This window comes from Bos grunniens, chromosome 22, assembly GCF_055505025.1.
Source record: "Bos grunniens cultivar Pamir isolate PY7600 chromosome 22, Bosgru_T2T1.0, whole genome shotgun sequence".
Taxonomy (NCBI): domain Eukaryota; kingdom Metazoa; phylum Chordata; class Mammalia; order Artiodactyla; family Bovidae; genus Bos; species Bos grunniens.
The window spans coordinates 42,632,247-43,208,962 of record NC_141186.1 but is presented as its reverse complement, the minus strand read 5'-3'; the positions used below and the strand labels follow the sequence as shown (position 1 = coordinate 43,208,962).

At 41.7% G+C, this 576,716-nt stretch overlaps 3 protein-coding genes and 1 long non-coding RNA gene across 75 annotated transcripts; 1 reads left to right on the top strand and 3 right to left on the bottom strand.

The window, feature by feature from the left end:
* Positions 1 to 17,255: 17,255 nt before the first annotated feature.
* On the bottom strand, positions 17,256 to 117,266 carry FAM107A (family with sequence similarity 107 member A). Of its 16 annotated transcripts, XM_086367233.1 has the most exons (6): positions 117,127 to 117,266; positions 114,917 to 115,032; positions 55,641 to 55,704; positions 22,443 to 22,617; positions 20,412 to 20,568; positions 17,256 to 19,913 (listed from the first exon to the last, which is right to left on the bottom strand). In XM_086367233.1, the coding sequence occupies exons 2-6, from the start codon at positions 114,980 to 114,982 to the stop codon at positions 19,806 to 19,808; spliced, it is 570 nt and encodes a 189-aa protein (XP_086223359.1). In that variant the 5' UTR covers positions 114,983 to 115,032; positions 117,127 to 117,266; the 3' UTR covers positions 17,256 to 19,805. The 16 variants fall into 16 exon arrangements, with proteins under 16 accessions (XP_086223359.1, XP_086223366.1, XP_086223361.1 ...); XM_086367240.1 differs by lacking the exons at positions 114,917 to 115,032; positions 117,127 to 117,266 and adding an exon at positions 110,060 to 110,352; XM_086367235.1 differs by lacking the exons at positions 114,917 to 115,032; positions 117,127 to 117,266 and adding an exon at positions 109,751 to 110,098.
* LOC147348330 (uncharacterized) lies at positions 99,861 to 106,283 on the top strand. Of its 2 annotated transcripts, none has more exons than XR_015151477.1 (3): positions 99,861 to 100,181; positions 100,329 to 100,480; positions 104,948 to 106,283. It is a non-coding gene; the product is annotated as an uncharacterized LOC147348330 (long non-coding RNA). The 2 variants fall into 2 exon arrangements; XR_015151478.1 differs by lacking the exon at positions 104,948 to 106,283 and adding an exon at positions 101,026 to 101,423 and having other exon boundaries at positions 99,948 to 100,181.
* FAM3D (FAM3 metabolism regulating signaling molecule D) lies at positions 117,019 to 154,680 on the bottom strand. 7 transcript variants are annotated; one of them, XM_086367250.1, is made up of 11 exons: positions 142,294 to 142,600; positions 140,173 to 140,223; positions 137,627 to 137,734; positions 134,424 to 134,441; positions 131,060 to 131,183; positions 129,664 to 129,722; positions 125,022 to 125,072; positions 121,862 to 121,946; positions 120,962 to 121,088; positions 119,363 to 119,414; positions 117,019 to 117,486 (listed from the first exon to the last, which is right to left on the bottom strand). In XM_086367250.1, the coding sequence occupies exons 2-11, from the start codon at positions 140,183 to 140,185 to the stop codon at positions 117,452 to 117,454; spliced, it is 672 nt and encodes a 223-aa protein (XP_086223376.1). In that variant the 5' UTR covers positions 140,186 to 140,223; positions 142,294 to 142,600; the 3' UTR covers positions 117,019 to 117,451. The 7 variants fall into 7 exon arrangements, with proteins under 7 accessions (XP_086223376.1, XP_086223375.1, XP_086223374.1 ...); XM_086367249.1 differs by lacking the exons at positions 119,363 to 119,414; positions 142,294 to 142,600 and adding an exon at positions 154,445 to 154,680; XM_086367248.1 differs by lacking the exon at positions 119,363 to 119,414.
* Positions 154,681 to 217,166: 62,486 nt separating this feature from the next.
* Positions 217,167 to 483,238, bottom strand: CFAP20DC (CFAP20 domain containing). 50 transcript variants are annotated; one of them, XM_086367122.1, is made up of 18 exons: positions 482,706 to 483,238; positions 479,713 to 479,802; positions 477,184 to 477,277; positions 469,745 to 469,817; positions 379,344 to 379,458; positions 352,542 to 352,698; positions 336,294 to 336,458; positions 325,085 to 325,221; positions 324,242 to 324,404; positions 322,738 to 322,854; positions 321,469 to 321,594; positions 318,617 to 318,951; positions 307,582 to 307,956; positions 290,908 to 291,111; positions 278,569 to 278,630; positions 233,085 to 233,179; positions 217,816 to 217,892; positions 217,167 to 217,723 (listed from the first exon to the last, which is right to left on the bottom strand). In XM_086367122.1, exons 1-18 carry the CDS (start codon positions 482,724 to 482,726, stop codon positions 217,709 to 217,711), a joined length of 2,421 nt encoding a protein of 806 aa, XP_086223248.1. In that variant the 5' UTR covers positions 482,727 to 483,238; the 3' UTR covers positions 217,167 to 217,708. The 50 variants fall into 50 exon arrangements, with proteins under 50 accessions (XP_086223248.1, XP_086223249.1, XP_086223246.1 ...); XM_086367123.1 differs by having other exon boundaries at positions 290,908 to 291,108; XM_086367120.1 differs by lacking the exon at positions 217,816 to 217,892.
* Between the last annotated feature and the right edge of the window lie 93,478 nt (positions 483,239 to 576,716).

The window sequence follows — 576,716 nt, the reverse complement described above, 5'->3', positions numbered from 1 at the left end:
TTGTAGTCCAAGGGACTCTCAAGAGTCTTCTCCAACACCACAGTTTAAAAGCATTAATTCCTCGGTGCTCAGCTTTCTTTATAGTCCAACTCTCACATTCATTCATGGCTACTGGAAAAACGATCTTGGACTAGATGGGTTTTTGTTGGCAAAATAATGTCTCTGCTTTTTAACATGCTGTCTAGATTGGAAATAGCTTTTCTTCCAAGGAGCAAGCGTCTTTTGATTTCATGGCTGCAATGACTTTGGAGCCCCCCAAAATAAAGTCTGTCACTGTTTCCATTGTTTCCCCATCTATTTGCGATGAAGTGATGGGATTGGATGCCATCATCTTAGTTTTCTGAATGTTGAGATTTAAGCCTACTTTTTCACTCCCCTCTTTCACTTTCATCAAGAGGCTCTTTAGTTCCTCTTTGGTTTCTGCCATAAGGGTGGTGTCCTCTGCATATCTGAGGTTATTGATATTTCTCCCGGCAATCTTGATTCCAGCTTGTGTTTCTTCCAGTCCAGCATTTCTCATGATGTACTCTGCATGTAAGTTAAATAAACAGGGTGACAGTATACAGCCTTGACGTACTCCTTTTCCTATTTGGAACCAGTCTGTTGTTCCATGTCCGGTTCTAACTGTTGCTTCTTGACCTGCATACAGATTTCTCAGGAGGCAGGTCAGGTGGTCTGGTATTCCCATCTCTTTCAGAATTTTCCATAGTCTGTTGTGATCCACACAGTCAAAGGCTTTGGCCTAGTCAATAAAGCAGAAATAGATGTTTTTCTGGAACTCTCTTGCTTTTTCGATGATCCAGTGGATGTTGGCAATTTGATCTCTGGTTCCTCTGCCTTTTCTAAAACCAGCTTGAACATCTGGAAGTTCATGGTTCACGTGCCATTGAAGCCTGGCTTGGAGAATTTTGAGCATTACTTTGCTAGTGTATGAGATGAGTGCAACTGTGCAGTAGTTTGAACATTCCTTGACATTAGTAAGTACTTGGTGGATGAGTAAATAAAAGTTGGCTGGATGCACCAGTATTCTCTACCCAAGGGCACGGCCCGTGCTTGAAAGGATCTGGAGTTTGCACCCTCTTTTTTTTATTTGGTAAAGTTTATTGATTCTTCTCTGCTTTATTTTTTTCTGCCTTGATGTAATGTTTTAATTGAAGTATAGTTGATTTTCAATGTTCTGTTTCAGGTTATAACAAAGTGATTGCATTTTTTATATATAACAAAGTGATTCTGTTTTTTTATATATATGTGTATCTTTCTCTGTATAGATAGATATAGATATTCTTTTTCAGATTCTTTTCCATTGTTGGTTACTAAACTGAATACAGTCCTTTGTGCTATACAGCAAGCCCTTATTGGTTATATATTTCATTCATAATAATGTGTTGATGTTAATCCCATACTCCTAATTTATCCCTCTCCCTCTTTCCTTTTTGGTAACTCTTAAGTCTGTCTTCTATGTCTGAGAGTCTGTTTTCCAAGTAAGTACATTTGTAACATTTTTTTGTCTCCCCATGTAAGTGATGTCATATGATGTTTGTCTCTGATTTACTTAACGTGATCATTTCTAGGTCCGTCCATGTTGCTGCAAATGACATGACTTCATTCTTTTTCACGGTTGAGTAGTATTCCATGGTACATATGTATCCATCCTCTTCATCCATTCATTTGTTAAAGGACATTTAGGTGGCTTATGTGTCTTGGTTATTGTAAGTAGTGCTACTGTAGACATTGGGGTACATGTGTCTTTTCAAATTACAGCTTTCTCTGGGTATATGCCCCAAAGTGGGATTTCTGAGTCATACGGTGACCCTGTTTTTAGTTTTTAAGGAATCGCCATACTGTTCTGCATACTGCCTGCATCAGTTTGCATTTCCACCAACAGTGGAGCAAGATCCCTTTTTCTCTACACCCTCCCCATAGACTGTGCAGTCGACTCCATATACTATACAGTCCATGGAATTCTCCAGGGCAGAATACTGGAGTGGGTTGCCATTTCCTTCTCCAGGGGATCTTCCCAACCCCGGGATCAAACCCAGGTCTCCCACACTATAGGCAAATTCTTTGCCAGTTGAGCCACCAGGGAAGCCCACACCCTCTCCAGCATTTCTTATTTTAGGATTTTTGATGATGGCCATTCTGACCAGTGTGAGATGGTACCTCACTGTAGTTTTGATTTTCATTTCTCTAAGTGTGTTAGCCATCTGTATGTCGTCTTTCAAAAAAGCATCTATTTAGGTCTTCTGCCCACTTTTGGATTGGGTTGTTTCTTTTTTGGATACTAAGCTGCGTGAGCTGTTTGTACATTTTGGAAATTAAGCCCTTGTCAGTCGCATTGTTTAGCAAATATGTTCACCCATTCCATAGACGGTCTTTTAACTTTGTTTATATCAATTTAATTGGATCCCATTTGCTTGTGGAACTTGAAAACAAATGACTTCTTTGTGGCTGCGCTAGCTCTTCCTTGCTGCGTGTGGACTTCCTCTAGTTGAGGCTGCTTCCTCTAGCAGGGGCTGCTTCTCGTCGCACTGGGAGGCTTCTCACCGTGGTGGCTTCTCTTGTCGTGGAGCATGGGCTCTAGGCACGTGGGCTTCAGTAGTTGTGGTGTAGGGGCTTAGTTCCTCAGCCTGGGGGATCTCCCTAGACCAGGCATCGAAACTATGTCCCCTGCATTGGTAAGTGGATTCCTATCCACTGCGCCACCGGGTTTGCTGTTGTTGGACATGCTCTCAAATGGTGCCGCAGGAATAAGACAGACAGTTGAAAACGGCTCAGCAAGGCGGTCTTGACTTCTGTAGAAGGGTGCGCTCCAGACAGAAGTCTGGGAAGCAAGCGCACTGAGTGGGAAGCCCCCTAGATTTTTATCCCGGAGACGCAGGTTCCCTTCTCTGGCTCCTCATAGGTTGAGGACCACAGGATTACAATCTCTCCCGGATGTTGCCTAATTGTGTTTTTGTTTTTAACAATTGGTCTCCATGAGGGCTTGTAAATTCCTGCTTGGAGGATTTATGCTAACTGTTTTCCTCACCCTTTTAGTTCTTTGTGTCTGTCCAGGATAAAGCCTGAGAAGTTAGCCTGCCAAAATGTTCTTCTGAGGAAGGAGAATCAGGAAGTGAAAAGAACAAAGGCTTGGAAACTAGCCACCAAGATTTAGGCAAAAATCTTACTCAAACATTTTAGGCATCTTATACCTTTCTGTTCACCTCTTCTAAGAATGAATCGCTTCTTCATTTCTGACTTCTGCTTTGATAGAAAAGACCGCACCTTTCTTACAGCGTGTCTGTGCGTGCGCACACGTGTCCACCCTGTTTATACTTACCCAGTCCTCTAATCTCAGAGCCGACGCCTCTGGGACTAAAAAGGCTGTGTACCGAGCTCTGTCTCCAAAGGGGTCTTAGCCTTTCTGCTGCCTCTCCTGAAGGCTTCTGTCCCCTTCAGGAGCTCAAGTCGTTAATATTCCGGGACCTTAGAAGGCTGCCCTCCCTGTTTCTTCAGTTAAAGAGTTGCTGTGTCATGTGAGCAACCATGGTTCTGCTCTGAAGCTTGTCTCGTCTCGTTTACACCCAGCATTAGTATTCGCACACTCCCGTCCTTTGTTCCCTGCACGGATGTTTGTGGAGCATCTGCAGTGCGTTGGGCACAGCTTTGAGTAGGACCCAGAGGGGAGCCGGGCCTCAGGGAGTGCGGTGGGCTGTTTATAGGTTCCCTCACTTCCGTTGCACAGCACCCCTGCAGAGTAGGACGCAGCTCCACATTTTGCAGGGGAGGAAACAAGCTCGGAGAGCAACTGTCACTTGCCCAGGTTTGCACAGCGACTAGGTTACAGAGCTGGATTTTGAACCAGGTCTTTTGATGGTAAAGACTTTGTCTTAACCCGTTTGTGCACAGTTGGAAAAGAAGTCAGGAGACCCAGGGCTCCTGTCATGGCAGAGCTTCTAAGATATGGGGGCTCTGAGAGGGCGCCCTCTCCTTGTGGGTCTCTGCTTTCCCATCTGTGATGTGCAGTGTTTGCTCAGGAAGAGGCCTCGCTCCTCTCCACATGCCCCCGAGGTAGTGTCCAGCTTGTGTCCTGAGGGGAGCAGGATCCAAACTCTGAGGCATCACCTCCTAGCTGCTCCTGGGACTGGGGGGCCTGGCCCACTGGGTCTCCTGTTGCCCCTGGCAATTCTGCACACAAGGTGGTGGCCACAGGGAAGGTGGCCTTGACCCTGCTGCTTGCAGGGCACTTCTGGGGTCCAGCCTGGGCTCTTCCACTACTGACTATGGGATCAGATCAGACCAGATCAGTCGCTCAGTCGTGTCCGACTCTTTGCGACCCCATGAATCGCAGCACGCCAGGCCTCCCTGTCCATCACCAACTCCCGGAGTTCACTCAGACTCACGTCCATCGAATCAGTGATGCCATCTAGCCATCTCATCCTCTGTCGTCCCCTTCTCTTGCCCCCAATCACTCCCAGTATCAGAGTCTTTTCCAATGAGTCAACTCTTCACATGAGGTGGCCAAAGTACTGGAGTTTCAGCTTTAGCATCATTCCTTCCAAAGAAATCCAAGGGCTGATCTCCTTCAGAATGGACTGGTTGGATCTCCTTGCAGTCCAAGGGACTCGCAAGAGTCTTCTCCAGCACCACAGTTCAAAAGCATCAATTCTTCGGCACTCAGCCTTCTTCACAGTCCAACTCTCACATCCATACACGACCACAGGAAAAACCATAGCCTTGACTAGACGAACCTTTGTTGGCAAAGTAATATCTCTGCTTTTGAATATGCTATCTAGGTTGGTCATAAGTTTCCTTCCAAGGAGTAAGCATCTTTTAATTTCATGGCTGCAGTCACCATCGGCAGTGATTTTGGAGCCCAGAAAAATAAAGTCTGACACTGTTTCCCCATCTGTTTCCCATGAAGTGGTGGGACCGAATGCCATGATCTTTGTTTTCTGAATGTTGAGCTTTAAGCCAACTTTTTCACTCTCCACTTTCACTTTCATCAAGAGGCTTTTGAGTTCCTCTTCACTTTCTGCCATAAGGGTGGTGTCATTTGCCTATCTGAGGTTATTGATATTTCTCCCGGCAATCTTGATTCCAGCTTGTGTTTCTTCCAGTCCAGCGTTTCTCATGATGTACTCTGCAAAGAAGTTAAATAAACAGGGTGACAATATACAGCCTTGACGAACTCCTTTTCCTATTTGGAACCAGTCTGTTGTTCCATGTCCAGTTCTAACTGTTGCTTCCTGACCTGCATACAAATTTCTCAAGAGGCAGGTCAGGTGGTCTGGTATTCCCATCTGTTTCAGAATTTTCCACAGTTTATTGGGATCCACACAGTCAAAGGCTTTGGCGTAGTCAATAAAGCAGAAATAGATGTTTTTCTGGAACTCTCTTGCTTTTTTGATGATCCAGTGGATGTTGGCAATTTGATCTCTGGTTCCTCTGCCTTTTCTAAAACCAGCTTGAACATCAGGAAGTTCATAGTTCGCATATTGATGAAGCCTGGCTTGGAGAATTTTGAGCATTACTTTACTAGCGTGTGAGATGAGTGCAATTGTGTGGTAGTTTGAGCATTCTTTGGCATTGCCTTTCTTTGGGATTGGAATGAAAACTGACCTTTTCCAGTCCTGTGGCCACTGCTGAGTTTTCCACATTTGCTGGCATAGTGAGTGCAGCACTTTCACAGCATCATCTTTCAGGATTTGAAATAGCTCAACTGGAATTCCATCACCTCCACTAGCTTTGTTCGTAGTGATGCTTTCTAAGGCCTACTTGACCTCACATTCCAGGATGTCTGGCTCTAGGTCAGTGATCACACCATCGTGATTATCTGGGTCATGAAGATCTTTTTTGTATGGTTCTTCTGTGTTTTCTTGCCATCTCTTCTTAATATCTCCTGCTTCTGTTAGGTCCATACCATTTCTGTCCTTTATCGAGCCCATCTTTGCATGAAATGTTCCTTTGGTATCTCTGATTTTCTTGAAGAGATCCCTAGGCTTTCCCATTCTATTGTTTTCCTTTATTTCTTTGCATTGATCGCTGAAGAAGGCTTTCTTATCTCTTCTTGCTGTTCTTTGGATCTCTGCATTCAGATGTTTATATCTTTCCTTTTCTCCTTTGCTTTTCACTTCTCTTCTTTTCACAGCTATTTGTAAGGCCTCCCCAGACAGCCATTTTGCTTTTTTGCACTTCTTTTCCATGGGGATGGTCTTGATCCCTGTCTCCTGTACAATGTCACGAACCTCATTCCATAGTTCATCAGGCACTCTATCTATCAGATCTAGGCCCTTAAATCTATTTCTCACTTCCACTGTATAATCATAAGGGATTTGATTTAGGTCATACCTGAATGGTCTAGTGTTTTCCCTACTTTCTTCAATTTAAGTCTGAATTTGGCAATAAAGGAGTTCATGGTCTGAGCCACAGTCAGCTCCTGGTCTTGTTTTTGCTGACTGTATAGAGCTTCTCCATCTTTGGCTGCAAAGAATATAATCAGTCTGATTTCGGTGTTGACCATCTGGTGTCCATGTGTAGGGTCTTCTCTTGCGTTGTTGGAAGAGGGTGTTTGTTATGACCAGTGCATTTTCTTGGCAAAACTCTATTAGTCTTTGCCCTGCTTCATTCCGTATTCCAAGGCCAAATTTGCCTGTTACTCCAGGTGTTTCTTGACTTCCTACTTTGGCATTCCAGTCCCCTATAATGAAAAGGACATCCTTTTTGGGTGTTAGTTCTAAAAGGTCTTGTAGGTCTTCATAGAACCGTTCAACTTCAGCTTCTTCAGCATTACTATTCTCCAGCATAGACTTGGATTACTGTGATATTGAATGCTTTGCCTTGGAAACGAACAGAGATCATTCTGTCGTTTTTGAGATTGCATCCAAGTACTGCATTTCTGACTCTTTTGTTGACCATGATGGCCACTCCATTTCTTCTGAGGGATTCCTGCCCGCAGTAGTAGATATAATGGTCATCTGAGTTAATTTCACCCATTCCAGTCCATTTGAGTTCGCGATTCCTAGAATGTCGACATTCACTCTTGCCATCTCTTGTTTGACCACTTCCAATTTGCCTTGATTCATGGACCTGACATTCCAGGTTCCTATGCAATATTGCTCTTGACAGCATCGGACCTTTTTCTATCACCAGTCACATCCACAGCTGGGTATTCTTTCTGCTTTGGCTCCATCCCTTCATTCTTTTTGGAGTTATTTCTCCACTGATCTCCAGTAGCATATTGGGCACCTACTGAGCTGGGGAGTTTCTCTTTCAGTATCCTATCATTTTGCCTTTTCATACTGTTCATGGGGTTCTCAAGGCAAGAATACTGAAGTGGTTTGCCATTCCCTTCTCCAGTGAACCACATTCTGTCAGATCTCTCCACCATGCCCGCCCATCTTGGGTTGCCCCACAGGCATGGCTTAGTTTCATTGAGTTAGACAAGGCTGTGGTCCTAGTGTGATTAGATTGACTAGTTTTCTGTGAGTATGGTTTTATTGTGTCTGCCCTCTGATGCCCTCTTGCAAGGGCATCTTACTGCCATCTTACCATCTTACTTGGGTTTCTCTTACCTTGGCCGTGGGGTCAGGGGGGGCGGCCGAGAGGAGATACCCAGCGTCCGAGGTCAGGGGTGGCGACGAGAGGAGTTACCTCGCGTCCGAGGTCAGGGGCTGTGACGAGAGGAGGTACCCTGTGTCCAAGGTCAGGGGCAGCGGCCGGGAGGAGATACCCCATGCCCCAAGCTCTTGGCCAGGGGCGGCGGGTGGGAGAAGCTACCCCACGCCCCCACGCCCGAGGCCAAGGGCGGCGGCCGGGAGGACCAACCCCACACCCGAGGCCAGGGGCGGTGGCTGGGAGGACCAACCCCACATCCAAGGAGCCTTGGCTGCACAGGCGTAGGAGAGCCTAGAGGAGCTATCCCACGTTGAAGGTCAGGAAGGGCGGTGGTGAGGAGATACCCCTCGTCCAAGGTAAGGAGCAATGGCTGCGTTTTGCTGGAGCAGCCGTGATGAGATACCCCACGCCCAAGATAAGAGAAACCCAAGTAAGACGATGACTATGGGAAGTTAATGCCTAATTTCTCTCTGCCATAGTTTCCACCTGTTGGTTGTCTTAAGATTAAGCTCGTTTTTTTTTTAATGTATATATTTTATTATGTAAGTTTCAGATATATGGCATTATAATTTGACATCTATGTACACTACAAAATGACCACCCCCAAGTCTAATTACTGTCAGTCACCATACGATTGAACTGCTTTACCCCGTGGTTCACCCCTACATTCCCCTGTTCTTCTGGTAACTGCTTATCGGTTCCCTGAATCTATAGGTTTGTTTGTTTTGTTTTTGTTTCAGAGTCCACATGAGGGTAAAACCATATGGTATTTGTCTTTTTTCCTTCTGACTTATTTCATTTAATGTAATACCGTCAGTGTGTATCCATGTTGTCACAGATGGCAGGATTTCCCATTTTATGACTGAGTAGTATTTTACTGTATACAGATACTCTGCTGCTGCTGCTGCTAAGTTATGTCCGACTCTGTGCGACCCCATAGACGGCAGCCCACCAGGCTCCCCGTCCCTGGGATTCTCCAGGCAAGAACACTGGAGTGGGCTGCCATTTCCTTCTCCGATGCATGAAAGTGAAAGTGAAGTCGCTCAGTCGTGTCCGAGTCTAGCGACCCCATGGCCTGCAGCCCACCAGGCTCCTCCGTCCGGGGTTTTCCAGCCAAGAGAACTGGAGCGGCGCCACATAGGCGTTATTCACTCTTCCGCTGATGCACGTTTAGCTAAGCGTCCAGTGTAAGTAATGCTGCAGTGAACAAGTGGTGCGTGTGTCTTTTCCAGTTAGTGGTTTTGTGTTCCTCGGGTAAAGATCCAAAAGGGTAATAGCTAGGTCGTATGACAGTTCTGTCCTTAATGTTTTGAGGAGCCTCCAGGCTGTTCCCCAGAGTGGCTGCACCAATTTACAATCCGACCAACAGTGTGCGAAGGTTCCCTTTTTCCCACATCCTCTCTGTTGCTTGTTAACTTTTTGTCTTTTTGATAGTAGTCGTTCTAACAGATGTGAGGTGAAATCTCGTTGTGGTTTTTATTTGCATTTCCCTGTAATAATCCCACTCCTCATAAGCCAGTTTTGGGCTTCCTTGATGGTTTAGATGGTAAAGAATCTGCCTTTAATGCCAGAGACCTGGGTTTGATCCCTGGGTTGGGAAGATTCCCCTGGGGAAGGAAATGGCAACCCACTCCAGTAGTCTTGCCTTGGAAATCCCACGGACAGAGGAGCCTGGGGGGCTGCAGTCCATGGCGTTGCAAAGAGTCGGTCGTGCCTGAGTGACTAACACTTTTGCTTTCCCTAATAGTGAATGTTGACCATCTTTTCCTGTGCCTGTTGGCTGTCTGTGCATCTTCTGTGAAAAGGTGTCTATTCAAGTCCTTTGCCCAGGTTGTTTTGTTGTTGAGCTTTATGGGTTTTTTAATTACTATTTTGAATACCGTTCTGATGAATGTGATTTGCAGATATCTTCTCCCATTCAGTTTGGTGGCCTTTGCAATTTGCTGACCGTTTCCTTCGCTGTGCAGAAGCTTTTTAGTTGGATGTAGTCTCATTTGTTTGTTTTTGCTTTTGTTTCCCTTGCTTTTGGAGTCAGTTCTGCAAAAACATCACTAAGACCAGTGTTAAGAAGCTTACCACCTAAGTTTTCTTGAGGATTTTTATGGTCTCAGGTCTCATATTCAATTCTTTAATCAATTGTCTTTAGCTCACGGTGTGTTCTAGGCTCCTCTGTTGTAAATGAATTGTCCATATAGTGTGGATTTATTTCTGGGCTCTCAGTTCTGTTCCTTTAATCTGTGTGTATGTTTTTGCACCAGAACTGTGCTGATTACTGTAGCTCCATTGGAATTTTCATAGAGATTGCATTGAATCTGCAGATTGCTTTGGGTAGTATGGACATGTTCGGTTCAGTTCAGTCGCTCAGTCGTGTCCGACTCTTTGCGACCCCATGAATCGCAGCACGCCAGGCCTCCCTGTCCATCACCAACTCCCGGAGTTCACTCAGACTCACGTCCATCGAGTCAGTGATGCCATCCGCCATCTCATCCTCTGTCGTCCTCTTCTCCTCCTGCCCCCAATCCCTCCCAGCATCAGAGTCTTTTACAGACATGTAAACGGTGTTAATTATTCCAGTTCATGAGCAGGGAATACTTTTTTCATTTCTGTTTTCTTCAGTGTCATCAGTATTTTAATTTCCAATGTGCTGTCTTTTACCTCCTTGGTTAAATTTATTCCTAGATGTTTTATTCTTTTTGATGGAATTGTAAATGGGATTGTTTTCTTAATTTCTCTGATAGTTTGTTGCTTTATAAGTGATTTACCCACTACCGTTAGTATACATTTACCTTTTCCAACGAGAATTTTACTTTCATATGTTTCCTTATTAATCACTGCCTTTTCTTTTCAGCCTAAAGAAGTTATTTGAAGATTTCTTGTAAGGCTAGTTTAGTGGTCATAAACTCCTTTAGCTTTTGCTTATCTGGAGAACTTTTACTGTCTCCTTCAATTCTGAATGATAACCTTACCAGGCAGAGAATTCTTGGTTGTATTTTTTTTTTTCCCCCTTCTCTTTCAGCCCTTGAAATAAGCCATACCAGTCCATTCTGGCTTATAAATTTTCTGCCGGAAAATCTGCTAAAGCCTTAAGGAGTTTCCCTTGTACATAATAAGTTGTTTTTCTCTTGCTGCTTTCATTCTTCCTTTCTCCTTAACTTCTACCATTTTAGTTGTATAGTGTCTTGGTGTGGGTTCTCATGGGGTTTCTCTTCCTTGGAAATCTCTGAGCTTTCCGGACCTGGATGTCTGTTTCCTTCCTTAGGTTAGGGAAGTTGTCAACCATTATTTCTTCAAATATTTTTTCTGGCCCATTCTCTAGTTCTTCTGGGGCCTCTTTAATGGAAATGTTATTCTACTTGATGTTTTCCTTGAAGTCCTTTAAGGCCTCTTCACTTTTTAAAATTTATTTTTCATTTTGCTGCTCTTCCAAGGTGATTTCCTTTGCATTGTCTTCCAGCTCACTGATGCATTCTTCTACTTCATCCAGTCTGCTGCCCAACCCCTCCAGTGTATTTTTCGGTTCTTTTGTAACTTCTTTCTGGTACTTTGTTATATTTTATCTCTGTTGAACTTCTTACTGTGTTCCTCCTTTCTCCTGAAACTGGTGAGCACCTTAATGATTATTACATTGAACTGTTTATCAGGTAGATTGTTTACCTCCATCTTATTAAGGTCTTTTTTGAGGGATTTATCTTGTTCTTTGGTTGGGAACATGTTCCTCTGTCTCCTCATTTGATCTGTCTGTGTTCGTCTGGATATATTTTTCAGGACAGCTGCCTCTCCCAGTCTTGAAGGAGTACTCTTGTGTAGGAGATGATTCGTGGGGCTCAGATGCACAGTGGACGCTCAGGGGGTGTCCCTCATGTGGGCTGCACAGCCTGCTGGCTGTGGCGGGACTGCAGCGGCGGGGCGGGGTGTGCACACGTGCCCGGCCAGGCTCGCAGCTGCGCAGTGCGCTGGGCTGGGGGCGCTGGCCTGGGCCCGCTGGCGTGCAGCTGCTGCTGGGGCAGGGGTGGGAGGTGGGGGCGGGCAGGATGCCGGTTCCTCTACGGTTTAGTGAATTCTGTGTTTAAAAGGTTTCTTTATCGACTTTGCTGTTGACTCTGCTTTGTATGTTTTGGATGGGATCCTTTCAATTTGTTGCACCAAACTATTGACTCCTCTAGTTAAAAAAATAATTTTTTTTATTACAAAAAATTAAAAACCTATGCACAAGTGGAGAGAGCAATATAATGATTCCAGATGTACCTAACAGTCAGCTTCGACAGTTATCTCATGCACCCCTATTCTTTGCTTTTAACTTTTTGTTTCAAAATGACTTTAGACTTTCAGAAGGTTACACAAATCTAGGAGAGGTTCTGTATGCCTTTCACCCAGCTTCCTCTAGTGTTAACATTTTACATAACTGTAGTGTAATTCTGGAAAACAAGGAAATACCACAAGGAGCTACTGTTGACTAGTCTTCAGAACTTAGTTAAGTGGAACTATGTGTAACTTTGTTCTGTATCTTCCACATCTCCTGTAAATGTGTTATCATACTTTCGTAATTAAAAACCAAACAAACTGCAAAAACAACAACAAGAGAACTTACCTGAGGGTGTTGGAAGGTCCCCAGCTTCACCTGCTGGTTCAGGGATTTGCTTGAGGGACTCAGAACTCAGGATAGCTATTTGATTTGTGATCATGGTTGTTTACTGCAAAAGGATAGAGATTAAAATCAGCTAAGGCAAAGGCATGCAGGGCAGAGTCCGGGAGAGAGCGGACGCGGCCTTCCAGTGGTCCCTCCCGGCTGAGCTGTGTGGACAGCATTTGTTCTCCCTGTGTGGCGGCAGGCACACAGAACCTACGCCCAGGCGAGCTCAGCGCAGCCTTGGTGCCCAGGGCCGCAGTGCACGCGTCCCAGAGCCGTGGGAGGTCGGTGTGGCTCATCTCAGTTCCTCGGTCTCCAGCCCGTCCAGAAACAGTGGCCCAGCATAGCCCACGGCCACACAGAAATCACACTGTTAGTGGAGACTGCCTGGCACGGCCCAGCCCAGGTGAACAGAGGTTCTCTTTTCAGACAGGGTGTCCTGAGAGCTTAGAGGTGATCTCCCAGGAGCCGTCAGGGGTCAGTGCTTTCTCGGGAACGTGCAAGGTTTGAAATCCTGCTGACTTCATTCTTCCTGCACACTAAATTTTGCCAGGTTTCCGCTCATACCTTTTTCCTGGTTCAGGATCCATCCCAGGATCCCACACCGCATTTGTTTGTCCTGTCTCCTCCAGTTGGTATAGTTCCTCGGTCTTTATCTTTGTCTTTTATGACCTTGAGACTTTGGAGAGTACTGGTGAGGTGTTTCTTTTAGAATGTCCCTTATTTACATTGAGGTGTGAGAAGGTGTGGATGATAACTCCCCCGAAAGAGGGGACTGGGAGAAGGGTGGAGGGTCTTGGGGTGGTGGCCAACCATGAGGGAGGGGTAGGTGCCAGACTAGCTAAGGACTAAGAGGAATGAACCAGGGAAGTGGAACTTGGAGGGGTCTGGTCAGTGACAGATGTGACAGAGGGGTGACTGTTGAGGACGAGGAGGACGATAATTAACCTTCCTTGAGTGCCGGCCACATGCCTGCACCTGATGAACACTTTGTTAATCCATTCCTCTTAGCAGCCTGTGAGACTGGCACTACTGGAGCCCTCACTTAACTGATGAGAAACTTGGAGATGGTAAGTGAGGTGGCCGGGTCACCACCCGTCTGACGAATGGCAGAACCAGGTCCCCTGTGCCACCCCAAGTCCAAAGTCTGTGGCCTGGACTCTTAACAGCTATGCTGTGCCCCCGTCACGGTTTCCCAAGAAGGGACGACAGAAATGGGGGCAGAAGGAACTTCCACCCCTTGAAATGTGCCAGGCCCTGGGCACAGTACCCTGGGTCTATTCTCTTGTGTTCTAAGAGCTGCCGGGCGTATAGTAGGTGCTTAATGCCTGTTTTCCTCTTTCTTGCTCCTTCCCTGAGCTTCCTGGGCCAGGAGCAGGCATGTGGATTCCTGTGCCCTGTTTGGACGATCTGATCTCAAAGCTGTGAGTGGGATGGGGCTGGGATTCTGGTCCCCGGCCTGCTCTTCCTTCTCAGATTGGTTTTGGCTGGGCCACCTGCTGGAAGAGAAGGAAGGAGGAAGGCCATTTGGCCTCGGTAGGCTTGCGGGATGTTTCTGGCAACAGATGGGAAGGCTGGAATGTGGGTGCTTTGCAGAACGTTGTCCTGCAGCCTCTATCCGCAGATGCTGTTAATGCCAGAAAGACGTGCTGGCAGCAGGGCTGGGGAAGGCCGGGTAGAGAATTCATGGCTCGCTCCCTGCTGGTGGTGTGCTTTTGTGCGCTAGCTTTGCCTCTAAACCTTGGATTCTCCTGTAAAATGGAGGGAACGACAGTCCTGGGGGATTAAATGAGGAGATTCACAGAGTATTTAGCCCAGTCCCTGGCACAGACACTAAATTTCAGTGAGTACAGGTATCATTGCCTGTGTCACAGCTGTGGAAAATCTGGTTCCATTGAGTTGCCCAGACTTGTGACAAGTAGTGATTGGCAGAGCTTGAGTCCAGAGGTGGGCCCAGAACCAACCCTCTTTACAGGGCAAGCCTGGTACTGACCTTGCAGGGGGAAGTGAGCAGTTTAGTACAGGCACACACATGGGAGAGCTGGGTGCCCCGGGCCTGGGGGAAGTCCTCCCTTGGAAGGGGAAGCCAGCTAGCTTAACCATTGCCCAGCAGCCAGGGGTTGCCAGGGCCTCTCCCCAAGTGCTTTCTGGGAAATGGATGGGCAGAGTTACTGAGGGGTCCAGCACTGGAAAACAGCCCAGCCCCTCGTCCTCTCTGGGGGAGTGCCAGCCAGTCATCAGCGTGGGCCGAGGTGAGGGCAGCAACCACGAGGATGAAAGAGTTCTGTTCTCAAGAGGCGCAGCAAAAGGGAGCACTGTACAACAAGGCCCTGCTGGGCGCAGGGGGTTTGGGGTTGGTTGATGAGAACATCAAACGGCTTAGGCCACTGCTCAGTCACAGGTCTGGTTCTGCAAGGGGACGGGAATCCCGCCATGATGGTAGATGTTAGCCTGCTGGTCAGGCCCTGAGACTGGCTGGCTGTGGAGCAAGGGTGTGTACTGGGGGTGGGACCATGTCTACACACGTTCCTCACTGCAGGACTCAGGTCGCTGTACACTGGCCTGCGCCTGTAGGTCAGAGGGGCAAATGGAAGGTGAGCTTGGTTCCTGAATCCTGTGTCGAGACGGATGGCAAAGGGGCCCCCTGTGAGCCCTTTCTAGGAGCACAGCCTGGCTGTAGTTGGGAAAGCTGTAGACTTCTCAGAGAGATGGCTGTGAATCTCATCTGCCCCACCAGGGATTGTTTTGTGACTTCTATCAGGTCCAACTCAATGAACGTGAATTTGAGCAAGCTCCGGGAAATGGTGAAGGACAGGGAAGCCTGGTGTGCTACAGTCCATGGGGCCACAGAGAGACAGGCACGACTGAACAACAACAGCAATCAGGTCTTTCAACTTACCTGAGCCTTGGTTTCTTCATCTGCACCACAGGGAGGATGACACCAAATTGTTATGGGTGGTGACCTCGCTGGCTGTCCTTAAATGCAGTCACAGTGTGGATAACGTGTCACATTTATGGATAATCATAAATGACAGCTAGTCACAGCTTTTGTGAACACGTACTGTGTGCAGAGCCCTGGTTGGGACTGCTGAGGGGGAGCAGTCAGATGGGTCCCTGCTCTCCTGAGGCCTGGAATCTGTATAATGTCAAGTGTGGTGAGCTTGGCCTGTAAACCAGGCGGGAAGCGTCCCTTCACCTCCTGAGCTCTCCCGTCTCTCTCCCAAGGTTGTTTTTTTTTTTTTTTTTTTTTTTAACATTTCTTTGGTTGCTTTGGGTCTTAATTGTGGAGTTCCCTTACAAGGGATTGAACCTGGGCACTCTGCATTGGGAGTGTGGAGTCTTAGCCACTGAAGCACCAGGTAAGTCCCCCAGGTTTTGTGTTTAGTGCTGTGTGTGTGTGTGGGTGTGTGTGTGGGCACACGCGCGTGCTAAGTTGTATCAGCTCTTTGCAACTCTAGCTGCCGGGCTCCTCTGTCCATGGGATTTTCCAGGTAAGGATACTGGAGTTGCCATTTCCTCCTCCAGATCTTCCCGACCCAGGGATCGAGTCCTTGTCTCTTGTGTCTCTTGCATTGCAGGCAGATTCTTTACCACCAGCGTCACAGCCGGTCTGCCATCGAAGAGCGTGTCTCAGCACCAGACCGGGACTTGTGGTCTGGTGGGTGTGAGTGTGGCCTCAGTGCCAACAGGGCTCGCTGCTCTTGGCTCCCCGTTTAGGGCACGGTTTGCCGTCTCAGCTACAGCTTCAGGCCTCTCCTTCTCCAGGATCTCTAGGACAGGGTGATGCCTGACCTTGGCCTTCAGGGGTGACCTAACTCTGGGGGAGCCCAGAAAGTGGGGTGGTGGGAGCCACGCAGCTCCAACGTGCATCTGGAAGGTACAAGTGCTGGTAGGACCCAGGCATGCCGACAGAAGCCCAGGAGGCCAGAGGGGAGCTTCTGGACCACACTGACAGCTCGGCGAGGGTCAGCATGGCAGAGGTGGGTGCGGGCGGTTGCTGCACCCTGTGCCTGGGAGGAGGCTGGAGGTGTTGCGGCAAAAGAAGTGGGGAGGGGGAAGGGGTTCTCGCTCTTCCATTCAGCAGACATGTATTGAGCACCCGTGTGTGCCCTGTGCCCTCAGTGGACAGTACCTGTTCTCTGAGCCGTGAGCGGGAGGCCTGCGGCCCAGCTGCCAGAGTGGCACCAGGGAGGCCACCTGCTGGCAGGGAAGGAGGATGGCCGTTTGAGATTCAGCTGTAAAGCAGACAGACACAAATCTGTGCCCTCGTGGAGCCAGCATTATCGTTGGGAGAGATGCACAGGGGAAGTGAAATACATGGTAGATGGGGATGAGTGGCGAGGAGGGAAAGAAGGGACAGGAAGAGTGTCAGAGATGTTGAGATTCTGAAAGGGTGACCAAGGGGACCTGGTTTAGCAAGAGCATGACAAGACCTGAACGCCAGGGAGTGTGCTGTGTGGCTCTGGGAGGGAAGGCCGGTCCTGGCCCTGGCCGGGGAAGAGCAGGTGAAAAGGCAGGGCCTGCAGGGCTGGGGCGCCTGGCTGGAGCTGGGTGAGGAAGGGGAGGGCAGTGGGAAGTGGGGCAGAGGGGAGAGAGCGAGCAGGACGCACAGGGCCTTCTAGGTCACAGGAAGGACTCGACTGGGAGCCAGACGAGCGGCGCGATCTGCCTTAGATTTTAACAGGATTTTTAGCATTTCAGCTGCTCTGTTACAGGCAGTGGGGGGCGGGGGCCCGAGCAGGTGGCGTCCCCCCCACGTGGCGCGTTGCCTGCCACAGAGCAGCCTCTCGACACATACTTAGGATGTGTGAGTCGGTGATGCCCAGACACCTGTTCGCAGACCCGTGCCGTGCAGGCTGCCTGGCAGAGGTGCAGAAACAGGTCCCTGCCACTGTCGCTGGGGGTCCTGATCCAGTCGGTTTCTGATGACGGAGGGGAATCTGAGTTTCAGGACAGTCTCCAGGCAACTCTGGGCCGCAGAGCTGGGCTTCTGTTAGGGATGTTTTTCCACAGAATAGAGACCGACCAACAGTAGCTTAAACAAGGGGCATTTATTTGTATTTACAAGAATCCTGGAGGAGGGTGGCTTGGTCACAGGACAGTCAGGCCCCTGTCTTGGAGATTCTCTTGGCCATTTTCTCATGGTAGCAACATGGCTGCTGTGGCTCCAGGCACCTCAGCCTCGACGAAGCGGGGGAGAAGGGAGGGGCAAGGGCGTGTTACCCACTCGGTCTCTTTTGTCAGAAAAACAAGCTTTCCAGGAGCCCCTGTAGACTTTGTTGTAAATGTCATGGGCCATACCTGGTCACGTGGTCGCCCCAGGCTGCAGCGGAGGCTGCACCAGGGAGACGCTGAGTCTGCAGCCCCGACTCAGCCCGTGCCGTGGGAGATGGCCAGAGAGGAGTGGGGACGGAGCGCTGGGCGGGAACAAGGGTGTCTGTCAGGCTCCGGGGCGCCATGGTACTCGCGGTCTGTTCTGATACTTCCGGGGCTTTGTCTCCGTGCCCTGCTGCCCCCGTGGAGCACCTTGGGGCCCACAGTGAACCCCCAAGCATTCCCTTGGGGGCTGCTCCATCCTAGAGGCTCAGTCTCGTTCTCCTCACACATCTGAACGACATGGGGCGACTTCTTTGGGGAAGTGGTGGTCTTTACTCAGGGGTTGTGCATTTTTAGCATGACTCTTGCCGGACAGACATGTAAAAACAGCATTCCCTCCTTCTCACCAAAATGGTCACATTCAAGAGCCTTTTAGCGCCTCCCTCCCTCCCCACACGCAGCATGTCTACATTCACGCCCCTCAGCTCACACAGGAGAAGGACAATGTCTCTGGTCACCCTCCAGCCACCCAGGTAGGAGTAACACCAGGGCGGTGTCCCTTCCCTCCCATCTTCGGTCCAGGTACCAGACTGCACCCCAGCGGCAGCTCTGTCCAGCAGTCTTGGTGGGCGGGGTGAGGGGTAAAAGGAAATGCTTTTTTACTAGTGCCCTGTTACCTTGAATGATGGGTTTACAAAGCCAGAAAAGAAAGAAAGATAGCACTAAGTCGTGTCCGACTCTTGCGATCCCATGAACTGTAGCCCACCAGGCTCCTGTGACCATGGGATTCTCCAGGCAAGAACACTGGAGTGGGTTGCCATTTCCTTCTCCAGGGGAGCTTCCCGACCCAGGAATTGAACCCAGGTCTCCCACATTGCAGGTGGATTCTTTACCGCCTGAGCTATGGGAGCAGGGGTTTTATTCTTCAGGGGAAAAGGAAAAGGCCTGATGGGTCTCCAGGTCTTTAAATATGGGACAGGAGCGAAAGTGCAAACATTTGGTCGGTGCTGGGAGGCGAGTTCTCAGAAGGAATGGGTGAGTGAGCCCACGGAGTTGGCACCGGCGACAGATCGAGTCGGGCATAGGCCTCAAGCCCACTCAGCAGGGCCAGTGTGTCAGGGTGGGGCTGGGGCCTCAGACTAGTTTCTTATGTTTTCCAAAGCCTGTTGAAAATCACTATATATTTGCTTTTTGTAGGCTTTGGGGACAGGTTCTTTTAAAAAAGTTTTGTGAATTTTTTGGCTAGAATTGCATGCATCTCTGGTCACATAACCAACACCGTTTCCTAGCTAGGGGTGTTCCCCGGCCCGGGGCCCCTGGGGTGGAGGAAAATAAAGAGCGCCTTGGGGCTGTGGAGGCGGATGGGAATCTCCAGGATCGGGGTCCCGGGAGCTGGGAGGGCTTTTATTCGCCACCCCTGGATGCTCCAGCCTTGCCAGGGACAGTGTGAGCCTCAGCGCGGCGGTCCAGGAGCTTGTTAGAAACAAGATTCTCAGCTCTCACCCCAACCTGCGGGATCAGAAGCCGTCTTCCAGCAGAGGGCCCTGGTAATGCACAGGCACAGTAAAGTTCAAGCAGCGCTGTTCTAACTTCCAGAAGCGGAGCAGCTGCAGCCCTGGGCTGCTGTGGGTACAGGGTCTGGACGGGGGAGAAAAGCGTGGAGGGAATGAAGGTGAAGCGGTGGGGAGAGGCTGGCAGACCATCCGCAGCTGTCTTTGTTAGTGTGCGTCGACCTTGGAGGGCCTTGGGCCGCCCCGCCCGTCCTGAGGACAGGCCATTCTCCCCTCAGGCTTTCAGGGTAGGTGCCCCCAAGATGCTCTGCTTAGCTGCCCCACACCTGGCTGCAGCGACCACAGTAGGGCAGCTCTCTGAGACCTGGGCTGTCCAGAGAAGCAGGGCCCCATGGGGCCTGGGCAGAATGGACGGCTCGTCCAGCCAGAGGGGCACCTGTCCCTTCTCAGCTCTGCCGGAAGCATCTTGGCAGGGCTCAGCAGCCCCTCAAGGAGGGAGCCTGGGGAAAGTTCCCTCAGCAGCGGCTGCTTCTGGGAGCAGGAGCGATGAGCGCTAGAAGGAAAAGCCTGCATTCAGGATCCCCCATCTTCTGGGGGTCAGGTGGGGGGCTGCCCTCTGGGGAGATGCGTTTTTCCAGGAGCAAGCATGAACACCGCAGAGCCGAGTCTGAGGGTCAGGGCTGCCAGGTACAGTGGGGCTGGAGGGCATAGGGGCCAGGGTGGGCTGCCGGGGCGCTGGAGCTCCGGAGCCAGCTCTACAGCGCCCTCTCTCCACTGGTCAAAGTGGTGATTCTCCGCAGGTTTTCCCTGACTTTAATGAATTCAGGGGCATGGTCCTCTTCCTTTTCTGGTGGTTTCTCCAGCTGAAGGAGAGAGAAGCAGAGATGTGAGGTGGGTGGGCTAGGGAGATTCCCACTCAAAAGCCACTGGGTTTGGACCCAGGGTCCTCTCTGGGGAAACAACCAGGATCAGTTCTGCCACCAGCTTGGAAGCTGAGGGGACAGAGCACGGGACTGTTCTCCCCAGGAAGCCTGCTTCAAATTGCAGACCTCAGCTGAGCCCTAGGTTCCTCATTTCTCAAATGGTAACTCCACTGGGCTCACAGGGCAGCTGTGAGAAGATAATCGGAATCAGTGTGCAATAGATTGGGCCAATGAGAAAACCCATTCAGAGAGGGGAAACCACTGGTCCAAAGTCACACAGCGAAGGGAGTGGCCGAGTGAGGACGCAGGCCAGGGTGGACTCTGGGTCCAGTCCTCGTCCGGCTCCGCCTCGTCAGCTGTGACTGCTGGCCGAGCGCCTCCCTGGGCCAGCGGGTAGTCTTGGAGGAAGCAGGGGCTGGGTCTGGGGGCCCTACCCACCTGGTTCAGCCTCTGCTGCCGTCTCAGCAGCTCCTGCTCAAAGGGGCACTGCAGCCGCTTGGCCTCCAGCTCCTCCTTCTTCTTCTTGATGAGCTGGTTCCGCCGGCGGTGCTCCAGGACGCGCTGCAGCTCGGGCTTGCTGTCCACGCCCAGGCCCCTGGGGAGGAGGGAGGCGTTAGGAGACTCCCACCGCCCCGCACCCGGGGCTGCAGCCTGCACTGACAGCAGCCAGTACCTCGTGCCGTCTGGTAGCCCAGGATGGGAAAGCATTACTGTCCCAGCGTACAGGGAGGGGGGGGCCCTGGACTTGAGTGAGACTCCAGTCCACGTCACAGGTGTGAACAGACTGAAGGAGGATCTCTACCCCAGCCTGTCTTGAGTGCAGAGACCAGGCTGTAGGATATTAGTGGTTATTTTCTCAGGGTAAGTTTCTAGAATTGCTAGGTCAGGCTCTCTGCAAAGATTTTGGTTACATGTTCCCATCTGCTCCTTAGAAAAGGTTATCCAATTTATAACTTTTGTCAACAGTATTTCAGAGCCTCTATTTCTCCTTACTGTCCAGTCTTCAAGTATTGCAGACTCTGGTAGGCAAGAAGGGTCTGGTGGAGCAGCTTGGAGATGGGTGCCAGCTGCTTTCATTTGTTCTGTGAATTAACTGTACCTATCTTCTGTTCATTTCTTCTTTATGGGTTTGTAAGAGATAACGTACATATTTTTGTCATTTATATTGCAAACATTTGCCCTGATTTGTCTTTAGGCTTCTGTTTTTTAAACTGTGGTGATTTTAAAAGGGACGACTCTAAAAGGGATCTTGACGAAGTACTTACAATACACAGTCAACCCTCCGTTTCCACAGATTGAATTCGTGGATACCGGGGGCGGGCTTGTGCAATGCCACTTTATACAAGGGCCTTGAGTTTTGGGGTTCTGTTGGGAGGGGGTCCTAACCAGTCCCGGCGGATACAGAGAGACTAGTGTAACCAAGGGGCAGGAGGACAGCATGGATAAAAAATGAGATCTGCTGGACGGTATGTTAGTTGAAAATAAGGACAATCACAGCCGGTGTCAATACCAAAAGCGACCACTAGAGGGAGCAGCGGAGGCTTTGCAACCTGCGTCCTGGGGCTGCTGAGCAGAGACCCTAGGGAGGGATGCTCAACCTCCCTCTCCCCTCGCCCATGCATGCTCAGTTGCCTCAGTCGTGTGTGACTCTTTTTGCAACCCCATGGACTGTAGCCCGCCAGGCTTCTACGTCCGTGGGATTTTTCCAGATAAGAATACTGGAGTGGGTTGTCATTTCTTCCTGCAGGGGATCTTCCTGACCCAGGGATCAAACCTGGGTCTCTTGTGTCTCCTGCATTGGCAGGCAGGTTCTTTACCACTGTGCCAGCTGGGAAGCCTGCCCTTCACCACAGTCCCTCAGTAACCCAGTAGTCCCAGGCCCAACACCTCCAGCCAGCCTTGCCCACTGCATGCTCCTGGCCTGCCTGTTCCACTCGTACCTCCTCTACCACGGTGACACCCAGCATTGGGACCCTTCACAGGCCCACATTCTTCAGTCTCTCTGAGCTCCTCCAAGTTCCTCTGCACTCTCACATTCTCATCCATCTGCTGCTCGTGGCCAGTGCCGACCTCCGACACTGGCTGACTCCCACCCACCCTTCGAGCCCTAGTCTGAGGCATCACTTCGTCCTTGGAGCCCAGGCTGGTGGCTCCTCTGGGGTTGCAGGCCATTCGTGCCTCCCTCAAAGCACCTGTCCCACCATCTGGTCAAACATCTGTCTGCTCTGTGAGGGCAGGAACTGGGTCCCATTCCTCTGTGTACCCCCAGCTCTGGGCACAGTGCATCCACGTAGCAGACGCACGTGGAGGGCGGGCACCTGTGGCTGACTAGGAGGGATTACGAGGCTTCTGGACCTCCATGGTGTCTGCTGCTGACCACACGGGGCACCCTCAGACCTGCCCCGTCTCTCAGAGCCCCAGGGTGGCTACCAGGCCGGCCTTTCACAGCGCGGGGGGCTCCTCTCCCACCTCCTGTGGTTCATGAGCAGCTCGCGGTGCATCTCCTGGTGGTTCCGGGAGGCCTTCACGGGGTTCAGCAGCTTCTTGGGCTTGATGAGCTCTGGGTTCCATTCTCTGTGTTCTGGCCGGGCCATCAGGCCTCCGATGTCGGCCCGCTCCCTCTGGATCTCCGAGTACATGGAGGCTGTGGAAACAACACAGCAGGGACGGGTGAGCTGGTCAGATGAGCACACACAGCCTCAGCCATTCTCGCGGCACAGCTGAAGGGCAAGGCTTTTGGTGTTTGATGGGATCTTAGCAGCCCTGGGGAAGCTACCTGACTTTCCGAGCCTAGGTTTCCTCATTTGTGAGAATGAAATAGCCTGTGCCCAGGGTGTAAGGATTGGGGATCATGGCTGAAAAGTGCTACTGGATCACAAAGTAATGGGTTGACACATGCAAATGTTTTTGACCTTTGAGGAAAAAAAATTTTTTTCCCTCCTGCAAGAGGAATTCTGTTTGAGTTTCTGTTTCTCAGGGAGCTTGTATCAGAGACAGAAAAGATATATAAAAAGAGCCATCTGTACTTGTTAAAGGTAATTTGGTAAGTGCAGTGATGTAAAGAAAACATCACCCCATATCTTCCTGTCTGTAGTTTCCTCACAGACGTGTCCAGCTTTTCAGTTTCTCCAGATCAAAGAGAAGGGTGTGAAATCCCAGGACTGCCATGTCTAATTACAAAGGGATGCTTGTCATCTTTTTTTTTTTGGTTGTCATCTTTAATGCAGATGTCTGCCTTCTTCATGGCCTCAGTTCCACCACAGTAGCTTGAAATGTCAGTGCGTCTGAAATCTGGCAGAAGGGCTCACTTCTCTCCAGGTGGGCTCCATATCCTTGAAATGCCCTCAACTAAGCAACTATGAGGGTGAAGGTAAGAGAAGAGAGTGTGTGGGGGTGTGTGCGCATGCATGTGTGTGTGAGAGAGAGTTAAAATTCCTCTAGAGAGTGACCCAGGCTGGCTATGAGCTGCATACAGTATTTTGAGTGAAACTTTAGGCCCTGGTTCTGACCTCTTCATGGGTCCTGTTTTTCTGAGGCAGAGCCTCTACAACACACTAGGCGTGGCAGTGTCTGGCTTGGTAATTGATCATGAAACCTTTGAGGTTGTACAGATGAGGAAACTGAGGCTCAGGGAGGTTGGTCTCAGGGAACCAGTGCCTTAAGGCCTGTGGGCTCCACGTTGGAGCTAAGGGGGCGTGTCTGTACTGCGCACACGAGGCTCTGGTTCCCCTCTTTAAACACCAGCCACAGCAGTGTGTATGCACCTACCCCACTCTCCCAATTCACCCCCCAGACATATTTACACTACTGTACTACTGTGTATATAGCACAGGGGGAAGAGAAGTACAGTCTGTTTATAGGAAAAATATCAAATTAACCTTAAGAATGCATTCCAATATACATTAGGTGCAGACATATACTGTTTGATTCTACCTGTGCGATAGCTAGAATAGTCAAATTCATAGAGTCAGAAAGTACATTGGTTGATTCCAGGGGCTGGGGACAGAGTTTCAGATTACAAAGGTGAAAAATTCAGGTGATGGATGATGGTGCCCGTTGCACAGCAGTGTGGATGTATTTAGTGCGTCTGAACTGTACAGGTAAGTATGGTTAAAATATATATTATGTGACTTTCACGACACCAACCACCGTGTTGCCTGTGGACAGGCCTTTACTTCTTCCCTACCTCTGGGAAGAGGATGATGCCATTCTCTGCATGATGAACAGCAGTTCTCCAAGTAAACTAGACTGGGATGGAGGTCCGTGCAAGAACCTAGAGGTGGGTAATAGGTTCGGGGGGTGGGGTGGAGAAAACAGGAGGAGAGGGTTTGATGGGCTGTGAAGTGCAAGGTGATGTGTTAGGGAATGTGGGCATCAAAGCTCTACTATGGGGTGCTGTTATGATGACTAAGTGAGACCCCCTTTGTAAGATGCTGGGAAAAGTGTTATATTTTGGATGTAGACAGACCGTGTCAGAGCCTAGAGCCATGGTTGCCAATTTTCTTCAATTCCCATTCTCAAAACCATGTCTACAATGAGAATTCTAATTTTCTCACTTCCTTTTTCATAAGGCTATTGATTTTCAGGTGTATCCTTAATTTGGGGGGCCTTAAAAAATGACCGTGGTAGTTAAAAATGGGCACTAGACAAACAGTTGGCTGTATCAACTCCTTCCTCCTCTAAAAAATGTGGGTGGATATTCTCTTAGTCTGAGATTACGTTGTCTGGGAGCCAACGCATTGAGAGTATCTTGACTCAGATTGGAGTTTGGAGAATTTTCCCCATTTCTTCTGCCTTTTCCCATTATCAAGTCTCACCAATCCTTTATCTGAGTAATTGCCAGCCACTCTCTTTCCTTCCTCTGTCTTCAACACAGGCTGTTATCACAACATGCTTAAAATAAGTGCTTCCACTCCTCAGCTAGTTGTCCTGCTGTTAGTTCCTGTATGCGCCCAGAGCTTTATAATTTTCATCAGTCACACTGTCTTGAAATCAACTAACTATGGCACCAAAGCAATGAGGAAATAAAAACAAATTATATAACTTTGGGAGAGGGCAGAGTTAATATCTTCTTTGTAAGATGTCATTATTTATACCCAGAATTCCCAAATGAATTAACAGAAAAGCATTTGAAACTAATGAGGAAATTCAATAGTGTGCCCAGATTCAAAGCAAACAAATAAAACCAAGAGGTTCCTGCGTAACAGGAACGACCGTTGGGAAAGTACACAATCACACAATCACTCATTTATCCCACAGTATGTTGGAGTTCCTGTAATTTACCAGGTAGGGTGGTAGAGATGAACTACGCAAGCAAGGCTCCGCCTCCCCCAGAGCTGAGATTCTGCGAGGGAGGCAAAAATAAACGATTGCACGTGGAGAGGAGCAAACGCAGGGGGCTCACCGGAGGACCTCCTTCAGCCAGGTGCAGCGGGAGGGCCTCTCGGCAGCTGACCTTTAAGAGCTGAGAAGAAAGAGGGAGGCTGGCGGGGCAGAGGAAACAGCCTGTGTGACTCATGTACCTTGAACAAGCTCGGTCTGTTCAGGAAACAAAAAGGCACAGTGTGTCCGGAGTGGCGACGGAGCGGGGCCGTGTTTGGAGTGAGGGTGGACGGGTGGTTTCAAGTGGCGGAAAGATCGGGTTTGAGAAGGTCATTCTTGCCGCTGTGTGGGGAGAACCTGTCAGCAGGTTTGGGAAGTCTTTTATATGACTTTGCTTTTTTTTCCTTCCAATGGGCAGCCTCTGTCTTTCCTGTTAAATTCCAGAGGGAAAACATCCGATTGGCCGGGCTGAGGACCTTTCACCCCATAGGTCAGCAGCGAGCCAATGAGTGGGCTGCCCGGGGCCAGTCCCCCACCCCAGCGCGGCCCACATAGGATGCGCTTACTCGCGGGTCCTGCGTTCTCAGCTTGCACTGCCAGCTAAGTCGCTTCAGTCGTGTCTGACTCTTGGCGACCGCATGGACCGTAGCCTGCCAGGCTCCTCTGTCCATGGGATTCTCCAGACCGGAATACTGGAGGGGTGCCATTCCCTCCTCTAGGGGATATTCCCAACGCGGGGCTAGAACTCAGTCTCTGATCTCTCCTGCACTGGCAGGCAGGTTCTTTAGCATTAGGGCCACCTCCTGCAAATTATGTAGCCAGCCCTGCACCCCAGGTCCAATCAATGACGAGCTCTAGGCTTTTAAAACATATCAGTGGTGAGGTGTGGCAGATGATGATTTGCTGAGACCAGGGTGGTGTGGTGATTGAGGCAGGAGTCTGAAGGACGTTACTGGTTCTTCAGCCCAGACCTGCAAGCTGGGAAAACTGCCTCTGCCAGTTAATGTTCTGAATTCCAGTAAACACGTGTGAGATCCGTGGGTGGTGTGTGTGTGTCTCCCTGTCCCAGGATTTAGAGAGCTGCAGATCATCCATCCTACCTTTAGTTTAACTAAAAGAGGCCTCAGACACAGTGGGGGAAGGAGAGGGAGGGACAAATTTAAAGAGTAACACTGAAACATATACATTACCATATGTAAAATAGCCCGTGGGAATCTGCTGTGTGACACAGAAGGTAAATCGGTGCCCTGTGACAACCCAGAGGGGTGGGTGGGAGATTCAAGAGGGAGGGGACATATGCATACCGCTGGGTGATTCTTGTTGATGTATGGCAGAAACTACAACATTGTAAAGCAATTATCCTCCAGTTACAATTAAAAAAAAGAGGTCTCCATGTAGAAGAGCCTCACATAAGTGCTGGAATAAAAGAGGCTGCTCAACAAAGCACAGGAGGTAGGCCAGGGAAATCCAGCTTTCCGGGGGGGGTTCATTTCCAGGGCTGCTCTGGCCTGGTCTCTCAGGTTGCTGGGGTGTCCTGAGCAGGGAGGTGGCTGTGATGGGGGCAGTAATGTGAGGCGAGATGAGCATAAGGTAATCTCTGAAAAGAGGTGAATTCTCTGAGGAGCCAGCGAGCAGCAAAGAGAACCTATTGAGAAAGTTGAGTGGCTAATGCATATCCTTCACTGGTCGTCAAAGTGAGAGGGAATGACGTTGGAGCCATTAGAACCTGGACTGAACGTTGGCTCAGCCCCTTCCTAACCTTGGGCAAGTGTCTGCAGCAGGAGTCCAAAACTCCAGCCTTTGGCTGAAACCCAACCCCTCCGGAACGCAGCCATGCCCACTCATTACTTACTGTGTGTGACTGCTTCCTAGAGAACAGCAGTGCTGAGTAGGTGTGACAGCTGCTGTTGATCAGCACCCTTCTTCATGAGGTTGTTGCAAAATAAAGGAGGTGGTGCTTAGCTCGTAAGTGCCTGGCACTGAGTTGAGGACTCAGTAAGTGCCGGCTGCTGGGGCCTCTCTCTGAGTGGGGCCACCTCATTAGGTGTTATTAGTAATCACTATTAAAAGACCCCCACTTCTCCAGTTGACAGCATCGACTGACTGACATATACTACCATGCGTTAAACGGCTAGCAGGAAGCTACTGCATAGCACAGGGAGCTCCGCTTGCTGCTCTGTGATGACCCAGATGGTGCGATGGCGGGGTGGGAGGGAGGCTCACAAGGAAGGCGATGTATTATACATATGGTGATTCATTGTTGTACAGCAGAAACACACACAACACTGTAAAGCAATTATACAGTAATAAAGTATCCCACTTGTCTCCGATTGAGCTTTCGCAGTCTTCTTAAAAACTGTACTGGTCATTTGTGTTAGAATTTTAACAATCCACATACCACAGCCACGAGGGAGAACAGAGTCTTAATAAAGTAGGTGCACATTCTTCCCAGGTGCCATTGATTTCCAGTGAAGTACTGTGTTCACTTGGGCTAATATTTCTGCACTACTCTGACCATGAAAGGTAAAGAGTAGGTAACAAGATTTCATTATACTGGAAAATGATTTGACAGTGAAAAAAAAAATACAGAAAAATCAGGGAAAGAGGAGAAAGTGAGTTGCCAGAAACAAACTGTTTGGTAGCATGGCTATATTTTGTTTTCTGTGCTGTAATGAAGTCTCATGAGAAACTGTCAATATTCCCACGGACCTGATATTAAAAAACTATTTTGAATCTTGTAAAGCCTTCATATATATGCTCCAATACAGAGGCAATTACCTTGTCCGGAGTACTGGCTTGTACATTTTAAAGTATTTCCAGACTGAGGGAGGTCAGGGGACTGTACTGGTTAAATCAGTTGATATTAACCCTGGCTGTATCATCCGAGGGACTTTAATAAATATCAGTGCCGGAATCCTCCCCCTGGATTCTGATTTAACTGACCTGGGAAGCAGCTAGCAGAGGACCTCAGACACCTAAGAGGACAAGAAAGATCCCCTGATAAGACAGGAGGTCGGAGGAGGAAGAGGAGAAGCAGCAGAAGGTGGGGAGATGGGCTGGGACAGAAGGCCAGCTTGGAGAAGAGCCCAGCAACCAGGCTGTGGCCGTCAGGACAGGGTGAGCGCCACGCAGGTGGTCGCAGTGTGACATAGGTGCCCACGGGGGCTGGGACGTGGAGTTTGAGAGCTGTCCGCCTCCTGGGGGGCCCGCTCGCCTTGATCCCCTGGGCCCCAGCTCCTTCCTGCCTGGTGGGCTCGTGTGCTCTGGAGCAGAGTCCAGTGGGAGGAACAGCTGCAGGGGGGTACTGAAACCACAGCCGAGCTTCCGGAGCCACCTCTGTCACTGGTTTCCTAAATTGAGCGCCTGTGAAACCCCTCAAGGAATTGTACTCCTGCAGCTGGAACAGGTCTGGCTTTTGCAGCTTCGGTCTCTGTGGACACACACTCATGGGGGTCGGGCCAGGCCGGAGGCTGCACCGCCTCCCTGGGTCCTGCAGCGGGCCCGGGTGCATGGCCACTGCAGTCCCGGGACGCGACCTCAGTCAGGGGACCCGCTCCCGGGGCCTGGTGCATAGGACCTGAGGGGCACCAGGGCCGATTGCTGGCACTCGCACAGTCATGGTGGGGCCAAAAGCAGTGCCAGCAACAGAGTGCTTGCTGAGTTCGCACAGCAGAGCTCACTCACAGGTGAACAGCTCCCGAGGAGGGACACTCAGTGGCTTCTCTCCCCGTGACGGTGCTCCAGTCCCTTCTAGGGGGCTCCACTCCCACAACTGGGGAGCAGACCCCACCCCTGACAGGGCAGTGACAACCAGAGGGCAGTTTCTGGTCACCACACCATCCCCAAACCCCCTATCAAGGGACAGAAGCACAAGCCTCTGGACCAATCTCCCTCAGCAGGGGATACACAGCAGAAGCAAGAAGAACCACAGTCCTGCGAAGAGGAAATATGATAGCAAACCAGTAACTGTAGGAAATGAGATCTGCTTTTGAAATTGAGAGACCAGGAGCTTAAAACAGTCTTGTCTGTGTGTGTGTCTTCGTGTGTATGTGTATGTATAGTGTGAGTGTCACTCAGTCATGTCCAACTCTTTGCAACTGCAGCCCTCCAGGCTCCTCTGTCAGTGGAATTCTCTAGGCAAGAACAGTGGAGTGGGTTGCCATTCTCTTCTCCAGGGGATCTTCCTGACCCAGGGATCGAACCCAGGTCTCTGCATCACAGGTGGATTCTTTACTGTCTGAGCCACCAGGAAAGGTATTGGGGGTGTGTGTGTGTGCGTGTGCGTGTAGACTGCTTTATCAAAAGCTCATGGGAAATGAAGCAAAAAAAAAATAGGTACACACACACAAGAAAAAAAGCAACCCACACACAGCACTAAATATGGTCACTAAACCACAAGAGATGAGAACAATAAAGAGAAGAAAAAAACCTACAAACTCAAAACAATTAAGAAAATGGCATTAGGAACATATATATTTATATGTTCAGTGCCTCAACCAAAGACACAGACTGGCTGAATGGATACAAAAACAAGACCTGTACATATGCTACCTGTGAGAGAGGCACATACAGACTGAAAGGAAAGGGATGGAAAAAGGGTTTTCGTGCAAATGGAAATCAACAGAAAGTTGGAATAGCAGTATTTATATCAGACAAAATAGACTTTAAAATGAAGATTGTTACACAAGAAAGAATATGCATAATGATCAGGAGATCAATTCAAGAAAAAGATATAACAGTTGAAATATACATAGCTCAGTCAGTAAACAATCTGCCTGCAATGCAGGAGACCCAGGTTCAATTCCTGGGTTGGGAAGATCCCTTGGAGAAGGAAATGGCAACCCACTCCAGTATTCTTGCCTGGAGAATCCCATGGACAGAGGAGCCTGGGAGGCTACAGTCTATGGGGTCGCGAGAGTCGGACACACTCACTACTAACATAAGAACACCTGAGTATATAAGGCAAATGCTAACAGCCATAGAAGGGGGAACTGACAGTGACACACCCTACTTACACAAACAGATCAGACGGACAGAAAGTTATTAAGGACACGCAGGCTTTAAATGACACATTAGATCAGACAGACCTAATTGTTACTTATAGAACATTCCATCCAAAAACAATACACTTTCTTCTCAAGGGCACATGGAACATTCTCCAGGACAGATCACCTCTTGGGACTGAAATCACATCAAGCATGTTTTCCAACCACAATGCTAGAGTATTAGAAATCATTCTGATATTACAAATCTAATTACTGTATTACAAATCAATTACAGGAAAATCTTAATACAAATACACTGAGGCTAAAAAGTATGTTACTAAGCAATGTATCTTGAAGAAATCAAAGAGGAAATACAAAAATGTCCACAGACAAATGACAGTGAAAACATCCAAAACCTGTGGGATGCAGCAAAAGCAGTTCTAAGAAAGACCTCTAGAGCAACGCCATCTTACCTCAAGAAAAATCTCAAAAACCTAGCTTTATACCCAAAGCAACTAGAGAAAGAACAGTAAAGCAAACCCAGAGTTAGTTGAAGGTAAGAAATAAAGATCAGAGCAGAAATAAATGACAGAGTCAAAGAAAACAATACCAATGATCAGTGAAACTAAAAGCTGGTTCTTTGACAGGAAGTAATAGAAAATATGAACAGACCAGTCGCAAGTACTGAAACTGTGATGAGAAAGCTTCCCACAGACAAAAGTCCAGGACCAGATGGCTTCACAGGAGAAATCTATCGAACATTTAGAGCAGGGGTAACACCTCTCGTTCTCACACTGTTCCAAAAAGCTGCAGAGGGAGGAACACTCCCAAACTCATTCTGTGAGTCCACCACCATCACCCTGATACCAAAACCACACAAAGACGTCACACACAAATTTACAATATCACTGATAAACACGTGTGCAAAAATCCTCAATACTAGCAATCATTTCCAACAACATATTAAAAGTATCATACATCATAGCCAAGTGGGATTTATCCCGGAGGTGCAAGAAGTTTTCAATATGTGCAAGTCAACCAGTGTGATACACTGTATTAGCAAATTGAAGAATAAAGATTATATGATCATCTCGTTGTTCAGACATGCTAATTCATGTCTGACTCTCTGCAACCTCATGAACTGCAACACGCCAGGCTTCCCTCTCCTTCACCATCTCCCAGAGCTTGCTCAAACTTACATCCATCGAGTCGGTGATGCCATCCAACCATCTCATCCTCTGTCTTCCCCTTCTCCTCCTGCCTTCAGTCTCTCCCAGCATCGGGGTCTTTTCCAGTGGGTCAGCTCTTAATGTCAGGTGGCCAGAGTATTGGAGCTTCAGCATTAGTCCTGAAGCTCCAGTACTTCAGGACTGATCATCTCATTAGATACAGAAAAAGCTTTTGACAAAATTCAACAGCCATTTATGATTAAAAACTCTCTAGAAAGTGGCATAGAGAGAGCCTATCTCAACATAATAAAGATCATATATGAAAAACCCACAGCTAACATCATTCTCAAAGGTGAAAAACTGAAAGCATTTCCTCTAAGATGAGGAATAAGACAAGTATGTCCACCATTATTCGATTAAGTCCTAGCCACAGCAATCAGAGAAGAAACAAAAGGAATCCACATTGGAAAAAGAGTAGTAAAACTGTCACTATTTACAGATGACACGATACTATATATAGAAAATCCTAAAGATGCCACCAGGAAAATACTAGACCTAATCAATGATTTGTACAAAGTCACAGGATACAAAATTAATAAACAAATCTCTTGCATTCCTGTAACTAACAATGAAAGATCAGAAAGAGATATTAAGGAAACAATCCCAGTTTACCACTGTAACAAATAGAATACCTAGGAATAAACCTACCTAAGGAGGCAAAGACCTGCACGCAGATAACTTTGTAAGATACTGATGAAAGAAAGAAATGATGACGCAAACAGATGGGGAGATCTGCTGTGTTCTTGGACTGGAAGAGTCGGTATTGGGAAAATGACTATACTACCCAAAGCAGTCTTCAGATTCACTGCAATCTGATCAAATTATCAATGGCATTTTTCACAACACTTAAAAAAAAAAATTTGTATGGAAATTCAGAACACCCAAGCAGCCTAAGCAATCTTGAGAAAGAAAAACAGAACTGGAGGGATCAGGCTCCCTGACTTCAGAGTTTACTACAAGGCCACAGGGGTCAAGACAGTACAATACTGGCACAAAAAACAAATACAGATCGGTGGGACAGGATGGAACGCCCAGAGATGAACCCAGGGGCCCATGGGCACCTCATACGTGACACAGGAGGCACGGAGTATACGATGGAGAAAAGACAGTCTCTTCAGTAAGCGCTGCTGTGAAAACTGGGCAGCTCCATGTAAAAGAACCTAGAACCCTCCCTAATGCCACTCACAAACTCAAAGAGGATTACAGGCCTGAAGGTAAGGCCAGACACTGTAAAACTCTTAAGGGGAAAACACAGGCAGAACACTCAAAGAAACTGCACCAAGATCTTTTTTGACCCCCCTCCTACAGTAATAAAAACAAAAACAAACAAGTGGGGCATAATTAAGCTTAAAAGCTTTTTGCAGAGCAAAAGAAACCACAAATAAGATGAAAGGACACCCCTCAGAATGGGAGAAAATATTTGCAACCAAAGCAACTGACAAAGGATTAGTCTCTAAAATATACAAACAGCTCACATAGCTCATCAGAAAAACAACCCAATCAAAAAATGGGTGGGAGACCTAAATAGACATTCTGCAAAGAAGATATTCAGATGGTCAACAAACACGTGAAAAGATGCTCAACATCACTAATCATTAGAGAAATGCACATCAAAGCTACAATGAGGTAGTACCTACAAGTGTGTCAGAATGGCCATTGTTAAAAAATCTACAAACAAACGCTGGATAAGGTGTGGAGAGAACGGAACCCTCTTGCACTGTTGGTGGGAATGTAAGACTGATACGGCCACTATGGAGAGCAGTATAAAGGTTCATTAACAAAATAAACAGGTTCTTAAAAAAACTATGTTTTTATGAAGGTTCATTAAAAAAAAAGAATAGAACTACGTCATGACCCAGCAATCCCACTACTGGCCGTGTAACCAGAGAAAACCATAATTCAAAAAGATACGTGTACCCCAGGGTGCAGTGCAGCGCTGTTTACCGTAGCCAGGACATGGAAACAGTCTAAACACCCACTTACAGATGACTGGATAAGGAAGATGTGGTGCTAGATACAGTGAAGTATTACCCATAAAAAGGAACAAAACTGAGTCAGTAGTAGTGATGCAGATGAACCTAGAGTCTGTCATACAGAGTGAAGGAATTCAGAAAGAAAACAGTATTTATATTAATGCACACATATGGAATCCAGACAGTGGTACTGATGAGCCTACTTGTAGGGCAGGAAGAGAGATGCAGACAGAGAGAATGGACTTTCGGACATGGGGAAGGAGGGGGCTGAACGATTGAGAGAGCAGCTTCGACACATACACCACTATGTATAAAAGAGCCAGTGAAGGGCTGCCATACGGAACAGGAGCTCAGCTCGGTGTTCCGTGATGACCCCTGGAGGTGGGTGGGGGCCTGGGAGGGAGGCTCAGGACGGAGGGGATACATGTATACATGTAGCTGCTTCACTTTTTGTATTATCTGTTGGGTCTTCACTGTGGTTCATTGCAGCTCATGCGCTTCCTTACTCTGTGGCACGTGGGATCCTAGTTTCCTGGCCAAGGCTTGAACCCTTGCATTTGAAGGCAGACTCTTAACCACTGGACCACCAGGAAGTCCCTGATTCGCTTTTTTGTACAGCAGAAACTAACAACATTGTACAGCACTTATACTCCAGTGCGGGGGGAGGAAATGTGGTACATAAACAGTAGAATATCAGTCATAAAAAGGAATGAAATGGGGTCATTTATAGAGGTTGGTTGGACTTAGAGACTGTCATAGAGTGAAGTAAGAAAGAAGAAAACCAAATATTGTCTATGAACGCATATGTACGTGGAATATAGAAAAATGGTATAGACAGTCTTATTTGAAAAACAGAAATAGAGACACAGAAGTAGAGAACTAGGAAATGGACACCAAGGAGGGAAGAGGCGTGGTGGGATGAACGGGGAGACGGGGTTTGACATCTTCCACTCTTCATACTGTATTTAAAACAGGCAAAGAAGGAGAACCTGCTGTATAGCTCAGGGAACTCAGTGTTCTGTGTTGACCTAAAGTGAGAAGGAAATCTAAAAATGAAGGGATATATGGATACACGTAGCTGATTCACTTTGCTGGGCAGTGGAAACACAACACTGTAAAGCAACTATAATAAAAATAATTTTTAAAAAATGGTTCTTTGAGAAGATGAACAAAATTTATAAATCTTCAGCCAGAATCATCTAGAAACAAAAAGGAGAAGGCTCCAATCAGTAGCATTAGAAATGAAAAATAAGTTACAATGGACTCCACAGAAATAAGAAAAAGATCACAGGAGACCACTACAGGCAAGTGTGTGCCAACAGAATGGAGGACCTGGAAGAAACGGGCAACCTCTTAGAAAAGTACCGTCTTCCAGCTGAACCAGAGGAAGTAGACAATACGAACAGACCAGGCACACGTACCAAAACTGAAACTGTGATCGAACAGCTCTGAACACACAGAAGTGCAGGGCCAGACGGCGTCACAGGCATTCCGTCAAACATTTAGAGAAGAGTTCATGCCTGTGCTTCTGAAATTCCCCAGAACACTGCAGCGCAACGAACACTCCCATTCTGTGAGGCCACCATCACCCTGATGTTAATAGCAAAAGCAGACAGAGATATCACAACAGGAGAAAATCACAGGTCAATATCACTGACGAACACAGACACAAAAATCCTCAACGAAATAGTAGCAAACCGATGCCACCAATACATTAAAAAGGATCACATAGCACGATCAAGTGGGATTTATCCTAGGGTTGCAAGGATTTTTTAATATCCACAAAACAGTCAGGGTGATATATCACAGTTAGAAAGTGAATGTAGATGGAATCTACTGCAACGTGGTAAATAACACATGAAACAAACCTCCTGCTAACGTATTCCACAGTGACAAGCTGACAGCGGTTCCTCTAAGGTAAGGAGTGGGGCAAGGCTGTCCACTTTCGCCACTTTTACTGAACATGGTTTTGGAAGTTCTAGCCATGGCAATCAGAGAAGAAAAAGAACTAAAAGGAATCCAAATTGGAAAAGAAGTAAAATTCTCACTGTTTGCAGATGACAGGACACTATAGGGGACCAGGAAACACCAGTGGTCATCAAGGAATGTGGTAAAGTTGCAGGATACAAAATCAATACACAGAAATCCATTGCATCTGTACATTAACAATGAAAGACCAGAAAAACATTCCCACCCAAAGCAATCTACAGATTGAATGCAATTCCTATTATATTATTAATAGCATTCTTCACAGAACTAGAACAAAAAGTTCTAAAATTTATATCAAAACACAAAATACCCCAAATACCCTAAGAAATCCTGAGAAAGAAAAATGGAGGAGGAAATCAGACTCCCTGATCAGACTAGACTACAAGGCTACAATCAGTGTAGTACAGTACTGGTACCGAAACAGATACACATCCAAAGAACAGGCTAGAAAGGCCAGAAATAAACCCACACAGATATGGTGAACTAACACGACAGAGGAGGCAAGGATACGCAATGAAATCAAGTCTCTTCATAAATAGTGCTGGAAAAACTGGACAGCTATGTGTAAAAGAATGAAATTAGAACATTCTTTAACACCATGGACAAAAATAAACTCGAAATTGATTAAAGACCTAAAGGTAAGACAACACCGTGTTTTCTTAGAGGAAAACAGAGGCAGGACGCTGTTTGACGTAAATCACAGCAGTATCTTTTTCGACCCGTCTTTAGAGCAATGACAATAAAAACAAATGGGACCTAATTAAACTTAAAACCTTTTGCACAGTAAAGCAAACCATAAAGAAAACAAAAAGACAACCCACAGAATGGGAAAAAATATTTGCAAAGGAACTGAAAAGGAATTGATTTCCAAAATACACAAACAGCGCGTGCAGCTCAATATCAAAAAAGCAAGCAAGCCAATCAAAAAATGGGCAGAAGACCTAAATAGACATTTCTCCAAAGACAGCCAGATGGCTAAGAGGCACGTGAAGAGATACTCAACATCACTGATTATTAGAGAAATACAAGTCAAGACTATAATGAGACACCCACCTCACACTGGTCAGAACGGCCATCATGAAAAGTCGCAAATGATAAATGCTGGAGAGGGTATGGAGAAGAAGGAACCCTCCTACATTGTTGGTGGGAATGTAAATTGGTATAGTACCAATTTACAGTATGTACCAATTTATAGAATGTAAATTGGAAAACAGTATGGAAGTTCTGCAAAAAACTGAAAAGTTTTAAAAACGAAAAAGAGCAATCCCACTCCTGGAAAACGGAAGGAAACTGTAATTCAGAAAGATGTATGCACCCAAATGTTCATAGCAGCACTGTTTACAGTAGCCAAGATATGGAAGGAACCTAAATGTCCGTTTAACAGAGGAGTGGATAAAGAAGATGTAGTACATAAATACAAGGGAATACTACTCAGCCATAAAAATGAAACAATGCCATTTCCAGCAACATGGATCAACCTGGAGATTATCATACTGAGTGAAGTCAGTCAGAGAAAGATACCATATGATATTGTTTACATGCAGAATCTTAAAAAAAATGATAGAAATGAACTTTCTTGACAGAAACAGATTCAGGCTTAGAAACATGGTTGCCAGCCAGTAAAGGTGGGGAGTAGGGATAAACTGAAATAAGCATATACACCCTGCTACATTCAAAACAGATAATAAGGACCTAGCGTATAGCAGTGAACTTTGTTCAATATCCTGTAATAACCTAATTGGGAAAAGAATTTTTTAAAATGCACGTGTGTGTGTGTGTATGTATAACTAAATCACTTTGTTGCACACCTGAAACTAAATCAAGGTAAGTATAGTTCAATATGACATAAAAAGTAAAAAAGCGTCCTAAGTGAGTCTAATAGTCAGACAACTTTGTAACACAGAGTTTTAAAAAAGCTGTTTTTGCTTTGGCCTGAGTGATTTCAGCTGACTACCTGGACTGGCTCTTGGGAGTGGGTCTGATTACAGTCAATGTGCTTGGCAGCTTTGTGACCTTGGATGGGTACTTAATTTCTGGATCCTTCTCCTCTCTACAATCAAGATGCTGTGAAGACTGGACAGGCTGAAGTGGTGGGGGTGGGGCAGAGGCAGCCAACGACAGACTCTCTGCAACTGTAGCCCGCCAGGCTCCTCTGTCCATGGGATTCTCCAGGCAAGAATACTGGAGTGGACTGCCATGCCCTCCTCCAGGGCATCTTCCTGAGCCAGGGATCGAACCCGCATCGCTCATGTCTCCTGCATGGACAGGCAGGTTCTTTACCACCGCCGCTAAGGGGGACCCGTGTTGAACACCTGACATCTGATGAGGGCTCGTTCGCCTGCATCTGGATCTCACAGTCGCCCCCAGGAGGCAGCCAGTGGTACTGTTTTATTATTCCCATTTTCTAAATGTGAAAACTGAATCTCCGAGAGGCCAAGCTACTTGTCCAAAGATACACAAAATAAACGGCAAAGTCAGAAGCTTTGGGCCCCAAAGCCAGTGCTCTTTCTACCGCAGCAGTGTCTTCCAGGTGCAAGGCATCGCCTCAGTCAACCAAGCAGCTTTACATCCCTTTCCTCTCCGGACACTCGAGAAACCCCAGTAAAGAGGCAGTGGGAGCCCTTTGATAATGAGAAACCGGTGCTGCTAACCGAGGAACTCTGCGCCCTCTCATTGGGGAGCCCGGGCCGGGCCCTCACTGCTCTGGGCTTAAGCCAGAATCCACCGGCCTGTCTGCCCCGCGCTGGGCTGCCACGAGAGTCCAGCCGGTGGCCGTGCCTCCCAGGGTTCTGTCCGAGTCTTCACTCCGCCCTCCCTCACCCTGCCCCTGTTCCTCATTACTGTTCAAGCTGCCGCGTTTATAACACAGCCAGTGATCTAGTCGGTTCAGCGTTTCATGGGATGGAGGCGCAGAGGAGAAGGGAAGCTTTGAAAATAACTACTGACCAAGGAGAAAGAGGCATTCAGTAAAAGTGACGAGCGTGGCCATCACATTTCCGAACCTTCGTACCTCTTTCCTCCCAGTGGGCAGAGTACCCATTTGTATTTCCCTGGCCTGCAGCCACAGCGTGGCATATCTGGGGGCCTCCTCCACACTTCCAGCCCCCCGCCACTGATGCCTGGCAGCCCCCGCCAGAGCGGCTCGATCACAGCCTCCCCCAACCAAACTGACTCAAGACAAACTTCCTCAACATTCTGCTTGCGTCTCCCGTGACCTCCTCGTTTGTGAGATGGGCTGGTGGGTACACAGGGTTTCAAATCAGTTCCACAGCAGAGTCCAGGGCTGGACGTGGAAGGTCCTTAGCGGTTGGGGGCGGGGGGTGGTGGAGAGCCCCACGCAGTTGATTAAGGCGCAGTGTCGGCCCCCCAGTGGCATGATGCCAGGCACCCGACTTGACCAGTGCCTCTGGCGGGGGGATCCTGGCAGGACTTACCACCAGTGAAGAGCCACTCAGGGTCCAAGCTGGCCAGAGACGCAGGTACGGGAGCTGCCCCACAGCTGGGAAACCGCTGGGTTTAGCAGCAGTTCAGAAAAGTGACGCACCCGACCCCATAACCCCCCGATTTCTGGCCCAGTACCAGCTTTGCCTCACACTGCAAAGTGCTGAAGCCAAATCCAGGTGGGCAGCACACAGCCGTGCCCTCACCCTGTGCCATGAGCTGCACTCAGCATCGCGGCCGCACCTCATGAAATCCTTAGGACAGAATGAGGACGTGGTGCCCTTGAGACCCCTTTGTGCCAGTGAAGACACCGAGGCTGAGGGGTCTTTCCCAGATCACACGGCCAGCAAGTGAAGGCTCCGGAGCCTGAGCTGAGCTGTCTGCCTGGGGCCGTCTGCTGGCCTCTGACCTGTCGGTTCTCAAGAGAACTACAGCTGCTACGAGGTCACACCACGCATGAACTCAGGCGCATCTGAGCATTCAGAAGAAAGAGATCAGCCAGAGCAGGGCGCGGGGGAGGCTGCATCTGGGTGCTCCCTGCCCGGCCTCTCCGAGCCCTTTCCCAAACCCAGGTCCCCAGAGGCACCCGAGTCATTTCGCAGAGTGCGGTACCCGGGCTCAAAGAGCTCTGCCCCACTGCCGGCCTCCCTGGCACTGGGAGGCTACCCTCCTTACCCCGCCACACCCCTTCTTGGCACCACACCCCAGCTCAGCAGCAGGGGGGACAGAAGAGAGACGGTCTTACTCCTCAGCTGAGCCCGTGTCCTTGGGAAGAGAACTTCGGAGCGCAGCGCTGCTGGTCCTCGCTCCACCAGAGTCCCGGGTGAGCCAGGAGGGGCCGCCTCCACAGGGCGGTTCATCAAGCCCTGGGGATGAAGAGAGCCAGCGAGTGGGGCGGCTCTGCGTTCCTGTTTATTCTGGTATCATTAGAAAGGAACTGTTACTATAGTAACGGGTATTACACTTGGTGCTCGGCCACTTCCTCCATGCGGAACACTGTGTCCGAGCCCCACTGCCGGGGAGGCAGGCACAAATAAGTATCGATTTGGTCAGATCGTTGAGGGGCAAGGACATGCCAAGCTTTGTTCTGAGCAGGGTGGCCCAGGCACAGGCATTTCCCTTGTTTCTGATGGGAGGGTCAGCCAGAATGCCTTCTGGTACCTCCCTGACTTGGTGGGGGTTGGGAGGCAGGCTTCCTGCTGCCCAGCACGACTCCCCAGGGGAAAGCGGCTCTTGGTGCAAAAGGAGGGGAAACTAGGCTGGGTCAGTTCCAGTCACCCACTTACAGGCCAGCAACTCCATCCTTGGTGTTTCCTCAGTACCCTGAACCTCAGTGGGGAGCCACAGGATGGTGCCCAGGGGAGGTGGGTGAGTGGATGCTGACGGGCTCTGGGCCAGACCAGCCCTTGTGTTCGTCCCTGCTTAGCCCGGGTGTGAGCCCCTTGGGCAGCTAGTCAGCAACCCCTGAGCCTTGGTTTCTGTGTCAGGTGTGGAAAAAAACAGTGGTTGAGAAGAAACACAGATGAGCTGACACAGGGGAAGCCGGCGGTCAGTGCATGGCAAGGAGGACTTTTCCCGCGGAGAGAGCTGGACTCGGTGTGAACGGCGTGCAGGGCCTGGCGTGCAGCGCTGTGCCTGGCGGGGTCTGTGCTGGGTAGATCTCGTCTCAGGGAGTCAGTGTATGAGTGTGAAAATAAAGAGCATATGTAGATACCGAAGGCCAGTGTGGGTGTTTACAGATAACAGAGGCATTCTCCTAGTTTCACAATCGGCTCACTTGAAACGTGGACGTGTTTTCTAGCCTGTGTTGTCATTCCTTAATCCCCTAGTGAGGAAGCTGACCTCCACTTAAGCTTGGCCCTCTTCCCACCTCTACTTTCTCATGAAGAGTCTGGGTGGGCTGGGACGTGATTAGACCCAGGGCATACATCCAGCATGAATGCCAACGTTAAAAATGCAATTTTGCTTCAGTAAAATATTAGCAAACTGAATCCAACAATTCATAAAAGGATCATACACCATGATCAAGTTGGATCCATTCCAGGTTCACAAGGATGGGTCAATATATGCAAACTGGCCAGTGTGGTACCCCGTATCAACAAAGGACAGAAACCATATGATCACTTCAGTAGATGCAGAAAAAGCATTTGATGAAATTCAACACTGGTTCATGATGAAAATTCTCACCAAAGCGGGTACAGAAGGAACATATCTCAAAGATAAAAGCCATTGGTGACAAACCCAGCATAATACTCAGCCGTGAAAAGCTGAAAGCCCTCCCACTAAAGTCTGGAACAAGACAAGGATGCCCACTCTCACCACTTCTATTCAGCATGGTATTGGAAGTCCTAGCCATGATAGTCAGGCAAGAAAAAGAAATACAAGGCACCAGATCAGAAGGGAAGAGGTAAAATCATCATATACAGGTGACACGACACAGACAGCCCTACAGATTCCACACAAAAGTGTCCGAACTGATCAACCGAACCCATCAAAGTAGCAGGACACAAGGCTGACATACAGAAATGTGTTGGATTTCTTGCCATTTGCAGAAACGTGGATGGACTCAGACATTGTCATACTGAGTGAAGTAAATCAGCCAGAGAAGGAGGAATATCGTATGACATCCCTGAGGTGTAGAAGCCAAAAAGAAATGATATGAATGAACTTACAAACAGAGACAGACTTTTGGTTGCTGGAGAGAAGGGCAGGGAGGATGGAGGGAAGGGATAGGTAGGGAGTTTGGGATGGACATGTACACAGGGCTGTGTTTAAATTGGATCACCAACTAGGACCTGCTCAGTGTTATGTGGCTGCCTGGATGGGAGGGGAGTTTGGAGGAGAACTGTCCACAGAGACAGACTCACACCATCTACAAAGACAGACTCAAAATGGCTAAAAGACTGAAGCACAAAACATGACCCAACATAAAGTACCCAAAAAACTCACAGAAAAGGACATCGGCAAAACGTTCTCTGACATAAATTGCAGCAAGATCTTAGTCTCCCAGTGCTAAATACATAAAAGCAGAACCCAGATGGCGGAAGGCAGGCCGTGGAGCTCACCGATCTCCACAAATATGTCAGAGATGCAAGTGGAGTGACTGGCAGAGAAGACCACTGAATGCTGGCTGAAGACCTCCGACCTCCAAAAGGGAAAGAAAACATTAACCCACATAGGAGGAGCATAAAGAGTGATGTCTTCACAAATGGAACCCTACAAAACAATAAAGAAAGAGTAAACTACTGTTGCAAAAACATGGATGTTGAGTCCTGCCCCGGGCCAAGGTGCGAGTCCCTGTACCAAGACCGCAGAAGTGGAGCCCAGAACCAAGGACACGTCCGAAGCTATTTGGGCCCCTTTGTAACCGTTGCCAAAAGCCCCTGGTCGTCCCTGACAAGCTTCCTGACTTCAAATTGGCAAATATGCCCACTCCAGTAAACACGCTATTAGCCCCCTAGCCAGTCACCTAATGCCAGCCTTCCAGCAGGAATTTTCTTTGTCTTGAGCCTATAAACTCACAAAATTGGCTGTTAACTCAGGAGAACCATCGACTCTCCGTGGCCTGTCAGGAGGCCAGCCCGCTGCACCTGCCGTGCCCACATGGTCTCGTCTGCTCTTTGTTCCTAATTCACTCTCCTCTGCAATACTGTGTCTGGAAATTCTTTTCCAGCCTGCGCTCAGATTGCCCCAACAATGGATGCCTCGTGGAAAAAAGGATGTTGAGAGTCAGATGCCACAAGAGAATACATACTCCGTGATTCTATTTATATACATTTCAACACAGAACGCGTGGTGATCGGAGTCAGAATAGTGGACACTGATTGCATAGTGTTAATCAGACAGGTGACTGTGCAGGTGAATTCCATTTTAAAAAATACATCAGGCTGACCATGTAAGATTTGTGCACTCAACTGTAGGGGTGTTACACTTAAGCAAAAATTTTGATATTTTGGTTTTCACTAATATCTAGACAAACCAGAAGTTCTCTTCAGCCAGGAATGACATCCATGATGCAGTGAATTATAAATACACTGTGCTTTTTTATCCGATGAGAATCACATGAATATTTATGAAAACTCATTTATGTCTAGGACACAAATGACTTCCAACTTCTGTCCTCCATAACCCCATAGGCTAAATTTTGATCATTTTTTAACCAGACACGTGCACTCCAGTGTTTGCTGCAGCACTATTTACAATACCCACAACGTGGAAGAAACCCTAAATGTCCATCGTCAGAGGCTAGCGATGGAAGATCGGAAAAGAAATCGAGATGATGAGATTGCTTCCCACGGCAACGAAAAGAAAATAAAGGTCCACTGCCAGAGGAATGGGTAAAGAAGATGTGGTACATACATACAAGGGAATATTACTCAGCCGGGAAAAATGAAGTAACGCCATTTGCAGCAACATGGACGGACCTAGAGAGTGTCGCACTGGGTGAAGCGAGTCAGACACAGAAAGGCAGATATGACAGCACTTACATGGGGTGGAGCCAAAAAAAGGGCGCAAACGAACTTACACAACAGAAGTCAGGTCACAAATGTACAAAACACATTTAGAGGATGAGGGAGGGATAAATGGAAAGATTAGGATGGCAATAGACACACTAGTGTATATAAGACAGCTAACAAAGCCTACTGTAAAGCACAAGGGACTCCGGTCAGCACTCCGTAATGGCCTGATGGGAAAAGAATCTGAAAAAAAGGTGGGTCTGTGTTTATTTGCAACTGAGTCACTTGGCTATACCCCTGAAACTAACACAACACTGTAAATCCACTATACTCCAATAATTTTAAAAAATACTGTCATCTGGAGCAACATGGATGGTCCTAGAGATTATCACACTAACTGAAGTCAGTCAGAGAAAGGCAAGTATTGTATCACTTAAATGTGGAATCTAAAAAAACAACACAAATGGACTGACTGACTCTCAGACACAGAAGAAAACTATGGTTACCAAAGGAGGTGGTGGGGAGGGACGAATTCGGAGTACGGGATTAACAGATACACACTATATATAAAATGAATAAACAGTGGGCAAAGTTTCACTATATAATACAGGAACTATATTCAGCATCTTGTAAAAATAATGGAAAACTACCTGCAAAAGAACAGATTTATATATATGTGTATGTATATGCAGTCATATATATATATATATGTATCTGAATCACTACTGCACACCTGAAACTAACATGATATTATTTGTTTTTTAATTGGAGTACAGTTGCTTTAACAACATTGTGGTAGTTTCTGCTGTACAACAAAGCTAGCACAATATTATAAATAAACTCTTAAAAAATGCACTTTGATCCTCTTTGGCCTGTGTTACTCAGGTAACCAACATTTATTGAGTACCTACGGTGTTCCTGCCATTGCCCAGTGCTGGAGGTACAATGGAAATGAGACCGTATTCTTGTGCTCAGGTAACTTGCTTTCAAGGTGGGGTTCAGACCAAAAAATGACACAAACAAGAACATGTCAAGCTGCGGTGAACTTTCTGATGAATGCAAGCCTGGGCAAGATAGGGGGGAAGGCTCGGGACCTCAGGAAGCGTGGAGAGTGGGGAGGTGGCATTTTCGGGAGGCTGGAGTGGTGGGGAGGGGAGCATCCCAAAGTGAGGACAGCCAGTGCAGAGGCCCCAGGGTAGGATGCAAGGCCCCTGGGGTGGAGGCCGGGCGTGAGTGAGACAGAAGCACATGGGGGCAGGCAGGCCTGCGTATCCTGGGAGCTTTGGCCAAACCCGCCATTCTGGAGCCACGTCAACTTACAGGGTCCCAAATTTGCCCGTGTTAAACAATTTTCTGGAAACAAGGTGCGTTCCTTTTATTTCTTCTTCCGAAATTGTCTCTTAACGTCCTCGTGCGTGGCGCCTCTCCCAGCTTCCCATCCTGCTGTGGCTTAGCCTGATGAGATCTGACACTGGGAGACCATAACCAGGTTCTTGTCCCACCACTCCTCCCTGTCACTGGTCCTCACCACGTGTCCCACTGAGCAGACAACTAGTATTGGGGGCAGCACTTCTCAGGGCCCACGGTGTCTTGTCTGAAGCAATCCCAGTGTCCTCTGACAAGTGAAGAGCAACACGGATGCTGGGGCAGGAGGACCTGCTGAGTGTCTGCTCACTGCCCGGGTCAGACACACCCCCGGGCCATCTCAGCCCAGAGCAGCCGGCTGTGGCCGTCCATCCCCACTGTGTGTTCCCTTTATCAGGGGGTTCTGATGGCAGCACCAGAGCAATCGAGAGCCAAGGACAGTCGGGCAGGAAACGCCCCCAGGTTGGGTGCCCTTTTCCCCAGGCAGTTGGGACCCACTGTTCTTCTTTCACTAAAGCTCTTCTTTCAGTTCAGCCTGTGTGTAGACCCCTCAGGCTCTCTCACCAACCATCAGCAGAGGGCAGGGCTTCACCTTATGCTTCTTAGTACCCTGTGCCCGTACCAGCTGCTCAGCCCCTACTGCTGACTTGCAGACAGCAGAGATCTGGATATCTCTGAACTAGGGACAGCACCGTCTTGCTGTGTGTGAGTACACACGTGTGAGCATGTAACTGTGTGAAGTCAACAGCCACCATTTCCCAAGCCATACCTCATCAGTAAGAAATTATGCTACGTCTTATAATGAGATGCCATCAATACCATATCTATTGATTAACCTAAAGAAAGATGTCTACTGCGTATTTGATGAAAAATCAAAGGGCAACATCACACATAGTCTGATTCCTCTATCTTTTTTCCCCTCCAAGATAAAGTTAGTATATACACAGAGAACCAGTCTGCAGGCATATACACTGAACTGTTTACAGAGGTCAGTTCTAGACCGACGTATCTCAGATGTCATTACTAGCCTTCACTGGGCATGAGTGTTACAGTCAAACTACTGGGCCAGGTTTTTGGATTTCTGTGTTAGAACCTAAGAGGGAGGGGCCTAGGAATGTGGAATTTTAGCTAGTTCCCCCGGGGGTCTGTTTATATTTGAGAGTCTGAGAACCACTATTCTGCAGCATAAAATTACGGGCCTTTCTCTTTTGTCCCAGTATATATGTAATGTTTATGCCTAAAAAAAACAAACAAAAAAAAGCATGTATTGCCTTTGTTATCAGAAAAAAAAACAAGATGAAAAATATGGGAAAAGAGCAACCTTTTCCAACCATAGTTAAACTTCACATCTGGTTCAGTCATGTACATTTTACATACTGAAAAATAGAGGCCTTTTGGTCAAATGAGCCTGTTAAGAGTGTACTCCAGGCAGTGGCCAGATTCAACCCAAGATGCTGCCTCCTGCCTTGGTCTGTGCGGCTTTCCCATTCTCCCATACAGCAGGACTCCAAAATACAGGGGCCTGAGGACTGGAGTTTTTGCTCAGTCCCATGGAGGACCCGAAGGGGATTCCAGAGGCTGAGCACATCTCTCCCACACTCCCCTTCCTGTCCCTCTGAAATCTGTTTTCTTGGGAAATAGATGAGCTAAAAAGAAGGTGGGTAGTGAAGACCTATCTGAGCCACCAGGGAAGCGTGAGGAACAGTCCATGGGGTCACAAAGAGTCGGATACGACTGAAAAACTAACACTTTCACTAGTCTAAGGCCAGGAGAGGCAGTCATGAGTGGGAGCTGAGGAATGTTCCCACATCTGTCGTGGGCTGGGGCTGCAGCTTGCACTGCTGCTGCTGTTGCTGCTGCTGCTAAGTCGCTTCAGTCGTGTCCAACTCTGTGTGACCCCATAGAGGGCAGCCCACCAGGCTTCCCCATCCCTGGGATTCTCCAGGCAAGAACACTGGAGTGGGTTGCCATTGCCTTCTCCAATGCATGAAAGTAAAAAGTGAAAGTGAAGTCGCTCATGTCTGACTCTTCGCGACCCCATGGACTGCAGCCGACCAGGCTCCTCTGTCCATGGGATTTTCCAGGCAGGGGTACTGGAGTGGTGTGCCATTGCTTGCACTAAAAACTCCAAAAACCCCTTTTCCTTTGATTTTTTGACCCCCCCACCCACAAGCAGACAGACGCCTGGAACAGCTTATCTGGGCCCACAAACACCAGACAAGAAGTTTCCATGGCAACTGCAAACTTCCTCAGCTCTGTATTCAGTCTAAATCTCCAAGGCCCCCTTTCAAGGCCTCAGTGAGGTGTCTGAGAAGCCACCCACAAAACAGCCTTAGGATCCAACCTCCCCCCCCACCACCCCCACCACCCTGGCCCCCAACCTGCTCCGCTGAAAGGACATGGCAGGAGAAGCTGTACTGGCAGAAAAACTTGTCATGGGGTCCCTGGAGAGACTATAAAAGGAAGAGAGTTGCCTTTACAACAAATTTGAACGGGGAAGAATTTACCCTGTGGAGGGATTGAAGCATGAAAACAGGAAAGCAGGAGGGAGGGAAAAGAACCAAGGGGCTTGTTTCAGAAAGCTGGCTCTCAACCCAGCCACAGTTAGGCGTGCTGAATCTGGTCTCTTAGATGCAGAAGGACCCGAAGGGACCCCGGACCTCCAGCATATTTTAACTCACTTGCAGCCAGACAAAATATGGACAGTAGACTCAGATACCAGAAAGGGGATGTGAGAGTATGTGTCTGTGTGTCAAGGGGAACCAGGACAGACCGTGGCTTATCAAGCCAAGCAAACTTCCATGATGCCTGGCAATGGGGCTGCTGCATGTATGATAGCCAACAAAAATGCAGCATCCCAACATGTGTAAATCAATGAAGTTAGAACACACCCTCAGACCATGCACAAAAATGAACTCAAAATGGCTTAAAGATGTAAACCTAAGACATGATACCGTAAAACTCTTTGGAGAGAGCGTAGGCAAAAACATTCTCTGACAGAAGTAGTACCAATGTTGTCTTAGGTCAGTTTCCCAAAGCGATAGAAATTAAGAAAGAAAAAAAAAAAAAAAAGACAGATCTAATTAAAAGCTTTTCGGAAGCAAAGGAAACCATTAAAAAAAAAAAGGCAGAAAAAAAAACAACCTACAGAACGGGAGAAAATATTTGCAAATGATGTAACCGACAAGGGCTTAATCTCCAAAATATGCAAACAGCTCATACAACTCAGCAACAATAAACAGCTCAACTGAAAAATGGGCAGAAAATCAAAGACAGGGGTCCCCAATTCCCAGGCCTCAGACTGCTACTGGCACCTGTAGGAACCGGGTTGCACGTCAGGAGGTGAGCAGCAGGCTGATCAAGGGAAGCTTCATCTGCCCCCCTCCCCCTACAGCTCACATTACTGCCTGAACCGTTCCTCCCCTACCCATGGAAAAACTGTCTTCCACAAAACCAGTCCCTCAAGCCAAAAAGGTTGGGGACTGCTAAGCTAAGACATCGCTCCAAAGAAGACATAGAGATGACCAGTAGGCACATGAAAGACGCTCAGCATCACTAATTATTAGAGAAACGCAAATCAAAACTACCATGAGGTGTCACCTCACACTGATCATAATGGCTGTCATTAAAAAGTCTATAAATAACAAATGCTGGAGAGGCTGTCGAGAAAAGAGAATCCTACACCGAGTGGGAATATAAGTTGATGTAGCCACTTTGGAAAACAGTATGGAGATTCCTCAGAAAACTAGAATTACCATGTGATCCAGCAGTCACACTCCCGGGCATATATCCAGACAAAGCTATAATTCAAAAAGATCCATGCACCCCTGTGTTCATAGCAGCACTATTCACGACAGCCAAGACGTGGAAATGCCCATCAGATGCCAACAGATGTATGGATAAAGAAGATGCGGTACATATACGCAATGGAATACTACTTGGCCATAAAGAAGAAAGAAAGAATGCTGTTTGCAGCAGCACAGCCGCAACTAGAGATCACCATACTAAGTGAAGTCAGGAGAAAGACAGATATGGCACGGTATTGCTTGTATGTGGAATCTAAACTGTGACACAGATGAACCTGTCTACACAGCAGACACAGACTCACACAGAGATCAGACCTACAGGTGCCAAGGGGGAGGGCTGGAGGGCGCGTGATCGGCTGGGAACTGGGGGTCATCAGATGCAAACTATCACATACGGAATGGATGAACAATGAGGCCCTACTGTATAGCACAGGGAGCTGCATCCAATCTCCTGGGATAAACCATAATGGAAAATAATTTTTTTAAAAAGGAATGTATATATGTGTAAAAAAAAAACAAAAAAACAAAAACCACACAGCAGGTCCAGTTAAATTTGAATTTCAGATTAGCAAACCCATACAATATTTGGGACATATTCACGCTAAAATATTATTCATTGTGTATCTGAGATTCAAATGTAACCATTTTAATTTAACTATTTTATCTGGCAGCCTTGCTTGGCAGGCAGCAGTGAAAACGATGACCATCATCTGGGTGCAGAGAAGCACAGACGCTGACATCCACGGGCATCTGGGAAGGCGTCCCTTCGTCCATGCTGCGGAGACGCTGCCCTGCCTTGCAGGAACCTGGGCTGAGCTCCAGGTGGGAGAAGAGCCTCAGGTGGACTCTTACTCCAGCACTACCTCGCTTACCAGGCATGGCCAAGCATAAGTTGTTCCCCAGAGGTGACCCTTTCCAGCTCAGTGGTTAAGAACATGGGCTCTGGTGTTGACCCAGATACCAATCCTGGCTCCAGTGTTGGGCAGCTCGGTGACCTTCAACTTCCTGCTTCCCCATCTCTAAACTGGGGCAGACGTTCTTTGGGGAATAAGCGGGGCATGGCGCAGGAACCACTGCACACGGTGCCTGCCGTAGCGTCAGGCTTCCAGCGTGGTAGCTGTTACCTCACTAGCCCATTTAGAAACAGGAAGATAGAAGATATTTATGCAAGTGAAGAAAGATGGGATTGAAAACTAGAGTCTGTACCAGCTCAGCAACGTGAAGCACACACCCACACACAAATCTTGCACAGCAAAGACCAGGAGACCGCCCCTAGATTACCAGTGGCTGCTTTACGGCTAGTGGGATTGTGGGTGAGCCTTCCCCGTCTTCATTCTTAATTTTCCAGAATATCCGTGATAAGCCTCTATTACTCTAATACTGAGAAATTGTTTTCAAATAATTTGGAATGAGACTTTCTCTATAAGTATTACATTACTTGAGGCTGGTGTAAATGAAAATGGGTTTGATCCTATCATACCGGTCCTCGGGGGGACTTCTAACAGGAGGGGGCTCTTGCCTCTTTCACTCAGTGGCCCAGTTGGCTCCTCACCCCCAGCCCTTATGTCTTCCTTGTGGGATACGGCTAGAGCAGTGGCCCCAGAGGCATGTGGCCTTGAGTTTGAATCTTGGCTCTCGCCCTTGACTGGCTGTGTGACTCTAGACAAGTCATGTTACCTTCTGAGCCTCAGTTTCCACATGTTTAAAATAGAGCTTAATACCACTTAGCTCCCTGAAAGGAGGGACTTCTCTGTGTATCAGCACATGCCTGTGCCTTTCACAGGGCCTAGTGTATAACAGTGGTCAATACACACTAGCTGAATGAATAAATGAAATTGATGATGGCAGATCTACAGCATTTGGCAGAGAGTGGCAATAGCTAGTGACCAGAAATCATTTAGGGCTTCCCAGATGATGCTATTCGGAGAAGGCAATGGCACCCCACTCCAGTACTCTTGCCTGGAAAATCCCATGGATGGAGGAGCCTGGAAGGCTGCAGTCCATGGGGTCGCTGAGGGTCGGACACGACTGAGTGACTTCACTTTCACTTTTCACTTTCATGCATTGGAGAAAGGAAATGGCACCCCACTCCAGTGTTCTTGCCTGAAGAATCTCAGGGATGGGGGAGCCTGGTGGGCTGCCGTCTATGGGGTCACACAGAGTCGGACACGACTGAAGTGACTTAGCAGCAAATGATGCTAGTGGTAAATAATCTGACTGCCAGTGTAAGAGACTCAAGAGATGGGGGTTCAGTCCTTTGGGTCAGGAAGATCCCCTGGAAGAGGAAATGGCAACCGACTCCAGGACTCTTGCCTGGGAGGTCCCATGGACAGAGGAGCCTGGCGGGGTACAGTCCACGGGGTTGCTCAGACACGACTGAGAAGACACACACGCAGCAGTCATTCACCATGATGACTGTTCTGAGATGTGCAGACTTGGCATAGATGCACCAGAGTTTGAGTGTTTTCTACACATTAGTGGGATAGAAAAGTTCCCCTAGCAGGACTATGGGCATGCTGCTTAAGCTCTAGAGCCTCAGTCTCCTCATCTACTAAATGGGGATAACAGCTGTGACTTTGTAGGGCTGTGAAGACAGTCAGTGGCACAGCGCCTAACGCAGTGCAAGCACACCCTCTGTGAGGCCCGCAAGCCAGCCTCCGCTCCCTTCCTGACAGCTGTGAGTTACCAGGCAGTGTGTGGCCCCAGGACGATATGTCTGCCCATATCTGCCACTCTGGATGTATGGCCAGGAGAAAAATGTTCCTGTTTGGGTGAGGCTCATAGCTGTGGTTCCAGGTTAGAGAATACAAGATCTTCAGATTAGAGCTACCTTCTCCTCACCTTAGTGAGCAGGCAGCAACTGGATAGAGGCCCTTAGGAATAGGTGTCTTGTACGGAAATCCCTGGAGCTGAGGTTTGCAATCAGCTTCTTCCAATTTCAGAGATCGCTTTCTGCCTGCTGTGGTTCAGCCAGATTTAAAGTACCCACCCCTGCACCCCCCACCCCCCCTTCCGGAAGGCGCCTCAGACCTTGGCCAGACTGTGCTTCTGGACTCAGAGAACCGTTGTTTCGAAGTTCCCAAGCAGTAACTCCGCGTGAAATCTCCCCGGGGTGGGGCCCATCTAAGTAGGCAACGCTCAGTCCCGTAGCAGACTCCGTGAGGGCAGGGGGCAAGCGCCGCAGCTGCGGACGCGCACCCACCGTCCACCGCGCCGCTGGCCGCGCTTTCAGCTGCAGGGCTGGGCGCCCAGGACTATCCTTGGGCTCCTCGCCCAAGGCAGAGGGTAGCTGCCTCGGAAGCCTAAGTCCCTTCACATTTCCTTCTCGCCTGGCCGGCAGGGAGCCGGCAGGGGGCCGATTTTCACCTCCTCTGAATGCCTGTCTCCAAGCACTAAGATAGGAATGAAACGCCCTAGATGCTTACTGCGGGAGTTCTTTTTCTTCTTTCCACATCCTTGTATTTTCCAAATTATTTTCACACAGACCCTATATTACATTTGTTTTATTTTCCTAAAGTAAAAAACAAAAAACTATCGTCCTGAGTAGAAAAACAGTATGTGTTTACTGCAAATGACAAAAAGACAAATAGAAAAAAACACCTAAACTCGAATCCTCAAAAACCACCACCCTGTGTTTCTTTCCAAGTCGTTTTCTCCTTAAATGTGTACATCTAGAAAACTGGTTCCTCGCCTTCCTGGAACTTGTCCTCACCGTCCCTACCCTCTCCCCCGCGCCCCCCCACCAACGCACACTCTCCCCTCACAGAACAGCGGAAGCCCTTCACTGGCTGGCGTGTGCTCCTTTAGGCCACCAGTCTTACCCATATCCGGTCTCCCGTGCCTACCAATGCCTTCCCGCACTTGAGCGAGTGCAGGAACTTTTGTAGTTATCTAACGGTGAGTGTCTGTGTATATGTGTGTGTGTGTGTGCGCACCACACGATCATATGAAAGGATAAAGCAATATATCTAAGAGTAGATCCCCAAAAGAACGAATGTAGGGAGGAAAGAAGGAATGAAAGAAAAACAAAAGTAATTAAAAAGAATGAAAGACGGGAGGCAAGAAGGAAAGCACAGCAGTGAAGGACCACGGCGCCCTGCCGGCCAGAGGCTGAGCGCGGTGCGCCCGCGGTGCCCTCCTCGCGCCCTCCCGGAGGCGGGGGGCCGGGGAGACTTGCCGCCACTTACCGGACCGGAGCAGCACCGCCCGGTAGAGCCCGGTGGCCTCAGTGGGCCCCCGCACCCGCTCTCCCAGCCTCTGCGCCATGCACTCGTGCGCTGGATTGCGGAGCTGGGAGCGCACCGCGGAGCGCAGTCCTCTGTCGGAGCACCTTCACAACCGTGACTTGCCGGAGATCCAAACCCCGCCGCAGATCAGGTTACACAGGGCAGCAGCGCCAGGCCCTGAGGCGCCCGCGGGGGAGGGACTGGAGGCCGGGGCCAGGCCGGTATCTCTGCCCAGGCTGGGCATGGGTAAGCCTCTGGCGTGAGGACTCCTGGCTTCACGGTTCCAGGGCCAAGGCGAGAACCCCGTGTCCTGATTTCCAGCCTGGTCTCCTACCTGCTCTTCTCTTTCCCTGGCTGCTGGCCTTGCTGAATGCCGCAAGCAGGTGTGGGGTTCTGGAGTGCCATCTCTGGGATCAGGTCCAGCGCCACTAATTCATAGCTGTGTGACCCTACGAATCAGTTATCTAACCTCACAGAGCCTCAGTTTCCTCATCTGTAAAATGGGGATATCCATAGAATTCATCTCTCAGGGTTGTGAGGGTAACCAACACATTTTTGCTATCTCTTAGAACAGTGGCCAGCACAGAACAAAGGCAATGTATTGTTTTTATTTTTTGTTTTTTTTTGTTTTTTTCAGTGTTTCAAGGCATCCTGGGGTGGGTGACACTGAGAAGCTGGGGCTTCACTGGGGGAAGTAAGTTGTGGTGGGAGGCCCCTGGGATTCCACAAGATTTCCTTCTCTGGCTTCATGGAATACCTGTAACATCCAGAAATAGGAGGACCAGTTGAGTTGAGTCACTCAGTGGTGTCCGACTCTTTGCGACCCCATGGACTGTGGCATGCCAGGCTTCCCTGTCCATCACCAGCTCCTGGAGCTTATTCAAACTCATGTCCATTGAGTCGGTGATGCCATCCAACCATTTCATTCTCTGTTGTCCCCTTCTCCTCCTGCCTTCAGTCTTTCCCAGCAACAGGCTCTCTTCCAAGGAGTCAGTTCTTCACATCAGGTGGCCAAAGTATTGGAATTTCAGCTTCAGCATCAGTCCTTTCAATGAATATTCAGGATCAATTTCCTTTAGGATGGACTGGATGGATCTCCTTGCAGTCCAAGGGACTCTCAAGAGTCTTCTCCAACACCACAGTTCAAAAGCATCAATTCTTTGGCGCTCAGCTTTCTTTATACATGACTACTGGAAAAACCAAAACTTTGACTAGACGGACCTTTGTTGGTAAAGTAATGTCCCTGCTTTTTAATAAGCTGTCTAGGTTGGTCATAACTTTTCTTCCAAGGAGCAAGTGTCTTTTAATTTCATGGCTGCAGTCACCATCTGCAGTGATTTTGGAGCCCCCCCCTCTCCAAAATAGTCACTGTTTTCATTGTTTCCCCAAGAGTCTAAAGGTGGATGGGCAAGGTCCACCAGGCAGTTTGGAAGATATAAGAAAACAACCATTTTGATTATCTACCCTGTGACTGCTGCTGTGCTATATATCTTCTAAAACAAAAACTAATCTTCATGTGCTTTATGTCCTCTTCTGTTTCACCTTCACAGTCCTATGAATTAGGGTCTATTAGCACTCCAGTGTTCTTGCCTGGAGAATCCCAGGGATGGGGGAGCCTGGTGGGCTTGCGTCTCTGGGGTTGCACAGAGTTGGACACGACTGAAGCGATGCAGCAGCAGCAGCAGCCTTCTTTCCAATTTTACAGATGAGGAAACAGGCTCAGAGGAGTTAAGCAATTTATCTGAGGTCACACAGTGTGGGGTTGGCATACAAACTCAGGGGCCCTGACCTAGAAATGGGCCACTCTCCTGCGTCTCTGTTATTTTATGTGCTCTTCATGCAAACATTGGAAGGTAGGTATGATAACATGAATGTAGGAATCCCATTCAAGATACCACCTTAGAGATGATGCAATTGAAACGCAGGGAGGTAAGGTAGCTTGCTCATGCTCAGAGCTAGCTGGAGAAGCCAGCTCCCAATTCAGTTTTCTACCCACAAAATGAATGCCCCTGAAATCTACAGAATCCCAGCACCCGCCCCCAGAGCTTCCCAGGCTCCTGAACAGCCTCTGTTTATGGCTGCGTCTGCGGACCACAGAGTCTTGAGCCAGCTGCTGCGACCATGGCCACACAGTACCATCTTCCTCTGCCTCCGTGTCCTCCCCGGCCGTGGTGCCACAGAGGCCAACAGCCAACTTGCCTCTCGCTCTCCCTTGACCACTGCCCAGGCCCAGCTTCTGCTATGACTCAGAGGTCCCTGTCACCACACAGGATCCCAAGGACCCAAGTACACACTTTGATTTTGGAGACCTAGTCACTGGCCAGACTGGTCATGTTTCTCATCAACAACCAGCCACCATGAAAGCCAGGCATGATGCCAGACACTGGGCATTCAATATCTCGTATCCATTCTTCAGAGGAAACTGTATCTCATGTAACCCACTTTTTGATTAAGTATGGTTATACGCATTTTAGAGATGAGGAAAATAAGGTTCAAGTGACTTACCCAAGATCACTTTTTATCTAATTATACTGTAAAATATGTTGAAATGACACATAAAGGAGTAAAGAATGAAGTAAATGTGATTCATGAACTTTCCAACCAGACATAATCAGTATTATATTGGGGACACTCCTTCCAGACTTATAAAAAATGCATATACAAAACTTACCTCTTTCTAATATTTCAAGTAGTGGAGAAGGCATTTGAACCCAGATGGTGCCAAAGCTTTTACTGAAGGAGGAAAACCAAGCCAGGTGTCGAACAAGGTGCGGGTTCAGGAAAATTATGACTAAGGAATGTGCTTTTACAGAGCATTGCAAAGAGATTAACATTAATTGCATCCCCAAGGAATTCTAGGTGAATCTGACTTACCTGAGCCATTTAGTCTCTGCTTCTCATTTTCATTATGAAATATGGCCTGGGGAGAGTATTCCTTCTGTGAACACAGAGAAAGTAAATGGCAGAGAGGACCCTCTGTTCCTTGGCAGTGAGGGGGAGTGAAGAGAAATTCACAGAGTCCCTGAGTCTTGACCATAGATGGGACTGGCCAGGATCAAAGTCCTCTGCAGAGAAACAAAGTACTCTAGTCCTTGGAGAGTGTGTGTGTTTGGGCATCATTTGTGAGACTCACTTCTTTTTTTATGAGACTCACTTAGAAAAAAAAAGTAGTTTTAAAACAGTTTTAGATTGAGAGAAAAATTGAGAGATAATTCCTTGTACCCTGCATGCAGATTCTCTATTATTTCTCTTGTTAACATCCTACATGTATGTAGATATACATGTACATAGTATGGCACATCTGTTCTAATTAACAAATTATTAGACTTAACTAATTAGTAAGTAATAACATTATTTTAAAAATATTCTCACCTCCCCCCAATTCAGGATGGAAATCACTTTACTGAGTCTGACTGGGTTGTGAAGATGCATATTCTTTTTTTTTTTTTTTTAATTTTATTGGAGTATAGTTGATAGTGTTGTGTTAGTTCCAGGTGTACAGCAAGTGAATCAGCTATACACACACACACACACACACCTTTTTAGATTCTTTTCCATATAGGCCATTACAGAGTACTGAGTACAGTTCCCTGTACTATGCAGTAGGTCCTCGTTAGTCATCTACTTTACATAGAGTGGTGTACATATGTCAACCCCAATCTTCCACTTTATCCCTCCCCCTTTACTTCTTGGTAACCATAAGTTTTCTACATCTGTAACTGTTTTTGTAATAAGTTCATTTGTATCCTTTTTTGTTTTCTAGATTCCACATATAAGTGATATCATATGCTATTGCTTGCAGCATTCTTATTAACTAAAGTCCAAGAGATAGTGGAGGACAGAGGAGCCTGGCGTACCGCAGTCCATGGGGTCACAGAGTCGGACACGACTTAGCAACTGAACAGCAACAAGAAGACCTTATTCAGAGTTCCTTAGTTTTTACCCAATATTCTTTTTTCTATCTGAGAATCTCATCCAAGATACCATGTTACATTAGGCTGTCTTATCTCCTTAGGCGCCTGTTGGCTGTGATAGTTTCTCAGACTCTCTTTTGGATGAACTTGACGGTTTTGAAGATTACTGAGAGCTGTGTTCTTTTGTGTGAGGTTTCTTCTACCTGGACTGCCTTCTCCCTACCTTCCTGGCAAACTCCTTATCCCTCAAGGGCAGTTTCAGAAGGCATCAGGGTTCAGTCCTCAACGCTGGTTCTTAGACATCTTTTTTTCTCCCTCTACTCTGTCATGACTTTAAAAAACTCTGTCAGTGATTCCTAAATGTTTATTTCTAGTTCAGACTTTCACCCTGAGCTTACACTCCATCCAGTAGGCTACTTGGCATCTCCACTTGAAAGAGGCCCAACTCACCACGACCCACATGGAATTCCTGACCACTCCAGCCCGTTTCTCCCATCACCCCATCTTAATTAACAAGGGCCTCCGTTCCAGCCCTGTGGCTCAGGTGGGAGCTGGAGGCTGCCTTGCCCTGTCTTCCTACAACCCCTCAGATCACAAAAGCATGATCAAGTCTACCTCCTACAATCTCATCAGTCCATCCACTTCTCGCCCCACCACAGCCCAGGCACTCCCACTGTGTGCCTGATGCCTGCGGTAGCCTTCCCCCTTCAAACCACTCTCCACAGATTCTAGAGCAAGGCTTTAAAATGTGATGCAGGCTCTGACCCTGTCCCTACTCGAAACCCTTTGGCTCTTCCCACTGCACTTGAAACCAAACTCACATGCCTTCCCCTGACCTTCAAGGCCCCTGCAATCTGACCCTCTCCTTGCCAACCTCTCAGACCTCATTTATTTGTTCCTTCATATGTTCAAGGACTTGGGAGTGCGTCTTTGAAAAAAACAGACAGGGCTCTTTGACCTGTTGGCACCGACATTCTATTAATAATGAGGGAGACAGAAAATAGGCATAATGTTAAAAGGGATAGGTCGGTGGAGAGAAGGAAGGTCAGAGCTGGGGAGGGGTGGGGAGTGGGGCCACACGTGATAATAAATGTCTGCTGGTGGTGCGGGGGGCGGGGGGGGGGGGCGGGCGGCGGTGCTCATGGAGAAGCTGAGATGGGAGCCTGGACCTGCAGGAAGTGGGGGAGTTAGCCACACAGGTATCTTAGGGAAGAGGGCTGCAGACAGAGGAAGCAGTGAGAGCGAGAGTCCTGAGGCTGGAGTGCGCCAGACATTCAGGGAACAGCAGGGCGGCCCGGGGGCCCAGGCGAGGCTTGTGCAGGGACAGTCACGTGAGGGGAGGCCATCGAGGGACAGGGCCACCTTCCTCCCACCGCACACTCCAGCCACCAGGAGCCACCTTCGCTCCCTGAAAGCCATGCTGTCTTTCACTTTCCCCCTCTGTTATAAGCTGCCCCGCTACCCAGGGAGCCACTCCTCAACTCTGCCTGACTATTCCTTTTTATAAGTCTCGGCTGAAATGCCACTTCCTCAAGGAGGTCCCACTGATCACATGACCCCACGGCACCCCAAGCTCCCCTGTGTTAATATTCACCACTCAGTTATGATCATCTGAACCCTGTCTCCTTCACCAGACTGTACTCAGCTTGAAGGGGCACTGGGACCTGTTCATGGCTGTCTCCCCAGCTGGGCTTGGACTGGGTGCCCAGTAATGGTTTATTAAAAGAATTAATGTCAGAAACACAAACAACCCAATAAAAAAAAATGGGTGGAGGACCTAAATAGACTGTTCTCCAAATATTCAGAGGGCCAACAAACACATGAAAAGATGCTCATCATCACTAATTGTTAGAGACACGCAAGTCAAAAGTACGCAGTATCACCTCACATCCATCAGAATGTCCATCATCAAAAAGTCTACAAACAATAAATGCTGGAGAGGATGTGAAGAAAAGCGGACCTTCTTACACTGTTGGTGGGGATGTAAAATGATATAGGCACTATGGAGAACAGGAGGGAAGTTCCTTTAAAAACCTAAAATAGAACTACCACATTACCCAGCAATCCCACAACTGGGCATATACCCTGAGAAAACCATAAATCAGAAAGACACATGCACCCCAGTGAGTGTTCACTGCAGCACTATTTACAATGGCCAGGATGTGGAAGCAACCTAGATGTCCATCAACATAGAATAAAGAAGATGTGGTACACATATACAATGGAATACTACTCAGCCATAAAAAGGAACCAAGTTGGGTCAGTTGTAGAGAAGTGGATGGACCTAGAGTCTGTCATACAGAGTGCAGTAGGTCAGAGGAGAAAAACAATATTTGTATCAATGCCTATATATGGAATCTAGAAAAATGGTACAGATGAACCTATTTTCAGGGCAGAAATGGAGACACAGCAGTGGACTTGTTGACATAGAGGGGAAGAGAAGGGTGGGATGAATTGAGAGATGGAGACTAATATATATACATTGCTGCTGCTGCTGCTAAGTCGCTTCAGTCGTGTCTGACTCTGTGCGACCCCATAGATGGCAGCTCACCAGGCTCCCCCATCCCTGGGATTCTCCAGGCAAGAACACTGGAGTGGGTTTCCATTTCCTTCTCCAATGCATGAAAGTGAAAAGTGAAAGTCACTCAGTCGTGTCAGACTCTTCGAGACCCCATGGACTGCAGCCTACCAGGCTCCTCCATCCATGGGATTTTCCAGGCAAGAGTACTGGAGTGGGGTGCCATCACCTTCTCCGATATACATACACTACCATGTGTAAAACAGATAGCTAGTGGGAAGCTGCTATATAGCACAGGGAGCTCAGCTCTGTGGTGACCTAGAGGGGTGGGGTGGGAGGGAGGCTCAAGAGGGAGGGGATATAGGTACACCTACAGCTGATTCACGTTGTTGTACATCAGAAACTAACACAATATTGTTGTTTTTTTTTTTTTCAAATTGTATATATTTTTATTAATTTTGCAGAGAGATAAAATTTGTGATATTCAAGTACATCAAGTTTGTGAAGAAATGGATCCTTTGATATATTTCTTATGGGCATCACAAATCTTTTAATCAATTTTGTAATACATGTTAAAAAGCCTATACATGATATTTAAAGATTTAGATCACAAAAGTCTACTTTTATTTATTTATTTATTTATTTTCATTTTTTGAATGTTGAGTTTTATTTTAATTTTATTTTATTTTTAAACTTTACATAATTGTAACACAACATTGTAAAGCAATTATATTCCAGTAAAAAAAAATAGATGAGTAAAGTGAATGAGTGAATGAACGGATGCACCCACACGGTGAGCCCTGGGCTCTATGAGGGAAGTGTGTGACTCCACAGTGAGTGAATCAGGGCTGGAATGCGGGATGCCTGCCGCTGCCGGCCCAGAAATTGGAACGGGGACAGCAGGGCCCACGGTCCTGGCATCTCCCTGGGGCGCTCTGCCATTGTGAGCTCTGTCGCCGAGGAGGGTATAGAGAAGGGAGGCTGTTTGAGGTCTGGCCAAGCCTTTCATGGTTTAAGCAGAGACAGCAAGAGGACCAGCAACTTGATCTCTAGAATAAAGTCCCAGGACAGAAAAATGACCTTCTCCAGAGGCTTGGGAGGGCGATCAGAGCTTCTCCTCACATCTCCCCACACACACCTGGAGAGGGAGACTGAGTCCCAAGGGTGGTGTGAGCATTACAGAGCCAGGCTTCCCCAAGGAGCAGCTCCCTGGACTTGGAGTTCAAACAAGTGTCCCTTGCATGCCTGCCAACCACCCTTGCACAACAGATTTGTTGGAAATCAGGCCAACTTGTGTCCAGTAAAAGCTCAGTGACCACGAAAGAGTCCTCTCCCTGCAGTCACTGAAGTTTGCTGATAAAGAAAACATTCCACGTGCCCACAGCCACTTGCCAAGGCAAAGCCGATTTGAAAAGTCGCCTGGACCTTTGCTGACGTATTACAGGTAACTGACAGTCTTTTCCAAGGACTGTGCTGATAAATACAGCCAATTCTCATTTGCTCACACCACTGAGGGACTGGAAGATGCTGGCCTAGTTCTAAGGTTAGTGAAAGTTAGCACATACAATTTCCAGAGGAAACACCACTATATATTGTACAATATACCCAACTATGACTGAACGCAACTCAGTGCAAAGACATCTCCTGTGGCCACCGCCTGCTTCCTTTCATGTCCTCAACTTCTGAGAACAGTCTCTTGGGGTGGGTCCTTGGGGACCTTGGGCGAGCCTATGTCCCATCTCCTTTTCTCCGTTTGCTCCAGTGCTTCCCCCGGAGGCTGATGCCTCTGTCTGATAAGGATCAGGAAGACCTCAACCCCATCACTCATCCATTCCAGCCTTCCCCACAGGATGACACATGTACCAAGTAACACCTCTGGGGGACTTCCCTGGTGGTCCAGTGGTTAAGAATCCACGTGCCAATGCAGGAGACACAGGTTTGATCCCTGGTCTGAAAGATCCCACAGGACAACTAAATCTGTGCCCCCAACTCTTGAGTCTGTGCTCTAGAGCCAGTGCTCTGCAATAAGAGAAGCCATTGCAATGAGAAGCCTGCACACTGCAATCAGAGGGTAGCCCTTTCTAGTCACAACTAGAGAAAGCCTGCACACAGCAACGGAGACCCAGTGCAGCCAAAAACTTACTAAGTAAATTCATAATAACACCTCTGGGACCTTGCTTTGTCTGTCTATAAGCATTTTAGAAATCAAGCACACGGCCATGAAGTGCACTCACCTTCAGTAGCCCAGTGAAGGCTTACATGTGTGTTCACCCTTACAGCCACCTCCACGTTCAAGCTATAGAACATCCTCTGCACCCCGGAGGGCTCCCCATGCCCCATCTCAGTCAATGCCCACCCTCTCCTAGAGTAAACCCTATTCTGACCCCTATCACCACAGGCTCATTTATCTTGTTCTAGAGCTTCGTATGAATGGAATCGTCACAGTCACTGTTTGGGCAGCCTGTGTGAGCTTCAGCAGGGTTGTCGCCTCTGTCAGCAGATGACTCTCCACTGCTACGTTCCCTTGCTGCATCCCGGTGTGAAGGCCTGCTCTTCTTCAGCTTCCAGGTCAGGGCGTGACTAATAAGGCTGCTATGAATACCTTCTGGTTGGCTGTTTGGTAAACACAGTGCTGTTTCTGTTGGGTAAACAGCCAGTGGTGGAAGTGCTGGGTCCTAAGGTAGGTGAATGCTTACCTACAGTAGATACTGTCTACACTGATTTTATCAGTGTATGTGCTGTGCTTTTAGTATCTTCACAACAGGGTTTTTTGACACATTGGTGTCCCTTCTTGTGCACCGTCCTTTGGGCTGGTGCGGGAGAGGAAGGGAGAACTGGAAAAATGGCATCTTGGATAAATATGGGACTTCCCTGGTAGCTCAGATGGTAAAAAGTCTGCCTGCAATGCAAGAGACCTGGGTTTGATCCCAGGTCAGGAAGATCCCCTGGAGAAGGAAATGGCACCCCACTCCAGTATCCTTATTCGGGAAATCCCATGGACAGAGGAGCCTGGTAGGCTATAGTCCATGGGGTTGCAAAGAGTCAGACATGACTGAGCAACTTTCACTTGGATAAATATACAAGAGTCTGAATTCTGCCCTTAGAAGAGATGCGGGTAGGACCACAGACTATTAGTCCCTGTAGCCTGTGGTGAATCCAGGGGGAGGGATGTCTCTGTGCATCTTTGTTTCCGTGCCCCCTCCCTGCCCCTCCATTAAACTGTAAACACCGTGAGAACAGAGACTGTGACATTCGGGGATGTGTCTTCAAAGTCTAGCACCATGTGAAGCAAGGCAAAGTTAGAAGTGAAAAAGGAGAAGTTACAGCTGATACTGCAGACATACAAAGGATCATAAGAGACTTCTATAAGCAACTATATGCCAATGAAATGGACAACCTGGAAGAAATGGACTAATTCTTAGAAAAGTACAACCTTCCAAAGACTGAACCAGGAAGAAACAGAAAACATGAATAAACCAATCATAAGTCATGAAATTGAAACTATGATGTAAAAACTTCCAACAAACACAAGTTCAGGACCAGATGGCTTCACAGGCAAATGCTAGGAAACATTCAGAGAAGAGCTAACATCTATACTTTTGAAACTGTTCCCAAAAAACTGCAGAGGGAGGAACACTCCTGAACTCATTCTGTGAGGCCACCATCACTGTGATACCAAAACCAGACAAAGATATCACCAAAAACAGGACTTCCCTGGTGGTCTAGCAGTTAAGAATTTACGTTCCAACTCATGGGACAGATTTGATCCCTGGTCAGGGAACTAAGATCCCACATGCCACAGAGCAACTAAAGACCGCATGCCCCAACCAGAGAAGCCTGTGTGCCGCAAGTGCACCGTCTGTGCATTCTAGAGCCCGTGTGCAGCAACTGCAGAAGCCTGCATACCACAACTGGAGAAGCCCGTATGCTGCCAAGAGCCCAGGAACTGCAATGAACACCCAGCACAGCCAAAAAGAAAAAGAAAATCACAAGCCCATATCACTGATGAACACAGATGCAAAAATCCTCAACAAAATACTAGCAAGCGAATCCAAAAACACATTAAAAGCATCATATGCCACGATCAAGTGGGATTTATCCCAGACAAGGATTCTTCAACATATGCAAATCAGTCAATGTGATACACCATATTAACAACTTGAAGAATAAAAACCATAAGACTTTGACCAAATTCCACACCCATTTATGATCAAAACTCTCCACAGAGTGGGTACCGAGGGAGCCTACTTCAACATAATAAAGGCCATATATGACAAATCCATAGCAGACATTATTCTCAGTGTTGAAAACCTGAAAGTATTTCCTCTAAGATCAGGAATGAGATAAGGGGATCCACCCTTGCCACTATTATTCAGCATAGTTTTGAAAGTCCTAGTAGCCACAGCAATCCGAGAAGACAAATAAAAGGAATCCAACTTGGAAAAGAAGTAAAACAGCCACTGTTTGCAGATAACAGGATACTATACATAGAAAACCCTAATGATGCCACCAGAAAAATCACTGAATCAATGAATTTTGTAAAGTTGCAGGATAGAAAATTAATACACAAAAATCTCTTGCATCCTTTACCCTAACAATGGAATATTAGAAAGAGAAATTAAGGAAACAATCCCATTGATCACTGCAACAAAAAGAATAAAATACCTAGGAATAAACCTACCTAAGGAGACAAAAATCTGTATGCCAAAAACTATAAAATACTGAAGAAAGAAATCAAAGATAACACACATATGGAGAGATACATATGTTCTTAGAAGAATCAGTATTGTGAAAATGGCTATACTGTCCAAAGCAATCTACAGATTGAGTGCTGCTGCTGCTACTGCTAAGTCGCTTCAGTCGTGTCTGACTCTGTGCAACCCCAGAGACGGCAGCCCACGAGGCCCCCCCACCCCCACCCCTGGGATTCTCCAGGCAAGAACACTGGAGTGGGTTGCCACTTCCTTCTCCAATTCATGAAAGTGAAAGTGAAGTCGCTTAGTCATGTCCGACTCTTCGCGACCCCAGCCTACCCCCTGGTAGGCTTCGCGACTGCAGCCTACCAGGCTCCTCCGTCCATGGGATTTTCCAGGCAACAGTACTGGAGTGGGGTGCCATTGCCTTCTCCAACAGATTCAGTGCAATTTCTATCAAATTACCAATGGCATTTTTCAAAGAACTAGAACAGAAATTTTTACAAATTGTATGTAAACTCAAAACACCCTGAATAGCCAAAGCCATCTTGAGAAAGCTAAATGAGCTGGAGGAATCAGACTACCTGACTTCAGAGTATGTTACAAAGCTACCATCATCAAGATGGTATGGTACTGGCACAGAAATATAGACCAATGGAACAGGATAGGAAGCCCAGAGATAAACCCATGTACATATGGTCACCTAGTCTATGACAATCTGCCTGCAGTGCAGGAGACTCAGTTTCGATCCTTGGGTCAAGAAGATCCCCTGAAGAAAGGAACGGCTACCCACTCCACTATTCTTGCCTGGAGAATTCCATGGACAGAGGAGCCTGGTAGGCTACAGTCCTGCCAGGGGTCACAAAGAGTCAGACAGGACTGAGGGACTTTCACTAATCTATGACAAAGGAGCCAAGATTACACAATGGAGGAAAAACAGCCTCTTTAATAAGGGAAGATTAGACAGCTACATGTAAAAGAATGAAATTACAATACTCCTTCATATCATACACAAAAATAAACTCAAAATGGATTAAAGTCCTGAATGTAAGGCCAGATACTATAAAACTCCTAGAGGAAAACACAGGCAGAACAGTCTTTGACATAAATCACACCAAAATCTTTTGTGACCCATCTCTTACAGTAATGAAAATAAAAACAAAAATAAACAAATAGGACCTAATTAAACTTAAAAGTTTGTGCACAGCAAAGCAAACCATACAAGACAAAAAGACAACTCTCAGAATAGGAGAAAATATTTTCAAACAAAGAATTGATCTCCAAAAGATACAAATAGCTCATGCAGCTCAATGTCAAAACACCAAACAATCCAATCAAAAAATCGGTACAAGACCTAAATGGACATTTATGCAAAGAAGATGTAAAAATGGCCAACAAACAAATGAAAAAACGCCCAACATCGATAATCATTCAGTTCAGTTCAGTTCAGTTGCTCAGTCGTGTCCAACTCTTTGCAACCCCATGAATCGCAGCACGCCAGGCCTCCCTGTCCATCACCAACTCCCGGAGTTCACCCAGACTCACGTCCATTGAGTCAGTGATGCCATCCAGCCATCTCATCCTCTGTCGTCCCCTTCTCCTCCTGCCCCCAATCCCTCCCAGCATCAGAGTCTTTAGAGAAATATAAATCAAACCGACAATGAGGTATCACCTTACACTGGTTAAAATAGTCATCATCAAAAAATCCAGATGCAATAAATACTGGAGAGGGTGTGGAGAAAAGAGAAGCCTCCTGCATCCTCAGAAAACTAAAAACAGAACTATCATATGAGTCAGCAATCCCACTAATGGGAATACACTTAAAGAAAACCATAATTTGAAAAGACACATATATCCCAATGTTTATTGCAGCACTGTTTACATTAGCCAGAACATGGAAGCAACATAAATGTTCATCAAAAGAGGAATGGATACAGAAGGTGTGGAACATATATACAATGGACTATTATTCAGCCATGAAAAGGAATGAAATTGGGTCATTTGTCGTGATGTGGACAGACCTAGAGTTTGTCATACACAGTAAAGTAAATCAGGAGGGGGAAACGAATGTTGTATATTAAAACATACACACGGAATCTAGAAAAATGGTAGAGACAAAGCTATTTGCTGGGCAGGAATAGACATACCTGTAGAGAATGGACACAGTGAGGGAGAGGGAGAGGGAGAGTGGGACAAGTTGGGAAGTAGCGTTCACATACATGCACTGCTGCTGCTAAGTCGCTTCAGTCGTGTCCGACTCTGTGCGACCCCGTTGACGGCAGCCCATCAGGCTCCCTCGTCCCTAGGGTTCTCCAGGCAAGAACACTGGAGTGGGTTGCCATTTCCTTCTCCAATGCATGAAAGTGAAAAGTGAAAGTGAAGTCGCTCAGTCATGTCCGACTCTAGTGACCCCATGGACTGCAGCCTACCAGGCTCCTCCGTCCATGGGATTTTCCAGGCAAGAGTACTGGAGTGGGGTGCCATTGCCTTCTCCCTTACATGCACTTCCATGTGTAAAACAGACAGCTCGAGGGAAGCTGCTGGATAGCACAGGGAGCTCAGTTCAGTGCTTGGGTGATGACTGAGAAGGGTGGGGTGGGAGGTGGGAGGGAGGCTCTAAGGGAGGAGATACAGGCACAGAGATAGTTACTTTGTTACACAGCAGAGACTAATGCAACATTGTAAAGCAATTATACTCCAATTAATTAAACTTTTAAGCTTCTGCACAGCAAAGGAAATCATAAATAAGATAAAAAGACAACCCTCAGAATGGGAGAAAATATTTGCAAACAAAGCAGCAAAGGATTACTTTCCAAAATACATAAGCAGCTCAGGCAACTCAATATCAAAAAAAACATACAGCCCAATCAATAAATGCGTGGGGGAAACAGACATTTCTCCAAAGACGACATGTAGATGGCCAACAAACACATGAAAAGATGCTCAACATCACTAATCATTAGAGAAATGCAGATCGAAGCTACAATGAGATACTACCTCACACTGGTCAGAATGGCCATTATCAAAAAATCTAGACACAACAAATGCTGGAGAGGGTGTGGAGAAAAGGGAACCCTCTTGCACTGTTGGTGGGAATGTAAATTGATGCAGCCACTATGGAGAACAACATGGAGGGCCCTTAAAAAACTAAAAATAAGACTACCACATGGCCCAGCAATCCCACTCCAAGGCACAGAGAAAACCTAGAGAAAACCACAACTCCAAAAGACACATGCACCCTGGTGTTCACTGCAGCGCTAGTCACAATAGCCAAGACACGGAGGCAACTTAAACGGCCAGCAACAGTGGAATGGAACAGACCTGGGTCATCTGTAGAGAGGTTGATGGACATAGAGGCCGTCATACAGAGTAAAGTAAGCCCAAAAGAGAAAAACAAATACCACGTATTGATGCATATGTGTGGAATCCAGAAAAACAGTATAGATGATCTTATTTGCAACCAGAAATAGAGACACACTTAGAGAACAAATGCATGAATTGTGATGGGGTGGGATGAACTGGGAGATTGGGATTGACAGATATACACTGTTCATATTACATATAAAATAGGTAACGAATGAGAAATTACTATATAGCTCAGAGAACTCTACTCAATGCTCTGTGGTGACTTAAAGGAGAAAGATACTAAAAAACAAAAACCAAAAAGTCCAGCACAGTTGCTAGTACATAGGTGTTCAGTAAAGAAAACTACCTTAATACGGTAGCAAATGTTCACTGAGCACATCTCAGAGCTGAGTGCCGCGTTAAGAATGTACCTGTATGCAAGTGGAAGTGAAGTCGCTCAGTCGTGTCCGACTCTTTGTGACCCCATGGACTGTAGCCCACCAGGTTCCTCTGTCCATGGGATCTTCCAGGCAAGAATACCGGAGTGGGTGGCCATTTCCTTCTCCAGGGGATCTTTCCGACCCAGGGATTGAACCTGGGTCTCCCGCATCGCAGGCAGACGCTTTACCATCTGAACCACCAGGGAAGCCTGTACGGTCTCACTTAAATTTCATAATGCATAGTTTGTTTGGTTTTTTTTAAATCATATAGTGAATATTTACAAAGTATGTACAGTGGCATCAAGCCAACTCAGTAAGCACCGAATGTTGATATGATACAGACATTTTCGATCACTGTACAATTAATTAAAAACCTAAGATAAAGAACTTAAAAGCCTCAGATTTTGAGATTAGGGAACAGCTGGGTTCCTGTTTTGCAGATAAGGAAGGAAGCTGAGGCCTTGGACAGGTTAGGATACTCAGCTGGCAGTGGCAGCAATGCAGTCTGACTCTGGAGCCCGGGCCCTAGTCACATTCACAAATCACGTGTGAGTAAGTGTGTGTGTGGTGGAAAAGAAACTGTACCCCATTTTACTGAAAAGGAGACTGAGGCTCAGAGAGATTAAGGAACACTTTTCTGTGAATTCAGTTGGACCAGCGTCCCTCTCAAGCTACTTCTTTTTTTTAAAATTTTTTGGCTTCCCTGAGTGGCTTGCAAAATCTTAGTTCTCCAACCAGGGACTGAACCAAGTCCCTCGGCCGTGAGCGTGCGGAGTCCTACCCACTGAACCACCAGGGAATTCCCGCAAGCTAATTTTTAAAGATGGAGTACTTCTAACATGATCCTTGGCTCCTACCCATCCTCTCCCGTTCCCCATTCCTGAGCTCATGAACACAGGGCTCGCAGGGCCCTCCGTGAGCCTCTGCCTCACTGCCTCGCTGTCACAGAGCCACTGTGCTGTGTGAGGCGACACCTGCCGCTTCTCGCTTCCTTCCCCAGGGACAGGGAGAATCACAACCAGCCACCCTTTACTTACAGTGCTGGGCACTGCTTGGAGAAGTGCCAGACCCTGGGACCTGTTCCTTTCCAGAGGTCCATTTACATTGTACCAGTGTTGGGTCCTCAAGGGCACCACCTGTCATCAAAGAGAGCCCCCAGGGTCCCTGTCTCCAGGGTCTGCTCACTGTCCATTCATTCCAGCCCCTAGGGCTTCAGAGGCCCAGAGCACTGCCCTCCTGGAACCAGGCTGAGGCCCTGGACAAGGAACTACCCCCCATCCAGGAGGCAGAGGGACAGCCTTCTGCTCCTCGCCTGCAGTTGGCAGGGGGGCTATCTAGTTCACCTTAAAACCTTGTAAAATAGTTCCCACAAGAATATATAGATCCACTGCTGCTTTAAACATTTTGAACAACCCAACTGCATATAAAACATTTCTCCTTTCTAGCCCCTCTCAACCTCAACATCACCCCTTCCCCAGAGTTACCACTATTTTTGATGACGTCTGTGTGTTTTGGTCATTTTTTGTAGCTTGTTTAAGCTCTATGTCTTGTAGATAGTTCTATGTTAACATATATAGATCTGCTTTTCTCTTTTGATCTACTGAGTTTGTAATACAGCGTGATGCCATAGTTCGTTCGTTTTTAAACAAACCCCCTTTAGTTCAACATTTAGGTTGTTTCCAGTTGGTCCCGATTACAATTAAATCTGTTCCGAACACCCTTGAGCTTGCCTCTCTGTGCAGGGATGTGTGTTTCCCTCGGGTAGACTGTATGAGGTAGAAAGTGCTGGGCTAAAGGGTACATATGTTTTAAGTTTCAGCAGATGCCACCAAATTACATCTGTAACCAAGCAGGACCCTGTGGGGCCTTCCCGGGACAGACCCCTCCCCCACCCCCTCTGCTGCAGCTCCTCCCTGATAACAGTACCTAGATAACAGTATCTGGTGCACACTTCCTGAGTTGTTTCACAGATGCTAAACCCCCACCAATGGGAAGAAGCCAAGGACTTCACAGCCCAAGGGCTGATGACGTTGACTCCTGTGATGCCTCCTGTTGCCTCACCAGCAGCCAGAGGACTGTGCACAAGCGGGTCACATCCCCCGGAACTCCTCTTCCTCACTCTGCCTTTAAGCCTCCTTTGGTGAAGCTATCAGAGAGTTGGGGCTTACACCCTACAATAAACACTGCACGTCCCTTCACCCCAGCCTGATATCCTTAGATTGGCTTTACTGCGAGCTGGCAAGCAGACCAAGCTTTCGTTCAGTAACAGTTTTGGTGCCCAGCGTGGGGCCGTAGTCCTGAGTGGACATCTCGCCCGTGGCACATGGGCTCTTGACCAGTGGCAGCTCCCAGGTCCCATCTAGCACCTGCCTGAGCACTTGTGGCCAACTGGTGTCCTTGGCCCGTGGTGCTTCTGATTTTTTGTTGTGAAGGAAGCAAGGCGCTCACACTGGCGGGTTGAGACATCTCCAGTAAGTGATGGGAGGCTCCCATGTGACAACGCCAGGGTGTTCTTCCCTACTGTACTGGTTTTGCCTATGGTAGAGGGTTAGGGGAAACACACTGAAACTGCCCACCCTGGCCAAGCACCAGAGGAACCATGTGCATGAGTTATTTTATGACAGGAGGTCCTGGTAAGGAACACAGAACTAACAAGCCACCCCCAACTGGAAGAATTCAGAAAAGGTCAAAGGGAGACACCACATGTCCCACCAACCTCCCAGAATCCTCCTCACTGGAATCCATCCTGGCTGAGCAATGAGTGCACCACTAGGAAAGACTCTGAGTCAGAATGATCAGCCAGAGACAACCAGGAAACTACCTGGAAACTAATCCCATCACCATAAAAGCCGACTGTGAGCCACGAGGCAGGGAGTCCTCCTGGGGTCCCTCACCTGCTGCTCTCTGACCGGGCCTCCCCGCCCAGTAAAGGCTCTCGCTTCGTCAGCACGTGCATCTCCTCGGATAATCCACTTCCAAGTGTGAGACAAGAGCCCCTTTTGGGCCCTGGAAGGGGTCCCCCTTCCTGCAACAAATGGCGACCATGAGCACAAAAAAAGCGATTTTCCCTTTTGGACCAAGGCTTGGTCCTGCAGGCTTCGCCTCTGAGGGCCACTGGTTGGGGTACTCCCCTTTGGCCTTGAGCATAGCTTTTGGCTTTGTTTCTGAGTCTCTGGGCACGGGCTGGGAATTTCCCTTTCTGGGATTAAAGAACTGTGACCCTCAGAGACCATTTTGCATTGGTCTGGTTTGTGTGCCTGCTGTCTGATATACCTGCCACGAATAATTAAGTGCGGATAATCAGAGCTCTCTTCTACCTTGTGTGCTGCTAGGGTATATTTTGCAGAACTGGGAGACCTTCAGCTATGCTCCTAGAAATGAAATAAAATGATTTTTTTTTTACAACTGTAACACTGTTTGGCCTCAGCACATCCAGAAATCTAGAGAACAATGGTCCCGATGGCTCTGAGGTAGGAGATGGCTCCAAGTTAGACATTTACAGCCAGCCTCCTGTCTGCATTTCTTGAGACAAGAGATGGGTGGGCTCCAGTTGAGGCATTTACAGTCAGCCTCCTATTTGCCCTCTGAAATGGAAACAGGGTAAATAGCCAGTGTTTGTCTCTTGTAAACACCTTAAAGTAACAGTCATGCAAGGACAAAGAATTGATGCTTTTGAACTGTGGTGTTGGAGAAGACTCTTGAGAGTCCCTTGGACTGCAAGGAGATCCAACCAGTCCATTCTGAAGGAGATCAGCCCTGGGATTTCTTTGGAAGGAATGATGCTGAAGATGAAACTCCAGTACTTTGGCCACCTCATGCGAAGAGTTAACTCATTGGAAAAGACTCTGATGCTGGGAGGGATTGGGGGCAGGAGGAGAAGGGGATGCCAGAGGATGAGATGGCTGGATGGCATCATTGACTTGATGGACGTGAGTCTGAGTGAACTCCGGGAGTTGGTGATGGACAGGGAGGCCTGGCGTGCTGTGATTCATGGGGTTGCAAAGAGTCAGACACGACTGAGCGACTGATCTGATCTGATCTGATCTGAAGGACAAAGAAGGGCAAACTCCTGTTTGAGTAAAGGATTTAGAGATCTCCACTTCCCCGTCTTTTGGGACAAGGGAGACACTACACATGTGCAGAAGGGCTCCTTGTAGGTCAAAGGTCAGGGGATAATGCCAGGCCATAATGAGTCTTGCTCCTGCCAGAAGCCTTCCTGCTCCTTCAAGATCCATCTTGGCTGAGGGGTTCGTGCACACCCCAGAGGAGAGTCCCAGGGCAGGGCAGGTGTAGAAAAAGAAATCAGAAAATTGGCCTGAAGGAAGACAAAGTCCTGGAAGAACTGCCTAATATAAATGACCTAACAGCCTGTTTCCCGCACTCCTCACTAGGGGGGTTGCCTACACCCTTTCTCTCTGCGTGTGCATCTCTGCCTTGCTTCTATCTCAATAGTTTCTCTATATGGTCTCCCAGCTGCTGTTGTGTTGTCTCTCTAATAGTAAACTTTGTACCTGCGTTTACAGTTTCTGCCTCTGTGATAAATGAAGTTTTCACTGGGGGCAAAGATCCAGGGGAAAACAGCTTCTAGCCTCTAGCTCCGGGCTGGTTTGGTGGCTAGGATTCCTGGTTTTCATCCAGGCCACCCAGGTTCAGTTCCTGGGCAGGGAATTGAGATTGGGATGTATGCCACTGCTCGCTGCTGCCTGGCCAAGACCAGCTCTGCTATTATATCAAAGTGAGCCTTTTGGAACTGGTTTGGATTTTACTCTGGGTGTGTGTGTGCATGAGTGTCTTGGTACCTGAGGCCAAGTCCTGTTCTCTCTTCCTGGTTTTGACCTTCATTAAAGGTTCTAATAACTTGAATGTGGATTCATATTCCTTTGAAAGTGAAGCATGTGAATGTGACTGAATAATATGTATTATTGTCTATTACTGTCCTTTGCTTGGACTTCCCTGGTAGCTCAGCTGGTAAAGAATCCGCCTGCAATGCAGGAGACCTGGTTTGATTTCTGGAGAAGGGATAGGCTACCCTTGGGCTTTAGTACTCTTGGGCTTTCCTGGTGGCTCACATGGTAAATAATCTGCCTGCAATGTGGGAGACCTGGGTTCGATCCCAGGGTTGGGAAGATCTCCTGGAGGAGGGCATGGCAACCCACTCCAGTATTATGGCCTGGAGAAGCCTATGGACAGACGAGCCTGTTTCCAAGGAGGAACTTGCATTTCTCTCTCTGTGCTTTTAAAATGAAAATGTTCTGCCTGGACTCTGAGGAACTTATTGATCTTCTGTAGTCTCTGAGACTGAGGGGAAAAACAGATCTTTATAATCTGAAGCTGAAAACCTGTAAGATCTCTGGTTCTGTCTTTATGTAAAAATAAACTTGTAAATGAACTCTATTTAATTGACTCAAAAGCAAGCTCTTAACTAATTAAATACTTTGTATAATAGAAACTGGCCAGAAAAAGTTTCAGGTTCACGTGATCTAGGAAATAGTCAATACGAAATTAACATCTGATATTAAAGCTAGCTTAAACTCACTTGTTTAATCAATACAGACATGTTTTACTTTTACTCTACTGAGGTTTATTACTGGCCAATAAGTTCATGTTATTTCTGTTACATAGTTTGTTGGGAAACAAATGAACTTCGTATGAATTTAATGATTTATAAAATTCATTACTCAATTCAAAGTTCAGCTAACTTTGGGATGTTACATCTAAGTCATATCAGAAAGAAATATGTAACTAGGATTCTGTGGTATGTTAAATTACACAGGAAGCATTGTTGAGTGAGTGATAAGCCTTCTCAGATTATACTTTACAGGTCAGATCAGATCAGATCACATCAGTTGCTCAGTTGTGTCTGACTCTTTGCGACCCCATGAATCACAGCACGCCAGGCCTCCCTGTCTATCACAAACTCCCGGAGTTCACTGAGACCCACGTCCATCGAGTCAGTGATGCCATCCAGCCATCTCATCCTCTGGCATCCCCTTCTCCTCTTACCCCCAATCCCTCCCAGCATCAGAGTCTTTTCCAATGAGTCAACTCTTCACATGAGGTGGCCCAAGTACTGGAGTTTCACCTTTAGCATCATTCCTTCCAAAGAAATCCCAGGGCTGATCTCCTTCAGAATGGACTGGCTGGATCTCCTTGCAGTCCAAGGGACTCTCAAGAGTCTTCTCCAACACCAGAGTTCAAAAGCATCAATTCTTCGGCCCTCAGCTTTCTTCACAGTCCAACTCTCACATCCATTCATGACCACTGGAAAAACCATAGACTTGACTAGATGAACCTTTGTTGGCAAAGTAATGTCTCTGCTTTTCAATATGCTGTCTAGGTTGGTCATAACTTTCCTTCCAAGGAGTAAGCGTCTTTTAATTTCATGGCTGCAGTCACCATCTGTAGTGATTTTGGAGCCCCAAAAAATAAAGTCTGACACTGTTTCCCCATCTATTTCCCATGAAGTGATGGGACCGGATGCCATGATCTTCGTTTTCTGAATGTTGAGCTTTAAGCCAACTTTTTCACTCTCCACTTTCACTTTCATCAAGAGGCTTTTTAGTTCCTCTTCATTTTCTGCCATAAGGGTGGTGTCATCTGCATATCTGAGGTTATTGATATTTCTCCCGGCAATCTTGATTCCAGCTTGTGTTTCTTCCAGTCCAGTGTTTCTCATGATGTACTCTGCATATAAGTTAAATAAACAGGGTGACAGTATACAGCCTTGACGTACTCCTTTTCCTATTTGGAACCAGTCTGTTGTTCCATGTCCAGTTCTAACTGTTGCTTCCTGACCTGCATACAGATTTCTCAAGAGGCAGATCAGGTGGTCTGGTATTCCCATGTCTTTCAAAATTGTCCACAGTTTCTTGTGATCCATACAGTCAAAGCCTTTGGCATAGTCAATAAAGCAGAAATAGATGTTTTTCTGGAACTCTCTTGCTTTTTCCATGATCCAGCGGATGTTGGCAATTTGATCTCTGGTTCCTCTGCCTTTTTGAAAACCAGCTTGAACATCAGGAAGTTCACGGTTCACATATTGCTGAAGCCTGGCTTGGAGAATTTTGAGCATTACTTTACTAGCATGTGAGATGAGTGCAATTGTGCGGTAGTTTGAGCATTCTTTGGCATTGCCTTTCTTTGGGATTGGAATGAAAACTGACCTTTTCCAGTCCTGTGGCCACTGCTGAGTTTTCCAAATTTGCTGGCATATTGAGTGCAACACTTTCACAGCATCATCTTTCAGGATTTGAAATAGCTCAACTGGAATTCCATCACCTCCACTAGCTTTGTTCATAGTGATGCTTTCTAAGGCCCACTTGACTTCATATTCCAGGACGTCTGGCTCTAGGTCAGTGATCACACCATCGTGATTATCTGGGCTGTGAAGATCTTTTTTGTACAGTTCTTCTGTGTATTCTTGCCATCTCTTCTTAATATCTTCTGCTTCTGTTAGGTCCATACCATTTCTGTCCTTTATCAAGCCCATCTTTGCATGAAATGTTCCTTTGATATCTCTAATTTTCTTGAAGAGATCCCTAGGCTTTCCCATTCTGTTGTTTTCCTCTATTTCTTTGCATTGATCGCTGAAGAAGGTTTTCTTATCTCTTCTTGCTATTCCCTGGAACTCTGCATTCAGATGTTTATATCTTTCCTTTTCTCTTTTGCTTTTTGCTTCTCTTCTTTTCACAGCTATTTGATGCTATCAATATTTGGCAACTACATATCGGCATTTGCTATGGGCACTGCCACCTCCCTCCACAAGGATTGGATCATGCACTGCTGCCGCTGCTGACATTCAGCATGCCCTGAAAGGAGTTCAGGGTGGAAAGCAGAAATGAGGCTCTCTGTGCTCAGGGAAAAACTGGCAAGAAAAACAGGTCTTCAGAGAGTTAGATATTCTTAGGAATTGATTTTATGAGCTCAATTCTTGTGTCTCCTCTTATCTAGAAAACCACTAAAATGCTTCACGGTGATTACTATTTCTGGTGACTAGCAGAAGCTTCATGAGACTAGTAGAAACTTTTTGGAAAAACATGTGCTTGACTACATGAACTCCCCCTTCACCAAAATAACATGCATACTGACCTGCCCTCTGCCTCTTTGGAGCAGTTTCTCAGAGCTATCTAAGGGGCTGTCTCCCGGGCTGCAGTCCTTACATTGCCCCAAACAAAGCTTGACTCACAACTCTCAAGTGGTACATTTTTTTTAGCCGACACATTCTAGAAACTACAGGATGTTTATGAAATTTGGATATGTCCTGGATATAATGTTACCTGTCATAATCCTAGTTATCTTAAAATGCTGTGTGTCAGCAACTTGTTTAAGCTTCTTTTGTCAATAACACTGAAATCATATCTTTAACCTTGCTTTTTTTTTTAAAGTATTTTGTAATTCATAGCTAGTTACACTGATGTTTTGCAAACATGTTTCATCTTCAAGAGTCATAGAAAGGACTTTTTGATGAGTATGGATTTCTGGTAACTTTCAGATCATGCTGCTGAACTTAGATAAGAAATTTTAAACATGTAATGGAGACTGATTTCATAAAGCTTATCAAAAAGGATTAGTTACCTGGGATTGGTGGAACTAATGAAAAGTCTGTCCTTAAGTTGTGTCCAACTCTTTGTGACCCCATGGACTGTAGCCTGCCAGGCTCCTCATCCATGGGATTTTCCAGGCAACAATACTGAAGTGAGTAGCCATTCCCTTCTCCAGGGGATCTTCCTGACCCATGGATCGTTGAACCTGGGTATCCTGCATCGCCGGCAGATTCTTTACCATCTGAGCCACCAGGGAAGCCCAAACTAAAGAAATGTAGTTGTAGTTTTTTAGTTTTATCTGAGATATTACTGGCTTTTATCTGTGTTTTCCAAATGTAGGAAACCTTTTTTTTGCCTAAGCTAATTATGCTTTGTAGGAACTTGGTTAATTATACCTTTGTAAGTAGAACTGAAACATTGATCTTTTTTCTCTACCTCAATCCTACAGAAACTGGAAAACTCTTTAGGTTCCCAGCAGCTTTATCAGGTAAACAAAGAAGGCCACCTCCTAACAGATGCAAGAATCCTAAGATATTTTGGGGAACTTGGGAAGGGAGGAATTCACCCAAAGCTATAAGATGCAATCTTTGACAAGCCCTTGGTGTGGCATTCCTGGCCTTGAAAGGCCTTTTAAAAGTTTAATCTGAAATTCCTTATGAAAAGTTCCAACATAGTCCATTTAAAAGAGCCCATGTGATCTATTAGATCACTAGACCATTCAGGTATGACCTAAATCAAATGCCCTATGATTACACAGTGGAAGTGACAGATTGAAGGGATTAGATCTGATAGACAGACTGCCTGAACAACAGAAGTTCATAACACTGTACAGAAGGCAGTAATCAAAACCATCCCCAAGAAGAAGAAATGCAAAAAGGCAAAATGGTTGTCTGAGGAGGCCTTACAAAGAGCTGAGAAAATAAGAGAAGCTAAAGGCAAAGGAGAAAAGGAAAGATAAATCCATCTGAATGCAGAGTTCAAAAGAACAGGAAAGAGAGATAAGAAAGCCTTCCTCAGTGATCAGTGCAAAGAAATAGAAAAAACAATAGAATGGGAAAGACTAGAGATCTCTTCAAGAAAATTAGAGATACCAAGGGAACATTTCATGCAAAGATGGGCACAATTAAGCACAGAAATGACATGGACCCAGCAGAGCAGAAGATATTAAGAAGAGGTGTCAAGAATACACAGAAGAACTATACAAAAAAGATCTTCATGACCCAGATAATCATGATGGTGTGATCACTCACCTAGAGCCAGACATCCTGGAGTCCAAAGTCAAGTGGGCCTTAGAAAGCATCACTATGAACAAAGCTAGAGGAAGTGATGGAATTCCAGGTGAGCTACTTAAATTCCTAAAAGATGATGCTGTGAAAGTGCTGCACTCAATATGCCAGCAAATTTGGAAAACTTAGCAATGGCCAAAAGACTGAAAAAGTCAGTTTTCATTAGAATCCCAAAGAAAGGCAATGCCAAAGAATGTTCAAACTACTGCACAATTGCACTCATCTCACACGCTAGCAAAGTAATGCTCAAAGTTCTCCAAAGTAGGCTTCAAAAGTACATGAACCAAGAACTTTCAGATGTTCAATCTGGATTTAGAAAAGGCAGAGGAACCAGAGATCAAATTGCCCACATCTGATAGATCAGAGAAAAAGCAAGAGAATTCTAGAAAAACATCTGCTTCATTGACTATGCCAAAGCCTTTGACTGTGTGGATCACAACAAACTGTGGAAAATTCTTCAAGAGATGGGAATACCAGACCACCTGACCTGCCTCTTGAGAAATCTGTATGCAGGTCAAGAAGCAACAGTTAGAATTGGACATGGAACAACAGATTGGTACCAAGTAGGAAAAGGAGTACGTCAAGGCTGCATATTGTCACCCTGCTTATTTAACTTATATGCAGAGTACATCATGGGAAATGCTGGGCTGGATGAAGCACAAGCTGGAATCAAGACTGCTGGGAGAAATGCCAATAACCTCAGATATGCAGAGGACACCACCCTAATGGCAGAAAGTGAAGAGGAACTGAAGAGCCTCTTGATAAAGGTGAAAGAGGAGAGTGAAAAGCTGGCTTAAAACTCAATATTCAGAAAACTAAGATCATGGCATCTGGTGTAATCGGTTCAGTTGCTCAGTCGTGTCCAACTCCCTTTGACCCCATGGACTGCAGCACACCAGGCTTCCCTGTCCATCACCAACTCCTGAAGTTTACTCAAAGTCATGTCCATTGAGTTGGTGATGCCATCCAACCATCCCATCCTCTATTGTCCCCTTCTCCTCCTGCCTTCAATCTTTCCCAGCATCAGGGTCTTTTCAAATTAGTCAGTTCTTCACATCAGGTGACCAAAGTATTGGAGTTTCAGCTTCAGCATCATTCCCTCCAAAGAAATCCCAGGGCTGATCTCCTTCAGAATGGACTGGTTGGATCTCCTTGCAGTCCAAGGGACTCTCAAGAGTCTTCTCCAACACCACAGTTCAAAAGCATCAATTCTTTGATGCTCAGCTTTCTTTATAGAAAGCAGTCCCATCACTTAATGGCAAATATATGGGGAAACAATGGAAACAGTGGCAGACTTTATTTTCTTGGGCTGCAAAATCACTGCAGATGGTGACTGCAGCCATGAAATTAAAAGATGCTAGCTCCTTGGAAGAAAAGCTGTGACCAACCTAGACAGCATATTAAAAAGCAGAGACATTATTTTGCCAACAAAGGTCAGTACAGGGAAAGCTATGGCTTTTCCAGTAGAGTAGTCATGTATGGATGTAAGCTGGACCATAAAGAAAGCTGAGCACCAAAGAATAGATACTTTTGAACTGTGGTGTTGGAGAAGATTCTTGATAGTCCCCTGGACTGCAAGGAGATCAGACCAGTCAATCCTAAAGGAAATCAGTCCTGAATATTCACTGGAAGGACTGATGCTGAAACTGAAGCTCCAATACTTTGGCCACCTGATGCGAAGAACTGAGTCATCGGAAAAGACCCTGATGTTGGAAAAGATTGAGAGCAGGAGGAGAAGGGGACAGCAGAGGATAAGATGGCTGGATGGCATCACCTACTCGATGGACATGAGTTTGAGCAAGCTCTGGGAGTTGGTGATGGACAGGGAAGCCTCGCGTGCTCTAGTCGATGTCACAAAGAATCACACATGACTGAGTGACTGAACTGAACTGATATGATCTATTAACCAGAGTTATTATGCAAACAACACCCTTAACTTGGGCATACTGGTAAAAATCAGGGTAATTTTATAAAAAGATTATGTTTCAGTGGACCTTAAATTCTAGTGTTGTTAACTGAGGTCAGTATTTAAGACAGGTCAGTGCCTAAGACTCACTTCCCAGATGGCTCTTTGTTGCTTTATTATTGTCAAGTTTGGCTGAGTTACTAAGAGGATATTCCAAGTTTGTTTCTGAAACTTATCACAAGTTTCTCTTTGGATGAGGACTGGGTGCCCCATGGCTTGCAGTCAGGGGGTTGTGCATGCTGGAAGGGACATCATAAAGGACTGTCTCCAACCTGGATTAAAGGACACCTACCAGGTACTATTTTGGCTTATGAGGACATCAGAGGACGAGATGGCTGGATGGATGGACCATCTGCTGGATGGACCGATGCAATGGACATGAACCTGGGCAAACTCTGGGAGACAGTGAGGGACAGGGAGGCCTGGTGTGCTGCAGTCCCCGTCGACCCTGAGTGTCATTTTTTTTATTTTTAACCACACTGTTGTCCTCAATGTTTACAATGGGGAAACAAGTAGAGCTGTTGCAGAGTATGATGTATTGGATTGCCCAAAAAGATGATTCAAGTTTTTCCTTAAGACGTTATGGGAAAATCCTAACAAACTTTTTGGCCAGCCCAATGTAATACTGCTTGCTGTAAGTCTGTTCCTGACAGTACATGCACCGTGTTTGTGCGACAGTTGGGTATGACTGATGAAATGTATAGCCTGTATAATCTTTCCCTGGTAACAAACCTCTGAGCTATTGACTATGTCTGATTAGTTTCCCCCAATGTGGACAACTCGGAAAATGTATATAAACAAAAAATAGGCCTGGCACTGAAGGATAGGATGGAACCAGGACAGGTGGGGCCACTGTGGCATCGGGGGCCAAATACTTTGGTCTATCCAAAGGGGAAAAGATGGGGAAAAATCTTCACATATTGAGGCATGGGAATGTCATTCTGGCTTTATATATGGTTTAACTGTACTGACCAGAGTGGCCTGCTTTGTGGCTTATTAAACATACATTGTTGGGCTTCCCTGGTGGTCCAGTGGTTAGGGGTCCTCAGGCCAATGCAGGAGATACAAGTTCAATCCTTGCTCTGGGAAGATCCCACAAGCCTCGTGGCAACTACGCCCATGTACCGCGCCTACCGAGCCTGTGCTCTAGAGCCCGGGAGCCTCAACTACTGAGCCCTCACACCCCAAGTACGGAAGTCCGAGTGCCTTGAGCCTGTGCTCTGAAACAAGAGAAGCCACCACAGTGAGAAACCTGCATACTGCAGCTGGAGAACAGCCCCTACGTGCCACAACTAGAGAAAAGCCCGTGCAGCAATGAGACCCAGCACAGCCAAAATCAAGGAAGTATTTTTTAAAAACCCATACATTGTACATCTGGTTTGGCCATTGAGGAGAAGGACGCATTTACCAATCAAAACAGTCTTTTGTTCAGATATCCGAGGTAAAAGAAGGTGGCTGTTGTGGGCCTGATTTCAGACATGATTGTGTATGGCTGAGAACTTGAATCTTCTGAACTGTACGGGACTTATAAACACCGGCAACCATTCTAAAAACAGCATCTGCTAGCAGCTGCCAACTGCAACCTTGCTGTCTGAAGGTCTCCTCTTATCATCGTGAACCTTTTCCCGTAACTTTAGGAAGAGCAGTGACAAGATAGCTCAAACTATAGACCCTTAGCAGAAGGCCCCAGATTATTTAGGCTTATATTAATATCCCTGGAAAAAGTGAAACCCAAATAAATAGAGGAATTCAAAACACTGCTTGGGTTACAAGACATTTGTACAGAGGACCCTCTCCATAACTTACTGTCCTGGGTGCCATATGGAATAGGAAGACTCCTTTGGGCAACACCGCAAGGGTACATGCTGATCATTATCCTAACTGTGATATGTTTGAGTGAGTGAGTGAGTGAAGTCGCTCAGTCGTGTCCAACTCTTTGCGACCCCGTGGACTGTAGACTACCAGTCCATGGGATTTTCCAGGCAATAGTCCTGGAGTGGATTGCCATTTCCTTTCCAGGGGATCTTCCCAACCCAGGGATTGAACTCCTCTGTCCATGGGATTTTCCAGGCAATAGTCCTGGAGTGGATTGCCATTTCCTTCTCCAAGGGATCTTCCCAACCCAGGGATTGAACCCGGGTCTCCTGCATTGTAGACAGACGCTTTTACCGTCTGCGCCACCTACTAGTTTTCAAATGCTGGTCTGGGTTCTATGACAAAGCCATGAAAAACAGAGGTAACGTTTTCATAATACAAAATACTGATGCTGAGGGTGGGATTCAAGAATTCTTTGAAAGTTAATGACTTTCTCTGCTCTAATCCTGGAAAACTGACTTCACCCCTGTTCACCAGGAAGTAGCTATGGCACTGGTTGCCCCTGTTCTCCTTCTCAGGATTGAGGAGTATCAAAGCAAAGGGGGGAACTGTAACCGAGCTGGATCCTATGGGCCTTCCCGGGACAGACCCCTCCCCCACCCCCTCTGCTGCAGCTCCTCCCTGATAACAGTACCTAGATAACAGTATCTGGTGCGCACTTCCTGAGTTGTTTCACAGATGCTAAACCCCCACCAAAGGGAAGGACTTGATGACCATGAGCACGTAGCCCCAGGCTTACGCAGCCCAAGGGCTGATGACGTTGACTCCTGTGACGCCTCCTGTTGTCTCACCAGCAGCCAGAGGCCTGTGCACAAGCGGGTCACATCCCCTGGAACTCCCCTCCCTCACTCTGCCTTTAAACATCCTTTGCCGAAACCCATCGGAGAGTTGGGGCTTTCTGAGCATTAGCTGTTCCAGACTCTGTATGGTGCCTTACAATAAACACTGCACTTTCCTTCCCCACCCCAGCGTGGGTTGATTGGCTTTACTTCGAGCAGGCGGACCCAAGTTTTGGTTTGGTAACGCCTCCAGCACGTGTGTACCATTTCAAATGCCCACTGTCTGAGACCACCGGATGGTCTACACCCTAACTCTGGGTGTTAGGGATCTAAGTCTGTCTACTAAAAACTAATCTAATCTATGGGAACTTCCCCGGTGGTCCAGCAACTAAGACTTCACGCTCCCAATGCAGGGGGCCCCGGTTCGATCCCTGGTTGGGGAACTAGACCCCACACGCCACAACTAAAAACCTCGTGTGTCACAACCAAGACCCGGTGCAGCCAAATAAAAATAAATACTTAAACGTAAATAAATAAAATATTTTATCAAACCCAGGTCTTTTGCATTGCCGGCGGATTCTTTACCAGCTGAGCCACAATGGAAGCCCAATATTTAAGTATAAATAAATAAAGTAAACACTCATCTGCGGTATTGGAAGTCAGGACAGCCCTGGGTGACAGTGGTTGGGAGGGGCACAGTAGGGGCTCTGGGGAGTTGCTGACATTCTATTTCTTGATCTGAGGAGTGGTTAAACAGACACTTTCAGTTTCTCAAAGTTCATTGAGTGGTAATACTTAGGATGGTTGCAGTTTCTATTTGTTACCCTTGATGAAAAGTTCAAACTATTTCCTCCCCTCCCTAATCTGATGGGTGACAAAACAGCATCCTGTGATTGTTATATTTTGAAGGCAGAGCTTTCCTTTGTTGGCACATTGGTCTTCTGGATTCCTTATTCTGGAATCCTTTATTCCCAGGGCTCATGAGAATGCATTAACTGACAGAAGCTGCCTTTTCTCCGACAGAGGAGAGAAGGACCTTGGCTTTCCCTGGGCGCAGCTACCTACAGCCTTTCAGGGTAGGTGACGTCCACCCTGTTTTACAGTTTAGAAGGCAGGGGCTGGGAGCAGCGAGGAGACTTGCCCAAGGTCGGGAAATTGACTGCAGAGCTCTGCCTTCCTCGCTACCCTTTCAGCTGCTCCTGTGACAGGCCTTGGCTAACCATGCGACAGGCATGATCTCAGTCCCTGAAACAGCCAGTGAAGTAGCTATGCGTGTGTGTGTGCTCAGTCGTGTCCGACTCTGTGACCCCATGGACTGCAGCCCACCAGGCTCCTCGGTCTATGGGATTCTCCAGGCAAGAAAACCAGAGCGGGTTGCCATTTCCTTCTCCAGAGGATCTTCCCGACCCAGGGATTGAACCTGCGTTGGCAGGGGATTCTTTACCACTGAGCCACCTGGGAAGCCCGTAAGAACTAGGAAGTAGCTACAGTGCATCCTCTCTTACAGATGAGAACACAGGGGCTCAGAAAGCTTACATAACTTTCTCAGCTGACTCTGTTAGTAAGTGGAAGAGTGTGCTGAGTCCAGGTCTGCCTGGCTCTAAACCTGTGACGAGGCAGTGCTATCCGGGAGAACCTTATATGGCGATGGGAACGCTCCCTATCTATGCTGATCATACAGCAGCCACGAGTCACATGTGGCTGTATAGACCTTGAAATGTGACCAGTGCCATGGCGGGTATGAAGTTTTATTCTTATTTTTCATTAAATTGAGTAGCCTGTATTGGACAGCCCAACTGTGAGGAGTGAGGTGGGGGAAGGAGAAAAGTCACAGATCGTAGGCACAGATGGCAGAGCAGCTGCCCCTTGGGATCCAGCCTACCAGGAGGGACCCAGTTGCAGAGGTCCTGACAGAGCCCACACACAGGGCTTGTTGGGGCACCAGAACCACACCCTGAGCAAAGAGCCAGGGCTTTGTAATGACATGGAGCCTTAATCAGCCTCTTAACCTAGGACTCAGGTTGCCTCGTGTATAAAATGGGTATCAAAATAGGGCTGGTTTTAAGAGTGAATGATGGAAAACACAGTGCCCGGCACACAACTGGCGTTCAGTCAGCTATTTAACAACCATACTACTATCACAATTACCGATGATCAGGTCATTATTGATCACAACTATTATTGTTGATCACAACTAGTATTATTCATTTAAACTTTTATGTTTTTTTCATTATATAAAAGTAGAGCACATTCATGCTAGTAATTTAAGCAATGCAGATGAGTATAAAGTATGACTTAAAAAAATCTCCAAATACTCTAACCCCAAATCTCTCTGCAAGATGAAACCTTTATTAGTTTCCTACCCGCCCCCGCCACCCAAGAATCGTCTCCACTTCCATAAACAACTAGAACTCTCTCCTTTTGAAAAATGCAAACATAAAACACTCTTCGGGAACTTGCTGTTCTCACTTTACAGCGTCTCGAGGGCATCTTTCCACACAAGCACGTTCAGTCTCAGTGTATTATTTTACTGTCTGCACAGTGTTTCCCGGTAAATGTCATTCGTAACTTTTTTCTTTGTAGGTCCTTACTTGCACATTTAGGATGCCACCTCTTATTTTGCTGTTGTGAGCATTTTACATATGGCCTTCTGTACGCCCACCTGGAGGGGAAATTCTTACCAGGAGGATCCCTGGGTCAGTGGTTGGGGCATTTTCAATGGTGATAGATCTTGGCATGAGTACAATCTCATTTTAACCTCTCAGGAGCACTGAACTTTAAAGGAATGTTTTGAAAAAAGACTCAAGTCATGCTAATAATCAGCCCTGGAATTTGTTTGCTGGGTGGGTTTGAAATTTGAGAATAGATTTCTTTTTTCTTTAAGCAGATCTGGTTTCTAAAATCTCTTTGGTGTGGGGATGTGGATGGGGCCAAGAGGGGACTTTGCTGGGGCAGAGGGAGGGTGCACCTTGAGGGCAGGGAGTGGACCGCACTAATCTCAGCTCTGGTTGCCTGGGGGGATCTGAGAGTGAGGACTCAGCTTCCCTGGGAGGCACAGCTTCCTACAAGTAACACTCCAGGGGAGCCACTGAGCCTGTGGCCTGGGGTGGGGAAGGGCGGAGAGAGGAGACGCCCACAAGGCCCTTGCCAAAGAGGGGACAATGGCATTCATCAGCCAGCAAAATCCAAATGGCCTGCAAATGTAAGAAAAGATACTTGGCCTCTCCGGAAACTAAGGAAATGCACACTCAGTTAACAATGGAGTATTGTTTTTCACCGGTCAGATTGGCAGAAATTAAAACAAAATGGTACGTAGTGTTGGAGAGTGCTGGACACCTGGTGTGGGGCGATGGCCACGCAGGCGCACACCTGCAGGGAGTTGGTGGTATAGGCCTCCTGCAGGGAGGGCCATGCCAGTATCTATTCCATCCATCCCTAGGAATTTGTGTTAGTAGCTGAACACATACGCAAAGAAACATTGTCAAGGATTTGCATTAACCAGCATTATTCGTATGAGGAAGAGCTTTCCTCATGGCTCAGTGGTAAAGATTCTACCTGCCAATACAAGGGACATGGGTTTGATCCCAGATCTTGAAGATCCCACATGTAGTGGAGCAGCTAAGCCTGGCCGCCGCAACAACTGAGCCCACATTCCACAACAGCTGAAGTCCGAGCGCTCTAGAACCCATGCTCTGCAACAAGAAAAGCCACTGCAAGGAGAAGCCCGTCACAGAGCAGCTAGACAGTAGCTCCCACTCACAACTAGAGAAAAGCCCTCGCAGCAATGAAGACCCAGCACAGCCAAAAATAATAAATAAAATTCATAACAGTAAAAAACATTGGCAAAAAGGTAAATGTCTAGATAGGGGTCTAGTTAAATAAGCTGTGTTATCTCCATAAAATGTAACAATTTGTGGCTACAACTGATACTGTAGATCTGTGTTTACTAACACAGAAAATACCCAATACCTATATGAGAAAATGAAGTGGGAAAAATTACTTATTAAATATGCAGTGTTATGGATTTAGTGTTTTATATATACATATCAGTTCAGTCTCTTAGTTGTGTCCGACTCTTTGCAACCCCATGGACTGCAGCACACCAGGCCTCCCTGTCCATCACCAACTCCCAGAGTTTACCCAAATTCATGTATATTGAGTCAGTGATGTCATCCAACCATCTCATCCTCTGTCGTCCCCTTCTCCTCCCGCCTTCAATCTTTCCCAGCATCAGGGTCTTTTCAAATACGTCAGTTCTTCACATTAGGTGGCCAAAGTATTGGAGTTTCAGCTTCAAAATCTTTCCAATGAACACTCAGGACTGATCTCCTTTAGGATGAACTGGTTGGATCTCCTTGCAGTCCAAGGGACTCTCAAGAGTCTTCTCCAACACCACAGTTCAAAAGCATCAATTCTTCAGTGCTCAGCTTTCTTTATAGTCCAACTCTCACATCCATACATGACCACTGGAAAAACCATAGCCTTGATCAATATGGATATGCTTGCCTATACAGATATTGATATTATGTGTATATTTCTATATGTATTTTATGTGAACTTCTGTGGCAAATGTTTGAAAGAGTATGAATGAATGCCCTCAGTGATTATACTCAAGTGGTAGGGAATTTTACTCATTAATTCATTTTTGCAATTCTCTGCATTTCCTTGGAGTGTTTTTTTTTTTTGGCAATGAACTTGTATTGTTTTTATAATAGAATAATTTTCTAATATTAGCTTAGGAAACAAAGAAAGTTAATAACTGTTTTAAATGTATTAGCCAATCTAAATGCAAATCTTATCCTCTCATACTAAGATGGCCTCTAGCTCTTGTTCACATTAGAAGCACCCTCTGATCCCAGGACTATCTTTAATTATAATAATAAAGATAAGAGGAAGAGTTAAGATAATGATGGCCCTTTACTGAGCACATCCTGTGTGCCAGGCACTAGTGGGTACTTCATACAGTCTCTCACTGGATCCTCACAGTGGCCCAAGACATAGCTACTCTCATGGCTTTGGATCTCCCAGTCTCCCCTGAAGTGGGGAGTCCAGCCAGGTGATTTGTTGAAGGAGAGCTCTCTCAGGAAATCTGTGAAGCAGTAGGGAGGGAAGCAGGATGGGGCAGGAGAGGTTAAGCAAGGAAGTGGGTTCTGCTGACGTCTTGGTTCAGCGTGATTCTGTGACCACAGCTCTGCCCCACTCTGAGGCAAGGACACTGGGCTCTTATTCTGCCCTAACAGTTGGTCACTGGCTATAGGACAACAGGAAAGGATAACCAGGGAGGTGGGGTCAACCCCCCAAATGTCTCCGGGTGATGTCTCTCCCATCAGCGAGGGCAAGTGTTTTGAGGAGAGTGCAGTTGTTAGCAGCGGACGCTTACAGCAGCTAGGAGATGGGTGTGCCAGACCAGTAAAGGAGATGTGGGTGGAGCACCAACCCTCTACATATTATTATCCCCATTTTGTAGCTGGGGAAACTGGCTCAGAGAGGTGAAGTAACTTGCCCAAGGTTACACAGCTAATCTTCCAGTGGTCATGGATGGACGTGAGAGTCGGACTACAAAGAAAGCTGAGCGCCGAAGAATTGATGCTTTTGAACTGTGGTGTTGGAGAAGACTCTTGAGAGATCCTAGGACTGCAAGGAGATCCAACCAGTCCATCCTAAAGGAAATAAGTCCTGAATATTCATTGGAAGGACTGATGCTGAAGCTGAAACTCCAATACTTTGGCCACCTGATGTGAAGAATGGAGTCATTGGAAAAGACCCTGATGCTGGGAAAGATTGAAGGCAGGAGGAGAAGGGGATGACAGAGGATGAGATGGTTGGATAGCATCACTGACTCGATGGACATGAGTTTGAGCAGGCTCCGGAAGCTGGTGATGGACAGGGAAGCCTGGCATGCTGTAGTCCATGGGGTCACAAAGAGTCGGGCACGACTGAGCAACTGAACTGAACTGAACACAGCTAACAAGAGACAGAAGCAGGTTTTGAACTCAGATGTGAAGTCCTAGCTCTGAGCCTTGAAACTAGACAGCTGGTAGTCCCACGGAGGGAAAGGGGATTGAGGCTGTGGGTGTGTACCATCCCACATTCCCTGCCCACTGAGTGCCCTACCATACACTTTCTGTGCATCACATTAGCATCTTGGCCAATAGTCAGTTCCAACCCGGGCTTTTGAAGAAGGGAGCCACAGAAAGCCTTTGTGTTCCAGCTGAGGTCCCTGAAGCTTGTATGTCGGTGGAGCTGGTTGCTAGGAGATGCTTCTCAAGAAAGTTTCCTTTGGAAAATGAGCCCAGGCTCTGCCCGCAGCCCCAAGTTATTGTACCTCGGAGAGAGACATTCTACCACTTGTTCCCCTCAAGGCACTAGCAGCGGATCCAGTTCCTCCTCCAACACTCCTTCTGGGCCCCAGCGCAGAGAGGATCCTGGCTGAGAACAGCTCCTGTACCAGACAAACTAAGAAGCCTGGAGAGAAAGGGCCCTTTGAGATGACCTACCTGTTCACCCCATTATATAAATGGGGAAACTGAGGCACAGAGGATCAAGGGACTCCACAGTGAGTTGCTGATAGGGTCATGGCTCATCTCTGTCGTTACTACACGAGCAGCCCTCCCACCCCAAGCCCTGCCTGGTGACACAGAAAGAACTCAGTATTTGGAGACAGAGTACGTTTCCCTTTATTTCTTTACCATTGGGTTTCAAAGCCTTCTGGGGGACAATGATTACTTTGCTCAAGTGGAGAGGAACAGCTGCATTCATTGGGCATCTGCTAAGTGCCAAATCCTGGAATAGGTGTTTTCGGGTCTGTATCTGCTAAACTGACCTCTGGACGGTCTTAGGATCACTGTCTATTGCCTGTAGGATCTACTTGACTAAGGACCATATTTTCCTGGTGGTTTTTTTTTTTTTTTGCATGTCTAGAAAATTTAGCTCACATACTGGATGCTTGTGTGTGTGTGCGTGTGTGTGTGATGTGTTGTAGGGACTCTGGGTTCTATTTTCTTTTGAACAGTGTTAAATTTTATGTTAGCAGGCAGTTCAATTAACAGTTGATCCCTCTGAAATCTCCTGGGCTCGGTTTTACACTTTGCTAGGGGAGGAGCTAAGCCCAAGTTCCTTCCCAAGCCTGCCTAACATGAAAGGTCTCGCCTCCCAACTCCCTCCTCTGAGGACCTTGAAGTATTTGGCTCTAGGCTGTGTTTAGGCAGGCCTGGAACTGCTTTCCACTAGAGCACAGTCCCCACTTGTAGGGCCTTTCTCCTGTCTTGGCCTGATGCCTCGGGTGAAGGTCGGTCCTGTGTCTCCCAGCTCTGCCTGACTTGAAGTATCTCAGTCTGCTCTCAACCCCCTGCCAGCGGCCCTCTGGCAAACCGTGGATAGTCCTGCTCTGGGCTGGCATAGCCAAACCTTTAGACAAGGACCTGTGGGTCCTGGGAGACCTGCACAGACTTCTGGGGCCCCCTGGCTCTGCAGCTCCCTCCCCTCCAGTGTCTTGGCCTGTACATTCCTCCTTTGGTTGCCCCAAACTCTGACCGCTGCCCCTTGCACTCAGCAGGACGGTCGTGCTCTGCTTGGCCCCCTGCGCGCTGAACCACGCTCTGGGCATTGTCGCAGGATGAAAGACTACGTGGTGAGGGACTCAGCTGGTGAGTTTCCCTTCCCTCAGGATCGAAGCACCAGCGGCGCTTGCTTTCCTGGTGGCTCAGTGGTAAAGACTCTGCCTGCGGTGCAGGAGACCTGGCTTTGATCCCTGGGTCGGGAGGATCCCCTGGAGAAGGGAATGGCTACCCACTCCAGTGTTCTTGCCTGGGAAATCCCACAGACAGAGGAGCCTGGTAGTCCATGGGGTGGCAGAGTCAGACACGACCAAGGTGACTAACACACACACAGACACACACACACACACTCTCCACTCTCTGAGAGCAGCTGCCTTTTACTTTGTCGGGTGTTGTGATATTTCGGGTTGGTCTGGTACCAGATTCTCCATCATGGCTGAGCAGTGTCTCTCCCTGTATTTGTCTTGGAATACTCGCAAGATCCCTGAGAAAAAGGACTCGATGCCCTCATTTAACAAGTGAGGGAATCCCAGTGTGTGCGGACACAGTAACATGCCCAAATGGCAGAGCTGGAGAGCCGAAAACCAATTTTTTGGACTTCCAAGCCCATGTGTTGTCCCAATACTGCCCCTGCTTTCAGTGGAAAAGCTAAAATCAAAACCAAATTTCACTGTCACCATCGCCAAAACAGCAGTTTTTTTCTGAACCCACTTACATACTTTCCTATGTCCCATCTCTCTCCGTGTACCTGCATTCCTACCCACTTACATACTTTCCTATGTCCCATCTCTCTCCGTGTACCTGCATTCCTACCCACTTACATACTTTCCTATGTCCCATCTCTCTCCGTGTACCTGCATTCCTACCCACTTACATACTTTCCTATGTCCCATCTCTCTCCGTGTACCTGCATTCCTACCCACTTACATACTTTCCTATGTCCCATCTCTCTCCGTGTACCTGCATTCCTACTTCTGCCACTGACCCCCTGGTCTGGGCGATCATCGTCCTTCATATGGATGACGATGGTCATCCCCAAGTGGGCTTCCGTTGCTTTCTTCCCAGAACACGTTTGCTGACTTGCTTCCTTGCTCTGCTGCCTTCAGCGGCTCCCTACAACCCACAGCAGCACTTCTCAAAATGAAGTATTGAGAACTACTCTTTAGGGGATGCTCTGCTCTCAAAGATTCTCTGCTGGAAGCGCAAACATGCAGGGGCTCTGCAGGAAAGACACTTGTTTAGCTGGCCTTCACCCAGACTGCGGGCCGGAAACTGCTGGCTCATGTAATCCCTGCTAAAATCTTGTGGAAGGCACTGGAAAATGTTGGCCCACAGAGTCAAGGCGAGTCTTGCTGTCTGCATTTCAGTCTTTCTACATTTCAACCTCCTCTCTCAAGTTCATTTACAAAGACTTCTTGTCACAAGACATGCTCCCGCCCATCCCTTTGTCTCCCTTCTAGCTATAAGAATGATATAAGTCTGCAGCCCCTGGAAGTTTCTTTGAGGGGGACAGGCCCAGAAATGGGGCCACCAGAGGAAAGTGCAGCCATGACGAAGAGAGGGACTAGGTTTTGAAGACTTTATAAAGACCTTGGATGCAGCCTTACCTGAAGCCATTACTCCTGGACTTTCTGCTATGCTGCTGCTGCTGCTGCATCACTTCAGTCGTGTCTGACTCTGTGCGACCCCATAGACGGCAGCCCACCAGGCTCCCCCATCCCTGGGATTCTCCAGGCAAGAGTACTGGAGTGGGTTGCCATTGGCTTCTCCGACTTTCTGCTATAAGAGCTGCTAAATTATCTGCTATAAGAGCTGCTATATTATTATTTATTCCCTCTTAACCCAGGGCTCCTACAAAAGAGCACTTGGCTGGTATATTTTCCCAACTGTCTGGCAACTCTTCTGAGATTGAGCACGATGTCCTGCCCATCTGTGCTCTGCCTCTGGACCTGTGGGACTAAGGGTCGGGGGGTTCAGATGTTTCTTAAATGTCATGAGTCATTATCCCACGAGGGCCACTTTTCTTGGCCCAGCATATGACCAGGAGTTGGCCGTGTGAGAGTTACTTCACAGTTGCCAGCTCTGAGCTTTCTCCTGGAGGGTGGGGGTGAGGAAACTGGTGGGGAAAAGAGCATGAGATATCTCAAAGTAACCCTGCCTTCTGTTTTCACACCTCGGTATAAGCCCCTCCCTCCGAGTGTGGATGGGATCTGTAACTTGATTCTAACACTAGACTATGCCATACATAACTATGGTAATGGGTGTGTGTGTGTGTGTGTGTGTGTGCGCGTGCGTGCGTGCGTGCGTGCATGCCTTGCTCACATGCAATGCCAAAGAGGTTCTCCTTGCTGACTTGATGGAGTGAGCAGACCTGCTGAGACATACACAAGGCCGGGAACAGCTTGCAGCCTCCAGAACTGTGGGTGGCCTCAAAGAGCTGAGGACAACCTCCAACAGCAACCGGCAAGCCTCTGGGCCCTCTGTCCTACAACCACAGGGACCTGAACTCTGCAAACAACCTGAATGAGCTCAGAAGTGGATTCTGCCCCAGTCAGCCTCCGGATGAGAGCCCAGCCTGACCAATCCCTTGTGAGGTTCTGAGCAGAGGATGTGGCTAAGCGAGGCTAGGACCCTAGCCCATGGGAACTGTGACAGATATGGAAGCTGCAGGTTCTGTAGTAATGTGTAACACTATAATCGGAAACCAGTGGGCTTTGGAGAGTGAGAGGTCTGGGTTTTATTTCTGCCTCACGTACCAGCAGTGTGACCTCACGTGAGTCCCATCATCTCTCCAAGCCCCAGTGTTTTCCTTTCTGAACAGGAGTAGATTTGGGAGAATTAAGCGAATGCATGTAAAGCACCCAGAAGGGTCTAGAACAGAGTAGATGCTCAATAAATAGCAGTTAAGAGTTATGATTAAATTTTCTTCATTCACTTAAAAAAATTTTTTTAATATTTATCATAATTACTTTGATACACAGAAAAAATAACTTTGCTTCAAATAGTTAAGGGGATTTCCCTATCTGGGCTTCCCTGGTGGCTCAGATGGTTAAAAAAAAAAAAAAGAGAGAGAGAAATACATCTGCCAATAAAGGAGACACAGGTTCGACCCCTGGGTGGGGAAGATCCCTGGAGAAGAAAATGGCAACCCACTCCAGTATTCTTGCCTGGGAAATCCCATGGGCAGAGGAGCCTGGCAGGCTGCAGTCCACGGGGTCACAAGGAGTCGGACACGACTTTCACTTTCCTTATCTAAGAGCACAGAGCGCATCAGCAGAGTCAGATGACCGCCCGACAATCCCATGTGGGTCTCTTTCCGGAACAGCCCCTTCCTCACACCTGGAATAACACCAGCTGCCCAACAACAACTAGCCTAAGAGCCAGACACCTCACCGCCACCAAACCTGCAAGGTGGGGTCATTATTCCCATGTTGCAGATGAAGAAACTAGGGCTCAGAGAGGTTGAGTCACTTGCCCAGCATCCCACAGCTACATGTGGTGGAGGTGGGGTTTGGTTTCACACCTGCAAGAAACCACCTATTCCACAGCATCCATACCTGGCCTGGATTCTCCCTCCCTAGTCTCCCGTGGGGGTGGCCTGGGGGACACTGGGGCTTTCTGGAACGGGGCAGGGACAAGGAAATCAGCAGTGAGGCCTGGCCCCAGATCCTGTTACACCAGGGGAGATTGCGTTTCCCCCGTTCCGGCGCCGTGAGTGGGGCAGAGAGGCGGGCAGGCAGCCACTTCCCCGGTTATTCAAGTAGAAAATTACAGGTGCCCAGAATAGCCTGGGCATTCTTTTATTTATGAATAAGCGGCGAGTCCATGGAGCTGGAATGGGGGCTTACATGTATTTTTTTCCACTGGCCACGTTCCCAAGATCTGCAGGGATCCTTAGTTCTCTCAGGGGACTCTCTGGGGGAGCCAGGGGAGCTGGTAGGATTGGGCTGTTTTCAGGGCACGGTCGTGGGAAAAGGAGAGACGGCCATGTCCTTCTTGCTGTGTGACCTTGGGCAAATGGCTTGGCCTAAATGAACCAAATGGCTTCATTTCTTTTATAAAATGGGGTGGGTGCTGAACTTACAGAAATATATTATTTTCTTCTGAGCATAAAATTAACATTTGCTCATTGTTAACAATGTAAAAAGTTCAAAAAACAAAATCACACAATGACCATTATATCCCCCCATGGCCCCTCCATAATTAAGATAATCAAGGTTAACATTTGGTACATATACCCTTCCAGTCTTTCTTTCTATGCTTTCTATGCATATAGAAAAAAAAGTGAATATTCACTAGAAAGACTGATGCTGAAGCTCCAATACTTTGGCCACCTGATGCAAAGAGCCAACTCATTGGAAAAGACCCTGATGCTGGAAAGATTGAGGGCAGGAGGAGAAGGGGATGACAGAGGATGAGATTGTTGGATGGCATCACCAACTCGATGGACATGAACCTGAGCAAACTCTGGGAGAGAGTGAAGGACGGGGAAGCCTGGCGTGCTTACAATCAACAAAGGCTTTCAGAGCGCTGCCCCAGGCCCCACGGAGGCTTGGAAGCCAGTTCTCCCCAACACTTTCCACTTTCTGTTTCTCCAGCCCTGTGCAGATCACCCCAATCCCAAACCATCAGAACTGCTAGTGAGGTGGTAAAGACATTTTTCCAGCTCCCAGAAGTGGATGTGGGGCCTGGGGTCTCCTGGGAGGACACCCCCCAGGCCTGAGGCACAGATGGGCTGGCCTGGGCGTGGCTGCTGACCCCGCCTCTCCTCCCTGGAGGGTCAGTGTGGGGAGCTGCCACCTTCTCCCAGGGCTGGGTCTTGAATAGTTAATATGTGAAGTGCTGAGAACTGGCGTCTGACTCACAGTCCGCAGTCAATACATCTTAGCTGTCTCCATAACTGTTTTACGTCATTATTCCTAGTTGAGAGCTAGACAGCCTGAGGTTGTTCCCTGTGGAGACTTTGTATCGAACCCGAGGAGGCAGCAGTTCAATCACTCGCAGGATGGAGGTCATTCCAGCTCTGATGACAGCCACTTCCTGTGTCAGGCACAGTATGGAGCCGGGTGGGCAGGAATCACGTCTGATTCCTGCTCTGCTGACTCATCTGGCTTGCTGCCTGAGGCCTCCACACTATCAATAAATGGCCACAACTAGTCCCCATTCACAGATGATGAAACTGGGGTGGAGAGGGGTTAAGAAACTCTCCCAAGGCTGCACGGCTGGCAGGTGGCAAACAGGGGCCGCACCCCAGGCTTGTCCAGTGCAGCATCCTTCGTCCGGCAGGCTTGGTCTGTAGGGATGAGGAAGGCCTGGTCCCTGCCTCCAGGTGCTCACTGCCTAATTCTGCCCAAGTCTGGAACTTTCCCAAGTTCCTTGGGTTTCCTGGGGGTTTCGGGAGAAAGCTGTGGGCCTGGGGTCAAGACTGCCTTGGTGTCGATCCCTACTGTGACACCGCCTAGCTCTGCCACCCACTTAGGTGTGGGGCACAGTAAGTGTGCTCAGCAAGTCCAGCTCTTGGAAAAGTGCACTGGTATTGTTCCCAGAGGACTCACTGAATGTCCAAGGGCCACCGTGCTTTCCGCCCGAGTGGCGGGCAGAGCTGTGGCCGTTTTAGCTCAAGGAAACACGGGTCTCCCCCAGCATGTGGGGTTGATTGCTATGTGCCAGATAAAGGTGTCCTAAGTCTGGGTTGCTCCATACCCCAGCCTTGGTGGAGAAAGAGGTGGCTGGACAGGGAGGGTGTGTGTGCGGGCGGGGGGTATGTTTGTGAGACACTCAGTTGTGTCCGAATCCTTGTGACCCTATGGACTGTAGCCCGCCAGGCTCCTCTGTCCATGGGATTCTCCAGGCAAGAATACTGGAGTGGGTTACCATTTCCTTCTCCAGGGGATCTTCCCAACCCAGGGATCGAACCCAGGTCTCCTGCACTGCCGGTAGATTCTTTACCGTCAGGGAGGGGGTAGTTCTGCCCAAAGAATCCCAAATCTGCTACATCCTCTCTACGTTTGACCACCATGGGTCAGGCAGGTGCTCTTGACTTTCTGCAGCACGTGTTTACGGGACGTTCCCTGGAGTAAACTCAGCCCAGCGAGCCGTGACAACCTGACCTAGAGAAGCAAGGGAACGGCTGCTTCAGGGCATGCTCCCTCACTCTGGGAACCACCACTGCGCTGGGTGGTGATGCTGGGCCAGGCCCACGGCTGAGGGAGTGGGCCGTGAGCCTGCCGCCCGCCTGGGGCTGATTCCTGCATTCACCATTGCCCTGCTGTGTGACCTGGGGCCAGGCACCTAACCTCTCTGAGCTCTGGGGACCACAGGAGTTCCGATTTCATGAGGTTGCTGTGAGACGGTACCTGGCGCATCATGATCACTCACTAAATGGGATATTATTATTTCCTTGAAAAAAAGTTATTTGATGCCCTGTGGGTCCAAGTTGCCAAAGTGCTCAGTATGAGAATGAATGAGTCGAATCACATTCTGGAGATTATGGTTTCTGCGGCTGAGATTCTCACCTCTGGGAAACGAGCTCCGTCAAAATCCTGACATGGCCCTGCTCCCTCTTCTTGAGGAGTCTGAACATCCTCATATACACATAGCATTTTATATGTTACTTCATGGAAACCCACCCATGAGCCTAACGGTGGAATTTATCCCAAGGAAAGGACAAGGGGTGGGTACCAAAATACATCTACTGCGATGTGGAAGCACAAAAACAAACCGAATACCTCCAAATCAAGGGCTGGCTAAGCACACCGCAGCAGGCCCGTATGCACGGGACTCGATGCACCCACGAGAAAGGAGCCACAGCAAAGGATGTGTGACCTACCGCAGAGTGGGGGGCAAGTCCTCACGGGTCCGCCTCCCACACTGACAGCGTGGACCGCCAGGTCTGAAAGGATTCCCACCGCGTGTCAGCAGTGGTTATCCTGGACGCAAGAATAATGGGTGATTTTAGTTTTCCTTTTCTGTACTTTATGATTTTTCTATCATATAGTATTTGAGTAATACATGAGAAGACTTTTAAATTAGAGGAGCAAAGTCCACTTTTAAAAATGATGAAAATGGAGTGTTGTGGAAAGTTAGGAAAATAAAGAGGGAAAAAAGCCAATTCATCTGGCTTTGATCACGAACGGCTGCTACTACAATCTGTTCCTGCAAGGAAGCAAATCTGCTTGACCTTCCTCTCTCACTCCCCGGCCTCTGGTGGAGCACAGGGATCCATTTCTCCTGTTCCCCGTTCCTCTGTTACCACCCCCGCTCCTGGGCTTCAGTTATCATCTCTGAAGGATACATACTGCTGATGGTTGGCAGCTCCTCATGGCCAGCCGGAAGGAGCTGACCAACTTTGATCAGATAGAATAACAAATAGTAAGCAGCCCTTTGCTAAGCCTTTACAATGTGTCAAGTGCTGTGTTTTGTAGGTTCTTTTATTAACCCAGTTTCATACATGGGAAAGCTGAGGTCAAGGAGGTAGCCAACGTCATGAAGCTAGTGAGCGGGAAAGCCAGGATGCAAACCGAGTTTCTCCGGACTTCATGGCCGGGGCCCCAGGTGTGAAGCTACTGCTGACTCCCAGCTGCCTAACCTCAGACACGTCTCACGCCCAGCTGCTTGGCCCAGTTCCCCCAACCTCTGGCCCCCCCGCCCCCCCATCCTCTCCTACAGCACTGTCCCCTGCCCTAGTCCTGCCCAGCTTCTGCCTGTCTCCCTTCACCTGGAACACTGTCACCGTCCCCTTGGCCTGACACATCCCTCCAGGGGTCTGCTTAGATAGCACCTTCTCCAGGAAGTCTTCCCTGATGGCTCCCCTGCCAGGGTTGGGTACCCCCAGGCCATGACCCACCCTGTGCGGTGGTGAGCCTGGGAGGAGGCCGGGCTCTCTGCAGGAGACTGTCCCCACACAGCCCTGCCAAGGAGCCCAGCCTCCCATGCCGGCCAAGCCCTTGCCCTGGGATGGTCGCAGGAGGTGGAGGCAGAAAGCTTGGGCCCTGAGGGCCAGTCCTTGGCCTGAGTGTCACATCTGCGCCCGACAGTCTTCAGTCTCAGCTCCTGCAGGTGTCTGCAGCTCCTGGGGACGCAGGCCCAGGCTTTGTAGCTGGGAGGCTCCTGGCTGTGGGCAGAGCAGGGGCAGGGGAGTGCCCACAGGCCACATGCCAGTGGACAGGACCGGGCCAGCGAAGTCACCCTGGGACATCTCTCTCCCTTTCCCCCAGGTTCACCTGGCTGAGCCTGGATGAGGCATCCCTGGAAAAACTGCCACTGGAACTTTCCACTGACTCTGGCCTGGTTCTGGAACGGCAGGATTCTGAGACGGAGCCTGTGGTCATTTCTGGCCAGAGTCCCTGACCTGCTCAGGCACAGACTAGACCCACAGCAAGGAGACGGCTGTAGCACATGGGCTCAAAGTAATTCCAGGGCCACCAAGCCCTGGCTGTGGGATTTTGGAGCCTTGCCTAGAACTTTTTTTTTTTTTTGCATCAATGGATGAGTGCATCACCCTGTAATTTACTTTTCTTTACTGTCCTTATTGAATTTTGATAAACATTATTTTATCATAAAATGAAGTGGGAAGTGGAAGTGTCCCCTCATTTTTTTTTAATACCAAAAGACATTTCAAAAGTTCAAACACACTTAAAACCTTATGAGACAACTAAAAGTTGCAGATTTTAAAATCATCACTGTTAAAGACTTATTCTTAAAGAGGAAAAGCTGAAAAAGGCCAGAGTATATAATGGACAAGAGACAACCATTTCGCTAAATGGTGCTGGGGAAATTGGACAGCCACGTGCAGGACACGAGACCAGAGCATTCCTCCATGCCATGCACAGACGCTCAAAATGGACGAGAGACCCAAAAGCAAGACCTGAAACCACAGAGCTCCCAGAAGAGGACACAGGCGGAGCACCACACGGCAACAGTCCCCTAGTCTCCCAAGGCAAAAGAGACAACAGCAAAAACATACCAACTGCACCCAAGCTGACGCAAAAGCCCCTGCACAGCAAAGGAAATCATCCGCAAGATGACGGCAACCCTCTGAATGGGAGGAAATACCCGCCAACCACATGACTGACAAGGGGTCAACACGCAAAACACAACAGCGCCTACAACTCAACACCAAGAAAGCAAACAACCCAATCGAAAAAAAAAAAAAAAAAACAGCAGGACACTCAACCATTTTTTTCCAAAGACAACATACAGATGGCCAATGGGCACATGAAAGGACGCTCAACATCGCTAACCATCAGAGAAATGCGGATCAAAACCATGATGCAGTATCACCCACACCTGCCTGAATCGCCATCATCAACAGGTCAACAAATAACAGATGCTGGCAAGGAGAAACGCGAACACGTGTATGCTGTTGGTAGGAACGTAAATTGGTTCGGCCATGATGAAAAACAGGATGGCGGTTCCTCAAAACAAAAAATAACTGCTATATAATTCAGCAACCCCACTCCTGGGTATATATCTGGAACAAATAAAAACACTAATTGGAAAAGACATGCACCCCAGTGTTCATAGCAGCACCGTTTACAATAGCCAGTAGATGGGAGAGACCCAAGGGCTCATCAACAGACAAGTGGATTAAGTGTGGGGTATATATACACAGTGGAGTGCTTCTCAGCCTTAAAACAGAACGACATTCAGCTATTTGTAGCAACATGGAAGGACCTGGAGAACACCATGCTTAGTGAAATAAGTCAGACGGAGAAGAACAAACATGCAGATGTCGCTTATACATCAAATCTAATATACATATATATACACACACACACACACATACATACACACACGTATATAGCAAAACAGACTCACCGATGTAGGAAACAAACCAGTGATTACCGGTGGGGGAAGGAGGGAGAGCACTGGGCTACCCCCGCAGGTCTGCAAGCCTTGTGGTTGCCCAGCCTCGAGAAAGAAGAGCCCGGAGATACTGACAGAGTCGTCAAAACGTGCATTTGGTCTAACATTTCTGAAGCAAAAGGTCCCAGAGCGACATGCCAGCGTGTAAAGCAGCCAGGCCAGCAGACAGGTCATGGCCGCCACCTTTGCTACTCAGGGAAAAAGGCGGCTGCTATTTATAGATGAATGGACCAATAGGTTGGCTCATCGGTTACCAGGGAAACCAGCAGCTGGGGCATAGCCCGCAGAGCCCCTTAGGTTAAGGAGCATCATGAGGGCAGGTGTTTCCTTTTAATAAACTAGCAGGTGGAGCTGTTCTGGGCTAAGGATTAGAACCATCAGGAGCTGGGGCAGAGGGCAAGCACGTCCCTGTGCACAGGGGATCGGTGGAGTAGAAGCTGGCCGAGCAGCGGAGGAACACAGGGCAAGACAGCAGCCGCCATGCGTGTCCTGACCATGCGTGTGCGCTAGGCCCCTTCACTTTGCCCAGCCCTTTGCAACACTACAGACTGCAGCCTGCCGCACACTCCACCTCAAACAGCCTGACTGACCCTTACAATCTTGGTCCTCCCCTCGTCCGAGATATCTGTGGGGTAGGTATGTGGAGGCATACTGCAACCAAATACAGTACTAGCGCAAAACCAAATACAATACAAATGCAGAACGAATGCAATGCAGAGGCCAAGGGGTGGGCAGACTTTGGAGCCAAGCACTTACTGGGTCAATTTTCCCAAGTGCAGAGGAGGACAACAGCGGCATCTCACTGTAGATCCAGCAATCAAGCTACTGTCTCCTAGCCGCTCAGACTAGGGTGAAGTGGAAGGTGTTTACCAGGCGCAATCCGGGGAAGATCAAGACCATTAAGGAATACAAGCAGCAGCAGCATGCTGAGGTAATCCCACCCCTGCCTGTGGTTTTATCCTGGCCTACGCTTCCATGCCGCCTGTCTGCTCTCGGGTCCCACAGCGGGTGACGGACACCAGAGGGGTGTGGTAGGACACACCGCATGCATGCTCGGTTGTGTCCAGCTCTTTTGTGACCCTATGGACTGGCCCTACAGATTCCTCTGTCCATGGAATTCTCCAGGCAATGGAGTGGGTTGCCATTCCCTTCTCCAGGGCATCTTCCCGACCCAGGGATAGATCCTGGGTTCCCTGCATTGCAGGTTCTTTACCGTCTGAGCCACCAGGGAAGCCACAATTAGAATTTTCAGTATTTTCTGGCAGCTGGTGGTGAAGGCCTGTGTGAAGGGCTCCCTTTGCTAATCCTGTCGGTCAGTCATTCAGTGCAGCCTGTAGTCTGTCTCCCTTGGGCTCTCTTCCATGCCCGGGGCCTGAGGCAGCGTCGGACTCAAAGTGGGTGCTTAGGACATACCTGTGGAAGGAAGGAGTGAGTTTCCTGGATGGTAGCTCTGGATTCACTGAGTCTCCTTCCTAGGATATGTCCCCTGGCATCCAGACTGAGTGACAGGGAGGTTCCTGCCCTCATAGAGCTGACGTGGAGCTTGGGAAAGCCAGCTATGAAACAGTTAAAGAAACAGCCAAGGGACTTCCCTGGTGGTCCAGTGGTTAGGAATCCATCTGCCAATGCAGGGGACACGGGTTCGATCCCTGGTCCGGAAAGATCCCGCATGCCTCTGGGCAACAAAGCCTCTGTGCCAGTACTGTAGCCCACGCACCTAGTGCCTGTGCTCCACGAGAAGCCACTGCAACGAGAAGCCCGAGCACCACAATGAAGAGTAGTTCCCTCTTGCTGCAACTAGAGGAAGCTTGCATGTGCCAACGAAGATCGAGGGTGGCCATAACATTTTTAAAAATAAAGAAATACTCAAGTAAGTTCTGTGTAGCAGCTGCAGGACTGGGGACCAAGATCGAGGTACTTTAGCTGGAGGGGTCAGGGGTGGCCTCTCTAAGCTGAAGCCTGAAGGACCTGGTCATGGAAAGAGCCAGGGAAGAGCGCCCTGGGTGGAGGGCACAGCAGAACAGAGGCTCTGAGGCGGGGAAGCTCTTGGCTTGTTGGAGGAAGCCGTGGAGTCCAGCATTGCTGGAGCAGAGTCAGTGTGAGCGTCTTAGGTGGCCAGGCCGGAGTAAGGGCACAGAGGGCTCATACCCTCTTCTCTGTGGTTGTGATTTCCTTGTAACGGCTCTTGAAGGGCTTTACTCAGGAGAGTAGCGGGTCAGATTCTGAATCAAAATGAAACTCTCTGGGTATCCCACGTGGGAAGCCACTGCCAAGAACAGAAGCTAAAATGAACTGCAGGCCCCAGGAGCACAGCCAAGAGAGGATGAACGGGGTCACGGTTAGGGGTTGGATTGAATTGTATCCCCTAAAAGCTATGCTGAAGCCCTAGCCCCTGTACCTGTGCATGTCACCTGAATTGCAAACAGGGTTTTTGATAATGTACTCAGTTAAAATGAGGTCATGAGAGTGGGCTCTAAGCTGATATGACTGGTGTCCTTTTAAGAAGGGAAGAGACACAGACACACAGGAGATGCCACGTGACGACACTGGCAGACCCGGGTGAGATGCATCTATAAACCAAGGGGTGACAAAGATGGCTCAAAGTAGCCGACGCAGTGCTAAGGAAGCCACCTGCTCATGCAGGAGATACAGAAGACGCGGGTTTGATCCCTGGGTTGGGAAAATCCCCTGGAGAAGGAAATGACAATCCACTCCAGTGTTCTTGCCTGGAAAATTCCAGGGACAGAGGAGTCTGGTGGACTACAGTCCATGGGGTTGCAAAAAGTCGGACACAACTGAGCAGCTAAGCACACACATACCCCGGAAGCAGAGAGAGAGGCAGAGCACAGGTTCTTCCCAGAGCCTTCAGAGAAACCTGGCTCTGCCGACACCCTGATTGCAGGCCTCCAGCCTCCAGTGCTGTGAGGGGATACGCCTCTGCTGCTTTCAGCCACCCAGCCCCAGGGAACCAAGACGTCACTTCCCCGTGCTTGCTTGTGATCACAATCTCTGTGGGACCTTCACTGATGCTGACCTGATGGCAGGACTCCCCCTGAACGTTTGCCCCATCGCACACCCCAAAACTCAATGGACATGAGTTTCAGCAAACTCTGGGAGATACTGAAGGACAGGGAAGCCTGGTGTGCTGCAGTCCGTGGGATCGCAAGGAGTCGGACAATGACTGAGCAGCTGAACACCACCACCCCAAAACGACCCCAAAGTGTTCCCAAGAGTGTAAGTGCCTAAGGACAACCCTGCAGGGAGGCCCCTCTGAACAGCAGTCACCCCCTGGTTTCTGGCTGGGCCCCGTGGGTTCTGTTCTTATGGCTAACAGTCCTGTGGGACACCCCAGGCCCCATCGTGACTTGCACCTTGGGAGCAGGGAAACCAACACCAAGCCTGCCTCCCATGGCTTCCTTGGCGTGGCTTTGCTGGTTGCGTTTAGCCCCTCTCAGATTTTAGATGAAGAAACAAGGCTCCAGCCACCTGCCCCTCCCTTCCACCGCAGGCCTGAGATCTGATCTCTCACTCTAACAAAGCCCCTCGTTCACGTGGGCTTAGGAGACACAATGTTCCGAAAGCAGATCCCCCGGGCCCCGCAAGGGAGCTGCTTTTGGGTTTCTGCCTTCTCAAAAGCCGGCTTTTGATTTGGCCCCTCCTGCCCCACCTCCGAGTTCTTTCATGATGGAAATTAAATTCCTCTGAACTTTAAAGCCCTTCTTTGGTGCTGCTCCCAGTGGGGCCGGAATCAGCACCAGCTAGTAACTCTACCCACAAGGTGAAGATTTATTCTGGATGGAGATGTGGTTTCATCCTGATGATCGAAAAAAACAAGTCAAAAAAGAGAAGGTGGTCTTAGGAACCAGACAGATTTGGTTCAAGTCCCAGCCCTGGTACTTGAAGGGTGCCTCCCTGAGTCTGGGTTTTTGCCCTGGTGAAACAGGGGCGTCGGTACCTTTGTGGTGAGGATTCTTAGCACATTCACAAGAAGACCATTACCCCCTGCTCATCTCCCTGGCCCCTTCTCGGCTACCCCTGCTAGCCCTTCAGGTTTAGTAAAACATGCAGACCTAGTTAGGCAAATACAGCTCTGCAACAGGCTTGCCCCTCCCCCTGCTTACTCAGCCCCGAGTCCTGTGTGGGCATTTGAGACCCACGCAAGGAAGACATCCTAGAAGAAGTGCCAGCTGGACGGGCATCTTTCTTTCTCCTTCAATGTCGTTCCCTCCCAAGCTGGACTTCCAGCCACAAAGACGGACAGGAAAAGTTTTAGTCTTGGGAAAGGTGGTTGAGGGGCTTTAAGCGATGGCATTGCATCATTACATAGAGCAATACTCTTGCCTCTGGGCAGACTTAACCAGCACCCGGGGACAAGGCTCCACTGGCAGATGTGGGATGGATTCCCACCCCTACGAACCCATGCACTCATCGCTTCTGTGCAGTGCCCGACCTGTACACCTGTTCAGGGAACTCCTGAACCCAGCCTGGGAAGCCAAGAGCAGCAGGGAATGACAGCTTCATTAGGTGGCCTAGGGCCCTTAGGAAAACGGTGCCCTTTCTCTGCTTCCAAAGGTCATTCTACCTGCCTTCAAAAGCCCCTTTCAGCTGCTCAGAGCGCCGCATCCATGGGTGTCACTCATCCATGATGTGGGCATGGCATCGTCTGCCTTGCGGGGCTGGGAGGCTGGAGGGAAGCCTTTGAAAGCCCCGAGCGTGGTGGCTGGCAGGGTCAGTGCTCAGAAACTGCTATGTCCCCTCCTCCTCGTCTGCCCTCACACCTTGTGACGGAACGTCTGCTGGGGGTACAGTCAGAATTCAACACATGCCTGGTCCAAGAAGAGTAGGTGGGCAGGCCCTGGGCCTGGAGCTCAGAGATGGGCTGGACGTGCGGGCAGCCGTCGGGAGGCCTTCCAGGCATCAGCCGCTGGTGTGAGTGAGGCCCGGGAGGCTGGTGGGATGCTGGGAGTCAGGGCTCAGCCAGGAGCAGGTCTCTGCTTTGTTGGGGGTGAGGAAGGGGCCTCACCATGGGCTCCTGACCTCCTTCTCCTCTTGGCCTTGAGCCCCCCATTCTGAGTCCTCTGGGAACCTGGTGGTGAACTTCTTTCCCCTCAGAGAAACGGTCTGAGGTGGTGGGCAGAGTAGCAAGGGTAGGTTGGCTTGGATGGCGAGGGGCTCCTAACGCAGCCCTCAGGCCCGGCTCAGCTATGGGCTGGCGAGTGGAACCCTTCCCTGGGCCTGGGCTAAGAGCACCCATCCATCATGATGGGGATAACTGTTCAGGGAGTCAGAGGGGCTGTGCCAGATGGGTGCCTTTTGGGCTCTGTAAGAACAAACACTCCCTTCCAGGATGTTTATCAAAATTAGCCATCTCTCCCAATTTTCTTCCCTTTTGTTTCAGCCACGGAAACGTTCTTCTAATGAAAATGAATGCAAAGCAATGAGCGTCTTGGCAAACATCAACAGAGCTGTTCACGGAAGTGAAAAACCCGGGTGGTGCTGAGTTCGGAGGAATGTTTTAGAGAATGCTGTGTGCATGCCCTCAAGGGCCGTCTGAGGTCCACGGGAATTGCTTTTCCTGGACCCTTTCTACCCAAGGACCTGCAACCTCATTGTCACAAGAACTTAAAGCAAGGCTCCAGGCAGGACATTGTTGTCTGCTCTCATCTCTCTAAAATTAACGTATGCCAGGACTCTGGCGGTCCTGCGGCCTTAGGGCCCAGGAAAACGGTCATTAGGTGGCCTTAGGGCACAGGAAAATGGTGTCCACCAGGTCCATGCCAGGACCCTGGTGGTCCAGTGGTTAAGAATCCACCTGCCAATTCAGGGCACATGGGTTTGATCCTTGGCTGGGGAACTAAGATCCCACGTGCTGTGGGGCAGTACCTAAGCCCGTGCACCACAAGCCGTAACTACTGAAGCCCACACGCCTTACAGCCGTGCCTCCGCAGCAAGAGAAGCCACGAGAAGCCAGCACATCACAACTAGAGCAAGCCTGTGCACAGCAGCCAAGAGCCCGTGTACCACAAAAGACCCAGTGCGGCCAAAGATAAAAAATAAAGAAAATCAGCGCACACCCAGCTGGCCAATATTTCCAGCTTCTGGAATGTTCCAAACAGAAACACTGCTTCCGTGTATTGAAAATGCCTTCATCTGATCCTTTGCAAAAATCCTGAGTGTGGCCTGGGTCCCCGCTTTGCAGATTACAACATGCTGAGTTCAAGGGAAGTTCAGAACTTGCCCAGGACGAGTAGGGGCAACTGTATCTGCTTTTTGACTCTTGGTCCAGCACGCTTTCTGCCTCCCCCTTGAACTTCTCAATTTCTTTCCATTCTGTTCACACCATGGTCAGAGATACCACCAGCTCCCTCACGGAGGTGGCAGGCACATTATGACTGAATGCCCAGCATCCATCTTACTCTCTCCTGTTGGGTTTTGGGGGGTGACATTGGGGGCCTGATCTCCAGCCCCAAGGGGTCTCTGGTTGGCCTCAACCAATCCCATGGTCCTGCTTCCATCCTTTGCCAGCACCAGGTTCAGGATTCCAGGTGAAGCCAATGGCCTTGGTGTTCCCCAGGGGAAAAGGGTTGCTTTAGGGATGGCATGTGACTTAATCGCTCCCAATGAAATTCAAGGGAACCTTGCTTGTGCGTTTCTAGGAAATGCCCTGGAGACATCACTGAGCCATTGGACCTCCACTTAGGGAACCCAATAAATTTCCTTATGGTTTAGACCAACTGGTTTTTGGTTTTCCCTTCCTCGAAGCAGATGGCATTCTAACTGAAATACAATTTGTGGGAATTTCAGCAGCCGACTTCAACCTGGATTCCTCATACCTGGCGCCCCCAACTGCAGCTGGAGATGGTCCTGACAATTCCGACCGGTCAGCCCCATCTTTACCGTCACACACGCTGTTTCCACTTATCATTATTTGCCTGCCTGTCCGTCTCCCCAACTCACAGAGACGGCTGTGAAGGCAGGAACCATCCCTTTCCATCCCTGGCTCAGTTCCTGGCACAGGGAAGCAGGTGCAAGTGTTCTCAGTCACTCAGTTGTGTCCAACTACTTGTGATCCTATGGGCTGTAGCCCGCCAGGCTCCTCTGTCCATGGGATTCTGCAGGCAAGAATACTGGAGTGGGTAGCCATTCCCTTCTCCAGGGGATCTTCCTGACCCAGGGATCGAACCCAGGTCTCCTGCATTGGCAGGAGGATTCTTTTTTTTAAAATTTATTTATTTTAATTAGAGGCTAATTACTTTACAATATTGTATTAGTTTTGCCATACATCAACATGAAGGAGGATTCTTTACCACTGAGCCACCAGGGAAGACCCAGGGGAGCAGGTATCCAGTTACTATTTTGCTGGGGGAGGCTGGGGCGGGAGAGATGAAGATGTGGTGGGTGGAGTTGGGTACCCGAGAGCGCACTTTGTGGGCAGGAGTCATCTCCAAGGGGCAGCTCTGTCCTCCCTTCCTGGTGCTGGGGAAGGAGCTGCAGGCTACAGAAATGCCCTGGCCCTGGCTGCATGGCCCTGGGAAGTCCTTCCCTTCTCTGACCTCAGTCTTCCCAGCTGTTTAGTGAGGCGGGGCTGGACCACATCATCAAGGCTTTTTCAGACTTGTCATTTTATGATTATGATTAAACCATAACTGGGGGCGGGGTATGGGATGCCTCTGAGGATAGCAGGGTGCATTTCATGGGACAAGCCTGTGGGAGAATACATGCATAGGTGACAGGGATTACTTTCCACACAGAGGCCAGCGGGGTGTTGCTTCTGGAAAGAGGGAGGTGGGCATGGGGGAGGTCTGGTGGGGTGGTCTACCGAAGGGGGAGCCTGGCTTGAGGCTTGCTCACAGCCTTCGCTCCAGCCTGGCTCACCATGACCAGTGGGGGAAGGCACAGCTGCTGGGTGTCAGCTTTTATGCCTGCCATTGGCTGTGCTGGCTCGAGGGAAGTTTGGTGAGGCTCAGAAGAGGACGCAGGCACGGGAGGAGCCGGTTCAGGGAGAGACTGAGCGCCCGTTTTGTTCCAGGCATGGGATCATTTGGGTTTTACGATAATCTAAAGAGGGTCTTTTATCTTTCGTTTACTAAAGTAGAATCAGAGAGGTGCAGTGACTTGCCGAAGGTCACAGAGGGTGAGGAGGAACTGACACAGGCCTGTCTGACTGTGTAGCCCATGTTCCCAATCACTGTGCCCAGCTGCCTTCTCCCTGGAGGGCTTTACCCTGGGGTGGGGAAGGGGTGGGGGTCCAGGGATAGCTGTGGCTTTCAACCTGGGGGCAAGTTCTCACTGACCCGTTAGGCTACGTTGAGGATTCTGAAGCTGTCTGGACTTAGTGGGAAAGGGTAGGGGATCGATTGCCGATGTCTGCCAGGGGGTGGGGAGGAACAGCGAGAGGCAGACCGTGAGCTATACTCCGTCCTTCCTGGGACAGACCTTATTAGGGTCATTTTTAGGCCTGGGAAGCTGGCTTCCATGATGACTCCCTGCCTCAGGTTCAGCACAGATAGGATCCAGAGGGGAGGAGTGGAAATAATGTTTCTGAAAGAGGGGATCGGCTGGGGCCAGGGCCAGGGCCCGAAGCTTGGCTGGGAGGGCAGCTCTGCGACTCCCAGAGGCTGTGTCCGATCACCTTCCTGCCCTGACTGCAGGTGACCCACACTGACCCCTGCAGGCAGGAGTCAGCCTTGCAATGGGAAGCGAGGCCAGCACTAGGAGGCTTGGCGGCTCAGATGGTAAAGAACCGGCCTGCAATGCAGGAGATCTGGGTTCAGTCCCTGGGTTGGGAAGATTGCCTGGAGGAAGGCTCGGCAGCCCACTGCAGTATTCTTGCCTGGAGAATCCCATGGACAGAGGAGCCTGGTGGGCTACAGTCCATGGGGTCATACAACTTAGCATGCATGCAGGGGTTATCGAGCCCAACACTCCTGTTTTGCAAATGGAGAAACTGAGGACCAGAGTTCTTCCTCCATAGGTCTACGGTGTACTCTTCTTTAAATCTGAAAAGTGTGGGATGGGCTGGGTTGGCAGAAAGCTTGCAGTTAAGCAGAAGGGAGTCAAAATCCTGCCCTTTTTCACACTGGCTAAGAAGTCACGCTTGGCCTCTGAACCTCACTTCCCCGCCTTTAATACAATAGGTCATCACAGCTGGGTGAGGATTAGTGTCTCCGTGTATGGGGCCCTCTGCGGGTCAGGAAGCTGATAAGCACTTTACCGGCAGCATCTCAGGGAACCCCCCAGAGACGGGTACCCACCCCACTTCCCAGGTGAGGACGGGGATGCAGAGGGTGGGGTTCCTCACCACAGTAAGCGGGTGGAGGAGCTGGGACCTGGCAGCCTGACCACATTGCTGGTGGGCAGTCCTGGTATGGCTGTGAACATGTGCCAGAATTCCCCAGCCCCTCCTCAGAGACTCTGACCCAGGAGCTCTGGGTGGGCCCTGAGAAAGCGACAGGTTAACAAGCCCCCTCCCAGACCTCCCCCTCCCCATGTTTAAAGCCAACACAAGGGGTGTACAGACCTCGTTTTCAGAAATGCCGCACTGGATGTGCTACCTACAACACTCCCTCCCCCCACCCCACGGAGACCCCAGACTTAGAAGGATAATGGATGGATAACATGGATAGATGGATAATATGAAGACAAATCTACCAACAACGGGCCATATATAGCCCACTATGTGCCAGGCACTCTTTCAAATGCTTCGCATGTTGTAATTCTTTTAATCCCCACCACAAGCCTGGGAGGTAGTGACTACTATTGTCCGATTTCACAGATGAGGGAATGAGCTACAGATAGCTTCAGTAACTTGCCCTTGGCTCTACCTCTGGTGACCACTGGTTAGCCAAGTTAATTACAATGGTCGTTATTGTTTTCTTGCCCCGCCTTCACCTGTGCCAGGCTCCCCTGGTGCTGGGGGTGGGGCTGGGGGGAATGGTCGGGGAACCCGAGGTAGGGCAGGAAGCGGGTGTGTGTGTGTATAAGACCAGGGAGCCTGAAAGGCCGGGCGGCCCCAGGTCTGATTCAGAGACGGACAGATTGGACGCCGGCCTTGCCCTGAGCCCCAGCCAGGTTTCTACATGAAATCTTAGCTCTGAGCTCAGGGAGGGGGCTGGCGAGCAGTGTGTGAGGGACCCCACCTGGCGGGCGCAGCCTCCCTCCCCATGTCCAGGGCCTCTGCAGGACCCTCGGGGGCTCCTACCTTCTTCCCCTGGGCAGCTCCCATGGCACAAAGCGGGCACAGGGCTTGGCTGGGCCCGGGGCAGGGTGGGGCGGGGGCCAGGCGGGTGGTCCTCCCCTCGGTGTTATTTCAGGATCCCGAGGCCCAAGGGGTGCCCTGGGCCAGGGGCCCACGTCCTCCTGCGGCTCATTCTCCTTGGGCACAAAGGCGGCTTTCACGGCTGCTCCTAAGCCGGCTGCTCCTCAGACAGGCTTAGGGTGATTGATCCTGACGAGGGGCCGGTGTCCCCAGGCAGCCGCATGCCCTCCTGGGGTCCCAGTGGTTCCTCACCTTATGCACTCCTGCCCTTGCCAGGGAGGGGCAGAGCGGTCCTGTCCCCCGGCAGCGGCAGCTGGGGCGTGGCGGGTGACCTCTGGCGGCCCGGAGGGCAGGCCTTGACCTTCAAGCCAGCAGACAGGCCGGGGTGGGGGATCGGGAGGGTCTGTGTGGGGATGTGACCCTCAGGCTGCTCAGCCCTGTTTAGGACAGATCTGAGGAGGCACTTGGGGCTGGGGTTCTCCGGAGCAGAGATGCCCAGAGCGGAATGCTTCATTCACCAGAGCAGCAGTCCAAGCAAGGCGGCCAGTTTGGGCTCAGGCCAGGAAAATATCTGGAGGCCGGATTCCAGGCTGGGGGCCAAGGTTTCCGCGTTGCCCAGCAGTCACCCTCCTCCTCATTTCACCCCCTCCCTGCTGGTTGTCACCGGCCCGGGCAAGATTAAGGCTGGGCACCTTGGGCTGGAGTCACAGCTCTTTTCCTCACATGACTTGACCTCTGAGCCATGGGTTCTTCACCTGTGTGTGTGTGTGTGTGTGTGTGTGGTGGTGGTGGTGGTGGGGTGGTCAGATAACCACAGCTCACGGGGGTTGCTGCTCTGAGGGCTGGAAGGGAAGGTGCGTGCAGCTGAAGCCATTGTCCTGTTAAAGCTTAAGTGTCATTCCCTGCTTCACAATCTTCCTCTTGACCAAACTGGGATGACAGTGGTCCCACATCCCACAGGGCTGTGAGGTTGAAATGAGGTAATTCACATAAAGCTCTGACACAGGTTTCGACGACAGCAACTGTCCACGGAATTTAGATGCTGCTGTTATCCCACTGTTACTAATATGGATGATTGACCCACTGCCCGCTGGCGAGCCCCAGGCAAGCAGTGTGATTCGGCACAGCGTCCTTTCCCAAGAGCTGGCTGGGTGGGGAAAGCCTGGTGGCCTTCCCTTTCCTCCAGCACAGAGCCTGGCACAGTGATTGTGACCTGGATGACATATGAGATGGCAGCTGGTGGTGAAGGGTGCAGGATCAGGTGTTCTAGACCTGACTTTGCCCATGGATTGGAGTCCCCCATGGTCCACGGGCTCTGATTCATCCGGTCTTGCCTGCCTCTGGGGCCTCGCCTGCCGCAGCCCTCCTCTCCCTGACAGTTCCTGCTCGGGCTACCTGCCTCTGGGGCCTCGCCTGCCGCAGCCCTCCTCTCCCCGACAGTTCCTGCTTGGACCACTTTTATTCTCACCTCGGCACCTTTCCACTGGCTGCTCTTGCTGCCTGAAATGTTCCCCATCTCTCTCCCTTGAATTCATTTGTTTTTAAAATCTTGGCACGATTCTTTACTCTGTCTTTTAGGCTCAGTTATCACTGCCTCAGAGAAGCTTTCCCAGACTTCCTGCGGCCTCCAGAGCTGTTGAGTATTCATTATAGCACTCGTCAGAAACCGTGTTCATTGTCTGTCATCCCTACCCGAATGGCATCTTCACAAAGTCTGGGACTGGCCTATCTTGTTCCTCAGTTTACTCCCCTGCGTCTAGAATAGCGCTCGGCATGTTGCAGTCACTCAGTACATATTGGTGGCTCCTCGGTCCATGGGATTTTCCAGGTAAGAATACTGGAGTGGGTTGCCATTTCCTTCTCCAGGGGATCTTCCCGACCCAGGAATTGAACCGGGGTCTCCCACATTGCAGGCAGACTCTTTACCATCTGAGCTACCAGGGAAGTCCATATATTGGTGGAGGGGATAAAGAAATGATGCAGGATTCGATGAAATAGTCTTAAGTATGTAGAGTGCTTAACACGGCCCTAACTCATCGCAAGTGCTCGGTGCATGGCGATTATCAATACTGTTGTTATTGTTGTTGCTGATTTCCCCCAGCACCTATGCCCCATCCAGCCAAGCAAAAGTGTGGCTTCTTCCCTCTGCTGCTTCTCCTGGGTTCAGCCCCTGCCTTTTCTGCCTGTCCCAGTCACAGTAGGGGTACAGCTTCTGATCTCCTGCAGTAAGAACACCCACAAAACTGGACAGAGTGGTGACTAGACTGGCAGCCAGCCACAGAAGTACAAGCGCCATCAGTCAACTCTGAAGACCAAACTCTGTTGGCAGCCATCCCATAATTATCCACTGGCTTGGTTCTTGGTGGCATGGGAAGGGAGAAAAAGGAATTTTACACATTTATTAATTTTCCCCCACCTGCTTGGAGCCCTGCTGAAATAGGGCTTATGAACCACACTGCAAGCTGGCTTGACTGGATGCCTCGATTGACTGAATGTCTGAAGCCTAGCTCCTGGCAAGACAGGGGTCTGAAAACCAGCCTTTGGACCCTGTGCCTTGGGCAGGAGGAGTGGGGTTGGTGGTCCCTGCAGGGGCGATGCTTGGAATACACGAGTGGTTTGTGAAACAGCGGCTGGTGGTGGAGGATCAGGACTAGCCAGATCCAGCGTGGCCTGGTCTCACCATGTGGCCTGGGCACAGCGCTTAGCTTCTTTCTTCATCCGCAAAAAAGCAGATAAACATCTGCTCCTTCCTGGCCCACAGCCTTGTGGAAAAAAGCAAGGCCTGCGCTACGCGGCAGGGATCTAACAGAGGAGTTCCAGATCTCTCAAGCCCAGCCCCCTCCATCTCTCCCAAAGAATGATGGTAGATGGTGAGACCTTTGGCAATTTTCAGAAGTCTTCAGAGGCACGCAGGAGGAGGAGGAAGGGAGAGGGAATCAAGGGGGAAGAGTAAAGGGGAATAGAAAACAGTAGTAGTTTCAGAGTAGTTTTAGGGCAAGTTTTTCTGAGTCTGTTTCCCGTAGTGATGGAGATAGATTGGGATGCCAATCTTTATTTTGAGGCTCTTGGCTGTGTGACTTTGGACAAGTTACTTGACCTCTCTGAGCCTCATTTTTCCGTATGCATAAAAGGAATAACAAGGATCCCCACCCCAGGCGGCTATGAGGATGAAATGAGGTAACTCATGTAAAGCTCTGTGCAGAGCCTATTTATATGACAGCCAAGTCTCCATAGAAGTTAGGGACGTGCTGTTGTGACGTGCCTCATAATAGTGGTGGTAAGGCCACTGCCCATCAGCAAGTCCCAGGGGACCAGTCTATTAAGCACCACGCCTTTCCCAAGAACTGGGTGAACATACCAGCCTTCCCTTTCTATCTTGGGCTGCCACCTACTGGTGATGACCAGAATTACAGCTACTGGAAAGCCCTTGCTGTGACTTAGGGAACACCAGCTCCACTCACAGCCCCATCCTCACTCCTGGGAGAGAGGAGAGGCACGCTGGTGGGAACGATGAAGAGAAATACGAGCCCCAGAGTCCGAGGTCATGAGTACCTTGCAGGGGTTCCTGAAGGCTTGTCACCCCGATGATGACAGAGTCAGTCCCCGAGTCTTGTCCATTTTACTTCCCGAATACCCGAGACTGGTCCCTTTTCCCCATCCTGTCTCTGGCCAGGCCACCACCCACTATCCCCGGATGACACAGCAGCCTCCTCACTGACCCTCTTGCCTCCGCTCCCTTCTCCATACAACAGCCAGGAGGAATGTCTTAAAAACTGCAAATCCGATCATGCCAGCCTCAGCTTAAACCTCTCACTGATCCCCACAGCTCCTGGGCAGAATCTGAGCCCCTTCGCCTAGCCAACAAGGCCCCCTCACCCCGTCCGCTCAGCGTTTGGCACCCACTCTGTGCCCCTGGCAGGCCTCCTTTATACTCTTGCCTCGCCTGGCATATGCCACTTTCCCCTCGTTGCCTGGTGAACTCTGGCACATTCCCAGGCTTGCCGAGCATGCTGCCTCCTCCAGGATGCCTTCTCTGACCCTACAGCCTTTCCCCAACATAGCTGTTTCAAGCTGCATTGCATCTTCATCTGTGACCCTCCTGGACTATGCCTCGTTTCCTTCATCGAGGTGTACCCAGTAAACACCCAGTTTCTGACATACAGAAGGTGAGTGAGGGAGCTGAACACACTGAAACCATAATCACAGAAAACTAGTCAATCTAAACTCATTGGAAAAGACTCTGATGTTGGGAGCGATTGGGAGCAGGAGGAAAAGGGGATGACAGAGGATGAGATGGCTGGAGGGCATCACCGACTCAATGGACGTGAGTTTGAGTGAACTCTGGGAGATGGTGATGGACAGGGAGGCCTGGCATGCTGCGATTCATGGGGTTGCAAAGAGTTGGACACGACTGAGCAACTGAACTGAACTGAACTGAACTGAGGGAGCTGACCCTTAGCGGGGCAGTAGACTCTTGATGGCTGGTGTTTTGGACTCTCTGTCCTGCCCCAATCTTGACCTGACCCGGGGGACCCTACAGTGACCACAACGCCCTGAAGATGAGTCTGATGGGTGGTTGCTACTTTGTGATGCCAGCCCCAGCGAGGCCCAGCGTGGCTTTGAGAAGTGGCGTTTAAGGAAAACTCGTGCAGACAGGGTGGTCTTGTCTCCTAGTCCAGGCCTGCGCTCAGCCCTACCCGGCTGGCCATGCCCATCGCCTCTCCTAGGGGGAGGAACCAAAGTCCCTCAGAAGCCGACTTTGGGATACGACTTCATGCCAGTGATTTATGAAGGACTGGAAGACATAGTTAAGGGAGCACGGGGGCAGGAAGGGGATGCTTTCAGGCAGAGTCCCAGCTTTAACTTGAGCCCACAGGGAACTCTGGGGTGTGTGCATTACCCCTCGTGGCGGTCCTGCCCCAAGACCAGGAAGTCATCAGCTATGGACCCTCCGTGCTCCTGTGAACTCTGGCACTTCCCGGCCTCTCTTCTTTGCACTCGGGAGCAAAGGTTTGCGTAGCCCTGGGGCAGTTCTCTAAAGGAGAGTGCAGACTGCCCAGCCAGTCTGAGCACAAGCTGGGAGAGGGGGTGGGTGGGTGGGGCACCAACCTTCTCGCTGTGCTGCCTTTCCAAGCTCCCATCTCCAGGAGACCCTTCCTCAATTCTCTGATTCATCCTGTTGACGTTTTCTCAATCTTCTTTGAAGTGCTGTGCAAATGCAGCTTCTAGAAAAGTACCACAACCAGGTGGTCCTTTTTAAAGAGTGGCCCCTGCCGAGAACACTGCCCTCTTCCTGGTTATAGACTCACTTTAGCAGTCTTATTCATCCTCGTTTTATTTTATGAGATATTTTTGCTTGTCTTAAGGAAAAAAAAATCCCAAACCCAGGAGTAGCGTATGCTAATAATGCAAACTGCCTGCACCTTCATCCCCAGAGGGGCTGTCTGGCCAGATGTTTTCCCAAACATCGGACATACGTATGTTCTTCTTTGACTTCTGGTGATATGGCTACTTTATCATATTTAGTGCCCACAAGCCCCTGAGAGACTGATGCCCTTTGCCCCCATTTCTCAAAGGAGAATTCTGGCCTAGAGGTGACATGACCTGCTCGTCCGGCTAGAGTGGCAGAGCAAGCACTCAGGTCTGGGCCCGGCCTTTCTGACCAGCCACCCTGCCTGCGGTGGCTAACCACCCATTACAGTGAGTCAGCTAAGAGGGGCTGAGGGGCTTGGTCAGGGTCCAGGGCCTTCAGAAGCACCCCCACGTGGCCCCGCCCCAAGATTGACCCGTTGGTCCTGGGGGGTCAGGACGGAAGGGCACTGGGCGTGCAGGGGCAGCCCTCTGTCAGCATGTCAGGTGTGGGGAGAGGGCCTTCCACTTGGAACAAAAAGGGAGGAATGGGGCAAATTTGTCTACTCCCGGGGCTGCCAGCGTTATATGGATGGGCAGGTGGTCGGGTCGGACTGGCAAACTTGCCCTGAGAGTGAGCTGCCATGCCTGGGGAAGAGGCACGGGGCTGCAGCATTGGCAGGGTGGCCGGCCAGGCACCTTCTGACTTCCTTAGCCAGGCCTGCTCACTGCCGTCTTACCAGGCTCTGATCACTGATCTTGACCCCACGCAACTGCAGCCCCCGCCTCCCCCTCCCCCCGCCAAGGCCCCTGCTGAAGGTTCCCACAGTTCGTCCTCCTCTAGCCCAGGCCCTCTCGGCCCTTCTGAAGCCCTGTCTGTGCCCAGAGCTCGGTAACTGTGAGCCCCACATCCATGGAGTGCACAGGACTTTGGCTTCTGCTGTCCCACTGCTCGGTGTCTGCTCTTGGAGCCTGGGCATCTTCTCCCTGAGCCTTGCGTTCTCCCTGGTACACACTCCAGGAGCCCAAGGGCCAGTGCTTTCTGCCCCCATGACTCTTCCCAGGCTTTGGTCTGCTCTTCCCTGGCCCTTCTCAGAGACCCCAGGCAGGGTTTCACCACCAGATCCCTCGGGCTTCACCACTTCAGTGGCCTCCCGTGGTTGGTATTGACATCTCTTGGCTAAGGACTCTCCGCGAAGTCCAGATGGCTGCTCTCCCCCACGTAGGGCAGACTAGATGTGCCCAGGAATTTCGCAACACCCACAGCCGATGGGCAGTACCCCAACTCCCTCACCTCTCCTGAGATCTCTGAGGTGCGTGTGTGACACCAATTCCTAGGGGTTCCCCTGCGATTAAGTTCCACTCACCCACAGCGGTAGCTGAGTCGACAATACACCCCTGCTAGGCTGCCTTCTCTTCCCTGTCTTACTTACCTGCCCATTATGGGTGTTTTCCAGAATCACTTCCCAGATAAATAACCTGTACTTGGAGCCCCACACAGAGATAGCCAGGATGTCTTCCCCGAAGCCTTGCAGCCTGGCTTTTCCTTCAGCCTTTCTCAGATCTCCCTGCGTGCCCTTCACCAGCTCCAGATTTTCCGCAGCTCTCATTCAAACAGCAGTGGAAGACCGTGTTCTCTGTGTTTGGCCCCCGGCCTCTCTGCTCCTGGGGGTCTTACACCTCATGCTGGAACCACGTACGCTTTCATATCTAAACGAGATCCCTGTAAAACCAACCTCCCTTCCAGCTGCCTAACCGGGGAATTGACACCATTGCTGACCTGTGGGAACATGGGGCTGAGCAAACCCTGTCTGGACCATTCCCACCCCCCGGGAAGTGCTGCACAGCAAGGGGGTGGGAAATTTGGTTCAAAATCATCAAAAATAAAGTTTAATTGTGCTCAGTTGCAGGCAGTCTGTCCTGTCCTTCCCCCGGGAGCGACAGTCAGTGGTCCCCTAGGGAAAGCACACCTGTTCTCTCCACAGACAGCCGGCTCCGGAAGGACCCGTGGACGCTGGCCAACTCCGGAGAGGATGCGTCTACCCAGGAGGGTTTTGTTTCCAGCAGAGGAAGCCGGCAGAGTACTGGAGGGCCCTCAGCACTTTCCATTTTCCGTGGCTGCTCCCACTTCTCCCCTGCGTCTGTCAGCTCCTGCCCATCCGACTCGAAGTGATCCTGGGCTCCGATTCCCAGGTCAGGCAGGAGCAGCCTCGGGGCCCAGCCCAGGAAGGGCCACAACCACCCTATACCTTCCGGGGCACACAGCCCTCCAGCTCCAGCAGCTCTGGCCAGCCGTCATATTTGTTCGTTTCTGGGTTGTTCTTTAAGAACTAGAGAGACAGAAGAAAGAGAGAGAGAGACTGACTGTGTTAGGACCCATGCCTGCATGTGCCTTGTGTGTTAAAACCTACATGGCTTCATTTCATCCTCACTACTGCCCCATGGGGGGTGGGGGAGGGCAGGATATTTCTAGCCCATTTCACCGACAGGTAAACTGAGGCTGGTGGAGGACAACTAGCCCAAGGTTTCAGAGTCTAGTCACTGCTTGTCATGCCCTGGAGGGTGGGGGCGGTGGCACCAAGCATTGGGGAAGTGGTGCTTGAAGAGCTTCAGCCCTGCTAGGACATCCCAGGTGACAATAATAATAATTATAATAATAATAACTAACCCCTAACACAAACTTAGAGAAAATCTAAAAATCAAACAAGGCAAATTCCCAAATTAAGTAAAATATATTTATACGATAGAATATATATTTATGCATCGCGAACAGATTTTTTTTTCATTTTTCTGCTTTCAATATCAATACATTTTTCTGCTTTTAATTATCAATAAATCAATACTGAATAAAAAATAATACTAACCATAATAAAATAAACAATTAAATTAAAGTAACAACCACAAGAATAAAAACCAGCATCCTAGCTGCAAACTATTATATATAGGATGGATAAGCAACAAGGTTCTACTCTATAGCACAGGGAACTATATTCAGTATTTTGTAATAAATCATAATAGAAAGCATATGAAAAAGGATATATGTATATATGTATAACTTTGGTGAATCACTTTGATGTACAGTGGAAACTAATACAACATTGTAAATCAACTATTCTTCAATAAAAAAAAAAAAAGAAGCATTCTAGCCATTCATGAATGCCTCTATGTCAGGCAGAATGCACTTTATGCAGTTAATCTTCACAGTGGCCTAAGAAGTGCCCGCTGTTATCATCCCAGCTCACAGATGGGAAAACTGAGGCACAGAGGGCCAAAGTCACTGCCTGTGGCTGCCCAGCTAGCAAGTGGTGGAACCACTGTGTAATATTAATTAATATTGAAGAGAAATGTGTAAAGAGCATACAATCAGTTAAGACTATGTTTAAATGAACCTACTTACAGCATAGGGAGTTTACTCAGTGCTCTGTGGGGACCTAAATGGAAAGGAAATCCAAAAAGAGACGATATATGTACACATATAGCTGATTCACTTTGCTGTACAGTGGGAAGTAACATAACACTGTAAGGCAATGATACCCAATAAAAGTTTTTTTAAAAAAAGAGACTGTGTTTAAAATGCTCAGGCTTTTATCAAGTATGGTAGAAAAGCTTATGTATACATATATACAAATAGTATGTATGAGACATATATCTTAGAAAACTTAATGAATTTTTTCCTGACTAAAAAATTTATGATATTTTGACTCTATTTGTTTGACTTAGTATGAATAGAATGCCAGATTTTTAATTAAAAAATAGATATGCAACAAGCAACAGAGATTTACTATATAGCTCAGGGCACTATGGTCAGTATCTTATAATAACCTATAAGGGAAAATAATCTGAAAAATAGTATATGTGCATATGTATAACTGAATCAGCTTGCTGTGTACTGGGAACACTATACTTCAACAAATAGATATAGTACAAAATTTAAAAATAAAAAACATAAAACGCTCAGGCTAATATGTGGAAGAAAGATGTAAATGGTAAACATCTCCCAGTGGGATAACTGTGGCTAACGAACCTTTAGGAAGAAAAAATAAACGGTAGGTGTGGCTTCTCTAAAACCCAGCTTTCCATGTGTGAGAACAAGGGACAGGATGCTTTTAATCAGTTTGGGGTCTTTGGTTCCTATTTGGGTGTTGGGTTGCAACCAGCTGATCATAGAAACCAGGGAAAAGGTGGTGCTGACTTTTGTCTACTTACGTGCTTCCTCTTTGCTGTAACTGGCCCAATTTTGCTGGGTCTGGAAGCTGCGCTTTAAAGAGGAACAGTGCCTCGTCAAGCCTCTTCCTAGGGAGTCCTGCCTCGGCACCACGCACAGGGGCACTCTGGAGCCCCTGCCCCCAGAGGGTGAAGCTACTTTAATCTATTCCTTCTTTTTTTTAAAAAGTAATTTCTGACTACCTGAATACGTCTGACACACATACAAACCAGGCCAACATTTTCCAAACAAGGCAAGACCCCTTGCCGCCCACTTTGGCTCAGCCCTTTCCCCGCCCACCTCCGGGAGCTCCGCACTTGGCTGCTCGACTCCGCCCCTTCTCTGCCTCCCGCAGCCCCGCCCCCTCCTGGCCTCCTTCAGACGCGTGCCCCTTCCACAGTGCTCTCTACACAGCCTGGGAGGCCGTTCTTAAAGTATCGGGACAGGAAGGCGTTGGGGAGGCTGCAGATCTGGATGAGACATGCGTCCCTATCACAGAGCAAGACGGTTAAAACGTCTCCAAGGTTCTGGATCCCCGTCTGTGAGATGCATGATCACTGTCTGTCTGGCTAAATGAGACCCTGCAGGTCACTTGCTCAGCCGTACCTGCACAGAGCAAGCACTTGCTGAATACTAGTCTTTCTTATTATCAATCTGATCTGGTCACTCTCCCACTTAAGCCTACCGTGGCTCCCCATTGCCTTCAGGCCAGCGTTTGCGTTCCTCAGTGGTCCCAGATGCCTGACCCTTAGCTTCCTGTCTTGGGTCCTGGCAAAGCTGAATGCTCTCACCACCAGAGACTGGCCAGCTTCATGCTGGGGAGGCCTGGCCAGTTCTCCCAGGTTTTGGAATTGCTCTGAGCTGGGGATGCACAGATGACTGCATGGGGGGGGACAAGGTGCAGCATTTCCTTGGGATCCCCAACCCTCCACTGGCTTCCTCTTCCTCCGGTGAGTGCACCTCAGGCCCCACCACTGGGTGCCTCCCAGGTGCCCTCTGCTTGGGCCGCCCCCTGGGTACTGACTATGGAGCTCAGATCACGGGTCCTTCTTGACACCTCCACATACTCATGTGGGGCTCTCCTTGTGTCTCCTCTTTGTGCAAGCTCACCCTCTCCACAGGGAACTTAGAAGGGAACCTGGGGCTCCCCTGGCCAAACCTGCCCCTTTACAGGTGGGGTGGAGGGGCTTGCAGCGGGGACCAGAAGATAGGCATCCACTCTCTGCTCTGGACTCCCCCTTTCCCCATCGTGTCACTAGAGCTTCATCTCCACATTCCTTTCCCTTTCCTCCATGCCTGAATTTCCTTTCATCTTTTTCCCCCTTTCCCTTCTCCTTTTTGGTACTTATCTACTTATCTATGTGTTTATACAGGACCCACCTCCTTGCACAATGGCCAATGCTGCTTCCTACTTGAGAAGGAGCCATTCGAGCCACCCTGACCTCCAGGGTGGACGACAGCTGGGTGGCCCTCCTCACACTGACTCGTGTGTTGTTCCCAAGCCACCCCAGCCCTTGTCTGTCCGTCCCTGGCATCGTCGCCTGCACGATGGCGACGTGCATCCCCCCTTCACTGGGACAAGGAGGCTGCCAGGAACTCACCTGCTCAAAGGGGCTTTTACTCTTGAGGTTTTGGGCCCCTAAGAAGACCCAGCTGTCCCGGAAGCCCAGCTGCTTTGCGTGGGTGCTGCCCAAGTTGGAGAAGAGCTTCCTGATTTCATCATTCATCCTGCAGGGGACCAGAGAGGACGATGAGGAGGGATGGGAGAAAGGGAGCATCTCCTGGGCTCCCCTCCACCCCACCTCCAGTGTGGGTGGCAGTGAGGAGCTCTGAGTGGGGAGCAGCCAGGACACCCCTCCAAAAGCCACCCCGTAAGGCTGGAGAGGAGTTAAAATGGCCCTGCTTTTGCTTACAAATATAATGCAGGTTCACTTGGAAATATGGAACTTTACAAAGTAACTAAAAACGACTTACAGTCTCACCTGCCCTTGACATAATCATTGTAAAATTTCATTATATCTCCTTCATGTTTCTTTCCCTCATGCACTGTGGGATTATAGCGACTCTTTTGTAACCTGATTTTTAAAAAAATTAATGCTAAAGAGTGATTCTTCCAGATCCTTAAACATTTTCTACATCATCATTTCTGATGGAGTATTTTCTCTTTTATGTCTATATAATAATACATTCTATGTTGCCATACAGCATGGTTTCTGTCACCAGTTGGCTATTACCAGACAGAGAAGGTGGCCAGTTTTTTTTTTTAATTAATGTATTTTAATTGGCCAGTTTTTCACTGTTGTGACCACGACTGTCATGAATCCCCCAGAACATCTCTTTGTGCGCCTGTCTGGTTGGTTCCTTAGGAGAAGTTGCCAGCAGCTGGAGCCGCAGGACAGTGGGAAAGGGCCTGCATATGGTAAGTGTTCGATTCACTTTTCCCCCTTGTCTGTGTGTCCCTGGCATCGTCAGGGACGGTGCAGGTGGAGGTTCCCACTTACTTGGTCCCTGGGTCGTCGTAAGAGGCCACCAGCACCAGCATGTCCTCGGAAATTTCTTTAAGGAATTTTGTCAGGAGGCTAGCATCTGGGGGAGAAACGAAAAATGAGGTGCTGGTCATTTAGGGGAAAGATGGCTGGCCATCCTCATCTTCTCCTTTGGCCCTAATGATCCTGGGGGGCCCGGGTGGCCGGACACTGAGCTCCATCTGCAGAGAGTGAGGGGACCCTCGTTCAGCTGGCCTGGGGCGGGCTCTGGATATTGAGCGTTTCCTGAGCGATTCTGAGCTGCAGCTAGGGCAAGAGCCTTCAGGGGTCTAACCCACCGCCCCCACCCAGGGTCTGAGCACAGTTCTCTCCCAGGGCTCTGGGCTCTTTTCACACTGCCAGCTGCCCCCTTCTACACTGCTTCAGATGCACCCAGCTTGTCTGTGCTGACTTAGAGGGTGTACCCACTGGGCAACTCTGGTTACAGAGAGAACAACTCTCCAGCTTAGGTCAAGCAGCAAGTCTCCTTTGCATCTCCAGTGCATGCCCGCACTTGCGAGATCTCTGGAATGGACAGAGAGCAGGTCTGGGCACAGCACCTGGGCAGCATCAGCATGCAGCTTGCTTCAGTGACAGATGATTTTTTTCTGTTGTGCTTATGTTTATGGTCACCTTCCCTGCATAAAAAATGATAATGGCTTTCAACTTAGGACAGTGATATAATTTCCTTTTAAGATCTATTTGTTTAGGTTAAAAAAAAAAGAGAGAGAGAGAGCTGATTTAAATGAGCATACTGAGAGTGCAAATAGTACTCTGGATACAGCATCACTTATGCAGAGGGCTCTTGAACGGTAGAGGAAGTACAGGCAAGAGTGGCCTGGTGGGCAACGCCGGGGCTACATCTGTCAAACGAGGAGGATTAATAGCCCTGCTCAGAGCATTTTTGTAAAGATCAAAGGTGATGATGACTCTGGGCTTACAGTAAGTGCATTATAGTAGAGTTATAACTACCAGCAGGATTGGCTACATGATCTTTCGGGTCCAGTGCAAAATGAAAACGTGGACCTTTTGTTGAAAAAATTATTAATCATTTCGAGACAGTGAAGGCAGAGCATCGAATCAAATTTCTTCTAAGCAAGAGGCCCTGTGTGACCGCCCTGCTCACAGGCTGCGTGCCCAGGAAGCTGCCCTGATTCTTATTAATTCTGTGGGGATCCCCTGAATTCAGAGGCAAAGTCAAGTCCCCCAAGCAAGCCCAGCCGCCAACCTGTCTGTAACATGGAGGCCTCCAGTCAGTGACCACAGTGGCCCTTCAACTCTTGAGACAAAGGTGGGAGCTCTGAAAGAAACACTCATTTGTTTGAGCTGTCACCAGATATCAAAATCTGGCTCTTGTCTGGGAGGAACAGCGGATGTTTGGAAGAATGAAGTGTGCCTTCTGATATTTTCTCACTCTGAAATGTCACCATTTCTTTCTTTTTCCTTTTGGTCTCCTGTGGGAAGGGGTGACTTGCTCTCAAAAGGCTTCTGTTTCTGGTTCCCTATCAGTTATGGTTCACTTCAGTTCAGTTCAGTCGCTCAGTCGTGTCCGACTCTTTGCGACCCCATGAATCGCAGCACGCCAGGCCTCCCTGTCCATCACCAACTCCCGGAGTTCACCCAGACTCACATCCATCGAGTCAGTGATGCCATCCAGCCATCTCATCCTCTGGCGTCCCCTTCTCCTCCTGCCCCCAATTCCTCCCAGCATCACAATCTTTCCCAATGAGTCAACTCTTCGCATGAGGTGGCCAAAGTACTGGAGTTTCAGCTTCAGCATCATTCCTTCCAAAGAAATCCCAGGGCCGATCTCCTTCAGAATGGACTGGTTGGATCTCCTTGCAGTCCAAGGGACTCTCAAGAGTCTTCTCCAACACCACAATTCAAAAGCATCAATTCTTCAGCGCTCAACTTTCTTCACAGTCCAACTCTCACATCCATACATGACTTATGGTTACATCCATGTGTATAATAAGGCGCTATAAAACTTGGTTTACCCTTATATTTTTTTCCCTCTCCGTTTTGACAGATAACTGTCTTGCTTCTGAACGACAGTGATGGAATGAGGGAGGTGGGGAGGGAGGTGAAGCCCCTCTGGGCCCCTCCCCCTGATTACTGCAGAATATTATTTAATTCTCACATCCATCTCATGACGTGGACTCTATGGTGACCCCTATTTTATAGATGACAAAACTGACGTTCAAGAGATGTCACCCACCTCGGGTCTCACAGACTGAAATCTCTGAATCCAGACGCTGGACCTTTTCCATAACCTGGCCCCGGCCACCCTATCTGCAAGATCCTGGACAGAGAACAAAGGAAGGCCCCTGTCCTCAGTCTACAGTCTGCCCCCCTCTCTTCTCCCCCGTCCCCCACTCCATCCTGCACCGGGAGGGGCTCTGCATGCTTGCATATGGACCACCCGCCCTGCCTGCCCACGCTCTGTCACTGCCTCCCCTCCGGCAGCAGTCACCATCCTCAGTCTTATGGGCATGTCTGCAGCGTGGGGGCAAGCCTGGAACAGCAGTGAATGGGCCCTGATGTGGGTTCCAGGGGGGCACACCCTCTGGCCCTGCAGACGCTATCTGTGAGGTGGGACTTGGCTGGAAGATGGCCGTGGTGGGGAGCCCTGAGCCTATGGCATGGGTCACCACTTCTGTCCCTAAGGATGCTGCCACTGATTGCCTTCCAAACACCATCTGCCGTCACTTTTGGGCATCAGATTTCCATTTCCCACATTTCAGCCCCTGCTCTGCGTGCTCCTGCTTGGTGATGTCTCCCGACTTGGGCTCATGTACTTAGGTGGGTGCAAGGACTCCCACAGTGGTCCCGGGCTGGATAACGCCCCCTACTGGCTGCTCTTCCTTTCCCCGGCTCACTCCCCCAGTCCCACTGCCGGTCCCTTAGAGTACCTCCTCACGTCTTGGTCTTAGGATCTGCATCCGAGAGAGCCCAGTGAGACAGTAGCAAGGGGTTTCAAAGGCAGCAGGACGGCCCTCCACCCCCCAGCCCCTTCTGCCTCTGTCTGTTTGTATCTCTGAAGATAGGAGCTAAGCTCTCTGGCACACAGGTGGCCTCCATGCCACAGGCAGCAGCTCAGCCCACCCTCAACTTTGGGGCCAACAGAGGGGCCTACCTCCAGAGTACATGTCAAAAGATTTCTGTGTCAGCACCGCTCCCGTGGTTCCTAAGGGATAAGAGAGCAGAATTACTATTTGCTGTAATGTGTCATTCTGCCTGTCATTGTGTGGAAAATGGCTACTTTTTAGTCTAAGGTCTAAAAATAGGAGAGAATAATAGTGGAACAAAATTGGGTCCTGCAGAAATGCATGCAGGACTAAATCAGTGAAAGTGAAAGTCGCTCAGTCATGTCTGACTCTTTGTGACCCCATGGACTATATACAGTCCATGGAGTTCTCAAGGCCAGAATACTGGAGTGGGTAGCCGTTTCCTTCTCCAGGGGATCTTGCCAACACAGGGATTGAACCCAGGTTCTCCTGCATCGTAGGGGGATTCTTCATCAGCTAAGCCACAAGGGAAGCCCAAGAATACTGGAGTGGGTAGCCTATCCCTTCTCCAGTGGATCTTCCTGACCCAGGAATTGAACCAGGGTCTCCTGCATTGCAGGCGGATTCTTTACCAACTGAGCTATCAGGGAAGCCCTAGGACTAAATTAGGTGCCCTGTAACCACTGGGCTGATCTGAGAGGTACGAGCACACAGTCGTGATGGTCTCTGCAATTGAACCGAATCCAACCAACGGAGAAGGCAATGGCACCCCACTCCAGTACTCTTGCCTGGAAAATCCCATGGACGGAGGAGCCTGGTGGGCTGCAGTCCATGGGGTCGCTAAGAGTCGGACACGACTGAGCGACTTCACTTTCACTTTTCACTTTCCTGCATTGGAGAAGGCAATGGCAACCCACTCCAGTGTTCTTGCCTGGAGAATCCCAGGAACCGGGGAGCCTGGTGGGCTGCCGTCTCTGGGGTCGCACAGAGTCAGACACGACTTAAGTGACTTAGGAGCAGCAGCAACCAATCTAGATTGATGTTCTGCCTTACCACTTCCTAATGCAGGAATTAGCATTTGACCTGAATTTTTGCATCGGTACTATGGGATGTGGGAACTAAGTGAGATGTATTTAAAATATGAGCATGCAAGATAAATCTTACCTGCAAAAGTGTAACTAAGAAAATACAGTCGTCATCATTATTATTCTCACCTAAACTGGGAAGCCTGCAATGTGAGTCCTCTGACTCTTGAAGGCAAAGGGATTTGCAGTGGGCTGACGTGTACTCAGTGTCCTGAGTGCAGTGACCCAGATTGCGTTTGTGGGCTTTGCAAACGGTCCAAATTCTACAGGAAATCAGGTGTTCCGGAGGAACATGCAATTCTTGCCTTTGGCCACTAGATGGGGGTGTTGCAGAGGGGATGGCAGTTCTATCCTCCCCCGTCACTGCCCACTCCCTCTAATTCTGTTTGCGGATTTGATAAGAGGGTGGCGACAGGGGCCTGGGTAGTGGCAGCTCTCCTGCCGGGTAGGGGCAGGCTCTCACTGTAGCTCCTCCTGAATTCTTGGAGCCACTAGTGTCCCAGTCCCTCCTGGCACTTCACCTGGGGCTCTTGGAAGGGAGTCTGTGAAATTGTTTTTGCGATCCCGTGCATTTATTAATTTTTCTGGAACTAGGGGAAGGAGGTGTAGTTTGGGTAGTTTCTCAAAGGGATCCCTGCCGTCTAAAAGGTTGAGAACCATTATCTTTAGCAATCCTTTTGTTGTTCTGGCTCGATGAGACCCCAGAGGCCCTGAGAATGGTGTGTTAGCTTTTCCACAGCTGGCCGGCAGGGGGCGCTGCACACGTGCTTGGAGACATTTCTAGTCTAGCGGGCAGTTTTGCTGAGTGATTAAGACCTGGAGTCAGCCAGATCTGAGTTCAAGTCTAGATGATTCTGTTGGCTGTGTATCCTGTGTCTCTCTGAGCTCGTTTCTTACCTGCAGAATGGGGATGCTGAGCATAGCACTCCCTGTTAGCATTGAGAAGAAGGTCAGTGATATAGCTGGAACACATTACACAGTAAGTGCTCCCTAAATGTTAGCCCTTAGTGGAGAAGGAAATGGCACCCCACTCCAGTATTCTTGCCTAGAGAATCCCATGGACAGAGGGGCCTGGCAGGCTACAGTCTATGGTACTGCAAGAGTCGGACACGACTGAGCGACTAAGCACACACAGTATTATCAGTGGGTATTTTTATCTCTGGGCTTTGTGAGGGGTGGGGAGGCTTGGCCTGCCGCTGGCTGCCTGTTCACCACCTACTGGAGATGCAGGGTTAGTGAGACTGTCGGCCTCCCTGGGTCTCCCTGCTTCCAGCCTCCCTCTTCCAAGCTGGAAGCAGGTTTCTGGATGCAGGGCTGAGCCCTCAGGATCTACTCAAAGCCTTTCCGAGACTCCCTAGTTTCCTCTGCTTCAGGTCCACACTTCTTAGTTGGACACTTAGCCCCTCATCCTCTGGCCCTGCCTCACCTGTCACCACCCTGCTTCTGTGTTACAGCCAGACAGAGCCTGTGTGGACCCCCAAGCCCCTCTCCTCCTTTCCCTGTACCCTGCACAGTGATGTCGCTGCCTGGAAGGCACCTCCCTCTTTTCTCCTGGTCACTCTCTACTTCCCATCAGGCCTCAGCTGACCATCACCTCCCTCTGGGAGAATTCCCTGACTACCTCTGCCAGCTCTGTGTCCCATTCCCAGAGCTGTTTCCTTTTCTTCCACACGTGCTCACCACATTCTGATCATCTGTGAACCTTATGGACGCCCACATGTCAAGCCAGGGTCTGTCCTGGTTCACAGCTGACTCCCAGAGCCCCACACATACAGGGCTTGGCCCGCAGAAGCTGCCATCACTCTGCTGAGTGAGTGACTGGAGGTGTGCACTCAGCTTGTGACCTCACATTGTACCCTGTGGGTTCACGTGTGTTGATTTGAGCTGGGATGGCCTTTAGGATGCGGTCATGTTTCATAGGAGCAGCGTATCTTCCTGAGAAGCATATCCTTCCTGACAGAAGCAGAGGAGATTAAGAAGAGGTGCCAAGAATACACAGAAGAACTGTACAAAAAAGATCTTTATGACCCAGATAATCATGATGGTGATCACTCACCTAGAGCCAGACATCCTGGAACATGAAGTCAAGTGGGCCTTAGGAAGCATCACTATGAACAAAGCTAGTGGAGGTGATGGAATTCCAGTTGAGCTATTTCAGATCCTGAAACATGGTGCTGTGAAAGCACTGCACTCAATATGCCAACAAATTTGGAAAACTCAGCAGTGGCCACAGGACTGGAAAAGGCCAGTTTTCATTCCAATCCCAAAGAAAGGCAATGCCAAAGAATGCTCAAACTATCGCACAATTGCACTCATCTCACACGCTAGTAAAGTAATGCTCAAAATTCTCCAATCCAGGCTTCAGCAATACATGAACCGTGAACTTCCAGATGTTCAAGCTGGATTTAGAAAAGGCAGAGGAACCAGAGACCAAATTGCCAACATCTGTTGGATCATTGAAAAAGCAAGAGAATTCCAGGAGAACATCTATTTCTGCTTTACTGACTATGCCAAAGCCTTCGACTGTATGGATCACAACAAACTGTGGAAAATTCTGAAAGAGATGGGAATACCAGACCACCTGACCTGCCTCCTGAGAAATCTGGTCAAGAAGCAACAGTTAGAACTGGACATGGAACAACAGACTGGTTCCAAATCGGGAAAGGAGTTCATCAAGCCTGCATATTGTCATCCTGCTTATTTAAATTTATATGCAGAGTATATCATGAGAAATGCTGGACTGGATGAAGCACAAGCTGGAATCAAGATTGCTTGGAGAAATATCAATAACCTCAGATATGCAGATGACATCACCCTTATGGCAGAAAGCAAAGAACTGAATAACCTCTTGATGAAAGCCAAAGAAGAGAGTGAAAAAGTTAGCTCAACATTCAGAAAACTAAGATCAAGGCATCTGGTACCATCACTTCATGGCAAATAGATGGGGAAACAGTGGAAACAGAGGCTGACTTTATTTTTTGGGCTCCAAAATTACTGCAGCCATGAAATTAAAAGACGCTTACTCCTTGGAAGAAAAGTTATGACCAACCTAGACAGCATATTAAAAAGCAGAGACATTACTTTGCCAACAAAGGCCTGTCTAGTCAAACCTATGGTTTTTCCAGTGGTCATGTATAGATGTGAGAGTTGGACTATAAAGAAAGCTGAGCGCCGAAGAATTGATGCTTTTGAACTGTGGTGTTGGAGAAGACTCTTGAGAGTCCCTTGGACTGCAAGGAGATCCAACCAGTCCATCCTAAAGGAGATCAGTCCTGAGTGTTCATTGGAAGGACCGATGTTGGAGCTAAAACTCCATTACTTTGGCCACCTGATGCGAAGAGCTGACTCATTTGAAAAGACCCTGATGTTGGGAAAGATTGAAGGCGGGAGAAGGGGACAACAGAGGATGAGATGGTTGGATGGCATCACTGACTCAATGGACATGGTTTTGGGTAGACTCCAGGGGTTGGTGATGGACAGGGAGGCCTGGTGTGCTGCGGTTCATGGGGTCACAAAGAGTCGGACACAACTGAGTGACTGAACTGAACTGATTCTCCTGAGACAGGTGCACAGCAGGGGCCTGGCTGCGACTGTGGGGTAGAGCTGGTCTTTTAGACCTGTTCCCACAGGGCAGCCAGGCTTATGAGCATGCTGGAGGCTGTCTGGGAGTGGGTCAGCAACTCACCGTCCACAAGGACGACGTTCAGGCCTCTGCCCACGTTGTTTTTCACAGGACTCATGATCCTAAAGGAAAAAAGAGAAACAAAACACAACCATTGGTCCTGAGTGTAGAACAAGCACTGTGTTCCAGACTCTGGAACTCTGAGAGGGCCCACATGGTGCAATGCAGAAGTATCAGAGGATACACAGCATCATTTGGGCCATCTGCTTTCTCCTGGAAATGAGCAGTGGGCTGGATTCTCTGAGAGTCTCTCATGGCACGTTTGGACCAGAACAGTCTGCTTGGGGAAGAGGGAGGGTCCCTGCCTGGGGCTGGGAGGTGCTGGAGGGGTGGCCAGCCCGTCTCCCCAGGCCAGGAGGAAGGCAGAGTCCGGCCATGTCTGGGGTCCCCAAGAGGAGCCCAGCTGTGTTCCTACCACCCAGTATCCTGTCCTCTGGTGTCCTTGGGAAAACTGTCCTTCTCTGTCTCTAGCCAGGAGGTTCTCAGCACGGACCTCTCTCCCAGGCCTGGACAAGCGAGTATGCTGTGCTGCTGATCTCAGTGATCAGGCCAGCGTGGTCATGTGACCTAGGCCAGCCAATGAGCCCCAGTCCCGGGGCTTTCACAGGGTTAATTCACAAGGGGAAGCTCTTCCCAGTGGGGTACTAGACAGGGCTGTTACGTCAACCCAGCTGGTAGCCGCCCTCCTTCACCATATGAAGAAGTCCATTTTCAGTAGAGAAAACCAAATGCAATGACAGAGGAAACCAGAGCTGAAGGTGGTATGAGGGGGAGCCTTGATGACTAGGTTTGAACCCCTGGATTCAGCTGTTTCTGATGGCCACTGTCTCTGGGCTTTTGGGCACATGAACTGACAAGTCTCCTTGTTCTGCCTAAGCAATTTGGAGCTAGGTTCAGATTCCAGATTCCTGTCTCTGGCTTCTTTTGTAGGGTGGACTTGCTGCCTAGAAAGCCTGGCACACAGTCTTTGTCCTACACCTGGGCCGAAGCCCTGGCACCGCTGCCTCTGAGCTTTGACGCCTGGCCTTGATCTTGAACACTCCCCGTAGGCACGCCCCTCACAGGAAGCCCAGCAGCTTGGCTGTCAGATAGACCTGCGTTCACACCTGGCTCTACCAATGGTTAGCTGAGTAACTCTGTCTGAGTTTCCTCATCTTTATAAAGGGGAGAATTGTCGCCCACCTCTAGGAGTGCTGGGGTGCAAGGGAGATGCTGCTGCAAGGCATCTAGGAAGGCGCTGGCAGATTTGCAAGCCATCAGGATTATTATTATGTCTGACTAACCCATCCAGAGTAAAAGGAAGTGTGTGGAAGGTGTGGGCTGGTCTCAGGGCCACCCTGAGGCCTCTGAACTTGCTGATGAATAAAGGCATGAAAGTAATGAAATGCCAGAAACTTACGTTTGGTCCTCAAAGCACATGGTGGGGCCCACGACGTTGGCGGCCCCACTGACGATTTTAAACGCAAAGAAGTTGTCTGGGCAGGATTTGCTGAGGCCACACTTGTTCTTCACCAACTGTGAAGCTGGGGAGGGAACGCAGCAGCTTTGGTGGTGGCACGAGGCCCTGGAGGAGTAGGGGAGCTGGGAGTGGGGTGGTGGGAGGGTGGGGGAGTGGGGGGTGAAGGGCGGCTAAGGGCCTCTTCCCAGAGACATCTTCCCTGACTACCTAAGTCTACGGACTTGCCCCTTTCTGGGCTCCCACAACCCCATAAAGACACAGGATACCATGTGTCTGACCATCCAGAGTTCATTTCCGGGCTTCCCATCCCAGCCTCAGCCCGGACACAATGCCTGCCTGTCTCCACACCCCTGGCAGCTGTGTGCGAAACAGTGAGTGGTGGGTTAGTGACCAGAGTCTCCAGAGTGATTAGGGGATTCTCCTGAGAACTTCCTCTTGAGCCACAGCAGCCTTTTGAGCTCTCAGAGGCCCCTGTGGACAAGTCCCTGGGGGCCCAGCATGGTGGGTGGGAGCATGTCCCACTAACTGGGTTTCCTTGAGCAAGCCCTCAACCTCCTTGCACATCCAGTCCCTCAGCTGGGAAACGGGCTAATGATGGTGCCTCCCCGCTGGGTCGTGTGTGGGCTTAATGAGTGCAGGTTAGTGTTCAGAGCTGATTGGCTGTTCCTGTCACTCACTCACCGTGCGCCTACTATGTCTGGACCCTGGGACTCACAGGGACTAGGCAGGTGGTTCTGGGACCTCCCACTGGGCTTAGCATGGTCTCTGGAGCCCATTGAGGACTCAACAGGTGAGACCTCTGATTTCTGTGGCTGCTATGAAGCCCTATATCCTCTTCACATGGCCCTCCCCAGGCAGACCCTGTGGAAGGCAGGAGAGGCAGAAGGGCCCTCAAACAGCCGCCGAGGTGTCACGCGTGCTGTCAGCCTGGCAGTTTCCAACTTGTATTAACGCGTGTTTTGTTTTTTTTTTTAACACCACCTAACTTTGGAAGTTGCCCTTAGGAGGACTGAATAAATGGGGAGTTAGAGCGCTTTCACCTGCAGAGGGAGAGCTGTGGCCGGGCAGCCTCGCTCTCTTCCAGGCCCCGGGCCAGGCATCCAGCTGAGCCACGCCAGGGGCACTTGGAGCAGACCCACAGGCTTCCTAAAGATGCGGCACATGCCAGGGCCTTGCTGTGTGCTAGGCACTGTGTCGAGCACTTTTTCTTTACTGTCTTGTTAAATCTTCCCCCATAACTCCCGTGGCTGGCACACAGTAGGCACTCAATAAATCCTCACTGAATGATCACCTAGAGCATCTGGGTGGGTCTGAGTCCAAGCTGGGAGGGTGAGTAGGGTCTCCATGCCCTTGCCGGCCTAGAGGGGGGCTTCGTGGGAATCAGAAACTAGCACCCCTCTGCCAAGGGGGGACACGGCCCCTAGTGCCAAGCTCAGCGAGCCGCTGGTGCCTCTGAGTAGGTGAAGGCACCCTTTCCTAGGAGTGAATGCCGCCCGCACCAGGGCTCCCCTGGTGGAGTGGGTGGCCCTGACGGTCTGAGTGGAATGCCCATCCTAGGCTCTCACCCCTCCACCCTGAGTTCCTGTACACCCGCCTGACAGGTGTAACTAGAGCTCCAACCGGGACATCATCACCAGAGAGTGAGGGCCGGGAGTGGAGATGCCCCCGAGGAGGTGTCCAGAGAGAGGGCCTGGCATGTGAACCGGATGTCCCTGCCCAGCCCTCTGGACAGAAGCTCCCACAAAACTGCTGGTGGAGGGTGAAGCTGGGAGGGGTCCTCTTCTCCTATGAGTCTTGGGGCCCCACCTCCGGCCACCTTCCCCCTCACAGGCAGCCCAGTTTACTTGAGTCCAGGGGGTCTCACCTTGCTGGACAGGTGGTTTCAGGCCTTGGGGACCACCCTGGAGTTGGCCCAGGGTCTGATCACCTGCGCTGAGTCTGACAAACCCCATGTCAACAGGCCAGCTTAGCAGGCTTTGCTCAAATTGATTTTCTGACCATCCAGGCTTCACAGTCAAACTACTGGATGTAGGGGAGGAGGCCCAGGGGTCTCAGGCACTGAGGGGCAGGTGATTTGCTGTGTGGGTTTGGGTTCTGGGGGCTTCCTAAGCTGTCCCACCCCTCTGGGAAGCCCAGCGCTATTGCTCGGGGCATGCAGCTGACTGCTGGAGGGGTGCGGTCAGGGGGAACCTGGGCCAGTTTCAGGAATCTGCTGTGTGACTTGCCATAAATCTCTCCCTTTCGCTTTGCCAACTATAAAATGAGGGGATTGGTTTAGATCAGGAATGGAGAGGGGGACCCGGAGGTGCTGTCTCTGGTTGAGGTGTGTTGAGAGGGTGGGCTCCGGACTACAAGGAGAGGTTGACTCCCACTCTGCCACTTAGAGCGATGTTGCCTTGGCCAGGAGATTTCACCTCTCTGAGCCTCAGTTTCCTCGTCGGTAAATGGGGGTATGTACAGCACCTACCTAGGGTTGTGGTGAGGATTGGGGAAGGTGCCCATAAAGTTCGGAATGCAGTGCTGGCAAGTGGACACTCAGTCCCTGTTACTATCATCATCACCATAATTGTCCCCTCCTCCTATCTTCTCTGCACCTCTGGAGCTGGGTCACTGTGAAACGCTGTTCCGACACCCAGCATTCCTGGGCTCCCACTGTTCTCTCCATTCCCATACTCGCGTACCTGACTCTGCAGGTTCTCTCCTGGCATCCCAGCACTCCTGCCCCTAGGCCTTTGTACAGCATGGTACCTCCTGTGCAAGGAGCAGCTAAAAAGCCACCTCCTCCTTGAGGCCTTCCCAGACCCCATCCCAGTGGAAGGGGGTGGCCCTCCTGGAGCCCTGGGCACTTGCTCCCTCTCTCTCAGCACACACGGTTCTTCTACCCAAAGAGACAATCAGCACCCTCTTCTGATTGCTGCTGGGGCCCTTGTGGTGCCAGCATGGCCCTGGTCCTCTGAATCAGGAGCCATAAGCCAATTCTGAGGTCATTGCAATGAGGATAATAAGCACAGCCTGCATCCTTGGAGCTTCCAGCCATGTAGGGGATGAGAGAGCGGAGGCAGGGTGGCTGCAGTCCATACTGTGGGCTGGGGGCACCGGGGAAGGGAGAGAGTTGAAGCCTCCCTAAGAGTCTGAATGGCTGAGAAGGGGCCACAGGGCTTGGGGGCTTCACAAGGCACCATCAGGCCAGGAGTGAGAGTTGGGCGGGCTCTGGGAACCCAGGTTTCTCTCAAAGCTTCAGGGCTGGGAGTAGACACCCTGGAACGCCTCACTCTAAGAGCATCAGGGCTGAGTTGACACTCACAGTTCTTGTGGGCTGAACCTGTTGGAGAGAAGACAGAATCTGGTGAGAAAGTGTTTTGAGCTTGCCCGCATAATGGAGGTGGGTCCTGGGTGGGGGTGGGAGAAGAAGGGAAATCAGAGTGGTGCTGGCCTGGCCAAGCACAGTCCCCCTCCTGTGGCACAGGGGTGAAATGAGCTGAAAGTCCTATTTTATCTGGGAGTCCTTCTGCACTTGCTGCTGCCACCTCTTCACACACACGCACACACACACACACACACACATGACTCTGTCACAGTTGAAAAGAAGCAAGCCTCTGTGGTGAGGCCCACTGGACTTGGAGCCTGATGATGTGTGACCAACTGTGTGGGAGTTTTCTCCTCTGGGGCTGAGCCTCTGCGCCTGCACAGTGGGTGTGGGGAAGGTCCAGTGAGAGGAGCCCCAAGGGCCTGGCTGGGTGCCTGGAACCGTGGCCTCTGGGAGGGTCAGGACTGTGCCGGAGCCCCGAGGGCCTGGCCGGGTGCCTGGAACCCTGGCCTCCGGGAGGGTCAGGACTGTGCCAGAGCCCCGAGGGCCTGGCCGGGTGCCTGGAACCCTGGCTTCCGGGAGGGTCAGGACTGTGCTGGAGCCCTGAGGGCCTGGCTGGGTGCCTGGAACCCTGGCCTCCGGGAGGGACAGGACGGTGCCGCTGCCACTGTTGAGCTGCCTTGTGGGTCCCTTCCTGACTCCTGCAGCCCCGCCTGTCTGCACTGGGCTGCGCATCTCAGCTACACTGTGTGCAGGTTATTCCTGCGCTTCTCATCAGCTCTCCCACTGGCCTGGTGCTAAGCCCTAGAGGACAGGGCTCCTAGTGGACAGAGAAACGTCAGTGCAGCGGGGGAGCTCTCCTTCTCTGGGGGACGCCCTCACTGACACTTTCTATTCGGTCCTCAGGAGGCTGCCCCCCACCCCTGCCTCTGAGGCCCAGGAGTATCCCGTGCCCCGGCTGGGCCAGCCACAACAACATCATATCCCCCTGGATGCTGAGCCCTTCTCAGGTTTATATGTGGTCCCAGGGGACAGAGCTGAAGGGTGAGCAACTGGGAAGCTGGTGGCCAACATGCCTGTTGGGAGAGAAAGCTGCCCATGGAATGAGGTTAAACAGCAATGAGCGGAGCCCAGGGCACAGAGATTGACTCTGGGGCCTTTGTGGGAGCCCCTAGAGCCAGCCACACCTGAAATCCGACACCTTGGGCTTCCCAATGACCCAGGAAATGACATCCCACTTCGTTTAAACTACTTACAGTGGGGTTCATCACTCTCATCTGAAAGAACCCTGCCCAGTTTATCAGCCAAATCAGGAAATCTTTAATTGCCCAATTTCTGTGCCACAGACCCCTTTGGTGATCTGGAAAAGCCTATGAACTCCCCTACAAATAAATTTACTCCCACTTTTTTTGAGGCACTCAGTGTTTCTTACTCTACCAGGCAGCAAGTTATTAAATGTGTAAAATAAAATAGGTTGGATTAAAAAGGAAACCAACCATATACCAAGATAATAACAAAAACAGTAGGAAATGTGGTGCTTCCGTATTAATGCATTAAATCACTGTATGTGTTTTGCAAGACTCCAGTCATGTTAATATAATTCCATTTTTCTATATTCTATAATGAATTGTGTTTGTACCCCCCATTCAAACCCTGAGCTGGGGCCACATTCTGGAGTGCTCCTCATTCCAGGGTCTTGGGGGCCCAACACAGAGCAGTTGTGTGTTGAGCCTTGGGGGGATGTGTTGATTTTTCACACCCCGGGTGGCTCAGTTCTGAGAGGGAGACTACCTTGGGGGCTCCCTTCAAACACTCCCCTCCTACCCCAAGCTGGGGCTCTCTTCTCCACAACTCACTCCTGCTCTGAGCTGCCTGCACGGATCTGCACTGATCTCCTCCAAGGCCAGAAGCATGGCCAAGTCAGTCTCTGGTCTGTGAAAGTGGTGCCCAGGGCCCACGGACCTGGTGGCCACCACGTATCTATATCGATATAAACTGCTCTAAGCTGGTGTGGGGCATGCTGGACAAGGAGCAGACGGGGAAAGGGCCCGCTGAGATTCCACTGTGGGAAGCTGGTGGTAAGAGCAGGGTGCCTGTCCTCTCGCTGCTGTGAAGGCGTGAGCTGGCCAGGGCCACTAGAGGTTACTATGTTTGACTGCGTCAGTGGAGGTGATTCTTAGTCTTTAAGGAGGACAAATCCAGAGGTATAAATTTCCCTCCCTTTCTCTCCTTCCTTTGAAAGGATTTAGATCTGGGAGACCTGGGTTCCCAGTCCTGTTCTGATATCTACAAGGGACATTTCAGGAAGTTTCTTAACCTCTCAGAGCTTCTCTTTTTCTCAGACCACACATGAAATGACAACATGAGGTCCTGCTTGAGTCCACCCCACAGATATACTGTGAATCATTCCATGGGGCATTCATGCAGGTCCAGTGAGAGCACGCATGTAAAGCTGCTAGCAACCATCACCCATCCATCATTCACCCATCCACCCCCCCCACCCATCCACCCGTCCATCCATCCATCCACCCATCCATCCATATTTCTTTCACTTATCAAATGTTTACTGAGCATCTGGTCCAAGGTGTTAGAGAGATAGATAAACCCAGGACAAAATTCTGGCCTTCAGGAAGCTCACATTATATGAGCTGGAGATAGGTAATGATGAAGTAAACAAATAAAGAGCACAATGATGGATAATAATGATGATCTGAAGGGGACAGGCTACACGAAAGACTCTACAGGAGGAGGAGCAGGCGCAGGTAGAGCTGGGGTGCTCAGGAAGGTTTCTTTGAGGAGGAAACGTTTGAGCAGAGGCCCCAGGCTGAGAGAAGCCGCCACAGGGAGGTCTGAGCAAAGAGGAACCGCAAGCGTGGGTGGAATGCGCTCAGGGCCCGGGCAGTTTTCTCCCCCGCTCTGTCCCTCCCTTCTTCTCTTCTTCCCTCTGTCCTTCCTTCTTGGGTCATATTTCCAAAATGGTCCTTGATGCAGGTGCATGTTCTGACCAGGGCCTTGGAACACTTCTCTGTTCTCCGTGGGTTCTCAGCCTTCCTGACATTGGATTGGGGTGCGGTTTCCTTTTCCCTGACCCTGAATGTGTGGGGTCCCAAGGGCAGCCCTTTGCCATGTCTGGCCACCTCCTGGGTCACCCAGGGCTGGACTTGATCCTTGGCCCCTGGCCCCGGCTCTTGCCCACTCACCCATCCAGCGGGGCAGGCGGAAGGTTTTCATGTTGAAGTTGATATATTCTCGGATGAAGAGCCATGTGGTAGCCATGGCAAAAATAAGGGCCAGGTAGCGAAGCAGACCTGCAGAGCAAGGAGATACTGCCCTGAGACCACAACACTAGACCACATGGCAAGGCCTCACGGTAAGACTACACGTGGGTCCTTCCCAAATCCCCTCAGTGAGACCTCTTCCCAAGATCCCATGTTGGAGGGAGAGTCACAAGGATTAACATATTGATAGTCTATCTTTTTCCTGGATGCAAATTTGCTGGGGAATTTTGTGAGCACAGAACTCCACAGGGGTTAATCGGAAGAAAAAAAGAAAGCTAGGAGCCTTGGAAATGAACTTCACCAACTTCATATCTGAATGCACAGATGATAGGAAGAGTTAATCCTGTGTGTCAGTCGTGGTTGAACCTTATTTTCTCTGAACGTCATGTGAAAATGGAGCAACTCCCCCATGCTGCAGGTCCGGAGCCTGCCCACACCATGGACCAGTCCCCGGCCTGCATCCAAGACCATTGTGAATCCACGTGATGACCCAATGGGGGATCATGCTGCAAAGTTACCTGGTGACACTCCCCAGGGTGGGGCCGCTGGGAGGGAGGCTTAGACACACACTTCCTGGGCTCCTCTTAGCCTTTTGGAGAGTGTCTCAGGAGGTGAGGTCTGGGAATTAGCACCCTGAGGGGAGGCCTGAGGACTCCGGCAGGAGAGTAGGAGGCAGGTGAGCCTCGGCTCGAGAGGCAGGAAGGCTCGGGGTGGCCACCCCCTACTGTGTGACCTCGAGCAGGGGCTCAGCACCTCTGAGCTGAAGCCCCTCAGTCACAGAGTGGACAGAGTAACGTGCCTGCTGCCGAGCCCATGGCTGGTGGGGAAAGATGTAGTAGTTGTCCCCACTAGGCGGCCTCTAGGGTGGCTTTGGGGGGTGGGGTTGGTCCCTTGTGTTTTCCATCAACTCCCCCCAAAAGCCGTCACAAGCAACGTGTGGCACTCTGCAGGAGCGCACACCCGCCTGCCCAGCGTGGCCTCCCCGCCTCACAGCCAGGCTGCTCCCTGTCTTCTCTCCTGCACGTGTGAGCCGGGCCCGGAGCTCCCTGTCTGCTCCCTCTCCTCGTGATTCTGCCAGGGCTGCAGCAGGCCGCACCACGCCTCCCATCTCAAGGACTCTGGAGACCCCCATTCTGCCTTGAGAGTCAAATCTGACCTTCAGGCAAGTTCCCTCGCTCCGTGCCTGACCTCCCTCTCTGCGGCCACAGCGCTCTGAAGGTGCCGGGTCTCGTCTGACCTCTCTGTCTGCACCAGCCCTGCTCCTCAGCCCTGAATTCAGCTGTGGCTTTGTGCTGGCGAGGGAGAAGGCCCTCCGGATCCCATGGGTGGGGCTCAGGTGTGCGGGGTCCCTCGTCTTCGAGGGCCTCGGCTCGCATCATTCGGCACTCCTTTTGTGTGGGGTGCTAGGCGAGCGGCAGACACGCATTATCTCAGTCCCCTCTGTGCTGTATGCTACTGCTTATCCCTGCTGTCAGGTGGGGAAGCCGCACCTCAGAGATCTGGTCACCGGCTAGTAAGTGACAGGAGGTGGGACCTGAACCTGGGTAAGTAAGGTGCCTATAACACCCGTGCTCTTCAGGGACCTACATTCAATATCCTTTAATAAACCACAATGGAAATGAATATAGAAAATAAGGTGTGTATATATGTATATAACTGTACCACTGTGCTGTACAGCAGAAATTAACACAAGGTTGTAGATCAACTGTACTTTAACAGGCTTCCCTGGTGGCCCAGACGGCAAAGAATCTGCCCGCAATACAGGAGACTGGGGTTCAATCCCTGGGTTGGGAAGATCCCCTGGAGAAGAGAATAGCAACCCATTCCAGTATTCTTGCCTGGAAAATCCCAAGGACAGAGGAGCCTGCCAGGCTACAGTTCATGGGGTTGCAAAGAGTTGGACACAACTGAGTGACTAACACACACTTCAATAAAAATAAGTAAAAGTTGTGCTCTGAACTTCCTCACTGGTGTTTGGAAATACAAATGAATTGTATCAGTTTTCTGTTTGGTGAATTCCTCAGTTCCCCTCTCTCTCTCTACACAGAGGGTACAGTCTGAGGGTGGAAGCTTGGAGCAAAGTCCTCTCCTGGTGCCCAGCCCTGTGGTGTCAGGAATCTAGAATAGTCCTCTACAAATGCTTTGTCTGTACAAACATTTACAAATGTTTTGTCTGTAATTTCCAGCCAGGGTGAAGTGTTTCCCAGAGCAGGTGAGTCTCCATGTTCCCAGCCAGGTGGGCCAGTTTCTGCAACCCTTAGCCTTGAGGCAGGAAGTCTCCTCTTTACACTCTTCCAGGCTCTCCCTGGATTGGTTTTTCCCTGGAATTCTGGCCTGACTAGCTGAGAACGGATGAAGCCAAGTAGGCTGTGAGTCCAGGATGGGCAGACACTGCTGACAGAAAAGCAATTCCCAAACCTGATTCAGACTCAACCTTGAACCCTGGAGTCCTCAGAGCCTGGCCTTACCTGACAGTCTCATCCTGTCGAGGTGAAGAGCGGCTGGGGGTCAGGGTCGGTCTGTGGAGAGAAGAAAATAAGATTGGAAACTGGTATCCAGGGTGTGAAAGTGAACGAGACTGAAGATGAGGGATAGGTTCCTAAAACCCAGTGCATCGTAGTTCTCTTGGTTTGGTGCCGTCTGTTTCCTCTCTGCCTTCACCTCTTCTTCGCTTTTGCCCCTGGAGTTTCATATTCAGTTCAACATGCCTTTTTTGGAATGCAGAGATTAGGATGCAGAGGAAGATGCAGTCTGCCAGCCATCATCCCTTGGAGGTTTGATTCATCCATGCATCTACCCATCCATTTGTCCGTCCATCCATCCATTTATACACTCATCCATCCTTCCAACCATCCATCCATCCATTTGTCCATCTGTCCATTCATTTGTACATCCATGCATCCTTTCATCCATCCATCATTCTGTCCCTCCAGCCAGCTGAGAGATATTGAGCTAGCCAGCTCCAGTGAAACCATTAGGAAGCAGAAGCTCAAGTGATCTTTGCTGATGGGCCCACATTATGAGTAACAGGGACTCACACAGCATACAGGTGAGTTTGCTCCGGATACCATATGTGCATCATCTTCTTTAATCCTCATACCCACCCCGCCTCCCTTCCCCCACCCCCCCATGCCTCCACACTCCCGCTTTAGGGGTTAGTAAGCTAAGACTCTCCACTGTTAAGCCCAGAGCTGTTCAGTGTGCCAGGGTCAGGGGCAGAATCTCGATGCAGGTCTCAGCTGCCTCGTTTCCATGATGTCACCCTGTCAGTGCTGTCTCAGAGAGAGATGAAACTGAAGTTTCCTCCCTTCCTGAGTCCTGGGCAGGGGCAGGACTCGGTCCCACCTTGCCCCTCTGCTGCCCCAGCTACTGGTAGTTACCAGGGATTTGACAGTGCTGAGACCCCTCAGGAGGTGTCTGGAGATGAAGAAGAGGGGAGAGCAAGGCAGGTGGGAACTGTTCTGGGTCTTAGACCCCTCCAGCCATCTGGAGGGTCTCTGACTGCAGCGACTTGCTTCCACCACTCTTCCTGCCTCCTCCCCACCCTAGAATCCTCTTTATCCTAAGAATCCATTTCAACAGACTCTGTATCCAAAGCCCAGCAGCCAAGGATCCAGACAGGAGACAGAAGACCTGGACAGCACCTGGTACCAAGGTGGTCAGGTTGGGTCTGTCCTTGTTATTTCATCAATGGCAACAGCAAATGCAACCCATATTTCCTTTTGAGAATAATGAAAAATCCTCTCACGCACCCTGGCCCTCTACCCTTCTAAGACCTTCCAGGTGAGAAAGCTGAGCTATCACCTGGCCTCACCTGCAGGAATTTTGTAGGACTTTAAATTTCTGAAATTTGTATTACCAAGCTTTTCTTCTTTTAGATAAAAAAAATATATATATATATATTTAAATTAAATAAATAAAATTTTGGCTGTGCTGGGTCTTTGCTATGGGGGCTTTTCTTTAGCTGTGGCGAGCAGGGGCTCGCGGTGCTCTGGCGTCTCGTTGCAGTGGCTTCTGTGGTTGATGAGCACGGGCTCTAGGGTGCACGGGCTTCTGCAGTTGCAGCTCTCAGGCTCTAGAGCACAGGTTCAATAGCTGTGGCACAAGAGCTTAGTTGCTTCGCAGCATGTGGGATCTTCCCAGACCAGGGACTGAACCCGTGTCTCCTGCCTTGGCAGGCGAATTCTTAACCATGGAGCCACCAGGGAAGCCCTACTGTACTCTTGAATGTTCTCAGAATATTTCCTACAGAAAGCAGCCCAGGCTCCTGGGTGAGGCTTAAAGGACATTCTGTCGGGTCCCCCGTGTGTGGAGGAGCCAAGAGACCTGGGGGCTGGACAAGATGGAAGGACAGCGACAGGGTCTGACAGATGAAGGGACAGACATGGATATTGATGGAGATAGAGACTAGAGAGACAAAAACAAGGACAAGAGGGAGAGGAACGTGGCAGAGATACAGGGACAGAAGGAGAGAAAGAAGACAGAGCAGAGAGACAGGATGAGAGAGACAGAGGGTAAGTCCTCATGACAGGCTTATGCCCAGCTTCAGAGGGAGCAAGTGAGACAGGCAGAGGGCAGGGGGCATGTACCTGGGCAGGGGGCTAGCCTCTCCCTCTGGTGCCCACGCCGAGCAGGGCTTTTCCGGCCTGACGTCCCTCCTGGCCAAGTCCCTGGTGACCCACTCAGCCCTTCAGAGCTCGCTGGGCGCCTGAGTCCCCAGGTGGCTCATTCTGCCAGCCAGCAGTGGCGGGGGGGTGGGAGGGTCTGGAGCTCAGGTCAGGCCTACTGAAGGTGGAGCAGGATGGGGAAAAGCTCCTGGGGCAGGTATGCAGGGTGAGGCAGGAATTCTCTCTGCAGCCTCCCAGACCTGGAACAGTTTCCTTCCTCTTTGTTTCTAGGATTACCTCAACCTGTTATTCAGGTTATGAAATTGTGAGGCAAAGGCACAGGAAGAAACATCCTGTTCCCCTGCCTGCTGGCTTGAGTGGCCTAGGCACAGACTCAGTGGAGAGTGGAGGGTGGGAAGCAGGAGATGGGGGTGGGGAGGTCAGAAGTTAGAAGGCATGAGTTGCTAACAAACTGCTTCACTGCGAACTGAGCAGATTGCCCATAGTCCGCCTTCACCATCCACGAGCCTCTCTGTTTGTCCTGCCCTCTCCCCCGGACAGCTTTTGACTTCTGGCCTCAGGTCCAACCCTGTGTACTGGACCCCGGGCATGCTCTGCTTTTCCATGCCAGGCCTTGTCTTCTGCAGGCCTGGTAGGGTGCTGAGCATTCAGGAGGTGCTTGCTGAATATTTGAGGACTGATCGAATTGGACTTCTTGCATAGTCCTGGAAGGTTAGGATGATGAAACCACCAGGTTGAGAAGGAAGCTGAAGTTCAGAGAGGGCAAGTGACTTGTCTGAGACCACACAGCCAATTGTGGATTTTATTCCTAAAGCATTCTCTGAGGACTGGTTGGAAGCAGGCTGGAGGTGCACTAGGAATGGGGATGTGACTGTGAACAAGAGGCACTCTGGAGCATCCCTGGGCCTCTGGTATTGCTCGTCCCTCTGTCTGAACACTGTTGCTCCGCCTCTTTGCCTGGAACACTCCAATTCATCCTTCCAGTCTCAGTGTAGCAGCCACTTCCTCTGGGAAGTTACCCGTGACCCTCCAAGATCAAACACCTACCTGTGGTTTTGAGTGGGAGAATGTCCTTCACGGTACCCTAGCTTCTCTAAAGGGGCTGACCACTCAGAGCACTCTGATTCCTTGTGATTGGTTCAGGAGGGAGCATGTGACCCAAACAAGACCAATCAGAGTTTTTTCCTGAGGGGTCTCTGGGAACTCAGGAGAGGGAGGCCCTTTTCTCCTTGATGATGCTAAACTTGATGTCTGTAATCCTGGGGTGGCTGGAGTCCCTTTGGTACCCCCTGCCAGTAGCTGCTGTAGACAAACCTCCCCAGAAGATGCAAATACAAGGGGCAGTGCCCGCAGTCTTGAAAGAATCAGGCAGCAAAAAACCTGTGAGGTCAGGAAGGAGGATGGATTTGGGGATCAGACAGGCCTGGCTTTGTCACTTAGCACTTGTGTGTTCTGGGGCACATGGGTCTTAGCTGCCTCCTTATAAACTCCGGCCAATGCTATCTACCTGTCCTGAAAAATGTAGCCGGCAGGGAGACCACCTGCTTAGAAGGCGTCTGCTGCTCTGACAGCATCCACACCATTTCCTGCCTGTTGGCAGGTCCCATTTGCCCTGCGGCTTCCTGCAAGGGCACCCTCATGGCAGGATTCCTTTATGAATGTTTGCCGTTTCTGTGAAACCAGAATGGCATCACAGTATCTTTCTGTCTGGTTATTTGTGATATTTCTTAATGGCCCTACAGAAGCTGGGACAGCTTCCTGCTTCCTGTAGCCCTCTGTAAACAAGTGTCTTGAAGCTCAATCTTGACCTGTCACAGAGTCCTGATGGATGAAGAAAGGGTTACTTTCTTTCCAGACTGAGAGGGTTGAGGTAAGCACCCTGATGCAGAAATAAGTGGGTACTTCCTCTGATTAAATCTGGTCTATGGTTCCTGTTGATCTCAGGATAAAAGTTGAAGTATTTCACGTGGCTTATATGGCCTTGTATACAGCAAAAGGAGAAGAGGGCAGCAGAGGATGAGGTGGCTGGATGGCATCACCGACTTAATGGACATGAACTTGGGCAAATTCTGGGAGACAGTGAGGGACAGGGAGGCCTGGCAGGCCACTGTCCATCGGGTTGCAGAGAGTCGGACATGACTTAGCGACTGAACGACAACAATGCGGCCTTGTATGATCTAAGCCCTGACGTGAGGGTGACCTTGCCAGCCTCATCACTGCTGTCTCTACTTCCATTCTGCTCTCACCCCCAGAACTGCCCTGAGTGACGCGCTCTTCCCTTTCTGCTTTGCACACGTGATTTCTCTCTACCTGCCTTCCCTGTATGGCTCGTGTCTTCAGGCCCTTACCTAGCAGCCCTCTGTTGTTGGAAAAACAAAACTCAGAAGCGATTTCCTAGCCCATCACAGGCATGCAGGCTCAGCCAACAGTCATTTCAGAATCAGCCCTGAGTTGCAGAGGAAAGAAACGCAGGGCTCTGTGAACAAGCTCTGCGTCTCGCCTGGCGTGGCCGTTGGCCACAGGTCAATGTTCTGTGCTCTGTTTACCAGGTCATTGCTAAGGGGGTGTGAACTTGAGGCCAGAAAAAGAACTCGGAGACATTGGGTGACAATTAGCACCAGCTGAAGCTCTATGTCTGCACCTTCAATGGCTTTAGTCCTTCAGACTTTTTAGCACCTCTTGGCAATCAGGTTTCCTCCCATCTGCCCAGACCGAACCTCAGATTACAGACACAGGGGGTGATCTGGCGGGTTTGCTTTCAGACCACTGCAGTCAAGTGAATATTGTGATAAAGCGAGTCACACGAACTTTTTTGTTCCCAAGTACATATGCTATGCTATGCTAAGTCGCTTCAGTCGTGTCCAACTCTGTGTGACCCCATAGACGGCAGCCACCAGGCTCCCCCGTCCCTGGGATTCTCCAGGCAAGAACACTGGAGTGGGTTGCCATTCCCTTCTCCAATGCATGAAAGTGAAAAGTGAAAGTGAAGTCGGTCAGTCGTGCCCGACTCTTAGCGACCCCATGGACTGTAGCCTACCAGGCTTCTCCATCCATGGGATTTTCCAGGCAAGAGTACTGGAGTGGGGTGCCATTGCCTTCTCCGCAAGTACATATAAAAGTTGTATTTACACCATATTGTAGTCTATTATTAACAGAAGCAGAAGATATTAACAAGAGGAGGCAAGAATACCCAGAACTGTACAAAAAAAATCTTCACAACCCAGATAATCAGGGTGTGATCACTTACCAAAAGCCAGACATCCTGGAATTAGGAAGCATCACTCCGAACAAAGCTAGTGGAGGTGATGGAATTCCAGGTGAGCTATTTCAAATCCTGAAAGATGATGCTGTGAAAGTGCTGCACTCAATATGCCAACAAATGTGGAAAACTCAGCAGTGGCCACAGGACTGGAAAAGGTCAGTTTTCATTCCAATCCCAAAGAAAGGCAATGCCAAAGAATGCTCAAACTACCGCACAACTGCACTCATCTCACACGTTAGTAAAGTAATGCTCAAAATTCTCCAAGCCAGGCTTCAATAGTACGTGAACCGTGAACTTCCAGATGTTCAAGCTGGTTTTAGAAAAGGCAGAGGAACCAGAGATCAAATTGTGGACATCCTTTGGATCATCGATAAAGCAAGAGAGTTCCAGAAAAACATCTATTTCTGCTTTATTGACTATGCCAAAGCCTTCGACTGTGTGAATCACAGTAAACTGTGGAAAATTCTGAAAGAGATGGGAATACCAGACCACCTGACTTGCCTCTTGAGAAATCTGTATGCAGGTCAGGAAGCAACAGTTAGAACTGGACATGGAACAACAGACTGGTTCCAAATCATGAAAGGAGTATGTCAAGACTGTATATTGTCACCCTGCTTATTTAACTTCTATGCAGAGTACATCATGAGAAATTCTGGGCTGGATGAAGCACAGCTGGAATCAAGATTGCTGGGAGAAATATCAATAACCTCAGATATGCAGATAGAAAGCGAAGAACTAAAGAGCCTCTTGATGAAAGTGAAAGAGGAGAGTGAAAAGTTGGCTTAAATCTCAACATTCAGAAAACTAAGATCATGGCATCCGGTCCCATCACTTCATGGCCAATAGATGGGGAAACAGTGGAAAGAGTGGCTGACTTTATTTTTTTGGGCTCCAAAATCACTGCAGATGATGACTGCAGCCATGAAATTAAAAGATGCTTGCTCCTTGGAAGAAAAGTTATGACCAACCTAGACAGCTTATTAAAAAGCAGAGACATTACTTTACCAACACATTACTTTACCAACAAAGGTCCATCTAGTCAGAGCTATGGTTTTTCCAGTGGTCATGTATGGATGTGAGAGTTGGCAGTAGAGGGGCCCATTTCTGAGGTCAGGGCCCCTGAGTTTGTATGTCAGCTCCACACTGTGTGACCTCAGATAAATTGCTTAACTCCTCTGAGCCTGTTTCCTCATCTGTAAAATTGGAAAGAAGGCTAATAGACCCTAATTTGTAGGATTGTGAAGATGAAATAGAACAGGACATAAAGCACATGAAGATTAGCTTTTGTTTTAGAAGAAATATAGCACAGCAGCAGTCACAGGGTAGATAATCAAAATTGTTGTTTTCTTACATCTTCCAAACTGCCTGGTGGACCTTGCCCATCCACCTTTAGACTCTTGGGGAAACAATGAAAACAGTGACAGACTTTATTTTTTGGGGGGCTCCAAAATCACTGCAGATGGAGACTGCAGCCATGAAAATAAAAGATGCTTGCTCCTTGGAAGAAAAGTTATGACCAACCTAGACAGCATATTCAAAAGCAGCGACATTACTTTGCCAACAATTGTTCATCTAGTCAAATCTATGGTTTTTCCAGTAGTCATGTATGGATGTAAGAGTTGGACTATAAAGAAAGTTGAGTGCCAAAGTACTGATGCTTTTGAACTGTGGTGTTGGAGAAGAGTCTTGAGAGTCTCTTGGACCGCAAGGAGATTCAACCAGTTCATCCTAAAGGAAATCGGTCCTGAATATTTATTGGAAGGACTGATGTTGAAGCTGAAACTCCAATATTTTGGCCACCTGATGCGAAGAACTGACTCATTTGAAAAGACCCTGATGCTGGGAAAGATTGAAGGCGGGAGGAGAAGGGGACGACAGAGGATGAGATGGTTGCATGGCATCACCAACTCAATGAACATGAGTTTGGGTAAAGTCCAGGAGTTGGTGATGGACAGGGAGGCCTGGAGTGTTGCGGTCCATAGGGTTGCAAAGAATTAGACACGACTGAGCGACTAAACTGAACTGAACTGTAGTCTATTATGTGTGCAGTGGCATCATGTGTAAAAAAATAATGCATATATCCTAATTAAAAATATTCTTTGCTAAAAAATGCTATCATCTGAAATCTTTTTGTAATAGTGTCACCAAAGATCACTGATCACAGATCTCCACAATAAATACGATAATAGTACAAATGTTTGAAATATTGCAAGAATTAATGAATGTGACACATGAAGTGAACAAATGCTGTTTGAAAACCGGCACTGAGAGTTGTGATTGACACAGGATTGCCGCAAACCTTTAGTTTGTAAAAAATGCAATATCTGCAAAGTGCAATAAAGCAAAGAATAATAAAATGAAGCATCTTTATATTGCTTAAATTCCAGACCCTCAGTTTCTACAAAGCAGGACAATCCCATTCAGACATACCAGGCAGAAGAAATGGCCCACACACAGCATACAAGCTTGTCTTGGCTGTCCTGTGCCCACAGCAGACATCAACAATCAATCACAGTCTTCACCTCAGTACCTTTTCAACCTAGCACTCTAGGCAGAAGCAATCTACTCCTACTCTTATCTTACAGGTTTCCCAAAGTAGAAAATAGCAGACCCTTGGTGTTGTAGGACATACTCCTCGTGTTCTCTCACAAGATCCTGTGACACCCCACCTGAGGGTTTCTCTTGGACCACCTTGGGGCAGGGTGAGAAAGTCAGGGAGTCTATGACCCTGGAACAGTCCTCGGGTAGTAGGGCTGAGACCGTGAGGGTAATATCCTAGCTTTCTCATGCCTAGACAGGTGACTGAATTACGTCCTCTGAAAATTCATAAGAAGTCCTAACCACTTGCAGTATCTCAGAATATGGCCTTATTTGGAAATGAGTTGCTGGTCAGTAGGGTGGGCCCCAAGCTACCATGACTGCCATCCTTCTACAAAGGGGCTATTTGGACACAGAGACACACACACACAGAGGGTGTCACAGGAAGTAGGAGCCACCCTGCCACAGACCACGGAACTACCAGAAGTTAGTAGGGAGGCTCCCTCCTTCCCCTTAGCACCTTCTGAGGGAGCAAGGCCTGCTGACACCTTCACCTCAGGCTTCCGGCCCAGGACGGGAGACAACGCATTCCTGTGGCATAAGCCGCTCAGCCTGTGTACTTGGTTATGCAGCCTGCCTGAGGGGACTGGCACAGGGGGTCGGCCCTGAGGTGTGCCCACTCTGTTGCCCAGACCCTGCTGGAACACTGGGGCTCGGTCACCTACAGCATCCTGTTGCATACAACAGCACCCTCTATGCCCCCCGCCCCCAGTACCGCCTGGTGTCACGTTCCACATAAGCTACATTCCCTAGGGTCTACCGCGGAGAAAACTGACTCAAAACAGCATGAAACTGACCTGCCTTCCCTCCCCTTGGGTTTTCCAGTCCTGGGCTCCCCGGCTTCCCACAGCCCCACCCTTCTTCCCACTTCTGACCAGGTGGTCTCTCCAAGAACTTGCCTGGCCTGTGGGTGGCATGCGGAGGGTCTCTGCTTCTCCTTCTGGCCTGCTAGGCCTCCCCACCTGCCTGGGAAACCCCCTCACCTTCATGTGACCACTGCCTGGGGGTGACACCCTGTGTGATCCCAGCCCCAGGACGGGGAGCCCCCACCCAGCCACCACCTCCTCTTCCCAGGAGACATGACATTTCTTCTTCATAATCCCAGTCCCCAGGGATTCTCCTCCTGGCACCTCTATTAGGAGACATTGACCAGACTGTTTTCTGGGTGATCTCTTGAGCAAGACTTGTTTGAGCTAATAATAAAAATAATACTTATAAATAAAATAATACAAATAGCTACCATTTACTGAGTGCTTAGGAGAAGGCAATGGCACCCCACTCCAGTACTCTTGCCTGGAAAATCCCATGGTTGGAGGAGCCTGGAAGGCTGCAGTCCATAGAGTCGCTGAGGGTCGGACACGACTGAATGACTTCACTTTCACTTTTCACTTTCATGCATTGGAGAAGGGAATGGCAACCCACTCTAGTGGTCTTGCCTGGAGAATCCCAGGGATGGGGGAGCCTGGTGGGCTGCCCTCTATGGGGTCGCACAGAGTCAGACACAACTGAAGTGACTTAGCAGCATCATCAGCAGCAGCATTGAGTGCTTAGCATGCACGTGGAATCAGGGGGAGAATTTTCCACACCTATCTTACCAAATCCCCATAGCAACCCTAGGAGTTGGATACACTAGTGTCTCCACCTCTTACAGGAGGAAGTTGAGGCTTGAGGAAGGTGAGGTGTGGCCGCAGAGCTGAGATTCACACCCTTGGCAGCAAATAGCAGAGGGTGAAAATGCCGGGCATGGCAACCCAAGACTGACCTGCACTCACTGCGTCCCAACATGGAAGGGCAATGGGTGAGAGGGAGTTTGAGTGTGTAGGAATAAGACCTGATGCGTGAAAAAGTAGGTGTCCGAATTCAAACGATGAGCATTCTCTGGGATAGATCACATCTTGGGTCACAAATCAAGCCTTGAGAAAGTTAATAAAACTGAAATCATATCAACCATCTTTTCCTACCACAAAGGATGGTTCTACATACTAAGTACAGTAAGTCAAACAGAGAAAGAAAAACATCATACGATATCATTCAGATGTGGACTCTAATTTAAAAAAAGAAGAAACTAGCAAACTTATAGCTACCAAAGGGAAAACACTTCTGGGGAGGGGGCGGGTAGATAAATCAGGAGCTTGGAATGAACATACACACACCACTATATGTAAGATAGTAACCAACAGGGACCTACTATACAGCACAGGGAGAAGTGAAAGTGAAGTCGCTCAGTTGTGTCCGACTCTTTGCGACCCCATGGACTGTAGCCCACCAGGCTCCTCCCTCCATGGGATTACTGGAGTGGGTTGCCATTTCCTTCTCCAGGGGATCTTCCCGATCCAGGGATCAAACCCAGGTCTCCCTCGTTGCAGGCAGACGCTTTAACCTCTGAGCCACCAGGGAAGAGTTTAGCACAGGGAACTCTACTCAATATTCTGTGATAACTTATGTGAGAAAAGAATCTACACAAGAATGAACACATGTATACATATAACTGAATCATGCTGCTGTACACCTGAACTTAATGCAACGTGGTAAATCATGGTAATCCAGTAACATTAAAATTTAAAAAAAGTTTTCTTCTAAAAATAAAAAAGACTAAGGTAGAGAGACATGAAGAGAATGCAAAAGCAGAGACACGGAGGCTGAAAGTGACAGACACATGTGAGCTCACTGGCGTTCACCTGCACACGCACACACACGCATGCACACAAACACACCCCCCATCAGTCAGGGTGTCGCTGAGTCCCTCCTGGAAGGAGGATGATGCGTGTGACCCCACCCAGACCCGGTCCCCTCTACCCTGAGTTTCCAGTCGCCCCTCAAGGCTGTCGTGAACGCTGGACTGTGGTGGCTCAGGCCTGCGTGAAGTCATCACAGTAACCAGAGGCAGCCTCTCATTCTCTAAATGGTCCTTCTTGTAAACTCCCGGTATTTATAGGCAATTATTGATCGTGTCACCAATACAGAGGGAGATAAACAGCCAATAAATCCATAGGCAATAAGGCTGGTGGCTGGAACAATTTGTTCCAGTGACATTTATTTCAGAGGGAAATAAACCCATTACTTCCATTATGTCCTGTTTTCCTGTTATTTATTGGTTTTAACAGTCTTCTCCAGCTCTGGCCAATGGTAGGGTTGCTGGGCCACGCAGCTGGAGATGCAGGAAGATGTGAGGAGATGCAGACGGGTATGTTTGCCACTATGTGAGGAGATGCTGCGGAGAATGAAGCCGCGTGGAGGAAAGGATCCAAGATAGAGACAGAGCCCTGGGGATGTCATCTGAGCCCTAGATCAAGCCTTGCTTGAAATCGGAATTATGTCTGGACTTTTCCATTACGTGAGCCAGTATAGGTCCTTTGTGGGGGTGGTTTGAATTAGTTTTTGTCACTTGTACCTGTAAGAGCATTACCTGACACAAAGATTTTCCCATTTCAAACAACAGCCACATTTACGAGCAAGACTCAAATTCCCATCTGACCCCATCCTTCCTGAGGCTTGAATGCCTCAGCCCCTGCAGAGGCATAACAACTCAGGCCAACACTTGGCTTTTCCTCTGTGTTCTCCTGATGGCTTTCCTACCAGAAGCCAGATTATTCCTGACATTTTCACAGAACGTTCCTCTAACACACAACCCACCACGTGTTCAGAATGACCTGAGTCCCTGGTGCTGTGCCTGCTCGCACCTCTCTCTCGCCCTCCTGTTGACTCCTGGCTCCCACCTCTGGGCCTCTGGTCCTGCAGTTTTCTCCGTCAGGGCTGCCCCCACCTCTCTTGGGGGGCCTGTGCTTTGTGGATTGCTGCCTCTTTTGTGGGATGTCCCTGCTGTGGCCTGCGTGGCTCTCTCCTCAGGGTGTGTGTGTGAGGACGGACGTGGGCACAGGGCAGCAGAGTGCATGGTCCCTGGAGCTGGACGGCCCAGGTGGAAAGCCTCTCTTTACCGTTCAAGCCCTGCCACCTTGACCAGGTCACCTCACCTCCTTATTCCTCAGCGCTTCATCTGTAAAATGGAGATGAGACCTACCATGATATGCTATTATATTGAAATGAGATAATAATCCATCTAAAGCCCTTTGCACCATTCCAGGCACACAATGAATTCTCGATACGAGTTGCCTAGGATGATCACTATTGCTAATATTGACCACGTAGAACCTGTACATATCTCTCTCGTACTGCTCCCCTTCTCCTTACCCTCAGTCATTCATCTACTATTTAATCTGATAGACTATGAGCTCCTGAGATAACATCTAATCATTTCTAAATGCCTAGCACTGCACAGAGCATCTGGCATGAGGCAGTGCTCGGCTCTGACACAGTTCCATCCTGTATTCTGCAGCTAGTAGGGGCAGGCATCCCGCCAGGCTCCTCTGTCCATGGAATTCTGCAGGCAGGAATACTGGAGTGGGTAGCCATTCCCTTCTCCAGGGAATCTTCCTGAACCAGGAATCAACCCCAGGTCTCCTGCATTGCAGGCGGACTCTTCACCATCTGAGCCACCAGGGAAGCCCCAATAGCCACATTATATAGTCTTTTTCAAAAGTCATACCAGTCAAACTGCCAAGGAAGTTATGAGTGTCCTCGTTTTTCTGAGATAAGGAGGCTCAGACAGGCGAGGCTCCTCTGAGAAGGAGCAGCTGCCCAGCCCAAGGATGTGCTGGCAATTCACGGCTTCAAGTGCCCCCCACCCTGGGAAAGGCCCGTTGGCTCTGCAGACTTTCCAGTTCCTACTGGAATGGAGGAGCTGTGCCTGTGTGTACACACGGAGTGGAGCTCAGGAAAAGATATGCAAACAAAGACAGCAAACCCAGTGGCAGCTGCTTATCCTGGGTGAGACTGGCACGTCTGATATCGGCTGGCCTGGCATGACTTCAGGCAGGCAGGGGCCAGCCTGTATGGGGGTTGGCAGATGCACTGAAGCAGACAGATGGACAGACTGGAGCAAACACTGGGAAAACACTCCTCACAGCTGTGCTCAGCCTGGGTATGAGCACCTCACTGACCTCACCCCTCACCACCAGCTCCTGCCCTCTCCTTTACCCACTCCACCCTCCTTCTCTTAGATCCCACAGGGTGCCAAACACTCCCCTCCCCTCCACTCCTACCCTGAAAGCACTGGTTTGCACATTTCATCTCAGAGAAGTCTGCTCTGACTTCTGAGCTATCTCCTGCATGGCATATGTCAAACCTGTGTTACAATGATTATCCATGCAAGTTCTGTCTGACTTTCTGGCTAGAACCATATGCCTTTTGCTGTCATGTCTGGTTAGTCATTACATCCTTGTACCTGACATGCAGAAGGTGCTCAATTAATGCCTGTTGAGGGACGCATCTGGATGGATACTCCTGCACCATCTCTCTTCCAGCCATGGACTCAGGATGCACCATTGAGGCTGCAGAGTGGGGGCGGGGAGCACAAATTTTGTAGCCGCAATGCCCTAGAGAGCAGTTTAATCTCTCAGTGCCTTGGTTCCTCATCTGAAAAGTGGGAGTAGTACTGATGCCTTCCTCAGAGAGGTGATATGAAGAGTAGAAGTGTTGTTACCTAGACAGTACTTAGCACAGAGCCTGCTTTAGTGATTATCATTATTATCTCTAGACAATGAGAACTACAGGGAAAAACAGGGGAGATCCAGAAACGATCACTCCCATTTAACAGATGAGAAAATTGAGGCTTAGTGAAAGGAAGGGACTAGGTTGACATTACACAGCTAGAAAATCTCTCAAGACCATATACTTTGTTGCACCTTTTCAAGTAATTATCTTCAGAGAAAAATGAAAGGTGGGGCAAAGAACAACACTCTTTCCTTCTTCACTCATTCTTAAAGTATCTGTGTGGCTCAGAGTTGATGGTCAGACATATCTTCTGAAGGAACAGATGAGTGCATGCATGAATAAACATCAAGGGGTCCCTGTGGTTAAGGAACAAGAGCCCTGGCTTGCATGTCCCCTACCTCCTTGTGCCCAGATGTAACTAACCAATCATGGCATGCTTTGCACTGCGCCTGAGTCTAACTTCAGAATCCTCATCACAGTCCACTATCCATGCCTCAGACGTGGTCCCTCAGATGAAATCTGCTACCTTCCTGAGTCTGATCTCACAAGTCTCTGCTTGTGCAGTTTCCTTCTTCCTCCCCTTTCAGGCCTCTCACTCAGGCTCTTTTACTCCTCATTTTCTACCTACCCTGCTTCCATGCTTCTTTCTCTCAGTAATGCGGACCCAGAAGTACAGCTCTTTCCATTTTGGTGGAAACATACCTGAGGGCTCGCGGCTCCCTCTTCCCTGCTTCAGTGCAGAAGGTGAGATGCCTGGCTGGAGCCTTGGGTCCCTGACTCTGCCAACCACCGCCTTGGATCAGTCTGAAGGAATTGGGGTCTCTGTGGGGGGTCCTCTAGATGCGGCCAGTCCGGATGGAGGGCAGAGTGACTCAGAGGCAACTTGGGTGGCCAGCTCCTCCTGGCCCTGCCCAGGCTCTGCCCTCTTTTGAAGAGGCCTGCCATAAATGTTCCCTGCCCTGTTAAACAATCTCACCAGGAAAGAGGAAGTTAATCTCAGGGCTCAATAGGAAGAAAAGAGTCTAAAGTCTTGTCTGGTTGAGGAGCCACCTAGAGTACTGGCTTGGCTGGGTTGTCGCTGTGAGTATCTATTCCACGGAGATTTGGGTGGTGATTTTGGCAATTTAATCAGGAATGAAATACTGCAATTGTGGCCTGAAAAAGTGAGACAAAACACAAAAAGACAATTTCTAACAAACAAAAGTTCAGGACCAGATGGCTTCACAGGAGAATTCTATTAAACATTTAGAGATGAGGTAACACCCATCCTTCTCAAACTCTTTCAAAAAATTGCAGAAGGAAGGAAGGAAAACTCCCAAACTCATTCCATGAGGCCACCATCACCCTGATGCCAAAACCAGACAAAGATATCACAAAAAAAGAAAATTACAGGCCAATATCACTGACGCACATAGATGCAAAAAATCGTCAACAAAATACTAGCAAATTGAATCCAGCAACACATGAATCATACACCATGATCAACTGGGATTTATCCCAGGCATGCAAGGATTCTTCAATATACACAAACCAATCAATGTGATACGCCATATTAACAAACTGAAGAATAAAAAACATATGATCATCTCAATAGATGCAGGAAAAGTTTCTGACAAAGTTCAACATCAATTTATGATAAAAAACTCCCCAGGAGGTGAGCATACAGGGAGCCTATCTCAATATAATAAAGGTCACATATGAGAAACCCGTAGCAGACAGTATCCTCAATAGTGAAAACCTGAAGGCATTTCCTCTAAGATCAGGAATAAGATAAGAGTGTCTACGCTTGCCACTATTATTCAACACAGTTTGGGAAGTCTTAGCCATGGCAAAGAGATGGCGGCGGGGGGCGGGGAATAAAAGAATCCAAATAGGAAAAGAAGTAAAGCTGTCAAGGATTGCAGATGACGTAATACTATACATAGAAAATCCTAAAGATGCCACCAGAAAGCTACTAGAGCTCATCAGTGAATTTAGTAAAGTCACACAGAAATCTCTCGCATTCCTATACACTAATAATGAAAGATCAGAAAGGGAAATAGAGGAAACAATCTAATTTACCATTGCAACAAAAAGAAGATAAAGGTCCATTGACAGAGAAATGGATAAAAAAGATGTGGTCCATATGTACAATGGAATATCACTCAGCCGTAAAAAATTTGCAGCAACATGGATGGATCCAGAGATTGTCATCCTGAGTGAAGTCAGTCAGACAAGGAGAAATATCATATTACTCACATGTGGAATCTAATTTAAAAATTATACAAATGAACATATTTATAAAACAGACATAGATTTACAGATATTGAGAGTAAACTTATGATTACCAGAGGGGAAATGTGCGGTGGTGGGGGCTTAGAATGTACACAGACACACACACACACACACACACACACACACACACTATATACAAGATAGATAACCCACAAGACCTACTGTATAGCACAGGGAATTCTACTGAATATTCTGTGATAACCTATACAGAAAAGAACCTGAAAAAGAATGAATGTATGTATAACTGAGTCACTTTACTGTACGTCTGAACCTAAGACAACACTGTAAATCAACTATTCTCCAATAAAATTAAAATAAAAAAAAAAAACAAACCCACAAGAGGACAACATTCTTCCAAACAAACCACCGCATGCTAACAATCATGCTGACGATGTCCTCAGCAGGGATGCTTGCACCAGTTGCGGATGGGGGCTGAAGAGCAACCTGAGAGAAGGTGAACCTGGGGGAGGGGGGCACAGCCAGACAGTGGGCGGGGCAAGGGGGCAAAGAAGAAGGGGTCAAAGGCAACCTTAAGACAGTAAGCGCAGATGATGGAAGAGGGATCCCCTCAGTCACAAATGAGGAAAATGGGGAGAGGAAGCAGTCTTGGGGAAAAGATTCTGGATTTGGTTCAGGGCATATCAAGTTAGAAGTTAAAGCTAGTGAAACGAGGAAACCAGTATTGAAAGAGACATGTGTACCCCAGCGTTCATCGCAGCACTGTTTACAATAGCCAGGACATGGAAGTAACCTAGATGTCCATCAGGAGACAAATGGATAAGAAAGCTGTGGTACATATACACAATGGAATATTATTCAGCCATTGAAAAGAATGCATTTGGATCAGTTCTAATGAGGTGGATGAAACTGGAGCCTATTATGCAGAGCAAAGTAAGTCAGAAAGAAAAACACCAATACAGTATATTAATGCATATATATGGAATTTAGAAAGATGGTAACGATGACCTTATATGCGAGACAGCAAAAGAGTCACAGATGTAAAGAACAGTCTGTTGGACTCTGTGAGAGAGGGCAAGGGTGGGATGATTTGAGAAAATAGCACTGAAACATGTATATTATCATGTGTGAAACAGATTGCCAGTCCAGGTTCAATGCATGAGACAGGGTGCTCAGGGCTGGTGCACTGGGATGACCCTGAGGGATGGGATGTGGAGGGAAGTGGGAGGGAGGGTCAGGATGGGGAACACATATACACCCATGGCTGATTCATGTGAATGTATGGCAAAAACCACCACAATATTGTAAAGTAATTAAGCTCCATTAAAAAAAAAATAAAGCTTGTCAAAGGAGGAGGGAGGAGGCAGAGGAGCAGCCCATGGCCGGACGCCAGCACTGCGGGGTGTGTTGCCTCTCCCCCACTTCTGACTCAAGGTGCACTGAGAGGGACTCAGTGTCCCCCCTCCCACTCCTGCACCCCAGGCTTCCCCTAGGCTGAGTTCTTCCCTAGGAGGCGTCCCTGGGGGCCTCCTCACTTGTTTGCTGCCAGGGGATCCTGTTACTCTGCTGTCGCTCTGTCACGTCCGACTCTTTGTGACCCCACGGATGTAGCCCACCAGGCTCCTGTGTCCATGGGACTCTCCAGGCAGGAGTACTGGAGTGGGTTGCCATGCCCGTCTACCCTGACTGCTCCAAAAATGACGTACAGCCTCCTTGACAGGAATATCTGGGGACATAAGGTCAAATAGCTGCTCCAAAGGAAAAGGCGAGTGAGTGCCCAGGAGGTGGTGTGAGGGGAGAGCAGGGCCAGTCCCTCCGGGTGGCGGGACTCTCCCTCTGCTGCCCCACCCGGCCAGGGTTCTGGCTGCCCAGCTGGTCCCGAGGAGGCAGGAGGTGAAGTGGGGCCCCTGCGGCACATCCGTGGGGCAGGCCGTGCTTTCCTGAGTTCTAACTGATTTGCTGTCTGGCCGTGGGCCTGCTCCTCCCTTCTCTCCTCTCCTCCCCACTGCCTGGTCAGTTTTGCAGACAACGAGTGCCTTCTCGTTTAGACCTGACCTCCAATGTCACCTCCTCAGGGAAGCCCTCTGTCCCTGCTTCACAAAGTGAAAAAGCAGGTCATTGAATAACCCAAGAGAGCAAAAGCAGGAAAACTTTCTTCTGAAGGGAGGCAGGGAAGGCCTCCAGGATGAGGGAACACTGACTATCTGCACCAGCACTCGGATCCCATTTGTGCAGAATTAGACTGTATGAACTTAGCGGCCTTAAATAAGACACATTTATTATCTTACAGATTCCGAAGTAGGTCAGAAGTCTGACACAGGCCTCACTGGGCTAAAATCCAAGCATTGGCAGGACTGTGTTCTCTTGTGATACATCTTGTAATTTTCTAATTCCCTCTTGCATACACTGAGCCCACCTGATGCTCTGGGTTCATTTCCTCCTGTTATGACCAGCTGATTAGCAACATTCATTCCATGTGCAACTTTAATTTCCTTTCGCCATGTAAGAAATGTCATACCCACAGGCTTCAGGTTTTAAGACACCAGGGTCATTATTCTATTAATCATGGGTCCAAAACTTATTTATGGTATTTAAAACAGCCTGAAAAGATATTTTCTGAATAGGTGTTTACTTCTCACTCGTCTCACTCTCCTGGAAAGTGAACCCCACGAGGGCAGGGGCCTTGGGCTGCTGCTAGAACACGGCCTGGTGCTCAGCAGGTGCTCGGTTCAGGTTTTCTCAGTGAATGGGGAAATTCATGAATGAGCAAGTGCACGATCATCTCTGCAATGGTGTCAATACAGACAGCACTGGCCCGAGAGCCAGGAGCTGCGACCCCCGACTCTAACCTGAGCCCAGCAGCCTCACAAGAGCTCTGGGAGGAAGGGAAGGCTCTGCGCAGCTGCCCTGCGGGCTTCATGTCTTGGAGAAGTTAACAACCATCGCGAAGTCACCCTCCAAGGGGCGTTCTCCCCATTGTTTGCTCAGAGAGGAATCAGCTGGGGCTCGGCACTGGTGGTGCTCCCTGCATGTGCCGGGGGCTTCTCCACTGCCCGGCCTGTCACACGGGTGGAGAACGTGAGACCAACAGCCCTGAGTGTTCCCCACTCCACTCTGGACCCTCTGGACCCCTGGGTGAGTGTCCTCCCCCTCCTAAGCCTTGGTTTCCCCTTCTGTGAAGTGGGATAATCCCTGTGTCGTGGGTCAGTTATGAGAATAAAGTCAGAAGAGAGCGTGTTTGAAGGGCTGGTCCTTAGTGGATGCTCAGTGAACTATTACTCTGCGGGCTCCTTATTGGTGTAACGTCATTGGTGAACCTGACCTTCCTGAGAGGGGTCAGGGATGCCTTCTCTTGTGTCTCAGGTGAGTGGGGGTCAGTGTCCTGTCTGGATATGGGGTTGGCGGGAGGGCTTGAAAGGGCAGCGACTGGCGTCTGTCAGCTGATTCATTTCCGTGCGGAATGTTGCTGCCGTGTGCTGTCCCGGCAGCCAGGTCACTACCCGTCCTGTGGGTGACCACCCCGCTTCCCTCTCCACCATCCCACCACCCCTCCCGGGGTTGACAGGCTCAGGGTGCTGGCTCTTCAGCCAGCCAGATGCATGCACTCAGTGGAGTAATTGCAACTCAACAGCTTCTCTTACTTAATTATAAAAAGAATATAGCTCCAGCATGAAAATTCTGGAAAACATTGAACAGCAGAAAGGGAAAAACACCAGACAACTATAACTTTCCCAGGGCTTCTTTGGTATTCTGGTGGTTAAGACTTTGCCTTAAGATGCAGGGGCTGTGGCTCTGATCCCTGGTCGGGAAGCTAAGATCACACATGCCTCCTGGCCAGAAAAAACCAACACATGAAACAGAAGCAATATTGTAACCAATCCAGTTAAAGACTTAAAAAAAGCCCACATCAAAAAAAAAATCTATATAAAAAAGTATAGCCTTCCTTTGGGGATGATGTTAATATTTTGGGGGAGGCTTTCCCCCTCCCCCTTGGTTATATAATAGAAGTTCTCCTGGGCATCCAGTTTGCACCCTTCTCTTCTCACTTATCATTGTAGCTAAGGCATTTCCCACATCACTGAAAACGTATAGATATGATTTCTTAATGACCATGTGTTACAAAGTGCTGTCTTCATTGACCCTTCACAACTGCTGGGTTTTTTGATCGAGTGTGTGTGTGTCTGTGTGGTTATAAGTACACTGCAGTGAACTGTGTTTGCAGGCACATTTGGTGACCTTTGTCCACCTTTATTTCCTTTTTTTAATGGGACCAAGAATTCCAGCCCTCCTACCTCACAAGGTTTTATGAGGCAAAAAGGAGAAAACGGTTACCAAGCAGCTTTCAAAACAATGGAGCAAACAGCCAACTAAATTGGAAGGCCAGATTTTTGACCACTGCCTCTTCAAGCATGACATCTCCTTGTGTGTGTGTGTGTGTGCGTGTGCGCAATTAGATGTGTGTGGAACTAGGAGTAATAGAACAGCACCAGCATTTGTGGAGTATGTACTATCTGCCAGGTGCTCCATTTAATAAGCACACGTGTTATCCGAACTCACCCTGACAACAAATGAAGAACAGGCACAGAGACGTTAAGTAGCTTGCCCATGGCGACACAGCTAGGAAGTAGGGAGCTGAGGAGGCTCACTCACACACACACACACACACACACACACACACACACACACACACACGGCCCTCTGAACGCTGCAGGCAGCCACGAGGGTCCCACAACACTGCAACAGCACCTTCCCTGGGCTCCAGAACACCTGGAGGCTCCCAGCATTCCCTGAAATGAGGTTTTTGTTTTTTTAAATCAGGCATGGAATGGCCCAGTGCTCCTGGCAGGCAGGCAGACTAATCTGAAGATTTCCCCAGAGATGGGGAGTCTCTGAATTAGAATGCTTCATTCAGAGGGAACAGCCAAGAGGTGCAGACACCACCCCTGGCCTCTCTGAGCATCAGTGCCTGTGTGCATGTGTGTGCATCCAAATGTGGGTCCCTCTGTGTGTGTGACTGTGTTTCTTGGGTACTCACGAGCCCGTGTGTGTGTGTCCCCACAGGGGTACCCAGATGTGCATGCTTATATAGGCTGTGTTTGGCCTCCTGGCTGCCCACAGACAGAAGGGTAGCCTTACCAATGAGATGAGGTCCACCACACCGATCTTCCTAGTTCTAATCTCGGAGAAGGGAGTGGACAGGACCCAGGCAGGGATTTCTCTGTACCCATTTCAGCATCAGATCAGCAGCGTTTTTCACAGCAACCATGGGCCTTGATAACAAAAGGAAGCCAGGTGTGCACCGCCATGAAAGGAGAAAGGCAGAGTGTTACTGCTGCCAAGCGGGGCCATCAATACATTACTGACAATTTACAGTTTTCCTCACCCTCGTTAATCGAGCAAATCCAGTCTGGCCAGGTGCGCCCTGTGCCTTGATCTGCTGGTGGAATAAAATCAGTGTGTTGGCATGAGAGACACAGCTAACGATGGAATACTAATCGGGTCAGAAATTTCTTTCGCGGGCATTAATAATTCACCCTCCATTCATTTCCTATAGTGCTGCTGCTGTCCCTCTGCACGTCAGCAGTGACAACAACAGTGGGGATGGAAGTCTTTCTGTCGATGCAAGGCCTGGAGCCGGCAGCTGGGGCAGAAGTTCTGGGGCTCAGAGGCCTGGGGCACCCGCAGGCCAGCCAAGCTGTCCACGGTGCGAGGCTGCCGCTCTTGGGTCGGCGGGGAGGGGACAGAGTGGCTGAATCAGGTCAGAAGTCTGACGGGGGTCTCATTGAGCAAAATTCAAGGTGTCACCTGGAGGGGTGGTATGGGGGAGGTGGGAGGGGGGCTCAAGGGGGAGGGGACATATGTGGACTCGTAGCTGATTCACTTTGTTACAGAGCAGAAACCATACAACATTGTAAAGCAACTGTCCTCCAATTAAAAATAAACTAAAAAAAGAAAAACAATAATAACGCTAATAATATCAGACAATTAAAAAAAGGCAAGGTGTCACAGGGCTACATTTTCAGGCTCCAGGGGAAAATTGGTTCCCTTCCCTTTTCTAGTTTCTAGAGGTCACACAGCTTTCTTGGCTTGCGACTCTTCTTCACATCTCTTTCTCTGCCTCTCCCTGCCTTCCTTTTCCATTTTTAAGGACCCTTGTGGATAATGGACCCATGTGGATAATTCAGGATGATTTCCCTATTTTAAGGTCAGCTGACTAGTAACCCACATTCCATCCACAGCCTTAATTCCCTTTGGGGCAACTTACAGTATGGCTTCGTGTTAGTCACTCAGTTGCATTTTCCTCTTTGCGACCCCATGGACTGCAGCCCATCAGACTTCTCTATCTGTGGGATTCTCCAGGCAAGAATACTGGAATGGGTTGCCATGCCCTCCTCTAGGGCACCTTCCTGACCCAGGAATTGAACCCTGGTCTCCCACATTGTGGGCAGAGTCTTTACCGTATGAGCCACCAGGGAAGTCCAGCATGCAACTGAACATATTCATAATGTTTGGAGTGAGAAAATCACTTCCAATGTTTTCAGAATTATAAAAGTAATGTTTGCTTATGGTGAAATATTCAGAACAGAGCAGAGCTATAATAAATAATCCTTTAAATACTCACTGTCTACAATTTCTATGTAGCTTTCTAGAATTTTCTATGCACATACAAGCATGTACATGTGCGTCTCTCTTGTTCTCTGTTTCTCCTGTCTTTCCTTTTCTGCTCCTCTTCTTCTCTTTCTGCCTGCTATCCAAGCAGCCATCCGTCAATCCACCCATGCCTTCAACTGGTATGAATTTCATTCCACACCACGGGTATAAGAAATGTCATATTTCTGTATTTTTCTAAATCAAGTTAAATCTCACTCCAAACCTCCACTTGTCAGGGTGGCAAGAACTTTCGTATCAATCATACTTCACCTCAGTACCAACAATAATTCTGGGACTCTGCTCAACCTTCCTGGCCGTCAAAAAATGGGAGTAGGGAGGGGCTCGGTGATATTATGGAAATGGGGTCTGGCATTTCTTTTCTTTCCACAGATTTGATGGGTTGGAGCTGGAGGACAAGGGAAAGGCACATGGCACTTGGATTTTCACATGAGCACTGGGTGGAGCCAGAGAGATGCCTTTCCAACCCTTATGTTTCTGCAACGTCTCTTTGCTTTTTTTTTTTTTTGTTTTAACTTTTTTCTTTTGTATTGAAAGAAAGTGAAAGTGAAGTCGCTCAGTTGTGTCTGACTCTTTGTGACCCCATGGACCGTAGCCTGCCAGGCTCCTCCATCCATAGGGTTCTCCAGGCAAGAGTACTGGAGTGGGTTGCCATTTCCTTCTCCAGGGGATCTTCCCAACACAGGGATCGAACCTGGGTCTCCTGCACTGCAGGCAGAATCTTTACCGTTTGAGCCACCAGTATAGCCTATTAACAGACAATGTTGTAACAGTTTCAGATGGACAGAGAAAGGCCTTGGCCATACATATACATGTTGGGGAAACAGTGGAAACAGTGTCAGACTTTATTTTTCTGGGCTCCAAAATCACTACAGATGGTGACTGCAGCCATGAAATTAAAAGATGCTTACTCCTTAGAAGGAAAGTTATGACAAACCTAGATAGCATATTCGAAAGCAGAGACAATACTTTGCCAACAAAGGTTCGTCTAGTCAAGGCTATGGTTTTTCCTGTGGTCATGTATGGATGTGAGAGTTGGACTGTGAAGAAAGCTGAGCGCCAAAGAATTGATGCTTTTGAACTGTGGTGTTGGAAAAGACTCGAGAGTCCCTTGGACTACAAGGAGATCCAACCAGTCCATTCTGAAGGAGATCAGCCCTGGGATTTCTTTGGAAGGAATGATGCTAAAGCAGAGGATGAGATGGCTGGATGGCATCACTGACTCAATGGACGTGAGTCTGAGTGAACTCCGGGAGTTGGTGATGGACAGGGAGGCCTGGCGTGCTGCGATTCACGGGGTTGCAAAGAGTCGGACACAACTGAGTGACTGATTTGATCTGATCTGATCTAATTCTTCCCCAAGGGGCTTCCTGGGTGACTCAGCAGTAAAGAATCTGCTTGCCAATGCAGGAGACACAAGAGATGCAGGTTTGATCCCTGGGTTGGGAAGACTGCCTGGAGGGGGAAATGGCAACCCACTCCAGTATTCTTGCCTGGAGCACCCCATGGACATGGGAGCCTGGCAAGCTCTAGTCCATGGGGTCACCAAGGGTTGGACACAGCTGAGCACACACACGCATTCTCCCCTCCAAACCCCTCCCAGCCAGGCTGCCACGTAACACTGAGCAGAGTTCCCTGTGCTCTACAGTGGGTCCTTGTTGCTGCAACCTCCCTTTGGTACAAACCAGTGATGTGCTGGTAAAAAGCCTCCCACTTCCTTCCACAAAAACCCTCAACTGTAGTGTTTGCTGATTCCTGTGCTGTCAGTACTCTCACTGCATCCAAATCAAGCTATTACCAGCTTGGAAGAATTCCAAGAGTTAAAAGCCAGATCCCGGAGTGGGTAAAAGCCATCTCCGGCATGCCAAACCACCACTGGGCCTCAGCACACTCCTCTCTTGGGGCAACTCACCGGGTGGTGGCCTCTTCCCCGCCCCATTAACATATACCTCTGTCTCTTTGTGTTTTCCTGTGGCCACCTGAGGTGGCAGCCACAAAAGACAGCTTACTCTCTCATCGCTGATTGCTCACAGGGAACGGTTCCATAGGTTTAGTTACAACTGTCTAATTATGTCTTAGAAGCTCATTTCAAAAAAAGCTGATAGATAAATTAGTGCAATTAATAGGTCTTTATAAAGCATGTAGGAAAACCCTGGCTGTCATAAACGAGCCTCCATCTAAAGAGTATGTTCTAATTGAACCTGCTATGAAGGGAGAGGCAGGAGCTGCAGCCCAGGGGTGAGCAGAGGGTGGCCCCTGAACCTGCCGGCCCAGCCCTGCCCTGAGAATTCCCTTGGAAGATGCTCTTTTAGAACCTCAACCTCCATATGTCCCAAGTCAGATCCATCAGTGTCCTCCACAGACCAGGTTCTCTCTGGATTTTTCCACTTCTGTTGAACACACCACCATTATCCTGGTGTCTCAAGCTCAAGACTGTGGAGGTGACCTTGACCCAGCTCTCTTCCTCTCGTCCCCCACACAGACTGCACGTGTTGCTACTCTCAGAACTTTGAGTCTCCAGCATCTGTCACCTGGTCTACTCTGCTTCCAATCCTTGGCAACCCATGCTTCCTAATGGCCTGTGGGGCCCTGGAAGGCACCCCCAGCTCTTTAGCTTCATCTCATGTCACCAGCCCTTGGTGCTCTTGTTCCAGAAAAGAGAGTATTCAATTCCTCCAAGTTCTCTTGCCTTTCCAATTTCTGTTTTCCCTGCATGGAACACTCTTTCCTATTGGATTAGTCATGCTCAGTTAGGGTCCGTGGTGATAATAAACTAACCCACAAATTTTAGTCACTTAATGCACTGAAGTGTATGTCTCACTCCTGTGAGGTGCAGTGTGGGATGGGTGGTCCTTCTCCATCTAGAGAAGTGACCTCTAAGGTCACCGTGCAAAGGGACAGTTGGATGAGGCATCTGGCACTTTGCTGACTCAGCCTGGAAGCGTCAAAGGTCACTTTCTCTCGCTGTCTATTGGTCAGGACTGGTTACATGGCCCTAACCTAACTGCAAGGCAAGCTGGCTAATGTTGGGCATGCCTGGTGAGCACCACTGCTTGCTGCCGCACTCTCCTCCTTCCTCTGACCCACTCTTCCGGTCATGAAGAGTCACTTCCGCCAGGTTCGCCCAGGGAATTCAGGACGGAAAAAAAAAAAAGATACTGGCCTGAAATAGTAAAGGTGCATATCAAAGGAATAATTTCAATGAGCCCAGACACTTGAATCTTCCCACAGACAAGCACTAAAGTCATTGACTTGAGATGTCTGTTTTCTTGTGATTACTAGAAATCTTTTGATGTTCAACTATACGTTTTTATTTTTGTTTTTCAGCGAAATTCCTATGTATCCCGGCTCCTCCTTTACCACTTTGGGACAGTCCCTTACGGCTATCTGAGAGGCTGTTTTCCAGGCTATCATCCTCAGTAAGGTCCCTGAATAAAACCTAATTCACACTTTCAGGATGTGCGTTTTTTTTTCTTTTCCATTAGACGTGTGTGCTGTGCACACCCTCACTCTTAAACGTTCTGGCTGGATGTTGACCCTTCTCCCAGCGGTGAGCTCCATGAAGGCAGGGACCTGCTCTGTGTCTTATTCAGGGCTGCCCTCCCCACAGTGCCTGCCGTACAACAGGGCTCAGCAGGCGATTCTTGGGGGCAGGATTCTGGAGGGGGTGATTCTGGAGGGGAGGGCCAGCCTGCACCCTGGCATTCAGGGCTGTCTAGGACCTGAGCCAGTCCACGGCCTTCTCCCTGTCCCTCTCACCCAGCTGCTCTGGGTTTCAGGTCTTTCATGTAGAGCACAGTGTATATGCCCTTGAACTTTTTGCCAGGCAACTCTGAACCTGATTGCAAGCTCCAGTATTTACTTGTTACAGAACATTAAGCCAATTCATTATACCTCAATAGATTCCATTATACCTATTTAATGGTGGGCATTCAATGAAAAAAAAAAATGCTTTCAAAACGTGTTACCATTATTACAGACTATGGCACATACCATACTTCACTAATTCTCAGATGTACATTTTACCCCACCTTTCAACATATCTGAAATTGGATGCATCTTACAACTGCTGTTAAAAAAACACTGTGTCATTGTTCAATTTGTGGCTTTTCTTCTTTTTTGATGGTGCGTGAAATATTGTGTGTCTTAGATTCCATGACACACGGGTGGCGGTGGTTTAGTTGCTCAGTCCTGTCTGACTCTGCGGCCCTATAGACTGTAGCCTGCCAGGCTCCTCTGTCCATGGAATTCTCCAGGCAAGAATATTGGAGTGGGTTGCTATACCCTTCTCCAGGGCATCTTCCCCACCCAGGGATTGAACCTGTGTCTCCTGCATTGCAGGCAATCTCTTTACTGACTGAGCCACCAGGGAAGCCCTATGACACATGAGTGTTAATAACTAATCATTATTAACTGTTGCTTTTGTCTCTTAAAATGACCTCTACCTCTGGTAAATTTTTATCTGCATACATTTCTCTTATCCTTTCAAATCTTTTTGATGAAAATGAATGTGAAGATTCAAGACGAGGATACCTTCCCATCAGTACCATAGTGTGGGACAGATGTTATAAATTTTGCCTGTGTCTCTTCATCTAAGAGGTCTCTGCTTCTCTCTCACTCTATTTCTCTTTCTTTTTAATTTCTTCCAGTGTGGCACTCACCAGAGTCTACCTTGGATCTTATTAAAACATTTACTAAAATTAGTCACATCTAATTTTTAAGCATTGACAATGTGCACTGTTACGCTCCTTACAATATTTACATATACTGTCTCCTTGAATCTGCACAATCTAGGATACAAGCGTTATTTCTAAGATGAAAAGACGAAGGCACAGAGACATCTGATAAACACAAAGGACACAGCCAGTGAACGAAGGAGCTGGGATTTAACTGGACTCTGTCTGATGGGAGATTGCACTAAACAGTCTCTCATATGTTCCCGATATACACAGCACAGGGATCACACAGCAGGTGCTCAAATCATCTTATGCGCTAGTGAGAGGAAGAGGTCAACTTGGGTTGGCACCTTAGTACCACTGGCAATGTAAATCTTCAGTTTTCAAAAGCCATATCAGATTCCGCTGATCTTTGCCACAAAGAGAAAGGTTCGATTTTTAAATTTGCAGCTTTTGCCTTTTCCAAAGCCATCTTGACCAGATATTACTACTGTTTTCTTTTGAATACTCCGCCACGCACATCTCGTACACAATCCCATTATCTCTTGGTAATTCCCACTCTATAAGCCCGCCCAGCTGTTTCAGAAGCATCTCCATGCCAGCAACCGGGACTATTGGATGGTTGCCCAACAGCACAATACAGAACAAGAAGAGCGTGCTAGAGTTACTGAAAATGCTTCCACGGACCATTCACTCCCCCGCTCCAGCATATGCCAGTCGCTGCCTCTGAAAGCCAGAACAGTGCAGGCTCCAGGGCTGCTGAGAAGGCAGATCTTCTTATCTGTGACCTCGTGATATGTACATGGAAGCAAGGAAGTGAACCCCCACCTCTGAGCACTGAGGGTGTGCTTACAGAGTGGGAGATCCTTCCCTTGGAGGGCAAGCGGACAATACAGTGGTGTTGATATGCTTATTAAAAGTGGCCTCCAGTGGCCAGTCTAATGGGGACTCCTGCACACATCAGATGAAGCCCACTCTCCTGCTAGCTGGCTTTGGTAAGTACAGACAAGTTTTCAGAAGCAGGGCAACAGAATGAGCATTCAAAACCACCTCTGCATTTAATGGTGGGAGCAAGGTGGCAATAAAGGCCACAGTCCCAGGACTGCAGGACATGCTGGGTCTGGGCCCTGTATGATATGCTCCCAAACATGCTGTGGAATCAAGCCTGTGCTTCTACTGGCCAGGGTTCTGGGCCCAGGCAGAGGCAGCACTCAACCCATCTACTCCTGTTATTCTTTCCTCTCCCTCATTTGCTTCCTAGTCTTCTCTACCCATTTCTTCAGGAATGTACCATAGGGGAGAGGCAGTTGTGGCAGGATCTGTCCATTTGAAGGCCTTTCTGCATTTAGCTTTGCCTGAGGGCTCCTGCTCTATACCCAGCCTCCTAAAATCTCAATTTAGGGCTCAGGAAGAAATGAGCCTCCAATAGGATCTAATATCCTCTAGGTGTTCCCAATTTCCACATGTGTTCCCATGGAAGCTGGATAAACTCTGGACAATCCAGAGAGAGTTTCTGGTACTGGTGGGGGACTGGGAGAGAATGGGGTGGGTTCTGGGTCCTTGCAGGCTCTGATGTTCCTTTTATCCACCTGTTTATCAACCCACCCAGGATGATTCATTGAACTGAGGTGGAGATGAGTGCTTCCTGCCCAATCTTTCCTTTTGAATATTACCCTTGACTACCCTGATTTGCCTCCTTGATATTTAACACCTTCCCCTTTCCCGTCCTAAATGTGTTCTAAGGTTGCCACCCCAGTTTTCGATCTTTTGTCATTTATAGTCTTAAGGAAAGGTAGAAAGATGGGCAGAGAAGAAAGGCAGAAAAACGTGATGATCCAAAAACCTATGATGCAGCAAAGGCAGTTCTTAGAGGAAAGTTTATAGCAAAACCTCAAGAAACAAAGTGAAGTGAAGTTAAGTGAAAGTTGCTCAGTCGTGTCTGACTCTTTGAGACCCCATGGACTATACAGTCCATGGAATTCTCCAGGTCAGTATACTGGAGTGAGTAGCTGTTCTCTTCTCCAGGGGATGTTCCCAACCCAGGAATCGAACCCAGGTCTTCCACATTGCAAGCGGATTCTTTACTAGCTGAGCCACCTGGGAAGCCCCAAGAAACAAGAAAAATCTCAAATAAACAACCTAACCTTACATCTAAAGCAAAAGGAGAAGGCAGAACAAAAAAAATGTAAAGTCAGTAGAAAGAAAGAAATCATAAAGATCAGAGCAGAAATAAATGAAATAGAGATGAAGAAAACAATACAAAAGATCAATGAAACTAAAAGCTGGTTCTTTAAGAAGAAAACAAAATTGATAAACCTTTAGGCAAACCAGTCCATCCTACAGGAAATCAGTCCTGAATTCACTGGAAGGACTGATGTTGAAGCTGAAACTCCAATACTCTGGCCACCTGATGTGAAGAGCTGACTCATTTGAAAAGACCCTGATGCTGGGAAAAGTTGAAGGCGGGAGGAGAAGGGGATGACAGGGAATGAGATGGTTGGATGGCATCACCGACTCAATGGACATGAGTTTGAGTAAACTCTGGAGTTGGTGATGGACAGGGAGGCCTGGCGTGCTGCAGTCCATAGGGTTGCAAAGAGTCGGACACGACTGAGAGATTGAACTGAACTGAACTAGGCAGACTCATCAAGAAAAAAGAGAAGAGAACTCAAATCAATAACATTATAAATGCAAAATGAGAAGTTACAACTGACACCACAGAAATACAGGGGATCATAAGAGACTACTACAAGTCAATAAAATGGACAACCTAGAGGAAGTAGACAAATGCTTAGCAATGTACAATCTTCCAAGACTGAGCCAGTAAGAAACAGAAAAAAAAATATGGACAGACAAATCACAAGTACTGATTGAAGCTGCGGTTAAACAACTCCTAACAAACAAAAGTCTGGGACCAGATGGTTTCACAGGTGAATTCTATCAAACATTTAGCGAAGAGTTAACACCTATCCTTCTGAAACTCTTCCAAAAAGGTTCAGAGGAAGGAATAATCCCAGGCTCATTCTATATGGCCATGATCACCCTGATACCAAAATGAGAGAGATATCACAAAAAAGAAAATTATAGGCAAATGTCACTGATGAATGTAGATTCAAAAATCCTCAGCAAAGTACTAACAAACCAAATCCAGCAATGCATTAAAGCATTATATACCATGATCAAGTGGGATTTATCTCAGGAATGCAAGGATTCTTCAGCACATGTAAATCAAACACTGTGAAATACCACATTAACAAACCAAAGAATAAAAACTATATGATCATCTCAATAGATGCAGAAAAAACTTTTGACAAAATTCAACACCCATTTATGATAAAAAAGCTCTCTAGAGAGTGGGCACAGAGGGAACCTACCTCAATATAATAAAAGTCATATATGACAAACCCACAGGAATCATTCTAAATAGTGAAAAACTGAAAGCATTTCCTCTAAGATCAGGAAGGAGGCAAGGATGTCCACTGTTTTCAGTTTAGATCAACGTAGTTTTGGAAGTCCTAGCTATGGCAATCAGAGGCGGAAAAGAAAGAAAAGGAATCCGAATTGGAAAAGAAGTAAAACTGTCAGTGTATGAAGACAAGGTGATGCTATACACAGAAAATCCTAAAGATGCCTCCAGAAAGCTGCTAGAGCTCATCAATGAATGTGGTAACGTTGCAGAATATGAAAAGTAATACACAGAAATCTCTTGAATTTGTATATACTAACAATGAAAGATCAAAAAGAGAAATTAGGGAAACAGTTCCATTTATCATCACATCAAAAGGAATAAAATACCTAGGAATAAACCTACCTAAGGAAGCAGAAGACGTCTACTCAGAAAACTGTAGGATACTAATGAAAGAAATAAAAAACGACACAAACAGATGAAGAGATATACTATGGTCTTGGACTGGAAGAATCGATATTATGAAAATGTCCATACTACTCAAAGCAATATGCATATTCAATGCAATCCCTATGAAATTACCCATGGCATTTTAACAGAATTAGAACAAAAAAGTTTACAATTTGTATGAAAACATAAAGAACCTGAATAGCCAAAGAAACTTTCAAAAAGAAAAACAGAGCTGGAGGAATCAGTCTCTCCAACTTCAGACTAGACTACAAAGCTACAGCCATCAAAACAGCATGGTACAGGCAAAAAAGAAGAAATAGAGACCAATGGAATAGGATAGAAAGTACAAAGATAAACTTACACACCTGTGGTTACCTAATACATGACAAAGAAGGCAAGAACATACATGGAGAAAAGACAGTCTCTTCAATAAGTGGTGTTAGAAAAATTGGACAGCTACATGCAAAAGAATGAAATTATAACACTCCCTAACACCATACACAAAAATAAACTCAAAATGGATTAAAGACTTAAATGTAAGGCTGGATACTGTATAACTCAGAGGAAACCATAGGCAAAACACTCTCTGACATAAATCACAGCAAGAGTTTTTTTGACCCATTTCCTACAGTAATGGAAATAAAAACAACAACAACAAGAACAAATGGAAACTTATTAAAGTTAAAAGCTTCTGCACAGCAAAGGAAGCCATAAAACAAAATTAAAAGGCAACCAACAGAACTGGCAGAAAAGATCTGCAAATGAAGTGACTGACAAAGGATTAATCTCCAAAGTATACAGACAGCTCATGTAGCTCTATATGAAAAGCAAACAAGCAACCTAATCAGAAAATGAGTGAAAGATTTAAATAGATATTTCTCCAAAGAAGTATTACAGATGGCCAAAAAGTACACGCAAAGATGTTCAACAGCATTAATTATGATAGAAATGCAAATCAAAACTACAATGAGATATCACCTCACATGGGCCAGAATGGCCATCATCAAAAAAATCTGCAAACAAGGAATGCTGGAGAGGGTGTAGAAAAATGCAACCCTTCTACATTGTTGTTGGGAATGTAAGTTTGTACAGTGACTATGGAAAAGAGTTCCTTAAAAAAAACTAAAAATTGAATTACCATATAATCCAGCAATCCCACTCCTGGACATATATTTGGAGAAAAACCATAGTTCAAAAGGATACATGCACCCCAGTGTTCACTGCTGCACTGTTAACAACAGCCAGGACAGGGAAGTAACCTAAATGCCCATCAACAGAGGAACAGATCAAGAAGATGTGATATACACACAGAATGGAATATTACTTAACCACAAAAAGAGTGCCATTTGCAAGGACATGCATGGACCTAGAGGCTGTCATATTGAGTGAACTCAGAGAAAGACAAATAGCATATGATATTGCTTATATGTGGAATCTAAAAAAAGGATACCAATGAACTTATTTACAGAACAGAAATAGAATCTTGGGATTAATATACACACACCACTATACATAAAACAGATAATTAATAAGGACCTACTATATAGCATACAGAACTCTACTTAATACTCTTAATGACCTATATGGGAAAAGACTCTAAAAATGGATGTATGTATACAAATAACTGATTTGCTTTGCTGTACAGCAGAAACTAACACAACATTGTAAATCAACAATGTTCTGATAAAAATTAATTAAAAAGAAAAAAAATTTACTATGTGAGTTCCCTGAGGGCAGGTGATATGTCTGTCTGTCTTGCTCACTGCATAGGACCCCAGTGCATAGGACTGTCCCCAAAGCATGGTAGACACTCAAGAAACATCTGTTAGTTGAACAGATAAAGTAATAGTACCTTTTTGCATTCAAAAAAAAAAAAAAAAGAAGAAAGGGAGAAGGTCATAGCTGGAGAGGCCAAGTTGAAATGTTATTTAGGGCTGGGGATGAGGACAAGAAAAGGAGAGGAGAGAACTACCTATGAGGCCAGGAGTGGAGGGGCCTGGGGAGATGCCGTGTAGAGAGGCTGTGCTGGGGGAGAGAAAACTGGGAGAAAGAGTCAGCAATACTTGGGGTTAGTAATTTGTTCCCCTTTTAGTTCCCTAAGGAACACAGATAAACAGAGAAATTCTTAAATTTTTTTTTTCTTCCCTTAGAGGCTGGATCTCTCTTATTTGAATATGACTCTGTAAGAGATTCGGCCAGGGATGCTCCTAATATATTAGGGCTGCAAAAAAAGTTTCATTACTTCTACTCTGCCAGACTCTGTGCTAGGCACTGAGGGAACAAATCTGAGTAAGAAATGATCCATGGCCGAGGAATTCATGGAATTCAGTGATTCTAAGAGGTGATGATTCAAAGATCCTAGTTTTTTAGAATTTCATTGTGCTGAAATTCTCAACCCCACTGCAATGGCTGGGCAGTACATTTCCAGCACTTGAGCCAGAGGGCAGGATTTCTGGGAGGAGACAGTTTAGGTCTCCTCTTCCTTTTCTTAGGAAGAGTCTGCGAGATGCAGAGGTTCTGGGAGCAAAGGCCAGGTGCCTCTGGGAGGATCCTTATCACCAACTCAGGGGACTATTTCTGCTCCTGAGACAAAAAATTCATCGTGGTATAATCATTACTCTGGTTCCAGTTCCGGTTTTTGTCCCAGCTGTCTTCACTCTTTGGCTGTCTCTCAATTCACACTTGGCCACTAGAACAATGCTTGAAATCCACGATAGAGGCCAACCTTGACCTAAATCCGTTAAGAGACCTAAGTAAATTCATTGAGTTGGGTGTCTTTTAATCTCTGTTGAAAGATAATAGCTTGTTAGTTTAACTAAGCCTCTGTACCTTGATGAAAAATGTTGTTTAGAGAAAATATTGATTGAAGTTTCATCCCTATCAGAAGGCTTATGTGTGTGTGATTTGCCAACATTTGCTTGTGAGTCTTGATGTTCCAGGGACTAGTAAAAGTGGCTGAGACCCCAGAAGATGTGTAAACAGGACCTAACTGAGTGGGTATTTCAACGGTTTCCTTTTGCTTAACATTAATCCCTCTTGTATCTCTTAAGTTTTCACTCATCTGTCAGTATTTCAATTTACTTTCCTCCCCTCTTGTGTGGCTTCCCTGGTGGCTCAAAGAATCTGCCTACAATGCTGGAGACCAGGGTTCAATCCCTGGGTCAGGAAGATCTCCTGGAGGAGGGCATGGCCACCCACTCCAGTATTCTTGCCTAGAGAATTCCATGGACAGAGAAGCCTGGCAGGCTACAGTCTATAGGGCCAGAAAGAGTTGGACACGACTGAAGCGAATTCACACACATGCACAGAGAAACTAGAGGACTTCCCCAAAGTCATACACTCCCAGTCCTGGGTTCTTTCCTCCCCAGGAGGCTGCCTGGCATTCCTCCATGAGGACAGGCACCAGTGTATCCTGTGGCTTGAAATCCTTCTGAAAAGATGAAGTCAACACTCACCAAAGCACTAGGGGATTGCCTTTTTATGTTTCCCAGTGGGATGAAATACAATGTCTGGTGATACATAGACTTTGCCTCTCCCAGCCCCAGATCAGTGTTTCCCCATCTCCTACATACCTGACCCAGGCCAGTCAGGGCTTGGTGGGGATCCCACCCCTTATGCCACGACTGGCAGGGAGTTCTCTTACTTCCTGCTCTGTCCACACCCACAAAGTGTAAACATTAAAAGCAAATGTTTGAGAGGATGCTTGTTCCTAGAGCTGGGTGGTTTCAGGTTTATAGAGAGTAATCATTACCAAATACACTCCTATTCTAATTTCCTTATACTAAACATATGTTTTACAGCTGGGTGGATTTCCTTCATACCGGATCTGCCTCTATCAGAATGCGGGGCTTAGCCAAGACTTTCACAAGGGTTTAGCTTTCCACCCTGGCTGCCAACTTGCACCTTTGTTCCTGGAACTAAAGTAAAAGTAGGCAGGGAAGAACCAGTGATGTGTGGACAAGGGGAGGGTTTCCTGTCCTCCCCCTAAAAAAAACAGGTTAGACTCTTCCTGAGGGATGAAGGGCCTTAAAAGCCAGGTATTCGACTGAAAGCAGTTGGGGAAATTTCAGGCATTTTTGCCACTGGTAAGGAGAGCCAATGCACTTGGCTATTCACGTCACCGCCCTTCCTCTGTCCCTCATCATTTCAGGAACCCCACCATTCCAGGGATCCAAGGTGCTTGATGCAAACTCATTTTACTGTATATCTTGGGATCTGACCCTTAGGGGAGCACAAAAAACAGGAACCCATGTAGCTCTGTAATACACAAACTTTAGATTCAATATTGACATTCTGTGCAATCAGTTCTGCTTCCTGTAATAAGGAGGTTGGCATGTGGTGAGGGCTCTGGGCATTTTGTGTGTGTCCTTGTGCTCATTGGTCCCCCACCTCTGACAGCTTTGTTAATGGGTAAGTCAGTCTCAGTGCTGCTGCTGCTGCTAAATTGCTTCAGTCGTGTCCAACTCTGTGCAACCCCATAGATAGCAGCCCACCAGGCTCCCCCGTCCCTGGGATTCTCCAGGCAAGAACACTGTTGCCATTTCCTTCTCCAATGCATGAAAGTGAAAAGTGAAAGTGAAGTTGCTCAGTCGTGTCCAACCCTCAGCGACCCCATGGATTGCAGCCTTCTAGGCTCCTCCGTCCATGGGATTTTCCAGACAGGAGTACTGGAGTGGGGTGCCATTGCCTTCTCCACAGTCTCAGTGCATTAGTTATCTATTGCCATTTAACAAAATACTCTGAAATTTAGTAAAAAGACAATGAATATCGATTATCTCACATAGTTTCTGTGGGTCAGGTATTCAGGAGCAGTTTAGCTATGTGATTCTGGCTCAGAATCATAGGGGTACCAAAACAGGTTGCATGTCCCCTAAAAATCATGTGTTTTTTTTTTTTAATTATTGGAGAATAAAGAAGGCTGAGCATTGAAGAATTGATGCTGTGGTGTTGGAGAAGACTCTTGAGAGTCCCTTGGACTGCAAGGAGATCAAACCAATCAATCGTAAAGGAAATCAGTCCTGAATATTCACTGGAAGGACTGAGGCTGAACCTGAATCTCCAATACTTTGGCCACCTGATGTGAAGAACTGACTCACTGGAAAAGACTCTCATGCTGGGAAAGATCGAGGGCAAGAGGAGAAGGGGGTGACACAGGATGAGATGGTTGGATGGCATCACCGACTCAATGGACATGAGTTAGAGCGAACTCCAGCAGATAGTGAAGGACAGGGAAGCCTGGTGTGCTGCAGTCCATGGGGTCGCAAAGAGTTGAACACAACTGAGTGACTGAAAAATACACAACATAGTTGATTTTCACTGTTGTGCTGGTTTCTGCTGTACAGCAAAGTGAATCAGTTATACATAGATGTATGTCCACTCTCTTTTAGGATCTTTTCCCGTATAGGTCATCACAGAGCACTGAGTACAGTTCCCTGTGCTATGGTAGGTCTTCATTAGTTATCTATTTTACATAAATCAGTGTGTATATATGTCAATCCCAATAAAATTCATAGGCTAAATCGTAATGGCCAATGTGATATTTGGAAGTAGGCCTTTACGTCATGAAACTGGAGGCTGCAGGAAGAGGACTTCTTAAGAGAGAGCCCAGGGAGCTCCCTCACCCTATGTACCATCTGAGGACATTGATAAGACAGACATCTGTGACCCAGGAAGTGAACTCTCATCAGACACAAAATCTGCTGACACCTTGGTCTTGGACATCCAACTTCCAAAACTGTGAGAAATAAATCTGTATTGTTTATAAACCACCCAGTCTATGGCACTACTGTTATAGCAGCCCACATGGGCTAAGACAAGGTCACAGGCAAAATGCTAGCTGAGGCTCTGAGGTTGTGATTAGGGCGGGATGATTCTATTCCAGGATTGCTCACTCACATGTCTGGCCAATTTGGCCTGATTGTGGGTGGTGGCCTTAGTTCTCTACCTTCTGGGTCTCTCTGTAGGGTGGCTTGAGATTTACCACAACATGCCAGCTGCCTCCTCCAGAGAGAGTGATCCAAGAGAGGGTAGCATCATACCAAATGTCTTTTATGACCCAGCCTCAGAGGTCACATGCCATCATTTCTGCAAAGTCCTACTGGTGACACAGGTCAGTCCTATTTCGTAAGTAAGGGAACCACACATGGGTGTGGGAACCAAGAGGTGAGCGACCTTGGAGGCTGGCTACATTTGGTTTACACATTGTAACTCCAGTTCTCTTATCTACATTTTCACTATTTTCCTGAGCAGCATTAGTTTTGAGACTGAAGCGTGAATATACCTGCCGAGAAGCCTATCTACATGACCCTCCATGCAGCTAGGATCTGTGGGGGACAAGGGACTCTCTTGGCACTATGGAATATACAGAAGAGGTAGTAACAGCTCTGTTAGCTTCCGTTTACCTATGTTTCTCAGAAAACTGTGTTGGAGTTAATGGAGATGAGAATCAAACATTTAAGGGGGCTTGCATGCAAACAGGAAAAATAGCCAAATTTTACTGAGCACCTATTATGTGGCAGGCATTGTGTTAAACAGCTCATACGCTCCTGTAAATGTGTATACCTGCCATGTCTCTGATGAGGCCCCCAGTCTGTTATCTCCCCGCTCACTTTCCATCATAGTGAGAGTTAACTTGTTCAGCCTCCATGTAATGATTACTGCAAGTCAGGCTTCCATCTTATCAAAAATACAGCTAAAGTTAGGGGGCTTTTTACATGCCCAGTATGTTCTATCAAAGACTTCTGGAAAATATTTCCTTTAAAGAACAGGAGCTGTAACAAACTGCCACAAACTCAGGGGCTTAAAACGATACAGATTTATGACCTCACAGCTGTGTAGGTCAGAGGCCCAACACGGCTCTGCACTCAAGACGCGGGCAGGGCTGCACTCCTTCTGGAGGCTCTGGGGAGACTGTTTCTTTGCCTTTTTAGCTTTGAGAGGCTGCCTGCATTTCTTGGTTCATTGTCCCTCTTCTCCATCTTCAAAGACAGGAAGGTGACACCTCTCTGACCGCTCTTCTGGTCCTCATGGTCTCCTTCTCTGTCTACAGTGGGGAAAGCTGCTTTTAAGGACTCTTGTGCCTAGACAGTGCCCACTCAGATAATGGCTAATCCTCCACCTCAAAGTCCCTAACCTTCATCACATCTTCAAAATCCCATTCGCCATACAAAATTAATACATTCACAATTTATGGGGATTAGAATGTGGACATCTGGGGGGGGCATTATTCTTCCTACTATTACTATAAGTGAAGGAACTGGGACTCGGCTTACAGTACAAACACGGTCATTAAGACATTGTGTTACTGGAGGAGGATAGACATATAGAGTAACTGAACATGAAAGTCCAGAATAGACACACACAAGTATGGCCAGCTGGTTTTTGACAAAAGAGCAAAATGGAGGAAGGATAGTTTTTTTTTTTAAATAAAAGGTATTGGAATAATTGGACATCTTTAGGCAAAAAAAAAAAAAAGCCTAAAGATGACCTAAAGCCTCTCATCTTGTACAACAATTAACTCAAAATGGATTATAGATCTAAATATAAACTGTAAAACTATAAAACTTTTAGAAGAAAATCTTGTGACCTAGGCTAGGGAAAAGAGATCTTAGACATACCATCAAAAGCACAATTCATAAAAAGAAAAAAAAAAAGAAAACATTGGATTCCATCAAGACTAAAAGCTTTGCTCTATAAAAGTCCCTGGGCATCACCGACTCAATGGACATGAGTTTGAGCAAAATCCGGGAGATGGTGAAGGGCAGGGAAGCCTGGTGTGCTGCAGTCCAAGGGGTCACAAAGAGTTAGACACAACCTAGCGACTGAGCAGCAACGAAAGGATGAAAAGACAAGCTAAAAAATGGTTGCGGGGTGGGGGGGGGGGCGGTAATTTGCAAGTCTCATATCTGACAAAGGACTTGTATACAGAATATATAGAGAACTTTTTAAACTCAAAAGTAAAGAAACAAATAATCCATTAGAAAATGGACCAAGGAGTTGAACAGACATTTCAACAAATGGAGATATAGATAGCAAACAGATGCATAAATGTATGTTCAACGTCATTCGCCATTAGTAAAATGCAAATTAAAACCATGATGAGATACCATGACTCCTCTATTAGAATGGCTACAGTAAAAAACCTTGACGAATCAAGAAAGTGGGGCACGAGTACATATCTGGTGGCGATGAAAATGGTACAGCCACTCTGTAAAACAGTGTGGCAGTTTCTTATAAAGTCGAGTATATGTTTACCTTGCAACCCAGCAACTGTGCCCCTGGATATTTATCCCAGGGAAATGAAAACATTCTATTCCCACAAAACCCATTTAAGAGTGTTTATAGTGGCTGTATTTGCAATAGCCCCAAACTGGAAGTTGCCCAGACATCCTTCACCAGGTGAATGATTAAACAAATGGTGTTAGAGTATTATTCAGCAGTAAAAAGAAATGAACTGTTGACACAGGCAACAATTTGGATGGATCTCAAAGATATGCTGAGTGAAAAAAAAAAGCCAACCTCAACTGTTATATATATTTACATTTATACAACAGTCTTACCGAACAATAGTGATGGTCGCTGGCAGGCAGGAGTGGTAGAAGGTGTGGCTATCAGGGGACAGGCTGATGGAGCTTCTTTGTGGAGGTGGAACAATTCTATATCCTGATTGTAGTGGTGGCGGCACAAATCTATACACGTCATAAAATTTCATAATATATATACCCATAAAATGCAAGTAAAAACTGGTGGAATCCAATTCATAATTAATAGTGTTGTTTCAATTTTTTTGATAATGTGTTTATGTTGATGTTATCATTACACTGTGTGACCTGTGCGTCTTAACTGTCTGTGCTGTTTTTATAATTTCCTGTATTAATTTTTTCAAATAAAAATTAAGCAAACAAACAAAACCCCCAAACACAACACCCTGGCTTTTCTCACTCCACGCCTGCGCTCTGTCTGGGTAGCACTGATACTCCCCATCTCATGCTTTCTCACTTGCCTTTGCCACGGAATCTGAACTGAAAAAGAGAGTAAACCACATCTGGGGTGAAACAGTGTCTCCCAAAGGACTCCGTTGAGTACTCATTCGGCAGGATTTCATATTAGGCAAGAATGAAGCCCTTTGAGTTTCCACTTTGAACAGAGACATAGGAGAGAACTCTTTCTCCCCTTCTCCGTTCCTCCTTCCTTCGGGTTGGAGGCCCTGTTCCCCGTCTGACGACGGACCTGCATGAAATACAGAATGACCAACAATCCACTCTGGAAGCTGAACGTGAGGGGCAAGGCCTTTGGGAAACTGAGGTGGAGGGTTACGAGGAAGTAGATCCAGGACTATTACATTTCCTGGTGACTACAGGGTTGGCCACAAGGTGAATCCTAAGTTTTTAAAGACACCTCCTTGTGTGGAGAAAAGGGAGCCCTCCCACATGGCTGGTGGGGATGCAATAAAAAGTAACACTTTACAAACGCCTTTGAAGAGGAATTCAGGAGTGACTTAAGTGGTTCTGGGTCACGGTCCCTCACCATACTGCGGTCTTTTGAAGGGAGCCTGGGAGATCTGATTCCGAGATGGCTCACTGGCATGGCTGCCCCATTTGTGCTGGTGGTTGGCATGACACTTCAGTTCTTCACCATGTAGACCTCTCATAAGGCTGCTTGACTGCTCTTACGACACGGTGGCTGGCTTCTTCCAGGAAAAGGGATCCAAGAGAGAGCAAGGTAGAAGCCACAAAATTATATATGATGTAGTCCTGGATGTCATGCACCATCATTTCTGCAATATTCTCCTAGGTTACACAGGTCAGACCTATTCAGTGGTGTGAGAGGGACTGACTGACTACACATGGCATCAGCTCCAGCACGAAAGAATCACTGGGTGCCATCATGAAGGCTGGGTACAAAACCTTCTAACAGAAAGAAATTACTGAACGGAACAGCCTTAAGTGGATGACAGGAGTTCTCAAATGGCTGAGTGGTCTTTTTCCAGAGGCCGTACCACTCTTCCTCTCCACAAGAACTGGCGTGGGATTCTGGGGTCACAATCTGCTCATTCTTTCAACAGGTATTTACTGAACACCTACTGTGTGCTGTCAGTCTGCTTAGGACCTATGCAGGAGCCCTGCCAGAGAAGCACATCCCAGGAGCACAGTCAGAAAGCAGACACACAGCCCGGGAAGAAGTACCGCCTTGAGTCATGAGCAGGCGTGCATGTTTACCGTTCTTCCTAGTTATTCTTTTAAGTAGGGGCTCCCACGAAGTGTGCCATCCTGAACAGCACTTCTGCCCTCTGTTTGTTTGCTGGGTAATGACTTCGTTTCACGTGCTCTGCTTAAATGGATGGACTCCCCTCTCCCGCTCCTCTCACTGGTCATAACTCTTTCTGTTCCCATTTCATCGGAGACAGGTGCCCTCCAAACCACACTCCCCACATTTATCACAGCTAAATAGCTTCCTGATGCCTTTTCCCATATTTCTGAAAGCAAGCGCCTCTTACCTTACACACAGAGCCTAACCAGAACAGGAAATGTGATTAATGCACAACTTACTTCTTCCCTCAGGTTATTTATGTCTCAGTCAAAAGTCCAGGTTGCCAGTGAGAGACGGACTCTGGCCATTTTCAGCATAAAGGAATTTATTAGAAGGACATCTGAGTTCTTCGAATGAAAGGTGGTTTGGAAACCAAACTTGGGAGGTGGGTGAGAACCAAGGCCTTTCTGAAGAGCCAGGTGGCAGGGGCAATGCGGTCAGTGTGCACTGAGTCGCTGCGATAACGCACCTTCCAGGGCTCCTCCTGTCCTGACTTCATGGCCTTAAGATTTAAAATTCTGGGAGAGAGCATCTGTTCGGCTTGGCCAAGGTAAACACTGGTCCCAGGCTTCAGAGGCAAGAGCTGACCCATTTTGTCTTAATAAGGAAGGCAAATATTTCTACACGTTTACTAATTCTCTAGATGGCTCTAGTTCAGATTCTCTAAATGGCTCAGTCACCATTCTACTCAAATGGAAGCTCTCCACTGCTCAATGAGGAGTCAATTACTGTACTGTCCTTAGGATCCACCCACGGCTTGTATTAATATTGTCCGCCAATGAGCCATCCAAGATAGCAAACGCTCTTGAAAGTATTTCAATGGAATGTTCTATCAGTTTACCAATACTCATCTTCTAATGTCATTTATTACAGAAAATTAGATGACTGTAGCATGAGCAGAAGAATATTGATTGCCAGCCTCTGAATTTTTAATATGAGTATTTGATTTATAAATTAATCCTTCATTTCATTAATTAGAGTAGCAAGCCCGTCTCTCATTCAAGCTATGGTGCTGAGGATTACTGTGACTTTCCTGTCGGCAATATTACATAATCATAATTTGTTAATATGAGTTTCATCTCTGGTCCAGGTTTTGTGTCCTGCTGTGGCAAGCAGCCTCATGCTTTCTGGGTTTGTAGTTATCCTTCTGTGGTCCACATTTCATCTTTTGTTCTCAATCTACTTGCCCATTTTGGCCAACTTTTTTCTGAGCATCTTCCACAGGTTGATCTCTCCCTTGCCTCAGGATCTGATAATGTTATCAGGAAGGTATTCAGCTCTTGTTGGCTCACAGGGCCTCTGATTGTCCAAGTGAATGTCCCTTAAACTATTGTCCAAGTGAATGTCCCTGAACCCCAGCTTGCGTTCAGGCACAGGCACAATTGGTTCCCTGTTGAATGTTTGAAAGAATGAGTAAGTGAACAAATGCTTTCTGTTCTCCAAGCATTTTCCACAGTGAGTATCCTGTTTCATCTTTTACAACACAACACCCTCGGATTGTTGCTGATCAGAAGCTCAGGTTCTGGAGTCTGACAGAATCCTATCTTTGTCATATAGGAGCCATGCGATCCTGTTTCTTTGTCAATAAAATAGGAATAATCAGACTCCCCATCTCACAGGGTTAACTGTGTGGTCACCCTGTGCGGAGGGCAGGACGAGCCTCCTGCTACCCCACATTGTTACTGGGCTTTCTTATTGGCTTGCCCAGATTGGGTGGACAAAGGGAAAGGGGAGTGCTGGGGGCTTAAAGGCTGTCAGAGGTCAAACATACGAAATGGAGTCTGACTCCATTTATAGGACTGTGGTGAGAAAATCACAGCTGAAAGCATTTAGATTAGCGTAGGGCTATAGTGTTTCATAAACGGATTATTAATGCAGTGACGGTTTAATTTTTTTAAAGAAGCCTTTGCATCTGTTGCCCCATTTCCTCTTTATATCAACCCAAGCAACTGGGAAACCTGGTCAGAAGCAGGTCTGGCGCAAAGGAAGCATTTGACAAGTGACAGCTGCTGTCCTCAGGATCACTGTATCCACCATCAATCCCCGTTTAATCATCGTCACCATCACCACCATCACTACCATGGTTACTGCCACAGTCCCCCACGACTAACAGCAGCAGCATCACGACATCATTATCTTTGTCATCATCATCACTATTATCAAAAGATTTCTCATGGATCATCAACTTTTTTAGGTTTGAGAACTATCTTTTCTCTGTCACTGCAGACCAAATGACATGAGGTATTAGGAACAAAAAAAATATAGACTTACCTGGCTTAAAAATAATTAGTGCCTCAATTAGCAAGAAATCCAAGAAGGTGATTCTCAGAGGCTCAGAGACATTATTAAAGACTCTGGCTCTTTTCTCCTTTCTGCTCTGCTGTTCTCATTGCATCACCAGTTCCTCAGCTGGTTAATGACATGAAGTGGCAGCAGCATATAGAAATGTGTGTTTTGGTAGAAAAAGGGACTAATTCTTTCATGAGTTTTCTTTTGCTAGCACATCAGCTCTTTTACCTGTCTCCCCTCAGTCCTTCTCGCCTTAGCAGCCTGGGCTGCATGAGCACTTCCTGTGAGAAGGGGTAGGAGGGTTTCTCCAGAGGTACTGGGCAAGGGAGGAAACGACTGTCGGAGGAAAGCTGGGGCTCCTCTCCTGCTGTGAATGACTAAGTAAATACCCTGGAGTCTGCTTACCACAGGCGTAGCCACAGCTCTCTCGAGGAAGCTTCTGGTGGCTCCCTCACATGTGTAATGTCTAGAAAGCCAAGGCCCATGTGGCTCAGTCCCCAAAAGGTACTGCAACGACAATCATATAGGCAACACCATCAAGTGCTTTTATAAATAAGTTCTTTTCTTTGTATTATTCTGAGCATTCTCATAATGACAGAATCCTCACTGATTTCCTTGAAATTTTGTTTTATAAATCTTCTCATGCCATGATGTTCTCTAGACCCTTGACCCTCCACACACAAGAAGCAAAAGCTTCCTTCAGATCTTGCCCCTGCCTGTTACCCTTCTTCACTCCCTTTGCCTCTTAGCTTTCTCACCCCCAAACCCACCCAGCTGGTCCAGCCTCTCCTTGGAGGGTGGAGCCCGGAAGTAAGCTATAATGGTTAATTTTATGTATCAGTTTGTTTGGGCTATAGTGTCCAGATATGCTCAAACATTATTCTAGCTGTTTCTATGAAAGTATACACACACACACACACACATATATGTATTTTGTTTTTGGATAAGGTTAACATTTAAGTCTGTGGACTTTGAGTAAAACATTGCCTTCTGTACCGTCAGTGGGCCTCCTCTAATCAGTTGAAGGCCTTAAAAGAACAAACTGAACCTCCTCTGAGCAAGAAGGAATTCCGCCAGCTGATTGCCTTTGGACTTGAACTGCAACTTTCCTCTGAGTCTCCAGTCTGCCAGTCTACCCAGCAGATCTCAAACTCATGAAGCCTCCACAACTGCATTATTCAATTCCTTACAATAAATCTCTGCCTCTCTCTATACACGCATTTTGCTGGTGCTGTTTTTCTAGAGAACTCTGTCTAATACTTTGGACCAAGCTTGAGACCTCTTTTGTGGGTGGGGGGTGAGGAAAGTCTGAGAGTACATTAATGGTTAATTTTGATTACAGCACAGATAGGAAGATTCTGGATACTGCATTTTGTTTTCTGTAGGTGCAGGTCAGATTTACTGCCCTGAGCAGATTCCCTCCTGGGTAGACACTGAACACCCAGCCAGCTACATGGAACAGCAGAGACAGTATGTCCTGCCTACCCCAGTGATAACCCCTGAGGACCCAGGCTTGGCCCTAGACCGGTGGTCCTCAATACCGGTGGTTCTGTCCCCTGGGGACATCTGGCAAAGCCAGAAGACAGTTTTGATTATCACGACTGGGAAGCAGGGGATGTTACTGCTACGTCTCTAGGAGGTAAAGGTAGGGACATGGCTAAACGTCCTACGAGGCACAGGACTGCCCCACAGCCACCCCCTGACAAAGGGTGGTCTCACACAAATGTCAGTAGTGTCAAGGTTGGGAAACCCTGATGTAGACAATTAAGTAACAATACAACAATACAGTATTAATACTTAATACTTAACAATACAGGCCTTCAACTCTACCTTCCATGCGATGCCTGTTCTCCTTCTCTTGCCTGTTCCTGCCTCGCTTACTCTCTCTCTCCTTTATTTCCCTGTCTCTGTGTGTCTCCATGTCTGTCTGTCTCTTTCTCTCTCTCTCACACACACAAGCTCTTTTTTCTAGAGGGATTCTATGAGCTGAGAGAATTATGACAGAGATCGAAAAGACAGCAGCATTTATTTCACTATATCTCTGTCCTCTAACACCTCAGTGCTTACAGCCCAAGGCTCTGGTACCCTAGCATAAAATCTGTGAGATTTAAACGTATACTAGGAGATGCCTTGTAAAACATACAGAATATGATCTGACAAGGTCCTTTCCCAGTGTCCTACTCCACACAAATCTCCGGGCAATAATTCAACTTCAGGGCTTTTCTCCTCTTAAAATAGGTGTGTGACGCCACCCAGGCCCTGGCCTGAAGTGCAGATTGTAGTTAACATTGAGCACTTCCTTCTCTGGGTAATGGATTTTATTTCACCAAAAATGAGCATTAAAGAGCTTCTAAGGAGACACCATTGTTTTTAATGATGGTTTTGTTTGCCTTAGAAAATGTGAGATGTTGCTTCATAGTGATAATAACCATTAACTCTGGGTTTATTCTGGGGTTAATGGATTATTATAATGCTGAGGAAAATTATTTTCCAATAAATGTTAAATTTCATTTTTTTCTGAACCTCCTCTCTCTTTGCCACATGTTCAGTGTCTTTTCTTCTGCTGTAAAAATGTGCAGATCCCAGATAAATGGGCTGACAAATCTGGCCGTTTTTTCTTTATCACTTCTGATACTTGAAAAAAAATCCCAAGTTAATTATTAATGTGCATTGGCAAAAAGGAAAGGTATTCAATATCTTTCCTTATTAGGATAAATTTGGTGACCTTTCTTTAACAGAAATCCTGTTTCTGTGAGTTTCATATGCATCAAAAATTGGCCATTTCCAAAAAACACATGAAAAGATACTCAACTTCACTAATTACCAGAGAAATGCAAATCAAAACTACAACGAGAGGGGATATATATATACCTATGGCTGACTCATGTTGAGGTTTGACAGAACACAACAAAATTCTGTAAAGCAATTAAACTTCAATAAAAAAAATAAATGAAAAAAACCAAAACTACAACTAGGTATCACCTCACACCAGGCAGAATGGCCATTACCAAAAAACCTACAACCAATAGATGCTTAAGAGCTTGTAGAGAAAAGGGAACCTTCTTACGCTGTTGATGGGAATGTAGGTTGCTACAATTACTACAGAGAACAAATCCCACTCCTGGGCGTATATCCAGGTAAAATCATATTTTGAAAAGATACATGCATCCCAATGTTCATAGCGGCGTTATTTAAAATAGTCAAGATATGGAAGCAACCTAAAGGTCCATCAACAGAGGAATGGGTAAAGAAGATGTGTTACATATATGCAATGGCATATTACTTAGCCATGAAAAGGAATGGCATAATGCCTCGTGCAGCAACATGGATGGATCTAGAGACTATTATGTAAGTGAAGTAAGTCAGACAAAAGGAAGACGAATATCGTATGATATCACTCACATGTGGAATCTAATTTTAAAAAAGGATATAGGTGAACGTACTGACAAAACAGAAATAGACTCACAGATAGTCTGTTTGTCATAAAACAAATTTATGGTTATCAAAGGGGAAATGTGGTGGGGGTAGGAGAAGGACTTGGAACTAGGAACTTGGGATTAACATACACACACTCCTCTATATAAAATAGATAACCAACAAGGACCTACTATATTGCACACGTAATTCTACTCAATATCCTGTAATAAACTAAATGGAAAAACAATGTGAAAAAAATGAATATATGTATATGGATAAACGAATAACTTTGCTAAGCAACCGAAACTAACACAACATTGCAAATCAACTATATTCCAATAAAACTAATAGAAAACAGGCAACCAGCAAGGATCTGCGTACAGCACGGAGATCTACACTCAATATTTTGTAATACCTTACAAGGGAAAAGAGTCTGAAAAAGAATATCTATATAAATATATATATACACAATGGAATCCTCTTGTTGTGCATCTGAAACTAACAACACTGTGAATCAACTATACTTCAACAACAACAAAACCTGTAGCTTATATGCCTACTTTTTTTCCAGGGGAATTCTACCTTCTTTACATGCTTAGACTCAGATTTCCATGCTAAAGATGTTACCTGCAATTAAATGAGCTGGGTTTTAACTTGTCATTTGTTTCACCTAAATACTAGAGAGACATTTATAAATGCCAGATCTATCACTACGTAGTTCTTGGACTTTGAGCAAAACATTTAACCTCTCCAAAGCCTCAGTTTTCCCATATGTAAAAGGGGCTAAGAATAGAAACAACCTCACAGAATTGTTACTAAGATTCAACTAGATTCAATGAACACTTTAAGAGCATATTGAAAGTGAAAGTGAAGTTGTCAGTCGTGTCTGACTCTCTGCGACCCCATGGACAGTAGCCTACCAGGCTCCACCGTCCATGGGATTTTCCAGGCAAGAATACAGGAGTAGGCTGCCATTTCCTTCTCCAGGGGATCTTCCCAACCCAGCTGTGTGGTTCTGAGCATTTCTGAACAAGCCAGGCCCGCTCACGTGAGGCCTGAGCGGGGAGCGTGTGGTCAAAGTCATGACTGGGTGAGGAGGAGAAGACTCAAACCAGCGTCCCTGGGCTCCAGGGCTTTCCATCCATACTCCTATATATGTCACTGGTTACAAGTTCAGACTCTGGAGTGAAATAACATGAGTTCTCTACTCCTCACCAGTGGTGATCATGCCCAGGCTCCCGAGCCTATAGACATCCAGAAACGGGGAGGACAAGGTCAGACTCTATTTTTCCACATGCTGGGCTCAGTGCCTTGCACCTCCTACCTGATCTAATTACTCCCCGCTGCCCTGTGGTAAGCAGGGATCTTATTGCTATCCTCATTTTGCAGACAGGGAAACTGAGGCCCAGGGAGGTTAAGTAACTCACCCACGGCCACGTATCTTAAGTGTGTGGAGGGGGTAGTGACAGTTGACACACTTTGACTGCGGCAATTCAGTCAGGCATCTGGTTTAATTAGAAGGGCTTCTTTGCCCAAGCGGCTTCATCAAGGTCCCCAGCAGTCCTCTCCAGCCCCCTTTTCTCCCTAAAGTAATGAGTTTCCACATGGCTACCTTTCATTTCCTGTCCCACGGAGAGTGAACGGCTGTTAGAAGTATAAAGCAAGGTTTGTCAAACAAATTAAAGAAAAAACAATGCAAAGTACAAGTGAAGACTTGAGAATGGATTTTACATGTCAAGCCACTGCTGAAGCAACATTAACACCAGTTTGCTGGCAAAAATCCATGTTTTCCAGACGGCCATCTAAATGCATTGAACTACCGCTTACTGGGGTCAAGTAGCAGTAACAGCAGCCTGGCGGAAACAGAACAGGCTCTGGCCTCCAAGCCTGTCAGGGCCCCTGTGACCCTCACCCAGGGCCTTTACCTCCCCTGCACTGCCCACACAGGCCCCTGCTTCTCTACCTGTTGGATGAGATGGCCCTTGAGGGGCTGGCCCAGTCCTGCCCGCTCTGATCTGCTATGCAGTTAACCATTTCCTCTACTGGCCCTCCAATAGCATCTGATAGCATTTTGGGAACACAGAAGTCTCACAAAAATTAGGGGCAGTGGCTCTGTTGTTTTGGATTTTTGATCCTACTTGGGAATCTAATGCACACTACAGATCCTCTTGCCAGAAAAATCTATGTATAGACAACATTTGACTCATAATTTCAGGAAGTTCCAAGAGCCTTCCCCCAACATTCATGGGTTTCAGGTTAAGAACCACTGGAGTTAGGAAACTGTATGCATGCAATCTGGAGACAGAAGCACAAGAAATTGGGTTCAGAAAATACAGTGCATGAATGAAACATGAACAGATTTCCCCCAGACTCCCCACTGTGGTGGGCAGTTTCTTGGATGGGGCCCAGTGACTCTTGCTCCCCGGCACTTACGCTTTTGTGAGTGTGAGTCCCTCTCCTTGGGTGGGAACTGGGCCCAGTGGCTTGCCTCTGAGGCACAGAATGCAACAAGTGAAGGAATGGCACTCTGGAGCTCAAGTTATAAAGACTCTGGCTTCCATCTTGTCACCCTCTATCATCTCTGAGCGAAGCTGGCAGCCAGGTTGTGAGCTGCCCTGAGGAGAAACCCATGTGGCTGGAAACCACCCAACAGCCAATGAAGAACTGAGGCCCAGGAGCAATTAAATTCTGCCCACAGTCACTTGAGTGAGTGTGGAAGCAGATCTTCCCTCAGTCCAGCCTTCAGACAAGGCTTAAGCTGAGACCGTAGTTACGGTTGACACCTTGATTGCAGCCTTGTGAGGCCGGGGCCCTTTAAGCTGTTCCTGGATTCCTGACCATAAGAATGTTGACTGTTTTAAGCCATGAAGTTTTGGGGTAATTTGTTATACAGCAGTAGACACCTAATACATTCACAGTCTAACTCCAGGAGCATAATAGCACACAGGAAGCCTCTGAGAAGGACATTCACCAGACTCAGTGCCCTTAAGAAGCATGAAAACAGCATATGTATCTCAGGATCCCAGCCTGGGGGCAGTATATGACCTTAACTCAACCAAGGTCCCATGTCTACCAGCCACTGTCAATGCCAGGCCTCCCATGGTTGTCTGATATCTTCTGACTTTTCCTTTCCAGTCTCTGGCTCTGTACTATGGCCAAATACAAAAGAAAAAGAACATTGACTGGCTTTCAGCATTATGAATGATGAAGGGGTCATCAATTCATCTCCCTGGGGCAGACTTTCTGTTGCCACAGAGAAGAGGTGACCTTTGCTCACCCTGTAGATGTGACATACGATTTCTTTTGGCTCCCTGGTCGGCCTGTGGGAGTCATGACACAAGAAGCCAAGAGGCTGCGGTCTGGACAAATGGCTCGGGGTAGATTGGCAGCTGTGATGAAGGACAGGTCGTCCAGAGGTTGGTCACGCCAAGTTGGATAACCATCAGAGCACAAATCACGCCAGCAGGAAGACATGACATCAGCCACCATAAAGCATGGAAACGGCCGCAAGACTTGCACGGCTGCTGCTGGGTAGGGATGGGGTGGGGTGGGGTGTGCGCGATGTCTGAGAATGACAGCACACGTGGGGTAAAGCCTTCATTAATTCTGAAACTTCACTGGCCCCAGGGGAATCGCATACTGACAAGAAGGAAGCCATTTTCCACCTCATCAGCTGGATGTTGTCCTGTGAATAGCAGGAAGACTTGTGAAGGCAGCAGAGACACTGTGTACCTTCCTGTCAGGTCTCTGAAGGCACCTGAACAGGGGACTCGTAGGGTCAGGAAAAAGAAGTAAGATCGAAGGGAAATGAGCTGCAAAGATTGCTCTTGATGCATGAGTCTCTCTACTTTTGCTTTCAGAAATCATCACCCTGCAGGGTTGCCGGGGAATCAGTTGGGGAAAGCGGGGGATCAGTTAGGAATTCTGTAGTCCCCTCATAGAGAAACCTGATCACAGTGCTTAACTCAACAAAATCGAGATTCTGCACCTTTTTTGAACTATAACCGCCTTTGGTAGGCAGGGAAATTCTGTGAAAGAATGTTTTTATATGCATAAAATAAAATAATTCTATGATGGAAGCAAATTATATTGAACTAGTTATCAAATATTTTTCCAAAATACAAATTTGGGACATAGTAATATATGTCCTTTTCAAATTAATGCATTAAATAACTAGATCAAGCAGTGAGTCTAATAAACCACCAGAATTTCAAAACAGCCATAACTACAAGTGATAAATCAAGATAAAGACAGTAACTGCAATGTTAAATGAGAACATCTGTGATTTCCAGAGACAAAGTCTGCAGGCATCACTGATACTGCACCAGTTTGTTGCCCATATTTATAACGGAAGGGAATGCTTCATCTCAAGTTTGAGATTCGTAAAAATGATATAACCTTTCCCCCTCTCAAGTTCATAAAATCCTGAATTCTTTCCAAGGATGGTTTGGGATCAATAAACCTAGAAAAAGAGGTTTATTCTTCTCACATGTAACATGTTCTGGAGGGTGCCGCCCAGGGCTGGAGCAGCAGCTCCAGGAAGAATCAAGCACTCTGATGCCCTGAGCATGTGACTTTCACCCTCATGGTTGCAAAATGGCTGTTGCATCTCCAGGCACTGCTTCTGCATTTCAGTTAAGAAGAAGAGGGAGTAAGAAGAGAGAGAGATAAAGAAAAAAGGTGTGTGCCAGCCTGTCTCTTGTTATCAGGCAGACAACAATTTCCTGGAAGCCCTACTTCCTTTACTTTAGTTGACACTTCATTAGCCACAGTTGGTGACCTGGTCATCTCCAGCTACTTGGGATTCTGGCAGGAGAGTATTCTAACATTGCTGTTCAAACCAGAGTTGGAAGTAAGATGAAGGAGAGGAGGATATTGCGTAGAACAACCAATGTTGGCTATGACTAAAGTCTGACTTAATAAAACGTCTTCACATAGCTTCTCATTTTTACCATTCCAATGTGCATTAGCTATGGAGGAATTCAAGGCTGGCCTCATTCATTTCTATGTTCATTCATGACTTACTTGAAGTCAGTTTTGTGTCTGGTCTGGTTAGGCACTGGATCAAAGTTGAACAAAACAGCCATGGCCTGGAGTCCCTTGGATCCTACAGTCTAGACTCGGGAGAGATGACAAGAAATGTATCAGTTAAGTTCAGTTGCTCAGTCGTGTCCGACTCTTTGCAACCCTATGAATTGCAGTACGCCAGGCCTCCTTGTCCATCACCAACTCCTGGAGTTCACTTAAGCTCATGTCCATTGAGTTGGTGATGCCATCCAGCCATCTCATCCTTGGTCGTCCCCTTCTCCTCCTGCCCCCAATCCCTCCCAGCATCAGAGTCTTTTCCAATGAGTCAATTCTTCGAGTGAGATGGCCAAAGTATTGCAGTTTCAGCTTTAGCATCAGTCCTTCCAAAGAACACGCGGGACTGATCTCCTTTAGAATGCATTGGTTGGATCTCCTTGCAGTCCAAGGGACTCTCAAGAGTCTTCTCCAACACCACAGTTCAAAAGCATCAATTCTTTGGCAGTCAGCTTTCTTCACAGTCCAACTCTCACATCCATATATGACCACTGGAAAAACCATAGCCTTGACTAGATGGACCTTTGTTGGCAAAGTAATGTCTCTGCTTTTGAATATGCTGTCTAGGTTGGTCACAACTTTCCTTCCAAGGAGTAAGCATCTTTTAATTTCATGGCTGCAATCACCATCTGCAGTGATTTTGGAGCCCAGAAAAATTAGTCTGACACTGTTTCCACTGTTTCCCCATATATTCGCCATGAAGTGATGGGACCAGATGCCATGATCTTTGTTTTCTGAATGTTGAGCTTTAAGCCCACTTTTCCACTCTCCTTTCACTTTCATCAAGAGGCTTTTTAGTGCCTCTTCACTTTCTGCCATAAGGGTGGTGTCATCGGCATATCTGAGGTAATCGATATTTCTCCCGGCAATCTTGATTCCAGCTTGTGCTTCTTCCAGCCCAGCGTTTCTCATGATGTACTCTGCATATAAGTTAAATAAGCAGGGTGACAATATACAGCCTTGACGTACTCCTTTTCCTATTTGGAACCAGTCAGTTGTTCCATGTCCAGTTCTAGCTGTTGCTTCCTGACCTGCATACAGGTTTCTCAAGAGGCAGGTCAGGTGGTCTGGTATTCCCATCTCTTTCAGAATTTTCCACAGTTTATTGGGATCCACACAGTCAAAGGCCTTGGCATAGTCAATAAAGCAGAAATAGATGTTCTCCTGGAACACTCTTGCTTTTTCCGTGATCCAGCGGATGTTGGCAATTTGATCTTTGGTTCCTCTGCCTTTTCTAAAACCAGCTTGAACATCTGGAAGTTCACAGTTCATGTATTGCTGAAGCCTGGATTGGAGAATTTTGAGCATTACTTTACTAGCGTGTGAGAGGAGTGCAATTGTGCTGTAGTTTGAGCATTCTTTGGCATTGCCTTTCTTTGGGATTGGAATGAAAACTGACCTTTTCCAGTCCTGTGGCCACTGCTGAGTTTTCCACATTTGTTGGCATATTGAGTCAGCACTTTCACAGCATCATCTTTCAGGATTTGAAATAGCTCAACAGGAATTCCATCACCTCCACTAGCTGTGTTCGTAGTGATGCTTTCTAAGGCCCACTTGACTTCACATTCCAGGATGTCTGGCTCTAGGTGAGTGATCACACCATCGTGATTATCTGGGTTGTCAAGATCTTTTTTGTACAGTTCTTCTGTGTATTCTTGCCACCTCTTCTTAATATCTCCTGCTTCTGTTAGGTCCATATCATTTCTGTCCTTTATCGAGCCCATCTTTGCATGAAATGTTCCCTTGGGATCTCTCATTTTCTTGAAGAGATGTCTAGTCTTTCCCATTCTGTTGTTATCCTCTATTTTTTTGCATTGATTGCTGAGGAAGGCTTTCTTATCTCTCCTTGCTATTCTTTGGAACTCTGCACTCAAATGGGAATATCTTTCCTTTTCTCCTTTGCTTTTCACTTCTCTTCTTTTCACAGCTATTTGTAAGGCCTCCCCAGATGGTCATTTTGCTTTTTTGAATTTCCAAGACCACAAACTTCACTAATGCAACTCCCAGATATGGAAGAAAACACCACTTCTTTATTTCCTATAACCCATCTGATCTTCCTCATAACCTCCTTCTGCCAGTGAGGGTTGAAGCTTAAAGGAGACAATTAATAATACCTCATGCTGCAACCCACTCCAGTACTCTTGCCTGGAAAATCCCATGGACGGAGGAGCCTGGTAGGCTACGTACAGTCCATGGGGTCGCTAAGAGTCGGACACGACTGAGCGACTTCACTTTCACTTTTCACTTTCATGCATTGGAGAAGGAAATGGCAACCCACTCCAGTGTTCTTGCCTGGAGAATCCCAGGGACGGCTGAGCCTGGTGGGTGGCCGTTTATGGGGTTGCACAGAGTAGGACACGACTGAAGCAACTTAGCAGCAGCAGCAGCTGGAAGGTGGACACGGTAGGGCCCCACTGTATGAATGAAATGGACCTCCTGACCCCCTTGACCTTCCAGCCTGTACCTTGTGTCCACACTGGTACATCTAGTACCTTGGGATTGGGACAGATCAGCCCAAGAGCTGATCACACCCAGAGTGGTGAGTCTGTTAGGGGAAGCACACTGATTGACACTGCCCACCCTGGCCAGGCACCATAGTAAACATTTGCATGAGTTGTTTTATGACAGGAGATCCTGATAGGGAATACGGAACTAATAAGCCACCACCAACCGGAAGAGTTCGGGAAAGGTCTAAAGGAGACACCGCGTGTCCATCCACTTCCCAGAATCCCTCTCGATAGCATCCATCTTGGCTGAGCAATGCGTGTGCTGCCAGGAAAACTCTGAATTAGAATGATTGGCCAAAGACCACCCAAAAACTAATCCCATCACCACAAAACCCGAAACTGCAAGCCACGCGGCAGAGCAGTTCTCCTGGGTTCCCTCACCCTACTGCTTTCCACCCGGGTGCCCTTTCCCAATAAAATCTCTTGCTTTGTCAGCACATGTGTCTCCTTGGACAATTCATTTCCGAGTGTTAGACAAGAGCCCAGTTTTGGGCCCTGGATCCCCCTTCCTGCAACAAGTCTGGAGTGGGCAAGTCCTCTGACCCGGGGCCACTGTCACCTGTCAAGACCCCTCCCCATTCTGAGGCCTGGGCCCAGAGGGGGAAGCCCCACCCTGATGTCACTATCTGCTCCCGTTGTCCCCCTCCATTGCCTGCATGGAAGGGGTGGGTACTCCACTTCTTTTTGGCCACATTCCCAGTCCTCCCTGTCCCGGCACAGTGGGAACACTCTGGTCCCATCCACCAGCCTGCTCTTGGTATGTTAAGGAAGATCATGTTGATTAGAAATCAGCATTGGTCTCTTCCACTTGCAAAGCCAAGCCAGTAAGCTCAGATCAGTTTTAGCATTCTCAGTGAGATGATAACACTGATGATAACACTTCCCTGGTGTTCCAAAGGTTAAGACTCCACCCTTCCAATGTAGAGGAGTCCAGGTTCGATCCCTGGTCAGGGAACTAAGATTCCCACATGCTGTGGGGTGTGGTCAAAAACAAAGTGATAACACTGAAAGCCAAGATCTCAGGAGCAGAAGTTCGGGGTGTGTGTGTGTGTGTGTGTGTGTTGCTAAGAGAGGTGGGACTGGGGATTAAAAGACATTGCTTTGCTATTTAAGCCTGATTATTTGGAGAAGGCAATGGCACCCCACTCCAGTACTCTTGCCTGGAAAATCCCATGGACGGAGGAGCTTGGTAGGCTGTAGTCCACGGGGTCACGAAGAATCCGACACGACTGAACAACTTCACTTTCACTTTTCACTTTCATGCATTGGAGAAGGAAATGGTAACCGACTCCAATTTTCTTTTCTGGAGAATCCCAGGGACGGGGGAGCCTGGTGGGCTGTCGTCAATGGGGGTCGCACAGAGTCGGACACGACTGAAGCGACTTAGCAGCAGCATTGGAGGAAAATGATGTTTACAAACTGTGACTCTTTTTATGGGTGTGCTGGCACACCTGTTACAACTGCTTGTAGTACAAATTCAACTAATCAATAAACACAGAGGCAGGGCAATGGTCTGATTAACTCTCTGGCTAACCAAGGATTAACTTGACTTCCTATCACTTCCATAATTCTAGTGAAGAATGCTTGTAAAACATTTGAGTGCCCTCCCTGTTCCCTCTCCCTTTGTTGACAGCTGCTAGTGGGGACTCTGGAGAGATGAGGTTGGAAATCCCTGCTGAGGTGACTGCTCCCAGTGCTTCTTGGGAAAGCTGCTGTTTTGACTGTTTGCCTGATGCAAACTACTTCTGCCATGTGCTCCTGTATCCCGAGTTAGACGAAACCATGTCCCCAGTGAGCTGAGTTCTACTGACTCTGGGTCGCACTTCTCTGTCAACTCTGTGCAGGTGGGGGCAGCATGCATCTGTGCACCGGATTCAGCGCCTATCTGGCACACAGTAGATGCTTTATTATTTAAATGAAAGAATGAATGAAATGTATAATGGCTTGTGTTAGCAAACAGTTTGCCCTGCAGGCATGGAAGACCTTGTGCTCTGCTCAGATTGTTCAGCTGCAACCCCCTTAGGTGCTTTTTTGTCAACAGCTCAGTTTGATAAAACGGACTTTCGCCTGGCTGGGACTGGACTGGAGAACCAGTTTCCACTCAGCTCTCTTTCCCCCATTACCTTCATGGTTTGGGAGCAGGTGTCCCCCAAGAAGAGCTGGAACCCAGGGCTTGGCTTCCTTCTCCCCAGGAACCCTCTCAGGCTTCCCTTTGTTATTTCATTGGGCTGTGAGACTGTGAAGCACAGCGGTTTGGACCATGGGCTCTGGAGCCAGGCAGAATCCAGCTCCCAGGCATTTCCCTTCTCCAACGCTACCTGCAAGCCACTCCGGCCCCCTGCCTTGATCATGCCAAGTGCAGTCCCATCTCCAGGGCTTTGCAACAACTTCTTCTACCTGGAAACCTTCCCTCAGGTCTGCCCCTCTTGAGTTTTCCAATCTCTGGTCCTGTGTCTCCTCAGGGGCTCTCCTGACCTCACCTTCTCAAGTGGGAGCCTCCTTCCTTGGGAGTTCCTCTCTAGCCAGCTCTTTTTCAGCACACTCCCTCAGTGGTACGGTCCATGCAGATGCCCCCCAGGATGAATGCGTTCTGAGGACAAAGCCTTTGACTTGTTCTCTTTTGACACCCCAGTGCTCAGAACAGGGCCTGGCACACACCAGACATATGAAAGTTGTTTGCTGAAATGAATGGAGGAATGAACAAAGTTGTTTAAGCTCTCCTGGCCTCGGTTTCCTCATCCATCAAGTGATGATAAAAATACCTTAGAAGGTTGTCATGAAGATTAATTGAGCTCATGTTCGAAGGTGACAGTCTTGATACAAGTTCTTTATACAGGATGGTGATTTTGAAGATTTCCTTGGCCACCCAAAACCTTCTGGTCTCCAACAGTCAGCAAGATAACTCCACACTTCATCAACAGCTCTGACATTCAGCCTGCACACAATGAGATGGCTGAAAGGATAGCACTGTCTCTTGCACAGGGCTATTTCCAGCTGGTGCTTTAAGAGGTTTGGAAACAATCTACTGGAAGGTATTCTTCCAGCTAGGCATTACAGCAGGGACTATAATTTCACTGCAAATGTGTCTATGCTCTTTAAGCAGTGCATCATTAAGTTTAACAATATCAAAGTACTCTCTGTGTTACATACAACTTAATTAGTGTACATGGTAACATTAAACAGGCCTACTCACACTGAGACACATATTTATACTTTTTTCTTGGCTTAGACTGATTCATCCCACAACCAACACCATAAATGCAAGTTACAGAGGAGTAATTATTTGCTCCTAAAGGAAAGGAGGGACTTGAGAACCTCCTTGGTGGGGGGGGGTCTCACCCTAAGTTTGGCTGGGGGTGGGGATGGGGAATGAAGAGTGGGGGTGGTGTGGTGGAGAGAAGGGTTTCATGGAAATCTCATTTCAAGAAAGCCTGAGATTCTAGGCTAGGCTGAGTACCTTACTTTTCTCTCAGCACAGCATTCCACAGGTCTGCTTATGGTCTGTCTCCCGGTCTAGCTGTGAGTTCTAATCTGGCAGATGTGGGATCATCTCAGTAACTGCTATGTTCCTACTCCTTCACATGGTGCCTGGTGGGCCTGAGATGCTCAGCAACCGTATGCATCTATTCCAACAAATGTTTATTAAACCCTTTCTTTGGGCCAGGAAGTCTCTAATTGTGTGCGTGCATGAGGCGGGGTGGTCATGGTGGTGGTTACAATGGTCATCAAAAATGGAGTTATTGACCTCACAGACAAGATAAAGAGATAAGACACTAAATATTAAAACAAAATTATAGTCGTGATAAGCTGTGTAGGGCTATGAGTATCTGTTCTGGGAGTTTGATCTGGTCAGAGAGCTCAGGAATGTTTTGCACAAAGAAGTGATGCTTATTTGAGATCCAAAGCATGTATGGGCATTAACAAGCTGAAGAGGGGAGGGAGCAGGCTTGGGCAAAGGCCATGGGGCAGAGTCTGGGACTCACGTGAGAGAAGCTAAGGCAGGCCAGTGTGGCTGGAGAGAGGAGGGTCACGTGACTTAGATGAGTCTTGGGGGTTGGGGTGGGGTGGGACTATATAACATAAAGCTTTAACAGCCATGACACACACAGTAGTTAGCTTGTTGATTTTTCCTTCCTTGGGACTTTTATTTCTTTCTCAACACTTTCCTTTCAGGGCACTGGGGCAGGAAACCCAGGTGGAGATGGCCATGCTCTGGTCATACTCTCGATGATGGTGTTGTTCCAAGATCACTGCAACAACAGCTCCTACTGCTCACGCTCTTCTGCAGTGTGACCCTGCCACAGCGCCCTTGAACCTGACGTGTAGCCAGCAGAGTATACTGGGAGAGAAGCCATGTGACTTGTGAGCTGAGCTCAGAAAGGGTGGTGCAGCTCTCACCCGGGTCTCCTGGACTATTTGCTTTCCGGACGGTCCCTCTGGGGAAGTCCTAAGCCATGTGGGGAGGTTGCGTGTAGATGATCTGGTCAACAGTTCCAGTTCCAGCCCAGCCCAGCCCTCAAGTACCCCTGTCGGGGCCCTGACATGTGTGTGAAAAGCCTCCAGATGACTCCAGTCACAGACCCTGGTCGCCTCCACCCATTTGAACCTCTCAAGCTGAGGCCCTAGATGTCGTGAGGCTGAATAAAGCTATCCGGCCAACGACCCCTCTGAACTTCTGACCCACAGACTCTGTAAGCGTATCAGTAGTCCCCTGGCTGTGGGTTTATACCTCGTAGTTTTGGGGTTGACTGGTACACAGCAGTAGGGAATCAGCACACACATCCAGGGAGACAAGACTGATCATTGTGCCAAGGGCAGCGGGGCGGCAGCTACAGTTTCCTGGATGCTCAAGGTCACACTGGGACTCAGAGGTTCTGCTCCCAGAACTTGAGTTTTGCTTTGTGATGGGGCAGACGACCCGAGAGAGAGCATCTCCAAATCAAGAGCCCACCCGTCACATTTTGGGCAGGGCTGAGGAGGAAGACAGGCCACTTTCTCGGAGTTCCTGTCTACCTTTCTTCCTCCAGGTGTGAATGTCACACGCCGGCTGTGACTGTCTGCCTGAGTCCTGATTTAATTGTTCGTTTGGGATCAGTTATTTCTGAAAGATTCCCCCAGCTGATACACACTGCTGGTGTTTTGCCAAGAAAGATAAACAGCCTCACCTTGTAGTGCAGATGGATTCAGTCTTCACTAAATCCAGCAGCTGTCTTCCAGGACAGCCCTGAAAATACGGGAGCACTCTGATTCCAGCTCACCTTTCAACTCTGCCATGTCACGTTTGGTGAGGTGCAGCTGCCAGATTCGACACCATGTCCATCACCACGTAATCCGGCTTCTAAATCCTCAAGCAGTCGTGGTCCCTGTAAAAAAAAAAAAAAAATGCCAGTCAGAGACTCGTCTTGATCACCTCAAACACTAGTGATTATTCTTTTCAACTGAAACATGGAAACAAGACTAAGCAGTGCTAAGCAAACGTTCACTTTGGTGGTCTTTAAAAATGTCATGAATTAAACTGAAAATCGGAATTACTCAGCACAATAAGAAATGCTTACTGAGTGTTGTGATTTTGCACATCAGGTGGTAAGGCTGTAACTGTGAATAAATTGCTTATAGTAAGATTTCTCCCCCTCTAATGCTGTAGTGGCAGATGGGTTAATAAATATGCAACACTTTGTACCCATATTTGCAATTTTAGAGGGGTAAAGGCTTTTCCTCGCCTCGCTTTCACACACACAAAATGCACAGTCATCCAATATTATACTTTTTAATGGAGAAAACTTAATTTATGGAATGGAAGTAGCATTCTGCTTGCAACAATTTTTAGTTTAGCAACAGTTATCCTGTGAGACAACACAGAAGCTGGTACTTAGGTTCTCTCTCCACAAGAAACTTTTCCCTCTTCCCTGGAAACTTTTCTGACTTTGGAGTGCGGGAGCATTCTTGCACCTTTTTTGGTGACTAAGGTAGGTATTGATAAGCAGCAATTTATTCTGTGACCCTGTTTGCTTGATGGGAGGCGATGGGAGCATCGTAATGAGTGGACTGTGCTGACAGGCAGGTCTTTGTCTCCCCTTACCCCCGTAGCTCGGTGACCTCGGGCAGGTCGCATTCTGACTCTGGTCCTCGGCTTTTGCATTTGCCAAGTGCAGTGTAAGTGGAACTTCCCCTCAGGGCTAGTGTGACAGTTAAATCATGCAAGCAATGCCTGGTCTGTGGTATTCTCAATGACTGTTTTCTCTATGGTTAAGGTGGTGGAGTGGGGGAGAGTTTAACGACACCTTTTTGTCTACGAGGAGGGACAACCGCAGCTTAAAAAATAAAGCTGGTGACATCTAATGGAAAACACAGGCTCTGAAGCACCATTTTTGCTGTTATTCTGGGGTATCTAACATGGATACGGGGCGGGGGAGGGGGGGGACATTCACTTGCTGGGCTGTTTTTCTGCAGTATCTGATGTGGAAACGGGGACATTCACTCGCCCGGCTGGGGGAAGCAGCACAGCAACAAACTCTTTGGTGCAGGATGCTGTGCTTCAGACCTTTTGAAAGGATGGCCTCCCTGCTGGTGAGAGGACTGGGGAGTTGCAGGTTGGGCTGTAGGGGTCAGGCGGCTCTTCCTCTCCCCTTAGGGGACTTTCTCAGGCCTGGAGACTCCCCCCAAATCTCATTGTTTGTCTTGCAGATGGTGACAAGGGTAACTAAAACCTTGGGAGCAGCAGTGTTTGGGATTCGGAGATGGGCCTCAGCAAGCAGCTGACTGAGCTGGATGGTAGAGCCAGTGAGCCCCGCACCCGTTCGGGGGGTCCCAGGAAGAACTGGGCTACATTTTGGTCAGTTGGGTGAGAGGAACAGAGGCTCTGCTACTGTTACTCCGGAGGGGACTAGAGAACTGTGAAATATTTGCATCATCTCAATACCAATGACAATGGTGCCAGGTATAGCTTGGAAGGTTTCAGCACTCTTAGAAGTTCAAGTAATTGCTTTATTTATTTATTTTTTAAAATTTATTTTAATTGGAGGCTAATTACTTTACAATGTTGTGGTGGTTTTTGCCATACATTCACATGAATCAGCCATGGGGGTACATGTGTTCCCCATCTTGACCCTCCCTCCAAGTAATTGCTTTAAAGTCACCACTTTTAGACTAAAACAGAGTTATTTATATTAAAATTCTAGACACACTGAGAGACTTTTATTTCTACCACGTCCTTAACTTCTTCACTCAGTTGTGTCCGTCTCTTTACGACCCCATGGACTATAGCCTGCCAGGCTCCTCTGTCCTTGAAATTCCCCAGGGAAGAACACTGGAGTAGGCAGCCATTCCCTTCTCCAGGGGAATCTTCCCAACCCAGGGATTGAACCCAGGTCTTCCACGTTGCAGGCAGATTCTTTACTCTGAGCCACCAGAGAAGCCCTATTCATCAGGAGGGCAGTTCAATGAAAGTTCCTTAGCTGTTCTTGAGAGTTAGTGAGAATGAATACTGATTAGGGGTTTGGGTTGGTATCTGAGGATTTCAACACCATTTTAGCTCAGTGAGGAAGGCACATGGCTTCATCATCAGAATTGTGTAAGGTAAATAACTAGAATTTCTCCAGAGATGAGATTCTTGGTTCCAAGACAGTCTCAGTGAGAACCAGGTTATGCTGCAGAAACAACCCTCAACTCTAAGCTCAAAACAATGAAGGCTTATTTCTTGCCCTCACTAGCACACTCATAGTCTGTCAAGGACCCAGGCTGACAGACCCACACAGATGTCCATGCTAGGAAGGCAAGAAAAATGCTCAGTGGGAAAGTGATCCATCACTTTTACTTGCAACTCACCAATCAAATGATGGTCGGATGGCATCACTGACTCAATGGACATGAGTTTGAGCAAGCTCCAGGAGATGGTGAAGGACAGAGAAGCCCAGCGTGCTGCAGTCCATGGGGTTGCAAAGAGTTGGACATGACTGAGCAACTAAATAACAATCAGAAGAGACGATCTGGTGCCACCTAACCCCAGAGGGACCGGAAGTGCAGCCCTACCACTCTGGGAGGCAAAGAGCTGGACGTACTGCTGAGCTGCGTTAGTGACAACAACTGTCCACCCTTCTGCTAGACAAATGTTTGGTCTGTACTCCAACCTGCAGGCAAAATGCACTCACCTTTCCCCAGGGAAAACATCCGAAGTCTCATCCTTCAACAGCGTCCAGCTTAAATTGCAGGGTCTTAGGGTAATGGGTGTGGTCTCTCTGTCAGGTCTGAATATGGGTTTTGTTAATCCGGAGATCTGGGAATTAAAACGACAAGTTACATATAACACCCAAAATACACTGGTGGAAGTGGGACAGCATAACTGCAGTGGGGGTGGAGCAGCTGCTCCTGCATGGCGATTCTGCATTTTGCTGGCAGACGTAGAGGGCCAGCCCCTGTCCTGCGAGTTGGGGATCTTCTTTGATTAGGTCTGGATTCTGCTGCTTTCCTGTCCATGTAGATCCATATTCTGGGAGGTTTTCCTTTACCTTTAATTCTTTGGCCACCTCTGAAGTAAGCATTGGAGCATGTGTCTCCTTGGGGGCCAAACAGCTTTATCAGCCTCCTTCCTATCTGAGGAAGACTGGAGGTCAAAGAGTGGTTTTAAAATTTCAACAGTCATAAACGTTTTTACTCCAGACTCTTGCTTTCTCTGGCTATTACAACTCTCTCAAAAACTTAATCAGATTCTTATCTATTTGATTCTGATCAGCTTCATGTTCCATAGTTACATTCACAGTTCTGTTGAAGATGTGCCGCTCTTGACTACTGAGACTACTGAGCCCTATTGAACCTGCTGGGCTTGCCTTTCCCATGGTCAGTTTATTCTCCTCCTTCCAGGATCCAGGCTGATGGAGAAATCAGCACCTCGAATGTTGTAGTTGCCAGAAAGAGAAGCAAGTGGCAGACTGTGCCAGCTTTTATCTCCCACCTGGAAGTGACACACGTCACTTCTGCTCACATTTTATTGGCTAAAGCAAGTCTTGAAGCCATACTTCACTTCCAGGGGGCAGCAGAGGGCAGGTAGCAGTATGCAGAGTGCAGAGAGAGCTAGCAATGTGTATTGAGTTATTGCAACCTGATGAACATGTAGCTACATAATCAGAAAGTAAGAAGTGAGAGTAAAAGGTAAGAGCCAATGATTACTCTAAGTAGGCTAAATTCAAAGCAGCCAGCATGTTTACAAAACATATAGAGTACCCAGGTACCTGTCTTGAAGGTTTTGCATGGGTTAGGTCAAGGTTAGATCAAGGTTATGCTAGTCTCATAACTGAAAGTGTTTTTCTTTATTTTCTGGAAGAGTATATACAAGATTAATATTATTTCTTTCTTTTAAATATTTGGAAGAAGTCACTAGGGAAGCCAACTGGACTCGAAAGAAGGCCCTCACCAGACACTGAATCTACTAGTATCTTGATCTTGGAATCCCAGCTTCTAGAACTAAGAGAAATAAATGTTTGTTTAAGCTACCCAGTCTATGGTATTCTGTTAGAGCAGTCCAAAATGACTAAGTTTTTGTTTTTTTGTTTTGTTTTGTTTTGTTTTTCTTTTTCTTCTCTTTTTTTCTTTTTTTGGAGGCTTTTCAGTTGTTAACAAAGAGAGGCTTGGTCTATAATGAATTAGTTCCAACTATTATTGCAAGTTGAAATCTCCTGGAAGGTTTGAGTAGATGAGTGACCTGATATGTTTTTAAGGGCTCACTCTGGCTGTCATCTTGAAAATAGAATGGTGGTGTTTGCCAGGGCGATGGGCAAGGCAGGCAGAGCAGTGAGTAGGCTACTGCAGTGAGACCATGACAGAGGACAGCGGTACTGGTGCAGGGTGACGATGGTGAACATGGTGGGCAGCAGTGGGACTCTGGATATATTGAGGGTAAAGTCTGTAGGATTTCTTGACAGTCTTAAAGTGGAGTGTGAGAGAAAGGAGGGAAACAAGATTCCTTCCAAGTTGTCTGTCTCAGCAACCAGAAGGATGGGTTTGCCATTGCTTGAGACAGGGGAGACTATGCTTGGAAAAAAATTACAAATGGAGCTTATCTGGATAATTTGAATGTTTTCATTGGATCAATCAACTCTTTCCATCTTCCCAAGTGACAGATGCAATGTACTTGAGGTATTCATAAAATAGTTTATTTTTTAAAAAGTAATTCATCCTACACTACAGGGAGTTGGTTCAGTAATGTAAGCTCGTTTTGAAGGTGAAGGAGGGCCATTTTCTCTGCTGGAGGCTGTGAAGTGTCCCTGCTGGTGTGTCCGATCCTGCTTGGAGATGATGTGAAGGCCTTTGTGATCACGAGGCCCAGTGTGAATGGCTCTTATGCCTCTTCCACGACCAGGCCAGAATATAGAATTTGCTTGATTATGGATGTGTCAAAAAAGCTCTATCATATTCTGTTCTGGAGACCCAGAGGCTTCTTACAAAGGTAGGGTGGGGGGGGGACACTGACTTTAGAAAAGATGTTTCTGAAACTTGAATTTCTTGGATGTGACTGCATCCCTGGTCAGTTATAGTCTTCATGGAGAAAGCAGTGGCAGAAGGTAACAGGCATGAGGGGCTGAGGCTGACTCCCAGGATCCCAGAAACCAGCGTGGCTCTTTTCCATTAGCTGTGAAACTGAAAGCTAAATCTGACAGCACGATGTTTCTTGATATTTTCACTCCTCTGAACATGTGAGTTTAACTCAAGATAAGAAATGCTGCGGGTCCTGTTAAACTTACACACTATCTGTTGTGTTATGAATTGAAAGGCGCAATTGCAGAACAAGTGGAGGACTGATTATAAATGATCTTTTAGTGCCAACAAAAAGGTAGGAGCTGAGGATGCCAGGTTACTATAGAAACACCAGGGGGAAGGCAAGAGTAAGAAGGATGCCTTGAGGAGGAGAAATGGATTTTTGAAAGGACACCTACACTCCATGCCTAACATTTCTCCTTTACAAAAAATGCTCCTAATGCGAAAAACAGCTGTAAGCTTAAAATGTATTTAGAATATATAGTACATTTCTTATGGACTGAAAAAAAATTTTAATTAGACTTTTTAAAAAAAGTATACACGCAACAGATAAGCAGGAAAAAATATTTTTCAAGCTGCAACCATGGAGGTAACATCTATGTAGGAAGCAAGTGAGATGAACGCTTTCCTCCATCTACAACCAATATGGATTGTGGCCAGCACAGCAACCATTGCTGGTCCATGGTGTTGCCCACAGGTGAGGCACGAGATCTGATGTCAGCCAGTCTTGACAGGTCCCTATGTTATCACTCAGGAGAGCTCCTGAGCCTGTCTGTGCCTCAGTGTCTTATCTGTTGTACGTATACTTTTTTAAAAAGTCTAATTAAAATTTTTTTTCAGCCCATGAGAAGTGTACTAAAATTTATTAAATGGGCTACTGCCTATTTCAAAGAATTATTGTAAAGATTGTCATTGTCATTCATTATAGTGATTTACTGACATTTGACAAGAGAGTCATTTTTATTCAGAGGTCATGGTTTAAATCTGGGGGCAGAAAAACTATTGAGCAGTTGTCGTCCAAAGTCTGCCTTGAGGAATCATTAGGTTAGATGAAAGAAAATGAACAGTTTTCCCTTCAGTGTATAATCTAATGGTATTTGTCAAATTCAGATCAGTAGAAACGCTACAGGAATACCATAGGAATGCATTTTAAAAAACCACTGCATTTTGTATATATACTTGAAACTAATTGTTTATGGTAAGGCTGTAGACGGCATGTGACCATGTGGCAGAGTGATACCAGAATCTCGGGTTGGTCTAGGATTAATAAGAGAGATCTTTTAAATGCCCTTTATCACTTCAGGTGGATGAAATTATCGTGTCAGAAAGCATTATGAGGAGTTTATTATACACACTTTCAGAGGCTGACGTGCACAATTTTTTTTTACAGCTTGGTGTTGGAGATGGAAATAAAACCTGATGGTGCTGGAATTAGCTGGAGAACAGAGAGTCAGGAGAAAAACTGCTTCTCACCCTTACGGGTTTATAACACCCAGTGTGGCAGGAAAGTCTTAGTGAAAACCGCGGCGGAGGGAATTGTGAATTACCTTCCTTCTGTCAGTTGTCAAAGGCAGCAAACACCACCGAAAGTGGTGGAAAGCCATGGGTTCTGGGGCATCAGTATTTCTTTGGTGAACTTTTCTGTATCTATAACTTGTCATGAAGTTCTATTATAGTTAGAAATTTGGGGAGAAACATATGTAGTGGATTGGCTGGCCTTCCAAATAACAAATAAAGGCAAAGCTGAAAATAGTTATCTCTGTAACTTTTTCACATAATCTCATCCAATTATTAGAACACCTCAGTAATGTGGCCAAAGAGGAAGAAAGCCAGACAGAAATCATACAAAATCTGGACTACAGACTCTGTTTAAACAGTTCAGTTCAGTTCAGTCGCTCAGTCGTGTCTGACTCTTTGCGACCCCATGAATCGCAGCACGCCAGGTCTCCCTGTCCATCACCAAGTCCCGGAGTTCACTCAAACTCATGTCCATTGAGTCAGTGATGCCATCCAGCCATCTCATCCTCTGTCGTCCCCTTTTCCTCCTGCCCCCAATCCCTCCCAGCATCAGAGTCTTTTCCAATTAGTCAACTCTTCGCATGAGGTGGCCCAAGTACTGGAGTTTCAGCTGTAGCATCATTCCTTCCAAAGAACACGCGGGACTGATCTCCTTCAGAATGGACTGGTTGGATCTCCTTGTAGTCCAAGGGACTCTCAAGAGTCTTCTCCAACACCACAGTTCAAAAGCATCAATTCTTTGGCACTCAGCTTTCTTCACAGTCCAACTCTCACATCCATATATGACCACTGGAAAAACCATAGCCTTGACTAGACGGACCTTTGTTGGCAAAGTAATGTCTCTGCTTTTCAATATGCTATCTAGGTTGGTTCTAACTTTTCTTCCAAGGAGTAAGCATCTTTTAATTTCATGGCTGCAGTCACCATCTGCAGTGACTTTGGAGCCCAGAAAAATAAAGTCTGACACTGTTTCCACTGTTTCCCCATCTATTTCCCATGAAGTGATGGGACCAGATGCCATGATCTTCGTTTTCTGAATGTTGAGCTTTAAGCCAACTTTTTCACTCTCCTCTGTCACTTTCATCAAGCGGCTTTTTAGTTCCTCTTCACTATCTGCCATAAGGGTGGTGTCATCTGCATATCTGAGGTTACTGATATTTCTCCTGGCAATCTTGATTCCAGCTTGTGCTTCTTCCAGCCCAGTGTTTCTCATGATGTACTCTGCATAGAAGTTAAATAAGCAGGGTGACAACATACAGCCTTGACATACTCCTTTTTCTATTTGGAACCAGTCTGTTGTTCCATGTCCAGTTCTAACTGTTGCTTCCTGACCTGCATATAGTTGTTTAAACACATACAGTTTAATATTTCAATACTCTTCATATGCCCTCAGATAAAATGTATATTTACAGATAAAATGAGTTGAGCTAGAAAGACTGCTTTGAATAATCCTACACCAACATACACCATGAAGAAAAAAACTAAAAACCTTCAACATACAAGAGCTGCGTGGCTTGGAATGGATCATTTTTGAAATCTTTGTTTTGCAAAGGAGCTGTTGATTGGCCTTTACTCAGGACTTAAGACTGAAAATACATAGTGGGAGTCAATTATTGGGGTCAGATCTGCATTGTTACAAATATTGAATAAATATAGCTTTGGAGAATTTCTGGCATATCCAGAAATTTTCCAACTGCATGGTCTCAGGTGTTACATCTGTAATTGGCATTAGCTTTATTTTCCTCAATTCTTAGGCAACTGTTATTTTCTTTTAAATGGTCTATTTGAGGAGCTAATACTTTCATGCTTTCAGAGTACTGACAAAACACTTTTAAAAGCTTAGTCTCACAGTGAACTATGAAATTCTAACTTATATACTTACATATATATATATATATATATACCATTCATACTTCTAGGAATGATGCCATAGCTGTTGTAATGTATCACCAGATGTTCAAATCTGAAAGCTCCTGGCCCACCAGGATCAGGCATAAATAATAACCACAACAGTGAGCATACACTAAGTGCCAATTACATGCTAAGTGCTTTTTCATAGGCAGTTCATTTATCTGCATCCATATTGCTGGGGTGAAACAGTCCTTTAAAATTTTAGACAAAACTGACCTACAATCTCACCCCACAATGGGTGTCACCCCAGGTATGCTCAGCAAAGATTCTTCGGTCAGGACCTACGGTCCTCCAGTCCCCGCTGAACTGGTAAGAACTGGTTTGTTGACCTCCATTCTTACTTTCCCTTCCCAGTCTTTTCTGCACAGTGTCACCTCACTGTACAGCGACTGCCTTATTTTCTTTACAGTCCAAAGCACCTCTCATTCACTGCTGTGTAAAAAAGACTTAACAAAAGGGTTGTGACTATTATAGGACTGATTCAAACAAGCTTTTAATTCCCCGTGCTTCTTCCATAATTCTCATATTGAGAAGTGTGCCACACGTACAGAAACACGGAAAGCTATTGCTCTGTATCTTTGCTCAGATTGGGGAAAAGGACATTTTTATGTGGAAGAAAAATGCATCTGACTCACTAAAAGCTACTATTAATGGGAAGACTCTTAAGACTTAACAGTATTTAACTTAACGATACCAAGTCAAGAATGGTTTCGTGCACTGATGGATTCTAGTTATAGAATACACATTCAGACGTGTGCACTCATAGTAATTTCAAGATCTTAAGACAGAGGTTTCAATGTGGACGGACCTAGAGATACATGGTCATGCAGAGTGAAGTACGTCAGACAGAGAAAAACAAATGTTGTATATTAACGCATCTATGTGGAATCTCGGAAAATGGTACAGATGATCTTACGTGCAAAACAGAAATAGAGACACAGACATAGAGAGCAAACATATGGACACCAAGGGGAGCGGGAAAGGGGGAGTGCGATGAATTCGGAGATTGGGATTGACATATATATATATATATATATAGACTATAGATACTATGTATAAAATAGATAACTAGTGAGAACCTACTGTATAGCACAGGGACAGTGCTCTGTGGTGTCCTAATGGGAGGGAAATCCAAGAGAGGGGATACATATATACATACAGCTGATTCACTTTGCTGTACAGCAGAAACTAACACAACATTGTAAAGCAACTATACTTCAATAAAAACAAAAAAAAAACAAGCAACAAAGATGACAGAGGCTCCAATCACTTTCCTGCAGTCGCTTAGTAAGCCTTCTGTCCTTGGTTGATTTGGAAGCTGGAACCCAGGTATGGCCATTAACAAAATATATAATCTGACACCAGCAAGCAGAATGAGTAATTTAGTTTGAAATGTATGTAAGACCAGAATGAAGAGAGTAAAGCAAAAAAAAAAAAACAAAAAACAGTCGCATCTTCCATTCTGGTGGTTGTCAACCACATGGGCTAAAGCAAGTTTTTAGAACAGTATTAAATTGCCCACAGGTGAAATTCATCAAGTGATGGTTAGTTTGTTGACTGAAACTGTCAAAAGCCATTGACACCACACGCCCTTGGGAACCTTTACACTCTTTGTCTGGCACCACTGCAAGTAAAGCGGAGATGTAAAAAGGAGAAATGAGAATGGGTCGGGTCTCAGCCTTGGCTGCTTTAAAACAGGTCACAGCCCAGGTTAGAGGAGGTAGGAATCCCCAGGGGTGGGACCCAGGTAGCAGCATTTTTTGAGTCTCCAGATAACTACAACATGCAGGCAAGGCTGTTTTCAGATTAGACAGAAAGTAGCAAGTGGTAAAACATGGAACGATCTCAAAGATTATAGCAGAAATGAAAACGGTGATATCCCTTTTAAACTAAGGCTATAGACATTACCCGGAGAAGGCAATGGCAACCCACTTCAGTACTCTTGCCTGGAAAATCCCATGGACGGAGGAGCCTGGTAGGCTGCAGTCCATGGGGTTGCTGAGGGTCGGATACGACTGAATGACTTCACTTTCACTTTTCACTTTCATGCATTGGAGAAGGAAATGGCATCCCACTCCAGTGTTCTTGCCTGGAGAATCCCAGGGATGGTGGAGCCTGGTGGGCTGCTGTCTATGGGGTCGCACAGAGTCAGACACGACTGAAGCGACTTAGCAGCAGCAGTATAGACATTGCCAGGGAAACGTATCTGCTAAGCAGAGCAAATTACAACAGGAATCTTCTGGAATTAGTTATTATTCTATTTATCTGGTCTTTGGAGCAACCATAGATTCTTATGTTTAGCTAACAAATGATGCCACCTTTATTTCCCCCTGGTCAAACCTCTTTTGATAATGGCAGATGTTCTTGAGAAGTACCTGACCTAAAAGGATTAAAAGCTTTTGAGGGATTTCCTTGGTGGGCCAGTGGCTAAGACTCTATAATCCCAATGCACGGGGCCCAAGGTTCGATCCCTGGTCAGGGAATTAGATCTCACATGCCACAACTAGGACTTTGAATGTTACAACTAAAGATTCCCGCATGCCACAACTAAGACCGGTGCAGCCAAATAAAAATATCAATATTAAAAAAAAAAACCTCTTGAACTAAGTGAATTAAAATGTACTATAAGTATGTTGTGTGTATCTAGACACCTAGATTAATTTTTAGAAATATTTAGATATCAAAATTCAAAGACAGACAAGAATTAGGGGTAAAAAGATATTCTGCTTACTAGAATTAGCCCACAAAAGGATACTATCAATTTAATTTCTTTGACCAGCCAAAGGTTTTAAAGAAAAAGGAAAGCTCTCTTGGATTGAGTTGGTTAAAAAGTTTCTAAGTCTTCAGGGGTTGAAATGTCCAAATCATTTTTTTCATACAGTAGGAAAAACAAAAGGGGAAATTTTGACTGATTTTCTTTCAACTAAGATAATTTTGAGTTTGGGAAGCTGAAAAGCAAAACTGGGGATGGTATTAATCCCATCTCATGACTTACCTACAGATTACTGAATCGTCACCATTAATATAAATTATATTTCAGAGTGATATATTATCAAAAATAAATGAACAGTAATTTCCTCTCCTAGACTTAAGCCAAATACTCCTTACTATGTTTATCTCAATTATTAAGGTCCCCAGGGTAACCCTCCCTCCCCTGCCCCGTTTCTTTGGAAGTATTATGTACAACAAATGAGAGATAATATCGCTTGATCCACAGGTTAAAATATTGGCAATACTTATTACTATTAGGAGTGAGTTTATGTGCTTAAATCTTGCCGGGTTCAGCATAAACACTGACAGTGATAAGTTAGGCTGATGAAAACCAATCAATACCATCTCCACACTTCACTTCTGTACTGCTTCACAGGATTACAGGTGATTAACTACAGAAGAATATGTCAGGAGTAAAAATTAGTGTTATCTGTGGCCCATGTTTATTGGTTATTTAATCCTTATAAGTCAAATTATTTTGACTTAATGTGATTCTAGATTACATTATAGCCACCCAAACCAGAACTCAAATATTCATTAAGATGTAAAGCTCCAATATCCATGATGAATGAATTGTAACTTAGATTTATCCTTTGTTGTACATTAACTGTATCGCCTACTGTTAAAAGTTTGTACAATTTAAAATACGTGAGAAAAATTTCTTCATCTTAGGTGACCAAAGTCTCTGGCTGAGGCAAAGCTCAGGCTTCAGCATACCTTGTTTTACATGCCAGGTGAGTCTGGAGAGTGATCTTACAGTGTGGTCAGGGATCTATGAAATATCTGGGCAACAGAAAAAACAAAAAGCAAAACCCCTACTCTCACTACCAAATGACCCACGTACACTCACACGACCAGCCAACCCACTTGCGGAGACACATTTCTGGGAGTTCTGGTGGAGTCAGGGCTTGCTGGCACGGGAGAACTGATCTATTAGCTTGTCTCACAGGAGGTTCTGTGGGAGGATCAGCCGTGCTGAGACAGAAGCTCTCTTGGAAGACTGTTCTGAGGACAGAGGAGTTTGAACATATTCCACTCCTTGGACATTCCCTATGCTTGTTAGATTATTACAGCCACCGAGACTTTCTCCAGTAAAGACCAATGACCCATTTTTGCTTCTCCAGTATTTTCCAACATTGTGTGACCATGGGCTTCTTCCGCTCTCCCAATACATTTATTCACATCGAATGGAATTTGTTTCTTGGAACACACTTTAAAAAATGCTGATCCTTGAAGTATAAAAAGGCTATAATATGGACGGAAGAAAAAATCTGCGTAAACAAAAGAGAAGAAAACACTGAGACCAGAGAACCCAAACTCCCGACACTCTACTGTCCTCTAGTGGCCACTGTACAATAACTGTGAAGTCCACCTGTCATTTGAATCATCTTAATTCCCTAGATAGCATATTGAAAAGCAGACATATTACTTTTTCAACAAAGGTTCGTCTAGTCAAGGCTATGGTTTTTCCAGTGGTCATGTGTGGATGTGAGAGTTGGACTATGAAGAAAGCTGAGCACTGAAGAACTGATGCTTTTGAATTGTGGTGTTGGAGAAGACTCCTGAGAGTCCCTTGGACTGCAAGGAGATCAGACCAGTCCATTCTGAAGGATATCAGTCCTGGGTGCTTATTGGAAGGACTGATGCTAAAGCTGAAACTCCAATACTTTGGCCACCTCATGTGAAGAGTTGTCTCATTGGAAAAGACCCTGATGCTGGGAGGGATTGGCGGCAGGAGGAGAAGGGGATGCCAGAGGATGAGATAGCTGGATGGCATCACCGACTCGATGGACATGAATTTGAGTGAACTACGGGAGTTGGTGATGGATAGGGAGGCCTGGCGTGCTGTGATTCATGGGATTGCAAAGAGTTGGACACAACTGAGCGACTGAACTGAACTGAACTGAACTGAATTCCCTCAGAGTGGGAAAAGAACTGTATTTTAAGTGAGAAGTAGAGGTTTCCATTCTGCCTTACACAAATTGCCTTTGGATAATTAACTTTCCAATCTGAACTTCACTTTTCTCAATTATAAAATCAGAGTTTAAAGAAATGAACTTGATTATCCTTTCTAGGCTCAATTAGATGATTCTATCTCAACTAGTATAATGGGAGAAAAAGAGAAAACAGGATTTGCTTGACAAGAATTCTCCTTATGATCAACTTTTCTTCAATGCAAAATGAATGATGTATGAAATAGAACTCCTAAAGCACAACCATATGTGGATAGGTGATCCTTAAACCTCATTATTCTGGCCATTTTGATTGGTGACTGAGTCACAGGAGGCAACCTGGGATAAACCTAGTTTTAATACTGTACTTGCTGTCATTAAACAGCTTTTTAAAAAAGAACAACCCAGAAACTTTCAGCAGCTATATCTTTAATTAAAGCCAAAGGGCAACTTTAAGATTAGTTCTTTTAATTAATTGTCCTTCGGGTCAGACAATCTGTCACTACACTATTCTTGGGTATTAAAGTTTGTACTTAAAAAAAAATCAAGATGTGGTTGAAATGACTGATTCAAATGAAGCTAATCTAAAAATATGGAGAAATACAATGGGGCAAATTATTATGCAAGAGTATCTATGTATTTTTCATATGCCAATATTTTTCCTTTAATAGAAAATAAGAGAAAAATTATAATTGCCAGAGAAGCTAAATCATTGATTTGATGCCACAAATCATCTGAGTTATTTTTCTATAATTCTTGGGTTCTGTAATTAAATAATAATTTAGACATTGAAGACTTAAAGCCACTTGCAAGTTGCACCCCAAATTATATGAAACAAGAAACTAATTCTCAAATTGATACCAAATAATCGTGAGATGCATTTTCATATTGAATCAAACTATTTTTTTCAGAATCCACTTGCAGTGCGTGCGTTCACCACACATTTGATGAGGAAAGTAGAAATCCAGGTCTTAAAAATGGAAACTAATAATATAAACTTTCCCTCACTGCTACATGTGATTAGGCAAATCTGTCCTCTCATCACACTGGATCTAACATACAGCAGTGGTCTCAAGCACTGACTACACATTCAAATTGCCAGGGGAGGTTTTAAAAGTTTCCAATGCCCAGGTTGCATCCAAGACCAGTCGAACAAAACATTCTGGGGGTGGAACCTAGGCATCAATATTTTTATAAACTTCTCAAGAAATGCTCATATTCAGCAAAATTTGATAAGTGAAGCCATACAGTCCAAGCAATGAATTTCCAAGTAAACTGGATATACCATTTTGGTTTAAAATTGGCAACATGGGGGCACACCTATTTCTATTTTTCAATTCTTCTTAAAAATCTTGTCAATAGAAATTGAAGCTACTCTTTTTAAACAAAGTGAAAAAAGTGGAAAATATGACATTGTGGTAGATAACTTTTGGAGCATCTGCTGGGTTTGTCAGAAACTCCTTAACTGCCTTTGTCCACCATCCACAGAAGAGGGTTCTTGACGGCCACTGGACCAAAGTGGGCCAGTTGGAATCCCAAGTCTGGGATAGTTGAATCGAAACTGCAAGTTAATATTTCTGTGTGGTTGGATGTATGGGCTGTGGTTCATTAAGTGTTCCCATGGGTGGACTGAATTGCTGAGAAAATCTAGGGTAGAGAAGAGATGGGCAAAATGGATGAGAGGTGAGCCGCTGAGACATTTTAATTTTTAATTTATTTTGAATGTCATTTTTTAAAAAAAGACAATCTTTCTAAAAGAAAGTTTTTAACAAAATTGAGAGGAAGGTTAAGAGATTTCCCATACATCCCCTACCCCTATGCATATGTAGCTTCCCCCGTGATCAACCTCACTCACCAGAATGGTGCTTTTAACCAAGGATGAACCTAAAAAGACACATCATAATAATCCAAAGTCCACGGCATTACGGTTCACTCTTGGTGTTGGACATTTTCTGGCTCTGACCAGGTGTATAATGATATATACCTATCGTTACAGTATCATACAGAGTAGTTTCACTGCCCTAAAAAATTCTCTGCTCTCTACTCATAACCAAGAAACAAAATCTTTAGATACCCAGGGTAGACATCTGTTGTTTTTGCCTGCTTGGTGTCCCTCTCCAAGTTTTGACAGGGCCCTCTTCTTTGGGGACTACCTAGTTCCCATTCCATGTGGTCCTGGGGAAAACTGACAAGTCAGCTGAGAGACTCAAGGCAGAGTCTCAAGGCAGAAAGAGGGGGCACCATCATCCTGGTGACCGTCATTGAGAGAAACTGTTAGTTCCTACTATAGGATTCCCAGAGCTTCCTGATTCCTGTGCCTCCTGTAGTCTGAATGTTCAACAAGTCTTTGGATTCTGGGATCAAGCGTATCTGTTGCTTGCAGTTCAGGAACCCCAACAGAGTTTTCTAGGTCCTAGCTTGAGTCCACTCAGAGGCCTTGCAGCATTCTGTTAAGAGGCTCATGAGGCACTCTTGTATCCTTAATTACTTTTAGCTCATGATTTTTCAATATTTGCAACTTTACATCTCAATTAGTATAGAATTTTAATTGGCTTCTATTTATGTGGATGATCCCGATACTCATGAAAGCAGTAATAAGGCTTTCCAAGTTCTGCTCCAATCTTCAAGGTCACAACCAACTCTTTTTATCATTCTGCATGTTTTACGAAGCTGTAGTTAATTTTGGTATTTTGTAAGTATGAGGAATTTGAAGAAAGATTCAAAACAAAGGTATTCTTTGTGAATTAATAAAAGTTTACCAAATACCAACATGGTTCTAAATAATGTATAATCCTTTGAACAGGAGCCCAAATCTACTCCTGAAAAAAAAAAAAGAGCTCTTATTTCCTTTATCAAGCAACATTAAATGAAATTATAATATTGCCATTAAATCCAACTGTACACCAATAATTTTTCATTTCTGATGGTACTCTTATTATAAAATTTTTATTAAATAACAAAATATGCCTAATACAATAAGCTAATACAATAAGTACTTCCTTGAACTCACTATTTATATATTTGGCACACAATTCAAGGCTAGTCTATTCAAATTCAGGAAGCACGTGATTTTTTTCCCTTGTGATGGAATGAGCAGGGTTACAATGGCGTAGTCTTCAAGACCAAAGGAAGTCTCCTCCATTTCTCCAGGTCTAAGTCACAGAAGTGGTAAGGTATGTAGAGTGCTCAAATGGGTGGCTTCTTACTAAATATGGATCCATAGAGATAGATTTGTATTCATAGATAATTTTTTAAAAAGCACAGAGCTAAGTAGCTGAAGTTATTAACAATGTTATGATCTTTGGCAAACTATGGATGAACTATAATGAAATGGAAATTGTGGGGCCAGTGCCAATAAAATACAATCATAAAGTCTGACTAATTCACAGTAATTCCTTTTCTAGAAGTCTAAGGAAAAGTAAATACCATCTAGGAATATTCTGGCAAAGAAAGTGGGTTAAGTAAAAAGAAGCAGTTTAAAAGGCATTCTTCTGACCATCATATTTTATTTTTAATACAAATAGGTAATAAAAGAAAAGGCATCTTTTAAATATGAATACGTTTTCTGTGTATCAAGCCATCATTTACACATTAACACTGCAAAAATTTGAATAACTCTTAATTCATTTACATAAAAGTATATGAAGTAAACAGAATTATATATAGGATAAGAACCAACAAATAAGTAGCAATTCAAAGTCCTACAATCTTGTCTCTATATTAACTCCTTCACAGTTCTGAAGTCACACCCATCTACATAAAGAATGTAGGCAGTCCTAACATTGAACATTATGTACAAACTGACTTCATCTCTCTTAGTTCTTTCTGATCCTGTAGGCCTACCGGAGACACACTTGTGACGCCAACTTAACAGAATCAGAGCTGCTCTCCTGCTCCACCTGGGGCAGCCATCCTTGGCCCTGGAAGCAGGCGTTATACCAACTCGTAGTACTTCCCAGTTTGGGGATCAAAGTAACAGTTCAAACATGGGTCATACAGCAGAGTCAGCACTTCCTCATCCTCTTCCACACTCAGCTCCTCTTCACCTGTTGGGGACGGAAAGCACAGTCATGTTAGCTGCTGGCCTCGCCGGGAATTCTTAAACTGCAACAGAGAAGGGCAAGGGAGCAGGAATCACCATTTGTCCTGGAGGACCATCCTTGTGTGGGCGGGACGTCAACGCTGGGAGGCAGGAGTGCTGCAGATGTGATGGCTCTATACTTGCCGTGTAAGATAGAGAAGAAACGGTGATCAGAGGGGCCAGATTCACTATAAAGCACAAGAAAAATGAGCGTGCACAACTGGCAGGGAGGAGAGAGGACTAAGGAAGAGGGCCAAAGGACTAAAGAGTTATGCTAATTAGGGTTGAACGGGATTCAAAATTTGATTATCTTTGATTATCACAGCTCTAGCCTTCTTCATGGGCCAGAGCTGCAGAAATGCCAAACAGTGCAAATGAAGTAATACAGTAAAGAGCTCAATCCCCATTCATACATCCTAAAAAGGCTACCACAGAAACATGAATTAAAATAACGTTTAGAAATATAAGCTATGCAAAGCAAAGAACACATGAGGAAAACAATGTCAGATGATCTGTAATTGTATTAGTGGTAGCAAGATGTGTCAAATTTTCAGGGAAAATGAACACGTCAAATTTTTTTCCCTGTGGTAATTATTTAGATGATTTGGTTGTAGAGAATGCCTACTGCCTACGTCATTAGCAAGGTTTGGTTGGTTTTCAACAAATGAAAAAACAAAAACAAAAAGCTGCTTTACTAAAATGTTACCTGAGCACCTTATATGTGCCCAGTGCTGTGCTCAGCACTTGTGTTCCTTATGCCATCACCAGCAAGCAAGTGCCCTCTGGACATCTCAAAATATACAGGATAGGAATTCAGAGGCTGGGAGAGCAAGACTTCCCTCGGCTGGAGACTCCCAGAGCAGGCTCAGGAAGGAGGAGGTGATGAAGACACTACCCCTCTCTTTTTTCTTAGCATGGGCTACTACGGACCAAAGAAAACCAAACCTTTGGCCTGCATGCTTACCAGGTCAGCTTTGGATAGGGCTTGGATGGTGGGCACGGGCATGGCTGGCCCATAATAGAGACTCCATAAATACTGAGCCCTTTTTGAAAGGACGAATCAGTGACTGTGAAACAAAATCTGTGGTCTTAAGTGTCCTGCCCATGAAACAAAAGCGGCTATTAAAGATTAGTGAAGAGTTAACTGGATGTGGCTAAGAGCACCCCTGGGCTCTGGAATCCAAGGAACCTGGGGATGGATGGGAGAGTGCTGTTCATCACCTGAATGCCCTTCAGCTCAGTTCAGTTCAGTCCTCAGTCGTGTCCGACTCTTTGCGACCCCATGAACCACAGCACGCCAGGCCTCCCTGTCCATCACCAACTCCCAGAGTTTACTCAAACTCATGTCCATTGAGTTGGTGATGCCGTCCAACCATCTCATCCTCTATCATCCCCTTCTCCTCCTGCCTTCAATCTTTCCCAGCATCAGGGTCTTTTCAAATGAGTCAGCTCTCCACAGCAGGTGGCCAAAGTATTGGAGTTTTAGCTTCAGCATCAGTCCTTCCAATGAATATTCAGGACTGATTTCCTTAAGGATGGACTGGTTGGATCTTGCAGTCCAAGGGACTCTCAAGAGTCTTCTCCAACACCACAGTTCAAAAGCATCAATTCTTCTGCACTCAGCTTTCTTTATAGTCCAACTCTCACATCCATACATGACTACTGGAAAAACCATAGCCTTGACTAGACGGACCTTTGCTGGCAAAGTAATGTCTCTGCTCTTGAATATGCTATCTAGGTTGGTCATAACTTTCCTTCCAAGGAGTAAGCGCCTTTTAATTTCATGGCTGCAGTCACCATCTGCAGTGATTTTGGAGCCCAGAAAAAAAAAAGTCAGCCACTGTGTCCACTGTCTCCTCATCTATTTCCCATGAAGTGATGGGACTGGATGCCATGATCTTTGTTTTCTGAATGTTGAGCTTTAAGCCAACTTTTTCACTCTCCACTTTCACTTTCATCAAGAGGCTCTTTAGTGCCTCTTCACTTTCTGCCATAAGGGTGGTGTCATCTGCATACCTGAGGTTATTGATATTCCTCCTGGCAATCTTGATTCCAGCTTGTGCTTCTTCCAGCCCAGTGTTTCTCATGATGTACTCTGCATAAAAGTTAAATAAGCACGGTGACAATATACAGTCTTGACGTACTCCTTTTCCTATTTGGAACCAGTCTGTTGTTCCATGTCCAGTTCTAACTGTTGCTTCCTAACCTGCATATAAGTTTCTCAAGAGGCAGGTCAGGTGGTCTGGTATTCCCATCTCTTTCAGAATTTTCCACAGTTTATTGTGATCCACACAGTCAAAGGCTTTGGCATAGTCAATAAAGCAGAAATAGATGTTTTTCTGGAACTCTCTTGCTTTTTCCATGATCCAGCGGATGTTGGCAATTTAGTCTCTGGTTCCTCTGCCTTTTCTAAAACCAGCTTGAACATCTGGAATGTCACAGTTCACATATTGCTGAAGCCTGGCTTGGAGAATTTTAAGCATTACTTTACTAGTGTAATTGGATTTAGGTCATACCTGAATGTGCCCTTCAGCTGGTGACAGGTTATTTTACCTCACTGAACCTTCCTTTGCTCATTTATAAAATGGGAATAACTCTATTTCACAGAGTTTTGTGGGTGAAGTTGGATGCTAGATAATATGCATACCAAGAACACAGTAGTTGTTCAATAAAAGATCACTACTATTAAGGTTGGTAATAAATGCAATAAATCATAAACTGTAGGCTAGAGTTTTAAATAACTGAGAACAGCATTGATAAAGCTTAAATATAAAGGAAAGGCTTCAGAGACAGGCAGCGTGACATGTAGACAATGAACTCAGCATGTGGGTCCAAATCCCATTTCTACCACTTCACAGCTGTGGGGCACTGGGAAAATTCACTACTTAGCCTCAGTTTCCTCATATGTAAAGTAAGGATAGTAACAGTGCCTGTTATAGTACCTATGAGAACTAAATAACACTTGGCACACACACAGTTATAATCATTATGGAAAATATAAGACATGAGAGGGATGTGTTCATTTATAGCTCAATTCCCTACCCCTAAGCTGTATCTATTTGATTTTTTACTACTAAAGAAAAAAAAAAAGTTTGAATGAAACACAAAACCCCCTACTAGTTTTATGTGTGTGCTAGTCGCTCAGTCGTGTCTGACTCTTTACGACCCTGTGGACTGTAGCCTGCCAGGCTCCTCTGTTCATGGGATTCTCCAGGTAAGAATACTGGAGTGAGTTGCCATGACTTCCTTCAGGGGATCTTCCTGATTTAGGCATCGAACCTGGGTCTCCAACATTGCAGGCAGATTCTTTACCATGTGAGCCACCAGGGAAGCCCTACTAGTTTTATACAGGATATTATAATCAATTCAGCTTTAAATAAAAAGCTCTTATACCAAAAATCATGTACTTTTCAAAACAGTAAAATAACACTCATTTTTTTCCCATCAGGTGTGATATTAAAACCAAATATCACTGAGGTAAATAATTATAAGTCAAATTATCTCGAAGACCTGCCATCTGATGTCTTGTTACTGCATCAAACGCTGGGGGAAAGTCTGACCTCTGGCACATAAGAGTTATACACTATATAATTGTTTAGTGCATTCTGTGCTTGCAGTTTCCAAAAAGATAAAATTTTAAGCTGGTGTTATCAAATTAGAAAACTCAAAACATTTTATAGTTAGTCAGGAATCTTTCAAGATGAAAATAACCGTTGTAATGGGCCATGGGTCTTTATCACCCAATTGCAAAGGGATCAAGGTGGATCCAATTCATTAGTAGAGATTTGGCTATATAATGCTTGCAAACTGAAGCAGTAACTGCTATATAAGTGCATTTGTTCCAATACATATCACTATAGAACTGGCATTTCATGCATTATAACCATGGGTCTAAGAGGGGTTTTGTGGTTTTTAGTTCAAAAGCTTTCAGTTCAGTCACTTAGTCATATTTGACTCTGAGACCCCATGGACTGCAGCATGCCAGGCTTCCCTGTCCATCACCAACTCCCGGAGTTTACTTAAACTCATGTTCATCGAGTCGGTGATGCCATCCAACCATCTCATCCTCTGTTGTCCCCTTCTCCTCTTGTCTTCAATCCTTCCCAGTATCAGGGTCTTTTCAAATGAGTCAGTTCTTCACATCAGGTGGCCAAAGTACTGGAGTTTCAGCATCAGTCCTTCCAATGAATATTCAGGACTTATTTCCTTTAGGATGGGCTGGTTTGATATCCTTATAGTCCAAAGGACTCTCAAGAGTCTTCTTCAGTACCACAGTTCAAAAGCATCAATTCTTTGGCGCTCAGCTTTCTTTCATGTTCCAACTCTCACATCCATACATGACTACTGGAAAAACCATAGGTTTGACTACATGGACCTTTGTTGGCAAAGTAATGTCTCTGCTTTTTAATATGCTGTCTAGGTTGGTCATAGCTTCTTTTCCCAGGAGCAAGAATCTTTTAATTTCACGGCTGCAGTCGCCATCTGCGGTGATTTGTCTCACTGTTTCCATTGTTTCCCTATCATTTGCCAAGAAGTGATGGGACTGGATGCCATGATCTTAGTTTTCTGAATGTTGAGTTTTAAGCCAACAAAAGCTTTAAATGGGTGAATTTTAAAACTCTACCAACAATGACATTCATACAAAAATTGGGTGATATTATGTATACTTTTATACGGAAATAAGTGTTTTAAACTTGCAAAAAAGGTTTTGTTTTCATTATAACTTAATTTTCAAAGCCTCCAACTTATATCATTTTGCCACTGTAATCTCTATGTAATGAAATTATCATATTGTTAAGCAATTACAAGTATGATGTCAAGCAATGGGAAATGTTTTGAAAGGTAATTATTGTGTATGGGTATAGGGTAATTTTCAATTATATTCTTGGATAGCACACAGTTTGTTTTTCTCCCAAGTGCTAAATTGCTCTATTTAAAGACTGGCTACAGAAACTCTAAAAGGACAAATTAAGAAATAAAATCATTCTCTGCTACCAGACCAAAAGCATCTGGACAGGGGTCTAAATTATGTTTTTATTCTTCTTCACATAATAAAGCCATTACTAGTGAACTAAAATTGCCTTTCAGATAATAATATATTTACAAACTTTCAGCTTCATCCACTTTGAAGTCAGTTAACAGCAATAACAGAAGGAAAACCAATGGAGCCAGACCAAACACAGCAATATTAGCTGCCCTCCCCTTGGTTAGATCAATGTGAGCAAATAATCCCTCTAGCTCACCTTCTGAAAGTCAATTAATATAAATGCTTAATTATCTATATTTGAGGCATTTTAACTGTAGATAATAGAAAACCTATATGCACAAGCTCAGTCTTCAAGCTTGAAAATAAATGATGTGACACCAGTTTATCAGGTTTAAAATCTCACAGTGAGGACATTATACTTGATTTTCGATTTTCTGACGCTGCCATCTAGAATTTTTTTTTTACAAGTTAATGCATTTTCTCTCTTATAGATTTTGAGAACTGATTGACTGTATTTTTATGTGCATACCAATACACTATGGTTTAGACAATTCAACGGTGGGGGATCACCACTGGGAACAGGCAGCCTTAGGATCAATAAAGATGACATTTTAGATACTATTCTGCTGAGGACCAGGTGCTGGCAAACGCTTCCATCAACTTCTATAACAGTAGGGCAGAATTAACTTTCACTAAAACTCAAGAAAGTGAACTGTTGCGATCTGCTTCTCAGCAAACATGTGCCCTCAAATGAGAGAAAGGTAAATGGCCAAAAATGCGATAAAAAGATGGAAAGGTACTTTCTTCTATTAGCAAGCTGTATTGTCTTTTTGGGAAGGCAAATGATATGCTAACATTATAGTTCAGGTTACATTTGGGAAATAAGTACATCACTCCTTTTGTAAAATCTGGTGGCTATATTTTACTTGGAACATGCCATTTAAAACAACCAGTTGAAAAATTTGGATGATTACTTAGGAGTTCTTGCAATTTCATTCCTTCTAGGTAGTCTCTACTTATAAATGTGATTCAAATGTGAACTTGTGTATCAGAGCATCATGTTGTCACCTTAAACTTACATAATGTGACATGTCAATTATATAATAATAAAGCTGGGGAAAATCTCACAAAACATATATGCACTTGTAAATGTGTGGCCTACCACTCTGAATGCTTTTTGTTGCACGTGAAGGAAGGTCCCTAGTCAGACTATTGAGCTCTGAAGCCTACAAATCCCATATAAGTCTCCAGTGCCTGATTTCAGACAAGGTGGCAGCACTGCAGACAGGTGGAAATGCATCCCAATTCCAGCAATGGAATTGAGGACCACACCCTGGGTCAAGACCCTTCTGTTGTACACTTGGGGAACAAGTAGGTGTGGGTGGTTCTGGAAGAGGGACAGAACCTCAGACACCCATTGGTGTGTTCACTTCTATACTAGAGGGTTCACGTCCAGTGTGCCACAAAAGAAGACATTTCTTTGTATAGTGTCTCCCCCTCTCTAATCACAGGAAAATGGGACAGAGCGCTGGGTACAAAGCAGGCACTTAATTAATGCTGGCTTCTATTACTACTCTGATTGCCAATATTGCTTTTTTTGGCAGAGGGTGGGTGGGGGGAAGTTCTCCTTTGCATTTTAAATAAATCTTCAAGATACATGGAAGATCCAAAGAGTATACCAAGTCATCCTCCTGTTTCCCATAGGCAGAAGATTCACTCATTCTACTCATCAAGCATTTATGGAGCATTTACCGTGTCCTATGGGTTCCCTGGTGGTTTAGATGGTAAAGAATTTGCCTGCAATGCAGGAGACCCAGGTTCAACCCCTGGACTGGGAAGTTCCCCTGGAGAAGGAAATGGCAACACACTCCAATATTCTTGCCTGGAGAATTCCATGGACAGAAGAGCCTGGTGGGCTACAGTAATTGGGACCCCAAAGAGTTAGACAGGACTGAGAAACTAACACATGTGCCATGTCAAACACTGTGGGTACCATGGTTCGATGAAGCAAGATGTCTGGTGAGATAACTAATAAAACAGATTTTGGAAGACTGTTTTTAGATTCAAGGTGTTAGGTAAATGTCAAATAACTTCATGGTGGGAAATAGGACTATGAAAGGATTCCTGTGTTGGACCCAGGACAGGTGGCCATGCTCCCCTCTCTCTGGGTAGCTGGGAGGCATCATGAGATTTCTATAAATTATTTACCAGTAATTTGGATATTATATGCATAAAATAAACATGCATGAGTGCTAAGTCGCTTCAGTCATGTCCGACTCTTTGCGACCCTATGAACTGTAGCCCACCAAACTCCTCTGTCCATGGATTCTCCAAACAAGAATACTGAAGTGGGCAGCCATTCCCTTCTCCAGGGGATCTTCCTGACATAGCCTCCTGAGGCTCCTGCATTGCACGCTGATTCTTAACTGCATCTGCTGCCTATTTGTGACTCATGGAAGACTAATTAATGTTCATAAAGGAACATCTTCTGTGGCTCTGCTGAACAAAAGGTACAAGGATGTTATTTTCATGAGACCCTGGCAACTCTAAAAGGTCTTCACTCAAAATCCACGCAAACTGTAAAAAAGGTTTATAGGCCTGAAGAGAGAGGCATTATTATTCCATTTTGGAGCTGGTAAGCATGAATAATTTAAGGGTCATATCTGTAAAGGAACAAATGTCAAAAAGAAATTGACAACTATTTTTCAGGCAGTCTGGTTCATTTTTAAAAGGTCAGTTTGGTAGTTTTCTTGAGTAAGTTCTGAAATCTTAACTTCCCATTTTTAACATTTTCACGGTCTCCAGGAAAACACATTTTTAGGAAGTGTTAAGGGCACCCGTGCCCATGGTGATTGATATTCGGCAAGTGTGTTGTGGCCCAAGAGGAACGGCTGACAGCTGCCTGCTTCTCCATCCAGTCGAATGGCACGGAGCTCAGTGTTATTCCTGCCGGGTTGGTTGCTCTGCTGGGAGCTGGGCTGTTCGCTTCATGGCAGAATTTACACACTTGAGACATTCTGGCCAAACAGAAACTGTGGAATTTGTACTGAATAAAAGAAGGGGCTCCGGGGCCTGTATAATGCATGTGTTTACTTCTGTATGGCCTGGGGAAAGTCTTCCAGAGTTTTGTGTTGGTCAGGCCATCTTCCCGTTATGCCACTAGCTGCACAGGTACATCTCAGCCTCTCAATCTCTGATGGACGTGGTGGTTCATCACATAAGTCTCCTGCTTTAAGTCCCAGGGTTCATGTGTAAAAGTGGGTAACAATAGTATCTACATATCTGTAGGCTAATTCTAAGAATTAAAGTGTACATGGAGGCCTGGGTAAAGGAAGGTGATATAAATGTTTTTGTTATTTTCATCCGAGAAGTCTGAAGATAGAAGAGACTTTTTCCTTGTGAATCAGTCTTCAAAATTACCTTCACGTCCCAGTGTGATGGTTCTGCAGAAAGGCACTGCTGTGGAAGAAACCTGGATCCAAATTCTAACTCTGATTGAGCATTTGACCTTGGGCAAGGTCACACTGAGGGCAATGGACTTCATCAGTGTTTTTAACTGGTTCATTAGGGCCCCATGGCAGGGTTCTGAGACCCTAACTCGCACTCAGTCAGAGAGATTCTACTTGTAACTACTTTACATACTGGGATTTCATATGAGATTTCATTTGACAGAAAGTCTCTTCACTGCTTATACATAAAGAGCCACTGCATATGGTAACCTACAACTGTTTGAACTGCTACAGTGTATGGGTCTAAGTTCAGTACTCTTATTGTTCCATTTTACAGATATACCAAAAAACTGGAACTGGGGGAAACACTGAAAGTTGGCTTTCAATGAACTACCTTGATTTCCTTTCTTTCAAGGTTATTATTACAAGAAATTACCAGTTGGATGACATTTCTCTCCCTCTTTCCTTTCCTGTGTTCTAACGAGAACCCACAGTATCTATTATAATATATACCAGAAATTACACAGGTACTAGGGATCTGGGGGTGTGTAAACTGATGGTCTCTGCTTTTAAAAACTCTTAGACTACCTGGGAAAAAAGACAAGAAACAACTAAATGAATCATGAGTTACAAACTGTGAAAAGGCAGTGATAAAAAGGCACAGGGTAAAGTGAGAGACAGACTGACTCATAAGATCGTCTAGAGAGGCCTTTGAGAAGGCGGGCCCAGTGACCACCCAGGCCCGTCAGTCCCGCACCCCAGTCATTCTACTCTTCATTCGGACCCTCACTCCCTTGGCCTTGCCCTACATCTGGTCAACACAGTAAATGCACCCCTCGGCGACCCACCCTGCTGGAGACCTGTGACAAGACTGCGTTGGAGGGGGAGGCAGGGCTGCAACACGGGACCAGAGATCTGCCTTTTGTTTTTTCCCTGAAAGAACTTAGCTACTCAGCCCTTGAGGTATTTTCATTTGTTTTCTTGTAGATTAGGAATTCTCAAAAGAAAACTTATTTTTCAATTGCTGGTTTTATATACAGTATTTTTTGATTAGGTAATTTATTTACTTGGTTCTAAACCAAAAGAGGCAGCTGAGAGGAGCAACCCAACGTCCAAGGAGTGGCGGCTGCCCGGCCGCAGGAGGGCTGACAGGAGCTACTCCACGTTCAAGGTCAGGAGGGGTGATCTTGAAGGAGCAGTGGCAGCACTTTGCTTGAGCAGCCGTGAAGAGATACCCCACGTCCAAGGTAAGAGAAACCCAAGTGATACGGTAGGTATTGTGAGAGGGCATCAGAGGGCCGACACACTGAAACCAGAATCACAGAAAACTAGCCAATCTGATCACTTGGACCACAGCCTTGTCTAACTAAATGAAACTAAGCCATGCCGTGTGGGGCTACCCAAGATGGCTGGGTCATGGTGGAGAGGTTGGACCACAGAATGTGGTCCACTGGAGAAGGGAATGGCAAACCACTTTAGTATTCTTGCCTTGAGAACCCCATGAACAGTATGAAAAAGCAAAATGATAGGATACTGGAAGAGGAACTCCCCAGGTCGGTAGGTGCCCAATATGCTACAGGAGATCAGTGGAGAAAGAACTGCAGAAAGAATGAAGGGAAGGAGCCAAAGCAAAAACAACACCCAGTTATGGATGTGACTGGTGATAGAAGCAAGGTTCAATGCTGTAAAGAGCAACATTGCATAGGAACCTGGAATGTTAGGTCCATGAATCAAGGCAAATTGGAAGTGGTCAAACAGGAGATGGCAAGAGCGAACGTCAACATTCTAGGAATCAGCGAACTGATCTGAATTGAAAAAATGGACTGGAATGGGCAAATTTAACTTAGTTGACCATTATATCCCTTAGAAGAAATGGAGCAGCCATCATGGTCAACAAAAGAGTCCGAAATGCAGTACTTGGATGCAATCTCAAAAACGACAGAATGATCTCTGTTCGTTTCCAAGGTAAACCATTCAATATCACGGTGATTAAGGCCTATGCCCCAACCAGTAATGCTGAAAAAGCTGAACGGTTCTATGAAGACCTACAAGACCTTTTAGAACTAACACCCTAAAAAGATGTCCTTTTCATTACAGGGGACTGGAATGCAAAAGTAGGAAGTCAAGAAACACCAGGAGTAACAGGCAAATTTGGCCTTGGAATATGGAATGAAGCAGGGCAAAGGCTAATAGTTTTGCCAAGAGAATGCACTGGTCATAGCAAACACCGTCTTCCAATAACACAAGAGAAGACTCTACACATGGACATCACCAGATGATCAACACTGAAATCAGACTGATTATATTCTTTGCAGCCAAAGATGGAGAAGCTCTATACAGTCAGCAAAAACAAGACTGGGAGCTGACTGTGGCTCACAACATGAACTCCTTATTGCCAAATTCAGACTTAAATTGAAGAAAGTAGGGGAAACCACTAGACCATTCAGGTATGACCTAAATCAAATTCCTTATGATTATACAGTGGAAGTGAGAAATAGATTTAAAGGACTAGATATGATAGACAGAATGCCTGATGAACTATGGACGGACGTTTGTGACATTGTACAGGAGACAGGAATCAAGACCATCCCCAAGAAAAAGAAATGCAAAAAAGCAAAATGGCTGTCTGAGGAGGCCTTACAAACAGCTGTGAAAAGAAGAGAAGCGAAAAGCAAAGGAGAAAAGGAAAGATATTCCCATTTGAATGCATAGTTCCAAAGAATAGCAAGGAGAGATAAGAAAGCCTTCCTCAGCAATCAATGCAAAGAAACAGAGGAAAACAATAGAATGGGAAAGACTAGAGATCTCTTCAAGAAAATTAGAGATCCCAAGGGAACATTTCATGCAAAGATGGGCTCGATAAAGGACAGAAATGGTATGGACCTAACAGAAGCAGAAGATATTAAGAAGAGGTGGCAAGAATACACAGAAGAACTGTACGAAAAAGATCTTCACGACCAAGATAATCACGATGGTGTGATCACTCACCTACAGCCAGACATCCTGGAATGTGAAGTCAAATGGGCCTTAGAAAGCATCACTATGAACAAAGCTAGTGGAGGTGATGGAATTCCAGTTGAGCTATTTCAAATCCTGAAAGATGATGCTGTGAAAGTGCTGACTCAATATGCCAACAAATGTGGAAAACTCAGCAGTGGCCACAGGACTGGAAAAGGTCAGTTTTCATTCCAATCCCAAAGAAAGGCAATGCCAAAGAATGCTCAAACTACTGCACAATTGCACTCCTCTCACACACTAGTAAAGTAATGCTCAAAATTCTCCAAGCCAGGCTTCAGCAATATGTGAACCGTGAACTTCCACATGTTCAAGCTGGTTTTAGAAAAGGCAGAGCAACCAGAGATCAAACTGCCAACATCCGCTGGATCATAGAAAAAGCAAGAGAGTTCCAGAAAAACATCTAGTTCTGCTTTATTGACTATGCCAAAGCCTTTGACTGTGTGGATCACAATAAACTGTGGAAAATTCTGAAAGAGATGGGAATACCAGACCACCTGACCTGCCTCTTGAGAAACCTGTATACAGGTCAGGAAGCAACAGTTAGAACTGGACATGGAACAACTGACTGGTTCCAAATAGGAAAAGGAGTTCGTCAAGGCTGTATACTGTCACCCTGCTTATTTAAGTTATATGCAGAGTACATCATGAGAAACGCTGGGCTGGAAGAAGCACAGGCTGGAATCAAGATTGCTGGGAGAAATATCAATAACCACAGATATGCAGATGACACCACCCTTATGGCAGAAAGTGAAGAGGAACTAAAAAGCCTCTTGATGAAAGTGAAAGTGGAGAGTGAAAAAGTGGGCTTAAAGCTCAACATTCAGAAAACGAAGATCATGGCATCTGGTCCCATCACTTCATGGGAAATAGATGGGGAAACAGTGGAAACAGTGTCAGACTTTATTTTTCTGGGCTCCAAAATCACTGCAGATGGTGACTGCAGCCATGAAATTAAAAGACGCTTACTCCTTAGAAGGAAAGTTATGACCAACCTAGATAGCATATTCAAAAGCAGAGCTATTACTTTGCCAACAAAGGTCCATCTAGTCAAGGCTATGGTTTTTCCAGTGGTCATGTATGGATGTGAGAGTTGGACTGTGAAGAAAGCTGAGCGCTGAAGCATTGATGCTTTTGAACTGTGGTGTTGGAGAAGACTCTTGAGAGTCCCTTGGACTGCAAGGAGATCCAACCAGTCCATCCTACAGCAGACCAGTCCTGGGTGTTCATTGGAAGGACTGATGCTAAAGCTGAAACTCCAATACTTTGGCCACCTCATGTGAAGAGTTGACTCACTGGAAAAGACCCTGGTGCTGGGAGGGATTGGGGGCAGGAGGAGAAGGGGACGACAGAGGATGAGATGGCTGGATGGCATCATTTACTCGATGCACATGAGTTTGGAGTTGGTGATGGACAGGGAGGCCTGGCGTGCTGCGATTCATGGGGTCGCAAAGAGTCAGACATGACTGAGCGACTGAAATGAACTGAAACCAAAAAAAAATTAAAAACTGAAAACAGTGGTTGGGCTCTGGGGCCAGGCTGCTTGTATTTCAATCTCAGCTCTGCCAATGACTAACCTTGGGCAAATTATTCAAGGGCTTCCAAGTCTCAGTTTCTCCGGCTGTAAAAATAACAACTGCATATACAAAAATAGTATCTTCTTCATTGTGCTGCTATGAGGACTGATTTTTTTTTTTACATTTTTTACAACTGAAGTATAGTGATTTACAATGCTGTGTTAGTTTCTGGTGTACAGTGATTCAAACATATATATGTATATAAACATATTATATATATATATATTCTCTTTCAAATTCCTATTATAGTTTATTAGAAGACAATGAATATAATTCCCTGTGCTATACAGTAGGACCTTGTTGTTAATCTATTTTATATACAGTAGTTTTTATATGTTAATCCCAAACTCCTAACTTACCCCCCACCCCACCTTCCCCTTTGGTTAACCATAAGTTTGTTTTCTGTGTCTGTGAGACTGTTTCTGTTTTGTAAATAGTTCATTTGTATCAAATTTTAGATTACACATATAAGTGACAACATACAATACTTGTCTTTCTCTAAAAGACAAAATCAACCACTAAATCAACCACTGAGCACAGTGACTGGCATATATTAAAAGCTGAGTTAATAATTAATAATAAATACCGAGCAACAGGAACCTAGGAAGATTCCCAGACTGCCACACCTGTGTGGCCCCTTCCTTCTGATGATACATACCTGAGGCTTGAGCCCAGTATTTTCCTTTGACAAACATTTTATTAGAACAGACGGAAACAAGTTCAGTGTATGCTATGTTGTTTAAAATGAAGTCAATGACACGTAAAGATTAAGCAAATTAAGAAACACTACTTTTTGATGGTCTTAATTAGCTACAAACTATCTAAGCCTATCAGAAAAGGGAAAGGCTCAGAAATGGAGATCTAGGGTAACAGGGAGAAGGGGTGCCAGATCTGGTTAATAGTGGCCAGAATGTTTCTACAGTCCTCTGAATTTAATGTGTTTCTTTGTCTTCGATGCAAATTTATTTACCTTCAACATAATTTGAGCCCCTGCTGTCAAAACACCACTTTGCAAAGGCAACCTTAAGACATCCTTTCGGCCACTCGTCAGCACCATAGGTCTTCAGTGCCTCTGCTTAAGGACCACATTCTCAGTTCCTGTGGCTTATGCAGGACACTTCACATAACATATTATTTGTTCCCTCACAGCAAGGTCTCCTCCTGACAGCCAAGATTCTGTTTTTCTGTCATAAGTAATTATAAACGTGCACCTCTAAACAGAGTCTCAATTTGAGGGGCATCATCTATTTCAGACAGTAAATCACAGTGACAGTGCCATCACTTGGGCGGCCAAAATGCACAACTCAGATGTATGAGCTCTCACTCTGGATTCTCCGTACCTGAAGAAAAATGGGACGCTCCGCTTTTTCCCTGGGGCAGTTAGGGAAAAAAAGTAAAACTGGCAACTTTGTTAGAGAAATTTATCCCGGTTTCAGTTCCTTTTTTTTTTTTTTTTAAAGAGACTATAGACAGAGGGCACCCATCTTTACAATCCAACTTGGAAAACGATCTCAGGGAGTCCCACTCTGATGTCTGTCATTCCGATTATGCATTTTAGATCTCTCCCCACCCCTCCCATCTCAAGCCCTCTGATTCCACTAAAGATTCTTTTCTGTTCCTCCTCTACAACACTCCTGACAGTCACATTCCCTGCTCACAGTCAGAATCTAAATGGTTCATCTTAGAGGCTGTCATCAACAAAGAGAACCCCAGGCAAATTTTCATTCCTGCTTCCTTCAAATTTTTCCATTACTAATACAACCCATTATAACTCCGTGTCAGCCTCTGCTTTAATGAAAAGGCTGTATCTCTCTATTAACAAAAACATGGAATATTTGGTCTACCTTGTAACAGTACCAACAGCTGGCATTTTGTAGGCGTTATTCCAAATGTTTCATATACAGTACACCTCACTGAATCTTCATGAAAAGCTTGCAGGTGGGCACCATCTATTATTAGTCTTATTTTATAAAACTGAAATTCATAAAAGTCACACAGCAGGAATTTCTAGAGCTGGAATTCAGATGAAGGTCAATTTGACACCAAAGCCATGCTCTTATGCTTTAAATTATATTTTGCCCAGGGATTAACCTTCAGGAGAACAAGAACAATTTCTCTTTTAAATTCCTTTTAGTTGCAAAGAACCTATCACCCTATAAAATGAGGCACAGACTACCTCATTTTCAATGCGTGAGTCTAAGTGATTATCATTTAATAAAAACAGTGGAATCTCAAATTTTCTCTATTTATAGTTAATTATTTTTATTTTTTTATGCTTGGCATTTTTCATATTCCCACCTTGAACACTCAAGCTTCCAGAAGAATCCTGATGCCGCTCTGGGGACTCTTGACTGGGAGGAACAATTGGTGGGCTCAGCATATTTAACCAGTCCCTAAAAGGAAAAGAAGAAAAAAATGAACCACATGTTTGTAGTTCCATATATATAGATTTTTACCTTTCCCCTGGATTTTTAACTCCCTGGGGCTTCCACAAAGAAACATTTTTCCTCCTTCATACTTCAGAAAATAAGATATACAGAAATTAATATTCAGTTTTATAAATCTGTAAATACAAAGTCAGTTACTTCACTAACTAGTTGTTCAATAAACATACCATCTTAATGATGACCACAATTCCTTTGAAAAACATAGTATTAATCTTCAACTATAGCACAGCTCCACTCACCTGAGAAACTTATTTAAACGAGTCAGAAGAAATACAGAGATAAAGCTCCTTAGGACCTTTGCATAAGAAAGCCTGACAAAGCCACCAGTCACATGTCATGGATGACAAGAATCCGCTCAGTGATTCAGAAGAGAAGTTAGTCTTGGAGCTGTCTGGACCAGCCATGATGGTGGGAGCTGGTATGCATTTACTCCAGGCATTGGGGCAGGGGAGGGCAAAAGAGGAGAGAGGGCCGTTGGGCCCTTGAGTGGCTCAGTACTTCAGTTCTCCCAGTGTGAATGGGGGCAAAACCACTCCATAAAGCACCTCCCTCTGCCCTCCATTCCCCGTCCCTCTGCCTACAACTTCCAACCTCATTTCCCAGTCTCTTTATTTTCCTTCTTTCCATTCTTCTGTCTCCCTGTTCCTCTAGCAGATACCTGGTGGGGGTGACGCAAGTCAGTGACATTTGGAAGGCATGAATCACTGCGTGTTCTAATTCAAGCCTTTCTCATCTCTAAACTCGCTACTGAGCTTCCTCGTGGGAACAGAGCATGAAAGGGAATGTGAAGGATTTTCCAAAGTGAATTCTGTTTCTTGCATTGATGTTAGCGCTCTGTATCACTGACCTTGTTCTTCTCAAAGGGGACATGTCCTCATGACCCCAAATTTTCTTTCTAAATGTCTGCATTTCCTGCTGTCTTTGTCTACAATGGGAGAGAGTCCCAACAAGAAACTAAGAGGACTGGCTCCCCAGGCCAATCCTGGCCCCATGTTTCCTAAATATAAGAACTTAGCCAAGTCATTTATAACATTGCTAGGCCTTATCTATAAAAAAAGAGATAACTGTTAACTCGTGTTTTTTTTTTTTTTTTTTTGGTTAAGATTAAATGAAAAAAAAAAAAGGATGAAAAACATTTGGTGTGGATCTGGATATAGAGCTGCACTCAAAAAATTTCAGCTATGACTAATACCATCTTCATTATCAATGGAGTTAACAGAATGGCTTTACCTACAATGATAAGCCGAGGCAAGACTGGATTCTGTTGGAATTAAACCAGCAAAGAACTGTAGAATGATTTCAAGTCTGTACAATAGAGGTTTTCTTTGCAAGTCGTTTACTCTTCTTGTATAAAAAGTATCTTAATGTAAAAATTATCCAGTTCATATTTGTATTATCTTAAGCACTCATCTCACACATTAGTAAGGTCATGCTCAAAATTCTCCAAGCCAGGCTTCAGCAATATGTGAACCGTGAACTTCCTGATGTTCAAGCTGGTTTTAGAAAAGGCAGAGGAACCAGAGATCAAATTGCCAACATCTGCTGGATCGTGGAAAAAGCAAGAGAGTTCCAGAAAAACATCTAGTTCTGCTTTATTGACTATGCCAAAGCCTTTGACTGTGTGGATCACAATAAACTGTGGAAAATTCTGAAAGAGATGGGAATACCAGACCACCTGACCTGCCTCTTGAGAAACCTAAATGCAGGTCAGGAAGCAACAGTTAGAACTGGACATGGAACAACAGACTGGTTCCAAATAGGAAAAGGAGTACGTCAAGGCTATATATTGTCACCCTGCTTATTTAACTTCTATGCAGAGTACATCATGAGAAACACTGGGCTGGAAGAAGCACAAGCTAGAATCAAGATTGCCAGGAGGAATATCAATAACCTCAGATATGCAGATGACACCACCCTTATGGCAAAAAGTGAAGAGGCACTAAAAAGCCTCTTGATGAAAGTGAAAGTGGAGAGTGAAAAAGTTGGCTTAAAGCTCAACATTCAGAAAACAAAGATCATGGCATCCAGTCCCATCACTTTATGGGAAATATATGGGGAAACAGTGGAAACAGTGTCAGACTTCATTTTTTGGGGCCCCCAAATCACTGCAGATGGTGACTGCAGCCATGAAATGAAAAGACACTTACTCCTTGGAAGGAAACTTATGACCAACCTGGACAGCATATTCAAAAGCAGAGACATTACTTTGCCAACAAAGGTTCGTCTAGTCAAGGCTATGGTTTTTCCTGTGGTCATGTATGGATGTGAGAGTTGGACTGTGAAGAAGGCTGAGCTCTGAAGAATTGATGCTTTTGAACTGTGGTGTTGGAGAAGACTCTTGAGAGTCCCTTGGACTGCAAGGAGATCCAACCAGTCCATTCTGAAGGAGATCAGCCCTGGGATTTCTTTGGAAGGAATGATGCTAAAGCTGAAACTCCAGTACTTTGGCCACCTCATGTGAAGAGCTGACTCATTGGAAAAGACTCTGATGCTGGGAGGGATTGAGGGCAGGAGGAAAAGGGGACAACAGAGGATGAGATGGCTGGATGGCATCACTGACTCGATGGACGTGAGTTTGAGTGAACTCCGGGAGATGGTGATGGACAGGGAGGCCTGGAGTGCTGCAATTCATGGGGTCGCAGAGAGTCAGACACGACTGAGTGACTGAACTGAACTGAAGATACTTTTGCTCACTCTTCACCTTGGCTATCACCAGGTTATGGCTAGTGAAATAAGCAAAGTGAGTTTGCTGTGAAACTGAATTTCAAAATAATACATTAAGGACACCAGAAAGGATATGTCACAGATTTCCAAGCTAATGGGGCATTTTCTGATAAGCACCTTTTTTTTTAAGTCCATTTAATTATAGCAGACCAAAAAATTACTACATTGTAGAAAATTACAAGGTCACATACAAATTACCAGCCCAGTGACCTCATTACTCGTTAAGAGAGATGGAGAGCAAGGATGAACAGGAGAAAAATAACCCCCTAAGCGACAAATTAGAAACTTGATACAATGGCCGTAGTAGCTTCTAGCCATGGTCCACGGACATCCAGGAAAAAGAAGATGCTGTAAAAGAAGTAAGACATTACTTCTTAGGCCAATGATTTGGTTAATGTTGCCTTTTTTTTTGTCAGCAGTAGCTATAAAAAGTACAGAGTTATTACTTTTGTGCTTTTTTTTTTGCTTGTTTTAAAGTAATTTCAGGGACTTCCCTGGCAGTCCAGTGGTTAAGCCTTTGCCTTCCAATACAGAGGGTGCAGGTTTAACTTCTGTTTGGGGTGCTGAGATTGCCCAAATCCCTTGTGGCCAAAAAATAAAAACACAGAAGCAATATTGTAACAAATTTAATAAAGACTTTAAAAATGGTCACATCAAAAAAAAAAATCTTATCATGCTGAGGTTTGACAAAAAACAACATTCTGTAAAGCAATTATCCTTCAATAAAAAAATAAATTAAAAAAATACCTTAAAAGTAATTTCAGATTTATAGAAAAGGTTCAATAACAGTACAGAGAACTATATCATCCTTCAGACAGACTCTCCAATTTAAACATTTGGTCACATTTGCTATCTATCTATCATCATCTCTCTATCAAGGGTTGGTAAAATATGCCCATGGGCCACATCTGGCCCACTGCCTGCTTTTATAAGACCTGTAAACCAAAAATAATTTTAATATATTTTAATAGTTGAAAACAATTAAAATAGTAATGTTTTGTGATACATGGAATTTATATAAAATTCACATTTCAATGTCCATAAATAAAGTTTCATTGCAATACAGCCATGTTCATCAGTTTATATACCATCGATGACAGCTTTTGCGCTATGATTCAGAGTTTAAATATCTGTTATCTTGCCTTTTACAGAAAATGTTTGATGGCCCCCAATCTATAACCATGCACTCATATTGATTTCTTTAATACTAATATAATACCACAGAGTCATTTTCATTTTTCCATTTTCTGTATTTGTAACTCCCTTCTAACACTTGGGAAACTGCCTTCCATTAGCCTCAGTATATTTATTTTCTGGAGTACAGAACACACCAAAAGTAGTTTCAGAATTCTTAAGCAAACAAAACAGCCAATAAACACACCAAACCTACTCTCTAGGATTCTGTTTATGGTTCTTTTTATCTTCAGTCAAAATACCATGTTCAAAATTTACTCAGGCTAGTACTTTTTTTTTAACTGCTATTATTTTTATAAGTAGTATGTTAAACATTGCTAATATGAGTAGTAGTATTAGATCATTATTACCATATTATTAATATTATTTTAATTAATTTTAATTGGAGAATAATTACTTTACAGTACTGTGATGGTTTTTGCCACGCATCAATATCACTCTGTCACATGTATATATGTGTCCCCCAACCTACCACTTCAGTGTGGTTACATTATTCATTTGAAATACAGCTAGTGTCATTTGCTTCTGTTTGTGTTATATTTTAGGTCTTTCCCCTTGATTTTTATTACTTTTGCTGCGAGTATGTATTAAAATATTAATAGTTCAAAAGTCAGACGTTCACAGAGAGACATAGTTCGGTGAACAGATTTCTCTCATCCCTTCCAGTTTGTTTCTGTCCCCTCATCACTTCAACACCATCCCTACCCACTCCTCCAGAGGTAATCAATTTCATTAGTTTTGGTATCTCTACCATTCTTTTTGTAAAAATTCAGCTGATACACATCTATTTTTCCATTCCTCTTCTTTCTAATGCAAAAGGTACAATACTATAATCACTCTTTTGCACTTTCATTTTTTTCCAACTTAAAATATATCTGGGAAATTATTCATACCAATTCATAGAGAATGTCCTCTCTTTTTTTTTTAAACAGCTGCCCACTACTCGCACTTGTGTGTGTGTGTGTTCAGTCATATTTGAGCCTCTGCGACCCTATGGGTTGTAGCCCACTACCACTATGTTCCTTTGTCCCTGGATGGCAAGAATACTGGAGTGGGCCATTTCCTCCTCCAGGGGATCTTCCCAACCCAGAGATCGAACCTGTATCTCCTGGGTCTCCTCCATTGGCAGGCAGATTCTTTACCACTGAGCCACCTGGGAAACCCACTCCACGATGTGACATACATTTATTTCACCACTTTCCTTTCTTTGGGGAAGTTTTAAATATTTTGTGATTACTGCAATTCATGCTATAATGAATAACTTTGGGCATTTCTATTTTTGTATACTTGAAGATATATCTTCAAGGTAAATTGCTGGAAGTGGGATTCCTGCAACAAAAGGTAAATGCATACTCGGCTTTGTTAGATACTGACAAATTTTCTTTACAACGATTGTACCCTTCAGCATTCCTACCAGCAACATTTGAGAGTGCTCATTTCCCAAAGACATGTCACAATACTATGTAGTCAAGTTTTTAATACTTTCCAATCTGAGATATAAGAACTAATATCTTATTTAATAATTTCATTTTTTAAAGAGCAATATATTTTTATGGGGTGACTTGTTAATAAGCAGAAATGTGTAGTCTAGCACCTATACCTTCCATGTTTATATTTTTATAGGAGATATTTAATGCTAAGTCATTGTCTTGACCCTTGATCAATTTATTTAAGCCTCTGTCTTCTCAGAAGCATGCCACAAACATCTAGGGATGGGGGAATGTCAGTTCAGGCTCACTCACACATGTCAAGCCCTAGCTCAGTTCTGAACCATGTCCTTGGCCTGCTTCTCACTCTGGCTGCCTATGGGCTGGAACCTGCTCCTGCTCTTTGTCTCACATTTCCACGTTGTTTGGACTTGATACTCTGTTTTGTTTGGCTCCTTCAGCTCTGACTAGAAACCTTTTCTCTCAAGGACAGATCCTATCCATCTGTAGAGAAAACCCCCAGCTCCTGTGGTGCAGAATATCTTCTTCAGTCAGGCTTGCTCTCTGAGCAGGTTGGGGAGCTACTTCCTATTCCTGCTTTCCTCATGAACCCAGGCAGGCCTCCCACCCCTGCCCCTCCTCTTGGAACTGAAGAGAAAGGGCTTGCAGGCACATCTATACATGGGGAGCACCTCTGTCACCAGAAGGTGTGTTTTATTCAAGAGTCAAGACATGGGTTCACTTTAAATCACATACAAATCTAGTGTAGATGAAGAATAAATACCATCTTGTGAATCCTCACGACAGACAAATTTATCTAACATTAAAATCTCACCCTCCCTGCCAATACCATGCTCTTTTCATTCAACTTGCATGTTAGATTTTTAAAGTGGGGGAGTGAGCTTTAACTGAATCAGAAATGACTTAGATATGTTTATAACTGAGGATAATGTCCTCACTTTAGAGTATGGTTTCAGTTTCTTCACTTAAAAACAAGATTATGTTTACAAGAGAATTTTACACACCTGCCAAGCTCCTCTGTCCAAGGAACTGTCCAGGAAAGAATACTGCATGAGTAGCCATTCCCTTCTACAGGGGATCTTCCCAACTCAGAGACTGAACCCAGGTTTCCTGCATTGCAGACAGATTCTCTTCCATCTGAGCCACCAGGGAAGCCCTTCACATATATGGTAAACACTTACTAAACTGCTGTGTTTAGTGACTTCTGTGTCAGACCCTGGGTAATCAGAAAGCTCATAGTCAGATGGAAGAAACATTCTAAGCAACAGAAAATGACATGGGCTGATCAGCTTATCTGTTTATTCATTAAAGAAATTCCCTTCTAAGGAGACTGCCTACAATCTTGTATACATTTAAGTATTTATTAGGGGGAGTAATTATTTGAGAAATCTAAAACAAGACAATTATTACATAGCTCTCGTATATAGGACTGAGGTACCTACTATCAAAAGTCCTCGGTCAGAGAAGATAGTTTAGTGTAAGATACATATACAGGAGGTCTTCTCTTAGGGATTAAGCAACTTGCAGACATTTCTATCCACTACTTATTGATATTTATCATTTGGTACCAGTGCACATTTATTATTCACTGAAAGCACTCTGGGTTTCAAAAATTGTGGCCATGGAACTGACTGGGGAGATGACTAGGAAGCATCTTACTTTGGGGAGAATTCATAGATTCTTTTAAAAGCTGGTTAAAACAAACAAACAAACAAAAACCACCGTTTTCCCAGAAAAATAACCAAATGACCAAAAATAACAAAGAAAAATGACCCAAAATAACAAATTTTGCTTTTGATTTTAGTAGGTCAGAAATCAGCTGAAGCCCATTCATGGACTTCTGGACCCTGACTTAAGAACTTCTGTACCTTGGACTATCACAGAGATGATGTTTCTGAAGCATAAAACCCATGGTTGGCAAAGTTTTTTATAAAGGACCAGATGGTAAATACATCACAACTATTCAACTCTGTTGCTGTAGTGTGAAAGGAGATATAAACAATAAGTAAATGAGTGGCATGGCTGTTTTCCAAGAAAAATCTTATTCACAAAAAAAAAAAAAAAAAAATTCCACCATGGCAGGATTTGGCCCATAAACTATAGTTGAATGACCCCTGTCTTCGAGGAAGGGACTGTGAAGTGGAACATTCTCAAGGCTCTTATGAAAAGTTCTGTCAATTTTCCTCCTAAATGCCTTCTGAATCCACCTTTCTCACCATCTCTTCTTCCACAACCAAAGTCCAAGCGACTACCTTGCCTCCTGTTCTGTAGTAAAAGCTCTTAATTTATCCCCTTTAGAGTTGTTCATTCTAGCTTCACCTCACTGTTCTCCACACTATGACCAAAATGCTAATCTGATTATGTCAACCTCTTTTTAAAACCCTTCAGTCTCATTGGGAAGCTCAGGAGAAAGATCAGAATCATTATCTTGGCTTTTGCGGCTCGAGGCTATGGTTTTTCCTGTGGTCATGTATGGATGTGAGAGTTGGACTGTGAAGAAGGCTGAGCTCCGAAGAATTGATGCTTTTGAACTGTGGTGTTGGAGAAGACTCTTGAGAGTCCCTTGGACTGCAAGGAGATCCAACCAGTCCATTCTGAAGGAGATCAGCCCTGGGATTTCTTTGGAAGGAATGATGCTAAAGCTGAAACTCCAGTACTTTGGCCACCTCATGCGAAGAGTTGACTCTTTGGAAAAGACTCTGATGCTGGGAGGGGTTGGGGGCAGGAGGAGAAGGGGACGACAGAGGATGAGATGGCTGGATGGCATCACTGACTCGATGGACGTGAGTCTCAGTGAACTCCGGGAGTTGGTGTTGGACAGGGAGGCCTGGCGTGCTGCAATTCATGGGGTCGCAAAGAGTCGGACACGACTGAGCGACTGATCTGATCTGATCTGATCCCCTCATCTCTTCATGTTTTTCTAACCTCATCTTGAATTGCTGTCCCTCTCACTCACCATGCTGCAGCCACACAGGGCTTCTCTTGATTCCTGGAGTATACTACACTCCTACCATCACAGGGCCTTTGACCAGGCTGTGCCCCCTTGCCTATACCATGCTCTCTCAGGTTTCTACCACGCCCCCCTTTTATCCTGGTGGAATCATCTCCAACCTTCATATTTCGGCTCAAGCATCACACTCTTAAGAAGTCTTTCTGGATGCTCCCTCTCCAATCTAGCTGAGATCCTTTGTTACTTCTTCTAATAGAGCAACTGTGATCTTCTTAGTAAGAGCTCTTATTTCAACTCATAATTATACCTTCATCTGTTTCGTCATTCAGTGAATGTAGTCTCCCCCACTTGACTTTCAGTTCAGTTCAGTCACTCTTTTGTGTCCAGCTCTTTGCGACCCCATGAACTGCAGCACAACAGACCTCCCTGTCCATCACCAACTCCTGGAGTCCACTCAAACCCATGTCCATTGAGTCGGTGATGCCATCCAACCATCTCACTCGCTGTCGTCTCCTTCTCCTTCTGCCCTCAATCTTTCCCAGCATCAGGGTCTTTTCAAATGAGTAAGCTCTTCGCATCAGGTGGCCGAAGTATTGGGAGTTTCAGCTTCAGCATCAGTCCTTCCAATGAACAACCAGGACTGATCTCCTTTAGGATGGACTGGTTGGATCTCCTTGCAGTCCAAGGGACTCTCAAGAGTCTTCTTCAACACCACAGTTCAAAAGCATCCATCCTTCAGCGCTCATCTTTCTTTATAGTCCAACTCTCACATCCATACATGACCACAGGAAAAACCATAGCCTTGACTAGATGGACCTTTGTGGACAAAGTAATGTCTCTGCTTTTTAATATGCTGTCTAGGTTGGTCATAACCTAGGAGCCCATTCCAAGGAGTAAGTGTCTTTTAATTTCATGGCTGCAGTCACTATCTGCAGTGATTTTGGAGCCCAGAAAAATAAAGTCAGCCACTGTGTATACTGTTTCCCCATCTATTTGCCATGAAGTGACGGGACTAGATGCCATGATCTTAATTTTCTGAATGTTGAGCTTTAAGCCAACTTTTTCACTCTCCTCTTTCACTTTCATCAAGAGGCTTTTGAGTTCCTCTTCACTTTCTGCCATAAGGGTGGTGTCATCTGCATATCTGAGGTTATTGATATTTCTCCTGGCAATCTTGATTCTAGCTTGTGCTTCTTCCAGCCCAGCATTTCTCATGATGTACTCTGCATATAAGTTAAATAAGCAGGGTGACAATATACAGCCTTGATGTACTCCTTTTCCTATTTGGAATGAGTCTGCTGTTTCATGTCCAGTTCTGATGTTGCTTCCTGAGCTGCATACAGGTTTCTCAAGAGCACCTAGCAAAATGCCTGGCACAGAACAGGCACCTCCTCAATATTTACCGAATGCATGGAAGAGTCTTTCTGGTAGTCCAGCATACTGAGTGCCACCTGGAGTTGGAATTTTCCATAACAATAAATAATGCTGCTATTGCAACCATTTTGCCTCTATGTTATTTTTTCTCTACTTGCTACCAACACACTATTGTTTTCTTATATGTGTTTGGTACACACACAATTTGGGGTCAGCCTGAGGACACACATCTACTGCTTTGCAGCTGAGGCAGAAAAATTTAAATGTCTGCCTCAGAAAATAGAATATTGGTTCATAAATATGTTTTAGTAATACGAGAAACTAAGAAACTCTATTTTTTCTTTGAAACTTAAACATACACCAAGAGTTCTTAATAGCTTTTCTTCATAGGATTCATCTCTCATTTGAAGCAGGAAGATCAAACAATAAGTTGGAAACACAAATTCTGTGTTGGGAACTCTTCTGTATGTCTCTTAAGAGGGATTGGAATAAGTATTACGATGCTATCGTTTCATTTTGGTTGTTTCCTGCAGAAGGTCTCTAACCAGTTTCTCAGTGTTCTTATTTTGAAGGCCTTTTACAACATTTCCACCAAGTGCTTATCTAGTCTATGGATTTAATTACCATCACTGACTGTGCACTTACTACTTTCCAAGATCATATTTCATCTTCAAATAGCTTTGACTATTAGAAAGTTTTTCTTAATGCTGAGGGAAAAAATTTAATTTCATTTCCACGCTTCTCCTACAGCTACCCCTTGGGGCTCCTAAAGAACAATTTTAATCTTTCTCTAAGACACAGTAGGAGAGAGTTAAGGAACTGTCCATCCAGAACTCCTTCCCCTCTCTCTCCTTGCAACAGCTCCCTCTGGCCATATGATCTGGAATGATTCTGTTCCTGCATGAGCCCAGAGGCTCAGCACCTGACTTAATCTGGGTCAATCACTGTGCTTCCCTAGAACTTCTGAAACTGGATATGAAAAAGAGCGACAGTCCCAGAATGAAGATGGACGCCCAAAGAAGTGAAACTCAGAAGCCACTGGTGACCACACTCCCTGTCATGTGGTAGAAGCCAGTCTGAAGAGAGAATGAAGAAGCCTAAAGTCCGGGTTCTGGGAATAAAACAGTAGTGGTACAAACTGAATGTACTGGCAAACTGGGGAGATGATATAGGAGTTTGGTTTAGTACATCAAGAATCTGAGGTCTTGCTCTTTTTTCTACGTGATGATGTGTTAGAAATATTTAGGATCCATTACCAGGTCTCAGTCTTAGCTCTTGTTTATGCTGACACTGCTCCACATCCATCTGCTATCATCTGCTTCTATGCTTTTAGAATCTCTCCCCTGCAATCTTCCCCCAGCCAATCTGGACTCCCTTGAATCCAGAGCGAGCTTTTTAAAATTTTCTCTTAGGGCAAAAGCCCAAATTCTACAAAAAGCCCAAATTCTTAAAGCTCTGTATAGTCCGATCCTTACTATCTCTACAGCATATTTTTGTGCCTCCCCTCACTGTTACCGCCACTCTACCCCCAAGCGTCAGAGGGAGAGCCCATCCTTACTTCGTCTCTTTCCCCATAATAGCCTAATCTATAGACCGAATGTTTACATCACCTCCAAATTCACAAGATGAAATCTAACTCCCACTATGATGGTGTCTGGATGTATGGTCTTTGGGAGGTGCTTAGGCCATGAGAATGGAGCTCTCACAAATGGGATTTAGTGCCCTAGAGGGTCTTGACTCATCTGCCATATGAGGTCACAGTGTGAAGATAGCGGTCTATGAAACACGAGGAGGGCTCTCACAAAATACAAAATCTGCCAGGACTTTGATCTAGGACATCTCAGCCTCCAGAACAGTCAGAAATAAATCTCTGTTGTTCATAAGCCACCAAGTCTATGGTATACTGTTATAACATCCTAAATGGACTAAGAAACCTAGTTTACTTTCTCCATCTTTTGTCTCAAATTTTACTTCAGAGAATCCCTGCCTGAGTTCTAATTCTACTGCAGCTTTAAAATCAGTCAACGTTCCAGCAGAAAACACTTGGTACACTCAAATTAGGATGATATGAGGAGGGTTTAAGAAAGGGCTTATTACAAAGGTAAGGGTGGGAATGGGGAAACCAAAGGGATAGTCTAGAATTCCAAGGCTTTCGCCATCTCCCCCCATCCACCCTCAGCCCCGAGGGAGAAGAAAAGAACAGTGGGCAGAATCCACAGAGAGAGAGGGTGTCCTTCACAGGGGCTCTGCCAGGCTGTAAGATCCATAAGGCAGACAATCGTGTCTGTCTTCTTCACCTTTGGTTTGATACAGATACTCAATAAATGTTTGTTGAATGAATGAATGAACAAATTCTTGTAGGAAGGCTGAGGCTATACGAGAAAGATAAACAAGTGAGAGTGAAAAGATTGGAAAACGGATCATTCTCTGAGGAAGAACCAGAGAGGAGGTTAGGAGAACACACCCTGGGAGCAGTAGGAGAAATAACAGGAGTCATAAAAGGCAGCTAGCTGAGAACATTATGAGAATGATTCTTTCCAGATACTTCTTCCTGTCTCATCATAAAAGTGCTCCCAGAGGATGTTTACATTATGGCGACATCTGGAATAGGACTATGTCTCTTCTGCAGCAAAAGTTGGGAAACGCGTTATGTAAACAAGTACTGTATTTTTATCTCATATAAACCCAGGTTTATTTAGACATGTAGCAAACAGTCATACAAAAGGAAAATCATATTCTTTCTTCTGGCCTCTACAAAATGACTTCTCCTGCCCATGTCTTTGCAAGAAAACCCATAAAACAAAGAGAATCTGGCTCCCCTAAGTGTTCAGTGCTATAAGAAATCACAAAAATCATTATCTTATTTTACTCTGCTAAATACTTTATACATTCTCTGCAGAACTGAATATCTTTCCAGTGTGGCAGTATTTTCCCTTAGGTTAAGAAAATATTAATGACATATCATCTTGAGATTATTTTACAGACATTGACTCATTAGATATAGCAGGTAATTCAACTCTGGAGGCACAAATCCAGGCATCAGCCATCAAATATAACTATAACACGTGACAGTAATATCCCATCTACTTGAAACAACATGGAAAAAAGGCTTTTCCACACTATTATCAGCTTAGCTGCCTTATAATTTTACACTGAATAGATGTTTATCAAGCCCCTGCAGTGCTGCAGACTTTGTGCTGTGTATTGACGAGTAAGACATGACTCCTACCCTTGAGGAAATCAGTTTCCTGAAGACAGACTGTTAAGACCAACATTTATAAGACAGTAAAGTAACTATTGCTAAACAGAGGTAAGCCCAGGGAACCTCTTAGGAGGAGGGCTGTGATAAGGACTTTTCTGTTTATCAAAACTGATGAAAGGATTCCTTCTGAAGTACGAGAATGAGGTCACAAGACAGAGAAGAGAAGATGGAAGGGTGTTCTAAAAGGAATGGCATGCACCACAGTAGAACGGTGTAGAGTGTTTGAGGTCCCTCTAGCAGTGTGAAGTGATGGGCAACGGGTATTTACACATGTGCTGAATGAGGAGATACAACAATACTGAAGAAGGCAGTGGTTTTGAACGACAAGCTAAGCAATTCCTACTTTATTTATAAGGCCCTGGGAATCTACTGAAGGCTTTTAAGCCAGAAGAATCTTGGATTTGCATTTTAGAAGCATCATGGTGGCGTCTGTGTGGAGAATGGGATGGTGGGGAATAAGAGGAGGGCCATAAAAGTCATTTAGAAGTTTGCTGGATAATCTAGGAAAGAAAGAACAATTTCATTTAGGAAGTTTAGTTCACATGTGTTTCAAAACACATATGAGGAACACAGAACCTTCCCCTTGACAAAATTCACTTTCCACTGTATCCATCTGCTGTTGTAATACACAGCAATCTCCCAGGAATATACCTTGTTTTTGTAATCCTGTGAGAGTGAAGGTCTCTAGAAATGGCAGTATACTTCAAGGACCTTAACACTCTAACAAGGAAAGTTCTAGCTTCTTTCTGTGTGTCCCATATGTTATATAAGTTAAATTCAAATAGTTATTGAGTATCCTTGTGCCCAACAGTGTATTGGATATATGAGGATACTGAACAAATACAAGACAGGGAAGTAGTCAAAGACATGAATAGGCAAGTGAGAAGAAAAGATAGAAATGCTCCTGTCTCCTCCAGATAGGGGAAGATACTTGGCTACAGAAATGCAAATTAAAATGAGATACTATCGACACATAACAGCTTGGCAAAAGTTCTAAAGTTTGATGATACTCAGTATGAGCTGAAGGGATGTAAATTAGTGAACAATTTGGTAATACCTATCAAAATTACCTTTGACCAAGTAATTTCACTGTTAGAAGCTAGTTACTGTAGGACTTCCCTGGTGGTCCAGTGGTTAAGAATCCACCTGCCAATGCAAGACACATGAGTTTCATTCCTGTTCTGGAAGGATTCCACATGCCTCAGGGTAAATAAGCCCGTGGACCACAACTACTGAAGCTGGTGTGCTTTGGAGCCCATATTCCACAACCAGAGAAGCCTACACGCTGCAACTGAAGACTACCCCCAACTTGCCACAACTAGAGAAAGCCTGTGCAAAGCAATGAAGATGCAGAGCAGTCAAAAATAAATAACTATTTAAAATTAAATAAAATGAAAAAAAAAACTTATTGTAAACATATATCTGCCCAAGCTCATAAAGATATGTGTGTGAGGATATTTACTATAGCACTGTTTATAGTAACAAAAAGCTGGAAACCCCTGAAACATCTAGAAGCAGAGAACTTGCTGAAAATATTATGATATATCCAAACAATTAAATAATATCCAGCGGCTAATGAAGAATGTTTTGATTGTCATGTGAAAATTTAGAAAGAGGTTAAAAAACCTATTCAGTAAAAATCTAAAAATCAAGTTGTATTGTAGAAGAGTACACAGTTTTATCCCATTTATGTCAAAAAATCCATTGTTGTTGTTGTTCAGTTGCTGAGTGGTGTCCGATGCTTTGCAACCTCATGGACTACAGCACGCCACACTTCACTGTCCTTCACCATCTCCCAGAATTTGCTCAAACTCATGTCCATTGAGTCTGTGATACCATCCAACCATCTCATCCTCTGTTGTTCCCTTCTCCAACTGCCTTCAATCTTTCCCAGCATCAGGGTCTTCTTTAGTGAGTCAGCTCTTCGCATTAGGTGGCCAAAGTATTAGAGTTTCAGCTTCAGCACAGTCCTTTCAAGGAATAGTCAGGGCTGATTTCCTTTAGGATTGACTGGTTGGATCTCCTTGCAGTTCAAGGGACTCTCAACAGTCTTCTTTAGCACCATATTTCAAAAGCATCAATTCTTTGGTGCTCAGCCTTTATCACGGAGAAGGCAATGGCACCCCACTCCAGTACTCTTGCCTGGAAAATCCCATGGACGGAGGAGCCTGGTAGGCTGCAGTCCATGGGGTCGCTAGGAGTCGGACACGACTGAGCGACTTCACTTTCACTTTTCACTTTCATGCATTGGAGAAGGAAATGGCAACTCACTCCAGTATTCTTGCCTGGAGAATCCCAGGGACAGGGGAGCCTGGTGGGCTGCCGTCTCTGGGGTCGCACAGAGTCGGACACGACTGAAGCGATTTAGTAGCAGCAGCAGCAGCCTTTATCATCATTCAGCTCTCACATCCATGACAACTGGAAAAACCACAGCTATGACTATACAGACCTCTGTAGGCAAAGTAATGTGTCTCCTTTTTAATATGCTGTCTAGGTTGATCATAGCTTTTCTTCCAAGGAGCAAGCATCTTTTAATTTGATGGCTGCAGTCACCATCTACAGTGATTTTGGAGCCCAAGAAAATAAAGTCTGTCACTGTTTCCATTGTTTCCCCATCTATTTGCTGTGAAGTGATAGGACCGGATGCCATAATTTTCATTTTTTGAATGCTGAGTTTTAAGCCAGTTTTTCACTGTCCTCTTTCACCTTCATCAAGAGGCTCTTTAATTCCTCTTCACTTTCTGCCATCAGGGTGGTGTCATCTGGATATCTGAGATTACTGATATTTCTCCCTGCAATCTTGATTCCAGAACAGTATGAAAAAACACATAAACAAAACATATTTTCTTGTATATGCATAGAAAGTTTCTGAAAGGTGCACAAGAAACTGTTAATCTGCGAGGAGGAATGTGAAGTTGGGGATGGAAGAGTAAGACTTATTTCTCATAACTATTTTTCTACTTTGGCTGAATTTTTTTTAAATTACTTTTCTTTTTAAAGGCAGATTCTTGTTCTTCAGTAGCTTCCAATTTGATGGCATCTATAAGAAAACTCCTCTGAAACACAGCTTAAAAATATCTACCAAAAAGTGCTTTAGGTTGACAGGTGCTTACTGGAAACAAAAGTCTCAATTGGTCTCTCAACCAATGGAGGAGGAGGGAAGAAAATGGGGTGCCTTCCTCATGCCAACACACACCATCTGAGCTGATCCTAGCAGCCTTCCCCATTGGAAATACCAACTTCAGCGATGAAAGCAGAACGTTTTGGGTCTTTATAAATGTTGGTAAAGTTCCTGGAAATTGTCAAGATTTCATTTGCATAAACAACAGCAGCTTTAATGCTATAGATATGACTAAAAAAAATAGGTGGTGGCTTATTATTTTTAACACATCATCCACTAGCCTGGGTATGAAAGCAAAATGGTTCCTGGCTGACATTAGCAATGTCAGGTCTGACAATTCACTGATACCACCTGACAAAGAATAGTTACAATGGAAAAATCAAAAGATGCTCTACCACAGAGGGGAGGCCTGGCTTAGAGCTCAGAGGGAACACATAGCCTCTTCTCATTTTAGGAGATATAGTCATGGGAGTGTGTGAAAAGAAATTTAAAATTATGTTTTAATCAGCTTTTCAAAGAGTTTCTTTTCTTTTTTTAGTTACTGGAAGATAAAAGGTCTTAACGTCATGGAAAACTAAGCAGTGACTCACTTATCCTTTACCTTTTGTTGGAGGGGAATAATTTTGGGGTGAAAATTCTCAAGGAAGTCAGTTTATCTCCTCAAACCAGAAAAAACTAATCAAGCATTGTCTGATTAATTAGAGAAACTTGAAAAAAATGCTATCAAGGCCTACAGCTGTAATCAATTTAATCAACATGCAGAGAGCCAATCTGGTTTTCTTGATTAACAAAGCTGAATGTTAAACAGAGAGTGTGACATTGTAGTGCCATTAGCTAAAAGCTACAAATTGAGCATTTTCCCTAAATACTCAAAGTCAGGTCAGGAAACAGTGAAAACTTTCTTTCTTATGATGAGGACCATGGGAATGAATATTTCAATTTTTTCCCTTGATACTTTCATGCCAGAAGTTTCATATAAATAGAAATGTGTAGAAACTTCAGAATGCTTCAATTAAGACAAAAAAAAAAAATCAACCTCCTGGAAAGACCACATACTAATAAAATAAAGACAAAAGAAGTGATGTGAGATTTCTCTGTTTAATATCATCCAAGTTGGTATGGAATTCAGCAGGAACAGACACATGCGACACACAGAGATGAAATTTCTCTTATTACATTTTTAAGATGTGAATGCAAAATGCATCTATATAGTGCCTAATGAGTAAATTGGAAAATTCAATTTGCTTATTTTATTTGCATGAAGTCAATTTAAATGTCTCATGCAAGATTGCCTTATTAATGGTTTGTTTCTTGCTCTTAAAAACTGTAGTAGTATAGCTATAAAATGATGATTAGATTTTGTGTGGCAGATCTTTGCAATGCAGTCTGGAGTTTTATCTGTTAAAACAGTAATTCTCAATCTTTTTTGGGGGAGGGTAAAATTCTCTTTTTCTGTGCTTGAAATTTAGTAATACTGCTAAATGCTGCTAACTAGTGTGTGGCAATCAGATATTATATTTGTCATGTATAATTTTACCAAAATAGGTTTGTTATGGAGATATGTCAGTGACTTCCCTAAAAATTATATTGAAAATAATTCAAAGTCCTCTTACTATCATTCCCATTCCCATTTTCTTGAAGAGAAATGGAAAGGAAAGAGTACATAGGGCATGGAGGGAAAATGTACAGAGCGAGCTGGTGGAAGAGCTAAAGTCTACCCATTAGTACGTATAATCATAGTTTTGATTTTGGTTGGCAGAACACACTTTTCTGCTATCTCTTCTGCTGCTGCTGCTGCTGCTGCTGCTAAGTCACTTCAGTCGTGTCCGACTCTGCGCGACCCCAGAGACGGCAGCCCACCAGGCTCCCCTGTCCCTGGGATTCTCCAGGCAAGAACACTGGAGTGGTTTGCCATTTCCTTCTCCAATGCATGAAAGTGAAAAGTGAAAGTGAAGTCACTCAGTCGTGTCCGACTCCTAGTGACCCCATGGACTGCAGCCTACCAGGCTCCTCCATCCATGGGATTTTCCAGGCAAGAGTACTGGAGTGGGGTGCCATTGCCTTCTCCGATCTCTTCTGAGAACCTAGCTTTTCTTTCCTATGGGCAACTCTCATCATGTGCTTTGCGATATAAACCTTCCTTCACTCCCAGTCTTGGGACAGGCTTGAGACCCAGGGTGGGCTAGAGTTTACTTTTGGGCTTTTGTTGGGTTTATGAGGAGGGTCCTGACTCAAGTTCACCAAAACATGTACAGGTGAATGACATCTATTGAGTGTATTTTCCAAACAGGAAAAAAAAAAAAAAAAAATGGCAGCGCAAAACTGTGAAAGGTTATGGTGTTTTTCAAGAAGTCCTTCAGAACCTATTTCTATGGGAAGTTTGAATATTATTTTACAGCAGAAGGATACACATAGAATGAGGATTTTTTCATTACAAATAAACATCTTTGAAGATGCAGAGCAAACAACTGTCTCTTCAAATAACAGATTTACCTTATCTTTGGGGGACATTCAAAATATCTGAATGCCATAAACCTCACTTGTAGGTGTTGACAACAGAGTGGTGACAAAGCCACAGTCCATGCTTACATGGAGCTTACAGTTAGGGGTGGAGACAATATATATATATATATACATTGTAAAAAATACATATATATATAGAAAAAGAATATATATTATATATTCATAAAGAAGTGAAGGAGTTCAGTAAATCCTAAAATATGCCAATTTGACATAATGATTATCTTGACCTGAAAGCAATGAGAAGAAACAGACAGAAGAAAAAATCTACTCACCCCATTTCTTCCAGGATGGGTAGGATGATTTTAATCATTGGAGACAACTCTAGACTCTAATCAGAGGTGGCACCAGAGGAAATCTATTAAGATGTAACAAACTTTACTAACTAGCCCTCCCTTCCTTTAGTTTCCCCATATATTTACCCTCCCACAATTTGCTATCTAAGAGTCTCAAAGTTTCTTTTCTTTGTCTTACCACTTTGCTAAAAAATGTATTGTTCTCTGGTTAAGATGCTGTGAAGCCAAAGTTCTAACCACTCCTCTGAGTTCCATCGCTGAGTTCTTCCATGTGTACGTACACTACATAAGTGTTAGGAAGCTCTTGTTGGTTTGCTTTCCTGTTTGTTTTGTTAGTTTGTCTTTTGTCAGTCTAATTTGCAGGAGAACTTGGGAGGGTAGAGGGAAAAAGTATTTTCTCTCCTACAGATAGCAAAAAATGCTATTAAAATTTTTACAATGAAGATTTAATGAGTATTTCATACTAACAGCTCTAGCATAGAGTTAAGGTGCTAGGTTTTCATGAAAACTCCAACCTATTGCATATGGATTGATTCCAAATGCACAAGGAGATCGAGAACCACAGAATATCTGATTTGGAGTCATTTCTCAGAGATGGGTATTTCTAACCATACTAGGCTTCTCAGATGAACAAATTAAATTCACATTTAAACTGTTTACAAGGGAAATCCTACTGCTAAGAATCCACAGGCATTTTCATGTGCAGAGCACTGTGCAAGGAGTAAAGGGGAAGCAATGGGAATCAAATAGAAAAAAATGCATTCTTTTAGACCGACCACTTCAACTTCTAGGATTGATTCCCTAAAACCAGCAAGGCTTGGTTGGTCACTGAATGGAACACTAACATGTTCCTATGCTGCATTTCTGGATGAACATTTATTTAATCCATGTGGAAAATGCACTGACAACTGGGTGTAGTGTTCAGCATTAGGGGTGACGCATCTATTAGGGGTACCAACAGAGCACGCAATTTAAACTGCACAGATTTTGCTTTGACCTTAAATTTCCTTTTAGCTTTGCAAATTTGGGGTTAAACCCTGTGCCTCTGTCACCTCACCTGGAATATTGGAATTATAGGACTGACAACACCATGCTGTGGTAGGGATTAACTAAAGTAATACAGCATATGGAAACTCTCACCACTTAGCGCCTGCTACAGAAATGGAGTGAATAGTGATAGGTGTAGTAATAGTAATAGCGTTAGTAGCTATTGTTATTTGAAATTACAGAAAAAGAGTCACTCTCAACTTTATATAACACCTTTTAGAGAGTCATAACACAACTATGTGTTAAAGTGCTTTGTAACTAAGCCCTTTGTGCAAATCAACAGCATAAAACTTTGCAGCCTTTTCTAACTTTAACTAGAGAATAATTGCCTTAAAATTAGAATACAAAATAAAACCATCTAAACCTTTCTACAGAATGATTGGGACTTAATGGTGCAGAAAGAGTAGGTGGGGTTTAATTTAATGCTCTAATTTAGCTCTCTGGGCTTTTGTAAAGAATAACTACAGGGTATCATTTTCATCATTAAGTGTGTCAGATTATCAGATGCCATATTTATGTACTGATTTCCATTTTCTTTTCAAAGTTTGGTTATTCCTTTATGTTCACTAGTCAAATAAAACAATGATATGCTAAAAAGAAGGCTTTGTGAGGTGAGTGACAATTTAATTTTCCCTCAGTGTTGGGTGGCTGCACAAGAAAATAAAGAACTGGAAAAAGCTGACAGAATCTTAAGCTGACTCAATTTATTTTCCAGTAGTTGCAGGGTGTATTAATTGTAACATTTCGGTTAATAAAAATATTATGATAGGATGCTGATCTGGGTGATAAACGGACTTTTGATCAAATATGATGGTAAGATGCTATTTTTAAAACATAGGGAGGAAATAATCAGATTTCTTTTGTGGCTGGGACCATTCTAATGCATAAATTGGACTTGTCAAGGAGGGTGATAATTCTTTACTGTCACCAGGCTACCATTATCACCATTATTATTACTCATGGTGTTACCCCAGTTTCTATTCAACCTAAAGATGGTCCTTGTTCCATAGAAAGCTTACATGCTAAACTGTAAGCTTAGCAGGAAGATACAGAAACACTTGAACATCAGAAAGGATGGAAGGTACAGAAACACTCAAATACCAGAAAGAGCAAACTGACTATTATCAGATTAAGAATTACACTAATGGTTCTTAGCAATAAATTATCTTATTAAATACAACATACACACAGAAAAGTGCACAAATAATAAATGTGCAGCTCAATGAATGACCTGAAAGTTACTATAACCATCAGCTGGGCCAAGAATAGAAGCTTCCCTCCTTTTCCTAATTACACTTCCTGCTCCCCTAAAGTAGCTCAGATGGTGATTTCTAAAACTACCAATTAATAGGCCTGTTTTTGAACTTTGTAGGAATGAAATCATGCAATATGTATTCCTCAGCTGTTTAGCTTCTTTCCCTGAAAAGTGTATTTGTAAAACTCACTGGTGGTTTTGAGCATAAATAGTATTCTATTGTATATGACAGTTTACTTATGCCTTCTACTGTTGAAGGAGACTGAGTCATTTCCAATTTGAGGCTATCATGAATGTGTCTATGTTGAAAAGTTTCCTGTTCCAACTCGGGTCAAGTGGTGGGATTTCTGCAAATTAACTAATGACAGTCAGATCAGCAGGAGAAAAGACAAAGTTTATTCACATGTGTACATGAGAGTTTCTCAATAAGTAAATCATTAAATAGCCAGAGATGAAAGTTTATAAGCCAATTTGACAAAGTTTGCAGGAGTGTTGGGTGTGGTGGGTGTTAGGGCTTCAGTGCGCAAGTATGGAAGGTTCTACTGAGTTTTTTGATGCTATTGGAAATGGGCAGTTTGTCTTCAAGACACCTTAATGGCAGCTGTATTTTCAGGAGGCTCTGCTTCAGTCCGATAAGGAAAGTTCAGATAAGATTTCTTTCTGTATCTCTGAAGCTCAAATGTTTTCACTTTAAAGCAACCTTTCTATCAATTCTGGGGGTCTGATTATGTCCTCATTATTTATGCATGTCTCTGGGTACACATATGTATGCTTTCTCCTGGCTGTATATCTAGGAGGTAACTGCTGGGTAGAAGGATATGGTATGTTCAGCTTAAAGAGATACTGTCAAAATAGTTTTCCAAGGTAGTTGTACCAATTTGTACTCCCACCTGCAGTATTGAGTTCCAGTTGCTGGGTATACTGACCAAAATCACCAATATTGTCTATCCCAAGTCATTGTGATAGGATATAGTGGAATCACAGTGTATTTTAATTTGCATTTTTCTGATTTTTAATGAGTTTTTTGTGCACGTTTTCCTATGTTTACTGGCTATTTGGATATCTTCTTTTGTGAAATGCCTGTTCAAGTCTCTTGGCCGTTTCTGCTTTCTTTTGAATTGCCTTTTACTGATTTGTGGCTCTTCATATACTCTAGACATATATATTTTGGAGTCCTTCCTCTATTGGCAATGTCTTCTTCCACTCTGTAGCATGCCATTTTATCTCTTAAGTAGTATCCTTTAATAAGTTCCTACTTTTAATAGAGTCCAATTTATCAATTTTTCCTTTATGATTACTGAAATTTGAGACCTGTTTATAAAATCTTTTCCTATTTCAAGGTCATGAACCTATTCTTTGAAATTGCCCTCTATAACTGAGCACTTGAGATGGAGCTAGTCTGAATTGAAATGTGCTATGAATATTAAACAAACACTGGATTTCAAGGACTTTATATGAAAAACTGATTGTAAGATATCTCATTAATACAATATTTTATACTGATTTTGAAGAGAGCAGCAACCAACCAGATAGGCATAAAGACTCCTTTAAACTGAAAACATATGGACAGATGCAGAAATAAATCTTTTATGATTTTCCCTTATCTGACTAACACAGAGCTTTTCAAGAGTCAGATGCTACAAACCCCTAACTCTGGTACTCCCCAGTTAAGGATGGCATCTGACCTTAAGCTACTAAAACTGTGTAAACAGAGCCTTATCAGAATCTTCTGTCCTTTCCCACTGAAGTCCTACCCACTCCCAAATCCCCCTTATTAAGTTTATATATAAACCCTTACTCTGGCTATTCAGAGAACTACTTATTGAATGCTTTCACATGTATGTGTAATAAACCTTTTCTCCTGTTAATCTGCTGCAATTAATTCATAGCCACCTAATCCCATTACTCAAACACAAGCTGGTAGGAAAAAAAAAAAAGATCTCATCTACAATTACATGTTCAAAAGATGTTAATAATATTTCAGACGAGTGCGTGCATGTGTGCTAAGTCATTTCAGTTGTGTCTGGATCTTTGTGACCCAATGGACTATAGCCTGCCAGGCTCCTCTGTTCATGGGGTTTTACAGGCAAGGATACTGGAGTGGGTTGTCATTTCCTCCTCCAAGGGATCTTCCCAACCCAGGGATCGAACCCAGGTCTCCTGCATTAGCAAGTAGATTCCTTACCACTGAGCCACCTGGGAAGCCCCATATTTTGGATACACTGGGCCAAATAAAATACATTACTAAACTTAATTTTACCTGTTTTTAAACTTTAAATGGGTTACTGGGAAATTTTAAATTATATATGTGACTCACATTCTATTTCAGTTGTTTTCTTCCTCTAGGTGTGATTGCTTTGCCTCTGGTAGGCAATCAGCATGCGGTCAGAGAGCTATCAGTGATTAGAATGGTTCAAAATAAATGTGTCTTGAGTCCTCCAGAGAACTGGTCTATTTTTGGTTAATTTTGCTGTCTAGGGTGTGGCACTTTGGAGCCTCCAATTTTTGTCCCCCAAGCCCATGAGACTGTCGGAGGCTATGTTCAGCTCCCCAGCCTCTCAGCGACTACTTACTGAAGTGGAATACTTTCTGAGAAAAGTGTCACAACATGCAGGTTTGCCTTTCCTGGCTTCCCTTCTTTTTTGGAGCAGGGCTCCATAAATTCTCATTGCCTTGGAGGTTTGCCAGTGGCTTCAATCAGATGATTCTCATATTTTGGCTTTTCTGGTTGTTCTCAGAAGGAAGTTCAGTGTGAAACAACCAAGCCTGCCATTGCCACAGGCAGAATTCATGTTAATTAATTTAAAAATATATCGTGCCTGTCATTTAACGTTGCAGGATTTTCATTATGGTTGATGTGGAGAACGGAGTTAGGGTTGTGGAGGAAAAGCAGTCCTAATCTCACTTCAGTCAAGGAAAATTTTATAGAAGATGGATGACTTTTAAAGTAGGGGATAGTGGTATGGTAATAATTTCAGAGTTAGGGAGTGTCACATAAAACTAGGAATAAATTCCATTTGATAATCGAGCTGACTAAATGAATAATGGAAATTCTAGCTAAAAGGAGACAAATGGATCATAAATCACATGCTAATTCTGAGTGATAGCATTGTTTGGGGTACCTTATTAAGAAGGAATTTAAGTTTACGGTGAGGCCCAGGGGCAAGAGGATTGTGATCCACTAGCAATGTAATGTCCGCTATGGACAAAGGAGGGGAGATAGTGGGTGTGAATCATAACATCCTAGAAATCACACGCTAGTGACTGAATTACCAGGCATCAAAAGCATGATGATATCGGCCTGTTCGTAAATTTAAATACTTTAGATTCATCATATAGTGGTTCCTAACACACCACCCAAAAGGTGTTGTTTTGGCATATTGATTATTTTGAGCTGAAGACACTTGAGAAATAATAGATTCAGGAGGTGTTCTCTGACCTCTTTCATTACACTCAAAAGTAGGCAGAAATTTACTGTGAGGAAGGTGCCCTTACTGGTAAGGGTATGATTCAATCACGAGAAACTCTTATCAGGCCACACAGAGTACAGACAGGAATCTACATAACAAATTTTACTAAAACAACCCTTATCTTCCATTAGTTCCCCTATCTATTTACTCTCACATAGTTTACTATTTCTAAAGCTTAAACCCCTTTTCCTTTGTTTTGTTACTTGTCTACAGATTTATTTTTCTGTGTTAAGATGCTAGATAAGTTCCAAGTTTGAATCCCCGCTTTGAGTTTTACTCATTACTGAGTTTCTCCCATGTGTATGTGTAAAGCACACATAAATAAAGTTTGTATGCTTTTCTTTTGTAAATCTGTCTTTTGTCAGTTTAATTTTTAGGGCCCACTGCAGAACCTAGGGGTGTAGAGGAAAAAAGGATCTTTTTCTTCCCCTATAATCATATCATTTTAATCAGCTGCTGATCAATATTAAGCTGGCAGAAGTTCTTTAATGGAGGACTATATAACATATATCTGTAATAAATGTTCTGCTGGGTCAGTGAATGTAATTTTCAAAATTATGGAAAACATTGAGCTGAGACAGAATAGGTTGGGGCTTCCCTGGTGGCTCAGATGGTAAAGATCTGTCTGCAATGCAGGAGATCTACGGGTTGGGAAGATCCCCTGGAGAAGGGTATGGCAGCCCACTCTAGCATTCTCGCCAGGAGAATTCCATGGACAGAGGAGCCTGGCAGGCTACAGTCCAAGGGGTTGCAAAGAGTTGGACATGACTGACCTACTAACATGCGAGCATGCACACACACACACTCACACACACAAATGTGTGTGTCATAGACTGATGACAGAGCTGAGATTAAAAATGATCTTGATAGTTAAGGGTAGTTTAGACAGCAGTATCTCTTTTACAAGTATTTACCAAGATCCAGTTCTGTGTCAGATACTGCTATGAAATGCAATGATGGGCAAAAATAGAGTTACTACCCTTTTAGAGTCTCAGTGTGGATGGTGACACTAAAATCAGTCAGATAATCACAAAAATATGTAAGTTCTGTGAAGTTAAATGGTGCTATGATAAAACAGGGATAGGGACTTGAGGGCTCCTTAGGGGAAGTGTCACTTGAAACAAAATCTAATATATGGAAAGGTATTAACCAGGTAAGGTAGAAGGCAAAATAGGAGAAAATATTCTAGGAAGATGGAACAATGGGCAAAGACCCTGACGCAGGTAAACATGAGAAAAGGAAAGGAGGTCAGTGAGGCTGAAGCAAAATTGCCAGAGAGAAAACGGTGCCAAGTAAGACTGGCACAGTAGGCATGGGACAAGGATCTAGAGTATTGTCTTTACCCTATGGACAATGAAACGTAATCGAAGGGTTTAAATATGGGGGTGTCACAGTCAGATCTGTGCTTAGAAAAGGTTACTCTGACCACTCTATAGGGAATGGGTATGTGTTGTGGTGAAAAAGCACATGTGGATACTGGCAGTCCACTTAGGAAACTATATCAATGGTCTAGGGAAAAGACGGTGATAGTTTAAGGTGACCAAAGACAAGCCACCAGAGGGATATGGGTACTAGAAAATGATTCAAGCTACACTAATACACACAGATGCCCTTTTCATTAAGGGGACTGGAATGCAAAAGTAGGAAGTCAAGAAACACCTGGAGTAACAGGCAAATTTGGCCTTGGAGTACAGAATGAAGCAGGGCAAAGGCTCATAGAGTTCTGCCAAGAGAATGCACTGGTCATAGCAAACACCCTCTTCCAACAACACAAGAGAAGACTCTACACATGGATATCACCAGATGGTCAACACCAAAATCAGACTGATTATATTCTTTGCAGCCAAAGATGGAGAAGCTCTATAGAGTCAGCAAAAACAAGACCGGGAGCTGACTGTGGCTCACATCATGAACTCCTATTGCCAAATTCAGACTGAAATTGAAGAAAGTGGAGAAAACCAGTAGACCATTCAGGTATGACCTAAATCAAATCCCTTATGACTATCCAGTGGAAGTAAGAAATAGACTTAAGAGACTAGATCTGACAGACAGAGTGCCTGATGAACTATGGACGGAGGTTCGTAACACTGTACAGGAGACAGGAATCAAGACCATCCCCAAGAAAAATAAATTCAAAAAAGCAAAATGGCTATCTGAGGAGGCCTTACAAATAGCTGTGAAAAGAAGGGAAGTGAAAAGCAAAGGAGAAAAGGAAAGATATACCCATTTGAATGCAGAGTTCCAAAGAATAGCAAGGAGAGATAAGAAAGTCTTCCTCAGTGATCAGTGCAAAGAAATAGAGGAAAACAATAGAATGGGAAAGACTAGAGATCTCTTCAAGAAAATTAGAGATACCAAGGGAACATTTCATGCAAAGATGGGCTTGATAAAGGACAGAAATGGTATGGACCTAACAGGAGCAGAAGATATTAAGAAGAGGTGGCAAGAATACACAGAAGAACTGTACGAAAAAGATCTTCACGACCAAGATAATCACGATGGTGTGATCACTCACCTAGAGCTAGATATCCTGGAATGCAAAGTAAAGAGGGGCTTAGGAAGCAACACTACGAACAAAGCAACTGTATTCCTAACAACCTAATAATATCCCTACTATCACTACAATCACTTTCTACCATTTAATGAAAATATATGTGCCAGATGCTGCCTAAAACTCCTTATGCATATTATCTCATTTAATCCTGACAATGGCACTACAAAGTTAGACATTAAAATATAACCTCTATCTTTTTAGATAAACTAATTGAGGTTTAGAGAAATAATTTCATAAAGATACAGAGCTGGCATTTTCATTCCATTCACTGTACTTTTGACCAGTACACGGTATCACTTCCTAAAACCACATATTCTACTCTATGTCAATGAATCATAACTGATCTCTACAATTTTAACAAGTTCCTAAATCTTCAAATATGAAAATATATGAAATCCCATATTTCCAGTGACAAAATGTATTCAATGTCATATTTACCAACTGTGTCAGTCAGAATAAGGCTAGGTTATTCTTGATAACAAAGCACCCCCCAAATCTCAACGGCTTAAAACAACAAAGGTTTATTTTTTGCTCATGTTAAATGTCCATAACAGATAAGCAAGAGAACTCTTTATTCACAGTCATTAGCAACCAGGCTGACAAAACAACCACCATTTTGAATGTTTCTGGTAGTTGTCAGAGGAAAAGAAAACTCTGGAGAAAACAATAAAATGTTCTACCCAAATAATAACATAAGTCACCTTGCTCACAATTCATTGGCTAGAACTAGTTAGGCTAATTGGCTCCACACAAAACGAAGTGGACTTAGAAGTGCAATCCAACAATGTGTTTGGGACTAGGAGAGCTGGGACTATCTGGCAAACGGCGTTAGTAACCACTACAGACCATGCACATGCAAGGAGGCCAGAAATCATGCACATATCTGTCGCTGAACAAACTTCAGAATTTATACCAAGAAGAATACTACTTCTTACATTAGCTTTTTAACTTAGCCCAAGTTGAGAGTATTAATATTTGAGAAGAGGAGAAATGTACAAAACATGCTGAATAAAGGTCTTCCCTATATATATATAAAGGTGTCATATGCATATCTGAGGTTATTGATATTTCTCCTGACAATCCTAATTCCAGCTTGTGCTTCATCCAGCCCAGCGTTGGATACTTCTATGTACTTATATGTACTCTGCATATAAGTTAAACAAGCAGGGTGACAATATATAGTCTTGAGGTACTCCTTTTCCTATCTGGAACCAGTCTGTTATTTCATGTCCAGTTCTACCTGTTGCTTTCTGACCTGCATACAGATTTCTCAAGAGGTAGGTCAGGTGGTCTGGTATTCCCATCTCTTTCAGAATTTTCCACAGTTTATTGTGATCCACACAGTCAAAGGTTTTGGCATAGTCAATAAAGCACAAATAGATGTTTTTCTGGAACTCTCAGATATGCAGATGACACCACCCTTATGGCAGAAAGTGAAGAACTAAAGAGCCTCTTGATGAAAGTGAATGAGGAGAGTGAAAAAATTGGCTTAAAGCTCAGCATTCAGAAAACTAAGATCATGGCATCTGGTCCCATCACTTCATAGCAAATAGATGGGGTAACAGTGGAAACAGCGGCTGACTTTATTTTTCTGGGCTCCAAAATCACTGCAGCCATGAAATTAAAAGACGCTTACTCCTTGGAAGGAAAGTTGTAACCAACGTAGACAGCATATTAAAAAGCAGAGACATTACTTTGCCAACAAGGGTCTGTCTAGTCAAGGCTATGGTTTTTCCAGTAGTCATGTATAGATGTGAGAGTTGGACTATAAAGAAAGCTGCGTGCCAAAGCATGGATGGTTTTGAACTGTGGTGTTGGAGAAGACTCTTGGGAGTCCCTTGGACTGCAAGTAGATTGAATCAGCCCATCCTAAAGGAAATCTGTCCTGAGTATTCCTTGGAAGGACTGATGTTGAACCTGAAACTCCAATACTTTGGCCACCTGATGCAAAGAGCTGACTCATTTGAAAAGACCCTGATGTTGGGAGAGATTGAGGGCAGGAGGAGAAGGGGACGACAGAGGATGAGATGGTTGGATGGCATCACGGACTCAATGGACATGAGTTTGGGTAAGCTCGGGGAGTTGGTGATGGACAGGGAGGCCTGGTGTGTTACGGTCCATGGGGTCACAAAGAGTTGGACATGACTGAGCGACTGAACTGAACTGAATATATGTAGAGGGGCTTCCCTGATAACTCAGTTGGTAAAGAATCTGCCTGCAATGCAGGAAAGCCTGGTTCAATTCCTGGGTCAGGAAGATCTGCTGGAGAAGGGATAGGCTACCCACTCCAGTACTCTGGCCTGGGGAATTCCATGGACTGTATAGTCCATGGGGTCACAAAGAGTCGGACATGACTGAGCAACTTTCACTTCACATGTATGTAAAACATAATGTGAGTCATAATTATGTCTGGGATTGAAGCACTGGGCATGCAATATTAGTATATTTATTTGCAGTTGGGTTAGATACAAGTGCTTAGACAGAAAATATAACATTTCCCTTACAAGTTACACTATACCTAATTATGTTAAAAGTTATCATTGCTGAGCTGAGAGAAGATAATAGGAAACAAATCAAGTTTTATATTAGGCTTTGAAGATGATGATATTAGAGTAAAAACCATTTAGGTGCATTACAGAAATTTTACTCTGAAAATTCTTGACAATGGCAGTTCATCCTTGTCAAATTAACTAAGGTATGTTATTCAAATCTCAATTTTTTTTTACATAAAAGTACAAACCTCTTAAAAAGTTCTGCTTTCTGAGAAATATTTGTAATAATACAAAATAAAGCAGGTAATTCATCTTATTTCTTGCTATGATTCAAGAGCATTCAGTGCAAATTTGAACTACTTTTATCTTCTATCTGTGGACAAATTAATAGGTTTATTCATAAGTACGTCATGATCTTAATCGCAGAACTAAAAACCTGCAATGAAAATACGAAGGCCACACTTGGTAGTGGCATCTACAAAGTGTTTCACTGGAAATGGCTGTTAGAAGAAAACAATTTGTTGTTAAGTGATTTAAATGCCCAAAGAGAAAGGGCATGTGGTGTTAGTGTGCTTAAAACATAATTAAAATTTGCATTACAAATGCTAGTTTAAGAAAGAACTGATTTTAAAAGCCAATAATATTTCCTGTAAGGCTGTTGCTGTGATATTTTAGATGGTATTTTTTTTTTTCTAATTTGAAAGCTACATATTTTAATAGAGAACAGTTCAAAATGTTTTTAAGGTCAAACTGGAAATATGTTGATGATTTAAAAATGCAAGGAAAGTGCTTTATTATATTATACTACCAGAGTGTTATTGTAGTTTAAAAATATCATTAAATCAGCACAAACCCACACTTATCATTTCCTGCACATTTTTCACGCTGAGCTGCCTTCTGACTATGAGTAATCTGTTAATCTGCTCTTTGCCTTACAATCCGTCAAAGTGACAGATTCATTCCTTCTCTAATACATAATATCTTCATTTACTGTATGCCTTGCTGCATCTTTCTTTTTTGCTAGCACTGAAATTTAGAAGATTACAAGCAAATTGAGAGAATGTCACATGGTGGTTGTTCTTGTTTGTTTCCCATTTCTTCTATTATTTCAGCAGAAGAAACTAAAACTTTCTGGACTCTTAATGTGACTTACTAGTATTTCCAAAAGGCAGGCAATTTCAGGTTTCAATAAAAGTACTGTGAAAGAGGTCAGAAGAGGGCAAATGGTAAAATACAAAGTAACTGCACCCTTCACTAAGTTAAAGTACTGACCAAAATGGAATTTTCTTGCAACGCTAGTGGCCAGTGAATAGATTCTCACTTTCCATCTCCAAACCTGTGATGTACAGAGAAAGATATCACAGGGGGAAAAAAGGAAGGAAGGAAGAAAAGGCCATACATCCAGTAGTTTAAGGATGAATTGCCCCCTTCAAAGACAGGGTTTCATTAGCACAAACATCACTGTTTAATTGAAAGCTACACAGATTTTATTGAAAATGAGACCTTCATTTTTATCATGATTTTCATTGACATCAGTTCAGTTCAGTTCAGTTGCTCAGTCATGTCAAACTCTTTGCAATCCCATGAATCGCAGCACGCCAGGCCTCCCTGTCGATCACCAACTCCTGGAGCTTATTCAAACTCATGTTCATCGCATCAGTGATGCCAGTCAACCATCTCATCCTCTGTCATACCCTTCTCCTCCTGCCTTCAATCTTTCCCAGCATCAGGGTCTTTTCAAGTGAGTCAGTTCTTTGCATCAGGTGGCCAAAGTATTGGAGCTTCAGGTTCAACATCAGTCCTTCCAAGGAATACTCAGGACAGATTTCCTTTAGGATGGGCTGGTTGTATCTTCTTGCAGTCCAAGGGATTCCCAAGAGTCTTCTCCAATACCACAGTTCAAAAGCATCTATTCTTTGGTGCTTTTTCATCTATTTCTCACCAACTTTTTCACTCTCCTCTTTCACTTATATCAAGAGGCAGCCTTCGGAATGGGAGAAAATAATAGCAAATGAAGCAACGGACAAACAACTAATCTCAAAAATATACAAGCAACTCCTATAGCTCAACTCCAGAAAAATAAATGACCCAATCAAAAAATGGGCCAAAGAACTAAATAGACATTTCTCCAAAGAAGACATACAGATGGCTAACAAACACATGAAAAGATGCTCAACATCACTCATTATCAGAGAAATGCAAATCAAAACCACTATGAGGTACCATTTCACGCCAGTCAGAATGGCTGCAATCCATAAGTCTATAACCAATAAATGCTGGAGAGGGTGTGGAGAAAAGGGAACTCTCTTACACTGTTGGTGGGAATGCAAACTAGTACAGCCACTATGGAGAACAGGGTGGAGATTCCTTAAAAAACTAGAAATAGAACTGCCTTATGACCCAGCAATCCCACTGCTGGGCATACACACTGAGGAAACCAGAAGGGAAAGAGACACGTGTACCCCAATGTTCATCGCAGCACTGTTTATAATAGCCAGGACATGGAAGCAACCTAGATGCCCATCAGCAGATGAATGGATAAGAAAGCTGTGGTACATATACACAATGGAGTATTACTCAGCCATTAAAAAGAATACATTTGAATCAGTTCTAATGAGATGGATGAAACTGGAACCTATTATACAGAGTGAAGTAAGCCAGAAAGAAAAACACCAATACAGTATACTAATGCATATATATGGAATTTAGAAAGATGGTAACAATAACCCTGTGTATGAGACAGCAAAAGAGACACCGATGTATAGATCAGTCTTATGGACTCTGTGGGAGAGGGAGAGGGTGGGGAGATTTGGGAGAATAGCATTGAAGCATGTATAATATCATGTATGAAATGAGTCACCAGTCCAGGTTCGATACACGGTACTGGATGCTTGGGGCTGGTGCACTGGGACGACCCAGAGGGAGGGGAGGGGAGGGAGGAGGGTGGAGGGTTCAGGATGGGGAACTCGGGTATACCTGTGGTGGATTCATTTCGATATTTGGCAAAACTAATACAATATTGTAAAGTTTAAAAAAAAAAAAAAAAGAGGCTCTTCAATTCTTCACTTTCTGCCATAAGGGTGGTGTCATCTGCATAGCTGAGGTTATTGATATTTCTCCTGGCAATCTTGATTCCAGCTTGTGCTTCATCCAGCCCGGCATCGCTCATGATGTACTCTGCATATAAGCTGAATAAGCAGGGTGACAATATACAGCCTTGACGTACTCCTTTCCCAATTTGGAACCAGTCTGTTGTTCCATGTCCAGTTCTAACTTGTTTCCTAAACTGCATACAGATTTCTCAGGAGGCAGCTCAGGTGATCTGGTGTTCCCTTCTCTTTAAGAATTTTCTATAGTTTGCTGTGATCCACAGTCAAAGGCTTTGGCATAGTCAATAAAACAGAAATAGATGTTTTTCTTGAACTCTTGTGCTTTTCTGATGATCTAGTGGATGTTGGCAATTTGATGTCTTGCTCCTCTGCTTTCTCTAAATTCCAGTTTGAACATCTGGAAGTTCACGGTTCATGTATTGCTGAAGCCTGGGTTGGATAATTTTGAGCATTACTTTGCTAGCGTGTGAGATGAGTGCAATTGTGTGGTAGTTTGAGCATTCTTTGGCATTGGAATGAAAATGAATGAAAACTGACCTTTTCCAGTCCTGTGGCCAATGCTGAGTTTTCCAAATTTGCTGGCATATTGAGTGCAGCACTTTCACAGCATCATCTTCCAGGATTTGAAATAGCTCACCTGGAATTCCATCACCTCCATTAGCTTTGTTCATAGTATTGCTTCCTAAGGCCCACTTGACTTCGCATTCCAGGATGTCTGGCTCTAGGTGAGTGATCACACCATCGTGGTTACCTGGGTCATGAAGATCTTTTTTGTACAGTTCTTCTGTGTATTCTTATCACCTCGTCTTAATATCTTCTGCTCTGTTAGGTCCATACTTTTTTGTGCATAATTGTGCCCATCTTTGCATGAAATGTTCCCTTGGTATCTCTAATTTTCTTGAAGAGATCTCTAGTCTTTCCCATTCTATTGTTTTCCTCTATTTCTTTGCATTGATCACTGAGGAAGGCTTTCTTATCTTTCCCTGCTTTTCTTTGGAATTGACATCAGGCCAGGCTAGATCTCAGGTTTCCTGTTCTTTGTTATTTCAATAATACAAATGGCTCTGATGCTTAAAAATTGTTCACTATTAATTCAACAGAAGATATTTTACCCTCCCTTCATTTCTTGCTTTAATTCAGTTGCTTATTATTCTATACATTCTACAAATATAGAGAATTAGGAACTGAAAAGGGCTTCCCTGTTGGCTTAGCTGGTAAAGAAGACACCTGACAACACAGGAGACATAAGAGACACAGGTTCAGTCCCTGGGCTGGGAAGATCTCCTGAAGAAGGAAATGGCAACCTGCTACAGTATTCTTCCCTGGAAAATTCCACTGATAGAGGAGTCTAGTGGGCTACATTCCATGGGGTTGCAGAGCTGGACATGACTGAGCACATACACATATACACACAAGAATTGGAAAATATGAGAATATGTATAATTCTAGCTAGTTTCCTCATCTCAAATAAGTGATAAAGGTCATTATCTACAAGTAACCATTTAGCTTCAGTTCTTACTAATCCCAGTTTTCACATAATAAAACAAAGGTCACTATTGTTACCCTCAAAAGTTAAAAGCCAAGTTGTTTACCACAAAATATGAGAAACTGCCTTCTAACCACTCTTGTTCCAGCACATATATACGTTCTTGTTTCAGCACATATGTAATTTTCTTCCATGCATACACCCAACACCCATCAGCATTTTCTTGTCCTAAGCACGAAATTACATCTGATTTGTCTTAACGAATAGCAAGGGAGCTGAAGGCTTTTAAAAATCAATGGACAAGAAAGAGTCAATAGAACAATAATGTTAGTGTTAATTCAATCAAATCCAGCTAAAAGTCGCTTGCCTTTTCTCCTTCAAGTAATTTTAAATAGGTTGGACATTTGACTTGTATGATATTTATTATACTGAGTAGGTTTTTATGAGATAATGAACAGCAAAATATGAAGCTGTAAAGTCTGGTAAACATAATATATTGCTAGAGTGAAAAATTATGTACTCTAACGTTAATCAGTAATGTTTTTGGTTAACAAGAGAAATAAAAGAATTAAAGGGAAGAAGTAAAACCAACTGCCAACAAAAGCTGTTTGTGAGTGGGTACTCCTAAAGGAAATCGACCCTGAATATTCATTGGATGATTAATGCTGAAGCACCAATACTATGGCCACTCGATGAGAAGAGCTGATTCACTGGAAAAGACCCTGATGCTGGGAAAGATTGAGGGCAGCAGGAGAAGCGGTGACAGAGAATGAGATAGTTGGATGGCATCATCAACTCAATGGACACGAGTCTGAGCAAACTCCAGGAGATGGTGAATGACAGGGAAGTCTGACGTGATGCAGTCTGTGGGGTCACAGAGCTGGACATGACTCAGCAACTGAACAACAACAACAGGTTTGGAAAAAGCTATCATTTCTATGTGCCAGGTATGGACAAGGCTCCCAAACTCCAAGGCAACTTTCTTAAAGCAGTCACCGTCTGCTGTGATGACAGGCAGGGCACGGACTGCCAGTCCTGGGAGGCCACAAACTCACGAAGGGAATATTAAAGTCATCGCTCCATGGTGCTCTGCACACAGTGGGTGCTTCAAAAATACTCACTGAATGTTACTTCATCCTGAGGTATTAACTGCAGCACACTTTCAGTTGTTACCTGTTACAGTGATTGCTTGTTTAATAGCCAGGGGAGCTATTCTGGGTGAGGTAACAAAGTGAATGGTAAGGCAGAGTCTATGGACGCGACTGGCCATAGATATTTAACCAAAGTCATGGTCTTCCGTGTCTTAGGTTCACATCATTATCCTGAATCTCAGCCTGTATTCCTCTCTTCTTTCCCTCAGACAGAATACAGGTGAATGTTATAAACTGGAATTAGCACTTCGATTTTTTAAAAGGTGCTCATTACTCTAGAAGAGGAATCTGAATCTTTTAATTAAAAGCTGAAACTGTAAAATGTTGGAATGGTAAATAATTCCTTTAGTAATTACCTTCTTTACACTGGCCCTGGGCCAGAGGTACTCTGAGTTCATCATCTGGATGGATAATGGTGACTGGGTACGCCTGGGTAATTGCAGAACCCCACATTTTTTACAGTTAAAAGTGCTAAGATTCTTCAGGGATCTTAAAATTTTTCAGGGATGTAGAAGTTTTGGGGAGGTGGGAGGGGAAGATGTAATACGTTGTTCGGAAACTCTTGCGGAAAAGGGTTTTGTGAATTTGTAATTCTGGAAAACATAAAAATACCTAAAATATTCAACGAGTACTTCCCCAGCCCTAATGGCTTAAGACTTTCTTGGAGTACAGCTGGAAAATTAGGAGACTCAGGTTGAAGAGTTAAGCCCTAGTAGCCCGAGAGAGGAGAAGGCAATGGCACCCCACTCCAGTACTCTTGCCTGGAAAATCCCATGGATGGAGGAGCCTGGTAGGCTGCAGTCCATGGTGTTGCTAAGAGTTGGACATGACTGAGCGACTTCACTTTCACTTTTCACTTTCCTGCATTGGAGAAGGAAATGGCAACCCACTCCAGTGTTCTTGCCTGGAGAATCCCAGGGACGGGGGAGCCTTGGTGGGCTGCTGTCTATGGGGTCCCACAGAGTTGGACACAACTAAAGCAACTTAGCAGCAGCAGCAGCAGCAGCCCGAGAGACGTGGTCAGAGAGCACGCAGGCATCTCAACTGAGAAGCTGAAGGAGGACTGGTGGGTGTCCAGGAAGGCAGGGCTACAAAGGACAAGTGGAGAGAGTGAAGAAAAAGAAATATGGGTCCAGTGGCAGGGGTGGTGCCCAGTCCTCTGGGGTGACAGCCAGTTAGGGCCTGGAGCAGGGTGATTTGAGCAGGTATGCACTCGAGTTAACAGGCTCTGGTAGAATAAATGACCAAACCAGGCCTGAAAGTAGGCTGGGCAGGCCAAATGAAAAGAGCAGAGGAGGAAGGAAAAGTGACGGGACAGGGAACGCCTGTCCAGCCCTGCTGGTGAAATGCTCAGCCCTCTGAAACACAAGGGGAATGGTGGCCCTACAATTGAGTAGGGCATGGTTCTAGCTTCAGAGTGGTCAGCAGGGAGACACAGGATGATTCCCCAGTGATTCCATTTGTTACCGAGGGTGCCTTTGGCTCAGGTCTTCACTGGGATAGGGCTAGAGACACCATTCTGAGCCTGGCCATTGCTGTAGACCGAGGAGGAAAGGGGCCCAGCTAAGTCTCTCTGTACAGGTGTTTTTAAAGTCTGCTGTGAAGGTTAGACCAGTGAACCAAAGACCCCTCCAGAAGCATGAGGGGTAGGGAGTCACTTAAGTTAATAGTGTACCTGCACCACAGGCTCAGATTTGTCCCCCAACCGCCCCCGCCATATACACGTATATTTTTTTCCCCTTCTTTTCCATTTGCCTATCCAGATTCTGTTCATTGGTGAAGCTTTAAACACACATTCTACAGAAGTGCCAACCCAAGCAGGTTTCTAGCCACTGGCACGCTCTATAAGATGGGCTACTGCTGCTAAGTCACTTCAGTCGTGTCCGACTCTGTGCAACCCCATGGACGGCAGCCCACCAGGCTCCGCCGTCCCTGGGATTCTCCAGGCAAGAACACTGGAGTGGGTTGCCATTTCCTTCTCCAATGCATGAAAGTGGAAAGTGAAAGTGAAGTCGCTCAGTCGTGTCCGACTCCTAGCGACCCCATGGACTGCAGCCTACCAGGCTCCTCCGTCCATGGGATTTTCCAGGCAAGAGTACTGGAGTGGGGTGCCATTGCCTTCTCCTAAGGGATCATTTAAAACAACTCATGATCAAGAGGGAGGGGGCATATGTCTACCTATGGTTGATTCATGTTGATACATAGCAGAAACCAACACAATATTGTAAAGCAATTATCCCTCAATTAAAAATAAATTTTAAAAAAATTCATGAGAGAGATTTCATTTGTTACAAGTAACTCCAGACTCCTTCAGGAGAGAAAAGTATATAGGTGCTCCTGGGTTCCAGCTAGCAGTTAAGTGTTCAGTGATGTAGCTAGTGTAGAGAGATGGGGGGGGGGAGTCATTTCTGTGAGGTGAGATTCAGTGAATTCAGCAATTCCTAAGAGTCTCCTCTGTGCTTGGCACTGTTTCAAGAGCTAGGGATACAGTGAGCAAGAAAGATATAGGCCCTATGCTCATGTAGTTTACATTCTAGCATATTCTCGAGGGGCGTGAATGTGTGTGTGTCTGTGTGCAATAAGCAACAAGTAAGTGGTATCAGGTAGTGAAATGTACTATAGTGAAAACAAAAACAGACTGTAATGAGGCTTCCTGGGGCTACTTTGGGTTAGGTGTTTAGAAAGGGGGCCTCTGAGGAGTTGAAACTTAGATGGAGACCTGAATGACAGGAAGAGGCTATGGCCCTTCTAGGCTAGGGAACACCAGGTGCAGAGGCCATCTCATGCAAAGCTCTTATGGTGAAACCAAGTCTGGAGTATCTGAGAGAAAGAGGCAGGACTGTGGCATTTGAGTCAAGGTACATGATGGCAGGAAACACAGTGTGAGTGACGGGCATTCAGGAGAAGGAGACGACCCGACCCAAAAAGTAAAGGGACACCTTCGGGAAGTTTTACATTGGGGGAAGCTTCAGTCCATTTTAGGGGTAGCAGCACCACACTGGTTGCTGAGTGAAACAAAGGGGCCAAAGGAGCAGAGAAAGCAGGTAGGAAGCAATGGTATCTGTCCAGGTGAGAGTTTGTCCAGGTGAGAGATGACGGCTATTTGGGCAACAACTGTAGCAGTAACAAGAGGGCAGTGGCTACATCTGGCATATACTATGATTGGAGGCAGTACCAGTACTACTTGCTGAGGCTGAACATGGGGTTAGAGAGAGAAACCAGGTATTGCTCTTGGTTTCTGGCTTGAGTAAAAGGGGGATGAAGGTGGCATTTTTGAGATGGAGAAAAGAGAAGAAAGAACAGATGTGCAGAGGTAAAGAAAACAAAGTTATGTTTTGCAATGGATTTGAGGTACGCATTAGAGATCTCAGTGGATTGGACATCTGTCAAATTGGCAGCTTGGACAGATGAGTCTGGAATTCAGAGGCGAGGCAGGATTGGACATATAATTTTGAAAGTCATTAGAATATAGAAGGTATTGGAAACTACTATTAAAGATACAGTATAAATAATACTTTATATATACTTTATATATTAAAGATTAGGGCCATTCTAATGGTTAACACTGTCTATGGCTCTCCAGGTTGGCAGGGAGTGGAACATGCATGAAAATTAAACTTTGTCCAAACAAGAGCCTTTCACAAAAACCCAATTTTATCCTGAGAGTAAATAAAGCAATGCCACTGTCCTTCTATTTGCAGAAAGGGAAGTGGGCAACTCTTGTAAGGATGAGGGAAAATATTTGAAACATAACTGGCTAACATTCAGGATGCAGAATTTCATCTCTTCATGGCATCTGGGCATGCCTCTCTGTTCCCTCCCTCAGTGTACATTGTGATGGAGCCCTTACCCCGTCAGGCTGTGCTGAGCACCACAGGGAGGAGAGGCACCACCCCATCCCCACGGCATCGGGGAACACCGCGACGGCTCCTCAGTCAAGGAGCTGAACTCAGATCCAGGGTTCAGAGTATGCAGAGTGAAAGTGAAAGTGTTAGTAGCTTAATCATGTCTCTTTGCAACCCCATGGACTGTAGCCCTCCAGGCTCCTCTGTCCAAGGGACTTCTCAGCCAAGAATACTGGAGTGGGGAGCCATTTCCTTCTCCAGGAGATCTTCCTGACTCAGGGATTGAACCTGGTCTCCTGCAATGCAGGCAGAGTCTTTACCAGAATCTGAGCCACCAAGGGACCCCCAGTATGGAGAGTCACCCCCTTGAAAGAAGCAGGTGTGAATTTGTGGGAAGGGGATTATGAAATGAGGGGCACTAATATTGATAGCTTTTCCTAGGTAAACCTATCGAGAGAAATGATGAAAGTAAAAACGATGCCTTTGGTTTTATAAACAAATCATTAAGATTTAATGCTAAAGTATGTGCTGTGGGAGGCAGCATAGTGTAGTGGCTAAAAGTGTAGATACCAAAGTCAAGGAGTCTGAAATCAGCTCTCAGCAATGACATTTGTTGACAGGGTGACTTTCAGTGAGCTCATTAACTTCTTGAAACCGCATCTGTACAGTGGGGTTAATAACAAATCACCTCATTGGATTGTTGCTGGGATGAAGTAAGACAACATTTTTGAGTTGCACACAGAAAGCATTATCTGAGTATTTCATAAAGTAATTTATGAAAGAGTAAACAAACACTCAATGTCATTGATGTAGAGATAAGAAAATTTAAGTTGATAGAAGCCAAGTGCTTTCAAATTTGGGTCTGTCTGACTTCACTAAACTACAGAAATGCTTGAAAGAATGTCCTGGTATCTATACTTTATTTTGAAATGGATCAAAACTTATGTGGATTGGTGGATGGACATAAGAGTAGATAGGTGATTAAAAATTTCAATAAAATACTAATTGTAGGCTCTAGGTGAGGACATATGACTGCTACCTGTAAAATTTGCTGTACATGTCATTTTTTTCATAATAAAATATTGTGGTGATAAAACCAAAATAAAGCAAAAAAGATTTAATGCCAAAATACAGATAGTAAGAAAAAAGCAATGACATTACATTTAGAGAAACTGTGTGCACAGTTAATCAGGAAATCCTCTGTGGTGCTTTGGTCTAAGGAGGAATATTCCAATATGACTTGTTTTAAAATGATTCAAACTTAATCATTTAAAGAGAAACATGACATTTAAGTTCTGTATTTAATTTTATTTATTTATTATACATTTTCTCTCTCTTGTGTTGGTGGGGGGAAAAAACCTTAAGCACGAGAAGAGAAGCTCACCAGGCGGAGTCCCGACAATTGGAGAGAAAAGAAAAATGAAGCCATTGTGGTCAGCCCAGAGCAGCGCCTGTAGGTTACAGTGCCAGGCCAGCTTGCCTCAGTCAGGCCAGCTGAGCCAGCATGAACTGAGGTCAGCAGTTATTAATCATCTGTCAAAGTCTGCAGGGATTTATCAGATAATTATAGTTATAAGTACATTCATATCACACAAACATGTGGCAAGGCTGCAAGGGATTCAAGCCCTAACACAATCTGCAATGACATTTTGAAAACTATGGATAAATGCTAAATCATAAAGCAAACACTTTAGAAAGAAAACCATGCCATTCATGACTATTTGCGCAGTCTAGAATTATTTTCCATATTGTTTATTTCTATAAACATTTGAGACCTTACAGAGCCTTTGACTACCTTCCCTCCTCTTTAATTTTCTTATGACTTGTAAAAACAGCAAATGTGATCATCATTTGAAACGAAACACTGGTTATTGACTCCATCCATATGAACAGACAACCAGAATGTAATCACAGCTTACTTTATAAAACCCGTCCCTGAACAAAAATATCTCGAGTTGTTCTGAAGAATCTACATAAACACATAAATAGATGTGCCTGAGGGACAGCTCTAAACCCTACAAACCAATAGACGGCATATTAAAATAAATGACTGAAGACTGTGAACAGCATCCATTTTGCTCAGTATGGCAGCATGTAAGTTTACATGCTAGGAAACATTTCTCAATATGAATGAACTGTGAAATTGTTTCCTCCTACCCAACACTCCTGTAAATTGTATTAGATTATGTTAGCCATTTCTGCATCTTGTCATAACAGGCTGTCAGTGCCCCAAGAGACAGTGTGGGTGAACAAAGGAGGCAAGGGCCCCAGCAACTGAGATGCTAAGTATCAATTGGTATGTTAGGCAAAAATAATGGAAAATATCACTCCCCTCACGCCTACCAAAGCAAGGGAGAATGACTTCTGCAAATCTAAACACACAAAGAGATGAGGTGAACCATGTGTATTTCAGTCCCTAGACTGTAAACGTTTCAGGAAAGGATTACCATTTTATCCCACAGCATCCAATGTCAAGCACTGCCCTATGAGTGCAAGTGAACGCTTTATTTAGAGGAAACCAATATATGAATATATGCAGTGTTTTAGCCATTTTAACCCTAGAGATTACTTTTCAAAACACAAATTTGTCTGATTTGTGGACTGCATACTATCTTTAATTTTACTCATCAACACATAAAACTAAGAAGGTAAATATGGTACAGAAATAAAAGTCTTTCCAGGATAAAAAGTAAATAAAAGACTTTAGGGATATTGGTTATTCTGTTACATTAGTAAAGCTAACTGAAAGTTGACTCATGTGGGTATGAGTACATATGATGTTAAGTCTCTGGAGTAGTTGCAGATATTTCACTGAAACTAATGTGGCCATTTTACCTCCCAAAGGGCACCATCACATGCTTCTCTTGGTGGTCTGCACAGACACACGTTCCCCATCCCCACTATGTTTGCATTATTTTGATCACAACAGCACTTAATTCAGGAAGTGAAGGGCCTACCTGCTTCTCACGTATTGTTCAGAGCCTCTGCATACCAAGCTTTCAAGATTCAAGCTACATGCTTGTGTATCTAAGGGGGCAGACTCAGAGACTTATCTTTCCATTTCTTAGTTTTTCAGTAGTCATTATCAGTATCTTTTAACTTTAAATTTTAACTTTAAAGTTCGGTGTTTTAGGGTCTAAAGCATGGGATACTTATAAGGAATATAATAAAGATGAATCTTAAGAATCATTGCTTCGGAGAAGGCAATGGCAACCCACTCTAGTACTCTTGCCTGGAAAATCCCATGGATGGAGGAGCCTGGTGGGCTGCAGTCCATGGGTTTGCAAAGAGTCAGACACTACTGAGCAACTTCACTTTCACTTTTCACTTTCATGCACTGGAGAAGGAAATGACGGGGGAGCCTGGTGGGCTGCTGTCTATGCAGTTGCACAGAGTCGGACACGACTGATGCGACTTAGCAGCAGCAGCATGCTGACCTCATAATTTTATCATCTTCTTTATTTATGGCCCAATAATGCCTTTTTGCCAATTCTCCAAGCTACTGGATTCATTTACGAGCAAAGAATTAAGCCATGTAATCTGTAGGCTTTCTGAACAGCTATATAATTTTCTAGGACTGGTGAATAACCTGCTGGAAAATGGGATTGGTGGCATTTGATTTTTTGCTTTGAAATTTGACTTTTAGTTTTATTATGCAAAAGTGTAATTAATTTTTCCTAAATGAACAAACATTTAATTGGTTAAATGAAATATGCTGTCTGTTTAGTTGGTGAATTTTCTTATATTCTATTTTTGGGAATCAAATTTTAAAAGAGATATTTAAAATCATACACTACCACACCTAAACATTAATTAATATATTCAACATTATGAAGTATGTTTCCTATACAGGGCACTGTTCCCTTTAATAGTAAAACTGGTTTTCATATGGAAAGTCTATAATGAGTCCCATCAAAGTCACAGACTCATAAATCTGGAAGTAACCCCAGATAATTTGTAACTGAAATCCTTTCCTTTACACATGAGGTTGTTCTTGTTATCAGATGAGGTCTGAACAGGTTGAGAGGCTCGCCTGAGATCATACACTGGGTTAGTAGCAGAGGTAGGATGAAAACTAAGCCCCTGTTTTCCTTTCACTGAAACAAAATGCTCCACTTTCTAACATAACTTTCTATCATGTTCATTTACTCAGCTTACAAGTTCTATTATAATTTGGACCAAAGTTAGGGCTTCCCTAGTGGCTCAGATGGTAAAGCGTCTGTCTGCAATGCAGGAGACCAGGGTTCGATCCCTGCGTTGGAAAGATCCCCTGGAGAAGGAAATGGCAGCCCACTCCAGTATTCTTGCCTGGAAAATCCCATGGACCACAAAGCCTAGTAGGCTACTGTCCACGGGGTTACAAAGAGTTGGACACTACTGAGCGACTTCACTTAGACTTCCAACTATCTTGAAAGTTTATTCATATAGAGATAGTCTATTGGTCAAATCTAGATGAGCTGCAAATTAGGAAAGACATATTCACATATCAAGAGAGAACTATTCTGAAGAATAAACATCCTTCTATATACACTGAAATTACAGTCTCAATTTTCAACTCCTTATTATATCTATTTATGATAGTGACAATTCTGCCTACTAGGTAACATGCAAGAAAGACAGATTGAGTATATAGACAACCAGAAACACTTAGAAGAGATTACTAATAAAGAATACTTATGAACATTCTGGGCTCCATTAAAAGTCCTGTAAAACATGTAGATGGTTTTCTGGTAGCCATGTTAGTTTGACATGGCTTGGTTGGTTGGTTCTTCATTGCTGATTGGACCAGAAGTGAATACTTGGCCCAAGCTAGGCCAACCATATTCTTTCTCCAGGAAAGGAGGAACTGCGATTCAGGCATAGACTGTCAGCCTCAGCATTATTCTGAACTGTAATATGTAAACTCAAGATAGCCATATGTGACTGAGAAGTAAAGAAAGCTGGTGCTTGGAAGAATGGAGCAGATAGGAAGAAGTAAACAGAGATGGGGTGTAGGATACTGCCTACCTGCCTCTCTGCTTTCTAGTTCCCTATACAGATCCCTCCTGAGGCCTGGCTGCCCTTGGCTTCCAGGGTACAGCCCTGTATTCTTATTTAACAAATCCTTCCTGTCTGTTTCACTCAGATGAGAGAGCTTGATAATGAGAAGCATTTAGATAATGAGTTGTACTGTAATAACTAAGATGCTGAGGGTGGTTTTCAGTAAATTCCTAGTATTTAATAAACAGTAATAAAGTGATATTGAATTATATGGATAAACTGTCAATAGTTTATTTAATTATTTTTAAAAACCCATATAATATTACATATATTTCAAAACTTGAATTTAGATACACTTATCTCTAATGAGCCTAATAAAATAAGGTTCTTCTATATTGACAAATGACTTGTATCAATGACATTTTTGAAATAATGAAATTATTTTGAGATTATGAACTTTGAAATTATGAAAAAGAGAACAGCCATTTGAACTCATATAAGCTATCTTGATGAACGTAAAAGCATCAGGTGATACAAAGATTTATGTCTAAAATGCACTGAACATCAAGTACCTATTAAGATGAAATATCCATGCAAATAGAATAATACTGAGTAAATGAACACTTAAAGAGAGTTTGTTATGTTGCCAGGAAATGTGCTAAGGATTTTTCATATATTCTCAAAATACAACTGAGGTAATTATTATGCCTGAATTACTTTGACTTAAAGGACTTTCTCAAAGTCCCCCAGCTAGTAAAAGGCAGAAGTGCCATATAAATCTAGTTATACTATTAGCCATGACAACAGAGTTTGATTAAGAAGAGTAGACTAAACTAAACTTCTAACAAAAGCCAACTTTGCAAGCTCTTCAGAAGTTTGGAAAACAATTTTAAGAAACCAAGAAAAATGGACAGTCAATCCCTAAATAATCACCCATGGTGGATTCATGTTGATGTATGGCAAAACCAATACAATACTGTAAAGTAATTAGCCTCCAATTAAGATAAATAAATTTAAATTAAAAAAAAATAAATTTAGCTTATTAATGATTCTTACCGGGGGTTAGAAGGAGAAGGTGGGTTCATTTCTTTCTGATAGTGACGGCCCTGGTTGACAGGCTGTAAAAGACAAAACATTTCTGAGACACTAATCAGCATAATGCTCTTTATGTATCATGCACTCTCACTACTTTAATTTTTTTCCTGAGAAACAACCCGCAAGAAGGTTTATTTTATGAAGAGTTGAAGGTTGTTTGGGAGATCCAGGAAGTAACAAAGTGGTATATGAGGGAAAGCAGAGGTTATTTTAATGGCCAGTCACTGGATTAGACAGCATCTATGGTGTAATTAAAGTTCATGTGTGGAATTCTCCTCTTTGTGGAGTTTTTACACTGCTAACAAAGGTTGCTCCTTTGTTAACAGTGTAAAAAAACCAAATGTCTCCTGGAACTAATGCTGCAGAGCAAATATCAGCAATAGACTGGAGACTCAGAGATATGGAATATACATATATTTATATCTCAATGTTATTAAATTTGCAAGGATAATATCTATTTTCATTATTAGATACAGCATATACATATATTTATATCCCAATGTTACTAAATTTGCAAGGACAATGGCTACTTTCATTTTTGGAACTGCACATATAAATCTTAGGTCAAGGCAGTCAGTTTCCCCTAGCATAATAGAACCTCAAGCATTAATCACAGAACCGAAAGAACTGACTGATACCAATATTCAACAAAAATATGAAATCGGAATTTTCTCCTCCATAAGAAATCTTTAAGTTACTACTTTTTCAAAACATTGCTAAACAACTACATTTCATGTAAGCCTTAAACACTTGCCTCCAACGCAACTCGATGTTTTTCCTTTGTTCTATAAAGGGAGAAAATTCCATTATATCTGATAGAATTCTTTTTGAACATCTCCTCAAAGTATTTCTTTTATGTGGTTAGCAACCATGTAATTCTAATATGAAAACCAAAGAAAGCTGTGGTACATATACACAATGGAGTATTACTCAGCCATTAAAAAGAATACATTTGAATCAGTTCTAATGGGGTGGATGAAACTGGAGCCTATTATACAGAGTGAAGTAAGCCAGAAGGAAAAACATAAATACAGTATACTAACGCATATATATGGAATTTAGAAAGATGGTAACAATAACCCTGTGTACGAGACAGCAAAAGAGACACTGATGTATAGAACAGTCTTATGGACTCTGTGGGAGAGGGAGAGGGTGGGAAGATTTGGGAGAATGACATTGAAACATGTAAAATATCATGTAAGAAACGAGTTGCCAGTCCAGGTTCGATGCACGATACTGGATGCTTGGGGCTAGTGCACTGGGACGACCCAGAGGGATGGTATGGGGAGGGAGGAGGGAGGAGGGTTCAGGATGGGGAACACATGTATACCTGTGGCGGATTCATTTTGATATTTGGCAAAACTAATACAATTATGTAAAATTTAAAAATAAAATAAAATTAAAAAAACACAACATTCTCATTTCATTACAATTTGGAATTTGGTATACATTTTTGAATTGCATTTGAAGGACTTCTGTTTTTTCCTTACTTAATGGGGTTGATGTTAAGATTTTCTCAGCCATAATGTGGCCCCACAGTGTTGACCCCAGCTGAAGAAAACAGCGTGGCAATGATGCCTGTAGGTAAAAGGCACATATTCCTTATTTTCCACATATTCCTTAATTTAATGGGTCCTAAAATATTAATGACATGGGTGATGGGAATTCTTTAAACCGTCTTTCTTTATAAATAATCTCTTGGAAGTGTTTCTTTAAATCAAACACCCTGTCTGATAATCACAGTCAGTTAGCCTATCTGTGATGCACCATGAATTTAAATGTGCTCAGATACTTTGGTAATTGAACCAATATCAATACATCACCATTTCAGTAATAAGAAAAACAGCTGGGAGAACAGTAGAAGGAAAAACATATCATAAGACATATTTGATCTCACTGGAGAAATAAGACTTCCAGCATTCTGCAAGTAAAATTTAGTACTATGATTTAGGCTTTATTATTTCACAGCAAAAAAGGAATTAGTAAGCAAAGGGCCTAACAGGTTCTCTAGACCAACTCACAGTGGTGTAGAAATACTCCCAGTAATATATTCATTAGTATTCATCCAGAATTTCAGCTGTACTCAGGCCTCTACTGAATGGATCTCCACCTATTTACTTTTTGAAGAATTTAAATAACTCTCTAAGTATCACAGTTCTGCTATTCAGACAAATTTCCATTTTCCTAATTTTATGCTGTTAATTCTATTTTATACTGTCCCTACATTTATACTGTCCCTACATTCTGGCCCCTAGTGGGGCCAGAATTTGAACCCATCCAATCTCATTCCTCATTTTCCCTCTTAATCAGTAAGTTGCAGGGCTTAATCTAGCTCAGAGGTTCACTTAAATCAGTAAATAAGTTTTGCAAAACAAATACGACAAACTCAGTTCAGTTAATGGCAGGAACTCCCTTCTTCCAAATGACTCACTCCACTCTCTGGAGAATAGAAATGGTTACAGAACGCTATTTGGTTTGTGACTGAGTTCTCACTTAGATGATACAGACTGCCCTTCCATGTTTGCTCATGTTTCTATAAAGCAGACACAATGATACAAGGAGTAAAAAAAAATATACTAACAGAAAAGATTCACATTCAGTGATTTTTAAAGTGTAAGAAAACAGAGAAATAATCAGTGTAAACTTTTTGAAGTAATAAGGACTACTGACATGAATAGACAGAAAGGTAAATTTTAAAAATCCAGTTAAAAATAACTGCAAGGTGGTGGAACCAGGTCTGAATACCCAATTCTTTAACTTAATTTTTACTACTGAAAACGAACTTTTTACCTGCACATGTTTTATTCAATAGCTAATTTAAATTTAATAATAGCATATCATGGTAAAGCATTCTGACTCATACATGCAACTGTTAAAACTGACATAAACCCCAACTGCTAATGACTCTGTTGGGGAAGGATCCAAGTCTTGCTTTCAGGGGGGTACAATACAGAATTGGGTGGCCTCAGTTCCCTCTATGTACATGTCTTCTAATTTCATAATCACGTTCAGGGACAGGAATGGATTATGGCAATGACGCAGCTAAAAAACTCCTTTAAGATATTCCAGTTGCCATGACTTTGTTTTTAATGCTTTCTAAAGGCAGAGCTTTCACTTCAGTAATGTCTTTTTGTTTTCCCGGCACACATCAGAATGGCCTACTTGTTTCTAACAGCTCTCTGAACGTGATGGGGGTGGAGGCAGGGTAACAGATGAACTGTCTGAAGCCAAACACCCCCATCCACAAATGGAATAGATACGTTTCTGTGCATGTGCAGCAGTAAGTCATTTTCGACTACTTCTAGGTAGGGAGCATTCCATGAAAGCACCAGTTAAAAAAATAAGATCTTTTTTTTTATTTTGGAATTCAGCAATAAGCAGCACAGGAATAATAATGAACACCTATAAATGACCAGTCCATGGAATTCTCCAGGCCAGAATACTGGAGAGGGTAGCCTTTCCCTTCTCCAGGGGATCTTCCTAACCCAGGGATGGAACCCTGGTCTCCCGCCTTGCTTGCGGATTCTTTACCAGCTGAGCCACAGGGGAAGCCCTACAAATAACCAAGACAACAATAATAATAGTAGTAACCGATATTTATTGAGCACCTACTCTGTGTTAAATCCTTGTTGGACTTCCCTGGTGGCTCAGAACGTAAAGCATCTGCCTACAATGCAGGAGACCTGGGTTCAATCCCTGGGTTGGGAAGATCTCCTGGAGAAGGAAATGGCAACCCACTCCAGTAGTCTTACCTGGAGGATCCCATGGACGGAGGAGTCTGGTAGGCTACAGTCCGTGGGGTCGCAAAGAGTGGGACACAACTGAGTTACTTCACTTTTTCATTTTTTTCAATTTTTCACAATTCTATGAAATAGGATTAACAACTGCATCTAAAGGGGGAGGAATAGGACTCTGTAAGCATTTCTGTTCTCCAGAGCGTGGAGTGACCATTTGGAAGAAAGGAGTGTTAACCTAAGGTCATGCCAGTCAGGAAATAGTGGGGCCATAATTTGAACCCATCCAATCTCATTCCTCATTCTCCCTCTTAATCAGTAAGCTGCAGGGCTTAATCTAGCTCAGAGGTTCACTTAAATCAGTAAATAAGTTTTGCAAAACAAATATGACAAACTCAGTTCAGTTAATGGCAGGAAGAAAAAGTGGTCCTGAAATACATGTATTTGATATATGTAGGACTATCTCCTTACCATAAATTAAATTCATTTGATTTCATTCTTATGACATGTAACTATATATTTAAAATCAAAGAAAATGTTTTGCCACACTGCTAAATTTGGGACAACATAAGATAAAACAGACAATCCTCTAAGAACGAGAAAAGTTTATTTCATGAGGTGACTTTCATAGTCATTAAACACAGAACAACTCGCACGTTTTAATATTTTCTCCTGACAGCACAGATATTACACTGACTTCAATATTAGTTTTCGTATATCATTTCTATAGTGGTATAAAGAACAGCTTGCTCATCTGATTTATCTGCAGCTTAGCACAATCAACCACTTACTGTTTTTAGTTCAGGAAGATTAAAAGAAAACTCATTATACCCAAAGAGAGCTAAGAAGTTAATGAATCTGTAGATCAGAAAAAAGTAAGACCTATTAACTAGGAAGAGCCTGAAATGCTAGTATATTACACATTGTACACATAGCAGCCAGCAACCATCATGTAAAACACTGATACGTTTATGAGCCAAGGAATGGAACAGATCCTAGAAACTTGGAACCTTGTCCTCTGGGTGGCGCTGTTGCTATGCACTAGAGTCGGGAAAACACCACAGATGTAATGAACTGCCACCGAGCACAAGAAGCTCTGCTTTTCCATGATCAAGCTGCTAGACGTTTTGGGGTAAGGGAGAGAAGTGAAGGCTAAATTAAAGAACAGGAGATAAGATAATCCTGTCATGTTAAAAGGTAAAGGAAATATTTTTCTGTTGTTATGTTAAAACTATGAAAATGGCAAAAAAATGTTGCAAGGTTAATCAAGACCATAAATAACTTGTCTGAGAACTTCACCATATGCTTGCAATTTTATTAAGTGCGTTTTGCCTCGTTTTTCTCCAAATATTATGCTCTGCAGTATGCCACGTTGATGGATGCATGCGAAGATTTTTTTTTTTAAACAAGCTGAGGAGACTTATGTGCTTGATATTAGGTCACGGGAAATAACTTAGAGGAACAATGGCTTTGAGGCATCTGCTTACAAAGTATCACATGAGGCATGCTTTTCTTCAATTTAGATTAGAGGCGGGACAGAGAAATAACAAAACACTGGAACAATGAGTTAAGTCAAGCTCTGAGGGGTCAGTCTGAATGCTAAGCTCACATCAAAACAGGCACACTAGAACCTCAGCCCACCCTTACAGCCTTCAGTGGTCACAAAAAGAGAAAATATCCTAGGAATCTTTTCTGATCACTCAAGTGGTCCTTTGAGGAGAGCATCTTTGGGGGAGCAGCAAATTATAGTTAGTGTCAGCTCATTATGTGAGGCACTAAGCACACACACTCCGAGTACACAATCAGTTCCCACCATGCCCACACAATGAAGGGCCTCTACTATTCCCAGTTTATAGGTGATCATGCTAGCAAAAGGCAGAGCTGGGATTTGAGACCAGGTTGGCTGACAGAGTCTAAATTATTTTGGACGTCACTTTTTCCATTAACAGCTATTCCTCTTCCTGAAAAGGAACCGTATACCACATATACATACACACACAGACACACACACACTCCTCAAGACATAGCTTTATGCTCCTATCAATCAAAATCCTTCACCAAAATAAAATTCACTTAAGAATCCATTATAACTAATTCCTAGCTCTCTTCCAAAGGCTGCCTAGAGCCCAGTTTTTCAATAAATCTCACGAGGGCTACTCCTAACAGAACCCTCCAAAATTGATTACTTGCAGCCTGGTTTCCACAGAAGTTGAAAAGTATTGTTTTAATTGAATTTGGTTCTAAGTTAGAAACTTCGAAAAATTTGTCTGTCAAATGCCAATGGATTTCTCAGTAGGTTTGATTTATTTAGCAAGAGATGCCTACAAAAGCCAATTTGCTATGAGAAATATGGTTACATTTAATTACACTTTTAAACGATTAACTTATTATATCTAAACACTTTTTAAATAGTACATATTACTCTGAACTGCACAGATGCTGAGGAAAGCTGAGAAGCCAAAGCTTGCAGTAAACACAACAGACTTTACTAAAGACTTGTTTTACTCTCTGTAGGCTTCCTGGTTTGACTGCAATGTGTATGAAATCATTAAGTAAAGATGCCAAACTGAATGTGACCTGCCTAAATCTTCTTTAGAGGGAGATTTTTCCTTTTTGTGTGTATTTAATATCCATTTATTAAATCTTGAATGTAAAATACTACCAGCATCATTCAGGACTTATTTATGCAAAGTACAGCTGATGTTTATTTTGGAATTTTGATAAAACTACCTTTAGAGTAAAAAAGGAATCTTTTAATATTATTGACTGATTTACTCAACCAAACAACTAACAACCAGTGCTGACTGAGTGTGACCTCATGCTAGGCCCTGTGCTCGGCACAGTCCTGCCTTCAAGGAGCTCACAACCAGGCTCGAGGGATGCTGATGACAGTGGTTACCTGATGTGGTAAGTGCTATCACCAAAGATATTGGGAGCCAGAGAAGAAAGAAAATAATTCTATGCAGGAGAAAGGGTTTCATGAAGATGGGACATTTGAGTTGGGCCTTCAAACACAGGAGTGTTCAAGGTATAGAAGAGGGAAGGAGGGTCTCCAGGCAGAGAAGAGGGTATGGGTAATGGCATCGCTAACAGAATGTGGACAAAAGGCAGGGCCATGATGTGTGAGCTGCAGTGTAGCTGGAGTAAGCAGCAGTGTTGTTGGGTCAGGGGTGGGTGGGCAGTGATTATGAGGGAAGCAAAAATTCATTTCAAGTCCTGTTTGAGGTGATGGAGAAAAAAAGGCACTAAGAGGAGGTAATCTTGTTAAAGGAGACAATTGGTTCTGCTCCTTTTCAGAACCTGGAATTCCTTTTCTCCTCTCTTTATGTGATGAGCTTACACTCATTCTAGAACCCTGGCTTACCTGCAGCCTTCTCTGTGAAAACATCCCTGAAACCAACAAGTAGAATTAATTATTAATTAATTATTATTAATTACTCTTTATCTTATTATCATTCTCTTGTTATCATAATAATGATATCTTGTTATCACTCTCTTACAGTGAGCTGTTTATCTCCAATATGGTGAGTATCTCAAGACTTTTCAGTTCAGTTCAGTTGCTCAGTCATGTCCAACTCTTTGTGACCCCATGGACCGTAGCACACCAGGCCTCCCTGTCCATCACCAACGCCTGGAGTTTACTCAAACTCATGTCCATTAAGTCAGTGATGCCATCCAACCATCTCATCCTCTGTCATCCCCTTCTCTCACCTTCATTCTCCCAGCATCAAGGTCTTTTCAAATGAGTCAGCTTTTCGCATCAGGTGGCCAAAGTATTAGAGTTTCAGCTTCAACATCAGTCCTTCTGATGAACACTCAGGACTGATCTCCTTTAGGATGGACTGGTTGGATCTCCTTGCAGTCCAAGGGACTCTCAAGAGTCTTCTCCAACACCACAGTTTAAAAGCATTAATTCTTTGGCACTCAGCTTTCCTGTCCAACTCTCACATCCATACATGACCACTGGAAAAACCATAGCCTTGACTAGACAGACCTTTGTTGACAAAGTAATGTCTCTGCTTTTGAATATGCTCTCTAGGTTGGTCGCAACTTTCCTTCCAAGGAGCAAGCGTCTTTTAGTTTCATGGCTGCAGTCACCATCTGCAGTGATTTTGGAGTCCCCAAAAGTAAAGTCTGCCACTGTTTCCACTGTTTCTCCATTTATTTGCCATGAAGTGATGGGACCAGATGCCATGATCTTAGTTTTCTGAATGTTGAGCTTTAAGCCAACTTTTTCACTCTCCTCTTTCACTTTCATCAAGAGGCACTTTAGTTCTTCTTCACTTTCTGCCATAAGGGTGGTGTCATCTGCATATTTGAGGTTATTGATATTTCTCCTGGCAATCTTGATTCCAGCTTGTGCTTATTCCAGCCCAGTGTTTCTCATGATGTACTCTGCATAGAAGTTAAATAAGCAGGGTGACAATATACAGTTTTGACATATTCCTTTTTCTATTTGGAACCAGTCTGCTGTTCCCTGTCCAGCTCTAACTGTTGCTTCCTGACCTGCATACAGATTTCTCAAGAGGCAGGTCAGGTGGTCTGGTATTTCCATCTCTTTCAGAATTTTCCAGTTTATTGTAATCCACACAGTCAAAGGCTTTGGCATAGTCAATAAAGCAGAAATAGATGTTTTGCTGGAACTGTCTTGCTTTTTCAGTGATCCAGTGGATGTTGGCCAAGGGCAGACAGACTGAAAACCACCTCACAGAAAACTAACCAATCTACTCACACGGACCACAGCCTTGTCTAACTCAACGAAACTATGAGCCATGCCGTGCAGGGCCACCCAAGGCGGACGGGTCATGGTGGAGAGTTCTCACAAAATGTGGTCCACTGGAGAAGGGAATGGCAAACCACTTCAGCATTTTTGCCTTAAGAACCCCATGAATAGTATGAACAGTATCTCTAGGGTGAGTAAAGACTTTTTTGTATCCCCAGCACAATCCACAGAAGATTGTACCACTCAAAAAAAATGTGGGATGAATTAATGTGGGACAGACAAGCTAGGCTGCGGTGAGTGTTAGCATGGAGATAATCCTGGCTTTTGTGACGGAAAGGAAGCTACCTCTCTCAGTGAGCCAGGAGAAGGATTACAGAAGGCTTTGGAGCTGAGTCTTAAGAGATAAACTGGTACAAGGTACAAGGATGCGTAAAACTGCCTTTAGCGGATTACCACTGGGATTAAAGCATGGAGAGAAAGGTGGAGAGCAGTGAGAGATGATCCTGGAGAGAGGGGCAGGTCTCAGATCATGGTGGGGGGACTGTGTATGCCAGGATAAAGAGGCAATGAGGAGTTACAAAAGGGCTTCATGTAGGGATGAGATCACATCAGATGTGGTCTTTAGAGAGACAGCCAGCATGAATAATAATGACAACTAATCTTAATTTATTAATTGCTTATCATGTCTCAGACACAGTGCCATGTGTTTGACAAGGTCACAGCTTGGATGTGAACCTTGGCGATTTGACTTCAGAGCCTATGCTCCTAACCACCACGCTATAGTGCTTGGATTGCAGGCACCTTAGTATTAGGAAATTGATGAGGGAATTTGGATAAGAAATGAAATACCAAAGCTATGGTATTAGATGAAGGAAAGTGAAGTCACTCAGTCGTGTCCTACTGTTTGAGACCCCATGGACTGTAACCTGCCAGGCTCCTCCATCCATGGGATTTTCCAGGCAAGAATACTGGATTGTATTGCTATTTCCTTCTCCAGGGGATTTTCCCAACCCAGGGATCAAACCCGGGTCTCCCACACTGCAGGCAGACTCTTTACTGTCTGGGCCACTTTTGATGTGAGCATGGTATTAGATAGGGAGGGTTAAGAGGTAAAAAGGAGAGGGGATTCTCAGGATTTGACGATCAATTGGGTGTGGTAAATGAAGGGGTGGGAGAAGTGGAGACGTCTTTCAAATTTCTGGTTTGAGTGTCAGTGTGGAGGATCAGTGTGGAGGATGGTGCCATCACTGTGACATAAGAAAAGCAGGATATCACTGTGATGAAGTTATGTCTTCTTCCACTGCTTCTTTTTCATTGCCCTGGTACAACTTCTAAAAAGAAAATTATGAGCTCCCAGAAAAGACCATAGTAGTTCTTGTAAATTGCTCTATTTAGACTCTATACGAGCAACAAGATGCAGAATTCATTAAGGAATGCAATTTTCCATTTGTTGATAGTTTCAATATTGAAATAGACTGAGTTTGATGGAATAATAAATATATCTTACAAATACCAAAGGTAGGTTTTTTCAATTATTTTCTCTGTCTAAAAAAATAGACTGTTTTCAATTTCTCATTTGGTCAAATAGAGGGGTTATTAAGTTTATTACCAATGGTTATTTTCAGCTGTAGACTTTTAGAGTGAAGTAGTTGTGATGCATGGGGACTTCAGCCCTTGCCACAACAGGACAGTGATGGGGACATGGTATCCTGGGCAACTGAGAGTTCAGCCTTTTCAGTCTTGAATAATCACTTTCCAGCTTGCCCTTTGTAATGCTGGGTCTCTGAGCTACTTCATGACAGAATGGGTTTGTTCAGGAGGCTACTATTCTCTTTGTTACTATGGTTTAAATGGCTGCTAAGAAATATTTTATAAGAAAGGCAGTATTTCAATTCCACTGTAAATTGCATTGGCAAAAATCTGCAACTTACTCTTCTGTTCTTAGCTCTGGCTATCAGGATACTCTGAGTAACTAGTACACAGGGGTATGTTTTTCTGGGTGGGTAGGTACTCTCTGGGACCACGGTTGCTTGGTGTGTTATGTATGCTTGATCATCCAGTTTAATGAAAGCACAGCTAAATAAGGCAAGACCAACTTGGACGGTGGTCAAGGTGGTAAAAAGAACACTAAAGAAAAACTAATATAATTGCCCCCACCACCCCTAATCCTTAGAACCAATTTGTATTTCTCATCTGTGATTTGGAAGTTCTCTCCAGAGTAGAAATCTCAACTTCTGCTAGATATTCATAGCACTCAGTTGACAATTAAGTCACATATCAAGAAGTCCTTATCATGGAGGCTAGAAGCTTAGAATTGAGAGTCATGCCAAACTAGTTCTGTGTCACTCTACTCAAGAGTCTGTTTTCTCATCTGAAAATGGGAACTCAATAGTGCTTACCACATAGGATAGCAGCAAGGAGTAGTAAGAAACACAAGGCCTAGTGTCAGGGCCTCTGAGATTTCTAAGAGCTACAAAGAAGGTGGAGATCCGGAAAAAAAAAATTACTTTAAAATAGAAAATGAAAACTGAAAAATTGATATTTAACTCAATACTTAAAACATAGCTTATCCACTGTTAACTACACTTAAACTAACCTTTATGTAATTTTATATAAGCATGAACCAAAGGTGCACAGTTTTATATTTCCTTTCAAAAATTGTCTGGTAAAAAACTATATTTACTACTGGATTTGAAAGTACATTTTAATATGTTTGATCTGATGTTGAATGTAGCATTATAAGTAAATGTTTGTTTGGTCTATGGAGATCTTAAATGCTTTTAGGTCTCAAAGAAATGGCAGCTCTAATTGCCATTATTATAATCATGATTTTATTCTTCTGCCCCATGACATTTCTTAGACTGTTCTGTGAATGTTTCTGCCTTGTCTTTTCAATTAAACCATAAGATCCATGAGGATTGTACTGAAGAATAGACGCAGTAAAATCACTGGGCTTTGTTCTGGGCTCTACCACTGAGCAGGTGTGGAAGCTTGAGTCCAGAATTTAGTTACTTCAACTGAAAAACAGGCAGACTGTGGCCTGCTTCAGGTCGCCTGCTAGTCTATAGAAAAAATGAAGGGCTGCATTTAAGAGTGCTTTAACCGTATAAACATACAGGATAGTATAAGCTGCTGAAGCACTTGCAATGCCTCTCATGGCCAGAGACACAGGGAGGAGTCAGCAAAAATCCGGTGACTTCCAAAAACGTTTTTTCTGCCACTGTATCCAAGCCATACTTGGTTTAGCTATAGTCTCTTCCTTTTTGTTCATTCATTTAACGGATACTTTTAAAACACATATTGAGCCTGTTCTATGTGCCAGGGCTTGTGCTAGGGAGCTGAGAATGCAATGAAATACCTAGAGTCTATAGTAAAATTATTCTTTTTCTTTCATTTTCATGTAGGGTTTTATATCTCACCACACAATTAACATACATTATCTGAAGGTGCAAACTAAGTCACTTTAGTAGTGACACTTTGCAACCCCATGCACTGAAGCCTGCCAGGCTACTCTGTCCATTGGGTTCTCCAGGCAAGAATATGGAGTGGGTTGCCAGGGCCTTCTCCAGGTGATCTTCCCGATCCAGGAATCGAACCTAGATCTCCCGCACTGCAGGCAAGATTCTTTATCGTTTGAGTCACCAGGGAAGCCCATTATCTGAAGATAAATAAAATAATTTAAAACAAGACAATGCCTCCAGTATTACAACACTATTTCAGAACAGTTTTCATGGGAAGTATTCTCATTCAGCCCTACTTTTCCCAGGCAAGGCTGGGCTTTGTTACGGAGAGGCTGGATCCCTGATTAAGGCAGTAAACAGAGTTGCAAACCCCTGGACTCACCGGTGGCAGGCAGGAGTTCCACGTGGTTGTGTCGTCGCTGCTGGTGCTTATGCTGACGTTACAGTTGTCAACCTGGGATGCGCTCAGGCCATAGGGAGCCCCAGTATCCTCCAGTTCCTCATTCTGTTGCCGCCGTAGGCTGGCGAGCATTTGCAACTCAGATTCACTAATCTCACTGGGCTGATAGTTTCTCCAGTCATACTGCTGACCAAGAGAGAAGAAATTGAAAGAGCAATGAGTCACTTGGCCTTTCTTAATTTTATGGGCTTCTGTGAATGCTACTCTACAGCCTTAAGCCCTACAGTGGCTCCCCACTGACAGAGGCCCAGATCTTTAACAGGCCTTTATATGCCGCCCCTGCCGGCTGCCTCATCATGTCTCCTTCTCCTGACGTGCCGGCCACGCTGTCCTCTATTCAGGTCCTCAAAAGCGTCACACCCACTCTTGCCTTAGTGCCTGTGCACACGCCATTTCTTGTGTGCGAATGCCCAGCTGTCCTTTAGGGCCCAGATTATGTGTTTTTCTTCAGAAAAGCTTTTCCTGACAGTTCAAAACTGGGTCAGTTCCTCCACATTATGTGCTCTCAGAGAATCTTACAGTGTACATTTTTAGCACCATCACAGCCGCAGGTACCTAACTGGTTTTGGAGTCCACAGGTAGTGTGTGAGTGCTACAAAGGCAAGCTCCACGACTGTCTTACTTCCATTGTATTTCTCACACCTGGAGCCCAGCCAGTATTTGAGGACTGACTAAATAAACAAAAATTCAAAACAGCTTTTTGTAAAAGAAAAAATCACCTTCCATAAAAATGTCTGGTTTATAAGAGAATTGACAAATTTCATCAGTGTGAACACTAGGACCAAATAAATTCAACTAACAGTAAGAATGAAGATAACTAATGTTAAAAGCCACCAAATAAAATATGAACTGAAGATGGGAACATGTAAGGTCTGAAAGCCAGAAAGACCTCAGAGCTACCATAAACACTTAAATTCATATGGACTTTACTATACATATGTAATCTGTCAAGTCTACTACTATAAATCTTCAGAGCTAGTATAAATATTATTTCAATGTATAGGGAAGAAACTGGCATATGGAATTTTCAAACCTCTTCCCTTTTCTCTGGCTTAAACCAAATTTGGTAGCTAACATTAACTTCAACATTGCTGAAATGTTAGCATCACATATGAATGAGCAGTGTGATTTACATCCAGGACTGGCATACAACTTGAAAACAAACTTGAAATATTTTTGTACATCTGGAATCAGTGATAATGCTCAAAAAGTTTTTCCATGATACATAAGACATTTTAAGATATTCAAATTTCTAAATTTGTTTTCTTGGATGACTCTTTGAGATAGCTACTGTCTTTTCTTCTGCCTCATCAGGATGTAAAAGGTTAAGAAAATAACAATTGAAAAAAATTCTTAGTGTTTCTATGACACTAAAAGCTTTTTAATAAAGCATTATCATCATCATAACTTTGGGGTTATGAAAGCCTGTGATCTAATAATGTGATGTAGAGATTTTCTGTGAAGTTGAAACTCACTTCAATGGAAACTCACTTAAATTCTTATAGTTCATGGCTTCAGCTGCTTGACACCCTTAATGGATGTCATGAGTAATGAGTCCATGAGCATTTAATATGCTTAGAGACTTCTTTGAATAAAACAGATATTACAAGAAGAAAAACAAAGTTTATATTCCCAAAAAAGGCACTTTAAAAAGGGAAAAATAAAAACAATTTAAATTCAAAATAAATAGGGGGGTAATAAACAAAAAGATGCCCAACATCACTGTCATTAGAGAAAGCAAATCAATACAACAATGAGGGACCATTCACATCCACTGGGATTGTCATAATACAAAAGACAGACAGTAACAAGTGCTGGCAAGGATGCGGAGAAACTGGAATCCTCACACATCACTGGTTGTGATTATAAAACGGTGCAGCCACTTTGGAAATGTTTGGTGGTTCCTCAAAACATTAAACATGGGCCCTGGGGCCAGCAATTCACTTGCTGGGATATATCCAAGAGAACTAAAAATATACATGCGTACAGAAACTTCCATATGAATGTTCATTAGCAGTATTATTCATAATAGCCCAAAAGTGGAAACCACCAAATGTCCATCAGCTGATGAATGGATTTTTGTTTATCCATACAATGGAGTATTATTAGCCATAAAGATACATGCTACAAGATGGGTGAATGTTGAAAATATTATGCTAAGTGAAAGAAGCCTGAGACAAAAGGTCACGGATTATATGATTTCATGTATATGAAATATACAGAAAAGGCAAGTATACAGAGATAGAAGGGAGACAGGTGGTTGTCCAGGGACTGAGGAGAGACGGAATGGGCAGTGATCTCTAACAGGTAAGGGGTTTCTTTCTGGGGTGATGCAAATGTTCTGAAAGCAGGCTGTGTTGTAGTGATGGTTACAGAATGTCCTGAATATACTAAAAACTTCTGAACTTTATGGTATATGAATTAATTATTATTATTATTATTTTTTTGCTAACTAAATGCAAGACTTTATTTAGAAATATACAGCGAGCATGAAGGAGTGCTGGATCTAGATATATGAATTAATTATAACTCAATTGAAAAAAAAAAGTAGTTCAGTAATCAGATGTGAAACAAAGACTAGCCATTTGACTTTGGGGTCAACAGTAAACACATGACTTTCTGCCCTTCAGTTTCTCTGTCAAGAAGTAGAACTGAACATTCTGGCATGTCGCGTGGTGGTGGTGTAGTTGCTCAGTCGTGTCCAACTCTTGTGACCCCTCTGTCCATGGGATTTCCCAGGCAAGAATACTAGAGTGGGTTGCCATTTCCTCCTCCAGGGGATTTTCCTGACCCAGGGATCGAACCTGGGTCTTCCACATTGCAGGCAGATTCTTTACCACTGAGCCACCAGGGAAGCCCAACATGTCACACAGGTATGCACTGATGATACATGCTTTTAAAATGAAAAAGGAAACTTTGTTTTCACAATTTTTATTAAGAATAAAACTTTTATATGTACTTAGTATGATTAATTCAGCCATTTTATTTATTTAATCTACAAGCCTGAGGTACAACCTTGGGTGCTAAGACAGAAAAACAAGAGCTAACGGGCCAGTGGTTAAGCCACACAGATCTGAGTCTGGGCCCTGGTTTCACCTTTTACCAGCTGTATGTGATTGGGAAAATCACTTTATCTTTCCATGCCTTCGTTTCTTCATCTGTAAAATGGGAGCATAGTATGTAACTCGTGGGATTTTCAGTGTACTAAAATACTGAGTACCAAATGCTTAGCACAGTACCTGACAAACAGCTCTACTAAGTGTCTCCAAATTGATGATTTGTGCCCTGTTGTTATTATTCTTTCCTCTCATTTCCTCTGGCCCCTTTCACCTATTCTGTACTATGCTAGGACCTAGGAGCATAAAGAAAATGAGACACATCTCTGTTCTCATGGAGCTCACAGTCTAGAAAGGGAGAGATAACAGGTATTATAAACTGGGTGTCAACACATATATATGGGATCTAGAAAAATGGTACAGATGAATCCATTTTCAGGACAGGAAAAGAGATGCAGACATAGATAACAGACATGTAGACACAGTGGGGAAGGAGAGGGTGACACAAATTGAGAGAGTAGGATTGACATATATTTATGTCAATTATATATATTTTGTACAAATTTACAAAATTTTGTACAAAATTACAGAGCAATTATGCTTCAATTAAAAAAAATCAGGCTATTATAATGTATCATCATCAATACTACAACAGAGATGTGACTAAGATGCAACTGCCCAGCAAAATTAGAAAAAAGCCTCACAAAACCAAAAGTGAGCAGAGACACCAGGGTCATGAATAGAGCAACTGGTGGCGGAGAGATAATTAACTTAGTCCCTTGATGTATTCTTGATGTGAAATCTCTTGAACCATTCCAAAACCCCAGAAAAGGCTAAATAATTTATATAAATATAAAGGCTTGCAATAAAGTCTTCACATTAAAGTAGACCCAGCACAAGATGTCATCTAACTAAATTATGCAACTCCTAAGAGGCAAAGTGCCTTATGTAATTCCATCTCTGAAAGGCTCAAACTGTTACGTATAACCCAATTTTGTCTCAAAATATCCTTGTAGGACAGAGGAGAGACAATATCAATCAGATTTATTTTAGGAGCAGGTAATGGGCTTGGGGCTATATAATTCAGCTGTGCTTAGATTCCCAGGCAAGTCCTTCCCTTATAAAGCCATTCAATCCATTCATTTTCATTGATCTTTTTTCAGACAGTTTTGGGAACGTAAGTCTGTGAAGCTACAAAGGTTAAGATGTGGCCCTTGCTTTCACAGGTTTTACAATCTAGGAGGGATAAAGAGTTCTAAAGAAATGAGTATACAATAAGGAAACATATACTGATGTATGGTATTAATAATCACACAGAGTTTTGATAGTGATTAAAAGGAAAACCGGTAACTTCAGCAAAATGATAAGACACAACAAACAAAAATAATCTTTCAACTTGAAGCCCTCCGCTTAATCTGTCTTCTCAAGATTTTAATGTGGAATAGCTTAATTGAGCAAACTTCTGCCTATAGAATCTGTGCTAAGAACCAACTCTACTGAACTGAGGGGGACACAAGGCTGAGTTTACAATGGTGGTGTAGAGGCAGAATCAGACATGGCCATGGGTTAATAAAATGAGATGACCAACCTCCTATTTTACACGGATGGGAGAGTAATAGAACTGAGAGAAAATTGGGTCATTATTCTCACTCTGGAGCCTGTAACATTTTCGAGACTCTGAATCAGGTTTGCATTGTGACAGTGCCTGATACCTAGGACACAGGGGACATCATGTTGTAAAAACTCTTAGTAAAAGCTCTAACAAGCAATCTTCTTTGTATTCTTTTAGTTAAACCAAGACTCGAAAGGCACTACTACTACAAAAGGGATGGTGGCTCTTAGGATATGAAAGGTAACATGAGAAAAGGTAGATATACCAAATAGTCTGGTATTTCAGAAAAGAGAGAGGTCATTTCCTGTAGGATCAGGCATCATGGAGGAGATGGTCTTTAAGCTTGGCATTGAAGGACTGATTGGAAGCGTGATAGGGAAGCCTACTGTAAGCATCAGGCAAGAAAACATGGGGCAAGCTAGACATATGGAGCTCATATTCATAGAAAGCACTATTTACTTAAATATATACTGTTTTAGAAATGAAATCTATAATACTGTTCCAAAGTAACAAAGATGAAAATACCTAGAATTTAACTTAAATCTTATAAGACCAGATGGCTTCTACTTCCCTGCCCAAGTCTTATTAAAAAATCTAGGATTCTATCACAAGACATAATTTTAATAGCTTCCAAACAGAAACTACTCAAATGCCCACCAACAGTAGAATGGGTAAATAAATGGTATGAGAGCCACACAGGAGGGTACTATATAGCATTGAAATGAGTGATATACTGACTCTTATAAAAGAAATGCTGAGCCAGAGAACCCAGACGTAAGGGAGCATTCACTGGTAAAACCAGTCTTGGCGGGTAGGGGGTAGTCCTGAGGGCACGAAAGCACAGGATAGTAACAGGAAGGGAGGACAGTGGGGCTGCTGGGCAGCTGACACTGTTTTCTTTCTTGATTCAGATGATGATCAGTTCCTTCAGTTTGTGAAAATCTTCAAAGTATGTGTTCATGATATGCATATTTCTTTGTGAACAAGAGCACAAAAGTCTGAGAATCAAAAAGAGATTTCCTAAGAAGTGATTAGTTATTACTCACTGGCACCTTACTATGAACTGTATCAGTAGGAGGAAAAAAGGCAATTTTCCTTTTGGGAGTCAGTATCATGGTAGTTTCAAATTTGTATTTACTGTTAAGAGTTTAAAAAGATATAATTAGAAAGTTTTGGAAGTTTTTTTGAACTTCAACATGACAACAAGAAAAGCAGAAGTCCATTTTCCAAAACTAATTTTAGATTTTAATTGGCATTTGAAGATTAATCTCCTCCTGACTGCTATTTGCAGACAGTGTTTAATCTCTACACTGACATTTTTAATACTAATAGCTGACAGTAAATTAGTGTTCTAGGACATCTCTTCTCCAACGAGCACTCCTTGGAAGACTTGCTTCAAATTCCTAAGCTACTTATCCCACATAAGAGTTTGCTCTGATTCATTGGGGGCACTGGCCGACTAACAACAGGAATGAAGAGAAGACAGAAGCCACAAACGTGAGCTGTGAGTGGCACATACTTGAACACACAACTCATTCGCAATATATGGTAGCTTTCACCATGTGTCTTCACCATGCAAAGATATAAATCAAAACTTAAAGACCAAGCCACAGTACAACTTGAAAAACTTTGCTAAATGTAAGAGATGCAGTGTCAACTTGCACAGTGTAAATCAAGAGTCAGGCTATCCAAAAGAACCAACTGGTCTGAACCTAGAACATGTTTTACGCTGACAGCATTCGCATGGACACAGGCATAACCAAACCCAATGATGCCTCTGAAACGTCTGTCACAAAAATTTTGGCATGTGACCTGGAGACACTCAATCCATACTTCATTATTCAGGAATACTAATCTCCCAAAATGTCTTAGGTAAAGAATTCTTGGGTAATTAAATCCAATAGTGCTAAAATTCCTTGCAAAGAGATAACTTCTATCTTGTATATGTGGCTCTCCTCTCTCTTTTGTTTGGCATGAAAGGATTTAAAGAAAAAAAAATCTTTATATTCATGTGCTAAATTTGTATAGAACAGTCTTTTAATCCATGACCTAAAAAGAAATATACTTCCATACATTTCTGCCTTGGTAGTCAGCTTGCTAATTTTCAGAAAGAAATCTCTGACAAACACAGCTGTGCTCTTATTAACGTTAAACAACTGATAAACAATTTTTAATTTTCCAGCATTTAACTTCTAAGTTTTAACAATAATAGACTAGAAGGAATCTACTAACAGCCAATTGAAGAGGTTTTATATTATGCCCAAGGATATGCCATCTACAAGGTGATTGTAGTTTTGTACACTGAACAAGCATAAAGCCATTCAATAAATGGTAGTTTAAAAATTATTTAAAGAATCAAAAGGAAAACAATAAAATTTCTTATAGAGATGAAAATAGCAGAGGTAAGACAACGGATGCTTCTGGAATGGGAAGATGACACCTTTAGATAAGTTTGAACTGTTTAGAATATACAACTGGTTGTAAAACAGTAACGACAGATAAACCAACATCTGCAGTATCTGCACATTAAAATACTATAAAGCTTTAAGTGGCAATAGAAGTTAAGTTGCCACCTGATCACAGAATTTTTTCAGTGGTCTTTAACTAGGGGTGATGGTCCAGTGTGGTGGGAGTTACAGGCTTTTCTGGCCAGAATTCCTGGGTTTGATACTCTGCCTTGTCACTTATTATATGTGAACAAGCCAAATCTCTCTCCTTCCTTGTCTGTCAAAGAAGTAAGTCCTCTCAAGGGGGGAGATGGAGACTGGAGATAGTGTGGGACACCCGTAGAGAGCCTGGCACACAGCAAGTACTCCTGATCTTTAAAGCCACCCTGCTGGATTATGGGCTAAATGTTCTACATGTACTCATTTAATACTTAGAACACCCATGAGGAATAAATATTGCTATTTTTTCCAAGTTTACACATGACATAACCAAGGTTCAAAGAGGTTGAGAAATGTGTCTGGGTCACAGAACTAAAAAGAAGCAAAGCTAGGACTCAAATCAAGTCTGACTGAGATCAAAGACCTCGATCTCAATGTGCTTAGAAAACAGCCTAGTATCTCTTGCATATAGTAGGAAAATGACAAATTTATTTAATTTGCTCCTCTTTAGAATTAGGAAAACCAAGACATCAAAGAAGATGGATTTCTTCCATAAACACGTAACTAGTAGGATGCCATCTAACCCTTAGCATTAGAATATTGGAGAACTGACGATGAAATGCCAAAGTGTGCTGGTTAAACCACTAATGTCTTCTCATTGATTCATACTTCTGATAGTCTCAATTTTTGCCAAGACTTTCTAGCTACAACTTCTGAAACTTTTGAGAATTTGAAACTGCTCCTCTTTATCAAAGTAAATGGCATGTTGTTTGCACAACTACTCAGAAATGGAGACATAAACATATCCTAATAACTTCTGCAATTCGATATCATCACCTGGATCTCAACTGTAATTCCGTTTTAAATTATTTTAACACACATCTACTCGAGACCATTTTGCCCTGGTGAGCAACTAAATTAGACACTAGATACAAAGAAAGTGAAATAAACAAACCACACTATATATCAGTCAGACTGAAAAATATTCAAAAAGAAGGCAGAGGGCTAGAAACGCGTTCCACCTGGGAAATTTCTATGTCTAATTCAAATACTTCTACTGGTGACACAAATGTTATTTAATCGCCAAATTCTGTAGCTTCAGCAATATCCCCAGCAATACATTGACAGATAAGACTGAGATAATGACCTTTTTTTTTTTCGGAGACAAGGAAAGAGTGCAGCTTCAACAAAACATCAAACATCAGACTCTTTTCCCAAAGACTATAAATTGGCAGGAATGTCCAATTTAATAAATGAAACTTTCTTCCCATGGATAACACTACGGTTTATGAAATGCTACTAGTCCTGCCCAAGTTCAGTTTGCTCTATCAATCATGAAGCTACGCATCTCCAATTCAGCTCTGGGAACATGGCAGGCACACTGAGGGTGGTCTCTGGGGGAGGACTGGAGAGATACCACAGCCCGCTTCTAAACAGTTTTCTCTCTTCAGTGTATCCTTTAAAAAATATCAACACATTACCTAGCAGAATTAATTTACTCATATGTTAACACTTGATTCAACTATAAGCAAAGGACAAAAAGCATATATAGTCATCATTTACTGAACAGTCTCAATAATTAGTTTTGAGAATTTGATTTGAATTTGACAGGTTCTAACTACTCAGAAATAGATATAAGAAAATACCCTGTTGGATTATGGGCTAAGTGTTCTACATGTACTATCTCATTTAATACTTACAAAAACCCTGTGGAATAAGTATTGTTATTTTTTCCAAATTTACACATGATATAACCAAGGTACAAAGAGGTTAAGAAATGTGTCCAAGGTCACACAACTAAAAAAAGCAAAGCTAGGACTCAAATCAAGTCTGGCTGATTTGAGCTGGGGCTCTGAACCATGGTGTCCCCTGCTCCTGATTTATCTGTTTTGAAGAATGAAAATGTGGGTAGATATGACATAGAGCCCTGATTGGGGAAGGTCTTAAAGGCTGCAAGGGGGAAGGCTCAAGGCAGCATGAGGTCAGTGGGTACCTATGGTGGAAACTGCTGCAGGAGGGAGAGTTACCCCTAAGAGAGTCTGCACAATTGGACCAGGATGATGTCTGATATACAGAGTTACCTGCCCCCAAGACAGGTGTTTTGGAACACTGGAATACTGCTGTTGATGAAGCAAGTCAGGGGTCAGAAAGACATTTATGAATTCTTCAAACAATGTGGTATTGTTGGAAAGACAACTGCAAATGGCATACTTGAATGACAAATTCAAAGACAGACAGATGGTTTCACTTTGAGCAAAGGGTACCTTAGAAAATGCAAATATTTATGTAATGGAATAATGCCTTTAGAACTTTAAAATAACTTACAAATTTATTTTCTTCTAAGTTTTCTGAGCATAAATTGCACTGAATAGCAAACTGTTATAACTTTAAAAATATATGATATTTTTAGATATAGATAGATATTCACTGCTCCAATACTGGGACTCAAGTTATCAGGGAGGCAATTAATCCTTTTTCATTATCCAAAAAATGACTTGAAAATTAAAAGAAAAATTTGCTCACATTATATCACAGCCTAAAATATCTTTTTAAAAAAGGGCCTTTCCATAATTCAGTTCTGATTTTCAAAAATGGAAATGTGAAAATTAAGCTCATTATATATGATTCATTTTACAATGTTTTCTCTATAAAAGTCAAGCATTTAAAAAAAAATACCTGAATTTGTGATTGGTAGCATATTTTGTCTTTCTTATGAAATAATTCTTCAGTAAGCTCTAACATTTTCTGGAACCACAAAGATTGCTATACATGTCTTGTTTACTTGTTTTAAGATGCACACAATGACATCTGCAGGTTTAAAATGATTCATTCAAAATTATTTGAATGCAGTTATACATGTGGAAAAGTTTAATTACCAGCTATATATATGACTGCAATATTACCCAGAGGGCTGTATTTCTTTCTTAATTAAAAATATTTGAACTTAATAATAGAGAACTCTATTAAAATATGAATAACACATTGCCAGAAAGAAGTTTACCAAGCAGTTAGCAAATTAGTTTCAGTAAGTGTTCCTTTAGAATTACTAGTACTCTTCCGTATCAGGGGGATAGGAAGACAATTTCGCTGCACCTCCTTCTGTAAGAGCCTTTTACTGTTGCCATAAAGTTATTTCACGTCAGCACTTTCAGAGAGCACAGATTTTAGAAATGTCCATTTACAGTTCCTGATTGTGGTACCCTGATGACTAAGTTGATGACTCAGATACATTCAATCTGCTACAGCCCAGACTGACACAACTATCTGACTGTTCAAGTCCCAAACTTAAGTTTCCTAGATTCTTAAGAATCCTAGATTCTGCTTCCTTTTTCTTACATCCTATCAGTGCTACACCCAGTTATTCCAGTAATCTGCTACTTCTCTTTATCTCCACTCTGAACTCCAAGAGTACTGCCTCAACTGCCCTCGCTGCTTCTATGTCTGCCCTACTACATCTACTCTGGAGGAAGCCAAAGGAGACTGAATATAAATGTCACTGCCTTGCTTAAAAACCTTCAAAGACTTACCACTCACTGCGTTTGGAATGAGGGCCACTCTCCTCACCATGTGCTTCCTGACTTTATATGATCTGGGCTTGTTTACCTCTCTGCTCTCATCTTCTTCTAATTTCTGCCTGCCCATATGTCCCAGCTCCAGGAGCCTCTTTTATTCCTCAATGATGCTCATTTCAGGAGCTTTGAACCTACTAATCCTGATGCCTAAAACATTAGCCCCTGGTTCTTTGCATGGTTGCCTTCATCTTAAACAATCTTAGTTAAAATGTCACCCATTCAGGCAGATACTAGGTAAAGTACTCACAATTCTGCCCAAACTACCACTCTATCACCCTGTTTTTTCCTTCCCAAGTCTTTATCATAGTTTAGAATCATTTTATATACTTGTTTACTTGTTGTCTGTATCTTTCAACAGATATAAGCTTCCTGAGGAGAGAGGCCTCACCTTTCTTGGTCAGTGTATTATAGCAGTTAGAAGAACATCTGATCTGATAGGCTGTCAGCAGAACAGATGCTCTTACTTATTTAGAAGTAGAACTGGAATAAGTATATCCCATTCCCCAGAGGCCCTGTATTTTAGAAACCGAACTTAAGTGGTAGAAACCCCCATAGATGTTAGTACTGTACATATATGGACTACAATGCTAGCCAGCAAAGGTTAATTTCACACCTGCATTCATATTAATATTAAATGGATTTCTAGTTCCACAATAATTCTCAAAATGTTCTTGCATCAAGCACATTTCTTATGAATCATACCAACAGAATCTTTCTAGGCCTGTTTGAATACACCATGTCTGTGTTAGAATTCAATATTGGGGCCACTCTATTAAGTACTAAATCTTATATATATTGAAAGAAAAAAATGTTTTCACCCAAATTAAATCCATTTGTGGACGCAATTAAGAAGAAATAAAAAATATCCATTAATGTATAGCACATGGAACTATACTCAATATCCTGTGATAAACCATAATGAAAAAGAGAATGTATATATGTATATAACTGAGTCACTTTCCTGTACAGCAGAGATAGGCATCTTGTAAACAAACTATGTTTAAATAATTAAAAAACCCTCTAGATTGGAGTGGAAATAGAACTATCTCTATTTGCAGTGACATGATCTCATACATAGAAAATCCTAAGGAATTCACAAAAACACTATTAGAACTAATAAATGTTCAGCAAGGTTGCAAGATCAATTGTATTTCTATACACTAGCAATGAACAAGTAAAAAAATGAAATTAAGAAAAAATTACATTCACAATTGCATCAAAAAGAATAAGAAAGGGATAAACTTAACAAGAGAAGTGCAAGACTTGTACACTGAAAACTATAAAACATTGCTGACAGAAATTAAACACACAAAGAAATGGAAAAACAGCCAATGGACTAAAATACTGAAGATTGAAAGACTGTAAAATTGAAATATTCCTCAAATTGACCTAAAGATTAAAGGCAGTTCCTACCAAAACCCCAGCTGCCTCTTTTGTAGAAACTGAGAAGCTGATCAGCAAACTCATATTAAAATGCAAGGAACTCAGCATGGCAAAAACAATCAAGATAAGAAAGAATGAAGTTCTTACTGATTTCAAAACTATACTACAAAACTATAGGAATTAAGACAGTGTAGCACTGCAAAATGATAGACATACAATAAATAGAGCTGAGAGGTCAGAAATAAACTGTTACATGTATGGTCAACTGATTTTTAGAAAGGGTGTGAGACAATTCAATAGGGAAAGGATAGTCCTTCAACCAATGGAGCTGGCACAACTGAATACAAACATGCAAAAAAAAAAAAAAACACAAACTGTAGGTGAGTATCTATTTCCCACTATATACAAAAATTAACTCAAAATGGATCACAGAGTGAAGCGGAAACAGGAGTACATTTTTGCGACTTTGGATGAGGCAACGATTTCTTAGATGTAATTCCCAAAGCACAAGCAACAGAAGGAAAAAACAGATAAACTAGACTTCATAAAAATTAAAATCTTTTGACCTTCAAAAGACACCATCAAGAAATGAAAAGACAACCTACAGACTGGGGTTGTCTCAGCATATATCTGACAAAGAACTTGTATCCAAACTCTTACAACTGTATAATATAAAGACAAAAAATCCAATTAAAAAATAGGTAAAGGATTTGAATAGGTATTTCTCTAAAGGAGAAACACAAATGGCTAATAAGCACATGAAAAGATGCTCAATATGTTTAGTCATTAGAGAAATGCAAACCAAAGCTACAATTGAGACACCACTTCACACACATTAGTATGGCTTAAATAAAAAAGACAGACAATAAGAAGTGTTGATTATGATGTGAAGAAATTGCCCTATTGCTCATGGAATTGTAAAATGGTAGAGACACTTTGGAAAACAGTTTGGCAGTTAGTCACAATGTAAAGTTCCATATGACCTACCAGTTCTAATCTTAGGTATATACCCAAGAGGACTGAAAACATATGTCCACACAAAAACTTTGACATGAATGTTCATATTGGCATCAATTCATAACAGCCAAAAAGTGGAAACAACCAACTGTCCATCAGCAGATGGACAAATAAACAGGGTATATCCATATAGTGATTTATCATTCCTGCATATAAAGGGGTGATGTGTTACAACATAGATGGGACCTTGAAAATAGTATGCTAAATTAAGGAAGTCAGACGTAAAACGTTGTATATTATATGATTATATTTAAGTGAAATGTCCAGAATAGGCAAATCCATAGTGACAAAAAATAGATTAGTGGTTGCCAGAAATTTGGGGGAAAGGAGGTATGAGGAGTGACTGTTAATGGGTATAGAGTTTCTTTTGGGGTGATGAAATGATCTAAAATTAGACAGTACTGATGGTTATACAATTCTGTAAGCATTGTAAGAAAAACGTTGACGTCTATATTGTGTGAATTAAATCTCAGTAAGGCAGTTATTTATTTATTTTTCTAAATCACTCTGTGGTTTTCCAGGATCTGAAGAAAAATCCCTTTGTAGAGTTAGTAAACACACGGCATTCTTGAGGAAATTAGTTTTCATAGATTTTTAGCAGCACACATCAAGCGGGGAGAATGTCAATTATTAGAATCCTCTCACTAGGACCATGAAGTTCTTTTTTAAAAAACAAGGGTTCTCTGGAAGAACCCTTCATTCCCATTGTAAATTCACTTTGGAATGGGATAGAATGCCTATGCCTTCAATAATTTTATGTCCTGTTAACCTGAGATTATCACACTCCCAAACATGAGTCACAGATTGTAACGATCATGTGGGCTGATAGAGAGTGAATTTTATTAGCTTGAATTTTGACACTGAGGTCAAACCTCTGTGCACAAAAGGGAAGTAGTTCCTTTGTGTCTTTATCCCCTCAAAAAAGATAAAGCTCCTTCTCTATTTCCAGTGAAGTGATTGCTCTGTCAAATGGAAGAGGAATGTCTCAGAGGGCTCTCGTGTGGAACACATACCTGTCAGGCTTGTGTTTGCAATCTGCACTGAGCAGCTCTAAGAAGGGTTTCCCAAGTGGTTTCTGAGAACTGTCTTATCCTAAAAGCTTCTTAAGATAATGGGTGAAGGAAAGTCTCCTGCTCTCTCTCCAAACTTTGGTCCCTTTCCTCCTTTTATTATTCCCTGATATCATCAGAGAGCGCTATCTTTCAGCCAGAATACTTTACTGAGTGGACAGGTATTTAAAGTTCATTTGGGCTGGAGGCTCCCAAGCTCAGCAACCATTTCTGATAAAAAACTTTATTCAATAAAGTAGGTATACATAAAAAAACATACTTTGACATAATTTAAGTCATATATGACAAACTCAGCTAACATCACACTCGACGGTGAAAAACTGAAAGCTACCCCTCTAAATTCAGGAAAAACACAAGATGCTCAAGGATGACCACTCTCACTACTCTCATTCAATGTAGTACTGGAAGGCCTAGCCAGAGTAATTAAGCAACAAAATGAAATACAAGGCATTCTAATTGGAAATAAAGGAGCAAAACTGTCACTATCTGCAGATGACATGCTTTTATATATTTGTTGCTGTTGCTCAGTTGCTATGTCTGACTCTTTCTGACCCCATGGACTACAGTAGATCAGGCTTTCCTGCCCTTCAGTATCTCCTGGACTTTGCTCAAATTCATGTCCATTAAGTCGATGATGCTATCTAACCATCTCATCCTCTGCCTCCCCCGGTCTCCTTTTGCCTTCGATCTTTCCCAGCACCACAGTCATTTCCATTGAATCAGCTCTTTGCATCAGGTGGCCAAATTATTGGAGTTTTAGCTTCAGTATCAGTCCTTCCAGTGAATATTCAGAGTTGATTTCTTGTAGGATATTGGTTTGATTTCCTTGATGTCCAAGAGACTCTCAAGAGTATTCTCCAGCACCACAGTTCGAAAGCATCAATTCTTTGGCACTAAGCCTTCTTTATGGTTTAACTCCTACATCTATATATGACTACTGGAAAAACCATAGCTTTGACTATATGGACCTTTGTTGGCAAAGTGATGTCTCTGATTTTTAATACACTGTCTAGGTTTGTTATAGCTTTTCTTCCAAGGAGCAGGAGTGTTTTAATTTCATGGCTGCAGTCATCATCCACAGTGATTTTGGAGCCCTTTTATACGCAGGAAGACCTTGAGACTTCACCAAAAGAACCCATTAGAAATAATAAAACAAATACAGTATAATTTCAGGGTAAAAAAAATCAATGTACAAAAAGATCAATTGCATTTCTACATGCTAATAACAATGAGCTAGAAGAAAGAAATGTTAAGAAAACAATCCCATTCACAATCACAACAAAAAAGAAATAAATTTAAACAAGAAGGTGAAAGACCTCCAATCCATAAGACATTGTTCAAAGAAATTGAAGAAGACACAGATAAATGGGAGGATATTCTGTGCTCACAAACTGGAAGAATTGACATTATTAAAATGTCGACATTATCATAAGTAATCTACAGATTCAATGCAATCACTATCAAAATCCAAAGAAATAAAGAAATATTAGTTGACAGTAATGATATATATATATATGTCTATCACCTTACTAAGTAATCCACTATAACATGCTTAGAACATAACTGAACCAAAGTTTTACACTGTAACACATACAGAATACTTAGGACATGGCAAATCAAAAAAAGCTTTACTGCTTAAAAAAGGAATATAAATGTCATTTTTTCTGTATAGCCTCATTTGTTCTCTAGTTTTTTAAGTGCAGCTATGGGGCAACTGAAGGGAGAAAAGTACTCATACGAAGGGAAAAAAATCAATCTGATGGACATGAATATAGTCACCAGGCTAGCCTAGGGATTTATTCAATGACACTGCTTTACTGTTAACCTTCACTCATATCATTTATTATTTGGGGAACGGCTGTAAAGAGACCAGAAAGTGAACAAAATAATGATGTTTTTATGGCTCCTAATGTAGATTGTTATTGAAAATCTGTCAATTTTACTGGCAAGCCTTTGGCTCAAAAATAAGATCTTCATTTATAATTTGCAGGCAGTGATAACTCAAATTATGAGAACTAACTGGGAAATAAAAAATAACTATTATGATAATTATCTTTCTCATTAAAAACATGAGGCATTCTATTATCACTGGGATGTGCAAGATACTCTTTAACAGCTGCTGTTACTGAGCTAAAACACATCTAAATAGGAAAGAAAATACATTAGTGATCACCAAAATGATAAAAAATAGATACTGCTGAAAATGTGTGCAAAGTAGAACAGAATAGAACCCAGCAGGATGTACTGCCCACATATGTAAACCAGAATGAAACCACTTACAGATAACTCAGCAATTGGTTTCAACTTCTCCTCTGAAATTTCCTTTAGGAAGGTTTTGTTTATTGAAGCTGACACTTGATGGGTTGGTAGGTCCTTTGGTTTAATAACAAGATCTGGAATTTTCGGAGATGACTCATGTCTTCCAGGTGGAGAAAGGGATGGTTTAGGCACAAAACTCGTTTCAAAGTCTTTTATATCTATCTGCTTCACCAAGGAATTCTGGTTTTCTGAAGTTCTTCCTTCTGCATACGCATTTTTTAGATATTCTTTACTTGCACACTTTGCAGCCTTCCCCAGCATGCTCTCTAAACTTAACTGAGTTAACCCTGGAGGACTAGTTGTTGGGCCTGGAGAACCCTGGACACTGTGGTTATCCTACACAGAAGAACAAAGGGAAATCACTTTGAGCTGAAACTTGTGGTGAATAAGTTACTGAATATAAGTTCTTAATAAGTTCATGTATTCTCTTAATAAAGTGAAAGGATACATACATATACTTACACACATAATTTTATTCTATAATAATAAATAAAAAAACTAAAAACAGCAATGCAAACAGGTATAAATCATTTGCTATGATGCCCTGCTATGTTTGCCTCTGGTCTTGGTAAGGCATGTATTTTTACCACTAAGTAATAAGAGTACATTTAGGAAACAATAGCTCAAATATATTCATTTCAAAGAAAGTATAAAAAAGAAGAGGATCCATACAAGATGAGAGAGAGTTGTGTCCGACTTGTGATCCCATGGACTACACAGTCCATGGAATTCTCCAAGCCAGAATACTGGAGTGGGTAGCCTTTCCCTTCTCCAGGGGATCTTCCTAACCCAGGGATCGAAGCCAGGTCTCCTGCATTGCAGGTGGATTCTTTACCAGCTGAGCCACAAGAGAAGCCCAAGAATACTGGAGTGGGTAGCCTATCCCTTCTCCAGTGGATCTTCCTGACCCAGGAATTGCACCAGGGTCTCCTGAATTGCAGGTGGATTTTTTACCAACTGAGCTATCAGGGAAGTCCATAAGAAGGATACATAAGAAGTTACCTAAAATATCTAGGAATTGTATGCTTTAACTTCCTGATAAGCTAATTCCATGAGAAGAAAAAGAACAAGAACTTACAGAATGTACCTTATTTAAGTAGGGAAATGCTACTCTTTTAACACGCTGGCATATCAAAGTATTTCAGCCTTATATTGTTGTATGGAAATTTTACCGTTAAAGAACAATAGATAATAGAGCATGTTTTGTGAAATATTTTTCTTAAATGAAAATTTCAATTATAGAAAGTACTTTTCCACAAGACATGAACCTCACTAAATATAATCATTTGGAAAGTTTAAAGTAAAAGCTGGAAACATTTTAATAACGTATAGTTCTGAAATTAGCCCTAACAATTTTAATTTTTAAAATCTGAGAAAGGAGATACTACAAATGAAAACATCAATGGCCATGAAGGTAAATAACAAAAAAGAGAAATATGTGCTATTTCACTTGGTAGTTTCCTGCTATAAAACAATAAATATAAATAAAAAGTAAATGTGATAATCACTTATATTTGTCATAAGATTTTTCTAATTTGTCTTATCTATTTAAATGTGTAATAAGTAAACTTATAACAGAAAAAATAATAAAAGCAGAGTACAATTTAAAGACATTATCTGATGTCTGAGATTGTACTATCTTACATTTTGTTTTAGTAAGCTCTTCCAGTATCCTTTCATTTACAGCTGCATAGAACCAAATATTTGCTTTTGCCAAAGTTTGGCATTTTTAAACAAAATATTTGTATGACTGATAAAACTGGTCAGCTTCTTCTGAATGTTTGGCCATCATACACCTCAAGATACAGATCACTGTCTGAGGTGAAATTTCCATTTCGGTAGAAGTTAAGTATCTGTAAAGGTGAGATAGAATTGCTTTAGGTTGGGCACTGGACAAGAGAAGAATTTATCGAATCTTTTAATTAGAAAGGATTCACCGGTCTGTGTGTCTGTCACTGTTCTGTCTCTCTTCCTTTCTTCCTCATCATAAGCTAGGTGCTGCTCTAGGCGCTGCAGATGGTGGGAATACAATGGCAGGCCAGAAGTTAAACCCTGCCATCCAGGATCTTTGCCTGAAAGGCAACAAAGGGTCACTGAGTAATTTGATGGGGCGGGGGGCTGGGGGGGGGGCGGGGCGCGGGGGGAATGTCATGATGGCACAAAACAGAAGGCATGGGGATGAGTTTGAGTTTGTGTGGATATTGTTTGTGGATATCAGAAGTGTCTGTAGAGATAGTAGCAAGGGAGGCAATTATGAGAGTATTAAATTGTAATGATTAGAAATGCTGAGGTGGCTGTGGTAATTCAATGGTGGTGACAATGGAGGCAGGACTGATTTGAGAGTTCTGTGGAAGCCAGAGTATGCTGTACTTGGTGCGTTTGGGAAGCTTTTACATGGAGTCTGCAATTTCTAATCCTGTCATTTATGATTCACCTTCTTGTGGAAAGCAGTTGGGATTATCAGACAACTGTGCTTTTAAGAAAGGTATACTTGGGTCTAAGAACCTCTCCTAAGAAACAGCTTGGTTATCTGTAGTAAAGAAAGAACAGCAGAGTGTCTAAGGTTCTTTTACAAACATTTCTTCTTGGTATTCATCCTGGGTCTTGTTTTCTTTGTTTATGTTGACTTGATCTTCTGATATATTTATTTCCTTATAAATGATGGAGGAGAAATTTATTGTTCAGAGTGCCAGATAGGGGAAAGAAAAGATGGTAATTGGGTGTCAATCCATGACTTACTTTATGTCCCAAGTGGAAAAATAAGAAGTGTAAGAATATCTCTGCCCTTGTGAAGTACCACATGGCTGAGCTGCAGGCACTGGGCGACTCTTTTTGCTGTACATTTAGTGAGTAAGCTTGTCCTTCACCATATCCTGGGAACCCTGAGGATGTTTATATGATTGAAGAATTCTGCCTTCAGGCAGAAAACTGGAAAGAGTGCAAGAGACCTGAAAAATACCTCATGCTCTGAATTACTACAGAATGGAGTGGTGACTCTTATAATTTTTGTTTCACAAAGACAAAAAGAGAATAAAAGTTTAGCCAGTTTTCTAGAGAAAGGTAAACAGAACACAGAACAAACATCTTTCGAGCCTTAGTTTTAAGAAAGTGCTAGTGGAACTAGGATTGATTTTTAACAATTCAGTCTGGTTGTTAGACAGTGTTATATCTTTTCCAACTCTTTAAAAAAAATCCAGTCTAATTTCTTATAATTGTTATATACAATTGACAGTGGGATTTCTGTGACCAAAATACCCTTTACTTATTCATTTCCATCATGTTTTCACAATAAAAAATAAGGACATGTACTGTAGATTTAAAACAAATTATTGGCTAACAGATTCCCCTTAACAAAAACAGGCTGGTTATAGGGAAAGGTATAATTACAACTCTTTGGATCAGAATCTCTGGATCACTATGGGATTCCATTTTGTATATGACATAGGGGGAAACAGTGAGCTTTTACAATAACATTAGTTCAATAAATATTAAGCTCCTATTAGGTGTAAGGTATTTTCTAGAAATGATATACAAGATACACAGGTAAGAAGAACAAGGACAGTGCCCTCGAGAGGCATAAAGTCTAGTGGCAGAGGGGTAGATACCTACAAAAGTAATAATTTCATAAGGTAGAAGGAAATATATTTCATTTAAAAGTTTCAGATGTACTATTATGAGGACTGGTCTTCCCTGGTGGCCCAGTGGTAAAAAATCTGCCTGCACTGTGGGAAACACGAGTTTGATCCCCCTGGGTCAGAAGATCCCTGGGAGAAGGCAACCCACTCCAGTACTCTTGCCTGAAAAATTGCATGGACAGAGGAGCCTGGTGACTACAATCCATGGGGTCACAAAGAGTTGGACATGACCAAAGTGACTTAGCACTCATGCAAGCAAATGCAAATAACTGTGCTCTTTAGTTGACAACCAAAGTATACACCTGTACCATCTCTATTGTCTGCTAGTGCTGTTGATCATCTAAAAGTTTTTGTCAGTTCACAAATTTCACTACTAAAACATTCAACAGAAGTATTTTTGTCTACCTGCAAGTCTATTTTTTTCCATCTGTAAGTAGGTCAGAGCACAGCCTTTTCTTCTTTATGCAAGTTTACTCAGATGTATTTCCTTTTGTATGGCATGGGCAGGAATTATATACACAGAACTATTCATGAGTATGTAAAGGGACAGTCTTCTCACATTTTCCCTAAGATACACCCTGATTTGGAAATGGGCCAAGAAATGGACAGATTTAGCTGTGTTCCTGATAATCATTCACTCTCTTCATAGTACTGAATTTTCACGATAATATGTTTCTATGCTATTTTAAATACATGGAAAAGACAAATAAGTGCAGAATCTGGACAGAGCACAAAAGGCTTGCCTATTTTGGCTGCCCTGGAACCAATAAATCTGATCTATCCCAATTTTGAAGGAGGAATTAGGATAAATGGGAAAGGTAAGACAATATACAAGACTAATACTTTAAGTTGGGTCAGCTTCTATTTTAGAGAGGAAATAGATGGAAAATAAAAAATAGTATTTCTAAAAAAAAAAAAAATAGTATTTCTTAGTAGTGGTGCACTGACAAAACCTTCCTCTTTTCTTCAGTAATGTTTCGACTTACTAAAATAGATGATCTAGGCATAAATGACTTTTATTACTTTCATATATGTACCATGTGGGCTCAACATGCTTTTGGATTAATCTGTACTAAATAACATATATATTTATTATATGCCTAAGAAGTTCACTATAATCTGATTTACTATGATCTGATTGAAAAACAACCACTTTCACTGATTTGGTTTATCACTGAACTACTGGAAACCAGCATAGCAATTGAATAGACTTTGTCAGAGTAGTAAAGGATTTGGTATGCCATTTTCATATACCAATCATGTGTTCATCTGTTTTTCAGAAGAACAAATACAAAATCTTTTTGATTTAACTTATTTTTTTAAAAGTCCAAATCTCTTGAACTGTTTGTCTTCTGGGCTCAGAAACATTTGTTTGTTAGATATTCAATCAGGCCCCAGTGCCGGGAACATCAATAGAGTTTGTCTGATTAACTGTAGCACAGCATATGTATGCTGAAGATGAGAATGATTTCCCCAAGGGCCCAGCACTTCCTCTGCTGAACTACGTTTCTTGAAAGGACATGCAGATGGGCATTTGGACAATAATTTCTGGATGCACAAAACGAATTGCTCTTGCCGAGTTGTAATTTTAAAAAGATAATTTTAATGACTCTTGAGGGCCATCTATTTGGAGCAGATGGGACCCAGGCTCTTTTGTATCACACCTTTAATGTTGAGTGCTTCAGGATAGAACTCTATTTTAGCCTTTGTATAATAAAAGTGGATGATCATATTTATTTATATTCCAATTGTCTTTTGTAATTCAGTCCACTGTGAAAAAAGTCTTATATAACATTATTAAAAGTTCTCAACAAACACATCTGCAATATTCCAAACATACTTTTGATGGCAGTTCTTAATTTGTAACTGAGATAGAATCAGCAGGAGTTTCTACTTTGGTCCAATGTTGTAGTGACTAAATGTGTGAACTGACAGAACCTTTTAGTTGAACAGCACTAGCAGACAATAGACATGATGCAGATTTATAATCTGTCAACTAAAGAGCACAATTATTTGCACAAATACAGCTAAAGGTATCAGTCATAACATCTTTATAAAAAATAATTTCTTCTTTGATGACAGCAAGATCGACCATTCAAATGTATCTTAAAAGTCTTCACTAACAACTGTCCCTAAGGAGTATTTCTTCTACCTCTTGAATTTAATAGGAAACTATTAAAATAATGCCAAATAAAATGAAAGGAAGATGTGACTGCTTCTAACAGCCAACTAACTTGCAGCATGCTTGGTATGACAAGGACCTGAGCAAATTATTTATGTAGAGTCCCTTGGACTGCAAGGAGATCAAACCAGTCCATCCTAAAGGAAATAAGTCCTGAGTATTCACAGGGAGGACTGATGCTGAAGCTGAAACTTCCAATACTTTGGCCACCTGATGTGAAGAACTGACTCATGGGAATAGACCCTGATGCTAGGAAAGATTGAAGGCAGAAGGAGAAGGGGACGACAGAGGATAAGATGGTTGGATGGCATCATTGACTTGATGGACATGAGTTTGAGAAAGCTCTGGGAGTGGGTGATGGACAGGGAGGCCTGGTGTGCTGCAGTCCATGGGGTAGCAAAGAGTCGGACACGACTGAGAGACTGAACTGAACTAAACTGAAACATCTTTACCTGTAGCTGGCAATGCCTCACAGACAAATCACAGCACAAGTTAAAGGGACGGTATTGGATGGGCAAATATCATCATGTGAATATTTGGGGAAGATAATGAGATTCCTTTACTTGTTTAAGGTAAAAATACATTTTCCTTATAAGCTAGACTTCATGCTCTTTAATTGAATAAAGCAAAGATTTTTTTTGTGAAAATTCTTATTTATAACTAAATAGTTATCTGCAAATATTTATCTTTTAGCAAAAGCTGTATGATGTTATTTTAAGGAGACAAAGAGTTTTATAACCTACACTATGTGCCTATACCAAAGAAGGGCCAAGTTACAGGAACTAACTTTTTCAGAGAGGAAAAAAGCTTCAAAAGAGAATAATAAAGATATGCAGACGCCAACAGCCTAAAAGAATTACTCACATGGAATAAATATTAAATTTGCCTGATAGGTTTAGAGAGTACGTTATGTTGTAACTCATGATATACAGAAATAAAAATGCAAGCATTACATTCAAAATAGAATTCTTCCATTTTTTTCCCAAGAAGTAAACTGACATTTAAAGTTTTTTAAAGGCTTCACAGAAATATAAGTGGCCTCATGTGGAGTAAATATCATTTCTATTGTGAGTATGTAAATGTGTGTGAGAATGTAACTCCAAATTATTAGTCAAGCATGCAGGGGTGACAGGATAACAGTGTGCATGCCATCAAGAAGAAAAATGAAACAGTTTAACTACTGAGTGTTAAAAAAACAACCCTTGAAAGCAACAATACCAGGAAAGCTGAAAGGGCTAAAATGATCCTTTTAATTTGTTGTTTGTAAATCTGTCCTTGATAGGCTTCAACAGAGTTAAATGAAGAGAAGATCTAGAAGATTCCTAGCTAATTTGAACATAGTAAGTAGTCAGTCTACATAAGTCATGTCCAAATATGGATAATTCTTTGGCTCAAATATTCTTGTTTGGACTGTTACGTAAGACAAATTACCTAGCTTTGTAACTATCTACTTTAGAGTATGTGATACACGACAGGGTTTAGGGAAAAATGACTATATCTCTCCCTAAACAAAAACTGAATTAGAGAAGTAATAAAATATTAATATAAAGCCATCTATTTCAAATTACAAACTGGATATGTATACTTGAAGCCACATTGGGAATAATGGCATAAAAAACAAAATAGTGATGATAATAGTAACATGCCCTTTTTTTTAAAAGATGCTATAATCCTATGAAAGGTTTTAACAGCTTTCCTAGAAAATTCATTTTACATGGTAGTCCTGATTTTACAACTCACCACAAGATATATTTCCATAATGTGTCTTCAAATAAGAAGTACTAATTCCAAATTAATTGAGTATCAGGAAAATTAGTATTATATATCTGCCTAGGTAATAAAATATATAGTAAAGCAAAGATTAAAACGATATGAAAAAATAAAAACTATGCTTTTGAGTCTTTCACATTAATGAAGATCTCAAATGTGAACTGATGATAAGGAACTTAAATTACAAAGACCATTGTCTTAGCACTGAAAGCTTATTTTAATTACTCTTTAGCATCATAAGTGTATTTTTTTCTGTATCATGATAACATGATCTTGCCTATTTTTTTTTTGCTTCTGAATACATCTCATCAGTTCAGTTCAGTTGCTCAGTCGTGTCTCTTTGTGACCCCATGAACCGCAGCACGCCAGGCCTCCCTGTCCATCACCAACTCCCGGAGTTCAGTGAGACTCATGTCCATCGAGTCAGTGATGCCATCCAGCCATCTCATCCTCTGTTGTCCCCTTCTCCTCCTGCCCTCAATCCTTCCCAGCATCAGGGTCATTTCAAATGAGTCAGCTCTTCGCACCAGGTGGCCAAAGTACTAGAGTTTCAGCTTCAACATCAGTCCTTCCAATGAACACCCAGGACTGATCTCCTTTAGGATGGACTGGTTGGATCTCCTCACAGTCGAAGGGACTCTTAAGAGTCTTCTCCAACACCACAGTTCAAAAGCAGTAATTCTTTGGCATTCGGCTTTCTTTATAGTCCCAACTCTCACATCCACACACATCCGAAATGCAGTACTTGGATGCAATCTCAAAAATGACAGAATGATCTCTTTGTTTCCAAGGCAAACCATTCAATATCATGGTAATCCAAGTCTATGCCCTGACCAATAATGCTGAAGAAGCTAAACAATTCTATGAATACATCTAATTTCCCTTTAAAAATACTTGAAGTCTAACACCAAATAGTCTTTCAACTACAAGTTGCAAACTTCATAATAAATAATGTAATTATTACTAATTTGTCCACCATTATCTATAGTATGACATTATATTTTCCTTAGGTACAATAGTGTTACTCTAAGAATACTGCATTCTAAAATAATGCAACTAAGAGTAAGAATGTCTAAATCAACTGATTTTTCTTCAAAGACTATATGTAAATAAACATTTATAATATGTAATCTAATTTTCCATTGACTTATATCATTAATAAATGGAAGACATAATCCTACAGAAAAATAACTTACAAAAATCCCCCAAACAAACCCATTTGATAAAAAAGGGATCAAGCCAATGTGTAGAACTTGTTTAAACATAGCCCAGCACTTTTGTTGGTCATCTGTATTTTAGTTTGTATCTTGTTATTGCCTCTAATAGCAAAGCTTGCATGGTATAGAAGGCTTCTGCCCTTTTCTTTGGCTGCCCACTCTTGGTAGGCTCTGACTAAAGGTGGAGCAGGGCAGGTGTTAGCAATGAGATGGTCACACTACAGACTCAAGCCATCTTCTGATGGTCTTGGCACAGGGGTGACCAGAGAGCTATGTCAATCACAGCTTTGAAAATGCATAATAAATTAATTTTCAATTTAATGTAGTTGGTAACAAGTACATGTCTGCATAATAAATGGTGAAGGATGTCAGAAGTTGAGTAGCTAGTAGCAAAAGTGAAGTGAAGTCGCTCAGTTGTGTCTGATCCTTTGAGACCCCATGGACTGTAGCCTGCAACGCTCCTCCGTCCATGGGATTTTCCAGGCAAGAGTACTGGAGTGGGTTGCCATTTCCTTCTCCAGAGGGTCTTCCCAACCCAGGGATTGAACCTGGGTCTCCCCCGCATTGTAGGTAGATGCTTTATCATCTGAGCCACCAGGGAACTAGTAGCAAAAGAAAGCATATAAAGGGAAGATGAATTGAAATATTCAGAACTAGTATTCTTCATTTTCTCCAAAAGCCCTATTGCTTCTTCTCAAGGCTCATCCTTCATTATAGGTGGAGAGGTATCTTCCTAATGTGGTGTTATTTAAAGGGTAGTTTCCACTAATACTTCCCTCAAAGTTTCCATGGAACTGTCACTTCCCATCTGCCATAAAACTGCCACCAACAAGTCATTCTTTTGGCTCGGGTAAGTTGTGCACATGGGAAGGGGATGGGCCTGCCCAGTTGGCAAATGGTGTGGCTGCCAGACTAGCCAGGTACTACTGCACGAGAGCTGACAGCTGGGTGGAAGCAGTACAGATGCTCAAAGCAAGTGCTCATTTTACAGTTTATAGGTTAATTTTATTCAGGGTGAAAGGGACAAATTTTTTCCCAACACATTTAAAATGTACTATTTATTCATTTATGCATAAAGCGGTTTGCAGTAGGTTTATGTTTGGTTTGACTAACAGTTTCATCACACTCAGAAGCAAGAATGTTATAAAAAAGGATTTCCCCATGCACTTTTGCTATAGAAACTCATTAAAAGTTGGAAAAAAATCATAATTACTGTCTTAACGATCTCACCATATTCTCAACTGGTTCTGAAGGTAGGAGTTATGGACTTACGTATTTCCCCTTGTCCAAAGGGGTATTCTTAATCAGATATAGCTGTTAAAAATAAGTTTGTAAGCATACAAACATGTTTTCCTAATTATTTCTATAATTTCTACATATAAATAATTTGTGTAATTTCACTAAGCCATAACTTAACTATAATCTGCTTTTAAAATAATTATTTTTTTCTAGAAAATATCAATGCCTATCAATAAAGAACAATACTAAAGAAATTTCACAAATTCATTTTCTATGGAGAAAAGAGGTATAATATATTAAGTTTTAAACAAATGTGTCAAACTCCATTCAGTTTGGTATTTCACAAGGTATTAAAAACTTTTTATGAATTTATTGATATATGAGATACATTTGTATTCTAAATAATTGCAAACAGAAAACCTCCTGTAAGGCAAGTCCCAGCAGTAATCCATGATTCATTATTGCAACTTTAATTGGCACAACTCCTGAAAATTCTGGGACCATATGGAAAATAATGAGTCCTAATAGGTCTAAGGTGAGAAGATGGCAGGGGAGTAAGGAAGGCAGGAAACCCTCAACTCAGAATGCTTAGCATCTGCAACACAATTTCCCCAGAGATCTAGAACAATGTGCTCTCAGTGTTTTACTGGTCATGCTATCATATTACTAAACTGCATATTATTTCTCATTCTGAGACAAAGATTAAAATGAAAAAACAAAATCAAACCAAAAACTGGTTTCCATAATTAAAAATGAAATTGGCTGACTGTTAATAAAAAAGGCAACAATTTAGAGTTACCATAACAACCTGAGGCAACTGTTGACTGACACTGCAATCTGCTGCATTTTTATAAATAGCAGTTGATTTTCCCTCTTTCAACTAGTTTTAGTGTTTAGTTGAAGCTAATAGAACAACTGTACTTTACAACTATTTCCCTCATCAGGCAATGTACCTCTTCGTTGCTGTCAGCACCGTAAAAATCTTCCTCTGTTTGGGTGTCACTCCTTGTCACACTGGTATCTTCTTTTAGATCCAAAGTAAATGGGCACCCTTCTGGGGACATACTCTGAGTCTTTCCATGAGGTGCCGATCGTGGTCTGGATGAAAAAGTGAAAACACCCTTTGGAACAATCTGGGTTTCCTCTGTCTGTTGATCCTGTTCACTTTCCTTGCTGGCTTCTAGCCACAGGCATGAAGTATGGCAGGAGTCTTCATCCAAAAGTAGAGACTGCGGGGTAGAGGCCAAATAGGGGATGTGATCGCCATTTTCGGGAAATACCCACTCATCTGACAATTGCAAAAGATGACAGAAGTTAGAGCAGTATTCCATAAGTGTTATATTAGGCAGGTAGTTAGAGTAACACTTCTTGTTCCTGAAACAGGTTTATCAAATAATGCAAAAGCCAAGGAAGGTAATTTATCCCCCATCTTGTAACCTGCTAAACTTTTAACCCACAGTTAGTGCTCAGAGCTGTGGGCGACTCATTTGTACTTACTTCCACTCCATCTGAGTTGAAACACTGGCCAGGAAATTTGGAAGTCTGAAATAATTATCACCTATCTTGCAGCAAGTTCTTTATAGCACAGTCTCATTAATTTGATAATCCAGAGGTGGGGAATCTTCCAAATTTAAAAGGGTTTGAGTTAGGAATTTCTTTTAACTTCAGGAGGACAGAGTACTTAAGCTCTTTAAATAAAATGTCTGGGCCTTGTTCAGATTACAAAACTGCAGGAGGAGAAAAAAAACTACAAAAAGCTGACAGTCTTTCCCTCTCCATTCTACTGATTGGAATAAGACAATTCATAAATTAAACTGAGAAGACCTGTCAAGTAATAGTAAGTCCACAGAAATATTTGTTAGTGTGACTGGTGAATTCTGCTGCTGAAAAGGACCTTTGGATTTAATTTTAATTTTAGGAGAGAGTGTTTTGATATGAAAATCTTTTCTGCACATTTTTGTTTTCTTTAAAAATACTATATACCACCACTAAGATATATTGTTATCAAAACTTTAAAAAAATTAGTCTTTTACTCAATATTGGGATAGATCTTATAATTTTATGACCACAAAAAACTTGAAAAAAATTTTCTATAAAAAGCATTATTAAAAGCAGGATTACTTTCTTCTTTAGAATGACATCAGGAAAAGTTGAGCATTTTCTCAACTGAATCTGATTTTTTTTAAATTTTTTGCTACACTTGGTTTTTTTTTTGGTCAAAATCTTACAAGAATTTATGTTCTGCAGAACCACAATGCAAACATGGTAATTTTACTCCTGTTTCTTGAATCATATTATGTTCATATCATAAGAAGAATATCCAAGAGCTAAGACTAGCTAACTTGAAACTTCAAAGCTGATACTAAAAAATCAAAAGCAACAAACAAACAAAAAGGCCTTTAATAAAAATTAAATTGACGGCACACATAAAACTGTATTCTTCTCAAGTGAATTCATCTGTTTCTTAACTTATGACTATGATTATATAACATAACTTGCCTATAAAAGAGCTGTAAATACGCATTTCTTAGATAAAACCTATTAAGGACGAGACTTCCCCATTTTCTATAGGTAAATGGACAATAGCAGGTTGAATCTACTTCATCCGACCACGTTCACAGCAAATGCGGAGAGTCTTGAGTCAGCATGGCTGTGAGTGATGGTCGTTCAGTCATGTCCAACTCAGCGACCCCACGGACTATAGCCCGCCAGGCTCCTCTGTCTTTGGAATTCTCAGGCAAGAAAACTGCAGAAGGTTGCCATTTCCTTCTGTGGTGGATGAAATTAATATATTCACTGGCTTGTCCTCTTCTGGACAGCAAACTCTTTGCCTGGTGCTAAGTGCCTAGCAGGTGCTTTGTAAACATGGTAAATGCTTTAGTAAATGTTGAGTAAGATTACAAAAACCAATGTGTTTTGTTATGTACAGGAGTATGTAAAGAAAATGGGAGGAAAAGATCTTGGGAATCTACATTAGATAATTAAACAACTTGTATGACCTAGCACCAAACATATTATTAACTGTCAAAAAAGTCAAAGTAAAAGAAGTATTTTCACACTAAAAGAACTCTAATTATCTCACTACCACATGCTTTTTTGGAATTTGCAGTTTTACCTCAAGTATTTCCATATCAATTGTAATGAATAATTTGGTATGTTTTCTTAGGAAAATATGTAAATTACTGTGTAATCACAATATTGCAGCAAACAAGATAAATGCAAGAATGATCACCTAAACATCTAATTAGTTTTTCTACACAGTCAGATTTATGCTAGACACACTAATTGCGCCTAACATTTTAATGAAGGTTTCAACACTGCATAAATAAGACTGACAAACTACAAACAATTTTCATTTATTTTCTTTTTTCCCTAGCTTAAAAACAATTTGCTTTTGTAAAAGTACCACACACCTGCTAGGCAAGATATGTTGATGGGCTCAATGCACTATACTCCAATATCTCCATTATAAAGAGGACTGGAGAATTGCAACAATAGATAATCTTTGGGGAGGGTGACTATGTCATAGATAATCTTTCGAGAGGGTGACGATGTCATGTGAAAACTTTACAGAGTTTTAAACTTTTATTCTGAACAGGGTAATTTGTGCATTAAAATTTGAAAATAAAAATACTCTTTCATCCATTAAAGTCTGATGTAAAACTGAGTTAAAAAGAGATTTTAAAAAATGATAGATTTTAGGAAATGTCTGTATCATGACTTTTCAAAATGCCCAGGCTTGAAATATTTAACATATTCATATGTTATTAACTATTAGCAATTATGGTATAATAAAGATGCTAACCTGCTTGATCAGGAGACTGGGGTACTGGAGAGCTGGGGTTCATTGTCTTTGCTCTTTGCTGGGACATAGCGGTGAGGACAGTTGCTGCTTTATGTTCATCATTCCTGTTATTGTCTGAAGAATTGCCTTTAATGGAATAAATATTTTCTTCTATATTACTTCTTTTTACATATATAAATTAATTTTTGAAAATGGCATTTGGTATACTTTTCTATATGATTATTAAAAAGAAAGTTTGATGTGACAATATAGATTATATGCATTTTTTTTCCAGTAGAATATTTTAAGATGAACTCAGTTGCATTTTTTGTAGAGGTTCATCTTAAAATTCCTTGATATTTGCATGGGGACATTTTAAATTTAAGTTTTATGATATGTGATAAAAGGAATTCCAAAACCCATATAATTTTTTAAAGGTCCTATATTTTTTCCTTAGGTTCCATGTAAAATGGAGTGTGTTTTTTCTAAATGACAATTCTTATTGAACTCAACTCTTTTAAACAAAGCTTGTTCCTTTAGCACCTTAAGAAAAATGGATACAGGCATTGCAGAAGTAATTTTTCTACCTACTGTTTTACAAAAATAATATGAAACCTAGCAAGCAGAATTTTGGCCTCCCCAAGAAAGCTACACTTTTGAGAAATTATGCTAACAGATGTGTATATCATAGATTCTGGGCTTGATTCAGGATAGACTAATTCATGTGTATACAAATTTGTACACACCCAACTCAAATCTAGTATTTTAAGAAATAACAATTAATAGAATAGTTGACTATATCTCTCTAATGCTTTACTGGTTGCAAAGAGTTAAAATTTTAATCTACATTATAATAGACGTCAAGAAGTCCAAAAGGAGAGACAGCAAATATAACAACAATCTAAAATGGGCCCAATTTAAAAAGAAGAGAGATAAGTGAAACATGAAAAATTGTGAGTTAAGTTCAATTTTAGTAAAGTCTGCAGGCAGGAATCTCCATCAAATTTGGGCCGTTTTTAAAAATCAATAATTTAAGCTTATTCAGCCTTTGAGAGTACAAGTAGGAAGTCCTTTACTTTTGTGGCACTGTCTATTTAATCCAACAAATCTCTGTTAGGGCTCTAGAGCAATTCTTTTGTAGAAAATTTGATTTCCATAATCCTTGTAGAACAGACATTTATATTTTAAATGAATTGGTTCATAATCCTTTGAAATTTACAACCTGCAGAGAGAGATTCCATTGCTCTGAATAATATACAGATATAAGATAGTATTGAATTAGTGCCATACCGCTGGGTGTCTCTGTCCTTTCTCTGCTGGTGCTTTTTAACCGTAATCTTCTCCTGTTATTATTCTTATCGGCTGATGGTTCTTGAGGGGGATGTGGATGCATAATATGCAGACTGGCTGGTACATTTTCATATCAAAGAACAAAAAGCCAGAACAGAAAGCACTATATAGTTTGAAATAAAACTCTAAATGTAATTATAGCCATAATGAGAATGTTCATGTATCATTTTGACAAAATGTAAAGCTGTACAAAAAACACAACTTATTTCTTTATAGGAACTAGATATTTATTTCTATTCCCTATATTAGAACTGTATCAGGTTTTCAAAACTACTATTGTATTTTATTCATGTAATGTAACCATATAGAGAACTAGAAATAATTCAGATTAATGCTAATCATGCAACATGCTATATTAGAAAACATAAAAAAATAAAATCTATGGCCAATGCAGAGAAATTATTTTTTTCCTTTAAAAGAGTGTAGCCAGCTGTCATTCAAGAAGCACTTAGAGGGTAATTTCCAAAAGAACCCTGGAGAAGTGAGATCAATCTTGAAGAATTTTAAATTTCTGTAATAATAATAATAATATTCATAGAAGCAGCATTTGATATTTACTGAACACTTACATTCTTGGCACAATACAATGTGCTTGAGGACTGACTGACCTCACTGAATCCTCAAATTGACACTTTAAGGCAGCTGTTATTACTACTAGTGATAGTAGGTACTGTATCCTTACTGATGAAGAAACTGAGGCTCATAGTTTTTAAGAAATTGATCAAGGTCTCACAGACAGTGATAAAACTGGGACTGAATATCTGTTATTAATTCCCTCATCTGAGTTTTATATTCCAATGGAGATACAGTCTCTAACAGTGATCATTAATTTCTAAATCAAATGAACCCAAATGTCTCTCCCCTTTTCAATGCTGATAAAAGTCAGACCAGGAAATGTGGACAAACTGACAGGGAGTGGTAAGCCTTGGGTTCTGATTTCCATTCTTTCCAATAATTACCAATTGGAAACAAATTGCAAATCACTTAGTCTGTTAGCCCTGAACTCTCAATCTTATATAACTTGGGGTAAAAGTCTTTTCTTTACTAATGGGGCTATTTTTTGTAACAGGGAGGGAAAATAAAGAGCACTTTACAAATGGAAGATTAATTAAAAGACAAAACTAAGAAAACTTAAAATGCACATGGGGTTTGCAAAACATAGCAATAATTGGATACTACATTTTATCACTAGCCATCAGAAAGTAAAAACATGGGGTACTATAGCAATGTAAAAAAACAATAAACAGAATGACAGGTTCCAGAAAATTATATATATATATATATAAAAGCACACTATTCTAGACATATTTCAATATCTACCATCATTTTCATTTTTAAATGATAATTCTTGAACTTAAGATCTAATCAAGAATATAACTATGACTTTCTTATTAACATTTCTCACTGTTTTCACTAACTATCAATTTTTATGCAGAATTCTTACCAAGAACAGGTACAGTTTGCTTTATTTGGCCAATATTTTCTTTATCTCCTTGTGCCTCAGACTCAGATAACAGCAAAGCTGACATTTCTGCACCGTTAACACGCTTCTCTACTGTAGACTGCTGGTGTAATCGGTTACTTTTGGACCCAACAGATCTTACTGTCTATAAGGAAAAAAGAATTAATTTATATTTTAAAATATAGGAACTGCATTTATTTCTTGTAGAATCTACATAGAAGAAATAATAGTTGGACAAATAAAGTAAGGTTCAAAAAAAAAAAACAAACAAAGGGAATGAGAACATTAAAAAGTTGGAGAGGGAAATTATGGTAGAAAATTAGAAAGAAATGGAAGGATAAATATGATGTGACATAAAACAGAAGACAAGCAAATCTTATAGAAATATAAATCAAAATGTGCTTATTTGCCACACTCCATCTTTAGTAGGTAGGAGTTGAAATGAAAACCACTGTGTATGTCAGATACTCAGAGGAAACTAAAAATAAAAATATAACATTTGATAATCTGTTCATTGTAAGGTATCTGGTGATGATCCAACTCCTTTTTGAAGGAGACCACAAAATGTGCTCACATATATTTGTCTTTAAGTTTTGTGAACATATTTAATGAAAAGAATACTCAAAATTGTTAACTGTGTTGACATGACAGAAAGAATACAGTTTTGGGGTCTTCTAAAATCCAGAATTTCTGTTCCAAATTTATTCAAGACTTATGCTTTTGGCATGTAGTCTCTCTCCCTTCTGTTCCCCCTCTGAATGGGAGAAAACCCTTCCCCTCCCATACCACCTATGCTTAGGAAAGCTCTTCAAACCTTGCTCCTACCTCATTGGATAGCCTCATGTTATTTCTTCTGCCAGAGAGTGGAGGTGGTCCAAGAACTTTGGATCCAAAGGCAATATGACAAACATCTTGATGTTTACTGTTCCGCATGCTAACTGTTCCTCTGTTAATGAACTGATCTGTTTTGTAAAAGGAAGGTAATAATAGTCCATTAATGGGCGTAATGGCAAACACTATGTTGCAGTATTTCTGAAAGTACAATCGAGGGGACACATGATCTGAATCCTCCCCTGCTTTAACCTACCCACCTTCCCAGGGCACTTACAAAAGCACAGATACTGAGGTTCAACATCAAATCTATCAGATATGCATTCAAGAATTAGAATTTTGTTGGGGAGTCAAGAAATCTATAATCTTCACAGGTTCCCCCAAGTGGTCTTTGTGCTAAGTATCTTTTGAGAACCTCTACCACAAATGTTTTTCCTCATAAAAAAAAGAGAAAAAAAAAAAAAGAAAAGGAAGCTACTGAAAAATATATTGTTTTTTTTTCTCTTTAAGGAAATAATTAAAACTAACTCAACTGAACAAGTATTTCAGCACTCAGGCATTTCCTAGAAGTTGTCAGTGACACAAAATGGATAATACACACTGCTTGCCCTCAGAGAGTCTGAAGGGAAGTGATAGCATAGGTAAACAGGGAGCTACAACATAAGGAAGACCAGTGAGAATCAAGAGGAAGTGACTTCTTGAATAAATCCTGAATGAATAGTAAGATCTCAAGAATAAGAGATATATAGGCTAGTGGCTCAGACGGTAAAGAATCTGCCTGTAATGCAGGACACGCAGGTTCGATCCCTGGGTCGAGAAGATCCCCTGGAGAATGGTATGGCAACCCACTCCAGTGTTCTTTCCTGGAGAATCCCATGGACAGACCAGTCTGGCAGGCTACAGGTTATAGGGTGGCAAAAAGTCAGACATGACTGAAACACCTTACCACCACGTGTCCAAGGCAGAAGAAAAGTAACTGAATACAGGCATGAAAGAATAAAAGAGTAAGGTATGCTTGGGGGATAATGAAACCACCAGCCTAGCTGCAAGAATAGGGTTGGGTCACAACGAAAAGGGCCTTAAAATTATAACAGCCTATTCTAAAACTGGTAGGCAATCACAGAATAGGTAGGAAATCACTGAAGGTTTTTGATTCAGGGAATCATCTCCACTGAAATGCTGGAGAGGGTGTGGAGAAAAGGGACCCTTTCTACACTGCTGGTGGGAATGTAAATTGGTACAGCCACTATGGAGAACAGTATGTGCTGTGCTTAGTAGCTCAGTTGTGTCCAACTCTGCAACCCCATGGACTGTAGCCCACCAAGCTCCTCTGTCCATGGGGATTCTCCAGGCAAGAATACTGGAGTGGGTTGCCATGCCCTCCTCAAGGGGATCTTCCCAACCCAGGGATCGAACCCAGGTCTCCCACATTGCAGGCAGATTCTTTACCATCTGAGTCACCAGGGAAGCCCATAGAGAACAATATGGAGGGTCCTTAAAATACTAAAAATTGAACTACCATATGATCTAGCAATCTTACTCCTGGACATATACCCAGAGAAAACCATAATTCTAAAAGATATATGCATGCCAATGTTCGCTGCAGCACTTTACAATAGCCAGGACATGGAAGCAATCTAAATGTTCATCAGAACTGATAAAGATGTGGTACATATACCCAATGAAACGTTAATCGGCCATAACAAGTAACAAAATCTCGCCACTGGAAGAGACGTGGATGGACCCAGAGTGTCATACATAGTGAAGTAAGTCAGAAAGAGAAAAACAAATACCATATAATATTACTTATGTGTGGAATATAGAAAAATGTACAGATGAACTTCTCTGCAAAGCAGAAATAGAGACACAGATGTAGAGAACAAAGGTAAGGATACCAAGGGTGGGGGGGATGGGATGAATTGGGAGATTGGGATTGACATATACACACTACTATGCATAAAATTGATAGCTAATGAGAACCTAGTGTATAGCACAGGGAACTCTTCTCAGTATTCTGCAGTGACCTAAATGAGAAGGAAATCTGAAAAAAGAGGGGATGTGGGCATATAGCTAATTCAGTTCTTCGTACAGCAGAAACTAACACGACATTGTAAAGCAACTATACTCCAATAAAAATTAATTTTAAAAAAGCTTTTAGTCCAACATAAGGAACATCTTTCTTTAATTAAAGCATGTCTAGTTGTTGTGGTGGTGAATTTTCTGTCATTTTGAAGGTGTTTGAACAGAAGTGTGGAAAGCTATTTTGGATATTATAAGGCAGATTCTCTAATTTCTATTTTTAGCCTAGTCCTCTCTTCTGAGAGTCACTTGTTCTATCCAGTGGCCTTCTTCATCAGCTTCTCCTCAATGTATCAGAGACACCTAAAACCAAAAATCTGGTCTAATGAATGGCATCATAAACAATTCAGGTTGAAATGTCAGAATCTTGACATGAACCTTGATCCAAGAGACCATCATCCCTCTCCTGGATGATCACAAAGCCGCTCAACTGATCTACCAAGTTCACTCTGGCTCCCTGTCCCATGGTCTCTCCAAAACGTAGCCAAAATGGTCTTATATAAACATCTGATTGAATTATTCCTCTTTGTCACTTAAAACTTTTCAATGGCTTCCCTGCCAATCTTAGGATTAAGAAGGAAGTCCTTAACATTGCCTGCAATAACTTGCATGTTCCAGTTTCAGTTCAGCCTTAACACCTCCCATCTTCTGCTCTGGCCTCTCAGTTCTTCCTACATATTAGAGCATTCATACATGCTGTTGCCCATGGCAGGAAGGATTTTCCTTCCCCTCTTGGCTCTTATGTTTCAGATCATGTATCACTTTCTCAGACTAGTCTTCCCATACTCCTCTGATTAGGGTACCCAAATTAAGTACTCCCATAAGCTTTCCCTCACAGAACTTGTCAGACTTGTGCTTTCACATGTGTTTATGGAATTCTCCAATGATGTATATTTCAGTAGATATAAACTCAGCAGTCTGCTTTGTCATCCCTGATTTGCTAGCCTACTGCTTGACACAGAGCAATAGACCTTTGCTGAGCAAACCAAATGAATCATAAAGTATAAGGGGTCAGAACGCAAGTTGGATTAAATGACTGAATATTTCTAACTACTGTTGAAACTTATTTTTAAGAAAAAAATCTACCTAAGAGTTTTATGTGTGAATTGAGGAGGACGACTAGACTGAACAACTGCCAAGGTATGGGGGATGAAAAAGAAGGGTCAACAATGACCAAGACATTGATACTTACAAGAACTGTGTGGCTTTCAACAGCTGCAGTGCTATGGCACCAGAATCAGATGCCTAACTCAGCTTACATGTGAGATTTCCTAGTGTTAGCAAATGGACTTGGCTATGTGTGCAACTGCATCTTTTTCAGTCATTTACAAACAACCATTTGGAGTCAATAAAAATATTGCTAGTTTCTTAGGATTAGCAAAAGAAAGAAATGACCTTCAAATTCCAGACCAGTTGGAAAAATCTATTTCAGACTTATCATTTGTACCTTCTGTGACCAAAGAGGAAAAATCCTAGACTACTGAGTTTGTTCTCAAATGTGGATTTTCCTAGAAAGAAGAGCCACTGAGAGTCCTCACGGGGTATATGGGATATGGCACAGGCCTATATGGGAGTTTTCAATACCAGAATAGAAGCTTTTTTTCTTTTTTTAACTTCTAATCATAGAAACCATTTGGCCATTGGCATATCTTTCCGTTCAAACATCATACATGTGCAGTTTCTTTGATTTTTTTCATATTCTTCATCTATATACAGGTTCCCCCCACTACCCACAACAATGTAAGTTTCTTTGAGTAGAAAGACCATTTATTTGGTACTCCATGTACAATCATCTGCTGAGCCCAGCAGAGAACATGGTACACAATGAATAAATATCACCACAACTGTGGATGGTATCCAAGATTAGAAGATAAACTTTTTTTGGGGGGGGGAGTATCTTAAAATATTATACTGTCACAGTTCCAGCTACAAATTCCTAAATACTGTGAATTTCTCAGAGGAACCTCTAGCTTAGCAATGGATAGCCAATAGCTATTAAAACTATAATTAAGCTTGATATAATTCCTTGAAGCACAGAGATATGATGTATTTTATAAGAGAGTCTACTATCAGATCAGATCAGTCGCTCAGTCATGTCCGACTCTTTGCGACCCCATGAATCGCAGCACGCCAGGCCTCCCTGTCCATCACCAACTCCCAGAGTTCACTGAGACTCACGTCCATCGAGTCAGTGATGCCATCCAGCCATCTCATCCTCTGGCGTCCCCTTCTCCTCCTGCCCCCAATCCCTCCCAGCATCAGGGTCTTTTCCAATGAGTCAACTCTTCGCATGAGGTGGCCAAAGTACTGGAGTTTCAGCTTTAGCATCATTCCTTCCAAGGAAATCCTAGGGCTGATCTCCTTCAGAATGGACTGGTTGGATCTCCTTGCAGTCCAAGGGACTCTCAAGAGTCTTCTCCAACACCACAGTTCAAAAGCATCAATTCTTCGGCGCTCAGCCTTCTTCACAGTCCAGCTCTCACATCCATACATGACCACAGGAAAAACCATAGCCTTGACTAGACGGACCTTTCTTTAAAGAGCAATCTACTACTATGTGGTTAAATGGATATATATTTTTTAAGTTTTACAAATTTTAGTGTACCTTTTTCCCTCCACAAAGCAAAGTATACAATACTCCACCATTCAGTTATTTCTTTAATTAGCAGGCCTTTAACAATTTATTAGTACAATTAACACATACACATTCTTAAAGCCTGTTTCACTTTAATGATTCTGTTTATAATCATATAAAAATTGTCATAATTATCCATGTAAACATGCATCATGCTCTGTATCCACTGTAATAGGGTCCTAATTAAAAGCTACAAGAAAAGCAATTTAGACCTTTGGTTTCTAAAATAAAAAGTAGAACGGACAAAGTTTCTATAATGAGAAAAAATCTTAATGAAAGAAAACTACAAGCAGAAATTCATGCCTTTTGAATTCTAAAAGGAGTTCTTTTAAGAGCTGGTATCAATATGCATAACAGAAGGTTAAAAATCAAGATTAGATTAAAGCCATGCTCTAGGCATTTCATTTTCTTGAGTTTGCGGAAAATGAACTTGGTGTAGGTCAGAGATGTTACCATTAATTATTTTGCTATTTTACTGAGGGGTACAGCCTTTGTAGTTAGATTATAAAACCTGAGGGTCTACTCTCTAATTGTCTTTTAGAAAAATAAACATTCATTTTTGTCCCAAGATACAATGTTCTAATTATTATAGTCATTTAAGTTTGAAAGGTTTTCAAAGTTTAACTAGAAAAACCTGCTGAATCTTCAACTCTAATCATTGAGAGGTCATGCTTAAGACTTACATCTATTATCTAACAATCAAATCAGAATTAAACCTGCTACAAGAATCCAGATTTTGAATTGGATTTTTATTATAGGTGTATTGTTATAAGGAATATCAAAAACACAAAAAGGCTGATCTAGTACAGAAATATTATTTTAGACAAAGTACTCAAACTTTCTGAGCCTCACCTTCTTCATTCATAAGATTGAGATAATAATAGTACTTAAGTCAGGCATTTTTGTTAGATTATCTGAAACAATCCATGCAACATACTAAATACTGTGCTTAATAGGGAGTGAATGCCTATAAATATGATATTAATATCTTTCGTCTTGAATAAAATTTAACAATTTATGAAGTCCATTCACCATCATTTATTCCTTCATCCACCAATTTTTTCAGCAGTGATTGAACACCTAGCCTGGGCAGCCACTGCTCTAAGCACTGAATAAGACAAGGAATAAGGCAGACACATAACCTCCTCCAAGGCACTCACAGTCTCACAAGGGAGATAGATACTACAGCAAATAAATCATAAATAACTACATGATTACAACTGTGGTAAGAGCTATGAAGGGAAGGTTCAGTGTGTTTGACAGGGGGCTGGTATCTAGTCTTTAGGGTCAGGGAAATGCCATTCAATTTGAGATTGAAGGATGATGGATATGATGTGTACATGATCTCTATGGAATTTTCAATCACTTGGTGTGATATTATTCCACCTCTACAGATGAAGAAACTGAGGCTCACCATGTTTAGAGATCTGTCCACTCGGAGCCTGAGCTCAGACCCTTGGTGCCCTCTTTTCAACACATGTGGTGGTGGGCTGTAGGTGGGCCGGGGGCATCACAGGGGATTCTTTCCTTGTCCACTCTTTATATTCTGGGCAGTTTTGTAAAACCATCTAACTGAAAATTTTTGTTTTGCTATCTGAAAAGTGTGTCCAATAGTAATGATTTGGATAAGTATGAGAACTTTATGAATATGATAATTAATATATTTGATGAAGACTAATGGGGTTCATGAGAAATAAAGAATAGAATATAATACTGTAATAATCTTTTCTAGAGAGAATAAAGTAGTGGTATTGGGGAGGGCCAAATGAAGTGGACTGAACGCCAGGCAGGCAAAATATAGTGACAAGAACTCACATGGAGAATGTGGGGAGAAATGTGGCTAAATTGAGAATGCATATCCCATGCAAAGTACTTTCATTACAAGCTTTTAAAATTTAAGAAAAATGTCTATTCAGGTTTTCTGCTTATTTTTTTTTTTTTTTAATTGCAGCCTTTCTTTAACCAACAACCAAAAACAAACCAGGGAATACCAGCAGTCTGGCTTTAGAAAAGAACAAATTAGAGTGTCTCGCTTGTTCCCGAAGACAGAATCTAACTCTTTTTTCTTTAAGATTCTACTTTACAGTAGATTTTGTTGTTTGACTTGAAATTTGCTTTCATAATGTCCAAAGCAAAGAAGAAATTCTATTAAAGATCTCACCAATGCCAACTATAGTTAAATCACTATGTCATGGTTTTGCTAAATGCTTTCATTTATGTGTTTGCAATTGAGCTAGGAGATAGGGATGTCAGTCTCTTCTTAATTAAAAAGGAATAAAAATCCACTAAGATTGCTGCTGTGGAAAGGAGGGCACTTGGGAAAACTATGTCCTAATTTTTAAGCAAATTATTGGTTTTGATTTGTGCTTAGTGGACCACTGCATCTTGTCATTAGTAGCTGAATGCTCAACTTCAATAATAGATCTGATTCTCTGGTTCAATTAAAGTGGGGTTCCATTAATGAAAATAAGATCATCGGATCCTACAGTCCTCTGCAGACTAACAATCACTAGCTAATGTGCACTGGGAGCTGACAAAGTGAACAGTGCGAACGTGTGGCAGCAGACTTTTTGGAAACACAATTATTTTATTAATTTCATTAAATGCTATTGATCAAGTTACATGACATTAAAAAAATGCACTCTAAAACAGAAGGTTCAAGGTTTCCTTTTTAGCTCGGATGAACATGCCAGAAAGCATCCATAGGAAGCAGCTACTTCGTTCTGTAGTGGCATACTGGGATCTCTTAGCATGCACATTTATAATAAAATATCACAATTTACATAAGTACTGTTAGTTACAAGAACACCCAGCCACTTTTCATGCAATTCAAATCTCATCACAGGGAGCCCTCATTTTAGAAAGACACAAAAATAAATACTTAAAATGAAGAAATACCTCCTGGTTTTTCCATGATTAAAAAGTCTGTCCTTGGGCATTAGTCATTAGCTACACCGTTCAAATAAAATCTCTCACACAGAGAACAATAATTTTTATTGTAATCACTTACAATAAGGTTCAAAGCCCACAAATGTCAAAAAAAGCAACTGAAAAGTATTTGCAGAAAGCGAACTACAAAGTTTATGTAAATTTTAGCTGCTGTACATGTGCTATGAGATTTACTTCAGATGAACAATCATAAACCGTATGGTTATAAATGAATATAAGTACATTTGAGTTTCATAGGACAGAAGAAATAAGCTTTTCAATGGTGATTATTAATTTTCTGTATAAACAACTCATGTTGACTATACTTATGCACTGAAAGTCCAATTGTGGAATTAGAAAAATATATACTAACTTAACCCTCTTCTACAGGCTGAGATTGAACATGGCCTATGAAAAAGTTTGTTTAATTGTAATATTGAGTTAATGATGCATTTAATATTTATTCAAATTTCTCTTTATTCTCTGGCATTACAAGTGTCCTTGAAGTTTAAATTTAAAATAAAGACACAAAATATCTGGATATAGACTTGCATTTTCATTTAAAGACACAATTCTTAAAACATTAAGCTAGAGAGAGAGAAGAAAAAAGGAGCATTTACAACTACAAAGAGCGACATGATAGGCTTTGCAATCATTTTTGTTATGGAAAGTTATCACAGCCTGTTAGATACAGACAGAATGTTTGGTTACGCGAAACACTCTTACTCATTGTACTCTGTGGAGAATTTTCCATTAAGACTGAATTACGATGTGAGGTGTTTACAGTGGCTACCTGGGTAGTGAAAACTTTTATATATTTTCCAAAGGTTCTGTAATGAACATAGATTGCATATATTCTCTTTCTCTCCCTCTCTATCTAAAGATAGTACATATAACAAATACACAAATTCTCACGATCAGGGTTCTCCTGCTGCCGCCGCCAAGTTGCTTCAGTCGTGTCCAACTCTGTGCGACCCCACGGACTGCAGCCAATAGGCTTCTCTGTCCATGGTATTCTCCAGGCAAGAACACTGGAGTGGGTTGCCATTTCCGGGTTCTCACTGCTATCATAAATTCTTGCCTAAAGATGGCAACTGTCAAAGCAGGTGATGGAAATATGGGGGATTCACTATATAGTCTACTTGTTTGTGAGTTTGGAAATTTCATTACAAAGGACTGAAAAATATAGTGTCAAATTCTCTTACAGGGTTTATACTGAAAAAGTTAACAGAATAGTCCCAAATCTCCAGAAATATGCAATAAAAATATACCAAGAATAAATGAATTTTGGATAAACATAGAGAGTAAAAGTGAGTTATGAGTTTGAGCAAGCCCCAGGAGTTGCTGATGGACAGGGAAGCCTGGTGTACTGCAGTCCACGGGGTCACAAAGAGTCAGACACCACTGAGCAACTGAACTGAACTGAAAAGTGAGTCTGTTTTTGTTACTCATTCTTCTCACCACTGGAGAAAGAAATGGCAGTTCACTCCAGTATTCTTGCCTGGAAAATCCATTGGAGAGAGGAGCCTGGTGGGTTACAGTTCATGGTGTCGCAAAGAGTCAGACACGACTTAGCATGCATGCAATACATCTCATCATGATCATCTCTTTTCTCCTCTTTCTACTTTGACCACTCTTGAATTTTGACAACTCTCTCTTCCCCACCTGTTATCTGAGAACCAACACACCCTACAAGTTCCCCCACCCCTCACCATGATTTCTCTCAAGGTTATCACCTTTGTGGGGATAAGTGATCCAGTCACTCATTCAGGGTTCTCAAACCTGGTTGTGTGTCACAATGGCTGGAGAAGTTTAAAAAAACAAACAGAACCCAACCGAGGGCAACTAAATCAACATTTCTGGGGGTGAAGCATAGACATTAGGGGAAAAATTTTTTTTATATCAGTTATTTTTAAAATGTCGCAAGTGATTCTAACATGCAGGAAGCTGAGAACTGCTCATCTGAATAACAGATTTCTTGATCTGTAAGTACTATTCACTTGTTTGGTCAATAGCTATGAGTGTCCAATACAGAGGTAGAAAACTGGCAGCCCTGGCGTGTTTTGTTTGACGCTAAGAGTGTTTCAAAAATGTTGAGAGTTTAGACAATATATTAAAATTGTCAAAGAGAAGGAGACAACAGAGGACGAGATGGTTGGATGGCATCACCAACTCAATGGACATCAGTTTGGGCAAACTCCAGGAGATGGTGAAGGACAGGGAAGCCTGGCGTGCTGCAGTTCATGGGGTTGCGAAGAGTTGAACAGGACTGAGTGACTGAACAACAAATACTGTTACAAACACTGGGATACTGAGTTCCTCTTGAAAAAAAAAAAAAAAAGAGATCTGGTGAGACTGTGCCTGTGTTCTTGCAAGGCAAAATTTGGCTAGAACTGAATTGCAGCTGTCCCTTCTAGGCTGAGAACGAGAATCCAGTTTGCTGTAGTTCTCACCACTCCCTTGTTAACTGCCATGTACTGTATCATTTGTATCAGTTGTTGATACTACTGTTTCAACAGTAGAGAACAGTTTGTTTGAAGCACTATCTTACTCTTCTTCCCTAATTGCTCCCCTCCACTCCCAACAGGGCTCACTGCAGAAGTAGAAAATGTTTCTGTGGGTTGGATGTCCAGGCATCCGGCTCACTTCACTCATTTCTGTTATCTGACTGGCTACTGTCATATGAGTGTGCAGCACCAGGCCAAATATATGGCAAACACTGTGTTAGGTGGTAGGGATATAGAAGAATGATGTACAGTGCTCTTTTTGAAAGAGTCACGTTTAATTGGGAATGAAAGAATATTAATTAAAAAGTACTGCAAGGAACAAAAAAACCATCACAAAAGGAGAACAATGCTTGTTAGGACAGAAGAGGTGGCATTTGAGTTGGATTTAGGAAGACAAATTGAGTGTTTTTCCAGGCAGAAAGGCAAAGAAGCCATTTTAGGCCAATGAAACAGCAATCTCAAAATAAGAACATATGAAAGCTGCAGAGAGTGGTCAGAAATTAACACATGGGGAATGAGAGAAAGGGTCTGGAGATGAAACTGTGGAGTAAGTTTGGAATAAGGGAGACTGACTTTGTGTGAGTTCCCAGGGGCTTTTTTCATTTTGTCTTCTAAGATAGTAGGAAAGGCATTAAAAGTCTTTAATCAAAGAGCACCATGGTTACATTTCTATTTCTATTATCAGAAAGAGAAATCTGACAGCAATGTAAAGATTAACTGGGAGGGTAAGGTTAAGTGACAGTGGGGACCCAAACAATGAAAGTAGAATAGGATCAGATTTGAGAGCTGACTTGGAGGTGTAACTGGCAGGGCTTGGACACATATGGGAAGACAGGAACGACCAAGGATGTTTGACTTAACATATAAAAATTGAGAAGCTATTCTGGCTGCTAAAAAAGAAATTTAAAATGATTTATCACTGACAAGAGCTGATGTTAAAGTGATTTAATATATAATCTCAAGCTATGAAGCATCATTGCCAGGCTGTTCCACCACCCTTTACTTTTTGGCCTTAAAAATAAAGAGGCTTATACTTTAGGACTTGAGTACATACCTGATTCTGTTGAGTTCAGAGGATGACCCCCAAATTTTATTTCAGTTTGGCGGAGTTTAGTCATGTTTAGCAGCTGTGTGACTTGTGGAACATCTGTCGTTAGTTGGCAGCTTCGTGGAATAATGTCTATAGGTTCATCTATTGGAAAGGGAGCATCATGTCCAGCTGGAAATAAAGACAAACATTCATTCCCCAAATGTAAGCAATTTCTGCCAAATGGACATACCTTATAGATGAAAACAGCTAAAGTAAAGCATTTTAGAGTACGACTTTGGATGGGTTACTCAGTGTTATACAGTCTTGGTTACCTCATCTGAGCATAAATAATTTTAAGGTTTACTTTCTGGGATTGTAGAGAGGATTAAACGAGATAGAGTATCAACATATGGAACAGATTCAGAGACTTCTGCAATGAATGAGAGCATTGATTGGAAATATTTTATATTTGTTTTTTTAATACTACATTAGCACTCAGAAGAACCAGCTCAGTATGCTCAACGAAGGTTTCTGGGATTACACTGCCTCATTTATAGAAGGTCACTAAGTACAATGACATTATTGAGTAACCACCTAGAGCCATCATACGAGTCATTTTTCTAACTTTTCATTTTGAAATAAATTTAGACTTACAGAAAAGTTACAAAAATAGTACAGAGTTCCAATATACCCTTTACCCAGCTTTCCCTAATGTTAACACCCAATCTTCAAATACTTTCAAAGAAAAAAGTAGTTTAATTAAAGTAGTATTTTTATTATTATAGCTTGCATTTCTAATGAGATTTCATATTATTCATATAAATTTATATGGATATTTAAGTTTTCATTATAATAAATTTTCTGTTCATGTTCTTAACCCATTTTACTACTAGGTTACTTTAAAAAGTTATTTATATGACCTATTTTGTGGCAAATATATTAAGCTTTGTCATATGTAGCAAGTAGGAATTTAGTTGCTGTTAACATTCCAAAAAGCAGTTTTACTATGTGCATCAAAAGCCTTAAAAATGTCCATGATATTTCACTCAGTAATTTCACTTATGAATCTTTTCTACATTAAAAAAATCAGAAACTCAGATGGTCAATATAAACGTTTATAATTTCTGAAACAACTTGAATTTCCAGTTAAGAGTTTATAAGACACTGTATTTACGAAGATGGGAAAGGTTCAAGATAAGGTGTTAAATGAACGTAATATATCCAAATCCCAACTGTAGAAAATTGTTCAATGAAACATATAAATAGGAAAAGGACTAGAAGGAAATATACCAAAATGAAAAATTACTTTTCCTGATTAGTCTAGGCATAGTTTTTATTTCTTCTTCATAATAATTTTTTAGTAGGAAAAAAATTATATTTTTAGAATCTAGTGGAAAAAATTTGATTTGTGCACATGTGAATATGAATAGTAAGAAAAATTCAACCAAATTCATCCCTCAAAAATATCCTTATGTAAGTATAAACTCTAACCATATTTATAAAGGCAAATGATGTTAGGTTTTTGTGCATCCAAGCTGTGGCCATTCCCTAATTAGATTTTAATGTCCTAATCTTGAAAAGGAAAATGAATCATTTAACTAAAAACTTAAATGCTCATCAGTAATGTAATGGTTTCCAAGTGTCCTAACGTTCCAGTCATTACAAATGCCACTGAGCTTACAAATCTTAGTTTTCAGGTATTCTTTGTCCATTCATTTCTTACTTGTCATTGCATTCCTATACACTAATAATGAGAAAACAGAAAAAGAAATTAAGGAAACAATTCCATTCACCATTGCAACAGAAAGAATAAAATACTTAGGAATGTATCTACCTAAAGAAACTAAAGACCTATATATAGAAAACTATAAAACACTGGTGAAAGAAATCAAAGAGGACACTAATAGATGGAGAAATATACCATGTTCATGGATTGGAAGAATCAATATAGTGAAAATGAGTATACTACCCAAAGCAATTTATAGATTCAATGCAATCCCTGTCAAGCTACCAACAGTATTCTTCACAGAGCTAGAACAAATAATTTCACAATTTGTATGGAAATACAAAAAACCTCGAATAGCCAAAGCGATCTTGAGAAAGAAGAATGGAACTGGAGGAATCAACCTACCTGACTTCAGGCTCTATTACAAAGCCACAGTTATCAAGACAGTATGGTACTGGCACAAAGACAGAAATATTGATCAATGGAACAAAATAGAAAGCCCAGAGATAAATCCACGCACATATGGACACCTTATCTTTGACAAAGGAGGCAAGAATATACAATGGATTAAAGACAATCTCTTTAACAAGTGGTGCTGGGAAAACTGGTCAACCACTTGTAAAAGAATGAAACTAGAACACTTTCTAACACCATACACAAAAATAAACTCAAAATGGATTAAAGATCTAAACGTAAGACCAGAAACTATAAAACTCCTAGAGGAGAACATAGGCAAAACACTCTCTGACGTACATCACAGCAGGATCCTCTATGACCCACCTCCCAGAATATTGGAAATAAAAGCAAAAATAAACAAATGGGACCTAATTAAACTTAAAAGCTTCTGCACATCAAAGGAAACTATTAGCAAGGTGAAAAGGCAGCCTTCAGAATGGGAGAAAATAATAGCAAATGAAGCAACGGACAAACAACTAATCTCAAAAATATACAAGCAACTCCTACAGCTCAACTCCAGAAAAATAAATGACCCAATCAAAAAATGGGCCAAAGAACTAAATAGACATTTCTCCAAAGAAGACATACAGATGGCTAACAAACACATGAAAAGATGCTCAACATCACTCATTATCAGAGAAATGCAAATCAAAACCACTATGAGGTACCATTTCACACCAGTCAGAATGGCTGCGATCCAAAAGTCTACAAGCAATAAATGCTGGAGAGGGTGTGGAGAAAAGGGAACTCTCTTACACTGTTGGTGGGAATGCAAACTAGTACAGCCACTATGGAGAAGAGTGTGGAGATTCCTTAAAAAACTGGAAACAGAACTGCCTTATGATCCAGCAATCCCACTGCTGGGCATACACACTGAGGAAACCAGAAGGGAAAGAGACAAGTGTACCCCAATGTTCATCGCAGCACTGTTTATAATAGCCAGGACATGGAAGCAACCTAGATGCCCATCAGCAGATGAATGTATAAGAAAGCTATGGTACATATACACAATGGAGTATTACTCAGCCATTAAAAAGAATACATTTGAATCAGTTCTAATGAGATGGATGAAACTGGAACCTATTATACAGAGTGAAGTAAGCCAGAAAGAAAAACACCAATACAGTATACTAACGCATATATATGGAATTTAGAAAGATGGTAACAATAACCCTGTGTACGAGACTTCAAAAGAGACACCGATGTATAGATCAGTCTTATGGACTCTGTGGGAGAGGGAGAGGGTGGGGAGATTTGGGAGAATAGCACTGAAACATGTATATTATCATGTATGAAACAAGTCGCCAGTCCAGGTTCGATACACGGTACTGGATGCTTGGGCCTGGTACACTGGGAGGACCCAGTAGGGGAGGGAGGAGGGAGGAGGGTTCAGGATGGGGAACGTGGGTATACCTGTGGCGGATTCATTTCGATATTTGGCAAAACTAATACAATATTGTAAAGTTTAAAAATAAAATAAAATTAAAAAAAAATAGAAAGCCAATGTAAAGTAACTGAGTAAATGAACTCTCAAAATAAAAAAAATTTGGAAATTAAGTAAACTAACTCTCTCTATATATATATATTTGACACATCATTTCAGACTTCTTGAGGTAGAAAAAGATAATTTCCACATTGGTGCCAATATTGATAAACTGAGATTTTTTATATTAATAGAGAAAGAAAATTCTGTGGGCTAATAAGAACCTGAAATAAAATGCTGTATTCTGAACCCTATGAAGAGAAATTATAGAAACTTTAGCTCAGAGGGCTTGTGTGGATGGTACAGGGTACAATACCATACAAAGTTTGAAATGTATCCAAAAGAAAAGCTGAATTTCCAACTAATAAGAGACAAACAGCAAATTCTGGTAACCAAAAATCCACAAGTTTTTATGAAAGAACAAGACAGAGACTATTACAAAACTCCAATCCGAATCTTACAGGAACGTGGTTGACATGCAAATCAGATTTCACATTAAAAGTCTCAAATTCCCTCTACATCATTTTTCCTTTCTCTATATATACTCTCTCTTTGTTCTCAGAATTGTCTTATTACTTATTGGATTATTTTCTGAGGGAATGAATATTGTGGGCAGTATAAAATAAAACCTGCAATAAAGGGATAAATTAGAGAAAAAACTACTGATGTATTATTTTAAAATAGAGCTTAATCATTAAGTGACTAGTGACTGTCAAACTTCCAGAGATTTTGTATGGAAAGTTTCATTTTTGAGAAAGAGGAAAGAAGCTTAAGTCTCATTTTTCTGTGATCCCGAACTATGAAGGGGCTTTAAACCAGGTAGCTGGATGTTCTGATAGACCTAAATAGAACTTAACTCATCTCCCCACCAACCACTCCCCCTTCTCTAGGCTCAATTACTAGGTTATATTATTTTGTATTTTTAGCATTTATGGCTTAATTTAAAAATAAAGACTAATTCCAAAAATAGTACAGATCCTACACAAAAATTAAATAGTGCTGAACTGTATTATAGGGCATGGTCTACCTGTAGTCATTCATTTACTCATTTTATCATTCAGTAAATTCTTACTGAGCCTCTACTATGTGCCAGGTACTCATCTAGTGGCTGGGAATTTAGTGGTGAGCCAGAGTTGACTCTATGATGGCCTTATTAAAGCTTATACCCAGCAGAGAATATGAAACAAGATATATCACAGTTAATTATAATTGTGTTAAATGCTCTGAAAGAAAAGCTCAAGATGTTATGAGAGAAGTAGTAGGGGAATCCAACTTCATAGGTTGTTAGGGAAAGTCTTCCTGATAAAAGACACATTTAAGCTGAGTCATAAAGGATAAGCAGAAAGTGGCCTGGTGAAATGGGGTAGGAGTGATCATTCAGGTAGATGAAACAGCTTTTGAAGACTCTGAAGACAGAAAGACTTCGGTACATTCTAGGAGGCGAAAGAAAGACAGTTCTCCCACACTGAATAGTGAGAGAATCCCAGTGATACATTTAGTAAAACACTTGGCTCAAATGGGGTGCTTAATAAATGGTCATGAACAAAAGCCCCTTAATAACAGTCAACCTAGATTAAATGCAGCTGCCCAGTTTTCGGTTCTTCTTCGGTTGTTCTTTATTCAGCTATATCCTGAATAGTACTCCATGCACATTTTATTTGGATATTTTTCTCCCCAGATGGCAAATAACAAATCAAGCAGGCAATCAGATACTAAGGGACGAGAGCCTGTCTTATTCTTTCATACAAGTTCTATCTCCAGGGCAGGGGCTTTGTATGGAAACACTCAGACTGCTTAGTTAATGTTTGAACTACGATACAATAGAATTTGAACTGCTTTTGCTAACACATCTGAAAGAACATTATGTTGGCTAGAATGGTAGGCTCAAAAAGGCAAAATGGATAAGGCTCTGAGAAAGCTGACAGATTTGCTCATGCAGCATCCAGACACAACCAGATGGTAGTTTTTTTTTTGACACCTTTACTCCCAGTATGAGATGGTGTATTACTGCAATGCTTGAGTGACTTGGTAACCCTGTCTTCCTTTCTTTGGACATACAGTCCTCATAAAACGAATCATTCTATGGTGTTTAATACCCTTGATGAGGATCTTTACTAGCTTTAAAAATTAAGTCATCAATTTTAACACATATATAAAGCATTAAGAATAATCATGCCCATTTTATTGGGGGGGGGAGAATGCCTTACAAAATAGTTAGATTTATAGATATGTTTCCAATACAGATACTCATAATTCACTGTCGTTTAAATAAGAACCAATTCTGTAATAATTCACTGATTCTGGATTCAACTATATTCATCTTACTCACTTGTAGTGCCTAGTAAAGTGCCTTACTTATATCAAATCTCACCTCTCTGAAACATCACTGAGAACGAAGCAGAAAACACAAATGTTTCCTCACTGCCAAAGTATTTGTTTTTGTTTGGGCTGCTATAACAGAATACTGTAGATTGAGTGGAAATGTGTAGAAATAACAAATTTACTTCTCATAGTTCTAGGGGCTGAGAAGCTCAAGACCAAGGCACTAGCAGATCTGATGTCTGATAAACCTCCTAACCCTGGTTCACAGATGGCTGTCTTCCTTCTGAGACCACACATGGTGGGAAGGGAGAGGGAGCGTCTGGGATCCCTTATGTGTGCATGTGTTAGTCGCTCAGTTGTGTCCGACTTTTTGCAAACCCATGGACTGTGGGCTCCTCTGTCTATGGAATTCTCTAGGCAAAAATACTGGAGTGGGTAGCCATTTCCTTCTCCAGGGGAACTTTCTGACTCAGGGATCGAACCCAAGGCTCCTGTATTGCAGACAGATTCTTTTACCATCTGAGCTACCAGGGAAACCCTGGCTATCTTATTAGAGAACATATAAATTTTAGGGGGACACATTTAATCTAATTAATTTAACAATATTGGTATAAAGTTGATTCATTTTTTCATTCATTCATTCATCTACCATATAACTATCAGATTTGTCCCTGGGCCTGATATGGATTCAAATCCCTGCTTTATGGAGTTTAACTGTATTAATGCAGAAAGATTTTAAGCTGTATATCATAGCAGTTAACAGCACAGGTTCTGGAGCAAGGCAGCCTGGTCTCATGTTCTGGCTATAGCAAGCGGTTGTGTGATCCTGGCATTGTAATTACCTTGCTCTGCCCTGTTCTCCATATCTGTGAAACATGGATATGAAAATAACACTTCCTTACAGGGTTACTGTGATGATTAAACTAGTTAATGTATAAAAGGATAAGGATACTACCTGGTATATAGCAAGTGCTATATAAATGTTTATTATTAGTAACAGCAGATACTTATGAAAATTATTTCATTACAATAGTAACGACACCACTGTATCCTGGTATGTGTGTTTTTCTTTTGTTTTGAATAATAAAAGGTTTTGATGTTTCAAGGAACTACACAAAATTTTCACAGTTTTTTTTAATTGAGAAGAAATTAATTTTAATAAAATTAATCATTTTATAGTAAAATATTCAGTGGCATTTAGTACATTCATAGTGAACTTACCCATTAACCCGTATCTCCCCATTCTCTCTGGTCCCTAGTCCCTGGCAGTCACAAATCTACAATCTGTCTGCATTACGGATATTTCATGTGAATGGAATCATACAGTATGTGACCTTTTGTGTCTGTGTAAATAGTACTTAACAATTTTTGTCAATCTACTCATCCAGAGATGGACATGTGGGCTATTTTCACATTTTGGCTATTGGAGATAATACTGTTATAAACATGCATGCACATGTATCTGTTTTTTGTTTGGGGAAGTATATACTTCGGAGTGGAATTGCAGGGTCATATGGTATTGCTATGTTTAAGTTTTTAAAGAACTGCCAAAATGTTTTCCACAATGAGAGAACAATTTTGGTTTCCTATCAGCAATGCTTGAAGATTCCAATTTCCCTCCACATTTGCTAACACTTATTTTCTATAAAACAAAATTATAGCCATCCTAGTAGGTATGGTATCTCACTGTGGTTTAAAATTTTATTTCCCTAATGAACAATGATGTTTAGCATCTTAGGTTTGTTGGCTGACATTTTTATTATCTTCTTTTGTGTACCTTCTTTGGAGATATATTTAAGACTTTTGACCATTTTAAAAAATTGGGTTGTCGTTTTGCTTTTGTGTTATGTATTTCAGATTCTAGAATGTATCAGAATATATATGTATACTTTATTTATGAAACAGAGTATATATTCTATCAGATATGTGTTACAAATATCTTCTCCCATTCTGTAGGCCATCTTTTTATGTCTTCACTTGATCTTAGTCAAAAGCTCAAGAAGCGATTTTTCACCATCTAGATAATGTCATCTGATACACAGTTTTTAATTTTGATAATGTATAGTTTATCTACATCAAACATTTTGTTACTATGGTTTTGGTAACATATCTAATTGCCAAATTTAAGGTCATGAAGATTTATCTCTATTATTTTTTTCTAAGACTTTAATGGTTTACCTCCTACATTTAGGAAACTGATACACTGAGTTAATTTTTTTAAATTGGGTGAGGTAGGGTTCCCCATTTGTTGAAGACACTATTCTCTCCCCATTGAATGCTCTCGGTGTCCCTGCCAAAATGTGATGCATGCCTTTATTTCTGGATTTAACTCTGTTTCATTGGTCTATATGTCAGTCCTAACAGCAACTCCTTTGATTTTTGTAACTTTGAGACAAGTTTTGAAATTGAGAAGTGTGAATCCTCCAACTTTGTCCTTTTTTAAAGAAATTTTTGGATATTCAGTCCTCTTTCAATGCCATATGAATCTGAGGATTGTTTCTTCCATTTCTGTAAAAAGGCCACTGACATTTCAAGAGAGACTGAATTTATTCTCTAGATCATTTGGCATGATATTGAAAATCTTAACAATATCACGTCTTCCAATTCATGAATGTGGGATGTCTTTCCATTTAGGTAGCTCTTTCTTAATTTCTTTTAGCAATGTTTTATAGTTTTCAGTGTACAAGTCTTTACATCCTTGATTAAATTTATTCCGAGGTACTTAATTATTTGGATGGTAATGTAAATGAAATTGTTGTCCTTAGAGGTTTTGAGAAATAGTATTTTATTATAAACAGTATTTAACTTATATGCAGAGTACATCATTAGAAACGCTGGACTGGATGAAGCACAAGCTGGAATCAAGATTGCCAGGAGAAATATCAATAACCTCAGATGTGCAGATGACATCACCCTTATGGCAGAAAGCGAAGAACTAAAGAGCCTCTTGATGAAAGTGAAAGAGGAGAGTGAAAAAGTTGGCTTAAAGCTCAACATTCAGAAAACTAAGATCATGGCACCTGGTCCCATCACTTCATGGCAAATAGATGGGGAAACAGTGGAAAGAGAGGCTGACTTTATTTTTTGGGGCTCCAAAATCACTGCACATGGTGATTGCAGCCATGAATTAAAAAGATGCTTTACTCCTTGGAAGGAAAGTTATGATCAACCTAGACAGCATATTAAAAAGCAGAGACATGACTTTGCCAACAAAGGTCCATCTAGTCAAGGTTATGGTTTTTCCAGTGGTCATGTATGGATGTGAGAGTTGGACTATAAAGAAAGCTGAGCACAGAAGAATTGATGTTTTTGAACTCTGGTGTTAGAGAAGACTCTTGAGAGTCCCTTGGACTGCAAGGAGATCCAACTAGTGCATCCTGAAGGAGATCAGTCCTGGGTATTCATTGGAAGGACTGATGTTGAAGCTGAAACTCCAATACTCTGGCCACCTGACCTTGAAGAGCTGACTCATTTGAAAATACCCTGATGCTGGGAAAGATTGAGGGCAGGAGGAGAAGGGGACAACAGAGGATGAGATGGTTGGATGGCATCACCAACTCGATGGACATGGATTTGGGTGAATTCTGGGAGTTGGTGATGGACAGGGAGGCCTGGTGTGCTGCGGTTCATGAGGTCACAGAGTCGGACACAACTGAACTGAACTGAATTACAAAATATAATAAATATCTTAGAATAATTCTGAGTCTTGATATAGGGACACCGGTGACTAATTCTTGTGGGATCTTCTATTGGCTGTTAGGCACCTCACCCACTTTACTTCCCCTGGCATGGTTTGCTAGGCAAGGGCATTGTGAGTTCAGTGCTCCTCTCTGGAAAGGAGTGGAAATGTAGCCTTAAACTGACAAGATTTGGGTATGATGTACATTCATCTCACCTGCAGGTGAGGAGAGAAGTGGGAAAAAAAACTCAACAATGTCAATTATTAAAAACACTAAGTCATTTTACTTATTGTGGATGGTAAACTTGGGCAGCACTGACAAAATGGCAGTCAGAGGGTTGGTGTTGAGTTCTGCAGTCTCAGCACAAGATGCCTCATTTCCATGGACCTTCTTTTCCTTATTTGTATAATTAAGACACTGAATTAGATGATCTTTAGGGCCTTTTCCTGATCAATGAGTCTATGAAGACATCAGTACTTCTAATTTTTTTCTGTCACCTTTGAAGGGATAATTTTCTTCAGATTGTTAGACACCCAATAAAGGTTTACTATATAGAGACAGTAAATGAATAATTGAACAGTTAGCTAGCCCTTACTTCATTAATTCATCAAGCATTTATGACACGTTACTGGTGCCAGGTCATTTAGTAGAAATACAAATGTGGAGATCCAATTTTAGCCCTCAAAGGGCTCCTAGTCTTAAATCATAGTTCTTCTCTTCTTGCATTACTGAACACTGAACACATACTCCCCAGTCCTGAGACTTCAGGAAGAACAATGAACTGGGGAGACTGGGGAACCAGGAGACCTATAAAACTGTGATTGGCAGTATAAATTCATGATTAATGGATCCTCACTTGTTCTTTTCTCTCTTCCATCTTTCTCTGATCTACACATATATCATGTTTTATAAAAAAAATGCAAAATGATACAAGTTAATCAATAATTCAGTCATGCAAATGTTAGTCCATGTTCCCTTGGGGATCATAAAAGTAATAAACTAAACTGAATCATCATGCTTTACTACTTGTCCAGCATAAGTCATTCTGCTGGACAACGAAGAAACTGGTTAGCTGCTGGGTCCTAATAACTCATTTTAGGGTCCTAATAACTCATTTTCTATTATATCCCACTGTGTAACAGAGAACAGCAATGGAATTAGGCAACATATCCTAGCGTGGGTGAGTCTGAGAGGTCCTAGAGTAAAATAATAGTAGTTTAAACGAGCCAAGGACAACACAGGACTGAGCTTAAGCATGCATTTAATATGATATTTTAAAACTGAACCTGAGAATGGAATTAAGAAACACATACAAAATTTTCCTTGGATAAAAGTCTCAATGCTATGACCAACTAATCTATTTTTGCAGAAGGCAATGACCCATCCTTCAGTAAGAAAGACAAAGGGACATTCATCACTTACTGTAATACAGATATCAACAGAGCAAGTCACCAAATTCTTGAATTCTTATTACATGACATCTCTTGTACATTTCCTTTTAAAATCATCCCTCTTTTCCATCCTTCCTTGAAAGGCACTGTACTATAGAAATTGTGCTGTGTGCTTAGTCGTTCAGTCATGTCCGACTCTTTGCAACCCCATGGACTGTAGCCTGCCAGGCTCCTCTGTCCATGGGGAGTCTCCAGGAAAGAATACTGGAGTAGGTTGCCATTCCCTTCTCCAGGGGATCTTCCCAACCCAGGGATCAAACCCAGGTCTCCCCATTGCAACAGTAATTAGGGCAATGAAACTATTCTATATGATGCTGCAATGGTGGATACATGTCATTATTGATTTATCAAAACCCACAGGACATATTAGGTTGGCCAAAAAGATTGTTTGGGGTTTTTCCTAACATGTTAATTTTACTATTTTTGGAACAATATATTTTAGTTTTTTGTCTTTTAAGTTTCATGCTTACTTTATAAGTGACTGACCCTCTACCTTTATTATATATTTATCTTTTCGAGTGAGATTTTTGGGGCGGGGGGGCTTCCCTGGTAGCTCAGTGGTAAAATAATCCACCCGCTAACGCAGGAAATGCAGTTTGATTCTTGGGTCAGGAAGATCCAATGGAGAAGGAAATGGTAACCCACTCCAGTATTCTTGTCTGGGAAATTCCATGGACAGAGGAGCCTGGCAGGCTACAGTCCACAGAGTCTCAAAGAGTTGGACGTGACTTAGCGACTGTACAACAACAATCGTCAGATTCTTACTTTCATGTGTTTCTTTTTTAAAAATTTATTATTAATTAGTGCTATTTCTTTTCAGCTTACAGAAGTCTCTTCAATATTTCTCGCAGGGTTGGTTTAGTGTTGATGAATTGCTTTAACTTCTGTTTATCTGGGAAACTCTTGATTTCTTTAATTCTGAACAATAACCTTGTTAATAATTCTTGGTTGAACTTTCTTCCTTTTAGCACTTTGAATATGTTAAGCTACTCTCTTCTGGTCTGCACAGTTTATGTTAAAACATCTAATAGCCTTGTGGGTTTTAGTATGTAACAAGTTTTTTTTTTCTCTCTCTTGCTGCTTTTAGGATTTTCTCTCATCCTTAATTTTTATCATTTTAATTATCATGTATCTTGGTGTGTGTGGCTCTTTGGTTTCAACTTATTTGGAACTCTGTGCTTCCTGGATCTGGATGTCTATTTCCTTTCCCATATTAGGGAAATTTTCAGCCACTATTTCTTCAAATAATTTTTTTTGCCCCTCTCTCCTCTTGTGGGACTCTAATGGGAATGTTATTTCACTTGATGCTGTTCCAAAGGTCTCTCAAGGTATCTTCACCTCTTAAAATTCTTTGTCATTTTGCTAGTCTGTCTGGGTGACTTTCATTGCTTTGTCTTAGCTTCTTGATTCCTTCTGCTGCCTCATCCAATCTGTTGTTGAACTCCTCTAGTGTATTTTTCAGTTCAGTTATTACTTCTCTTTGGTACTTTCTTTTATTTTCTCTCTCTCTGTTGAAGTTCTCACTCTGTTCAACCATTCTTCTTCCAAAATTAATGAGCAACTTTATGATCATCATTGAACTCTGCCAGGAGACTGCCTATCTCTGTTTCCTTTATTTCTTTTTCTGAGGTTTTGTCTTATTTTTTTATTTGGAACATATTCCTGTCTTCTTATTTTGCTTAATTCTGTTTGTTTCTATGTAATGAAACCCACAAGGCTATACGTGAACCGTGAACTTCCTGACATTCAAGCTGGTTTTAGAAAAGGCAGAGGAGCCAGAGATCAAATTGCCAACATCCATTGTATCATCAAAATAGCAAGAGAGTTTCAGAAAAACATCTATTTCTGCTTTATTGACTATGCCAAAGCCTTTGACTGTGTGGATCACAATCAACTGTGGAAAATTCTTCAAGTGATGGGAATACCAGACTTCCTGACCTGCCTCTTGAGAAACCTATATGCAGGTCAGGAAGCCACAGTTAGAACTGGACATGGAACAACAGACTGGTTCCAAATAGGAAAAGGAGTACGTCAAGGCTGTATATTGTCACCCTGCTTATTTAACTTCTATGCAGAGTACATCATGAGAAATGCTGGGCTGGAAGAAGCACAAGCTGGAATCAAGATTGCTGGGAGAAATATCAATAATCTCAGATATGCAGATGACACCACCCTTATGGCAGAAAGTGAAGAGAAGCTAAAAAGCCTCTTGATGAAAGTAAAGAGAAGAGTGAAAAAGTTGGCTTAAAACTCAACATTCAGATAACGAAGATCATGGCATCTGGTCCCATCACTTCATGGCAAATAGATGGGGAAACAGTGTTAGACTTTATTTTTCTGGGCTCCAAAATCACTGCAGATGGTGACTGCAGCCATGAAATTAACTCCTTGGAAGGAAAGTTATGACCAACCTAGATAGCATATTCAAAAGCAGAGACATTACTTTGCCAACAAAGGTCTATCTAGTCAAGGCTATGGTTTTTCCAGTAGTCATGTATGGATGTGAGAGTTGGACTGTGAAGAAGGCTGAGCGCTGAAGAATTGATGCTTTTGAACTGTGGTGTTGGAGAAGACTCCTGAGAGTCCCTTGGACTGCAAGGCGATCCAACCAGTCCATTCTGAAGGAGATCAGCCCTGGGATTTCTTTGGAAGGAATGGTGCTAAAGCTGAAATTCCAGTACTTTGGCCACCTCATGTGAAGAGTTGACTCACTGGAAAAGACTCTGATGCTGGGATGGATTGGGGGCACAAGAAGGGGACGCCAGAGGATGAGATGGCTGGATGGCATCACCGACTTGATCGACATGAGTTTGAGTGAACTCTGGGAGTTGGTGATGGACAGGGAGGCCTGGTGTGCTGCGATTCATGGGGTCGCAAAGAGTCAGACACTACTGAGCGACTGAACTGAAGGTTCAGTTCAGTGGGGCTCAGGAGCACAACCTTGTTTTCCACCAGAGCCAAGAATTCAAGGGTCTGCCCAACTATTTGGGCTGTGTGTGCCTTCCAGTTTTGGCAGCGCTGTGGCTGTGGGTGGAGCTGGTCCCCAGACTGGAAGCAGTGCCCAGTCAAAACACAGCCCTAAGGCTGAGGCTCCCAGCAGGGCAGACACACTGGCGTAATAGACGAGAGAGAGAATTCCAAAATGGTGCTTGACAGTTCTGATATTACAAAGTAGCCTGAGATCACAAAAAGGTCTATTGCTAGAGTTTCAAACCTGGGAGATTATTCCAGCTAGTTTCTGACTCTCCAGCATATGTTTCAAGGTTAGTAAGTAGGACCCCTTCACCTATGATCCAGGCACTTTTCAACTGGTGTTTGTGTCCTGTGGGTCAACTGGTTTTGGGGTCTAGTAGGTCTGCAGGAAGCTCTTTAAGAGTGGACTTCTCATCCCTGCAGTTCTATAGTTTTCCTGGACATACTCCCCACTGGTTTTCAAAGTCAGTTAGTTTAGGGGCTCACCTCTCTTATACAGGACCTAGGGGTTGGGTTCCTGGCATGGAGCTCAGATATCCTTTTCCTCAGGGGAAAGGTCCATAGCTCTGTGACCTTTCCCATTTGTACATTGCTGTGGCTGGGGTGTAGTTCTTTTCCCTTGGGGGGAGACTTTATCTCTGCCTCTCATACCTTTGTGGCTTCCCTTGTGGGTCATCTGGTAAAGAATCCACCTGCAATGCGGGAGACCTGGGTTCAATCCCTGGGTTGGGAAGATCTCCTGGAGAGGGGAAAGGCTACCCACTCCAGTATTCTGGTCTGGAAAATTCCATGGACTGTACAGTCCATGGGGTCACAAAGAGCTGGACTTGACTGAGCGACTTTCACTTTTCACTCACTCATAGCTTTGAGGCTGTTTAAATCCTTTGTTGTGGAGTTGCTATTCTTCCAATTTGAAGGTCCCTTTCCAAGAGATTCATTCCAAGTGCAGCTGTAGATTTCTTGTGTCCAGGGGAGGAAGTGAGTACAGGATCTTCCTATGTCTTTGTATTGAACCCTCTCCTAAGGACAGTCAGTTCTTCATCTCCCGAGGTTCTATGCTATGAATCTTACTGGTAAATCCCCCTGTAAAACTAAAAGTTTCAGCCTTCTCTGCTCTTTTCAGTTGTCATGTCTCAATCTGACAAAATTTACGAACATCTTTTATGTTTTGTTGTCTCCTCTTCACCCTGGTGGGTTTATACCATTTTTATTCCCATGTTACAATTTTATTGCAGCTTTAGAAAGAATCAGAGACAAAAACATGTATTTAATCTGTCAAGTTTTGATTCACTTTATCCTTACATTTATTAAAAATTTCAATTAGGTTATCATTTACCTCTTATGATCTGATATGGAATTCACCCAAATTTATCTATATTTCTATAAATTTTGAATTTTCTTATTAACTGGGTACTATTTTTTTTTTAATGAAATCTTTCACTTTCTTGTACAGCCTTTAAGTGGTATATAAGATGACTAGCCATACTTCCTGGCTTTTGATCTCTTTGGGGAGCTGTAAATGCATTGCTGTGTTTTATTACCAAGTGAATTTATAGGCACAGTGTTCTGTTCCACAAACACTCATCCAGATGCAGCACAAATCTAAAGTCTACATATAAACTTCTAAGAAATCACTTTTGCCATCTAATGTGCAGTCCTATTTCCTGGGCTTCTAGGAGAATTGATTTTGTTAAAAGTAATCCCAGATGAAAATAAAAAGAAGCAATAGTAGTCCCTCAATATTTTAGTTGTTTAAGATATCTTAGCAGGATAGTTTGTACTGCCTTATGAATTCTAGATGGCTCTGTTTCCTGCAGAGTACAGTTATTAACAATTTAGTGAGTAGTTACTGTATATATTTCCAGTCTCTTTAAAAATCATATGAGGAATATCTCAGCCATCCTTCTATCTTACCATGATCATTAGAAAACTATTATTATTATTTCAGTCAAGATGAATATGCTTTAGAGACCTGCTGTATAACATTGTAACTATAGTCAAAATAACATTTATTAACAATAAAATTTGTTAAGATAGACCTCATGTTAAATGTTCTTTCCACAATTAAATAAAGATAAATTAAAAAAAAGAAAAACACCTTATACTCTTACTTTCCAAAGACATGTCTATCTTTTTTAAAAACTGGAGAACTAAAAAATCTTGATAGTAGTTTGAACATACCATCTTTATCAGCAGTGTCTTGAGGCTTGTATTTTAAAGTGAAGATCTTTCGTAGCTTACAGTTCGCTGAGACAGTAATTCCATCCAGTGACTGGAAAACTGCTCCTTTGAATATTTCATTGGTAAATGCCACCAAGTCAATGCATAGATTGCACCACTAAAATTAAAAAGGGAAAGAGGAGTAAGTACTTTTTACAATCACATAAATGAAGAAGCCATTTTAAAAGTGGGAAGTTCAGCGATTTGAGGCAATCAACCGGGTCAACCATCCCCAAAACCAATTTTTCCCTTTAGGTAAATCTATCTGTTTTGGCTTCAATTTTCTTAAAAACTATTTTGATTCTTCCAAAGAAATCATCATACTATGAACTGAACATTGGTTACCTGGCTACAGAGTTCCTATCATGAATCAAGGCTTTGACAACTTAAGAGAAATAACCCTAGATTTGTAGGCAGTTAACTGCAGATGTTTTAGACCACTTAAATTTTGAAAATCAGAGATAAGTAGCCAATTGTTCCTTCAAGAGGACTAATTTGATCACAATTAGCCACTTATATTTGTTTTTTAAAAAAGCACAGATGAAATTGAAATTGGAAACTGGGTCTAAAGTGTGGCCAGTGCTGTCTACTTACCAATTAACCTATTGTACAGAAATAGATTCTTCTAAGGAATCTGTAATTATGCCTTGTATTTGCCAGTTTTTAAAGTACTCTTGCAGGGCCTAATTTCTGTCCATTAAACAATTAGAACCCTCAATACTTCAGCAGATGAATTCTCTAAATGGTCTTACTGAGTTAAAGAAAAAGAGAAAATAATCATTTAGTAAAAAATTAAGACATTTAAAACTGCAGGACAAGAGCAGAAAAGAGAATTTTTGAAGTTAAAAGAAAAGCAGTATTTAAAATGGTCTGTGCTTATAATAGGCTCTTCCATTATCTGCTTAGAAGCACATTTTATATAAGGTCTATTTTATTAATCTATCAAAATCAAGATATATATTAATTGACAAAGGAAATATAATGTCATTTTAAAAGTCAAATTCCATTTAAGAGTCTTGGTTTTAATATGGTTGAGAATCTGAGTTTGTTTCCACAGTACAAGAGTAAAAAAGAGTGCAGTAAAATATTGATTAAACATGGAAAATTATTTTCTTTGCAGATGTCTCAACAGTAACATCGTATTTCCAGGTGATGGGAACGTTCTGATCTTTTTGGGGGGAAAGGAGCCTGGTGTAATGAAAGGTAGGAGGTAGGACTGAGTGTAATAAAATGAGGCTGGCCTAACAAGCAGGAGGCACTCTCCTGGGAGATGTGGGAAGTAATGTGGGATAGGGCCCTGAGGCCAGGTTGTGGAGTTGTTGGAAGATCAAGAAGAGAAATGTGGACTGCAGAGGGTCAAGTGCCACTGTGGTTCTTGAAGGAGAATGTAAGAAAAGTAGGGTAACTGGGAAGTCTGAATTAACCTCAGTGAAGGAATATTTGGGGCGGTAAAGGGGTACTGGGGGAGAAGGCTGAGGTAGAATACAGACAGACAGAGGCAGACCAGTTAGTCCCCATCAGTCATTTAAGCATGAAGTGCTAGCATAGGAAGTGAAATGCATGGGACAAATTCAGTATGTATGCCATATGACGAAACACTATGGCTTGGTAAAAGCACGCTGTATGGAAGTTTTGGGGTTTTCAGCTATCTAACAATAATTATTAATATTATTATACAAGTATTATTGTTGCAGAAACCAGTAATTGAGAAACCAAACACCACACTTGAAGAGTTGAAGAACTCAGGTTTATTATGCCAGCGGGCCCAGAGAGTTAACACTCTAAGCTCTGAGCCCTGAACAAAAGGGTTACAGAGTTTTTATAGACCTACTCCAGTGGGCAACACTAGCTGCTAATAGGCTGGTTTAAGGAACAGTGATCAAGATGTGGAGGGGGATGCTTGACTTTTACATGGACAGGCATGATTAACCAAGTTTGCAGGGGCTGGGCAATTGCAAAGAGCAGGACAAGGGTGAGTAAGATAAGTTCCAGACTGTAGTATTGTAAGTCCGCACTTTCTGAGACTATGTGACCTAAGTGACCCAGACTTTGCAAGGAGCAAGCTGAGTTACAGAGGCTGGAGGTTACGTGAAATTTTAACTTTTCCTTTTCATTATGATTATCGTTACAAATTTTGGTCCTACTCCTTAAAAATTTAACATTATGCCCCAATTTCAATCTTTCAGCTGGTTTGTCCCATTAGTAATCACATTTATCCATTCTCTTTCATAGGTTGTTGTTGTTTAGTCACTAAATTGTGTCTGACTCTTTTGTGACCCTATGGACTGTAGCCTGCCAGGTTCCTCTGTCCATGGGATTCTCCAGGCAAAAATACAGGAGTGAGTTGCCATTTACTTCTTCAGGGGATCTTCCCAACCCAGGGATCAAACCCACATCTCCTGCTTGGCAGGTGGATTCGTTACCACTGAGCCACCAGGGAAGCCTTCATATAGGTGCTACATGCTTATCAGGTGTTGAGACACTGGGCATAGCTCCAAGGATAGAGCACTGAATAAAACTCCTTCCAGTCTGGGAAGGAAATCAGACATGTGGCATCTGTTATGTACAGTGAGTACAGAGGGCGGGAAGGTGGGGATGTTCAAGAAAGGCTTCTTTTAAAAAAATTAAATTTTTTTTTTATCATGACAGTGTATGCAAATATGTTAAATATAGTGCCAATAGTTTTACACAAAATGTAGCCCTCTGTCACTTTTTCACTCATCCAATCATACTGTCAACTCTTAACCATTCCTTCTCATTGTATTTTTAAATAATACTTCTTGATTCATCAATTTTGGACATTTATCTGCTGACTTATTACGGTAAATAAGACTTTTAGCTCATTTGCACACCTTAATTTCCGACTTCTTCCTCCCAAGATAATTATCTCTCATTCTCTTTCTCCCTTTTCTTTAAAATATATATTCTGTGTTCTCTTTATTGTGACTATGTAACTATTATGAAACCTGAACCAAGTATAGCTCTATGATTACCTTCTCCCCCTATACAAGTTCTTCATATTTCCACAGTTAATAACTGCTTTTAAAATTATCTCTTTTTTGAAATAAGTATTTTAAGTCTCTCTACATTTAGAAAATGCTTGGAGGTGACATCTGAGTTTGGTTTTGAGCAATTAATAAGCATGTCCAGGGCCAGGGAGGCATGGGAATGTGCTGGGCAATTTTTTTTCTCAGGAACCTGCCCCTTTATTCTCTGCTTAGATGAACTCTCCAGTTGGCTGCATCTGAAGACCCCACTGGACTCTGCCAGCTCTGCTTGTAATTGGAGTCCACTTCCTTCACACACTGTGAGTACAGGAAACCAGGCCCTTACCTACTAAATGCTTTTCTCCCCCCATACAGCTTTACTGAGAAATAACTGACATCACTGTACAAGTTTCAGCTGTGTAGCTTGATGGTTTGATTCACTTGTATTGTGAACTGATTACTACAACAGGTTTAGTTAATATTCATCATGTCACACAGATACAGTAAAATGGAAAAAGATTTCTTTTTGTGATGAGAACTCTTAGGATCTACTGTCTTAACAGCTTTACTACAGTTCATCAGCAGTCATCATGTTGTACATGACAACCCTCAGTTCAGTTCAATTCAGTTGCTCAGTCGTGTCCGACTCTTTGCAACACCATGGACTGCAGCATGCCAGGCCTCCCTGTCCATCACCAACTCATGGAGTTTACTCAGACTCATGTCCGTTGAGTCAGTGATGCCATGCAACCATCTCATCCTCTGTCTTCCCCTTCTCCTCCTGCCTTCTATCTTTCCCAGCATCAGGGTCTTTTCAAATGAGTCAGTTCTTTGCATCAGGTAGCCAAAGTATTGGAGTTTCAGGTTCAACATCAGTCCTTCCAATGAATATTCGGGACTGATTTCCTTTAGGACGGACTGGGTGGATCAACTTGCTGTCCAAGGGACTCTCAAGAATCTTCTCCAACACCACAGTTCAAAAGCATCAATTCTTCTGCACTCAGCTTTCTTTATAGTCTAACTCTCACATCCATACATGACTACTGGAAAAACCATAGCCTTGACTAGACGGACCGTTGTTGACAAAGTAATATCTCTGCTTTTTAATATGCTGTCTAGGTTGGTCATAACTTTCCTTCCAAGGAGTAAGCGTCTTTTAAGTTCATGGCTGCAATCACCATCTGCAGTGATTTTGGGGCCCAGAAAAATAAAGTCAGCCACTGTTTCCCCATCTATTTGCTATGAAGTGATGGGACCAGATGCCATGATCTTCGTTTTCTGAATGTTGAGTTTTAAGCCAACTTTTTCACTCTCTTCTTTCACTTTCATCAAGAGGCTCTTTAGTTCTTCTTTGCTTTCTGCCATAAGGGTGGTTTCATCTGCATATCTGAGGTTATTGATATCTCTTCCAGCAATCTTGATTCCAGCTTGTGCTTCATCCAGTCCAGCATTTCTCATAATGTACTCTGTATATAAGTTAAACAAGCAGGGTGACAATATACAGCCTTGATGTACTCCTTTCCCGATTTGGAACCAGTCTGTTGTTCCATGTCCAGTTAAATTGAACAGTTCTATGAAGACCTACAAGACCTTCTAGAACTAATAATTCAAAAAGATGTCTTTTTGATTATACAGACTGGAATGCAAAGGTAGGAAGTAAAAAAATACCTGGAGTAACGGGAAAACTTGGCCTTGGAGTACAGAATGAAGCAGGGCAAAGGCTAAACAGAGTTTTGCCAAGACAATGCACTGGTCATAGCAAACACCCTCTTCCCGCAACATAAGAGAAGACTCTACACATGGACATCACCACATGGTCAATACCAAAATCAGAATGATTATATTCTTTGCAGCCAAAGATGGAGAAGCTCTATACAGTCAGCAAAAACAAGACTGGGAACTGACTGTGACTCAGATCATGAACTCATTATTGCCAAGTTCAGACTTAAATTGAAGAAAGTAAACTAGACCATTCAGGTATGACCTAAATCAAATCCCTTATGATTATACAATGGAAGTGACAAACAGATTCAAGGAATTAGATCTGATAGACAGAGTGCCCGAAGAACTATGGATGGAGATTCGTGACATTGTACATTGATCAAGACCATCCCTAAGAAAAAGCAATGCAAAAAGGCAAAAATGCAAAAAGGCCTGAGGAGGCCTTACAAACAACTATGAAAAGAAGAGAAGTGAAAGGCAAAGGAGAAAAGGAAAGATATACCCATCTGAATGCAGAGTTCCAAAGAATAGCAAGGAGAGATAAGAAAGTATTCCTCAGTGATGAATGCAGAGAAATAGAGGAAAACAATAGAATGGGAAAGACTAGGATCTCTTTAAGAAAAGTAGAGATATCAAGGGAACATTTCATGCAAAGATGGGCACAATAAAAGACAGAAATGATATGGATCTAACAGAGGCAGAAGAGATTAAGAAGCAGTGGCAAGAATACACAGAAGAACTGTACAAAAAAGATGTTCATGACCCAGATAAATGAGGGTCTGATCACTCACCTAGAGCCAGACTTCCTGGAATGTGAAGTCAAGTGGGCCTTAGGAAGCATCACTACAAACAAAGCTAGTGGAGGTGATGGAATTCCAGGTGAGCTATTTCAAAATACCTCATCCTAAAAGATGATGCTGTGAAAGTGCTGCACTCAATATGCCAGCAAATTTGGAAAACTCAGCAGTGGCCACAGGACTGGAAAATGTCAGTTTCCATTCCAGTCCCAGAGAAAGGCAATGCCAAAGAATGCTCAAACTACCGCACAATTGCACTAATCTCACACGCTAGTAAAGTAATGCTCAAAATTCTCCAAGCCAAGCTTCAACAGTATGTGAACCGTGAACTTCCAGATGTTCAAACTGGATTTAGAAAAGGCAGAGGAACCAGAGATCAAATCGCAAACATCTGTTGGATCATTGAAAAAGCGAGTTCCAGAAAAACATCTACTTCTGCTTTATTGCCCATGCTAAAGCCTTTGACTGTGTGGATCATAACAAAGTGTGGAAAAATATCATCCCTACGGTTAAGATAGAAGTGCCCACCCCTGCCTCCCACTGTGTCTAGTCTGTGTCTGATCTCTTTTCTATGAGTTTGTTGTTGTTTTGCTTAGATTCCACATGTAAGTGAGGTCATTCAGTATTTGTCCTATATTACTTATTTCACTTTAGCATATAATGTCTTCAAGGTCCATACATGTTTTTGCATTGGGTAGGATTTTCTCACTTTCTTATGGCTGAAAAATATCCCATTGTACATATATACCACAGCATCTTTATTCATCCACAAATGGACACTTAGGTTGTTTCCATGTCTTGGCTGTTGTAAATAATGTTGCAGTGACTATGGGGGTGAAGATATCTTTTCAAGTTAGTGCTACTGTTTGCTTTGACTACATCCCAGAAGTGGAATGCTGGATCATTTGGAAGTTCTATTAAGTTTTTGAGGCACCTCCGTACTGTTTTCCACATGGCTATACCAATTTATAATCTTATCAACAGTGCACAAGGGTTCCCTTTTCTCTACATTTATACATATTTATCTCTTGTCTTTTTGATGATATCCATTCTAACAGTAGGAGTTGATGTCTCATTGTGGTTTTAATTTGCAATTCCTTAGTGACTAGTGATGTTGAACATTTCCCCGTGTATCTATTGGTCTATTGTATATCTGCTTTGGAAAAATGTCTATTTAGGCCCTTTGCCCACTTTGCTGCCGCTGCCAAGTCGCTTTAGTCGTGTCCGACTCTGTGCGACCCCATGGACTGCAGCCTACCAGGCTTCTCTGTCCATGGGATTCTCCAGGCAAGAACACTGGAGTGGGTTGCCATTTCCTTCTCCAGTGCATGAAAGTGGAAAGTGAAAGTGAAGTCACTCAGTCGTGTCTGACTCTTAGTGACCCCATGGACTGCAGCCCACCAGGCTCCTCCATCCATGGAATTTTCCAGGCAACAGTACTGGAGTCGGGTGCCATTGCTTTCTCCCTGCCCACTTTAACTGATTTTTTTTTTTGCTATTGAGTTATATGAGTTCTTCATATATTTTTGACATTAACTGCTTATCAGATGTATGGTTTGCAGATTTTTTTCTCTGTTTCATAGGTTGTCTTTTCATTTTGTTAATGTGTTCTTTTGTTGTGCTGAAGCTTTTTAGTTTGATGTAGTCCTACTTGTTTACTTTGGTTTTGTTGCTTGGATTTCAGGTGTGATTTACACACTTTTTATACATCCCAAATCAAACTGCTTTTATTTCCTCTGCCTAGATTAATGCTTCATGAAAAGTACTCAACAAATAATGGTATGCATATGTGTGTAAGCGTATATGAAGATAAGCATATAAATACATGCCTGCACACATATTTTCAGTCTTTCACTTTATCATCATTCAACAAACCATAAATGTGTAAGTACTGATAAGTTATTTACTGAATCTATCTTTTAGAAGTACAGATGGGAGTAGTTCTTGGAAAAGATGAGGATAACTTTCACAAATCTTCCTTGGTTAGAAGAAATAGAGGTTTGTTGCCTGCTTTTTGGAAGGAAAGTTATGACCAACCTAGATAGCATATTCAAAAGCAGAGACATTCCTTTGCCAACAAAGATTCATCTAGTCAAGGCTATGGTTTTTCCTGTGGTCATGTATGGATGTGAGAGCTGGACTGTGAAGAAGGCTGAGCTCCGAAGAATTGATGCTTTTGAACTGTGGTGTTGGAGAAGACTCTTGAGAGTCCCTTGGACTGCAAGGAGATCCAACCAGTCCATTCTGAAGGAGATCAGCCCTGGGATTTCTTTGGAAGGAATGATGCTAAAGCTGAAACTCCAGTACTTTGGCCACCTCATGCGAAGAGTTGACTCTTTGGAAAAGACTCTGATGCTGGGAGGGATTGGAGGCAGGAGGAGAAGGCGACGACAGAGGAGGAGATGGCTGGATGGCATCACTGACTCTATGGACGTGAGTCTGAGTGAACTCCGGGAGTTGGTGATGGACAGGGAGGCCTGGCGTGCTGCGATTCATGGGGTCGCAAAGAGTCGGACACGACTGAGCGACTGATCTGATCTGATCTGAAGCTGATATTTGGAAAGGTTACAATTTTCATAAGCTTTCACAAATAAATCATTATTCTTATCATTTCTGTGATATATTTTCTGAAGTTATGGAAAAGTGTTCTGAGTTCTCTGCTACCAACAGGTGGACTATCTGAATTACAGTTGATCTTTATAAAATATTTTCCTTATCACTGGGGATCATTCACACTTAAAATCCCCCTTTTCTGACATTTTCTTGATCTCTAATCACTTTACCCCTATGTGAAACTCTAGTCCAGCAAGGAAGAGCTCCTGATACAAAATATTTACAATTACAGGTCCTTGAGAAATAGACACAGGAAAAACACAAGTCTTGATAGAGAACAGACAGTTCTGCTTAGTTTGTTGCTTGGATTAATAAGAGAGTTTATGCTATTTAATTTCAACATGGAATTTTCCATGAAAGAATTGACTGGCAAAGGGTGAAATCATGATTCAAAGAATTTAACTTCTAGTTTTTACTGAAATGTTTTGGCAATATGGCTTCACTGTATTGGTGAAACACACACACACACACACTCAGTGCATGCAATAATAAGCTCTTGGTTGTCCCCGAATTTTTTTGATTGTTAACAGTACACAATGCTAGCCAGCAATGCCTTGCTAAAAAGAAATAACAAACAAAAAACTACAATTTTGTAACCCAGCAATTCTAAAGTACATCTCTTTCCAGAATTTTAGAACTTCTTTCTGTTTTCATGCTCCCAAAATAACAAAAAAAGAAGCTTTTGATACTTTTATTCTTGTGCCTTTTAAAATAATTTTTCACTTCAGTTTTAACTTCTCAACAGAAAATTTGCTTACAATGACTTTGTCCATCTTTTTTATCAACATATTGTGTTTATTAAGTGATAAAAGCTGAGAGACTGAAATAGTAATTTCCACATGGGCAGGAGAAGTAATTACCTATTACTAATTAAAAGTAATTTCCCCATGAAAAGCAAGTCACTGCAACCCCTTAATATGGAAAGCATGTAGTTGAGGACTGGGATTTGGGGCTGCCAATGTAGCTCATGACTACATCAACAAAAACCAAGTTCCTTGCAGAAGTACCATCACTATACCTGTTCAGCAATCAATTCCTACCTCCCAATTCCTACCCTCCTTCAGCAAGCTCTCTCTTCCTCAAATAGCTGTCCCATCAATCTCTTGCTAATCCTCAAGTCGCCCTTTCACTGTGCCCTTAGAAATCCATACTACTGAAAAGTACTTATATTCTCTATATTCTTTTAAGGGTCCTACAAGCTTCCCACATGGCACTAGTGAGTGGTAAATAATCCATTTGCCAGTTCAAGAGATGCAAGAGATTTGGGTTTGATCCCTGGGTTTGAAAGATTCCCTGGAGAAGGAAATGGCAACCCACTCCAGTATTCTTGCTTGGGAAACCCCATAGACAGAGGAGACTGGTGGGCTACAGTCTATGAGGCTGCAAAGAGTTGGACATGACTGAACACACATACAGTTTAACAGTCCTACACACTTTACTTTAAATGAAACCTGGCTTCTCTCTGAGGTATTACTTCCCCTTCAAGTCTAGAGTTGAAGTTCACTTATGGAGTTTACCTGTGGTTCTACAGCCTTCAGTTCTGAAGCCATGGGACCGTGGCACTGGGAGAGAGTCTGCTCTTCTGACTGTGAAACCCTACCTTCTTTGAAACCTGAGGCATTGCACAGACAGGCCCTTCCATCCTTTCAGCTTCACATCACCCTCCACTCACTCCTTATACCTCCTCAGACATACCACTTGAGAACACACACTTGAGTAAAACCACACCATCCTATACACATTCTTGGAAAACACTGGGACCAGGCTCATCTTACCTTCTGATATACTGTTCGACACACTAAAAGTCCCTTAACCGCCTTTCCTTCAAAAGTCTTCCTCTCCTCTTTACTCCTTAATCCAGTCACATGGTCACATCTTGAGATTTAATTTCATTACTCTGAAATACTTAAAAAAATTTGAACTATATTCTGTTTCTTAATCTGGCAACTCTTTCCAGTTAACCTCTAGTGACAATACCTTTTAAATATATTGCTCCCAGGGATGCAAGAATTTGGGCTCTAGAGCCAAACTGTCTGGATTTGGATTCCAGTTCTACCACTTACTAGTTATATAATCTTTGCAGTTATGTGTTCTCTCTGTCTCTCTTTCCTTATTTGTAAAATGGTGATAATAATGACGCATCTCTCATAGAGTCTGTTAGGACTAAATGTTTAAATACATGTAAGCACTTCTAATAGTGTCTGCTGCTGCTGCTAAGTCGCTTCAGTCGTGTCCGACTCTGTGCGACCCCAGAGACGGCAGCCCATCAGGCTCTGCCGTCCCTGGGATTCTCCAGGCAAGAACACTGGAGTGGGTTGCCATTTCCTTCTCCAATGCAGGAAAGTGAAAAGTGAAAGTGAAGTCGCTCAGTTGTGTCCGACTCCTAGCGACCCCATGGACTGCAGCCTACCAGGCTCCTCCGCCCATGGGATTTTCCAGGCAAGAGTACTGGAGTGGGTTGCCATTGCCTTCTCTAGCATATGGTAAACGTTCAATGTACATTAGCCATATAAGGTCTCTGACTTTCACACCATGAAATGCAGACTTTGAGATACAGTTTAATGAGTTTTGACCATCTCATACATCTGCATACCATAACTCATAAAGGTACACAACATTTCAATCACCCCAGACAGATCTTTTGTGCATCTTTTCAACCAGTCTCCACATTCATACCTTTTAAGGGAAAGCACTAATTTCTCTTACCGTAGATTAATTTTGTCTATTTATATAAATGAAATCACAGTAAATGGCTTCTCACACTCAGGCTAACATCTGAGGCTCATCAGTATTGATGCATGCATTGGTAGTTTGTTCTTGTTTTGCTGAGTAGTACCTCACTCTGTGCATAGAGCACCATTTGTTTGGTCTTCTGCTATTGGACTTTTGAGTTATTTCAACATTTTGGCCATCATAAATAAAGCTGTTGTGAAATGCAAATTTGTATATACATATTTTCATTTCCTTAGATAGACAGCAAGAAAAAGAACTGTTGAATCAAAGGGCAAATATTTAACTTTATGAGAAACCTCCAAAGGTATTTTCAAAGTAGTTATACCATTTTCCACTTACACTAGACATTCATGAAATTGCTTTACATCTCAACAACATTTAGTACTTCTTGTCTCTTTTAGCCATTCTTAGTGGGTGAAGTAGTAGAGGTAACTTTTTTTAACTTGTACTTCCCTGACTGATAGTATAGAGCTTTTCTTCATATACTTATTTAATCAACTGTAAAAATCTCTGTTGAATTATTTTTGCCTTAAAAAAGTTATGTCTTTTCATTATAGAGTTGTAGGATCTAGTCTCAATAAGTCTGTTGTCAGTTATATATATTAAGAATATCATCTCCCATTTTGTGGCTTGCTTATTCATTTTCTTAATATCTTTTTGATGCATAGTTTTAAATTTCATTGAAGCCTATTTTGTCAATTAATTTCTTAATTATGGTTAATGCTTTCTGGGCCCTAAGAAATATCTTAAAGTAGCTTTTTGTATTTACATTCAGATCTATAATCCATCTCAAATTAATTTTTGTAAATGGTATGAAGTATGGGCTGAGGTTCATTTTTCTTTCTTGTATATACTCAGAATTTCCAGTTCTCAAAAAAAAATTTTTTTTCTCTGCCTATTGAAGTGTTCTGATGCTTTGGTTGATGTATACATGTGTGGGTATTGTGAACTTTTTATTGGTATCTATGCCAGGTACATAATATCTTGATTACCGTAACCTTATATGAAGTTTTGAAATCATGAGATATAAATTTTACTTTTTGAAAAGGTTTTGGCTATTCTTGGACCTGTGAATTTCTTTGTAAATTTTAGAAGTAGCTTATTAAATTCTGAAAAAAAAAAAGAAAAAGCAGCAGCCTGCTGGGACTGTAATTGGGATGAGACTGAATCTACAGATTTACTGAAAAAGTATTGGCATCTTAACAAATATAGTCTTCTCATTCATTAACAACGTGCTCCCGTTTATTTAGGTCTTCAATTTTTCTAAGCAATGTTTTACAGTTTTCAATGTAAAAGGCTAACATATATTTTGTTAAACTTACTCTTGAATATTTTTGATGCTGTTGTAAATGTCTTTAAAATTTATAAAGTTTTTAATTTTCCATGCTATGAATACATCTATATAGAAATATAAAATTGATTTTGGTATACTGACATTGTGTTCTGTGACCCTGTTAAACTCACTTATTTTAACTAGGTTTTGTTTGGTTTTTGTAGGTTCCCTAGAATTTTCTACAAGATGGTTATGTTGTCTGCAAAAATAGAAATTTTTACTTATTTTTCAATCTGTATGCTATAAAATTTCTCTTTGTTATCTTATTGCACTTGCTGGGGGACTTCGAATACAATGCTGATCAAAAGTTGTCAGAGTAGATATCTTTGACTTGTTCCCCATCTGAGGAGTAAGTACTCAGTATTTCATCATTAAATATGATTGAATTGTAGGTTTTTATAGTGGTCTTTGATCAAGCTGAACAAGTTTCCTTCTGGTAATAGTTTGATGTGAGCCATCACAATGGCTGATGAATTTTCATCAATTGATTTTTCTACATTCACTGAGATGATTTTACAATTTTTTCCCTTTATTCTGTTAACATTATAAATTACACTGACTAATTATGAAATTGTAAGATTAACCTTGAATTCTTGGATAAACACTACTTGGTCATGATGTTAAGGATCCATATGTCTATGCTCACGAGTGATTCTGATTTATAGTTCTCTTTTGGGAATTACATTTCCTGGTTTTGGTATAAGAATTATGCTAGCCTCATTTTATTAAGTGAACTGGAAAATGTTATTTCTCCCTTATTATCTAAGAGCATTATTTTTCCTCAAATGTTTGGTGAGACTTACCCATAAATCTATCCGAACCTGGATTTTCTTTGTGGCAATGTTTTAAATTACAGATTCATTTTCTAAATATAGATATAAGGCTACTCAGATTTTCTACTTCTTTTAGTATCAGTTTTAGTAATTGTTTCTTTGAAAAAATTTTCCTACTTCATCTGCTGCTGCCAAGTCGCTTCAGTCGTGTCCGACTCTGTGCGACCCCATGGACTGCAGCCTACCAGGCTTCTCTGTCCATGGGATTCTCCAGGCAAGAACACTGGAGTGGGTTGCCATTTCCTTCTCCATACTTCATCTAAATTGTCAAATTTATTAGTATAAAATTGTTCACACAAGCATGTGTGCTCAGTCGCCTCAGTCATGTCTGATCCTTTGTGGCCCTATGGATAGTAGCCTGCCAGGCTCCTGTGTTAACTGGATTCTCCAGGCAGGAATACTGGAGTGGGTTGCCATGCCCTACTTCAGAGGATCTTCCCAACCCAGGAATTGAACCTACATCTTCTGTACTGCAGGAGGATTCTTTTATCCACTGAGCCACCTGGGAAGTTCAAAATCGTTCATAATATTTCCCTATTTCCTTTTCCTTTACATCTCATCTTCATACTGACATTGTGTGTGTGTGTGGTCTGTCTTTTGCTTGATTAGTCTAGGTTTGTCACCTACTAAATAGTTTTTAAAAATCCACACCTGGTTTTATTGATTTTTTTCTCCATTGTCCATTTTGTTGACTTACTCTCTTGATTACTTCTTTCTGAATACTTTAGATACCTGTAATGCATCTCACAAATTTTGGTATGCTTTAACTACTAGTTAAAATCAGTAAAATATCAGTTAAATTATTTTCTAATATTCCCTGTAATTCTTGCTTATCTATAGGTTATTTAGAAGTATGTTGCTTTATTTTCAAGTACTTGGGGATTTTTCAATTACCTTTTTTGTTATTAACTTTAATAATCAAAGAACATACTTTGTATAATTTCAGTCTTTTTAACTTTGTTGAGGCATACACACTGAGGAAACCAGAAGGGAAAGAGACATGTGTACCCCAATGTTCATCGCAGCACTGTTTATAATAGCCAAGACATGGAAGCAACCTAGATGTCCATCAGCAGATGAATGGATAAGAAAGCTGTGGTACATATACACAATGGAGTATTACTCAGCCATTAAAAAGAATACATTTGAATCAGTTCTAATGAGGTGGATGAAACTGGAGCCTATTATACAGAGTGAAGTAAGCCAGAAGGAAAAACAGAAATACAGTATACTAACGCATATATATGGAATTTAGAAAGATGGTAACAATAACCCGGTGTACGAGACAGCAAAAGAGACACTGATGTATAGAACAGTCTTATGGACTCTGTGGGAGAGGGAGAGGGTGGGAAGATTTGGGAGAATGGCAATGAAACATGTAAAATATCATGTAGGAAACGAGTTGCCAGTCCAGGTTTGATGCATGATGCTGGATGCTTGGGGCTGGTGCACTGGGACGGCCCAGAGGGATGGTATGGGGAGGGAGGAGGGAGGAGGGTTCGGGATGGGGAACACATGTATACCTGTGGCGGATTCATTTTGATATTTGGCAAAACTAATACAATTATGTAAAGTTTAAAAATAAAATAAAATTGGAAGAATAAAAAAAAAAAAAAAAAAAGAAAACTAAAAAAAAAAAAATAATAAAAGCCAAAGTCATTACAATGGGCTAGAGTTCTGACTTCAAAAAAAAAAAAAAAAGAATAAAACAGCCTAATATATCATATATATTGGTGGAAATTCAATGTGCATTTGAACACAGTGTTACTCTGCAGCTGTTTGAGTAAACATTCTAGAAATGTCATATAAGTCAGGTTGATTGATAGCATTTTTCAAGTTTACTGATTTTCTGTCAATTTCTGAGAGGGGAGTGTTGAAATCATCTATAATTGAGCATTTATTTTTCTTCAGTTCTGTTAGTTTTTGCTTCATGCAATTTCAAGCACTGTTATGAGGTGTGTACATATTCAGGATTGTTCTATCTTCTACATGATTTGATCCCCTTATCCTTATGTCCTTATGTTCCATGTCCAGTTCTAATGGTTGCTTCTTGACCTACATACAGATTTCTCAGGAGGCAGGTCAGGTGGTCTGATATTCCCATCTCTTTTAGAATTTTCCAGTCTGTTGTGATCCACAGTCAAAGGCTTTGGCGTAGTCAATAAAGCAGAAATAGATGTTTTTCTGGAACTCTCGTGCTTTTCCAGTGATCCAACGGGTGTTGGTAATTTGATCTCTGGTTCCACTGCCTTTTCTAAATCCAGCTTGAAAATTTGGAAGTTCACAGTTCACATACTGTTGAAGCCTGGCTTGGAGAATTTTGAGCATTACTTTGCTAGCATGTGAGATGAGTGCAATTGTGTGGTAGTTTGAGCATTCTTTGGCATTGCCTTTCTTTGGGATTGGAAAGAAAACTGACATTTTCCAGTCCTGTGGCCACTGCTGAGTTTTCCAAATTTGCTGGCATATTGAGTCACAGCATTATCTTTTAGGATATGAAATAGCTCACCTGGAATTCCATCACCTCCACTAGCTTTGTTCATAGTGATGCTTCATAAGGCCCACTTGATTTTGCATTCCAGGATGTCTGGCTCTAGGTGAGTGATCACACTATCATGGTTATCTGGGTCATGAAGATCTTTTTTTGTATAGTTCTTCTGTGTATTGTTGCCACCTCTTCTTAATATCTTCTGCTTCTGTTAGGTCCATACCATTTCTGTCTTGTATTGTGCCCATCTTTGCATGAAATATTCCATTGGTATCTCTAATTTTCTTGAAGAGATCTCTGGTCTATCCCATTCTATTGTTTTCCTCTATTTCTCTGCATTGATCACTGAGGAAGGCTTTCTTATCTCTCCATGCTACTCTTTGGAACTCTATATTCAAATGGTACATTTTTCCTTTTCTCCTTTGCCTTTTGTTTCTCTTCTTTTCATAGCTGTTTGTAAGGCCTCCTCAGACAACCATTTTGCCTTTTGCATTGCTTTTTCTTGGGATGGTCTTGATCACTGCCTCCTGTACAATGTCACAAACTTCCGTCCATAGTTCTTCAGGCACTCTATCAGATCTAATCTTTTGAATCTGTTTGTCACTTCCACTGTATAATCGTAAGGGATTTGATTTAGGTCATACCCGAATGGTCTTCCATACTTTCTTCAATTTAAGTCTGAATTTGACAATAAGGAGTTCATGATCTGAGTCACAGTCAGCTCCCAGTCTTGTTTTTGCTGACTGTATAGAGCAGAATTCTCCATCTCTGGCTGCAAAGAATATAATCAATCTGATTTTGGTATTGACCATCTGGTGATGTTCATGTGTAGAGTCTTCTCTTGTGTTGCTTGAAGAGGGTTTTTGCTATGACCAGTGTGTTCTCTTGGCAAAACTCTGTTAGCCTCTGCCCTGCTTCGTTTTGTACTCCAAGGCCATATTTGCCTCTTACTCCAGTATGTCTTGACTTCCTACTTTTGCATTCAAGTCCCCTACAATGAAAAGGACATCTTTTTGGGGTGTTAGTTCTAGAAGGTCTTGTAGGTCTTCATAGAACCATTCAACTTCAGCTTCGTCAGAATTACTGCTTGTGACATAGACTTGGATTACTGTGATATTGAATGGTTTGCTTTGGAAATGAACAGAGATCATTCTGTCATTTTTGAGATTGCACCTAAGAACTGCATTTCAGACTCTTCTGTTGACTATGAAGGCTACTTCATTTCTTCTAAGGGATTCTTGCCCACAGTAGTAGATATAATGGTCATCTGAGTTAAATCCACCCATTCCAGTCTATTTTAGTTTGCTGATTCCTAAAATGTTGATGGTCACTCTTGCCATTTCCTGTTTGACCACTTTCAATTTTCCTTGATTCATGGACCTAACATTCCAGGTTCCTATGCAATACTGTTCTTTACAGCATCGGACTTTACTTCCATTGCCAGTGACATCCACAACTGGGCATTGTTTTTGCTTTGACTCCATCTCTTCATTCTTTCTGGAGTTATTTCCTCACTCTTCTCCAATAGCATATTTGGCACCTACCGACCTGGGGAATTCATCTTTCAGTGTCATATCTTTTTGCCTTTTCATAGTGTTCATGGGGTTCTCAAGGCAAGAATACTGAAGTGGTTTGCCATTCCCTTCTCTGGTGGACTACATTTTGTCAGAACTCTCCACCATGACCCATCTGTCTTGGGTGGCCGTACATGGCATGGCTCATAGTTTCATTGAGTTGGACAAGACTGTGATCCATGTGATCTGTTTGATTAGTTTTCTGTGACTGTGGTTTTCATTCTGTCTGCCCTCTGAGGGATAAGGATAAGAGGCTTATGGAAGCTTCCTGATGGGAGAGACTGACTGTGGGAGAAACTGACTGTGGAAGAAACTGGGTCTTGTTCCACCAGACATTTACCCTGTTGGTAACACAACTACTTTGCCAATTCCAAGTGCCAGAGTAATTCAGTGCCATTTTCTCCCTTTGTTTTTTTTTTCTCACTGATTTAACTCCTGAAGTATCTTTTATATGTCTTTCTCCTCTACTTGCTACTATACTCATTTTCAGGTTAATTATGTCTCACCTGGATTTTGCACAGACTTTTAATTGGTCTCTCTGCCTCCAGCTATTTTTATTCTGACAATGTATTCATTTTCTAGAACACAGATGACATTATGAAACTTCTCTATGTTAACATTTAAAAAGAAATCTCTAGTGGACTGAAAAACAAAGTTTTTATCATGGCTTTTAAGGCCCTTCATGATTTGTTTCATCCACCCTTCTTTTCCAGCATTGTGAGTCTGTACATTCTCATTATATATCCCAGTTAAGGGATCAAACATGACATGAACCTCCATGCTTTCATTTGTGTGTATTCACAATTTAGCTCCAGTATCTCCACTTAGAACAAGCTCAAACTTGGCTAGGCAAGTCTGATACTTCCTTTTACCGGCATTCCCCACCTAAGACTAGTTTGGTACTAACACAGTCCATCATCATTAACTGTTTATACGGTTGCCTCCTCTGCCTACTATAATCTCCTTGATGAAAAGACTGTGTTTCATTCACCTCTGGATTCATTTGTCACAGACCTTGGCCTACAGAAGGGGCTCAACAAACATCTGTTCACTGAAACAAACTGCAAATTTAGACTTTTATTATGATAACATATTCATAAATTATAAAACATTGATTCAGGTCAAGAGAAAATAGTAAAATGGTAATAAGTATGAACTAACATTAACTAAAGCACTTACTATGAGCTTGGCAAGGTTCTAAGTAATAACCTATTTAATACTAGCAACTCTATAAAGCAGATTCTATAGTTGCTATGACCTAACCTATGAGGAAACTGAAGCACAGAGAGATAACTGACTTGCCCAGGGGCCCAAAAACAGGAAATGACAACTAGGAGTCAAACCCTCCTACAATCTAGCTTTGGAGGCCCACACTTTAACAATATCTGCCTGTTCATATGATTTGAAAAGACAGTGATCCTTATACTAGGTAATCATTCATTTCTCGGAACAAACATTTTTATGTGTAGTTGTTCCCACTACATATAACCATTCAGGGTCAGCAGAGAAAAGCATGAAAGTCCTCTTCTTTGCCCAAATCTCTTCAACAACCATACTAGACAGGTGAATGGAGTGAAAAACAGATAATAAATAATTTGCACATGAAAATATTTACAAACTGTCAAATTTAAGTACCATAAATACTATTTTGGATTCTAGGTTAGAATGATCTTACTGAGAAGCCATTCTCTAATTATATATTGAATATAGATCTAAAAAGTCTGTCTCCCCCTTTCTCTGTTCATTCATTGACACTCATGAAATTAAATATTGTTGAGAATGAAAAAATTTCTAAATAATTGGCTCTATGGGAAAAATAATCTTTAAGGAAAAAATTTAAAAACAATATGCCACACTTTCAGTTTGTAATAAAATCTATAACATATTCCATCAGAGTTGTGGTACAAGAAAATACAACTCCTAAAGAGTAATTCTATCTATTTAAATGACAAACAGTGGGTGTTGAGTGGTAAAAATTACTAAAAGAATTTGGTGTTGTAATTTATCATACTACTTTGTTATATCGCCAATGAAAGATTCATTTTCAGCAGTATCTCATCCTCAGACTTCCTATTCAAATAGAATTAAATTCACTGTACATTAATACATACTTTGGTGGCAAGACATTGATGTTCATCTGATACCATCACCAACTAATTGAAATTATATTAAAGAAGAAGTAAGATTGATTTCAGTGAGTCCTGACTAAGTGGCTACCTCCACTGTTTAATAGGATGGTTATTAACTTTTAAAACTGCTCTTGTCATTGAAAACCTAAATTAAAAGTATAAAATGTTATAAGCTAAATGTTAAGATGAATCCATCATAATTAAGAATAACATGAAAAATAAAATTTTTTATTAGATAGGATGAACATTCTACAGTAACTGGAACAGTAAGTAGCCTCTAAATAAATATTCATGTCAGTGTGGCTATAAAAATATCAACTCTATTTGCTGCCTCTGGTTATGTGAAGGCTTTAGCTAAGGATCCAAGGAAAACTGGACCATTTGGCAATTTCCTCAAAATTAGGGGTTGCAAACTATAGTTGAGAGGGGCCAGGTAGGTCACTTAAATGAGTCAACCAGAAAAGCTCTGACTGTACCCACATTCTTATGAATGGAGAAGATTAAACTTCATAGGAGAACTTAAAGCTCCATTATAAGTGTGCAGTTGCCACTCAGCTCTGACTTCCTGATGTTCAAGAAAGCAGAGTCAGTTAATGTCTCAATTTTTTAAAAAAGAGGTCAGAAATATTATGTGAAATTGCCTGATTTAAAATGTCAGCTGAAATGCTTTTAAAATACTATATTTTGAAGTTTATCAACAAAATATCTATGGCTCTTTAAAAGCAGAAAAAAGTGAAAAGTGCTTTGGCAAAAAGCAGAGAACTGGGGCCAATATCACCCCAACACCAGGGAGAACCCTAGTCATGGCATTTTGAATGAATGGAGTGCTCTGTGTCACCTTACTGCTCTTTGTGGAAATTTCCCTTAAAACATGACTCAGTTTTGATTCAATAAGGACTCATTTGGAACAGACTATATTAGTAGTGGAAAGGAAACACCCTCTACTGCTGTAGCATCTCCTAGACGGGGTTGGGGGTGGGTGATGAGGAAAAATGAGATAAAGTTTTAGAATCGAGTTTCTTAATAGTTGCTTGAATACTCCTGGACATTTATAGAACATGTAAGCACATTAGAAAGCTTATACAATTTGTCCATGATAAACTCATTATTTTATGTCCCAAGTTACTAGGCATATTAGGACCTGTCAATTGTTCAACAGTTACTAAGCACTTAATATGTTCTACACTCATAAGGACCAGGAATAAAAGCCAAATGAGACATGCTGACAGTCTAAAGGGGGAGACAGACATGTAAACACAGAATTAAAGTGCTGGGTGAACAAGTGTTATGAGAATTATGAATCTGTGGACGGTAATGATGATAACTGTACCCAAAAATGTCTAGTCAACAGAGGGGAAACCATGGAGGACTTCCTGGAAGATGTAGCACCTAAAGAGCAAATAGGAGATAAAATCCTTATCTAAAGTTTGGCCTATGTGTGTAGATTATAATTATGTACAGAATGATTACTTCAGATTTCAAAACTATATTCAGACACTTCAGTTAGTCAATCGACAAGGGTGACTGAAGTCACAAAAGCAAGGTAATGACAATCCTAAACCACACACAGAATAATGTATGGGTCTTACATATGATTTAACTCTTGGAAACTACCTAACACTGAACTCTAAACAATCTTAGATGAATAAGGAAATCATACCCAAATATAAGACAATGGATACAATTTTATTTGTAAGGCACTAAAGCATTTCCTTAATGTCTTAAATAATTAAACCTTAATAACTGAAGTATTTGCATTTAATCTTTTGCATTTGTGAATGTTTAATATACAATGAATTAAAATAATTCTTCTATAAACATAAACCATCAATTTATTCCACAGTCCAGCTCTATGTGTTATTGGTTCAGTCTCCAAGATTTCTCAGACTCAAAACCTCAGTTTTTCTTGATTCCTCCCCTTCCCTATTTATAGCCACTTTAGCATCAAGCCCTAAAAACAATGATCAGGATGTTCCCATGTCTCCACCTTCCATTTGCTCAGCCCACTGCACTGATTCATACATCAAAACTTGTTAATGAAGTTACTTATGGCCTCTTGATAGCCATATTCCCAAATATTTTCACATACTGACTTTCTCTTAGCAAAACTTTGTTGGTTTCGACACACTTTACTCTGCTTCATGCTTCGCATCACTTTCTCATTGTTGCCCTGCCTCCTTCATGCATTCTTCTTCCTTTGCCCATCCCTTTTCCTGGGCAAGTCCTTGTATTTCCTCCTCTAGACTCTTTTATTGTTGCTGCTGCCACTCTCTATTCTCTTTGCAGGCAATTTCATCCATTCTCATGATTTTAGGTGCCACTTGTACGCTGAGTTCAGTTCAGTTCAGTCACTCAGTCATGTCCAACTCTATGTGACCCCATGGACTGCAGCACGCCAGGCTTCCATGTTCATCACCAACTCCCGGAGCTTACTCAAACTCATGTCCATAAACTCGGTGATGCCATGCAACCATCTCATCCTTTGTTGTCCTCTTCTCCTCCCGCCTGCAATCTTTCCCAGCATCAGGGTCTTTTCCATTGAGTCAGTTCTTCACATCAGGTGGCCAAAGTATTGGACTGAAACTCTTCCAACGAATGAAAGTGAAGTCTTTAAGTCGTGTCCGACTCTCTGCGACCCCATAGACTGTAGCCTACCATGCTCCTCCATCCATAGGATTTTCCAGGCAAGAATACCGGAGTGGGTTGCCATTTCCTTTTCCAGAGGATCTTCCTAACCCAGGGATTGAACCCGGGTCTCCCACATTGTAGGCAGATGCTTTACCGTCTGAGCCACCAGGGAAGCCCTTCTAATGAATATTCAGGACTGATTTCCTTCAGGATGGACTGGTTGGATCTCCTTGCAGTCCAAGGAACTCTCAAGAATCTTCTCCAACACCACAGTTCAAAAGCATCAATTCTTTGGTGCTCAGCTTTCTTTAAGTCCAACTCTCACATCCATACATGACTACTAGAAAAATCATAGCTTTGACTAGATGGACCTTTGTCAGCAAAGTAATGTCTCTGCTTTTCAATATGCTATCTAGGTTGGTCATAGCTTTTCTTCCAAGGAATAAGTATCTTTTAATTTCATGGCTGCAATCACCATCTGCAATGATTTTGGAACCCCCCAAAATAAAGTCTCTCACTGTTTCCCCATCTATTTGCCATAAAGTGATGTGACTTGATGCCATGATCTTCGTTTTCTGAATGTTGAGTTTTAAGCCAACTTTTTCACTCTCCTCTTTCACTTTCATCAAGAGGCCCCAAAATCAGCCCGAATTCTCAATCTGAATGTTTCAGACTCCTTTACCAACATTTCCATGTTTCCTTTTTAACCTTTCTCCTGGATTTCTATGTATTGATTCTGTCGCCAGTCATCCAAACTAGGAAGCCAACTCAGCGTCATCCTTGACTTTTCCTTCTTCATTTCTAATTAATTTTCAATTAAAACTATTACCTATAGTTATTTTCCAACTCCGCTTCCTCATCTACACTCTGATTTCTATTTTCCAACTTCAGGACCTCATTTCTTTTACCTAGATTATTCATCTACTCATTCATCCATTTTTATAATTATTGACTGTCTCTGTGTGTGTCTTCATTGCTCAGTCATGTCCAACTCTTTGTGGCCTCATGGACTGTAGCCTACTGGGAGAGTCAATTCCTAGGTAGGTTGATAAGAAGTCTGGGGTCCCTGAGGAGGAGAGAGGGGTCTGGGGCTCTCAAAGGGGATCAAGGGGTCTGGAGTTCTCAAGGAAAAGAAAAGGAAAAAATTTTTTTTTTTTAAAGCCCAGAGCTGATGATTGCACAACAAAACAACTCATCTTGCTCAAGGATATGTTTTCCCTTAAACTCTGTAACAATGATTATATAACAACAATGTATCCTGCTTGAGGACATCTTTCTCCCTCTTAAGAACCTTCTGACTAATCCTGTTATCTTAAAATGTATATTCTGGGAGTGGGTCTGGTAAGACCTTTACAACCTTTAGACATTCTTTTGACTTACTGTAATAACCAATTGAAAAAGTATATAGCTCCCTTGTTAAGACTAGTGAGGGGAGCACTCTCCATCCCCTTTCTGATGTCTATGTCAGAAGCTTCCTCTGTCCCTTTATATACTTTAATAAAACTTCGCTACAAAAAAGCTCTTGAGTGATCAAACCTGGTCGTTGGTCCTGAAGATAAATCTTCTTCTTTGGAGACCACGATTTCGACATCATTCACAGTAAGCTATCACTATCAGGCTCCTCTGTCCATGGAATTCTCCAGATTGCTGTTCCTGGAGTGGGTCGCTAGTCCCTTCTCCAGGGGATCTTCCTAACTCAGGGATTGAACCTGGGTCTCCTGCACTGCAGGCAGATTCTTTACCATCTGAATCTCCAAGTGTCTAGGAGGAGTCAGGTCCTGCTATAGGCACTGGGGATACAAGACTGACAAAATGATATAAAACCCTGCTCTCATGGAGCTTACCTTCTTGCTACAATTGCACTGACTTTCTAACTGGTCCTGTTGACTTCTAGTCTCATCCTTCCCACCCATCCTCCAAAGTGATACTCCATCTAAAATGCAAATCTGACCAGGCACTCCTCCTGCAAGCCCTTCGGTAGCTCCCTATCACCTATGAGATAAAAGTTCAGGATCTGTGGCTGTAAACACAAAGCCTACCAGGAGGTTGCCCGGTTTTCCTCTCCAGCCTTACTACTTTCCTACTGGTCTCTTTTCAGCAACACTGAATTATTGGACTTACCTGCGCATCTCATGCAGCTACTCTTACTGCTACTATTTCTCTTCTAGGAATACCACCCCCACTCAACCTGGTTAATGCCTTCTTATCTTTCAGGGTCCAGCTCAGGCATCCTCTTCTTTAGGAGCCCTTCTCTGATCATTCCCCTGGTGCTCCACAGTCACTGTGGGTTCTGCTCACGCAGCATGTACTACATGATACAGAACCGCTCTGTTTAAATATGTCTTAGTTCATTGGACCATAAGTTTCTGATGTTATTTCACATCCATTCCTCTACTGCTACTGCCCTAGTCCTCATTATCCCAGTCTGGAGTACTGCATATGATATCCTCGTCTGCACTTTTTAGTCCCCTCAAGCCATTCCAAATGTCACTACCAGATTAATCTTCCCAAGCACAGAATTGACTGTATGTTCCTCTTCAAACCAAGCTTAATAGTTTCCTTTTCTCTCTAAAGTGGCTCCCGAAGAGTGGAATATGCATTGCATGCGAATGGTTTTAGACTGTTCATGGGCATGGCATTAAATGGCTATGGATCACAGAATACAAATTTCCCTCTATCAGTTTTGTTTCAATCCTAATTATGCCCAAGAAAATGTTTCAACATGTATCTAACTCTTGATAAGTTCCTATTAATTTAAGAGTAGGCCTCAGGACAGAACCCTTAACAGGAAATAGTACTTAACTAGACTCTAAAATACTGTTTGTTTTCAGTATGTTCATTGTTATGGCTAATTTCTATTTCTGTAAAGTTATACTGGTTTTCCATTCATAAGTGTGATATAACTTAAAAATAAATTTAAGTAAAAAAATAAAGTTGAGTTCGTTTAAAAGTAAAGTATTATTTACACTGGAACAGTTAGTATCCAAATATGGTAAAGTCATGAGAGTAGTACTGAAATGACTGACATTTGAAAAAGACTAGTCAGTCATACTAGGCCAAAATTTATTAGCCTGTTACCTACTGCTTACCTACTTATACATTATGCTGCTTGGGGTCTCAGAGGTTATAAAAATCTCCCAACCTGTATCAGGCTATTGGATTACAGAACTGAGGTTTCCTTAAGGCTACTTTAAGAAATCTGGCAACAATGATGTATCATCCTCTCTTCTTCAAATATGCACCACTTTCCAGCCTCCACATTTTCACTTATGCTAGAAATGCTCAGTTTTGCATCTTTACCTGTTGAAATTCTACTAATACAGTCCTTCAAAGTCAATGAAAAGAACAATCTCCTTCATGTTCAGTGTTCACTCAGTCGTGTCCAACTCTTTGCAACTCAATGAACTGCAGCACACCAGGCCTCCCTGTTTATCATCAACTCCTGGAGTTTACCCAAACTCATGTCCATCGAGTCGGTGATGCCATCCAACCATCTTATGCTCTGTCATCCCCTTCTCCTCCTGCCCTCAATCTTTCCCAGCATCAGGGTCTTTTCAAATGAGTCAGTTTCCCGCATCAGGTGGCCAAACTATTGGAATTTCAGCTTCAACATCAGTCCTTCCAATGAACACCCAGGACTGATCTCCTTTAGGATGGACTGGTTGGATCTCCTTGCAGTCCAAGGGATTCTCAAGAATCTTCTCCAACACCACAGTTCAAAAGCATCAATTCTTCAGTGCTCAGCTTTCTTTATGGTCCAACTCTCACATCTACACATGACTAACTGGAAAAGCCATAGCCTTGACTAGATGGACCTTTGTTGACAAAGTAATGTCTCTCCTTTTTAATAAGCTGTCTAGGTTGGTCATAACTTTCCTTCCAAGGAGTAAGCATCTTTTAAGTTCATGGCTGCAGTCACCATCTGCAGTGATTTTGGAGCCCAGACAAATAAAGTCAGCCACTGTTTCCACTGTTTCCCCATCTATTTGCCATGAAGTGATGGGACCAGATGCTATGATCTTCGTTTTCTGAATGTTGAGCTTTAAGCCAACTTTTTGACTCTCCTCTTTCACTTTCATTAAGAGGCTCTTTAGTTCTTCACTTTCTGCCATAAGGGTGGTGTCACCTGCATATCGAGGTTGTTGATATTTCTCCTGGCAATCCTGATTCCAGCTTGTGCTTCTTCCAGCCCAGCGTTTCTCATGATGTACTCTGCATATAAATTAAATAAGCAGGGTGACAATATACAGCCTTGACGTACTCCTTTTCCTATTTGGAACCAGTCTGTTGTTCCATGTCCAGTTCTAACTGTTGCTTCCTGACCTGCATACAGGTTTCTCAAGAGGCAGATCAGGTGGTCTGGTATTCCCATCTCTTTCAGAATTTTCCACAGTTTATTGTGATCCACAGTCAAAGGCTTTGGCATAGTCAATAAAGCAGAAATAGATGTTTTTCTGAAACTCTCTTGCTTTTTTGATGATCCAGTGGATATTGGCAATTTGATCTCTGGTTCCTCTGCCTTTTCTAAAACCAGCTTGGACATCTGGAAGTTCATGGTTCACATATTGCTGAAGCCTAGCTTGGAGAATTTTGAGCATTACTTTACTAGCGTGTGAGATGAGTGCAATTGTGAAACCTTTTCTTATCCTGCAGTCAGATCGATTTCCATCCCTTTCACTGTACCAACAGCACATTCTCTCTCTACTGTGCTTCCTATCACAGTTTTGGTGATACTCTAGATATTCAAACAATTATATTTTTCCACTTCATAAATCTTAAGCTCTTTAACTGGAGGGAAGAGAATACATCTATTCATTTTTAATACAATCATGTAACCTAACAAATGCTTCATATACAGCATAGGCCCAGAATTAATATTTACTGAAATGAATTTAATATTTTAAGCAATATTCATGTGACACTTACAATTTTGCGCTTAATCATGAAGAGTGGGATTTTTGCATGAAGAGGGGTTGAAGACAATTCCTTATGGACTGTAGATAAATACAATCTTCTTTTTATGTTCCTCAAATCAGTAATTCTGAAAAAAGAGAGAGAAGATAAAAAGATTCCCATCAATATAATAACCACTTTTTTGGATAATCATCAAACTGATGTAATCTATCATATAGGCCCTTTTCAACAGGGAGATCAAATGCAGAATTTAGAAATTGCCTTTTTCTTTGAAGAAGTAATAAAATGTCTTCCTTAAATTCAAAGTGCACACATGCCTGAGTGTATAAATTCACTTAATATGCTAATTTATTTCAGTACTCTACCCTATATTACTAGTCTTCCAGCCTATGAAAAAATTCAATTTGTATGAACTGAGAAGCTGCTAGCCTTTAATAACCATGCTTGTTCCAGCCCCTTAAGCTTGTGCTATCTTGGGACATACTGTCACCTACTAAATAGGAAAACATTATGGGTTTCTTTTCCTAAAAATCCACCTGTCATTTTATATAGGCTCTTGGCCTGCTTAGAGACAGACACAAAACACTGACTGTCGGTTTCACTTTCCAAGCACATATCTTCAAGCCAGAATTATAATACACAAGTTTATTGCTCACTACTCAGGTCAACCCACAGTGATACCAAGGACACTGAATTTGAACATCTTTAATAGATTTAGACCACAGCTATGATCACAGAGATTAGGTTTGCTTCAAATTGATAGAGGCTCATTTTTATGTTCTGCTTCTTTTAGGTCTCAGAGGTAACAGAGCAGGCTTAAAATAGCCAAACCTGTCTCAAGCTGCATACTGAAGCATTGATGCTTCCTTAAAAACTGTCTTTTTATTCTCCAATAATAGTGATATTTACCCCATTTTTGAGCAACTTTGTCTGGGTGCACTAACTGCAAATTTTCTACAATTAGCAATTCCTCAAGAAGACATTTCATTCAAATATACTGCTACCAATATTTATAGTGTAATTAACTATCGTGTAAATCAACACAGGCTTTTCCAGACCTATCCCTTGCCTCCCCTTCACACTTTTCTAATCTCATTAAAACTATCACTAAACAATGTTAAAAAATAGGTACAATAAATATTAGGAGAAATGATTTCAGAATATTCCCCAGACCTAAAAATTCTACCCTACCTGCACTAAACAATACCATAAATTCATTTAAAAAGCAATAAAGCGTTTCAAGTCATTGTCAGAGTCAAGGTTTAAAATGTAAAAGTGTTAACACTACTGAGGTTTTACCCTTACAGAGATTAAGAAAATGTAGAATATTTGCCCTAGGGTACTATATTCAAAGTGGGAGGAACACATGGAGGGGAGGCAAAAAATATTAGATCACCTTTCATACCAACCTTTTAAAGTGTATTTATGTAACTTTCATTACATAGATAGTGCAGCAATATGTTTATATATATTTGAAATAATAAATGTATCCATATGGTTAGTGTTCTCAAACATTTTACCATAGGATTCAGGATCAAATATGTTTGTAAGGCATTGTCAAAAGGGCTGCTATTAACTCTCTTCAGTATCAAGTACTGATTAGGAAATGAAAAACTATACATACAGCAATTTTGCAAAGAAAATGAGAACAAAAAATTCCCTTGAATCAAACAAAATGTTTGATTGCCATCAACCAAAAACTTATTTGAGACACCATTTTATTAAGGTTTGCTTTGCTTGTAGGGATAAGACTATGTCATTTTTATTTGAAGAGGTATGGATCAAATTCCAAACAGAGGACTATCTGAGTATACTCCCATTTCATCAACAGATGGAACAACAGGAACATTCATTCATTCACTTTTTCAACCAATATTCCCTGAGCCAAGCCAACATCCTGGGTATATTTTGGGGAATACAACAGTGAAAAAGTCAGGATTTCGACCTTCCTAGAGCTTCTAGTCCTGTGGAAAAGGCAGGTAAAAAAAGTATAATGAGACAAAACAAATGCGAGTTATCCCAAACGCAATGAAGGAGACAAAAAAAGAGACTGAACTAGAAAATATCAAGAAATAAACTACTTTAGACAGTAAAGTCAGCAGGGCTAGGACTTAATATGTAAGAGAGAGACATGAGATAGAAAGGAGAGGTAATAGACCAAATCATGCTGGGGCTTTATGCTAAGGTAAGGAGTTTATAATAATGTATTGTGCACAACAGGAGCCTACAAGAGGGTCAACATTCTACCATGCATGATGAATAGATATCATAAAGATAAACAGATATGGTCTCTTTATTTATTGGGGTAAGATATGTATAACTGAAATGTACAGATTTTAGTGTTCAATCTCATTTATGTATATGTGTTTGTGTGTTTATATATATATAAACTGAGTATTTTCTTGCATGTTATCGTAATGGTATCTTTTTATTTGGAAATAATCTCTAAGTTAGAGAAAAGTATCACGAATAGAACACAGAAGACTCACATATGCTTTATCTCGATTAGCTTATTGCTTAACGATGAGTTTTAATAAGCAGAAGTTTTTAATTTTCATGATGTCCAGTTGATCATTATTTATAGCAGTGCTTTCTGTCTTAAAAAATCCTCACCTACTTCAAAGTTGTGAAAGTACTTTTCTGTTTCCTTTCACATCTTTATAGCTTCAGTTTCTACATTTAGCCCACGATTCATCTCACATCAAGTTCTCTGTGCTGTGTGAGGTACTGGGTATGGTTCTTTCCTTTCTGTATGTTTATCCAGCTGTCCTACCATCACTTATTAAAGACTTCTTTACTCACTGAAATGTCTTGGTGCTTTGCTGAAACTCAATCGACTATAAATATGTGTGTGTGTTTATTTCTGGACTCTTTACTCCATATTAATCCATTTGCTTCATTTACCCATTCTTACACCAATGTCACACTGCTTTCATTACTGTAGATTCACAGTTAAGTCTTAAAACTAGGTAAAGAAACTCTTCAAGTTGGTTTTGTCTAAGATCTGTTTGGCTCTTGCTTTTCCATACAGATTTTAAGATCCTCTTATTTTCTGCTAAAAAAACAAGTTACTGAGAGTTTAACTGGATTGTGTTGAATCTATTGATCAATTTAAGGAGAACTATACTGAGTCAATCACTTGCATGATATCTCTCTCCATTTATTTAGGCCTTGTTTAATTTGTTTCACAATGCTTTCAATTCAATTCAGTCACTCAGTCATGTCTGACTCTTTGAGACCCCATGGACTGATGCACGCCAGGCCTCCCTGACCATCACCAACTCCCATAGCCTACTCAAACTCATGTTCATTGAGTCAGTGATGCCATCCAACCATCTCATCCTCTGTCGTCCCCCTCTCCTCCCGCCTTCAATCTTTCCCAGCATCAGGGTCTTTTCAACTGAGTCAGCTCTTCGCATCAGGCGGCCAAAGTATTGGAGCTTCAGCTTCAACATCAGTCCTTCCAATGAATATTCAGGACTGACTTCCTTTAGGATGGACAGGGTGGATCTCCTTGCAGTCCAAGGGACTCTCAAGAGTCTTCTCCAACACCACAGTTCAAAAGCATCAATTATTCAGTGCTCAGCTTTCTTTATGGTCCAACTCTCACATCCATACATGACTACTGGAAAAATCACAGCCTTGACTAAACGACGCTTGTTGGCAAACTAATGTCTCTGCTTTTTAATATGCTCTCTAGGTTGGTCATAACCTTTCTTCCAAGGAGTAAGCGTCTTTTAATTTCATGGCTGCAATCATCATCTGCAGTGATTTTGGAGCCCTGACAAATAAAGTCAGCCACTGTTTCCCCATCTATTTGCCATGAAGTGATGGGACCGGATGCCATGATCTTAGTTTTCTGAATGTTGAGCTTTAAGCCCACTTTTTCACTTTCCTCTTTCACTTTATCAAGAGGCTCTTTAGTTCTTCTTCACTTTCTGCCATAAGGGTGGTGTCATCTGCATATCTGAAGTTATTGATATTTCTCCCAGCAATCTTGATTCTAGCTTGTGCTTCTTCCAGCCCAGTGTTTCTCATGATGTACTCTGCATATAAGTTAAATAAGCAGAATAGTATATAGAAATACCATTGAGTTTTGTATATAGACCTTGTTTCCTATGACCTTACTTCATTCATTCATGAGTTTTAGTAGTGGTTTGCTAGGTCCCTGAGAATTTTCTACATACACAACCATGTCTTCAGTAAATAAAGATTTCAACTTTTGTTTTTTTCAATTTTTATACCTTTTATTTATTTTTTCTGGCATTACTGTCTTGGTTTAGGATCTGCACAATATATGGAACAGAAGTGATGAGAGTAGAAGATCTTGCCTTGTTCTTGATCATAAGGGGAAAATGTTCACTAAGTTTCTACTAAATATGATTTTAGATGTAGGTTTCTTTTATCAGAGAAACTTTCCTTCTATTTCTAGTTTTTTGAAACTTTTTAAATCATGAAAAGGTGTAGAATTTTGTAAAATTTTTTTTCTGTATTGATAAATGATCCTATTATCTTTCTCCTTTATTCTGTCTATATACTGAATTATGGTGATTGCTTTTCAAATGTGGAACCAACCTTATATTCTGGGTGTAAGTTTCAATTGTGCTAGCATTTCTGTTGAGGATTTTTACACTTATGTTCATGAGGGACACTGGTACATAATTTTCTTGAAATATCTATGTCAGGTTTTGATAACAGAATTTAATTTCATAAAGTGATTTGGAAAGTGTTTCCTCCTCTATTATTTAAAAATTTGTTCAAAATGCTGCTAATTATTCTTGAATGCTAAATCGCTCAGTAGCTTCTGACTCTTTGCAACCCCATGGACTGTAGCTGGCTAGGCTCCTCTGTCCATGGAATTCTCCAGGCAAGAATACTGGAGTGGGTTGCCATTTCCTTCTACAGGAGAACATCCCAACCTAGGAATCAAACCCAGGTCTCCTGTATTACAGGCAGATTCTTTACCATCTGTGCCTGAAGTTTTCTTTCTAGGAAGATTAAGGTTATACTTCAATTTAATAGATTTACAGGGCTACTCAGATTTCCAATTTTTCTTGTTTCAGTTTTGGTAAGTTGCAATTTTCATTTAAGATTGTTGACTTTATTGCGATAAATTCCTTTTTTGTAGGATCAGTAGGATCTGTAGTGGTATACCCTCTCATTCCTGACACTGGTAATTTGTGACTTCTCTCTTTTTAAGTAAATCAATCCTGCTGTGGTTTACGAAGTCCATTTTTTTTAAAGAAACAATTTTGCTGTTGAAAAACTTTTCTTTCTTTTCAATTTTACTGTTTCCTGATCTTATTTGTATAATTTCTTTCCTTCTACTTATTTTGGGTTTAATTTGTTACCTTTTTTTCCCATTAGCTTCCTAGGATGGAAAGTTAGATAATTAATTTTAGATCTTTCTCTTTTCTCATACAGGCATTTAAAATGACAAACTTTCCTCTAAGCATTATTACAGCTGCATCCCACAAATTCTGATTATGTTGTATTGTAACTTTTATTCAGTTTGAAATATTTTCTAATTTCCATATGCTTTTTTTTCTTTGAATCTTGGATTACTTAGAAATGTGCCATTCAATTTCCAAACAGTACAGTATTTTTTCCCCTATATATTTAATTACTATTGATTTTTAATTTAGTCCCACTGTGATCAGAAAACATACTTGTAAAATTTGTTTTTCATTAAAAAAAAAATACTAAGACTCTGTATGACTCAGCATAAGACTGGTGAATGGTCTATATGCATTTGAATTTGATGCTAACATTTTAAAACCTTAAACCATTAAAAACTATTTTCCCTTAAGTCTAGGCTATAGTGATTTGTCATCTACTGCTTTTTTTAGAACATTTCTTCATACTTACAAGCAATTCTAGCACCTGAATCACAATTTTCCTCTTATGTCATCATTCTTGGTGACTTTAAAGAGAACAAGTTTTAATCTAAACCTAAACCTCTTCCTCAATGACAACCAATTTTTTTTTTTTCCATTTTAGTGACATAGATGAACAGTCCTACTCTGTAGCCCAGCATCACTAATAATGACTCAACTTCAAGGTCTTCTATTCAAATTTTCCTACTGATTCATTAATTAATTCAACTAACATTCAGTCAATGCCTTAGAGATACAGAACTAGGTACTAGAGATATGGAAGTAGCTAAGAGATGGAAATGTACTCTGGAGGGAGTGTGGGGAAAACAACTATTCTTAAGTAGCTGTTCTTAGCACATTCCACAGACGTTCTCTTATTAAGTCTCACATCAATTCTTCACTACAGGTAATATATTCATCCTCCATTTTGTAGATGAGGAAACTAGATTCTAGACACTAGATCAATTTGATTCTAGATCAAATTGATCTCTGCAGCTGCAGCTGACACCAGAGGTGAATCCAGAGGACATATGATGGGACATTGGAGTGGGCTGCCACAATGACAATACCGGCACTCTCACTCCTACTTAAACATACTCCATTCTTTTGTATTTTCCATGCCTTTGCTTATGCATTTCCCTTGGAAAGTCCCTTCTCTTATTATGTCAACTGAACTATATTCATCCATCACAGTTTGGGTTAGATATGCCACTTACTCCTTGAAAACATCTTGGATCTCCAAATTAAAAATAATCACTTTTATTTTCTTACTTACAACAGCATGTTTTCAACCTTATAACTGAATTTTTTCTACTCCTCCTTGGTGTTATTAGGTCAGTAACTAGAGTCAACTTTATGAGTCATCATGTCCAAGGAAAGGCAATGCCAAAGAATGCTCAAACCACTGCACAATTGCACTCATCTCACACGCTAGTAAAGCAATGCTTAAAATTCTCCAAGTCAGTCTTCAGCAATACGTGAACCGTGAACTTCCAGATGTCCAAGTTGGTTTGAGAAAAGGCAGAGGAACCAGAGATCAAATTTCCAACATCTGTTGGATCATCTAAAAAGCAAGAGAGTTCCAGAAAAACATCTATTTCTCCTTTATTGACTATGTCAAAGCTTTTGACTGTGTGGATCACAATAAACTATGGAAAATTCTGAAAGAGATGGGAATACCAGACCACCTGACCTGCGTCTTGAGAAACCTGTATGCAGGTCAGGAAGCAACAGTTAGAACTGGACATGGAACAACAGACTGGCTCCAAACAGGAAAAGGAGCACGTCAAGGCTGTATATTGTCACCCTGCCTATTTAACTTCTATGCAGAGTCCATCATGAGAAACGCTGGGCTGGAATCAGGATTGCCAGGAGAAATATCAATAACCTCAATATGCAGATGACACCACCCTTATGGCAGAAAGTGAAGAAGAACTAAAGGGCCTCTTGATGAAAGTGAAAGAGAGAGTGAACAAGTTGGCTTAAAGCTCAACATTTAGAAAACTAAGATCATGGCATATAGTCCCAACACTTCATGGCAAGTAGATGGGGAAACAATGGAAACAGTGGCTGACTTTATTTGTCAGGGCTCCAAATCACTGCAGATGGTGATTGCAGCCATGAACTTAAAAGACGCTTACTCCTTGGAAGGAAAGTTATGACCAACCTAGACAGCATATTAAAAAGCAGAGTTAAAAGTTAAACTTTTAACTTTTAAAAATTTTAAAAGTTAAACTTAAAACTTTTTAAAATTAAAAAGTTGACATTACTTTGTCAACAAAGGTTCGTCTAGTCAAGGCTATGGCTTTTCCAGTGGTCTTGTATGGATGTGAGTTGGACTATAAAGAAAGCTGAGTGCTGAAGAATTAATGCTTTTGAACTGTGGTTTTAGAGAAGACTCTTCAAAGTCCCATGGACTGCAAGGAGATCCAACCAGTCCATTCTAAAGGAGATCAGTCCTGGGTGTTCACTGGTATGACTGATGTTGAAGCTGAAACTCCAATACTTTGGCCACCTGATGGGAAGAGCTGACTCATTTGAAAAGACCCTGATGCTGGGAAAGATTGAGGGCAGGAAGAGAAGGGGACGACAGAGATGAGATGGTTGGATGGCATCACCGACTCAATGGACGTGGGTTTGGGTGGACTCCAGGAGTTGGTGATGGACAGGGAGGCATGGCCTACTGTAGTTCATGGGGTCACAAAGAGTTGGACACGACTGGGCAACTGAACTGAACTGAACTGAAAATGTGGTCTCATATATCTCAGTTTTACCACTTGCTAGTAATATTTTAATTGAGTTTAAAAGGGTTACTAGAATTTGGTATTCCAAAGCCCGTATTAGAGTTTCAAGCAATCTCTCCTTCTAAATTCCACAAAGTAGTCTGAATTTGTAAACTTCCTTATATACAAATGCATAAGCACAAGAGAAGTAGAATTTCTGCAATTTGGAGGAAGAAAAAATTGTTAAAAATTCATCAGTATTATCATCTTGAGTTGGAAACATAGTTTTCAAGTACTGACATTTTTGCTTTTTTAGCAGTAGTTATTATTTTAGAGTAATCATTAACAACAAGTAGGGAAATAGGCCATGAAGATTAAGAGCAATAATTCTGAAGCCAGATGTTTTGGGTTCAAATTTTGGCTTCACCATTTTTAGCTGTGTGACATTGGGCAACTTACTTAAACCTTCTGTGCATTAGTTTCCTCACCAGTAAAATATGGAAAACTAATAGTACTCACAGGATTGTTGTGAGGAGTGTATAAATAAATATACATAAAATGTTCAGACCAGTGCCTGGCACACAGAAAACTCTACCTAGGTACTAACCACTGTCCATCTGGGTGGCGGTGGATTGCTTACTAAACGCTTTGTATGTTTCTGCTTTAATATTCTTATAACTAAAATCTAACTGGCCTATATGTGACCACAATATCCTCTACTGATGTACCAACCTCCAAACTGGAAAGTGGGAATGGGTAGGGCTGTGAGCCATGACATCCTTCATCCTGCTGCTGTGAGTCTTGGTGAAAAAATATGGGTGTCACTGTAGGTTGCTATCTACAATCTGTCTATTCTATTGGCCTGAGAGGTCCCTGAGGACTGAGACCATATCCTGGTTATCAAAGAATCTCACAGAGCTTGGTTGAGAGTTTTGTAGTAAATTGGGAAATAGATGCTGAACTGTCTTTGTTGAAGCCCTACTGGAATCATATATTTGCGTATCTATTTACTATGCTCCTGTGTGTGTGTGCTTAGTCACTCAGTTGTGTCTGACTCTTTGCGACCCCATGAACTGCAGTCCACCAGACTCCTCTGTCCATGAGGATTCTCCAGGCAAGAATACTGGAGTGGGTTGCCATGCCCTCCTCCAGGGGATCTTCCCAACCCAGGGATCGAACCCAAGTCTCCCACATTGCAGGTGGATTCTTTACCACGTGAGCCACCAGGGGAGCCCTTTTTATGCACCTACTTAGTGTCAAGTCTGGAAGGAAATACTGGGGATGTCATAGTGAATCAAACAAAGTCCCTGCCCTCATGAGGCATATGTGTTAATCGAAGAAGATAGTAGTAATAAACAAGAAGCAAGTGAACAATGAGACATATAATGTGTTAGCTCTCAATAAGGACTATAAATAAAAGTAAAGCACAACAAGCTGATGGAGATGGGGTGAAAAGTATTATTTCAGAAGATGTAGTCAGGGATGGCTTCCCAGAGAAGGTGCCATTTGCACAAGAATTGAGTGAAATGAAAGTTAGAACCTGACAGATTCCAGACAGAATATTCCTGAGGACTACGTAGAAATATATTCCTTTCTATAGCAGGTCTTTTAACATAATCCAATATATATATTAAGAAAAGTGAGCCCCCTGGGCTAACAAAGCTTGATAAGAACCACAAGATGGGTGCATGGCATGACTTTGCCCTTATGGAGGTCAGGTTTGGTTTACACAAAACAGGTCTCAGTTAAATCTATTATGACTCTGATTTCTAGAAGAAATTCTAAATGATCATGTGTCCTGCTTAGGACAGAGGTATTAGGACTAAGCCACTCAAATGATGATGATGTTTTATTCTACTGTCTTTGCAAAAATAAATACGCAAACCTTCTCTATCTCATAATCAAGAATAGTTGGTTTTGAAGGGAAAACAAAATCATGTGCTAAGCTTAAATGGTTCTGAAAGTAAGCTGAATTGCTACTTAAAAAAAAATTAAAATTAGTCAGTCATGAGAGAGACAGAATATAAATGCATATGTGTGACGACTTAAAAGCTTCATTACGCTTATGTGCTTTTTTGGGGACAATTTAGTTGCTAAGGAAGGCTGCTTGTAAAACATCTCTTCACTTGTAATACAGGCTTGATTTTCACCATCTAAAACCTCCTGTGACTTAACAAAGCAGAAAAAGACAAGCAATACTTGCATCACTCCTCTTGCACTTAAATACACATTTTTTTTTTTTAAAGTACGAGTTAATACATTTCTTACATCTGTAAGTGAGCACTGATAGCTAAGGGTCAGCCATGTGATAGAAAAAGTAATGAGACCACATTAAGAAAAAATAGGGTAGTCAACGGGAAAATCAACCTCATTTATTATACTATTTTAGTGATCAGCAGGTATGTAACTCTCTCAGCTATGGTCATTAACGACACTCATTTCAAACTTAACATTTATATTTGCAAACCATTTGAAAGTAAAATTACTTTTCAATTGAATTTTCAATTCACTTTTATATCTTCATCTTGATTGACAATTTTTTTCCCACAATGGCAATCTCAGTGAGTATCTGAGTAAATGGTAGCAACCTTCCAAAAGCATAGATATCCTTATCTATTCAGGTTACCTAGTCACTTTTCTTCTGTATATATACAGTCATTTACAATCACTTGTGAATGTTCACTTCAGGTCAGAATGAACTTGCAAAACTGATGTCAGACTTCTAATGACTTAATTAATTTATTAGAATCATTCATTTTTAAAGGTAAAATGCTGTTTTTCCTGTTGTGAACAAAATTGAAATGTACGTCTTTAGTGATGCTATCAAATAGCTCTAGGTATAATTACTATTTATAATTAAACAGTATATTTAAATATGTGCAATGATGTTTAGGTACACAGCTGATAAAGCTGTATACTGAAGTTTAAAGTTTTATAGGAGGTGGTTTCATGTATAAGGTCTGCCTTATACATTCATTCCTAGGCTTCACAATCATCAAAAGGGAGTTTTATTTCATTAGCTTTCCTTGGATCACTTCTGCTAAAGTTTAAATTCATTAAGGATTCTTCTGTCCTTAATGAAGCGGAGTAATTCTGCACCTAAGATGCCTTCATGTTCTATTTAAAGCACAATATAGCTTTCTATTGTTAACATTTATTATAATAAATATTTCACATTTGGTTTTATTTTATTTTATTTTTTTCTAATTTTATTTTATTTTTAAACTTTACATAATTGTATTAGTTTTGCCAAATATCAAAATGAATCCGCCACAGGTATACATGTGTTCCCCATCCTGAACCCTCCTCCCTCCTCCCTCCCCATACCATCCCTCTGGGCCCTCCCAGTGCACCAGCCCCAAGCATCCAGCATCGTGCATCGAACCTGGACTGGCAACTCGTTTCCTACATGATATTTTACATGTTTCATTGCCATTCTCCCAAATCTTCCCACCCTCTCCCTCTCCCACAGAGTCCATAAGACTGTTCTATACATCAGTGTCTCTTTTTCTGTCTCGTACACCGGGTTACTGTTACCATCTTTCTAAATACCATATATATGCGTTAGTATACTGTATTTATGTTTTTCCTTCTGGCTTACTTCACTCTGTATAATAGGCTCCAGTTTCATCCACCCCATTAGAACTGATTCAAATGTATTCTTTTTAATGGCTGAGTAATACTCCATTGTGTATATGTACCACAGCTTTCTTATCCATTCATCTGCTGATGGACATCTAGGTTGCTTCCATGTCTTGGCTATTATAAACAGTGCTGCGATGAACATTGGGATACACGTGTCTCTTTCCCTTCTGGTTTCCTCAGTGTGTATGCCCAGCAGTGGGATTGCTGGATCATAAGGCAGTTCTATTTCCAGTTTTTTAAGGAATCTCCACACTGTTCTCCATAGTGGCTGTACTAGTTTGCATTCCCACCAACAGTGTAAGAGGGTTCCCTTTTCTCCACACCCTCTCCAGCATTTATTATTTGTAGACTTTTGGATCGCAGCCATTCTGACTGGTGTGAAATGGTACCTCATAGTGGTTTTGATTTGCATTTCTCTGATAATGAGTGATGTTGAGCATCTTTTCATGTGTTTGTTAGCCATCTGTATGTCTTCTTTGGAGAAATGTCTATTTAGTTCTTTGGCCCATTTTTTGATTGGGTCGTTTATTTTTCTGGAGTTGAGCTGCAGGAGTTGCTTGTATATTTTTGAGATTAGTTGTTTGTCGGTTGCTTCATTTGCTATTATTTTCTCCCATTCTGAAGGCTGTCTTTTCACCTTGCTAATAGTTTCCTTTGATGTGCAGAAGCTTTTAAGGTTAATTAGGTCCCATTTGTTTATTTTTGCTTTTATTTCCAATATTCTGGGAGGTGGGTCATAGAGGATCCTGCTGTGATGTATGTCGGAGAGTGTTTTGCCTATGTTCTCCTCTAGGAGTTTTATAGTTTCTGGTCTTATGTTTAGATCTTTAATCCATTTTGAGTTTATTTTTGTGTATGGTGTTAGAAAGTGGTCCAGTTTCATTCTTTTACAAGTGGTTGACCAGATTTCCCAGCACCACTTGTTAAAGAGATTGTCTTTAATCCATTGTATATTCTTGCCTCCTTTGTCAAAGATAAGGTGTCCATATGTGCGTGGATTTATCTCTGGGCTTTCTATTTTATTCCATTGATCAATATTTCTGTCTTTGTGCCAGTACCATACTGTCTTGATAACTGTGGCTTTGTAGTAGAGCCTGAAGTCAGGTAGGTTGATTCCTCCAGTTCCATTCTTCTTTCTCAAGATTGCTTTGGCTATTCGAGGTTTTTTGTATTTCCATACAAATTGTGAAATTATTTGTTCTAGCTCTGTGAAGAATACTGGTGGTAGCTTGATAGGGATTGCGTTGAATCTATAAATTGCTTTGGGTAGTATACTCATTTTCACTATATTGATTCTTCCAATCCATGAACATGGTATATTTCTCCATCTATTAGTGTCCTCTTTGATTTCTTTCACCAGTGTTTTATAGTTTTCTATATATAGGTCTTTAGTTTCTTTACGTAGATATATTCCTAAGTATTTTATTCTTTCCGTTGCAATGGTGAATGGAATTGTTTCCTTAATTTCTCTTTCTGTTGTCTCATTATTAGTGTATAGGAATGCAAGGGATTTCTGTGTGTTGATTTTATATCCTGCAACTTTACTATAGTCATTGATTATTTCTAGTAATTTTCTGGTGGAATCTTTAGGGTTTTCTATGTAGAAGATCATGTCATCTGCAAATAGTGAGAGTTTTACTTCTTCTTTTCCAATTTGGATTCCTTTTATTTCTTTTTCTGCTCTGATTGCTGTGGCCAAAACTTCCAAAACTATGTTGAATAGTAATGGTGAAAGTGGGCACCCTTGTCTTGTTCCTGACTTTAGATCACATGTGGTTTTAAATTAATAACATATTCTTAGACTCTTTGAATATCACTTGATTCCCTTTTTTAAAATACCTTTATTGAGGTATAATTTACATGTGCTAAAATTCACCATTTTTAGTGTACACATTTAGAATATTTAAGGAGCTATGCAACCATCATCAGAATTCAGTTGTTGAACATTCTCATCACCAAAGATCCCTCAAGACTGTATGCAGTCAAACCCCATTCTCACCTACTATCACTAATTTGATTTTGGTCTCCAAACGTTTGCCTTTTCTGGATATTTCATACAGATGGAATGAAAATGTACAAAATCTTTTGCATCTGACTTATTTTGCATAATTTTTTCAGGATTCACCCAAATTGTAGCATGTATCATTACTTTTTATTGCAGAATAGTATTCCAATGTATGGATAAGTCACATTTTGTTTATCTATTCACCAGCTGAGTTGATGGATCTATACATTGTCTTTAGTTTAGCTAACTTAAATACCACATACTAAAAACATTCATGTTTAACTCTGTGTGTGGACATAATGTTTTCATGTTCTTATGTACATAATCAGAAAGACAGTCGTAGTGGGTATAAGGTGGTATTTCACTGTGGCTTTAATTTGTATTTTCCTAATGACAAATGATGTTGAGAATATTATCATGTGTTTTTTAGCCATGCTTCCCTATCTCTTTTATAAAATGCCTATTCAAATCTTTTACCAAGTTTTAAATTGGATGATGTGTTTTTGTATTTAATGACCAATTGGTCATTTTTATATTCTGGGTATAAGAATGTAATCACATGAATGATTTGTAAATGTTTTCACCTGTCTGTGGCTTGTCTTCATTTATATAATAGTGTTTTTTTTGAAAGGCAAACTTTAAAATTTTTATGAAGTCCAATTTATCATTTGTTTCTTAACTTAATGACTGTTTGTCATACCTAAAAACAGAGAAGGCAATGGCACCCCACTCCAGTACTCTTGCCTGGAAAATCCCATGGACGGGGAAGCCTGGTAGGCTGCAGTCCATGGGGTCGCGAAGAGTCGGACACGACTGAGCGACTTCACTTTCACTTTTCACTTTCATGCATTGGAGAAGGAAATGGCAACCCACTCCAGTGTTTTTGCCTAGAGAATTCCAGGGATGGGAGAGCCTGGTGGGCTGCCATCTATGGGGTCGCAGAGTCGGACAAGACTGAAGAGACTTAGCAGCAGCAGCATACCTAAAAAAGGCTTTGCCTCTGTAGAAACCCAAAGGTCATGGAGAAATTTTACAACTTTAACTCTTACATTTAGGTCTACAATCCATTTTGAGCTAATTTTTATATACTGTGTGAGGTAAGGCTTTAAATTAATTTTTTTGTATGTGGATATCCAAATGTCCTAGCACCATTTGTTGAAAAGACTCTTCTTTTACCCACTAAATTACCTCAATTACAATACTTTGTAAAAAAACAAAACAAAAACAAGTGATAAAAAATGAAGGTTTATTTCTTGATTCTGTTAGCTGCTTCATTATTTTCATCATGCTATTATTATATTGCCTTAACTGCTATAGCTTTACAGTAAATTTTGAGTTAAGTGTGAATGGTCCATGTTTGTTCTTCTCTTACAAAACTGTTTTCCTATACTTTTGAAATCCCATATAAACTTTAGGATAAGGTCATCAATTTCTACACAACACAACCACCCATCTGCTGGTGAATCTTCGGAGCAATTTGGGGAAAATTGTCAAGAATATGGAATCTTTTAATAAAATGGCTCTCCATTTACTTATATCTTTAATTTCTCTCAGCAACACTTTTTAATTTTAGTACACAAATCTTGTACTAAATTTGTTGAAGTATTCCTAAACTTCTTATTCTCTTTGATGTTACTGCAGAATTAATTTTTTTCTTAATTTCATCTTCAGACTGTTCTTTGTTAGTGTATAGAAATACAACTGATTTTTGTATATTGATTTTCATATTCCTCAGCCTCACTGAACTCATTACTTTTCTGCAGACACTCATATTGTTTGTGATTAAAGACAGCCTTGCCTTTTCCTTTCCAGTATGAATGCCTTACATTATTTACACATTTTTTCTTGCTTTATTGCATTGACTAGAATCTCCAATACAATGATGAACAAAAATGGTGAAAGAAAACAGCCATGTTTTGTTTCTAATCATAGGGAGAAAGCATTCAATCTTTCCTCAGTAAGTATAATAAGCTATGTAATATATGTTTTTCATAGATAGCATTTAACAAGTGGAGGAAATTCTCTTCTTATTCTAGTTTATAAAAATGGATCAACAGTGTAAATTTAAGGGCAAAAATAGTATGGCACCTAAAACACAAGCTACAAAGGGAAAAACAGATGTACTGAGTTTCATAAAAAATTTGTCCTACAAAGGACACTATAAGAAAGAATGAAAGAAAATTTTTACAAACCATATATCTGATAGGGTCTAGTGTCTAAAATGTATAAAGAACTCATACAAATCAATAATAAGAAGTAATCCAATTAAAGAATCAGCAAAGGATCTGAGCAGACATTTCTCTGAAGAAAATAAAAAAAGACCAATAAGCAAATGAAAACACGCTCAACATTATAAACCAGTAGGGAAATAAAATTCAAAACCATGAGATACTGGGACTTCTCTGGTGGTCCAGTGACTAATCACTAAGTTACTAAGTCCTGTTCGACTCATTGTGACCCCGTGGACTGTAGCCTGCCAGGCCCCTTTGTCCATGGGATTTCACAGGTGAGAATACTGGAGTGGGTGGCTATTTCCTTCTCAGGGCATCATCACAACTCAGGAATCGAACCTGTGTCTCCTGCTTGGCAGGTGGGGAGGATTCTTTACTACTGAGTCACCTGGGAAGACCCCATGAAGTATATTGCTGCTGCTGCTGCTGCTGCTGCTAAGTCGCTTCAGTCGTGTCCGACTCTGCGTGACCCCACAGACGGCAGCCCACCAGGCTCCCCCGTCCCTGGGATTCTTCGGGCAAGAACACTGAAGTGGGTTGCCATTTCCTTCTCCAATGCATGAAAGTGAAAAGTGGAAGTGAAGTCGCGCAGTCGTGTACGACTCTTCACGACCCCATGGACTGCAGCCTACCAGGCTCCTCCGTCCATGGGATTTTCCAAGCAAGAGTACTGGAGTGGGGTGCCATTGCCTTCTCCGATGAAGTATACTAAAACCCACTAAATCATATACTTTGAAAGGGAGACTTTTACGGTATGTGAATTACATTCCATGAAAAATAAGCTGTTACTAGTTCAATGACTTATTGGTGATGGGCTTTTGATAAATGAAAATTTAGAAAAAAGTATAGAAAAGAATAACTATTATTCTTTTATATAGAAAAAAACTATTATTTCTATCCCATTAGTATAAAATATATAATTTAATTGGTGATGCTCTTGTGCTCCTACATTCATTCAGTGACTTACAGTCATTGTTGGGAGTTGAATTGTGTCCCGCAGAAGGTATGTTCAAGTCCTAATTACTGATACCTGTGATTGTGACCTTATTTGAAAATAGGATCTTTGTGCATATCATGAAATTAAATAAAGTCATGTTGAATTAGTATGGGTTGTAATCCAATGATTGATGTCCTTAAAAAGGTGGGAAATTTGGACAAAGACAGGAAAAGGATGGAGGCAGAAACTGGAGTGATGCATCTACAAGCCAAAAAATGCCAAAAAGTCTGCTGGTAACTGCCAGGAACTAGGAGAGCGAGGCATGGCAGATTCTTCTCTGTGCTTTCAGAAGGAACCAATCCTGTTGACGTCTTGATTTGGGAATTTCAGCTGTGAGATGATAAATTTCTATTGTGCTAAGCCATCCAGTTTGTGGAAATCTGTTACCGGAGATTTAAGAAACCACCACAGCAATAGTTACGTATTTGTTATTAAAGACAAAGGGCTATAGGAATTGAGCCAAACTCTTGGAGTCCCAACTCCTTTACATATAAACTAGGGATAATTACATCTATCCATTCATCTGCTGAGAGAAAACAACATGAAATGATTTATAAATTTAGAATATTATTCCTCCAGATGTATGCTTTTAATTGATTTGTCAGCTCTAATGTATTGTCTCTTTCTCTTTCTTTAAGATCTTCTTTTTTCGACCAACATTCACCTTCCTTAGAGAAACTGCAGTTTGGGTATGCAATATCTACTTAATCATCTCTAACATAAAAGTGAGAATTAATATTATGGAACTCTTACATCACGTACTCTCCTAACCTCCCCCCTGTCCCACTGCTAAAACACGCTGCCATAAATTGCCAATGAACTCATGTGTAGTTTAGGAAATACAACACCAAGCACTGTACACTTTTGTTGGTACATAGGTTTACAAAGAGTCAATTCACTGGAAAAGGCCCTGATGCTGGGAAAGATTGAAGGCAAAAGGAGAAGAGGGCAGCAGAGGATGAGATGGTTAGATGGCATCACGGACTAAATGGACGAGAATCTGAGCAAACTCTGGGAGAAAAGGAAAGGGAAGCGTGGCATGCTGCAGTTACTGAGGCCACAAGAGTCGGACACGACTTAGCGATTGAACAACACCAACAAGGGCATTATTTGTTCCAGTTAATTGCTGATTCTGTTGAACTCAATCAGATAAGATCAGTTGCTCAGTCGTGTCTGACTCTTTGCGACCCCATGAATCGCAGCACGCCAGGCCTCCCTGTCCATCACCAACTCCCGGAGTTCACTCAGACTCACGTCCATCGAGTCAGTGATGCCATCCAGCCATCTCATCCTCTGTCGTTCCCTTCTCCTCCTGCCCCCAATCCCTCCCAGCATCAGAGTCTTTTCCAATGAGTCAACTCTTCGCATGAGGTGACCAAAGTACTGGAGTTTCAGCTTTAGCATCATTCCTTCCAAAGAAATCCCAGGGCTGATCTCCTTTAGAATGGACTGGTTGGATCTCCCTGCAGTCCAAGGGACTCTCAAGAGTCTTCTCCAACACCACAGTTCAAAAGCATCAATTCTTCGGTGCTCAGCCTTCTTCACAGTCCAACTCTCACATCCATACACGACCACAGGAAAAACCATAGCCTTGACTAGACGAACCTTTGTTGGCAAAGTAATGTCTCTGCTTTTGAACATGCTATCTAGGTTGGTCATAACTTTCCTTCCAAGGAGTAAGCATCTATTAATTTCATGGCTGCAGTCACCATCTGCAGTGATTTTGGAGCCCTAACAAATAAAGTCTGATGCTGTTTCCAGTTTCCCCATCTATTTCCCATGAAGTGGTGGGACCGGATGCCATGATCTTCGTTTTCTGAATGTTGAGCTTTACGCCAACTTTTTCACTCTCCACTTTCACTTTCATCAAGAGACTTTTGAGTTCCTCTTCACTTTCTGCCATAAGGGTGGTGTCACCTGCATATCTGAGGTTATTGATATTTCTCCAAGCAATCTTGATTCCAGCTTGTGTTTCTTCCAGTCCAGCGTTTCTCATGATGTATTCTGCACAGAAGTTAAATAAACAGGGTGACAATATACAGCCTTGATGAACTCCTTTTCCTATTTGGAACCAGTCTGATGTTCCATGTCCAGTTCTAACTGTTGCTTCCTGACCTGCATACAAATTTCTCAAGAGGCAGATCAGGTGGTCTGGTATTCCCATCTCTTTCAGAATTTTCCACAGTTGATTGTGATCCACACAGTCAAAGGCTTTGGCATAGTCAATAAAGCAGAAATATATGTTTTTCTGGAACTCTCTTGCTTTTTCTATGATCCAGCAGATGTTGGCAATTTGATCTCTGGTTCCTTTGTATTTTCTAAAACCAGCTTGAACATCAGGAAGTTCACGGTTCACATATTGCTGAAGCCTGGCTTGGAGAATTTTGAGCATTACTTTACTAACGTGTGAGATGAGTGCAATTGTGCGGTAGTTTGAGCATTCTTTGGCATTGCCTTTCTTTGGGACTGGAATGAAAACTGACCTTTTCCAGTCCTGTGGCCACTGCTGAGTTTTCCAAATTTGCTGGCATATTGAGTGCAGCACTTTCACAGCATCATCTTTCAGGATTTGGAATAGCTCAACTGGAATTCCATCACCTCCACTAGCTTTGTTCATAGTGATGCTTTCTAAGGCCCACTTGACTTCACATTCCAGGAAGTCTGGCTCTAGGTGAGTGATCACACCATCGTGATTTTCTGGGTCATGAGGATCTTTTTTGTACAGTTCTTCTGTGTATTCTTGCCATCTCTTCTTAATATCTTCTGCTTCTGTTAGGTCCATACCATTTCTGTCCTTTATCGAGTTCATCTTTGCATGAAATGTTCCCTTGGTATCTCTGATTTTCTTGAAGAGATCCCTAGTCTTTCCCATTCTGTTGTTTTCCTCTATTTCTTTGCATTGATCACTGAAGAAGGCTTTCTTATCTCCTTTTGCTATTCTTAGGAACTCTGCATTCAGATGGGAATATCTTTCCTTTTCTCCTTTGCTTTTCTCTTCTCTTCTTTTCATAGCTGTTTGTAAGGCCTCCCCAGACAGCCATTTTGCTTTTTTGCATTTCTTTTCCATGGGGATGGTCTTGATCCCTGTCTCCTGTACAATGTCACGAACCTCATTCCATAGTTCATCAGGCACTCTATCTATCAGATCTAGGCCCTTAAATCTATTTCTCACTTCCACTGTATAATCATAAGACATTTGATTTAGGTCATACCTGAATGGTCTAGTGGTTTTCCCTACTTTCTTCAATTTAAGTCTGAATTTGGCAATAAGGAGTTCATGGTCTGAGCCACAGTCAGCTCCTGGTCTGGTTTTTGCTGACTGTATAGAGCTTCTCTATCTTTGGCTGCAAAGAATATAATCAATCTGATTTCGGTGTTGACCATCTGGTGATGTCCATGTGTAGAGTCTTCTCTTGTGTTGTTGGAAGAGGGTGTTTGTTATGACCAGTGCATTTTCTTGGCAAAACTCTATTAGTCTTTGCCCTGCTTCATTCCGTATTCCAAGGTCAAATTTGCCTGTTACTCCAGGTGTTTCTTGACTTCTTACTTTTGCATTCCAGTCCCCTATAATGAAAAGGACATCTTTTTTGGGTGTTAGTTCTAAAAGGTCTTGTAGTACTATCATAAATGATTACTTCCTGAAGACTTCAATAAAGAAGATATTTGACATTAAAATTAGTACGTTTTTCACAAATTACATATCAGTTAGGATGCTCAATTATCAATATAAAACACTATACAAACTATTACTATTAGAGATTTCCAGTAACTGACAGTCTTGAAAATCTAAAAAAAATTGCTGTAAGTTGCCACTCATTGAAAATCTGACTGTCTGACAAGAGGGTGGGGGATATACCCTAAATATCTTTGAACACCTCCAACATTCATTCTTTAGATTTTTATCCCCCTCCTCACCTCTGCTTTCTTAAATGTTTCATTACAGGTATAGAAGACTTTGACTCTTTAGGTAATATATACTTTCTCCAGTTCTATTTTCAGTTCAGTTCAGTTCAGTCGCTCAGTCGTGTCTGACTCTCTGCGATCCCATGAACCGCGGCACGCCAGGCCTCCCTGTTCATCACCAACTCCCCCAGTTCTATTTACTACATGAAAATCTCACATATCTTTTAAATGGAGGCAATTTCCCAAGCACATAAAGATATATTTAAATGGGTGTTAATTATAACAGTAATAGAAAAATGAAGAAATGGGGAAAATTTAGAGGTCCATCACAAGAGAATAGATAAATATACTAGGCTATACCCATGCAATGATACATATGATAGCTAAAAAAGAATAAGATTAATATACAGTATTATAGAAAGATTTCCAAGACAGATAAAGTAGAAAGCCCCAGTGTCAAAATACCACTCAGTCCTGTCTGACTCTTTGTGACCCCATGGACTATACAGTCCATGGAATTCTCCAGGCCAGAATACTGGAGTGGGTAGCCTTTCCCTTCTCCAGGGGATCTTCCCAACCCAGGGATCAAACCCAGGTCTCCCGCATTGCAGGTGGAATCTTTACCAACTGAGCTATGAGGGAAACTCAAAATACCACACCAATTCCCAAAGAATATAAATGGTATGATTCTATTTGTGGAAAAAATAATTGTTACATCATACAGACAATCTCTGAAGGTACTCACAGAAAAACTATTAAAAACAGTTACCTCTGGAGAATGATTCTCCAGATTTTCTTATTATGGGCATATAATGTATGCCCATAAATAACATAATTATTAATAAATTATATGTAATTTATAAATTAAAGAGTTTTAGCTCATAAGGACAAAACAATGATTAGTGGTTAACTATCTGAAATAAAATAAATATTCTATGCAAGCAGTAATAAAAAAATGTTAAAAAATGCTTTACTTCTGGGTACTTCAAAAAAGACATTAAGCAACATTTTACAACTATCACAAGGGAATTGTCGCTAGGGTTGTTCTGCTAGGCCCAGACTAGTGTGGGGAATCAATAGACTATCCTTTGAAGTAAGAGCACAACAATTTACTTATAGTGGTTTATTGAGTGCTTAGTTCAATACAAGTGGACATTTTGTCAATACCATTCTAATGGGTGCTATAGATGACAGTTCAATGCTATAATATACAAGCTAGAAGGCCATATAATAAAATCTATATGCCCCTGGAGTCAAGGGATGATCATTTGCAGAAGACCTAAAGAAAAACACCAAGACATCTCTCTGTGCAGGGCCTGATAGTTGCTCTGAAGTAAAAAAGCAAACAGATTTGGTTATTACGGACTGCATTAGTGGTAACACATTGGTGCCATTTTAACACATTCTTTTATCTTAAAAAATTCTAGTAAATGAAAGGTGAAATTAGAAAGCTTTCCTTCATTTAAATTAGGCTAGAAGCTTATCATTGTAAACACATTTCCCAATTAGGTTAGACAGTATGCAGAATTCACCACCTGAGCATAATCCTGTTGGTCAGAAATAAGAGCTTGAGATGAGGAGAGAAATTAACTCATTCAGTTCTCCGGTCAAGTGACAAGTTTCTAGCACAAGACTAGGTGGATACATGAGATGTTAATATATGTGTGCCAATGTTCACAGCAGGAGTAAAGCAGTGTTCCTAGAAGGCAAAAGACTACTGTTCTTTTAAAAAATATAACCACTTAGATATTAAGTTTATTTTATAAGGAGAAGTATAAACACAGAATTTTCATATTTTATTTCTGAAGCATTCATCATTTTCATTCTTTTTTTATCTAAAGCTGATTTTCATATTATTTTAGTAATATTTGAGAGGAACTAACATGTGCATTCAAACAGCTCCTGAAGACTTTCAATCAGGGAGCTCTTGGATTTTCTCAGTTGTTTTTTTTTTTTCCTAAAACATTTTTTACCTTGGTGACTATTTCCATTCCTATGTCTGGTTCTAAATGTTATCCCTATGTTGACAGTTCAATCTACATTTCTAGCCCTGACTCATTTCCTGAACTTCAAACTGCCTACTTGAATCTTTTCCTACATATTTCACAGACATTTCAAATGGACCTTATTAAGAAAAGAGTCTAAATTCCCCATCCTCACCACTCCCTAGAAGCTCAAACCAGAAAGTTAAGAGTCACCCTCGATTCACAGTTCCTCTCTGCAAGTCTATCAGTTCTGTACTGAATCTATTTGTTTCTCTATCTCCTATTCTAGCTCAAGCACCATTGTTCCTTGCCTACAAAACCTCCCAACTGGCTTCCTGATTCCATTCTCATCCTCCCTTCCAGTATCCTCAAGAGCAGCCAGAGTGACCATCTTAAAGGAGGATCAATTATCCCATCATATTTCAGTGGACTTATGCTTCTCTGAGTAAAAATAAATAAATTCCTAGCTCATAATGTCTATAAATTACCCACCCTTCTTCACTCATCAGACCTCATTTTCTATAATCAGGGACCTCAAAGGGAACAGAGTTCATACCACATGGTTCAAATGGACAGGTGATTATTAAATGATTCCTTACGGAGGTATGGGCAGGGCTGAAGAAAGAATGTACAGTTAGACACGGAAAAATAACAACAGTGGGCAGCCATTACTGTTCCTAGGTCTGCAGGGGAAAGGGGAAGACTGGAGCCAGAGCAACTGCATCTTCATAGGTGCGGGCATCAGCAGGAAGAAAGGAAAGAAGTACACTGCCTTTTCTCCTCCTGTCTGCTGATCTTCAGATGCTACTTTCTGTTGCTTGGGATATCCTGAGGTCAAAGGAGCCTGGGTGATTAATATAGTGTGATGTGGGAGAACAGGAGGGATCTAACTCCCAGGACACATAGCACATGCTAGAAGGCAGTGCACATATCTGGAGGGGTGGAAGATTAATCAGCTACGTGCCTATCTCATTCATAACTATCCCTCCTCCTTATTGCTCTCTAAACTTCATACTTGGTGTGTGCGTTTAACAGGAATTTGCACAGGTTTTTTCTTTCTACAGGTACCCTCCCTCTTCCTCTTGATATGGCTAGCTCTTCATCCTCCTTCAAGTCTTAAATATCTTTATCACCCTATCAAGAAGCAGGTACCTCCTTCTTCTCCTTGGAATACAAGGGCAGTGGTGATGTGTCTAGCAGATACCTGGTACCTAGCAGGTACTCAGTAAATACTAACGGAGTGAATGGTGGCCAAATCATATAGCAAAATCTTAAGACTGTGTCTACAGACAATAGGTTTATATAAATATCTGCATGAATTCTAAACTGAGGCAGCATTTAGAAAAAGCTACTTAATCTTTATTTTTCTATGGTTTTAGCTAAAAAAAGAAGATTTGTGTAAAGTAAAAATCTACAATGATAGATGCTCAATTTCTTATTCACTTAAAAAGAGAATGTCTATTATGGCACCAACAGTCTAAAAGAAAATAATTGAATCATTTAAAAGCAAGGTTTAAAAAAAAAAAAAATAAAAGCAAGGTTTATACTCATTTCTTTTACTGCTGTTTCTATAGCAATAGCACAAAATCACCTGTTTTGGTCTGTTATGTTCTTGGTACTAGAATATTAGTCATTTCAACATCTTTTTCTTTTAATTGAAGGGAACAAAGGAACAGGGAGTAGTTTTAAATGTAGGAACATTTGTAGATAACATTTTTTTAGATGTGCTAAGTTGGCAACTGCAAAGCACAATCTACAGTGGTGACAACACTTCCGTATTATTGTATATTTAAAGATTCAAGTGCTTCTCTTACCTCCTCTGAAAGAGCAGCATCAGCTGATCCTAAATTTCAGAGCATTTTAACCTTCATTATGAATGACAAGGGCCTATTTGCTTTTGCAGAAACAATCTGTAAAGAGTAACCTTTGGCTTCACTTATACAGCATTTTATTTTTAAAGGCAACTGCATTTATAATGGGCAATCTCTACTTCAGATTCATTCAACCAAGTGCCCCTCAACATCTAAGCAGTTAACTGAGATTAAAAGTAATTTTGACTCTTGGCAGCAGAGGGAAAGTCAGGAAATACTCTAATTCCAGAAGGAGGTGAAAGTGTAAGTAAAACTAGGAGAGGAAAAAGAGGAGGGTCAAGGAAAAACGGAGGGCTAAAAATTGGATGAGAAAGAATGCTGCCAAGACACTGGGTCGCTGCTAGCAGCAGGTCTGATAGCATCACCATCCTGGCTGAAGGAGCAAGAGCAGAGCACAGGCTGAGAAGAGTTGAGCTGTCCATGCTATTAGAACCATTAACATCTTCACCTGGCATCCTGAAAGACCAACTGGAGTGACCACAGGTCACAGACACATACCAAGTTGGCTTTAAATCCGGGTCCTACCACTTACTATCTGTGAGACTTCAGCAAGTAAGTAGTTGTAAGAATATTAGTTTTTTCATCTGCAAAATGGGGCTAATATCTAAATTACCAGGCTACTGTGAAAACAGCAGGCTTGCAGTTTTAAAACCATTTGCTCCTATGCTTGACCAAACCCTTGCTGCCCTTCCTTTGTTTGATACTTAAATTAGACAACATTACCCAAACCAAACTCAACATTCAAAAAGCTAAGACCATGGCATCCAGTCCCATCACTTCATGGCAAACAGAAGGATAAAAAGTGGAAATAGTGACAGATTTTATTTTCTCGGGCTCCAAAATCACTGTGGATGGTGACTGCAGCCATGAAATTACACTTGCTCCTTGGAAGAAAAGCTATGACAAATCTTGACACTGTATTAAAAAGCAGAGACATCACTTTGCCCAACAAGGCTATGGTTTTCCAGTAGTAATGACAGATGTGAGAGCTGGATCATAAAGAAGGCTGAGCGCTGAAGAATTGATGCTTTTGAATTGTGGTGCTGGATAAGACTCTTGAAAGTCCCGTGGGCAGCAAGGAGATCAAACCAGTCAATCCTAAAGAAAATCAGCCCTGAATAATCACTGGAAGGACTGATGCTGAACCTAAAGCTCCAATACTTTGGCCACTTGATGGGAAGAACTGACTTACTGAAAAGACCCTGATGCTGGGAAAGATTGAAGGAAGGAGGAAAAGGGGATGACAGAGGATGAGATGGCTGGATGGCATAACTGACACAATGGACACGAGTTTGAGCAAATTCCAGGAGATAGTGAAGGAAAGGGAAGCCTGGTGTGCTGTAGTTCATAGGGTCTCGAAGAGTCAGACATGACTCAGCGACTGAACAAGAGGACAGGGTGCAGAGATGTCCACACAGCTCTGTTCTGAAGTGGAGTAGGGAGAGACCAAAAAGAGTGACACAAGGCAGCTTCTTACATTCCCCTTCCTGCCCTTCTTTCAGTTTCTCAATGTTAGTATGCCAACTCTCTGGCCTCCCCATTCCCTTGCTCTCTCATACCTCCTGTATCTGACCTTCGCACCTCTAATCTTTCTAAGCTTCAGAAGCCAGAAGGTTTTCTCCTTTCCTATTTTCTGAGGCTGCAAACCTCAACTATAAACTATCTTACTGCCTCATAGTTTTGATAGCTCCTCAAATGCATGAGTGTTAAGAAAAGTCTTACTTTGTTAATTATAACAAAGCAATATGGGGGAGATATTTCTGGATCTGGAACTTTATAGTACTTCTGATGCAGGTGGTCCAAAGACTACATTTTGAGAAACAAGGCTTACTTCACTGGGAAAGTACTTTTCTGGTTTTTAGTTCTCATCAATCCCTGCTTCTTCTTGGCTAGATAATGAATAACCACTCTAATCCCAGGGCTGGAAGCACTCTTGCTATAGTCTTCCAGCCTAACCTTAACTGGAGTTCTTTATTATCCTAGTGGTGGCGGTGAGGCTATGATTCATCAGTTTCTTACTCTAGGGCTAAAGTTCTAGAAGTTACTACCCAAAAAGGTCCTGCAGGACCAAAGGGCTTGCTTCATCAAAACCAGAGTCAGTACTGGATGAAATTTCCTTCAAACAAAGAAAATTACAAAACCTGGAATGCAAACAAAGGAGGGGCAGGGTGAAAGTTGATCAGGCTTTAAGCATGACGAACAATATTAATGTCTTACAACCTATAATGGTAAAGAATTTGAAATGGAAGCACTTTGCTATACACCTGAGACTAACACAACTTTAAACATTTACTGTATTTCAATTAAAAATGGTTAATAACAGATAAAAGAAGACAGGCTCTGCAGTCACAGTGGACCAAAACCATGCTTCTTCCACTTAAAAACTTCAAGCAAATTAGGGTTCCTTCTTTTCAATTTCCTCACCTTTAACCTAGGAATAAAAGTAGGCTCTACCTTATGGAATTGATATAAGGATTACATTTAGTGAGGATAATGTATGTAAATTGCATAACACAGCCTAATGTATGTATGCCTTACGTATTAGCTGACTGAATTTTGTACATATTCCAGAACTCTGAGGTTGTAGCCAAGTACTTATCCAAGTGTTTGCATATAATCAAAGTTCCTGAGAAATGAGCCTCTCTTCTTAATCCATCTTTGCACAAAAGATGAGGACTCTCAGTCTGACAAAAATGAAGTTCAGTTCATCTCTGCTTCCAGTCTGGTACCTAACCTATATTGATCCCATCTTAAGCAACAGCACTGAGTTTCAGCACTTTCGACACTTGTCAGAAAATTCAACTATGAATTAACTAAATCTAGCACTCGTCAAAGGCTTGCTTGAGATGCCTGATATTCTGAACCATGTTATATTTCCTCCCTAAAGAAATGTCTTCATGAAGTTGAGATTTAATGTTTTGGTCAGAGTTTTTTTTTTTTTTTTTCTTTCTTTTTTTTTATGGAGAATCAATATAAGAAAAATCCATTTGAAGAAAACTTTATGCCCTGCAAAAAAACATCTCCTGGAGAGCAAATAGGTTTCATATTGAGTTCCAGCACTGAAAGGCTGGTAGTAACTATGTGGAGTGTCTGTTACGAAGAAGTACAGGGTTGTCATGATTGATTAGCACTGTCTGCCATGGCCATCAACAAGGAAGTGTGGGGCCTTTGTGACATGTTTACTTAGACTGTTATTACTACAGGTGAAAGCATGCCACAGGTACAACATGCTGGACCTACTAAATGCATACGTCTCTTCTTAAATTCAATGCCATAAACCTCTCACCACTGAGCCTTTGTCCATGTTGATCCCTTTGTGAAGTTTCCCCCTTCCCACAATCAAGTAAGCCTAAGAAGATGAAGATAAGGCTAGCCTAAGAGTTACTAAAGTCAACTCAGAAAGGATGGAAGTAGAAGACAAGGTGTTTTTCAAATCAAGGCCAAATGAATAGGGCAAGAAAATCCAATGGATGATAGATCACATGAATTAAACCTAAGCCTGATTAGTGGTATCAAGAAAATGCATATGAGAGAAGTTTAGAATAGAAACAAGAGAGCTGGAAAGGTGGAGGGCCAGGGGGAAGACATTTGAAGAAAAATGTTCTAACTGTGGGCCATTAGGATAATGATGGCATTTCAGACAGTTCAAAATGGTAAATCATTATAGTTTGTTTTAAAGAATTCTTTACCAGAACCATTTTAGTGACATTAAATTGTTTAAGTGGCCATCTGTGGAACAGCACAGCAAGTAGGTGGGTTTATGGACCAGTCTGGTATATCTATTAAAATAGCTACACCTGCTACATGTAAGCTGTTAACAACTTTCCTTTGCCAATCATAAATCTGGTTAATCCCACCTTTCTTGTCATTTTAATTTTCTATAGATCACTTAGAGCAGAAGGAAAGTGAATGCACTAAACTCTTTCCAAAATACATTTTAAAAGCACAAAAGTCATACTCAATTTATATAGCAGTTTTAGAACTTATAGTTTCAGTTTTAAATATTTTCTACTTGAAAGACACAACAAAATCAGAATAAAACACCATAATGGGTAAGCATAAAAGAGAAATCCATTCTTATTATACTCAAAAACTTGCTTATTGGAAATAACAACTATTGTATTATCTAAGTTTAATAATAATCACCATAATTACTTGGAATAGACATTATTGCTTATAAATATCAAGACTGATAGCATCAACAATAAATACTTATACAGAACTCACTCTGTACCAAGCACTAAGTTCTTTACATATATTGTGTACTCTCCAAAGAAGTCTGTGAGATATGTCTTCTTATTATTTCCAGTGTTATAGATGAAGAAACTAAGTCACAGAGACAGTAAGCAAACTGCCTAGGATTACATGGCTAGTGAGTGTTGAACCAGGGTTTAAAAGCATACAGTCTGTTTTTCTTTCTGGCTTACGTCACTCTGTATAATAGGCTACAGTTTCATTCATCTCATTAGAACTGATTCAAATGTATTCTTTTTAATGGCTGAGTAATACTCCATTGTGTATATGTACCACAGCCTTTTCATCCATTCGTCTGCTGATGGACATCTAGGTTGCTTCCATGTCCTGGCTATTATAAACAGTGCTGCGATGAACACTGGGGTACACGTGTCTCTTTCAATTCTGGCTTCCTTGGTGTGTATGCCCAGCAGAGGGATTGCTGGGTCATATGGCACTTCTATTTCCAGTTTTCCAATACAGTATACTAATGCATATACATGGAATTTAGAAAGATGGTAACAATAACCCTGTATGCGAGACAGCAAAAGAGACACAGATGAATAAAACAGTCTTTTGGACTCTGTGGGAGAGGGAGAGGATGGGATGATTTGGGAGAATGGCATTGAAACATGTATAGTATCGTATGTGAAACAAATCGCCAGACCAGGCTCGATGCATGATACAGGATGCTCGGAGCTGGTGCACTGGGATGACCCAGAGGGATGGTATGGGGAGGAAGGTGGGAGGGGGGTTCAGGATGAGGAACACATGTACACCCGTGGCGGATTCATGTTGATGTATGGCAAAACCAATATAATACTGTAAAATAATTAGCCTCCAATTAAAATTAATAAATTTATATTAAAAAAAAGCATGCAGTCTGGTTCTAGCATATGTCTTCTAAACCAAGGCTCCTCAACCTCGGGGATCTAATACCTGATGAACTGAGGTGGAACTGATGTAATAATAATAGAAATAAAGTGATGTTATGCACCTGAATCATCCCGAAACCATTCCCTACAACCTCACAGCTGTGAAAAAACTGTCTTCCACAAAACCAGTCCCTGGTGCCAAAAAGGTTGAGGCTTGTTGTTCTAAACCGTTGACTGTATTCATCTTTGAACTCAAAATTCTAATTTAACCTATGTAAGGTATTATTTCAGGAGCAGGCTCAGGAGATTTCTGAACTTCATAATTTCCTTGTTTCCTTAGTTCCCATCATTAGCCTTCAACGGAAAATGGGGGGAAATGCTTGTGAATTTGGTTGGGAGGAAAGGAAGAATCCACTTGGCTGGAAAAGCTGGAAATAGTATTCCAATTGCTTAGTATAATCAGATCTTTGCTATTTACTCATATAAAACTTTTCTTTTGAAAAGCCCCAAAGAATTTCTCCTGCAATAAACCATCAATAATTGTTACTGGCCTCCTATTTCTTCAATTTATGATCACACTGTATTTGTCAGACATCCCTGAGTGATCACTGTTTTCTGAACTGTGAACTAGCTTAGTGCTGAAAGTACAGCTTCTGAATTAGTTTCTGATAAATTTCACCAGCAGGTCTGGGAATAATCATTACCCTTAGTCCCACAAACCACAGGTTGACACTAACAGAAAACTGGGGCAGGCGGGGGGTGGTGGGCAGAACCATCACAATGCAAAGATGGATGGAGCTTAATGACATGGAAAGAGATGCCAAACCGTTTCCAACTTTAGAGGGGCTAACCCTGCAAGCTTTAATTAGCTTACAGTTGAGAAATAATTTGAAGTTTCAAGTTACAGTTATTTAGAAACTCTTGACTTGTTCATCATTCCACTTTATAAAACTATAATATGAGGCAGACTTCCATGGGAAAAAAACAATCAGAATTCGAAGGAAAAAAAAAAAATTCCCAAAGAGAAGTAACAGAAGAAGTGGAAAAAAACTCAGCTTGGGAGGCTGACAGCTCTGGGTTATGGCTCTCCAGGAGTGCTGCTGGGCTATTCATGAACTTCTCTCAGCCTGTTTTCTCACCTTTAAGTTACCACTTATCTTCCAGAGTTGTGAAAGTTCACGGAAATTCTTGATAAAATGCCTGGCATGGTGTCACTGCTTAAGAAATTTTAGCTTTCCATTCTCTGCTTCTACTAACTCTGAAAATTTTCTCTGAGTCCTCATTTCTTAAATCCACTGCTTCTTTCTATTCATCTTCACTTTTCCTCTTGCTTTACAAAATACATCATCGCTAGCCTGACTTGACAATAACAGCCTCCCAACTTGATTCACTGCTTCCAGTTTTTCTCTCAGTAACTTAACATGTCTTTAGAAAGAAAACCTCTAATGTTATTTTCCTGTATACAAAAATACATGAAACCTTTGTCTACAGAATAAAGTCCAAAAATCTGTGCCTATTTCTCCTCAGATCTGTCTGCCACCAAGTCTTCACTCACCCCTAATTCTCTAGCCATACCAAGACACCCCACTAGTTTTGCTATATGTTTGCTCTTGTCCTAAAATCCCCTCCTTGCCTTTTGTGAGTTTTTATTTCTTCTACACGATCATTTAAAAACATAATCTACTCCATCAGCATATCTCTAACTCTAAAAGGCAAAAATAAGAACTGAATTTTACTTAAAGGCTCCATGGCAATTACATTTACTTCTATCTGCATTTCTTTCACTGCATTCTATTTGTTCTACATCATTCTCTTCAATAGACTATGAACACTCCCTAAGGAAAGAAAATTTTATCTTATTCCTCTTTGTATCTCCACAGTCTAAAATAGTTACTGGGATCTTCTTTAGTATTACTTTGAATAGCTATTAAAAGAAAGAATGCCTAGGAAGTTTTTCCCAATTAGTTCACTCTCATTCTTGAGTCACTTTGTCAGCCATAAGCCATCCCTACATTTCCGTATCTCGGTTAAAAACTGTTCAGTTCAGTTGCTCAATCATGTCCAACTCTTTGCAGTCCCATGGACTGCAGCATGCCAGGCCTCCCTGTCCATCACCAACTCCTGGAGCTTCTCAAACTCATGTCCAACGTGTCGGTGATGCAATTCAAGCATCTCATCCTCTGTCGTCCCCTTCTCCTTCTGCCTTCAATCTTTCCCAGCATCAGGGTCTTTTCAAATGAGTCAGCTCTTCACATCAGGTGGCTAAAGTATTGGAGGTTCAGCTTCAACATCAGTCCTTCCAGTGAATATTCAGGACTGATTTCCTTTATGACCGACTAGTTTGATCTCTGTGCAGTCCAAGGAACTGAGTCTTCTCCAACGCCACAGTTTATAAGCATCAATTCTTTGGCGCTCAGCTTCCTTTATAGTCCAACTCTCATATCCATACATGACTACTGGAAAAACCATAGCTTTGACCAGATGGACCTTTGTTGGCAAAGCAATGTCTCTACTTTTTAATATGCTGTCTAGGTTGGTCATAGCTTTTCTTCCAAGGAGCAAGCATCTTTTAATTTCATGGCTGCAGTCACTATCTGCAGTGATTTTGGAGCCCCCCAAAATAAAGTCTCTGTTTCCATTGTTTCCCCATCTATTTGCCATGAAGTGATGGGACTGGATGCCACAATCTTAGTTTTCTGAATGTTGAGTTTTAAACCAACTTTTTCACTCTCTTCTTTCTCTTTCATCAAGAGGCTCTTTAGTTTTTCTTCACTTTCTGCCATAAGGGTGGTGTCATCTGCATACGTGAGGTTATTGATATTTCCTCCAGAAATCTTGATTCCAGCTTGTGCTTCATCCAGCCTGGCATTTCGCAAGATTACTCTGCATATAAGTTAAATAACGGAGTACCAAGAGATAACAGATGGAGAAGGGAATGGCAACCCACTCCATGGAGAATCCCATGGACAGAGGAGCCTGGCAGCCTACAGTCCATGGGGTCGCAAAGAGTTGGACACGAGCAACTAACACACACAGGTGATAAAAGAGAGGATGAGAAGGGTGGATACAATTGGAATCAAAGCTTTCTCCTTTTGTGTAAGGGGATGAGCTATTTAATTTCAGTGATGTTAAGACAAATGTGAATGTTATAAATTTAAAGGTGACCTCTAAAAGGACAGAAGTGAAACACATAACTTCCAAAGCCGCCAAGATTAGATTTCAAGATTTCACACATAAAAATCTGATCTACATCATAATGTATAGCTTTAAGTTGCCTGTAAAAAGATTAAGCTTCTTAGCTTAAATATTAATATTTAAATATTCAACTTAAGAGGTTAGAAAAATAATATACTCATAAAAGTAGAAAGAAAGTAAAAATTAAAGGAATAATCAAAATAGAAGCTAGAGTACAACTAAAGCAAAAATCCAATTCTTTCAAAAGACCAATGAAATAGAAAGTTTCTGGAAAGAATAGTTAACAAAAGTATACAACTAGAAATAAAAATACAATATTAACACTGTACAGACACAATAAAGGACAAAAACTTTATATGCACCATTCTATGTATAATATAAAGTATATTTCTACATAAAACATGTAATTTCTATAATTCTTTATGCTATTGAATTTGAAACAAAGCTACTTCTTAGAATAATACAATTATTAAAACTGACTCAAGAAGAAATAGGAAAGCTCAAGATACGTGTAATCACTAAAAAACTGTTATCAAAGGTCAAAAATCCATCCACCAAAAAGTGCAAGGTTCAGATGTTTTAATGACAAGTTCTATCAAAACTTAAAGGAACTCAATACAGATTGTTTGAGGTGAGAAAAAGAATAAAAGCTTCCCAAGTTCATCAAATATAACCTTGTTACTAAAACCATATAAGGATGTGAAGAGTAATAAATTAACTTATTTAATGAACATATATTTAAAAGACCTAAACAAATAGAAACCTGAATTTAGCAATGTATACCAACATATACCATATATGATGATCAATGGGGATTAGCTCAGGAATGGAAAGATGTTTAAATATGAGAGTATCTGTAAAATAATTCACAATATTAACAGATTAAAATGAAAAAATAGGAACAATTCAATAGATACAGAAAAAAGTATTCAATAAAATTCAACAATCATTAATGACAACAAACTTTAGTGAACTAAGAAAATAAGCACTATATAATCTGTGACTTTTATTTTTTAAACCTTGTATCAGTCAGGATACAAGGGCCAAGCCACCGTAATAAGTAATCCCCAAATCTGAGAAGCTTAACAAAATAGCAAAAAAATTATTTCCTGTTCACACTAAAGTCTTATAGGGGCAGTAAGCAGTTTTGCTTATTCTAGTAACTCAGGACCCATGGATGCTACATTCTTCAGAAATAACCAGAGCACTGAGATGGGAACATGGTGACTGGCACACTAATTTCTAAAGGTTCCTCCTCATGTGACAGTGCCACTTCTTATCTTTACCAGCTAAAGCAAGTCATATGGCCAACATAATAAAAGGAGAGAGGAGTAAAATTCTACCATATGTCTGGAAGGGAAAATATAATATTTGGAAACAATCCCAGTGCCTATCAGCGGTATGGTAAGAAAGATATTCTTGCCTGGAGAATTCCATGGACAGAGGAGCCTGGTGGGCTACAGTTCATGGGTTGCAAAGAGTATGACACAATTGAGCAACTAACACACACACACATACACACACACAAGAAAGATATATCTGGTCTTTGTCTTCTAATTCCTGGCACAGAGCTCCTAAAGACCTTGGAATTGCCTGAGTGACAGGCACATTTTGTTTGTTCGTTTGTAATTCATAACAAGTGCCTTCCAACCTTACCTAAGTTGGTGTCAATGAGGTGACTCAGTGTGTCCCTAGATACTTCAAGATGGGGGCTGACTGCCACAGGAGCTAGCCATGTGGTTAAAAGACTGGAACTTACGAACACAAATGGCCAATGATTTAATCAAGTGTACCTATTTAGTAGAAGGTTTGTAATAAACCCCTAACCAATGGAGTTCATAGCGTTGCTGGGTTACTGGGGTAGTGGTGTGTCCTGAGGGCTTGGAAGCTCTTCACCGCATTTGCCAGTCCTGAGTTGTACCCTTTATGATAAACTGCTAGCAAATGCTAGTAGAGCATGTTCTTTCCTGAGTTCTGTGAGTTATTTTAGCAATTACTGAACCTCAGATGCTGCAAGAGGGCATCAGAGGGCAAACACACTGAAACCATACTCATAGAAAACTAGTCAATCGAATCACACTAGGACCACAGCCTTGTCTAACTCAATGAAACTAAGCCATGCCCGTGGGGCAACCCAAGACGGGCAGGTCATGGTGGAGAGGTCTGACAGAATGTGGTCTACTGGAGAGGGAATGGCAAACCACTTCGGTATTCTTGCCTTGAGAACCCCGTGAACAATATGAAAAGGCAAAATGATAAGATACTGAAAGAGAAACTCCCCAGCTCAGTAGGTGCCCAATATGCTACTGGAGATCAGTGGAGAAATAACTCCAGAAAGAATGAAGGGATGGAGCCAAAGCAAAAAGAATACCCAGCTGTGGATGTGACTGGTGAGAGAAGCAAGGTCCAATGCTGTAAAGAACAATATTGCATAGGAACCTGGAATGTCAGGTCCATGAATCAAGGCAAATTGCAAGTGGTCAAACAGGAGATGGCAAGAGTGAACGTCGACATTCTAGGAATCAGCGAACTAAAATGGACTGGAATGGGTGAATTTAACTCAGATGACCATTATATCTACTACTGCGGGCAGGAATCCCTTAGAAGAAATGGAGTAGCCATCATGGTCAACAAGAGTCTGAAATGCAGTACTTGGATGCAATCTCAAAAACGACAGATGATCTCTGTTAATTTCCAAGGCAAACCATTCAATATAACAGTAATCCAAGTCTATGCCCCAACCAGTAACGCTGAAGAAGCTGAAGTTGAACGGTTCTATGAAGACCTACAAGACCTTTTAGAGCTAACATCCAAAAAAGATGTCCTTTTCATTATAGGGGACTGGAATGCAAAAGTAGGAAGTCAAGAAACACCTGGAGTAACAGGCAAATTTGGCCTTGCAATACGGAATGAAGCAGGGCAAAGATTAATAAAGTTTTGCCAAGAAAATGCACTGGTCATAGCAAACACCCTCTTCCAACAACACAAGAGAAGACTCTACACATGGACATCACCAGATGGTCAACACCGAAATCAGATTGATTATATTCTTTGCAGCCAAAGATGGAGAAGCTCTATACAGTCAACAAAAACAAGACCAGGAGCTGACTGTGGCTCAGATCATGAAGTCCTTATCGCCAAATTCAGACTTAAATTGAAGAAAGTAGGGAAAACCACTAGACCATTCAAGTATGACCTAAATCAAATTCTTTATGATTATACAGTGGAAGTGATAAATAGATTTAAGGGCCTAGATCTGATAGATAGACTGCCTGATGAACTATGGAATGAGGTTCGTGACATTGTACAGGAGACAGGGATCAAGACCATCTCCATGGAAAAGAAATGCAAAAAAGCAAAATGGCTGTCTGAGGAGGCCTTACAAATAGCTGTGAAAAGAAGAGAAGAGAAAAGCAAAGGAGAAAAGGAAAGATATAAGCATCTGAATGCAGAGTTCCAAAGAATAGCAAGAAGAGATAAGAAAGCCTTCATCAGTGACCAATGCAAAGAAATAGAGGAAAATAACAGAATGGGAAAGACTAGAGATCTCTTCAAGGAAATTAGAGATACCAAGGGAACATTTCATGCAAAGATGGGCTCGATAAAGGACAGAAATGGTATGGACCTAACAGAAGCAGAAGATATTAAGAAGAGATGGCAAGAATACACTGAAGACCTGTACAAAAAAGATCTTCACGACCAAGATAATCACAATGGTGTGATCACTGACCTAGAGCCAGACATCCTGGAATGTGAAGTCAAGTGGGCCTTAGAAAGCATCACTACGAACAAAGCTAGTGGAGGTGATGGAATTCCAGTTGAGTTATTCCAAATCCCGGAAGATGATGCTGTGAAAGTGCTGCACTCAATATGCCAGCAAATGTGGAAAACTCAGCAGTGGCCACAGGACTGGAAAAGGTCAGTTTTCACTCCAATCCCAAAGAAAGGAAATGCCAAAGAATGCTCATACTACCACACAATTGCACTCATCTCACACGCTAGTAAAGTAATGCTCAAAATTCTCCAAGCCAGGCTTCAGTAATACGTGAACTGTGAACTTCCAGATGTTCAAGCTGGTTTTAGAAAAAGCAGAGGAACCAGAACAGAGATCAAATTGCGAACACTCGCTGGATCATGGAAAAAGCAAGAGAGTTCCAGAAAAACATCTATTTCTGCTTTATTGACTATGCCAAAGCCTTTGATTGTGTGGATCACAATAAACTGTGGAAAATTCTGAAAGAGATGGGAATACCAGACCACCTGAATTGCCTTTTGAGAAACCTATATGAAGGTCAGGAGGCAACAGTTAGAACCGGACATGGAACAACAGACTGGTTCCAAATAGGAAAAGGAGTACGTCAAGGCTGTATCTTGTCACCCGGCTTATTTAACTTATATACAGAGTACATCATGAGAAACGCTGGGCTGGAAGAAGCACAAACTGGAATCAGGATTTCCAGGAGAAATATCAACATACAGAAAACGAAGATCACGACATCTGGTCCCATCACTTCATGGGAAACAGTGTCAGACTTTATTTTTTTGGGCTCCAAAATCACTGCAGATGGTGACTGCAGCCATGAAATTAAAAGACCCTTACTCCTTGGAAGAAAAGTTATGACCAACCTAGATAGCATATTCAAAAGCAGAGACATTACTTTGCCAACAAAGGTCTGTCTAGTCAAGGCTATGGTTTTTCCAGTGGTCAGGTATGGATGTGAGAGTTGGACTGTAAAGAAAGCTGAGCACCGAAGAATTGATGCTTTTGAACTGTGGTGTTAGAGAAGACTCTTGAGAGTCCCTTGGATTGCAAGGAGATCCAACCAGTCCATTCTGAAGGAGATCAGCCCTGGGATTTCTCTGGAAGGAATGATGCTAAGGCTGAAACTCCAGTACTTTGGCCACCTCATGCGAAGAGTTGACTCATTGGAGAAGCCTCTGATGCTGGGAGGGATTGGGGGCAGGAGGAGAAGGGGACGACAGAGGATGAGATGGCTGGATGGCATCACTGACTCGATGGACGTGAGTCTGAGTGAACACCGGGAGTTGGTGATGGACAGAGAGGCCTGGCGTGCTGTGATTCATGGGGTTGCAAAGAGTCGGACACAACTGAGCGACTGAACTCAACTGAACTGAACCTCAGGAGGGGTCATGGAAATTCACAAATTACAGATGGCTGGTCAGAATTATGAGTGGCTTTCACCTTACTGCAATGGGTGTCTGAAGTGGGGGCAGTATTATGGGACTGAGCCCTTAACCAGTGGGATCTATCACTCAATGAGTCAGTGTCAGAACTGAACTCAACTGCTGAACACCTATTTGCAACTCTAGGATTGTTACATTAACCCCCTGTCCCACCTCACTACCACTAAAAGCCTGACAGATGATTATTACATACACTAGTGTTGAGGACCATTGTGTTCAATTAGTTACTATTATATTTCTATACTTTAAGTTGGTCCTAAAAGGAAAATATAAATGCAGAATATTTAGACATCTTTACTCTTAAATTTCCTCCCACATTTATTCTGTTTCTAAAGTACTGCCATTTAAAAATACTTCCCATTTTAATACGATATTTTTATTATGAGTTTACAAACTGAAGTCTGAAGAAAAAATAATAATCGGCAATGAGAACATCAATACCTATGATTCTAAATGTTACTACGATGTCTTTGGCCAGGAGTTTTAGTAAACTTTTCAGATAGTAATCATTCTTTTTTTTTTTCTCTTTTTTTTTTTTAAATTTTTAATTTTTTTCATTTTTTTTAATTGAAATATAATTGATTCACAGTGTTCTTTAGTTTCAGGTATACACCAAAATGATTCAGTTACACATATTATTTTCAGATTCTTTCCCTTACAGGTTATTACAGAATACTGAGTAGAGTTCCCTGTGCTATACAGTAGGACTTTGTTGCTTTTCTGATTTATATATAGGAGTGTATCTATTAATCTAATATCCCTAATTTATCCCTCTCCCTCTTTCCTCTTTGGGAACCATAAGTTTGTTTTCTATGTCTTTGGGTCTGTCTGTTTTGTAAATAAGTTCATTTATATCATTTTTTAAGATTTCACATATGTGATATCATATGTATTTGTCTTTCTCTGACTTTGTTCACTTAGTATGATCATCTTTAGGTCTATCCATGTTGCTGCAAATGGCATTATTTCACTCCTTTTAATGTTGAGTAATATTTCATTGTATACATGTACCACATCTTCTTTATTCATGCTTTCATTTCTTGGCTATTGTAAATAGTATTGCAATGAATATTGGTTTCTTTTTTTTTTTTTTTAAGAATAAATTCTTAATATCATCAAATATCCAGTGATGTTTAAATTTCCAGTTGCCTTACACACCTCTTTTTTTTTTTTTTTCCTTGCTAATTTTCTGTTTAGTTGATCTATCCATAGGTGTGAGTGGGGTATTAAAGTCTCCCACTATTATTGTGTTATTGTTAATTTCTCCTTTCATACTTGTTAGCATTTGTCTTACATACTGCGGTGCTCCCATGTTGGGTGCATATATATTTATAATTGTTATATCTTCTTCTTGGATTGATCCTTTGATCATTATGTAGTGACCTTCTTTGTCTCTTTTCACAGCCTTTGTTTTAGAGTCTAATTTATCTGATACGAGTATTGTGACTCCTGCTTTCTTTTAGTCCCTATTTGCATGGAAAATCTTTTTCCAGCCCTTCACTTTCAGTCTGTATGTGTCCCCTGTTTTGAGGTGGGTCTCTTGTAGACAACATATGTAGGGGTCTTGTTTTTGTATCCATTCAGCCAGTCTTTGTCTTTTGGTTGGGGCATTCAACCCATTTACGTTTAAGGTAATTAGGTAATAAGTATGATCCCGTTGCCATTTACTTTATTGTTTTGGGTTCGAGTTTATACACCATTTTTGTGTTTCCTGTCTAGAGAATATCCTTTAGTATTTGTTGGACAGCTGGTTTGGTGGTGCAGAATTCTCTCAGCTTTTGCTTGTCTGAAAAGCTTTTGATTTCTCCTTCATACTTGAATGAGATCCTTGCTGGGTACAATAATCTGGGCTGTAGGTTATTTTCTTTCATCATTTTAAGTATGTCTTGCCATTCCCTCCTGGCTTGAAGAGTTTCTATTGAAAGATCAGCTGTTATCCTTATGGGAATTCCCTTGTGTGTTATTTGTTGTTTTTCCCTTGCTGCTTTTAATATTTGTTCTTCGTGTTTGATCTTTGTTAATTTGATTAATATGTGTCTTGGGGTGTTTCTCCTTGGGTTTATCCTGTTTGGGACTCTCTGGGTTTCTTGGACTTGGGTGATTATTTCCTTCCCCATTTTAGGGAAGTTTTCAACTATTATCTCCTCAAGTATTATCTCATGGTCTTTCTTTTTGTCTTCTTCTTCTGGAACCCCTATGATTCGAATGTTGTAGCGTTTAATATTGTCCTGGAGGTCTCTGAGATTGTCCTCATTTCTTTTAATTTGTTTTTCTTTTATCCTCTCTGATTCATTTATTTCTACCATTCTATCTTCTAATTCACTAATCCTATCTTCTGCCTCTGTTATTCTACTATTTGTTGCCTCCAGAGTGTTTTTAATTTCATTTATTGCATTATTCATTATATATTGACTCTTTTTTATTTCTTCTAGGTCCTTGTTAAACCCTTCTTGCATCTTCTCAATCCTTGTCTCCAGGCTATTTATCTGTGATTCCATTTTAATTTCAAGATTTTGGATCAATTTCACTATCATTATTTGGAATTCTTTATCAGGTAGATTCCCTATCTCTTCCTCTTTTGTTTGGTTTAGTGGGCATTTATCCTGTTCCTTTATCTGCTGGGTATTCCTCTGTCTCTTCATCTTGTTTAAATTGCTGAGTTTGGGAGTCCTTTCTGTATTCTGGCAGTTTGTGGAGTTCTCTTTATTGTGGCGTTTCCTCGCTGTGTGTGGGTATGTAGAGGTGGCTTGTCAAGGTTTCCTGGTTAGGGAAGCTTGTGTCGGTGTTCTGGTGGGTGGAGCTGTATTTCTTCTCTTTGTTCAGTCGCGCTGTGGGGAGGGAGGGAGGGATGCTGCAAACAAATGACACTGGCGTGCGCTCGCAGTGCCTCAGCCACACTGGGTCTGCCCCCGCTCATGGCACGTGTAGCCTCCCTGCCCACACTGCTCAGGCTCTAGATTGTTCCGCCGGGAACAATCCGAGGCTGGCCCTGGGTTGCATGCACCTCCCAGGTCCAAGCCGCTCAGGTTCAGGCACTCAGGTAGTCCTCAGAGGCGCAGACTCAGTTGGGCCTGCGTTTTGTGCTCTTCCCAGGTCCGAGCAGCTCAGGTGATGAGGTGTTTGGCGAGCGCCAATGCTGCGACTTATCGCCTCCCCGCCACTCGGTTATCTGGGCGTAAAACCGGCGCACCTTCTCAGGCAGATGTTGACCGTCCAGACCCCCAATAAGTTTTAGCTAGCAAAGAAGCCAGTTTTATAGATAATGTCTCTCTGGGGCTGCGATTGCCCCCTTCCGGCTCTGGCTGCCTGTCACCAGAGGGGGAAGGTCTGCAGCCGGCTATCTCTGTTTAGTCCTTTGTTCCATGCGCAGGCTGGCGGTGTCTTAGGTTAGGGCTGGCTTTTCGCATGGTAGATATCCCACAGTCTGGTTTGCTAGCCCAAATTATTTCGCTCAGATAGTGCTCAGGGTATTCAGGCCAGATTCTTACTCTCAGCGATGCAGCCCGCGCCGCGCCTCCCTGCCCAGCCCCCGCTTGCTAATGGCGGATGCAGGCGTCTGCGCTGCTTCTCCGCTGGGGGAGTTACCGTAGGGCTCGCAATCTGCGAGTTTTAATTGTTTATTTATTTTTTCTCCCTGTTATGTTGCCCTCTGTGCTTCCAAAGCTCGGCACGGATTCGGCAGTGAGAAGGTTTCCTGGTGTTTGGAAACTTCTCTCTTTTTAAGACTCCCTTCCCGGGACGGAACTCCGTCCCTCCCTCTTTTGTCTCTTTTATTGTCTTTAATATTTTTTCCTACCTCCTTTCGAAGAGTTGGGTTGCTTTTCTGGGTGCCTGATGTCCTCTGCCGGCATTAAGAAGTTGTTTTGTGGAATTTACTCGACGTTTAAATGCTCTTTTGATGAATTTGTGGGGGAGAAAGTGTTTTCCCCATCCTACTCCTCCGCCATCTTGGCGCCTCCCTCCGTAATCATTCTTAAAATATTTACATTCTATGTTTTTAAAACCATGTTCCCCAACTTAGATAATAACAAGAGATGAAGTTAAGGTATTACATTTTAAAAAGACTCATTAAAAAATAAACTGCGTTAAGTCAAGAAAAGTCATGATAAAAGGTCAGTGAATATTTTAGACTTTCATCACTCAAATCTATCAATAATTGAAATTAACATCATGTTTATTTTTTCCTTTTATAGATTTACTGTTACTAAAATTGAGACTAGTTTTAAAAAATCTAGTTGATAATGTATAAGACACACAGAATCCAGGCCATTCTATTGGAATTTGCATTAGCTCTTCAAGTTAATAGTAGCATATCTTATGTGAAGAAAGCAAATATATAGAATTAAAATAGCAAGGAAGCCAAAGTACTGAGTAAGAACATGCCAGTTTTAGAACTGTTGCTAATGATGATTACATTTAAAATTCTTCTTAGAGTTTCACTAGATACAGCATTACTCATATCCTGTCTTTAAGAGGTATTCAGTATCATTGAAGTATGCTAAGAGGACAATGTAAGCAGTTCATGACCAAAGTTTTCAAGATTCATTAATGAACTTTTCTTGGCATTTCTCACGCTACTCAAGGAAGATAAATTTTGTAATATAAATCTCTGTTTTATAACAAATCTATAAAAATTAATACAAATAATACAAAAAATTATACAAATTAGTACAAATAAAGAAAGTTTGACTTGAATACTACTTTTAAGAAAATAAGCCAAAACTTAGTTTACACTACACAAGAAAATGGTTATTTTTCAACAATGGAAGTAAATTGAGTTCCAAGTTTACATGAAAATTTCAAACAGCAGTAGGGTTTTTGGACCAAGAAAAAACATTTTTTTTAAATTCATGCTTACCATATATGGCTTAATTTGGGTGAGAATAGAAATGAGGAATTTTTTGATTCATTATTAGCAAAGGACAGAGCAAGAAATGAGATACAGCCAAAATGGAAAGAATTATGACCTCTGAGAAAGGTGTTCATCAAGTTTCAAAACTAGCTAACCCTGTGGATAATGTATAAAAATTAGGGTAAATGAAAGTAATTTGTATCAAGAAACACTCTTAACGGAATTAAGGCCTGAAAGGTACCTGTAGTGTACTGATGGATAGCATGCGATAAAGTCAGGAGCACATGGAATGCATTTTGTGCTCTGACAATGCCTTGGTAACGCTGAACTGCACCCTGGATCAGCTCTCAGAGAGGTCTTGGGAGAATGTGGTACTTCATGAAGAAGTTAACAATTCCAAAGAGGCGGTGATGGAATTCCAGTTGAGCTATTTCAAATCCTAAAAGATGATGCTGTGAAAGTGTTGTATTCAATATGTCAGCAAATTTGGAAAACTCAGCAGTGGCCACAGGGCTAGAAAAGGTCAGTTTTCATTCCAATCCCTAAGGAAGGCAATGCCAAAGAATGCTCAAACTACCACACAATTGCATTCATCTCACACGCTAATAAAGTAATGCTAAAAATTCTCCAAGCCAGGCTTCAGCAATATGTGAACTGTGAACTTCCAGATATTCAAGCTGGTTTTAGAAAAGGCAGAGGAACCAGAGATCAAATTGCCAACATCCACTGGATCATGGAAAAAGCAAGAGAGTTCCAGAAAAACATCTATTTCTGCTTTATTGACTATGCCAAAGCCTTTGACTGTGTGGATCACAATCAACTGTGGAAAATCCTGAAAGAGATGGGAATACCAGACCACCTGATCTGCCTCTTGAGAAACCTGTATGCAGGTCAGGAAGCAACAGTTAGAACTGGACATGGAACAACAGACTGGCTCCAAATAGGAAAAAGAGTACGTCAAGGCTGTATATTGTCACCCTACTTATTTAAATTCTATGCAGAGTACATCATGAGAAACGCTGGGCTGGAGGAAGCACAAGCTGGAATCAAGATTTCTGGGAGAAATATCAATAACCTCATATATGCAGATGGCACCACCCTTATGGCAGAAAGTGAAGAACTAAAGAGCCTCTTGATGAAAGTCAAAGAGGAGAGTGAAAAAGTTGGCTTCAAGCTCAACACTCAGAAAACAAAGATCATGGCATCTGGTCCCATCACTTCATGGCAAATAGATGGGGAAACAGTGGCAGACTTTATTTTTCTGGGCTCCAAAATCACTGTAGATGGTGACTGCAGCCATGAAATTAAAAGACACTTACTCCTTGGAAGGAAAGTTATGACCAACCTAGACAGCAGAGACATTACTTTGTAAACAAAGGTCCATCTAGTCAAGGCTATGGTTTTTACAGTGGTCATATATGGTTGTGAGAGTTGGACTATAAAGAAAGCTGAGCACAGAAGAATTGATGCTTTTTAACTGTGGTGTTGGAGAAGACTCTTGTGAGTCCATTGGGCTGCAAGGAGATCCAACCAGTCCATCCTAAAGGAGATCAGTCCTGAGTGTTCATTGGAAGAACTGATGTTGAAGCTGAAACTCCAATAATATGGCCACCTGATTCGAAGAGCTGACTCATCTGAAAAGATTCTGATGTTGGGAAAGATTGAAGGCAGGAGGAGAAGGGGACGACAAAGGATGAGATGGTTAGATGGTATCATCGACTCAATGGACATGAGTTTGGGTAAACTCCACGAGTTGGTGATGGGCAGGGAGGCCTGGCGTGCTGCGGTTCATGGGGTTGCAAAGAGTCGGACACGACTGAATGACTGAACTAAAACTGAAAGGTGCGGAAGTATTGGCACAGTAAATTGAAGTAGAAATGACTTGTTTTGGCAGTCATTTCTGTATTCTTTCACCACAGGTTACAAACAGCTGGAGAAAAGACCCAGCGTCTACAACTACTGAGGAGTTTTTGAAATGCCTGGTACAGGTAGTGCAGAGTAAACAACAGCTTTCCCACCTGCTGGAATGTCCTTCCCAGCTCTTCACAGGGCAGGCATCCTCTTATCCTGAGGGTTCAGTTCAACTGTTACTAGAAGTGCTTATCCTGACCACTTTTCCTAAAGTAGATCTTTCAGTGTACCTCCTTATTCCATACTTATGGAGTGTATGCACTCCATAATATCTTAATTTTGCTTTTTTTAAAATATGCTTTTCTTTCCTGCTTCCATACTAGAATATAAACTTGATCACTGAAAATACGTAGTGGCATATCACTAATGCAGAACTATTACTGATATTTCATTACAAATAACTCAGAAAGCTAGCATTTGCTTTAGTCTATACAGTACCAAGCATACTAACAAATATTTTCAAGGCCAAGTAAAATAATTCAAGTGAAGGAACTTGTAAATAAGATCACTGTGACTAAGAAAACATATATACCCATCTCTAGCCAGCGTTATTCAACTGTGACCTGGAGAGAAGCTCAGTGACAAAGCAGTCACCTTCTGGGAACCTAATGGCATATCAATTAAAAGGCTGTTCAAATAGTATCTAATGTCTAAATCATTCACTCATATTAAATGAAGGAATCATATCCTTCTAAAATGATATGACTTAGATTATTTGCTTTCATGACCTGTATGTGCTTAAAATACAAGTTTATCTCAAAAATACACAAGCAACTCCTACAGCTCAACTCCAGAAAAATAAAAGACCCAATCAAAAAATGGGCCAAAGAACTAAATAGACATTTCTCCAAAGAAGACATACAGATGGTTAACAAACATATGAAAGGATGCTCAACATCACTCATTATCAGAGAAATGCAAATCAAAACCACTATGAGGTACCATTTCACGCCAGTCAGAATGGCTGCGATCCATAAGTCTACAAGCAATAAATGCGGGAGAGGGTGTGGAGAAAAGGGAACCCTCTTACACTGTTGGTGGGAATGCAAACTAGTACAGCCACTATGGAGAAGAGTATGGAGATTCCTTAAAAAACTGGAAATAGAACTGCCTTATGATCCAGCAATCCCACTGCTGGGCATACACACTGAGGAAACCAGAAGGGAAAGAGACACGTGTACCCCAATGTTCATCGCAGCACTGTTTATAATAGCCAGGACATGGAAGCAACCTTGATGCCCATTAGCAGATGAATGGATAAGAAAACTGTGGTACATATACACAATGGAGTATTATTCAGCCATTAAAAAGAATACATTTGAATCAGTTCTAATGAGATGGATGAAACTGGAACCTATTATACAGAGTGAAGAAAGCCAGAAAGAAAAACACCAATACAGTATACTAATGCATATATATGGAATTTAGAAAGATGGTAACAATAACCCTATGTACGAGACAGCAGAAGAGACACTGATGTATAGATCAATCTTGTGGACTCTGGGAGAGGGAGAGGGTGGGGAGATTTGGGAGAATGGCATTGAAACATGTATAATATCATGTATGAAACGAGTTGCCAGTCCAGGTTTGATGCACGATACTGGATGCTTGGGGCTGGTGCACTGGGACGACCCAGAGGGATGGTATGGGGAGGGAGGAGGGAGGAGGGTTCAGGATGGGGAACACATGTATACCTGTGGCGGATTCATTTCGATATTTGGCAAAACTAATACAATATTGTAAAGTTTAAAAATAAAATAAAATAAAAAAATAAAGTAAATTAGGTTACAAAACAGCTATTCTAGATAAATTGACAAAATATGGAAAGGTTAATCACTCAAAATTCAGCTTGAGTGATTTAGTAACAATATCAATGCCAATAATATTACTATGGCTAAACATGTAGCAAGCACACTATTCAGGGACTAAGTATTTCAGTCATACAACACTTATGGCAGCCTTCTGAGATGGGTTAGCACTGCTACTACCATTTCACCAGTAAGGAACCTGAGTCACAAAGAGGTTAAATGATGTGCCCGGGGTCTCTCTGACAGCAAATGGCAAAGTCAGTATTCAAATCCAGGCACTCCGATTCAGGCTGTGTGGCCAACCACTGAACTATCCAGTGCTACCTCAAAGTCCTTGCCTGCAAACAAACTGTTATCAGTTCACAACCATGTAAGTATCATATCAAAATTGAGAGAAAAGAATTCAGAAATATACAGCAATTTGACACTGCTGTTACATCCAAGTATGCAATCACTGGACAGGATACAGACCAGTTTAGGATTTGTCAAAGGGACATAATTAACACGTGCTGTGTTGTTTAGTCACTAAATCATGTTCTACTCTTTCGTGACCCTGTGGACTACAGCACGCCAGGCTCCTCTGTCCATCGTACTGTCCAGGCAGGAGTACTGGAGTGGGTTGCCATTTCCTTCTCCCGAGGATCGTCTCACCCTGCACTGGCAGGTGGACTCTTTACCATCGAGCCACCAGGGAAGCCCAGCCCTCACTATGCACTGGTACTGTGTATAGTCAGTTGAACAACATCTGTCTTAGAAAAACAGGGCATTAAAAAAAAAAAAAGCACTTGCTACTTTAATTAGTCCGAGAATTCCTGATCTACACTAACCTCATTTGAATTCTCAGATTTTCTCATCTCAGATGGAAAAGAACACCAAGGGTGTCACTTTTGGCCTACCTCCATCAGACAATAAACACAAAGTATTTTGAGATTTGTTCAATTTTACATTTATAAATTTAGTACATATTTTAATAAAGATGTTATATAAAAACTTTCAAGTATGAAACATATAAATAATTTGTTGCCCTTCCTACATGATAATACAACATTTAGGCATTTAAGGTACATTAAGAAAGACTTACATAAACATCCATCCAGACTAAGTTTTCAGTTCTACTCTCAAACAGAAAAACTTTCTTACAAGTGGCTAAATACAATGAAAAATATTTAATTTACACTTTTATTTCATAAGTCACACACACCTCTACCCCTTAAAACCAGTTTTCCAAAAACTCCTTGTTTTGACTTTACAGTTATCTCACTGGGGAAAAAAAAAAAAAGCACAAACTAAAAACTGAGAATTATGTTTTACTTAGCAGACAAAACTGAAAACTAAAGCCCAGGACACAGACACTCAGCTCTGAGAAACTGCTATGAAGACGTAAGTGAGGAGCCAGGATACATAAGAGTTTCTGCAAGACCGGGTAGTCAGAACATCAAAAGATGACTGGTAATTAAAGAAAACCAGATATCTCAAGTTAAGGAATCTAGCACTTTTCTGTGTATGGGAAAATGCAAGAGTCTGAGCTCACTGGAATCATTCCTTTGACAGCACCTCAGCTACTGGACCAGTATTTTGTGCTTCTCATCCTGAGTCTCAAGGCACACTGCTGTGTGGAAAGGAGGCTGCAGCAGCTGAGGGCTCGGCACTGGGCAGCTCTGTTACATCCTGAGTTCCCTCAGGGCTCACAGTCTGGGGTGGCTGTGGGGGCTTGATGATGACTGCAACATCCTTTGTTTACTGATATGGCAGGCAACATTTTCTCACCAATAACAGTGACCTGGAAAGTGATTTAAATTGGCAGAAACCACAAGGAAAAACCTGGAGAAGTAATTTTCCATTTAATTGAGGAAATCAAATATATATCTTTAAAAATACAGTGATATTGAATGTATCCACTAGGAAAAAATTAGTTCATACATGTCGATTTTCATCATCAGATCAGATCAGATCAGTCGCTCAGTCGTGTCCAACTCTTTGCAACCCCATGAATCGCAGCACGCCAGGCCTCCCTGTCCATCACCAACTCCCGGTGTTCACTCAGACTCACGTCCATTGAGTCAGTGATGCCATCCAGCCATCTCATCCTGTCGTCCCCTTCTCCTCTTGCCCCTAATCCCTCCCAGCATCAGAGTCTTTTCCAATGAGTCAACTCTTCGCATGAGGTGGCCCAAGTACTGGAGTTCCAGCTTTAGCATCATTCCTTCCAAGAAATCCCAGGGCTGATCTCCTTCAGAATGGACTGGTTGGATTTCCTTGCAGTCCAAGGGACTCTCAAGAGTCTTCTCCAACACCACAGTTCAAAAGCATCAATTCTTTGGCGCTCAGCCTTCTTCACAGTCCAACTCTCACATCCATACATGACCACTGGAAAAACCATAGCCTTGACTAGACGAACCTTTGTTGGCAAAGTAATGTCTCTGCTTTTGAATATGCTATCTAGGTTGGTCATAACTTTCCTTCCAAGGATTTTCATCATAAATAATATATAATCTTTAAAGACTTTTTTTTTTAATGGAACTCTTTCTAAAATACAATGCAAACATCTTTGTAAAAGAGCATTCTGGATATGATTCAGAAAACTTCTGCTAAGGTCTATAATTGTGTGATTATAAGGTCTATGCTGCTGCTGCTGCTGCTAAGTCGCTTCAGTCATGTCCGACTCTGTGCGACCCCATAGACAGCAGCCCACCAGGCTCCCCTGTCCCTAAGGTTCTCTAGGCAAGAACACTGGAGTGGGTTGCCATTTCCTTCTCCAATGCATGAAAGTGAAAAGTGAAGTGAAGTCGCTCAGTCGTGTCTGACTCCTAGAGACCCCACGGACTTCAGCCTACCAGGCTCCTCCGTCCATGGGGTTTTCCAGGCAAGAGTGAGTGGGGTGCCATTGCCTTCTCTGTATAAGGTCTATACTAAGGTCTATATAGTGTGATTACTTGAAATTCAGAAAGCTGTTTACTCTCAATTTTAGCCATAGAATGCTGCTGGGGTTCTGCAATCTCTTCTCCAGTTACTTTAATGATGAATTTCTAAGGAGAAACCTATACTCACGTCATCATCCTTTCCTATCTTTCCATCATAAAAACAAACAAACAAAACAACAAACCAAAAACTGTTTTCCTAGGTTACTACAGGGAAGGAAGAACTACAGAAAGAACAACAGAGAAGAAGCACACACAAACACACATATACCAGCTTTAAACCGCAGACCTTACTTTTACACATAATTCTAAGTCAAGGGATTTTGCTTTCTTAAAGCATGCACTCTCCTGGCTCACAGGCCTTTTTCTGCCTGCTTCTGAGAATCATTACAGATGGTCGAGACTGGAAGTATGATGGCTGGATAAGTGGGACATTACTTGATCTTCTATCATTCTGATAAGAATTCTATGAGGCAGAGAAAAGGCATATGCCATTATCCTCATTATTTTTTTAAATAGAGAAACTGCAGCACACAAGGAAAGTTTAGTAACTTGCCCAAGGCACCAAGCAAATTAGTTTTAGAGAATTCAGGTCTTTAAAATCTTTACTCTTCTCCTCATCAGATAACAACCTTGTCTTCCCCCTTCTTGGTCTTTCTCACACATAATTTATTCAAGTATGATATATATCTAAATCGTATTTTATGTGCTGCATTTCCAGACACCTCAACCAAATCATCAAAGTATAATTTCCTATTATGTTTTCTTTGAAATGTTAGCTTTTAAAATGATACCCATAAATCTTTCACACATGAAATTATTAGTAGGAAGAGGAGAGAAAGATTGGAAGCAAAAAATAAACACAGTTTCAATGACTTGAGTAAATAACCAAAAGATAAAAAAAAACCAAAAATACCCTGGGGTTAGGGGGAGAAGGTTCTGACTGACAGTATTTTGCCTCTTTGCTTCTCTATACAGTAGGTGGAGCTATAGTACTATTCATTAGGGTTACAAGAGGCTGTGAGTGGAAAACAATCCAATTCATTTCTAGGATATCCATTTTCTTTTGCACTTTCAAATGGTTGTTTTCTGTTTTTGAAACATTTTTCCTCCATTCCCCAAGAACCTTCAGCCTACACTGCCTACATTCCTTTTTCTTTTTCTGGAATGGCAGAGGACTATGACCTCACTGCACATCCTTACAATTCATTTTGAGGAGAATATTCAGAGATACAGTTGCACAAAGCAGCCTGCTTTCCCCTGCCCCATTACTCAAAAGGTTTCCTTTACAATCTATCAAATCTTTTAGCTGGGTAACAGGATTCTCCTGCAACCGAAAATCTTTCAGAATAATCGATCACATGTATCTTTAGGTCCTCAATTATTTAAGTAATACAGCAGAAATGATGCTTAATAACCTGTCATAAAAAGACTACCTGTAAAAATTAAAAAGAAAACAAAAATTTTATTCAAAAGTAAGGAATTAAAATCCAAAACTAGGCTAAGTAAATTGACTTTGAGCAGGAAAAGCATTCATCTTTAAGAGTATATAGAAATCAAATAAGTTGACTTTTGTAAAGGGGGCACTGTGTCTAATATTATGATGATGGTTGGTTAATTCTATGTGTCAACTTGACTGGGACATGGATTCCCAGATATCCAGTTGAATACTCTTCTAAGTCTGTAAGGATGCTTCTGGATGAGATTTAACATTGGAATCTGCAGAGCAAAGCAGACTGCCCTCCCTGATGTGAGTGAACTTCACCTAATCTATTGGAAACCTGATTAGAATGAAAAGGCACAGGAAGGGAGAATTCTTTTTCGTCTTCAAGCTGGGACAGTGGTCTTCTGCCTTTGGACTTGAATGAGGATTCAGACAACCTTCTGGTTCTTAGGCCTCTGGACTCAGACTTGGAATTTTATTATGGGCTTTCCTGGGACTTGAGCTTGCCAACTACAGACTGTAGTTGTAGGCTGGGATTTCTCAGCCTCCATAATCTTATGAGCTAATTTCTTACAATAACTCTTATACATAAAATATTATATTTAATAATGTGTGTTATGTTAGTCACTCAGTCATGTCTTACTCTTTGCAACCTTATGGACTATAGCCTCCCAGGCTCCGTTGTCCATGGGATTCTCCAGGCAAGACTACTTGAGTGGGTTGCCATATATAACATTAAATATAACATATTTATTATTATAATATGCATTATTTAACACAGATATTATATATTCTAATATTTTATATTATGAGAAGATGGTCAAAAGGTACAAACCTCCAGTTATAACTAAGGATGAGGGATACAGTGAACAACATTATAAACATAATTAACACTGATGTATATTATATATGGAAGTTAAGAGAGTAAATCCTAAGAGTTCTTATCAAAGAGTTCTCATCACAAGGAAAATTTTTTTTTCTCTTTCTTTAATCTTGTAACTATATGAGTGATGGATATTTCAATTCAGTTCAGTTCAGTCACTCAGCCATGTCTGACTTTGTGACTCCAAAAACTGCAGCACACCAGGCTTCCCTGTCCATCACCAACTCCTGGAGCTTGCTCAAACTCATGTCCATTGAGTCAGTGACGCCATCCCACCAACTCATCCTCTGTCATACCCTTCTCCTCCCTCCTTCAATCTTGCCCAACATCAGGGTCTTTTCCCATGAGTCAGTTCTTCGCATCAGGTGGCCAAAGTATTGGAGTTTCAGCTTCAGCATCAGTCCTTCCAATGAATATTCAGAACTGATTTCCTTTAGGATGGACTGGTTGGATCTCTTTGCAGTCCAAGGGACTCTCGAGAGTATTCTCCAACACCATAATTCAAAAGCATCAGTTCTTTGGCACTCAGCTTTCTTTATAGTCCAACTCTCACATCCATACATGACTACTGGAAAAACCATAGCCTTGACTAGATGGACCTTTGTCAGCAGGGTAACGTCTCTGCTTTTTAATATGCTATCTAGGTTGGGCATAGCTTTTCTTCCAAGGAGCAAGTGTCTTTTAAATTCATGGGTACAGTCACCATCTGCAGTGATTTTGGAACCCTCCAAATAAAGTCTCTCACTGCTTCCATTGTTTCCCCATCTATTTGCCATGAAGTGATGGGACCGGATGCCACAATCTTAGTTTTCTGAATGTTGAGTTTTAAGCCTACTTTTTCACTCTCCTCTTTCACTTTCATCAATAGGCTCTTTAGTTCTTGATGAATATTTACAAAATATTTATGTTCTTGATGGATATTTAGTTCTTGATGGATATTTATAAAACTTATTATAACCATTTCATGATGTATATAAGTCTAATCATCATGCTGACTATCTTAGACTTACATAGTGCTATACGTCACTTATATCTCAATAAAACTGGAAGAAAAAACACATTATTGATTTTCTTCTTCTAGAGAATCAAGACTAATACGATTACTAGTTTCACATTAAATTGCTTTGCTATAAAGGAGGTTAAAAAGTTAACTTATAGTATTAATTTCTTTCTACATAGCAACATGTATAGATTTTTTGCTAAACAACTGCCATAGTACCAAACTTTTATATAAATAAATCTTACCTGCAAAAATTATGCTTAGTTTTTTTATGTTTGACTCTGTATATAATGGAGAGGGAAATGGCAACCCACTCCAGTATTCTTGTCTGGAAAATCCAATGGACAGAGGAGCCTGGTGGGCTATCCTCCACAGGGTAGCAAAGAGTCAGACATGACTGTATATAAACACTAACATGATGACAAAAAAATAATAAATAAACAAAATGGGATCTGGTAAAACCCATTCTAGGCTTCCCATGATGGCCTATATGGCTGCTTTTATCTACTCACTGCTGGAATAAAAAAAACATCGAAAAAAAACATTCATAGCTTTTACAAAAAAAAAAAAGAAGGCTTGGATTTACCTTATTTTTAAATTGAAGATACAGAAAAACTATAAATAAATATAATATAGATTTACAGTGTGTGACATACTAGGAACTTAAAATTTACAAAGTTCATTAAGTAGAAAATTTATTCATTTACCTTAATAAGATATCTCAAAAAGGTTTTTATCAGGCTAGAGCACATAATTAAATTTACTGACTGCCTACTATGTCCTAGGTCAGGAAACAAAAGGAATGGCTGTGAACTGTTTATAAAGAAGACAAGCAGCTGCAGCCGGAGTGTAAACCAACTTTATCTCCAAGTACAATTTTTTTTTCCCTCCTAACAAGGGTTTTTTGAAGGAAGGTGAGTGTTGATTTACCTCATGACCCAAGTTCCTTAGCTCAAAGCAGATGGCAACTCTGAGTAGCACTGTTTGGGAAATTCTAAGTGCTTTCACCTCTGTTATTTTGTTATCTGTAATAGTTAACATATCTTGAAGCCTTACTATATGTGTACAACACTAGTACTAACATTTAATATTCACAATAAGTCTGTAAAATTAATACTATTATTATTCCCACCTTATAGATGAGAAAATTCAAGCTCAAAGTTTTCACAGACAATATGTAGGGAGCGGGGATATAAAACAGGCAGTCTGGCTCCAGGATATACTCTTACCACTTCCCTATGCTTCCTTCTCCTTAAATCTGAAACCTTGATTTAGTGATACAGATATAAGTCTCTATTTAAGAGTTGAGGGATAATACGATGCATAAAGACAGGAGCTGCACCTAAGTTACCTCTGCATGTTCTCTCTGCAGACTCTAAGGATGTCCCCAAGCTTGCAGGCTTTGTGGGGAAATGCAGAAGATCATGAAACATGATCTCTCCCTTCATGAAGCTTACATCCTCATGGAAGAAGCACTACCAATAAGTTAACCAAGTATGAGATGGCAGGGCTAGCCCTGATCTGGGCTTGAAAGATGAGGGCCAACATGCTTTCACAAGGGCATACTCTAAACCTTAAATCTTGGAGGTGAACAGATCTAACCTCACGGGACTGCAGATGCCTACATTCCTTATTCTGCCATTTGGCCACTAATGAGATACAGAGAGACTAATAGATACCTTTCTCAACAACAATATCTAGATGGACATCCTGTGGAGTCTTGCTTCTGTCTTGAGTAGAGGATATTCCAGCAATTAATTTGACAAGTTGGATTGCACAGAAAGCAAAGTTGGGGTGGTATATAAATTTAGCTCTCCAAACATGGGAATAAGAGGTTCAGAATCCAAGTACCAATCACTCAGCTGGTCTTGCACAGAATCTACCTCTATGTTGCTTGAATAAAATAACTAATGACAAATTTGAAGTTCTTTATAGCCAAAGTCAAAGGCTTTGGCATAGTCAATAAAGCAGAAATAGATGTTTTTCTGGAACTCTCTTGCTTTTTCCATGATCTAGCAGATGTTGGCAATTTGGTCTCTGGTTCCTTTGCCTTTTCTAAAACCAGCTTGAACATCAGGAAGTTCACGGTTCACATATTGCTGAAGCCTGGCTTGGAGAATTTTGAGCATTACTTTACTAGCGTGTGAGATGAGTGCAATTGTGCAGTAGTTTGAGCATTCTTTGGCATTGCCTTACTTTGGGATTGGAATGAAAACTGACCTTTTCTAGTCCTGTGGCCACTGCTGAGTTTTCCACATTTGCTGGCATATTGAGTGCAGCACTTTCACAGCATCATCTTTCAGGATTTGGAATAGCTCAACTGGAATTCCATCACCTCCACTAGCTTTGTTCATAGTGATGCTTTCTAAGGTCCACTTGACTTCACATTCCAGGATGTCTGGCTCTAGGTCAGTGATCACACCATTCTGATTATCTGGGTTGTGAAGATCTTTTTTGTACAGTTCTTCTGTGTATTCTTGCCATCTCTTCTTAATATCTTCTGCTTCTGTTAGGTCCATACCATTTCTGTCTTTATCGAGCCCATCTTTGCATGAAATGTTCCTTTGGTATCTCTGATTTTCTTGAAGAGATCTCTAGTCTTTCCATTCTGTTGTTTTCCTCTATTTCTTTGCATTGATCGCTGAAGAAGGCTTTCTTATCTATTCTTGATATTCTTTGGAACTCTGCATTCAGATGGGAATATCTTCCTCTTCTCCTTTGCTTTTCGCGTCTCTTCTTTTCATAGCTATTTGTAAGGCCTCCCCAGACAGCCATTTTGCTTTTTTGCATTTCTTTTCCATGGAGATGGTCTTGATCCCTGTCTCCTGTACAATGTCACGAACCTCATTCCATAGTTCATCAGGCACTCTATCTATCAGATCTAGGCCCTTAAATCTATTTCTCACTTCCACTGTATAATCATAAGGAATTTGATTTAGGTCATACCTGAATGGTCTAGTGGTTTTCCCTACTTTCTTCAATTTAAGTCTGAATTTGGCAATAAGGAGTTCATGGTCTGAGCCACAGTCAGCTCCTGTTCTTGTTTTTGCTGACTGTATAGAGCTTCTCCATCTTTGGCTGCAAAGAATATAATCAATCTGATTTTGGTGTTGACCATCTGGTGTGTCCATGTATAGAGTCTTCTCTTGTGTTGCCAAAGCCTTTGACTGTGTGGATCATAATAAACTGTGGAAAATTCTGAAAGAGATGGGAATACCAGACCACCTGATCTGCCTCTTGAGAAACCTGTATGCAGGTCAGGAAGCAACAGTTAGAACTGGACATGGAACAACAGACTGGTTCCAAATAGGAAAAGGAGTACGTCAAGGCTATATATTGTCACCCTGTTATTTAACTTATATGCAGAGTACATCATGAGAAACGCTGGGCTAGAGGAAGCACAAGCTGGAATCAAGATTGCCAGGAGAAATATCAATAACCTCAGATATGCAGATAACACCACCCTTATGGCAGAAAGTGAAGAGGCACTAAAAAGCCTCTTGATGAAAGTGAAAGTGGAGAGTGAAAAAGTTGGCGTAAAGCTCAACATTCAGAAAACGAAGATCATGGCATCCAGTCCCATCACTTCATGGGAAATAGATGGGGAAACAGTGGAAACAGTGTCAGACTTTATTTTTCTGGGCTCCAAAATCACTGCAGATGGTGACTGCAGCCATGAAATTAAAATACACTTACTCCTTGGAAGAAAAATTATGACCAACCTAGATAGCATATTCAAAAGCAGAGACATTCCTTTGCCAACAAAGGTTTGTCTAGTCAAGGCTATGGTCTTTCCTGTGGTCATGTATGGATGTGAGAGTTGGACTGTGAAGAAAGCTGAGCGCCAAGAATTGATGCTTTTGAACTGTGGTGTTGGAGAAGACTCTTGAGAGTCCCTTGGACTGCAAGGAAATCCAACCAGTCCATTCTGAAGGAGATCAGCCCTGGGATTTCTTTGGAAGGAATGATGCTAAAGCTGAAACTCCAGTACTTTGGTCACCTCATGCGAAGAGTTGACTCATTGGAAAAGACTCTGATGCTGGGAGGGATTGGGGGCAGGAGGAAAAGGGGACGACAGAAGATGAGATGGCTGGATGGCATCCCTGACTCTATGGACGTGAGTCTGAGTGAACTCCAGGAGATGGTGATGGACAGGGAGGCCTGGCCTGCTGCGATTCATGGGGTCACAAAGAGTCGGACATGACTGACTGATCTGATCTGATAGCCAATGTCTTGGGACTTTGGCTGCTGTGTTTCTTGGGAGGGCAGATGCCTACAGGCAAGTCCTTCAAGGTCATGGCAAGGTCTCTGCAAGGGTGGCAGAGACTGCAGTGGCAGCAGTGAAACAGGCTCATAAAGTTTAGGAGAAATCTTCCCAGTACATGTTTACTAGACTAATAAAAGGTCAGGAACAAGGATTTTGAAGGCAGGCCTGGCTTAAAGGCCCATTCTGTCCCTTGCAAATAGCATGACTGTGGACAATTCAACCTCTGTAAGCCTCAGTTTATTCTTTTTTAAAATTGGGATAATAATATCAACTTTGAGGAGTAAACTGTAAGATACATGTAAAATGCTTAGCACAGAAACCTAGCAAAAAACTTACAATTAAAGTAACAACAACAGACACTTCTTTGAGACCTTACTGTATGCCAGGCACCCTTCTAAGCACTCACATCTATTAAACTCACTTATACCTTGCAATAACCTATGAGACAGCATGGTGGACTACATTATTGTTCACAAATACCCCTTGGTCCTTTCCCCGTGGAAGGAGAATACACTCCTACTCCAAAGACTCTAAGGTCAGTCTTGTGATAGACTTGGCCAATGTGACCCATCCCAGCCAAAGTTCTAAGAGGCACTTGAGGTTCCATCACAATGCTGACCCTGATGATGGCATGTCAGCCTGTGTCCTGAAATGAAAAAGGCAAGTAGAGTGGAGCTTCAACCCACATGTACCAGGAGCAAGAAATAAATGCCCATTGTTGTAAGCCATAGAGATTTGGGGATCATTTGGTACTCTTAATATCCTTTTTAGTTGAGAAAACTGAGGCACAAAGTGGTTAAGTAATTCACCCAAGGTCACACAGCAGGCAGGAAGGGCAACCACTGCACACTGACTCTTTACTGCTTATCAACAACAATATCATCGATGAGAAGCAAAATCTGTATGTATGGTAAGAGTGGATGCTACCGTGAACACAGAGTATGGATTATTTGCATAAGGCCAGTGGAACTTATGCTTATGTGGTGGAAAATTAGAAGCCACTAAAGTTTGGTGGACTAGGGAAGCTGCAGTAAGACTAAGAGGCATCCTAATAGTTGTGAAAAACATGAACCAGAAGATTGGGTAAGGGGGCTGCTCCAGGCTTGAGACAGGGACCTAGAACAGCGAGCACTGGCAGTGTCAAGAGGTGACAAGACAGAAGACGGGAAGTGACTATGTAGATGTATGAGAGTCACACCCCACCCGTGTTTGTTAAGTGGAAAGAGGGAGGGATAGACAGAGGGATTCCTACTGTATCAAGCCTGGGAGAGCTATAATAATGATGGTACACAAGCCTGGGAGATATGTGTCTTGCACATTTAAATGTACCCTTGGCCCTCTCAGAGTTTTCTTTTTGGGCTGTTCCCAGAAAAGGACCACACTGTGGTTAGTCACTAAAGCTAACTCAGGAAATGTTTTAACAGGTCTTATCAGGTATCTAGAGTTTGCACTTACTGATATTTGGTATCTGACATTTCAGATAACAAACTTATAATTTAACACACAAATAACACATCTGAAGTTCCACTTCTTTACCCTTTTGTACTATATCGCTGCATTATTCTCCATCTGTGAGTTCCCTGCAATGGCCAGGAAAGGGGTGTGGATAAAATCTGAGGTGGAGGTACAGAAATGAAGAAATGTTTCGACTTCAAATGCCAGTCAAAATTTTTAGCCATCCAATTTGGCTGGAGTCAAAGAAACTGAGCTGTGATAACAGTTAAGGACTCTAACACTATGCTAATTTATTCAGTAGAGGAAACAGTGACCTGATGATAAAATCTGGAAATGAAATCCTTATCAAGGAAGACAGGGAGGGGTTGTGATGCCTGCTAGGGAGATTTGGGAACATTGATGGAGGTCTTCCAACTAGGTGTCAGCAGAAATTGGAAACATTTCAGGACCTGTCAGTTCATGAGACAGTGGGGACTCAAGGAGAATCCAAGAAGACTGCAAGGGTTGGAAAATTTAGACTGACAGAAATGGAGGAAGAAGAGTGGGTGCGGGGATGGGGGAGAGGCACACTGGCGCGCTTTGAGGAGGTGACGAACAGCATTAGAAGTTTTATTCCAGGGTATAGAGTAGAGTGCTGAGTCCCTCCAAAATGGAAGGCCCATTTTGGGAATTTGTGAGACAGAGTTCAAGAGGGCCAACTTAAAAAAAAAAAACTATGGACAAGGAGCAACTATTAAGAAACACACACATACACACACACGCACAAGGCATCAAGTTGGGCTTAGGTGAATAAAATAGGAAAATACCATCGTTTTGAACTAAACTGAAGGCACTGATTGGACACTCAGCCATAAAAGGACATCACCCAGTGAAACAGTTAAATGGGGTGAAGTGAACCTGACGGAGGAGAAATAAAGACAAATGGATTTAGAGAATGAAAAATTAAGAATTTGTCTTTTCTTAATTTCAAGAGGATTAAAAAAATTAAATGTTACTAAAACTAGGACACGTATTGGGATCAAAGAAATGACAGAGTTAGAAAAAAATAAGTTCAAAGGGCTAAGGACTGCTGAATAGAAACAGAAAAACAGGAAAGAGAGGAGACCCAGAAGACTTAAATCAACGGTAAAATAATTAACACGGTATTGTAAACTATACTTATGTAGTTAATATTGACATTTGATACTCAAAGATTCTTTCTAAAAATCCTGGGTTCAGTATACCATCTCTACAGGACAAGAGGGACAGACAAGAAGGTACACAAGGGAGAAGGGGGTGGCACCCTGAGGCCTAGGGGTTTGGCCTTTGAAGGAGAAAGTCTTCTAATTTCTCCAAAGTGGGGAACTAGCCAACCTTACTTTTAAAAAGGGGCATGAGGGAGGAAGGAGAAGCACCTGATGTTACTATCTGGTCTCAGAGGAGTCAAGGGCTCCCCGTGACCTCAGCCAGTTAGTGTGGCTTGAGGGGACAGACATAAAGGTGATTTATGGTAAACAAAGGATTCTACAACTGAGAATATTCTAAGGAGAAAAAGTGAAGTTCTAGACAAGACTAACTTTTGGTATTAAATATGACTAACATTTGGCATTTAAAAATATCCTCAGTATTACTGCTTAGGAACTGGTGGCTCAGACAGTGAAGAATCTGCCTGTGATGGAGGAGACCAGGGTTCAATCCCTGGGTTGGGAAGATCCCCTGGAGTAGGAAATGGCAACCCACTCCAGTATTCTTGTCTGGAGAATTTCATGGACAGAGGAGCCTGGCAGGCTACAGCCTATGTGGTCACAAAGAGTCAGACATGACCGAATGAGTAACACTTCCACAGTGTTACTAAAACCAAGTGACTGGATACCATCTTAACTATTTGCGTAGAAGGCAGAATAGTGAAGTTAAAAGTACATGGCTTGTCAGAGCTTGACAGAACTGAGTTGGGGTCCTGGTTGCGTTAATCTGCTGAGAATCCTTGGGGAAGATACTCTAAGAACCTCAGTTTCCTCATCTACAAAAGAGAATTAATAAGTATTTCTTACTCCCGAGTGGCTGAGAATATGCTAATATGTGTGCTTCTCATACACATATGCTGAGTAAACAGTAGAGTCCTTCCTATGGGATACACGATCTTATTCCAGGGTCACCTCTGCAGTTTTTAAACAAAGGTCATTAAAAAAAATTAATATTTTCTTAAACAATGTATTTTACATCCAGCATAACTAAAATGGCTTTAAGCAAAAAAAGGGGGTGGAAGTATTTTTAATTGTGAAATCATGTACTAGTCCATTCAATAAATTTTACAGGGCAACTGTTAAAGTCTCACTCAAAATTCTAAATTCTAAAAAACTTAGTAATTTAAGTATTAAGAACTATCGATGATACTACAACTCTGAATATAGGAATTACTGATATAAATGCATGATGAACACCATATGGAAAAACTGATCAAGTTTCTCATAAATTAATAATACCACAGAGAGAACTACTGAATTTTACATTCTATTTTTACTACTGTCAACTGCAAATCTGATGTGCTTGGTGTGAAATCCAGTTGTAATGAGGGATGCCAAATCCATGTTCTTGGACTTACCAATTGGGATTGCTTCTACTTTTCTCTACCTTTGTTCCTCACTAAAGAGGCTGTCATTTAAAGTTCATATGAAAAGGAGACGGCTTGTGACCTTCTTTTAACATGAACTAACATTTGCACAGCTTAAAAAGCACTTTCTTTTTACCACTGAACTTAATCCTCACATTAAGTAGGCACTTTCTTCTTTTACGCATAAAGAGACCGGGGCTCCGAGAAAATTAAATTGTTTGCCCAAAGTCTTGGTTAATGACAAAGCTGTGAGACATCCATGATTTCTGACTGAAAATCTTAAGTTCTTTCCTAAGGTTATATGATGAATCAAAAGACCTATTTTACAAACATTTCAAGAGTTACCAGAGTTCAGAGTGGGTGGAGAATGCACTGATCACTCATACTAAAAATGCAGCATAGTAGGGAGGGGACATGACCGAGCGACTTCACTTCACTTTTCACTTTCATGCATTGGAGAAGGAAATGGCAACCCACTCCAGTGTTCTTGCCTGGAGAATCCCAGGGACGGGGGAGCCTGGTGGGCTGCCGTCTATGGGGTCGCACAGAGTCGGACACGACTGAAGCGACTTAGCAGCAGCAGCAGCAGGGAGGGGAAAAGACTGAAAGGCTTTAAGAATTATGAACCATTGTGGGTAAGATTCTCAGTCATCTGAAGGCAGATATTCATATTATGCATTTTAACAACCCAGTTTCTTATTTCTCTTTTTCCTAAAGTCAATGATATAATGAGTGTAACAGGGCAAGCAGGGTGTCACAGTTCTATAAAAGTTCTAAACAGGAAAGAAGGAAATGAAATTTGCTGCACAGATTTATTAGCTGGAAACTTGTTCATTCTTATAGGTGTTATATAACCTAATCTATTTAACAGACTCAGACAGAGTTAATACTTGGAAAGTTAGATGTGCTTCAGAATAGCAAGCTATAGGCTGCTTGCATAGTTGGATTATATTTATAGTACTATTCTTTATTTCACTTTCATTGCCCCCAATTATTAACGGCTCTTTCCAAAACTGATTTTTGCTTAAACTAAATATAGAAGAAGCTCTCTTAACCCACCAACTGAATTAACTGACACTCTTCTCTTGGCAAAACATACATGCTGGGAAAGGCAAACTCATGTGTGTCGTCTTTTGTCCTCCTCTAGGCTGCACAAGTGAAAGTGAAAGTTGCATCCAACTCTCTGTGACCCCATGGACTGTAGCCTACCAGGCTCCTCTGTCCATGGAATTCTCCAGGCAAGAATACTGGAGTGGGTTGCCATTTCCCTCTCCAGGGAATCTTCCCAACCCAGGGAACGAACCCATGTCTCTAGCATTGCAGGTGGATTCTTTACCATCTGAGCCACCAGGGAAGCCCCCTGGTGAAGCCACCAGAGGAGCTGAGTAACAGGCACAGCTTCAACAAGGCTCTTTTGCCCTGTGATCCTCAGCCAGCTAGTGGAAACACCAGTTACTGATAAAAATGAACACCTGTGTGCCTGCTTAAAGTTCTGTCCTTTGGGAGTATTCCTTTCTCTGTTGTCCTCTTGGGTTTCCCAAAGACTGAGGATGTTGTGCTGTAGTTGTGCAGAGTTCCAGCATATCATACAATATCATCTATAAACCTGAGTCCCAAATGTTTCTTCTTTAAGTCAACTGGACATAAAGAACTCCCCATGAGGTCATAGTGGGAAGTTGAGAGAGAAGAGGCAGTAAGTATAGGAGGGATAGCTGTGAGGAGATACCCCTCGTCCAAGGTAAGGAGGAGTGGCTGCATTTTGCTGGAGCAGCCGTGAAGAATACCCGACGTCCAAGGTAAGAGAAACTCAAGTAAGATGGTAGGTGTTGCGAGAGGGCATCAGAGGGCATACACACAAACCATAATCACAGAAAACTAGTCAATCTAATCACATGGAACACAGCCTTGTCTAACTCAATGAAACTAAGCCATGGCAGCTGGAGCCACCTACGACAGGCAGGTTATGGTGGAGAGGTCTGACAGAACATGGTCCACTGGAGAAGGGAATGGCAAACCACTTCAGTATTCTTGCCTTGAGAACCCCATGAACAGTATGAAAAGGCAAAATGATAGGATACTGAAAGAGGAACTCCCCAGGTTGGTAGATGCCCAGTATGCTACTGGAGATCAGTGGAGAAATAACTCCAGAAAGAATGAAGAGATGGAGCTAAAGCAAAAACAATATCCAGTTGTGGATGTGACTGGTGATAGAAGCAAGGTCCAATGCTATAAAGAGCAATATTGCATAGGAACCTGGAATGTTAGGTCCATGAATCTAGACCTAGAAAGGTCCAGACTGGACTGGAAGTAGTCAAACTGGAGACAGCAAGAGTCAATGTCGACATTCTAGGAATCAGCAAACTAAAATGGACTGGAATGGGTGAATTTAACTCAGATGACCATTATATCTACTACTGCGGGCAGGAATCCCTTAGAAGACATGAAGTAGCCATCATGGTCAACAAAAGAGTCCAAAATGCAGTACTTGGATGCAATCTCAAAAACAACAGAATGATCTCTGTTTGTTTCCAAGGCAAAGCATTCAATTTCATGGTAATCCAAGCCTATGCCCCAACCAGTAACTCTGAAGAAGCTGAACAGTTCTATGAAGACCTACAAGACCTTTTAGAACTAACACCCAAAAAAGATGTCCTTTTCATTATAGGGGACTGGAATGCAAAAGTAGGAAGTCAAGAAACACCTGGGGTAACAGGCAAATTTGGCCTTGGAATATGGAATGAAGCAGGGCAAAGGCTAATAGAGTTCTGCCAAGAGAATGCACTGGTTATAGCAAACACCCTCTTCCAACAGCACAAGAGAAGACTCTACACATGGACATCACCAGATGGTCAACACCGAAATCAGATTGATTATATTCTTTTCAGCCAAAGATGGAGAAGCCCTATACAGTCAGCAAAAACAAGACCAGGAGCTGACTGTGGCTCAGATCATGAAGTCCTTATTGCCAAATTCAGACTTAATTTGAAGAAAGTAGGGAAAACCACTAGACCATTCAGGTATGAACTAAATCAAATTCCTTATGATTATACAGTGGAAGTGAGAAACAGATTTAAGGGACCAGGTCTGATAGATAAAGAGTGCCTGATGAACTATGGACTGAGGTTCATGACACTGTACAGGAGACAGGGATCAAGACCATCCCCATGGAAAAGAAATGCAAAAAAGCAAAATGGCTGTCTGAGGAGGCCTTACAAATAGTTGTGAAAAGAAGAGAGTGAAAAGCAAAGGAGAAAAGGAAAGATATAAGCATCTGAATGCAGCGTTCTGAAGAATAGCAAGAGAGATAAGAAAGTCTTCCTCAGCAATCAATGCAAAGAAATAGAGGAACATAACAGAATGGGAAAGACTAAGAGATCTCTTCAAGAAAATTAGAGATACCAAGGGAACATTTCATGCAAAGATGGGCTCGATAAAGGACAGAAATGGTATGGACCTAACAGAAGCAGAAGATATTAAGAAGAGGTGGCAAGAATACACTGAAGAACTGTACAAAAAAGATCTTCACGACCCAGATAATCACGATGGTGTGATCACTCACCTAGAGCCAGACATCCTGGAATGTGAAGTCAAGTGGGCCTTAGAAAGCATCACTACAAACAAAACTAGTGGAGGTGAGGGAATTCCAGTTGAGTTATTCCAAATCCTGGAAGATGATGCTGTGAAAGTGCTGCACTCAATATGCCAGCAAATTTGGAAAACTCAGCAGTGGCCACAGGACTGGAAAAGGTCAGTTTTCATTCCAATCCCCAAAAAAGGCAATGCCAAAGAATGCTCATACTACCGCACAATTGCACTCATCTCACATGCTAGTAAAGTAATGCTCAAAATTCTCCAAGCTAGGCTTCAGCAATACGTGAAGCACGAACTTACAGATGTTCAAGCTGGTTTTAGAAAAGTCAGAGGAACCAGAGATCAAATTGCCAACATCCACTGGATTATGGAAAAAGCAAGAGAGTTCCAGAAAAAACATCTAGTTCTGCTTTATTGACTATGCCAAAGCCTTTGACTGTGTGGACCACAATCAACTGTGGAAAATTCTGAAAGAGATGGGAATATCAGACCACCTGACTTGCCTCTTGAGAAACCTGTATGCAGGTCAGGAAGCAACAGTCAGAACTGGACATGGAACAACAGACTGGTTCCAAATAGGAAAAGAAGTACGTTAAGGCTATATATTGTCACCCTGCTTATTTAACTTATATGCAGAGTACATCATGAGAAATGCTGGGCTGGAGGAAGCACAAGCTGGAATCAAGATTGCCGGGAGAAATATCAATAACCTCAGATATGCAGATGACACCACCCTTATGGCAGAAAGTGAAGAGGAACTCAAAAGCCTCTTGATGAAAGTGAAAAAGGACAGTGAAAAAGTTGGCTTAAAGTTCAACATTCAGAAAACAAAGATCATGGCATCTTGTCCCATTTCTTCATGGGAAATAGATTGGGAAAACAGTGGAAACAGTGTCAGACTTTATTTTTCTGGGCTCCAAAATCACTGCAGATGGTGACTGCAGCCATAAAATTAAAAGACACTTACTTCTTGGAAGGAAAGTTATGACCAACCTAGATAGCATATTCAAAAGCAGAGACATTATTTTGCCAACACAGTCTGTCTAGTCAAGGCTATGGTTTTTCCAGTGGTCATGTATGGATGTGAGAGTTGGACTGTGAAGAAAGCTGAGCACCGAAGAATTGATGCTTTTTGAACTGTGGTGCTGGAGAAGACTCTTGAGAGTCCCTTGGACTGCAAGGAGATCAAACCAGTCCATCCTAAAGGAGATCAGTCCTGGGATTTCTTGGAAGGAATGATGCTAAAGCTGAAACTCCAGTACTTTGGTCACCTCATGCGAAGAGTTGACTCATTGGAAAAGACTCTGATGCTGGGAGGGATTGGGGGCAGGAGGAGAAGGGGACGACAGAGGATGAGACGGCTGGACGGCATCACTGACTCAATGAACATGAATTGGGGTGAACTCCGGGAGTTGGTGATGGACAGGGAGGCCTAGTGTGCTTCAGTTCTTGGGGTCCCAAAGAGTTGGACACGACTGAGCGACTGAACTGAATTGAGGGTGCACAAGAATGGGCCTTGGGCCTGGAATACTTCCTTACAAAAAAATAAAGAACATCACTTCCTGTACTGAACTTGTCACCTTTTTTGGGAATATCTTTGCCTGCTTCAGGCTCAATGTGTGCTCCTTTTTGTTCTGCTTAAGCTTGGGTGGCATTATGGCATGTGGCCAACCCCACCACTATTGTTCCCTGCGGGAAGACGACAGAGCCCTCCTACTGCAGCATAAGAGAAGGTCGCAGAGGCCACCTGCCCAGCATGGCTTCAAGCACAGTGGGCCAGGCAAGCCCAGCCAAGAGCAGCCGACTCCACTCCACCCCGCAGATACATGAGAAATAATACATAATACTTGTAAGCCACTGAATCTTGCAATGGTTGGTTAGGTAAAAAGAGCTAACTGATACTAAGTCATTTATACAATACTGTGTTCTGTGGTAAATACCTCTCTACTGAGAGACTATAGCATACATGAAATATAATTGTATAAATTTTGCTCTCAAATAATTTTTAAATTTTGTTCTTATGTAAATTTGATATGAATTAAACTTCACGTTTGTAGTCAGTCATTTTTATATCACTTTAGTCACTTGAGATAAACCCAAGTGATATGAAATAATACTGATAGCATCATGTTTAACATCCCACCTCTCTATTACCAGGCAGGCAATAACTGTCATAAAACTATCATTAGCTCTTATTGTCATAAAAGTTTCAATATGTTAATGTTAATTAAACATTTTCATCTGATTCTTAATCTTCCTTGTGGTCAATAGAGACCACATTATTTGTGAACTAATCAAATTTAAGTGCTGATTATTCTAATTCTAGATTTTGATGAAGCCTAAAAGACATTGTTGCTGCTACTGCTAAGTCGCTTCAGTCGTGTCCGACTCTGCGTGATCCCATAGACAGCCTCCTACCAGGCTCCTCTGTCCCTGGGATTCTCCAGGCAAGAACACTGGAGTGGGTTGCCATTTCCTTCTCCAATGCATGAAAGTGAAAAGTGAAAGTGAAGTCGCTCAGTCGTGTCCGACCCTCGGTGACCCCATGGACTGCAGCCCACCAGGCTCCTCCGTCCATGGGATTTTCCAGGCAAGGGAGTGGGTTGCCATTGCCTTCTCCCTAAAAGACATTATGAACCAGTAAATCCTTATCTGCAAAATATCCAAGATACCAAAGGTGGTAAAACAAAGGTGATTTTCACTGAAAATAATTTATTTCCTTGGGAAAGCTGCAACTATTTCCTTCTACATGCGATAGATACAATACCAAGAAAATAATTTTGATAATTTGGGGACATAGAGAAAGGAAGATGATACACAAGATATAGTGTTTTTCATCATAAAAAGTATATACAATATTCCTACATTAAATAATATATACTTGTGTACATACACACACATAAGCATGGATGGATGGACAAGTGGAAGTGGGGAAGGGAGGCTAGGATGTATAAAGTGGCAAAAGATCCTTACCTTCACTCCAGTAACCAAAACAAGTTTGGTAAACAAAAAACCATTAAAAAAAAAATATCCATCAGAGATCTGAGGATGCAAAAAGACCTATACAAACTAAATTCCACTAGTAAATGAGCCCTTCAGAGGAAAGGAGAGACCCATGGCTGTTTTATTTCTAGCAGGTTAGAAGGGAGACAAAAAATTGGCTGTGGTTGGGGGTAAGGTGAAATCAGCCTATTTTTTACCAGTTGCATGCAGGCTGAAAGGATGGATCAGAATTCAGAGAAACCCCACTACAAAGCAAGCTTCTTACTACCTGCCAAGTTTTTCCCATGGTTTTCACCAAGTGCTTGGGGTAGTGCTCTGAACGTAGAGGGTGGAGCAGAGAAGTGGAGAGAAATTCATCTAAGGTACTCTGGGATTTCATGTGATGGAGGTTACTGGTGTCCAGGAGAACAGGGAGACCTTTCTAAGGGAGTCCAAGCCTTCAGAGTGTAGAGCATCCTTCCTCAGTAGGCGTGGGCCAGTCATCAGAGAAAAAAGTTCTTCAGAGATAAAGAAAGCCAGTGGCAGGACTGAGAATGGAAATCCCCTAGTGGCCCAAAGACCTGACACCTAGGTTATAAAGCAGAGAGACGTCTGTCAGTTTGCAAAGGCATGCTTCTGCTGATCTGTTAAATCTGCTGGTGGTCAGAACTCAATCCCTGCTGAGGGAAAAGATCTGACCTTACCCTCAAAAGATTAGTAACAAACTGAATCATATTGAAGCTGCAAAAAAGCATGACCCCAGCCCAACCACAGACTGACTCAACCCCCACACCCTCACCAGCCTGAAAGAAGGGACATGCTCTTTTCTGAAGGCAAAGGCTATTTACTTCAGGCTTTACTGTTCTTAACACACAATGTGTGGTAGGTAACCCAAAAATTACAGGCAAAGAAGCAAGAAAGTCAGTCAAAAGTCAATAAAAGCAAATGCAGAGGTGACCCAGATGGATAACTATTTTTTATGTAATTGATGAATATTCTTTAATCACCAGCAGCATATCCTTCACAGGATATATTTAATAAACTGGTAAATAATACTAGTATTCAATGAGAAGTATAGAAAGTTTATATTTTTTATTTTCTTTTTATAAAAGCATACTAAAATTCTGAGTATTTATTCCACTCCAGATACTAACTTAAGATACTGGAGCTGCAAAATAAAACATAGCTCATCTAGCACCTCATGGAACTCACAGGCTACTGGGAAAGACAGATCTGTAAAGAACCATAATCCAATCTAAGAAATGCTATCATAGAAGGGTAAAAAGAGTATTATGGAAAGCACAGAATATGAAGTTGGAAGAGTTACAGATAGCTTCAGAGAGAAAGACACCTAAACTCAGTGTTTTAGAATGAGTGGGATTTCACAGATGGATATGAAAGGGTACAGCAGTAAAAGGATGAGGAAGGACATGAAAGAATAAAAGTATGCGGTAGTTTTCAGATCCAAGAAATAATTCAATGGTTTTAGACTCAGGTTTTAGACAGGGCTGAGAAATATGTTGGGAGAAAGGAAAGGAGGAAGGAAGGAGATGTGATTAAACAAGTAACCAGAGCCAGAATGAAGCAACCTTTAATACTACATCAAAGATTAGGGAAAGCTTTTAAGCAGGGAAATAATAAAATATATTAATATTTGTGACAAATATTTCTAGGACTTATACTACTACATTATAATTATTTATAAATTAGCCTCTGACTATGAACAGGGTAAGAAAAGGTGATAGGGACTGATCAAAGACTAAGGGAAATATGATTTGATGGATGAGATTAAGAAAATTATCTGATCTTTTTCCTGCAATTGTGATTTTTATTACAAAAATTATTAATACCATCGTTATATTTATCAATAACAAAGCTTATTAATATGGCAATTCTAGTTTATTTCCTCACAAAGATATGGGCTCCCTTGGTGGCTCAGACGGTAAAGAATCTGCCTACAATGCAGAAGACCTGGGTTCATTCCCTAGGTGGAAGATTAGGGAATGTCTATCCACTCCAGTATTCTTGCCTGCAGAATTCCAAGGACAGAGGAGCCTGGAAGGCTATAGTCCATGGGATCACAAAGAATCAGACATGACTGAGTGACTAATACTAACAAGGAGATATACATAAAAGTTATTTTTATAATTCCCAAGTATTAAGTTTATTACGAGAACAATGCATAATTTCATTCTGACTTAGAAAACTTAGAAAGAGAAGTGTATCAGTTAGAAATGTGTTAGATTATAAGTAACCTTGAAAAACAGAGGCTTAAACAAGAACGAGGATTATTTACCCTTTCAAGTCTAAGGACAGGCAATTCAGGAAGGTTAGTGGCTCAATAAAGCCATCAGAGACTCAGGTATCTTCTCCATTTTTCCACTGTGCCATCTTCAGTATGTAGTTTTTGCATTCATTCTCCTAAGAAAGCTATTGTACTTTCATGTGTTGAATTTATATTTTAGGCAGAAAACAAGGAAAAAGCAAAGTGCCAAAGATGCAAGTTAGCTAAGCCTGTACCTTTTAAAAGCCTGTACCTTTTAAAATGCTACCAAGTAAATTCTACCGGCATGTCATTTGTGATTATTAGCCATAATGTGGCCAGCTTTAGCTAAAAGGGAGTCTAGGAAGGTGAGTCTACTTAGCTAGGGTCATGGCTATCCTGATCAAAATTCTATTAAAAAAAGAGAAAGATGGATACGGGTAAGCAACAAGCACAGTGTGGCAGAGAACGTAACATAAAATCTTGACCAGCTTTTCTGTTAGGTTGCAATCCAACAACTAAGAGACATAAGCTACTGGACACCCTTGTGTGCCTTTGCTACTGCTGCTGCTGCTGCTAAGTCGCTTCAGTCGTGTTCGACACTGTGCGACCCCCATAGATGGCAGCCCACCAGGCTCCCCTGTCCCTGGGATTCCCCAGGCAAGAACACTGGAGTGGGTTGCCATTTCCTTCTCCAGTGCACGAAAGTGAAAAGTGAAAGTGAAGTCGCTCAGTCGTGTCTGACTCTTTGCGACCCATGGACTGCAGCCTACCAGGCTCCTCCATCCATGAGATTTCCCAGGCAACAGTACTGGAGTGGGGTGCCATTGCCTTCTCCTCTTTGGTAAGCAGTTCACGTGTGTTATTAATGTGGGTTTAGGTACATGTCATCTACTTGAAAGAATGTTGCCAGCATAATATAATTTGAAGAATAAACTCAAGACACAGAGAGCAATTTTGGAAGTTTACCTAAGTTCATTACATACAAAAAGGCTCCTAGATTTATTACAAACGGCTGGCATTTTATCTGTTGCATTTATCAACACCAGTGAAAGTATGCACACTTGTTACAACTCCAAGTAGCAGAAGAACAAACACCTGCACAAATTCAATATTCTAGATGCTTACCAGGAAAGGCAGGGCAAACCAGATGCTACTTCCCTTCTTGCCCAAATATTTTCCAAATATTAAGCTATTTTTGTTACTGCAAAGAGGTAACAAAATTCACAGAACTAAGCATTTAACAATTGGCTACTATATTTATGACAGATGGCTACATTTACAATTACTAACAGTCATACTACTGTTTGAATATGAAAACCAAAAAACCTACATAAATTACATGCTCAGTTGCCTTACTTCTAATTTAACTTAAGGGAACAAGAATTAATTTGATCTAACTATTTTCAATATTTGCCAACAGGATTAACTCAATGACGTATGGAAGGATAATACTGTATTCACCATCTTCCACTTCTTACCACTAAACAATGTATCAGCTTGCTTTTCTACTAAAATTGCATAAAATAGATAGGACAGCTAATTTAAACAGTTGTTTGCACATTCAATATTTATAACCTGAATCTTGCATGACTGACTGAAAGCAGTGAGTTAGAAGGTTTAGCTCAGCTCCTGCCTGGAGTGATGGATGGCCTCGAAGAATTTCTTGTTCACTGACCAGATCAATCACATAACAGAATTAAAAAAAAAAAATCAGCCTTAAACTAGATTCCCAACATTTCCATCTGTATGCAAGTGTTACAGGAAGAAATATATCATAAAACACAATGTGAAACTACTTAAAAATAACAAAAATCCACCAAAAATGCTGTAGAATGCAAATACAGAAGACAAGGCAACTGAATGACAGTCTACATTTTAACTGAATATTAATTCAAACTTTGTTACATAAACAAACATGTTACATATAACCCAAAAGGTACTATAATTTATAATGATATCTTGAAACAGCTCAGACTCGTAAGTAAAAGGGTTTGATAAACCGAAAGAGCTGCAATTTTGAAAGTATTTAGAGTTAATTTTATTTAATTAAACTAAAAGGTCGTGTTGTGGCAATTATTATATACTGTGCCATTTTTAATTATTCCAATGGCTGTCCCGAAAAATGAATGTTAAAGAGTAAACAAAAAACTGATGGTTCAACTTAGAGTAATTCATTCATTAATGGTTAACTCCCAAACACCTACAGTGATGAGGGAATGAGCTGTACTGTGTACGGACCATGGCTAGCAAGGCCCTCCTCAGTGTGTGCTACAACAGGTTTGACTGGTTTGTGAGAGGCTCCTGTAAGCTTCTTTCCCAGCTCTGCATTCAGTAATGTCAACTTGGTAGCTTGAAAGTGGTCATAGTAGGAGTATATTTGTACTACAGATATTTTGTTGTTGTTCAGTCACTCAGTCGTGTCTGACTCTTTGTGACCACATGGACTGCAGCACACCAGACTTTCCCTTCCTTCACTAACTCTCAGAGTTTGCTCAGACTCATGTCCATCGAGTCAATGATGCCATCCAATCATTTCATTCTCTGCTGTCCCCTTCTCCTCCTGCCCTCAATCTTTTCCAGCATCCAGAGATTAGCAAACTCTAAACACCAGAGCTTCTGAACACCCTACCTCCACCCTAGAGGTAAATAGTAAATATCTGGCATAACAGGACAGTGAGAGCTCATTCCTAGGTTCGGGGTCGGGGAGTAGGCTAGGAGGCTAAGGGAGCTGAGAATTGAAGGGCATAAAGTTTAGGTCTTGAGGAACATGTGAAAAATAGGCAGACTCAGGCCTCAGATAATCCTCAAGGTGCCCTGGGTGTTAGAACTATAGAAATGCCATTTATCACCTTCTATGGCTTTCAGGCATTAGCCTTCTCTTCTTGAGTAAGTTTAACCCCATTAGGAGTAGAAGTGAGAGGAGGAAGAGGAAGAACAGGAGGAGAATGAGGACCAGGAAGAAGGAAAAAAATGAGAAAGAAACATGAAAAGAAAAAAAGAAGTAGAAGGCAAGGAACAAGAATAAAGAAAGATGGAGAGAAAAGAGGCAAGGAGAAGTAAAAGAAGGGAAAGAGGAAGGATGAGGAAGAGGAAGAGGAAACAGAAATGGAGGGAAAGAAAGAAAAAAGAGGAGGAAGAAAGGAAAACAGCAGGAGTAGAAAGGAGGGAGAGCTGGGAGGTGGAGGAGGAAGAGGAGATACTCATGCTTCATGTGCATAGGCAGAAAAATGTCCAAAAAATGCCACCACATGGAGGTCTCTTGGGGATAACCTGAAGCAATGGAGGCTGCAGAACTGGAGACAGTAACCTTTGTGCTACAGGAGTCTGTTTTACTCTTCAGGGGCCAGAGACTAGGTTTCTCTTTTGCAGCAACAAGCAAATGTTCACCACGATTCTATATGCAACCAGCACCACTGTGCCCAGCTAGGAGGAGATGCCGGAAAAAGGACAGACCCCAGTTTGTGGCCATCTTTTGGGGGGCAGTGGTTTTCAAACTTCAAGTACCTCAAGCATCACCTGGAGGATTGCTGGGTTGTGCCCCCAGCTTCTATTTCAGTATTTCAGGGCTGGAACCCAGGAATCTGTAGGTCTAATAAACTCCCAGATTGTTGATGCTGCTGATGTAAAACTGTTATTTAGTAAAACTAAAAAAAAAAAAAACCCTGGAAAGGATTACAACCCCTATCCTAAAGTCTTATTAGTCAGCATCTTGGCAAGAATTCAAATCAGAGAAATACAGGCTAATAATGAGGGGCAGGAGTCCTGAGAGGGAAGCAGAAAGGCATCACAGGGCCATTTTCAGCTGGCTGTAGCATATATACATGTTTCTTCAGAAGCCAACTCTGCAGTCTCTTTCTGAATCAGCCCCTGAAATCTTCTCCATGCCCTCAGGGATAGGTCTTCCAAAGCCATTTTTACACCAATGAGCACAACTGAACTGAATAGGAGAGAATGCTTGACTCACACTAACACAATCATATTCTCTCTCTATGTATTTGAAATTGCCTGGTTAGACTGGAAATGAAGCAGAAACACAGGAAAAGCCAAGATGAAAAAGACAGTGAGTGCTTAAGGTTTTTAGTGTTGGGTGCCATGCCAAGATCCTTACTGCTCTTGGACTTTGGATGACACCCCACATACCTGGCATTTGACGCCTCCACTACTATATGTTAATTCACTCAAGTTGGTTTGGTTAACTGAAATGAGTCCAAATGAATCTAAAGCCCCTCTCCGTGACTGTTAACAACTTAACTACTAAACTAAGCCCATGTATTCTCTGGAACTCGGGATACGCATTGTGGAGTGTGATACATTAAGCTTCCTTAGTAGCCTATGCCAGGGTTCTACCACCAAGCTGGTGAGAAAACACATAAATAACAACAATAAAACCCCCTAATACTCATTTCTTTTTGCCGGGCATTGAGAAAGTTTTATGCATACATCTTTCTTACCATTTTCTAAATTTAAAGCAACACAGTCATTACTATTTGTTACTAGGAATATCACTTGGTATTCTTTATGTCAAAAGTTAACAGAATACCAACCCAAGCTAGCTCACTTAATAAATGGAATTTAATAGCTCACATAATTGGAAACCACAAATGTAGGGTAGGCTTCAATGGTGACTGATTTAACAGCTCAAAACAGTCATCAATGAACCAACTTCTATTTCTCTCTTCCTGCCACCTGGATCAACTTTATCCTCATGGTCACATCATGGGTGCTAGGTGGAAATGGTGCTCCCAGGCCAGCATTCTAAACAAGGCTCTGATTGGGCCAGAGAATGTTGGGTTCATCTCCTAAAAGAATAATTGTAGCAAAACTGATGGAACGTGCTAAATGACCTACCAACCAGAGCCCATATATTCCTTTCTCTAGGGGATCTTCCCAACCCAGGGATTGCATCTGGGTCTCCTGCATTGCAAGCAGACTCTCTACTCTCAAATAATTTGGGGGGAATCTGTGTATGTACACATATATGCTCCCACTTTTATGTATATACACAAAGAAAAAAGTAAAGCAAATGTGGCAGAGTATTAATAATTGGTGATTTTGGGTAAAGGGTATAATATGCAGTTCTTTGTACAACTTTGCTTTACATTTGAGATTATTTCAAAATAAATAGTTTTAAATATTTAAAAATTAATTTTAGATTTCATGTCTCTACAACTTTTCACAAAGCATGAGGCAATACTGCTTTGCACTACATACCACTTAATTTTCACAGGGCAAAAAAGTTGACAATAAATAACCAAGTTTTCTTTTAACTTGTTTAGTAGAACTTAGTTGCTTATTCTGGTAGAGGACAATATGTCTTGGTCAAACCCTGCTGCTTCCTTTTCTTCTGGACACAGAACCAGATACACTCTTCAGCTTCCAATACTGTTATGGGTTGTACATGAATTCTGGCAAGAGGAACATGACCTCATATACATGATTCTCTAGGCTCTTCCTTTGTCTGCTGACCAGATAGAGAGGATCTACTAGAAGACTCTGATGCCCTAGGGGGTGTAGGTCTCTGAATGACTGTTGAGGGGCAGAGCCCCTACTACTGACCTACACTGGACTGTGATATGAGTAAGAAATGAATGTGTTAAGTCACTGAGATTTGTGGATTCTTCTAGCAATAAGCCTATCTAACAAAGTTACGTAACTTATAAAATAGAATAACACAAGGGTGATGCTCCATGAAAATATGCTAACTAAAGATGTCATGTATTTGTTTTCATAAACACACTTTAGCACAGAAGTTCTCAAAGTGTGCTTAAGGGATCTTTGAGGGTCTCTAAGACTCTTTCAGGGGTTCTGTGAGGCCAAAACTATTTCAAGAGCAATACCAAGATGTTATTTGTCTCTTTCACTCTTACTCTCTCACAAGTATACTGCTTTCCAGAGGTGACATGATGTATTAGTATTATATCATAAGAAAGTGAATGCAGAAGCCAATATAAGAATGTTCCTGTCTTCTATCTAGCCAGACATTAAAGAGATTAGCAAAAGTATAAAATAATGCCATTGTTTTTTCTACTTTGCAAAATACAGATATTTTATGTTATAGCTATTTAGAGTTTCTTATGCTAACATGCAATGGCTTATTATTTTTAAATAATACATAGGTTTTAAATTTCTCAGTTTTAATTTCTAATACGGTAAATGCTGAGAGATATAATCCGTATAAACAAAAATTCTTTTGAGGTTTTCAATAATTTTTAAGGGTTTCCCTGGTGGCTCAGACGGTAAAAGCGTCTGTCTGCAATGGGGGAGACCCAGGTTCAATCCCTGGGTTGCAAACATCCCCTGGAGAAGGAAAGAATGTAAAGGTGTCCTGAGACCAAAAAAAAGTTTGAGATCCACTGTTTTACAACAAAGTGTGAATATCTCTAAGAGTTAGAATATTTTACATAAAATAAACCCATACTGTCAAAATAGGACAATGAGAGTTCCCAGAGCTCAGGGTCCAGGACATGGCAGGTGCTCAACATGTAATTGCTATATTCATAAACTGTACAACACTGATGAAATTCACATTTATGAGTGTTGTGATAATTGAATGAGATGACGGATGCTTGTGTTTGATTATACACTATCATTGTCCATAATTATTTACTCTTTTTCATGTAGGAGATATATAACCCCTGCTCTGCTGACTCTAGACACGGCCATATGACTTGCATTGGCCAATGGACATAAGTAGAAGTAACATGAGCCATACATATTTGAGCAGAAGCTTTAAATTAGATTGTGTGGTTCTGCTCAGGTTCCTGCATTTCTGCCTTTGCATCACGAACAGCATGTTCCAGACAGGAGCTGTTTGTTCAATCCATGCTCTGGAATAAGAAGACACCTAGTTGACCTCTAGCTTAAACAGAGCTGCAGCTCACCCGTAGCTCTAAGGCAACGTGAGATAGAAATATATGAAATTGGTATTAACCACCTTAGCAAACCTGGCAAATACAATATGAAACAAGCCTAACATATTGTAGATGTTCAATAAACCAAACCATTCTAATCAGTGCTACTGTTTAGCAAGAAAGGATTAAAGAAATGTGGCTTAGTCCTTGGGTGACTGCAATGAAGCTGAGCCTTTCCTGATTAACTAAGACAGTTTATACAGCACTATTTTAGTTCAGTTCAGTTCAGTTCAGTCATTCAGTCGTGTCCGACTCTTTGGGACCCCAAGAATTGCAGCACACCAGGCCTCCTTGTCCATCACCAGCTCTCCGAGTCTATCCAAACTCATGTACATCGAGTCGGTGATGCCATCCAGCCATCTCATCCTCTGTCATCCTCTTCTCCTCCTGCCCCCAATCCCTCCCAGGATCAGAGTCTTTTCCAATGAGTCAACTCTTCGCGTGAGGTGGCCAAAGTACTGGAGTTTCAGCTTTAGCATCAGTCCTTCCAAAGAACACCCAGGACTGATCTCCTTTAGGATGGACTGGTTGGATCTCCTTGCAGTCCAAGGGACTCTCAAGAGTATTCTCCAACACCACAGTTCAAAAGCATTAATTCCTCGGTGCTCAGCTTTCTTCACAGTCCAGCTCTCACATCCATACATGACCACTGGAAAAACCATAGCCTTGACTACATGGACCTGTGTTGGCAAAGTAATGTCTCTGCTTTTGAATATGCTATCTAGGTTGGTCATAACTTTCCTTCCACGGAGTAAGCGTCTTTTAATTTAATGGCTGCAATCACCATCTGCAGTGATTTTGGAGCCCAGAAAAATAAAGTCTGACACTGTTTCCACTGTTTCCCCATCTATTTCCCATGAAGTGATGGGACCAAATGCCATGATCTTCGTTTTCTGAACGTTGAGCTTTAAGCCAACTTTTTCACTCTCCTCTTTCACTTTCATCAAGAGGCTTTTGAGTTCCTCTTCACTTTCTGCCATAAGGGTGGTGTCATCTGCATATCTGAGGTTATTGATATTTCTCCAATCTTGATTCTAGCTTGTGCTTCTTCCAGCCCAGTGTTTCTCATGATGTACTCTGCATAGAAGTTAAATAAGCAGGGTGACAATATACAGCCTTGACATACCCTTTTTCCTATTTGGAACCAGTCTGTTGTTCCATGTCCAGTTTAAACTGTTGCTTCCTGACCTGCATATAGGTACTATTTAGATAACTTCAAAATTCCTGGTAAATGAAATATATCAGCTAGGACAATCATGGCATCAAAGCAGATTTGACTCTAATAAAAATTCTCACCACTATTCACTCCTAACTACCCCCAGAAGCACTCAGGAATACCTGTAGAGATAACTGGCAGGTGACTGTGGGAAAAAGGAGGTTCTAAAGTGACTACTAAGGGTCTATACTCAGTAGTTCGGTAGGTCTATCAGTCCATCTGCCTGCCCTACCCAGGCCCTTTTCTTAGGGAATGGGCTCTAGCTTACAGCCTCTGAAGATAAAAACAAAGATGAAACAGTTGGATGAAACCCAAAGATTGGTTAAGGACCAATCCTGATTGTTCTTTGAAACTTCTGAACTGGGAGATACACAGACTGAACTTGGTCTGCCGGTGATGAGTATTGGGATTATAGTGTCACAGAAGGATGTACTAGCAGCTCTATTTCCCCATGTGCACAATGACAAGCAATCAGAAAAGCTGGTTTATAGGATGAAAAAGAAGAATGACGCAAACTTACAAACAGAATGAGAGATGACAGAGTAGCTGCCAAAGAGAGAGAGAGAGACAGAAGCCACTGACAACTATCACCTCCCAAAAGGGCTGTATCAGCTTTTGCTGTTAGGTTCCATATTATCTCTCCATGTTTTTCCAAAACCTATATTTTTGCTTGACATAACTTAAATAGACCACTGTCCCAAACAATGAAATAATTCTTCTTATAAGTAGTTGTTTTGCTATTATTTGTTACAACCTTGCTAATCCTGACCCAAACATGGAATCTGACTTATTCCTGGTGATAAATTTTAGAGGGCAAGGTAGAAGGGGGAGGGGTAGAAATCTGAATTACATTAACAGAATTAATTTCCTGCAACTTAAGAGTCCAAAGTAATTGTAGAAACAATGTCACTTCTTAAAACTATCAGAAACCATGCTTATAAAATCACACTATATCTTGACCTTTTTCCAACATGAGCACTAAAAGGCAGCAATGATACTAAGAAAAGATGGCAGAGAGTCAGAAGTTGTGAATTTTACTGTTGGCTTTGACTCTAATTTCTAACATGGCTCAGACAGTAAAGAATCTGCCTGCAATGTAGGAGACTCGAGGTCGATCCCTCGGTCAGGAAGATCTCCTGGAGAAGGGAATGGCTACCCACTCCAGTATTCTTGCCTGGAGAATTCCATGGACAGAGGAGCCCGGTGGGCTACAGTCCATGGGGTTGCAAAGAGTCGGACACAACTTAGTGACTAACACGTTCACTTTGCCTCTAAAAACCTTGGATCCTGAGGAACATTCCTTTTTTGGGGGGGTCTCAGGTTTTTTTTCTATTAAAAACAGGGAGTTAGAATTGCTAATTATTAGAGAAAATGCAAGTCAAAATCACAGTGAGGTACCAGCTTCACACTGGTCAGAACAGCCATCATTATTAAGTCTACAGTAAATGCTAGAGAGAGTGTGGAGGAAAGGGAACCCTCCTACCCTGCTGGTGGGAATGTAAACTGGTGCAGCCACTATGGAAAATAGTATGGAGATTCCTCAAAAAAATAAAAATAGAACTGCCACATGATCCAGCAATTCCACTCCTGGACATATAACCAGACAAAACCATTACGTACTTTGAAAAGATACATGCACCCTGTGTTCACTGCAGCAATATTTACAATGCCAAGACATGAAAACAACCTAAAAGTCCAACAACAGATGAATGGATAAAGAAGACATGGTGCGCGCGCACACACACACAATAGAACACTACTCAGCTATAAAAAAGAATGAAATAATGCCATCTGCAGCAACATGCAAGGACCTAGAGATCATCATACCAAAAGAAGTAAGTCAGAAAGAGAAAAACAAATACATATAATGTCACTTATATAAGGAATCTAAAACAAGACACAAATGAACTTATCTATGAAAGAAACAGATTCACAGACATAGAGAACAGACTTGTGGTTTCCAACGGGTGGGGGAGAGATGGATTGGGAGTTTGAGATGAGCAATGCAACTATCATATATGTATAACTGAATCACTTTGCTGTACACCAAAAACTAACACAACAATGTAAATCAACTATATTCCAATAAAATAAATTTAGAAAAAATAAGGAACTTGGTAAGATCTGTAGATTCTCCATAATAACAGAAACTTGAGCCACTAAAATGTTTTACACTAAAACATCAATTTCTAAAATACAGTGATTTTACACTTTACAAATCCCTGTTTATGCTATATCAAGAGTCATATTTGGCTTTAAACAATGCTGAGATATTTTATTTCCCACCTTATAAATCAATATTTAACCTTAGAAAAAAATGGCATGGTAATATCTATGTGTATCAAACAGAACAGCTATTCTTATTTACTGCTAACAACCACAACAAATCCCCAACTATACATAGCACTGTCATTGTTTGAAACAGCTTATTGTAACAGCTTTTTAAGTATGAAATGGATAGAAAACGCAAGATCACTAGTCTCTTCCAATAAAAAAGGGCAGGCTATTGGTTTTAATTAAAGCTCTTTGGGAGTTCTATTATGGGCTTATAGTTTTCATCTATATGCCAAATGGGGTGTTCCTCAGCTTTAGTCCAGTCTTGAAAATATTTATTTGCATAACTTCTGCTCACGTAAACATGTTGAGAAAATTTAAAAGAATTTACTTCTCCTTCCCTAATTTCTCTCTCCTTTTTTCCTTCTTGAAATAGTTACCATCCTGCTAGGAGAGGTGTTTCTAGGAGAAACACACTTTACAGGTGGCAGGGTAAATAAAAGGCTCTAAAGAAAAACCTGCTTCCCCACCTCTTTTCAGAGATGAGTACCATGGAAATTTCACATGGACTGGAGACATGCCCAACTTGTCACAAAATGTTTCAGAAGAGAAATTTAAAAATTAAATATCCCTGCATTCATGTCTAAATCTAGAGATATAAAAGTATAAATTAATATTTATTGAACAATTACCACTTGGCACTATCCAGTTTAATTCTCATAATTACTCAATGCTGCTGCTGCTGCTGCTAAGTCATTTCAGTCGTGTCTGACTCTGTGTGACCCCATAGACGGCAGCCCACCAGGCTCCCCCGTCCCTGGGATTCTCCAGGCAAGAACACTGGAGTGGGTTGCCATTTCCTTCTCCAATGCATGAAAGGGAAAAGTCAAAGTGAAGTCGCTCAGTCGTGTCTGACTCTAGCAACCCCATGGACTGCAGCCCACCAGGCTCCTCTGTCCATGGGATTTTCCAGGCAAAAGTACAGGAGTGGGGTGCCATTGCCTTCTCCTAATTACTCAATAAATAGGTATAAATATAATCTTTGTACAGGTGAGGCTTTAACACATACACGAGTCTAGTAACTTGCCCAGGTCATCAAACTAATACACGGCATAGCCAGTGACTCTCAGGCCCATAATCGGATCCATCACAGGGCCTTTGACTTTTGCCCCAATAGTGGATAAGGCAATCATTTAACTGTATAGTGCTTTAACAAATGTATGGCCTTTTATGACGATTTTATAGAGGATTTTACAGAGGAATGACACTTCCAAATATTTATATATGTGCAATTTTTTCTTGCTAATATCTTATTTAGCATGCATGCATCAGAATGCATCCAGATTATCTACAGAGTACTATAAAATAATTTAGGAAATGAAAATGAACCAAACTAAGAACCAAGAGGATAAGAATTCTCAAAGAACATTTATTTAACAGATAAAGACTCTGGCATCTGATTTATATACTTATCACATGTGTTATCTAAAACTTCCATATAAAATCTATTTTAAGGCATGCAAATTTAATATATGATGAAAGTCAGTGTGCTAAGTATCTTAAAGTGTTCTCTTTACTAATGCATGTAACAAGATATACTGATTATGCAAGCACATTTAATTGGATATAATTAAAATAATGAGATTTAAATAGTGATGATTTTAAAAAGAAAAAGACAGAAGTTGGCATTAGCCACAAGATGCATTCAAAATGTTAATGAAACTTACAGTGTCATTAACATTTTAAGATATAATACTAGTAGTTTAAAAAAGAGCAACCAAAGTAGTTTGGTTTAAAGTAGTTTAAAAAAGACCATTTTTGACCAGTTCTAAACACAGCTTAGAGACATGAGTGACAAAAAAAGATTTAAACAAATAACTTAAGAGCTATTTAGCAACCACTATTTTCTTCAAAAAAAAGGCACCAAAACAACCAAAAAAGGAAGTAAACGTTCCACAGGAAGAGTTGTGCTTGGTACATGGACACAATCTCAAAAGCTCTCACCAATGTCATTCTGACCTGAAATTATCAAATTTAGGTATTCTCTCAACTCTGGTGCCTTTAAAGTGGTTGAAGAAGACCAGTGACGCGTGAAAAGAATAGGCCTGCAGCTGTGAGGCCATATTCCCTTTTCTTAAAGTTTCAAAAGAGTCTGCTGTCTCCAATATCACTGAAGAAGGGACAGTAGGAGTAAAATTCAATAGGGTAGAATAACCTGAAATTTCTATTACATTTCTTTTCTGAACTCTTTGTCTAGCTCACTAATAACAATACAGAAAAAGCGATGTAAGAGTAACTTTCATTAAATTATCCTGAGGCTAAAGCTTTTTTTTTTTTTTGTAGGATGAGTATGTTTCAATCTTCCATTTTACTGATACAGAAATTGAAAAGGAAGCTTTGAGATGCATTTGAACCTAAATCTCCCAGTATTCCTTAAGGGAAGAAAAAAAAAATCTAGTATCACCGATTAGCTCTGGCAATTGTAAGAAGAACATTCACATTACCATTTACTAAAGAGGAAACAGACAGAATTTAAGTGTCTAGCCCCAAAGCATAAAACTTGAGGATAGAGCAAAAGGACAAGACAAAAACTCTGGAATGGGCATCATAAATATTAGGCTGCATTGGATTCTTGGTTAAAAATCATTAAACTCTACTTAGACACAATTTTCAAATTCAGAAAACTGCAATGAAGACATTACAAAGGCTTAGCTAAAATTTCTAAGGACTACGGACACTTTTTTTTTTACATTTTTTTAACCATTTATCATTTATTTATTATTATTTTTTTTTACTTTACAATATTGTATTGGTTTTGCCATACATCAACATGAATTCACCACAGGTGTACACGTGTTCCCCATCCTGAATCCCCTTCCCAGCTCCCTCCCCATACCATCCCTCTGGGTCATCCCAGTGAACCAGCCCCAAACATCCTGTATCCTGCATCGAACCTGGACTGGCGATTCGTTTCTTAAATGATATTATACATGTTTCAATGCCATTCCCCAAATCATCCCACCCTCTCCCTCTCCCATAGAGTTCAAAAGACTGTTCTATATATCTGTCTCTTTTTTTCCCCTCTCCCACAGAGTTCAAAAGACTGTTCTATATATCTGTCTCTCTTTTGCTCTCTCGCATACAAGGTTATTGTTACCGCCTTTCTAAATTCCATATATATGCGTTAGTATACTGTATTGGTGTTTTTCTTTCTGGCTTTCTTCACTCTGTATAACAGGCTCCAGTTTCATCCACCTCATTAGAACTGATTCAAATGTATTCTTGTTAATGGCTGAGTAATACTCCATTGTGTATATGTACCACAACTTTCTTATCCATTCGTCTGCTGATGGACATCTAGGTTGCTTCCATGTCCTGGCTATCATAAACAGTGCTGCGATGAACATTGGGGTACACGTGTCTCTTTCAATTCTGGTTTCCTCAGTGTGTATGCCCAGCAGTGGGATTGCTGAGTCAATAAGGCACTTTTAAGGGTCTTTCTCTCTCTCTCTTTTTTTTAAGGAATCTACTTTATTAAATTCCAAATGGAAGCAGTACTCCAGATAGCTAAGGGCTCAACACATGAAAATTTCTGGCAATAATATTCCCTAGGATCTGCAAACTAAGAATCTCAACTTCCTCAAGATAGCATATGATGCTCCCACCAGCTTTCAAAGTGTTTTCATCCCATATATTGAAAAAACACTGGTGGAGCTGAGTGAAAATTTAAAAAGTAATGTCAATTCACCAGAGGCATTAACAGTACAAAATATCTCTCAGAATTCATCGAGATAATGACAAAATCAGGATAGACAAAGGAATTAATGCAGCTCAACAATATTTAGTAAAATGAATGCAATTCCTGTTCAAAATGTAATATTCCAAAATCATTTAGTGTGATTGGCATCATCAAATATAGTGAACCGGATTTCTATTTCAAGATGCAGTTGGTTCTCTTCCAATAACTCAGGTTCTTGGTGCTCCTCCTGTGCACCAGATGTCTGGCCCCAGGCTCTGAAACATCTAACAGCCCTCACAGGGGAGTGCCGGCTTCCCACTGCCATGATGAAATGTATGGAAAAGACCACAGAATGAAAAAATTCCTTAAAAATCTGTTGTTTATGAAATCATTTAACTTCAGGTCAAAGTGAGACACAGGTACACTAAAACACTTTGAAAATGAAAACTGCTACTGAGAAATAATCAAGTCAAAATGAGTGGTTTATCTGTAAAAAGCAAGAGAGGATATTTTCTTTTGTGGGTTTATAATGAAAGAGAGAAGTATGTGAGAATTCTGTTAGTTTAATGCTAAATATACTGTGTGCTAACACAGTAAACACACCGTTTACATGCAAAATACAACGTGCTTCGATAATTTCTCATCAGGTTATGAAGCTCTGAAGCCACCTTATCCACAGATACAGGATTTTTGAATAATATAATTTGTGTATGTTAAAGAAAAAAAAGAGGCCTAGTCATGAACCAAAGTAAAGAAACAATAAAAAAGAAGTGAAGTTGTTTCTTAGCTCTCATTTTGTGGGAAAAAAGTATAAGAAAGTATTATCTTATTTGAGATGTGAAATATTAAGTAAAAAATACCTGAGTAAAATTCTTCCTTTATTTTCAAGTATTTATCTCTTAAAAGGGTAATTATAGAAACACAAACAGCTGAGAATGAAAGACTCTAAATAAGATATACAAGTCTAAGCACTTTCATCTTGTTCTAAGATTCAAATTAAATATCCCTGCTACATATGTTTGTATGTATAGTGAGAAAGAAAATTTACAAATATGGAGGCATGGTATAGTGCTGCAGAGCACAGGTTCTAGATTTAGACTCTTAAGTTTGATTTCTGGCTCTAAGGTTATTGGTTTAAGTCAGTAACCTCTGGCAAATTCCTTAACCTTTCCGGGCTTCAGTTTCCTCAATGGTAAAATAGAGGCAATATTTATGGCTATTATTCAGGCTTATTTTGGAGATCGAATGAAAACAATTAAAATGCTTAGAACATGCCCAGTATATAATAGTTCAGTCCAGTATATAATAGCTCAGTAGTGTCCAACTCTTTGAGACCCCATGGACTGCAGCATGCCAGGCTTTCCTGTCCATCACCAACTCCCAGAGCTTGCTGAAATTCATGTCCATCAAGTCGGTGATGCCATCCAACCATCATATATAACATATGTGCTGGATATATTACATTTATAATATGTAATAAAACACCAGTATATAATAAGTGTTTAATAAACATTATCCATTATTAATTTATGTTAATTTTCTTGTTTAATTCTTTTGACAAACCTGTGAGGTAGGAATTATTACTCTCCTCCCACACCCGAGGCAAGCTTAGGAACTTGCCAAAAGTCCCACTGAGATAAAGCAGAATCTAACTCTGGATCTGTCTAGTTCCAAGCCAGTGCTCTTACTTTTACCTAACCCATCACACGTTCCCTATGCCTTGCTCTTGTACCACTGTAACATTACAAATATGTACTTTAATTGCTTTTTAAATGGTTTCTCACCCTCACTGCAGACTATATGAGGACAGAGACTGGGTCTTCTATACTCATTCCACTCCTGCCCACTCATACATATTTCAGAGCTTTTGGGTAAGACACTGTATTAGGTGCTAGAATATCACAGAACTCAAAGACCATCCAAAATGACAGATAATCAAATAAATATACAAACTGGTATAGTTGTAGTGAAGGAAAATGTCAAAGTGCTAGAAAACAATGTAAGATTTATTTCTCATTTATTTATATCTCATAAGACTTATTTTTCACATAGCTGACAACAGAGCAGTATGGGATGAGCAAGGAGAGGTAAGAAACCAGAGCATATAGGAACTTTAAGGATCTGGGAGCTTGTCCTTAGTACAGTGAAGATTCCAGCTGGTTTTTAGAATGATCACTTTAGTTGCAGTATAGAGATTAGATTGGAAAAGGATAAGAAAAGAATCTGGGAAATCCACTCAGATGCTCTATGTAGCAGGAGATCAGGGGAAATGTGATGGTGGCTTGGGACTAGGAGGGTAGTGAAGGCGGGAAGAAGTAGACAGATTCAAGGTAGAGTGACGTTCCCATGCCCATCACACCGAATGACAGTTAACAATAATTCAGTAATTTGTTGACTGACTAATCACAAGGGATTCCTCAAGCAGAGCTGTTGCTGGTTCTAAGGCATCCATTAACTCACAGATGTATGACCTTCTCCTGAGCAGTATAATCACCCAGTGGACATGAGATACATAGGAAGATGCTGAAGAAATGAGTATTAAATATACACACCATCTGGCAAGACTCTGCTTGTGAAAAACTCTTGATGTGTAAGTGTATCTTTGTGAAACAAAATGCCTCTCCCATTTTGACAATGAAAAATTTTAGAAGTCAAATATCTTTCTGCTATGTGACTTTCCAAGCTTGTTAGAGAAATATATTATTTAAAATGGCCTGGAGCTATGCTGCCAGAAACACAGTAACACCAAGGGTGCTGAAAGAAAGCCCTTTCATTTAAGGAAAATAAAAAGCTGTAGTTAGAAAGACAATCAAAACTCATTACTCTACCTTCTTTCTTGTAAAACATGGGCTCTGTCATTACTTTCTAAAATAGCAAAAATATTTTGACTGTCTATAAACAACAAATTCAAATGTAGAGTTAATACATTTTCTTATAATCTGGTAATTTCACAGGGTCAGGATAGAGAATGTTTTCCCCATTTTATTTAATAATTCTGACCTTTTGTCCCAGACATTTATTTTGCGAAAACTATAAAACTAAAACCATCTGGAAAATTTGTCCTTTATATATAAGAACAAGAAACTCTATGATTATAGTCAACCAAATTCAACATCTGACCATTAGTTCTATCACCCATGAAAGTATTTTCCCATCCTTCAAGTGCATTAATCACATGGTAACAAAGGGTCAGGCTTATTTATATCAACTGCTCTCTTGCTAGGACTAAGGTAAACCTAAGATACCTACTACTTTCTCTAATTAAAGCCCTAATTATTATTAACTTAGTTAAAACAATACATTGCCCAGGCCACAGTGATAAGCTCAAGTGTTTGGGGGCACAAATAAAGCATAATTTTGCTTAGGAAGAGAGTGCTCATCCGCAGAAGATTCTGTCCCGAGGTTCAGCCAAGTTTCCTGCACAACTGTGATCAAAAGGCTAACCACCAGCATCCCTACCAGTGCTTTTGAAGAATCTCAGTGTATAGGTGGTAGAGATTAGGAGAATAAGCGGGCTGGACTGTATTTCTATGCAAGGAACCTAACAACTTTAAAAATAAAATATAGTATGCTTACTTCTATTTGGTAGGAAACCACTTTCCTCTACACTGAATATAAAGCTTTATATGGTACACTGTACCTTTAGAACGTTTTTAGAGTCTTGAAAATGGTTTTTCTGCAGAACTAGAAAAAGATACATAAGAGCATCAAATGCTGCTTGGTCTTGTTACTATTAGAAGTAGTTTAAAGAATCTTGCTGACCATGGCAGATGATAAGAGAAAATCTTAGAAGTTAACTGAGATTTAAAGTTGAATAAAATAAAAACATAAATTGTTCCATCTATTCTTTATCATTCCAGAAAACAAAACTATGTGTCATTAGCTAAAATTCATATTTTATCAACACATGCATATACTATTAATATTTTAATTCTGTTGATGTATGGCAAAACCAATACAATATTGTAAAGTAAAAAAAAATAATAATAAAAAATTAAAAAAATATTTTAATTCACATAAAAAAGAAACTGATAACCTCAAATTTATATTAATCCCACTTAATTAAGAAAGCTCTTCCTTGCCCTTGGTCTGCACCAGTGTATCTAGTACAAAATTAACTTAATAGGAAAAGTCACTTATTTCAGCAGGGGAAATAAAAGACTAAAAATAAGACTTTGACCTTGGACAGCTATTAATTACAAGGAAAAATTAGAAAACATATACACTAAATATAATGTATAATTGAGTCCCTAAATAATATTCCATTCTGAGTACAGAAATTAAATGTTATTTTCATTCTCAGAATTACATCAGATAACAGCGCTCAACTGAGTAAAATTTGTATATTCTTACTTTTGCTAAACAACTTGTTCATAGCAAGGCCATTTAAAACAAATATATCCCAAGCCATCTATATGTAGACAGAAAAACTGAATATATCTCAACAAAAGTAAATAACATTAAGATACTCTACACAGAAAATCCTAAAGTGCTACCAGAAAACTACTAGACCTCATCAATGAATTTGGTAAAGCTTCAGGATACAAAAGTAATATACAGAAATCTCTTGCATTCCTATACAGTAACAATGAAAAATCAGAAACAGAAATTAAGGAAATAAACCCATTTACCACCATATCAAAAAGAATAAAGTACCTAGGAACAAACCTACCTAAGGAAACAAAAGACCTGTACTGTGAAAACTATGAAACACTGATGAAAGAAACTGAAGATGACACAGATAGAAAGATACACCATGTTTTGGGGTTGTGTGCTGTGCTCTGTAGTGTCACTCTTAGATTGCAAGAATCAATACTGTCAAGATAACCAAACTACCATGACAATCTACAGATTCAATGCAATTTCTATCAACTTACCAATGACATTTTTTTAACAGAACTAGAACAAAAAATTTAAAATTTGTATGCAAACAAAAAAGACCCCTCATAGCTAAAACAACTCTGAGAAAGAAAAATTGAGCTAGAGGAATCAGAATCCTTGACTTCAGACAATACTTCAAAGCTACAGTTATTAAAACAGTATGGCACTGGCACAAAAACAGAAATATAGATCAATGGAACAGGGTAGAAAGCTCAGAGAAAAACCTATGCATCTATTCTTAATGAATCTATGAAAAAGGCAAGAATATGGAGAAAAGACAGTCTCTTCAATAAGTGGTGCTGGGAAAACTTTACAGCTACATGTTAAAGAATAAAATTAGAACATTCTCCAACACCAGACACAAAAATAAACTCAAAATGGATCAAACACCTAAATGTAAGGCCTGACACTATAACACTCTTAGGAGAAAACATAGAGTAGAATACTCTGACAAAAATCACATCAATATCTTTTTGGATCCACCTCCTAGTATTATGAAAATAAAAACAAAAATAAACAAATGAGACCTAATTAAACTAAAAGCTTCTACACAGCAAAGGAAACCATAAACAAAATGAAAAGACAACCCAGAGAATGAGAGAATATGTTTGCAAAGTGACCAACTAGGGATTAATCTCCAAAATATGCAAACAGTTCATGCAACTCTATGTCAAAAAAACGAACAACTCAATTAAAAACTGGACAGAAGATCTAAACAGACATTTTTTCCAAAGAAGACATACAGATGGCCAAAAAGCACATGAAAAGATGCTCAATATCACTAGTTATCAGAGAAATGCAAATCAAAACTATAGTGAGATATCACCTCACATCAGTCAGAGCAGCCATCATCAAAAAGTCTACAAACAATAAACATTGGAGAGGGTGTGGAGAAAACAGAAACCTCCTACCTTTTCAAATCATAGGCTCTTCATTATTAAATTCAGGATCCTTTGATATTTTCTTAAACAGATGAAATCTGTTTTCTCCCCTTAGGGAAATGCCAGACTACAGTATATCCAGAAATACTATTAAATTAGTTTAATTACTTCATGTTGACTTGATAAGTCACTGCTCTTTAATGCAAAAACTGCCAGTTGTAATTAATGACTCTTAGCACTGCGTCAATTGATCAAATGTCTAATACACATAAAACACTGAAAGAAGTTCTATATATCTTACAGCAATTCAGTAGAGAAGTCTTGTCCCAGGGGTATGTAAATCTGAAGTACAAGAAACCTCTGGATCAGTCCAACTAAAATGAAAGGAGGAAAATATATGTTTGTATGTCCGAATCATTTATATGTACATATAAACAAAACAATCACATGCCATCAATAAGCTGAAGCTTCTATCATTTCAATAATATACACAACTGCAAGAACACTCTCCCGAGTTACAATCTCACTACAAAAGAAAAAAAATGATGCAATCAAATCCAACTCTAACAACAAATGTTGTCTTTTAAAGTCCCATCTGTGGGCTTGGTGAAATCTTTATGAAAATTTATAAAATAATACTTTTTTATTTACTGTTTTTATTAGGTTGCAAGAAAGTGTACACATTCAATAGACACATATAAAACTGAACTATAGGTTTTCTCATTAAGGCAGTCATAAAAGCATGTAGCAATTATTCTTATTCACTGACAATTTTAACTGTATTTAACAACTTAACGAAAAATAATAGATCAGAAAAACAGTTGATGAGCCATACCTAGTTCATATGGTTTTAAATGTGTCTAAAATGAGATGGATGGAGGAACATATTTTCAGTTAAATACCTTTTGTTAATTTAAAATATATTTAATTTAATGCTCACAAATTAAAAACTTATAGCTTTTATTCACCATCATCAGCTTCATCTGAATTAAAAATACCTGGAGAAAGACCTATGGCACTTTTGATAATTGAAGTCTACAACTGCTTCAAAAATCAGCTGACTTTGTATTACCTCTTCAGACCTATTCACTTAATTCTTTTCCTCTTAGCTTTTGAACTTTCACTTGATATCTCAATTATGATGCTTTTAATGAATGTTTTAGTATCACTTCCTCCTGAAACATGACTTCCAGGAATTTGTTTTTCCCTAATGTGGAATGTTGCTTAGGAAGTGGAGATGTCTTGATACAACTGTGAACCTCTCCTACAAATCTAATAGTACAAGCCAATACGTGGAGAAAACGCTTCAAGAAAGGTAACTGGTCTAACATGAATGCTGTTTTCTATTCATCCCAACTTAGTAGACTTAACAAATTTAAGTATTTTAAAGTAACAATTTTTATTTGGATAGTCTACATATAAAAATGCTCTGGTTTAGAATTCTTATGTTAAATTTTTACAACATTCCTGAAGAACTTAAATAGTTCCTATATTTTATTTCAAATCTAGTTTCTAATCAATAAACTTATTTGACCAAATGTGCTTAATATTTTAAAAATCAAACATACAAGGATAAATTTTACTTAAAATACTAAGCTGCAAAGAGTCATCAGTAGAGGTAATAGTCTCTGATCTTAGAAAATTCTCTAGGAATCAGGTTCTACCACATTTATGGGAACAGCCAACAAGACAACTAGAGCTCTGGACCACAAAACCAAAATGAAATACCCAGATGAGGCCAACTTAAATAAAACACCATTAATCAATCTCTCTCTTGTATTTTCCATTGATTGGCCCTACAGTATTTTTTCCACTGCAGAAAGGCCCCATAAAGAGAGCTGAGAGAGCACTGGGATAAATGAAATCTCTCTTTACAAAAGGTCCTAATTTATGTCACAGATCTCACTGAATCAGCAACTGTTCTCTTCAAACACAAAGAGCTACACACATAGGGCATTTCTGTATGAACATTTTTAGATATGAAAGATGCTTGCCCTCAAAAAAAATAAAGTGTTGTAATTCAACTCCCTCACATATAGAAGCCCTAGTTTCCAAAAGGCTTCACTTCTAAGATTAAAAGAAGTACGACAATACCATACGGTAATGATCTGATAAAGAAAAAAGCACTCTAATAACATTTGACAGACACTGATCCTGTCTGTCAGAAATGCTAAATAAACTCTATAGCAACATTTTTTCTTCCAGTGGCCGAGTAAATTTAAACTGACTCTTTGGCCAAGTAAATTTAAACTGACTCTTCATGTCTACATTATATTTAAAATCACTCTAAGCAATGCTGGAACTATTGTTAGTCAGAAAATGCCCATCAAGTACATAAAATTCATAAAAATTCACTTTTTTACTGAAATATGCAGGTTTCTGCAGTTTTATAACATGTTCTCTGCCCGAGACAAGAGCTACCTCTATTTTTAAGAGGTCAGATCCTTTCTTCTTTTGAATATTTTAAGACACATTTATTTAGTAAATAGATTTTTAAACAGTGGTTTTACAGTTGTTTCATTACAGCAAATTACAGTTGTATACCTCAACATACACTTTGCAAGTGTTACACTGTCCAAAGTGTTGGGACCAAACCACAGTACATTTTTTCTTCCAGTGGCCGAGTAAATTTAAACTGACACAGTACAGTTATCTTTTATAAGTAACTTGGTAACAGTAACCTGAAGGTACTTCCCGATTCTACTGGACTCCTGACACAGACAGGACACTAAAATGCACCTTAGCTGCTGTAGCACAGAAAACAGGAAACAATTATAGCTTCATAATAGGTTATTCCACACCTCTTGCGCACATCAGAAAACCTGTTTGGGCTCTTTTACTTTTCATATGTAAAACTGGGTTGATAATTTAGGTTTACCCCTCACAGAATTACTTGTGTAAATCAAATGAGATCTATCATTCAATAAAGATTTATTGAGCATCTACTATGAAAAAGACTCAGTGTTAAAGCTTTCAAAGTGAACAGGACAGACATGCTCTCTGCTCTCTTGGAACTTACATACTAGGTTTCATGAAGGAGAAGGTCACATTGCTATGAAAGCCTATATAATCCTGAGTCATTGGGAGGAAGAGGATGATGAGTGAAGGTTTTCTTGTAGAAGTAACAGTGGAGCTCAATTAGGAAGAACAGCAGAGATTGACTGGGCAAGGAAGATAGGGGTGGAAGAGAGGAAAAAATATCATATAGAGAGGGAATACTCCATATAGAAGAGGCTATAGTAGATTAGATGAACTTAAAGGACTGACAGGAGACAGAAGGGGAAAAGGAGCAGGGGATATATCTGGCAAATAAGTCAGGGACGTGGGGCTGAAAGCCCCGTGAAAGATACAGGTCATCCTAAAATCAATAAGAAGCCACTCATCCATTCATTCATTTATTCAACACAAGATCTACTGAACGTTTACTATGTGCCAGGCACTGTTCTAGGTGAACAAAGTGGACTAAGTTTCTGTGTTGGTAGGTCTTAGTTTCTGGTGATGGTGAAAAAACCAATAAAAGAACATACTAAACAGCAAGTTCAAGGTGATAATTACTGTAGGAAAATGGACACCAGGGTAAAGGAGATTAAGAATGCAGAAGGGATACAAAGCACAGGTTGTAATTTAAGTATGGGTAAGCACGGGTCCTCACTGAGAAGATGACATTTTATTTGGCAAAGGCCTGAAGAAGGGGAGAGAGTGAGCCATGAGGCTACTTGGAAAAAGAAAGCCCTAGGCAGAGGGTATGGCTTGTGCACAAGTGCTAAGGTACTAGACTGTGGCTGAAAACAGCAAGGAGACCTATATGATGGAAGAGAGTGAACAAGGCAAAGGAACCGGAGATAAGATCAGAGTTAAGAGAACATCAGATACTACAGTGCCCTATAGATGTTTGGGTTTTACCCAGAGAGAGATGGGGCATTTTCAGCAGAAGAGTGCTTGATCTAAAAGTATCAGTCTGGCAGCTAAATTGACAATGGACTGTGGGGAGGCAAGTCAGAAACAGAGACTAATTAGAAGGCTACTGCAATACTCCAAGATAATGGAGGGTGGCAGCAGGGAAAGTAGCAAGAGGCAGTCAGACTCTAAAACTAATTTAAAGATAGAGCCAACAAGATTTTCTTGATGGTTAAATGAAAAGAAGGAAAAAATTAAGATGATTTAAGAGTTTTTGGTCTGAGCAACTGAAAGACAACTTGCTAACACCTGAGATGGGGCAATCTGCAGGAGGAGGAAGAAAAATTTCCAAGGTAAAGCTATCCATGTAGAAAGGTCAACTAAGCAATTGAATATACAAATCTGGAGTTTGGGACACAAGTCAGTGATAAGAATGCAAGCTGGTATACAGCAGAGATGAAATTTAAAGCCATCAGACTAGAGTCTGAAACTAAAGAAGTAAATGTAGTTTAGTCTCAAGAAGGTCCAAGACTAAGTCCAGAGGCATTGCCACATTAAGTTGGGTTGGAGAGAAGAGGAAGAACCATGAAAGGAGACAGAAGAAAGACCAGTGAAGTAGGAAAAAGAAAAACAAAAAAAATCCAGGAGTATGGGCATCCTGAAAGATGAGTGGAGAAAGTACTATATATATCAAGTAGAGGATGTCAATTTTTGTCAATGCTGCTGCTAAGTTGAACAAGATGAGAGCTGAGAACTGGCCACTGGATTCAAGAACAGAAAGAGCAGTAGAAGCCTTGACAAGAGCACTGTCAATAGAGTGGTAAAGTCAAAGCCACTGAAGGGTTTTAGAAAGAGGAAATCATAAGAAGTTTATTTCAAAGAATTACAAAAAGTTAGGGCAGGGGTAGGCTGAGGGGAACTTCATAAAGATGACCTCATCCACCAGAGCAGCTGAAACTTAGATCAACACACAGCTTTAGGGATGCCGATCCCGAGACACACACCATTTGATTAAGATATCGCAGGCAGAGAAAAGTATGGTTTCAAACATGAGCCTCAAATAGAAAGTCCCCAGGGAGACCATCCAAATGATAGATATTTACATGTAATAGAGTTTCTTTTCATATGGGCATCTCTGTATAACACATTCCAGCCTCAATAGCAACATGGGCTTATTTAACTGGCTAATGAACTACAAGTTTCAGTATCAAGGCCAACTGTTTACTATTAGAAATTATAAAGTAAATCGTTACAGATTCTTAGTATGAGAAGTTTAACAAAATTACTGAATTCCAACTATATATGATACACTAAGTTAGGGGTACAAAGTGGAGAAATACACAATCTGATAATCGCACCTTCCTTTATTTGATAATATATAGAGTTAAAAAAAAAAACTTTGACATATTCAGAGGTGCTCAAATATAATTCAGAATATTACTATTTAAAATTAAAATTTAAAAATACTGAATTTCATTATTAAAATTCCTTCATAGGTACTTAACACAGTAGGAAATACATATGAAGTGTCTAATGTCAAGTTGGCAAAAATAAAGGGGGTTTTTACTCTTAAAATAGGAATACAAAATGGTAATTGAACTTAATTTAGAATCCTTAACTTAAAGTCAATTCTTTATTCAAAGCATACCATTAAATTTAAATTTAACCATAACAACTTCACATAGGTCATTTTACAGAAGTGAAATAATTATAAGTTGCTATTATCAAAAATTCCAAATAATTAATCTTAAAGGCATTAGTACAGGGCAGACTATATAAAACTGCTTCATTTGTTACAGGGATGTACATGCTACAGAAAAGATTAATTTTTAATTGCAGGACATTGTACAAGAAATACATTAGAAGATTTTTCTTTCTTTGAATTAAAACTATCATCTTTCCATTTTTAAAAAGCAATTATAACACATTAAATTTGCTTTATGTCTTAAAAAAAACATAGATAAAAGTAGGCAAGGGGAGCTTGTCTTTAATCACTGAGCCTTTGTTAGAGGAGAAATCTTTCTCAGGGCCAACTGAGAAAGGTTACTAGAAGTGATTTGATTTTGTCAATAACATCATCACGGGCATAGATGCTAAAGGTATCACATGGATGTAGAGGCCAACAATAATAAATTAAAAAGAACTAAAATTGGTTTAGAGCAAAGTCATGTTCCTGAATATCAGATGTGTTCACTTTACAGTCAATAGTCTTAAAAGATGGTCCGTGTTTCCTGTTAATAAATAACCTATATTTTCAGACATGTTTCCATGGCTTATCTCAGTTCACCTTATTTATCAGTACAGATTTATGGAGAAATTAAAAAAAAATCTCTGCTATTAAAAAATGCAAACTATGAGGAAATCATGGTTTTAAAATGGTAATAAACTAATAACAATTATTTTAACAATGACTATCCCTCCTCTTTGAAGTTGTTTTTTATTTTATTCAGAAAGATACCATTTTAAAATAAATCATCTTCCAACTATAATTTCTATGACTTGATTTATGTCTTAGAAATCTAAAATATGCATGTAGTAGCTTGAAATAGTAGATAAAACAGAGTCTATAAAGGTTTAGAAAACAAGATTAAAAGGAGAAAATCAGATACCAAGACTGGGTCTTTTCATAGTTCATGGTACACAACAGGTATTCAATAAATGTTCTTAATAAAAGAAGAAGTAAATAATGAATGTAAAAAATAACTGATTACCTACATTGGTTAAAACATAATAGATAAATTTAGGACAAAGTTAATGAAAATATGGTTAATCATTTTGATAATTTATATTTCTTAAATCACATCAGGGTATGCAGAGCCTAATTTTGTGGCAGAGCACTGAATTTTAACCCTAGTTTGGCCAACAATTGGGGTTCTGATCATAAATTTAGGTGATCGCTCAGGGTTCCTTCTGCTTTAAACCACTATTCCTAATTCCCAGAACAGATAAGAATTGAAATCTATTCTGGGGTTTTTTGTTAAATCACATATTCATATCTTTACTTATTAGATATGAATATTTCTAAAGGTATATAAGTTGATATATTACTAAGTAAGCCTTATATAGTACTTCACATATATTTTCCCTCAAAAATTAATTCACTATAAGAACTCATGAGTTTATTTCAAAGTATAGCCTTAACAATCTGAGCTCTTGATGAGGAATCAACCTTAGTGTGTTTATCCATAAAAGACTTATTGTCAGGATTAAAAGAATTTAAAAAAATGAAATGCTCAGAAAGTCATTGGCACACTGCTGCTGCTGCTGCTAAGAAGCTTCAGTCGTGTCCGACTCTGTGCGACCCCATAGACGGCAGCCCACCAGGCTCCCCCGTCCCTGGGATTCTCCAGGCAAGAACACTGGAGTGGGTTGCCATTTCCTTCTCCAATGCATGAAAGTGAAAAGTGAAAGTGAAATCGCTCAGTCGTGTCCAACTCTTTGCAATCCCATGGACTGCAGCCTACCAGGCTCCTCTGTCCATGGGATTTTCCAGGCAAGAGTACTGGAGTGGGGTGCCATTGCCTTCTCCACATTGGCACACAGTAAGTGCTTAATAAACATCATTACTATTCTAATGAAATAATCTTATACATATTTTGTAATTTAGAAGGTTAAATAATCTTCTAAATCTTCTTTAAAATAGAAGTAAATTTCTAATAAACAATGAAGCAGAATCTCTTTTCAAAAGCCTGGTATAAAGTTACTCTTTAAATTAAAAAAAAATCTTATTACTATATATCAACAGATTCCAGTAAAAGCCAAACTTACACGTCTGTTTATGAGACTTAGAAGTTTCACTTTAAGCATCAAATGTTAAGCTTCAATGTTAAAAATCTTACTTACGGATTTGCTTATTCTCCTTTGGTAACTGTATTTTATTTGTTTGGCTGCTGCCTTCCAGTACAAACACAAAACTTTTAACTTCTTTATCAAATTCCTACAGAACAAAATTGAACACAGTGGTAATTGTGTGTTTTATTTGACTTTTATTATAAAATTGAAGTAGCAAGCCCATACAAAAAGCCCCACACTCAAATGACTTAAAAATAGGCCCAGGTCTTAATGATGCTGCTAAGACTAGCTGGGAATTGGAATACAGAAGCCACAATTAGCTACTTGGCAAATTCTCTTCTATATCAAGGCACTCTTCCACCAAATAATAAGTTTTCCAACGTCAGGGATTCCCAAGTTACTAATTTAGAGTTTCCAGAGTCCAGGTATCCTTCCCCTTCTATAATCAATGTATTTCTGTTTAATAGCACAGGCTGAACATCGCTCTCTGTTAACAGTACAATAAACCATCTAAATTATGCTGTATCTAGTCTGCAAGTTCCTTGGTTTCAAGCCATGGCTCATATAGATGCCTTATTTTACCAGTCTTCTAACGTGAAGTTCCATACATCATTTACTTAAAATCAGTACAAATTAAAGTGTTACAACTAAGGAAGGTTATCTAAAAAACAAACATAAACACACCTGGAAATGAAAAACTTATTATACATGAGAATCCAATTTCTATCAAAGTATTAATGGAAATGGTTATTATTATTATTTTTTAATCTTGGAGCAAATTTCCAGTCTTTAAATACAAAGACCCCTTTTTCACAGAGAAACCTTTCATAGATCCTCTTCCTTTTGGTACATGTTTTAAAAATACATTGTAACCAATGGTTGCTAAGGATTAAGTAACATTTAAATAAATCTGTATTATATTTATTACAATAACATTTCTCATGTATTTGCAATGAACATAGACTGTATTATTTATTTCATCTGCACACATGTTGGGCATACATTAAAACCTTTTAGCAGCTTATCAAAATCTTGAACATGACCATAAACCCTTGTGTAGTCCAGCCCCTGCCCAGTTTTTCTAACTTCATCTCTTGCCTCACACTCTCCTCCACTCTGCATCCTAGCCCCTAGCCTTCCAGCAGTTTCTAAAAAATTCTAAGTTCTCTCCAAAGCAAGGACTTTATACCTGCTTTTCTCATTGCCTGAAATGTTTCTCTCTCTACCAGCTCTATCTGGTGCCTAGCTAGCTATTATTTCCTCAGGGGACCCTTTCCTGACCTCTCTGCTCTATACCCTCACAGCACCAATTTACTTTCATTCATAGTAAAAGCTATAAAATTTTGAGCAAGTTACTTAACCTTATCATGCCTATAAGATAAGCATAAGTGTACTTTATGAAATACAAGGTTATTGTACAGACTATATAACATGTAATGTGCTCAATCCTATGGTTGGCAAACAGTAAGCACTCAATTAATAGTAGTTTAAAAAACTATCCATAGAACAAAGTCTCTAGAAAGACATTTTTCTCTTAACTGTACAAGAGAGAGGAGAAAGAGAAAAAGACAGGGAAGGATATGGATTTTTAGGTCTGGTGGCCAAGAGGCTGAGGTAGTTCCTACCTGATGTTATTGGTTTTCCCTGTGAAATGGGGGGTGAAGTCTTCTGGTAAATGAGTGAGGAGGGCCTGTCTTGGGGGTGGGTTGGGGGTGGGGGTAAGGAGTTTATGGCTGGAAACCTGAAAGATACTAAAGAATCATTTTAGAGACCAGGAGAACAAGATTAGGTTCTTGGACTGTTCATACTTAATTCACAGCATTATCAACCTGAAAGACTATAGATATTTTCTCCAAAGGTATTGTGAAGCCCACATACAGACACAGGAGAGATATGATTAGGAATTCAGGAACAGTTGGCATTTGCTAGGCAGGCATGATGAAAGGAAAAGGAGCAGGGCATTCAAGGTCTTGACTGGGAAGTGACTGAAATTTTGGACCATGGATTCTGGGCTGGAGAGAAAAAGAAAGTGAAGACAGACTAAGTGAGTGATTAAGTAGGTAAGTAAGTAAATCAATCTAAACACTGAGAAAAAAGTAGAATGGTCAATGGCCTAATAGTCACAATTAGGTTGAAGAACAAATAGAGTGGGAGTAACTAGGCAAGCAACATTAAGAATCGAAGACTAGACTCAAGGTCTCAGGAATTTCAGAGGCCATGCAGTTTCAGTGATAAAGTACAAAGTGTGACAGAGGGAAACAGTGCTGAAGTAGAGTGGAGAGGTCATTAGAGAGGAAGAAATCAAGAAAATGAGAAGCCCAGGGTTTGAAGATTTTCCTCACAGATACTGAAGTCGCCTAAAACAATAGAAGGACTTGACATGTAGAGAAGGGTTATGAGCTGTGTGCCAAAGTCTTCAATGAGGAGGGGTATCTCAAAGGGCTGTAGCCAGTATCATGAAAGGGTTTTGAAGTGAATGAACAGGTAAACCAGTTCTGAGACCTTACCAAGTCCTTTTTGTTATAACCTTTAGTCTCATTTCTTTCCTGGATTTAGCTGGCTTTAATTTCTAACACTTACTTTCCAAATCACAGATGGACTGCCGAGGATCTTCCATTTTGCTCCAGGATTTTTACCCTGGGCACTAAAGATTTCAACAAATGCACCTCCCTAGGGTGAAAAAAAATTTTTTTTAAATTACAGTGAAAGACAATGCTAAGAAGGAGGAAATATTATCTACCACATAGTCTATAACCACTGTTCTGGCAATTTGTCAGTAAAGTAGATCTGAGAGGAAACATTATCCTTGTTATTATTCCTTTGTATCTTGGGTGTATCTAAGCAACAACTGTTCTAATTCAAGTCATCTCAAGTTAATAGTTTAAATTTTTTTTTGAAAGCAAACATTAAATAAATTTCAAGCTATACAAACTTTACAATCTCTCAGTATAAGATTCATTTACTTCATGTATATAGTTCATGCTCACAAAATATTTTATTCAACACACACTAAAGAGTCAAAACTCAACTCTCAGGCAAGGCTAATCAAACTGGATAATTATCTCTGGCTACAAGCTTTCTAGTCACACTAACCTGAGTTCCAATACCAGTTCTTCCATTTATTAACTGACCTTGGAGATACTTAACCTCTTGATTCTCCTTCTGTAAAATGGGTTGTCAGATTACACAGGACAGTAAACATAAACCATCACATTCAGTACCTTGCATAGAGCTCATTAGTACCAATAATGATTATTCAAAAAAAGGGCAAATTGAACAGTACTGGGTCAATTAAAAAAAGCTTGAACTTGGAGAGGGAGTGATTCTTATTTTAAGAATTCCTATAAGATTTTTTTTATATATTTAACACAACTTGGTGATCTACAAAATATGTACAAAAAAAGAGAATTATTTCTATAGACATGCTAAATGTTCTCTACTGTGATCCTGAGAACATGGAGGGACATGCTCACATAAAATCACGAAGCACATTACTGAATGTCCATAAGCTTTAATTATAAAAGAGAGGCATTATAGATGAATGTCTCTAAGGAAGAGTTTACTGAAAGAAACTGAAAACCTGAGAGTAAATATGATTTATTTTATGGCCTGTTAATTTATAAGCAGCGCATAAGCAACTGTCTGATTTTCATAGAGTCCAGCTTTTAATTTTCCTCAATAATACAAAGATATTTTTGCTTCTGTGTTTTAACATATAATCACTTGAAGCTGAGACATTTTATGTCTTCCTGAGGGAGTGTTATGTGCAAACCGAGAAAAAGAATTACTATAGCTTCTGATGTCAGGGTGTATTTCACTATGAATTTTAAATGTGAGGAAGTTTTTTTTAAGAGAAAAATCCATACACCTGAAGAGACAGAAAAATATACCTCCCCCATGCCCATTCCTTTCTGCTATCGCCTGTTTCCCACAGTAGACACATGTTTTTATATAATAATATATATTTTACCTATATTAAGTGAAAGAAACTCTCTAAAATTGTTCTAACACATTTAATGACATCAAATGTAATAGAAGAGAACTGCGGAATACTCTGAGGAGACTCCTAAGAAGGCAGGTAGTATATGGTGAAAAGCAAACAAAGAAGCGTGGGGACTTCCTTGACGGTCCAGGAGTCTCCGCTTCCAACGCAGGGGGCACCAGTTCCACCTCAGGTTGGGAAACTAAGCTGTCCCGCGGCAACTACTGAGCCCGCGCACTAGAGAGCCTGGACACTACGAAAATCAGACATTTGCTTATGCGCTGCTTATAAATTAACAGGCCATAAAATAAATCATATTTATTCTCAGGTTTTCAGTTGCTTTCAGTAAACTCTTCCTTAGAGACATTCATCTATAATGCCTCTCTTTTATAATTAAAGCTTATGGACATTCAGTAATGTGCTTCGTGATTTTATGTGAGCATGTCCCTCCATGTTCTCAGGATCACAGTAGAGAACATTTAGCATGTCTATAGAAATAATTCTTTTTTGTACATATAGATCTCCAAATTGTATTAAATATATAAAAAAATCTTATAGGAATTCTTAAAGTAAGAATCACTCCCTCTCCAAGTTCAAGCTTTTTTAATTGACCCAGTACTATTCAATTTGCCCTTTTTTTGAATAATCATTATTGGTACTAATGAGCTCTGTGTTCACCCAGCGCAGCCAAAACATAAAAGCAACAAAGAGGTGACCAGTAGAGGACTGTTCCAGCACAGGGACAAATTTGTTCGTAACAGCAGTACTAAGATGGCAGACACATGGAGAATGTAGGAGGGCAGGAGACTGGAGTCAAGGAAGAGCAGGGAGATGCCCAGTGAGTTGAGGAAAGCTGGAGAGCTTTGGAAACTATTCAGGGTAGGCACGGTGACCGCAGCAGCAGTTTCCCTCAGTGTGTTATCTGGACCACCTGCATCTAAATCAACTGCGGAAAGGTTCTATGAAGGTAAATTAACTATTCCATTGACAGAGATTCTCATTCACTCTATTTGAGGGTGAGGATCAGGAAGCTGGTATTTTTACACGTACTCCAAATAATCTTAATGTACCGCATGTTTGAGAAATGACTAACCTCCAGTTTGGGGCGGGGGGCGGTGGCAGAAAATAGCACATGGCCAAAGTGCTTATGCTCTTTCTGGGCTTAACCCATTCATGCATTCACTTATTTACTGTCTTCTAAATAGCGTCCGAGTTACAAGAGTGCCTCAAAATTGGTAAAACTCAAGATTGATGGGTCCTGTCCTCAAGTTTCTGGTCCAGGAGGTCTGGTTGAGGGTTTAAGACTGCATTTCAGTCACAAACACAGGCATCCCTACACCTTGAGAAGCAGGGAACTGTTGAGTGAACAAAAATCAAATCATATCCCCAAACGTCAGTTGCTTCTTTTTTTTTTTTTTGGTGGGGGACGAGGGTCAAGAGAACTTACCCAGTAATTCCTTCTTACCCCTAAAAAGACAGTATTATCTGGGGATGTGGGGTAGGGAGTGGGGTGGCTGAGAGTTGTCAACAGAACGTGAGCTACCTCACCCGAGAGGAGAAACTAGACAGGATGGACAGCGTTTCGGGTTACCTGGTACTCATTTTTGAACATTCCTGCAGGGGGCCCAGGGCTTGAGGGGCACGGAGTTCAGGGCTTCCAGAAAAATAGCTTGACACAAACGGCTGGAAGTCGGCGGGAGGGCGTGAAGCTCGGGGCCCGACGGCCAAGGAAGGGCTTCGTGCTCCGTCGCTACTCCCAGGGTCTTCTCAGCCCTTAGTCAGCTCCACCTCAGACCCGCGACCCGAACCATCACGGCCCAGCCTCCAGGGTGCCCGGGTCTGTGAGGGGACTGCTGCCTGGGGGAGCTCCCGGCGGCAGCCCGGGATGAAGTGTGTGCGTAATCTATGTGACTGGACGCACAAACGCCGAGGCTCGGACAACCGCCCGCCCGCTAGCCCGGGAAAGGCGGGCGCGTTCCCGCCGCCGTCCCGCCCCCGAATCCTCTCGGAAAAGGGAGGGGGCGAGAAGGACAGACCTTCCGACCGCGCCCATTGGTTCCTAGTAGGCGCCAGCGCACGGCGCTGTCTGAGCGTCACGCCGAGGGACACGTGAGACTACGCAATGACGTAGGCGTTGCCCAGGCAACCTTTCCCGCGGAAAGGGTGGAACGTCCAACCTGACGACCCTCACTCTGGTCAGGTAGTGACTTGTGTCTGTAAAGATAAGTGAAAACTTAACCTGGCTTAATAACTACCACAAATGCTTGGCTTTTCTAGAAAACATATCACATCGACTTGGTCTCTCGTCGTTGTGAACACTGACTAGTGATAGCTTGCTGAAGTAGAGTCATGGACTCACGGAACCAGGTTTCTAAACGTGGCTTCAGTCAGTTCTAGGGTCGCCAGACCCTTTCATTGCTTCAAAAGGTCCAAGGAGGTAAGAGTATTTACTCAAGGTCACTGCACGCTTCAAAAAGCCAAGGATTTTTTGCTCCAGATAATAAAGACGTCAGGCGGGCGCTGGCTTAAATTTGGTTCTGACTTGGAAATACTCTTAAAGTGTAAGCTTAAGAAAAACTATCTTCTCGCTCTCTCCTTTTTTAAATAGCTTGTTTATTTATTTGGCTGTGTCAGGTCTTAGTAGCAGCACAGGGGATCGTCCTTGCCCTGCTCACGCTCCAGTAGTTGTGACCGGAAGGCTCCTAGTTGCAGTGCTTGGGTTTAGTTGCTCTAGGCCTGTGGGATCTTAGTTTCCCAGGAGACCAAGGGGTAAAGAATATGTCTGCCAATGCAGTAAATGGAAGAGGCATAGGTTCGATTCCTGGGTTGGGAAGATCCCCTGGAGTAGGAAACAGCAACGTACCCCAGTAGTCTTGCCTGGAAAATTCCATGGCCAGAGGATCCTGGAAGGCTACATGGGGGTCACAAAAGATTTGGACAGTTCTGAGCACACAGCATACACGTGGGGTCTTAGTTTCCCCAGGAGGAATTGAGTCTGTGACTCCTGTTTTGCAAGGTGGCTTAACCACTGAATCATCAGGAGAGTCCCCAATGTCAGTATTAACGTCAGCTCAGTTCAGTTCACTCTCTCAGTCGTGTCCGACTCTTTGGGACCCCATGGAATGCAGCACACCAGGCCTCCCTGTCCATCGCCAATTCCTGGAGTTTACTCAAACTCATGTCCATTGAGTAGGTGATGCCATCCAACCATCTCATCCTCTGGCTTCCCCTTCTCCTCCTGCCCAACATCAGGGGCTTTTCCCATGAGTCAGTTCTTCACATCAGATGTCCAAAGTATTGGCATTTAAGCTTTAGCATCAGTCCTTCCAATGAATATTCAGGACTGACTTCCTTTAGGATGAACTGGTTGTAGCTCCTTGCAGTCCAAGGGACTCTCAAGAGTCTTCTCCAACACTGCAGTTCAAAAGAATCAATTCTTTGGAACTCAGCTTTCTTTATAGTGCAACTCTCACATCCATACATAACCACGGAAAAACCATAGCTTTGACTAGATGGACCTTTGTTGGCAATGTCTCTGCTTTTGAATATGCTGTCTAGGTTGGTCATAGTTCTTCTTCCAAGGAGCAAGAGTTATTTAATTTCATGGCTGCAGTCACCATCTGCAGTGATTTTGAAGCCCCCCAAAATAAAGTCTCTCACTGTTTTCACTGTTTCCCTATCTATTTGCCATGAAGTGATGGCACCAGGTGCCATGATCTTAGTTTTCTGAATGTTGAGTTTTAAACCAACGTTTTCACTCTTTCACTTTCATCAAGAGGTTCTTTAGTTCTTCACTTTCTGCCATAAGGGTGGTATCATCTGCATATCTGAGGTTATTGATATTTCTCCTGGCAATCTTGCCAGCTTGTGCCTCATCCAGCCCAACGTTTCTCATGATGTACTCTGCATATAACTTACATAAGCAAGGTGATAATATACAGTCTTGACCTACTCCTTTCCCAATTTGGACCAGTCTGTTGTTCCCTGTCCAGCTCTAACTGTTGCTTCCTGACATGCATACCGGTTTCTCAAAGGCAGGTCACGTGGTTGGGTATTCCCATCTCTTTAAGAATTTGCCAGAGTTTGTTGTGGTTCACACAGTCAAAGGCTTTGGCATAGACAATAAAGCAGAACTAGATGTTTTTCTGAAACTCTCTTTCTTTTTCAATGATCTGATGGATGCTGGCAATTTGATCTCTGGTTCCTCTATCTTTTCTAAAACCAGCTTGAACATCTGGAAGTTCACAATTCATGTATTGTTGAAGCCTGGCTTGGAGAATCTTGAGCATTACTTTACTAGCATGTGCGATGAGTGCAATTATGCAGTAGTATGAGCATTCTTTGGCATTGCCTTTTTTAAGGATTGAAATGAAAACTGACCTTTTCTAGTCCTGTGGCCACTGCTGAGTTTTCCAAATTTCCTGGCATATTGAGTGCAGCACTTTCATAGCATTATCTTTTAGAATTTGAAATAGCTCAACTGGAATTCCATCACGTCCACTAGCTTTGTTTGTAGTGATGCTTTCTAAGGCCCACTTGACTTCACATTCCAGGATGACTGGCTCTAGGTGACTGATCACACCATCGTGATTATCTGGGTAGTGAAGATCTTTTTTGTATAGTTCTTCTGTGTATTCTTGCCACCTCTTCTTAATATCTTCTGCTTCTGTTACATCTGTATCATTTGTGTCCTTTATTGTGCCCATCTTTGCATGAAATGTTCCCTTGGTATCTCTAATTTTCTTAAAGAGATCTCTAGTCTTTCTCATTCTATTATGTTCCTCTATTTCTTTGCATTTGTCTCTGAGGAAGGCTTTCTTATCTCTCCTTGCTATTCTTTGGAACTCTGCATTCAAATGGGTATATCTTTCCTTTTCTCCTTTGCCTTTCACTTCTTTTCTATTCACAGCTATTTGTAAGGCCTCCTCAGATGACCATTTTGCCTTTTTGAATTTCTTTTCCTTGGGGACGGTCTTGATCCTTGCCTCCTGTAAATGTCACAGACCTCCCTTCATAGTTCTTCAGGCACTCTATCAGATTTAATACCTTGAATCTATTTCTCACTTCCACTGTATAATCGTAAGGGATTTGATTTAGGTCATACCTGAATGGTCTAGTGGTTTTCCCTACTTTCTTCAATTTAAGTCTGAATTTGGTTTCTTTGATTAAGTCCTACTAATCCTACAGAGTTTACATCAAGGGTCTCTTTCTAAGGTACTCTTCTGATATTCCTGAATTGATCAGATCCCCGTATTTACATGCTCTCATAGCATCTTAGCTCTTAGCATTATTGAAATCGTTGTTGAAATTTTATATGTGTTTGTAATATTGGCCATCTCTAATGGACTGTAGATTTCAAGAGACCAGGTACCATGTCTGTTTTCATTTGCTTGTTTTTTGCTTTTTTACCCTTGAATCCCTCCCTAGTGCTTGGTATACTACTCCAACCATGTACTTGGTATAACAAAATAGTAATTGAATGAATGACTGAATGAAAATGAGAGGAAACGAAAGGCGAATATACTCTTAAAAGACAGCCGTAGTTTTCATGTTGAGAAAACATGAAGAAAGCAATTGAAAACATATTTAGTTAATAACATAATTAATAATCTTAATTAGATTTGCTTTGTGCTCAGTCATGTCCAACCAGGTGGTCCAACTGCCCACCTGGGATGCAGTCCTCCAGGCTCCTCTGTCCATGGCATTTGCAAGGCAAGAGTACCGGAGTGGGCTTGAATTTGCTACTCCAGGGCATTTTTCCCCACTCAGGGATTGAATCTGCTTCTCTTGCATCTCCTTGATTCTCATGCATTAGCAGGCAGATTCTTTACCACTAGAGCCACCTGGGAAGCCCAACCTCAGTGTATTGATAGAGAAACTAGTTACAGAATTGAAGAGATTAACCACAGTGTATCAATGTCTTATTACTCAGATATTTTTAAGATCACCTATTTATTAAGTTTAATGCTGGAAAAAAACAGTAAAATTTGCTTCAATCTCCTTATTTTCTCGAGACAAAGGATTGTCCACGGCCCAGCTGTCCAGGGTTTAGATCATCTCCTAATCCTCTTAAGTCATAACAAGTTCAGGAGACTTAGAGTTGGATTTTTGTTGTCAAGTGTGCTGTACGGCCTGTCCAGGCATTGGACAACTCAGAAGGCCACCCAACTTAGATCAAAATTATTTTCTCTATGGTGAGAACTAACCTTAATCCTGACATTGGTGGCTATAAAGCAAATATAAGCATGTACCCTACTTTAACAATATGAACTCAAAACCACAGATAGGAAGAGATTTAATTTTATAATATCAAATGCTTTTGTTTGATTTGGATGAATGCAAGCTGTGACTAAAAACTTGGATTTGGCTATGACTTCAAGAATGGCTACTAGAATTAAGCACCACCCACCCACCCACTGCCACCCTCAAACCCTGAAAAAAAGCCCAGCCTGCTAAAAGCATTTTGCTTCAGCCAAGTTATTTATGTACATTATAAATGGCAGTGAAACTGTTTCTCTAATTGCTACAATTTTTAAAGAAGCTGGTAATTAGTAATTACATTAAATCACCTAACTTAATTTGACAACATTAAGAATTAGTCACTTTACAGGCTTTAAAGTGCTTGACTTTGTTCTACAAAGAAAGTAATTTGGTAGTGTATTAATATTATTAAAGTATATTGGATGATATTTAAAAGGGAATAGACTAGAAGCGGTTTTCAAGGGTGGCAGAGTCTTTGTATGTCAATGTAGTCATTCAAGTTAGATCATATGGTTATTAATTTGACAAGAGGTGGTATTCTTTTGAACTAAGAAAGTGTAGTATTTGCCACAGTATATTTGAAGTTTATATTTTGGTTGCAGTTCACAATCAAATTATTTGGTGTAATAGGAAGGAAAAAAGATACTGGTTTGATGATCAGAATTTTTTTTGCTATGCAGTAATTAGAAATTTTTAATACTTGGGGAGTTATTTTATTCCACATTATGAACTACCTTTATGAATGATATTAATGTCAAGTTGCTAGAATAATTTAAAAATTGTGACTGTTGTGTAGTTTCAAGCAAGTTGAAAAAAATTAATGCTATCTGAGTCATAGTCATGTGTTTCATTTTTGATTTGAGAATGGTGAATCTTTTTTTAGGAAGGTGCAGTGTGGGGAAAGTTTTTGAGGACTGTAAGTTTTCTCCAAAAATGTTTTTCTTTTTTTTTTTTTTCTTTCTGATCTGTGCAACTCCACAGTGACTGTTTCCTGCCTGTACCTTTAGATAACCAAAATCCATGCATAAACTTGAAATTTCCAAAATGAGTTACTACCTGGAGGTTTTCTCAGGGGAAAAAGAAAAAACTTTTCCAGTAGTTGAACATTTCCCTATGTATTACCTATAAATACTTTCCTAGATAAATCAGTTTTAAATAACAAGCACAAGTTTAGAAAAATGAACATATTTGTAAAATACATCTTTGAAAAGATAAATGAAGAGAGGTGATATTTAATGCCAGTTTGTTTTTAAATAACCTAAATGCTCTTATTTGGTCATAAAAGTTAAATTAGATCTAAGTAGTAAGTTTTTCTATCCCTAATCTAAATAGCCAGCTAGTGTTGACTTGTGATAAGAGGGCTATAGAAACCTGGATAGCCACATAAAAAAGAATGAAGATGGAGCCTTATTTCATTGTATATAAAAAATTAACTCAAAATGGACCTAAACATGAAACTAGAAGAGAAAACATAGGAGAAAGATTCATGAAATTTGATTTGACAATGATTTCTTGGATATGACACTAAAATCACAGGCAACAACAAAAACAACAGAATATAAATTTCCTTCTCCAATGCATGAAAGTGAAAAGTGAAAGGGAAGTCGCTCAGTCGTGTCTGACTCTTAGCGACCCCATTGACTGCAGCCTACCAGGCTCCTCCATCCATGGGATTTTCCAGGCAAGAGTACTGGAGTGGGTTGCCATTGCCTTCTCTGATAATATAAATTAAGCTACATCAAAAACTTAAAACTTCTGTGCATCAAAGGACATGTTCAACGGCATTAAAAGGCAACCTATGGAATGGGATAACATATTTGGAAATCATATATCTGTAATGTATATATTCGGAATATACAAGGAACTTATACAACAATAACAAAAAACACCTGGTTCAAAATTGGCAAAGATCTAAATAGACATTTATCTAAAAATGATATACAAATGGCCAATAAAGCACATGAAAATCAATATCACTAACCATTAGGGAAATGCAGATCAAAATCTCAGTGAACTATCACCTCACATACATTAGGATGGCTAGTATTGAAAACATGGAAAGGTGTTGGTGAGAATGTGGAGAATTTGGAACACTTGTGCACTGTTGGTGGCAATGTAAAATGATGCAGCAGCTATGGAAAACAATATGGCAGTTTCTAAAAAATTTTTTTAAATAGAATTATCATATGACCCAGCAATTCTACTTCTGGGTATATATCAAAGAATTGAAAGCAGGGTCTCAAAAAAATATGTGTACACCCATGCTCTTAGCAGCATTATTTACAATAGTCAAAAGGTGGAAGTAACTCAGTTGTCCATGGATAGATGAATGGATAAACAAAATGTAGCATATGGAAACAACGGAAAATTGTTCAGTCTTAAAAAGGAAGGAAATTCTGACACGTGCCACAACCTGAATGAACCTTGGGGATGTTATGCTAAGTGAAATAAGTCATAAAATTCAACTATTGTGTGATTTCACTTATATGTGGAATTAAGAGCAGTCAAAAATCAGAATTGAAAGGTGGAATGGTGATTGCCAGGGAATGTGTGAGGGAGGGAGAAATTGGAAGTTATTTAGTGGATATAGTTTCAGTTTTGTAAAATGAAAAATTTCTGGACATTTGTTGCACAACAATCAACCAAGTATATGTGAAAATGCTTAATATTACTGAACTTTACTCTTTAAAATATTTAAGCTGCCAAATTTCATTATGTGCTTTTTTTAAAACCACAATTAAAAGAAAAACTTGTTTTGTGAGGAGAAAGTGAAAAGTGAAAGTCTCTCAGTCATGTCTAGTAGAAAAAGTCTTAATTGGTAGTTCCCATCTATGTATTTTTATTTTTTTTTTGAAGTCAGATGTCCACAGGTGATACAATCAGCTGTTGTACAGTTGCTAAGTTGTGTCTGATTCTTTGTGACTGCATGGACTGCAGCATGCCAGGATCCTCTGTCCTCCACTATCTCCTGGAGTTTGCTCAGATTCATGTCTATTCATGTGCTGTCTCATCATCTCATGCTCTGCCACCCCCTTCTCCTTTTGCCTTCGACCTTTCCCAGCGCTGGGATCTTTCACAGTGAGTCAGCTCTTTGCATCAGGTGGCCAAAGTATTGGAGTGTCAACTTCAGCAACATTCCTTCCAATGAATATTCAGGGTTGATTTCCTTTAGGGTTGACTGGTTTGACACCCTTGAAAACTTCTTTAGAAACCGCTTGAAAAACACTGGTATAGAATAAGAGTGTGTGTGGTGTGTGTGTGTGTGTGTGTGTTTAGCTGAACTTTTAAAATTTTCATAATGTAATGGCATATATCTCCTGAGAATAAGGATAATCTCCTACATATCATTATATACCATAATATGACATCTATACTTCACTTCAATATCATCATCACAGTCAAATAATTTAATTATGAGTCAGCTGAGGGTAGGGCATGGAGAAGGCAATGGCACCCCACTACAGTACTCTTGCCGGGAAAATCCCATGGACGGAGGAGCCTGGTGAGCTGCAGTCCACGGGGTTGCTAAGAGTCAGACCCGACTGAGTGACTTCACTTTCACTTCTCACTTTCATGCATTGGAGAAAGAAATGGCAACCCACTCCAGTGTTCTTGCCTGGAGAATCCCAGAGACGGGGGAGCCTGGTGGGCTGCCATCTATGGGGTCACACAGAATCGGACTCGACTGAAATGACTTAGCAGCAGCAGTAGCAGAGGGTAGAGCAAAGAGGGGGTGGTATAGGGTTATAGGGTGTTAACAGGGCTATAAGAGAGCATACTTTCTAAAGGGATGATGTAGAGGGAAGAAATGTTTGTCATTTTTAGTATATTCATTTTAACTCTTGGTTTTAAAAAAGCATTCTTCCCCAGTATTTTTGTTTTCATTGACATATAGGGCTTCATAAGTGGCGCTAGTGGTAAAGAATCCATCTGCCCGTGTAGGAGATGCAGGAGACTACAGTTTGATCCCTGGTTCGGGAGGATCCCCTGGAGTAGGAAATAGCAACCCAGTGGACCGAGGAACCTGGCAGGTTACAGTCCATGGAGCTGCAAAGAGTCAGACAGGACTGAGCGACTGAGCACATGCACACGTTTGACATGTAACATTCATTAAAGTATCATTTCCCCCATGGTTTCTACCTCAGTTCAGATAAAAATAATTTCCTACCTGTGATACCTCCCTTCATCCCTCATTCTATAGTTACAGTAATCCTTCTAATATATGAATATGGTCTTGTTCCTCCACTGTTTAATACCCTTCAGTGATTTCTAGTTGCTGCTAGGACAAAGGCTTGGGTTACAAGGTCCTGCTTGGTGGTTGACTGGATGTAAGAAATAAGGGAAATGGAGGATTCAAAGATCACATCACAGTTTATTGCTCAGATAACTGGTGGGGGTTGTTCAAGTGGAAGAGCATGTTATGAATTAAATTTGGCTGGATTATATTTGGGTTTCCTATGAGACATACAATTGGAGCTATTGACTAGAGAGTTGAATGTGTGATTCTAGACCCCAGGATGGAAATTTGGGTTAGAAATATAGAATTAAGAGTTATGAAAATATAAATGGTAAGTAAAGACTCAGAGATATTTGAGGAGAAAACCTGGAGAGACTGCAAAAAATAAGAGGTAAAGGTTTGGGCAGAAATGACATATAAGAGATGAGTAAAGGATCAAAAGGAAGTAGTCAAAAAAGTAGAAGAAAGACTCCCTGAATTTGCTGAGGCTCACACCAGTGGTGTAAAACTGTCTCTCAGTAAACAGGGATAGGCCATCAAATGTCTCTTCTTCTAAGATGTCAAATAAGGTAAGTCTTGCAAAGTAACACGAAGATCAACAGTGACCTCTGCAAGATTTCTTTTGTAGAGCCATTCACCTAGAAGCCACATTCTAGTAGATTAAGAAGTGATTGGTAAGTGAGGAAGGGCTGATAGCAAATGAAGACAACAGTTAAAGAAATTTGATAGTGAAAGGGAATAAAGGAACTACAAGAGCTACAGTGTTAGGCATTTTATAGAGAATTTTTACAATTTGTTCCCAATGGGAGATGCATGGATTTTGAAGACAGAGACAAAAGGAAGAATAATCACAGTGAGGTGCCTGAAATGGTAGAAGTGATGAGACTTAGAGCACAGAGCAAAGGATTATGGCTAGACAGGAGGAGAAGTGTATGATCCATTTTAATGAAAGACAATGTATAATTTATAGATAAGCTAGCGCGTGGACTCTTACTACATTTCCTGCGAGATTATTTGAAATTTAATTTGATATTCTTGAATAATATCTTAGTATGTAGATTCTTCTGAAAGCTACAATTATAATATCCTTTTTTTTCCACAAAAGGAACAAAGGCAAAATAAAATCTTTTGTATTAGAGCCTTAATTTAATGTGGTTTGATTGAGTATTAAAGACTCATTCTCCCATACTGCTAATGGATGTTTTTGTTCAAGTATTATGAATAGAAATGTATATGTACTGATCTTTCAAGAAATACGCCTCTATCATAGTTTTGTAGAACAATAGGGGAATTTACAATTGAAAGTAAAAATAAAAAGTTTAGTGAAAGAACTTTTAAAGAGTCAAAATCATGCAGTAAATTAACCTAAAAGTTGAAGGACAGAGGATAACACTTATTTGCAATGATAAATTCTCCCCAAAACTTATCTTTTATGTACTTTATCAAAACCTTTAACACAATTTTAAAATAGTCTGTTTTATTGTTTTATAAAAACAGATTGTTGTATACGTGCTTAAATTTAATTTTTATTTTATATTATAGTTGATTAACAATTGTGTGTTAGTTTCAGGTATATAGCGAAGTTATTCAGTTATACATATATATGTATCCATTCTTTTTCAGATTCTTTTCCCACATAGGCTATTATAGAATACTGATTTGAGTTCCCTGTGCTATTCAGTAGCTCCCTGTTGATTATCTATTTTATTTGCAAAAGTATGAATATGCTGAGCCCAAACTCCTAATTTATCTCTCTCTCCCAGGTTTCCCATACCCGACAACCACAAATCTTCCTTCAAAGTCTGCGTGTCTGTTTCTGTTTTGCAAATAATTTTATTTGCATATTTTTTTTAATTTAGATTCCACATAAAGAGTGCTGTCATACAATATTTGTCTTGTCTCTGTGTTACGTATTTCACTTAGTATGATAATTGCTAGGGCCATCCATGTTGCTGCCAATGACATGATTTTATTATTTTTTATGACTAATATTCCATATATACCACGTCTTTATCCATTCTTCTGGAAATGGACATTTAGGTGTTTCTATGACTTAGCTGTTGTAACTAGTGCTGCAATGAACACTGAGGCTCATGTGTCTTTTTGAATTATGATTTTCTTTGGATATGTGCCCAGGATTGGGATTGTTGGATCAGATGGTAGCTTTAGTTTTAGTTTTATAAGAAACCTCCCTTTGTTTCTTGATGAGTCTGGCTAATGGTTTGTCAATTTTATTTATCCTTTCAAAGAACCAGCTTTTGGTTTTGTTGATTTTTGCTATGGTCTCTTTTGTTTCTTTTGCATTTATTTCTGCTCTAATTTTTAAGATTTCTTTCCTTCTACTAACCCTGGGGTAGGGAGAAAAATCAAATCAACAAAATTAGAAACGAAAATGGAGAGATCACAACAGACAACACAGAAATACAAAGGATCATAAGAGACTACTATCAACAATTATATGCCAATAAAATGGACAACGTGGAAGAAATGGACAAATTCTTAGAAAAGTACAACTTTCCAAAACTGGACCAGGAAGAAATAGAAAATCTTAACAGACCCATCACAAGCACGGAAATTGAAACTGTAATCAAAAATCTTCCAGCAAACAAAAGCCCCGGTCCAGACGGCTTCACAGCTGAATTCTACCAAAAATTTAGAGAAGAGCTGACACCTATCCTGCTCAAACTCTTCCAGAAAATTGCAGAGGAAGGTAAACTTCCAAACTCATTCTATGAGGCCACCATCACCCTAATACCAAAACCTGACAAAGATCCCACAAAAAAAGAAAACTACAGGCCAATATCACTGATGAACATAGATGCAAAAATCCTTAACAAAATTCTAGCAATCAGAATCCAACAACACATTAAAAAGATCATACACCATGATCAAGTGGGCTTTATCCCAGGGATGCAAGGATTCTTCAATATCCGCAAATCAATCAATGTAATACACCACATTAACAAATTGAAAAATAAAAACCATATGATTATCTCAATAGATGCAGAGAAAGCCTTTGACAAAATTCAACATCCATTTATGATAAAAACTCTCCAGAAAGCAGGAATAGAAGGAACATACCTCAACATAATAAAAGCTATATATGACAAACCCACAGCAAACATTATCCTCAATGGTGAACAATTGAAAGCATTTCCTCTAAAATCAGGAACAAGACAAGGGTGCCCACTTTCACCATTACTATTCAACATAGTTTTGGAAGTTTTGGCCACAGCAATCAGAGCAGAAAAAGAAATAAAAGGAATCCAAATTGGAAAAGAAGAAGTAAAACTCTCACTATTTGCAGATGACATGATCCTCTACATAGAAAACCCTAAAGAATCCACCAGAAAATTACTAGAAATAATCAATGAATATAGTAAAGTTGCAGGATATAAAATCAACACACAGAAATCCCTTGCATTCCTATACACTAATAATGAGAAAACAGAAAGAGAAATTAAGGAAACAATTCCATTCACCATTGCAACGGAAAGAATAAAATACTTAGGAATATATCTACGTAAAGAAACTAAAGACCTATATATAGAAAACTATAAAACACTGGTGAAAGAAATCAAAGAGGACACTAATAGATGGAGAAATATACCATGTTCATGGATTGGAAGAATCAATATAGTGAAAATGAGTATACTACCCAAAGCAATTTATAGATTCAATGCAATCCCTATCAAGCTACCAACAGTATTCTTCACAGAGCTAGAACAAATAATTTCACAATTTGTATGGAAATACAAAAAACCTCGAATAGCCAAAGCGATCTTGAGAAAGAAGAATGGAACTGGAGGAATCAACCTGCCTGACTTCAGGCTCTACTACAAAGCCACAGTTATCAAGACAGTATGGTACTGGCACAAAGACAGAAATATTGATCAATGGAATAAAATAGAAAGCCCAGAGATAAATCCACGCACATATGGACACCTTATCTTCGACAAAGGAGGCAAGAATATACAATGGATTAAAGACAATCTCTTTAACAAGTGGTGCTGGGAAATCTGGTCAACCACTTGTAAAAGAATGAAACTGGACCACTTTCTAACACCATACACAAAAATAAACTCAAAATGGATTAAAGATCTAAACGTAAGACCAGAAACTATAAAACTCCTAGAGGAGAACATAGGCAAAACACTCTCCGACATACATCACAGCAGGATCCTCTATGACCCACCTCCCAGAATATTGGAAATAAAAGCAAAAATAAACAAATGGGACCTAATTAACCTTAAAAGCTTCTGCACATCAAAGGAAACTATTAGCAAGGTGAAAAGGCAGCCTTCAGAATGGGAGAAAATAATAGCAAATGAAGCAACGGACAAACAACTAATCTCAAAAATATACAAGCAACTCCTACAGCTCAACTCCAGAAAAATAAACGACCCAATCAAAAAATGGGCCAAAGAACTAAATAGACATTTCTCCAAAAAAGACATACAGATGGCTAACAAACACATGAAAAGATGCTCAACATCACTCATTATCAGAGAAATGCAAATCAAAACCACTATGAGGTACCATTTCACACCAGTCAGAATGGCTGCGATCCAAAAGTCTACAAATAATAAATGCTGGACAGGGTGTGGAGAAAAGGGAACCCTTTTACACTGTTGGTGGGAATGCAAACTACTACAGCCACTATGGAGAACAGTGTGGAGATTCCTTAAAAAACTGGAAATAGAACTGCCTTATGATCCAGCAACCCCACTGCTGGGCATACACACTGAGGAAACCAGAAGGGAAAGAGACACGTGTACCCCAATGTTCATCGCAGCACTGTTTATAATAGCCAAGACATGGAAGCAACCTAGATGTCCATCAGCAGATGAATGGATAAGAAAGCTGTGGTACATATACACAATGGAGTATTACTCAGCCATTAAAAAGAATACATTTGAATCAGTTCTAATGAGGTGGATGAAACTGGAGCCTATTATACAGAGTGAAGTAAGCCAGAAGGAAAAACAAAAATACAGTATACTAACGCATATATATGGAATTTAGAAAGATGGTAACAATAACCCGGTGTACGAGACAGCAAAAGAGACACTGATGTATAGAACAGTCTTATGGACTCTGTGGGAGAGGGAGAGGGTGGGAAGATTTGGGAGAATGGCAATGAAACATGTAAAATATCATGTAGGAAACGAGTTGCCAGTCCAGGTTCGATGCATGATGCTGGATGCTTGGGGCTGGTGCACTGGGACGGCCCAGAGGGATGGTATGGGGAGGGAGGAGGGAGGAGGGTTCGGGATGGGGAGCACATGTATACCTGTGGCGGATTCATTTTGATATTTGGCAAAACTAATACAATTATGTAAAGTTTAAAAATAAAATAAAATTAGAGAAGAAAAAAAAAAAAAAAAAAGAAACAAAAAAAAAGAAACCTCCATACTGTTTTCTATAGTGGCTGCACCAATTTATATTCCCACCCTTTTCTCCACAACCTATCCAGCATGTATTGTTTGTAGACTTTTTGATGATGGCCATTCTGACCTGTGTGAGGTGATATCTCACTGTAGTTTAAATTTGCATTTCTTTCATAATTAGTGATGTTGAGCAACTTTCCATGTGCTGTCTGCCATCTGTATGTCTTATTTGAAGAAATATCTATTTAGATCTTCTGCCTATTTTTGATTTTTTTTTTTAACACAGCACTGCTTGAGCTGTTGTGTATTTTGGAGGTTAATCCCTTGTCAGTCACTTCATTTGCAAATCTTTTCTCTCATTCTGTGCATTGTCTTTTCTTTTTGTTTATGGTTTCCTTTGCTGTGCAGAAGCTTTTAAGTATAATTAGGTCCAGTTTTATTTATTTTCATTTTCTTTACCCTGGGAGGTGAATCCAAAAAGATATCAATGTGATTTATGTCAAAGAGTGTTCTAGTTTTTCTTCTGATACTTGGAGTAACAGGCAAGTTTGGCCTTGGAGTACAAAATGAAGCAAGGCAAAGGCTAACAGAATTTTGCCAAAGAATGCATTGGTCATAGCAAACACCCTCTTCCAACAAAACAAGAGAAGACTCTACACATGGACATCACCAGATGGTCAATACTGAAATCAGATTAATTATATTCTTTTCAGCCAAAGATGGAGAAGCTCTATACAGTTAGCAAAAACAAGACCAGGAGCTGACTGTGGCTCAGATCATAAACTCCTTATTGAAAAACTCAGACTTAAATTGAAGAAAGTAGTGAAAACCACTAGACCATTCAGGTATGACCTAAATCAAATCCCTTATGATTATAGAGTAGAAGTGACAAATAGATTCAAGGGATTAGATCTGATAGAGTGCCTGGAGAACTGTGGACAGATGTTCATAATATTCTACAGGAGGTGGTGATCAAAACCATCCCCAAGAAGAAGAAATGCAAAAAGGCAAAATGGTTGTCTGAGGGGGCCTTACAAATAGCTGAGAAAAAAAAGAAAAGCTAAAGGCAAAGGAGAAAAGGAAAGATATATCTATTTGAGTGCAGAGTTCCAAAGAATAACAAGGAGAGATAAGAAAGCTGTCCTCAGTGATCAATGCAAAGAAATAGAGGAAAAGAATAGAATGGGAAAGACAGAGATAATCTTCAAGAAAATTAGAGATACCATGGGAACATTTCATGCAAAGATGGGCACAATAAAAGACAGAAATGGTATGGACCTAACAGAAGCAGAAGATATTAAGATACTGCCTCTTGGTGGCAAGAATACATAGAACTATACCAAAAAAAAAATCTTCATGACCTAGATAACCACGATTGTGTGATCACTCACCTAGAGACAGACATCCTGGAGTCCAAAGTCAAGTGGGCCCTAGGAAGCATCACTATGAACAAAGCTAATGGAGGGGATGGAATTCCAGCCAAGTGATTTCAGATCCTAAAAGGTGATTCTTTGAAAGTGCTGCACTCAGTATGTCAGCAAATTTGAAAAACTCAGAAGTGGCCACATTACTGGAAAAGGTCAGTTTTCATTCCAATCCCAAAGAAAGGCAATGCCAAAGAATATTCAAACTACTGCACAACTGCACTCATCTCATCTCACATGCTAGCAAAGTAATGCTCAAGATTCTCCAAGCCAGGCTTCAACAGTATGTGAACCATGAACTTTCAGATGTTCAAGCTGGATTTAGAAAAGTCAGGTTAACCAGAGATCAAATTGCCAGCATCTGCTGGATCATAGAAAAACCAAGAGAATTCCAGAAGAACATATACTTCTGCTTCGTTGACTACACCAAAGCCTTTGACTGTATGGATCACAACAAACTGTGGAAAATTCTTAAAGAGATGGGAATACCACCTTACCTGCTTCTGAGAAATCTTTATGCAGGTCAAGAAACAACAGTTAGAACCAGACATGGAACAATGGACTGGTTCCAAACTGAGAAAGGAGTACGTCAAGGCTGTATATTGTACCCTGCTTGTTTAGCTTATATAGTACATCATGCGAAATGCCAGACTGGATGAAGCACAAGCTGAAATCAAGATTGCAGGGAGAAATATTGGTAACTTCACATACACAGATGACACCACCCTTATGGCAGAAAGTGAAGAGGAACTAAAGAGCCTCTTGATGAAAGTGAAAGAGGAAAGTGAAAAAGCTGGCTTAAAACTCCACTTTCAAAAAGTGAAGATCACGGCATCTGGTGCCATCACTTCATGGCAGATAGATGGGGAAACAGTGAGAGACTTTATGTTTTTGGGCTCCAAAATCACTGCCAATGGTGACTGCAGCCATGAAATTAAAAGACGCTTGCTCCTTGGAAGAAAAGCTGTGACAAACCTAGATGGTATATTAAAACACAGACACATTACTTTCCTGACAAAGGTCCATCTAGTCGAAGCTATGGTTTTTCCAGTAGTCATGTATGGATGTTAGAGTTGGACTGTAAAGCAAGCTGAGTGCCGAAGAATTGATGGTTTTGAACTGTGGTGTTGGAGAAGACTCTTGAGAGTCCCTTGGACTGCAAGGAGATGCAACCAGTCAATTGTAAAGGAAATCAGTCCTGAATATTCATTGGAAGGACTGATGCTGAAGATGAAGCTCCAGTACTTTGGCCACCTGATGCAAAGAACTGACTCATTTGAAAAGACCCTGATGCTAGGAAAGATTGAAGGCAGAAGGGGACGACAGAGGATGAGATGGTTGGATGGCATCACTGACTCGATGGACATGAGTTTGAACAAGCTCCAGAAGTGATGCACAGGGAAGCATGTCCATGCTGCAGTCAATGGGGTCACAAAGAATCAGACACGACCAAGTGACTGAACTGAAGTGTTTTATGGTGTCTGGCCGTACTTTTAGGTCTTTAATCTGTTCTGAGTTTATTTTTGCATATGATGTTAGGGAGTGCTCTAATTTTATTCTTTTGCATGTAGTTGCCCAGTTTTCCCAGAATCACTTATTGAAGAGACTGTCTTTTCTCCATTGTATATTCTTTGTCACAGATTGTCATAGATTAATTGACCATAGGTGCATGGGTTTATTATTGGGGTTTATATCCTATTCCATTGATCTATATTTTTCTGTTTGTGCCAGTATCATACTGTTTTGATCACTGTGGCTTTGTATTAGTCTGAAGGCAGGGCCTCTGATTCCTCCAGCTTGTTTTCTGTCTCAGAATTGCTTTATATATTTGGGGTCTTTTGTGTTTCCATACAAATTAAAAAAAATTTTGTTCTATTCTGTGAAAAATGCCTTTGGTAATGTGATAGGAATTACTTTGAATCTACAGATTGCCTTGGGTAGTACAGTGATTTTGACAATATTGATCTTTCCAATCTAAGGAAAGATCTTTCCATCTATTTTTTTTACCTTTACTCTCTTTCATGAACATCTTATAGTTTTCAGAGTACAAGTCTTTTGCCTCCTCCAATATGTTTATTCTTAGTTTTTTTTGATACATTGGTAAATGGGATTGTTTCCTTAATTTTTCTTTGTATTTCTATTATACATGTAAGACAACGGTATAATAGCAAACTAATAACCAAACCATGGTCACCAAAGCAGTTCAAGCACCCTCAAGGTCCAATACTCTGTTTGCTATGATGTGTTTTGTTTTTTAATATTATTATCTAGTTCATAAATAATACTGTATTCATAAAAGAGTACAGATACAATTTCAATTTCTTCTCCAATGCTGATGGTAACTGAATGACTTTTAAAAGTACAAAATAGGATGGGGAACACATGTACACTCATGGCAGATTCAAGTCAATGTATGGCAAAACCAATACAATATTGTAAAGTAAAATAAATAAATTAATTAATTTTAAAAAAAGTTCAAAATAACTTAAATTTTAAAAAGCAAGCAAAAAAAAACTATCACTGTTTGCAGATGACATGATATTATATATAGAAAATCCTCAAGATGCTGTCAGAAAACTGCTAGAGTTCATCAATGAATTTGATAAAGTTGCAGAATACAAAATTAATATACAAAAGTCTCTTGTATTCCTATACACTAAAAAAGGTGAAGCTGGCTCAATTATAAATGGTTGATTATTTATTGACTCATATCAATAAATAACTTACAACTCAGAGCAGATCCAGAGCTCAAAGAACATTACCAAATTCCTTTCTCTACATTCCTTCTCTAGGTTGTCTCAAGCCCTATGCTAGAGCTCTTGGGTTTACAAAATGGCTATAGCGTTTTCAATCTCATATTCTTAAAGTAGAGCATTTTGAACCAAAGTCCTGGAGTTCATCTTCATTTGCATCATCTGAGACCATATGCTTACCTCTGAACTAATCACTGTGGTCAGATAAATGTGGCTTAAAAGGCTGGATTGTGTCTGTTTTTAAATCAGTCACTGCAACAAAGGAAATGAGATATGCTGACTGACTGGGAATGAAGTCCCACCCAAATTCTGCCTGGGAATGGGGAGAAAACTCTGGGTCCTCTTATAAGGAAGGAAGAGGGTAGATATTAGGCAGCAAAGCAGATGTCCATTTTAATGTCATTATATATATGGTAATTTTTTAGACATAACGGATAAATCAGTATTTTAAAATTCTAAGTATAATGAAGAATTTAATGTAAAGAAGTTCTGTCATGTTTTTTAGGTGATTCAGTGTACATATGTTTAGTTCAAATATTAGACTCTGTCACACATTTGATTGTCCCAGGTTTCACATTAACTCTTAGACTCTTTGTGAGCCCAGCTGCACAGCCACAGGAAATCCAGTATTATTGGATGCCCATGTATTTTCCAAGGTCTGCAGGAAAACACTAGGTATCCAGAAATCATTTTTGAAGTGATTACTTGACTGCATTTTTCCTCAGACCCAACATTTTAATCAAGGATTCTGCATGGTTGCTACCCTTGCTGATGAATATCTGTCATGTTTGAAGTTGTTGAAATAGATAATGTTGTTACCAGTTTAAAAACAAAAAGACTAATGGGAGCTGGCCTGCCACTCACAGCTAGGCCTTTGTTGGTGGTTGTTGTTGTGCATGAACCATTTCACAGAATACCAACATTAGAAAAGGCTACTCTGTGACCATGATGGATCAAGACCAAAGCAAGACCACTCCATAATCATGTCTAAATACAAACAAGAACATGAACATTATCTAGCCCACAGAAATGATGAAACATTTCTCTATCCTGGCTAATATGAATGACTGCTCTTTCTTTACCAGTTATCAGTTCAGTTCAGTTGCTCAGTCATGTCCAGCTCTTTGCAACCCCATGGACTGCAGCATATCAGGCTTCCCTGTCTATCACCAACTCCCGGAGTCCACCCAAACCCATGTCCATTGAGTCGGTGATGCTGTCCGACCATCTCATCCTCTGCCGTCCCCTTCTCCTCCTGCCTTCAATCTTTCCCAGCATCAGGGTCTTTTCAAATGAGTCAGTTCTTTGCGTCAGGTGGCCAAAGTATTGGAGTTTCAGCTTCAACATCAGTTTTTCCAATGAACACTCAAGACTGATCTCCTTTAGGATGGACTGGGATAGCTATGCCTTATTTCATTCTTCCTGTCATGTAGATAAGATCTATTTTATTTTTTTAAATATAAATTTATTTATTTTAATTGGAAGTTAATTACTTTACAATATTATATTGGTTCTATTAATGTTCACAGTTACTGAATTTACCCTGCTTCATCAGAGGATCCAATCCAGAGCAAAGCCTTGCTTCCCTACACTCTCCCCCAAATCAGCTAGCATAAATCCTATAAATCCTATAAGAAGCTCTGTGTGTGTGTGTGCACTCAGTTGCTCAGTCATGTCTGACTCTGTGACCCCATGGATTGTAGCCTGCTGGAGTCCTCTGACTATGAGATTTCACCAGCAAGAATACTTGAGTGGGTTGCTATTTCCTCCTCCAAGGGGTCTTCCTGACCCAGGGATCGAACGCATGTCTCTTGCGTCTCCTGCATTGGTGGGTGGATTCTTGACCACTGTACCCCCTGGGAAGTCATAATAAGTTCTAACACCCTGTATAGTTGCTTTGCACTACTGTGTCAATTTCTGTCATATAGCGAAGTGAATCAGCTATATGTGTACATATACCCCCTCCTTTTTTGGATGTACATATACCCCCTCCTTTTTTGGATGTCCTTCCTATTTAGGTCACCAGCGAGTACTGAGTGGAGTTCCCTGTGCTCTACAGCAGGTTCGCATTAGCTTCCTGTTTTGTACATGGTAGTTTACGTATATGTCAGTCCTAATCGCCTGATTCATCCCACCCACCCCTTACTTTCCTTCCCCCTTAGTATCCATGCTTAGTATTTATTCTCTGCATATGTGTCTCTGTTTCTGATTTGGAATAAGATCATCTATACCATTTTCAACTCTAACACCCTCTTACTGAGATGCCCATAGTTCCCCATTGGTGGGTTTTCTTCTTGTTGCAACAAGCAATGAACCTTTTCAATGACTCTGATGAAGAAGGACATGAAGGTATGTTCCTCGTCTTTGGCTGGTGGGCATTAAAACTAGTAAATTTGGAACTCAATTTTCATTTTTAGGAAGCAAATAGAATGCTGTTATGAATTCCACCCAGTTGCCAGGATTGGAGGTTGGGGATTCTTTCTTGGGCCCTAGTGTTCAATAGGTTAGCAACAAAGCTTTTTCACTCAAATACTGATGCCAGTCAAGCCCTGAGTTTGAAGCTAAGACTCCAAGAGAAGCTATTTCAATAGAGTCACCTACACTATCATGTCCTGAATACTGCTTATACTGCCTGCGACCATCACTGTTGGTGCTGATTTTTTGGCATAGATCTTCATTTATACATCCAGGCAAAGATGCCTTTTTAAGGTAGGAAAAGGTGTTGGGGATTGGTAGGGCCCAAAAGTGCAATTGATTGAGTCCTAAAGTATTGTAATTTTAGAAATTCATACACACACACACTCACACAGACTTATTTCACTAGGGTGCTTAAGTTAGCACAAATTTGGCTATTTCCCATACCCATAATCAATATTCCCCTGTCATGTCAGGTGCTGTTGCTGGTCTAACTCACTCACAGTGTAGTCTTCCCTTATGGCAAATTGTCTTCTGGCAAATCTCCTAAAAGTTGACTTTCATTAAGGCCTGCAGTTCTCTGCTGGTTATATCTCAACTTTAACAGTGGGTAGAATTTAAATCTTCTTCTTCTGGAAGGCTTTTGGCCCCAGGAGAAGAATAATTTGGCAAATTACTGGATACAAATGGATAAAAGTATGAAGGAATTCACTTCACTCCACTACCCCAAAACATCTAATCCTCACACAAACTGACACATACAGAGGGAAGTTGTCTAATTCCACTGACCAAATCCTCTGGGTTCCCACTTCATACAGATGTTCTTTTACTAGCTTTTGTTTTGCTAACAAAACATATGTAGCGGAATGGAATTTCCTTCTCTATTTTATCCTTCCTCATCCAATAGGAGTCAAGTATGCTGTTTAGAATAATCGCTGAAATTTATCAACAAGTATAGAGTTGGTAATATGAGAAAGGTTTATCTCATAGAAAGCCCAACGTGAAGGACTTCTGTCCCCTCTATTGACCTGGATCAGAATCTGCCATGACAACTAGAATGAGCTACTCATTCTACTTGACCTAGAATGGAGCTGGGGCAATGGAGTGAGTTTAGAATTGTAGAAAGGACTAAAAAAAGGGAAAAAGACAAGAGAAGAGGGTAAAAGGTAGCAGAAGGCATTCCAGGATACTCATCTTGCATGATCTTCTGACATCTCATATCTGTGTGTGTTTGTGATGTTAAAAGAAAGGATATGTCTTCTGTTCATAGACTTCCATGCATGCACTTATACTGCATGCATAATGCATACATATATACCTAATCATAGTCTTTAAATATAACTTAATCAGTTGAAAAGCCCTTGAAAACTGGAGAAAAGGTCAAAGCAAACTTACAAGATGAGATTTCTTCACTGGTGATTTGAAATTTCTTCACTGATGATATGGTTAAGACACCTTTCTTGAAAATACTAAAAGTTTTCTAAATGTTTTGTAAAAGCATTTTTAAAATGATCTTCAGGTGTATCTAAAGAGTATACAAGCCGTGTTTATCATACAGCAGTTTGTGGTTGAGTAAATTTCCTAGTCTTCTCTGATATAAACTTGGTATTAATCAGCCAAATTTAACCAGAGATTTGGGATCTGTTTATATTTATTACTGTGATCTGTTTTCCTAATAAAATTCCTAATATAATCACCAGGAAAAGCAAGTTACTTTAATGCAATGACCATAGAACCCAGCACCTTTTCCCACCATCTCCACACTGATTGCACTTCAGTTTTAAAGACTTACTGGTTGCCTCTACCTTGAACTCCTTTTCTGGCTCTTCCTCCTTTTACCCTCTTACTTCTTGAGGAACAGTTCTTTGTTTATTCAAAAGTAGATGTTTGAGAGAGAGTAAGTGTCAGGCACTGTGTTAGGTATAGTCAATGATGCAGTTTATCCTCTGCTTTCTCTATAATTAAAAGAGTTAAAATTAGCTCAGAACTTAATGGGTGTCAGGCCCTATTCTAATGGCCTTATGTGTATTCTTTCTTGTAATCCTCACAATCACCCTCTGAGGTAGGTTTTAATTTAATCCTTATTTTATAAATAAAAGAAATAGGGCAGAGAAAGGATAAACGACTTGCTCAAACTCATACAGTGAAAGGTAAACCCATGCTCAACAGCCTATACTGCTTTTCTAAAAAAATGTCATAGAAGAGGTATAAATTAGGTTTTCTTGGGTGGGGGAGGTATCATCTCCTATATAGTAGATGAAATTTGTAAAGGTAGTTATGAGCATGGGGGATGAGAGTCCAGAGTAAAAGATATACCATTTACATATGATATGCTGAGTATTGAAGTGTATTTGCTCAAAACAAAATCATCTCTATTTGGCTAATGCTGTCATCCATTAGCTTTACTTTGTATGTCTAAAGTTACAAAGCAGAATTATTTTTAAAATGTTTGATAATTCCGGTCCTGAGAAGCTCAAATGAGTTATGCTGTGCTGTATTTTCTGGTATGCATGTTTGGAAATGCACAAATAATGACTTGTACAGTCCTCTACTGCTATCTTTGGTCTCTTCCCAGTCCCTTTATTTTTCTGTTGGCCTGACAGGTTGCTAAAGATAGTCTTTGAATAGATAATCATGGATAATGCACTCACCTCAATTAAAATTAACTATAGCTATATTTGGGCTTCCCTGGTAGCTCAGCTAGTAAAGAATCCACCTGCAATGCAGGAGACCCTAGTTCAATTCCTGGGTCAAGTTCTCCTGGAGAAGGGATAGGCTACCCCCTCCAGTATTCTTGGGGTTCCTTGGTGGCTCAGACAGTAAAGAATCTGCCTGCAATGTGGGAGACCTGGGTTTGATCCCTGGGTTGGGAAAATCCCTTGGAGGAGGGCATGGCAACCCACTCCAGTATTCTTGCCTGGAGAATCCCCATGGACAGAGGAGCCTGGCAGGCTACAGTCCATGGTGTCACCAAGAGTTGGCCATGGCTGAGCAACTAAGCACACAACATAAAGCTGCATTTAGATAATAAAATGTTTCTGTTGAAAATAGGGCTCATTTTTATAGAACAAAAATTTAATCCTTATGTCATATTGTTTAGGGAATCTGCTTTGCTTGCTATTCTCCTGATATGGGATTAGAATTAAGTTACTTAATGTTTATTAAATTGTTTTAACTTTTTAGTTTTTTCTCTACTTCCTTGCCTCATTTGTTTATCTCTTTGGTTGACTTGCTTGAACATTTTTCAATCTTTGTATTTTTCACTATAATGTTACTTTTAATTCCTTTGGGCTAAAATGTAAACACTAAAGAGAAAAACAAAAATCTGCAAAGGGACTATAGGGGCTTTGCTTTTATTTATTTACTGGTTTAGAAAGTTGTTCCTTAGTTTGCCAGAAAGCAATCCTGTTTATAAACAGTAGAATCAGTATCAGAATTATGATGTTCTTTAAAACAATAAAACATAACCCAAAGTAAATTTTCAATCTATAAACATATCTAGTTACTGTCATAAATAATGTTAATCTAATAAAATATGAAACAGACATTTTAATTTTCATTTCAGTTAGGAATATACCAATAGATATGCTGTCATACTCTCACAAACCACTTCCTTTTGTTGACATGTTCAACAAAATACAGATTATTATATGTAACCCATCTTCTGTTTTTGCTTCAGATAGTTGAACTTACTTGCAACATGCTGAGAATTGGATGGCTTTTATTTAGAAGATTCTTGGTGTATAAAAATTATTCAATGTATGATATTAAAAACCAATTCTATATAAGAAACCCCATGGATGCATTTTGGGTTTTTATCTATAACAGATTATTTTAATTTGGGAACAGTTATGCAAATAATAAATAAGTATAGTATACAGTGTTTATGTATAATAATGTTTCATTTATTTATATTTCATTTTAAAACATTTCATATGTTTGAATGTATTGAAAACTGCAAATTATCTAGTTCAATACTGGGATAATAGCATCATTTATTAATATGTTACAACCTTACAGATATTTAAGTAGGAAAGATTTAGTTTACCTAGATTAAGATTGGCAGATAAGATTTGTGCCAAACCTTGTCTTAAAATAAATCTTTTTCTATTTTTTTAGACTTTGGAATTCAGTTTACTAAAGGAAACAAAGTGTTTCTTTTTACATTATGTCCTCCTTAGATTTATTTAAAGTATTGAAAGGTCAGAAATAATTATAAAATAGTCTTCATTTTATTTAGCTGTGTTTTAGGGTTACTGTAACAAAACAGTTCAAAAATCTCAGCAACTTACAACAGAAGTTTATTTCATGGCTGCTTTATCACAGTTTGATGATGTCTTCCTTCTGAGACTCATGCTGAGGGAGAAGCCCCTACCTTGAACCCTGCCAATCCCATGATAAAGGAAAATGAAGAATGTAGTACAATTATGCAATATCCCTTAAAGCTTCCCATGTTTTACTGGCCAAAGGAAATTATATGACAAAACCTGATGTCAGTGGGCAGGCACCAAATATTTTGAACAATGATACAATATAATCTACTATACTCCACCCTCTTGGCCACAAATATTCACTTCCTTCCCTTCTACATGAAAAATATACTCATTCCATACCTAAGGTAGACAGTTCAATAGTCCCTCCAATCCAATATCAGGCACAAAGTTCAAGGTATCTTAATAATTTTTTCTATGGAGCATGGATGAGACTCCTCTTACTCCAGAGACTTATGAACTAAAAAAGCTAAGTTATCTACTCTCCATACATCCAATATGCATAGATGAAACAGGGATGGGTAACTGTAATAAACTGCAATAAATACTCCCATTTCTGAAAAGGGAATAATGGAAGATATAGCAGTCATTAGCTATGTCATTATTATCTGAAATCCTACAAATGTCAGAAGGGCTTTTTACCCTAGGGTTGAGGAATATCCCTGGATTAGCTGGTGTTTCTGCTTTCTGGGAGTAGTTCTTTAGTACAATTTTTTCCCTTGCCTTTTTGCTTGCTTCTTTTGCATTATCCTTCCTGGACACATCTGAACAAGGCTGTGGAGAATATGTCTTCCCTGGGAAGCCATTGACCTTCCTCAGCCTGTCACTGAATCAATTAATACAAGGATCTGCCCTGTCTCCGCACTTCTCTTATATAAGATAATACATTTAAACCAATGTGATTGAGGGTTCTCTTACATTCAGCAAAACACATTTTAATTTATAAAAATCTAATATCAAAGTCTTCTGTAATATGAGTAGAACTGTGACAGAAGTTTGTTCAGGCTGGACTACAACTGTATCAAACTGATTTTTTCAGCAGTCTAAAATGGAAACTGCCTCTGAAATTCTTTTCAAGTATTATTCTGAATATGAAAAGATTATGTAAAGATTTTTAATTATTGGAAACAAATGTGGTATAGTATTATCATTATAACATCATGACTTGATGCTTTATTAAGATTCATAATATTATGATGGTGTGAAGATCATTTAATAAGGGAAAAATAATCTTTTGATCAAATGATGCTGGGACAAGTGGACGTGTGTGTGTGTGTGCTAAGTCTCTTCAGTCATGTCCAACTCTGTAGCCCATCAGGTTCCTCTGTCCATGGGAGTCTCCAGACAATACTGGAGTGGGTTGCCATGCCCTCCTCCAAGGTATCTTCCTGACTGGAAATCAAACCCGCATCTCTTATGTCTCCTGCATTGACAGGCAGGTTCTTTACCACTAACACCACCTGGGAAGCTTGGGACTAGTGGACACCCACATGCAAAAGAATAAAGTCACACCTTCATTTCACACATATTCAAAAATTAACTCACAATGGATCAAAGACCAAAATATGATAACTGAAGCTAAATTTTTTTCAGAAGAAATTAAATGTGTAAATCATTATGACCTTAGATTAAGCAGTGGTTTGTTAGGTAGATCACCAGAAGCACAAGCCACAAAAGAAAAAATTTTTTAAATAGTAATTATACCATCAAAATGGAAACATTTTTGTGCTTCAAAGGGCATAAACAAGAAAACGAAAATACAATCAAAAGAATGGGAAAACATATTTGCAAAGTATTTATCTGATAAAGGGTTAATAACTAGAATATATAAAATACTATAGAAACTAGTATTGAAAAAACAAACAATCCAATTTGAAAGTGAGTACCCTACTCCAGTACTCTTGCCTGGAAAATCCCATGGACAGAGGAGCCTGGTAGGCTGCAGTCCATGGGGTCGCTAGGAGTCGGACACGACTGAGCGACTTCACTTTCACTTTTCACTTTCCTGCATTGGAGAAGGAAATGGCAACCCACTCCAGTGTTCTTGCCTGGAGAATCCCAGGGACGGGGGAGCCTAGTGGGCTGCTGTCTCTGGGGTCGCACAGAGTCAGACAGGCTGAGGCGACTTAGCAGCAGCAGCAGCAGCGGATCTGAATAAACATTTTTCAAATAAGATATACAAATGGCTAATACACATATGAAAAGATGTTCATTAACACTGCTATATGTCACCTATGAACTGTTGTTAAGAGGATAAATCCTAAGAGTTGTCATCACAGGAATATATTTTTAAAATGTTTCTTTTATTTTGTATCTATATGAGATGATGGATGTTCACTACAAGTATTGCACTAATCATTTCATGATGTATGTAAGTTAAATCATTAATGCTGTACATCTTAAGGTCATATGGAGCTATACATTAGTTGTATCTTAATAAAACGAGAAGAAAATATAACAGATTTGCAAAAAAAAAAAAAGAAAAGATGTTCATTCATTGAACATTTTTTCATTAGCCCCCAGTAAAAAATCAAACCCATAGTGATATACCACTTTACATTCACTATGCATGCATGCTAAGTCACTTCAGTCGTGCCCGACTCTGTATGACCCCATAGACGACAGCCCACCAGGCTCCCCTGTCCCTGGGATTCCCCAAGCAAGAATACTGGAGTGGGTTGCCATTTCCTTCTCCAATGCATGTGTGCATGCTATATCAGTTCAGTCGTGTCTGACTCTGTGCGACCCCATGGACAGCAGCCCACTAGGCTCCTCTGTCCATGGTATTTTCCAGGCATGAATACTGGAGTGGGTTGCCATTTCCTTCTCCATCACATTCACTAAGATGGCTATAATAACCAGTGTTGATAAGGATATGGAGAAATAAGAACTCTCATACACAACTGGTGGGAATGTAATAGTGCAACTACTTTCAAAAACGTTCTGGCAGTCCCCCTAGAAATTAAATGTAGAGTTACCATATGATCCAACTTTTCTACTACTAGGTATGTACCCAAAAAAAGTGAAAACATATATCTGCACAAAAACTTACACATGAATGTTCGTAGCAACATTATTCATAGTAACCAAAAGGTGGAAACAAACCAAATGTCCAACAGTTGTTTAATCTAAATACGTTATATCCATATAATGGAATATTATTCAGTCATTAAAAAGAAAGGGAGGTACTGATACATGTTACAACATGAATGAAACTTGAAAACCTTAGGCTAAGTGAAAGAAGCCAGACATAAAAAGTCACATATTGTATGATTCCATTTGTATGAATTGCCTAGGACAGGCAAATCCATGACAAAAATTAGACTAGTCATTGTCAGGGGCTGAGGGAGGGTAAGGACAAATAACTACTAATGGTCACAGGGTTTCTTTTGGGAGTGATGAAAATATTCTGGAATTAGTGGTTATGGTTACATAACTCGGAATGTACTGAAAACTACTTAATTATACATTTTTATAGAATACCTTTATGCTATATGAATTGCACAATTATAAAACAGAAAAATGCAGAGCTGTGTGTATAAGCTGAAAGAAATTCAGTTGTATTTTTATGCAATGACAAATCAGAAAATAGAAAATATTTTTCTACTTAAAATAGCATCAAGAAGAATAAAATACATTTGGAGTAAGTTTAACAAAAGAAGTACATGACTTGTACACCAAAAAATATAAACCTTGGTTGAGAGCAATTAGAGAAGTTCTAAGTAAATGGATATAGACATTCCATGTTCCATTGAATTGGGATAGTCAATACGATTTAGGTGGAAATTCTCCCTTAACTGACCTATAGATTCATTGTAATCCCCATCAAAATTCTGAGTGGCTTTTTTACATACATTGACAAACAGATTATAAAATGTATATGAAAATACAAAACACCTACAATAGCCAAAAAAAAAATCATGAAAAAAAAGTTGGATAAGTTTTACTTTTCAGTTTCAGAACTTATTATAATTACAGTCATTAAAATAGTGTGCTTCTGATAGACATGTGACATAGATGAGTGGAATACAATTGAGTCTTCAGATAAATTTTTAGGGTCAATTAATTTTTGACAAATATATCAAGAAAATTAATTTGGGCAAGTATAATCTTTTTGAAAATACAGTACTGGGACAATTGGATTCCCACATTCAAAAAGATGAACTCATACCCTCACTTTATGCCATACATAAAAATCATAGACTGAAATGTAAATAAAACAATAAGACTTTTAGAATAAAACATAGGAGAAAATCTTCAAGACCTTGGATTAGGCAAAGGTTTCTTGCCTGTTAGCTACACCAAAAGCACAACCCATAAAAGAAAAAAATGATAAATTGAACTTAATCAAGAATAAAAACTTTTGTACTTCAAAAGTCACCATTAAGAAAATAAAAGAAGTGAAATGAGATCAAATTGATTAAAAATAATTTCTCATTTGGCGCTTTTATTTCTGTCTTTGGTGGCCAAATACCATGGTACACAGAGAGCCCTCTGTCATTTAAGAACCATACATGTGCACAGAGACTGATGCTGTCTAAAAAGTTTAGTCATTAGAAAAATGCAAATTAAAACCCCAGTTAGACATCATTTACAGATTCAGTGCAATAGGTACCAATTTCCAATGGCATACTTAACAAAACTAAAATAACTTGTAAATTTTGTATGGGACCACAAAAGTCCTCAATAGCCAAAATAATCTTTAAAAAGAAGAACAAAGCTAGAAACATCAAAGTATACTTTTGATGTTTCAAAGTATACTGAAAAGCTATAGTACTCAAAACAGTATGATACTAGCACAAAACTAGGCACTCAGATCAATGCAATATAACTGAAAGCCTGGAACTAAATCCACACACACATAGACAAGTATTTTATGACAGTAGTGCAAGAAACATACAATGCAAAAACAAACAAACAAACAAAAAAAACCCATCAACAGTCTTTTTCAATAAATCGTGTTGAGAAAACTGGAAAGCCACATGCAAAATAATGAAACAAGACTGCTATCCTAAACAATATGCAAAAAATAACTCAAAATGGATTAAAGACAAATGTAATACCTGAAACCATTAAATTTCTAGAAGAAAACATAGATGGTAAACTCCCTGACATCAATGTGATAAATGTGTTTTTGTGAGTCTGTCTCCAAAGACAAGGGAAACAAAGCAAAAAGAAATGAATGGGACTACATCTAACTAAAAGGCTTTTGCACAGTGAAGAAAGCCATCATCAAAACAAAAAGGTGATCTACCAAATGGGAGAAGATATTTAAAAATCATATTCCCAAGAAGGGGTTAATATCTAATATATATAAAGAACTCATACAACTTAACCATAGTAGCAAAACCCAAAGAATAAAAAAATGGGCAGAGGATCAGAATATATATTTTTCCAGAGAAGACATAAAGATGGCCAGTAAGCACATAAAATGATTATAGCACATAAACATCATTAATTATTAGGAAAATGCTAATCAAAATCACAATATCACCTTACATAAGTTAGAGTGGCTGTTTCTGAAAAGACAAATAACAAATGTTGGCAAGGATGTGGAGACAAGGGAAATCTACCAATTTATAAATTGGTGCAGCCAGTATGGGAAACAGTGTGGTGATTCACAAAAAATTAAAAACAACAATAAAACTCACCTATTCCACTTCAGTTATTTATCTGAAGAACACAAAAATGATAATTCAAAAAGATAGTTGCAGTCCCATATTGTTTGCAGCATTATTTACAATAGCCAAGACACAGAAACAGCCTAAGTGTCCATCTGTGGATGAATGATGTAAAGATGTGGTATATATACATGATGGAATATTAGTTAGCCATAAAAAGAATGAAATCCTGATATTTGCAATGGTACAGATGGACCTCGATGGTCTTATGCTGAGTGACTAAGTCAGATGGAGAAAGAAAAATATTCGGAATCTAAAATATCAAAGCAAATGAACAAACAAAATAGAATACACTCAAACTTATAGAGATCATATGGGTGGGAAAGAGTTGGGGAGTGGAAGAAGTGGGTGAAGGGGCCAACTGTATGGTAGCTGTTGTTAACTAGACTTGTGGCGGTGATCACTTTGCTGTATACACAAATGTTGAATTATAATGCTGTATAGCTGAAATACTTTAAAAAAAAAAAAAACCCAAAGAGATACCATTTCGTATTGAGTGGAATGGCCATAATAAATAAAACAATAACAAATGTAAGGATGTAGAGAAACAGGAATACTTATATGTTGCTGATGGGAATGTAGACTGCTATGTCTACATTGTTATACAATTTGAAAGTTTTTTGAATAGTTAAAAGTAAAACTACCATGCAAACTAGCAGATCCACTCCTAGGGTATCTACTCAAGAGAAATGAAAACATAAGACCACATTAAAATTCATGTGAGAATAATCAAAGTAACCTTATTTATAATGGTCAAAAACTGGAAACAACCCAAATGTCCATCAACTAGTTAATAAATAGGCAAAATATGACATCCATATAATTGAATATTATTCAGCAATAAAAATAAACTACCTACACATTATTCATCATGGATAAACCTCAGAAACATAATGCAAAGAAGCACGTATGTTTCTATTTATATGATATGTCTGGAAAAGCTTCCTTTATAGAAATACCTTTGTTCAGAAAACAAAATATCTTTGTTCAGAAAACAAAGATCATGCCATCTGGTCCCATCACTTTATGGCAAATAGATGGGGAAACAATGGAAACAGTGACAGACTTTATTTTTTTGGATTCCAAAATCACTGGGATGGTGACTTCAGCCATGAAACCAAAAGATGCTTGCTCCTTGGAAGAAAAGCTATGTCCAACCTAGACAGCATATTAAAATGCAGATACATTACTTTGCCAACAAAGGTCCGTCTAGTTAAAGCTATGGTTTTTCCAGTAGTCATATATGGATGTGAGGGTTGGACCATAAAGAAAGCTGAGCGCTGAAGAACTGATGCTTTTAAACTGTGGTGCTGGAGAAGACTCTTGAGAGTCCCTTGGACTGCAAGGAGATCCAACCAGTCCATCCTAACGGAGATCAGTCCTGAGTATTCATTGGAATATTCATTGGAATATTCCAATACTTTGGCTACCTGATGTGAAGAACTGACTCCTTGGGAAAGACCCTTATGCTGGAAAAGATTGAAATCAGGAGGAGAAGGGGATTACAGAAGATGAGATGGATGGATGGATGGCATCACCGACTTGATAGACATGAGTTTGAGTAAACTCCAGGAGTTGGTGATAGACAGGGAAGCCTGGCGTACTGCAGTCCATGGGGTCACAGAGAGTTGGACACGATTGAGCGACTGAACTGAACTGACCTGATAGAAAGTATATTAGTGTTTTGCCTGGGTCTGAAAGTGGGAATCTGGATTAACTGTAAATAAGTATGAAGGATTTTACTCTGAGGGAATCAAAATGTTCTAAAACTAATTTATGACTGAACTACTCAGTAAACTTGCTAAAAAATCATTTAAATTATATATTTAAAATGGGTGTAGTTCACATATGGCAATAAAGCTGTCTTTTTTTTGTTTGTTTCTCTTTAAAAAAATCACAGACATAGGGTGATGCACTAAAACACAGCAAGTAGATGAAGACAGAATAATTCAAAATTGCATCGTGAATTTTGCTGACAATTTAGAAGGATCCCAACAGTGATATGAGACCAAATTGATTAAAAATAATTTCTCATTTGATGCTTTTATTTCTGTCAGCAGATACCATCATGACCAGAGAGAGTCCTCTTTCATTTAAGAACCATACATGTGCACAGAAACTGATGCTGTCTAAAAATATTTAAAAATTAAGATCACAGAAAAAAAAATGCTACAAGATCATCTTTTTTGTCCTCTGAAATTTACCCACCTGCAACCATTTTCTAAATTCCTTTAGGTCTTCATTTTGTCAGTTACTTTACAATTCATACAGTTTAATGTGGTTATTGTTGACTCTAAATTTTGTCTAAGGTTATTTTCCAGTACTCAGATACTATTTAATGGCAAGCATTTGTGTATTGGAACTGAATTGGAATATTTTGTTCTGAAATGAACTTGTAGAGACAGCCGTTTTAAAAACAAAGCATTGTGTTTCTGTAGAGAAAATTAATTTGGATGGTTCATTAAATAGTTTATAATAACTAACACTCCTATTAAGGTCATCTGCTTGAAATATGATGGGTCTCATTTACTCATTTATGGACAGAGTCATTCATTCAGCAAATATTTATTGAGCATCTGTTCTTCCTAGTTTTAAGCTAGATGCTGGGGAAATATCAGTGAACTCTGTATGAGGAGAGAAAAAAATTAGGAAGTAAGTAGGGTAATTTTACAACATAGGAAGTGATATGAGAGTGAGTGGCCAAAGGACCTTTGGTAAACAGGCTGATATGAGAAGCCTGCATGGGGATGTGATAGGTCAGCTAAGATCTGAATAATGAGAAGAAACCCAACCATGTGAGGATCTGAGAAAGAGAAGTTCAGGCCAAGAGAATATAAAAGAAAAGATCTCTAGGAGAGATTGTAACTGGAGTGTTTCTGAGACCATGTGTTTGGAATGTGATGATTCAAAAGTTGTATTTTCCAAGTAAGAACTATAGATTTTAGTCTAATTGCAACAGAAAGGCACTGTAAGATTTTTAAGCAAGGTAGTCACATAATCTGATTTAATATTTTAGATAAATCAATTTGAATGGTAAATTGCAAAGTGGAAAGAGGAGGTGCAAAGTTAAAGCAGACCAATTAAAAGCATTTTGCAGCAGTCAGAGAGAGAGATGGTGGTATCTCGGACCATGATAGTAGCTATAGAGATGAAGAAAGATGACAGATTTTAGATTTTTATAGTTTAACAGTCCTTTTTAATGGGCTAAAGGTTAGGGATGGAGATATTAGATAAATAAGTCTTTTAGGTGTTTAATCTTAAGAACTGGGAGGATAGTGATACCATTTACTGAGTTGGGGAAGACTAGGGGAGAAACAAGTTTGGGAAAAAGTTCTGTTTTTAATAGGTCAAATTTACGATTTGTCATCCCTCAATAGTACGACTATCGAGCTGGCAGTGGTATGTTTAAATCTAGAGTTCAGAGGGAAGGTCACAATTGGACACATACCTAAGGAGGTTAGTGCCATATAGATGACATCTGAATCCACTGTTTCAGTCTCTGGATGAGATTACCTAGAGGAGAGAAAAGGGCTCAGCTCTGAATTTTGGGACTTGCCTACATTCAAAAGATGGCAGAGGAAAAGCAAACAGGCCACATGAATGAAAAGAGCAGAGTGGAGACTGTGCTGCCTAGAAAGCACATCTCTGGTCAAAGGCTCTGCTGCTGCTCAGCTTCACCGTTTGTGGCCAGGCACCACCATGTGCAGCCATAATGGAGCCCTAGGCAAAAGGAGAACATGCGCATTTATGTATATACTTATAAAAATATATTCCCATATTTTGAATTAAGTGGGAAAACTTATTAAAATCTCCACAGTTAAAACACACTAGTATATATAAAGCCCTGTGTTGCTAAGTCTGTTTTGCATATAACTGTCAACCCTCATAAAACTGACCAAAAGTAAGACTTGATGGGCAGGTGATTCCAGAACAGAGGGCTGATTAGAAATGACTGTTCGATTGCAAAACAGTGGGGGGTGGGGTGGGTGGTGGTGGTGGGGTGGTTAAAACAAATAAGCAATAGCCTGTCTTCATTTAAAACTTTTTTTTTCATTAATTATGATTAAAATATCCTTATCTTGAGTCCTGCATTTTTTAGCACCTTTTGAAATTTGTAACTGTAGAGTGCCTTGTTTGCCTGACTCCAATCATGGCTCTGGACCCAAGACAAATTTCCTCCCTTTTAAAGAGAAGCTGACAATCTAGATCTTGTTGTGAAGTCTCATATTTTAAATGTGTTGGCTAATTATTCAAAAATTTTAAAAACATATTGTTGGCAACCAGAGCAGTAGAAGTTCTAACATAAAGCATCCTAGTAAGTCCACTGAACTAGCCATCGGAAGACTTGAATTCTAGTCTTAGTTTTATCCTAACCACATGGCACTTTACCTTTCCTGAGCCTTATTTTGTCATTATTAAAAGTACACTTCTATGACCCAGTGTCAGACATGATAATTAGAATTTTATGAAATACTCAGTTCAGTTCAGTCGCTCAGTCGTGTCCGACTCTGTGCGACCCCATGGACTGCAGCACGCCAGGCCTCCCTGTCTATCACCAACTCCCAGAGTTTACTCAAACTCATGTCCATTGAGTCGGTGATGCCATCCAACCATCTCATCCTCTAGCACTTATTAAATACAATGTTAGATGGAACCATATGAAATTACTAATAACTGGCCATTTTGGGTCTACAAAAACATTAATTTCAGGTGGTTCCACCTACAGTTTTGTTTCACTGTTGAGTCTGAGAGTATGATGAATGAATCAGGCAGTGCTGTGCCAAGCCATAGTACAGCCTGAGGAAAAAGGAAAAATGTGTTCCGCTAGATTGTAGAGCAAGATCAGGGATTTGGTGAGAAACCTCTAATCAGAGGACAAGGGCATGATGGACAAGCAAGCATAATGACTTGCTTTTTTTCCTACTATCAGATCAGATCAGTCGCTCAGTCGTGTCCGACTCTTTGCGACCCGAGCTCCTGTTCCTAGGGGTTCTCTCTCAGTCACTCATTCTCTCTACAGGCCTCCAAGTGGCTTATATATGAGTCCATTTAAGGGTTTCTAACTTGAATCTGAGTGACTGACACGTATGAAGATCTTGAGCCTTCATTGTTTGCAGTATAACACAACTTCGAAATAAACAGCTCAAGTTCAAGGTGAAAAGAAATAAATGAGTCTCTACCAACACTTGTACATTCATTTTTGTCCAGAACAGGTAACTGAGTTTAGCATTAATCAAGCAAAAAATGTAGCTATGCACCAACCTCTTCCAATCTTAGTGTAACTACTCATGCATACCAGGTATAGGGTACTTACAATGAATATCACATTATTTAAAAGTGGGCCTTCTAGAACTCCATGTTGTAGTCTTTTTTTCCCCCTCCCTATTCCCTTAGGCAATTACTTTTAAGCTACAGCTGATGTATGCAATCCAGATATATATTGATTTCAAGCTGGTTTCCCTATTGTCCAGTTCAGTTTTTCAGTGGATAAGGAATATGAGAGTCTTACACCATTTGCATCAGTGGAGTACTTTGTGTTTAAACACGTTGTATATACATTGATAAAATATGTAGAATCTCCTCATATCATAAGGATATTAGCTTTCAATTCAGTTCAAGAAACATAGTAGGTGTTCAGTACATATTTGTTGAATAAGTAAACATATATTGAATCCTTACTGTATGTTTGTAGCTGTGATATAAAAAAAAAACCTCTCCTCCAACAGGAACGTATGGAAATATCAGAGTCTGTGGATGGCATTGGTAGGACAGCAGGAGTGGTGGTATGTTTTGCATTTTGTCAGTTTTTCAGAGTAGTTTTCCATCCTTTATCCTAGAATCTTAGTCTTAAGCCTCCTTATGGTCCTGTCACTGGTCATTCTAGCAATTCTGTGAGCTTCCCAGTGTCTCTTTAATGAATATTTCTTCCGATTAATTGGCTAAAATTAGTTTCTGTTGATTGCAACTAAAAGATCTAATTCAAAGGAGAACCTCCAGTGCAAGGGAGAGACCTGTTTTTATAGATAGGAGTACACCTAAGGAGTAAACCAGGATAAAGAGTTTTGAAATAATTGGGGCAAAATGTTTTTCTGTGAGGCTTTTGAAAAGGAAATGAGGACACCTCTGTAGGGCATCTAATCTGGTAATAAAGTTCACGAACCCTATAGTTAATGGAAACGTTCAACTGATGGACAAGCTAACTTTTATTCACTTCAGTAGCATCATTATATGGAATTTTAAAATAATGATCCTGATTCATCAACAACTTTTAAATTATGTTCGTGTTTGCTATGATAGTAAAGCAAACTTTGACATGTTTAGAAATATTTCACTGATACATGGTTTAAGATTAAAAGTCTCCATGAATTGATTGTAATAGCTGATTATTTGAAAATTCATTTACTTGGTTTTATTCATTCATCAGCATTGCTGGATAAACCTGCTGCTGTTGTATTTGCAAGATATTTGGCTAATTTGTTTTGGCCTAAATTCAATAGTAAATTTTTGCCAGTAGCCATGTATATAAGCTTTTCATAGTTGATCAATTTATCTAACAGAGGATAAATTGAGATGATGTCATTGAGACAATTTACTCTCTCTATAACATGTAAAGAGAAAAACGAATTAAGCACATTAACAAGATTATGTATAAAAGTAACTGTAACTTATTTAAATGTTGATTTCCTTGCAGTATTTTTCTATAGGTATAGTTTCAAAATGTTTGGTTTAAAGCACCCACTAAAATTTTTAATGTCCTAAGCAAGTCTCTAGAGATGTCAAAATTCCAATATATTCTTATTCATAAATATTTAGCATAGAAAGAATATCAGATCTGGCTGGCTGCTTATCAAGAGAGTTGTAGAAAAAATTTAATGATTGGATGGAAGCTGTTGGACTAAATAAGTGACTTTTAAAATCCTTCAAATCTTGAAATTTTGTAAGCGTCTAAATGTTAGTGTTACCAAATTAGGACTCAAAGTTCAATAAATACATTTTACATTTATGTACTTTTAATTCCATCTCAAAATTTAAATACTGGGTACAATTTTAGTAATATAGTCATTCTTTATAGAAATTACCTTTATTAAAAGAATAGTTAAGTGAATTGTGAGTCCCAGAAAATTATCTGGTCTATAAGCGCAGGCGGCTGTGACCGGCGCTCTAAGCGTGGACGAGAGGAGCCACCCCACGTCCGAGGGCGGCGGCCAAGAGAAGTTACCTCACGTCTGAGGTCAGGGGCAGCGGCCGAGAGTACCAGACTGCGACAGCACAGGAACGGTAGAGACAAGCTACCCCGTGTCCGAGGTCAGGGGGGGCGGCCCAGAGGAGATACCCAGCGTCCGAGGTCAGGGGCGGCGACGAGAGGAGTTACCCTGCTTCCGAGGGCAGGGGCAGCAGGCAGGAGGAGCTACCCGACGCTCCCACGCCCGAGGCCAGGGGCGGCAGATGGGAGGACCAACCCCACGTCCAAGGAGCCGTGGCTGTGCAGGCGCAGGAGGGCCTAGAGGAGCTATCCCACGTTGAAGGTCAGGAAGGGCGGCGGTGAGGAGATAGCCCTCGTCCAAGGTAAGGAGCAATGGCTGCGCTTTGCTGGAGCAGCCATGAAGAGATACGCCACGCCCAAGGTAAGAGAAACCCAAGTAAGATGGTAGGTGTTGCAAGAGGGCATCAGAGGGCAAACATACTGAAACCATACTCACAGAAAACTAGTCAATCTAATCACACTAGGACCACAGCCTTGTCTAACTCAATGAAACTAAGCCATGCCCATGGGGCAACCCAAGATGGGCAGGTCATGGTGGAGAGCTCTGACAGAATGTGCTCCACTGGAGAAGGGAATGGCAAACCACTTCAGTATTCTTGCCTTGAGAACCCCATGAACAGTATGAAAAGGCAAAATGATAGGATACTGAAAGAGAAACTCCCCAGCTCAGTAGGTGCCCAATATGCTACTGGAGATCAGTGGAGAAATAACTCCAGAAAGAATGAAGGGATGGAGCCAAAGCAAAAAGAATACCCAGCTGTGGATGTGACTGGTGATAGAAGCAAGGTCCGATGCTGTAAAGAACAATATTGCATAGGAACCTGGAATGTCAGGTCCCTGAATCAAGGCAAATTGGAAGTGGTCAAACAAGAGATGGTAAGAGTGAATGTTGACATTCTAGGAATCAGTGAACTGAAATGGACTGGAATGGGTGAATTTAACTCAGATGACCATTATATCTACTACTGCAGGCAGGAATCCCTCAGAAGAAATGGAGTAGCCATCATGGTCAACAAAAGAGTCCAAAATGCAGTACTTGGATGCAATCTCAAAAACAACAGAATGATCTCTGTTCGTTTCCAAGGCAAACCATTCAATATCACCAGTAATGCTGAAGAAGCTGAAGTTGAACAGTTCTATGAAGACCTACAAGACCTTTTAGAACTAACACCCAAAAAAGATGTCCTTTTCATTATACGGGACTGGAATGCAAAAGTAGGAAGTCAAGAAACACCTGGAGTAACAGGCAAATTTGGCCTTGGAATACGGAATGAAGCAGGGCAAAGACTGATAGAGTTTTGCCAAGAAAATGCACTGGTCGTAACAAACACCCTCTTCCAACAACACAAGAGAAGACTCTATACATGGACATCACCAGATGGTCAACACCGAAATCAGATTGATTATATTCTTTGCAGCCAAAGATGGAGAAGCTCTATACAGTCAGCAAAAACAAGACCAGGAGCTGACTGTGGCTCAGATCATGAAGTCCTTATTGCCGAATTCAGACTTAAATTGAAGAAAGTAGGGAAACCACTAGACCATTCAGGTATGACCTAAATCAAATCCCTTATGATTATACAGTGGAAGTGACAAATAGATTTAAGGGCCTAGATCTGATAGATAGAGTGCCCGATGAACTATGGAATGAGGTTTGTGACATTGTACAGGAGATAGGGATCAAGACCATCCCCCTGGGAAAGAAATGCAAAAAAAGCAAAATGGCTCTCTGGCGAGGCCTTACAAATAGCTGTGAAAAGAAGAGAAGAGAAAAGCAAAGGAGAAAGGAAAGATATAAGCATCTGAATGCAGAGTTCCAAAGAATAGCAATAAGAGATAAGAAAGCCTTCTTCAGCGATCAATGCAGGGCAATAGAGGAAAACAACAAAATGGGAAAGACTAGAGATCTCTTCAAGAAAATCAGAGATACAAAAGGAACATTTCATGCAAAGATGGGCTCGATAAGGGACAGAAATGGTATGGACCTAACAGAAGCAGAAGATATTAAGAAGAACTGGCAAGAATACACAAAAGAACTGTACAAAAAAGATCTTCACGACCCAGATAATCACTATGGTGTGATCACTGGCCTAGAGCCAGACATCCTGGAATGTGAAGTCAAGTGGACCTTAGAAAGCATCACTACGAACAAAGCTAGTGGAGGTGATGGAATTCCAGCTGAGCTATTCCAAATCCTTAAAGATGATGCTGTGAAAGTGCTGCACTCAATATGCCAGCAAATTTGGAAAACTCAGCAGTGGCCACAGGACTGGAAAAGGTCAGTTTTCATTCCAATCCCCAAAAAAGGCAATGCCAAAGAATGCTCAAACTACCACACAATTGCACTCATCTCACACACTAGTAAAGTAATGCTCAAAATTCTCCAAGCCAGGCTTCAGCAATATGTGAACCGTGAACTTCCAGATGTTCAAGCTGGTTTTAGAAAAGGTAGAGGAACCAGAGATCAAATTGCCAACATCTGCTGGATCATGGAAAAAGCAAGAGAGTTCCAGAAAAACATCTATTTCTGCTTTATTGACTATGCCAAAGCCTTTGACTGTGTGGATCACAATCAACTGTGGAAAATTCTGAAAGAGATGGGAATACCAGACCACCTGATCTGCCTCTTGAGAAATCTTCATGCAGGTCAGGAAGCAACGGTTAGAACTGGACATGGAACAACAGACTGGTTCCAAATAGGAAAAGGAGTACGTCAAGGATGTATATTGTCACCCGGCTTATTTAACTTATAGGCAGAGTACATCATGAGAAATGCTGGGCTGGAAGAAACACAAGCTGGAATCAAGATTGCCGGGAGAAATATCAATAACCTCAGATATGCAGATGACACCACCCTTATGGCAGAAAGTGAAGAGGCATTAAAAAGCCTCTTGATGAAAGTGAAAGTGGAGAGTGAAAAAGTTGGCTTAAAGCTCAAAATTTAGAAAATGAAGATCATGGCATCCAGTCCCACCACTTCATGGGAAATAGATGGGGAAACAGTGGAAACAGTGTCAGACTTTATTTTTCTGGGCTCCAAAATCACTGCAGATGGTGACTGCAGCCATGGAATTAAAAGACGCTTACTCCTTGGAAGGAAAGTTATGACCAACCTAGATAGCATATTGAAAAGCAGAGACATTACTTTGCCAACAAAGGTTCGTCTAGTCAAGGCTATGGTTTTTCCTGTGGTCATGTATGGATGTGACAGTTGGACTGTGAAGAAGACTGAGTGCCGAAGAATTGATGCTTTTGAACTGTGTTGTTGGAGAAGACTCTTGAGAGTGCCTTGGACTGCAAGGAGATCCAACCAGTCCATTCTGAAGGAGATCAGCCCTGGGTTTTCTTTGGAAGGAATGATGCTAAAGCTGAAACTCCAGTACTTTGGCCATTTCATGCAAAGAGTTGACTCATTGGAAAAGACTCTGATGCTGGGAGGGATTGGGGGCAGGAGGAGAAGGCGACGACAGAGGATGAGATGGCTGGATGGCATCACTGACTCGATGGACGTGAGTCTGAGTGAACTCCGGGAGTTGATGATGGACAGGGAGGCCTGGCATGCTGCGATTCATGGGGTTGTAAAGAGTCAGACACAACTGAGCGACTGAACTGATCTGATTACAGGTTCCAAACTAAATTTCAAACATTTTGAACAAAAACAACTTTTCCAACATGTTGGGGTCCTTTAATGGATCGGAACCTGGTGGTCTGAAGTCGACAATAAGAAAGTGAAAGAGAGAGCCAGAGGAGTAGAGAGAGAAAGAAAGAAAGACAGACAGACAGACAGACAGACATGGGGACCCAAGCTCTGATGGAGCAAAGGTATTTTATTAGCAGAAATGCAGGCTTATGTATCTTTAGTAAGATAATTACTGAGCTATTACACAGGATGAAATTTTATCAATACTTACAATATGGATAGTCTAATACATACAAGGTCGCTGATGCTGAAAAGAGTCAATGAAGGGAGTTACTGAAAGGAATCCAAGCAGATACTGTTTCTCATGATCTCAGTCCTGAGAGCTATGTGAAGCACTACTCGTTCTTGGAATAAGAACTGATAAGGAACAGAGAATTTATGAGAAACAGCACATAGGAATCCTCCTGTTAAACATTTCCTGACACCAACAAATACTTGCTTTTAATTCTTTGGTTTCATTTTAAATTATATATATATGCATATATATGTGTGTGTATATATATATATATGTATGTGTATATATATATATATATGTATATATAAAATTTAAATCTAAAATATTTCTCAAATCCTACTGTCTCTCTCCATCTCTCTTGTAACATCTCCTAGTTTAAGTAACAGTCATGTCTTATCTGGGCTATTTCTGTTGCCTTCTAGTGTTCTCCCTGCTCCCACATCAAGCCATTCTCTAGACAGCAGCCAAAGTGAACTTTTAAAACTGTCAATCATTTATCAGTCCTTTCCTTAGAATTCTTCTGTGGCCTCCTTCTGCCCTTAGTACAAATTCCTAGATTCATAATATGACCTACAAAGCTGTCCAAGCTCCCACATGTGTCTATACCTCAAACCTCATCTCTTCGCCTGGTTTCTTTTTTTCTTCCTGAAATTTTTTTTCTGATACAGAAATATTGAATTATAATTCACATACCATAAAATCAACCATCTAAAGTGTACATTTCGATGGAATGAAGTATATTCAGAAAATTGTGCAACCTTAACCACAATCAATTTTAGAAGATTTTCATTGCCCCAAAGGAAACCTTGTAGCATTTAGCAGTTATCCTCAATTTCCCTCAACAATCTCAGCCCTAGGTAATCATTAATCTACTTTCTATCTCTATAGATAGATTTATCTCTTCTGGACTTTTATATAACTGGAGTCAATTTATACAATATGCAGTTTTTATGACTGACTTTCACTTAGTTTCATCTATGTTGTACTGTGTATCAGGACTTCCCTGGTGGCTCAGATGGTAAAGCATCTGCCTACAATGCAGGAGACACGGGTTCGATCCCTGGGTCAGGAAAATACTCTGGAGAAGGAAATGGCAACCCACTCCAGTACTCTTGCCTGGAAAATCCCATGGACAGAGGAGTGTGGTAGACTACAGTCCATGGGGTCTCAAAGAGTCGGACACGACTGAGTGACTTCACTCACTCACTCACTGTGTATCAGGACATCATTCCTCTTTCCCCATCCCCTGGTTTTATTAAGATAGTTAATGTAAAGCACAGTGTAAGTTTTAGTTACATAACATACCGTTTTGACTAACATGTATTGTGAAATGATTACTACAGACTGTTTAGTTAACATCTACCATCTCCTATAGATACAAAAAGAAAGAAAGAAAAGGAGAATCTTTAACTATTGAGTATGATGTTAGCTTCCCTGGGGGCTCAGTGGTAAAGAATCCACCTGCCAATGTAGGAGATGTAAGTTCAATCCCTGGGTCAGGAAAATCCCCTGGAAAAGGAAATGGCAACCCACTCCAGTATTCTTACCTGGAATCTCTTGGAGAGAGGAGCCTGGCAGACTATAGTCCTTGGGGTCGCAAAGAGTCACGACTTAGTGACTAAGTAACAACGAAAGATGTTAGCATGGATTTTTGCCCTTAGTTTCTTATGCCAACAACAAATAGTTTCCAAAAAGTTGCTAAAAACTTTGCTATTTGAGCCTTTGGAAGCCTTATTTTTCTCATCCTCCAAATTTCAAAAAAGCCTTTATTGACTGACTACGAAGAATTGATGCTTTTGAACTGTGATGTTGGAGAAGACTCTTGAGAGTCCCTTGGACTGCAAGGAGATCCAATCAGTCCATTCTGAAGGAGATCAGCCCTGGGATTTCTTTGGAAGGAATGATGCTAAAGCTGAAACTCCAGTACTTTGGCCACCTCATGCAAAGAGTTGACTCATTGGAAAAGACTCTGATGCTGGGAGGGATTGGGGGCAGGAGGAGAAGGCGACAACAGAGGATGAGATGGCTGGATGGCATCACTGACTCAATGGACGTGAGTCTGAGTGAACTCCGGGAGTTGGTGATGGACAGGGAGGCCTGGCCTGCTGCGATTCATGGGGTTGCAAAGAGTCGGACACGACTGAGCGACTGATCTGATCTGATCCGATCTGACCCCAGCTAAAGTGGACTGCCTCCTCCATTTATTTTTCTCTAGACTGAAATTGAAGAAAGTGGAGAAAAACACTAGACCATTCAGGTATGACCTAAATCAAATCCCTTATAAGTGGAAGTAAGAAATAGATTTAAGGGACTAGATCTGATAGACAGAGTGCCTGATGAACTACGGACAGAGGTTCATGACATTGTACAGGAGACAGGAATGAAGACCATCCCCCTGGGAAAGAAATGCTAAAAAGCAACATGGCTGTCTGAGGAGGCCTTACAAATAGCTGTGAAAAGAAGGGAAGTGAAAAGCAAAGGAGAAAAAGAAAGACAATATCCATCTGAATGCAGAGTTCCAAAGAATAGCTAGGAGAGATAAAAAAGCCTTCCTCAGTGATCAATGCAAAGAAATAGAGGAAAACAACAGAATGGGAAAGACTAGACAAGTCTTCAAGAAAATTAGATACCAAGGGAACATTTCATGCACACATGGTCTCAGTAAAGGACAGAAATGGTAGGGACCTAACAGAAGCAGAAGATATTAATAAGAGGTGGCAAGAATACACAGAAGAACTGTACAAAAAAGATCTTCACTATGCAGTTAATCACGATGGTGTGATCACTGACCTAGAGCCAGACATCCTGGAATGTGAAGTCAAGTGGGCCTTAGGAAGCATCACTATGAACAAAGCTAGTGGAGGTGATGGATTCCAGTTGAGCTATTTCAAATCCTGAAAGATGATGCTGTGAAAGTGCTGCACGCAATATGCCAGCAAATTTGGAAAACTCAGCCATGGCCACAGGACTGGAAAAGGTCAGTTTTCATTCCAATCCCAAAGAAAGGCAATGCCAAAGAATGCTCAAACTACCACACAATTGCACTCATCTCACACGCTAGTAAAGTAATGCTTAAAATTCTCCAAGCCAGGCTTCAGCAATACGTGAACCATGAACTTCCACATGTTCAAGCTGGTTTTAGAAAAGGCAGAGGAACCAGAGATCAAATTGCCAACGTTTGCTGGATCATGGAAAAAGCAAGAGAGTTCCAGAAAAACATCTAGTTCTGCTTTATTGACTATACCGAAGCCTTCGACTGTATGGATCACAATAAACTGTGGAAAATTCTGAAAGAGATGGGAATACCAGACCATTTGATCTGCCTCTTGAGAAATCTGTATACAGGTCAGGAAGCAACAGTTAGAACTGGACATAGAAAAACAGACTGGTTCCAAATAGGAAAAGGAGTACATCAAGGCTGTATATTGTCACCCTGCTTATTTAATTTCTATGCAGAGTACATCATGAGAAATGCTGGGCTGGAGGAAGCACAAACTGGAATCAAGATTGCCAGGAGAAATATCAGTAACCTCAGATATGCAGATAACACCACCCTTATGGCAGAAAGTGAAGAAGAACTAAAGAGCCTCTTGATGAAAGTGAAAGAGAAGAGTGAAAAAGTTGGCTTAAAGTTCAACATTCAGAAAACAAAGATCATGGCATCTGGTCCCATCAGTTCATGGCAAATAGATGGGGAAACAGTGGCTGACTGTATTTGTCTGGGCTCCAAAATCACTGCAGATGGTGACTGCAGCCATGAAATTAAAAGATGCTACTCCTTGGAAGGAAAGTTATCACCAACCTAGATAGCATATTCAAAAGCAGAGACATTACTTTGCCAACAAAGTTCATCTAGTCAAGGCTATGGTTTTTCCAGTGGTCATGTTTGGATGTGAGAATTGGACTATAAAGAAAGCTGAGTGCAGAAGAATTGATGCTTTTGAACTGTCGTGTTGGAGAAGACTCTTGAGAGTCCCTTGGACTGCAAGGAGATCCAACCAGTCCATCCTAAAGGAGATCAGTCCTGGGTATTCATTGCAAGGACTGATGTCGAAGCTTAAACTCCAATACTTTGGCCACCTGATGTGAAGAGCTGACTCATCTGCAAAGACCCTGATGCTGGGAAAGATTGAGGGCAGGAGGAAAAGGGGACGAAAGAGGATGAGATGGTTGGATGGCATCACTGACTCAATGGACATGGGTTTGGGTGGCCTCCAGGAGTTGGTGATGGACAGGGAGGCCTGGTGTGCTGCAATTCATGGGTTCGCAAAGAGTCAGACACAACTGAGCGACTGAACTGAACTGAACTGAGGACTTCCTACTGTCTGGGACTTCCCTGTCAGTCCAGTGGTTAAGACAGCCTTCCAATGAAGAGGGTACGGGTTAGATCCATGGTCAGGGAGCTATGTTTCCCTATGCTGCCAAAACATTGAAACATGAAACGGAAGCAATATTGTAATAAATTCAGCAAAGAGTTTCAAAATGGTCATTAAAAAAATCTTAAAAAAGGAACATGCTAGTTTCTTCACAGTACTTATTCCAATCTGTAGTTATTTTGTCTATTTGCTTGTTCATTTCTTGTCTATTTCCATCTTGTTTTGCTCTTGTAGCTCTAGTGCCCAGAACAATAAACACTTCATACATTTATGCTGGGTGAATGAATGAATAAATAAGCACTTATCATATATGTATGTGTCTTTTTAAGTCCAGCAATAGATTTGAAAAACAAAAAAATCCTAACTTTATCTAGTTAAAAGAACTTCTCTCAGCTGGAATGGCCATTCAAAACTACCAGTTGTTTCATCATGTTACTATTTTTCAGAATGTCTCTAAAATTCTTCTGGAATTGGCTTTAGAGCCAGTGACGTTTTCTTTGCACTATATCAATTCTTCTATGAGTTGCGTAAAATGAAAATTCTGAATCTGTACTATGACACATGTAAATATCTGATGAAATGACACAGCAGTGGATTTGGCAGTGACAGTTTTCATTTTTACATTTACAGAGAGCCACCGTTAAGCATGTTAATGAAGAAAGCAGTTGTGTTTCTTTTTCATAACATATTTGAAAAACTCAATGTATGCTTCTGGAGTTAATGTACTTGAGTATGTGAAAAACAGAAAACCTATAGATTGCTCTTATTCGATTCACATCATAGATTGCTTTTCAGTTAGCATATAGATATGCAGGAAGAAATCCCAGGTAGAATTTTAAGTGGGACCTTTGATGCTATCCTGGCTCTAATATCTACAGCTCTAAGACCCTGGTAGGTTATCTGATCCTTTCAAGCTTCCGCTTCTCTCCTGTAAAATCACTCACTTTAGATGAGAGAATATAACTGCAAGAGCTCCAGGTACCCAGCTGTACCCCAGCACCAGGTACAAATGCTGTCAATAAACGGCAGCTATGTTTTTAGTATAACTCTTTAGCTGCCCTCCTACTACAATCGCCACCCCCACCCCAGCCCTCCCGCCCCATCTTACCCTTAAGGAAACTGAGAGACGAAATTTGCCAAAAATATAGACAGTTGCTAAAAACCTGAAACTTAAAACTGGGTCTCCTGGCTCACAGTGTGTTGTTGTTTAGTTGCTAAGTTGTGTCTGACTCTTTGTGACCCCATGGACTGCAACCTGCCAGGCTCCTCTGCCCATGGAATTTCCCAGGCAAGAATACTGGAGTGGGTCGCCATTTCCTTCTCCAAGAGATTTTCTCAACCCACAGATCGAACCCACATCTCCTACCTTGGCACGTGGATTATGTACCACTGAGCTACCATGGAAGCCTGGCTCACAATCTACTTCTTTCCATTTTAACCTGCAGAAGAAGCCTCAGCTTCCAAAGCCTTACAATTGGGAAGAGCAATCTCATTTCTTGGCTGTGAGACAGTCAGAAAAGAATGTGACATGTGTACTTTCCTAATGAAAAGTAAACAGGAGTGTTTTTAGTTCTTTGGCTGCAAATCAGAATCCTTTTGTTCAAACTGATTTCATTTTGTTATTGCTTCAGGATAAAATAGATTCCATTGCCATTCTCTATCACTGTTTCCCCATTTTCCTTGCTCTGAGGGTATCCTACCTCTTAGAATTAGATTGGGGGACTTTAATTGCTAGAGTAGCAATAGCATTTTAATTTGAAAACTTACCCTAAGATTAGAATATAAAGTCTTTGTGACCAATTACATATTGTATGTGTATGACCCTTTTCATGATTTTAATTCACCTGGTCATCAGGAAAAATCATATTGATAAATAATAGGTTGAAAAACAGTTTGATGGAAATTTGAATTTTTAGGGTTTAAATATGTCTTATCATGTGTTTTGAATTTTTATTTATTTATTTTTGGCTGTGCTGGATCTTCATTCTATACGGGCGCTCTCTAGTTGGGGTGAGCTGGGCTGCTCTGTGTTGCGGTGCATGGGCTTCTCATTACAGTGGCTTCTCCTGTTGCCGAGAGCACAGGCTCTGTGGTGCACAGACTTCAGTAGTTGTTGCACATGGGCTTAGTTGCTCCATAGCACGTGGAATCTTCCTGGACGGGGGATCAAATCCATGTCCCCTGCATTGGCAGGTGGATTCTTATCCACCGCACCACCAAGGAAGTACTGTTGGGTGCCTTTTTTTTTTTTTTTTTTTAACAGTTATTGATTATATCATTGGTTTAATATTATGATTTTTTATTGAGGTAACATAGATTTATAACATTATATGTTTCATGTGTACATTATATTTCTACTTCTATATACCTAAAGAATGCTTGCCACCTACAATTTAGTTTCCATCTGTCACCATACCATTGATATCATTTGTTATTAGAATCTGACCTAAGGGAAACAACTCCACAAAACAAAACAGCAAGAAAGTTTTGAATTTTGGTCCTTTTTTTATAATTAGTGTTTTTATATGCTGGGCCGAGGTTATTCCACTTATGCTTTCAACATTGATTAATTAATGGGGGATGGAAATCCATCTCAGTTCCTTGCTACCTTGCCAAGTCTTCCAGGGAATGGGGCACGTTTCAGCTTTATACCAATGCTCCATCTTTCATCAAGTCACGTGCCCAAGTGGCTGCATCCATCCTTAAGGGACACCTTGTCTAATTTGTCCAAAGACCCTTTATAAGCTAGAATGGCTCTGACATAGGCATTATAGCCATAATAAAAAAATGGCACTTTAGCACAATCCGAAATTACCTTACAGTTAATGCAGTTCATTTATGCATCTATTCATTCAATACACATAATAAAAAATAATGCCATTGCTTATTTAATAGATAAGAAAATTTCAGAGAGAGTTTCAACAATGGTGAAGGAAATTTAACTCCTTGTTATATGCTGGCTAAAACTCAACATTCATAAAATTAAGATTGTGGCATACAGTCCCATTACTTCATGGCAAATAGATGGGGAAACAATGGAAACAGTGACAAACTTTTATTTGGGGGCTCCAAAATCACTGCAGATGGTGACTACAGCCATGAAATTAAAAGACACTTGCTCCTTGGAAGGAAAGCTATGACCAACCTAGACAGCATATTGAAAAACAGAGACATTACTTTGCCAACAGAGGTCCATCTAGCCAAAGCTATGGTTTTTCTAGTAGTCATATATGGATGTGAGAGTTGGACTTTAAAGAAAGCTGAGCTCTGAAGAACAGATGCTTTTGAACTGTGGTGTTGGAGAAGACTCTTGAGAGTCCCTTGGACTGCAAGGAGATCCAACCAGTCAATTGTAATATTCAGTCTTAAATATTCATTGAAAGGACTGATGCTGAAGCTGAAATTCCAATACTCTGGTCATCTGATGCAAAGAACTGACTTATTGGAAAAGACCCTGATGCTGGGAAAGACTGAAGGCAAGAGGAGAAGGGGACGACAGAGAATAAGATGATTGGACGGCATCATCAACTTGATGGACTTGAGTCTGAGCAAGCTCCGGAAGTTGGTGATGGACAGGGAAGCCTGGTGTTCTGCAGGCAAAGGAATCGCAAGGAGTCGGACATGACTGAGTGACAGAACTGGACTGAGCTGACGTGATTGCATGTATATTAATGTGATTACCCATTGATTTATACCACTACATATTTAACATAGATTGTTGAAACCTTGCCTAGTGTTTTCTAAATAGGCTCTAAGAAAAAGCTAATATTTTCCACAACCATATGATTAGGCCCTGGCCCCAGTTTTCTGTTTCCCCTTTGAAGCAACCCCCTGCTGAGTGTTTTCCTTTCTAGCAATTGTTAGGTTCTGGACATTTTGGGTGGCTGTCTGAGCTCATTAGGCCTCCACACCCGGCTCAGGCAACACTGGCCAACAGGTTTATTTTAATACAAACAATGTTATTGAATGTGCTCTGTTGCATTACTTTTCTTGAGTCTTTTACTTCCATGTGAGCTCTTTTAGTTTATCTTTATGCTCACAAAGAAAGCATTTCAGAACTTTTCCGTGAGCAACCAAATCCTTTCAAGATCACAGCTCTGACTTTCACAGTTCCCCTCTTTGAAGTCATAGCAGTTGGTGCTTTGTGTATTCATCGTGTCAGTCCAGCTCTCACTTCATAGACTAATTAATCTATCTAGAGAAAATATTCCAGGCAATTCAAACTTCCTTTTACTTAAAGGTATTTTTTTTGGTGGGGGGGGATACTGCTGAGAAAGACTCCCCATCCCAGTGAGACTAGGGTGATACTGACATGGGTGATACTTGGCATGAAAGTCTTTACAATCTTTTAACTTGTAGTGCTTGATAGGATTACCGATGGAGGTTGTTGAAGTAATTTTGCTTCATGATACTTATTTTCCCTTCCCCTGAGAATTGTATCCCCATTTTTCTTGCAGCCCACGAGGTAGTATTGTTTCAGTGTCCATGTCAGATTAAGCTTGTACATGGGCTGAGCCAGAAGTATGTAACATTTCCTAATTATAATAATTTGTTCAGAAAAAGTTGTGAGATTAGACTGGAGAAAATGAGACACATGAATTCTTGATTAGGTGGAAATACTGGGACAAGAATTCTCACTCTTTGCTACTGGACATGAATGAGGAAAGATGTAGCCCTGGGATTCCATGGAGCTGACCTGGGACCACTGTGGGAGAGCCTTTATGAGATTGGTGTCTATGCAGAGATACAGAGAAAGAAGAGCTAGGTTTGGATGGCTATTTTGAGCCATTGGATCCAGTTGTACCTAAAGTCAAATTTACCACTGGATTTTTCAGTTGTATGAGGAATTTCATTTTGCTTCATCCAGAGCAAGCAAGTGTACAGCACTGTGGATATGTGGAGGTATGTGAATTAAGGAAGTATTTTCTGAGATTGCATCACTGAGATAGTTTGGGATCCCTTCTGGTTCCCCAATATCTCAGGACTCTGCCTCTTTAAGGATACTTTGAAAGTTTCAACAGATACTCTTGAGCTAACCTGCATTTCACTTTTTCCTGTCTCAAGCTGTCTTGCATCTGTAAAAAATGTAGATAGAACCACAGGACAATCATTTCTTCATATTCCTCCTTACAAACGGAACTCAGAATCTACACAGTTGGAATCATTATTAGTGTACGAAGTGACTTGTAGAAAGGATAGGAAACCTGGTATAAAGTTATTTCACTTATTGTAAAATTAGCAAATTTCAGTCTGAAGTTCTGGGGGGTTACCTAAAGAACTAGGATAAGGAATATGCTCAATGTCACAGTTGCAGATTACCAGATATTTTTATTTTCTTACATTTGGGTTCAGCTTCTGAACATTGAGATGTCAAAGAAGAAATTCAGAAGAGATAAAAATGGTTCCATATTTCTGAGAAATAAAATTGCCTGCAAATGGTTTTGATAATATTTGAACATAAATTTGGAAAACTGAAATTTTTTTAGTTGGATATATTCATAATATTTAAAACATGGTTATCTGGGTATATTCAGTATGTGATAATTTGCCGCCCTTTATATTTAAGATGTTGTTATTGTTGTTCAGTCACTCAGTGGTGTCTGACTTTTTGCGACCCCATGGACTGCAGCTCACCAGGGTTCCTGTCTGTCGCTATCTTCCAGAGTTTGCTCAAACTCATTGGTGATGCCATTCAAACATCTCATCCTCTGTCATTGTCCCCTTCTCCTCCTGCCTTCAATCTTTCCCAGCATCAGAGTCTTTTCCAATGAGTTAGCTCTTTGTGTCAGATGGTGAAAGTATTGGAGTTTAAGTTTCAGCATCAGTCCTTTCCTTTAGGATTGATTGGTTTAATCTCCTTGCTGTCCAAGGGACTCTTAAGAGTCTTCCCCAACACCAGTTTGAAAGTGTAGATTCATTGGTGCTCAACCTTATTTATGGTCCAACTCTCACATCCATACATGACTACTGAAAAAATTAGAGCTTTGACTATACAGACCTTTACTGGCAAAGTGAATACTCTGCTTTTTAATACATTATCTAGGTATTGTATTGTCTTGTCTTGTCTTCCAAAGAACAAGTGTCTTTTAATTTCATGGCTGCAGTCACCGTATGCAGTGATTTTGGAGCCAAAGACAATAGCCTGTCACTGTTTACATTGTTTCCCCATCTATTTGCCATGAAGCGATGAGAACAGATGTCATGATCTTAGTTTTCTGAATGTTGAGTTAGGCTAGCTTTTCCACTTTCCTCTTTCACCTTTATCGAGAGGTTCTTTAGTTCTTTTTTGCTTTCTGCCATTCAGTTTAGTTCAGTTCAGTTGCTCAGTCATGTCTGACTCTTTGTGACCCCATGAATAGCAGCATGCCAGGCCTCCCTGTCCATCACCATCTCCCAGAGATCACTCAAACTCATGTCCATCGAGTCAGTGATGCCATTCAGCCATCTCATCCTCTGTCGTCCCCTTTTCATCCTGCCCCCAATCCCTCCCAGCATCAGAGTCTTTTCCAATGTGTCATCTCTTTGCATGAGGTGGCCAAAGTACTGGAGTTTCAGCTTTAGCATCAGTCCTTCCAAAGAACACCCAGGACTGATCTCCTTCAGAATGGACTGGTTGGATCTCCTTGCAGTCCAAGGGACTCTCAAGAGTCTTCTCCAACACCACAGTTCAAAAGCATCAATTCTTCAGCGCTCAGCTTTCTTCATAGTCCAACTCTCACATCCATACATGACCACTGGAAAAACCATAGCCTTGACTAGACGGACCTTTGTTGGCAAAATAATGTCTCTGCTTTTGAATATGCTATCTAGGTTGGTCATAACTTTCCTTCCAAGGAGTGTCTTTTATTTTTATTTTTTAATTTTATTTTATTTTTAAACTTTACACAACTGCATCAGTCCCGCCAAATATCAAAATGAATCCATCACAGGTATACATGTACTCCCCATCCTGAACCCTCTTCCCTCCTCCCTCCCCATACCATCCCTCTGGGTCGTCCCAGTGCACTAGCCCCAAGTATTCAGTATTGTGCATTGAACCTGGACTGGCATCTCGTTTCATATATGATATTTTACATGTTTCAATGCCATTCTCCCAAATCTTCCCACCCTCTCCCTCTCCCACAGAGTCCATAAGACTGTTCCATACATCAGTGTCTCTTTTGCTGTCTCGTACACAGGGTTATTGTTATCATCTTTCTAAATTCCATATATATGCGTTAGTATACTGTATTGGTGTTTTTCCTTCTGGCTTACTTCACTCTGTATAATTTCATGGCTGCAATCACCATCTGTAGTGATTTTGGAGCCCAAAAAAATAAAGTCTGACACTGTTTCCACTGTTTCCCCATCTATTTCCCATGAAGCAATGGGACCAGATGCCATGATCTTAGTTTTCTGAATGTTGAGCTTTAAGCCAACTTTTTCACTCTTCTCTTTCACTTTCATCAAGAGGCTTTTTAGTTCCTCTTCACTTTCTGCCATAAGGGTGGTGTCATCTGCATATCTGAGGTTACTGATATTTCTCCTGGCAATCTTGATTCCAGCTTGTGCTTCCTCCAGCCCAGTGTTTCTCATGATGTACTCTGCATAGAAGTTAAATAAGCAGAGCGACTATATACAACCTTGACATGCTCCTTTTCCTATGTGGAACCCGTCTGTTTTCCATGTCCAGTTCTAACTGTTGCTTCCTGACCTGCATATGGGTTTCTCAAGAGGCAAGTCAGGTGGTCTGATATTCCCATCTCTTGAAGAATTTTCCACAGTTTATTGTGATCCACACAGTCAAAGGCTTTGGCATAGTCAATAAAGCAGAACTAGATGTTTTTCTCTTGCTTTTTCCATGATCCAGCAGATGTTGGCAATTTGATCTCTGGTTCCTCTGCCTTTTCTAAAACCAGCTTGAACATCTGGAAGTTCACGGTTCATGTATTGCTGAAGCCTGGCTTGGAGAATTTTGAGCATTACTTTACTAGCGTGTGAGATGAGTGCAATTGTGTGGTAGTTTGAGCATTCTTTGGCATTAGGTTGATGTCATCTGCATATCTGAGGTTATTGATATTTCTCCTGGCAATCTTGATTACAGCTTGAGCTTCATCCAGCCTGGCATTTTGCATTTAAGTTATGTGACCATATGAATATAGGCAACTGATCTTGACAAAGGAGCAAAGGCTAAATACAGTGGAACAAAAATAGTCTTTTCAATACATTGATCTTAAACAACTGGACAACTACATGTAAAAAAGTGAATATGGTCACAGACCTTATGTCCTTCACAAAAATTCACCCAAAATGAATCATAGACCTAAATGTAAGAAGCAAAGGTATAAAACTCCTAGAAAATAACATAGGAGAAACTCTAGATGACCTTAGATTTGTTGATGGCTTTTTAGAATTGATAAGGTAAACTTCATTAAAATTAAAAACCTCTGCTCTGTGGAGGACACTGTCAAGAATGAGAAGACAGTTCACACACTTGGAGAAAATATTTGCAAATGACACATCTTCTAAAGGACTATTATCCAAAATATACAAAGAACTCTTAAAGCTCAGCAATAAGAAAACAACCCAATTAACAAATGATCCAAAGATTGTAACAGACTCCTCAGCAAAGATACACAGATAGCAAATAAGCATATGAAAACATGCACCACATCATATGTCATCAGGAAAGTACAAACTGAAACACCAATGAGATTCCACTACACAGGTATCAGAATGGCCAAAATCCAGAACGCTGGCAACACCAAATGCTGGCATGGAAGGGGAGCAGCAGAAACTCTTATTCATTGCTGGTGGGAATGCAAATGGTACTGTCACTTTGGAAGACAGTTTGCCAGTATCTCACAAAACTAGATACACTTCAGGACATGCCCTCAGTATTTACCCAAGGTAGTTGAAAACTGCACAAAAACCCATACATGGCTATTTATAGCAGCTTTATTCATAATTGGCAAAACTTGGAAGCAAACAAGATACTCTTCAGTAGGTGAATGGATAAATAAACTGTGGTGCATCCAGACAATGGAATATTATGTAATGCTAAAAAACATGAGCTATGAAGTCATGAAAAGACATGGAGGAAACTTAAATGTGTATTACTAAGTGGAAAAAGTCAATCTGAAAAGGCTACATACTGTATGGTTCGAACTCTGTGACACTCTGAAAAAAAGGCAAAACTTTGAGGACAGTAAGTACGTCAGTACTTGCCAGGGTTTATAGGGGAGGGAGGGATGAATATGCTGAGTAGAGAGGGTTTTTAGTGCAGTGAAAATACTCTGTATCTTACTATAATGATGGGTACATGTTATACTTCGCTCCAAATCCATGGAATGTACAACACCAAGAGTGAGCCCTAAGGTAAGATGTGGACTTGGGGTGATAATGATGTGTAAATGTAGATTCACTAATTGTAACAAGCGTACCACTCTGGTGGAAGATGTTAACTGGTGCAGGCCCGTTGCATTGACTATGCGTATTTGGGACAGAAAGAACATAGGAAACCTCTGTACTTTCTGCTCAATATAGATGTGAACATAAAACTGCTCTAAAAAAAATCTCATAAACAAACAAAACAAGGAATGTGCATTCCTCTATATGTGTATTTCACTAAAACATTTTTAACAGTCCTGGTTTTTACAATGTCTGAATGTTTTTATAAAGTCTGAACTGAATAAAATTATCTGAATCTCTATTGATTTAACTAGAATAATTTAAAATGTAGATACTATATATATGATCCCTCTCCAAGTAAATTATATGGCCCAACTCAAAAATCTGTCTTTATTTTTGAGTTGTATAAAAATACTGCATTTATTTAATTCAGAGACAATTGCTAGGGAAATTCAATTGTCATATTTATCAAGATACCTGTTATTAGTCAGGGATCATCTAAAATAAAGCTTACAATTTCCCCACTTCTTCAAAATATTCATTTTCTTTTATTTCAACTTGTGATTGTTTTCATTACTACATTTTTTCCTCTGTTTGTTTGTTTAAACATCTTTTAGGAAAATCTCAGCATGCCTTTTCAGGTTTTTAATTGTAACTCTTCTGTGCTGCACCAAACACTCTAGTAAGATTTGATTTGGCCCAGTCATTTTTGCTAAATGATTTTGAGCAGATTATTTATTCAAGATGCTGATTCCAACTTAATTCTCTGGGTGTGGGCTGGACATTACACATAAAGCACTTTAAGAAGTCAAGCTCTGAACAAACTACAACATTGCTTTATTGCAGTTGTTCTTCTGTTTTATTTAAGCACTCAAATATTGCTAGTCTTAGAAAAGCTTTTATTTCATTTTTTTAACCTTATGGATATTATTAACTGAAGTTTCAGATTTGGTTTTTAGAACACATTTATTGCCGATTTATATCTGTCTGTCTATCTATCTAATCTATTATATCATCTATCTTTCATTCATATATGGACTAGAAAATAGCAACCCTTTCCAGTATTCTTGCCTGGGAAATCCCATGGACAGAGAGCCTGGCTGGCTATAGTCCATGGGGTCATAAGAGTCAGACACAACTTAGTGACTAAACTACCACCACTATCATCATTATACTTTAATTCTAGTTGTATTTGTCAGACTGATCTATCAACTGACACTCTTATGAAAAGTTGAGAGTTCTTAGATATTTTTCTTCTTGAAACTTTATGATGAATATTGATTCTGAGTTGAGTTGTTTGCTGGTTGTGATGAAGGGTATTTACTCTGTGTGCCTTTGCCAGTTTCTTTTTTTTATATTTTAAAAATAAATTATTTAGTATTCAGAATTTTGCATTTTACATTTAAATATGCTAACATCATGTTATAGAGTTCCTAAATTACAGTTATTCAGATAAGCTGAGGGCCACATGTCAATAATTTTCAGTGATTAAGAAAGCTGATGGGCTGCAAGAATGCCAGTTTAATCCTGTAACCAGCTATTATGTTTTTGAACTAAGATGAGTAAATGGGTAGCCAATTCAGGAACTCTTTCTCAGCATAATCTACATGAGTGGCACAGATTGGAAATCTGGATATCTTTATTTTTCCCTCCTTTTAAGTGGTCTGCTCCTTTTTTAGACAGCTACAGGTTCAAAGGAAAATCTGATAGTCCCAAGGCATTAGGATGAAAGAATTTAAGCCTTCAAATTTGGGGCTTAATTCTATTAAAGAAAATACAAGTGAAAATGAAAGGCTGAAGAATTTTTTTTTATACAGGTAAAAATATAACAATTCAGTGTTTTTCTAAGTTTACAAGAATCTTTTTTTTTTAGTTTTTTTCACTTTTTAAAAAATATAAATTTATTTATTTTAATTGGAAGCTAATCACTTTACAATATTGTATTGGTTTTGCCATACATTGACATGAATCCGCCACAGGTGTACATGTGTTCCTCATCCTGAACCCCGCTCCTACTTCCCTCCCCATCCCATCCCTCTGGGTCATCCCAGTGCACCAGCCCCGAGCACCCTGTATCATGCATCAAACCTGGACTGGCGATTCGTTTCACATGTGATAATGTACATGTTTAAATGCCATTCTCCCAAATCATCCCACTCTCGCCCTCTCCCACAGTTTCTTTTGTTGGTGGCCCTCTGTTTGCAGTTGTAACTCTGCTGTGGTTGTGATCTGGCACTTTCCAATGATAAACCATGGGTTGGAATAAAAAAAATCTAAAGCTATTGCATAAGAGTCTGCGTATCAGTACCTTAAAACTTATTCCTTTCCATTCTGTTGCTTCTGTTTTTTTTTTTCTAAATCTTAAATTTACAGTAGTATATGTTATTAATTTTCCCAGTTACTACAGTGAATGGTATTTACCAGTGTCTCTATTTTACCTGAAAGTGAAAGTGAAGTCACTCAGTCGTGTCCAACTCTTTGCGACCCCATGGACTGTAGCCCACCAGGCTCTTCTGTCCATGGGATTCTCTTTGAAAAATTATCTCAGATTGAAATAACTGCTATAAAGAATCGATTACTTGTTTGAACACTTTGTAGACACTCGACAAACTTTTTTTTTAAATCTCTTTCCTTAATTTTTTTGCTAGTTTGACCTAATGGTTAGAGAACTTTGTAGAAAACTTATCCCTTGGTGGAAGGCAGTCAAGGTGACAAAAGCTGGAAATATGAGCAGAGAACTTGAGCATTCACTGGGTTCCAAATGTGTCAGTCATGTCTATTATGCAAAACAGCATAGAACTTAGCATTCCTCTGATCACTTACAGAACCTTGTCCACAGGGGCTGCAAACTTTTGAAGTGGGTAATAGCATAGATCTGTCATGGATAATGGAAGGGAGCTGATTGATATTGACAGATTATATGGATGACAGCTCTACAAATCAGGACCAATGGCCCACATAATATTTGGATCAGATAATTGCCAAATGCAATGAATACTTTTCAGTCATTATTCGACCTTTGGATGCAGCAGCAGCATCAAGTCAAATAAATTGTTAGGCTCCAGTGCAGAGTTGATAATCTGGCCTCTACTCCTCTCTCCATCAGAGAAGACAATGGCACCCTACTCCAGTACTCTTGCCTGGAAAATCCCGTGGACAGAGGAGCCTGGTGGGCTGCAGACCATGGGGTTGCAAAGAGTTGGACACGACTGAGCATCTTCACTTTCACTTTTCACTTTCCTGCATTGGAGAAGGAAATGGCAACCCACTCCAGTGTTCTTGCCTGGAGAATCCCAGGGACAGGGGAGCCTGGTGGGCTGCCGTCTATGGGGTCGCACAGAGTTGTACATAACTGAAGCGACTTAGCAGCAGCACTTCTCCCTCCATAATGCTGCTTCAAGCCATCCTTTTTTCTGTAAAACTTCCTATTCCATTGAGTCTCATTGAATTTCAGCACTCATTACATTCACTATATTTTGCTGATATTAGGCTCGTCTCTTAGCTACTCAATTTTATTCATTAAAGTTCTCATTAAGTTTATTCATTAAAGTTCTCTTAAATTCTTTATTTTGAAAGAATTCTTATTTACAAAAGAGTTGTACAGAAGTATACAAAATTCTTATAGACCAGCTTCAACCAGCTGAAGGTTCCTTCAACCAGCAGCTATAGATTCCTTCAACCAGTTTCCCCTGATGTTAACCTCTTATCTGACCATGGCACACTTGTCAAAACTAAGAAATATGCATTGGCACAACACTGTAAATTAAACAACAGACTTTTTGGGTTTCACCAGTTTTTCCACAGATGTTCTTTTCCCCAAGATCCAATCCACTACTACTTTGCATTTAGTTGTCATGTCCCCTTACTCTCCTCCAACCCTTCTCTGTAACCTTCCCATCACATCAGGTTTGGGATGCATTGTGTCATCACGACTTAGTGCTGGTGATGTAAACTTGGATCATGTGGCTTAGGTGATGCATGCCACATTTCTCCCCTGCAAAGTTACTATTTGTTTTTCTTTTTCATACCCTGTTGTGTAGAAGTGAGTCACAATGTCTATCTAGTTCACACTTCAGGGGAAGAGAATTGAGCTGCACTTTCTGGAGAAAGGAATATTGAAAAATACTGAAAAAATCTTTTGTACATACATTAAAACCACCATAATAATTAATGAATATACTAGGGAAGTAGTTCTGGCCATGTAAATATTGCATTTCTTCTTAATGTTTTGCAGCTCAAAGCTGCGTTCATCCATTCATTCATTCATGCCTAAAGCAAATCCGACTGTGATGATTTTCTATTTCATTTCTTCCAGTTTATTATTTAGAATTACTCTATATGGAAGGTTTGTTCCTTCTCCTGTATTTATTTATATCGTCATTTATTTATAACAGTAGAAAGTAATAGATATTTATTTTATGCACTATAATCCAAAACTATCATTGGTTTGTTGCTCAAAAAGCTTTGGGCATTGGAAATTTTTCAGGTTGTTTTTTATATCCTTATGACATTCCCCTCCTCATTTTGTTTTCACTTAAAGTTTGGCATTCATCACAACTTTTGCATTCATTAGCAAAAGATAATCTGTTAATTTTTTCCATTTCAATTTCTAGCATTATTCTGAGTGACTTCCATGTCTTTGTGAGCAATATATCTCAGTTCTGTGACCCTATCAACTCTCATATGCTTATCTCCACTAAACTTCAGCTATCTACTCCAGTGGCCAATCCCTGTATCTCTCCATCTCCCAGAATTACTCTGCCTTTGTTAATATTAAATTTAAGCATCTGAGTCTTCTAGGTCTCTCAATATCTTCCCCCCAACAATTATCCTTTCATTTCATAAGGATCATGCAGTTTATTCACTTCCCTTTTTTCTCCCAGTCCATGAATCTTAGAGCTTAGAGCCCACGAACCAGCCCTTCAGTCAGTTGTTGATGAAACGCACACCTTTTTAGGCTCTTGGCAGAGTTTGGCAAGCCTTCTGTGTGTGTAGAATCAGCTCTTTCTCCCACTTTCAACTCTCCTCAGAATAGTTGCTCTGTGCATTCTTATTCTCACCTCTTCTCGGCTGATGAAATAATTTTTCCTGCTGCACAGAGACAATAACAGTCGTCAGATAGAACACCCTCAACTCCAGCCAACAAAATTATAATTTTACCTATCCTCCTCTTACAGCTTTCTCCTTTTCTCTTATTCCTCCCATAGAGAATATATTTAACTTAGTTCTCTTCCGATCTAAGGCTAATTCCCTCCACGTGGGCTCTGAATCCCATTTTTTCCCTTAGTTTTGTGACTACCCCTCTCTCTTTTATCTTCAAATTCTTCCTTTTTCTTGTTGGATCCTTTACTTGATTTGTAAACAAAGAAAAATGAAACAAAATGTCTCCCTCAGGCCCGTGTTACCTTCCCAGTACTTCTTGACAGGCACAATTTTGAGAATCATCTATTCACCTGCCTCTGTTCATTAATCCATCATGATGTACTTTTTGCCCTCCTGTACTCTTCAACTGTATTGTTTTTGCCAAAGTTGCCAATGGCCGCCATGTAACTAAACAGGATGGATACTTATCAATCCTTATTTTACTTGATCATCCTTGTTGATCACTCTGATTCTTGAAATCCTCCTTTTATTTTGCTTCAGCTTTGGAGAAGGTAATGTCACCCCACTCCAGTACTCTTGCCTGAAAAATCCCATGGACGAAGGAGCCTGATAGGCTGCAGTCCATGGGGTCGCTAAGAGTTGGATACGACTGAGCGACTTCACTTTCACTTTTCACTTTCATGCATTGGAGAAGGAAATGGCGATTCACTCCAGTGTTCTTGCCTGGAGAATCCCAGGGACAGGGAAGCCTGGTGGGCTGCCGTCCATGGGGTCGCACAGAGTCGGACACGACTGAAGCGACTTAGCAGCAGCAGCAGCAGCAGCAGCATTTTTTGTTTTTCCTCCACGCTTTCTGGCTATCGCTCTTTTGTTAGCTATTCTTTCAAGCTCTGGTCTAGGTCCTCTTCTCATGTCAGTACACCCCTGGGAGGGATTTGCTCTCTCCAACGTCTCCAATAACTATCTCTATGACTTAAAAATCTGTATCTGCAGTCCAGAAGTCTCTCATGAGTCTCAGCTTCATGTGTCCACCTGGCCCCTAAGTAGTACTACCACTTGTGTGTTCCTTAGATAACTCAGACTCCACATCCAAAGCTACGGAATACATCTTCCTCCTCAAGCTGCTTTTATTTCTTCTTTTGGTGAATGATTCCACTACCTTCCTGGAGCTAAACCCAGAAACCTGGGAGTCTTCCTTGTCTCTTTTATTTCTTTTGTTTCCAAAACACAATATGTCATTTTATTTTTGCCTAGAATACCTTTGTCTGTACTTTATCTTCTTTCAGTTCTTTCAAATCATTCCCCCTACACCTTCCTTAGAAACTACCTCTCTACCATCATCAAGACTAGTTAGGTGCCTCTTTTTTGTGCTTCATGGCATCCCACATCCTTTTGAGGTAGTTAGCACATTGCTTTGTATACTTGCCTGTATCCCCAGTTAGTAGGGGAAAATGAATTCTTTTTTTAAAGAATTCTTGGGGGACTTCACTGGTGGTCCAGTGGCTAAGACTCCATGCTCCCAGTGCAGGGGGCTTGAGTTCAATCCATGGTCAGGAAACTAGATTCCACAGGCTGCAACTGAAGATCCTGCATGCCACAATGAATATCGAAGATCCCATGTGCCACAACTAAGAGCCAGTGCTTTTTACCGCTCTTGATTTCCATCTTTTACTAAGAAAAAATGAAATAAAATTGATTTCATTTCAGAAAAAATTTTGACATGTTTCTCTATGGAAACATTATTGTAAGTGGTAGTTGTGTTCTCAGATAATCCAATATATTAATTAATTCACAATATAGCTTATAGTAACTTATAATTTCCCTTAGAGTTTACCTGTGCATTATCATTGCTCTGTGGAAATCCATTTTTCCTTCATGCCTCTTTCCTATTTCTCTCTCATTTTCTTCTTCCATTGCATTTCAGCCACTAATGGGTTAGATAGGCTTGTATGAGTTTACATGGGACCTGTTTGTAATATTGATTGTTTGGGAATGGCAAATGGTAGTTCTTACCAAGAAGAGAATGTGCTAACACAGATAATGTTTATGCCCCTAGTTGAATCTACATCTATAGATTATTCCTTTGTTTATGGAAAAGTGGAATGGCTAGAGATTGTGATTGCCACAATGCTTATGACCCCCCATCTATCAGTTACTGAAATGGGATTACAATTTCTCCATATACAATTTCTGAAGACCATTGTTGGGGAGTTCAGTGACCACCAAGGATAAAAACAGTTATGGCCTGGATGTAGGCCAGGTAAGCCACTTATATGTATAAATATTGGTTATTTACAAAATATTGAGGAGTCTACACACACACACCCCTTTTGTAATTAAAAATCATCTTTTTTAAAAAATTTAAATTTATTTAATTGGAGGCTAATTACTTTACAATATTGTATTGGTTCTGCCACACATCAATATGAATCCGCCATGGGCGTACACGTATTTCCCCATCCTGAACCCCCTCCCACCTCCCTTCCCATACCATCCCTCCCAGTCATCCCAGTGCACCAGCCCCAAGGATCCTGTATCAAACCTGGACTGGTGATTCATTTCTTATATGATATTATACATGTTTCCATGCCATTCCCCCAAATCATCCCACCCTCTCCCTCTCCCACAGAGTCCAAAAGAGTGTTCTATACATCTGTGTCTCTTTTACTGTCTTGCAGAAAAACATCTATTTCTGCTTTATTGACTATGCCAAAGCCTTTGACTGTGTGGATCACAATATACTATGGAAAATTCTGAAAGAGATGGGAATACCGGACCACCTGACCTGCCTCTTGAGAAATCTGTGTGCAGGTCAGGAAGCAACAGTTAGAACTGGACATGGAACAACAGACTGGTTCCAAATAGGAAAAGGAGTACATCAAGGTTGTATATAGTCGTTCTGCTTATTTAACTTCTATGCAGAGTACATCATGAGAAACGCTGGACTGGAAGAAACACAAGCTGGAATCAAGATTGCCGGGAGAAATATCAATAACCTCAGATATGCAGATGACACCACCCTTATGGCAGAAAGTGAAGAGGAACTAAAAAGCCTCTTGATGAAAGTGAAAGAGAAGAGTGAAAAAGTTGGCTTAAAGCTCAACATTCAGAAAACAAAGATCATGGCATCCGGTCCCATCACTTCATGGGAAATAGATGGGGAAACAGTGGAAACAGTGTCAGACTTTATTTTTTTGGGCTCCAAAATCACTACAGATGGTGATTGCAGCCATGAAATTAAAAGATGCTTGCTCCTTGGAAGGAAAGTTATGACCAACCTAGATAGCATATTCAAAAGCAGAGACATTACTTTGCCAACAAAGGTCTGTCTAGTCAAGGCTATGGTTTTTCCTGTGGTCATGTATGGATGTGAGAGTTGGACTGTGAAGAAAGCTGAGCACCGAAGAATTAATGCTTTTGAACTGTGTTGTTGGAGAAGACTCTTGAGAGTCCCTTGGACTGCAAGGAGATCTAACCAGTCCATTCTGAAGGAGATCAGCCCTGGGATTTCTTTGGAAGGAATGATGCTAAAGCTGAAACCAGTACTTTGGCCACCTCATGTGAAGAGTTTACTCATTGGAAAAGACTCTGATGCTGTGAGGGATTGGGGGCAGGGAGAAGGGGACGACAGAGGATGAGATGGCTGGATGGCATCACTGACTCGATGGACGTGAGTCTGAGTGAACTCCGGGAGTTGGTAATGGACAGGGAGGCCTGGCGTGCTGCGATTCATGGGGTCGCAGAGTCGGACACGACTGAGCGATTGAACTGATACAGGGTTATCGTTACCATCTTTCTAAATTCCATATATATACATTAGTATTCTGTATGGGTTTTTTTCTTTCTGGCTTATTTCACTCTGTATAATAGGCTCCAGTTTCATCCACCTTATTAGAACTGATTCAAATGTATTCTTTTTTTTTTTTTCAAATGTATTCTTTTTAATGGCTGAGTAATACTCCATTGTGTATATGTACCACTGCTTTCTTATCCATTCATCTGCTGATGGACATCTAGGTTGCTTCCATGTCCTGGCTATTATAAACAGTGCTGTGATGAACATTGGGGTACATGTGTCTCTTTCAATTCTGGTTTCCTTGGTGTGTATGCTCAGCAGTGGGATTGCTGGGTCATAAGGTAGTTCTATTTCCAGTTTTTTAAGGAATCTCCACACTGTTATCCATGGTTGTTGTACTAGTTTGCATTCCCACCAACAGTGTAAGAGGGTTCCCTTTTCTCCACACCCTCTCCAGCATTTATTGCTTGAAGACTTTTGGATAGCAGCCATTCTGACTGGTGTGAAATGGTACCTCACTGTGGTTTTGATTTGCATTTCTCTGATAATGAGTGATGTTGAGCATCTTTTCATGTGTTTGTTAGCCATCTGTATGTCTTCTTTGGAGAAATGTCTGTTTAGTTCTTTGGCCCATTTATGATTGGGTCATTTATTTTTCTGGAATTGAGCTGCAGGAGTTGCTTGTATATTTTTGAGATTAGTTCTTTGTCAGTTTCTTCATTTGCTATTATTTTCTCCCATTTTGAAGGCTGTCTTTTCACCTTGCTTATAGTTTCCTTTGTTGTGCAGAAGCTTTAATTTTAATTAGGTCCCATTTGTTTATTTTTGCTTTTATTTCCAATATTCTGGGAGGTGGGTCATAGAGGATCCTGCTGTGATTTATGTCGGAGAGTGTTTTACGTATGTTCTCTAAGAGTTTTATAGTTTCTGGTCTTATGTTTAGATCTTTAATCCATTTTGAGTTTATTTTTGTGTATGGTGTTAGAAAGTGTTCTAGTTTCATTGTTTTACAAGTGGTTGACCGGTTCTCCCAGCACACTTGTTAAAGAGATTGTCTTTTCTCCATTGTATATTCTTGCCTCCTTTGTGAAAGATAAGGTGTCCATAGGTACGTGGATTTATCTCTGGGCTTTCTATTTTGTCCCATTGATCTATATTTCTGTCTTTGTGCCAGTACCATACTGTCTTGATGACTGTGGCTTTGTAGTAGAGCCTGAAGTCAGGCAGGTTGATTCCTCCAGTTCCATTCTTCTTTCTCAAGATTGCTTTGGCTATTTGATTTTTTTTTGTATTTCCATACAAATTGTGAAATTATTTGTTCTAGCTCTGTGAAAAATACCATTGGTAGCTTGATAGGGATTGCATTGAATTTATAGATTGCTTTGGGTAGCATACTCATTTTCACTATACTGATTCTTCCGATCCATGAACATGGTATATTTCTCCATATTAGTGTCCTCTTTGATTTCTTTCACCAGTGTTTCATAGTTGTCTATATGTAGGTCCTTAGTTTCTTTAGGTAGATGTATTCCTAAGTATTTTATTCTTTCTGTTGCAATGGTGAATGGAATTGTTTCCTTAATTTCTCTTTCTATTTTCTCATTATTAGTGTATAGGAATGCAAGGGATTTCTGTGTGTTGATTTTGTATCCTGCAACTGTACTATATTCATTGATTAGCTCTAGTAATTTTCTGGTGGAGTCTTTAGGGTTTTCTATGTAGAGGATCCTGTCATCTGCAAACAGTGAGAGTTTTACTTCTTCTTTTCCAATTTGGATTCCTTTTATTTCTTTTTCTGCTCTGATTGCTGTGGCCAAAACTTCCAAAACTATGTTGAATAGTAGTGGTGAAAGTGGGCACCCTTGTCTTGTTCTTGACTTTAGGGGAAATGCTTTCAATTTTTCACCATTGAGGATAATGTTTGCTGTGGGTTTGTCATATATAGCTTTTATTATGTTGAGGTATATTCCTTCTATTCCTGCTTTCTGGAGAGTTTTTATCATAAATGGATGTTGAATTTTGTCAAAGGCTTTCTCTGCATCTATTGAGATAATCATATGGCTTTTATTTTTCAATTTGTTAATGTGGTGTATTACATTGATTGATTTGTGGATATTGAAGAATCCTTGCATCCCTGGGATAAAGCCCACCTGGTCATGGTGTATGATCTTTTTAATGTGTTGTTGGATTCTGTTTGCTAGAATTTTGTTAAGGATTTTTGCATCTATGTTCATCAGTGATATTGGCCTGTAGTTTTCTTTTTTTGTGGGATCTTTGTCAGGTTTTGGTATTAGGGTGATGGTGGCCTCATAGAATGAGTTTGGAAGTTTACCTTCCTCTGCAATTTTCTGGAAGAGTTTGAGTAGGATAGGTGTTAGTTCTTCTCTAAATTTTTGGCAGAATTCAGCTGTGAAGCCATCTGGACCTGGGCTTTTGTTTGCTGGAAGATTTCTGATTACAGTTTAAATTTCCGTACTTCTGATGGGTCTGTTAAGATTTTCTATTTCTTCCTGGTGCAGTTTTGGAAAGTTGTACTTTTCTAAGAATTTGTTCACTTCTTCCAAGTTGTCCATTTTATTGGCATATAATTGCTGATAGTAGTCTCTTATGTTCCTTTGTATTTCTGTGTTGTCTGTTGTGATCTCTTCATTTTCATTTCTAATTTTATTGATTTGATTTTTCTCCCTTTGTTTCTTGATGAATCTGGCTAATGGTTTGTCAATTTTATTTATCCTTTCAAGGAACCAGCTTTTGGCTTTGTTGATTTTTGCTATGGTCTCTTTTGTTTCTTTTGCATTTATTTCTGCCCTTGCTACTTAGGCTTTATTAGTATGGAAGAAAAATCTGCTATGATGCAAAATCTCTTCTGACTTGAGATTGCAACTCCTCAATGAGAATCATCCAGTTGAAATCCCCCAAATTGAATTTCTAACTTATTTATTCCTGAGTGGTTAATGTTCATATTTCATTCAGATGTTGAAATCAGCCCAAGAATATACTTGGACTTCCTCTGACTAGCAGAAACTTCTAAAACTATGGATATTTGCTGCACTGTCCTTCACCTAGTTAGGTGGCCTTATACTTTTGCTGAAATGAAGCAACTCTCTCAAGCTGTCAGGTACCAAATTTATTTGTCTCCTTGTGTTGATTTCTGGCCATCAACATGCATGCTGCTGTGCTTCTCGGTGTCCTTGTGTTGAAGCAAGAGCTTGATTGCTCCTGGTCAAATGTGAAGGTTGTATATATTAGTCCATCATGTACATGCAACTACTCTGTTGCTCTACTCACCTAGACCTAATTGCCTAAGATAAATTTTTAGTACATACTCTTGATGTAGTTTTTCAATCATCTTTATGCCCTGTAGTGTTTCTGTTCAGAAGGAATCATTCAACCTTCATATTTCAGTGGTAGCAGCTTATCCCAAACTTAGCTTATAATTTTGCTGGTATACTCACTAAGCTGTGTGAATAATAATTTTATACATAAGCTTAGCCTGTGGCCTAAGAGATCAGGGATGCTAAGAACAATCCCTGGTCAGGTCCTTCACCTGTAACTGGGATTCATGCTTGGTCTAAGAATTACAATTTGTTATTCAATTAATGTGTATGGAACCTGTGAAATGCTTAAAGTCCTTATCATTATAGGGAAGTTTTAAGACTCTATCTTTGATATAGCCACTCCAAACACACACTCATGAAATGCTCCTAAATTAACCCCTGGATGATTGTTCATTAAGTATAAACTCATAAATTGAATCTGTAGTAAGTGTTGACATTAGAGTCAAGGAGTGATCAGAGTGTTTTCCCTCATTCAACACATTCTAGAAAAGATTTATTGAGTGCCTACTTTGTGCCAGGCACTGTGTTAGGTTAGAGGCTGGGGATACAAAGATAAATCCATACATTCACTTGTCTCAAGATCTTAAGAGGAAGAAGATAACATGTAAAAATGACATGGGCAAACTGTAGTAGGAATACAAAGAAAATTCTGAGGAGGGGTGTAACTTTCAGCGGTAGAAAGAGAATCTGTAGAACCCTATGTCTGCAATTCTAAACAGTTCTTTCACTGTTTGGCTCCACTTTGGATAGAAATGACTCATCATGCCAACTGTCCCAAACTAGACAAGCTAAACTAAACAGTCCCAAACTAAACAGATTCTATCTGTTTGTTGTCTCTGTCAACAAACTAGAATTTAGAATCCAGTAAAGTATTATAAGAAAGCTGAATTTTGCACATTTTATGTCAGCCTTTAGGATACTGATTAAATGAAAGCACGAGAAGGGGCTTTGAAATTCAGCCTGTTAAGTATTGTTTGACCAAGTGGGGAAATATGTTGAACAAATATTTGGACATGTGGTGAAGTAGCACAGGCAACATCAAGTGGGGCTGGGGAGTATCGGAAGATAGAAAAACAGTGCTAACAGAAGGAGATTCTTCATGACTTCTTACAGTATTCAAATCCATGTGAATAGTTTGTCTCACTGTGTCATGCTTATCTTCAGGCAGTATCATCCTGAAATATATAAGCCATCACAGCCCATAGAAATACAATATATTTTAAATTTCCTAGTAGTCACATTAAAAAAGGTAAGAAGAAGTAAAACTAAGTTTAGCAATGTATTTTTAACCCAATATTACCAAAATATTATTTCAACATGTGATCAATATAAAAAGTATTGATCAGATATTTTACTTTTTTTTTCAGGTCTCTGAAACCTGTGGTGCATTTTATACTTATACCACATCTCAATTAGGATTAGTCAGATTTTAAGAACTCAATATCCCCATGTGGCTAGTGGCTACTATATTGAGCAGTGCAGCTCTAGACAGATATAAATATATCCTGTTTTAAAGTCTCCACAGGTGATGATTCTTCAGCCTTTTTTTGGAGCTCCATTGCAGTGTTCATTGGTGCTTGGGAAATGCTCTTAAATGTAACCTAAATTGCATATGGCAGCATTTGACCATTTCTCCTCATCTCAGGCTATTATTATGTGACAAATATTTAGAGTTTCCATGATATACTGGGTTTTATGCTAAGTATTGGAATAAAATAGTGAGCTACACTATCATTGTTCTTGCTTTCAAGGAGCTTACAGTATGATGTAGAAGGAAAATATTAAATAAATAAGTGTAAAATTGTGACACATGTTGGAACAGAAATTACAGAGAGCTATGAAGGTTTTTAATAGGAGAACCTCTATGCCAGAACCAGGAGGCGCTGGCAGACTTCCTTAAAGGAAGCAACCTTTAATCTGAAATCAGAATGATGTTTGTGAGAAGGTACTGAAGTGGGGGGGGGAAAAAAGGTCTGCACTTCCAAGGAACTAACAGGAGAATGATGTGTTTCAAGTGGAAAGAGTAAAGGCAAGAGTGGTATAAGATGAGGTTGGGGAATTAGGTAGAGGCCAAAATACATACATCTGTTAGCTCATGTTGCTGCTGCATCGCTTCAGTCGTGTCCGACTCTGTGCGACCCCAGAGATGGCAGCCCACCAGGCTCCCCCATCCCTGGGATTCTCCAGGCAAGAGTACTGGAGTGGGGTGCCATTGCCTTCTCCTTAGCTCATGTTAAGACCGTCCTAAGGGCAGAAAGAAGCTGCTGTGTATTTCCAAGGAATCACTTTACTATAGACTGGAGAATGGATCTGAAGGGAAAAAATGTGAATGTGGGGAGAACTTTCAGGAAGCTGTTTTGTAATCCAAGTAAGAGGGTTAGGAAAGTGGCTACCTAAAGCAATAAACTGATGACTTCGAGACACATTTAGTATATAAAACTGATAGACTCAATTGATTGGATGATGGGGCGTGGAAAAGGATGGTGTGGAGCATGGGCAAGTGGAATGCTGAGGCTGACTCCCAGCTTCTCCGACCTGCTTAATTAAGTAGATATGAGTCCTTTGAAGAGTTCTGTTAGAAATGCAAACCAAAATTACAGTGAGGTACCACCTCACACCAGTCAGAATGGACATCACCAAAATATTTACAAATAGCAAATGCTGGAGAGGGTGTGGAGAAAAGGGAACCCTCCTATACTGTTGGTAGGAATATAAATTGGTGCAGCCACAATGGAAAACAGTAAGGACGTTCCTCGAAAAACTAAAAATACAATTTCCATATGATTCAGCAATCCCACTCCTGGACATATATATGGAGAAAGCTACAGTTCAAAAAGATATGTGCATATATATGCATCACTATGTTCACAGTAGCACGATTCACAGTAGCCAAGACATGGACACAACCTAAACATCTATTGACAGATGAATGGATAAAGATGTGGTACATAGAACAATAGAATCTTACTCGGTCATAAGAAACAATGAAACAATACCATTTACAAAACGTGGATGGACCTAGAGATTTTCATACTAAGTGTAGTAATTCAGAGAGAGAAAGACATATACCATATGATATAACTTATATGTGGATTGTAGCATATGATACAAATGAACCTATCTACCGAACAGAAACAGACTCACAGACATAGAGCACAGACTGGTGGTTGCCAAGGTAGTAGGTGGCTGGAGGAGGAATGGATTATGAGTTTGGGATTAACAGATGCCAGCTATTATGTGTAGAATGGATAAGCAAGGTCCAACAGTACAGCATAGTAAACTGTATTTAATATCCTATAATAAACCATAATGGAAAAAAACATGAAAAAGAATGTATATATATATATTCATTTATATATACACATATATATGTTATATATATATAACTGAATCACTTTGCTGTACAGCAGAAATTAACACACCATTGTAAATCAACTATACTTGAATAAAACAAAGAGTTCTCTTAGTTCTCTTCTGGCATGCTGGAAATTTTAGGGTGAAATATCCATTATCTAAAATAGAAACTATGGTGTTAATTTGCCTGTCATCTTTTTCTTTTTTGCTTGAATCAGAAATTTGTTATTTTTGGTATTAATGTTAGGATAACATAAAGAAAGAAAAATCAATAGTGAGCTTTCCACATCTCTTAAGCTTTACTTACTGAGTAATCACAGGGTGAGTCACTTAATGACTTCACTTCCTTGAATGCCATTGTCTTTTCCTTATAAGTTATGTAGTCTTTTCATAGACAAACAGTATTTTTGCCATGATATTGTCATGAGTAGAGCTTGATGACAGACTTTATAGAGGCGAGCTAAAGGGAAACAATAAAGGAGACAACTTTTCTGACTCTGAAGTTTTTAAACCAATTAAGAAACCACAACAATAAAGCTTTTTTTTTTTTTTTAACAATTGCTTTGTACAGGTTTATAATCATTCTTAGCTATCCATTGCATTCTACATTGCTGTCCTTTTTAACACTAGTTATGAAATAGTTCATTTATTTCATATTCAAAATCTAGTTAACATGAAAAATTCAAACTGTTACATAATTCAAAATAGTTGAACATTGAAAATTATGTTCATTCATTCATAGGATAATTATTAATCTTCAGGATACTTGACAGGATAGATAACCTTTGAGGGGTTTACAATATAGTGTGGAGTCACAATGAATAAACATATAAATAATTATATAATTTAATGTCAGTAGTGATAAGTTCTATTAAGAAAGAAAAAGAGATAAACAGCTATACAGCAATAGTGGGAGTTATGTAGAGATGGTAATGAGGAAAGAATTCTCAATAAAGGAATATGTGAATTGTGCCTTGGAAGGAAGCCAATGATGCTAACTCTTGTGAGAAAGAGAGCAACTGAGATCAAAAAGGTGATGAATGACCGCATTACAAAGAGCCTTAAGGTGAAATAAAGATTTTGGATTTTATTCTAAGTATTATGGGGAGTTATTGGAGGGTTTTGAACAGGGGGTAGATTTGAATTTATACGTAGGGTACATGAGAAAGAGGAGAGACAGGCATGATTCCTAGGTATTTGGCCCAAGCATTTGGATTCATGGTGATACCATTTATTGTGGTGGGGGAAAACTAGGGAGAGTTTGTAGGAGAAATTAAATTAGCTCAAGTTGGGACATGTTAAATTTGAAGTGCCTTTTAGAAAAAGTGGTACACATTCTCACTTACAAAATACAGGAGTCACAGGCATGAAATGTACAATATGTGGAGTCCATGATTATATAATATCTTTGTATGGTGACAGATGGTAAATAGACTTACCATGGTGATCATTTTGAAATACACTAAAATGTTGAATCACTATATATCAGGAGCTAATGTAGTATTATAGGTCAATTATATTTCAAAAAAACGGCAAACTCATAGAAAGAGAGATTAGAGGCTAAGTTGGGGAGGGAAGAATTAGATGAAGGTGGTCAAAAGGTACAAATTTCCAGTTATGAGATAAGCAAGCCTAGGATTGTAATGTACAACATGATAAATGTAATTAGTGCTGCTGTATATTATATATGAAAGTTGCCGAGAGTTCTCATCAGAAGAAACTTTTTTTTTTCTATTTTAAAAATGTTGTGTCTATATGAGATGATCAGTGTTCGCTAAGCTTATTGTGGTAATCATTTCATGATATATATGTCACATCATTATGCTGCACACCTTAGTGCTGAATGTCAATTATATCTCAATAAAACTGGAAGAAAAAAAAGAAATTCAAGTGGAATAGACATTTAAATTTGTAGTACAGGTTGAAAGCTAAAGATATACATTTGAAACTAACACCTAGAATTTAAAGTAGCTGTTGAAATTCTTGTCCATGGATCCCAGGGGGTGTATTCTGTGGCCACTACTACTGTTTTATTTCTCTCCCTACCTTGCCCTATTTTTTACCCCCATCTTTGACCTGATTGAGACACAGAGAAGATTCTTCCCATAGGAGAAGGATTGTAGTCCCTACAAGATGATGTTAGTAGAGAGTGGTAATAGTTGCTCATTTGTTGGCATTTGTTGGATGCTGAAACTGTGTGTGCAAGAGCAAACAGAGTTGTCCTTGCCCTCACTGGGCTTATCTGGTATAAGATAGGGCCTAGGGACTTTAACAGACACTAATCAAGTAATCACAGAAACAATCATATCGTTGTAGTGGCAGTATGTAAAAGGACTGAGATGCACGTTGCCAGAGTGCTTTTAATAGGAGGAGTAATGTCTTCATATGGAGGTCAAGGAAGGCTTCCTAACGCCATGATTATGAGTTGTTATGTGAAAGGTAAGTAGGAGTTAACTAGGCAAAGAGTGATCCTGGAAGACGGAATAGCATATACAATGGCCCTGTGATAGGAGAGAGTATGGTACATTTTCATGTGTGACGAAGACCTGTGTGTCAGGGGCCCCCAGGATGAAGGGTATCATCGTGCAGGATGAAGGGTAGCATCGTGCAATATGAAGGTGGATAGTCATGTAGCAAACAGATCGTGGCTTATAGGCCACATGGTTTGAGGAGATCATTGTGTTTACAGTGCGGAGAATGGATTGAGGCCAGGGGAGTGGGTGGAGGAAAGGGACATAAAGAAAGAGTTAGGAAGACCTTGAGACTCATAGATAGGAGTCTACTGCAGAAGTCTAGGTGAGAGATGAGGGTAGTTTAGACACAGTGGGACAGAACTAGGGCAAGTTCAACTAACCAATGGGAGCTGAAAAGTAGGGGGGAACCAAATCTAACTCTGTGTTAAAGGCAGACCCTGATGCTAACGCACAGTCAGCAGGATGGTTAAGACTTTGGACTTTGGAATAAGTTCTTCCTTATTTCATAGGTTTGAAACATGGCTTTTCTACCTACTGCCATGTGACTTTAGACAAATTCCTTTTAAACTGGGGATAATAGCATGTATATGACAGATTATTGTAAGGATTAGATCAGACTAATATATTTTGTTATATAAAAATTATATAAATATAATTTTGTTATATTAATACAACTATAATATTTTGTTGTATTAATATAACAAAATACTGGGCCAGCATTCAATAATTACATTATTGTCACTTTATGAAATTTAGCAATCACCTCCAGAAAAAGATGTTAGAAGAAAAAACAGCTTTTTCAAGTGTGTTGGAAATCTTTATAGAAGAAATCCACAAATATGTAAATTTGCTGAGCATCCACTTTGTGTACTCACTTGCAAAAACAATATATGCTTGTTATTGATTGTAGTTTTGATTTCAATATATGCTTTCACAGAAAATGGAGCTCTATGTAAAGATATTGACACAGATATGAAATTTGCGATTCTAACTCTGTGATCAGTGTGATTAAAATTTTTCTCCATCTTTATTTTATGTAACATAAAAAGCAAACAAACAAAACCAAACTGTGGAAAAGAGTCCCTTTAAACACAATTATGTTCTATCATTTTCAAAACTTAATTATTTACTTACTATTAAAGGCTTATATGAGTTAATTAATGTCCTGTGAATCACAAATCAATTATTTTACAATGAAGCATAAAATTAGTTTAAGAGATTTATACATCAGCAGGACATGGTGTATTGGCTTCTCTTCAGAAGTGGATCAAATAAAAATGTGTGACGAAAAAAAAATAGATGGCATGTTAGGTGGTGGGTAACTAATTGTGCTTTTAGCATAAGAGCAAAAAATGTCTGATTGGAATTCTAAAAAGCATGCTTTAGCATTTTTCCCTTAAACTTACAATGGCTTCAGAAACATAAAATTACTCTCCAAATGTGATTCAATTCAAGGACATTCTTATTTTACACACCTAAACGAAGTAATGCATGTTAGGTGCCCAGCCCAGTGACTGGCATCCAGTATTTGTAGAATATTCTTTCTCTTCCTCTAAGATGCCTTCTGCAGCACATGAATGTAAATTATTTAATTGTAAATTTTACCAAAATCACATTTTCTTTTATTATTATTATTATTTTGTTACCTTTTGAAATACTATGTGTACTACATGCTCATTGTGGATAACTTGGAAAATACAGAAAGCAACAGGAAGTTCACCTGTGATTTCACCCTAGAGAGAGGTACTTTTGATATTTAAGCATATGTCCATTTTACACATTTTTCTAGAATATTCAATTTGGAATTCATAATCTTGGCTTTTAGACAGTCTGTTCAATAAAGCACATGATGAGGAGACTTAGCTAATTAGTAGATAATTGTTATTTTTGAAGAGCAGAGTAGACCCTAATTGCTAAATTGCCAATCTGAATATATATATATATATGTATTTTTTCATTTGTTCAAAATTTTGAAAATAAGCTTTATTTTAAAAAGTAGTTTTAGATTTACAGAAAAATGCAGAGATAGTACAGACTGTCCACGTACCCTGTTTCTAGTTTCCTCTATTATTAGCACCTTACATTAGTGTGGCATATATGTTATAATTAATAAACTAATACTGATATGCTATTTGTAATAAAGTTCATACTTTATTCAGGTTTCATTAGTTTTTACCTAATGTCCCTCCTCTGTCTGGAATCTCATTCAGGATATTATATTTAATTATCTATCTTTAGGCTCCTCTTGGCTGTAACTGTTTCTCAGATTTTCCTTATTTTTGTTGACCTTCACAGTTTTGAGGTGTACTGGTTGAATATTTTGTAGACTGTCCTCCAACTGGGATATGTTGATGTTTTTCCTCATGATTAACCTGGAGTTAAGACTTTTTGGTTGGAAGACCAGAAAAGTAAAGTACCATTTTCATCCATCACGCCAAGTAAATATTACGAACATGACTTTCTCATTATTGATGTTGACCTTGATTACTTAGCTGAGGTAGTGTTTGTCAGGTTTCTCCACTATAAAGTTATTCTTTTGTCCTCCTTTCCATAATGTACTTTTGGGAAGGAAGTCACTATACACAGCTCACAGGTAAGTGTGGAGTAGCTATAGAAATTATTTGAAATTCTTTTTCTTCGGAAATTTGTTCTTTCTTTCCTCTTGCTTTCTTTCTATCAATATGGACTCATGTATTTAATGTATACTTTGGGCTAATCTAATATTCCTTTATTTTGTTGCTAAAATTCTTACATCTTTGACCATTGTGAGCTCTTTCAGTTGGCTTCTATATCTCTTTGTCATGTACCCATTATTGAAATTCTTTTTGGAGTACTTTTTTACGTTCTGTTACTACAAGATGCTTCAGATTCATTTTAGAAGTTTCCTGCCCTGTTCTCTATCTATAATTAAAATTAAAATCAGTAGGCTCTGGGGCAGGGTTTTTTTTTTTTTTTTGGTCTCCTTTTCTCTAGTGTATCCCCATTACCTAGAATTGTGTCTGGTGCCTAGTGGTGTTAAATAAATATTAATAGGTATTTGTTGAATGAATACATTAAAAGTGGGTAGGAATATTAGTCTATAAATTCAGATAAACAATAAAATATGGCTGTTCATTCTTCTTTTGTCCTGAAATATCTGTCTAGTTTATTATTTTCAAATTAATTTCATTAGCATTAAAGTTATATGTGCAAATAGCTTAAAGATTCAAATAGTTGTGCAAGATTTTAAACAAAAGGATAGTCTTCTAACTTATTCTGTAAGGCAACCATTTTCAGTTTCCTTCAGTGATTCTTTTGATGCTTATCTCTCTATGTTTAAATAGCATGCTTTTATTGTTGCTTTTTGGTTTATATCTTATGCATCATCTATTCACTTCCAACTATGGAGGATAAGAATCTGTCACCACATACTCTATTCTTTCTGTCTTCCCATTCTTCTTTCTTTATCAGCAAGAGACCGTTAGGAACACACCTGAAATCAGCAGTTAGTCTTATTATTTGCTGCAGCAAAGGAGACCCCACATTATGCAGAACAAAGATGAGTCTCAATAGGAGGTAGGAAAGGGGTATTATAAAATTTATGGTGATTTTAGCACAGATTGGTCAGACCTCGCTTATGGAATATCAATGATTTTATTTTTTAGAAACCTTGAGACCATGCAGAATTATCCTTGCATCAGTTTATCTGTGGTCCAATCTTGTAAATAGGAGTCTGATGTTCATTGTGACAGTTTATTGAATATGATTGTTCAGTTTGGTATAACTCCACGAGTCAATGTACATTTTATAAGATGTGATTTCTGACTTAAATCTTAATTTCTCTCTAACATCCTAGCTTCCGGAAAATAGAGAGTATTTCAATTAATCCCTTGATATAGTTCTATCACAACTATGATTAAATTAATTTTCAGTGTTTAAATTTCTACAACAGTGTTAGCTGTTGAGCCCTGTATTATATATTCCTTTTCCTTTTTTCACTTTGCTGTCTTACATACAGACTTGTAGTTGACAAGTGTTATTAACAAACCAGACTCAAAACAGTTCTTACAACCTGGGCTGTAAACTTGATGAAGTCCCTGCTCTCTGTGTTTTAATTTGTTCCATGTTGTGCACTTTCATGAAGTGAATTGAATTGAAATGGATTAAGCAATATTCCTGAAACTTGGTGCTTTTACCTCTACCAGTGTCAAGCGGTCAGCAGTCCTGCTAAGCTCTGGTCATGGGACCAGGTTTGGACTCAGAATACATGTGTGCGTGCTCAGTTGTGTCTGACTCTTTGTGACCCCATGAACTGTAGCCTGCCAGGCTTCTCTGTCCATGGAATTTCCCGGGCGAGAATACTAGAGTGGGTTGCCATTTCCTACTCCAGGAGATCTTGCCAACCCAGGGATGAAACCTATATCTCCTGCCTTGTAGGCAGATTCTTTTACCCCTGCACCACCTGGACTCAGGATAACAGATACCAATTCATAAGGGGTATAGAGTAGTGGCCTCACTGAGTTCTTTAATGAAATCAACCTTATGTTTATTGACTGCTAGTCTTATTATTATTGAATGCTAAACTATTCCTTATAAATTCTTGATACTAGGTCTTTTTCAGATATATTTATTTAGATATTTTCTTTTTTTTTTTTGATTTGAATATTTTGTTAGTCTGTGGCTAGCAGTTTCACTTTCTTCATTGTATGTTTTGAAGGATGGAAGTTTTTCCTTTTATGAAGTCCAATTTATCATTTTTTATAATGAGATATTTTTGTGTTTAATTTGTGACAGACACATCTGATCCAAAAAACATAAAGATTTTTTCTTATTTAAGTTTTATAGTTTAAACTTTAAAATTACAGTTTATGACATTTTTGAGTTTATTTTGGCACATGGTGAGAAGTGGGGATTGAAGTTCATCTTCTGTTTTTTTCTTTTCCTATACAGAGATCCAGTTCTAGCTCCATTTACTGCTACTGCTGCTGCTAAGTCGCTTTAGTCGTGTCTGATGCTGTGCGACCCCATAGACAGCAGCCCACCAGGTTCCTCTGTCCCTGGGATTCTCCAGGCAAGAATACTGGAGTGGGTTGTCATCTCCTAGAAAGAACTATAATCACACTATTGAATTGTCTTGGAATCTTTGTCAAAAATCTGTTGATCAGATTTATGTGGGTCAATTTGTGGACTCTTCCACTAATCTATATGACTATCTTTATGTCATACTACACTCTTGATTCAGTTCAGTTCAGTTCAGTTCAGTTCAATCGCTCAGTCGTGTCTGACTCTTTGTGACCCCATAACCGCAGCACGCCAGGCCTCCCTGTCCATCACCAACTCCCGGAGTCCACCTAAACCCATGTCCATTGAGTCAGTGATGCCATCCAACCATCTCATCCTCTGTTGTCTCCTTCTCCTCCTGGCCTCAATCTTTCCCAGCATCAGGGTCTTTTCCAATCAGTCAGCTGTTCACATCAGGTGGCCAAAGTATTTCCCAATCTATTTGCCATGAAGCAATGGGGCCAGATGCCATGATCTTCGTTTTCTGAATGTTGAGCTTGAAGCCAACTTTTTCATTCTTCTCTTTCACTTTCATCAAGAGGCTCTTTAGTTCTTCTTCATTTTCTGCCATAAGGGTGGTGTCATCTGCATATCTGAGGTTATTGATATTTCTCCCGGCAATCTTGATTCCAGCTTGTGTTTCTTCCAGCCCAGCATTTCTCATGATGTACTCTGCATAGAAGTTAAATAAGCAGGGTGACAATATACAGCCTTGATGTACTCCTTTTCATATTTGGAACTATCTTGATTACTATAGCTTTATAATAAACCTTGAAATCAGATTGTTTAAATCCTCCAACTTTGATTTTTGAAAAGTAGTTTTCACTATTTGAGGATCCTTGGATTTCCATACAAAATTTTTAAAGACTGGTTTTTTAAGAGCAGTTTTAGGTTCACAGCAATACTGAGCAGAATTCACTGGGCTTTCCCATATTCTCTATGCCTCACATATGCTAAGCCTGCTCTATTATCAATATCCACCTCCCCCCCCCCCTGCCCCAGGAGTGGGACATTTGTTACAACTATGAACTTACACTGATGTATCATAATCACCTTGAGTCCACAGTAGACTTCAGGGTTCACTCTTGGTGTTATACATTCCATAGCTTTGGACAAATGTATGATGACATGCACCATCATTATAGTTCCATACACAGTATTTTTTCAGTCCTAAAAATCCTCTGTGCTCCACCTATTCATATCTTCCTTCCTAAACCCCAGCTTCTGGCAAGGACTGAATTTTTAGTGTCCCTATAATTTTTTTTTTCTAAAATGCTAATAATTTTACAGTTTATAGGTTTTTCAGATTGGATTCCCATATAATATGTAGCATTTAGAAATGGATTTTTTTTCACTTAGTTATATGTATCTAATTTCCTTCTGTATTTCTTTCATGGCTTCACAGCTTATTTCTTTTTAGCATTGACTAATACTAAAAAGCCTCTTGATGAAGGTGAAAGAGGAGGGTGAAAAAGTTGGCTTAAAACTCAACATTCAGAAAACGAAGATCATGGCATCTGGTCCCATCACTTCATGGGAAATGGGCAAACAGTGGAAACAGTGTCAGACTTTATTTTTTGGGGCTCCAAAATCACTGCAGATGGTGACTGCAGCCATGAAATTAAAAGATGCTTACTCCTTGGAAGAAAAGTTATGACCAACCTAGATAGCATATTGAAAAGCAGAGACATTACTTTGCCAACAAAGGTCCGTCTAGTCAAGGCTATGGTTTTTCCAGTGGTCATGTATGGATGTGAGAGTTGGACTGTGAAGAAGGCTGAGCGCCGAAGAATTGATGCTTTTGAACTGTGGTGCTGGAGAAGACTCTTGAGAGTGCCTTGGACTGCAAGGAGATCCAACCAGTCCATTCTGAAGGAGATCAGCCCTGGGATTTCTTTGGAAGGAATGATGCTAAAGCTGAAACTCCAGTACTTTGGCCACCTCATGCGAAGAGTTGACTCATTGGAAAAGACTCTGATGCTGGGAAGGATGGGGGGCAGGAGGAGAAGGGGATGACAGAGGATGAGATGGCTGGATGGCATCACTGACTCGATGGATGTGAGTCTGGGTGACCTCTGGGAGTTGGTGATGGACAGGGAGGCCTGGCATGCTGTGATTCATGGGGTCGCAAAGAGTCGTACATGACTGAGCAACTGAACCAAACTGAACTGAACTGAATACTCTCACATCGTAGATACAGGGGCTTCCCAAGTGGCTCAGTGGTAAAAGAATCCACCTGCCAATGCAGGAGACACAAAAGATGTGGGTTTAGTCACTGGGTTGGAAAGATCTCCTGGAGTAGGAAATGGCAACCTGCTCCAGTATTCCTGCCTGGAAAATTCCATGGACAATGGAGCTGGTGGGCTACAGTCCATGGAATTGCAAAAATGCAGACACCACTAAGCTATTGAGCACACAGTCACATCTAGATGGACCACAGTTGATTTATTCATTCACCTGCTGAAGGGCATCTTGGTTCCCCCCAGGCTTTGACAATCATGAGTAAAGCTACTGTTAACATCCATTGCGAGTTTTTTTGTGGGCATAAGTTTTCAACTCCTTTGGGTAAATACCAAAGAGTGCGAATACTCAATTGTATGGTAAGAGTATATTAAGAGTACCTGCCCTGGTGGCTAAGATGGTAAAGAATCTGCCTGCAATGCAGGAGACCCAGGTTCGATCCCTGGGTTAGGAAGATCCCTTGAAGAAGGAAATGGCAACCTGCTGCAGTATTCTTGCCTGGAGAATTCTATGGACAGAGGAGCCTAGGAGGCTACAGTCCAAGGGGTCTCAAAAAGGCAGACGCAATTGAGCGACCAACACACACACATGGTGAGAGTATATTTAGTTTGTGAGACATCACCAAACTACCTTCCAAAGTGACTGTACCTTTTGCATTCCTACCAGCAATGAGTAAGAGTTCCTGTTGTGCCACTTTCTCTCTGCTTCTATCCTCTGAAAAAGATTTTTAAAAAGTTGATATGATTTCTTCCATCAATGTTTGGTAGATATCACCAGTGAGGCCATCTTGGCCTGGTGATTTCTTAATAACTTAAAAAGTTATTAATTACTGATTAAATATCTTTAATAAATATAGGCCTATTCACATTGTCTATTTATTCTTGTTTGAGTTTTGGTCTTCAAGGAATTGATCCATTTCATCTAGGTTGTCAGATCTGTGAGAATACAGTTAGCTGTTCAGAATATTCCTTTATTATCCATTAATGTCCATGGGTTTTGTAGTGACATTGATAATTTGTATAGCTCATTTCTGACATTGGTAATTTGTGTCCTCTTTGTCTGGAAGCTTATCAATTTTACTGATCTTTTCAAAAAAGCAGGCTTTAAAAGATTTATTTATTTACTTTTTGATTTATTTTTTAGGCTGTCGTGGATCTCTGTTGCCATGTGGACTTTGTTTAGCTGTGGTGAGGGGGGACTACTCTCCAGTGGCAGTGTGCTGGCTTCTCATGGCAGTGGCTTCCCTGGTTGTGATGCACAAGCTCTAGGGCACTCAGGCTTCAGTAGCTGTGGCACGTGGGCTCAGGAGTTGCAGTCCCGGGCTCTAGAGCACAGGCTCAGTAGTTGTGGCACATGGACTTCGTTGCTCCACAACATGTGAGATCATCCTAGACCAGGATCAAAGCCATGTCTCCTTCATTGGCAGGTGGATTCTTTACCATTGAGCCACCAGAGAAGCCCCAAGAAACAGGTTTTGATTTCATAGCTCTTTATCTGTTGATTTCCTGTTTTCAATTAAATCTATTTCTACTCTATTAGCATTTCTTTTCTCCTGCTTGGTTTAGTGTAGTCTTCTTTTTTTAGAGGTTTCTAATGTGGAAACTTAGATTATTAATTTACACTTTTATTCTTTTCTATTATATAGATTCATATAAATATCCTTCTAAGTACTGCTTTCACCATATCCCACGAACTGTAATGAGTTGTGTTTTCATTTTCATTTAGTTAAAAAACAGTTTTAAGTTTTTCTTAAGATTTCTTCTTTGACCTATGTGTTTATTTAAAAGTGTGTTAGTTTATCTCCATATATTTTTGAATTTTCAGTTAGGGAAGAATTGGTAGCTTATTAACATTGAGTCTCTTAACCCATGAATGTGCTTTCTCTCCATTTACTCAAACATTCTGTAATTTCCTCCAGCAGTGTTTGTAGTTTTCTATGTGTAGGCCTTGCACATATTTTGTTAATTTTACCACTACATGTTTTATATTTTTTGTTGCTTTGATTATTAGTGTCACTTCTTCTAAATTTTACTTTCCAACCATGTATTATTATTCTGACCCACCCTCTTTACTAAGTATAGGAAAACTCATTTCCCCTAAATATGAATACCAAAAAAGGGATTACAGTTATTAGAAGAAAAAAATCTCTAGTAAAGTGAGCAGAATAATGTTCCTATATATAAGAAGACAGTATTTGGGACATATTTATACTAAACATGGCAACTATAAACACACTATTAATTTACACTGCGTTGCGATATTAACAAAATCACTTAAGTAAGTTGTGTCCTGGGACACAGCTCTGAGGCCTCTGAAGGTGGCAGCACTTAGATAGGAGAAAGCAGTTAGAAGCATAAGAATTTGAAAAAAAGAAAAATGATCTCTATTTTCAGATGATATTCTTAGTTATCCAAAAAGCCCTACGCATCAGTGGAAGGCTAATACAAGGAATAAAATGATTGAGTAAAGTAGTAGATTATAAATCAACATTCAAAGCAGTAGCTTTATTATATAGAGAAAGAAATTGTGTAGGAGATGTAATAGAAAAAATGTAATAGAAAATAGAAAATAGGGATGGTATGGGGAGGGAGGAGGGAGAAGGGTTCAGGATGGGGAACATGCGTATACCTGTGGCGGATTCATGTTGATATATGGCAAATCCAATACAATATTGTAAAGTTAAAAAAGAAAAAAAAGAAAAAAAAAAGACTCACTTTATTATACCCAAATTAAAATAAATAAGAACAAATTTAAAAAGAAACATCCAAAACATATAATGAAGAAATGGAGAAGGGAATGGCCATCCACTCCAGTGTTCTTTCCTGGAGAATTCCACGGACAGAGGAGCCTGGTGGGCTACAGTCCATGGGGTCACAAAGAGTCGGACACAGCTGAGCGACTAATACACATAATGAAGAAAATTATAAAATGGTCTCAGTTCAGTTCAGTCGCTCATTCATGTCTGACTCCTTGCGGCCCCATGAATCACAGCACGCCAGGCCTCCCTGTCCATCACCAACTCCCAGAGTTCACTCAGACTCACGTCCATCGAGTCAGTGATGCCATCCAGCCATCTTATCCTCTGTCGTCCCCTTCTCCTCCTGCCCCCAATCCTTCCCAGCATCAGAGTCTTTTCCAATGAGTCAACTCTTCATATGAGGTTGCCAAAGTACTGGAGTTTCAGCTTTAGCATCATTCCTTCCAAAGAAATCCCAGGGCTGATCTCCTTCAGAATGGACTGGTTGGATCTCCTCACAGTCCAAGGCACTCTCAAGAGTCTTCTCCAACAACACAGTTCAAAAGCATCAATTCTTCAGCGCTCAGCCTTCTTCACAGTCCAACTCTCACATCCATACATGACCACAGGAAAAACCATAGCCTTGACTAGACGAACCTTTGTTGGCAAAGTAATGTCTCTGCTTTTCAATATGCTGTCCAGGTTGGTCATAACTTTCCTTCCAAGGAGTAAGCGTCTTTTAATTTCATGGCTGCAGTCACCATCTGCAGTGATTTTGGAGCCCAGAAAAATAAAGTCTGACACTGTTTCCACTGTTTCCCCATCTATTTCCCATGAAGTAGTGGGACTGGATGCCATGATCTTAGTTTTTTGAATGTTGAGTTTTAAGCCAATGTTTTCACTCTCCTCTATCACCGTCATCAAGAGGCTTTTTAGTTCCTCTTCACTTTCTGCCATAAGGGTGGTGTCATCTGCATGCAAAAATTAGTTTGAACATATGGAATGTCATATTGTAAACTTGAATAGATGGAGGAAACATCATATAGAGGTCAATTTTCCCTAAGTTAATTTATAAGTTTAACAAAGCCCCCCTCCAATGACTATCAGATTATTTTTCTTGGAAATAGAAAAATGGATTATAAATTTCACTTAAAAGAATCATATAATGTATGTAGGAAGTCACTGGAAAAGTAGAGCAATGGGAGTGGGATAGACCAACTACATATTAAAAAAAAGAAAACTTATCTAAAACACAGTGATCATGATGTCTGAACAGATGGCCAGACTGATGGAACAAGATGGAAAACCCATGGACTTCATTGTGAATGGCAACACTATATGCTATTATGTACACTATAAAAGCAGCATACCAAACCTATGGGAAATTATGAACTTTTAATAAGTGGTATTGGAATAAACTAAACAGCCATTGTGACATATATAAAATTGGATATATTCCTCATAATGAATATTAAGATAGATTTCAAATACATAAGAGATTTAAATGGTAAAAAAAAAATCATGTGAGTAGTAGGAGCAAACATGAGTGGAAAGTTCATGAAATCCAGAAGGGAAAAGAGTGGTTAGCATGGTAAAAAGAAAGAACTTAGCATGGCAAAAACAAACAAAAGAAATATTTTTACCTGTTGGGGGCCAGAGTGAGGTACTCCGCCCGTGGCAAAGGTCATGAGGAAGGAGGCTCGACATACGCAAAGGCGGGATCGAGCCTCAGGAGTCCCCCTGGAAATTCTCAAGCATCTACCCCCATAACCAGAGCCTGCCTACTTTACTACTTTGTGCTCACCTACACCTCTGACTTTACAGGGGGCTGTCCCCCACCACCTCTTTCGGAGAAGGAGTTAACTTAGAGCTCCAGTTAATAATAATTCCTGGGCATGATAAGAGTGTTTTAACCTACAAACTCCTCTGAAGGTTCTCTAGCCTGCCTGACAGGCTTGTCCGGCCACATGTGATTGCTCACAGCCTCCCAACCGTGAGAGGCACGAGATGCTTTAAACCTTCTAAAAACAGGTTCCTTAGAAAAGTTAGAAAACTATTAGTATAAGTATAATGGGCTGATTAGAAATTGTATTGGTGAAGGGTTTTTCATTTGTTGAGCCAATGTTTGTTGCTAAGTCTCCACATCCCCTGCCCTTTCACACATTAATGAATATATAGAAGAAATAAGTATTAACCTTTGATATAAATCACGTTAGACCTTAGGCTAAGTAAATTCTTTCCTTAACTAAAATCCACTCTATCCTCACCCTATAGGAATGTAACTTTATTTGGGTGGCATCTGTTTTAAGAATAATCACCCCTGGAGAAATAAGTGTCCTGGTTGACTGACCGTTGTCACAAGGAGAGGGTCGTAAATTGTCAGCAGCCCCCGCCCCTGGCCAGAAGATGATGTAACACCCCTAAGACCTCTGTATACATTTGTGTGAAGCACCTGACTTTAATAAAAGTCAGGACTGCTGTCCCCACGTGACTTTTGTATAACATCTCAGTGTATAAAAACAGACTCTGGAAAATAAAGAATGGGGATCAGTTTCTCGAAATACTGGTCTCCCCATGTCGCTCTTTCTCCCACTCTGGCTGAGTGTCCATCTGGAGCGCGGAACCCACCATGCTTACTAATTATGCCTGGGCTTCTAAGATCCGACCGGGGAGGCCTCAGTGTCTCCTCTCCTTCGGGAGAACGGAAGGACGCCTGTGGCCTACATAAGTGGTGCAAGCTTCTTGTCTTGAAGTTTTATTGGTCTCCCGCGTAAACCAAGCTACTCAGCCTCTTTTCTCCACTGAATTCTCCTACTGAGCTATCCTCATCCTATTACTCTTTATATCTTTGATAAAATATTTAGATAAATAGGTCGCCGACGCCGTCCCCGCTTCGAATACCCTGGATCAGCCGGGGCTGGACCCCGGCATTTACCAAACATAGAAACACAAAAGAAAAATTGAAAAAAAATTGCAATTTTTATCACAGACCAAGTATAAAGAACCTCTAAAATGGAGAAGAAAAAAGTCAACCACTCTGTAGAAAAAAAGGGCTAGCAAATTAAATAGCTCATGAAATTGTTCTTAACAGTAAAACAATGCTCCACTTCATTTATAATAAGAGAAATGCAAATTAACATACTGTAAAAACTAATTTTTACCTATCATATTGGCAAGAATTCAAAAGTTTGATAACCTATGTTATTGGTGACACTATGGGAAAAATGGATATTCTTATATATTTCTGATAGGAATCAAAATAATACAATAATTTGGAGGGGAATTTGTCAACATCTAGCAAAATTACAGTGGCCCAGATGGCAAAGAACCTGCCTGCAATGCGGGAGACCTAGGTTCGATCCCTGGGTCTAGATGATACCCTGGAGAAGGGAATGGAAACCCACTCCAGTATTCTTGCCTGGAGAATCCCCATGGACAGAGGAGCCTTGCGGGCTACCGTCCATGGGTTCACAAATTGTCAGACATGACTGAGTGACTATCCACACACAGCAAAATTATACATACATAACCTTTGAGCTAGTGTTCTAATTTCTAGAGCTCTAGAAGGTACAGTAGCAAAATGCAGTAAAGCAGCAAAAATGCAAAGAACCCAAGTGAAAAGCTCTTTAGTTCAGCATTATTTGTGATAGCACAAGTCTGGAAATTTCTAAACTTTTCCCTGTTCATCAACAGGACACTGTGGATGCTACACAAGAAATTATCATGCTGCTGTAGAAGAAAATAAGGAATATCTTCTATAGAGGATCTCTAGTATGTGTAGTATCAATGGAAAAGAAAATGAGGTGGAGAAAGTGTGCATTTATGTTACTGTATTTTTAAGGGGAGAAAGTAGAGAATACACACGTATTTGAGTGTGTGTGTGTATGTGTGTGTGTCTTAGTTACTCAGTTGTGTCTATCTCTTTGCACCCCCAAGGACTGTAGCCCACCAGGCTCCTCTGTCCATGGGATTCTCCAAGCAAGAATACTGGATTGGGTAGCCATTCTCTTCTCCAGGGGATCTTCTTAACCCAGAGGTGGAACCTTGATCTTCTATACAACAAGTGGATTCTTTGCCATCTGAGCCACCAGGGAAGTGTATGTATTTAATGGAAAGTTAAATAAACAGACAAAAATACTTATTATTCTTTGGGAAAGAACATGGTATGAAGGAGACAGAAGCTACATTTCTGTGAACATAATTTGATTTATAGATTTGACTTTGTAACAATGTATTTTATATAATTATAAACAAAATGACATTAAAAATAATACTAAAAACAAAAACAACATAAAATAAATTAATCTAAATGTATGAAATTGGTGAAAGTGTTAGTCACTCAGTCATGTCTGACTCTTTGCGACCCCATGGACTGTAGCCTGCCAGGCTCCTCTGTCCATGGAGTTTCCCCGGCAAGAATACTGGAGTGGGTTGCCATTTCCTCTGCCAGGGGATCTTCCTGACCAGGGATAGAACCCAGATCTCCTGCATTGCAGGTAGATTCTTTACCATTTGAGACTGGTAGCGCAATCACAAAGAAGGGTGTTATGTCTATTAAATTTGTATTATAGTTAACTAAACCAAAGTTGACTGTATATCTCCAATGTATTATATACAAAGGACCAAAGGAGAAAACAAAAAAGACAAAATAATATTAAACTGGTTTTGGTAATCATATTGTTGGTGGTAATGCAGGTGCTATTTTGAGACTGGTGAGTATGTGTTGTGGGATAAAATATAATAACTGGATATTAACAGCTGGAATATTTTACATAGGAGAAAAAATATAGATACTAAGATGAAGTATCTTAAAAAATTAATAAAAGTTACAGCTACTTATGAAGTATCTTGATGAAGTTAGTAGTTCTGTAGTTCTGTAGTTCCAATTCAAATCCTGTAGTTCTGGATTTGAATTGGAAATATCAGTGAAAACACATGCTTTATTATATCATTAAAAAAACAGTTTCCTAGCCCTTTCCACTAAAGTGCTCTGCGAAACAATAATGATCCCAAATCATTGAATATCTTTAGGTACTGATTGTGGTCTCTGTATCTCAATTTCCATTTAAAGAAACCAGACCTTGATGAAGAAACGCAGATTTCACAATCTTGGGCAGAAAATGTACAAGGTAAGCCTGAAATATCTTGTTATATCAGAAAGTAAAGTAATTATCAAAGACAACTAGTGTTGTATCAAAAGGATGAAGGAACCATCTTGAATAGACTCTTTTTGGATGAACTGTGTAACACTGTCAACATAATTATGAAAAGAATTGCAGTGATCTGAAACACGTCAAACTGGTTTAAATCCATGAATGCGTGATAGCAAAGAAATCATTGGTCACTTTTGGATTATCTAGGTTATCAACTCATTGTTCTGGAAAAAAGATTGCTGCTAAATGGAAGGTATCAAACAGATATTCTTATTTTCTGATTCAAAATATATTCCTGGGTAACCAGATATTTGGTGATGGGAAATGTGTATTTATGAGTATTTCAGCTAATTATGAAGATGGAATAAGTAGTGTATCACTCTTTTGCAATCCTAAGAAATTAATGGATCTCAATAATGATCTTCATTGGTTCTTGACATACCATATCAAGAATCAACTAGGTGTTACACACCTCCTACTGAAAGTAAATTATGTCACTTATGAGATACCTTTGCCAAGAAATAAAAAAAAATCTCTAGATTTAGTGTCCAATTCATAGGAAATCCTAGAAGGAGAGGAACATGCTGAATTATACCTTGGGGATGTAATCAGCAAAATCATACTGTGGAATAATCCACAGGGGAATAGACAGCACTTCTTCAGCAAATAAATTGAAAAGAAAGAAAGAGATAAGAGAAGGCACATAACCAATTACAACGTATTGACCTTATTTGGATTCTGATTGTAGCATAAGAACATAAAGAAAAGTGGTGAGGAAAAGAGGAACAGAAAGAAAAAGACACAGACATGCAGAAATTTGACACTTCTAGAGATTTGAACATTGTGTGTATTTTTAATAATATTAAGGAATTATTATAGACTAGAAGCAAGATACCCTAATAACAGTAAACACATCAAATGCCATGTTTTATAAATATCATCCTCTACTCAACAAATGGCTGATTCCAGGTCTGGTTTGGGGAAAGGACAAAATGTCTAGTGCTGAAAAGCGAGAAAGTATTCAAAGACTAATGGTGATATTTCAAAAAGAAACAGAAGCCTATAGAAAAGTTCTTACACTGTCAGAATTTGGAATACTTTGGGCATCAAAAATGAAAGATGTAAGTAATGGCTTACATATTAAATGCAGGAGATTTCTGAGTCCATGATGTACTTGCTATTGTGTCAGTCACTCAGTTATGTCTGACTCTTTATGACCTAACGGGCTGTAGCCCACCAGGCTCCTCTGTCAATGAGATTCTGCAGGCAAAAATACTGGAGTTGGTTGCCATTTCCTTCTCCAGGGGATCTTCCCAACCTAGGGATCGAAATAGCATTTCCTGCATTGGCACACAGGTTCTATAGCACTGAGCCACCTGGGAAACATGATGTACTTAAAAAAAGATAAATATAGAGAAAGGGAAAATGGAGAGAAACTCCTTTTTTGGAGTGTGGGGAGGAAATACAAACTAATAAAAGTAGAATAGGAGATTCTCCTTTTGAAACTATGTAATACTTGAGTTAGGCAAAGATCATTAATAAATGCTGTAACTATTGGATCAAAGGTTTCTGGTTAATGGAATATTCATGTGATAGTGTGGTATCTTCTCACAGATTAACTTCTTATCACAAAAAGAAAAAAGCATGCCTTTAGCAAGTGATCAAATTTATTATTACTAGTACAGGTACTGCTACCAGTGACAATAATATCATGACTTGGTATCAAGCAAGAAGAAGTGCATATCATTTATGTACTTAGTGTTCTTGGGGGAAAAAGTTTGAATTTGAATCTAGTACTGAGAAAATAATCTGACATCTCCATATATGAGATAGGCATTAGGACAACTGTTGTAGACTCTTCATAAAAAAAAAAAAAAGAAAATAAAAAAAGCTGCTCTAAAGAGATTAAAGAGACATTACAAGCAAATGCTTTGTGTAAAACTTGACTTGGCTTTTGGATGTGACAAAAAGAACTATTGAAAACATTTAAGAAGCTTCTGGAATATTTAAGTAAGGACAGGATATTAGGTGATATTATTGATTATTATCAATATGATATTAGTGCTTTGTTCATGTAGGAGAATGTCTGTACTCTTAGGAATGCTGGCTGGAGTATCTAGGGGTGAAGTGTTTCAGTTTCAAATGGTTCATAAAATGTGCACATATGGATGAATATATGTGTCAGTTCAGTTGGGTCACTCAGTTGCCGACTCTTTGTGATCCCATGGACTGAAGCACTCCCTATATGTATGGAGAAAGATAAAGAATGTGGCAAAATAGTAAAGCTGGTGAAACTTGGTGAAAGTATAGAGGTGTTTTTAGTTCTGTGAATGTATTTTTTCCTATAGATTTGAACACTTTTCTAATAAAAATTTGGAAAGAATGAAAACCAAAAATAATACTTTGTGTATATTAAGAATTTAATGTTTACTTAGATTTGTATGAATAATTTAAAAAATCTTGTAAAGTAGGATTAATTCTTTCTCTTTAGGCAAGATATAGTCAATTGGAATTCTGAATCTATCTTGCATAAATCCTACCATAATTATAAGGATGTCCATTTTCAGTTATTGTAAAACTAAGTAAAGTCATTTCTAAAACAATTAGGTAAAATTACACTAAATGTATTTTTTTCCTTTAATATTTTACATTTCTCTCCTACAATTCACTTTTATTTGAATCTTTCCAAGGCATTCAGACTAATTTTTTATAAAAGAAACAACTCTTTCTTCTCATATTTACATTTCATTAGTCTATATGATATGTAATTAAATATAATTAAAACAACAGGTACAACAAATATTAGCAAGTCTGAGGACAAATACATTTAATGCTTGGTTTAATATACAATTCAACTAGTGAGATCTGAAGAAGTACATGGATGTCTAAAAATACTATACCAGATGTAAGGATTTAATATACTGTAGTATTAGCTGAGATATTCCACAATAACACTGTGAATAGGTGGTTAATTCAACAGATTGCTTCAGTGGTAATTGGTTAGAGAGGGTGCAGCGTAGTGCATACTCCCCAAACCTATGTTGCAAACAGGAGTCAATATTGTTCATACACAGTTAAGTTCTGTTTATATTCATCCTCTGGTCAGATTAGTTTATGAGTAACCTCTTCTGTCTAAATTACTGTCATGGCCCTTCCCATAATTGAGCTAAATAAAATGGCTTTAGAGTTTGTGACGGTCACAAATGGGCACTTTATGTCACTTTTCCTTCCTTTTATTCTGTAACGCTCCACCCACAATAAATTGAAGCTGCTCACTTGGGAATTACTTAGCTTCAGTATCGCAGAGAGCATTGCATAGACTCTTAGAGCTGTTAGTTTTAGTAGTTTTATTGGTTGTTTCTGAGGCAACTCCAACGAATTTCTGACTCTGTTAAAGCAGTATTGTAAGTTTTATAGCTACCACATCAGAATCCTCTCAGAGCTGGGGCTCACTGTGAGAGGACTGTTGCTTTTCCTATTTGACCTTTCCTTCTAAGACAAGTTTTCCCCGCTCTGTGAGCCCGGAGAATGCTGTCCTGAGGAAGACCCTTTCCTGCCAGAGGCACTCCAGACAGCAGGGCTTAGGTTTCTGTCTCTGTTCACTGAACTCGCTGTTCTGCTCTTTGAGGAGACAAGGCTGAGAAGCTGTTGAGGGAGGCTTTCAGCAGATTTGTTAAGAGCCAGCATTTCTCTTCTCTAGAGCATATTGTGCGTAAACGCTACTCTTCCCCTGAGGGCACCTTTCAGGTTCTGGCTTTTTCGGGCAAAGCAGCAGACCTTAATTATTTCACTTTCAATCAATTCTGAAGCCTCAAAGACCAAAATTGTCTCTTCAGATCCACTCAGACACCAAAGAGAGGTGTAGGAAAGAAATTGCTGCACATTTTTCAGCAGCTGTAAAACTCAAATTCATCTCTGGCTTTCATTTTCTATGTGGTGATCAGGAATTGAAGCTAACTCTCAAATTAGCAAAAATAAAATGTTTCAGGAAATACCTTGGAGAATACATGAGATTTGGCATGGGAAAAGCTCCTATAGTCACTATGGCAGGCTTTACTACTTACTATTCATTAACCTGCAAGCCAAGCGGAACAGCCAAAAAAAAAAGTTGAATGCATATACTCTTTCCCCGGTGGCTCAGTGGTAAAGAATCCGCCTGCAGTGTGGGAAACATGGGTTCGATCACGGGTCAGAAAGATTCCCTGGGGGAGGAAATGGCAACCCCCTCCAATATTCTTGCCTGGAAAATCCCACAGACAGAGGAGCCTGGCAGGCTACAGTCCTATAGTCCGTGGGGTCACAGAGTCAGACACGACTTAGTGACTAAACAAGAACAACACCACCACCAACAAATTCAATGTCCAGTTCACTTCTTATACATGGGAGAATTATACTGTCTCTACCCTTAAAGTCAGATGTGGTCATGGGACTTCCCTTTGGCCAGTGAAATGTGGATGCATTTAATTTCCAAAGCTTGAATCTCTACCTCTCTGACTATTGACAAACATAGTTTTCATGTAGTCTTTGAAGATGAACCATCCATATTCTGAATCTGATCACTTGTTCCTTTTGGAAACTAACTGAATTTATTATCCATTTTATACATATACCTCAATTTATTTTTTAGGGGAAAAAAACAGGAATAAATGGATTTTAAAAAAAATGCTTATGCCTTAAGGAAGTCCAAGTGAATTCTTTTGTGTAATCAAATATATAAATATGCATATTATAACATTTTCACACACTGACTTTGTGTAAAGGAGAGCATATCAGATAATCTTCCCTCCTTAGCTGTTGTGTAGCTGTGCTTACTCATCAAACAAATGCTTCTTGAGCACCTGTCACATTCAAAGTCCTGTGACAAGTCCTGCGTGTACATGTTTAGATGTCACTATAGCTGTGCGTAAGTACTGTGTGTGATTTGCTGCTCTGGACTCAGTCGGTCCCCCCATTCCCCAGTTGATTTGTT

Bases quoted from the DNA above. Each gene is read 5' to 3' on its own strand.
- FAM107A (XM_086367232.1), bottom strand. From the start codon at position 99,723: ATGACCTGTCTGCTGGCCTGGCTGCTTTACACGCTGGCATGTCGCTCT. The intron at 55,705-99,501 runs GTGAGTCTGTTT...CTGTGTTCACAG, and splicing joins CTGGTTTGTTTCCTACATCG to AAGGAATACTCTCCCCAGGC. The intron at 20,569-22,442 runs GTGGGAGAGGAG...CCTCCTCCCCAG, and splicing joins CTGCTCATGAACCACAGGAG to GGGCCTGGGCGTGGACAGCA.
- FAM3D (XM_086367249.1), bottom strand. The intron at 129,723-131,059 runs GTAAGTTTCTGG...TTTTTCCTTTAG, and splicing joins ATGTGCTTTGAGGACCAAAC to GATCATGAGTCCTGTGAAAA. The intron at 121,947-125,021 runs GTAGGCCCCTCT...TTTCTCCCCCAG, and splicing joins TTTTGACATGTACTCTGGAG to ATGCTAGCCTCCTGACAAAA.
- CFAP20DC (XM_086367117.1), bottom strand. From the start codon at position 482,726: ATGTTCAAAAATGAGTACCAG. The intron at 321,595-322,737 runs GTATGGCACTAA...ATTCCATTAAAG, and splicing joins AAGGACAGAGACACCCAGCG to GCAATTCTTCAGACAATAAC. The intron at 291,112-307,581 runs GTAAGTGGTTTC...TCTCTTGGTCAG, and splicing joins AACCAATTGCTGAGTTATCT to CAGTATGACTGGAGAAACTA.